This window comes from Microtus oregoni, unplaced genomic scaffold (assembly GCF_018167655.1).
Source record: "Microtus oregoni isolate MIOR12 unplaced genomic scaffold, Mior012 000043F_ref0000047, whole genome shotgun sequence".
NCBI classification, from domain to species: Eukaryota; Metazoa; Chordata; class Mammalia; order Rodentia; family Cricetidae; genus Microtus; species Microtus oregoni.
Genome location: NW_024543210.1, coordinates 21,592,501 through 22,015,000, shown reverse-complemented (window position 1 = coordinate 22,015,000; position 422,500 = coordinate 21,592,501). Strand labels below are relative to the sequence as shown.

General features: G+C 38.6%; 1 protein-coding gene and 1 pseudogene across 1 annotated transcript; one reads left to right on the top strand and one right to left on the bottom strand.

The window, feature by feature from the left end:
• Nucleotides 1-61,709: 61,709 nt before the first annotated feature.
• LOC121434301 (neurexin-3-beta-like) lies at nucleotides 61,710-353,296 on the top strand. Its single transcript, XM_041633108.1, has 7 exons — nucleotides 61,710-61,772; nucleotides 63,538-63,627; nucleotides 170,399-170,570; nucleotides 203,545-203,634; nucleotides 209,006-209,313; nucleotides 296,441-296,519; nucleotides 349,917-353,296. The coding sequence occupies exons 1-7, from the start codon at nucleotides 61,710-61,712 to the stop codon at nucleotides 350,840-350,842; spliced, it is 1,728 nt and encodes a 575-aa protein (XP_041489042.1). The 3' UTR covers nucleotides 350,843-353,296.
• Nucleotides 140,541-141,127, bottom strand: LOC121434377 (annotated as a pseudogene).
• Nucleotides 353,297-422,500: the final 69,204 nt, after the last annotated feature.

The window sequence follows — 422,500 nt, the reverse complement described above, 5'->3', positions numbered from 1 at the left end:
GTGGTGCTTGTTATAAAGCTGCTTGCAGGCATGGAGAGCTGTAGGAACGTATGTGTGAATGCTTAGCAAGGACCGGGTCCGCAGTACATAATGGAAGGCATGTTTTTGTGTTTATTTTTGTTTTCTTTCCAGATATTTTATAGACCTAGCTTGAAGGATTTCAATGCAGTACTGATGGTATGTTGCTTCTAATAAGGGGAGATAACTGAAAGCCTGTGGGGTAGAAGAGGATATACCCAGTTTGTATTTTAATTAAAGTTATAATTTCCAAGTAATTGATTTCATTATGACACACACATACATATACACACATATATATTTTATATTTATGCCTCTAATACATTTGTCCACCCCCTTCTCCCCTCACTGACCTTATCCTACCCCTAACTGGTCTCGCTTTTGACTTTCTTTAGTGTAATATGTATAGATAGTTGAATCTAGAATTTGCACCTTTCAGTTTTTGAGAAAATTGCTTTGACTTGCTGAAGGGAAATAGTGTTTCAGTGGGCTCAAAGTGAACAAACTGCTTTGCTTAGAAGGTCCAAGAAAAGTATTTTTAAGTCTTACTAGATGGTCATGGGTCATAGGAAGGTAACAAGAATGGGAACAAAGGACATTTCAGAGAGGAAAAGCAGGTGTTGCCAGCTGTTGCACAGAAAGGGAGAGGGATGAGGAATATATAGTGAGGAAAATTGTGATGTCACCAACAAACATCCAAACACAACATACATAAAACAGTTTATGTCAAAATAAACAAGTGCTTAATTCTGGTGATAGAAAATATCAAAAAGTTAATCGCTAGAAATATCCAACTAAAAATCGGTGATGGCCCCAGATAAATTATCAGCTTGATGTTAGAAAGTGGAATAGCCTCCAATAACAGCAGAGGCTTTGAGGGTTGCTAAGATATCCAGAGAAGGATCTGAGTGCAGACCTGGGAAATACATAAGTAAATTTTTAAGATGAAGGAAGAAAAGAAAGGGGAGGTAAAGCAGAAAATGCTAGAAGGCATAGGATCACCCAGATAGTAAGGTATTACAGAAATCAAAGGAATTGGGAGAGGATTTCAAATCTAAGTAGAGGCTGAGCTGTTTTTCAGGACCCTTTAGTCATGTCCCCTTAATAAGACATATTTGTGTCATGATTAATAGTTATATACATATAACTGTCTTATACAAACATGTAAATTTGGTCATTCTTGTCCTATTATCAGCATTTTTATTTCTTCCTTTGCTTTTTCTCATGGATGTTACCAAACGAAAACCCAAAAAAATAGCATTCATTTCTATTATCACCATTATTTAGCAACTGCCCTGCATAAATGATGAGAATATGGATATTATCCTGACAACCTCATAGAATTGTGAAAATGACAAATGAGAGAATGCACCTGTGTCCCTATTTCTGAAATAATCATAATTGCTTTTTTTTTAAAAAAAAAAACATATTTTTTAAACTTTCATTCGGGTAGGGATTGGTCCATGCTAGACTCAGATCCTTAGACTTGGCGGTGAGCATGTTGACACCTTGAGCCATCTTATTGAACAATGTAATTGTTTTCCATGATGCTACTGGCATGACCACCTGCTTAAAAAGGGGAGGAATTGAGAGGTCAATGAGAGGTCAGAGCCAAAGTGGCTGTGATTAGGGACCCAGAAAGAGTAACAAAGACATGTCGATGTGATTGAACTGTTTTTTATTTTTTTTGTTTTTGTTTTTGTTTTTGTTTTTGTTTTTTTTTTGAGACAGGGTTTCTCTGTGGTTTTGGAGCCTGTCCTGGAACTAGCTCTTGTAGACCAGGCTGGTCTCGAGCTCACAGAGATCCGCCTGCCTCTGCCTCCCAAGTGCTGGGATTAAAGGCGTGCGCCACCACCGCCCGGCTGAACTGTTTTTTAAATTAGTGTATACTTGTTGTACAAAGGGATAGGTTTCTCCCACTATAGCCCTCTACCAACTTCAAACAATCTTTTTACTTTTCTAATGAGATCAATGTCTCAGTTACACACTCAGTGCTGTGATAAAGCACCGCGACAGAAACAACTCAAGAGCCAAAGGGTTTGATTTGTCTTACAGTTTCAGGGATACATTCATACATCAAGGCCAGGAAGCCATAGCAGCAGGCAGGGAATGCCACAGTGGGCAGGAAGAGGAGGCTAGGGGATCACATTGCATTTGCACTCAGAAAGGAAAGAGAACATAGGAAGTCGGGTCAGTCAATAAAGACACAAAGCCTGCTCCAGGTGACTAATTTCAACGGTAAGACTCCATCTCCCCAAAATTCCACTACTTTCACACATGGCACCACTAGCGGGGGAGAAACTGCGCAAATGTGTGAACCGAGGAAGGATATTTCACTTTCAGATTGGCAACCGGATAACTGGTAGGTCAGAAGCAAGCAAACCATCCGCTGACCCTGTGAATGCCTGTGACCCTCAGATGAAAGCCTTGCGAGTAGTTCTCTCAGGCCCTGCACCTCATCTTTTGGAGCTTCCTTTTGGGGGAGGACAGCTTGAATTTATTGTTATCCCCTAAGGAAAAGAAATCCCCTAATGCCTCCAAATGATGTGTAATGGGGCAGAGAATTTAATTACCCCTGTCATTATCTTAGCTTGGATAGCTACAAATTCCCCTAATGCTCATAAAATTATCCCATTCTTTATTAAATGTGAACTACTATACATAGGTGAGTAAACTCCTTTGAAAATGGCTCTGACTGTTTGGGGCCAAGACTGCCTCTCTGATGGCCTGCAGTGTTTTGTAATCACTTCTGCATTTGGTGTTTTATTTATTGTCTAGGAAATGTGCTGGCCATTTCACCTGTATCAGCTCATTTACTCTCCACAGTGCAATTAAACCGGCAGCTCTAGCTCCATTTTCTCCATGAATACATTAGGGTTCTGAAGATTAGGTCACTACCTGTGGAAGATGCTAAAAGAAGAAAAGAAGATGAAAAGATTGTTAGTTTTTACTATAATGATCTATCTATCTATATATCCATATATAGGATAATTAACTTTGCAATTTAATAGAACTTATGAGTAATGTAGGTGAGATATAGTAAATTTAGCAGGACCTATGAAGCTTATTTAAATACTCTCTAACAAAAATATTGAACATGGACATTAGGGCACAGCTCAGAAGTAAAGCACTTGCATATTTTGCAATGGATTTGAGTCTCAGAATCATAGAAAACTAAGGAAATGTAATATTTTGACGAATGCAGAATATGTAGCTCAACTAAGTCATTTAATTTTTTATTAAGTTTTTTCTGAAGTTTTTATTGATTTTTATTGAGCTCTACATTTTTTCTGCTCCCCTCCCTGCCTCTCCTTTCCCCTTCAACCCTCCCACATGCTTCCGATTTACTCAGGAGATCTTGTATTAAAATTATTAAAAGTGTATTGTGCGTGCGTGTGTGCATGCCTGTGTGTGTGTGTGTGTGTGTGTGTGTATGCTGTGGGGTGGGCATGTACTGAAAACTCAAAGGGCAAGCCTGTAGAGTTAATTCTCTGCTTCCACCTCTAAATAGGTTCTGGGAAACAAACTCGGGTCTCCAGGTTTTATTGCACGTGTCTTAACCAGCTGCTCCATCTCACCAGCCTTGATAGAGCCTTTAAATTCAGAAAAGACAGCTTTCGTTTTATCTGACTCTTGTTTACTTCCCATCATTCCTTTTCCTTCCTAATGATATTAGTCCACCCAGCTTAGGCCTCAGATGGCTTTACTACCCCTAGGTAGCATAGGGAACACACTATGAGGTTTTAAATACAATATGGCAGATGACGAGCTTTAGAAGTGACTTCAGTCTTCGAATTTAAAAATGAATCTTTTCAAACTTAGTACGTCGGCACAGAAATTGTTCTCCTGCTACAATTTCATATTCTGGTGGATGATAAAAGCCATAATTGAAGTCTTCAGATACACTTGCTTAAAGACCCGAGATGATCTCAAATAATGCAGAAAGACATTTAGTCTCTCTGTTGTCAGTATTTTATTTCCTCTGTGGCCATATTTAAGCCAGATATTGGTATCTTCATAGCAGGCCTGGCCTGATGCTCCCTGCTCTGTTAACTTCTAATGTCTACTGGCAGGCGGTAGTCAAAGTTTGAAAGGTGAACCTTTGTAGGGCAAATCTCATTTATTGAAGTGGGAGCAAATCCTGTTTAATTTGCTCCTGACTCGATGCCTAATTCCTAAGGTTAACAGGCTTTCTTGTTTGCTTCTTAGATCAGTAGAGTTGGTTGCTGAGCTACACATCAAAGTTCAAATTTAATACCGAACTGCAAAAAATGAAAATGAATTTTGGTGTGACGTGTAAGTGACGTACTTTCCCAAAACCCCATGAATACTTGGCGAATGATCCACAGAGCAAATGCTTCCTTTGAAAGCAATTTCAAAGTCCCCCAAAATTTGAGTTGAGAACAAATGGAGGAGCATATATCAAGGAAATAACAGGACAAATTTAGGTTAGGTCAGAGGCAAGTTGGAGGAATAGAAATGACAGATGAAAATAAGTCAGAGCAGCAGAGAACAGTAGCTTATTTCACTGAAACCAATGATGGGATGTTTCTTCAGTGCGCTCTTGCTATGCCAGGTATTGTCCGAGGTGCTTAGGATCTGGAAATGAACAGGATAGATAAACTGAACTCCCCATTCTTAAGGAGTTTAGGTTCTAGTAGGGGAGTCCGAAGGATGTGACGAGGACCTGGGTTTGTAGTATGTTGTGACAATGTAATATTGCATGTGCTTCTTTAGTTAACCAGTTAAGGGCTTAGGAGCCTGGCCGTTAAATTTTTCAATTCAACCTTCATATTTTCTAATTCTCAAATTGCCAGCTAATCATTTCCTGGCCTCATAGTGTAAACAAAGAAGCAAAAGTCTCCTGTCTACACTGACTGACTGGCTACATTCCTCCCTCCTAAGAGCAACAGCAGTTTGGTTCCGTTGCCAAAGTAAAAATGAAGGAAGGATGTGTGCCTTTCAATCCAGCTCCTCTTTTTTTTTTTCTTCTGGAAAACCACATGACCATCCCTATGATTCTCGCTTGTAGCTAGCACAGGCTTCCTTCTGAATATTCATCTGTATTTCACAGACAGAAAACTGCCAGAAGGGGCTGGGAATACAGCTCAACTGTGGAGCGCTTGCCTAGCATGTGAAGTTCAACTCCAAACAAAACAAACAACCTGCTGGAGGCATGCAAGCAACACTGACAGAAGAAGCAAAGACAAATTCTCGAATCAATCAAATGAAACCCCAGCCCTTCTAGGCATAGGCAGCCTCTTTTCCTGCTGGTTATCTTGGCCACGCTAAAAGGATATAACTCTACTGGCCTAGTGACTGTCCTCCAACCCTTGCCTGTGTTCACATTAGCAGTATTAGGAGGTGCGAACTGAGTTCCTTTCCCCCTCCTTGACTGAGCTACAAGAAACAGAATGGAAACACATGTTTCCTTTTGACTCACACCCAAACATTGCAAAACAAAAAGTATGAGCTTTCTCCATCAAGCTGTGTGTGTGCATTAAACATGTGCAAACATTGGACAGAATGCAGATACAGTTAGGCGGTTCTGGAGAAAGCGTCTTCTTTCCCTTCTCTGCAGCCCTTCTTTTATTTAGCTCTGTGAGATTTTAAAGAAGAGTGTCTCCCAGGGACGCTCAAGGTGCCTGCCTCCTCTAAGTTTGGATATTTACCCTCTCCCAAGAGCTGCTTTCTGTAACTGGAAAGTTAATTAACTCTCTCCTTAGACACGATTATCTACTTTTGATAATAAAAACAATAGAATAATGGATGATAGAGGTCCTAGAAGGTATGATAGTAAAGTTTTCAGGGTTTCTACAAATGCTTCTTCTTCAAATGTTTTGGTATAATGAATATATTAATGAAGATTGCTTCCATGGCATTAATCAACCCTACCTTAGGAAGACTTCACTTCTTAAATATGCAACTGAGTTCTGGTTTTTCCCTTGCAAGAAAACAATTGATCTTGCTGAATAATAAATGGTCACTCTGAAGGCTCTGCATGTGGTTATGTGTGATGGAAGTTGATCTAAAGATACTATGGACAGTCACATCTATATAGTGTGGAAGTCAAAACCACAGGGATAAAAGTTCATTCCATATAATATGGTGTGTTATGTTTCTGTGTGTTTCAAATCTACACAGAACAACACTGGTCTATGAACCCAAACCTTGCTATCTGCCAAGAGTCATTCTTACAGATTTGAATGTAGAATTTAAACATCTTGGGCTGAAGAGATGGCTCTGTAATTAAGAATATTTACAGCCTCCTATATACTCTAGTTCCAAAGGGATCTTACCACTCTGATCTGACCATTATGGTACCTGTACACATGTACATATACCTCCTGCAATACATACACACAATGTGTATATTTAATTACATATACATATAACAAAAACAGTCATTGGCTTTCACATACCATACCTTAAATCCCTCAAGGGGTGGAGGACTTCCTGCTGTTCCTGAAGAGGCAATTGTGCTGCCCATCATGGGACCTCGTTTCAGCAGCACAAAAAAAAAAAATAGAGTAATATGAGATAACAAAATAAAGCAAGACCATTCCAATCATTCCTATTAGAACCTATAGGTAAAAGGGCAGGAGGGAAGGCTTCTTCCTTTCTCTCTCCCAAGTGCCAGGTGATAATGTATATAAGAGTTTGTTTCTTCTACTTAATGTTACAACAAACCTCATTTCTCACCTTAAAGCATAAAGGATCTCTTTTCTTCCATCTGTCAATGCAGAAGTTTTAGGGAGAGTGTCTATCAGGTGATTCTTAGGCCTCAAAGAACACACTCATTTATTTTTAAGTATAGGTATAAACATACATTGATATTTCCACCTTCCTTAATGATGTAGACTATTTGTCTGTGCCTGGCCATTGCTTTTCTAAGCAGCTTAAGTCAACTGGAGATGAGGACCCACTGATATTTCAAGAGGAAAGACACTCTCCAGTCATCCTAATCTACAGCCAGTTTTTTCTAAGCAATAGTCACATCTGACTCCTTGCTTGGGACAACCTGTCAACACCTGATTCTAGGATACTTTTCATGCAAATTTTTTGCTATGAGTTTTCAGACCTATATTCATGCATTATATATTGATAGTGCTCTAAAACACTTTTAATATCATAAATATTAAAAAAAACTATTCATGTGTTATACTGGTGCCTGTTTGCCTGTTTGTATACCACATGTAGGCAGGTGCCCATCTCTAGAGGCCTGCAACCCTTAGTTTTGAAGATCTTAGATGTTGACTTTTACATTATTGTCCTCTAGGTATGCACATTTTTCTTCAGAACCATGTCGGCCTTGCACATTCAAATGTCTTATGCACAGACAAGGAAGCATATTTAGTGGCATGGGGCATTAAATAATTATGGTTGAGTCATCCAAAACTTTGTAATCATGTGCGTGTGCGTGTGTGTGTGTGTGTGTGTGTGTGTGTGTGTGTGTGTGTGTGTAAGGGAAGTACACACACCCATGCATGTACAGAGGCTAAAGATAGATGATGGTTATCTTCCTCATTTGCTCTCCTTCTCATTGTTTGATACAAGCACTCTCAATGAACCTGGAGCTTACTGATTGAACATGGTTGGCTGGTTAGTAAGTCCCCTGTTTCCTTCAGACCACCCTCCTCTCAGCACTGGAACCAGAGATTTCTGCTGCCACACCTGACCCTTACATGCGTGTTAAGGATGTGAACTCTGGTCTTCATGCTTATACACCAAGTACTTTACCCACTGAGCCATCTTTTCAAGGCCTGGTACTCTTTAAAGGACCAATAGTTAGAACTTGAAATGTCATTTATGGATACACTTTTTATTTTCTGGAGGAAAGTTGGGTATCTTTTCTAAAATATGATACTGAATACAGAATGCAGGAAAGAACACCTCTTCTAAATTTTAATTCATAGATTTTTGGTAATGAACTGTCATCCTGGTGATACTCTATTGAGGAGTCTTCACACAAACCTCTCATGACATTGTGCATCTCTGAAGGGGGCCATCTTTCAGGTGTACCTTCGAGAGCTCTGAACTCTGAGGAGAGCAGAGAGAAGCACAGTTTTTAATCCCTGTTTCATACTCACGAGCTTTGCACTGTCTCAATTAAAATGCTTCCGATGTTTCCTCTGGGAATTGCTTTGCCTGCTTCATCCCTCAGATAGTAAAGAATTCCTTTTCCCCTCCTCCTGGCAATTTTACCTGAACAATCTTTATCATTGCTTCAGGCCACTGCTTCATGTCGTATCATCTTCTAAGACTCCAAATAATTCTTTCCCTTCAATTATATTTTTACCTTGAAGGTATTTATAGGCTGTGATCAAGTCCCCTGCAGTCTTTGCATCGCCACATTTTATAAATTTAGTTCTCACTGCCTTGCCTCCCATGTTTTATCTTTTTGCTTTTATAGGGCTCCTTTCTTGTGTGATTATCTTTGTAGCATCACTGATATTTCAATACCCTCCCTAAACTCAGCAGGTCAGGACAGCACATCATAACCCAGGTATTACTGTGGGTATCTGATTTTAGATGGAGGAATCAAGGGAGAGGATTACCTCAAATTTGACTTTAATCTGTTTGGGGTCTCGGAAAAAATGATAAAATGATAGGGAAAGCTAAAGGAGTACTGTTTATACATGTCCATATATTTTAGCATACTGATAAAATAATCCTGGAAGATTACAGTAGAAATTACCTTTCTGAACAGGAATTTTTCTTACCATTGTCTGTTCGAGTCTACCCTTTAGGGTAAGATTGTCTTTAAAGATCCAGACTTCAAATATAGTTATATAATAAAGTGTTCCACACAGTATGCAGTCCCTTAAAACTTCCAGTATTGTTATTCTGCTCTGTGTGACCTACCTGAACACTTGCTTTTAGGAAGATCACATCACACTACATTACACACCTCCTTGGTTCTAGGCATATGTTTCTGAGTCTTCTAATATTGCCACTATTTCGTCAATGAACACAGTGACTGTAGGTGGCAAGGCGCAACTTAACTCTCTAATATCTTTTTGACTCTAAAGCCTTTCTGACTATTCCAATATCCTAGAAAGAAATAAACACACATCATTTTAATACATGTTTATATTTATGCATTATATGCAGATTGTTTACATAAAAATTAAAGAAACACAATTTAAAAAAAACATATAAATTGTTAAACCAAAGGTTTCAATATTTTTTCCCAACCCTCCATGGATCTGGACACCCCTATTGTCGGAATGCTGACAATAAAGTATGGATTGTTGTTGTGGCAGGATCACCATGGTAACTATGGGATCCATTCTCAGTAGTTCCACGTATGAAGGCCAGCATCCGTTAAATACTGGAAAGAACCCAAAAAATGTACTTGGCTCTTGGAAGCGACTGGCCTTATGTGCATACCCAACTGACCATGAATAGAAATTTTTGGAAAAGAAAAATTGCATTTGTCAGATCTAGAGAGACGGTTCAGTGGGTAAAAGCCCTTGCTGAATGAGCATGAGGACCCGAGTTTGAATCCTCAGAGGCCATACAAAAAGGCCAGAAGTGTAGCTTGAGCAATGATATAATTTCTATGGAACTATGGGAAGTGGGAACAAAAGAATGTCCAGAATCCCACAAAGCAGCTAGCCTAAGTGCCATTGTATAAAAATGGGGAGAGAGAGAGAAAGATAGACGTGCAGAGGAGGGGGGAGATAGAGAGATAGGGATACCGTCTCAAACAAGATGGAAGGGGAGGATTGACATCTGAGGCTGTCCTTTGATGTCCACATACATACACACACACACCCCTGCATTCACTTAGGCATACTCCAAGTTATTTTTGTCTTAGACATGTATAGATTTTGTTTCTTGCCATTAATAGAGCATGGTAACTCTCTCAATTGCAGCTTTGGTGAATATGTGTATTCCAGTGATGATTCTAAAGACTTTGGAAGGATTGAGGATATAGCCTAGTGGTCGAGCACTTGACTCGCAAGCTGTGTGAGAGTTTGTGCTACAACCGCAGTCACTTCTGTGCCTCCCTAGCTTTTTCCGCCCTCTCCGCACGCTTCCATTTTCCCCTGCTTTCAGTATCAGGCAGTGTTATTAAATGATAAGGGCCGTGCTTGCGGGTAGTATATTGCAGGAGACGGAGAAACAATGAGCCTTCTGACACGTTAGAGGGCATGTTAGCCCTGATTAAGGGAGCTCCATATCGGGGAGCAGATCATGTGACAGGACTGCATCTGGGACACCGCCAGCCTTCCCTAGAGAGTTATTAATGGGCCTTCATACCTGGGAGGACAGATTACTATGTCTGGGCAATGTGATAATTAAAGATATGTCACTTATCATAAGCCAGGACCCAGCACCCAGGGTTGGCAGCTGTTTGGAGCATAAAATAAGCTCCAGGCTCTGAGACAAAAGCAATGTGGAATGTGTTGCAAGTGACCTTACTTTGAAGAAGTCATCTCAAACATTGTCACCCACAGTCTTTGATTGACAAGTAGGACTGACAAGAGGAGGAATGTTCTGGGCTAAGGAGTAAGAGAGTTGAGCTTTCATTCCTAGTTCTGACACTGTAGAGCTACATGGTATTGACTTAGGGTCACCCACATTGCAACCATTCATTTTGGGTATATTTAAAAAGGGGGGACTATATGTGCCTTACTTAGTTTGAGAGGTTCAAACTTAAATATCAGCTTTATGAAGGTTGTTGGGCAGAACAGAGGTATGCATGTGCTTTGAGGGTCAAGGAACCATATCTTAGGCAGAAGGAAAGGGGTGTGTGCCAAGGCAAGACTTGCTATGTATTGGAGGGGATTAGCACTAAATTTAACAAGCTGAGCTGAAGATGGCAGGAAATCAACAGCCCAGGGCATCAGCATGGTAGCAGGAGTGCATTTGCTTTCACTGGTTTGGTCATATCCACTGCCATATTGAATCAGAAGAGCTATTACCGTTCCATTAAGGAGACAATGGGGAGACTCCTGAGACTTGGGAGCTTTACTTGTTAAGGCCCCAATATCATAAGCCTTAAAGGATTGCTAGGAAGAGAACAATTTTCCAGAGTGAGTTGCGTATACTTCATCCATGGACTGTTTCATGCTATGGCTTTTTGTGAGCTCTAATCTTTAGGTATTGTGGTGGGGTTCGTTGATCTGCATTCTCATACTCCTGAAAGTGAGCTGCTATAAATAACCCCTCATTAGCATGGCTGTAAGAACTACCCACAGGTCAGTTGCTTCAATAATATGGATTTGAATGTGACTGGGGTTTTGGTCTGCTAGAGCTCTGCTTAGGTTGAATAGGTACTTCTGTTTATCTCCATGGCTGGAGCCTCCTTTTGTGTGGGGAAGAAGAAAGCAGGGAAGGGATAATTGCAAAAGAATTCTGAATGGAAAGACAAAGCAACCCCCATGCTTCAGTGTGAAACTTGGCAGTGAATAAACTTTCAAAGCCAACAACCACAAACGACAAGGACATGGGTAACTTTAGAGACTTGAACAGAGGACACATCCTTGGAAGGAAATACAAAGAAAATCCGAAGTTAAAAATTTAAAAATAATGTCTGGATCTCATAGTGATAACTTGGACTTGAACTTTGAAAGTTCAATTTGAAAGTGAGGCAGTCTGTTTTTTTTCTTCTTCTGAGGATGGCCTCAGGACAGCGCTTAGCACTTTCCACTATCTGATATTTAGGATGATACAAAATGCCCTTCTGTTACAAATATTCAAAGTGATTGTATTTCTAAGCTCCATGATATTATGCCTGTTACATGAGAACTTGCCACCATTTTAAGAAACTAGATCTGAAGAAAGATGATACAAACAACATCCAGGGTTCTTAAATGGGTACCCAGTGAACAAGTGGGAGGTTCACATCTTCATATGTACCTGAATTCAGCAATTGTCTGTAGAGGTGTCCACACACTTTGCCTTCAGAGGGTTGTCTTCAGCTCCAGTAATTTTCACAGCTCACGGTTCTCTTGTATTCCCACTACTACCTCATAGTTTAATAGAAACACCAAGTGTATGTCCTGATTATTGTGTAATGTGTCCCCGAGGATTTTGAGTTGGTGTCATTGCTGCTCATGAACCTCAAACAACAGCTTTTCCTCCCTAGCTGAGCAGTAAATAACATACTTATTTGTGGGGTTTGCACAGGTATATTGTAACATTTAGCTTCTGCATTGGAGATTGTACACAAACCATTGCTATCTGTTCATTTCATTCAAAGAACAGTCTAAGAATATATAAATTGGCCTTTTCAAAGTTCCATTTTTCTAAAGCTCTTTTGGGATCGTTCCTTCATTACATTTTACATGATTAGCAGACATGTTCCCAATTGTGAATATTTAAGGAAGTGGAAGTGGGTATCCTGGGAAGTTAACACCAATTAGACGTAACTTCAAATAGCTAGAAATTTCCCTTCCATGTACCTTTGAGATTTAAACCCAATTCACATATTTAACTATACAATGTCCTTTGAATTGAGGGCACTTACCTAATAAAAATGGCTATTATATGCAAAGCATCTTCAGGGAGTCAGGATGTACATGTACTTGACTATGTGTGTCTGCTTCTTGGCAGTTTGCAAATAGCTGAGAGTAGATTTAAAACCCAAGAGTGCGGAGAACCAAAGCCCATCCAGGTGAGTTCCCCTCCCTTTTCTAAATGTGCAGTCCTCTCCCTGGGTTGCCACAACCCTCCATTCAACAGCACACTGTCATCACACTGACCACTAGAGTGGAAGGCGATAAGATGAAACCAAGAGATTGTTTTATCAGCTGCTCCATTCACGTGCATGAATGCTTCCTATCTTTCTTAACCACAGAGGAAGCCTGGGAGCAGTCTTTGGGGAGAACACTAGTGCTTACCTTGTAAAATCCTACCAGCACAATCGTAACATGTTCCAGAGACCCATTAATATGCTCTGTAATGGTATATCTTTCCTCATGTTAAGGAAAGGAGGGTGCTGTGGGGATAACTCAATGTTAAAGACAAGCCTGCTGCTGAGTCTGAGGACCTTAGTTTAATCTTTGGCATCTACAAAATGGAAGGAAAATATTAACTGCTGCAGGCTGTCCTCTGACCTTCATAGTTATGCCCTAGCATGTATGTATGCCTTCAAATACGTACATACATACACACACACACACATGTATATATATATATATATGCTTACATACACAGTGGAGGAATGATAGGGGAAAGGAGGACGGGTGAGTCTATATTGCATGATAAATAGTAGGACAGAGAAGAGGCAATAGTTTCTGTAGAATATATGGTTTGGGTAAGATAATCTATTTTTGTCTTAGAAAAGTAGTAAGTTCAGTTAGAGAATATATTTAAACACTTAAGAAAATTGTATTCTGGTCAGATACTGCTTTCATGCAAATTTTGACAATTTTTGTTTCATTTAGGATTATTGATGTCTCTATTTTTGGAGACAATAGTTATCTGGTAGGCAAAACCCACTGTCAATTACAGATCATAATAACTGTGACCCAGACCGATAATAAACATCTTTCTCAGTCTAGTGGATGGCTTTCTATAACTTGTTAGTACATGTACTGAACAGCAGGGCCTGCATCAGGAAAAATATCACTTATTTTACTGTTGTTGACTTGGAAAACTCAGAATATGCTTTATCCTCAGGCCTTAAGCTATTTTTTTCTTTAATCTCTAATGGGTCAATTAAAATTACAGTCTTGATATCAAAATGAAAGAAATAGTTAATCAACTAGAAAATAATAATAAATAATTCTGTTCCTGACAATATAAAGGGAAAACTTGAATTTCTACTCGCAATGTTGGCCAATGCTATCTATTTTTTATAATAATTGTATAAGACATGCAATACTCGTGTATCATCCTCTATAATATATTTATCAAAGAATCTTGCAAAACATCTTATTAGTAAAGTGAATTATATAGTCTTGGATAATACCTGCTTATCTATGGCCAAATATTCCTATATCCCATTTATCAGTGAAACACTGGAGATGATGCCATGGCAGAGCTGATTCCACCACACACCACATCTTACACTCTTCCAATGCCCATGCTACTACTTTTGGAGTTTTGCTGTCTAGTAAATGCTTAGAATTTTAAATGGTGTTTAGTGAAGAGATACCAAAGAATGACCGAGGGTAAACTTCATGATGCCTTCCTTCATGGGTAAAAGGCGAGTGTGAAAAAGGTTAATGTCATAGCGAACTTGATCAAGGGCCACTACAAGATAATCAGAAATGGGGACATCACAGAGGTAGGGATGGTGACAGTTTTTAAATTCCAGGTCTACACAGTTGATCCACTGGGAGGAATGTTCAGACAGATCAATAGCGTAGAAAAAGATAATTGCTTTTCTTGGTGAATCTTAAGAAAGGGCTGGGGCTTTAGGGAAATTGAAAGAGATTTCTTTCTTTTTTTTATCTCTCTCCACAAAAAAAGGTAATTAATGAGCACAATGGACAATTCAAGGCAAGAAAATAGAATCTTAAAGCTATACATTCGGAATGGGTCTAGAGGTTTACAGAAGGGCGTTAGCCCCAAACTCTTCCTACCAAATTCGACAGGGCTACAGAGGTAACAAATTTCTTTGAGAGAATCTTGGAAATGTCTACAGCTGGGAAAGCATACAGACACAGTTGAGCAAATGGGACTGTATTCTCAAATAGCTTTATAGACATGAAAGAGTCTGGTATTTCAAAAAATCATGGTGGTTGAATTAGTCCTAAATTTAACTTACAAATGAAGCCTAATATGCTGGACCAAGAGTAAAATGCTTATAGATTATATATTTTATATAAATATTTTTATAAAATATTTTATAATTTATTTGTACATTTTATATATAAATTCTATATGTAAAATACAAAAATATTTATATAGTTATTCATATACTTTTTTCTCTGTGTGTATGAGGGCTATATGTGTGGATGTGTAGAGCAGAGACCATTGTCAAATGCCTTTATCTATCACTCCCCCTATTCTTTCAGACTCAACAAAGCTAGAACTCATTGATTTGACTCTGGGGATCTGCTTGTCTCTACCTCCTCAGAACTGGGGTTGGAAAAATGGACATTCATGTTTAGTTTTTCACGGGTACTAGGAATACAAATGTAGGTTCTTATGTGTATGCAACAAGTATCTGGAACCCATTCCACAACTGTAAAAAGTAGCCAGAGCTGGGAGTATATCTCTACTAGGGCCAGGAGAAAACACAGGCTTAGCAGGCAAAAAGCCTTGGGATAAAACAACATGACCACGCCTAAACCATATTTGAAAGAGACAACTCTATCTACTGATAATGTATTAGATGATACAGACTCGAATTCTCTTGCTTTCTTGAAATTTCTAATGGACTTGTATACATAGGATGTGCTTGTTTGAATGAGAAAGGTCCGCAAAGTTTGAGTGCTTGGTTTCCACTGGTGCAACTGGTTAAGAAAAATTAGAAGGTATGGCCCCTTTGGAAAAAGTGTATCACTTGGGAATGGAGGACTTTGAGGTTTTAAAAGTCCACACCATTCCCACTTAGCTCTCCCTGCCTCATGCTTGTGGATCAAGATGAAAGTGGTCATGTTCTGCTCCAGAACAGTGATTGTTCTCTAGTGTTGTCTGCCTGCCTGGTGTTGTGCACCCCAGCACGATAGTCATGGATTATAACCCTCTTTTGCTGTAAGCCTCTCTCAAACTAGTCTTTTCTGTATTTCCACAGTCCAGGTATCTTCTTACAGTGGTGGAAAAGTTAAGTACAGCTGAATGTATCATTACTAAGCTTGCATGTATAATGGTAGCAATGTCTATGAACAAATTTCTTCGAAAAGATTATGTGAATTTAAAAATAATTATGCCCTCTGAATGAGATAATCATATTAGATACAGTGTCTGTAGTGGTTAGTTTATTTATCTGATCTTTTACCAGACTACACACTCTGATAATACAAGCTCATTTTTCTGTCCATCTTTTATACATGCCTATGCATCCGTGCGTGCGTGCGTGGATGTGTGTGTGCATTGTCATTTGGGTATATATGGAGGCCAGAAATCTACATAAAGTATGTTCTGCTGTTTCTTCTCATTTTTTTTAATTGAGACAAGAACTCCCACTAAATCTGGAGCTCAGAAGCTCAATGGCTTGTCAAGAGTAGCTGGGCAACAAGCCCTAGGGATTCTCTTGTCTCTTAACTTTCTGGTACCAGAATGTTCAGTGTGAAATACTATCAGTGTCTTGTGTGGACACTGGAGATCCAAACTCACATCTTTTTATTTGTACAGCAAGCACTTTCCTGGTTGAGCCATCTCCCTAGTCTTTAATTAAGACATCTTTGAATGAGTGTGTAAACTTTATAGCTTAAAAAGTGTTTATTTAAATGCATTCTTGGTGCCTAGCACTTTTTTTCTATTTACTTTTGAGATTTGGTTATGTTTGAGACAGAAATGGCTTAACTACAAATTACAGTCTTTGCCACAAAACTCTTTTTCTTTTTCACATCAGATTTCTGTTATGACAGAAGGAATGAATAATGCCTCCTTTTCTTCTAATGGACTCTGCCATCTTCATTAACCTACTGTTTCATCTGAGAAATGGCTACATTGTGGGATCAGAAAGTCTATTTCTATAATGTCAAAATTTCAAATACTCTCCTCCTCCTCAGAACTTGATAGCCTGTCACAGAGAAAAGGGAAGACAAGTGAGCGGTAGGTTGCACTTCTGTTCGCTCAACATTTTGCAAGCCATCTTTCTCACAGGAAGCCTTTCTAGAATCCATTCTGGGTAGAAAGACAGAACAGAGTTACATCTGAAAAATCTCTAGTAAAGAGTCAACTGTTTAGCTGGGAAAACCGGAGATGAAAGTCATGCTTTCCCTGGTGGGACAGTTTACATATGTGCTCTGAAATAGGCTTCACTTGGAAATATTATTTTGATCTTTTATTTTGAAATAATTTTAGATTTACTGAAAAGCTTCAGACTTTATAGAGTTCCTTTATACTATTTATCCAGTTTCCTAATGTTAAAATATTACATATCCATAATACTTTTTTGAAATTTAAAAAATAGCATTTATACATGGCCTTTAGCTGTAAAGTTCATTCAGATTTTCTTAGTTTTGCCCACCAATGTTCCTTTTATTACAGACTTTGATCCATGTTAGTGCATTTTATATAAGACTTTTTCCCTTTAGTGTTTTGCAGTCTATGACTGTGGAGAATACACTGGGAAAGGCACATAAGATCTCTCTAAGTAACCATACTGAACTTGAGCTTGCAATCGTTGGCCTCAACCTATAATCCTGCTTCAGCTTCTAAATGCTGGGGTTGTAAGTGTATTTCACAAGGCCTGTACATACATTTTTTGTTAGTTGAGGGAACTATCTTGAGGCCTGAGGACCCAGTTCAGAAGTAAATCTTTCATACAGCGTCCTCGAAACACCGAGTTCCCTCCACAGCATAACCAGTGAATAAATGAAGTAAATTACATAAAGAATAAAAAGTGTAAAGATGCTTTTGTTAGTTTAATATCATCCTTCTTATGTACCCATCTCTATTGAACGTGGGCGTCCATCACTTCCTTGGCTGTTTACTCTAATTTATGCCTTGAACACATTGCTACTGTTAGTATATTACAGGTGACATTTGGGAGACATGTACCAGTACAGATCCACAGAGTATTTAAACATACTTTTCCAGTTTCATTGAAATATTCTCCAACTAATTAAAAAGAACCAGTGTTAGGCAGTGGTTGAGAATGACAACCCCAGAGTTTCATTGCCTGGGTTTGAATGCTTTCTCTAGTTGTATGACATGAAACAAGTCACTAATATCTTTGTAGTTCAGCTTCTAGATTTGGGAGTCATGGAAGCTTAAAAATTAATAAATCTATGAAATGCATTTGGAGCAAGCAGTATTTTGTCTATAATAAATATAATGCATACGTTTTTATTATGATTAATACTGATCATCAAACTTATGAATGAAGGAAATCAGCAAAATAGTGAAGAGTACTGAGTTCTACACCAACATACCAGTTTGCATACTGATCACATAGTTGCTTTACAGTAATTTGTAATGTAACATATGGCAACCTGCAGTATAGTAATAATACCTTAGGATGTCTGAAAGTGATGGGAAACAATTCAGTGAGTAGACCTCTTGATCCATAGTCATCAGGACCTGAGTCTGGACCCCTACCATCCATGTCAAAACTTCGGCACAGCAGCGTACAGTGTAATGCCAGCTCTGAGGAGGCAAAGAGAAGCAGATCCTTAGAGCTGGCTGGCCAGCCATTCTAGATAACCAGCAAACTGTAGGTTCAGTGATATATTCTTGTCTCAAAAATTAAGGCAGACTGATACAGAAAGATGCTCAACAAAAATATCTGGCCGACACATGCACATGGGTTTGTGCATGCATGCACACACACATACAAAGGCAATACAACAATGATACCTGTTTTACATGCTCTAATGTGTCACTTAAGGGATCACATGAGATATTCCCTGAGAAATGATTATAATGAACAATGGTGAGAGATGATGGTATTATGATAAGAGACAGAGCTAGATCAGGAATGTTTGGGCAGGGTGCATGACACTTTCCATCAGAAAGTCGTTTCTTCAGAGTGACAGAAAATGCATATAGACATATTTGTTTTTGGTAAATCAGCTAGTATGGGTCTGAGAGAGGAAACTATCTTTTGTGTATGTGTGTGTCTGTGTGTCTGTGTGTGTGTATAAAATAAAACTTGGCATCATGGTACATGCTTTTGATCCCAGCATTCAATAAGCAGAGGCAGGTGGATCTCTGTGACTTCAAATCCTTCTTGGTCTGCACAGTGAGTTCTAGAACAGCCAGAGCTACTTAGAGATATCCAGCATCAAAACCCCCCAAAAAACAGAATATGTTAAAAACAATGTGTTAAATTCACTGCAAGTGTTAGCATCCCACAAGCTTGATGGGAAAATATCTCCAGCACTTCAGTTGATATTGATGGACTGCGGGACATTGGTGAGGGCCAGATTGTGGACTTGCTGTCCTATAATCTCAACTTATTCCCAGTTTCAAGTTATTCATCTCAGTTAGTACACAGAGAACCTTTGAAAGAGCTCATGCTCTGTGGCCACTCCAGTGCCATTTTGCTGGTCTGACTTATGTTAAAAAGCTGCAAGCTGACATGGCAGCCCCAGAACATTCCCAAGGAGGGAAAGGCCTTAAAATTCTACTGGATTGTTCTCGCTAAAAGAAGAAGCAACAGTTCCATTCCAAAGACAAATGGGTTGAAAAAGAACAGAAAGGACACTTCATTTTATCCTTATATTAATGGGGATGGCATGTTGTGAAGGAATTCTACTTCACTTTCTCTGTGTAGAGGCCATCATTGGTCAACCACAGGTAGAGACGTCTCTCTTTAAAACTCCGTATCTATCAGCATCCAGAAGTCTAGTTACAAATGACTTAGGCTCTCTTAAAAAAAAAAAAAATCCCTGTTACAACGTATAAATTGAGAGGGAATTTGTGTGAATAATATATCATATTTATTGAGTGTCTATAGTATGCTAGTCCTAAGAAGTTTCCATGGAAGTTTTAAAATCCAATGAAATAAGATTTATTTTGCTTTTACCATCTTGCAAATGAAAAAGATTAAGAAAAAAGAAACCCTGAGCACAAAAGCAGATAAGAAAATTGGCCACAGTTGCGCAGCTAGTGATTCTAAATGTTCTTCGAAAAGCTTTTCGAGTCAGATAATAGTAGTTCTGATAATTGGGATAATTGATAAAGACCTTCACAATGACGATGTTATCACATCCGAGTTCTAGATTAAATTACTACATGAAAAAAAGTCATAAACACAGTAATCAGTGTTGATAGTACTTATTTTATCATTAAAGGTATCCTCTCCATCAATTATCAAGCACTTAAAGGAAAGAAGTGCAAAGTGGAGTCTAAATGCTTGAGGGAAAACACTGAACAATGTAGGACCAGGGAGCTGCTATTACTTTGTATTAATTTGGGGTTTAATAAGTGAACGAAATGGTATGTGTAATCAAGTCAGTCTAGGAGGAAGAACACATTTTCAGTGGGTCAGTCTGTACAGTTTTGTTAAACAGGGAGAAAAGGGGAAAGAGGAAAAATATTTGGAGAAGCAGTCTGCTTAAAGACCTAATTTGATCTCGTCAGGTATCACACACATGGAGGAGCTTGGTGAGCCATAGCATGTTGGTCTTCTAAGTACAGTGAATGAAGTTTTATGCTCTGATCAAAAGGCATTGTACTTGAAGTAGAACTGCAATGTCTGGTGAACAAAGACCCCCCATGGCTACCATGTAGAGAATTACATCTTTTCATAGACATGAATGTACCAAAATGCCCTCAGTGTACTGAACATGGTACAGTCATTCTTAGGGGTTCAGGAGGACTTTGCATAGCCTCAGGTCTGTCATTATGAATGTCTGCATCATTCTGAGAATGTGGGAAGTGCTTGTAAAATAAGGCCCAATTACAGAAAGCTGGATGAAACAGCCTTTGCTGTAATTATGGTGTGCTGAGATTGATGGCCTTAATGACTGGTGTTCCTTAATCTAAACGTTGATTTTGGAATGAGTTAAAATTAGGTGTAAACTGTGATAGTAAATTTGGATGCTGGATTGGCAGTGTGGTATGAAGTGGAATTCAGATTAGTTCAAACTAACCTCTCAGCATACAGGGGATGGAAGGAGAAGGATCATGAGTTCAAGGTCAGCCTGAACTACATAGGTAGATTAAGCAATATAATTAGACCCTGATCTCAATACACAAGATATAAGGATGTCACTTTGTGAGTGTGTGTGCGTGTGTGTGTGTGTGTGTGTGTGTGTGTGTGTGTGTGTGATTCATGCTCCTGGGTTCTATCTCAAACATTAAAAATCAACTCAATATTTTCTAGGCATGAACTAGATCCCAGAGACCCAATCCTGGGTGAAGCCCTTGAGAAGTTACTCGCTCAGGTCCCCTATCACAGAAGATGGGGAGGAAATATCCCTGGGAGACTTGCCCTTTTCTGAAGGGAAATGGAGGAGAAATGGTGCTGGGGAAAAGGAGTGGGGAAGGGAGCTGCTAGGAGTAGATTGAGGGGAACCACAATTGAATGTAATATATGAAAGAAGAATAAATAATATAAAATAAAAAGACGGACCCACAGAGATGAAAGCAGTAAGCATTGGGCATGCATGGGTCTGTAGCTCTGTAAATGTTATGGTTTTTGGATTGATGTCTTTGTGGAAAATACAGTGGAAGAGGGTGTGTCTCTGACTCTTTTGCCTGTTTTTAGGACTCTTCTTCTCCTATCGGGTTACCTTATCCAGCCTTGATGTGAGATCTTTTGCCTTATATTAATGTATCTTGTTTTGTTGTGTTGCACTGTCATATCTTGGGGCCTGATATATTCTGAAGAAGAAACAGAGGAAGGAATGGATCTTGGAGAGGATAAAAGTTGTTCAGGAAGAGTAGATGGAGGGAAACTGTGGTCTGGTCGTGATGTATTGTTTGAGAGAAGAATTTATTTTCAATAAAAAGAAAAATTGGTGTTAAATATGAGAGGAGCGTTACAAATAATAATATGGCAATAATTATAGCAACTGAAACCAACTCAGGCCCCTGCAGAGTACCAACGACTGTTCTAAACCCTCCATGTGATAACACATTCATCACCATAATGCCACAAAGGAAGGAATGAGAGGCAAATGAAGAAACAGGCCTGAAAAGGGTTAAATAATTTATCCTAGGGCATATACAATCTTAAGTAGCACTATCAAGCATAGGTAGTATGAGCACAGCTTCTGGGCTCTTAAACCTTATCTCAGTTTACCAGAGAATTTTTTATGAGAATATAATTCGTTAACCATGCTGTGTCTTGAGTCCAAGTAAAAGAAGAAGTGACCAAATCTGGCTCTTAGGCTGATGGTGTTAGAGATTGGAGTGGGAGTATAAGTATAAATATTCTAACTTCCCTACCCACTTTACTTCAGGCAGTCTGGTCTCTGGGTTATTTTCCAGCATGTTGATTTGGCACCTACCTCAAGGTCTTTGTGCTTGATTCATTAAAGAGGACATCCCCACCCACTCATATAAGTGGTCCTTTACCTTTTCTCACCAGATGTGTAACTACTGATAATGACTTCCCTACCCTATCCAATTTCCTGTCCTTCCCAACACTCTCTATTCCTTTATCCTGGGCTGATTCGCTCTACATATATCAACACCTTATGACAATGTCTCTACTTCAGTATGTATATATGGTCTACTTTCCCACACTGGAACATAGACTCAGGAGGCTGAAGACTGTCTTAATATTATACTGCATTTTCAATGTCTAGAATAATAATGTGCCTGTGTGCTACTAAGTTTAAGAGATAGACTATGTACCAATCTATAAATGTTTCTGAGTGTTATAATTATTATTTCTACAAAAGATATGTATTTACCAAGTTTCTGTTAAAGAATCAGTGCTATTTTCCATTAGACAAAGATTAACAATAGACTGAATTTAGGGGAATTTATTGATAAATTAGTTCAGAAATCTTCTTGTTCTGCGTAACTATTAACTTATTTATGTTTTTTTGTTTTCTGTTAGGTTTTTATAGATGTATGATGATAGTAAAGAATATTTATTATTTTTCAGTAAAATGCTTTTTTTCTTTCCTGTTTACTTGGGATTTAGAGAGTCAGCCTTGACCATTCAATTGAGTGAGACATTATTTTATGAGTGATCCATATGAACAGGTTACATGGATACTTAGGGATCTCAGAGGCATCAGGAATAACCTGGATGTCTTAACCCTATTGCCTTGCACAATGTTTTCCATGTCGACTAAACAACATCCATCCATCTATCTGTGCAAGCCAAGAATTTAGGGTTTGTGCTTCCCTTTCTATATTCTGTCTACTCCAAGTTTTATTGAACCTACTCTAAAGCATATACTGACCAGCCATCCACTCCAGAATTCCTGCAGACAATTACTAACTAGTATCTTTGTTTCTATTCATGACTAATAACTTTGTCTCCTACCAATCTTTTCTCAAAGTAGTCAGCATATGTTCATAAATACAGTCACCCAGTGTTCCAGCCTCACCTTGCCCTGTCTAAATACTTGCATAGCTCCTACTACAGTGCCAGCAAAATCTAAATAGATAACGATGGCCGTGAAGAGTCTGCATCTTCTGGCCTCTCCATCCCCTGGAACCCTTGCACTCTTGCATTCCATCCTCTTGAACTCTTGGCAACAACCACACTGTAGATCCTATGCTCCTTCCAGTTTTGGGCTTCCTCTAGGTCTCTGAGGTTTCTCGCCAGAGCATATTACTAAGTTTCTTGGTTTTGTACATGGTAAGGTGTTAAGCTCAGAGTTTACTTCATCAACCTCACTTTTCCCATTACCCTTACTTGAAAAGCTATCTCCTAGCTCCCAATCAGTTAATCTGTACCCACTCTTCCTTGTTCTATCATCTAAGAATTGCCAGCAACTACCTAGGTCACATGCTTATATATTATTATTTATCATTCTTCAATGAGGTCCCAGGGGGAAAGCAAATATGACTGTAAATCAATTTTAACTTCAATACATTGTGTAATTCTTGGCTCATAGCAAATGCTTCATAAATGGCCACGAAATGAAAGAATGAAAAACTGAATGAGTGAGGTTTGTGTGAGAACACGTATACAGAGACTAAAAGTGACAACCAGTGCCATTTTGATCATCTGTTGGTGCTGTCGTTAGTATGAATCTCCTTTACTGGGGCAGAAACACCCATAAGTAGCTACATTTGATAGTGAGCTATCTTTGTGGTCTCCTTTCTCTCTCCTCCTTTCCTTTCTTCAATATATTTCACATAGAAAAAACCATTAGAGACCCCTGTTTGGTCTTCCAGGAGCTATCAGGGGCTAAAGGTGCGTGCGTGTGTGTGTGTGTGTGTGTGTGTGTGTGTGTGTGTTGTTTATGTGCCAGATACACAAACTACTGCAGTGCAAAATTTTGTTCATTCTGTTTTAGTAGAACTTATGTATTTGATTTAATATGTTGAAAACACATAGGGACATACAGCTATTTTTGCTTATTGGAAAGTTAGTTTATGTATCTTTACCTTTTTAGTTTAGTTTTCTTTTCTTTCTTTCTTTCTTTCTTTCTTTTTTTTTTGAGACAGAGTTTTTCTGTAGCTTTGAAGCCTATCCTGGAATTAACTCTTGTAGACTAAGTTGGCCTTAGTCTACTCACAGAGATCTGCCTGCCTCTGCCTCCCGAGTGCTAGGATTAAAGGCTTGCACCACCACCACCACCTGGCTATGTTCCTTTATCTTTAATTCTTCTAAATAGATACCTCTTCAGTGTGCCCAAGACGGAGGTTTAATAAATGGCATATCTTGAGATGGAGGAGAAACTTCCCCTCATAGAAAACTATACAGAGGTTAATAATCACTCTCTCACCTAAACCAGTTGCTATCATAACTCAGACATAGGCCTCTGATGACCCAGGGTCCTCTCCTTCATCTTCACTAAGGCATTCTCATGTAGACTAGACTGGCTGCTCCTTAATGGGAGAGCGATTAATACTTTTCGCTAGCCCAAGGGATAAAAAGCAAAATTAGCTTCCATTCCCAAATAATTTTTTAAAGGCCAGTTAAAATTATTGACTCCATGCCTTGCACAGCAATTACATGAAGCATTACTGCACCCTCTCCACCAATGATTAGAATAATTACTGTCCTTTCATCTTCCCATCTCACAACACTCTCCCAGCGCCTCCCACTCCCCTTTGTGTCTGAGCACGCAGTATGTATCTGCTTCGCTAAGGGAACATCAAGGCGCTGCATAATTGGGCCATTTCCCTGTCATACTGGGTTGCTTCTAAATCTGCCTCTCTGTGGGTTGTGGCAAGGTCAATCAGATGCAGTCAAATGGCAGAGAAGATATTAAAAATACATATATCCTACAACTAAATATATACCATCTGTGAACCTCAGAGGAGGAAACTTAATAGAACCTTATAGACACTTATCGGCTGTTTTGCTGTGTCTGTTGGCAACTCTTCCAGCTTTGATTAACAGGAGAACTGAAGCATAAGGTACACCACTCCTTCTATTTTTAGCCTTTTACACACATGATAAAGAGATAGAATTTTTACTAACATGGTATTTCCCATACTTGCTGGATCATCAAACGGCTGTCTTTGATAAAGTATGTGCTGGGTATATTAGATCAAATGTCTCATCAGGCTTAGCGGTTCATACATTCACCAAACGCCCATCTGATAATCAAATCATCAGGCAAGGCAAACGTTGGAGAACATGGTACTAGTAACATGCAGTGAGTCGTTTATATGTCTGTATGGTGCTTTCTGGTCTGGGTAATACCACTGTCTTTTTCTTTGTTTAAGCTATAACTAAAATGCTCATAAAATTTTTAGTGAAGTTTTCTATTGCCAGCTTCTTGTACTCCAAGAGATGGAGACCCATGTGAAGTATTCCAAGAGGAAGTCACTTTTCTAAAATATTATAGGTAGGAAGGCCATTGGAAAGACATCCATTACAACCTGGTAGTTATAAAATGAAAAGGGCAGGGGCCTTGGAGGACTCGTCTAAGTCAATTAGAGAATTTCACTAAATCTCTTCATTTATTTACCTGGTATTCTTTCTATGATGTCTCCTTTTGTTTCCTGTTTGTTGATTTGGGTCTATTTCCTCCTGGGAGAAAATATACTAGAGTAGACCAATGACAAAAAGTGTTCACTGAGGCCAGGAGTTCAAATAAAAGTCACTATTTGAGATAGTGGTTGGTTAGGAAAGAAATGAAGAGTTAAGACTGCTGCTATTACTTTTATCTGATTAGTCTGCTGAGGTTTTGTTAAAAATATATTAGCAAGAAAATCCAATATGTTACTTAGAAGTCACAAAGCTACAGGACTAAACAGTAATTTATCGTAAAGCATAGGTTCTTCTACTAAGGACTATGAGCAAAGAGCCACAGGTCCTTCCTTCTTTCTCTGTCTTTCCTTGTAAGATATGAGTTCTGCATGTTCACTAAATGGTAATCATCTACCAACTCAAGGAGAATCTTGACAAACTCAGGGACTGTCAATTTATTTGATGCAGAGAGAACAATGAGCAGAGATGCTCTTGGGAAGGAGACTATTATCTCAAATGGTCTTACCAGAAAGATTCACTCTTTGTGCCTGATGTGGGTAGGTGGCATAGTTTCATAAGCAGTAAAATCATGCATGCTGTCTTCTCCTTTTCTGTCATGTTCAGGGATGGCAGACCTTCAGAGTAGGACATTTCTTCTTTGATATGATGTTTCTTTGACACTCCCCTATGAGAGTTCTGAAAATAGTTATAGCTCTAAGAGATCTTGGTCCTTTCAATAATCACAAGTGGAATCAATTGCAGTGTGCTCTCTCACTCCCTCTCTCTCATCCTTTCATCCCGAACCACAGTACTATCTGGCTTAGTCATCTCACATTTTCTGAGTAGTCGTCCCAAGTTCTTCTTTCCCCTCTTAAGTCTGAAGTGGAAGAGACCTAGTCTGTGATCTCTTCGTAATGGTTTCTACTGTTTTACCCTAGGAGACAAGTCTTTTGTTCCCCGCTTCATCAAGATTGCTATCCCAGTACTCAGCACGTTGCCACCGTCAACATCTCAGCTGAGGTCACTTGGATCCCTTCATAAGACATTCTTTCCTCATTTCCAGCTTTGTCTCCAAATTTTAGGCTGAGCAGGGGACCACCACCTCTTCCCTCCTCTTCCCCCATCAGGAGTGATAGAAAAGGCTTTCTGGCCAAATGTGCTGCATTTGAGGGTTGTATTGGTGCATAATTTGTTGAAGTTCCCTTATAAAGTGGCTTGGTTATCTAGTGGCAGTGCACAAATTTCTTCTGCAATGTTGTGGGTTACTTCTCTATCCCTGTTGCTTTTTTTCTCTCCGGGGTTCATTATATTTTTAGTTTGAATTTTGTCCTCTCTCAATTTCTGTGTCTCTAGATATCTATGGAAGAGAGATGAGTGTCAAAAAATGGAGTCTTCTTTGCCTAGACGGAAGTGTATAACACTATTTGGAAGCATAACTTATAACCACTTTGATGAAACACACACACTATTTGCAATACTTGCTGAAGAGTATTTTCAGAGCAATTTTCTCTCCCCTCACCTTAACTCTGTTTTTAATAATCTCTTTGTAATTAAACCACTTTTTCTCTCTCTCTCCGTGTCTCTCGTAAATGCTATTCATTGACCAGGAAGGCCCTTTCATTTTTGGTGCATCAAGAAATTTAAGACTATGTATTAAGATTCAATAGAAATCCCACATGATCTTATTTATGGACCTTTCTAGATGCTCAGTCACAAAGTCAAACTTTCTGCTTTTGTTCTTCCACAGCACTTCACTGATTTGCTTGCCACAGTTTCTCTCTCTCTACCTCACTTGGCTGGGAGCTCTTGTAGAGGAAGGAGTGATTTTTCATTGAATTCCCAGTACCTCACAGACTCCTCTGCTTATATAAATCAGTTAATACGACTGAATGGAGAGATGAATCATTCAATTGTCCTAGTCATCAGCACCTGCACTTATGCCTTCTATTAATACTGAATTATTAATCTATTACCAGGTGTCCAGCCAAATGCTTAAGGCCACATTCTTACTATCTTATCTCTCTTGGGGAGATGCTGAACAGGTTTCCTTAGCCAAAACTGAGCTACTATTCTAACCAACCACTTAAGACATATAGGATATGTCTTCTATATACTATGTATATCCTTAATACAAGCTGGACTGAACTTCTCTGAATGTCTACCTATAGCCCAATAGAGGTCACAGCTTGTATATATTGATCACATAGTACTATTCATTATTCTAAACCATGTTACAAACTTGTGTTTCTTAAGAAAAACTACAAAGCCAAACCTTACCGTCAACACTCTGAAATCATGATTTTGTTCTGCTATATCACTACAACCTAGTGGAAAAACATCATTTGTGTTTTAGTTTCAAATTCTCTTTTCAGCGTGTCCATAGACCATGTAATTGTCTTTGTGGCTATAATAAGGAGTTTTTTTTTTATAAAAAAAACATTGAATACTTAGCCCAGTTTCTGGTGACATGATAATTTTTCAAATAGAAAATTATCATTTGTTGGGTTTATGACAGGAATTATCAAAAAAGTAGAAAGATTATTTTTATTCCCATGCTCTATGTAGGATATAATTGTAATTGTTATCACTTACTTTGTTTGTAGTTTCCAAAGTTACTTATTTATTTTATTTTGTATGTGTGAGTGTTTTGTTTACATGTATGTGTGTATCATGTGTAGATTGTGCTATTTGTCATTTTATTGACATTTTGAAAAATCAAATGGCATTAAATTATTGTGCATTAAAGTAGAAAATAAAACAGATCCCAAAGTATTAGAGCTCAATCAAAAAGTTTATCATATTTATTTTATTATATATTCAGTGGGTTTCCACTTGCAGAATGTGAGTGAGAGACTAGTTCTATACATTACAAATGGGACTTGACCAATAGAGATGCTATCATCTTCAGAATGTCTTTCAAAATCTTTCTGGTACCAAATTTCAACTTCCAGGTGAGATATAACATTACTATATTCTTGTGGACAGTTTTCCGGGGCTAAGTTTGGACAAGGGCACACCTCTAGCTACATCGGACTCTAGAGTATCTAGACAATCCAGAGGAAAGAGCACTGCAGAATCAAAGGAAATGCTTTCAAAGATGAATGTGCCTTGTATGCCATCAGATTACACTTTTGAAGTCACTCCTGGGTGTTATTTTGTCTTTTCTAGTAGGTTATAAATATCTTCATGGCAGATATTCTCCATTACATCCTCATTTCCCATCATAGGTCAGAGAGATTTGGAACTTGGTGTGTGTATTTATTTTCTATTGTTATATAGCAAATGATCATACAAGTAGTGTCTGAAAGCAGTTTGTATTTATTTTCTCCTGGTGTCTGTGAGGTAGGAATATGGGCACTGCACTGAGTGGCTAGGTGCCATGAAGAATGGGAATCAAGATTTAAGGCACGGCTATCTTTTTATCCCGAGATTTGAATGAAGAGAGGTTTGCTTCTAGATTCACCCACCTTTCTGGCAGATTCAGGTTCCTTCTGATAGCTCTGTTCTGTGAAGAATTAAGAATTTAAGGCAGCTTGTGTTTACTTTCAAAACCAGCAATAGAAAATCTAAATCAAGATTCTTCACAAGACGGAGTGTTATATGATGTGAGATAATCACAGGTGTAACAACCCAACACCTTTGTCATATTGCTGATGAGCTAGTTACAGGTCTTTCTCACACACAAGGGAAAAGGATGATACTAGGAAGTAAACATCCACAAACTCGAGCCTGTTCAGCACGGTGAGTGGAAAAGTAGTTTTCTGGTGTAACTCGAGTTCCCCTCAATGCCCATCTTTTCCTAAAGATGAAGAGAGGGTTGGAGAGCTGGAAGAGGGTTCTTATTGACCAAGAGCTAATAATAAGGTGCTCACTTGTGAGCTGAGTGCTCAGAAACTGTGTTTTCTAAGGTTCACAAATTTTGAGCTTAAATCACACGATCATCTTCAGAGAAGAAGCCAGATAAAGATGAGACTCTCCTGGACCTGTCACAAACACACAGTCTCATTCCTGTTTGTCTTTCATTACATGGTGTATTTAAAACCATGATGTTTTTCTAAACTTGTTTTTTTCAGACTCTCTTTTTCTCTGTTCTTATATTTAATTAAGGTGAAACTAATTTTTTTTCCTCCTTTATTATCTTCTTATTTGACAGTTTTTCCTTTTTAGTTCCGATGGACTCTTTTATCTTTGGTGGGGGTGTGTGCATGTGTGTGTTTGTGCTTGTGCGTGCTTGTGTGTGCATGTGTGTGAACATTCATGCATTTGGAGGCCAGGAGGTTCTCCCTGCATGTTTTCCGCTGTGTCTCTTCATCTTATTTTTTTGAGGCAGGGTCTCTCACTAAATATAGAATTCACATATTTGGCAAGTATTGCTGCACAGGGAATTCCAGGTATCCTCCTGTCTCTGCTTCCCCTGTGACAGGATTTTAGGTGTCTGCCACAATAGCTGGCTTTTTATGTGGGTTCTGTGGACCTGAACTCAGGTCCTCATGTTCATTACAACAAGCACTTTTCTGACCAAGCTATCTCCACAGTCCCTCAGGTGGGCTTTTAAGACAAGCCCACAAAACCTGTTCCAGCAGAAAGTCGCAAGGCATACTCTAGATTGAAACTGTAGCCTACAGGGTTAATTTGCTTTGTGGATACTAAGCACTTCTCCACTTCCTAACTTTCTTTACCTGTGATATCTCTGGAAAAGTGAATGAAAGGCTGAAAATCTAGGCTGTTTATTTATATGCCAGCTCTGGTAAAGGCTTCCTTCCTGGCTGCCCTGACCTGTGTCTTTTAAGGACCAACTGTGAGCTTTCTGTGCTTAATTTTGTCAGGACATCTATGATACACTCCCACAGCATAAAGGCTCAGAGAATCAAACTGAAGGAAACAAGGGCTCTAAAAGAGAGAGTCATATTTCTAGAAGGGAAAAACGAAGACTGAAGATATTTTCTGCCTCTGTGGACATCTAAAAATACAAGGATACTCATTCCAGCTGGCTCAGTCTTGGAACAGTGAGGGCAGCATGGAAGAAAAATGCGTGGTGCTGAGCTGTAGCGATAGAAGGGCCAAGGGGTCATCCGTAGAATCAGTGAAGCTTTCCTAAAGCATTTCTTCCGTCATTAGCCCACCTATGTCTTCAAGGTTCATATCACTGTTACTATTTGGTAGGACTTTGTAATAATGGGTTGTTGAAAAGTAGAAGTAGGTCTCAGGGCTACTTTGCAACTTTTGGTTTTGTAAAATTATTTTTAATAAAAAGTAAAAAACATGGAGAAATAAAAAAAAATACTGAACTGAAAAGCAGTGCCTCTTTCAACAACCTTACAAGGGGTGGCGCGGGGCGGGGGGCGGTCCACCAATTTCTATAAAGAGACATGTCTATTCTTTCTTTAATAAAGTAAGTAAACACATGTGAATTGCCTACTGTTGTCTTAATTAGGCTGAACTTCTCCATTTGGTATCCAACTATACAGCTTCTGCTACTTCAATCACTTTAGCTGACCTTGATTCAGCCATAACTCCACACCATGCCCCAGGGGTGCTCTGTATCATTGAATTGGAAGATTAAGTCTTTGTTTGGTAGTAGAGAGCTACATGCATCCTGCTCCTGACATTCGGAGATTCATTCCAAAGAGGAGCAGGCTGGCAGGCCGAGAGTATTACAGAGTAATAACAAAGCGAGCCTGACCACTGGAATGGTCCTGCACCTCTTCCAGTAGCAGGGTAACTGGGCTCACACAGAATCACTTGTTTCTAGTTCTTAGCTCCTTTCCTGCAGCACTGAGGTGAGCAAATACGTTGTGGTCCTCCTGTTGAATTAAGAGCCCCGTATTTAAACTCAGCTCTGTTTGAGCTTGATTTTTGTCTGTGCCACTTTGGAACTCTATGACCTTGAGCAACGTGATGAGGCTCTGCGCAGTCCAGTTTCACACTCTGTTATATGGGATGGATCCTATTTAATTCATCTGGCTCCCAGCAGTTGTGAATGACTTCATGTATGTGAAGTATTCAATACTGGACTTGGTAGCTAGTGCTCCCTCCATAAATGTAAGCTATTATCATAGCCATAGTCGCTCTTGCACTTTGCAGCATCCCATGACTCCCTGACTTCAGCTTCATCATCATTGAGGGATATCTTAATAAGAAATGAATCCTATCTATTCTTTGTAAAACGATATCTCGCTTTCAGGAGACATACTCATCACCCTCTGCAATCCTACTCACAAGGGGAGAAAAAAAAAAAGAGTTCTGCTTTATCATCACCTCAATGTTCTGACCTTTGGGTCCACGGCTTACTTGATTTTCAGGTAATTGAATTACTTCCCTGGAGAAATAGTCCAAATTCAAGACCATAACCATGATTATAATAAATAACATGCCATTGTTCATTTCAAAATTAGTAAAAGAATAGCTTTTAAAATGTTTTTGCTTCAAAAACAAGCACAAATGGTTATGACCTTGTTAATTAGCTTTATTTCATTTCACCATGTAAATATTTACTAAAACATCATTCTTGAACAACCATAAATACATACAATTTTAATTGTTAATTAAAAATAAAATTAAAAATAATAGACTTCCTTGTTTCCAACCCTTTGAAAAATCATAATTCAAGCCAAATTTCTAATCTCTCTGTGAACTAAAGGTCTTGAAAAATGAAAGCGAGAAAGCAATAACCTCCAGAAAGACAAAGGAAAAGAAGGATGGGTCGGTTGGATGTATTCCTACTATGATGTCAGCTTAGGGTGCACAGCAGTATGTGTTGTTGAAGATGTAGTTCTCAGGCATGTGGGGTATTCTATTTAGCATAATTCTCACAGAACCATCAATCCAGTTGCATTGACTAAGACAAGCTTATCCCATAAATAGGAAAAAAAATCCTCCATATATCACTTTATGGCCTGAGAGAATTGAAGTGACAGTGGAATTATCCAAGTTTTCTTGTGGCAGGAGTGGATCTGGCTTGGGATACCTGGGGTAGGTTGATATTGAACAGTGCCTGAACAATCAATTGGAGATATACTATATAACATTAGAATTGGACTCTTGATGGGAAGTTGAGCAGACATGCATATATTTATTTGGGCAAAGACCTACCTCATCTGTGTTCCTTCTAGAGCCCCCCGGAAGTGCAGGATGCTAAACAAGATATGTTCAGTGTTCTGTCTTGAGTTAGTCAAAAAAAAAAAAAAAAAGAAGAAGAAGGTTGTCCAGCATGGAGTTTCATACTTGGGACTCTGACACTTAGGAGACAGAGGTTGGAGTATCATTGGATGTTTGGGGCTAACCTTAGCTACGGAGTTAGTTCTATGTCATCTTGAAGGCTGTTGGTTCTGGATTTAGAAAATTCTTAATAATTCATTTTCAAAGAAAAAAATGGACAAAGAACCAAAAGATAATCTTGAATTGGAAAAATATCCACCTGTATTGAAGAAAATTTTGTTTGAAAGTCAGATGAATTCTACTTCTATGGGGAAAAGACCACACGTTAGTGATGTGAAAGTTATATTAAAGATCTGAGTTCCCAGCATGCCTTTGTGGAAAACCCTGTGGGAACAGCTCCTGGAGATGGATAAAGAAGCTTAAGAATACCCCCATACCCTCCACTACTATCAGAAAAGCACTGAGCACAGGAAAATCAGATGGCCATTGAGTGGCATGACGGAGTCTGTCTGGTGGAAGCATTGGGTGGTAACTCTGTGTTCAGTTTTCAGGTCTTTGATGTGCGACATTTCATGAGGTTGTTAATTGAGGTTCTTCCCACTGGCCAGCTCCCACTGTTAGTGGCAGACTGCACCAGTTTGAAGCCGGTCAGTCTGGATGTCTTTTGATTTCAGGAACTTGAACTTGCTATAGGCAATTTTGTGTGCTTCACATTCATAAGGTCAACTAATCACAAATGGAAACATATTGGGGAGGTGGGGTTGTAGCTCAATGATATTCACTTAGTATGCAAAAGGGTTGAATTTTCAGCATCACAAAGAAAAGAAAATCAATATCATATAGTATATTTTAAATAATTATATTAAGTTAAACAATATTAAATGATCGTCTATAAAGGTTTAATTATATTAGACAAACATTAAATATAAAATATGTATACAGAGTACATTATTGTTATTCAAAAATTATAATGGCTTTGAACATGTTCAGACTTCTTTGTTACTGTTCCTTAAACAGTACCATGAAATGAATGTTTGCAAAATTATAGATTATATTAGGCATTGTAAAGAACCCAGAAACAATTGTGCATGGGTTATATTGCTGAATCTTATTTTATAGAAGGGATTTGAGCATCCATGGATTTTGGTATCTATGTGACTCCTGGAACCAACCTTTCACAGATATTCAAGGGTGACTGGGCTTCCAAAACTGCCCTATTCCTCTCTCCTACCAGAGTTTCCTCAGTAAAATATCATGAACTTGCCCTACCTACATTAAAGTTCCTCTGTCAAGTCAGTAGTGAACTCACTACAACTGTCCTGCAGTCCAAATCCCATTCTCCCTCTGATTTGGGGCCTGCATAAACTATTCCTCCAAAGACACTCTACCAATACTTTGCATTTATGGAAGTTTTTTTTTTAAAACACCCAAGAATAATCCTAATAACAGATAGCTTTTAAAATACCACTTCAGAATGAAAACCACCAGCGGGCAAGGATGTGAAGACTGCATGCAGAATGACTTCTTAGACAAATGTCACCATGCCACTTTGGGAGACTTTCCTTATATGTCAGTCACCTGGTTTGCATTAATTACATGGGGAAGATGAAGGAACTGCTTAGGATGTGACCATCGGGGACATAGTGCATCTTCTACTCCAGGACTGTGCCCAGCCCAGAACTAAGACTGTATAAAATGTTATCCATCATTCTGATGAAAGTGTGAAAATAGATGACTCTCCTTTAAGTGACAGATTAATGTTGAAGCCTCTGATCAAACGCTGCAATGAAACACCATTTTGTAACCATCCAGAGAACACTTATGCAAAATATAATGTTCATCACATAGAAATTTATTAATTTCAATATTAACAAATTGGTTTAAAAAGGCTAGTGGTATTGAAGCAAGGCCTATAAAATGTCCACCACACTGAGAGGTGTGCTAAATATGTCTCTATTCATCCGTTTGTGCTCGCCCACACGCCTTCATTTACCAACATAATCCCCCTTCCAACTTCTCTCCAGTGGAAGCCTCCACAGACAAGAGACCACATCTCTACAATCGTTCTTACGTGGCAGGACACATATTAAATTTTACAAAGAAGATAAGGGGAATGTTTATAGATTTATATGTCTGAAAATATAAATATCACAGAACATCTTAGCTTTCCCGAAAGGAAGAGCCATATTGAGAAGATATGAGTTTACAGGTAAGTTGCTAAAAGGAGATGAAGCTAGTATGACCCAGGAGGAAAGGTTAAATGCATTAGGTGGGTCTGGGTTTGCTGAGTACAATGAGAATGGTATGTGAAGAAAAAAAGGCAGCAATCCGTAAGGGATTTATGTACTATGTTTTCTGAGATGCTTAAAACATTGGAATATGATCTTTAGTAATCCGATATTTTCCACGGAAGATACTGTTTCTTATCTTCTAATGACCATTGATAAAATGGGCTTCAGACATGTGCTGCTTTCATGTCTCTAGGTGAGAGAAATGCTGTCCAATACTATCCCAAGAACCAATGGCACATTTAGGATGTGAATCCAGAATGTCTAACAGCATGGATATTTACCATTCACTAATCTACCCTTCACCACGAGTTCCCAGAGAGAGCAATTGTTCTCCCTGGTACAGCCAGGGAATAATCCGTCCTCGGCACTGGAGGCTGCACAGAGCGGCGAATAAAGGTGAATAAAAGACAAAACCAGTTCTACAATATTAATGACACATTCCATTAATCCAAGTGGCTCCAAACGAACCAATTCCATTCAAATAGCGTTTTTACATGCTGAAGCTCTATGGGCTGGGATACATCATGTACTGTCAGTTTGTCAGCAGAGTGGACTGCGGTGCGTAATTACGAGTTCTTGTTCAGCACTTCAGGAGCTAATCAGAGCAAGGGAGGGAATCTGTAATTTGCAAATGTGAAAAGACAGAGGTTATGTGGCACTAATGGCTCTTCTGATAACACTCTTGTCACCCCGTCATAGGAGGGTGGGGAAAAATGCCGCAGGATGATCGGACCTTCTGTTTAGCTACTGGATTGCAAGGAAGCTGCTCCACTGGCTGCACCTAGGGGATATTTCCATGGTCCGTGCTATTCAAAATGTAAAACATCATATGACAGTAAATTAATATAGACATTTTAAGGGACAATGCATAATCATGAAATAATGTACAGGACAAATTAGTGCAAGAAAATACAGGATAAAGACAGAAAATAAATATATCCTGATACAAATAAACATTTCTCTCATAGGAAAGACTAAATAAGGAAAGATAATTCATAGCACATAGATAGAAAGATGAATGATAGATAGATAGGTAGATACATACATACATACATACATACATACATGATAGGCAGATAGAGAGATGGTAGATGGATGATAGATAAATGGAATGTGTATCGGTGGTATATGCATGTATATGTATCTGTGTATATAACCATCTGGTAATCACGCAGACTGGTTGCAGAATCATCTGTAGATATGAAACTCTGAAAAGATGCCTTCTTCTACATCATTCTTTGTTGAGAGCAAAGTGCTGAAGCACACACACAAAAAGATGTCTTTTAACTCTATGTTTGCAGATGTAACTCTTAGTTCTATAGCTGACTCACTGTGAACTCTAAGCAGAGGTTAGCATCAGAGGTCTTTGCTTCTTTATTCATAATGAGAGTCTCTGAGTCTTGAGGAAGATGGCTCTGCAAAAAGGAATATATAATTGCCCCTATTTCTAAATGAGCTTCGTGAGAAGCAGACTTTTAGATAGAGTTTAGCATGCAGAATGCTTTTTAAGAAGTCACCCTGACATCCATACCTGTGAGAAGTAGAATGAAGTATAATGGGGTACAAGAAAAGAATTTGCTGTAGACCCAAGGAGAGCTCCAACTAACCTCACAAAAAGGTCTGAGGTGACTAGAGCCCTTCAGAATTGTCCCATGGGGGACTTAGAAGGACAGGCTTTTATGTTCCTACCATTATCAGTCAGAAGATATAAGCTGTTCCAGGAAATGGGTGTAGGGAGTGGCTATGGGTAAGAGCCAAGACAGGTATTCTAACACTGAAGACGTTAACAACTGAAGGCTGCTGACTTGTGGGAGGCAGAGTCCTCCAGAGCATCCCCAACAATAAGAACTAGTTTCTTAGATGGCCGTATTCTTTAACTCCTCTTCTTTCCCTCTTCTCACTCTTCTTGTCCTCTCTCCTCCTCTTTTATTTCAAGTTTGTTTTACTTTACAAAATTAAAGCTCTCTATGAAACAATCCAACTTCTACCCCTGTGATAAAGTACCTCGTGTGCTCCAAGTTTGAAAAAAAAACAAAAAAACAAAAACAAAAACAGCTCTTTTGCTGTTAATGGAGGATGACTCTTTGACAGATGAGCGAGCACTTCTGCACGGTCTTACTGGGGGAAATATGGATGGAAGCAGGTAGCTGTATTTATCCTGGCATTAAATGCATAAGCTATCCAAAGAGGCAGCCGCTTCCCTTCTGGGAATTTGTGTGCTTAAATCAAGGCTGACAAACTCAATACACACATTTGGGCAAAAGACAGCTTGGCTAAAAGTAAGAGAAAGACCAACAGGGAGAGCACAGTACCTTGTAGACTGTGACCTTTTCAGCTAAATTGCCCCGGGAGAAAGAGAGCCTTATTTTAATTTACAGACATCTCAAAACTCCAGTGAGCCAGGCTTCTCGTTCTTTTCCTCTGAGCTTGGGTCTTTGCAGATCAATTAAGTCATTAGCCGCCCATCTAGTGAAGGCTAGTCTCCAGGAGGTGACTGAGCCAGCTGACCTGCCCCAACAGTACAAAAGCCACAAGGCTACGAGAGTTTAGAACAAATGGCAATAAGCCACTCGGGTTAAAGGCCTCCAGTTAATGCTGCCTCTTTTCCAGCAGCTCAAATCACTATCCAGGTCTGAGGGAAAGCAGACACGGGAATCAATTGAGAAGTCTGTAGTCACAAGAAAGTGCTCAGATATTACTTAAAAGCCCAAATGTCACTGACCGCTCAAGTCAAGGGAGAGGTTAGTGAGCTACTGCGCAGGAAATTGATGTGCATCCACTTTGGGTAGCATGGTTGAATTATTACAATTATCTCTCCTAGGTAAACCAATGAGGGATTTCTAACATTCATACGCAATTTATTTCTTAAAAATTTGAAAGGTAATATAGACCCCAAGAGGAACAAAACAGCATTGAAGACTTCCTCCATTTCTGTTATTTATTTCACCAAGAAACCATCTAGTTAAATAGTTTTGTATTCTTTCGGCATCGCCTGATATGCTCACCAACAACCGCAACTGTGTCGGCTCCGATGCTGGTTCCACTGTGCTTCCTGCTTACTGAACATTCATTACAGCATCTGATTTTGGCCGTTAATATGTCCCAGAACACAGGCAGCTTCCGTACCCTTAGCATATTTAACCATTTCTCTGCCGTTGTGATACATCAGGTTAAACTTGCAGAAGCTTTAGTTTCCATATGCTTCTGAGAATGTGTGTGGGATACAGTCTCGTAAGTAACATCACTAGGTTAAGAGAGATTTGCCTTTGTAGTTTTAATAATGCCTAGACATGCTTAGTAAGTATTCAAATTCACAGACAAATTTAGTAAATGAAAGCCCCTCCCCACACCTCACCAACAGACCAGGCTGACAGTTGCTGGAAAATGTATCAATGAAATATATGAAAATGGAGGTTCAAATGAGTTTTACTTTTCTTGTTCCTATTATGAGCAAGGCTATATATCTTTTTATGTGCTCACAAGGCATCTCTGCAGATCTTTGAATTAAATGTTGTTATATTTTCCTGTTTTTTTCTTTTTGTTGTAAATTTGTTTCCCTTTATGGGCCTTTTATTTATCTATTATTTATTTAGTATATTTTTATTTTGGGGCTACTTAGGAAAATTAATTGACTCTATGTTGCAGATTGCAAATTCCTTCTTACTCTCCAAGTTTTATTTTTAAAGATGTTATTATTTTTGCTTGCTTTGTGATTTGCTAATAGCCTTTGTCTCTGACTTTGTAGTTTCACGAGGTTTAATTTATTGTGTTGGAATTTTGACATTGCGTTCAAAAGGAGACCTTTTATGTCCTACAACTTTAAACCAATCTTATATTTTCTTTTACACTATTTTGTTTTTAATTCCTTACACTTATTTTTGGAATTTAATCCCGGTAGAGAATGTGAGTCATCCAACTTTATTTCAAGATGCCACCTAGTTCCTCTAGAAGCAATCTTTATGTCACTGTTTCCTATTTATGCCTCATTTATGACATTTTAAGTTTCTGTTTTGGACTTTTATTTCATTCCATTCAATCAGTTTGACCATGTGTATTTTCCATTTTTTTAATCTGCTCAATAAGCTCAAACTCTAGCAGGCCAAATTCTCCCTTATCACTCATCTCTCAGATTTTCTTTCTTTCTTTCTTTCTTTTTCTTTCTTTTTTGTTTTTGTTTGTTTGTTTGTTTTTCGAGACAGGGTTTCTCTATGGAGCTTGTCCTGGACCTAGCTCTTGTAGACCAGGCTGGCCTTGAACTCACAGAGATCTGCCTGCCTCTGCCTCCCAAGTGCTGGGATTAAAGGCCTGTGTCACCACAGCCTGGCCTCTCAGATTTTCTGATATTTTTTAACCCTACATATAAATTTTAGAATCATTTTCTTTAGCTAAATAAATATATAAATTGATAGATGAAAGAAAATACTTAAAGGATAAGTGGAAAAGTGATAGCATTGAAATAATTTATTACTAAGGGAGATAAATAATTTAGGAGAATTATGAACTTTATGACATTAATTGACGTTTGTATCTAGGGATGCATTTTCCTTTATTTAATTTTTTTTTACATTATTTCCTTAGAGTTTCATATTTTGTTGTTAGGTATGTTCCTACAAGATTTTCCTTTCGTACCTCATTTTCAATGACTCCTCACCATCACCTTCTAGTGGAAGCCATGAATGAAGGCCCAGTTTCTGCACTCTGCCATCTTCCTGATTCTTCACTTCTTGTTTGTTTGTTTCTTCCGAGCACCCTGTGTGTGAAGTGGTATGATAAGCGAAGAATTTCTCACTCTCTTCTCAGCTTTTTAATTTTTCATTTCTCTTGTTTAATCTCACTGGCTGATAGCATAACACTGATATTGTATTGATATAGCCTAGCTTCTGTCCTTTGTAAGAGGAGTTCAGTGTTTCCACAACAATCATGAAGCTGGCTTTGGAAAGAGAGTCCAACGATCTGGTTCTTCAATAACCAAATAATTAGAAATGTTTTTATAATGTGGGACTGGGTTCATCTTGCAAATTTCATCTTTTTCTATGCTCTCAAGCATCATTGAATTAATGTAGCAATGGAATCTGCTCTCCAAAGGATTAGGATGATTTCCCTATGAAATTTTTGGATCCCCCTGTTGTCTTTTCTGAGAGAGGCTCAGGTGGTTGAAAATTCCTCAATTTCAATTATGGAAATGGATGTGTTTGATTTTGCATGTCCTTTAGAATTATCTTTATGCAATTGTGTTCTATGAGAATATTCTCCACTGTCCTGAAGAACTCTCATATATGTATATAGAATTAGCCAAAAGTATTTTCTTCACAATGTCTGTATTTCTTATCTACCATATTTTAGATTTTGCATATGTGTTGATATGTTCTCTTTTCAAATTATAAGTTTTAAATATATTGGTTTTACTATTATTTTCGAGTTTAAAACTTCATTTCCATTGCAAGATGGCTCTGTTTACTTCTCCTAAATGTATTTGCCTTTAAAAACTTGTGATGAGACTGGGATGATGGTTCTGCAACTAAAAGCACTTGAGGCTCCTTAGGTGAACTCAGGTTTCTTTCCCAGCACCCACAGGACTGCTCACAACTGACTGTTAACTCTAGTTCCAGGGGAGCCAATGCTAACTTCTGACCTCCATAGGCACTGGAGCATGGAGTACACATAGTTACATGCAGGCAAAGCATTCACACCCATGTCAAATATTGAATTGGTTTTGTTTCTTTTCTTTTACAACTACTCTAAGACTAGGGATTTTCCCAGTAGGCACTGTTTTTGCTGTTTTCCATATAACTTGCTATGCAGTGGTTTTGTTTGGTTGTCATTGTTGTTTGCTTTTAATGTAGTACTCTATTTCTTTATTTTTCTAGGCAAGTTTTAAAATTGGTTTTCCTCATTGGCAGGTGGTGTTGAATGCTTTAATCCCAGCACTAGGGAGACAGAGGAAGGTGGAACTCTGCGAGTTCGAGACCAACCTGGTCTACAGAGCAAGTTCTAGGACAGCCAAGGCTACACAGAGAAATCTTATCTCAAAAAGAACTAAAAAGATAAAAAAATAAATTTGTTTGCCTCTTACTTGACCCAAGAATTTATAAAGGTCATTTAAATTCTCATAATAAGTCGTTTCTCTGATTTTAGTTGTAATATCTGGTGTTACATGCTAATAAGAAAAAGTCCTATCATATTTCTTTCCTGGATAAGAGAACTTTTAGTTGTCTTTGTGACTGTATTTGATTGTTTGTGATCGTGACATGGATTGTTAAAAATCATAGTTTATTTTCAAAGCATAAAGCTGAGTTGCATTGCTTGATATATTGTAAGTTAATTTTTCTTAATTGATATTTGGGTCAATTATGTCTTTACTTTTTACTGCCTCATCTGCCATTAGAAATGCAAAGTGGGGTAGAAGGCATCACTCCGATGGGTGCTGCTTAGATCTTCAGCTGACTCTGGAAATTTTAATTTTCTGAATGTGATTGCTGTGTTCTCTGCTTCATAACTGGTGGTGATTCTGAACCCATCAAGTTTTGCCTTTTGTTATTTTGTCAGTATCTCCACAGCACTTGCTCTAACGTTGAAATTCTGTGCACAATACAAGCACAACCAAAAGGCTCCATTTTAACCCATGACTCCATTTCTAACTACTGTACTGGGTATCAGAAACAGCAATACTCAAGGGCACCTTAGCCATCATTTTGAAGAATAAAGAAGATGGTGGTTCTTTGTGAAATAAAGGAAACACAGAGCATTTCTTGGGCATGAGCTCTATACCCTTGTACCCTTCCTTTCTCCCAAGGGGCATGTGCTCTATATTCGTGTACTCTGTCTTTCTTCCAAGGGATCTGTGATAACCTCCATACATACAGAAATATTCACCATTCTTCTGAAAACATTTTCCTCCATAGGTGCTCCATGGGCTAGCTTTCATTGGAGAACTAACACACTTCACTCAGCCTAATACTACTTGGGTAATGTAGATTTAGCCAGATTTCAATTTTTTTATTAGCATCATAAAAACAAAACTACTGTGTCATAACCCACTTGTATTTCTACAATATCTATTCAGCTACAAAAATTATTTTTCTTATATGCAAATTTGCGTGACAAAAGAGAAATCATGTATAGATGGAGGTTTCTGTCCCACCCAGTCCCATATCCATTCAGTCCCAAATAAATACACAAGGGCTTATATTAATTATAAATTGTTTGCCCTATTAGCTCAGGCTTATTATTAACTAGCTCTTACAACTCAAATTAATATATTATTCTTGTCTATGTGGATTACTCGGTATTTTTTATCAGTGAGGCATTCTCATTTTGCTTCTTCTGCTTATGGTTGGTGACTGTGTCTCTGCCTTCTCTTTTTCCAGAATTCTCCTAGTTTGGTCATCCCAGCTATATTTTCTACCTAGATACTGGCCAATCAGCATTTTATTAAACTAATATGAGTGGCAAATCTTTAGAGTGTACAAGAACATTAATGCACAGCAATCATGATAGTTAGACAACAAACCAACTCACTTCTCCCTCTTTCTGGCTCATTTTTTTCTTACTTGTATGGCTACTTTCTCTCTCTCTCTCTTCCAGTTGAATAGTATAGAAACCATCTCTAAGATACTAGATTGTCAGATTTTCATTGGAGTTTGGGAACAGTATATATAAGATTAACTGTGTGAGAACTTGTTTGTACAACATTGGCTAAACTCTCCAAAATTAAGATTTTCTTTCTTTGATCTCTTGCCATCTCCTTAATAAAAATTTCAGGTAGCCACATGGTTCTCAATACTGTGGCGCAGCTATTTTCCAGTAAGTTCAAAATAAAAATATGTTACGGACTAATAGCCAAGACTTTTCCCATTCTCATGTTGAGAGTTAATATCTTAAGGAGCAAGGTTTTAATGGGGTCTCAGCTTGACTAGTACTATGTTTACATATAAAATAGATAAGCCCAACTTTGTTTGGGGAGATGCTAATTGATTCTGTCCACCATGCTGTCTAAAGAGCCAATTTTCTGAAAATGTAGGGATGGGAGAAAAGGAAAAAATCTGTTCCAATTTCCTTGTAAGTGAAATGCTCCCCTTGTACTTCTGTGAAAGGGTAAGAAATTCCTGCTCAGGATTTCTGAGATCAACAGCTGAAGGATGCTACACATGTCAGTCTGGATTTCGAGAACTGTTTTATTGTTGTCAAAATGGAAAGGGAGATGTTAGGAAAGGGGGGGGGTTATAGAATTGTAAGAAATCAAAGTTCTAGCATTCTACACTTTATTTTAACCTGATTTTGATAAATAAAGGCACAATCGAATTGTAAACTAAAGGCCAAACGGAGCAGGGCGGTAATGGAGCAGCCCTTTAATCCTAGCACTCAGGAGGCAGAGGCAGGTAGACCTCTGTGAACTTGAGTGAGTTCCAGTACAGGCTCCAAAAGCTACACCAGGAAACCCTGTTGTCTCAAAAACCGAAAGAAGGAAGGAAGGAAAAAAAGGAAAGAAGGAAGGCAGGCAGGAAGGAAAAAGTCATGTCATCCAAAACATTCTCACAAATCAACCAGTTCAGACTGAGGTATTCATTTTTCCTGTCAGTAAAGGGATCTTTCAGGCTGGTTTCAAATGTTCTGGTTTTAGTATGTGGTGCTTCTATACCTGTTAGCATCAAGCTTAATAGTAAAGTGAGGAGTAGTTCCTCCTATGTTCTCATCATTAACAAGTGTCACCTACACACATTGCACATGTATTAAGTCATTGAAATATTACAAACAGCACAAGTTTGGAAGACTAAACATGGCCAAAGATTCTCCTCTGGAGCAGGAAACACAGCAGAACTACTGGGTGCTTTCTACCTACCTTTCTAATTAAGTAAATCGCTCAGTACTATATAAAATTAGAAAAAAAAGTTAAACTATGTATATCATAACTGGGAAGAGAAGAAGAAGATGGGATGTGGGATGTGACAAAGAAAATAGTTTACAAATATACCTTTAAAGTATAAAGTTATTATTCATCCACAGAAAAATAAAAAAGTGCCTTTTTCAAGGACGATCATCAATTTTCTTTAGTAGTGCTGATAATCAAACCCAGGATGCTATCCAAATGGGACAAGGGCTCTCTGAATGGACCACACCCCACTTCCAGATAAAGAGTATTTACAAAGAGGACACAATGGATATCATGGTCCTTGGGGTCTCTTAACCTAGCTCATGACAGGGAAAAAAAGATTGAATTTGTCTAAGTGCACTTTTCATTCTATCAAATGGTCGTGTGCCTTAGCCTTGGAGTCTGTTCCTCTTCATGTAGTCATTAGAACTGCGGGTTGGGAGACATCTTTTCCATGCTAAATGTACATGTTCCTCCCATTTAGCCAGCATCAAATATTTATTAGGTGCCTGGCATTTGCTAGATACAAGACTAGGTACTTAATTTTGCCCATAGACCAGCTGTCCTCATTAGAATCTAATGAGGGAGATAGACAATAAACTGAGGAAGTAAACACATGTAATAATGTATAGCTGAGAATGCTGGAAAAGCAACAGACCTGTGAATACTCAGGGGTTTTAAATGCAAAACATTCTACAATATTGACACAGTGAAACCAAACGAAAACCGGAGAAGCCGGAAGGTGGTTGTGTTTGGACTGCTATAAGAAAATACCGTAGATTGGATCACTATAATGCACAAAAATTTATTGGTTTTGGCCTTTAAAGACTGGGACTGGGAATACCCGTAAAAAGGTGCTGGCATCTGATGAAGGCCTTTATGCTGCTTTAGAACACAGCGATAGTTGAGGCATGATGCAAGGGCAAAGACAAGAGAGCAAGAGGGGTGAGGCTCGCTTCCAGAACAGTTACTTCATTCCTGGATGACACGCAGCTTTCTTTCACTCCCAATGGCATAACCACCATGATCCAACCATGTCTTAAAAATCCCAATATTGTCACAACAGCAGCGGTGGTTTAAAATGATGGGGAACTTCACTCAAATCATAGCACAGAATCATCTAAGAGTAGTGATAACAATAGCTATGTCGGTGTTTAAGCTCAGGTAAGGGTGAGGAGTGAGTGGAAGGGCTACAAACTAGAATGGGGGCATGAGAGGCTCTCTACAAACCCTAAAAGATGAGGAGATTGCCGCTGAAAGTGGTCTTATAAGAAGAAAGAAGCATGGGCAAACACTCGACCCATGGAAATTCGCACATATTGAGCTGTTCTGAAATCTTGTAAAAGGGTAGCTGCTCATGACACCATTGTAGAGTCTGAAGGACACTAGAAAAAAAATAAACTGTGGTGGTGGTAGTCAAAAGTAGTGGTAAGAATAATAGTAGATTACAAACCCTTTGATTACTGGCAACTATCCAAGGAAACATTTATTTCCATGTTTTGCTAATGGGGTCAGGGGCTGCTCTTCTCTCCTGAACTGGAAATTTGGAAGGTCGTATTTAATTCTTTTAAGTTATCTGTGTATTTAACCAAACAATTCCATTTTGAAGTATTATTTTGTAGAAATGATTATGGAAGCAGAAAATGTTTTGTTACAGGGATTTCTATTCTGGTTTCTTATAAGCATCTTATCTGAAGAGAAGAAAAATGTCTAGTATAATCAGATTGGCTAAAATGCAGTCAGGTGACAGGCTGAGAGATCCATCATAGCTGTTGCTATTATCATATCTTCATGCAGAGGAAAAGAAAGGTAAGATTAAGTTTCCTGGCATTATAAATATATATTATGTGCAGTGAAATGATGCTTTAAAAGAATATTATTTAATATTTTAGGCTAATATTTAGTTACATTGACAGATGTTCATAAAATATGAGGGGAAAAGAAGAACAAGTTATTAAAAGCTCTTTTTTTAGTACCATGTCGGTGTGTGTATATTTGCATTGAATAAATCATGAAGGATTTGTATAGAACTGTATTTCTAGTGAGCATTAGAATTCTCATCTATTACTTTCATGGCATCTTCTATAATTTGTATGTTGAGAATGGAGTGCATAATATTTTTGTAAGATGAGAAAGTTATTTAGCAAACAAGTGGAGCAAAAGATTTAACAGGTCTGGTTCTCTAAATGTGTGTGTGTGTCCATGTGTGTTAGAAAGAAAGTAATCACTTTTTTTCCATCTTCACCCTAATATAATACAATGTGCTTTAATCAAAGAGTAAGGCACAACAATGTGTGGCCTGATGGTCTAGGAACTTCATTTCAATCCTCTCTTCACCTCTTCTTTGCTGTTACATCCTGAGCAAGCATTTTAATGTGTGTGAGACACAGTTCTCTTCTCAGGAAGGTGAGAATGGGAACTTGTGCTTTCTATGTTCAGACCAACTCTTTACACTGAAGGAACATCTTTTACATGCGTGAGAAAGTGCATCAGAAGTTGAGATTGCAACACATGCCCTGCCAGTAGTGACAATGTTCCAGCCTGGAAAATGTTATCAAAAGTACTATTCAAACTTCAAAACAACAAACACCCCAACAAAACAAAACAAGCATCATCATCATCATCTAATGATAAATAAAAAAAAAACAATTTGTCTAGTTTTTACTAGAGAAGCTTTTCAGTAAACTTTTGTCACTAATAACTATGGCATGGGCATGAGTGAAATGAGATATAGAGTCAAGAAAATTGTGTGTGTGTGTGTTCATGCACACTTGTGTGTGAAAAAGACAGGGAGAAGAGAGGTAGAGGAGAGTTGGTCTGCATCCCTCATGAATCTTTAGTCAGAGAAAATTAAAATAAAGTCAATTTGTCAGTTTATGGAGTCAAATCGGGCAAAGCTGAGAACTGCCAACTGACATTCACTGTCATTCCTTGGACAGACAGAACGCCAAGTAATTTTTTGTTTACTCTCCAGGTACTTTTCCTCACTGCATAAAGCCCATTCTGCTTTGAAGTTGGTTTTTATTTTTCCTTTAGGAATTCATAGTGGTAGTAGGAAGAGAGAATATCTTACTTAGCATGCCTTAAATATGCTTTTAAAAGGCACATATACAGAAGGTCCCTAGATTGGTTTTATGAATGCCTCCAAATGTAAATAACACCCAGAAGTCCCCAAATCTTTGTCCACAGCTGTGTGACTGATAGATCAAGCAAGGACATTCACATAGCGAAGTGTAACACTGACAGTTAAGATCAGCAACAGGAAAGAAAGTGTACAGAAAAGTATATGGAATCATATTATTCAGTGGCTACTGAAGAGATTGTATTATATGTCCTGGGTGTAGGGTGAGGACACAGAACATGGCTGAACATATATGGACACATAGAAAATGATGCCCCAAGAAGCTCCTGGGTAAATCCCAGAAACAAAATGTTCTATCTCTTATACAAGCAATATAGATTTCCTATTCTACTGTTTTTTTTTTTTTGTGTGGCTCTGCATATTTAGAACTAGAGAATGTTTGCTTTTTTATTTGTTTGTTTTTGGTTTGTTTCTTTTTAATGGAGTGTCAGTGTTTTAACAGTTTTCCAGCAGCAAACAAATGTGCTGGGATCTTTTTAAGAGGGGAACGGGGACTCAAAGGTGCAGAGCCATCAAACAAATCACTGTGCCCATACATTACTTGAACTGACAGAAAACAGAATAAGGAAGCCTGGCCTTCAAAAATAAGTTGCCCTTAGATTTAGTCTGTTTATCTCAGAACCATGAGACAGAATATCTCCATTAATGTCTTCTGCCTCTAGGGTCCATTGTCTCTTATCTTCCAGTAGAAATGCTGGCTTTCTAACATTTGCATTGAGAAAATAGATAAGAATTCAAGCCTCCAGTCTCATTTCAATACATGGCTTAATTAGCTGTGTTTACACTATTTCCCAATCCCCTTTGAAGTGGCAAAGCCCCACTGCAGTGGTTCAGCTAATTTCATGGTTGCATCCTGAGTTTTGAACTTTGCAAAAGCTAAGACTTATGTGCAAACAGTCCCATGTGATCTCTGAGTTTAGATCTTTGATTCACATGAGTATTGCCACCAATGGAAGACAAATTTTTATTGCCTTAGATTTGAGGTTTGGTTACAGCTTTCCATCATTTTTCACCATTTCACCTTGTATAAGTAAGACACTGATACAGCCCTGGCAAGAACTGAACAATATCCAGTGTCATAGTATTAGGATAAGAAGGGGAAGAATATCTGGGGTTAGAGTAATGATAGTTTCAAAGAATGCTGATTTTTTGAGCCATACTTATAGCAAAGGCAAATTACTCACGCAGTTTCACAGAAAACATTATACTGATGTTTGCAAACATGAATAAGGTGAGAGGGAAAGCAATAAGAATGCAGGATTAATAAATAAGATTGTATATGATCAGGGCATGATCTTCAATATAATCAATAAAATCACTCAGATGGCTCTCTAGAGAGCGGTAAACTCAGACCATGATATGTACTCTTGGCACTTTATTTATTTATTTATTTATTTTGAGCATTAGTTACTAGGACTATTCTGTTGTATTTTGCCATTAGTGCACCTGTTGAGCGTCTGCTGATTTGCATATACTTTGGTAAAAGAAAAGCAACAGAAATTTTGATGGAAATAAGCACAAATATGTTGAGAAACAGATTGAGTGAGACAAAAATTCTGCCCATCAGTTATCTATGGCCTGGTGTGCTTTATTATCTAGTTCTTTGTTAGGTGTGCATTGATTGTGTGTCATTTCTGGGCAAGGGTAGTTAAGTTAGAATTGCCCCGTATTCTGCCCACTCACGCTAACTTATGTTATCTCTTGTGATTTGGATGTCTTGCATTCCAGAAGATCTTGTATAAGATAGAGAGGTACCAAGTTTTCATGTTAGCAAATATGAACAAGAAACAAATATGTGTGGGTATGTATATATGATTTATAGGTATTACTCTGGCACAAAGTAACTAATCTTCCCTGGTTATTATAGCAAATTGAAAATCAGACTTGCTCACTAATGTTTATTTAAAGTTGGCCAGCAGTTCAAAAATATTTATATAGCGTATATTTGTGGTTTATGTTTAAATTATTTGGACTGTTTAAGGTTTAGAAATTTAGAAAAGTTGAGTTTCAGACCTTGACTTTTAAGGTTGAGATAAATGACCACTACTGAAGTTTTCCTCTTACTTTGGGCCCTATTCTACACATACTTTGAAATTTTATCGCATTGGTTTTTAAAGTCAGAGCTATCCAACCAAGACAAGTCAGCATGAGACCCTAGTGTTCCAGTCCTCTCAACAAGATTCTATACTGAGGTGCAAGGTCAGAACTTTGTAGACAGATCACTGCTATGGCAGCATTGGCAACTTGCCCTGAATGCATTTCAATATCATCCTTTTGTGTGTGTGAACTAATGGGAGCAGGGGAGGTACACAAGGCACCATAGCCCACCCACGTGAACACACACTTCTTCACCAACCCCCAAGTACTCTCCCTGTGGATAATTATGTTCTCATACAATTGAGAAGAAGTTACTGAAGTCACTGATACTTAGTAAATAAAATATTTGCCAATTTAATACACTCTACTCCTGCTTATCTCAATATGTCTTCTTTTGGGAGATAATATCGTTTACCAATATTGGAGGGTTTCTTAGCAACGTTCCAAACTCTCCCCAGTGAAGAACTTGGATTCTACTTTGTGGTGTGATAAAAAGAGAACACCTGAAGCTGAGCATGGGGTGTCTCAATGACATAAGCCTAATATTCATCAGTCTACCATAAGTAACTACATTATGAGTCTTTTTACTTATTCCAGCATTGATGTATTCATTCTTATTTCTCAAAAAATGCTTATGATGTGCATATTTTTGCTATCCTTACTGATGGAGAACACTGAATGGTGGATTGTTTAAGGAGCTTGCTCATGATTGCATAGCTAGTTAGTGGTAGAACTCAGATCAAAATATGGATTCTAACTCTGAGCTTTTAATAGGATTCTGTGCCACCTCCTTTTAATAGGGTTGTGATAATGTTTTTGCCTTATTCATTGTAGTATTATCTTCTACTTTAGACCCGAAACTTGCTCCAAAGAAAAGAGCTGATGCCACCAACTAATCAGAAGAATTGTAGTTTGGAGTTTGAGAAACGTATCTTAACTTAGGTCAGATCACCTGTTTGTTAGTCAAGGCCAGGTCATTACCACCTAATGTGCCTTGCCTACTGTGTCACCAGCTCCTTAATTTGACAGGTTATACACAGTCATCTAAAAATATGTAATGATCTGATAAGAAGCCCCCCCCCCCTTCTGGATGCAATACTCCCTCTAGGATTGTATCCAAAAGCCCTTTGACATTGACATTTATCTTGGCAAGGTTCAAAAATCACATAAGTATCCTCATTTCCCAATCTGTTTATTGCATGGCAATAATAACTACAATCGTTACTAACAAACTGAATTACCCATACGATGACAGCTAATGATTGAGCACACATGTTAAAAGAGGAAAAAGAGAGGATGGCAAAGTCCCATTTCATCAGTTATAGCTGGGCAAACTACTCCAGCAAAAATGTTCAGCTTACTTTGTGTTTCATCCAGAGTAACAAACTGTAGCAATTGAGATGTAAGGCATACGGTAAATTTTCAGATTTTCTCCCTACTTTGGGTGCACCCTAACCTGGAACAGGTCAGGCCCAGGACACCCCTGGTTCTTCTGTCTTTTCCTTCCCATCTACCACTGAGGAAAATATTAGAATATCAACTTTAGGGTGAGGTTGGAAAGAACCTTATAGGTTTTTATGGAATGGTTATATTTTATTGCAAATAAAACCTTGATAGTTAGAGAAGAACATCTGTTTGTGACAGTTACCTGACTGACCCCAGGAATGAATATCTGTTGATGTGCATAGGTCCACATTATAAACTGTGGCTGAGGTTGGGACCTGATATGGGACAAAAATTGAAGCTTCATTGTAAGGAGGATGTTGTTGGTCACAAACGTACTAGGATTGATAAGTATGTCAAACTCAAACATATTTTGCACTGAAAGTGACTAATAGATTGTGTGGCAGAAAGAAGGCACTGAAGTTGTAGGGGAAATAATAATAATAAAGGTGAATAGTCAAACCTGCCTTCCTTAAACTATGCTTGCCTTGTGTCACCAAGGCCAGTACTTTGCACGGCTCTTTGTGTTGGTTCTTTCAAATGTACCTCTCCAAGAGGAACACATGTGAAATCTTCTAGATGTTTAAAAGCAGTGACTAGTGGGAGAGCTATAAGTCAAACAAAAGCACAGCAATGTGTAAAAATCATAGATACAAAACTGAAGGAACCAAAGGGAAGAGAGAGCAGAAGCCTAGAAAACACTTGCCTGCCAACATCATGTCGTGTCAGCTGGTAAACATCCAGCAATAAGAAATTATAACAGAAACATGAATGTGATAATTTGGCTGAAACCACAATCTACATGAGAATGAATCAGGAAATGTCCCCAAACACCAGAAAGATGAAAACACAAGAATCTCATGAAGCAGGTTCAAGATGCTGAGAAGGCACCATACAGGGAATTAACCCTGTGACCCCTCCTGCCCTCTGACAAAAGCAGGTCCCTGCAAGACACATATGAGAGGTAGATCATGCCGGCAAGCTTCCCTTTAGAGGCAGAATATAGCACAGACCTCTGAAAAACTGCCCAAACTGTCTCCTGCTGCTACCTTCTATCTCCAGATCTGAAAGTCATTCAAGCTGACAGTGTCCCTTAAATGATGCTCTGCTGCACCCTGGAGGGACATCTGAAAGGGTTAAGAGAAAACCCTCGAATTAGCTGGGCAATTGGAGAGGAAAGAATTATGACATAAAACAAAGCGAAGCAATCGTGTAAACAAATTAATTAATTGTCTGGAAGTGAAAAGCACGTTTGTAATTTTGCCCTCGTGAAGGAGAACTGGAGTTCATTATGCTCACCAAGTGATTTAACAGCTCCTTCCTGCTTTGCATGACCGAGGAGAATGAGTGTGTTGTGGGTGCAAAGCATGGATCGGTGCAGCGTCAATTAAATAGAAATTCATTACTGAAATCTCCAGAGGAAACGCTTGTTTGGTGGTTACGCTCAAGAAGGAGAAGAAACTTTAGATTTCAATTTAGAATACTTTCCTTCTATTCTTCTACTTGGTCTTGAGAACGTTCTAGAGGCAATCATTTCAAACTTATAGGAATAGAGATTTTGTTATGCAGCATCCTTTCTTGTTACACACTAAGCATAATCTGTATGCCATGTACTCCATTTTCTTTATCATAGTTAATCTTCAAAGCAATTACACAATAAGATGTATTACAGAATTAACTTGAGAAAAGGAAAATTCACACAGGCAATACTGGGCAGCTACTAAGTGGGAGCACCAATGGTTTCAGACCAGGTGTGTCTGACACAGAAGCTTCTGCTGTCTCGAGGGTACCCAGAGACCTACTTCAGCTTATCTAGTGCCAGGCTCAGTTTGCTTTCTAACAAGGCTAGTAGACAAGATGGATGGTGTGCATCCAGAGTGGGCATTCCTTATCCATGTGTAAGTTAAAGGCCTTTGAGTGTCCCGGGGTTTTATAGGTGGGACACCTGGTGTCCGTGTGGTCCTTCTATTCCCTCATAGGGAAGGTTGACTTAAAGAGTTAAAATTTAGTGATCAGGGGTGAGCAAGATAGCTCAGCTCGTATGGGTGATTGATGTGTGGGTGGAGGCCTAGTGACCTGAGTTCAATCCTAAAACCCACATAAAGGTGGAAGGAGGGGACTGACTCTACAAAGTCATCCTCTGACTTCCACAAACACATTGTGGCATGCACACACCTACAATAATAATGAGCATAGAAATATTAAATAATATTAAGCATAATATAAGTTAATTTAGACAATAAAAAGAAGTATATAAGGCCTGCTTGTGATTTCATGTCATGTAGTAGACTCTATGTGAAGAAAGAAGAGGAAATAGAAAAGAAGAAGTAAAGAGAAGGTAAAAAATAATTTTAGTACGTAATTTTATGTATTAATATTATGTATGTATTAATGACAACATTATCACATCTAGAAAAATGGGTAATCTCAGCTGTAGGAGAAATGGGGTGAAAATGTTTGGTCAGGAATGGTGGCACAGTCCTTTAATTCCAGCACCTGGGAGGCAGAGGTCAGTGGATCCCTGTGTGTTCAAGTCCACTCTGGTCTATATAATAAGTTCTAGACAGTCAGGGATATATAGAAAGACACTTTCTCAAAGAGCTAAAAGAAAGGAAAAATCTTGGAGTGAGCCTCAGAGCAATGAGTGGAAAGAATTTGGGACCGATCCAAACAAGACTGAGCTTCACATCCTGTCCCTGAAAGAACTTCTTTTCTTGTTTGTTTTAGACATGGTCACACATTGCAGCCCACACAGGCTATCAGTTAATCCACAAGGCTGGCTTTAAACTCCTGATTCTCCTGCCTCCATGTCCCCAGTGCTGGGATTTCAGCTTTGTATCGCAACACCCAGTCCTTTTAACAACTTTGAAATCCCGAGTGAGTTGTTTGTCCTCTGAGTGTCAGTCTTTGACAATAAAACGTAGGAAATTACTGAGAGCTCCCATAGAGACAAAGCTATACTTCTCGGAGTGTCTGATACCTCTGAGTCAGTTCATCGGATCCCCATCAATGGGACGCATTTCCTAACAGTTAATAGATATCAACTTACTTTGTTCTAGAATGCCCACACGAATCCTATTTTACAGTTGATAACACTGGGACACTGAGAGATTTGACAGCATCCACACGATATTCACCTAGACAACAAGGAAGGAAGGCTTAGAAACAAATGCTCCAGTTTCATATGCTGCAAACATAATCAAACGCCTCCACTATTCCTCCATCTAGCACACCACTTAGGCAAATCAAGAGGTACTGAACTGAAATACTGAGTGTGTTTTATAAGGTATCCCCACACCAGTTAGGACACATACAGAGATCACATTAAAATCAGGATCCAGGCACTGTTGGTTTTTCTCTCTGATTCATACTGTTCTGCCCAAGTTAGCTTGCTTGCAGATAAGACTAGTCTGGGATTGCTCCTCTCTCCACTTTCTTTTATGTTGCTATCCAGAAAAATAAAAGAAAAGGATAGATGGGTAATGCTGAATTTATGAGATGCCTCAAATGTGCCATTATAATGCTCTGTCTCCTGAGGAAATAATAAAAATCATATTCAATGGAGGGGACAGGGGCTCTTGCTTGTTTTCTTCTGTAAGGTTGTATAGACACTTATTTCTAATGATCCCATACCCCTACTCCTGGGCCTTGTGTTCTGACATGATACAGTCCCAGGTCAACTATTTGCAACTATTGGACTCAACTCTCTGCAACTTCCAGCATCTTGCTGTTCTCTGGAACTCTACAATTTCTTCTATAAAATTTTACTGAAGTTAGCAAACTCCCCCAAAATAATGACTCATGAGGAGGAGAGAATAAGAAGGTCAGGGAAGAAGAAAATATTCAGAGCTCATATGAACCAGTTACTATTCCAACAACTACAATCATTCTTGCTAGGAATATTGTATGATTTACCTAGTACAGTTTAAAAGTTTATATACTCTGTTTTAAAGTGGGTGAGCGATTATTTAAAATATTACTTTGAAAGATGAAGAAATTTAAAATAGTCTCTCAACATGAAAATGCATTCATTCACTTTCAAATTCACTGCATATCTTTTTAATGTACTGAGTGAGATACGAATAAATTTTAAAGGGGTGAGTATCATGGAACTTGCCTTAAATGTAACACAGAGTATGAAGGTTGACAGAAAGTTCAGCCAGTCATGTATGACATAGTAGAAAAGCCTGGAAAAAAGAAATTGTAGGTCACAGAAACACATACATCAGATTCAGGATTTCCAGGATTGTGTATGAACTGAGCTATCCTTTAAAAGATTTATTTTATTTTTCATCATGTGTTTGCACACATTTGTATGTGTGTCCACATATTCTCACATAAGCATGTCACTGGAGGGCAGAAGAAGCCATCAGGTCCCCTGGAGTTACACTTAGTTGTAAGTCATCCAATTTGGCAACATGGGTGCAGAAACTTACCTAAATCTTCTGCAAGAGCAGTAAGCAATGTTATTGAGCTGAATTTTAAAGACAAGTAGGGGTTAGGAAAAGAATAAGAAAACATTTGCCTCAGTGGTTAGCAAGGGCAAGTGAAAGATCTGCCTGTCTAGAGAAAGGGTATTTTAAGTGTATTGCATACTTTCCTCATTGACATAACAAAATACCCAAGAAAGGCAACTTTAACAGGTATGTCTTTTCTTTGACTCACACTTTCATGGCAGAAATGTCTGGTGGGCAGGAATCACATTCTGTCTGTGAAAAAACGAACTGGTGCTCTGCTTTCTTCCTCCTGCTTTGTTTCTCATTTCATCTGGGCCCCCCGGCCAATTGGAGACAATTAGGCTTCTCAGCATTGGTCTTCTCTCTTCTGGGCAGTCTTACAGACATACCCAGAGGTGGGTCTCCTAGGCGATTCTAAATCCAATCAAGTTGGCAGTGGAGATCACCCACCACATTAAATTTCCAATACAGGATTTACCACAACTTGACAAGTTAGAGTAAAAATTAATTTATGTTTCTCACAGTTCTGGAGGTCACAATTTCAGAATCAAATCATCAGTACTGACTGATTTCTTGTTGTAAGCAGGAATTCCTTCCTTCCTTCTCTGACAGTGTCTGGTAGTGACCACACACAGGTCTCTTGAGTCACTCTTTGTCTCCCTATTGCTTCCCCCACCTGCCCGTGCTTCCTCTTTCTTCCTTTATCTTTTTACCTGTAAGATGACATGTGACAGAATTTGGGACTTTCTTTTGCAATACATTATTATATTGCAAAGAACTTTTACTGATAAAGGAGGCATAGACATGTTCTGGTCGCTGCACCCTCTCAGGAGCCCCACTCAGTCCACTTGGTTTATAGTAAACTAGCGAGTGAATCACTTGCCTGCTGAGGCAGCAAAGAAACAGTCAGATCCTCCAAACCTTCACGTTCAGGCCAAGGCCTGCATACTTGGTCCTGAAAGATTTGGGAGGCATGAAAAGTTTAATTGTGGCATTGGCCTCTCTCTGCAGAAAACACCTGATTACATTGTTAATTCCTTCAAAGGCCATCTTAACCCATGTCTTTGGCTACTGGAATTAGCCTTATGATCAGCTGTGGGGAAGGAGACTACAATGGGGAACTATGGTGTCTTTTATCAAGTTTTAGAAGAAAAAGAAATAACATGTCCTAGGATTTATAGTTTGGTCTGATTATTTAGTGGAATTATTCAAATAAATGTGGTTTACTCTAGACTGTGAGAAAGCAAGAACAACATGCAAGGTGTGCTTTTTATTAACTGTAGATCTGTGATGACAGAAGAGAATGGGGCTAAATTGGGAAGTGGTAAACAAGAGAGAGAATATTGATATTTGTCATGGTTTGAATGTAAAATGTTCACAGGTTCATGTGTTTGAACATGTGAGCCTTAGTTGGTAGAACATTTCCGTGGGGCTTCAGATCATTTATGAGGTGAAACTTTACTGAAGGAAGTAGGTCATTGAGGCAGGCTGGGGCTCTTACAACCCTGTCCTACTTACTGCTCATAGTTCAGTTTCCTAACTGTGGATGTGGTATGACGAGCAGCCCATTGCTCCTTCCACCATGGCTTCTATCTACTTTAATGGTGATTCCTAACAAACCCTTCCTCCCATGTTGCTTCTTATCAGGGAATTCATAATAGCAATGAGAAAAATAATCAATATAGTATGAAGGGACAAGGAATGGGTTTTATTATTGTTGCACTTAAATACATTTAAGAAACATTATTACTTTGTCTTACTTTGGTCTCTGGGTGACCTTGTCTGTACTTGGTATTCTATAGCATTTTATCTAAGAGGAGCATCCCACAGTCTAGCCATGAGGGCTAGGTCATTTTTTCATGCCAAGCACTGTAGTATATTAGTGTAACTTGTGTTACATTCATTTGTGCTGTGGAATATTCGTTTAATGATACAAAGATGAGTTGCATTCTTTTATGTTGTATTTGTTTAACTCTGTGAATCTGTGTTATTTTGCTTGTTTAAAACACCTGATTGGTCTACAAAAGAGCTGTTTGGCCAATAACAAAGAAGGGAACAGGGATAGGTGGGATTGACAGGCAAAGAGAAGAAGGGAGAGGAGTGAGAAAAGAAGAAGGAGAGAGGATACCAGGAGCCAGTCAGACATCCATGCAGCATACCTCTGAGCAAGACAGAAAGAAAAGAATAGAGAATAGAGAAAGGTAAAAGCTCAAAGGCAAAATGTAGTTAAAAGTATATGGGATAATTTAATTTAAGAAAAGCTGGCTAGAAATAAGTCAAAGTAAGACTTGGCTTTCATAAGTAAGAATAAATCTCTGTGTATTTATTTGGTAACAGAGTGGCAGGCCCTCAAAGAGTTAAAAAAAATCAACTACAGCCAAGAATTATGAATGCAATTGTCTTTTGCGATATCATACTATGAAAATGGCCATGCCTAAAACCCCAGGCATTATAATGAAGTATGTCAACCAAAGCTTCCAGGCTGTTCCATAATGTTTCTAATAAAAGACATAGAACTTTCTTTTACAAAACCTTGCTCTGCTTAAGGGACCTCTTTCTCAAGATTTGATATGTTTCTGATCATCCATTGGCCAATACTATTTGAATGACAGAAGAAGAAACTGCACAATTTTTTTTTTGGCCTGGTGTGCTGTTATATCTCACAGTTGCCTTCAGTCTCCCAACAAGCTTCCTTGTCAAGTAGACTATGCAGTTCCCTTTTCCAGACACCCTTATTTCTCAGTGGCATTGATCAAGTTAAATATGAAAGGTGAGCCAAAGGTAGTGCTCTGTAATGAGAATCAAACAGGTGAAAGAAGTCTCCACCCTTGTTTGACAAAGGACCTTTAGAACAGTCAACCTTGGAAGTTAGACAATTTTTTTTCACACTTTCTTGGACAGAGTGTGAAGACAGCTAGAACAACTATGCAGCAGGTTTCTCTGTGAGGGAAGATGACAAAAACAAAGGATTTTATTTTTTTTTAGTTCTGGGAGAAAGTAGCAAAACATGATATAGCTAGTGCTCCTGGGAATGGTAAAAGATAAGAGAAGCTTCCAGCCACACACACTCTAGACCCTCAAGGGGAAAGGGCTCTCTAAAAATAAAGACAGAAACATTCCAATGAAAGGAAATATTTTCCCCCAACTTAAAACTAGCCTGGAATACTGATTTCTATAAATTTCCATCAAAGCAGAATGCTGAGTTTGCTGACTTTGAAAAATATCAGCCATATCCTCAAACTGTACCTAGCTATCATAAACACAAGCAAGGTCTCATTGTGAGGTAAGCCAGACCCAAAAAGAGGAACATGGGATGTACTCACTCATATTTGGTTTCTAGCCATAAATAAAGGACATTGAGCTTATAATACATGTTCCTAGAGAAGCTAAATAAGAAGGTGAATCCAAAGATAAACACATAGGCATCCTCATGAATATTAACCTTCATCAGGCAATGAAAGGAGACAGAGACAGAGACTCACATGGGAGCACCGGACAGAAATCTCAATGTCCAAGGCTTAAATAAATGGCCATCACAGATCACAAGCCTTCATCTCCAATATTGCTTATCAGACAACAACATAGGGATTTGACACATCTAATGACATCATTTAGCATTGTGTTTATTAGGTTTGATGTGTAGTTGTGTGTGGGAAGGATCTTCCATGCTGATATCTGAGGTCTATGCTCAGACATTGTATTGGAGCAATCAAAGCTAAAAGTAGAGAGGCTTCCTAATATTCTCTAAGGCTCAGATCAGCTTGTTTGTTTCTGAGTCTCTTAGGTAGAAAGTTGGATGTGTTAACAGATACCTGGGCTTATAATTTACCTTGGTGTAATATCCCTGGGTTATATGTGCTCCTTGTGTATCAAGGTGAACGACAACTTTAGCTATGTTTGACATGGCACAATTTGCATAAACAAGCTTAAGCCTTGAAATGTTTAGAGAGACAGAGGAGAACAGAGAGATAATGTTTTTGAGTTAAGCAGGTCACATGTAAAATGGGAGATTACTCAACTAAGTAATGTAGTGAGAGCACCGAGTTCTTATTGGCTATGACCACACAGAAATATAGAACCAGAGCTTTACTGTATGAACAATTTTCTGAATCTTAAATATTGTCATTTGAATAAAGACTTGAACAGACCAAGCCAAGGGGCTTTTCAGGCTACAATTTTGTGACATTGTGTTTATATACTCATGTGTGGATTCTTTGCTTCCTAAAATCTGAAGCTTTATGGACTCGGGACTTTAGACATCATGCATTTCATTCCACGCATTGAAAGTAAATGAAAAAGATAGGTAAAGAAAATGAAAATACTTTCTAAAGGTCACAGTACCCCGCGAGGTTAGAAGTGATGAATTGAGGGATACGGCTGAGTTTTCTGTTCTGCTTTTATTACTATATAGTCATAGTGACCAGGTAGCAGTAGAAAAGGAGACAAAATGAGGTAACAACATTCACAGAGCACAAACTCCATGACTCTGAGAACTCTAGGCAGTTACTGAAATCGTTCTGCTCTTCTGCCCAGGAAAAATTGCCAAGATCACACACAAGTAATTGCAGGCGTGAACCTTAGACAAGTGATGCTGTGTCTTCCTTCTTTACAGTATTTCAGTATGGATGAAAGGGAGAGAACAGGGGAACATCGTGGCAATCACAAGACTTGGCAGAACAATGACATCTCTTCTCAACAAGGCCACATATGTGCATGCAAAACCTGTAACTGGTTCTGCCTTTTCCAGCCCTGGAATTGGGGAAAGTATGTCATTCTTTAGAATGATCAGTCAGTCAGTAAATTACAGACATTGAAGATCTGAGTTTAGCTCCTCAGCATCCACATTAAAAAGTCAGGCACGACAGTAAATACTAGAAAGCCTAACGCTGTGGAGGTAGAGGTAGGAAGATACTCAGATCTTATGGACCTCCAGGATAGCTAAATTGAGGAGCCTTTTAAATCAGTAAAATATCTTGTCTCAAAACAGGGGAAACATAGGTTGATCAAGACACCTAACATCATCTTTGCATGCACATGGACGAGCACCTGCATATATATGCATACACACACATGCAAAACCACCCTCACAAGTAGTTCTCCCAAGGTCCTGGTTATCTGGATAGGGGTATATTTTGATAGTTAAACCAACTGAAATTAATGTTTATAGCTAGCCCTTCTAAGAATCACTCCTCAAAACAGGTCTCCAAGTTTTTGTCCATCAGCCTCACACGGAAACTTGTAGCTAATACATGTTCTTGGTCCTCATCCTAGATTTATCTAATCAACAACTCTGGGGCTGAGCCGCAGAAGTCTATTTCCTTTTCAACCAACCCTTCAAAGTAACTTGATGTATGAGGAACTTTAAAAATATGTCTGCCTACTCCTTGTGATGGGGAAAGTTGAGGGTATAGAGAAAACCACACTATTCTTAGTCACAGAAGCCTCTTAGTGGACCACAGCTGAAAGCCCCCCAAGGTCACATCTTTGGGATTGTGTTCTCACTGTTTTCTATTTCATCTGCTCTCATTTTTTCCATCTCTGTTTTTATTTTCTTTCCCTTTATTTTATTATTATTTTGTGTGTTTGTAACTCCCTTTGATTCCTACATTGATCTCTTATTCTGATATAAGGAATTACCACTGATTTCAAGGATGAATATGGCGCCCATGTATTATCTTGTGGCTTTGTAGGCTAGAGATCCCATTGAGGTTTCTCTGAGTAGAATCAAGCCAACAGGATTCAAATACTGGTTGGAAATCTAGGGGCCAATCTCTTCCCTTTATCAGCTTCTGAAAGCTACGAGCTACCGTTGACTGGTGGGCCCCCTCCCTGTAAAGAAATGCTGCTTCTGAAACTCAGCAGCATCATGTTAGCCTTTGCTTGGTGCATCTTATGATGATACTGAGTCCACCTGGGTCATTTTGGCAGAATGTGCTTTCTATTTTAAGGTCAGTTGATTAGCAACTCTTATCTCAGCACCATGGACAGTAACACTCGCAGGCCTCAGGGATTCAAGAACAGGCATTTAATGAGATCAGGGATTTTTCCCCCCCTTTAACAAGAGATTGTTCAGAAAGAGATTTTTATTGCATCATTTTTATTATCATTGTGAGATCAGGAAATGAATTCTGGTGAATTATAAAATTACATTCAAATGCAATGTATGAGCACTTCATTCATTCTAATAAGCTTGAGAGGGCATATGATAGTCAGTAATCAAAACAGAAGCTTTGAGATCACATAAACCATAAAAGACCCTGCACTGGCACTCTCTGGCTCTGTAACTACTGGCACATTATGAGAATTTTTAAGGCATAGATTTCTTTGTCCCGATACACAGGGAGTACACCCTCCTAGCATCCTTGTCTATGAAGTAAAACAATGGTAAATAACATGTGCCATAAATAGTGGATTTTGAGTAAATTCCATTAATATTTCATTTATTTCCTCAAATTCTGGGTTCTCTTTCAGTACTTCTGAGTCTACCTGCTTAACCAAACCAACCCTGATTTGTTGATGATGCCATCAATGGCAAACACCTTCCATGGGGCATCAATTTTAAGCACATACAATGTGCTTAAGTTTCAAAAATACAATCATGAATTATAAGCACAAAGTGTCACTACTGTCCTCACTAAACAGCCAACAGTATGCTTTTGGGGTAATAGCAGAAAAACGAGATTGATGGAAAGAATGAAGACCCCAAGTTGCTCAGGATGAAGAAAATGAATCTTACTGTCCACTGTCGCCATCAGTCTCTCCAACACTAGTGTGCATGGTGCATAGATTTTCCCTCCTCCCAGATATACATTTTCTGATACACAAGATCATCATTCAAGGGAGAGCTCTTCTGTCAACTTTGTCCCATGGATAACCCCAGCTGACATACAGCATCCTGGGTGTTTATTTTCTGCTATGAAAGGACTGAGCCTCATTTGCTTCCACTACGAGGAGAAGCCCTGAGTCAGAGAGGAAAGCAAAGGCACTGTGTATGGAATAACAACTTGTTGTATTCAAGCCTGAATAATACATACATACAAATGTGTAAAACAGCCTGGGAAAGCTCCAGCCTCAGCTGGAAATCACATATTGATCAAGTAATCTCCTAATTTACCAGCTTCTCTCTTCATTCCACTTATTCTTTCAGCAAACATTAACTGAGCCTCTCTTGGGGACCAACTCCCATGTAAGGAAATACGAAGCATTGTGCAGGTTTCTTTCCCAATTACAGCATCTGCAGTCTGAAGCCATCAGAGAGTGTACAACCTTCTCTTTCTGAGTTGGGGCATTCTTGTAGAGCAACAGCACATATGCTTACATGCTGTAGCAGAGTCTTCCAGAGGATATCACTGGACAGTACTGGATTGTTTCACCTGTTTTCTATTAACACTTGTGTATGGCCTCCAGACTGACTTTCAAAATAGCTGCAATGCTGATGTTGCTACACATATTCGAGCTACTGCAAGAATACAGAAAAGTCTTTAAAGTGTCTTAGTTGCTTTTCTTGTTGATGCCCCCAAATGCCTGACAACAGTAACCTCAGGAAAGAAGGGCTTATTTTGACACAAGACTTTAGGGGATATAGTTCTTTATGGAAGAGAAGGCATAGGGGATTAGAAGAAAGATAGCTGGTAACAGTGCATCTAGATTCAGGAAGCAGAGGGGCATGAAAGCTGATGCTCAGCAAGACTCTTCCTTTGTCTCTTTTTTTCACTCTGGGTCCTGAACCCATGGGATGATTCTGCCACATGATAGATATATCTTTTCTCCTTGAGTGAACTTATATTGAGTACACTTGCAAACATTCCCAGAGGTGACTCTCCTAGGTGATTTCAAATCCAGACAGGTGACTATGAAGAGTAAGCATCACATCTCGTCCTCAGAATCTTGCTGGTATTAATATTGTATGCCCCTTTGCCTAAATGAGCCCTGTTTTCAGCTAGAAGAGAAAGTTTAAGATATTATGTATTCACCCAATGCCCATCTATAGTCAAAACTATGAGAACTACAGCACTGTGGTGTTCAGAAGTGAGAGAGTTAAACAAAATGAATGGCACTGAGGAGGGAGCCTGTCAAAAGAGGGAAGTCACTGGATGACATTTACAGCATAGGCTCATTGATTTATCGGAAGACTTATAAATTCCCTAAACGTACTAGCACCTGTTTTCAAATTGAGATATGGACTCAATACATGCCTTCCAGAGCTAATTGGAAAGTGTCTTCGGTGACCTATTACTTTGGATTTGCCTGACCAGGGAATCCTCTCTTCATGTGGACACAGTAGATTTGCAGCATACGACCTTTCGATGGATGCAACTTCAAGCATGTAAGGGAGGAGGGGTGAGCAGAAGCTGAGAGTGGAACTTGTGGGAAGAGAACACCGAAACCTAACTGAAAGAGTGTGACATATTCTAAATACCCTGCAGTGCACTGAGCTGATGCCTGAAGCCAGAGTGAATGGGGAGTCTAAATCTGATAATCCCTCAGTTTCTACATACCTGCAGGCCTTTCAAAATGTGAGCCTATCTCCTCCTTGAGTGGAGTGTCAATTTGGTACTTGACGAGATGTAGAACATATTTTTTTATGCGACAGGATCCCTAAAAAAATGAAGTAGCTTCATCTTATACCCAAGTAGAGATAAAAATGACTACTACATTGCATTTGATGGATAGATGGGAACTTTTCTTAAGAGCTTGTCTTTGGTCCATTTCTGTCATGCTTGACCTACCTAACCATGCCCTATACCTCAAGACTTCTCTGAATACCACAGAGAAGAATATGCATGTGTATAAGTGACATTTTGTCAGGGAGGGGTTGGGAATTCCCTCTGGACTTGATGATCTCCATCTTGAACTTGACCTGATCTACACTCTTCCCACTACCTTTGTTTAGCGAGCAGGGCATTCTAGAAACAAGATGTGGAAACTTTTTCTTTTGGTTCATCTATTCATTTTACATCCCAGTCACAGACTACACCATCCTCCCCTTCCAGCTCCTCTCCCACATTGCCTCCTTCCAACCACTAGTCCCCTACTTTTCTGTCTCAAGATGGAGAAACTCTTAACTCCAAACTGAGACATCCTTTCAGACATTTCAAAGACAGAAAGTTTTGATATAGTAGAAAGGGAGTGAATTGGAAATCTAATAAAATGACTATTACCAATCATGTGACCTTTGGCATTTTCTTATTTGCATTGCCATGAAAATGCAGGTAAGAGCACCACCCTCATAAAATGGATACAGACAGTGAGATAACATACCCAGAAGACTTTTCTCTAGAGCCTATATTTTCTTTTACAAAACACACACTACATCTTTCAATTCCTCTGCTTTACAAACCTGAGTTTAGGGCCAGAGGGAAGCAGGCTGTGTGTTTTAGGTGCACCCACTTCAGGGATTCAGGCAGGAGGCAGAATGCCTTGATACTATCATGACACCCATGAAAAACCACACTCACTGCTTGGTTAGGATTAATCACAAGGCTGACATTACTGGGGCCCTTTAAAGATGAGGAAATTTACTAACAGATACAAGGTAACACATCTCTTTCTGAAGTGGTCCATCAGGTTTCTGCTTCCCATCTGGCCCCACCTCTACTGAGGGGCTGTCATTTGCTCTTTGAGCCTGAGATACTTTCTGCAAAGCACAAACTGGCTAGCTGGGCTTGTGTAGTTCTGCAGTACCATTAGGTTTCTCAGCCGTACCCTGACATTTTCTAGTGGCATGTTTTACTCTTGTTCCTACAAATTACAGCCAAGATACCTTGTTCTTCTGGGAATTAGTTTGTCCTTCAGGAAAATTTGTCTTTCACTCAATTTGCTTTACTCCACTCTTTATGTGGTCCTCTGTTTCTGAGATCTTCTGGCTGCCTTGTGTGTGTGTGTGTGTGTGTGTGTGTGTGTGTGTGTGTGTGTACATATTTGTGTGTGCATGTGGAGACTGGAGGTCAATATCAGGTCTTTCTCTAAAGTGGTTGCCATCTTTCTTGAGATAAGACTTCTTGCTGGAACTTGGGCTCATCAACTATGTTTGGTTGTCTTACCACCAAGTTCCAGGAATCTGATCATCTCCGTTTCATCAGAGCTGGAATTTCAAATATGTACTACCATGCCAAGATTTTTGCCTGTGTTCTGAGATTGAACATAGGTTCTCATGCTCAGACAGCATGATTCCTCTCCCTAGGCCCATTGTTGCCTCTCTAACTAACTATATCAGATGCAAATGAGCATCTCTTGCAAAGACCACATTGGCATTTTCAGAAATACATTTTTTAACACTTATACTAAAGCAATGCTTGACAAGTATGTCTCAACCAAATTAAATGGGGTCAGAAAGCTACCTTCATGCTCAAAGTGGTTCAGAGAGGTGTTAGGTTGGAATGAAGCTGTATGTAGGTCAGTGAAGTCATCAGTTTCAGGAAGACCTGCCCAGAAAGACAGATGCTGTCAAGGCTCAGAGAGTGTGCAGCTATGTGGGAGTTAGCATCCTGGACAAGAGACCCAGAAGAAAGGCTTCTTGGGAAGGCTACTACTTCATATATTTGTTCCTAGACACCAAAATGAGGAATAATTTTCTATATCCCATTAAGAGCTCTTCCAAGTGTGCAACATTAATATTTTAAAGCACTTAAAACAGTACCTGTGATTAAGTGAGCACAGGCAGTGTCTGGATGTGGGTATGGAAGGCAATCCCCTGAGGTGAAATCAAGTCAGAGCCAAGGATATCCTGAAGGATTTATTTTGTTTTATTTTATTTTATTGACCTGGGCATTAAAATCTGTTAGCAATGGCCAGTCTTCTCTCTGGCATCTATGGTCTGGGTGACTTGGAAGCATTCTGAGTCTTACTTTACTCATCTACACACTGGGCTTAAACATTTCTACCCCCTGGAGGAAGAGGAGTTTCCCATAGGCTTTGAGAACAGTAGAGGTCAAGTCATAGGGGTTTGATAAATACACACCCTCTGGCTCTTAATTCTCTCAGCATCATAATTTTCTGAAAAAAAAAAGACAGGGGAGTAAGACCGGTGTTGACAACAGATTGTTTTTAATTTCTTCTTCTCTTCTCTACCTCCTCTCCCTTTATAAACTCTTCCTTCCATAACTAGGGTGAAAATCATTTAAATGGTCTGCTGTCAGATGACTTGGTCTCTCACTGGGACGAGGAAAACATTGGTACTTTGTGTTAGTGAAATTGCTGGGAAAAAATAAAAGTTTTATTGAGACACTGACTGTGATCTTCTATTTACATTTCTATGAATGCTTGCTTGTCTTTGTCTCTCTGGGGAAACAGAAGATGGATCATTACATCTTAGCACACCAGGGTTATATTTCCTCCCCTGTGAGTTCTCAAGGGTCCCATAGTACAATTTGAGTTTGTGGGCCTTCTGTCTTCCTTTTCACAAACAGACACAGAAACCCACAATTTTACTCAGGCTTAGGGACCAGTGTTTGAGCAGATGCTGTTCTCAGTGAAGCTGAAGCATCCAGTGGAGGGAGGGAACAACCATACCCTGGGTGATGCAGGAAGGAGCAGACTTATTATGCTAATATATCCCTGGGGGAAACTTCTAGTATTTCTGTTCATGGCTGAGTGTGCAGCTTATTTTTTTTTAAATGCATTGCATTCATAGGCACCGTATTTCAGAAACAGCTAAGTTCTAAGGACAAAAGACGATGTGTTTTCCCGTCACACTCAAGTAGCACTCCTGATTCTGGGTCATCTCCTACATCAGTCCACACGTGGTTCTCAGTGATCTCTGACATCAGTCTGGATGTCCTCACTTCCTGCACCAACAGAGCTTTGAACCCTTTATAAATGGAGTACTAAATATCTTCCTTACAGTAGAATATTTGAAATAACAGAAGCCTGGTAATGGTATTGTCTAGCTTTCTGATAATTATGAACCGAGGAGTTTTTATCAAAGCACAAGCTGCTGTTCTAAACTGAATCTCCCAGAGGAAAAAGCTACAGCTTTGTTAAAGATCCTGTGAGTCTGGTTGATTTGAAATTGGTGATTGTAGAGAGTTGGAATGTTGCAAAATGAGAGACAAAATTATCTTGGGCTCTCTTTAGCCCTGTTCATTGCCTTTGTGTCTAACTTGGCATTCTTTGAACTATAAAGAGAAGCCTTTAATGTGTTACCATAACAGACCACTAACTTACATCTACCCAAAAGTTACCAATGTCATCACATAGCCTCTGAGACCTATAACACAGGCTTTCCTGCTCTTCTATGTCAGGTCTATCTAATGTCCCGTCAATGTATTTGATGCTTTGATTCATTATCTTCTCTTATTCTAAGACTTTAAAAGTCCATGTAACTACTTCTGTATAGATTATATTATTGGAGGCAACATGTTTCTGGCCACTCACAGTTACCTCAGTATAAATTCCTCTCCCCTTTAAGGTGAGAACTATGTTTGTGTCAATACAGTTAGTGCTTTTTATCCTATCTCTGCAGTGGTTTTATAAAGCTAATTTCTTAAATGTAGGGCAGAGAGAAGGATAGATAGCAACTCACGTTTCTTGGGTGCCTGCTCTTTCCCGGCACTGATAGAGCTGCTTCATGGTAACATTGCATACTCAGCCTCACAGTGCTCTGCTGTGCCTATCCCGAGAATTAGCAGAGGCAACCTAACATTTTAGAAACAGCGCACACATCTGGGAAGCAGCTCTGTGTAATCCCTTAAGCCACTTGAGGTTCATTTTGGTCTGTGAAGTGATGTCAGCAGTAGCAGATAATACAGTTGGTATGAAGACTCAATTCTACTGTAATGCAACAGGCTAAAAACAAATTTGACCTCTATAAGCCAGTCAGAACAAGTACCCCTTCTATTAAATAAATATTAAGGATAGAGGGTGATTTGTTCAAAGGCACAGCAGGTCAGCAGCTCACCCAAAACTCTTACGCAGGTCTGTCTGGTATCAAAGTCTCTAAACTACTCAGGGAAACTAATTATTTAATGACCCAAACCTACATGCCCGGACATATTCTGTTCCCCCCTCTACCGTGCGACAACTGTGAGTATCTGCCCATACTGTTAACATGAGGCTAAAGACCCACTTCCCACCATGAATAGTGGAGAAAGACCTTATGGAAGTCTAGGTGCTATCTGTAGGGTCCCAGAGAATGATGCGGACTACTATGGGTCCTAGGGTGGAGTTAAGACTTAAGAGTACAGGCAAAGGCTGTGACAGACTATCTGGATATACTTTTAAAACATCATTTTCCTGTCCTTTCCCTGAAAACATTGGTTTACTGTTTGGAAAGAACTGTCAAAGATATACTAAAGTCTCCTTGGCGTCTATCCGTACTGTTTTACTAACATCTAGAACAAGCAATGGGAAGCCGCAAGTTATAGAATTGGGGTAGGGGGCTCTCCACTGAGATGTAAACGAATTATTTGGGGATTTAGGCAGACGGTTACTATGTTCTGGTGGAATTAGCTTCACTGAAACCACATATTTAAGGACATAAACCCAAGGAAATGTCAGTTTGGGTGCAAATTACATCGATTTGAAAGTAGATTTCTAGTTTGCTTGGGGTGGGAGAGGAGTAGTGAGAGAAGACGTTTGAGCTCCAAGACTGGAAATGGGAAAAGGACAGAATGCTTCAGGCAGACAGGAGGACAGTCAGTGAGCTGAGGATGCCTGAAGAGCACACACATGGGGAGAAATGATGGAAAACAGGATCTAAGAAGATGGGAAATTGATGTGATAGGTTCACAGAAGGCAAATATGGCCTATCTTGCCATTTTCCCCCAAATAATTCATGAGACTTTTAGCTTCTTAAACGTGACGTGATCCAAATACTCAGACCCTTTCGTTCTGTCTAGAATAGCTGCACGTTTCCTCCAGCACTTCTACGTGAAACCAAAGCTATGTGCAATTTCCACACTTACGTGTTAACTTCGGTCCTGACTGTAGCGACAGGTTAAAAGCCTTCTTTGAATTAGACAGCAATGGATGCTTATTAGGGTGTCACTGCACTAGAGAAGCGACGGGACCTGTCAATCTACAGCTGTCCTAATGAGAAGGTAGAAGAAGAGAGAAGCAAGCGTCTCCTTTGTGGAAGACACAAGGTCTTCCTGGCCATCCAGCCTCCGGCATTATATTACCTCCTTGGAGGATTCTAAGGCTTGGTTGGGCTTAAGAGACTGTAGAGAAAAAATCTGCAGGGTTCTTATTCAGAGTTCACAGGTAGCAGGAGGTAGAGTATCTGCCTACCCTCCCAGAAGTCTCCACAGACAGAGAAATGCTTTTCAATGGTTAACGCCATATGTATTGCAATGTCCCTGAATATGTTCTTCCACCAAAGAGTATGATTCATAAGACAGACTACCAAATTCAGTGTCAACTGTGCGTTGTCGTATATACTGGAAGTCTGGAAGTGAAAATTTCAGATTTTATTGGCAGGCGTGGTACATGAATCGCATCTCAGTGTTTATGAGGCCATTGGAGAAAACCTGCAGGAAGTTCAAGAGTAAGACCAGACAGAAGTCAAAGGGGAAGAAGTGGGGGGAAAAAGGAGGAAGTGAGGCATGAGTTGGTGCTGAGATATAAATGGGTGGGTCACATGGAAAGGACAGGCATTCCAGTCAAAAGTGAGATGGCTTTAAGAAACAAGATGATAACCCAAATGACCTGGAAGAGATGGCACTGGAAAGATGGTGACCTAGATGTGGTTGGTTTATTGCAAGGACACAGTATGGGAAACAGTATGTGAAAATCTGTTGGGTCCATTGGTCTCTCCGGGTATCACCATGCAGTGCACTAATGACAACATTTTCCCTTATCTGAACTCACAAAAGCATAGACAGTATGGTGATATAAGAGATGCTGGAGATTTAGAGAAAGATGAGCTCTGGAGTACATCTCTGGGATCCCAGACTGTGTGTTTACTCATAGATGCAAATCCCGCTCAGTATAACAAAGGAGTACAAATTGCATGAAAGAAATAGGAACAAAGTGGTTTAGTGGTTTTCTCTGTCCACGAGGGTAAAGAATAGCTTTACAGAGCTAGTAAAACCCAGGCTGGGTGGTGCAGTGCGTGTAGGAGTTTGTCAGACTGCGTGGAAGAAACACACCGAGAGGGAATAAAATGATCAATGATGCGGCTCGTCCTAAATTGTGTTTTCCCTTGTTGAGCTAGTGCTGTCCCACTGTTGCTGGAGATAATGCCTGTTTGGGCTCTAAGTTATGTATTTTCATTTTGCCAACTTGCTGTTTTTGCAGCCATAATTTCTCAGTTTATTTCTACAGTGATTTCCCAGCCAAATTACCCTACTAAAATAACTGAAGAAATGTATCCCCTCTGCGTTCTTTTGCTGTCAAGTGGCGGCTGGTGTCTTTACCTTCAGCCAGCCTCGGCGGAGACTGGAAGGGGTGATCCAAATGCTTCCGAAAGGGAATGTAGGCCACTCCACTCGGCGGCGGCAGGGAGTGGGCGGGGTGTGATCACAGTGTCTCCTGCAGCATTTGTTTTAATCCACAGAATCAAGTGGGAGGGGAAAAAACCGAGGCCTTTACAGAAAAAGAAATCACTAGGTGGGGTAGGGGACATTGTGCAGTTGTCTGTTGTTAAAGTGATTGACTACGAGCAGGGACAGGCTCTCCCATATCTAAAAGCACATTTGTTCTCAGGATTGTATGTGGCCAGCCATGACAGCAAGGAAGGGAATGACCCATGGTGGCTGAATTGTTCATTTAAACAAGACTAAGTAAAAGAGGGTTGACTAGCAAAGCAGCCCTGGTTGGTGGGATCTGATGCTTAGACAATCTACTGAGGTGCCTGTGTATGTGTGCAAACTCATTAGGAAAAATACATACTGAAGACAAAGTAACTATTAGGATGAAGACAGATGAGGGGCTAGAGAGATGGCTATGCTGGTTAAGAGTACATTTTGCTCTTATAAAGGACTTGAGTTTGGTTCCCGTCACCCAGGTCTGTTGGATGGCAATCTCTTGTAATTCTAACCCAAAACGGGTTCAACGCCTTCTTCTGGCCTCTGAAAATATGGTGGTTTGAAAAGGTATGGGCTCCATAGACTCCTGTGTTTGAATGCTTGGCCTATAGGGAGTGGCCCTATTAGGAGGTGTGGCCTTCTTGGAATAGGTGTGACCTTGTTGGAGGAAGTGTGTCAATGTGGGGGTGGGCTTTGAGTTTTCATAGTCTTAAGCTACTCCCAGTGTGGCTCAAAGTCTCCTCCTGCTTCCTGCCTATCAAGACATAGAACTCTCAGCTCTTTCTCCAGCACCATGCCTGCCCATATGCGTCTTGCCATGATGTTCATGGGCAAAATCTCTGAAACTGTAAGCCAGTCCCAACTAAATGTTTTCCTTTATAAGAGTTGCCAGGGTTATGGCATCTCTTCACAGCAATAAGAAGGCATTATACACTTACTCGCACAAACCTGTAACTCCTGCTCAGGGAGATCCAGTGCTTTTACCTGGCCTCTGAGGGTTTTATAATCACTTGCACAAACCTGCACACAGACGTACACATAACTAAAAATAAAATGTTTTTAAAATTAGAAAAAATGAAAATTGTAAATCGAAAAACTGACAGATGTAAAAAGAAATGCTTAAATGTCATCTTCAGTTTATTCCACATCACTCTGTCCCCTATTTCCCCAACAATATTCGTGTTGTCCTTGGATGTCTTTCTCTAGGACGGCCTTGTAATATGGTTTGTCACAGGAGGAATGGAAGGTAACTCAGCCTGTCCCCTAGAAGGACAAGATCATGAGCTGTTTGAGAGTGTCCCACTGAAGAACTAATGTACCCACACTCAGCTGTTTGGTAGATCCCACATACCTTCATCATCATCTGGCATGAAGGCCAGCATGATGCAGGCAGAGTTGTCAGAGAGTAAGGCCATTGGGGCTGTTAGCTACTGAACTTAAAATACTTTATGGGAAAGTGTGTGGTCTGTATTGTGTAGGGGTTTTAATGGACATGTTCATTATAGTTGGCCTGCTTTTACGGTGGTCGGGTGAGAGGCTTATTGCAGAAAGTAACCAGGAAAGTACAGTGGAGCAGGAAACATGCTCACGGAAGGTCACAGGTCCTCTACGCACTAAATGGGTGAGCTGCCACCTTGGAAATCCTTGCCTGCCTGCAGTCTGCTGAGTTCTCCGAGGTATCACCTCCTGTCTGGCTCCTGGCTACCCAGCTGTTCCCTTCCTCTGTCACGCGGGGCCCTGTGCGGTGTCTCTTTCTGAACCAGGCAGCTGCTTCTACAGCCGAAGCTGCTCCCGCTGCAGAGACTGTATTTATCTTCTCTTTATTTTACTGGAAGTCTTTGCCGCCATCCGGGCTGGTAATTGCACCACACCGTTTCAGAATCGATTGCTTTTTAGAGCTGTTGAGCTTTTATTACTGCTGCTCGTTGGGGAGAGAAGAGAGAAAGAGGAAGGCTGGCCCCGGCTCTGCAATAGATTAGTGTTGTCAAATTGTCTTTCCCCAGCTGTTGAATATAACTAGTAATGCTACTCTGTAAAAACCAAAAGAGAAAGGAACCAGGGAGGGAGGGAGGGAGGGAGGGAGGGAGGGAGGGAGGGAGGGAGGGGGAGGGTGGGAAAGAGAGGGAAGGAGAGAGAGACAGAGAGAGAACAGATGGGTCTGACTTTTCTTGGAATAGACACAAAGCCATATTGTGATGTTGGCTACTTGGAGCCAAAATGTTGTGGGGATTTAAGAAGAAGTAAAAGAAAAAGTATTTAAAAATAACTGCCAACAGTCATCCCAACCTGCTGCTTTTTGTGAGGATTCTACTGTTTCCCTGTTAGTGGCAGAGGACAAAGGTATAGGTTTTATTTTGTTCGGTTTCTATCTTCTTTCTCAAACATGGGACCAGTTCAAATGAGACTGCTCCTTACTACATCCATTTTCCTCAGTCACTCATTTTTGAGTAAATTTCCCTGCCCGTTAACTCTATTCCATGAAGCCATAAGGAAGAGCAACTGGATGAATCAATAATAGACGGCATCAGTTTCTAAAACTGGCCTGATCGTGGGGAAACACTGTTTCCCAGCAAAAATCATTGCAATCCCTGTAACTAAGCAGGAACTCTGTCACACTGCAGCTGAATTCCAAAAATGGTGAGATGGTTCAGAAGACAAGGGTGCTTGCTGCCAGACCTGATACACTGAGGTTGATGCTCAAGACCCACTTGATGGAAGGAGAGCATTGACACCCAAAAGTTGTCTGATTTTCACAAGAGTGCTGAGGCGTGAATGCCTACCATGTATATGCACACAAAATAAATAAAATGTAAAATATATAACATACAATTAATAAATACATATTAAATATACTTAAATATATAATGCAATAGTATATAATAATATAACTAATATAAACAAATATATAGTAAATATAATGTAATATATATATACAAATACATATATTTGCTTTTTGTTAAGAAGCACCAGAAGAAACAAATGACTTCTCTTTTAACTTTCTCATATTAATTGTCTAAAATTCAAGCAATGCCTCAGTTAAAGACTTCGACTAATACTAATATGCTGCTCAGTAGCATTCACCCGTGTGACTTGTTTTTCTTTGTCATCAACCTTGCACAAAGGGCATAGTGACAGTTCATTATGTTTCCCTATTGTCCCAAAATAGTCTAAGTCAGTCATCATGATTTGGACTTTCATGTTAAACTGGTTTGAAATATCTCTAAGTGTCATATAAATGTCAGGCCTTTCATAGGATTCTCATCTGCTAAGCAGGTGGCAATATACACATTTTGGAATGCCAGTTAAAATCACTTGCCTGGAATCATATACCGTACCAGAGTGGGACATAAAATCCAGGTGTGTGTCTTTCCTTTGTACTCTTCTAATATATAGATTCCAAGTAATAATACTGGAAAGGATGGTACCTACCCTCAGAGTGGGAGGAATGTCGTTTGTCACTTATAGGCATGAATCATGTCTTCCCTTGTGCTCACTCCACTGCTTCCAATCTGTCATGTCAAGCAGCATTGCTTTTATTATTGAAATGAAGAGGACCTGTGGACGATTGATCTCAATGCCAGTTGGCACCATAAGAGCTCCTGGTCTACTGTGTCATATAGAATGATACTACCTGCTGTATGGTCAGCAATGCATCAACAAAAGTGCCAGCATCTCTTTGTACTGCCAAATGACTGTCTCTGCTGGCTGTACACATATATCCCTATTTGTTCTTGCCCAGTAGCCAATGATAAAGATATTTTGAAATCCTATGAATTCCCATGTAAATTTAGCATAATTTTGGAGTTTTGTTTCTAGTCCCTCCAGCTTCGAAATCTCAGGTGGTTTACAATGGTTTTAGTCAATTGATTATTAACGACGCTTGGCCTTCATGCACTTCTAAGAATGTACAAATCTAAAAGGATGAGCTAAAACACATTTGCTAATGGGCTTAACTTTTTCATTTTAATAAAATTTAATTTCTCTCTCTCTCTCTCTCTCTCTCTGTGTGTGTGTGTGTGTGTGTGTGTGTGTGTGTAGTGTGGTGTGAGTGTTTTCTTTTAGGTACTTACATGTCTAGTCATGAGTGTGGAAATCAAAGGACAACTTCCAGGGTTCAGATCTCTTCTTCCACTGTGGGTCCTGGGAGTTGAATTTAGGTTTTCAGGCTTTTGTGGCAAGTGCTTTTTACCTGCCAATCTACATTCAGGTTTTTTTCTAATAATTGTTTTGACTGGCAGTCGGAATCTGTTTTCAGTTCACCCTATGTTCTTCTGTGGTAATTCTTCAATCAGAATGGAAACAACTATGAGGAGCAAATGATGCCCATCACAGCCCATGTAAGGCCTTAGACACAATATAAGGAAAGCATTGAGCCTGCTTTAATAAACGTTTTGCTGTAAATTTCTGGAGTGCCAAAGGACTTCAGCAGAGTGCCTAAGAATCCCACTGGAAAACTCTTCCATTTAAAAATTTTGTTTTATTTATTTCTGTGTGTAGCTGTGTGTGAATGTATTCATGCATGTGTGTGTGCATATGCATATGTGTGTGTGTGGCATGTGTGTATGAGTGTGTGTGTGTGTGTGTGTGTGTGTGTGTGTGTGGCTGGTGGTGCAGGCATACTTGTACTTGTGCATGCCAGAGATCACCTTCAGGCATTGATCCTCGGGTGTCGTTCCCTTTATCTTTAGAGACAGGGTCTCTCATTGGGAGTTGGGTTTCACCGATGAGACATGGCTGCCTGGATCACTCACCTCAGGTATTTTCTTATCTCAGATCCCTCAAATATTACAAGTCTTCTCAACTATGCTCAGTTTTTTACATGGGTGCTGGGTCTCAAACTCAGGTTCTCATGCATGTATAGCAAGCACTTTATGAAATAAGTTATGGCCCCTGTACCTTTTTTTCTTTCCTCCTTTTTTTTTTTTTTGTGTGTGAACAATTGTGTAAGTACTTTGCAAGCAGAAAATAGAGTACCTTCACTCTAAATTCTTACCAGGTCTTCATAAGAATTTATACTCATCGCTTTGTGAAGAGAACACAGAAACAAATGAAATTTAGTAAACGTGAAAATCGCTCAAGGGCCATGTAGCAAAACAAATATTTGAGTCATGCCCAATGTGGTAGCTTCTCACCTTGTACTTGCATTCTGATGCCCAACCAATCATTGCAATAAAATCACTCCTCTTTATTGGTACAGGAAGCAATATCTTTTGTGTCTGTGAGATATCAATATTCAAAACACTGTGTAAGTAATAAAAGCCTTTAAATTTCCAACAAAATCCCACTTTAAGGATGTGATCATAAAATTGACAGGGACTAACCTTAATATATGTCTGTTTAACCCTGGGAGTTTTCTTTCCCTGACCATGCATTTTGTCAAAACTCTGTCTCATTGAATAAATCCTCCTCCTATCAGAAAGGAGAGTCCCACAAGTGATATGAAAACGAACAAGCTCAATTAATGACACTTTTCTCTGCAGAAGGAGAGAAGGAAACAAGCTAACCCTTTTATCCTGCTTCACTTCTAACCACGGGGCACACTGGCCAGTTACAGGCCCGGGTAATTGAATTCAGTTCTACAAGCTGACGCATTTCTACTGTAAGTGGATCTTTCTCCTCTATCATGGAGAGAAAATGGCCTCAAATGATCTGGCTGAGACACAGCAGCCATCCCTCTCACAAATAACTGGGCCTTATTGACTTCTCAGGGTTGGGAGCCCAAATTGTTGCCCAGATAAGTCTACGAAACAGTCAAGGGACATTCAGTGGCATAGCAGGCCTCTATCCTCACGAAATAACGGATTGCCAGGTCCCATTTGAAAGGAAGGAAGAAAAGCATGGCCATGTGAGTGAGGCAGCCATGCTTGATGTAGGGATGCTGAGAGGTCAGAGTTTTCAACAGTCTGCAAAGCTATGTCTTCTTTTATTCACAATGTAACACTTGTCAAATTTTTTTGCCTAATTGTTTGCGGTGTGTCAACTTCGTGAGTACTGTGATGTCGCTGAACGTTAGTAAATGGAGGGCTTTGATGGAAGGACAAATTCCTTTGGTCTTAGATATCACCCATCAAGTCAGTAGTGGGAAAGGCTTGCCATGATGAGTGACATCATCTTGATTTTGACTTACTATATACTATTTATTATATATCCTTTCATCTAATTCCAAAGAAATACTTCTAAAAGAATTGAGAATCTACATATGCAAAGAACAAAGTAATAACGTGTTAATTATTAGAGTAATTGGGAACTTCATTCTAAACCAAGTTCATCTTCTGCCATGCTTTTTCTGGACTTGAGGCTGCTGAGTAGTTCATGTTATAGAATGCTTATTGCTCACAAAGAGAGATTGCAACTTAGAAAAGGTATTTCTGAAGTATTCTCAGAGGCCCAGAGGCCTCTGCAAATGGTGAATGTGCATATCTGTATTGCACATCAATGACAATTCAAAATTCAAAAACCTTATAATGTAAGTATATCTTGAAGATCACCTAGGCAGCAGCAAGTATTGGCACCAGGATGTTAACACCTATGTTCAATTGTTTTCATAACCATGGCAGGACCAAAGGGCTGCTCCTTTTGTTGTTAAGGGTAATGATAAAGTAACAAAAGGGGAATTCCATAAGAACTGCAGTAGTGACGAGCGAAGGTAGACATTTCAAATTATAGAGAAAATAGAAGATGAGTAGAAGAAAACAGAATCCTAGGAAACCTTCCTCAGTATAAGCATGACATGCTCCGTAGGTCTTAGGCCAGGGAGGTCATAAGTATTAACATTTGCTATGGGGCTGGTAATTTGATTTAAATTAAGCAGCATTGGCTGTCACGTTGAATTGATATTGCTAATTGAAATTTTATAGCTTCTAGATTTACTTGTATCTAATTTGTAAATCAGGGTTGGATGCATAAGGGCTTTAAGTCTGAATAAACTGCAGTTACTTTTGTGTTTGCATAGGCCACATCTATGTAAAGTGGGTATAAAAATAATTTCAATGGTTGTCAGGGTCCCTAAGGACAACCTGTTTTCTGTTTGCTTGTTTTGTTTGTTTGTTTTACAAAGGGTCCCATGCTTTACTGAAATCTGAGAAAGCCAGTCACTGGTAGAGAGTATTCTCAGTCCATTGTCTTGGAATTTGGTGTCAACAGAAGTGGAGAGTGTCCTGTTTCTGGGCTCAGTTCTTTCCAGATGCAGTCATTTGAAGATTTCAAGAGAATGAAGGGAATTGTCAACAACTAGAGAGAAATTGCTTTGTTATCGCCTGTCAGACTGACCCTTGCAGAACTGGAAGTTGAATCATCCCTCCAGGCACTGGGCAGACTTTTGAGGAGAAAGAGCTCTGCCTGTGTTCTGAGGATTATGCTGAACACCCAGACTGTACTTGGAGAAGTTCAGGGGAAGGAGAGGGAGGGTAAGCCAGCAATCACGCAGTGTGCTTCCTTCATGATTACCATCTTATGAAAATATCAGCATGCTTTATACATTAAACACAAATTGCAATCTTTAATCTTTTTTTTACAAAAAATAATTCAATTTAGAACAAGATTAAAAGAAATGCAGACATGAACGCCCATGCTCACAGTGTAATCATACCCTTCAAACCTGGCATGTATTTATTCCCCACCTTTCAACTGTTAGTTTGTTCTGAATATCTTAGGAGAGGTTCAGGGGAGAAAACTTTCTCTTCTAGTAGGCATCAGCTCATTAAAAAAAAAATCTTTAGCATACACTAGCACTTGTCTGAACAAATGTATTCATTTGCACCTGATTAGGTGCCCATGATCAGGTCTGTGAGAAACTTCACCTTTATTTCGTATGAGGATTGGGCAGAAACCTTTTGCTTACTGTGTTTCTCCCTTTTGGCTGAAGCATAATGGGAAAATTGGGGGATTATGGAAGCTTGGTTTCTTTTTATTTCCTTTGTGCAGCTTGCTTCCCCCTCTCGTCTTTTTCCCCCTCCCAACCCATTCCCACTTCTTAGCTAATACCCAATTCTCTTCCTTTTCAAACTATAGAGTTTCCTATAGAATTTCCACTGACATAAACTGTTAAAGCTAAATCTTGCTGTGAGGTTTTGCTCCCATGGAGGGCTGTACTACAGAAAACAACTAACCTTTCTTGTTTTAGGAGGTCCTGGGGCTTAATTGCATTACAGAGTCAGACAACCGTAAATACCCAACTATACATCAGCGGCATCAAATCATTTTCAGTAGGAAATAATGCCCCTTATGTGGTGAGTGTTCAGCAAACACTTGACATTTTAATTTAGCCATATTCCCTCTAATATAAAAGAGAAAAAGGGATGATGTAAAGACAGCCCTCTGTGCCCTGTATAAGTAACTTATCTAGAGCTATTTATGAATTCTCTAGCAATGCTCTATGTATTTGATGTCAGTACATTGCTACAGTATTCCTAATTGAAAATTGTACACAATAGTAAGGATCCAGTAACTTTGTGATGGGGTAATCCACATTAACATTAGTAATATTTTTGTATGCCTGTTAAAGAAATGAAGCATTGGAACTGGAGAGATGGCTCAGTGGGGAAATGAGTTTGCTGTTAAGACTTATGACCTGAGTTTTCTCCTGGAACCCACTTGCTAGAAGTTGAACACCAATTCAAGCAAGTTGTTCACTGGCCATTGCAAGCCCACCATGGCACACACGTTCACATATGAACATGCATATGCACACACATGCATGCACACACTCAATAAATAAATATAAGATAATTGAAAGTCAAAATTTATACAGCACTATTATTTCCAGACAATTCAATCCCATGACAGTCAAATGTTGCTTAGGTAGTTCTGATTTGGGGTGTCCAATGAACTGGGTACACTTTCCTCAGCACAATACTCCCCTGAGCCCAGCAGACTGATGTCCCTGTGTAGTTATACTTTGTAAGCCGCAAGCAAGTATTACAGTAAGTTGCTCTCTGCTGATTCTGTTGAATGTATTAATTTGACAGTGACTGTTTTGTTTTTTTTTTTTTTTTAGGTGAGGGCTCTGGTGTGATATAACTTTGTTAAAAAATAGTTCAGGATATCCTTGATTACATCAACAAGAATTTTCACATTAGCGATTTTGAAATCAACACATGACATAAATGAAAAGTAGCCTTTTGCTTTCATACAAAATCCTTCCCAGGCAGATCAGAACTGATCTCTTGGGCATAAGATAAGATTGGACTTCCATATGTTAATGGAAACAAAATGAGGAAGGGGCTCCTAATTACTTTAGTTTATTAGGAATCCCAGGATGCCATTTAGAGTGGCAGAGGTGATGTTAGCCCTTATGTCCTGGACATGATCCAATGTAGGTAATTGCTAATTACAATCTGTCTACCTGATTCCCTTGGCTCTTGCCTCAGAATGTTATTTTTTTTTCACTTAGGAATTTTTAACTATTTTTTAGTCATGTGTGGCTATTAGCACATCTGTTTTTTTTTTTTAATGCTTGACAGGTTTTGTTTCCCATTAAGCTTTCTTTTATGATAGTTATTACTATCCTGTGGGTATCATTCTAATTATTTCTATAGACAAACAACAAGACAAAACAAAAGAAAAAACACGCCTCACTTAAGTCCTGTAACTATCACTACTTTACTTACTTAGGCTAAAATAGGCTTTGTCAAGCTCATATAAAGGCTTTCTGGTTCTGTTTTTGCTAACTTACATACTATTGATTCATAGATTTCATAGTCTAAGTTTATGACAACTCCAAGATGAATCCCAGACAGAGGAAGATCTTCCCTTTCTTCAGATATAGGGGCAAAATCTAAGCATTTAGGACAGGGGTAAATGGACATTTGTGTACAATGAGACATATAGATGATGATGTACCCTGCTGCAGAATTCTCTCGGTATAAGAAGTGTTCTAGTTTAAAGGCTAGCCCACTCTTTCATTTGTTGTTGTTGTTAAATTATAATTGAGTATATCTGAAAAACCACAAAAATAAAATGATGTCTCAGAAGACCTCATGCAGCACAAATATAGGGCAAAATAATACCGTGGTATTGCAAACCCAAGAGAAAAATCAAAAATGTCATTAAATCTATTTACGTCTCAGCCATTGATTCAGGATGTGTTACTTTCAGTTTAGGTATATTTTACTTGTCATATAGCTTTGGTATTCCTAGAAATTCTTTAGTGAACTTCATTTGTTCCTTAGCAAGATCAGATGAATCAGAACATCTTTTTCACTAGCCAGAATGAACTAAGCCTTCTCAGTGAACTAAGTAGCTTAGGTCTTTTGAGAAATATGCTCATCTACAATGCTTAATTATATATTCTAAATATTCCATACACATAGATTTTGAAGCCAATTTTCCTATTCTCTAGATAATCATCAACTTCCTTGCTCAATCAACCCTTCAGGACAAACCAGTCTAAGAGACACAAATATCACTTTCTATTATTTTCTGGGGCATGGTATTTTACCCAGAACTGAAAGGCTCATCTTGTGGTTTTTATTAATGACCCACATATTGTTTCCTGTGAGGGAGGATGACAGAGGATGACTCAAATGCCCACTCAGTGACTCAGGCTGTGAGCAAAGTAACCCAGCTTAACAGTAGAGCTGTATGTAGTCTTCTGTTTTTCCTTATATTTCAGCCCATCAGAGAGAGAAATTGCTTTCATAGTGACTAGGAACATCATTTCTGCTTAAGGTGGAACTAAGAAGTCAAAGTAACAAAAGAACAATGACTAGTAATTGTTCCCATAGTGGCCATGTAGCCAGATGGGTGGAAGAAGGTGTTTTTGGAATATTGTGACCTTGAGATATGAGGCAAGATTTGTACATCAGAATGACAAGAAGGAAGGAAAGGAAGGAAGGAAGGAAGGAAGGAAGGAAGGAAGGAAGGAAGGGAAGGAAGGAAGGGAAGGAGGGAAAAGGCAGGAAGAAAGAAAGAAAGAAAGAAAGAAAGGAAGGAAGGAAGGAAAATAAAGTTTACAGAGATGACTCAGTCACCAAGAGCAGTTGCTACTCTTCTGTGGGCACTACACTCATAACTGAACATACACAGAGACACACACAATTGCAGATATGTAAATGTAAGACAAATATTTAAAAGAAAGATAAAACAACCCTAAGAAAAATAAATATTTTAAGGAACATCCCAGGATCTAAGTCTGATTACTCTGTGGCTATCTGATTGCTTTCTGTGACTTTTTGATTTGTGCAGACCATAGTCTCTCCTCTTTCCAAACTAGTGCCACCATGCTAGGGATACATTTGTGCCCTTCATAAGAATAAAGTGAAGTGACTTTTTAATATATGAGGAGAAAAATTAGACAGTTTATTTCTTGCCTTATTCACTTGAATGGCAGATGAAATTATTGGAGGAAGACTTTCCTTCATGTAAATAAAAGGACGATTAGGCTCTGTAGTGTCTGAGTTCCTATGTTCATTCTAAGCAGATGGATGACTCTGATTTTTACATTAAAACTTACTGCGCAAGTGAGTGGTTGTTGACGCAGAAACTAATAACTAGAAAAAGTACCAAGAAAGGGTGATGGTAGTGGGCTTGGTTTAAATGGGATGGATATCAGCATAACTCATTCCACATCCCAGGGAGCATCGTGGAAGGAAGGAGGCAAAAATGAATAACCCAAAGATGGGGAGATTGGATGCAAAATGTTGTCTTCTGGGCATGGCATGGCCTTACACTCATGAACTCAGTCTAGCTGTGGTTATCTTCACAAGATTTTCACAAAATTGGTCCTGTCAACATTTTATTATGAAAGAAGAAAGGAAGGACTAGCAAGACTCTACCCTTCTTTGAGAGCATCTGGTTGGGAAAGAGGGTGTCATTATTTTTTTTCCAGTGGTGTAGTCACTAATAAATTGATCTTCCTCCAGTAAATAACCACTACCATCCACTTGGACAATAAATAATAATTAAACTCACTGGGACACATGCCACAAGAAGACATGAAAAAAAGCTGGGAGCCTGTTGAGAAGAAGGATTTCTGTAGGAAAGGGAGGAGGGTGAGAGAAGGAGGAGGAGGAGAAAGGGAGGAGGATGGGAGAGGTAGGAGGATGAGAGATGGAGTAGGAGGTGAAAATGACTAAAATTCATTATATAGATGCAGAAACTGTCCCATAATAAAACATTAATATTATCACGATGTAAGTCTTTGTGAGAGAAGGAAACGATTCAAACTGAGGATTGCACAAATTCCCTCTCTCACTATACCTTCTGTTTCTAAACATAAGAGGATAAAGAAAGAAGAAATTGCCAGAGGCAATTCACTTAAATGAGGCACACACATGTTTTTTTTTTGTGTGTGTGTGTGTGTGTGTGTGTCTGTGTGTGTGTCACATACACACACTCACACATATGAAGATGGAGGAAGGAAGAAAACTGTGAGGACATATTTTAATGTGTAAAATCTCCCTTTTCTGAGTGTTACCAGATAACCACCTCCTTATTGCACCCACATTTGGCTGGCTTTTAGGTATCTAGCACTAATCTTTATTTGCTGACTTCAGAAATCTGCACCAAAGCTTTTTAAGTTCTTGACCCTTAATTAAAGCTTCTCTATACTTCATCTCCCTACTTCCTACACCTACCAAGTTGCTACTGAGAGGCCTCGGAGTTTTCCACCTGGGATCTTGATTGGTTTTCCGGTGTGCATTTGCTTCTAATATGTCTGCTGCCTGTCCATGCTTTGGGATGTGTAATTGTCACTTACGTGATTCCTGTTGTGATGCTGCTTTCCTCTGCCTCCCAAACTTAAATGACTTGCATGAACCAAATCAAACTGACATGCTCTGAACCAAGCACAGATCCTTCAGAGGTCTCGTTTTGTGCATAGTCCTAGCTGAGAAGAAAGCAGAACTTCTCATTCTGTTCCTTACTTCCATTCCCATATGACCGTTCCCATATGCCAACACTGTTCAATTCTCTTCAAGTCCTCTTTCTCTTCAGGCACTTTCCCTTCGTCACTTCTGTTTCTATATGCTAACACTGCTCAATTTCCCTCAAGCCCTCTTTTTTTTTTTCAGTCAGAATTTATCTATGAAGAGCACAACCGCAGCCCTAAGTAGGCCTTCAGTTCTTACATCAGTCCTCTTGAGTTGTTCTAACAATACACCATACCCTAGTACTTAAGCAACAGGAATGCCTTTACAGTTCTGAAGGCTGTAGATGTCTTGGTTTCTGGTAAGGGCTCCTGTCCGGCTTGAAGTCAGCTTGCTTTGTGATCCTATGGCTTTTCCTGTGTGCATTCAAGAGTATAGAAAGTAAGCAAGCTCTCTTTTCTCATAAAGAGACTGATTACACTGCAGAAGATCTCTGTTCCATGTCCTCATTTGACTGCCATTACATTCTTAAAGGTACCATCTTCCTATGCAACCACACAATTTGGGAGCCTTTGGGAGTACATGTCTTCAGCCATTGATAATCTTCATTTAAAATTGCCAGAAGTCATTGGTACCATTCTAATCTACCTTCTTCATGGAAGCATGGAAATTTGCCCTCCAACAAATGACTAGAATCTGTGTTAAAAGTTTTAGGCAAAGAGTAGCCTGACTTGACTGTGAGGAGGAATGGCACACTGGCTTAAGAAAGTCTTATACAGACTATATTTCACAACCTAAGTAAATGAATGGGGTCTTATTTCTACTTATTTTAACTTAAAAAATGTAATGATATTCCACATATCACCCTATTTGGGGATGGAGCCATTTAAAATATCTCTTTCAGGCTTAAAGGACAGGAGGAAAGAACAGTCCTGTAGGGTGAAGAACATGACCTAGTTGACCTAAAGCTATAATAGGAGATTGCATCTGCCTGATAACAAAAAGGAATGTGTTGTCTATGTACTGGCTGCCTGGGAGCCTCCTAATCCTTGGCTAGCTAACTTCTGCAAGGCTTGCCTGGGACTTTAACATTTTCCTAGCTTTTGATCTATCAGTCCATAGGATCATTCCCCTAGTGGGCCAAAGAAGTTGAAGAAGAAGTTGGTATTAGTCGTTGTTTTGTTAGTCCTGGATTTAATTTACTTTATGCATGTAAAGTATGCGGGTACCTGAATACTGTCAGAATGATATGAGCAAGCTGAAATTAAGAATTATTTTATTACTGTGTTCCTCTAACTTGATGCTTCTTCTCCCTAGTAAGGAAGTCACTCAGCTCTGATTGATCCCCTCAAGAGCTTTTGCTTTGCTTTGTTTTAATTCATTACTTTGACATTTTTATAATCCATGTGTTTTTAACTCAAAATCATAGGAACAGAAGATATAAAAAACACAAAAGAGATATATCCTGTCATTTAATGTTACTGGATACCTCTATTTGCTATCCCTGGTGCTAGAGAAGATACACTCTATACAGAAATACAGCACTATTTGGGAATCACAGAATCAAGTCCTTTCAGGGATACATGAAAGTCAGTTTTCCGCTACTGTAACAAAACGCCTGAGATGATCCACTTAAAGGAGGAAAGACTTAACTTGACTCCAGTCTAGAGGTTTCATTTTATTGTCAGTTGGTTCCTGGCCAAGGTCATAACCATGGAGGGATAGAGGTGGTAGAGGATGGTGCTTGCTTCACTATGGCTAGCAAGGACACAGAAATGTAAGGAGTGGCCAGGATCTCAATATTCCCTGCTGACTTAGCTTCCTTCTAGCAAGCCTCACCTCTAAGAGGATGCCTTACCTCCCATTCGTGTGACACGGTAACATGTTAAAAGGATCATGCTTTTAACACACAGGCCCTTTGAGGATATTCCAGATTCAAACTACAGTAGGCTGCAGTGGGTGATGTTTCAGCTTCAAAAACTGTTATCAGGCGAAAAGTTTTCGAAGCCAGCAATCACAGAGTTGTCTATAGAAATCTCAACTCTTAAGTTGAGAGTGTTAGAAATGAATTCAGTCTTTCAAGCACTGTTCACGGGACAGCATGGAGAAAGCCACATCTAGTTTTAGGTGTTTCCATTTTTACACTGTGAACCTTCATTACTTGCCTCAAGGGCTAGCAAAAGTATTGCCAACCACTCTGTGCATGTGCAAGTGTATATTTGTTTTATATGTGTTAAAGAACGCCCATGCTACTGCCGTCAGCCACCTCTGGGGTTGCCTGAACGTTCATAAGGCTTCGATGATAATGAAGTTTTCTTGAAAGACTTCCATATCTATGATGTAGTTGCTTATCCAATTTTGTAATCTTTTATCAATTCCCTCCATAGCTTGAAGGCCAGGCTTGCGAGGGTGATATAGAATATTAAGTGCTTTCAAAGCAAGTCCAATCTCTCCTAGACTCTTCAGTGATAACAAGATTTATTATTAATAACATCAGTAGACAACAATAATAATGTATCACAGTTGTGTAAGTTTACCCCGAAGGCTATTACCAACCCAGGAAGCTATTGAGCCATCATCTTACCCAAACTGTGGCATTTACTTGAAAAATTCCTTATAATTTCCATCCAAATTGGATTTTATCTTGGCTACCATTTTCTTAATCATGATAACTTGCATAAAGAACATAGATCTTGGCTTCATGCTTCTATTAACTAAAGAGCTTTTCAAAAATATTTAGTCTTTGAGAACTTCTGTTTTTCTCATTCATATTGCTAGCTCTATTTTCTAGTCATGGCTACTAGATTTTGTTATTTCTGTTTTCATTAATGGAGTATTGACTGTCGAGCTGTTGGACGGAGGTCTCAGTTCTTTTATCCATGGTCCTCATAGACTTTGAGATATCCTCAGACATGCTAGCTGACTTTTCCTAGGATAAGCGGATTAGACATGAAGGAGGGAGAAGGATGAAGAAGAGGAAGAGTCATCGCTCTTTGTGGCTCCCAGTAAATAGGAATGACGATGCATGCTAAAGAATCTGCTACCGTATTTTGAAACCCCCATGGTGTTGTCATCTTGATTTGCAGATGAGATTATCAAGACACAGAGTGTTAAGTGATAAGCCTCCAAAGCAGTTAATGAATTGCACAATTGATTCAATGGTTTTTCTCCCCAGTCCTACGGTCTATGTGCTATTGTTACCTGAAGATAATGGTGCTGCTGCTGAGTTCTGTTTATCATGCTGTGTGCAAAGGTGAATATCCGAACCTTACCCTTTTCTTGAATTATTGTGTGGAAGCAGTGTTTGCAGAGTCGTTGTATGCGGTCTATCTGGTAGGGGAGGTCAACCCCTCTCTGGAATTAGTAAAGGCAGAAAACATCATCAATCACAGTCATCACGAGCAATTAAGTACCTAATTGTGCTTGGCACTGAGTTTGCTATGGCAATGGCAGGCTTTGTAGGCCTGCTGCCTCCCCTCTTGGGGCTTGGAATCTAGGAATGCAGTAGAAGACTGGAGAATGGCAAAGAGCCTGAGCACGGGTGGCACTGGGGATTCTCCTGCCATGGGTCGCAGTGGAAGCAGAAGGGAGCAAAGTCAGTTGAAATGAAACAAGACGCTGAGACAGGATCAGGACAAAGGGAGGGGGTGGGTCACCCGAAGGATAAAAGGTGATGTTTCTAGATTTAAATGACCTGGATTTTGTTTGTAAAAAAGAAATCTAAAAATAGCTGAAGCAAGGCCCGATTTTATATATAACAAGGAAAGAAATGAAGCGCTTGCTTTATCTGGGTACCAATTTTGCTGAGTTCTGGCCTTCCCTTTTTCTGTCTATAGCAGAATGTCTCCTTGTGCTAGTCTCTCATTCCACGTCAAGAATGGCTTTCAATTCCCAATTTCCGTCTGTACGCTCCTCAGTGCAATGACTGCCTAAGTGTTTGCATGTTTATATCGAAGGCTTATATCTCTTATTTTCCTTCAGGAAGTGGGAAGCCTGTTCCCGCTTTTCATACTCATTTCTAAGTACTTTCAGTCAATCATGCATTTATAATCCAACTGGGACCATGCGATTCAGACAGGATAGTCCGTCTGCTGCAGGAGTCTGCTATAAAATTGATCCGTTGGCCATGTTATGTGATTTTTTTTTAAACTTCCTTGGCTTTCATTCTGGGAAGAAGAAAGACAGAAAAGACCAGAAACCAACAACATCAGGTGCTGCCAACATAGTATTCTTATCTGTCCTGATTTCAAGGGGAGAGCAAAAGAATATGTAATTGCTTCTCTGCAAGGCGATTGGGCTGTTTCCTGTCTCTCTGTCATTATCCACTTATTTGATCTAGGTAAGGAGAGAAGCAGAAATAAATTAAAAATGCATTTCCCCAAAGGCTCCAAGGACATTATTCACACAGGTTCTCTTCCACCAGTGTCTGCAAGTGGTGTCTAAATATATATTTAGGGGAAATGGGCTAAGGTCAAAAGCTCTCCTGGGTAGTCTTCCTTCCTTTATTTACTTTCTTATGTCCACATGGAAAGACAGCTATCAGAACAGTAGAGGAATCAACAGGCAGGATGCCATAGCCTCTCAATGTGACTGTTGGAGGAGGCTCATCTATTTAGGTCACACATGTCATAATACAGGTTTCTCTAAAAAAGGAAAATCTTGCGATTGAGGAGATGGCTCAGTGACTGTTTCAAATTCCTAGCAACGTTATAGATGCTGGGCATGGTTGATGATGCCCATAACTCCAGCTTTGGGAGACAGAGATGCAAAGATTCTGGGAGTACTAGCTTGCCATCTTAGCCAGAACAGCAAGCTTCTTGTTGAGTGAGAGACCTTTTCTCAAGGGGCAAGGTGAAGAGCCATAGGGAAAAATACCAGACGTCCTTCTTTCGTATAGGTACACTTACTGTCAAACTCATGTGAATGCAAACTCTCTCTCTCTCTCTCTCTCTCTCCCTCCCTCCCTTCCTCCCCTCTCTCTCCTTCTCTTTCCCCCCTCCCTCTCTGTCTCTCTGTCTCTCTCTCTCCTTCTCTCTCTCTCCCTCTCTGTCTCTCTTTTTCTCCTTCTCTCTTTCTCCCTCTCTCCCTCCCTCTCTGTCTCTGTCTCTGTCTCTGTCTCTGTCTCTCTCTCTCTCTCCCTCCCCCCCCTCTCTCTCACACACACACACTTTCGCCCCCAGGAGGTAATTACCTTGGGTAGATGGCAACCGTCTGGCCCACTGTGATGTCCTGTTCAGGCTTTGTTTTGCTGGCCTCTCTGGATCTGATTCTAACTCATCACAGATTTCTCCTGACCCCATGCTATAGCTTTTCTCTACTGTTTCCCCAGGCTCAAAGAATGCAGACAAAGTTCCACTGTGTCTCTTACATGATCATGAAGTTTTTTAGAAATATGATAGAATTTTGAAATGTTAAAAAAATCTTCAGTAGCACCAGACTTTCCTTCTATCTAACAGTATGGATGGTTCTCCCAAAGCTAACATCAGTTTACCCAGAACAAGAAAAGCCATTGGGTTTTGTTGTGCCCTCCATGGCACAACAAATAATCATATCTTGCTTACAGGCATCTATTGGTAGTCTCTAGTACAATTGGTAAAATATATTTAAATTTTTAATAAATTCACATATGTGGTATGTATGCTACCTGACTTTCAGTCCCTAATTCTCCATCTCAGTCTATCAGATGAACTGGTGTAATATCATAGTTTAAGCATTCAGCTCATATTTATTCAGTTATGGTCCTAAAGCCCAGGAGGAACAATGGTGTCAAGGAAGAACAGAAGTAAAACAAGGAAAGGAAGATGAACTCTAGTACTTTTCAGTAATGCTTTAGGAAATGTAGGAAGCAAAGATGTAGCATATGTCAGTTTTGCTAATATCTGAGGTTTCAGCTATACACTGGGGGTCCTGGAAAGTAGACCCATGGATAAAGGGGACTAGCATAATTTTATTTTGTATATTTGTGAATGTGTATATGCATTTTATTCTAATTCGTTAACTCATCTCTGTGAATGCAGAGATCCCATGTTATTTTTCTCTGTGTCTTCAGATGCAAAGTCAGGTACACAGTAATGTTTGTATATGCACACCATGACAGAGAGTAAGTGAATAGGAATGCTTTTGGTAGCAGATAATTCATGTTGCGTGTGTGCGTGTGTGTGTGTGTGTGTGTGTGTGTGTGTGTGTATGCGTGTGTACGACGTGCATTTACCTGGGTGTCGGTTTGCCATAAAATGTGTTTTATCTTTAGTTTTTTTCCCCAAATATCTTACCAAATGAGAGAAAGAGGAAATCTGTTTCCATCCCATTTTGAGGCAAGGAAGAATGACAGGTAGCTTGGGACAACCTAGTCATAATGAGTGTGTCTATGGGAAATAAGCCCACAAGTCAACTTAGGTCAATTGTCTGTGTGCAGTTGCACGCCTAGGGGATGTCACTTAGTTAGCCACTTAAGAATTTCTTCCTCCAATTCATTCCTTCCTAGGACAAAGTAACTTTCAGTAACCATCGTTTAATAATTCAGAAATTCACTATATTTCTATTTTTAACGAAGTTTTAGAAATTTCCAAAGTTGAATACATTTTAATTTTAATGTTCTCACCTTTGAGAGAAGCATATTTTAAATGACCTAAAATTTAAACTTACCAAATAAAAGCATTGTAAAATTCTTTTGCCCAGTTTCACTGAGTTAATAAAATAGAAAATGGTTGAGTATTCGCAGCAGCCTCAGAGACTGACCATGTGTTTTAGCATTCTGTCACTATAACAAACACCTGAAATCACCTAGAAAGAGAAATATTTGATTTGGCAATCACAGTTTTTGAAGTTGTAGCACATTGCCTGTCTTAGTTCCTGCTCTATGGCTGTGAAGCGGCACCATGTTCAATGCAGCTTATAGAATAAAGCATTTAATTGGGGTCTGGTTTACAGTTTCAGAGGGTTAGTTTATTATCATCACAGCAGGAAGCACAGTGACAGGCAGGCAGACTTTGCTGCCTCTGGAGCAATAGCTGAGAACTTACATCCTGATCTGCAGGTACAAAGCACAGGGAGAAAGATCTCTCATCAGGCATGGGCTTTTGAAACTCCACAGCCCAGTGACACACCTTCTCCAACAAAGGCACACCTCCTAACCCTTCCTAAAGAGTTCCAACTGAGGAACCAAGCCTTCAAATACATGAGCCTATGTGGGGGAGCATACTCATTCAAACCACCACTTGGTCCTTTGGTCACATTGTTTCTGTGCCTGTGACAAGACAGCACCTCATGTACTTTGTAGGGCAAAACTGAGTAGGAGAAAAAGGTCCTGGCTTCCTACTATGAGCTTTGAAGTTCATTCAAACTCCACTGTGGTTGAATCTAGAATATCCACAAGAGGCTCATGTTGAACACTTGCTCCTCAGCTAGTGCTGTGTCTCTGGGAGACTGTTGGCTCCTTTGGAGGTAGGGTTGGGCCGACAGAACTAGGTTATTCATGAAGTCAACCAGGAAAGGTTATCCCAGCCCCTCTTCCTGGTTTCTCTGCTTCTTAGTCTCATATGATACGAACAACATTTTCCACATAGTCTCACTGTTGTAAACTGGGCTGCTCTTTTTGCTTTCTCTGCCTGGATGGGCTGGAACTACTGGTCAATAAGCAAACAAATAAATCATACTCTCTTGTTTCTGTCTAGTAGTTTGGTCACAATAACACCCAATCGTCTTAAGACATCATAACAGATCGCTGTCCCTAAAGGTTCCACCCTCTAGTAAACAAACGTTTGTCACGTGAACCTTTTGGGGAAACTTAAGACCTAAGCTGCAGAATCTTGTTTTCTTTCTTAGTCTTTATTGTCACCAGTCTCACCCCATATTTCAAAGATATTGTTTGAATAAACAAATATATATATATATATATATTTTATTTTTCCATGGTGTTGGAAACAAGCATTCTGAATAGGAATCAAATGCTTATTAGTGTGAAACATTACATGCCTTTTCAAGGAAATACATAAAGCTAGCCTTGGATGTTGCAAAGTTAACGGAAGGCTAACCTGGGGCAGTGGATGACTAATACAAAGCTGGCTTTGGTTGTTAGGGGCTGATTATGTAGCTAGAATTTATTTGAATTCCATTCCATGTAAAATATAATGGTTGTTATATGATAAGTGATAAAATATGTCAATTTGCAACTTACTCTTAGAGTATAAAACTCAGTAATGATCGCTGTACATATTTAAAGCCTTGACCAATTAGAATGTGTGTGTGTGTGTGTGTGTGTGTGTGTGTGTGTATGTGTGCTTGTGTGTGTGAAAGAACAGAATTAAACTCTTTCACTTTAAACTCATTTATCTCTTCTCCATAGCACAAAAGATTGTGGCTTTCCCATAACTCAGTGATTTTTGTGAGCTATGGGATTTACCATGATATTCTTTCCTAGCCTTAGGTATGATATATTCTGAGAAGGAGCTGGAATTGCTCATGCAGTCCTACAGGATTCACTTGTACTATTTACAACCCTAATTAAATAGAGGATTATTAGAAATGGGCAGGCAGCTATAAATAGTGTGGTCCATTTTATCTGCCTTGGTTGTATGTAAGAACTTTCCTGAGTGTCTTTCCTTGAACTTCAGTTACTCAGGGTATGTTATGCTTTTGTTATCCTATTTTGGCTTTAAAAACAGTCTTCTGAAGCTGATCAAAGTGGAAACAAGACAAGAAATTGTTCTCAGCCATAGTAAGGATGAACATAAAGAAGCAGAGATGAAGTGGAAGTGGGGAGGGTTATGGGCAATGCAAGGACAATAGGCTTAATCCTTTCTGACAACTTTTTTTTTTTTTTTGGATAACAACACATAAATGAGCCTTATTTTCAAGTCTGCAAGAACTTGGTTCTTTTCATCCAGGTGTAATATGCTCTTTTCATCCTGCAGTAAGATAAGCAGGATGAATGGAGTATGGAGTCTTCTCTTCCTACCTTCATGTTAGGTAGGGCCTTTTAACAAGAGCCAAAGCATCCCTGTTGACTTCTTTTCTTTGTGGGACAAATACAGATCCAGCTCAACTCCAGGGCAAGGCTATTATCAGAAGCAAATTCCCCATCTTTAAGTGAAGAAAGACCCTTGTGCCTACTGCTCTAAATCTGGGTGGTTTCTCCATGGCTACCCCCCGTTGATGTTCTCACCACTCTCCTGCCTCCCTTGACCTGTAGTCTCTCCTCTGCCAGCCACTGAGTTCATTCACTGGTCTCCAGCTTTGATATTTCTTCAAAAAAAAGTAATTATTAACTTTTTAAAATTTCCTAAGTCATTAGTTTGTATTAGATCCAGAACTGTAAATTCTGACTTTTGTTTATGCTCATCTCTGTGTCTACTTGCACATCATCCTTCTTTCTCCCAGTTTTCTTAATTATATCCCCCCAAAGCACAATTTAATCGTATTTCCTCCAACTGCAAAATATTGCTTCTTTCATGATAAATTCCAAACCCTTTAAAGACTGACCTTCTCATCACATTAAGCAGCTGTTTGTTTAGCATTTTGTCACTAAAGAATTTTTCTCTCCTTTTAAATCACCATGCCACAGGTCTATATGTATGTATTTTGGAGCTTGTGTGTTTACTGCTATAGAATGTCTACTGTTTACTGCTATAGAGGCAGTGAGGCCTGGGAGAATGGAGTCCATAAATGAGGTAGACAAAAAGTCTCAGGCAATAGTCAACTTTATTTAGAGTGTCAGACAATTTTTATTCTGAAGGTTAAGAGGCCACACATGAGTAAAGTGTATACGTGTGCAAAAGCAAACCACATGTGGCAGACAAGCTGCAAGTGGCAAAACAATTTTCTGTAGAGGCTTGTAAACAAATAACGATAGCCAGTTGTCGTGAATAATCTGAAATAAATTTACTCCAATCTGCTACACCTGGGAGGGGCACTAAAGCATAATCCCAGAACAAGTTTATGTTTTTAAATAGATGGAGGTCACATGACTCTTATCTTAGTTTCTTGGACTCATCTCACTCAGAAATCTCCTCACATGACTCCATTTCTGGACCATAAATATTTTTTTCTCAGTCTAATAAATCCCTATGGTACTGTACAAAAGACATTATATTCCCATTTTAATGTGTAAAGTAATAGAAATTCAAGGAGCGTTAAGTAGGGTACATTGATAGTTATTAAATCCAGATTTGAAAAATGTTTGACCTCTGATGACAGCCTTAGTGCATAGTTCCTTTCCGAGTTTCTAGGTCTACAAATATGCTTGTTTTGATCTCTCTAAATTAATGGTAATAATAGTTACCGGAGGAATAAATAGAAATGAGTAGATGAGTAGGTGGATGGTAATAGGCCTATGTATACTGAGGAGCTTCAGAGTTCTCCAGAATTTCAGCACATTTTCTGGGTTCCTGCCTGCCAGGGATTTGGGAAGGGAAACCACCCTGTTAGTAGTCCTTGTTATCCTCAAAACTAGGAATAAAAAATCCAGATGAGTCTAAATAGTAAATACCACTGTAGAAGCAAGTGCTGCTTGAACGAAAGTATAGAACATTTATACTTTCTCTCCTCATCCCAATTCAAGATTCTACACAAAAATCAAGTCAACTTGGAAACCCATGTTGTATTCCACTAAGACATTGATCTCAATGCAGCATCCAGAAAGAGACTAATTCTTCTCTAAATTCCCAAGTGACTTCCAATGAAGACTAGAGAAATAAAGGAAAGGTTGTTGCCGGTGGTCTCTTGATTTCCTCAGCATGCAACAGTGAGAAGCCAGTGTACTCATTATAATTCCAGAACGCAAGAGGCTGAGACAGGAAGATTATTGCCAATTTCAAGCCAACCTGTGTTACACAGTGAGTTCTAGGTCAGTCTGAGTACAGCCCAAGATACTAACTCAGAAATAAAACAAAACACATGAAAAAAAGTAGTTAGTATCTGCCTCCCAAGATGTCTAGGGTAGACTAAAAGGATAGAAGTCAAGCCCTGAGTACAAAGTTTGGATATAGAAATGCTAAGGAGTTTGTAATGCCTTGAACTTGCTATTAGGAGGGTATGCTTTATTATTTTTTTCTTTTAAATTGAAGTAGGCTTTTTTTAGTAAATTTTATTTGACAGTTTTTTGCTGGTTTTTTTATTTCTGTTTAAGCACATACCTCCTTTTACTAAACTTACTTTCTAATATATTCTTATTGGCCCATATATGTATTATTAAATCAAGAAAGATATGCTTGACTGACAGAGAAAGAAGAGAGCATCTATGTGAACAACACAGTGTCTAGATTGAATGACTTTCTCTCTCTCTCTCTCTTTCTCTTTCTCTCTCTCTCTCTCTGTCTCTCTCCACTCTTCAATTTGTGGCTCACGGTGGACACTCTAGAAATGACTATACAGCTATTAAAGACAATTCTAAAATCACTGCAGTCTGCTGATATGCAGTAGGAGTGACATTTAGTTAAGAGGATTAATCTGATTGCATCTGTGGAGTTCTATATACCATGAGTTCTATATAGTACATGTTCCAACTTTAGAAACTCACCTAAGACTCTCAGTTGATAGCTTGGAAAACAGCCATAAATGAGTTTTGTTTTCCTGGACATTTTAATTATTAATTTACTCATGTATTGTTGTTTTGAGAAGGAGGCAATGCCACCTAGCCTTTTGAAAACTCTCTATGAGGCCAAGGATAGCCATAAACTCCTGGTCATCTGGCCTCAGCCTCAGAAGCCTGAGACTGCAGGTGTGTACCGCCATACTCACCTTAATTATTTATTATTGCCACCATTGCTACCATAATCTTCCTACTATTACTGCTACTACTCCTTCTAATGGCTGGGGTGACAAACAGCAGTGTGTGGAGAACTTAACTGAAGACAAACTTCCAGCTATAACTTTCTAATCATCCTTTAGGATTCTCAGCAAAAGTAGTGTGCGACAAATAAAACCATGATCTGAAGAAAAAGCACTCTATGGCAACTCAGTACTCAATGCACTCTTCTAAGACTTTTGAAGAAATTAAGTTTGTGAATCTAATGAAACAATGAACAGGGAGAGGCAGATGGCTCAGTGAGTAAAGGCAAGAGCTTTCCTTCAGCTTTATCTTACTTGACCTTATCCCTAATGACCTGGGTTCAATCACCAGGAACCATGTGGTGGAAGGAGAGAACTAACTCGCGAATTGTCTTTTGACTTCCCAATGAACACTATGCTATGTGCATGCATAGTCATGGAACACATACACAAGCCACTTTAGCATACAAATGAATAAAATACTATACGCACTGGGGTTTATTTGTGTGAAGCCATAGACATAGTTACTTTTATTTCTCATAGCTGAGGAGAATTTGGGGGATCTACATAGAGAAAAATGGAGAAGGAAACGAGACAGAAGAGAATCAGAACAGTAGTAGTACATGAGATAGAAAATTGCAAACCCAGACCGCCTAAGTATCAGTGTTTGGTGTAGATTGGGAAGAAAATGCCTTTTTACAACCTTACCATGCTACCCATAATTTCCAAGTCTACCTGCTCTACTCAGTATCTGAAGATGCCAGCTTGGCATGGAGTAATAGTGGAAGAGCCTATAACAGATGGAGAAACAGTCGCTTTTCTCATTGGGGTTGTGAGCAGCAGAGAGAGCAGTGAATTTCTCCTGTGAACAAAGGATTCAACAGAGGGGTGAGTGAACAGGAGCGAGGGAGAAGCAAAGTCCTCTGTGTAGTTGGTAAATGAATGAATGCATAACTCACTTTCCAAAGCTTGCTTGTTGATCTACACCTATAATCCTAGCACTGGGGAGACAGAATCAGGAGAATTGGCATAAGTTCAAGGCCAGTCTGATCTACATAGCTATTTCCAGGAGAGTCAGGACTAACAAGTGATACACTGTCTTTTTTTTTATTTTTATTTTTTAAATTTATTTATTTATTAAGGATTTCTGCCTAGTCCCCACAACCGCTTCCCATTTCCCTCCCCCTCCCCCGATCACGTCCCCCTCCCTCATCTGCTCGAAGAGCAATCAGGGTTCCCTGACCTGTGGGAAGCCCAAGGACTGCCCACCTCTATCCAGGTCTCATAAGGTGAGCATTCAAACTGCCTAGGCTCCCACAAAGCCAGTACGTGCAGTAGGATCAAAAACCCACTGCAATTGTTCTTGAATTCTCAGTATTCCCTTCAACGGAAGAATGGATGAAGAAAGTATGGAATATATACATATTAGAGTATTACTCAGCAGTAAAAAACAAGGACTTCTTGAATTTTGCATACAAATGGATGGAAATAGAAAACACTATCCTGAGTGAGGTAAGCCAGACCCCAAAAGAGGAACATGGGATGTACTCACTCATATTTGGTTTCTAGCCATAAATAAAGGACATTGAGCTTATAATTCATGTTCCTAGAGAAGCTAAATAAGAAGGTGATACACTGTCTTAAAAACTTAAATAACACTTGCTTTATCTTCTCAAAAGACTTTGAGCAATAGTGAAAGTCATGTGTTTGGGATAATTGGCTTATACTAGAGATTAAAATAAGTGAAGTAGTTTAGCCCTTTTGGCTTTAATGGGAGAGTTTCCTTCATGTCTAGCAGGCAGACCAAATCCTTTGAGAGACTAGAAGGTCTAAGTCTTAATGGATGCGTCTAGTTCATGTATCAGATTCACATGACAAATGACCTCTTTTATGTTAGCAACTGCCCAAGGATGTTAATTGTAGTAAAGTGATTTGTCCTTACAGCATTAGAATCTATTTAATTAAAGAGAAAGAACTGTAGAACAATCAAATCAGAACAAATCCCATTCTTACCTTGTCTGCCAGACCTCTGGGGAAGTCATATCCAAGGGTATGCTGTTCTTTTTTCAAAGACAGTAGCATAGCCTTCAAAAGTGAGAATGGTAAAAGGCTAACTCTAAATATGTAGAAAAGAATGGAACGTAATGTTCCTTTTCATCATATATAGTCATTTGTTATTAAAACCTAAACATGACCAAAACCGCGAGTTCCTTTTCAGTAGTCTATCATTAAAGACATGATGTTTGTAGATAGGAATCCATTACTGACTTCTTGATTAGCACGCACTCACTGCTGACTTCCCATTGACATAGCTTGGTATGCATTTTGGGTTTTCTAGCACATAGACCAAGATTCTCACTTAGTATGTGGAGCTTCTTCAAATATACACAGCCTGCCTGCCTCCCTGCTAATCAGATCATAGCAAGAGAGAGATTGACTTTTCCTTTCTCCTTTTCCCAGGCCTTCGGAGACATATGGGCTGAACTAGTGGCATTGTTAGTTATAGTCAATCATAATTAGGATTCTAAATCGATGTACAATGTGAGCTAGGGCATGGAATATTTTAAAGTATTTGTTTGAACAAATGTCACATAACTCGAAAGCAGCAAAACAATGTAAACAAAGAAAGATGAGATTTTTCATGTGTGATAATCTTGTGAAATTTAAATTTTGTGCATTGAATTGATTTAAAATTTATGGAATGTTTTAGTCTGGTGCACACATTCAATATGCAATAATAAAATCAGAGAAATTAGCATTTCTGTCTCTTAAAATATGCTCACTCCTATGTAGTTGGTCCCTGTAAACACCTTCTCCTCTAGGTATCTTGGAATGTTTATTGACTGTCGCTTCCCCGTTGTGCTAAGCAGGGTTAGTACTGTTTTCCCTATCTGTTTTCTGATTTTTATTGTCTGCCTTTTCATTGTAGTACTTCTCCAGCTCCTGTCTCCTCTAATGGCCTCTGTTCTACTTGCTGCTTCTGTGTGGTCTTGTTATTCACAGTGTTTGTGGGCATGGATGCAAGAAACCATTTTTCAGACAAAATGTTCATCAGTATGGATTTTTCTTTTCTAACAAATTTGTTCTAATTTTTTTTCCTACATGTCCTTCCTCATACCTTCCTTTACCCCTTCTTTTTAATTTACTTTGTATTTCTCAGTGCTTGGGCATGGTACAGAAGGCAAGTAGAACACATTATAGACTGAAATACAATGCCAAAAAATTCTACTTTACTAGTTCTTGAATCTCTGTGTACACTTGAGCCTAGGCCCTGGCACAACTGGTGTAGGTTCTTGAAGTTTCAATACTACTAAAATCATTTTCATTCTAGACTCTTGTGGTGAGTTTTGCGTTGTGACGTTTGTTAGCACCAGCACTAGCTCTTCACAAACATTCCTACAACTCTGCTGCTTCACTCCTCATTAATAAACATAAACTAGTCATCCAGTTGATTGGCCTAACAGTAGTAACTGTCAGCTCCAGTAGTCAGTGTGAGTACTGCATCAGGGCAAACCTGGTGGTACCGGGACACCAGCAAGTCCCAACCTTGTCAGCATCTGCAGTCATGTGGATCATAATTTCAGTACTGTTTTCTTTTCTCCGTGGTTGAGCTTTTCTATTTTTCCTCATGGAATAGTTGCACCAGACCTATCTCTCTCTCTCTCTCTCTCTCTCTCTCTCTCTCTCTCTCTTTCTCTCTCTCTCTCCCTCCATCTATCTATCTATCTATCTATCTATCTATCTATCTATCTATCATCTATCTATTTTAAAATTTACTTTGTGTTTTGAAGGGGCACCAGGTGCACACACGTGAAGGTCAGAGTCAATGAGATTAGGGATTGAACTCAGGTCCTGAGGCTTGGCAGCAAGTGCCTTGGCTGACTGAGCCATTTTGCTGGCTCTGGACCAAGGCTAAAGTTTCCCCTCCCTGTCTACAGAAACGAATGGCCCTTCATTGGCAGCAAAACTCACTAAGATTCATTCAGAATGTCTTTATTTCTTCTGCATGAAAGGTACTATGAAAATATAACTCATTGCTCTTTTTAAAACATTAAAATAGAGTGAATCATTCCATAAGATAATTTTACCAGTGTTAGTATCGTTCTTTTTGATTTCTCCTTGGAGAATGCTCATATTCATTTTTGCTACCAGATCTTTGTCATATTTGCCACACGCTTCTGTCTAGCAGGTCTTTGTAGCACTGCCATAATGCATCTTTGCTGGACAACTCCTTCAAATGCTGTCAACACCTATCCTCATCTGCATCATTTTAACACCAGGGTAGCAATGTGGCAAAGATAATGACAATTTCCCTTAATACACATTTTTCCTAGTATGAAATACACATTCAACCTTGAATGTATTTCCAGAAAAGTCAGAGAGCTAGAAGGAGGAAAAGATACTAGATCAGTGGTTCTCAATCTTCCAAATGCTGCAGCCCTTTAATACAGTTCCTCATGGTGTGATCACTCCAACTATAAAATTATTTTTATTGCTACTTTTTATTGTAATTTTGCTGCCGTTATGAATCGTAATGTAAATATCTGATGTTTGACCCCTTTGGACTCCCCAAAGGGCTCACATCCCACCGGTTGAGAACTGCTGTGCCAGAGAAGCTATCTTGTGTATAATACAACTAACTGTGAGACATCAGTTCTGAGAAATTTCCACACTTGGTTCTTTTCTTTTTTCTGTTTGTCTGGTTGGTTGGTTGGTTCCATTCTGGGACAGAAATGGCTTTCTTTAATAGTATCTTATGCATGAGTAGGGGTTTTACTCATTACCAACTTTATGGTACAGGCATGTAAATGTCTTATGGGAAATTTAGACTTGCTTGCTTGACACTGACTTGGGGAGTCTCACCTCAGCTTTGCTTCCCTTTTGGGTTGGAAGATAGTATTTCATGTCATTGTCACCTTAACCTCTGCTTGTGAATACAAAACACAGCAGGCCATATCCTGTAGGTTCCTTTTCAGCGATATTTGCTATTTGAATCCAATTGACAGTCTTCATTGACGGGTTATATGGTAGATTAAATTCTGGCTTGCCCTTCAATTGTTCCTGAGGCTCTGTGGGATTTAAAGTAATAGAACTTATTTATGTCACTAAAGTTGACAGCCTGATTCAGAAGAGCACAGAGAGATTAACTGTTGATTACGAAGCATCAAAATTGACCATAGTTTAAGAGGGCTAAGGAATGGATTCAAAGGAAGACTCTGGCCCTACACTGACAACTCATAAATTCGTTATGATCAAATATTGGTTTGGGTTTTAATTTCTTTACTTTCTCACTAGCCTTTCAAATTTGTATACGTACCTTTGTGAGGCTTTGTTTCTTTGTTTATATATATATAAATTCTTTTATATATAAAAAACCTTTCAATTCATTTCATTTATATAGGCCTTGAGACATTGTCTCCATTTTTTTTTTTGAGACTGACCTGGAGTTCATGACCCTTGCTCAACAAGATATTATTTCTTTTAGATATGTAACTGGAAATGTTCAGAATATCAAATATTTAAGAGATAATGGAGCACAGCATAGTTACAAAAAGGAGTCAAGTAGAGGAGATGGATAGCAAGTGAGAAGAGCGTACAGGCGATTTAGAATATATTTTATCAAAAATTGCTTTTTAAGTAGCACTTTCTCTTGCGACAGAAGACATTATTGAACAAAAATCAAGCCGAATACGATTCAATTTAAATTTATCACTCTATTATTTTAGTATATTTACTCATGGTTAACAAGTCATTAAGCACCAAATTGCTGACTCTTAATGAGTCTGATGCCAAAATTGAGCTGACTTAAACTGTACTGTAAAATAATAATAGCATTATTGCATAAGGATGTAATAAAAATTAAGCAAATGCTATTGCTTGGCTATGGAGTGGAAAACAGATTTGTGGCATGTAATGGAATATGGATCATAGACATGGGGCTTGCCCAAGCACAAGCAGCTGGTCATACTTTCCAAAATAAATGAAGCTTACTTTTTGTTCTGCCACAATGGAGTGTACAAAACACAATGTCACACAAATTCCATTTGTCCAGCTTTAACTGTATTTCTATAAGAACAGAGTGCAAGACATTTTGAATAAACTTCATCATGCAACCCAAATACCTTAGAGCCCTCCACTCTGTAGCTGTGCTCACGAGTTCAGAGGTAAAACTCAGGTGTCACACCTTAAGATGCTGTTCACTTTGTCTATTAAGACATTGTCTCCTACTGTCCTGGAATTGATCAAGTAGGCTAGAATGACTATTTGACCAGAAAGTCCCAGCAATCAACCTTTCTCTGTCTCTACCAATGACTACTTTTTTCTTAGATAACTTTGTTTTATGTGTGTTAATGTTTTATTTCCATGTATATATTTGAGTCATGTACATTCCTAGTGCCTGCAGAGCCCAGAAGAATGTGTCAGATCTCAGAATTAGAGTGGCTATAAGTTCTGAGGATTAGATTTGGGCCCATTAGCTTGGAAGAACAACACTTTACTGACTTAACTATCTCCATATCTCAGAAACGAGCACTCAGGAAGATTTAACCAGTCATTTCTGGGACAGTCTGAAAGTGTACATCACGCATATCTGCAAACCAGTCAATCATCTCAGGCATGCTATAGCATCCAATTAGTCATTTTCTCTTTCCCTACCATCTTGTGGTCATGAAGCATTGCCTTTACACCGTCTTGTCCTGGTCACCAAGACAGCCACCTGTCATGAGACTCACAGGAACTCATTCTCCCTAGTCCTGAGCTTTTCCTCTGTGTGTTAAGATGGCCCACAAGACTGGAGTGAGTGAACCTTCAACTCTGTGCTATAGAGTATCACCTGCTTTAAGAAAATTCTCTTACATTTTCAGTGTTATGACCAGATTTAGGGTACACTGTTTAATGAGCATTGGTAAGTGCATACAAATGTGAGCCTGTAGTAGGACAGATTTCACAATACCTTCCAGAAGTTTGATCTCCTTCACTGTTGGTCCTCTTCCCCAGCAACCACTGTTCTTAATTTCTAGCACTCTGCATTCCATTGGGAATGACAGAGAGTCTCTTCATATGGCTTCCATCACTCAGCATACTACTGTTTAGGTTCAGTGTACTGCTTTTCAATAACACACATACATTTAAGCCTTACTGATTTGAACAAGTAAAAATTTCTAATGAAATTAGACATTATGAATTGCTTTGTCTTACGTGATGAGTGCAAAATGTATTTCATTAACTGTGAGGCTTTGGGACAGTTTGGACTATTGAGATATAATAGATTTAATCTCCTCTGGTTGTACATTCCTTCATGTTTGCCTCAAATTTTCAATATTCTTTTATTAATTAGTGAACTTCTTTAACCTCACCATACCCTCAGAGCAAAAACTAAGTCCCTCTTTCAACCTCAAGACATTTTTCTTTTACTCAAATAGGCTAGCCAGCCTCCTGGGTCCTAATGAATATGATCAACATCCATTAATGATGAAGAACAACTAACAAATTAGTTGCTCATTTTCTCATTCTTTGCAACTAAGTTAATAAAATAGTGCTCCCAGATATTTAAGTTCTTTAAAAGGGAAACAAAAAGAAAACGAAAAAGAAAAAGAAAGCCAGTGTCACTGATAGTTGACCATTTACCTGAATCCTAAGTAGCTACTTAATTTCAAAGAAGTCGGGACCACGAGGGAGGCACCCACCCACTGAGACAGTGGAGCTGATCTATGGAGAGCTCACCAAGACCAGCTGGACTGTGACTGAAAAAGCATGGGATAAAACTGGACCCTCTGAACATGGCGAACAATGAGGGCTGATGAGACGCAAAGGACAATGGCACAGGGGTTTGATCCTATGTAATCTGATGGCTTTGTGGGAGCCTAGCCAGTTTGGATGTTCACCTTCCTGGATAAGGACGGAGGGGGGAGGTCCTAGGTCTTACCATAGGGCAGAAAACCCTGACTGCTCTTTGGACTGGAGAGGGAGGGGGAAAGGAGTGGGGGGAGGGGGAGAAGGGTGGGAGGAGGGGGAGGGAAATGGGAGGCTGGGAGGAGGTGGAAACTTGTTTTTTTTTTTTTTCTCCTTTTCTCAATAAAAAAAAAAAAAGAGAAAGATGCAGCTGTTCCCCGGTCAGCCAACAGTAACTGTGCTCCAAACTGGTGAGAGGAAGATGGGGCACTCCATTAAACAATGACAATAAAGGGATGAATTTTAGAAATCACCAACTGTGCGTTTGACCAACACACTGGCTATTGTTTAACAGTAAATAATCACACATGTTAATGTTCTGACTTTAAGATAAAAATATGTCCAAATGATTTGTTTATAGTTTGCTGATTTGGTATTATGCCTCTATCTTAGTGTTATCTCAAATAGGTTAATAAAATAAAATCTACTGTGCTAATGCCCAAGTATCTTTGCTGCTTTTCATATGAGATCACTAACATTTTTAATGACACATAATTTATGGTGCACGGTGGGACATTTTAGCACATGCATACAATGTATAATGTTCAGGTCAGGGTAGCTGACATAGGGTTATGGTGTATGGTGTGACATTTTAGCACATGTATACAATTTATAATGCTCAAGTCAGGGTAGCTGACATGGTTATCATTTTGCATATTTATTGTTCCTTTGTGTTAGAGCATTCAGAAACCTTCCTAGGAGCCATTTTGAAATATTTAATTGTATTTTTCAAATTACTACCATGATTAGAATATTAGAAGTTACTCATTTATTCATTTATGGTATTTGACAATTTCATGCAGATAGATTGATCAAAGGAATGAAAGTTGGTTGTTTTTTTCCCCTTGTATACTTCCTGCATAAGAATGGGCCTGTCAGTCTTATATTGTACAATTATTCCTGATCTCATTTTGACAGAACACCTTCCCCATAAGAGTATTGATTACTTTGAGTATCATCTTAATAAATAAGAAACTTCTATTGCAATTATTCACCTCTTAAGAAAAAAAATCTCTTCAATTTATAAAACAGGAAGATAAAGATGTTTCAGAGAGTATCTGTGTTTTATTAAATGACAGCATTGTTTAAATTAACTCTTAGAAAAACAAATAAGCAAATCTTAAAAGACAGTAGTGGATATATTAATTTTTGATTAATTCACTGCCATAGCAGAATGAAGCATGAATCTTCCTCTGGTAGGAGAGATAATAACTTTCAATTCAGTGGTTCCTTATTTAACAAAGGGTTATTACAGACTTTGAAAGTGAAATGTTCATATTCAATATGATAAGGCTACTTAGTGCTACTTGCCTGAATAATAAAATGGTAATAACCTCTATTAGAACAAATAATTACTTTACGGGTACAGACACACTTAGCTTTACAATAGAAACCCTTCTAAGATACCGTGTATAAATCATTTGGGGAAGTGTGAGCTGCCATCATTTAAATGTCTCAGGGCAACACACTGCCTAAAGAAACTCTTTGAAGTTTTCTTTTATAATGCAAAAATAATGATTTCGGTTTGCAAATTAGGGTGTTTTCATGCTAGTTTTGTTGAAAAGTGACATATTCTTCTAAGTGTAAAAGTTTTTAAACAGTCTTAGTGTGTTTAATGTGGCCTCATCAGACAAGACCACATGATTTCAGAGGTTCTTAGTCTGAAGGAGGGCTGCAGAGAATCATGAAAAGCCACAGAAAATCTTAACAGAGTTGACCTACCTTTCACCAGTTAGGAAATGGAATAAGAAAAATTGTTTTATTATTCTAGAGACACTACACTTATGCATATCCTTTTGTTTCTACATCTTTTGAAACACGGATGGTCTGTGGAGTAAGTTGTGGTCATAGTTGAAATGAGTCACTGAGTGTAGTGACATACACCTGTTTTCTTAGCATTGGGGAGGCAGAGGCAGAAATAGCATGATTTTGAAATAGAATTAGTTAGTAGTGAGCTCCAGGCAAATCTTGCTACATGATGCCCTTTTCAATAACAACCAAATAATTCCTAAATATTTCTACATCTCATCAACCTGTCATCTATCTATCTATCTATCTATCTATCTATCTATCTATCTGTCATCCATCTATCTACCTACCTATAATCTATGTATGTGTTATCTAGCTATCTATATTTATCATCCATGTATGTATTATCTATCTATATTCTATTTATTATCTATCTATCTATAAATGATATGTCTGTCTATCCATCTACCTACCATCATGTATGTATGTATTATCTATCTGTCTATGTTTGTATAATCTATCTATCTATCTATCTATCTATCTATCTATCTATCATCTATCTATCTATCTATCATCTATTTATCTATCTATCTATCATCTATCTATCATCTATCTATCATCTATCTATCTGTCTGTCTGTCTGTCTGTCTATCTATCCTAACTGAATTAACCACTGCCCACTACAAAAAGAAGCTTCTTTGAAGAAAGGTGAGAGTAGTACTAATGTATGCATAGAATAGATCTCAATATCAATATTTAGGAAGTTAACAGCAGCATGTCCATTTAGCAAAAGAGTTGTAGTTTCCTGTAAGCCCTATGATTTCCCCAGCTCTGTGATGTTTTGGTCAGGTTTACAGCAGGTCTGAAATACCTCTCAAATTCAAGAAGAAAGTGGTTGGTTACCTCCATAAAATTCATGACATTGTTGTACCAGTGGCGACATTTGCCTGACTGGTCAGGATTAAAATATACAGGGTCCACTACTAGATAAGACCATTGTTGAATTTTCCTTACAAAAGTCAACCTAGCATCTTCTGTCAACTATGAAAGATAACCAACAGGGAAGAAGTTTCCAGGTCACATCCAGCCTGACTTCTCTGTGTCCTATAAACAAAGTGTTTGGTGTCAGCCATTTCATTTTTTATATAATCTTTTGTATATTGTTACATATGGATCCTATCATATTTATATTTGCACCCATGGTTCACATATTTCTAGTGAACTTCTTATCTAGAATGTTATGAAACATACAACAATCACTGCCCTATGATATCATAATATATGGGACTGAAAATTAGTTTGTGGGAATCTGAGGAGAGTGTTTCTTCCTATGGTTGGTAGCATGAATGAAAGGGTTTTTTTCTTAGGATTTATGAGGCTTACTATAGATTCTGATCCATTGTGTCAGGCTTCCATGTTTACTCCTATGCTTGCTAATCTGTCATGTAAGTGATAAATCTTTTCTGACAATGAGTTCAATAATTTTTCCCCATCTGGGTGGTGGCGGCACATGCCTTTAATTCCAGCACTCAGGAGGCAGAGGCAGGCAGACTTCTGTGAGTTCAAGACCAACATGGTCTACAAGAGCTAGTTCCAGGACAGGATCCAAAACTACACAGAAACCCTGTATCAAAATATATATGTATAACAAAACAAAAAGCCAAAAATTTTTCCCAATCTTCTCTTCCATTCATGCACATAGCAGTATGAAAAGAGGTAAGATCTAGCTACAGAATGTGGTGTGGGATTCCCCTCTGTATGCTGTGAATATGTTTTATTACCATTGGTTTATAAAGAAAGCTGCTTTGGCCTATGGCATTGCATAATAAAGCCAGTTGGGAAATCCAAATATAAATATAGAGAGTGGGTAGGCAGAGTCAGGGAGACACCATGTAGCTTCCAAAGAAGAAAGATGCCCACAGGAACCTTACTGGTAGGCCACACCCTCATGGAGATACACAGATTAATAAAAATGGGTTAATTTAAGATATAAGAGCTAGCTAGGAATACACTAAAAGGTATTGTAATTAATATAGTTTCTGTGTGATTATTCAGGTCTGTGCAGCTGGGAAATGAACAAGTAGTCTCCTCTTACAAAATTTCACCCACCATCTGGGGTATGGATCTACATATGATGTAAAAAAAACACACACAAAAAAATAAGAGGGCATCTAGACCCTCAAATTGGGAGCCAGGTACAGCTTCTTGGTAGCCACAATTTCTTTTAGATAGGCTTTGTTTGCTGGTGGCAAGCAGAGGTGCAACTCTGCTAAGAGAAGGCTTCCTAACTCGGCATTAGCAGCAAAAACTGCATGGCTTCTTTTAGAGACATCTTTCCGGTTCCTGTTGGCAGCTTGAACTCTGGCTCATTGGTGAGGTCTTGCATTTAAATTGGTTTTGGGTGCAGAATGCTACTAGTTGTTTAATGGCAACATAGACCCTCTGTGTCCCTGGAGCTGGGGCGGTGAGCATGACTCACAGAGGCAGTGGACATACCTCCTCCATGCTAGATGGGGCAGAACCAACAGGCAGGGCCAAGGAGTTGTTCCTAGCCATGCCCACTTAGCATTTAGAATAAACAAAAAAAAACAGTGTTCTTGGTCAGAAAATAATTACAGATATGCAATAAAGACAGATTCTGATAAAAAACAAACCTCTAAATGAGTCACAGTGTGTTTTTAAAAAAAATGTACACAGACTTGGGAAAGAGAGAGGAAAAGGAATATAGATATGAGTATAGACAGAAATAGATTAAAGGAGTGAAGATAATAAAATAAATATTAAAAGGTAATAGAGTTTAAAAACCATATAAAGATGGACTATAAACAGAGGGTCTTGATTATGTATATTATTGTACTTTCTTTGAATATTTTGACTGTGAATGAACTAAGTACAGAGAGACATTTCATTGTACAGGCTGCCAAGCTAAACCAGCATAGATATTTTAAAGGTACCTTGACTTCAAAATTTGAGTCTAAGGATACGTTACTTTGGAAAAGAGACTCTGTTTTTGTTTCTATAGAAGATGAGAACCTGTGGTTCCTTCCAGGCTAATGTGGCTTGATAGAACAAGACCCACCCACCCCAGAAAAGTCTCTGTGAACCCTAAAAATACTTCACCCAATAAACAGCAGGAAGCAATTTGGAGACAACAATTTCAAATTCCCAAAATAATTGTTTTTATTTATTTTTTCATTTAAAGAGGATTGATTATAAGGGGTCAAATGGTCACAGTCAATCTCTTTCTTTAAAAAGGGTGGAGCTATGATATAGAGAGATGAATACTTTAAATCAGTATGAACTTTGGTCTATTGATAAAATTTAAGGTCAATTTGCTACAGTGTGTATATGTATTTCTGCTCTTATTTAAGGTATTGTGTTTGTGCAGCTCATTTTAAAGTATAATGTATACTTAAAATTATGTATAGATAATTATCTATAATAGTAAAATGTAGTCATGTTAGCTAGGTTTTCTAGATATATAGAGATATATTTCAGTTGGATAGATATTCTTCAAACCTGACTACCTTCGTCCTTCTTCTTACACCCAGGGCAACCTCTCACTTTTTCTCCTTTCCTTAAAATTAAATTACCACTTAGATTAGATTAAAAGATTGTCCCTGGTTGTGAAGAGGACAGTGTGCGAAACTACTGCTAATCCCTTAATGCATCGTGGTATTTGGGTACTTTTTTCCCCCAGCAGGGAAATTATTTTTCTGCCTTCTTTGAAGTACTAAAAGTCCTTTGCTAATATCAGCCCAGTGCAAGTTAACCTGTTCTGAGATTTGTTTTGTGCTTTGGAAATGCTTGTCAGACAAGCTTTCAACACAGAGATGTATGATTTACATTAGTTTGCATAAGAAAATGTCACTCCGGGGACAATTTTCTCTCTTTATTCTTTCTCACAATGTAGAATAGACAAAGAGGGACACCTGGTTCTTTTTTTTAGTGTGTGGGTAATCACTTAAAATTCACAGGATATCAAGTGCCATAGCATTAGCAGAAATTCAATCCCCTTCTTTAGTGGACATATATAACAATATTAATATTATTTCTGTTATCATTATTATCAAATATATACTTTAGTACTTGTTTAAATGTATTCACCACAATCAAACTTATTGCCTTTCTCTGTTTCCATCTGTTAATGTTTTTTTTTTAAAGATAACTTACTAAAAGCAGGCAGGCTGTTACTTCTTTAGATTGTACAGCTCTGCCTTAAAGAGAAATTATGGAATTGATTTATAACCCAAGTCAGTTTCTTATACATGTGTCAAAGAAATGTGAAGGTAGAATTTATTGTTAGTCTTTGAATAATAAAGTATAGGGTTGAAGAGTCCAGCTATGCTGAATAGCTTTGGAGTACAACAAACAATTCAAGAGCTAAGCATTCCTGGATGCCCACTGGAAAGTTCACTACCTGAAGCTTCTCCACCCACTCCAAAGTCCTTATAAAATTTGCATATTCAAAGAAGAAAATAAAGCAGAAGAAGAAGATAAATATCATTCAATATATCAGAAGGAAGGTGACGTGAAAGCAGAGACAGAGATTTTTGCAAGAACAGATAGACTTACTGTGCACTTTATAGTGCAGGGTCTATCATGGATATAGAGTATTTTGGGAAGAAATTCAGTGATTGGATAAGAAAGTTTGTGGGTACTGTCACCTTTCAAGAACCAGGTCATAGATAAAATATGGAAAAGAAGAGATGGACCAGGAATGGGAGGCTAATTCTCAGAATCATTGCTTTTAAAACTTCTGTTTAGTCAGTGAAGCCCCTTCTATATTTGGGCAGGTCCTATTCTGAAAAAAAAAAATTCCTTTTTTAAAATTAATAATTTTTGTCCTTGTGTATTTTATTCATGGAACCTTTCCGAGTTCTTGAGATGAGCATGTAAGTTCTGAATATCCTTATGTTAACTTTTCAATTATGTTAAGACAACTACTCACTATTGGGCTGACATTTGAGAAATAGTTCATCATTTTCCATCTGCTAGCTTCTGGTTTTATTGATTCAGAGGCCTTCCAAAACGATGGCACAGTGATGTCATCAAGTTACCTCCATGTTTCAGGATAATACCGAGTCAGGGCTAATCACTGAATTCCTTCAGAAGATCTAATTGATCTCCTAGTCTCTTCCTTGCAGAAGCTTATCCTTTATGGCTGTCAAATGCTGTGCTTTTTTTCAGGACAGTGTTCATCTCCTGCAGCGACCACACATGATGATTCTTTTACAATGGCTATCGTTTCTCTTGTGGAGAGAAATCAAAGGAACCTAGTTGCGCTTCCTCTTTATCATCATGTCTTCTGTTTTAGTAACAGTCTGTTCATGCTGCAGACAGCATACGTGCCAGACCACAAAGAAAAGCCAAAACTTACATTGTGAATCATTTGCTTTGTCTTTAACAGTTACTCAGTTACTCATTACTCAGTTATCCAGTATTTCACCTAAAAACAACCAATATTTACACAATATCTATTTTCTCCCAAGGACCCCATTGAACATGTAGCATCATCTGTTTATGTAGCTGACAATCATATTATTTTAAGTGGGTGTTACTAATGTCTTGATGATATTGATAGGAAATAAGGCACAGAAAAGTTGCTCACACTGAGGTCTGGAGTTTGAACTCAGGTAGTCTCGCTCTAGGGTTCGTGGCTTTTTCTGCTGTGACACCATGCTGTTATGTCTACTTATAGCATATGCTCCTTTTAGGCTTTCCTTTATTTTTTGTGATCCTTATTTATGTTTTATGTATTTGTAACATTAAAGATCCTTTGAGATTTCTCAGTATGCCCAGCCATATGTATTTAAGTCATCTCTGAATATGACAAAGAGAGCTTTCCATCACGAAAATCCACATGAGTATTTTTGATGTGGAAGTTTCAAGGTCACAGCCTAAGGGAGAACATATCCAATACCAGTAGTGATGTTAACATTTCATAGAAGATAAAATCCAAAATATTTGTTAAGTTTGGACACTCGAAGTTACAGAGACACCACCCTGGTTATGAAGCCAGAGGACAGAAACAACAGAAGGTCATTCAACAGGGGAGAAATGTGAGGCCCACAGGATTAAATCGGTCAATCTGGAAGTTGGACAGACAGATCTAATTGCAAAGGAGTAGAGAAGAGAAGACAAGCATTGGGGCAAGATAACATGCCTCTTGGCAACTTAAAATCATGGGCAAAAGGCTGTGGTTCTAATCCATGAAAGAAATGGTGGATTCTAATACAATGGAGGAAATAGGTAAGATGAGTCCAGGACTTCTGATGACACCATAGTGTAAAAAGAGCAGAAAGGAAGACCAAGGGAGGAAGGTTTAAAAAACAAAAAAGACAAGGAAAATTAGCATCTAATGAAAAGGATTAAGAACCTGCTCTCTCTCTCTCTCTCTCTCTCTCTCTCTCTCTCTCTCTCTCTAACAATCCTTTCTCATTTTACATACCAATCCCAGTTCTCTCTCCCCTTCTCCAGCTTCTCCTACCTTCCACAGCCTCATCTACACCTCAGAGAGGGTGGCCTCTATGGGGAGTCAACAAAGTCTGTCACATCACTTTGAGGCAGGAGCAAGGTCTTCCCCCTATACCTAGGCTGAGCAAGGTATTCCTCCAAAGAGAATCACCTCCAAAAATGCAATTCAAGCACTAGGTATAAATCCTGGTTCCATGGCCAGTGGTCCCATAGACTGCCACACCACTGTCACCCATTTTCAGAGGGCCTAGTTTGGGCCTATTCAGGTTCCCCACTGTCAGTCCCCCAGAATCCCTGAGCTCCCACTAGCTCAGAAGAACTTGTTCTTTTATATGAGAGATCAGAATCTGCTTCTGGCTTCTTGTTTTCTTTTATCATGCATTTTGTTTTGTTGTGAAACATTTTCCCATTAGATAGCCAGCACTGACTTGGAATGTGCTCTGTAGCCCTGACTAGCCTTGACTTCTTCATCCCCCTGCTTCTACCTCATAAGTGCTGGGATTACAGGTGTAGGCCATCAGGTGTATCGAATTTTGCTTCCGTTTCTAGTTGCTTTGATTCAGAGAGAAGTCTACAGATGGCTAAACTGTCCAGATGGTAAAAATGCACCTACACTGTACCTTGCATTCTGCTTCCTTCACAAATGTCTACATCAGTTTGGGCAAATAATCCAAGTTTATTATCCTATCATCCTACTTTTTCCTACTTTGCCTATCACACAAATTTAATTCAGAGGAAGTTTCCTAATAAAATGAAGTGAACTTAGCAATTCCACATATCTAACCAGCTAACTGTGACAAAAAGTTACCCTTACTTTGTGTCTCACTTTGAGAAATTACAAGAAGCTTTTACCGTTTCAAGCATACTGTGATTTGTAGGCAGTGGGAACTACACCATCCACTTTTTCTTGAGGTCATGGTAATCTACAGTTTCTTTGTAAATGCCATTGCTAAGTTATAGAACCAAACATGCCTGCACACATACATGTTGGGTAGATTTTAGGTCATTTCTCTTTGCACAGTCACCTTGATTCAAGCATTAATCATCATCTGAACACACAGCTTACAGGACAGCCTAGGCCTACAGATAGCCAGGAGGAACTAAGCCAATTGTATGTCACTGAATATTTTTCATCTGAAACCTTAGCCCCCTTCTCAGGTGGTGTCCCACACATTGCTAGACCAAACGAGCAGAGACAGGGTGTGTCACCATCTTGTCTTGAGTTTACTTGGCTCTCTTGGGGCCTGCAGTTCTTGCATATGCTCTCAAAATACCACATGGCATTGTTTAGCAGCATCACTGGCATCACACCCTGGAGTATCCAAGCTGTTGCCTCCAGTTGGCAGGTTGAAGGGGTAGGAAATAAATGGCCTTTTGTTACTCAGAGTGATGGACCGTAAGGAATCCAGAGGACACACACAGTCCAGTTAGTGCTGGTTGATCATGCAGGCAACAGAGGGCCTCCGTGATATCTCTAGTACAAAGGGCCTGAACTCAAGACTCAGGTATTGTAGCAGCTGTTGGCTTCAGAATAAGCTAATGAGCCTCTTTGTGTTTGAGCATTGGAAAATCTCCAAAACCCACTCAGGAGGGAAATTAACAAATGTCTTTTTTGTTACCTCTGGATAAATCTTCATGATGAAATATGTATCTGTTCCCCCTCTTCAGTCTCGTCCCTTTCCCCCAGTGGATGGACACTCAATTGCTATGAAGGCAAAAGTAAAACAATAACTAGATCCCCCTCTTTTTTTCTTCTTTACAAAGCAACAGAAGAACCTTTGAGAGCCAAGATAAATGCTGCTGGTTTGACGCCACTGTGAAATTCAGAGCTTTTGGATGATATTCTAAATATACTCTAGTTACACCTACATTTCTGGTTATGTGAGTACCAGCTCCTTAGGCATCATACAATAACTGGCAACACTGAGCAATGCTCACTTTTGAGAAAGTGGGTACAGAGGTATGATGTCAGTTATGATGAACCAGCTCACAGAAGCGCATTACACTTCTTACTAGTAAGGCTGCATGAATGAAATTTTACATAGTCGAGTAATTCTCATATGTTTTAACTTGTCATCAGCTTTATTGATTTTTTTTAATTCATGTTAGCACTTGCTATTCTGTATTATATTGTTCTGATTTGGAAGATACAAAGATGTGTAACCCAGTCTTAAGATTTTCAAGGTCTCTTTAGGGACACGAAATTACAAAAGAAACGATCAACTTGGACAGCCAATCATGGAATTTCACTAAAAGAAAACAGAAAGTAATGGAATGTTAGCAGAAGCTGTAGGTTAGAGGTATGTGTGATGCTTTCAGGTGTGAGAAATAATCTAGTTTGATGAATTTAACAAGGACTAAAATATTGGGCATGAAGCTTGTGCTTAAGTCATATGTGTATGTGCTTATTCCTCTGTTTGCATATATGATCACCTAAATTTTTATACCCTGATGGATGTCTGTGTTTGAGCCATGTCATAGTAAAATATTGTGATATTTGGACTTAGAAATAAAGATTATCTAAAATTTATCTATGCAATATATGGAAATACCAGGATCCTAAAAGCAATATATACATATATTACACATTAGTAATTTCATTGAAGCCATTGATATAAGAAATTGATTCATTACCAAATACCAGGTGGCCCTCTCTTTCAGCCCTTGCCATGTCTTTGTCTTCTTCAACTCTTTAGTAAGTAGATCACATCCTTGCAGGCTCTAATACCCTCACTAACTCACTACTGTAGATAAAAGAGGCCTAGAGCCCATATGCATAAGTAGAGACTGCCTAGGTCTTGGGCTTTGTGTGTCAGAGATAGCTCGTAGCAGAAAGAATAAGGCAGAACAGAGCATATGTGTGTTCTCCATATTTACACACACACACACACACACACACACACACACACACACACACCAGTCATGTTTGACTAAACACATTCTAGATAAACAGGTTGTGATTGTGACAAAGAGATACTTCTTTTCATCCTAAAAATTACTTATTTGCTACTCAGAAAACATTGAAGAACTTCATCATGTTGCCAGTTCAATAGAATGGATACACAGAGTCATTGTACAGATCTGGAGACGATAGTCTAGCTATTGTGGAAAATTATGACCAACTTGGCCAGCAATTCCCACAGGAGAAGGAGAGAAAGTGTAGACTTTTTTTAAAAAATGTGTGCATGTCTGTCTATTTATGTGATTGTTTGTCTGTGTGTCTGTTTGTGTCTGTATATGTCTGTATGTGTACTGAGTTTTCTTTCCTCTTCAATTCAGTGCCTGTATTTTGACTTTCACTACTACGTTACTACTACATGTAGTGAAGGATTATGAGAACAGTTTAGTTTCAGAATTTATTTATATTTTCTTTTATTGAAAATAGATTCTTACTGTGTGCTGAGGGAGCTTTCTTTTAATCCCAGCTCACAGTAGACAGAAAGGAAAGGATTTATGAGTTCAAGGCCAGCCTTGACTACAGAGTGAGTTCCAGAACTACACAGAATTACACAGAGAAACCCTGTCATTGAAAAAAAAAAGAAAATAGATTCTTTTCTCATATAACATATGCTGATTAGAATTTCCTTCATTCAACTCCTTCAAGTTCTTCCCCACCTCCCCTCTGGATAAACTCCCTTTCTGTCTCTCATTAGAAAAGAATAGGTTCGAAGAGATTTAGATTTCGTTCTAAGCAACGAAACATGACAAAACAAAATATAAGATGAAGTAAAACTATCATATAGAACTAGGAAACAACAACCCAAAAAGAAAAAGAGAGTCCCGGGAACAGGCACCAGAGTCAGAGATCCGTTTGTTCTTATGTCAGGAGTCCCATAAAAATACTAAGCTAATAGTTATGACACCTGGTACAGACTATGTAGGCTCTTTGCTTGCTGCTTCGGTCTCTGTGAGCTCATATGCACCTTGCTGCCATAGTCCAGCTCCAGATGAGGGTCTGAAGCTAGATAGATGCAAGAGCAGCGATGGGAGGAATCAGACAAGGAGACTTCTTAGTTTCATTTTATGAAAGATGGGCAGAGAGGAAGCACATCCTCAGCAGTGATGCAAGGAAAGTAGGGAGTGGATGGGGGACAGAGTGATCCAGGCCATGATAGTTGAGAGAATCTTGCAGCATAACTGACCAGCAGCTAGACTGTTTCTTTATACAGAATTTAGGAAGTAGGGATATATTCATGTTGTTCCAAAACATAGGTCATATATATTTTTTCATTTTGGATATGTGTTTCACTTCCTTTTTCTCATTTTAGTCATCATTAATAAAATATGACAGACAGAGTTATCATTGCCAATCATTCCCCCTCAAAGCCACTGATAACAGAGTTATCTTTGTTACTCATTAACCCCATAATCCATTTTTTTAAGACTCTAGAGGTATATGACAGCCTTTTCTCAGGCTGGTAGCTTTGGTGGCTACAATGACATTAGACCAAAACAAAATCTTCAAGCCAGCTGCGTATAGTGCCATGTCCTAAGCAGTGTATTGTTAACTTTTAATGGTCAGAGTGCCCAAGAAAAATCTTCAGGGCAAAGCTGCTGTAGAAGCTTAGAAGCACACTCTTGGAAGATGACATAAACGATTGAAAGAAATTTTCCACCAACTCAATATCCCCAAATTGTACAAATATTAAAGTCTCCCAAATATTAAAAGTAGAAAACCAAAGGAGGTAGGGCAGCTATTAGGCAGCTCAGCTTTGCTGGATCTTGGTCAAACAGCTGTGCTAGCTGTATGACTTTTGCCATCCCCATTAGATATGCCTGTGCCACCTTGCTTAGTTGATTCAGAGAGCTGTGTTCTCCTGGTGTCCTCCATCCTCTTTGGCCCTTTAAATCTTTCTACCTCCTCTTCCACAGAATTCTCTGAGCTCTGAGAGCGGAATTTAATGGAGACCTCTATTTTAGCCTCTGTCTGTTTATTGTCTGACTGGGGGTCTCTGTGTCTGTTGCCATCTGCTGCAGAGAAAGCCTCTTTGCTCATCACTGGAAAAGGCACTGACCTATGAATATGACTATAGCAAGATGTCATTAGGAATTGCGTGTATGTGTGTGTGTGTGTGTGAGAGAGACAGAGACAGAGACAGAGACAGAGACAGAGACAGAGAGAAAGAATGTGTGTATGAAATCAGTAGTGTTTAGTTTTACCCTAGGGCTCTGGGTTATCTAGTATCTGGTTCTTGGTTACCCAAGCAGTGTTGGGTGTGGTTTCCTTCTCATGCGTATCCACGAGATTTAATTAGGTCAAATCAGAAATTGGTTGGCTACACCCACAAGTTCTGGGCCACCCTTGCTCTAGCATATTTTTCAGGCAGGACAGATTGTAGGTCAAAGATTTTTGTAGCTGGATTCATGTCTGTGTTTCTCTATCAGTAGCCTTCAGAATACCCCCTGCACTGAACAGACTAGAACACAGGGGTGAGGGCCCTATGTAGCAGCAGCTTGACTTCTCAATACTCAATGAGTTATGTGGGTTTTGTCCTCAGCAATAGGGGACAGTTGCTGTCAGTTTGCATAGAGAAATCTTTGTCTTAGCATCAGCCTCGGTTGTTTAGGGATTTCTTTTTTTTTTTCTTTTTCTGGTGGTGGTGGTGGGGTTTATTCAGCTCACACTTCCCCATTGCTGTTCATTACTAAAGAAAGCCAGGACAGAAACTCAAACAGGGTGGGGTCCTGGAGACAGGAATGATGCAGACGTCATAAAAGGGGACTACTTACTTAGCCAAAAACTAAATTGAATGCAACCACATCCCACCGCTGGAAGCCTCACCTAAGTACTAGAGATGGCCAGTTGAGACTCTGTTTTTATTTATCTAGTTTAATGATTCCAGTAGATATGAAATAACACTAAAAAAGGAATGTTCAGGAATGTATGACCTTAGGTACATTTATAACTGGTTTATCTTCCCATATATAAATACGTTTGCAATGCAGTGAAATTTCAGGAATAGATTTGGATTATCAATAATTACATGGTAAAAATGTTAGCAGTAGCAAAGGACTGGGGAAATTACAGTAGCCGTTGAGAGTTATAGGTGGTGATTGGACTTCTTTGACATTGGTAGACATTAGTTGCTGCCATCTTTACCTCCTTTTCTCAAATGGGCAGATAGAAAGCAGATAAACAGGCTGGCTTCTGATGTCTGTGGTTATGATGTATGCTAATTTGGGACTGTAAATAAGCTGGAGATTTCTGTACATAGGATTTAAAAGCCTGGGAGATTTTGCCTTCACTTACCCAGGTATACCCCTGACAACCTAGGGTTCCTGGTTTTCATGAGGCAGTCAGTGACTAAAAGTACCACATAGAAATGGCAAAAAATGCCCCCAATCATGTTAACTGAAAGACAAGTTTTTGTTGACTACTTTTCTTCTCATACAAAAAAAAAACCCACACCAAAACAACAAAAACCCCATCTTATATGAATATGTCAAGAATGTATTGATTAAAGTTGTTTATTGATCCAGTCATTTCCAATTTAAATCTCCCCTCTTAAGACCCAATTCTGTAGCCCATTTGCTTGAACACATTTCCCCATCACTGTCTGTGATGATCTGCCATCGAAAGAGTGGCTTGGCCACTGCCAATTTGGCACAGCCAGCACGTAGATTCTCTAAAGGAAGCAGAGGTGATGGCATGAAATCAGAGCCTTAGACTGGCAAATCATATTTTTTCAGATTAGTTCATGGAAGATTTGTGGAGGAAGGAATTGGTAAATCATTAGCATCTACTCAGACTCACCACTGTGTTCACAGAAAACACAAATATTTACCTCAAATTTTGAAGCAAGAAGATGAACTATATCATATACAACTATGAAACAAATCACCTCTAGTTACATTGGTCAGGGTTATCACTACACCATTAAGGAGGAAAAGATCAAGAATAATAATTTGTTATACATCCCTTTGAGATTCCTAAATATCACTGTGTAGAACAAATGATATGATTTGCTCTCTTCAGTGTAGATCCAGCTGATATTCACTAACACACATAGTATCGACTAATAGTTACTTTGACTGCTTTAGAAATAGCAAGCGAATAGACCAGGTGTAGTTTGTAACTTCATGCCTCTTCTTGTGTAGAAAGATTTAAACAAGTATTTTAGCAAACACAAATAGTATTATATATGGTAAATAGAATGATGTCATTGATATGTCCTAACTATTAGAGTCAAAATTATGACACCCAGAGGAAGGAAAAATTGGCATAAAATAGCACAGAACAAGCCATACGGCATTTTTACAACTTCTTAAAGAAATATACCACTATCTGAGTTCATTGTATGTTAGAAAATACTGGGCACACTTAGTAAACTTTAGGTGGTGAAATTAGTTAATTAGCATGTGAAATTGCTTATATAGATATTTATACAGCTATTTTTTGGCACTTAATCTGGATATTTATAACCTTTTCAGCAATTAAGTTATAAAATGTAAAGGATGAGAATATGTGGAGAAATATTAGCATTTATTGACTGTCTAATTACGTACAAATCACCCTACTGCTCAAGAAACTCATGCTATCTCAATTAAACATGATACTCTAAGTGTCCCTCACACTAACTAGTTTGAAAATTTTACATTTATATGTTTTATAACTATCCATTGATATACATAGATGCAATGAAGTGTGGTCATATCTACCCCAGATTTTCCCTCTAAGTCTGCCCAGATCATCTCCAATATTTTTCATCCCCAAATCCATATAATCTCATTATTATTATTTAATAGCCCATTATGTCCAGTTAATGCTTCTCGTATTCACATGTGATGGATCATCCACATGAGCATTAACAACCTTATAGTGACCACGCCCACAAAGAATAATGCCTATCCCTCCCCCAGCAGTTCTCAACTGTCCATATCTCCTCAGTTAGGAGTAAGGGCTCATAAGTTCCTCCCACATCCCTGTTAGAATTTTGTTATGCCCTACTTTTAATATGCAAGATAACCCCTGCTAGGATACAGTCCTGAGAAAATAAACAAAAGAATGTTTGTTTTTAAAACTAGCACCAATCATGTTCTTGAAGTCTCATTTAATAAAGCTTTTGTACAGTTAAAGACAAGTGCAGTGCCCATCTGCCCTTTATGCTACATGGTTTGGAATGAAAGCTTCCAACTGTGTAACTTCCTTGGTAAAGAGAAGAATGTGTGATCAGAATGTGATGTGAGTCCCTCTAAAGCAGTGGTTCTCAAGCTTACTAATGCCGCAACCCTTCGAGATAGTTCCTCATTTTGTGGTGACCTCTCACCACAAAGTTATTTTTGTTGTTGTCTCATACCTGTAATTTTGCTACTTCTATGAATTGTATTGTAAATAACTGATATGGAGGAGATCTGATAAGCAACTCCCAAAATGTTGTGACCCACAGGTTGAGAACCACTGATCTAGAGTATGCTGTCCTCTCCCAAGAGAACAGCCAGTGTTAGAAATGACCAGACACTACCTAAGAAAATGGCTCAATGATGAGGAAACAAAATTTAGGATGTATCTTTATGTAGTAGAACCAATGTGTATTTTCTTAAAGAGAAGCATGTGAAAATAGGAAATCAAAAGTAAAATGAAGAACATGGAAAATGTAATTAAAGAGCAACTCTTTTTTTTTTTTTTTTTTTTTTTTTTTTTTTGGTTTTTTCAAGACAGGGTTTCTCTGTGGTTTTGGAGCCTGTCCTGGAACTAGCTCTTGTAGACCTGGCTGATCTCGAACTCACAGAGATCCGCCTGCCTCTGCCTCCCGAGTGCTGGGATTAAAGGCGTGCTCCACCACCGCCCGGCAGAGCAACTCTTCATAATAGTAGCTAGACTTGAAATAATATATGGAGCTAAAGAGATGTCTCAGTGGGTAAAGGTGTCTGACACCAAGCCCGAGGATCTGAGATCAATCACTGTGACCCACGTAGTGAAAGAAAAGCACTTACTGTTGCAGGTTGTCTTCTCACCTCCACATGTATGTATGTGCACACATACAACCACAATAAAATTAAATCATAGCAAAGAGAAAATGCATATGATCCACGGAAGTGACAAAGGAAAGATAAAATTTGAATGTCTTCAAAAATAGTTATAATAGACCCCTGTGCTTTTACAATTATGCATGATACACAATAGTGTGAGAATATTGACATCACCAGTCCTTGCCTATCATTTCTTGCGAATCAGTAGTGATGTGTTCCCATTCAGGACTAGGGATGAGCTGGGCCTTTCTATTCATAGGATTTAGAACCGGATGCCCATGAGATTTTTGATGGCTTTTGTTCATCCAGTCTCATGCCCAACACTAGGTTCTGCCAGTGACCAGGGACCTCCATTGCCAGCTAGGATACCTAGGGTTTCCTGATCCATTCATTTAGTGAGTAAAAGTACAAGTCAACATTGATAAAAAATCCCCTCTTTACCAAGTGCTACTATTGCTCAGTGCTTTGGGTTTTGTTTGTACATGTGTTGAACCCTGCCTCCACAAAGGACTGCATAACACATGTTGCATTTATTTCATCTGTAAGATGATGACTAACCTGAGGATTGAATTTAAATATATGTGTATATCACATAGTAGAACACATGGAATAATGAAGATCATGAAAAGATAATACTACAATCATTTATTTGTCTCTAACTACCAGGAGATCAGGAGGGCTTTCAATCTTGTTTTTTTTTTTTTTTTTTTTTTTTTTTTTTTAAAGCAGATTGATTTAGGTTGAGAAATGTGTATGCTGTGTAATGAATGGGCAGGCAATGAACTCTGATACTATTATTTGGGACTGCATAAATCTATAGAATCATCTAGAAAATCACATTAATCAGTGCTAATGCCAAGGCCTTGTAAATCATGAGGCTTGAGGAACCTGAAGATGCTACATCATCAGTCTTCAGTGTTCCTTGGTGTTTTTCCTCTGTGATCCATCTATTGTCCATGTTCATGATGACTAGGATTCTGTGAGTGCTCCTGGGAATACAGTGGGACAGTAGTCAGAAATGCAGCATAGTGATTCTTGGACTCTGAAGGACAATGAACTGCTCCAGGCACAGCTCCTTCCTTATCTTTCTTGAGGCATAGAAATCAAGAGCAATGAAGACCCAACAAAAGTGTGTCTAAGAGACTGAGAGAGGCCAGGTGCTCTGTAATTATTTGAGTGACATTTCCCATTTCCAGTAAAATCTATTGTCTTTTATATGAAAAGATGCCCAGTTTTGTTTATAATGGTGATGCACCCAGCTTTTAAAAAGTAGGGCATTTCCCTCACTAACTAGCAGAGAGGTGGGTATGTAACTGAAGGTCTGACAAATGTCATGTATGGGCAAGTGTTGACTGGGAGGCCAAAAAGATAACTCAATGGATCTGACACAGATGCAAAGCACACCTCTCGTGATTCTGGTGACCTGGACTACTGAGAGGATGCCTGTAACAGCAGCAATCTTTATAAGGCAAGCTTCAAGATGAAAGTTATGACCAAGAACAAAGAAACACAAAGATAAAAGATTAAAAGGCTTAATTTTACATAACTATAGAAATTTCTATATCAAGCTTAAAGCATATATACTAGATTCTTTAATGTGAGAGGATATAATTGTATGGGTGCTTATGCTGATGTTTTTATATCACAGTCACAATGAGCATATATGTACGTGTATGATTTTCTCAGGCTTCAATGAACTGTTTTGCTTGTAAAACAGGAGAGCAAGTAAAGAGTCTGCATCTCTTGTCTGTTCCAAACAGCAGAAAGTACATTGCCAGCTGCTCAGAATGATCCATGTCAGTATCTTTTTTGCCAAGCCACATCACTCTAAGAACCAAAACAATAACTGACAAGAGCTTTGGCATTAGCTTGCTTTTTAAAATACTTGAGTTTTTTTGTTTGTTTGTTTGTTTTGTAGTGGTAGAAGTCAAACCCAGTGCCTCAGGAATGTTAGGAACGTACTCCCTGACAGAACTATACGCTAACTTGAAGAATGACAGTTTATAAGTAATTTCAAGAGTTACAGACACCCAACACTCATCAACCAGAGAGATTGTCATATATATATATATGTATATATATATATATATATACATACATATTTCCAAATTCATCAAATGCCTGAAAGAGTTAATCAACTGACTCACCGACTCAAATTCACATTTACTAGATTACTAGATGTAGGCCGGCTCAGAGACAGTAAAGAGGAACCCAAAAATCTTCTTTAATTCTACTCTAGTAGGAAATGCAGTAAGCCAGGCTGAAATATACTGGGTACTGTGCCTGTCCCACATAGTGTACCAATCATCAGTTTAGACTTGGTTGAAATTGTCTCAAAAACCCCAAATGCAGCCTTTTAAATTTTCATCTGTGTGTGTGTGTGTGTGTGTGTGTGTGTGTGTAGGGAGAGTGTGTGTGAGAGAGAAAGATGTGGGGTGGGAGATGTGTGTGTGTGTGTGTGTGTGTGTGTGTGTGTGTGTGTGTGTGTGTAAAATATTACCATTTACCTTACCACTGGCAAGGGTAAGTAGATGGAAAAATCAATGTCAAATTTAAGAACTAGTTGAGAGCAGAGTGAGCATACATGAGTTTCTTCATGGGAAATGCATGCATACAGTGCATGCACACAGTGTTTGAAATACAAATTTCCTTCAAGGAAAAAACACAAAGGGAAAACAGGTTCAAGGTTTGTTACTGGCCTTAGCATAAGCTCACTGTTCACTTATTTATAAATGTAAACAAATTCCAATTAATCTTCAGCTGAAGGAAAGCAGACACAAGAGAGGCACTGGTCATGGTGAGCCTCTATTTGAGGGTTTGTTTTGCTATTTTTCTGTGAAGCATGAAAGATCATTGTCAGTATTTCGTTCTGGCTGAGTTGTCTTTCTACCCAGAGGCTCTCTCTACTGAAGTTGTCAGTCCTTTGGATGTAACATCCTTGTCTAGATTTAGATCCTTCTCCTTCTCTTTGCCTTTCTCTCCTCACTTTTCCTCTCCTCTCTTACTTCTTCATGGACTGCACAAAAAATCAGTCCTGCCACATCTTACAGTGCTAATGGTGGTCACTATTGAATTGTGGAGAATGTGAGTGAAGTTTTCAACAGACCAATTGTTTCTCCAGAATCCAGTGAAACATTCTATTAAATACCCATGACTAGCAAGCAGTACTCTAGTTCCATAGCATACTGGAGGGATTTCATTTTCAGAGTCCTTAGAATCTAGTCACATGACTTTCTCCTAACTGTTCTGTTGAACTGAAGGAAGCAGAATCTTTGCTAAATCTGAAGCTGAAATAAGGTATACGCATGCAAGATTCTCCCGGGGATCAAAAAGAGAAGGAAAACGTGGTGCACGAGAGTGAACAGAATAGTTCCCTTTCTTTGAGATCTGGCTTACTGAAGCTCAGTGTCTCACTCCATCTTATGCAAAGAGGAATACTTTGAAAAATCACCAACACAGTATCATTCCTAAGGATTACAAGAAGCTGGCCCATAGTGACACATAATTAATGTATGTTATGGATTTTCGACTTGGATTTTTTTACATCCCAGTCTCAAAGATCTCAGAGACTATATAGAAGGGAAAATGAAGCATAAACAAAATAAACTTGATGGACCATTCAATGTACAAGAATGGATATATGCTTATGACCTACTAGGTCCCTGGGAAACCTAAGGATGCTACAATCACAGAAGAACAAGATAGACATTTTCAACAAACTCTTAAGTGAAGTCTTCATTGTGGATTATATTTGCATTTTATAAATGGCATTTACATTATTTAAATATATATTTATATGCCATATTATAATATATATGGAATTTAACTTTCATAGCAATCCTGTAAGTTATTATCTTTATCTTATTAATTTATTAATGAAACAGGTACTGAGAGGCTAAGCTGTGTTAGAACACAGTAAGAATCCGACTTGGGTAAAAAAGACCTAGACCATTAGTGATAATATTGGACATTTCATAGAGTTGTTGGTGGCCATATTGATCATTCCATAGAAGTTGTAATTAATCAGTTGGCAATGGGGCTGTTCATAGTAATAGAGAGAAGTGATCACAGATAAGTAATTCCACCATGGGGGCTACATAGAAATTACATAGGCCACATAGGAAAAGGGGGATAAGAATTACTGAAAAAATGTATGTGGTACCTTCCACATTTGAAAGATTAAAGAGTAGAGGGGAGCAAAATCATTGTATCAGCTCTTCTGACTGCCTTGTAACCCCCAGATTCTCTGAACATCTTGAATTAGGAAACAAAGGAAAATTACTGATGAAGAAAGTACGGGATCAAAGTTGACAGTGAGCAAGCTCAGAGAGGGAGAATTAGGCAACTAGGGATTTCTGAGGATCTTGGTAACTTTGAAGAATGTCTAGGAAACAAATTATATATTCCATAGATTCCACATAGGTCAGCCATTGAATTTACACATGCATGTATCAATTTATATGTCTATAGAATACATATACATATATATATAGATATAGACACTACAATTTATGTTTGTAATAGTACATATGCACCAGAGCCTAGTGAGAATTAATAGGATTTACTGTTGGGTTAGCCTATACCACCCCCTTTGTAACGATGGAATGAATGAGAGAGAGCTAGAGAGACAAAAGTGATGAGTTTCAGGTCATGTAGCTAGAGATGGTTCCCATATTTATTCACTTTCACCATACTCTTATTCATTGTCAAGTACCTCGTCCCTGGAAATAATCCTTAAGTACCAATCTCTGTCTTAATATGCCTGAAAGTCAGTCTTTGAATTTATCCCTTCCTGACCTCTGGCCCTAAAACCTCAGATTCATCCCTCTACTATAAAGAACACTGAAGAAGGATGCTAAAAAGAAATCCCACACTAGCTAAGAATTAAGTATAATAAAGGGTTATTTATATAGGGGTAGACTCACAGATCACAGTTTGCATGAACGGGAAAACAGGAACCGAATCCTTGAGCCGGAAGAGAGAGGGAGCACATGCTTTACATTAGCATTTATAGTATAAGAGGCCATGCCCACCTGGGCTGGTAACTTAAAGGCTACTGGCTGAAGGATTTCCTACAGCAACTGTTAGCTGGTTGTTTCCTAGGTTTTCATTCAGGAATCACTGTCTGTTAAAAAAAAATACAAAACGAAAGAAAACAATGTTGGTTTCTGAGGCACACTAAATTTAAAAGAAAAAAATCTTTATATGGAGGGTTTGTGCTATTATGAGTAGAAATATACTCATAGAATACATGTATACAGGTAGAATAATTGGTTTCTAGAATGACCTCTTGGTAAATACTTCCCTATTTCATCTAATACATCTAATTTCAACTGGATTTTCTCATAAATGCATAAGTATACACATGAAATTTTTCCAAAGAATTAATCTCATCACTTTTTCCACTATCTTATTTTTTTTGATGTGTGTGAAGGAGGGGAGGTATTTGTATGTTTGCTTGTTTGTATGTGCACATACCTTTTGGGAACAGAGGTAGATGTGAAGCATCCTTTTCTACTGCTCTCCACCTTATATTATTTGAGTAACAGTCTCTAATTGAACTTGAAGTTCATTGATTTGACAGGACCCATTAGCCAAGAAGCTCAATTGATCTTCTCTCTGCTTCTCTAGTGCTAAGATTGCATATGTGAACTAACATGCCCTAGTTTTTAATGTCTGTGCTAGGAATGTGAACTAAAGTCTTCATTCTTGTGTGGTAATCACTTTACCAACTGAGCAAACATCACCCAGTGCCCATAAACTTAGGTCAAGACTTAATAATGAAAACCAAACTCTGAAGTCTTTTGCATATACAGTTAACACTTTCTGCCTTCATGTTCAAAGCTTGGTTTTCTAGTGAATGTAATCATGATTAAAAACAAAGATTTTCTTTCTATGCACTGACTACTTTTCCTTGTTCAGGGAATCACTAGAATCCTGTGAATAAGAATTTTGTAGAGAAGAACTTATGGGATAAAGGAGGAAAATAAAATATAGAAAGTCCTAGACATTCGTCACAGTCTCAAGATTTTTTTCTGGAATATTAGGTTTGTTATACTGGAACCAGCAAGATTTTACTATTATTACTATTACCATATTTTTAAATTTAGAGGTAATGGTGCATAGTAGTAACAAAAGAGGCTAAGAGGAATTTCTTATTGATATCATCACACTGTCTTTACTTGGGAAGAAAAAGAAATCCTTATTGTTTCATATTACTGATCTCAGGTTTTACTTTATAGTGTTTACATGAGTTATTAATATTGAAGACTTTAGTGTGGTGTCTGATGAGTCCTAAAGATTACTTTTTCAAATAATAAAGTAATGCTCTTGTTTCCCTACAACATTTTTGATCAAGGATTCTCTATGATATTAAAACTCAAAATTACTCAAAGAGACATGCTAGCAATAATTGATTGTATCTCTGCGGTAATTCCTTTATATCAAGTCCATGATCTGGGGCTATATCATCATAAGAAAACAAAATGTATGTTTTTCATGCTAGCTTCTTAATATTATTATAATAAATATCATATCTAAAAAGGCAAAGTTACTCAACATGTATTACTTACTGTTCTTCTGTGTGTCAGACACTCTTGTTTTTGTCACATGTTTTCTTAATTTCCATCCTTAAAGATTTCCCAAATGACTATGGAAACTAAGTCCATATATATGAAAAGATAAATTTCTCTGTAAAATATTGCTTAACCTTAAGTACATATTTGCAGAATTTCTGATGCTTGAAAGCTACCTATAAAATTATGATCATTGGTTCCAACCTGGGGATGATTTTTTTTTTCACTAAGCTCTATAGTTGACTTGGAAATTTGGTACAAAAAAAGGAACTACTCCGAAATTCAGAGGATAAAAGCCTGTGTTCACCAGGAGTGGACATTGTATCTATTTTGCGGTTAATGTGGGGTGTAGTGGGCTTTGAAAAGTGGTAAGAATATGGATGAAGAGAAAATGGGGTCACTTACAAAGCAGAAGTGAGTATGTACCCCAAAAGAGGACATAAGTGACTGGGATAAAAGTGTAGAAATGTTGCACGATGGTAGGTAGTGACAAAGCCTTACTATAGCAAAAATCGACAATTTGATAAAAGGCTGAACTTTAAAAATTGAATGTTATAAGAGGATGTGAAAGGTTGAAGAATTTTGATGTCAATAAGTAGCTTTCTGTCGATGTAAAGCTACACACGCATTCAAAGCAAAGAAGTCTCTTTTTGGGGGGCTGGAGAGATGGCTCTGTGGTTAAGAGCATTGCCTGCTCTTCCAAAGGTCCTGAGTTCAATTCCCGGCAACCACATAGTGGCTCACAACCATCTGTAGTGATATCTGGTGCCCTCCTCTGGCGTGAGAGCATACATGCAGACAGATTTTTGTATACATAATAATAATAATAATAATAATAATAATAAAAACAGAATAAGACCATTGTATACTTTAGAAAAAAAGCAGTCTCTTTTTGAGAATATTTAAAAATATTTGAAAAGATGAGAATAGAGGGAGAATAGCCTGGAAATTTGTAAGGATATTGCCAATTTAGCATTAAAAAGACTTTTAATAAAATGATTATATTGGAATGTAAAGAGCAAACTACTTAAAGAAACAATCCACAATTGATAATAAGACGTTGTAAGAAAGAAAATTCATGCCTGAATGAACAGAAAACTTATATGTGATGTGTGTGTGTGTGTGTGTGTGTGTGTGTGTGTGTGTGTAATTTTGCTTAGTATGAAAAGAAAATAAAGTATTTCTGGTGCTCAGCATGATAAAGAAAAGGTTGACCAGAGATAGCTGGCAGAGATTTATGAGAAGTAGAATTAGCTGATAATTTCCTGCAAAGGAAACAGGTGTAATCTTCAGACTGAAAAAAAAAATAAAGGGATTATGTAAAGAAAAAAATCACAGGATGAAATCTGGAACATGTTTACATGTAGAAAGTAGGAGGAGAAGGTGAAAGCACAGTATTGAAGAAAGAGAAAGAACCAAAGCCCAGAAAATTGTGCCAACAGAGGAAAGAACATTCCACGATGTTGAAGGAGCTGCGGGGTTGCATTCCTGCCACCCTGCTCCCTGCCACCTGGCTAACTTATACCCTGAAATAACAGCACACAAACTGTATTCATTTAAACACTGCCTGGCCCATTTCTATTAATTTGTATAGCACCGAGGTGTGCTTACTGGGAAGATTCTAGCCTATGTCCATCCTGGGTCGGAGCTTCATCGTGTCTGCCTGGGAAAGGGGAACATGGCGTCTTGAGCTCACTTCCTCTTCCTCTCAGCATTCTGTTCTGTTTACTCCACCCACCTATGTTCTAACCTATCAGGGCCAAGCAGTTTCTTTATTAATTAACTAATGACCTTCCTCCATCACCACGAATCAAGAAATGATCAACAACCATAAGAAAGATCAGCAAAATAAGTACTGTCAGGATTATTGCCCCCTTGTGTAAAAGCACAGTTGTTATGAGATGATGAGATAGTTTTCTAGATTACATGGAATGATGGGCATTAAGCATGTAGTACAAAATTAGGCACGAGAAAATCATGTCTCAATGCATGGGCTCTTGTAAATATATTTAGTAGTCATTGTCGAACATTACCATGAACTGCTCTAGTTCTGTAACTGAATAAGATGCGATTCCCAGTTTCTATGAGATCAGTATTAAGAGAGAATTGGTGATATAAACAGACCTGAGCTGTTTTGTGGAGTTCTATATGGAAGAAGCACATACTCTGGGAAGAGGCAACAGGACAGAAGATTGAATAATCTATGAGTCCTTTGACACACAAGATAAGGTTATTGATACATACTACATTTTGTCCCTAGGCTTATAAATTTAGTAAGTCAGTTCACAACTACTGAATATGTGTAATAGACATGATCTTCCACCTAAACCTACAGGGACAGGCTTTGGAAACAGCCAGGGTCTGTGTCTTATATCTTTTCTCTGTGTTTAGATCTTTTACATTTTTGGCCACCAGGATAGAAATCCTGGTGGAAATCAGATGGCTTTGAACAATGAGTGGTTTGGATATTCTAAATGGTACTTGAACTCTAGAACTAATTTATATATTATGAAGACATAAATCATTTGTAACATGGCACAACCAGAATTGGAGCAAATCCAATCCAGTAATGTTTTTGTTTATTTGTTCATTTTGTTTTGTTTTGTTTTGCTGCTTGTCATTCAAGCAATGGGTTATTTCACAATTGGCTGAATCTAAGCTTTTTATTTGTTTATTAAATCTTGTTATTCAAAAACCCTATCCTCTAATCAGCAGCATGGGAATCACTTAACTCGTTTCTCAGATTTCTGTCTCCCATTTCAGACCTAATAATTCATAATGTTCATCAGGGGAAGAACTTTAGTGGAAGTGTGGGCATAAAGAGTGGTGTCAGGCTAGACTACTGATGAGAGCTCTAGCAAACAACCACATTACCATGCTGTTCCAGTGTGCTAATTGGTATTGTAAAGGCATCATGAAGAAGCCACGGGTTATAGTTTAGCTCACCATCCATTAGAACTAGAATAAGGAATCACTGCCTTTCCCATTTGAAATGTGTCATACGCATTTGCCCAAATAAATGCAAATTCTGATGCAGTAATATCAGAGGCAGGTGTGATTGCTTTACCACGGGAAATTGCTCAGAGACACAAAAGTGAGAAGCTTCTATAAAGTACTTCAGAAACACTTGCCTAACACATGATATATGGTTCGTGTGAAATTGGCTCTAACCTTCTAATTGCATGGCTTCGGGAATTTTCTGAAAATGTTTTTGTCTTGTCTGGTATAAGATATGCACTATTATTCTATAAGTATCACAGAATTGCTAGAGATTAATGAGCAAGGGCTTAGAAAATAGTTAACATGGTGTCTCCAGCCTAGCAATAGCTCAGTAAGTACAATTTTCCTGTTATTACTTAGTCTGTCATTTCATTGTCATTGAATACTTAATATATGATTGTTTGTACAAGAATAATGAAATAACAGGCTAAATAAATAGTTTGTGGAAAAAACTAATTATTTAAACCTAAATGGTGTTAACAAAATTCTATGATGTTAGGAATCCAGATAGTACCTACGGATCCACTTTTTTAGTCACCATTCTGCAACTAGTACAGCTACTTATTTCTTGTGCCCCTGCCTTTCCCAAGGAAATGCCATCAGCTCCCCATTCCCTTACTCTGCAAAAAGCCTTTAACAGCTGCGGATGCAGGAGTGAGCAGATGATCACTACAGCCTAGGAACACATGTTTACCCTCCACGGGAAGAACTTGTCTTGCTTTGTCTTTCTGAAGAACACGTTCCTTTCATTTCATTTCTATTTAATCAATTGTCTGGTTTACTTTCCGTTTTTACAATCTAATTAAACTCAGAGATTCAAGTCCGTTTAAGGCATAGCAGCTGTAGCTACTTACATTGTCTACAGTACTTTGAGAGAGAAAAGACAAGTTGGCACAGTATCTTCCATTTTGTGCCTACACATAATAGAATATAGGCATGGAATTGTATTCTGGCTCTCACTAAATTCTGCTACTAAACCTCCAGAATTGAACTAATACCTCACCATATCCTTATACATTTTCTTTTCCAAAGTAAAAGGCAAATGGCTGTATCTAAAAAGGAAAATCAACGACTTCTAGCATGCCATTAAGGAAATTTAATTCTAGTCTCTTTGACCACTGTGGCCAATTCGGAAATCTCTGTCAGAAGACATTATTCCTTACCTTTAAGGCTTTTTTTGGTTTTGGGTTTTTTTTGTTTGTTTGTTTTGTTTTGTTTTTGCCTATATCCCTAACCTCCCATCATGACCTATGGTCTTCTCATGTATTGCCATTTCTTAATCCCATGACATACAATCAAGGACCATACTTTACCTGAATATAAAGTAGGCAATATGAAAATTTGATACTCCTCCAAATGATTGATTGAATGTCTAGAAGGTTCTGGAAGGTCTCATTATAGCCCCTCTGAAGGAGCATTGGAAACATGTGGCCCAAATTGTTTCCTCTCCATCCAGTCTCTGTTCCATTTTCAAGGTACCAATGTGATATCTTTTTATAGGCATGTGAGGATATCAAGGAGAAGAAAAGGAAACTTTTTATTTATAGTTTTATTGCAAACTTACTGTAGGAACAGAGGAAGCCCTGCGTGAGTGAAGTCCTGGGTGACTGTGTGCTGTTGTTATGGATACAGCTATTGAGGACCCCAGCCTCAGACCTGTGGGAAATTGACTAAGTGCTCCCTGGACTAGGCTCAAGGATATGGTACAATACAGCTTGAGACTGTGGTGATCTAGTAGGATGCAGGAGGTTATTTCAGGTTTCTTGTATCTGTTGAGACTTGCCTTGGGACTGATTGTGTTGTCAACTTTCTAAAGCCTTCATCTGGTCTGACTGTTAACATTGGCAGGTATGTGCAGAAAATATCCACTATAGCTTTGCCTCCCTGTTCCTGCTCCAGATCTCTTTGACCTGAGGACTGCTCTCCTATAGAGACTGTTCTTACCAAAATTCAATAAACTTGTCTCCTTGATCTGACTGCATACAATAAACTGCATCTCCTTGTTTAGCTGTGTGCAGTGACCCCATTTCCCTAGTCACCTCTTACATGTTAATCACGCTGAGCTTTCTAGGTGCTACAGTTTCTCCGTTAGAAAGTCCAGCTCACCCAGTTCCAGCTTTTCTGTGTGTCCATGTGTCTCTGTGTGTTTGTTTTTCCTTCATTTGCTCACTAACCCAGGCAAGTCCATTGCTGGAAACATGCTGGATGTGAGAAGTTATAGTTTACACTAGGGTTTTAAGGTGAATATATCAATGGTATATAGAATGTTTGGATGGTCATATAGTAAAATGGTTGCTACAATTAAGAAAATTAAAAATTATATTTATCATGTGGCATAATTATTTTCTGTGTATGTGTGCCTGTGTGAACAGTAAAAGTACTTATAAACTTGTAGTATGCAAAATTATTATTAATTATAGTTTAAGTAATGTTCATCTAATCCCTGGACTTACTTCATCCCATGTAAAATAAGAACTTTGCTCATTTTTGCCTGCATTTCCCCATTTTCTTCTCTCCCATCAATGGAAACCATCTCTCTATTGACCTTTCTACTCTTTGTTTATATATATTCAATATGTTTTAAAGTTTTTCACACACTCATACAATCATGCAATGTTTTTCAAGTCAGCCTTATTTTGCCTAATATCGTGTCTTCCAGATTCATCCATGTCATGACGAAAGGCAAGGTATCTCTCTTAAAGGCAGGATATCATTCCATTATATACATCCCACAATTCCTTTGTTCGGTTCCTTACAGACACTTGGGCTCTTTCCATTTCTTGACTCTTCTTTACAATGCTGTGGTGAACATGGGCGTGCAAGGGTCTCTTTTAGGTGTGGCTATTGTTTTGATTACTTATGCAGAGGATAGTTTTGTGATTGGGATTCATGCATTTATTCCGTCTTAACTGTCACACTGGCTTTTACAACAGTTGTGCCAGTTTCAATTTTTACTTGAATCTCCTCCTATATTCTGTTTCCAAAATGTAGGACAGAAATACATGGGGATAAATTGCTGTTCGAGCCAGATTACTTTTCACAGCCTAAACATTTCTTCTCTAAATACTTCCCATTTCTTCTTTCCTCATTGGGTGGCTCATAACATGCTTCTTATTTGCAGCTGAACTGGGATTTACAGATACTGCTGTGCTGTTTCAGAATTCAGTGACTTAGAGCTCAGGATGTGCTCCTTCTCAGTGCTGCTGGCTTGGGCTGGTACCTGGGCTCTTTGACCCAAAGTGCCTTTTCTTTTTAATACCAATAAAAGTATTTTTGAGATTTGCTTATTTTATTTTATATGCATGAATGTTTTGTCTGCAAACATATATGTGTTATATATACATATAGTTGCTTTTCTTTTTAATAATAATAAAATCTTTTTAGATTTACTTACTTTATTTTATGTGCTTGAATTCTTTGGGGTGTGTGTGTGTGTGTGTGTGTGTGTGTGTGTGTGAACCACATGTGTGCCTGATATCTGCAGCAGGGTCATAAGAGGAGGGTTAAATCCCATGGAACTAGAGTCAATGCTCACCATGTTGACACTGGGAACCAATCTTAGGTCTTCTGCAAAAGCAGCAAGTGCTCTTAACCACTCAACCATTGCTCCAACCCCTGACCTATAGTTTCTTTATTGTGCATTTATTATAATATTGTATATCTCATAGGGGAAGTAAATGAATTACAATTTGTAAATGGTTGCTTAGTACAAACATAATTATTAGCCTGTATAGTTATAAAACAAATAGTTATTTTTATTACTCACTGGTTTACAGGCCTATATCAGTATACTTCAAGCTTTTTCAGGACAAACAATAGATTCTCCTTTCTTTCCGTGTCTCTATAACACAGTGCAGTTTAATTCACAGTTTAATAAATAGTGAGGGAAGAGAGTATACAAGGAAGCTAACAATTGTCTCAAATATAAAATTCATCAAAGGAAATTCCCCAGGAATATTTTTCCCTTTATGGAACATTCTTTAATATGGTCCTACTGCCAATATTTTAAGAGCTAGAGCTAACCGCCGGGGCAGCTCGGGGCCTAGATCCTCCTTCCCCAAAGCATGGCTTGTGGAACTGTGATAGTTCTTGGTCATAAACTTTTGTTCTTCAGCCAATGAATTAATAGTTGTTTTCCTATTCCTTATTCCTTTCTACAGTAAAATAGCCCACATACTTAATTTTCTAATGCTGCACAAAGATTCGAGTTTTCTCCGTGTTCCTGAAAAAGCTGCAGAAACATGCCAGACCTCTCCATGTATCCACAGTGTCTCATGGATTTAGCTGAGGAATGCTGAAATTTTTCAGATAAACAAATTGCAAGAGTTGCAATGTTTAAGAACTGAAGTTCAGGTGTTTGCTTTTGCTGCCCTGGCACTTATTTATAGCACATGCTATCTTTCATGGGTTTGTGTGTCTGTACCTTATTGTGTCTCTGTGAAGTATTCACTTTTCTTAAGAGTTTAAACCTTCAGGCTTTCTCAGCAACACAGCCCCGGTAAAAAGCTTTTCTTGTAAAATTTCTAGATAACGTACATAGAACAATACTTTTATACCTAGTATATTTGAAGATTTTTTTCTCTTTCCTTTAAATAAACAAGGAAGGGAAAAATGCAAAGCGCTAGACAGATAAGACTAATTATCTGGATCTGTCAATTATCAAATCATCTGTCCTTTATGGATGGCTTTCTGGTCAACCAGGGAGACATAGGAAGACTGCCAACCTTGGCTGAATCCTGATGATGATAAAATGATGAATGCAAGATCATTGTCCTCCTTTTCCCTCTGTCCCTCTGTCTTTCACGCCTACTTTGTGGGCCAGAGAGTCTTTTACTATTCAGTGTCTGAATGTGAGATTTTTGGAAACTATTAATACCCATATTGTTTTTCCCTCACATAGTTTCTGTGATATTTCAAAATTAAATTAAGTTTTCAAGTTTTATTTTTGTTTTAAGTTGTGTGTGTGGAGTGAATGAGGAATAGAGTTGTATGTGATGGTAAGCCACATGACATGGGTGCCAGAAATTTGAACTGGGGTTCTCTGTAAGAGTAGTGCATATTTTTAACTGTTGAACCATCTTTCCAATTTTATCTCTGATCATTTTTAAAGTATCTACTTTTTTTCTAGGATGCCAGTTCTGTTGGATTTTGAAGTAGCTATATCTTTAGGCAATGTTTCTTTGAAACCAGTCTGAAGAATCTTCCTGTGGTTTGTTGATGTATCATAGGTCCTTTATAGGGCAGGAATGAGTCATTGTATGAAGATAGATACTTGGTGTGGACCAAGGAAAGGTATGTTCTGCAAGCTTTCCAGATGTTTCCAGATACCTTGGCAGACAAAGCATGGCTACTATGATTATTACGCAGGCAAGAGTACAATCAACAGTTTGGAGTAGTAACTTGAACACAAAACACAAATTTGGCAGCACAAAACTTCTCTCAATCTCAGGTTAAAAAAAAGAAGTAGATATGTTCTGTGAGGCATCAAATACAAACAAACAAATGTACCAACAAATAGGTAAAAGCACATAGAAATAATGTTTCCAAGAAATGTTCAAGTAGTGTGTGATTCTTCATATAATAGAGTCCTCCACAGGACAGCATGTCCGCCATTACCAAAAGCAACTAAGGGAAAAAGAAGGCTGATTTCTTTCTAGAATTATTAAACGCATTCTTCCATCAGATCAATTTTTCAGCTTATTAACTGCTAAATTCTTCTTTGCCTCAATTAATAATTATTGACATCAGAACTACTTCTTGCCTTATTTAGGTTTCTTGTTATCAGATATACCCATTTAGTTCCTCTGTCTAAAATTTCCGAGATTTTTTGTAAATGAAGAATATTTAGAGGTGATGTCTAATTAGCATATTTCTCCGGGGAATATTCCAGATAACTCTTGAACAGGATCTAAGTTATTAGGGATGCTACTTAGACTGTGTCACTTTGATTTCTTCTACTTCACTGAAGAGAGGCAGAAGTAGGGGAGAAAGATGAAATTCCAAGATGAAAAAGGAGAGCACAATAAATTTGATTTTCCAAAATGAGCATAGCCCTGTTTTGGGTAGTTATAGTCTACCATAACCTCTATCCCTCCTTACACCCACCCCATTTGTACTGACTCCAATCATAGACCTGTTATAATTCCTCACATGCTCCAATCTTCCCAACTTCTAATATTCCATCTTAAACAGTCCTGGTTAATTAATGTTGAACATTTCAGACCATCTATGAATGAATCTTGGTGGCAGGGGTTGGGGACTAGAATTTAATTAAAGACAGGAGCTCCAAGAGGGATTTGAGACGTTTCTAATTCTCGGAAGGCAACGATCATTCAACGGAGGCTGCTGGTATGAAGCAAGCAGGCTGAGGAAGATGGTATCCAAAGGTCTGAACTGGATGGAAGGGAAACAAAGAGTTCTTCATAAGAGCCTGAGCGTTTTCCAGGGCCCAGTCCCAGAGAAAGTACCCGCTGCCTGCATGTGTGCACAGCCTGGCTTGAAGGGAGCAAGCCTTTCCCCTCCTAGAAATCAAATGATGGCAGCAACAGAACCTAAACAGAGCATAATTAAAGAGCATGGGGCTAGCTAATGAAATGAAAATAACTTTAAAAGGATGAAAGGAAATTGTTGTTAACACTCCATGTGGTTAACCTCTGAACCTCTCTGCTGTGGAGGCATAATAGACCAGAGTCAGCTCCTGGGATGGAAATGAGCTACATCCCTGGGTGGCAATGGAGCTCTTTGGAAAAAGGAGATTAACTTTTTCTAGCCATGGGAGCATTATTTAGCTCACTGGAACAGCAATTTGACAAACGGAGCCATTGTAGCTCAAGTGAATGCAGCAGGTTTCTGTGAGGCAGCCAGTTGCCGAAAAACCATAGAGAAAAACATTCTTGTGTTTTTTTTCCCCCCTTAAACATAAGAACAACTTTGGGCCTATTCATTCTGGAGAGTTCCCACAATGAAAAGAAAGAGCTAGGGTTTGGTAACATGCAACTCACACAGAGCAGAATCAGCCTGATTCAGACAACATTTCTCCAAAGGAATGCTGCTACCAAGCTCTGCGCATGTTAGATTTTGAATCATCTTATATTTTATTCCTGGCCCAAGAGAAAGATGAAAGGACGTCTTCTAGGGGGACCTGAATCAGCTGAGCTCTCATAAATGCATCCTATTCCTCCTTACCAGGGAACTGTAAGCATTTTAGTCAGACAAGTCAGGGAATTCTTACTGTTCTGGTTGTGTTGGGTTCCTGACTCCATCTCTCTTTCCTATTCACACCACCTATTAAGTATTTTCTTAGTTCCAGGTCATTTTATAGAAAAACAAATGTTTCCTCCATCAATTAGTCATTCAGACCTGAGACGAAAGGACATTTTTCTCAATATTTAAACCGTGTCTTCATTTATCAATACTAATCTCAAACTTAAAGGTTTAGGCCTAAGGAGGATTGAATTTATAGAGTCAGTCTTTGGCGTAGGTGCTCTCTGGTTTGTGTGCACACTCTAAGTAAGGGCAATGGTCAGAAAAGTTCTGCACATCACTCTGACTTTTGCTGAGTAGATTACTCACTCTTCTGTGTGGTTTGAATAAAATATCTGGGGAAAAGCCATTGTTAGAAAATCACAAAGGACGCCAGGCAATGGTGGCGCTCGCCTTTAATCCCAGCACTCAGGAGGCAGAGGCAGGCGGATCTCTGTGAGTTTGAGACCAGCCAGGTCTACAGTGCTAGTTCCAGGACAGGCTCCAAAGCCACAGAGAAACCCTGTCTCGAAAAACCAAAAAAAAAAAAAAAAGAGAGAGAGAGAATCACAAAGGAATGTTTTTATTGAGATATGTAATTAAATAGGAGAGAACAAGAACAGCAGAAGATAAGTAATGCCAAAACTGTATAGTTCTATGCCAGCTGATGATCCTCTTGTTGCCAGTGACACATGAAACTGAAAATCTTCTGTCAGTTCTTGAAATGAATCTAGTAGTCACTTACTTAACCTCTAATTAACTTTTGGCTTTCTTGTGCTTAGAAAGCCTACTTTGGTAAATTGGACCACACCCAGATGGACCTTGCTTCAAGAAATTCACATATCTGACCGTCTCAGAACCTTGTGCTGTGTTTTGCCTTATAACACTTCTAATATGCTAGCAAGTACACCTCATACACAAACCCATCAAGAAAAAGAATGGTTTGTGTTGTAGGCTCTTCTTCCTTCCTTGGCCATTCAATGGACCACAGCCCTTCACAGACAACAGCAAAGCTCTAATAAATACAATGAAAGGGGAGGGAAATTCAACGCAAAACACAGTCTTCTGCAACCAGGAGAATAAATGTGAAACAGATGGGATAGCCCTAGTATTTGTATTGGCAGAGTTAGGATTACAAATTTTACCAAATCATCTTCCTTTTATGGTCCATGACTTAATAGTCACAAGAAAGCAGTATATATTAGAAATATATATATATATTTCTAATATATATTATATATATATATAATCAGGTTTGAACTTAAACTCATGGAAAAATCTCATCAAACAAAGTTCATTGCATCTTTAATGAAGGCAGTAATTTAGTGGAGTTAGTATTTTGTTGTTTGAGAGGAAATTATGCTGAAAAGCAGATCAGTTTTTACAGAGTTAAAGGTTCAAAATGTCTATCAATTTAAAATTGATATTTGTGCTCATTGTATAAATAAGCGCTAGGCAGTTCAAGTGGCAAAGGAATATGTCCATGGTTATTCTTCCAATACACTGCATTGCCTCTGGGTCTCTCCTGATAGCTTTGACTTCAATAGCCCCATTCTTTCTCTTTCTTTTATTGTTTCTCCATATTTTAAAACCATATTCAAGAGTACTGCTTCCTTTAGACACAAAAAAGGAAACAATGAGCCAAGCAAGAAGACAAGCAAATAACCAGGCACATCAGAAGACTGCTCTGTGCTTCTCAATCAAGCATTGATGGTGGGGCTGTCAGAGTGCAATTCTTATTGATGTCACAGATATAGAAAGCAAGGGGTTTAAATACTTGTGAAGTCAAGAAATGGTGATGAAAATCCCAGTTTGGTGTCTTTGCCTTGCACTCTAATGCTTATTCTGTTATCAGCATGTTGCATTCTTCCACAATTTTTTTACATACAATGTTCTCCTTATAAGAACACTTATCATGTTATGGAAATATATATGCTAATAATCATATGTTCATTTAATTATGTTGTTAAGGACTCTATTTTCAAATAGGATCACATTTCAGAATCAGAGATTAGAGCTTCATTATATCATTCTGGGAGATAGTTTCGAGCTTCATCATATCTTTCTGGGGGATATAATTCTATCTGCATATCAACTTATAACTGTACCTCTTTAGAATGTCTCTGTGATGAGTATTCCAGGCACCAAAGACATTGTCACCAATATGCAGAACACCCAGGGAAAATGAGGGTATTTAATCCCTCTAACTCACAGGACTTAAGTTTTCTTCCTGTTACATTATATTCAAACTGTCATAGTCAGTTCCTCAAAACATTGACAGGCATGTGTGTATGTGTGTGTGTATGTGTGTGTGTGTGTGTGTGTGTATGATACAGAGTGTGTAGGCTTGCATCTTTTGAAATGAATCCAGAACCCCTAACCTAGAGCAAAATAGCAGAGAAGCAAATGCCTTCTCTACGATTGTGTTCCATTATATCTCCAGGGAGAAGTGTTATAGATGCTCCATTTGATCTGGAAATTAAAACATTTCCACAGAGAAACACTATCTCTGTTCAGGTATTTCTAAGTGGAAGATTCTAGGGATCACTGTTGCCTTACTGACCCTTGATTGTCACCATAGAGGGAGAAGAGGGTGTCACTCAACCAGTTGTAAAAATATCCTAGGGTTTTAGACTCTTGTGCCAAAGGGGGAATAAATAACCAAGGTGTAAATAAATTTTGAAGACATATTCTTTTCTTCATTTTGATTATGAGAAGAATAAAACTTATACATAATACATGATGGAGATGATTATTGGAAGTTGGAGGCCATGAATAAGTCTACTGGCTAACAATCTGTAGAACCACGGAAGAGTAGGTATAAAGTAAGGAAGTAGAGGGTATAGAGAGACCTCATTAGGAAAGAGAAATAAAATTGTTATGGATGAACAGGGAACGGTTGGAGCAGGATGCTTAAGTGGAAAGAGGGAGGGGAGAAGCAGATGAGGAAGAGGAATACAGAGAGCTAAAATTAAGAAACAATTGAATAGTCTTGAAACTTAATACAATAGAAGCTTCCTAAAATATTTACATATATGAAGAAGATTTAAATGAAATTATCAAATAGTGGTAGAGACAGTTCTTACCAGCCATCTCCTATCACCAAATGGATTTGGTTTCATCCAATAGAGTTGATGTGCAAAGAGTCCCAGAGAATCCCCAGTCTAACCAGATTGTTGCTTAGACAGTAGGTTGCTCTCCGCAAACTGACAGAAAGATCCTAGTGCTGAATACAATGCCCACGCAACTCACTGAATATAGAGAAGTCAAGATGTTATCTGCATAAAGTCTTTGCCTCTACTTTCTAGACTCTTTGGTACAGAAAAGTACTTTTTATTTTAAAAAAACCACAATAAAAGGTGTGTTTAATGAACTGAAAACAGAGAAAGCTAGTAAAGAAAAGCAGATCAATTTGGTCAAGTTAGAATTAGAACCGAGGAGCTCCATAAGCATCTGGCATCCGTTCAGTGTTGTATTTATGGTTAGAAATATACATGATAGGAACTCTAGGGATCTTCTGAATTCTTCGTTTGAGGTCCTGATAAACTGTAGCCACAATGTAACACTTGTGCTGAGTGACTCTTGTACCAAGCAGTCATTAGCAGAGGTTCATTTGTGTGTACATGGAAGTCAGTCAAATCGTGGATCCTTGGTGATTCTTAGTGCCACTCAATACTTCTGGCCCAATTTTTCAGTTTCAGCCATCACACAATCAGTTATACAAGGGATACACTTGGCGTTCAAACAGTCCATCATGGACTGCACTAAGTCTAGTTTGGCTTTAATGGAAAAGTTGATGAAGTTGGTGGCAACAAGGATATGGTACGGTGGACCCAGCTATGTATTGTACTAGAAGAATAAACAGGAAGGATGTTGGGGGACTTCTCTTTGCTTCAGAGCACTGGGATCTTTTCTTTCTTTCTTTTTAGGCTTTAATCTATCCTTTTCCTTAAGTCTCTCTTCTCTGAGACTAAGCATTCGCTTCATAGTTGCATATTTCCTTGTTTTCTCTACTTCCCCATGTTCAAGCCGTACTCCTGTTTCTTCAGAAAAATACTTTTAAGGCTACCAAAAGAGACACAAGCACCAAGCAAGCCCCAAACGCTCTGTTCTACAGTGGTATCCTACCTACAAGATGCGCTAGGGCAGTAGTGGCACAAAACTTGTGAAAGTAACCAACCAATACCTGACTTAAGGCCCACTCCATGGGGTTGAACCCATACCCAACACTGCTTGGACAACCAAGTGCCTGAGACTAGATAGCCCACCAATCTAGGGCAAAACCAGAAACTACTCATTTAAAGCAAAGTAGTGATAAAATGACTCCTAATTACTTTCTGCTCTACTCAGAGATTAGTGCCTTGTTTGGCCATCGTCAGAGAAACTTTCTTCTGTAGCAGATGGAAACAGATAGAGAGACTAACATCCAAGCATTACGCATAGTGTGCGAGATCTTCGAGCACTCATTCCTGAAAGGGATGTCTTCATTTGACTCCTCCCCCATGATGTCACAGGAAATCCTGTGGAAGAGGAAGTTGAAGGAGTGTGAGAATGAGAGGAGAGGGAGGAGACCAAGAGAACAAGTCTAAATCAATATGCTCACAAGTCATGTGAACTCACAGAGACTAAGGCAGGATGCACAGCACCTGCACGGGTCTGGTCCAGATCTTCTGTGTATACATTATGGTTTCCTATTTAGTGTTTTTTTTTTTTTTATGGGATTCCTGACTTCTTGAATGAGTTGGTCTCCAGTTGTTTCTATGACAACACAATGACAAATCAGGTAACATCTACTAACAGTAGCTTCTCTCTCAGAGTTTATAAGACGGTCAAATGGGTAATATTTGACAGCAGAACATTTTCTTACAGAGAACAAGGAAGGGTTTTATTTTTACTATTGTTACTCTTGACTCATATCCGTGTGTCTTGAACATACTATTCAATGATGGAAGGCACACTGAATTATAAAGACTCATTTTTTTCTCCTCGTGGTTTGTTTGTTTGGTTCCTGGAAGATGAGTTGGTTTTGACTCACAGTTTGAGAGGACAGTCCATCATGGTAGAGAAGTTGCGGCAGCAGGAAATTGAAGTGGCTGACCACATTGAATCCTCAGTTAGAAGGCAGAATGTGATAAGTGCTGTAATCTTAACTTTGTGACAGCATTGGTGGCAATTGAGGAGCACTGCAGCAGGGGAACCTTAGACAGGAATCCTGCAGTCACAGTGGAGGTTCTTAGGAAGTGCATGGCAAAGGAGCAACATCAAGGGCAGAAGAGAAAGATGAAGTAAGACCTACAAGTGCCAGGCATTCCTGGTCAGTTTGGACTTTCTGGCTTCAGAAACAAAATTTGGATTTTCTGTTGCTATGAAAAAAATCTGACCAGGTGCAGAAAATCAACTTCTTTTTCCTACAAACCTGTGCCTTTGTACTAGTTGTACAGTTTCTTCATTGTGTGTTTAGTGGAATCTCCTGCATTCAACATATTTGTGAGCCAGCACAGACAAGCCTCCCCTTCTCTGGTCAGATGCTTCTAATAATGTCTGGAGATCTGACAATCATGCTTACTGGCCTCTCTTGTAAAGTAAGCCTCACAGTTACCTTAATGAGACAGTCTTTAAGAGGAGTAAGAACTGAAATTCATAGACATCAGACTCAAGTTTAGGTTCTCTTCCTAGTCATTATGTGGTCTCGTCTTGGTTTATTGAATTTATTGGATAAAGACAAACAAAAAAAACCCACAACAAGCAAATTATACAAACCATAGTTATCAAATGGGAAAAATGACAGTGAAATAACAAACTAGAAAAATGGTAAGAAAAAAAAATCATCGAACTTAGTGTCTAAGTCCCAATAGTTGCTTTCTTCCTGCCTCATAGCAATTGTTTCAAGTGTCATAAAGTATTGGATGAAAATAAGGTATTGTAAATACATGGATACCTACATGCTTCTATCTGTGGTTGTTGGTACATATGTGTATCTGCATATCTACCTGTGTTTTTATGTAGACATTCCCACATACCATTTCCATCTAGGTTTCCCCCAGAGAGTACATATCAATGACTCTTAAATCCACTGCTCCGCAAGGTGAGTGGGAAGGCGACAAGATGGTAGAGTTTGGTTGGGAAACAGATTCTGAGCACAGAACAGCAGGTAGTAACGCTGTTGGCAGAGTAACAGAGAAGAAGCTGTGGCTTACCCATGGCATCATGGCAAAAAATAGCATGGAAACAGCTGGAGAGCTGTCAGAGTGATCTCAAGGAAGAGCTGTGAAATCTCTCTGCTTATGCATTAATCGAGAGTTGTGTAGCTAGAACTGCACTGCCAGGGGAAGAACAGGCAAGGTGGTAGCTCACCCTTTCATGGCCTTTCATCTTTCTACAATATGGTTCTATGTCACAGGGATCCTGCATATGTGACTGCCCCTATGTGAATGCTACCTCCTCCCCAACTACTTCACTGACACCCAGACTATGTAGACAACCCCAAAGAGACAACGATAGGCAGGCATTTGAATCATTTACATATCTTTTATAAACACAGATTTTAGCAAGATTGGCTGGAATAGAAACAGAAACAGTTGTTATTGTGATTAAATACTAACATGGCTTTGGTTTTTCTGACTTTTAAAAATATGAATAGCAACTAATTTTTTTAAAGACTATCCTTAAGACTGTCACAGCCAGTTCAGTGAAAGGAGGAAGATGAGATACAGAGACAAAAATCATAAGGGACGGAATGGTGTATAGACTGATTTCTGCTGCAGAAAACAAATGCAAGGCCACAATCACTTGCATCAGATTGAAAAGTGGCTCTCTGCCGAAGAGTTTGGATAACCTGAAGTAGCTGAGGTCATGAATATTTTTTACGGGTGGCTAAGGAAAGAACATTTGCAGATAGGGAATTGGATGTTGTTTCTTTTGGGTATGACCTTGAATCGAGGCTGTTAGCTTTTGGCTTTCATTTCAAATAATAAATCCTCTCCCAGGGAAAAGTGAATGAATGAGGTGCTTCCGAGACTTCCCTGGGAGCGGCTGCAATCTGCGCAGTAATCGGGCAGTCAGGGCAGCATAACTGTCATATAGGAATATGGTTGAGGTTTTGCGTCAGTAAATTGTTAGTGGTGTAGAAAGCACAAACAAGAAGAGAGCAAAGAACAATGGCTTATCCAATACAGGGAGAATTTACATAAGCCAGGAAGTCTAAAATAGTAGTATGAAGTAGCATATTGTGTTTTCTTTTTCTTTTGAAATGCATGGCAATATTTTCCCAAGAAGGGCAGGGAGATTTGCTTTTAATGATGTCAGAGGAACATTCTGTGAATTGTTATGGGCTCTACTCTCCATGGCATTAGGTGGGAAACGGTGTTTCTGTGTGATTATTTTCGGCAGTTTGATGATACCTAATTTTTTTTCTTCTTTCAGGTTCAAGCAAAGAGATACAGATGCATATTATGAGTGAATGCTTTTCCACAATAGAAGCATGCACTCTTCCCATTCTCAATGACCGTATTAATTTCCCCACTGTCTAGCGATGCTTCTTGAGCTGCCAAGGCATGAGCCACATGTTACTTATCACCTTTTCTACTGCTCCTTTTACACAGGTCTTAAAATTTTGACTTTCCTTGCCTATATTGACTGTCACTGGAGTCTTTTTGTAAAGTCTTGAATGTAGTACCCATGGTACTTAGATATTTTTATTATTGTGTATTCAAAACGAAGTAGTCTTCTGCCTTATTGGGAAATAAAATATACATATACATACTTATATTTTGAAATATATATATACATACGTATTAAATCTGCATCTAGGTTCATTTCAAACACAAGGAAGCTTTTCAAAGGTTTGACTCTACTTTTTCATTCTTGAATAGGCTGAGCACAGCTACATTATCTTGATACAGAGAAAGCAAGCATAATTCTAGCCATTAATTTATTAAAAGTAAAGATACAAACAACCTCAAGCAAAAAGAATGCTACCAGAGTCGGGCTGTTTCCAGAAGACATTGTTGACTTTCAAATAAGGAAAGTGTCTTAATGGTGGCTAATGGAAACTGAAAAATCAGAAAAGATTCCTTCTATGTCTTCAGTAGCTCTTCAGAAGACACTGTAGTACCTGAATTTACAATTTCAAATGCTTAAATTAGAAAACAAAGAAGGGAAGTAACTTGTTGGTTTCTTCTTTACCATACATGGAGACAAAGGTATGGGTCCAATTCCTTGCATTCAGGTCACAGCTTCCAAATCTGACCGTCTAACAGAATGTATTTTAGAGATGTATTTACTGAAACCAAGCATACTAGTCAATCACAGTCTGATAAAGCTAGATAATAAACTAGCCTGAATCAAGGGACTTGCCACAGAAAATCCTTATCCTCAGTTAGAAGGCTGTAGGCTGACTGAAGTTTGGCTTATCTCCCTTGGGTTCCAAATGGTGGTTTTGCGTTGGGCTACAAGGCACTGGGATTGTCTCCAGGCTAGGATTAGGTTCAGATATTCTGTATGCATGTTTATTCTCAGGTTCAAACTGAAAACTCTGTGATTATCTAGAGCTTATTCTCTCCATGGTGTGTCTCTATATTTCCCCAAACACTACAAACAGAGGAAACTCTTTGGAAGTTTTGTTTATTTCACATCTGCTACCATCCCATGAGCTAAAGAGGTACTGTTATGGTTTAGCATAACATAGAAAAAATGCTGAAAGCCTACTGATGACATTGTTCATCCATTGATTCCTTCTGTCATTCATTCATTCATTCATTCATTTATTCATGCTTTTGAAACTGAGTCTAGTATGTAGCTGATGCTAGCCTCAGACTCATAGAGATTTTTTTGACACAGTCTTACAAATGTTGGGATTACAGTCACTCACCACATCCAGTTTATTGGTGACTTCATTAAACCATGGTACTTGTTCAAGAGCCAGATGCTCCATACTTTGCTTAATCTCTGCAGAGTACCAAGAAGTCATTCCTTACTCTAATAGCAATATACTTGTATTGATCCATCAAGAGTTCACCTACATTTCCCAATTGTAGAACCCATTGAGTTACGGGTCATTTATCACCTCCACTTGCTTTCCCCTTTTCCTTTGGCTCAGTCATCTTAACTATTCATTAATGCAATCCTTTCTTTAATTTTGGTTAATCTATATGCATCTCATCTTAGTTTCTCTGGATTTTATTTTTTGTCTCCCAATCTCACCATGGCATTTATACTCCATGGTTTCCCCTCTCATACATTAGCCACAATGTTTCTCTGCAACCAAGACACTGACACAACATTGCTTGGAAACTGTTAAGGACATAGTCCTGTGGCCATCCAAGCAAGAGCTACCCATCTGCTGGGTAACCATCTGTGATTCATCCTTCTTTGTAAACATTCCCTTTTCTTTCCATTGTGGCCTCAAAGAGATCACACAAACCTGCCTGCTACTGACACTTACTGGTAACTTTTGTATTTTCTCTGCACCAGACCCTTATCCTTCCTGTGTGGCAAACGTATTCTCAAAGAGATAAGGTTAGTTCAATGTGACCATTTTTCATACTGTTGTGCCAACTTCTTGCCAAAGATCACAACGACAACTGTTCATAAAGTCCAGGCAATTAAGTAAGCATTTGTATAAACTGTTAGATGTAAGTCATTTTGTTATCAGAGATAGGTGTTCTTTGAGAGAGACTATGGCAACAAAAAGAATCCCTGTGAGTTAACATGGCACGCCATGTTGTGATCCAGCTTCTGAGCTCTTTTGCCTGCCTACCACGCATGTGAATGCTTATTTTTCTTCATTTTCACTAAAAGACATGGTATATTCCCTGACGCAGATTTGGAAGGGACTTTGAAAGCCCTGGTAAGTTTCAGTTCAGCTTACAAATGTCTCCTACAAAGTTTCTGATAAATCTTCTTTGCATCCATTGATGTACGGTACCTACTTCACATCCCTGAAAAACTGCAGAAATCACTCTTTTCTGTTCTAGCTGAGGAAAAATGGGATTGTGTTTTCCTGAGTTGAGTCTACCTGGACCCTTGACCACCTCTGTCTTTCTATCTCTTTTGTAATTGTCGTCCTCAGGTCCTTCATCTCTCGTTTATCTGTCTTATTTCTCCTTTCCTGTCTTGCCCCCATCTGCTCAAAGATAACTAAATTTGTTTGTGTTTTTCGTCATTTCACTCAGGTTTTCCAGTGCTAAGCGAAGAGAGTTTATGCTCCTTCATGTGGCACTCAAAATGTAACATCACTTGGCTTTAATTTACTATTTAATTTCTCTCCAGGGTATTCATTTTTGTCTAAACCAACTGTCCACTGGCCAGTCAGGTTTTTTTTTTGTTTATTCATTTGTTTGTTTAAAATTGCATTTCAGAAACTAGGATACTTTTTAGAATGCTATTTTTTTTTCTCTTTCATTTTGATTCAGTTCCTTTGTTGAAGTCTGAGATGTTCTTTGCAAGCCAGCCCATGTCAATTGTTTTACATGAAGTCTTCTGTACCTTCCCCAACAGAATAACCATTTCCACTTATGTTCTATGAAATGGTATTCATCTCTAGATAGCTTTTACGGTTCTAATGATTATTTTGTTCTCATCTTATTTCATCTGCCCAGTTTCAAATCCACTGAGGACCTATGCCACATCCCATTTTTACATCTTTGACTCTCACATAATTCTTTATAACTAGTGTGTCCAACTGATGCTCATTAATTTATGTAAAAATAGATTCATAATATATAATTCTACTTCATAAAGACTAGACTAAGTATTTTCAAAATAATTCCAGTCTCTGTATATTTGAGAGACAATCATCTTTGAGATTGACATAAACCAAATTATCACCATGTACATCATAAGAAAATAGACCTTACTTTTACCTAACATGTTAACAATAGTTGGATTGGAAAAAAGTGTTTAACTGGATTGGTTATATATCATAAATATTATATATGACTTTTTAAAATTACCTACAGAGATCTGATTGGGGAAGCATGTCTATTTATTTTTAAAAAGTATGAGTCTTAAGGCTATAAACAATTGTACATTCAGGAACTGGAAAACTCAGCACTGGCTTGAAATTCTAGAAGAGATTTTTGGATGCATATGGCAGGAATTAAGTAATTAGATTGGTGTTTTTTGTTTTTGTACTGTCTTTGATTCACTAGGTGACTTGGGGAAGTACATCACAGTTTTAGCTATTTGTCAAACCAAGATTCATATGTAGTTGTGCAAAATATGTGTCCCCTTAGTTGCTTCCCTCTAAGAGATTAATGAGATAATTTCCAAAGAGTACTTTGATTTTTTTTCTGATAAAAGAAACAGACAAGTATGACATGAAGCATTTTCTGCTTCTTCTGAAGGTTTGAAAGAGAGTTAAAAACAGCCTTTTAAAAAATATCAGAGTGAGAGTGGAGAGGCATGCTTGCTTAAAATCAAGTCCACAATTCTTGAAGGGCACTTAATAATTTTCCCCTCTGTGCATTGGGCATTGCAATTTACCTTCACTTCTCCACGTATTATCTCATTGCTCTTTAAAATTACTCTATGAAGTCCATTATCAAAGTTGATAGGACCATTACCATATTTCCAATGAAGAAAGTAATACTCAGAGAGGTCACATGACTTGTCCAGCGCTACTTGACTCATATATGAAAGAGTAGAGGGTTACAGTTGCTTTTATGGGTTCAAGTTCACCTCTACACATCTCCATTTCTCCAGTTTTATCGATATTGTGGCAGACAAATCGGAACATTACTTTATATTCCTATTCTGTCCCTGTTCAGGAGTGATTTTAAATCCCATTTCCATTACAAACACTTCCATGTTACTATGACTTAAGGCTAGTTCTTATATGACAATTCTTGGGGACCATAAATATATATTGTTCCTGAGGCATTTTATAGAAAGGGAAGTTTCTTGCCTTTTCTTAAATAGGCCCTCAGAATTTAGCCCAATTTTCACTTTTGCTTTGCGTTCTTTTTGTTATGATTGTGGTGACTTGTTCTGTGAATTTTTGTTCTTGTTTTAGTCACATCTCACTTTGGAGCCCTGGCTGGCCTGAAAACTCCCCATGTAGAACAAACTGGCCTTGAATATGCAGTGTAGACACAGGCTGCTTGTTCATTTCCTGGCCATCCTGACCCTAATAATCATACAGAAACTATATTGATTACAACACTGTTTGGTCAATGACTCTAGTGTATTCCTAGCTAGCTCTTATATCTTAAATTAGCCAATTTCTATAAATCTGTGTATTACCATGAGACTATGGCCTACTGGTAATATTCTGGCAACCATATCCTTCAATAGCTACATAGCATTTTCTTGACTCTTCCTGCTCTATGTATATATCTCTGTTCAGATTTTTCAACTGGCTTTACTCTGCTAAGCCATTGGCCAAAACAGCTTCTTTATTAACCAATGGTAATAAGACATAGTCACAGGATACAGAGAGATAGCCTACATTATCTCCTCTTTTCTGTCTAAATAAAAAGGAAGGTTTTAACTTTAACAAGGTAAAATTGCATACAACAAAAACAGTTATTAAATAAGAATTATAGTCACAATATTTAGTCCGTTACATTTGGAATATTAAGGAAATACTCTATCATCTATCCTATTTTTGTGAGTCAAAAGTTTTATTTCTAATTTATCTTTCATCACAAATAAGGAAAACTATAACTATCTGTCTTCAACTCTTCAAAGACCCCAGAAGGTTATAATATTACCTAAGTAAAGAGTACATTGTAAGAAGCTTCCAAAACTTTAGAATTGACAGAGACAGCTTACTGCCTGGACAGTCACCCAAAGTTCTTCTGTAATGTTGTTGCATTCATATACACTTTACAGGCCCATAGTATTTGGCAGACTTTACCATGAAGCAGGAAATTTGAAAAATTGTCTCATCTATATAGGCCATTTGTCAGCTACTTTCCTTTGTGTTCTGCAGAATGTCTGGCAGTTTCTTCTGTGAAGAGAAACTGTGAAGAATCATCCCCACTTTTTCAGTCTGGCAACGTTTTCTGGTCCCTTTCCCGTGGGTCCTGCATGTTCAGTTTATACAGCATATCATCAAAGCAGTCCAGGAAAGAACAGTTTCTTGTCCAAATGGCTAGCCTTGTTGCATTGAAGGGAAATTCCATAACAAGTTTCTTCAATGCCCATCAACCTCTCTGAAGTAATTATCTCATTGTAATGAAAAGTTCTAAGTTCTTAAAACATTTTAAATGCCATATTTTGTTAGTCTTTGAAAGGTTTGAAGGATACCTATCCCTCTGAAATATATCTCTGTATATCTAGAAAACCTAACTAACATGACTACAAGTTTGACTATTATATATGACTATCTATCAATCTGTATTTCTTAATTATACAGTGCATTTTAAACAAAATACCTTAAACAAGAGCAGAAATATATATACACAATGTAACAAAATCAACCCTAAATTTTTATCAATAGACCAGATCACATACCAATGCAAAATATTCATCTTTATATCATATCCCCCTTATTTTTTTAGAAATTGACTCTGAACATTAATCACGTATAATCAACTCCCTTTAAATGAAAATACACATTTATAAACAGTCATTTTGGGAATTTGGTTATTGTTCTTTCCAAACTGCTTCCTGGTTTTTTTGTTGGTCAAAGTATTTTTAGGCTTCAAAGAAACCTTTCGGGAGGGAGCTTTTTCCATCAAACCACATTAGCCTGAAAGAAATCCACAGGTTCTAATCCTCTGTATAAACAAAAACAGAACCACTTTTTCAAAGTATCATGTCCTTAGACTCAAATTTTTAAGTAAAGATACCATTAAAATATCTATGTTGGTTTAGCACAGCAGCCCATACAATGAAATGTCTCTCTGTCATTAGCTGTTCACAGTCAAAAAAATTTCAAAGAAAGCACAATAATATACACAATCTAGACTCTCTGTGTATATTACACCTTTATATGGCTTATTTTTTTTTTACTCCTTTAATCTATGACTCTCTAATCTCTTTTATTACCTTTATTGTTGTAATAGGAGCGGTGGGGCTGCATCCCCAGCACCCCGGCCACCTGGCTAGCTTATGCCCCGAAATAACAACACATAAATTGTATTCTTTTAGACACTGCTTGGCCCATTATATCTATCCTCTTCTCAGCTAACTCTTGCACCTGGACTAGCCCATTTCTAATAAGGTGTGTAACATCAGTCTTACCGGGAAAGATTCTAGCCTACGTCCATCCTTGGTTGCAGCTTCATCGCATGTGCCTCAAAGAGCAGAGCTATCACGTCTACCCAGGAGAGGGGAGTATGGTGTCTCTGAGCTCACTTCCTCTTCCTCCCAGCATTCTGTTCTGTTTATTCCTCCCACCTATGTTTTAACCTATCAGGGCCAAGCAGTTTCTTTATTGCTTAACCAATGAAATCAACAGATTGATATATGACACTCCCACATCACTTTATTGTCTCTTTAAATACTTTACTTCATTTTATAACTGTCTTTATGTTTTTCCCACTCTCTCCCAAGCCTATGTACATTTTTTAACACACTAGGACCTGTTCAGAGGTTTATTTCAGTCTGAATCTGTCTTTATTGCATATCTGTAATCATTTCTTGACCAGGGTTTCTCCTAAAAATGCTAAGCGGTGAGGTTAGTATGAATTGGCTCCACCTCATCCAACATGGCAGAGGTTTGTTCACTGTTCTCTCTGCAAGCCATGCTCACCACTCCAGGTCCCAGGACACAGTGAGTCCATGTTGCCATTAAGCAATTAGTAGCATGCTTCTCACAAACACCATTTAAGTACAGGACCTCCAGAAAAAGCCACGCTGTTAAAACAACTATCACAAATCAGGAATACTTCTTTTAAAGGAGCCATGCCTCTGATCACCGCTAGCAAACAGAGCCCACCTGAGAAAATGCTACTACTAAGAAGCCATGCCTAAATCTGTTCTTCTGTGTCTAGAATTCCTTCCCAAGTTCTCTCAGGTTTTATGTGTATATAGTTGCCTCATGCTGGCACCAATTGTAGACAGAGGGTGCTTGTTTGTCTTCCAGCCATCCTGACCCTAATAATCATACAGAAACTATATCAATTTTAATACTATTTGGCCAATGACTCTAGTGTATTTCTAGATAGCACTTACCTCTTAAATTAACCCGTTTCTATCAATCTGTACATTTCCTTGAGACTGTGACCTACTGGCAAGGTTCTTGCAACCATCTCCTTTGGTAGCAGCATGGTGTCTCCCTGGCTCTGCCTACTGTATCTGTTCAGATTTCCCACCTGACTTTACTCTCCTAAGTCATGGGCTGAAGCAGCTTCTTTACTAACCAATGGTAATAAAACAAAGTCACAGCATAAAGAAGAGAATCCCACATCAATGCAGTGATCCTCCCATTTGATTCCTAAGTACAGGGATTGCAGACATGTGCCACAATAGTCAATTGTGTTTTTCTCTTAAAATATATTCTCTCTGTATGCCTCTCCATTTCTCTCTCTCTCTCTCTCTCTCTCTCTCTCTCTCTCTCTCTGTGTGTGTGTGTGTGTGTGTGTTGTGTGTGTATGTGTGTCTGTCTTTCTGTCCTTTCTGTCTATCTCTCATCTCTGTATGCACACATGGATGTGGGTACCTGAAAGATGTCAGTAGAAGAAATTGGATCCCTTGAGACTGGAGTTACAGGTGGTTCTGAGTCACTGTGTGTAGGTATGAGAACAAAATCTGGTCTTCTGCAAGAACAGCAAGTGTTTTTAACCGCTGAACTACCTCTCCACCTGCAATGCACTTTTTTGATAGCCATTATCAGCACAATTTATGTGAATGCTGAAAATGACTCTGTTCCCTAGATATTAATGTTTAGCATCATACATACAAATGGGTGCTAAATTTATACTCTCTGAGAAAATTGCTAGATTAATCACTGATTCTGCATGGAGCAGAAGGTTCAGAGAGTTCACAGGGATAGGAGGGACTATAGATTAGTGTGGGGATGTAGGGCTCTAGGGTGAAGAATAAAATCTGCCCTCTTGACAATAATAGAATTATTGGTTTCAGGGAACTATGTTGGCAGAATTTGTACATGTAGTTCTGACAATACATTACAACTTTACAAACTTTTCCTTTTTTCTTTTCCTGTCTATTCAATTCTGCCTATTCAACTACTAATGACACTTAGCTAGGGATTCAAGATGTATGTAAGACAGGTAGTACATCCAAGTGAATCAAAGAAGCCAGATAAGAGCGCTGTTTCTGTGATGTCTCAGTTTGTTAACTAAATTGCAGGTTGTACCGTTTGGCCAGAGACAGCTGACAGGCTACTCTGCCCAAACAAATCACATCTACAAAATGATACGTGCACTTTAGTTTCATTAGAGGCAGGGGTATGATTATGGACTGAGCCATCACAGTAAATATGGTGATTATATGCATCCCTCAGGACTTGCACTTGGAGTTGACAGCATAGTTGGACAGCACAAGGGAGTTTTGGGGCTTGTTCACACACATAAGTGTCACCAGAGAAGACTTCCAGGTCTCTAAGGATGGCGACAGAAATCTGCAATATGAACTTCTACTGCTATGCAGAATTTTTGCAATTGAAATTGTTGTTTGCTCATAAGTCTTACTCAACATTCCCCTTCTCTAGCAACTGTTTCTGCATTCCAATGTCAGACAGGTAAGATATCAACTGCATGATGCTAAACCTTTTGCAGCAGTAAAGAATAGTAGCCATCTACAATTTACCGAGAGCCGAAATGACCAGAGTGAGCACTCCCAGGTTGTTAGACATACACCCAGCTTCAAGCAACATATCCTTTTAGCTGCCTGACATTTGACACTTCATGTCCTTCTTAGAGTCAGTCTGTGCTAGGATTTCCTATAGAGGATTTATTAATGTTTCTGATGTATTAATAAAGGCATGATCTCCTTACTATGAGATAGCCTCCATTCCCTTGAATGAAATGATCAGGGCAACACATGTACCTTTCTGCCATCTTTATCTGTTTGAAGAAACTGGACTGGATGAAGTTGATGTGCATTTGATGAGAATTCTCTCTTCCTTTTTTCCTGTTCCCAGGTTTTTTTTTTAATCCCCTGAGCTTAGGTACCCATGCCTGCTTCATCTTTGCAAAGGCAGTGAGAAATGGGAGAGAGACTGATTTGTGGCCAGGTCTAGGTCTCACCCCAGAACCATTCTCTGTCAGACTCCATAAGCAATAAAGTTTTCTGGCCCTTAGCTTGTGTCCATCTCTTAGCAGTCTGGAAATTCACAGAGAAGAGGACTATCTAAGATTTATTGGCCCACTTAAACCTCTGTGTGGCAAAGTAGCAATTTTGTTTTTCAGGCTCTTATATTGCAATGAGCATTTTTTATTTATTTGACAGTCTGTTATATAACTAAAATATTTTTTTCAATATCATTTCTACTCAGTATTAAATGGTAGTGCTAGAGCAATGACCTGCATTAAATTTTTCTTGATGGTTATAGCCATCCAGATATATGAACACAGAGAACTAAAAGTGTGTTTGCATAGAATTTATAAGAACTTTTCTGCACCAAATGGTTGGCTGTCAGGCAACTTTCAATTAATAGGTTTTATTATCATTATCTTCACTGGTATTTATTATTCTTATTGTTCTTGGCTGAGAGTACATTTTCTGTTGCTGCATCTCTGAGTTCAGATGAAGGCTGCTACCACCCATCAGATTGTAGAAAGAAATGTATTTAAAAGTAATCCTTCCTATGAGGCTGCCTAAAGAACGGACTTTGCTGTGGCACTTCAGTCCTTGAAAGATACTCTGCAATTTTGGATCAAGTCACCTCTCAGAAGCAGCATTTGGGTCATTTCTTGGGGGCATTCTCATTAGATACAAGTTTGATCTTCGTTATCCAGGGTGCTTAATCCATCAAAGGGAAAAGTGTGAGCTCATCGAACATGTGCTAGGTGCCTGCATGTACTTGTTCTATCATTGTAACAGCTTTTTCTGGTAGATAATATTTACCCAACATTGGAGATGAAAATGTTGATTCCTAGAGATTCTATATAAAATATGGTCAAGAACACAGGACAGGAAAGTTTCAAGGTCAGATCAACCTTATTCAAAAGCTTTAGATTGCTGTAGTTCATTAAGTGGCAAATAAACTCAAAAGACCCTATGGGGAAATCAGGAAATATAAAATAACATAGAACATTAAAAATGTGCTTTTCTTTGTATTTTTTTGAGTCCTGTGACATTCTTTGTTTTTATAGTTATTGTAATTTAGAAGGACTGTTCACCATTCTATATCAAAAAGGAGTTGAACAAATTTGATGATAGGGAAACACAATTCACCCTTTGACTCTACTAAACAGTAGGATATGATGAGGGCTGTGCCCATGAGAACTTATCCCTTTGACTCCTTGTGAGCCAGCCTCATTAAACTAAAAAATGATTAGCCAGGTATTTGAAATTTTACATTTTTTAACAAAAAAATCCTCAGCGTATATGGCTGTACAGCCAACAACTAAGGAAGTGTAAGCAGGTAAATCACAAACTCTAGGCCAGTCTGGGATACATAAATGATCCTTTCCACAAACACACATACACCTACACTCATGCAGCCCTAAGACATCAGCACCTCAAGAGAGAGACCCTTTGATTTGTATTTTAGATAATGAAAAAAATCACATGAAAATTATGTACTATCTCTTTAAAATATAGTTTGTGAAGGCCTTGTGAACCTATGGGCTCTGCAATTTGTAAGTTATTATGTTATAAAGAAGCAACTAAAAAATATCCAGTGGGGAAAAATGACTAATATCCAGTAGTCTTGGAATAATTCTTCCTTCTGGATTCAGAGCCATTGTGCATTGTTCCTGTTAGTGACAGACATAGTCTTCTATCTTTCATAGTGTAGGTACACCTGTATTCAACTCTAGATGCCTTGGGTTAGGGTTAGGCTTAGGGTTCATTTGTTCTGTAGTATGATACACAGAGATGGCATGGCCATCTGAAGTTTGTCTATTGTCTACTAAGGAATATGTCTGTTCTATGGCTAATGTTCTATGGCTAATATTTGTGTCCAGTTATGTGTCTGATGAAACATCCTTAAAGTTAACAAACATCAAAGTGCTGAGGAAAAAGTCTACCATCTTTGAGCATTTGGGAATGATGCCTCTGCCATTTTTGCAGGAAACATTTCCTGAGGGCTTCAGGGAAAGCCAATGGGAAGGAGAAAAAAATCTTTGAGATTTAGTCAGCTAATGAAACTTAAAAACCTTTTGTCTGGGTTTGGCTACACTGAGTCCAAGACTGTGTCTACCTTAGCATCTGTTTTGACAATTTAAGTGAGTGTCTGGAATGCAGACTACCTGTCTAAGTTTTAAGAATCTTTTAGGCCAGATATCTTTATTTAAAACTGCTATGGAAACTCAGTCCAGTGCTCCAGTGTGGGTCTCTGTCTCTATCTCCATCCATCACCAGATGAAGGTTCTATGATGATATGCATGATATTCGTCATTATTGCTCTAGGATAGGGTCATTTCAGGTTCCCTATCCTCAGCTGTCCCAGGAACTAACTGGGGACCTCGGCTTGGGCACCTGGGTGCCCCTCTAGGGTCAGGTCTCTTACCAACCCTAAAGTGGCTCCCTTAACTAAGAATTGTGGTTCCGTGCTCCCCTGTCCAACCTTCCTTTATCCCAATCCTCCTGTTTCCCCAAGGTCCCCCCTCCTTCCCTTCTAACTTTTCTCTCCCCATCTCCCCTTACCCACATCCCACCCAACCCCCAAGATCCCAATTTTCTCCCCGGCAATTTTGTCTACTTCCCTTAGCCAAGAGGATAACTATATGTTTTTCCTTGGGTCCCAATGAGGAGCAGAAGGAGGGAGAACATGAGCAAAGAAGTCGGGACCACGAGGGGTGCACCCACCCACTGAGACAGTGGAGCTGATCTATTGGGAGCTCACCAAGGCCAGCTGGACTGTGACTGAAAAAGCATGGGATAAAACTGGTCTCTCTGAACATGGTGAACAATGAGGGCTGATGAGACGCAAATGACAATGGCACGGGGTTTTGATCCTGCTTAATGTGCTGGCTTGGTGGGAGCCTAGCCAGTTTGGATATTCACCCTCCTAGATATGGACGGAGCGGGGAGGACCTAGGACTTTCCACAGGGCAGAAAACCCTGACTGCTCTTTGGACTGGAGAGGGAGGGGGAAAGGAGTGGTGGGAGGGGGAAAGGAGTGGTGGGAGGGGGAGAAGGGTGGGAGGAGGGGGAAGGAAATGGGAGGCTGGGAGGAGGTGGAAACTTGTCTTTTTTTATTTCTCCTTTTCTCAATAAAAAAAAATGAAAAAAAATAAAAAAAAAAGAAATACATATGGAAAAAAAATTAAAACTGCTATTTATTCTTGAGAAGTTAGTACACATAAACAAAGAAGTACAGTAACCTTTCCTATTTCTTTTGTCCTGTTTTCTCTGCTAGTCAACAAATTTCATTTCCAAACTAAGAGCTTTAATATTCTTGCCTTCTCCTATTTACCTTTATCTCTTCAGCTACATCTGTCTAAATACACGGCTAATGTTGGTCGGCTTGGACTGCTATGACTTAGTACCATAAACCGCATGATTGGAACAACGAATGTTTATTTCTCACAGTTCTGGGTGCTAAATCAATTTCAATTTCTGTAAGAGGCCTATTTCCTGATTAGCAGATGTTTGCCTCCTTGCCATGTCTTTACTGCATACTGGAAAGAAGATCACCTCTCCAGTATTTCTTGTCCAAGTTACCACTCATGTTACCTACTTACTTGTTAACACTCCCTACTCTAAGTTCCACCATAGGGTTTTGGGATTTAACATATAACTTGAAGAGGAAAACATAAGTATATAGTTTTTTTTTTTAAAAATAAAACATTTTCTCTCTTTTCTATCTTTGGTCAAGCTCCTGAAAATAGGAGAGAATTTTCAGTCCTAAAGGGGAAATAATAAATATTTACCTTCTGTAATAATGATAAATATTTATTACCAATGGATTTAATGCATACACACACACCTACATTCACACCAATTGTTTGTTTTCTGCTCATCTTTTTGTGATGATTTATTTTGCTTAATAAAAGTTTATATTCAAACAGTTTTTTTTTCATTTTTCATCTTTCTCACCTTTCAATTTGCCCAAGGATGTATAGTTAGTGAGCAATTGCAATTTATCAAAGTCATCTTACTCCAAATCTTTGCCACTGAGTCAACCCCTAGTTTACATCCTGGAAGGATGACTAATTCATGCATCTAGTGTCTGTCAAGGAGTCCCAGGCAGTGTTTTGTCACTACACACTTGGTAGCAATTTTTTTATGACCCTAGTTGGAATCTAGTGCAAATGAAGAATCAGAGTCATGTAAAGGTCTTGATAATGGGTTTTAATTCCCTCATTTCTAAGTCCATGGAGCAAGTCTTTAATAAGCCTACTGGTGATGAAGACTTCTCAGCAGGCGATGAGAAATAACTTAGCACCCATAGTCCCCTGAGAGGCACAGTGCACATCTCATATTCAAAGGTTCTCTCCCAACACAGACCTGGTTGGAGATCGTCATCCTGAGGAGCTTCTCCACTAAACTATTGCTGTAGGTGAAGGCAAAGGAACCTTCACCACTCCAGCACTTTCAGATGAATATTTACTGAGCATTGTATGGCTATATACAGGAGGAGACCTAGAAAATAAATTTCATAAATTTCATATTCTTCACTTACAATTCCCATAATAAGACTAGAGCAAAAACAGTTCCATTACAAAGCATCATTAAGGGGAAAGAGAGAGGTCTGGATGATGAGAAGCACTCACTGTTCAAATACAAGGACAAGGATTAGCATCCCAGCACATTAAAGTGAGGTACAGTCCAACCTATGCCCCCCAAATAATAGCTTAGATTTAATATGAGATGCCACATCACAAGAAGGCAAAGAGTGATAGAGGAGGATACTGAATGTCCTTATTTTAGCTTCTATGCATGTATGTCTCTACCCCTTCCCTCAACATACCCATGCTGTGCGTTTCACATGTACATATTTACAGTGCTTAAATCAACCTATACAAATATATAATTTCACTGTTCATTGAATAGATAAACCTGGGTAATCAAAGATGTCTCTGTGAGGGCATCCCTGTGGAGCTGCTTTCATCTCTATCTGGGCTGAGAGAAATTAATTCTCTGCAAAGAAATATCTCTTTTACTGTTGCAAGAGGGGATGACATTCAGCTTTGAGTTAGGTAATGCTAAGAAAATCCATGCTTTCTGAAGGATGTTTATATATTCCCTAAACACCAACTACCTTCAGCAGAGCTTACATTGACTCTAGATCACTCCTCACCATTTTGGGTTACCCTAAAGTCTAATAATTTGTTCTGAGTTCAGGACTATGATGCATTCACATTTCAGAAAGGACTTACATAGCCATGAAAGCTCAGGATTCTACTATTTTGGAACTGTTCAAGGGCTCAATTATTACTGCTCTGTCCTCTGACAGATGATGAACCTATATTCTCTTAAGTCACCAGGTGTTTACTTAAAAGAGGTTAGAGAAAGCAACATTTGGATGTATGAGGTCTTCCTCAAATGCACGCGCGCGCGCACACACACACACACACACACACACACACACACACACACACACACATCGGCACCCACAAATACACATGCAACAGGCACAAGCAGGTGTTTAATTCCTCTGGCAATGTTTCTTGACTTTTTGGATGAAATTTTTCACATCTTCATATTAATGAATAAAATTGTAAGGCACTCATAAAGAAGAGGAAGAAGAAAGACTATGCTGTTTAATTGCCATTGCAGAATGCTTGCTATATTGTGCTCCTTGGATAAGAGTGTATCTGATGCTGGGGTTTGCTCTCTGGGGACTCATGGCACATACGATGTCATGGGAAGGAAGGGCGGTGTTCTGCTCTACCAGGGACATATCTCCATTTGAAGGAAATTGAAAATAGGAAGCTAAGTTCGTAATTTGAAATGAGAAGCCTTGATCCTTGATGTTTTTTGTTTTTTGTTTTTTTTTTTGTTTTTTTGTTTTTTTTTTCAAATCCACATAGCATGCAGGGTGGTGAAATAGTTCTCAGTTAAGAGCATTTATTCTCGCAAAGGACCCAGGTTCATTTCCAAGTACCACGATGGCAGCTGCAGTTCCAGGGACTCTGGCACCATCTTCTGCACCAGGCAGGCACATAGTACACAGACATGCATACAGACAAAACTCTCATACGCATAAAATTATTAAAATTGCTTAAAGAAAGAACACATAGCTGTGAAGTGGTTTCTAATGATGTCATAATAGACTCCTCAACACACACAAGTTGGCTCACAAGATATGCTTTTAAATCCTGGATGTGGGTCACCTTCACTCCTTCCACCCTGGCAGAGGGGAAGCGCCTTCCCTTTAATGCTTGTGTCTGGGGTTCACAGCACTCTCACGTGCAGAGTCTTTGATGCTGTCTCAGAGGTCAGTTGTTCTGTCTCCCCCTGATGTTCTTCAGATGTTTAAATTTCATCCTTTTCTTTTCTCTCTCTCTCTGTCTTTTTAAAGGGTGATTGGGAGTAATTCATAATCAACCTTTTGAATTAGAAATGCTCATCTAGCCCAAGAGGGAATAGTATAGTCATGATGTTTGACAAATGGGATGACCATAAAATATCACCTGGATGAAATACTCAGTTGTAACACTATCTGCAGGATGCATACCCCACAGTCTCTGTGTGCAGACAAGCAGTACTGATATATGAGTGTCTCCTGGCCATTTTGTTTACAATAACAAGGAAAGGAAAAATGAGCCCTTATTTTACTGTGTTCATTCCAAGATGATGGCACAGCAGATTCCCCTTGCAGGTAGACTGAACGTGCTCCATTATTCACCATTTGTCACGTGTCCTGCAGATGCACTGGGGGCCCCGAGGCTGAGATATTCATTGTGCCACAATGCTCTTCTCCTCTCTCGTTTTATCTAATACAATGAAGTGAAATTCCAACATCTGACTGATGCGTGCTGTCTTCTACAGTCTCAGGCCTTGAACACATACACGAGTCACTCTTGTAGAACTAGATATAGTTTCTGGAAGTAATGTCATATCATTGCAATTTTAATAACTTACAACTTTGCCTTATCTCTTCCATTACCAGGTTATTGCCAGCTACTCTCATCTTTCGCCAGAAACCTCTGATTTATTTCTCTGCATCCACAGCTGACCGCCTTCAGTGTTAAGTTGAATTGCTTTCAGTGTCTAGACCACCCTCAGTGGGATCCGAGACAGATTAGTTTCATGCTTAATTGCTGGATTCTTTAGATATCTTGTCTCCCCTTATTAGAATTGTACTCTATCTGCCAGATAATAGTTATGAAGGGGATTTGTAATGCACCGATTATCAACATGCTTGATCACAGTGAGACAGAAATTCCCCCAACACATGCCAAGTTCCACGAAGGGGGTTTATGCCTTATGATAGGCATCAGTTGATAAGGAAAGCCTACGATTCATTGGGAACCTGTCCCTTAAGGCCCAGGTTAAGCTGCCTGTGTTGGATGGATTCCCATCTCTGTACGCTGCAAGCACCTGGGTTTATTTTCCAGGGGAAATGGAAGAGGCCGGAAATGTGGAAGGTCTGTAACAGAGCCTTTGTTGCTCTAGCCAGTAGCTTCTTACTTCTGGGTGTCACATTCCCAGCATGTTCTACAGTTGTCTCAATGTAAAGTAAATAAGGAAAAGGAATGAAGTGGGTCAGTCCAGAACGATGGGCAGTCTGGAGTATCTGCAATATATAAATGAGTGGGTAGGGTACATCTTCCCCATTTGACCTTCCACGCTTGTTTGAGTTCATTGGATACTTAAGCATAAGCTACTGGCCAAAGTAAGAATAAAGGTCAGGAAGCTATCTCTGTAGAGGATTGGAGAGTGAATTAAAAAAAAAAAAAACCTGTCAGTTCTACTGGTACAAAGGCATCCAGGAACAATACAGCAAAAAGGGGACGTTGATGAGTATAGCCACATCCCAACAGAACTTTATTAATGAAACAACAAAAAAATAAAAGCAATTAGATTCACAGCTGAGCCTGTTGATCCTTGGTCCAGGTTTATGTGTTTCCTCTAAATTTGTATATTTTGCCCTCAAACAAATCATTTAAAAATTGCTACAACCTACACTTTATATCCTTTGGCTTATCGTACTGAATCTCTATTTTGAATGTATCTACCAGGATTTTTATTTCCTCGGCCAGAAAGTTCTCTAGAGTATTTAGTGCGGATTTCTCTGTGGGAGTGGCTGAGAGTGTCTTACCTACTAGAGAAAGTATGCTTGGATTGTGTTTATATTCATTAAGGTCCGTTCACCCTGAGGCCATAACAACTATCACTTCTAAGTGATATAATAAATATATAAGACATAAATAGTAAAGCCCTTTGGAGAGTCACTAAAGGTTTCTCTACTGCCACAGAGCAAGGCTCAAGGGTTACTGTTTGCTGAGTTTCTTATATAAGAAACCTTATATTCATCCTCACTTGGCCCAGAATACCTACTTCCAAGGAAGATGCATGCATCTTTGTAGAAAATGACTGAAAGTACCCACTTAGAAGTAAAAAGTCATGAGTTGGCAGGACTTGGGAGACAGCTGATATTATTATGCCAGTCGAAAAGTACTGAGAAATTTTTCTAGGTGGTCACAGCAGTGAGTTAGTGGGTAAGAGGGTTAGAGAGATCAGGGAGAAGAATCAGCACAAATCCCATAGAGCCCGCGCAGAATTGAGACACAAACATAAGGAAGCAGTTTCCAAACTTAAACAAACATCTATATTGCTGCATTAGCTTTCTCAGACATCACCAAGTCCCAGTCCAAAGTTTCTGCTTCAGAAGGTCTTCATTAGGCCCATTACTTAAAATTCTAATGTTTCCATAGGTGGTGCTGATTTTTGGTTCTGAGACTGTCCTATGTTGACATGTAGATATTACACAAGGTACTCTAGGAGAATTCTAGATGATTTGAAATGTGCATTTTAATTTTGATACTTGTAATTCTGTTACTATGAGAACAGAGTTTGAGGTTTCTACTGAAGTCATTGGTGGTCCTTGATAATCTATCAGAGATTTAGGGCAGAGGTGCCATAAAGCATTTTTAGGAGATGTTATTCTTTGTTGGGTTTCTTGGAGCACTGTCTTTTCACCTGTCACCTGCTTAGTGCCAGGAGATTGCCACAGATCTTGGCAAAACACAGGTTCTCCTCCAGAAATGAACATCTTATTTTAGCTTATATTTAAACTTCACCGAATGAGCCAGTGACTGAGACGCAGACATTCAGGGTGATTTGAAGGACCCAGTGACTCAGGGTGCCATTTGTTACTGGTGACGAGCAAAGCTGTGGTTGTGGTTTGCATTTTTTTTTAATTTGGACTGGTTGCTGTGTCCTTTCTTGATTCTTTTCTCTTCAGGTCAGAGTTCCTTCTGTCCTAAACTGTCATCCTCTTTAAAATTTGCTTAATGTTGGAGATGGAGCTGTCTTGAGCTATTTATCAGTCTTATCTCCCTTGGCCCTCTGTTAGCGTTTCAGATTGTACACCTAATCCGCTTTAATTGATTGACCTCCTGTAAGCAGACATCAGCGGAACACTAGGGAAAGTACCTCTCTAGTCGGGAGGAGAGGTCATTGTAACTTTGTGGGATGGGTGTAGAGGTCATTGCAACTTGCACAGATCTAGAAAAACAGAATTAGTTTCTCTACCATTTAGCATGAATTTTCTCAGGACAGCTGGTAAAGATTCTGGGGTTAATTTCCAATGAGATATAGTCTTTCCACGTAGAGCAGTATCCACAGTGAATGGCTCGTGCATGCCTCCAGTTCACGTGTTACTGCTAAGACTGGTTTTCACCCAGTTATCCTCAAAGACACCGTTATTCGTTACCCCCTATTCCCCACCGTTAACATCATCATTCTGTCATTCTTTGTAGATCCTGTTTTAGATTTCCCATGTTTTTGTTCATCTCAGTCAGACTGCATCTGATGTTACAGTGTTTATGTAATACACTTCTCACTTTTATAAAGGTAGCTTGAAAATCAGAGAGTTGAGAGATTTGCTCAACAGTACATGGTTGAAATAAGGTGGAGTTTCAATGGTCTCTTTTTTTAAAAAAAATTAATTCACAACTTGTTTTAGAATCCAGAATACATATTTTCTTCTTCCCTGACCTTCTGTTATGGCCGAATTCCAGCTTCTCAGGTGAATGGGTAGAGGGCATTGTCAGCAGATGGCAATGGAAGTCCACATTATCATGGCTGGAATCTTGTGAGTTGAATGGCTCCGGGCTGCTCCTCTCAGTGAGATTTCTTGAAGATGTCCTGTTTCTTCCATTCTGCCAATTGTTTAATAGTGTGTAGCTCCACACAGAGAAAATACATCTTTAGTCCTTATCAACTGTTAATTGTCTTATGCCTTGGAAAAAGGTGGTCATCTCATTTAAAAATCAAGGTAATGATCTTCCTAGAAAGACTAATGACAGGCCCCCAAATGTTCAAACTGTGTTCTACTGACTGCAGAATATTTTATTTCTAAGAAAGTTAAGAAATGCTCCCTCAACTGAAATTATCTATGAACAAGATAAGTTCATAAATATAATCTTATGTGTTTGCACATTGCATTTAGAAAGCAAAATGAAAATATAGGTTTTGCTTTTATTTTATGAAATCAGAGCATATTTATAATGATCTATTTTTGCTAATACTATAAAAATTCTGTTTAGACTCCAGTGGCAAAGATGCTCTTTTTTAAAATTCACAAGCACACAGTTCAATTCATCTCTCATCTAATAATCATGTACTGAGCTCTGCTAAAAATTTTATATTCAAAGAACCTTAAATACTAAGTTCCTTGAATACCAAAGTTAGATGACATGGCTGGGACTGAAGTGGACATGAAGTGTATGCTTACACAGAGAGAATAACTTTTGATATAAATATGGTCACACATTATAGAGTGGCATTTTAGTCAACAGAGATAATGTGTAGAAATGTGGTTCTGTGACATGTGTCACTTAGTGAACATCAATCCTGTATTAGACAGTGTAAGCCCACCGTGTGATGCTTGTGCATTGACTATATCACCCAGATTCATCCCCCTCAGAGCACTGTGCTGTCATGAAGAGGCATGGCTAACACTGGACTGTAACATGTAATACATGGGATAGGAATGTGCCTCAGTGGAGAACCCCTAAGTTCAAGTCAGACCTACTTAGAGTTTGGCCTTAAACACTCTTCTTGTCACATATATTCAATAATAGGTAATTATGAGAAATTATGAGACAATCCTATTTAAATATATATACCAAGTATGCAGGATGTGACTGTCATGCAGCAGTGGTGTATTAGAACACTCTATACTCAAAGCACACAAGCAATGTTCCTCAGCTGTGTCCACTGTAAGTTAATTTGCTACCACCCTCACTCAGCGACCCAAAATGACAACGCAACCACTACTAAGAATTTTCTGGGGGAAGTGATTCACAGCACTGGGAGGGCACTGGCAAGTCTCATACCAGAAATTATATATGTGACTGAACAATGACAATTATTGACCCTGGACTCCTGGGCCTGTCCATCACAAAGGAATGCAAAAGGTTGCTCTTACTATGAGCCTCTAATTAGGAGAACTAGAAGAATGGAGTGAATAGTACCATTAACTATTTTTTTTAGTAGAAAGTGGACTGGAATATTGCCAGGTCTTGTTGTGCATAGGCACGGAAGCATCATTTACACGTGGCTTTATCGTGTTATTGTTTATTACTGAACAGACAATTTTGTGAGAAGTCGAACTGTGGCACCATGGAGAGCTGTTTCCAGTGAACATCTCCTGGGCATATGTTTGGGAAGCGCTGTTTTGTTTCTGTCAGCTGCAATGTTCTGAAATAGGGGATGGTTCATGTTGCCTTCCCCAGAGGCATTGAGGAAGAAATGAAGAGATGGCCATCGGGGAGCTCCTCCTTCATTCCTGAAAATTGTCTTTTGTCCCTGTATATTTCTGCTCCTAAGTCCTCACCCTAGAGCTTATAGCATCCCTGGGGTTATGTAGGCCATATTAATCATAATGTGGCTGATTGAGGAGGATCAGGTAGCTGAATCTAGGCTCCTTTGAAGGACCAGGTGGGCTCATAAATAGTCATTATTGATAAGTAATGACTTACTCACTGTGGAAAGCAGATGTTTCTGTACCATTCAGGTTTCCTCTTGAATGCACTTGAAAATGATTGGTAATGTCTTCTGATTTGCCACTTGTCTTTGTTTTTAATATCAAGAAAGAACATAGATTGAGGCGATTGCCTTGGTACCAGCTTGGTGGTAAAGGGTATGAAGTTATTAAAACTTAGAGCCACGTTGCTTCTGCAACTACATTTTCTTGTGTTCAAAAGGCTTATAAAAGGTGCCAAAAATGTGGCAAGAAAGCAACTCCAAAACTGTGACAGGAAATCAACCCTGAAAAAAAGTTCCGTTTGCAAAAATTTGTATTTATTTTCACAATAGATCTTGATGGCAATGCCTGCCAAACCAAGCAGGCCTTAGCGCACACTACTACTTCCAATTACACTAATGAGAAGAGAAAGGAGTGACATATTGCAACCTGGAAGTATGCATAGCCGTGTGGCAGATGCTTCACACGTAATCCACATAACAGGCTTCGGGGACAGCCATTTGCCCCTCCCTCTCATCACATGCCCTTTTATAAGTAAACTGCAAAGGTCATGCAGTTTTATTATTTTTAATAAATTAGAGGTGGTATTTTATTGTACTGTGCTAAAAACCCATGCATGATCATCCTACTGAACTAATTAAATTCACTAATAATGACAGGTCATTTTTTATGGGAAAATGTCCACACAGTCTCCCCATTTTCATCTATCTCATATATATATATATATATATATATATATATATGTGTGTGTGTGTGTGTGTGTATGTATATATATATATGTATGTATGTATGTATATATATATATTTAACTTAGAAAATACAATTATGTAGGAATGATAGAATGGCTCAGTTTGTAGAGCATTTGCCTTAATCACTAGCACCCACATTTAAAAAAGTAACAACAGGCATAATGGTATGTATCTGTACCACAGTGTGTGGGAGTAAGATCTCTGAAGGACACTGTCTAGCCAGTCTAGCCCAATGGGTAAGCTTCAAGCCACTGAGAGGCTCTGTGTCAGAGAGAATAGCTGAGGCTGTCTTCCAGCTTCTACACTGTGTATACAAACCTGCAAACACACATATGCACACACACACATATTAGTAAAAGAGAAAGCCAACTACTGCAGTGTTCATCACATGAACCATATTATTTCATTATAATAGTCCTTTGAAGAATGGGAAAGTGGTAAAATAATGGCTTCAGAATAGTTAAGTAAGTTGCCACAAGCTCTTGGTGTGGGGATAGGGGAGATGACGTGAAGCTAATGTGTTTTTCCTTCACGTCTTTCCTCCTGTAGACACGTGAACCACAGGAGTTTATTTTCATGGCATCTGCTATGATCGATTCAAGCCTGGGCAACTATATGGGTATTTGCCACAAGGCTTCCGTGACTTCTAATGAACTGCAACGAAGCAGTTAGCCATGGATTATAATGCCACTGTGGTCCCATGACAAATGACAAGGAAATGATGATAATGAAGTTTTATTACTGCGAATAAAGCGACTGCATCTGAGGTCTAGCACAGTCACATTTACCACTGTGAGAAGCAAAGAGAAACAGTCTGCGGATAGGGTCTACACTGCATTTGACAATGTGCTGACAGGACTAGGATCCTTTGAATGTCCCGACTCTAATGGCAAATGTGTGGCACCTAAGATAAGGACCAAATATTTATTCTGGCAGAGATCAAATCTTTTCTTGTCCTGAATCTATTATAGATCTTGCAGAAAATCTGCCCAAGAATATATCTTGCCCATCAACGAACTCCATGAGCCAGAACTGCCCTTTGCCCCCACTGTCATTGAAAGCTGCCGAGCGCTGAGGTCTCCATTCCCTTTAGAACGCTAACACTGTTCTCAAGCCATGATTAATTAGTGACTCACAGCTGAGCTGAATCACTAGCAGGCTTTTCCATGCATACGGGATTGATGTAGTAGTTTCTCAAAGGAAGATCCGCAACTCAATAAACAGCCCACGCATGGAGGGTGGGCAGAGGAGCAATGGCTTCTGAAGTTATGGCTTTTTAACTCCTCCAGTTCTGCCATCCTGTAAATATGTGCTGATTCAGGCTTTTATACCCTTGCTTGTTTCCCTATGAGGGCATGAACACCCACCTACCCGTTCTTTCCCACATCATTAAAGAAATGAATAATGAACGCCACCTCTCCAAGACAGAACAAATGCGTTATTTTCTTGCCAGATTCCCTGAGGATCAGAGAAAAAAAGTTGAATTCTAACATAATATGATTCATTATGACCATGAACACTGTAAGAAAGACACTATCATAGTGACCATTACATCAATAATTCCCAGGGCTAGGTACGTTCTTTAAATAGAGAGATGAAACAAATCAAAGCAAATCCCAGATCACACTGATACCAATCAACAGAAATGAGTCTGTTTAGTCGCCATGTGGGAAGGCACTGGAACACTTTTCTCAAGGTTTACAGACTTAGAAATGCAGGAAATTGTTTTCGTCGTGCAACAAACTCTGTGGGCACAAAAGAAGCAATAATGTCTACCCCAGGTCTGCTCTTCTGAGTCCTGACAACATATTCATCAGTCCATCTATATTACCCCCTTCTAAAACCAAGACCCTTGGGTGCTGGTCATTTACTTAATCAGGTGTGAGATGTATCTTCATAGGAAGGGACAAAAAAATAAATAAATGGTAAGTTGAAGAAAGCATGCCTCATTGGAAACTACATTAATTGCACCAAAATATATGGAAACCAGTATCCATTCTGCAAGAAATCTTAATGTATAGGTATACTAAGTGCTTAAGAATACATTTATGTATTGAGTGAATGAATTAAAGAGTGAATGAAGGAATATTAAATCTGAGCATCTATAAAAATTTCCTAGAACTTAAGTAGTGTGAATTCTGTTCTTTAACTATACTATTTTTCATTTCTCCCCCCTTCCACTCCTCGAACAAAAGAATAGTGAATAAAAAAAGCTGATGAAGAAATCCTGTGACTCAGATTTGTAAATATCAGAATGACAACTAAATTTTATTACTACCAAGCGCCCAGCCTAGTTCCAATAAGCCAGACAACTAGAAAGACGGAGAAAAAATATTCACCCTTCTCTTTTACTTTGTCCATGCTGATACTCTCCCGAGCAGACTTGTTCTTCCAGGAGGTTGAAAGAAGTTGATTGTATCTGACCAGGAAGGCCACTTTCATTTTGTTTCATTGTGAATACCAATTCCAACTCTTAGTCATAACCAATTATTAGGCTGTAAGAAAAAGAGTTATAATAGCATTGTGACGTATAGTTCAGCATTTCCGGGCATTTTTTCTGGAGGTGGATGATCTCATCTCCATCCCCATCATCTCCATCATCTTTCTATTCATTGCCACAATGTCTGTCTTCTAGAATCCATTGCAATTTCTCTGCCTCCAAAGTCAGTTTGAACTACCAATGGTACCTTCTGCTGTGTAGCGAAAGCTCCAGAATATATTTTATCTCTAGATTAACTGAACAATAGGGCTAGAAATCTGGGAAGATTGATAGTCACCAGTTCTGAAAACTCCTGCACAATTTCATTGCCCATTGTGAAAAATACCTTTTGAGTGTGAGTTGGAGCCCCAAAAAGCATCAAGGACCTGGTCTATGATATCAATTTCTCAGACATTGGATTCTAAGATTTTGGTACCCCTCCCCTTTACCTTGAATATTCCAAAATGGGAAGGCAGGCTCATAGTTTCTCTTTAATCCTGAATCTTAATTGTGAAATAATTCTACTAACTTCTTTTAAAAGACAGACCCAATCCCTCTCTCAGAAATGATGTTCACCGTAGAGGGCTTCACTCTCGAGATTTCTGTCACACTAACATCAGTATTCACCGACGGTCATTGAATGCTGTAACTTGTACTGCTCAGGCAGTGAGAACAATTTGGGTGGCTTTATACTATTTTTTTTTTATGTTCAGGATGAAAGCCCATGGAGAAATATAGGATACTATTATTAGCTTCATACTGACAGCTCCCTCCGGCAACCTACAAGTTTATTGCTATTTGGAGGATCAACTTTAAAGGGAGTAAACCCTGCAGTCAGTGACAATCATGCCCTTTGTATTTCTTTATTACAGGAACAAGGGAAAATTGGAGTTGTCTTCAATATCGGCACCGTGGACATCTCCATCAAAGAAGAGAGGACCCCTGTCAATGACGGCAAATACCACGTGGTGCGCTTTACCAGAAATGGCGGCAATGCCACACTTCAGGTGGACAACTGGCCAGTGAATGAACATTATCCTACAGGTAACATCTTCTCGTTTGGCCTCCCCAAATCACCTCTGATACTATGACAGCCATGACATCTTTTCTCATGACTGATGCCAGTTTATAGGCAAAGAATATGTCAATGCCTTTTGTCTGAGAAAGAAAGTTTGTTTGTTTTTTTTTAAGATTAGAACAGTGTAAGTGGCTTCTGGAGACTTACTGACTATGCACTGAACATTTTGATTTGCAAATGATTTGATAAAGCAATGCTGCCTGACTGGTTCATATTGAAGGTAAATATTATAAGGTTTCTAGTGGAAGAAAGGGACATCACCCTTGTTTTGGGGGATTGTTGATAATCATAAGATAATGGATGAGATATCCGGTCTATGTGGTGCTATATTGTTAGGTGTGATTGCAGGGACAGATGGCAAGAGGTGGCAGAGAGAATAGAGCAGCAAGTTTATTAAACTTGAATTCATGAGCATTAACTCAGGGGAGCAATGAGAAGAATCAAGAGTAGAGATTTTTATTTATTTGAATTTGCCAAGTGATTTTCTCTTGCTCACACTAAGCCTGTGTTGCTCTTTAGAGTCTGGTCCTAGCAGTGATTTTCCTAGGAAGCACGCTGGCATGGGAGACAGAGGGGCTAATCATGCATTTGAATTTCACAGCCCTGGTGTGTGCAGCAGCAAAATCCCAGAACCAGATGGCAAACCAAGGGCAGGGAGAGAGAAGGTTGCTTCTTTAGAGAAACTCATTCAAATAGTCCCTTAGCTTCCTCTCTCATCGTTCCAGTCTCCTACCAAGAGTCCTGAGCCCTGGCCATGAAAATCCTAAAAAGAGAAGGGAGAATACCCAGTGAGAAGCTTTCCCTCCATAATTGTGTTGCAACCTAATGGACAGATGACAGAAAATAGCTTAGGAGATGGCCCTTTTCACTAATGTGAACAAGATGCATGTCTAACTCACTGTATGATGCTCTGACTTCCCCCATTTTTGTCTGTTTTCTCTTGCTTCTTCAACACCAAGATGAGCACACTGATAATGAAGCTTAAATTACATTTTCAGGACTCTGGGCATTTTAGTTAAAAATTATCAGGCCTGAAAGAAATATTCACCATAAACTTGTATACTTTCGGCCCAAGATAGTTTTCTCAGTAGCTTAAAGGCAACGATTGAGGTTTCATGCTTTAAATCAGTGTTACATTTTAAAAGCCGATCAATAGTGTGTGCTGCTTGGATCTTCTTTAATATTCAGATTCTCCTCATTCCTGGTTTAAGAGTTATGGAAGCAATTGTCCCAAGGCACCGAAGCAATAAACACACTAATTAATCAATTACCCTATCTACTCCTATATCTGTCATCCTGGATTTTCCCCAACAGCCAGCTCAGCCAGTGATGGAGTTCTGGTAGGATTTTTTTAGATTGTCACAAAAATTAACCACTGGGAAGTTATCTTTGATCATCTGAAAGAGCCAGAGGTGCTAGGAGTTGCTGCAACTTTTTGTCAACACCCACATTCCCTGGACACGAATAGACTTTATTTTCAAATGTTTCTTGCTTAAACCCTGGGGTATGTGATAGTCAAAAGAGGAGGGAAGAGGAAGTGAAATACCAGAGACCTTAAAAGCTGTTCATTTATTTGCTCATAGAAAAAAGAAAATCCATCTTCCTTTCTCTATGCATATTACCATTGACACTAAAATTGCTGCTGTGAGGTTCGTTGTGTCTCTGGGAAGAACTTCAAAGATTCCTCAGTTGATGTTAACTCCTTGCTCAGAGTCAATGGAGACTCCTCACATGTGTGGCCAGCAATGAGAAAGCACTGGGGTGGTCATTTTAAAGTCACAGATACCTAAGAACACCGGTGACCCTTGGTGCACACCTCTCCCTTTGTGTCGTTAGTTCTAAATTATGGGTTGCCTCCCACAGGCTTTCAGAGCAGGATAAACCTGTCTTTAATGGCAGAACTTGCCCTGACGACTGTTAGCATCACTGGTAACTCTCATGCAGCTGTAATAAATGCTATTATTGTTGTCAGGGTATAGCCTTGCAGTTAGCAGTATGTGCCTTAGAGACACCTGATGAGTTGAGAACTTTTTCTTTTTTATCAGTTGTATGTCTCAGGCAACTGGATTAAGACCTTGAAATGCCCTAAGTATTAAAATATTTGGTGCCTTTCCCCACATATAATTCAAGATAAAAATAACAGTGAACCATGAAATAAGGGTAAGAATTTCTAACAGTTCTGATTTTTCTCCTCTGATGATTACTTTAGTGTTGGGAATGCATCAGATTCCTTCTTCAGAACTGCTCATTTATTTCCCCTTGTATTTATTTTGCTGGTTATCTAGTTCCAGACTTTCCATGAGGCACTGAGACTCACCACCCATCTGGTTTGCAATCCTGATGTATAGATGTAACGATACTTTCAGAGTCATTGGCAGGTTCAGTTAGAAGAACACATGTGAAATCTCAACGAAAGCTAGATGATAATGTAAGCAGATAATAAATGATAGCTACATTACTAGACATGCACACTTTACACATGATTCATTTTGACTATTTGCTAGCCTATGAGTTGGGGAAACTAGATATTTCTATTCTCCAGTTCAAATCAAAATAATACACTCTGGCAGGTTCTGTTGCCAGCCTATGATTACATAGTAACTGAAGAACAAAATGAAGACAAGGTTACCCTCTTCCCAATTAGATCCTGTATTTTTTTTAATCTTGACCCCAAAGTGATGATGAGATGATTTTAACAGTGCATAACCATAAATGTGAATTGCCCTAGATCAATTTATTTCTTTACAGCCATATTATATTTCAAAAGTCTTATAAGACTTCCTAACAGTCTCATGGACCTTGATTATCTTAATTTCCGTCTTATGAGATTGAAAGAATGCATTTAACTAAACGTAAGGAATCATTACCACAATATTAAAAAGTTTAGTTTATTTTGAACTTGGAACCACAATGGTCTCTGTTTCCAAGAAAGGAGCACAGCACCAATCTATCTAATCTTGACATAATTTCTCCAAAAAAAAATAATAAATTGACATGTCCTCCTTTTCCCCAAATCATTATGTTATATTGACAATAGCAAATGACTAGCAACTATCAAGAAAGTTCAGGAGCATCTCACCATAAAGATCAGTTTTAGTAGCCACACAAAGGTAGTTGTCAAGAAAAGTGGGGGAGAACATTTACATTTAAGGAAGAAAACAAGTATTAACACAGTGAGCCCAAGTTGTCCTCCCCATGACAGCAGAGTGCTCTCATGGGCCATTGAGAGTAATGTGTACTTTAAGGGGGCAGTTCTTTCATATAGAGTAGCTCCTCCCAATTAGTCACTGCAGTTGCTTCATTCCAAGGGCACACTCTCGTGAGTCACTCTTGCTCAGCACATCCAAAGGGACCAACTGAAAATCAGGATGAATGGGTCATCTCCTGAATCTTTCCACAGCCATTTATAGGCGTTTGCTTGGCCTTGCGGAAACATCCTACTGTGAAATATTGAGAGCCCAGTTGGGGCCAGAACATGCAGCCTTGGTTCTTTGTGAATCAGTGAGTAGCCAAGATGGAAATAGTTCTATAGCAATTGGGATCTTCTATCACTTGATTCTGGGGGATTGAACTCAAAAATGACTTCTTCCTTTGAACCTGAAAAGAGAAAGGCTAAGGAAGAGGAGAGGGAAATAAAAAGAGAATCAGCTCGGAGCTATCATCCAGGCACTGACAAATACGCCATATAAAGCCTCTGATTGCTCTCTCTACACAATGCCTTGGTAAGGACAAGGGAGGGGAGGTGAAAGGTGAGTAGAATGTGGGGAATTAATTTTAACCCTGGCTCTGGGCCCCCTGTGAGGCTCAGCTGAATAGGATTGTTCACGATTCACTCGTCACTGCGAGTGGGTGGCCATTGTACCACCAGGACTTTCAGGGTCCTGGTCATGGTACCCTACGAACTTGTCAGGTGAAAGCCAGCCCTTTGAGAAAGGAAGAATGATAAGGAGTTCCAAATGCATAGGACCCCTATTTTCCCACCCAAGAGCTTGTTAAGAAGAACTAGACCTCATAGATTTTTCCCTTTGATATTGTATATCAAGTCAATTGAGGTACTCTTGACTGAAATTCTTATCATCGTTTTCCTAGTCAGTTTTCTTTGAATTTCCTGAAATACCTGAGACAATTAACTAACACAGAGAAAAACAGTGAACTAACACAAAGAAAAAAAGCGTGCTTAAGCTTATGCATCAGGAGGTTGGTATTCAACATCTGAAGCAGTTAACTTTACCAACTTGTAAGAGAGGAAAATTTGCTTTGGTTCACAATTCTGGGATTTTCAGTCCAAGATTGAGCAGACTCATTTGTTTCTGAGTCTCTGGTGAACGTACACATAGTGGAAGAAATTTCACCTCATTTTTCCGAAAACAGAGAAGATACACATTGGTCTAAGACCCTCCCAAAAAGACACACTGATGATAAATAAGTATACAGCTGCTTCTAATGATGCCATCCAGGAAACCAAGTCTTTAGCATGTAGACCTTTGGAAAGGCATTCATCTAAAGCATGGAAAATTCTGAGAGGCTAAACAACTTGCCCAGTGTCTCAATAGCACGAGGACAGACTCAAGATTCCTACCTGATCCTCATACAGCACCACCTCAAACATCCTGTCCATTGTGCTATTTCTGAGTTCTTATTTTATTGATAACTTCACTGTCTTGGTGATGAATAAATAAAACATTCCCTGAAACAGAAATCCATGCCTGGAGCAGGTTCAGTAGTAATGTTTCTGAACCTTGGTACTATTCACATTCTGGGCTAAGTGATTCTGCCATGCATTATAGCTGGTGCAGTGGTATGCTCTCGGGAGCATCGTAAGATATTGAATAGCATCTGTGATTTCTGCCCGCTGTGAGCAAGTAGCAGGTTTCCACCATGTCTTCACTTCAGAGTAAAACCATCAATGACAAAAAAATCATTAAATTAATAATAGTGCCTTAAAATTTATTTCCATTACTTGCCATTCTGTTGTAGTTTAGAGGACATGATGTGAGACGAGAGATTTTGCACATATATACCTCATGCCAAGACATGGAAGAGTTAAAAACGAAGACTATAAATAAACCGTCGATAAGATACCGAAATTTCCTAGGCCTTAGGTTTTCATTAATTCCTAGCCAGGGGGTTTTCTTTCCTTGGCTTTTCTTGCAAACATGCCGGGCCTTGCGAGATTGGAAGCCTGCACTACTACAAGCCTCATCTCACTGCTCACTCATCCGTTCAGCGTTTGTGTTCCTTTCAGTTCAACAGGAGGCAAGCAGAGATAGGAAAGTCCTACAAAAGGAATCAAAAAGTACAAACACAATCAAGAGGGAAAGCTGTGTTTGAACTTGGATTCAAGACTGCGGAGATAAAAGGCAGCTAGAGGAAAGCTCATTTAATTAATGTGTTTGAACATTCTTTGCTACGTTTAAAAAAATGCTCTCATAAGTAAATTCCTCAAACAGGCAGGAAACATATCAATAAATCAATCAGACCAATCCTTTCTAAATATTTGCACTGCAGAATATTCTCAAGTTTGTAAGTCCGAATTAAGATTCACAAGATTTGAGTTTCTTTTGTCAAATAACTTTAACATCCTTTACTTAGTCTTGGGTGGCAACTGGATCACACAACCTATGTGTACATTTAAATGGTAAACTACTGTCTACTTAGTTTCACGTTAAAATCCCATGGAAATGACAGTGAAATGCCAGTACTCAGACACCAGTCTCATGTGTAAATGTGGTAGCTGATGATGATCATGATCTTTGTATCCACTAAAATGCCAACTTTTAGGGTCTATACCTAGATAGTTGAAATTTACATTGTAACAAGATTCACATTAAAAAATTGTGACACACTGGGCTAGGCATTGAGAATTATCGATGCAGATATGTTTAATAATCACTGATATTAGGAACCTCAAACCATTGTTTTCATCTTGCAGACTTAACAATCCTATTAGTATTGTCTGATATGACAGCCGTATAGCACATGTAACCACGCAGTAAATGTGATGGAGCTGGTATTAGTGAGGTTCTGAGGTTTTAATTTTGTTGTAAATTATGCCTTGGCACTAAATACTTCGAATACATGTTTTTCATTTAATTTTTATAGTTCATTAGCTCTCATCAAACAATATAGGACACAATACATTATGTATTATTTCCTTTTGCCTATTTTCTACTGTCAATGTCTCCATTATGTCATCAATAGGATATTAGCCATCTACCTCCGTGTACCTTCTGACACTACCTAATATGATGCAGCCACAGGGACAATAGCTCAATGTGACTCAGAGAGTTGTGGAAAGGCAAGAAAGGATGGTGACTGAACGTAGACTTCCGGAATCTTTCTATGTGCTTTGACAAAGACCCACTTCCTCTTCACTCACCTCTTACCACCTTGAGTAAGTTTCCATCGTTGAGATGTTTCTTTGTGCCCCAGGTCCAGGGTTGTTCATTTTCTCCCATTAAAAATAATTGATGGCTCAGACTGACATTCAATTTGGGAAATTTCTAAAGGAGTGCTGCCAGAGATGTGTTTCTTAAGCAGAAGTGACAGTATACCCTTTATTAAGCTATATTTGTATTCTCTGACAACATGATTATGGAGCAAATCCATCAGCAACCCTGACCATAAAAACAAAAACAAAACTAAACCATTTTATTTTATCTGTAAACTCAAGATTGTGGACTGAGATTGCTGGTCTACCCCCAGTGTTCTTTAGCCCCAGTTAAACACCCAAGGAAGATAACTGTACTTGCAGCCGTCACCTCAGTATTGTTTCTCCCTTGTTGGACACAGCTGAGTATAATGTCTTTAATATTTATTTTCATCCCTACTGCAGTTTCCCCTCTCTCCACTCCTCCCAGCTCCTCACCCTACACCTCACCTCTGCCCCTATACCAATCCACTCCTCCTCCATTTCTCTTCAGAATATGGCTGGCTTCCCATGTATAAAACAAAACATGGCATAGCAAGTCACAGTAAGATTTAGCATCTCCCCTCCCCCCTTGTATTAAGGCTGGGCAAGGCAACCCAGTATGAGGAATAGGGTCCCCAAAACCAGCCAAAGAATCAAAGACAGCTGCTGCTCCCACTGTTAGGAGTCCCACAAGAAGACCAGGCTCCATAACTGTGACTTACATGCAGAGGTCCTACATCAGTCCCATGCAGGCTTCCTTGTTGTCAGTTCATTCTCCTAGTGTCCCTATGACCCCAGCTTAGTTGATTCACTCCCACAATTTCTGTGCTACACTCACTCCAGCATATCTCAAGGGCAGGACCGACAGTCTGTAGGTCTAAGGTTACGTGGCTGCTTTGGTCTCCCAATCCCTACGCTGATGTTCTTGATAATTTTGTTTGTTTGTTTGAGAAAATCTTATGCATTGAAGTTTACTCAGAAAGATAGAGAATTGACAAAGAAGCAAGTTTCCATCTTGCTTGTTCTCCCTTTCTTCAGAAACCTAGAGTTGTAAAAAGAGTCCCACAGTGAAGGGTTTGCATCAAAGAAGCAAAATGGAGTAGGAGATGCCCACACCAAATTGTAGACAAGATCATTCTCGCCATTAATTCCACATTCACAGACAAGACAAACTGCTTGACTTTGAAATACCCTGAAAGTTGAATGTGGGGTTTATTTTTGCTTTATGGATTAGGAAACACACTAGAGAGTTTAAGTTTGATTTGCCCTTGGAGATGCTTGTATACAACCTGGGCCTTTGAGGTTGTAATACACTCAATTTTGTGGCTTATTTAGAAATTCTGACCTTAACTCAAATCTTCAAATTATAATTTTTTTCTGTAAAGGTAATCCCTGGAATTATTTTTGTGAAGCTAAATCTCCAATTGGTGCCTAGTCTAGAAATAGCACTTCTCTGGATCCATGGATGTTTACCTTTATCCATATCTTAAGTGGCATTTGTTGGGCTTTGGAAACCTCTTTTTTTTTAGGATCCCATTAAACCTCCTAGTGCCATATCTAAGCAGGCAAAAGGAGCTTTATTACATGGAAGTCTTTTTTACTGCTTGATGGTCTTGCTTGAGGGATGGGAAGTGGAGAAAGAATGCTTCATATATTTTTCTTTATGTTTTGTCTTATCAGACAACCCTTTCTCCTTAGTGAATTCCCAGTCACAAGATAAATAGCCATGCATCTTGCAAGTTAAATGCAATTATTTCTATCATGCCTAGAGCCTTTTTCCTCCCTGTAAATGTCCCTTAGTAGATGATAAGCATTTCAGTGGAAACTGCAGATGTCTGCTAATGCTAAAATTAAGTGTAATCACACACAAGACCAAAGCTACAAAGAAACCCTGTCTTGAAAAACAAAACAAAAAAGACAAAAAGAATATATATATATGCATATATAAAATTTAGATATAAAGAAGGACATAATATGGATGCTAAAATATTTTAGATCAAGGGAGGAGGAATACATGAATATTTGGTACATAGGAATTTGCCCCAAGGCATTAAGCTAGTATATAACTCAAGGTTATTTATACAGGAGTTAAATAACACACACAACAGAGCTGGTTATAATAATGAAGATATATATCAGATAATATGGTAGCAATTACAGTAACTATAGACATTATTTATACCCAATTCATTTGTGAACAGGGTGTGCTTTTTAGTATTGGCTGTTCAGAACAAGAGTAATTTTGCTACATACTCCTATTGAACTTCATAGTATAAACAGCTCAGTCTGGGTTCTGGCTTATGTTAGCCCTCATTCTTAGTAAGCTACAATGGGATTTAGAGAAAGTAGAATTTTGTAAATTAAAAAGCTTATGTTGACAGAGGTTTCTCTCCTGCCCAGTCCTGCAGCCATTCAGGCCCAAAGAAGCTCACAGAGGTCTACATTAATTATAAAACTGGTTGGCTTACTAGCTCAGGCTTCTTATAACTCTTATAACTTATAATAGTGCATAATTCTTGTCTGTGTTAGCCATGTGGCTTGGTACCTTTCATCAGCGAGGGATTCTCATCTTGCTTCTTCTGTGTCTGGGTGATGGCTGCTGTCTGTATCTTTCCTCTTCCCAGAATTCTTCTGTTCTCATCGCCCTGCCTATACTTCCTGCCTGGTCACCCTGCCTCTACTTCTTGCCTGGCTACTGACCAATAAGCATTTTATTAAACAAGTACAAGAAACAAATATTTACAGGGTAAAACCATTGTCCCACAGCAAGCATATTATATTTTTAGTTCTAAATTAAATTCTCTAGTCAATTAGCTTGATAGTACAAATAATACAAATTTGAGGATTACTTCTGGATATTTTTAATTAGAAATATAAGGGAAATTATTTCTTTTTTCAAAATAATTTTGTGTTTATATGTGTATAAACATATAACTTACAATTGTTGGTTTTCCCTTTCTATTGTGTGGGATCCCAAATTTTAACTAAAGTTGTTGAGTTTGGCAACAAATCCATTTGCTCCGTGAACCAACTGAGCCATCTTGGTAGCACCAAGATTTCTTCATTTCCACCTATTATGCTTATACTTAGTAAGTCACATCCTAGAAATAGTGCTTTAAAGATTGGAGATGTGGGAGGATCACATTTTATGGGACTTTACAATTTTATATATCACATGACATAAAAATGTTAATAGCAGCTTGCTCCTATTATAATGCCAACATTATAATTCACACGATGCTCTTCTCAATTAGAGAAATCATCAAATACTATGTAGCTCTAAATCTAAGTTAGTGTGTGGTGTAGGTTGGAGAGCCTATTATCTCAGAAGTTATAGTTCAATTATAAATAAAAGTTCTGGGATCTATGATTATCTAGGACTACTAACCCAACTATCTCATATGACTTCTTTGTCATTGTTTGTTGGCTACCTTAGAGTTGGCTGAATTCCATGTTTAAATTTTGTATAAGATTTAAGGGTCTCTCTAGTTATTTAAAGTCTAAAAAGAATATTGAATTCTTCTATAAAGAACAATATTCTTTTTAGACTTTAAATAACTAGAGAGACCCTTAAATTTACATACTCATGTGTGTATAATTGTGTATGTGTGTATTATATCCTTTATAATTTTATAAAGTAGAGAGATTAATTAATAGTGGTATATGCTATCAATTATAATCATATTGCAGCTCATCACAAAGAGATAAAGACTTTCCAATATTCTAAAATGCCTGTCAATACCACAGCAGGCTAACAAGAGTAGAGAGGAGGTCAGAAGGGAAGAAAGTAGTAAGGCAAGGACAAAGAAATATTCATAATCTTCAAATTATAGATTTAATTTAGATTTCATTGAATTACTAGTAATGTTTACAATCTGCTGTGTGAGATGCATTTCTTTCTTACACAGCCTTCCATAAATCCTTAATATCAGCCTAGATAATGGGGTTTGTCAAATTCCAATGCTGCCTAAGAAGACTTTGGGATTAGATACACAAGAAGACAATGGCAATTACACAGGAATCAAGCACTAAAAACTATATCAAATCCTATAAATGAGTTAAAAATATGAATCACTGTTTTAAATATCAGAAATATACAAGCCTGTTTATCTGGATGTTGGTATTCCTCCACCATCATCAGTAGAATGGATTTGTATAGAGGCAACCCTTTAGTTCAAATTTACTCACTATCTAACAAATATTTATTCTACATATTACACGTGACCTGTTGTAGGCAATGGGTATACCATGAAAACTGAAACTCAGCTTTCTATTTTTTAGATAATTCAAGAAGGACACATGAACACATGAGCACATGAACAGATAGTCATAGTATTTCTACTGAGCAGTAAAATGCACTTATATTTAACTGAGTTTTTGAATCAAGCTATACTCTAAACCCAAGAGGTAGGTACTGCAATCATGCATAAGACAAAAAAGGATATGTATATATATACATATATATAATTTAGATATAAAGAAGGGCATGATATCGATGCTAAAACACTTGAGATCAAGGGAGAATATTTGATATATGGGAATTTGTCCCAAGATATTAAACTAGTATATAAATCAAGGTTATTTATACAGGCGTTAAATGACAACATTTTACAAATAGACACATAGGTTCCTTTTAAGATCAGCTAACTCTTCCACGTCATAAACTAATATGTGGAGAACCAAAGCTCAAGATCATGTGTCTTAAAAGAAACCTGCCACCTTATCCTGTACCCAGAATTGCACATAGTGAAACAATTATTATTTAAGAGAATTATAGTCAATGAAAGAAGTCAATAATAAGTCAATGAAGTTACCTTCATGTGCCTAAATGATACCTGATTACCAGACAGAGATGAGTGTGTGGAGTTTAAGCTGTTTTAGCGTCCCTAGAATCATGTCAACACACTTTGGCTACCCTTCCTAGACACACACAGTGTAAACTGTGGCATGAAAATTCCATATTTTTCATACTGGAAGAACTAAAAAGATATTATTACAGCTTTATTGATATAGAATTAAACTCCCTGTACATATGAAATCTGTATAATCTGATGAGTTTGGGCTTCTGATTTCATAACCGTATTTTATAAACAAATATAACCACCGTGAAACTTGATGGAGCTTTTCCACTCTCCAGCAGAGAAGTATTAATCTCACTCTTTTTTTTACTGAGAACTCAGGGAAGCCCTGTACATTTGCTATAGATGCTTTTCCCAAAGTGCCAATTTGGTGATTCTACAAACTTCTTTTCCCCACAACTCTTTTTCTTGCTCCACCTTTCAGTGGGAAGCAATTAGGATAGAACTGTTATGCCCCCGTCACATAGAAGCACCGAAGAGGTCAGACTCAGGGTCAGTGGGAGAGTCAAATGTGTTTACTCATTGTTAAAAGCAGCAAACTGAATAAAACCCAAATGTGACCACTGAAGCACTCCAGCTGGAACTGTACAAAGAGCTCAGACTTCTGCTTGAGAAATATAAATTCACATGCAAATTTACGAGGGTGTCTGACGTGGCAGCGTAGGCAGAATACTGACTGTTCCCATTATTAGAGATTTGCGAGATGAGTACTTCTGCCCATTGTGCGACTACCACCCTCCATTTCTAAATGAGATAAATTTGTTTTCATTTTAATCACAGTGTGGCAATGTGGTTTTCTTAGATATCAGTGGCAAGATCTTCATTGCAAATCTCTCTAAATGTCTGAAAACAGAATATTCTGGGGAGAGAAAAGGGTTTATTAGAAGCTATCCTTCAGTAAAGGACTTCAGTGAAATAATACTGACAGAAGGCAACATTCACCCAGTATTAACCCTGAAAATAATCCTTATAACATCTAGAAAGAGATTTGATTCCTGGCATTTTAGAGATAAAGAAAGCCAGCCTGGGAGCTATTGAATAGCATATACCAGGGTCCCACAGCTGGTTGATGATGGGAGCAACCTTGATTTGAATATATCCAGGGGTACCTGGATAGTTTTATTTAGATCAATGATTTGAAAACTTTTTCTCTAAATGGCCACATAGTAATTTTGTAGGCTTTGAAACCCTACATTTAACTGTAAATATTTTATTTATGCATCACATTTATAAATACTGTATATGTGCAGCTACAAAATAGATATCGCAGGGAAGGTCTTTCCGGTCATCATCCAACCCTGTACTTGTATTGCAAAAACAACCACAGATAATCTATTTAGGAATGTGCACAACAGTCTTTTAATAAAATGCAACATGATTTTACATGAACAAGCTGTTAATGGGCCATGTTGAGTTGAGGGACCTCTAAAGAGATAATTTTTATTTTGAAGGTTACATTTATGCTTTTATTGACTCACCAGTCTAATTTTGGATTTTGTTTATTTACTTAAAATTGGGGGACCAAGATAATCTTCAGTGGATGAATTAAATCTCCAGACACAATATTCTATACATAGTTCAGTAGTGTAACTACACAGAGAAACAGAAATGCTAGTGGGGTTAATTTGGGATCAATAACTGGAGAGACACAAAATTGGAAAGGGAATTTAGTTACATGTATTTGAAGATATCAGATACAATAAATAGGAAAAACACACACACCACCACCAGTAACAAAAAAAAAGAAAACACACATATGCAACAATAACAACAAATACTCTTTCCCATCCTTAACATCAAAGGACAGATTGAATCCTGTGTTCATGTATGTTATACCATACCTTGCTTAGAGCAAGAGCTGATGATAACCATGGGAAGCATTGTTTCTCAAGTTCTATTACTGCCCCTGTGTAACTGCAAGCTGAAGCGATCCCAATAGATTTTCCTCCCTCTCCCTTGAGAAGCTGCCAGCTCTTTTACTGAATTCGTAGACATTCAGCCAGTGACCTAGCCAGTTTTCTGAATCCCTCTCTCCAAAGGTGGCAGACACACCTAACATCTTTTCTGTGACCCATTCCTTCTCTGTGTGTTTGAGTTCTCAAAAATGGTGCCTTCATTTTCTTGACATCAGTTGTCTGTCCTGATGTCTTTTGTTGGAGTCGTGAGAACTGACTATCTTTACGTAAGGTTCAGCCTACCTCATGCCATGAAGATTCCGAGATTTTAGAATCTAGTTCACTATTATCAAAGGAACAATACAACAACAAACATGCTATGAATTTTGTTAAAGTGTTTAAAGTAAACTAAAAAAATCCAATTTTGATCTATAGCTTCCTGCTTCCCCTTGTCTCTCATCATTAGAATTATCACCCTACTCCTGGTTTCTGTGCATTGAATTTTCTTTTTGTAGACTCTGCATGTAAGTGAAATCAAGTACTGTTTCCCTTGCAAATCAGCAAAGTAGTTATAAAGGGTGAGTAAACCTAGAAGCCTAAGGTACAACACAAAGACCATCATTATAGCATCATTGTGTACATTCACAAGTGACCATAAACAGGAAGTGATCTTATAAAAAGAAAAAAAAATCATTGTATGAGACAGTGGCTGTGTCCCTTCACTGTATATTCGCCTCATTATTTACATCTTTATCAAGATATCAGGCCATGCTGGGCATCTTAAACAGATGCAATGATCGTTTTAACTCTAAAAATTCAAACCAAGACACACTCTGAATTTTATGTGCAAAATAGGACTCCTTTGCATCTCAGTGACCTTGAGGTTAACTTTAGTAAAGCCATCAATCAAAAATTAAAGTTTCAAATCCCCAAATAGAAAGCAGACCAACCGGGTTTGGGTTTGTTTCCTACAAATCAAATGACATAGAAATGGTTTCCTTTCAAGTCTGTTTTTTGTTAATCAAATGTAGGAAATGCCATGAAAAAATTACATCTGAACTCTCTGTCTCCCTATAAACTACAGTGTCACACATCCTAGTAAAGATTTCCTTTTGTAAGCCCCGGATAAGGGAATGTATTTTAATGTAATAGAAAAATAGCAAATATTTTGTTATCAACCAGTTAAAAATAATGGAAGGATTTTTTGTTAAAACAAAATTTATTTTATTAAAATAATTATTACCACCATTAGGTGGTTTTCTTTTCCCCAAAAGCATGTATTTCCCCAGCTCATCCAGACACAGTGAGAAAATGGAGGGAAAAGGCAGATCATGTGTCTTGGAGACTTAGAAACCATATGTACATCTAACATAAATAGAAATGTGAAATAAGCACATCTATAAACCTTAAGACAGCCAAAGTTTAAAAGTATCTGTTTAATTTTTCTTTATTTGTACAAAACTGCTGGCAATTTATATAAGTGAAAGTCAAACTGAGATGGAAATGCAATGCCTTTGGATGTTTAAAATGAAGGGCTGACTTTGACTCCGAATTTTCTGGGTGGTTATGGTGGATAACACGGGGCTGCTGGTATAGATGAGTATAAAGGCACTCACAGGATGGAATATATGGTTCTCAGGGAGCCATGAGCTTCCCTGGGGGAGGCAGAACAAAGGAATCCAACAGATTTGCTTCATTTTGTGACTTTTCCTCTCTCTGACCTCTGAGAATTTTGAGCTCCGGTAAGTCCATAAAGGGAATTTGGAAATACACTTAATAGACTTCTTCTTGAAATAAGTCAACTGAGCCGAGCAAACTGCTTTGGCAACACATTTACCATGAATCCTAGCCAACCCTGAACCCAAACCCTCCATGGAAACTCTAGTCTCACTTCCGTCCTCAGCAGCTGAATTCAAGCTACTCTAAGCATTTGTTCCAAGCACACCTTCCTCCCTAATCTTTCTGGAGTGAGAGAATTGGACTTCAGCAGTTTCTGATCAGCACAGGAGCAAAAATATAGACACGGTTATCTTTCTTCATTATTTACTGACTGGTTTTCCATTCTGAGCCTCATAGAGTAGTCTTTACACAGCATCCTTGGGTAGATGGGATATTCCCAGCCTCATTCAAAACTCCAAACTCTTGTGAGGACTCTAGTAGAATTGAAACAAGCTACCAGTCCGCCTTCACCAAAAATAAGAAACCAAATCCTGAAACCACGACAAAAGCATGCTCTTCCTTCGCCTGCCAGATCCTCCCCTAATCACACCCTAAACTCACTAATGTTTTAAGTGCTCTCTGACAAGACAGCAGGGAACATCAACAGATACCACATGAACCCGAGAAGGCGGATGGAGTCACTCAAGAAGCCTGATTTTGATGTGTCGGATCATTACTGCAAAGATAAAAGCAGGTTTCTGAAAGAGTGAAATTCAAAGGAACCTAGTAATTAGGGTGGTAAAAATACTAGGTCACCTGGTACATTTCCCTGGTTGGTTCAGAAATTTCTGTACAGTATAGACTAGTATTATTAGTCTAATGTGAAATGTTTGAGATGGCATAATTTGTCTCTTTTCCCACCAGGAAAATAGATCTGTCTGATTTTTTAGCCTTGAATTTTTTTCAAAGGCTGTTTGATTAGGCATGTCAGTTGAAATTATTCTAAATTATTTCTTAAAACCCTGACTATTTATTGCTTACAACTACTTAGCAAGTACAAAGCTCCTAGAGAGAGCTTTGGTTTGAAATAATTTTCGATATGTTTCTTAGATCGCTAAGACTTAATACTGTATATTTAATAGTAAAATGACTGAGAGGGCAGGACATTATTGATATTTTACTGATATGTCTAAAATTCATAGGTTTCAAATAGTATAAGAAACTTAGTGATCACCGAACCTTTAAAGTTAAATATTTTAGTGGTTTGTTGGATTCCAGACACCTATCTCCTGAGGAGTCAGTGGTTGTCAATGCCATGCATATTCGTTAGTACTTAAGATCTATCAGTAATTAGCATCATGGGTGTTGCAGATTATGAAAGTAGACTGATAAAAATATATTGCAACACCTGCTTTTAATATATCTACATGTTTATAAGAAAACCTGAGGACAGGAGAGATGAGTCAATGGCTAACAGCATATATTGATCTTGCAAAAGACCTGAGTTTACAACTGTCTGTAAGTCCAACTCCAGAGGCTCTGGCACCATCGTCTGGCCTCTGCAGACCCCTCTACTCATGTGCACATACCCCCCCCCCAATATACATACAAATATACATACAAATATGATTAAAGATATATTTTTTTTTACTTTTATTGATTCTTTGCGCATCTTCACGTCATGCATTCTGTTTCCACTTATCTCCCTATCCCCTTGCATTGGCCTTCTTCCTTTGCAATTACCCCTCCTCCCAGTAAAAACCAAATTTAAAAGAAAGACCAAAAACCAAACAAAACAAAGAAACAAAACAAAAATAAGAACAAACTGACAAACAACAACAAAGAATCTTGTTGTGGAAATCGTAGTGTGGTCCTTAGAGACACACAGTTTTCCCGTTATTCTGTTCATTTTCACCTGCAAGTGTCGTTGCCAGGAGTCACTGGAGTCACTGGTCTGGCTCAAGACCTCTGGTTTCTGCTACACCACTGATAATGGGCTTTCCCTGGGGCTCTTCTTTGATATCCTGTTATTGTCCTGTGTCACAGAGATCCTGCTCTTTTGGATCTGTAGGTTTAATCCCCTTCACCTGCTCCAACAGTTCACAGATTTGGTGGATATCGGGGTGGGCCAACTCATAGCCCTGGTTCTGGGCTGCTGCCTGCCGGGGCCATGCTGACATGAGGGCTCCATGCTGCCACTTGGGTTATGATGGTGGCTAAACCCCAGCTGTTGCCAAGGGCCATGTCTGGGGGCTTGGTCTTGCTGCAGTTGGGGACTGTAATGATACCCACAGCCTGGTTAGCACAGGGATCAATTGAACCCTGCTGGCTGAAGCAGCCCCACCCTTCACAGACCCTGGAGTAGGACCGCTGGCTCTATACCTCAGGAGAGCTCCCCACCCCCACCCCACAATTGAGAAACAGGACGCCACCCCTCACCATAGGTATGCATGCACCTCACCTGGGAAGCACACTAGAGCTGACCCTGTGGTCTGTGCTTGGAGAAACAGGTGAGCAGACCCTGAGGGCATGAGAGAAGGGAAGCTGATTCTGCCCCTTCCTTGTCAGCCCTCTACAGCAGTTGGGAGAGAGGGCCCTGCACCTTGCCCAGGCAAAACAGAAAGCAATATGAGTGAGGGACCCGAATCTGGAGGTCCTAGAGCAGGAAAACTGGCTCTGTTTCTTGCTGCATTGGGTGAGCTAGCTGAGGCAGGGCTGGAGAGCTCATCCCAGGAGTGATGATGAGAGCAAACTAAGGAGCTGACGAATCCAGTTACCAAGATAAAATATAGTTGGAAAGAAAAAGAAAAATGAACACCTACAACAGCTAATATAGCTAATATAGTGGACATTATGACTCAAATAAACAATTTTAATGTGTATATGATTTCTAATTTATCACCAGCAACTTTCCAAAAAATTGTTTACAGAAATGTCAAAGTGTTTAATGCTATTCTAAGCCTCCTAAGTACAACAGGAACTGAAACTTAAGTCATGACATTAATCACGATGCATTTCGAATGACCGACAAGTATGTGTCCCTTGAGGTGTCATACAAAATATTCAGCAACGTTAGTTGTTCTTACTCTTTCTCTAGCCCTTCAGTCTTCTGATCTTGATCAGTGTGATGCTTTTCCCTGGAGCCTACCTGTCATTCATGTGCTAAAGTAATGACGTTCTAATACTAACTCTTAATTCCTAGGGACACACACTTGTAAGGGCTGCTTTACACTCACCTATACATTTTAAAACACTAATATTTAAAGCTTCTTTTTAAGAGCCTCGGTTGAAAGATGGAACTATTTGTTTTGTTTTGTTTTTCTAGCTTGGGTTTCAAAGGTTTTGTCTTTAGTGTTGTGTTGATAGAGAAGGTTGAAGTGAATATTTTGCTATTCTAAGTAGAGACAAACAATTCCAGACCAGGGACTGTTCATATCCTACTGTGACATAAGTTCTTTGGTTAAGATTGGTTTGGGAAGGTTAGGCTTAAGGATGGGAGTAAAAGCCATGTTTGTTAAGACAAAGAGTATGTGAATTTTTAATAAGCCCCATGGAATCATTGATGGTGATTCACGCCATTGGTGAGGACCACTGTGCCAGGAACTCAGAATTCATCTCATTCTTTTTACTAAAGGTTTCACTCTTCATTCAAACACAGATAGGAAGAGGTTAAATAAACTGTGTCCTCTTCTTCTTAGAAAACTGGAGAAATATCAAGCCTTCCTGATTTTTCTGCCATTTTTCCACTACTGCCTCACATTTTTCTTCTTCCTTCGGAGGCTGCATTATTGTGTTTTGTGGATTCGGTTTTTCTTTCCTTGAAAAGAGGTACGTTGCTAACGTTGTATAGCAAGGACCCAGGTCTGTGCTTCCATCTCAAGTCTTCATCCATGACTTTGGATTCCAGACTTCTTTAAACTCCAGAGACAGAAAGCAGCTAAGCTGTTTAGTTCTTCTTGTAGGACCGTAATGACAACTCTTATAGCAGAGAGTTCAGTGTTTCCCATATCAAGTAAACCATCCTTTACAGATTGCCTGACTTCTAGACTATTATTTTGGTATTTTGTCTGTTATTTGTTGTGTCAAATTTCTGTGGCTCATAGAGTTTTTTTCTTTTCTTCCCCTCTCTCCCTTCCTTCATTCTTTCTTCCGTTTCTTTCCTCCTCCCTCCCCTCCTTCCTTCCACCTTACTGTTCGAGTTGTCTTAGATGAAGCAGACACATAAGACTCAAACCCACTGCCACAGTTTACCTCTACTCCAAAAAAATTAGGAAACGAATTGGTTTTTCTTAAAGTGTATTTATTTACAGTTTGGCTGAATGCAGGAAATGTGAAATGTTTTCCCAGCATGCCTGTGGCCATATTACAAGTTATTGAAAACTATGAGACAAATGTTCCAACACATGCTTGAGAATTACACCCGGTGGGAAAGACATTTTGGCCAAGGCAGCTACTATTCTATGCACATGATCTTTTGTTCCACTATTTTTGAAACAGAACCTTGGGTTTTGTGGCATGTAAGGTGCCTATCCATTTCTATCTCAGTAGAAGGGTCCATACTCTGATAGTGTGAGGCATATTATATTATTTATTTGGAGGTCAGTTTGAAGCACCCACTTCCACGTGTCTGATAAACATTCCAGTTTTTTGAGTGAAAGAATGGCATAGCCAGAATTGTTGGAGAGAAGCCCAGCTGACTCTCTTTGGATTCTTTTCTCCCACGAGGGCTTCAGGACAGGATCAAGTTCTCAGTGCTTCACAATTTTATCATTCACTACTGGGGACTCAGATGACACTATTGAGTTGCATGGGGATTCTTGGGTAGCTGGCTCTCTCTTCTGGTGGAGGAAGAACCTATCCCAACCCTCTTCATTTTGCCATCATAGGTTATTGCAGGAAGAGGGGGCAAGCAGACATCATCAGCACTGTTCGGTTTTCACCTCTCCTCACCTTGGCTAATGGGCCAGTGGCAGAGGCTCTCCAACAGTCAGACCAGGACCCAAAGCAGAAAGACAGACTCACTGCTAGTGGGGGGAATGACAGAGTCCCATTGTAAAAGTTCCAATGTACGGATATTGAAATGAGCAGTTAGCTGCCCTTCAGTTGGACACATTGAAAGAGAAGAAAGGCCCTGGTGGTAGCACGGGAGTAAACAGATTTTCCACCAGATATGTTTCCTTTCAATCTTACATTCTGGTCTCTAAATAAACTTGGAAATTAGCAACTTTTGCACTCCCCCCCCCCCACTCTGTGTGTGTGTGTCTTTCTGTCTGTCTGTCTGTGTATCTCTGTCTCTTCCCTTCCTTCCTCATTCCCTCATCACGGATGACAGGGATTTGATTTGAGTTTTCAGGCTAGCAGAAGCACTTTATTATCAGAGCCTTCTCCCCAGATCTATCTGTTCTCTATCTTTGCTTATTTTCTTACTATATCATGAATCTATATTTTTTGCTTTCCTTTCTTCACTACAAATACACTTAGTGTATTTGATCGTTTTGCCTTAAGTTGAATTAAGATGTTTTAAATTAAATAGCCATTTTGGAGTACTTATAGTAAGTCAGTATCATTTGGAAAACTTGATGTTATTATTATATAGGGTATAGTCTCTCTTGCTCTCTTCCCTTTCATCTTCCTTTCTTTTCTATTTAAACAGACAGCTATATATTAAAAACAGTCTTCACACTAATCCAAATTTTCTCTACAAGTTTCTCTGAGTTTAAACATTGTTGTTTATAATTTTTCTTTGTTTACAACCATATGTGAGACCAAACTGCAATCTCACAAACAAATCAATATGAATTAATTTGCCAAGTAGAGTTAATGAGGCACTATGTGAATTCAAGGTGCACCAAGTTACTGCATTCCCTGAAGTGACTTCTTCGCTGGGATTTTTTGAACATTGGTCCGCATTACAGTGCTGTATACATCTGAACTTTGAATCTTACAAGTGATGCACAGCTGTGAATGGTCACATTCTTTAAAGTCTTGGGACTGCCATGATGTTAAACAAATAGGTGTGGACACAGTTCTTACTCAAGGTCTCCATAGGGAGAGGTTTTACTCAACGATATACTCTGATGTTTTCCCAGGCTAGTCTGGCCTCCAAATTCCAAAGACACAGAGCTGTGAAGAAGAACAAATTAGGGAAATTCTATTTCACAAATATCCTTTGAAGACTATCCAACCTTACAAATGTCTTCTCTCAAAGAATAAGCAATCCATTTTTGTAAACTTTCTTGTCAGAATCTACATCGTGATTATGTACAAGGTTTGGCAGACCTCTCAAAAGATGTGCCTCAATGGTAATATAGACACTACACATACACAATATTTGTGTCGTTGGTAGATTCCCTCAGACTGTAGTGAGAAAATGTCAAAGTAGGTTTTTCAAAGAGATCAAATTTCTGGGTTCCAGGTAAGCTCCCAAGGGAAATAAGGAACCTGTACTCTATGCCCTGATTATGTTCACTTAAAAATACCGAGGCAGAGGCAGGCGGATCTCTGTGAGTTCGAGACCAGCCTGGTATACAAGAGCTAGTGCCAGGACAGGCTCCAAAACCACAGAGAAACCCTGTCTCGAAAAACCAAAAAAAAAAAAAAAAAAATACCGAATAGGAGAAAATTAGAATAGAAAATAGAACTAGAAAAATGCCCTGAATCTTATTTTGTACATAAAAAAAAAACGGTGTCTCTTAAACTTGGGGTTTATATCTACAATTTGTCATGCTTCATTTGACAAAAATTGAGAATATTTAATCATATTAAATAAAGAACCAAATGTTGTCTGAGGATTAACCCAGGTTCATTTAAACATATCTTAACAAACTAATATAATTTCCCTCTGACTGATTATAACAAATGGATAGACAACGAGATTGTTATAAACTTCTAGGCATATTGATGGATTTTCTTCCTGAACTGTACAACATAAGGAAAGCTATAAGGCAATGTCATTAAGGTTGATCAGTTCTATAGTGAGTTTCAGAGTGTTGCTATGTAGAAAGCACTCCAGTTTTTGTGGGAGACAGCACAAATAATAAAAGTAGCATTTATTACCTCATGCTTTCTATAGGTCATACTTTGGTAACAGCTTAAACAGGTGGTTCTCACTCAAGCATCTGATCAATTGTAGCTGGACTTTCTACTGGGACTCTAGTCCTCTGGAGACTTGCTCATGCATAGGAGATTGATTATCCCTCAAAAGGATAGGGGGCTCGTTGACTTTATCTCCTATCTATTTCTTCCTCACTACCTTAATTCCTTACCTTGTCCACCTCTTTATAAACCTTCTTATAAAACACACTTCTTTTTTTTATTTGTTTTTTTCCTGTTTATTTATTTATTAAAGATTTCTGTCTCTTCCCCGCCACCGCCTCCCATTTTCCTCCCCCTCCCCCAATCAAGTCCCCCTCCCTCATCAGCCCAAACAGCAATCAGGGTTCCCTGACCTGTGGGAAGTCCAAGGACCACTCACCTCCATCCAGGTCTAGTAAGGTGAGCATCCAAACTGCCTAGGCTCCCACAAAGCCAGTCCGTGCAGTAGGATCAAAAACCCATTGCCATTGTTCTTGAGTTCTCAGTAGTCCTCATTGTCTGCTATGTTCAGCGAGTCCGGTTTTATCCTAGGCTTTTTCAGACCCAGGCCAGCTGGCCTTGGTGAGTTCCCGATAGAACATCCCCATTGTCTCAGTGGGTGGGTGCACGCCTCGCGGTCCTGAGTTCTTAAGTGTCTTTGTGACTACAACCTCATTGTAGGAGCAATCCCCGGAAGGAAGGGAGAATCTCAGAGCTCTTTAACAACTTAAGTTCTAAGATCAACACAGTTGCTTCCACCAAGCCCCACTCTTTAGTCTGCATGCATAGAATTTGGCCATCTCATTTCATTTTCACTGACAATGAACATTATCATTTTAATATCAGAATTACTTTTTAATAGCATAATTCTTTATTGATTCTTTAGGAATTTCACATCATGCACCCCAATCCTGCTCACCTCCCAGTTCCTCCATATTCACCCTTCACCCTACAGAATTCCCAAAGCTACCCCACCCAATTAATTAAAAATGAAAAAAGCAAAAAACCCACCTCACTCCTCTATCTTTTCTGCCTCTTCAGCACCTCTGTGCTCATCCTAGTGGCACTGGTAGATGTGGTGTGCCGTACACTATGTCCTTTTGTCCAGTCAGCCCTACTTGCAAATGTTCATTGCAATGACTCATTGATATGGTTCAAGGCTCCTGGCACAACATCGTCACTGGACCCTCACTGAAGCTCCTGATATCCTGCTGTTGTCTCAAGTCATGGAGATCCTGTGGCTGTCATTCTGCAGGACCACTCTCTTCACATGCTCCATCAGGTCACAGATGGATGTCCTACTCCTTAGAATCATGTCTTTGGGACCAGGGAGATGATGGCTCAGTGATTAAGAACACTATCTGCTCTCCAAGAGGACTCAGATTCAACTTCCAGCCCCCACCTGGCAGCTGACAACTGTCTGTCACTTCAGCTCCAAGGGATTCGATACCCTCTCACAGTACACATGCAGTGTAACACCAATGACCACGAAAAAGTCCTTAAAAATAAAGATCATGTCTTTAATCCAGCCTACTTTTACGTTTTGAAAATCGAGCTCTGCCTCTTGGAGAAACAAATTACAATGAATTTGAACACATGATAAAGCCACACCGCAATCTTCCCTCTTTGAAAAAAACAACTCAGTGACTAAAATAAGTGTACAAAAGATAGACTTATTACATCTTCCTGTTGACACAAAGCTAAGAGAGATACGTCCTACAAAACCCAAAAGAAATCCAGAGGGAAACATTTTCTTATCATGTTTGAAAGCTGTTAGGAAACAAAAAGAGAATAAATTTACTGGGATGTAATTAAAGTCCTGCTTTGAAGTTCAAAACTTGCATTGCATGAATGCAAAATTGACTAATATTTATGGGAGACAATTCAGCTGGGAACCATCTTCAATTTCAGTTGGTAATAAAGCAAATGGTAAATAGTGGTTGCTTAGACAAACTATGCACACCTGACCCTAACCAGAATGTATGCGGGCAACACATAGAGCGGGAACAGTGACATTTAGATCATGGAAGGGTCATGCAGCTGGTCCTAGACTTACAATAGTTCAACTTGCAGTTTTTGCTTAATTTTATAATGACGTGAAAGCAATACACATTCAAAAGCAAACATGCTTTGAATTTTGACCTTTTTGTAAACTAGAAATGTGTGGTAATATACTCTATTTTGGTATGAAAGACATCAAGTGGTAGTTCCGAGTTAGATAAGTAATAATGTAGAAGAAATAATACATGCTCTAGAGTAGATAGCTTAGCTACATCAAGTGTATTTTAAGATTTCAATTATTTTTTTACTTATAATGTGTTTATCATAATACAATGCTATCATAAATAGAGCACTATCTGTATTCACTTTTAGGCATGAGCTTCAAGGCTGTTCTCTGCTATATTTTGAATCTTGAATGTCCCCAATGTCTTTATATTAAGTGTTTGGTCATCAGGATGTCTCCATTAGAGGCAGGGAAACCATTAAGAGGTTTTAGAGTTAGAGCAATCCTGAGGAAAAAGGGTAATGCTGGAGAGATGAGCATGTTTGATCTGAAATTATACTACAGAATCATAGTATATAAGAAAAAAAAGTACTGTCACAAAAACAAACATGAACATCAATAGGATACAATACAAGCTGCATACAAAAGCCCATGCAATTCTAGGCATTTGAATTTTTAACTTTTTAAAATTGATTTTATTGAGCTATACATTTTTCTTTGCTCCCTTCCTTTCCTCTTCTCTCCCCTTTAACCCTCTCACCATTTCAAGCCTATCCCATGGTCCCTATGACCCGAGTTTACTCAGGAGATCTTGTCTTTTTCTATTTTCAATGTAGATTAGATCCATATATGTCTCTCTTAGGGTCCTCATTGCTGTCTTGGTTCTCTGGGATTGTGATTTGTAGGCTGGTTTTCTTTTCTTTGTGTATAAAAGCCACTATGAGTGATAACATATGATATTTGTCTTTCTGGGTCTAGGTTACCTCACTCAATATGATGTTTTCTAGATTCATCCATCTGCCTGCAAATTTCAAGATGTCATCATTTTTTTCTGCTGTGTAGTACTCCATTGTGTAAATGCACCACCTTTTCTTTATCCATTCTTCGGTAGAGGGGCATTTAGGTTGTTTCAGGTTCTGGGTATGAAAACAATGCTTCTATGAACATAGTTGAGCACATGTCTTTGTGGTATGATTGATCATTTTGAGAAAAAATCCCAAAAGTATACACTAAAAAATTAAAAATCAACATCAAAAATGTGTTTGGAAAATTATATATCCACATATGAAGAAATGAAATTCAACCCTCTTCTCTCACCATGCACTAAAATTAACTCCATATGAATCAAAGACCCCTCCATACAAGGTAAGGAATCGTGAAAGGTCTAGAAGAAAAAGTAGTAAACACACTAAAACATGAAAACACAAATACAGGCTCTGTGACTAGGACTCTGTGCACTCAGGAAATAGCACCAACAATTGACAAATGGGACTTGGAGACTCTTATGAACGATTCTTAGATCACTGAAAGCACAGCTTGAAGTGGGCTATGACTGGCATCTCTAGATTCCCTCTTTTGGTTTCCTGGCTAGTAAAGGTGCAATTTTGCTCCACCTCATATTCTTTTTTTTTTTTTTTTTTTTTTTTTTTGCTTTTTCGAGACAGGGTTTCTCTGTGGCTTTGGAGCCTGTCCTGGAACTAGCTCTGTAGACCAGGCTGGTCTCGAGCTCACAGAGATCCGCCTGCCTCTGCCTCCCGAGTGCTGGGATTAAAGGCGTGCGCCACCATCGCCCGGCTCCACCACATATTCTTGATGTCTCTCCCGAACTTGAAAAGCAAATATTATCATCTCACCTTGCCTGTATCTTCTAAAATGGCAAGCCAAAATATGCCTTCTCCACTTCTGAATTAATCATTTCCAGTATTTTATTATAATCACAGCAACCTGAGAAATATCATCTAAAAGCTTATAATCTCTCCTTATAAGCGCTATTGATTCCATTCTATCTAAACAGATGCATATGACACAAATTTTTATAATATTACAGATATAGACATTTGCATAACATTATTTTATTATTTTATTTTTAATTGAGTGTATATGTGTGTGTATCCATGAACATGAGTACAAGTGCTGATGGAGATCAGAAGAGGGTATCAAATTCTCAGAGCTTGAGTTAAACACCATTCATTATAAGCAGTCTGATATATGTGCTGGGTACCATACTCAGGTCTTTTACAGGAGCAAAAGATTTACTTAACGCCATCTCTCCAGCCCCATTCTTTTCTTGAGGATGAAAACTTGACTATGTGATACCAAGTAAAATTGTTCTCCCATTACTTCTGCCACTCCTCTGAGTGATACAGGAACAACACACAAGCATGTTTCTGTGAACAGAATTTGTAAATCTGATATTCTAGCATTCTGACTTCAAAAGCATTGATTGTCATACCCTTGGCACAGCAATGGCAAAAGGAGGGTAAATAGGAACAACAGAAACCAACAAGCCAAAAGAGTGGCAGGATGCTCATGCAGAAGGCAGACACACATGAGTGCATAGATCATGGGGATAGATAAGGCTGAAGATAGTACTGTGGCTTTTGTCACAAGGAGGGCATGCATGGTAAGAGGGAAAAAGGAGCTGAGGTTGGAATCTTGAATGGTCATATGCCAAATGGCTGAAGGGCACATGATAAAGCTTATTTTGATAAGGACATATAGAAATGTTCTGCATTAAGATCTTTGCAGGGAAGTAATTTTCATTAAATTCATCTCTTTTCAGTTTAACACTTCAGAATCTGGTACTTGTTTGAAACAACAAAAATGAAGTTCTGTATCTAGGATTTGTATGGTGCACACCTTGATAATTGCTCCCCATAACATCCCTCAGTTAATTCTCAAAACAATTCTACATTATAGATATTACAACAATAACATTTTACATGTAAAGAAACTGGAATTTAAAGATGTGGTAATACACAAGCTTTCTATAAAGGAAAAATAAAAATCCAGACAACATACTAGTATATCCTCAGTGTGCATTTAAGAATAATCACAGGAGTGAAGAGTGAGGAAAGTAAATATTACATCCAGGTTATGTTTCATTCATTTGTAGTATTTCAGTTTTGTGATTGGCTCTTAAATGAGAAGTTAATACTCTGAAACCCAGCAATACTGAAAACGTTCTATTCAAATTCCTTCAGAACACTGTATTTGACTTTGGGAGGGAATGAAGATGTTGCAGTCATCCGGACCTCATTTTATTAATCCAACATTGATTCAAAACACTCTTGATACATTCATAAAGTAGGAAAGAAATTTAGAAGAAAGAAGCTTCTGGCTGACAGTTGAGGACGGAGAAAATACGGAAAGTGATAATATATGTCTTAATTATTGCATCAGATTTCTTCAGCATCATAATATTCCAATAAAAATAGCCCCTTGATTTATTTTTAGCATATGAAAGAACCATTCAGAGTTAACATATGTGCATGAAAAACGTGTTTTCAGACCGCAGCAGATGGCAAGGAATAAGGACTGGGCCACTTGGAGAGCTAGATATAGAATTGCACCTTTGCCCGAATATCTCAACTTCTTTTGTAAAGGGAGAAAGAAACATGCCATGGTCAGAGGAAGTGAGCTCTGTCACTCATGCCAGGGTCTACCTAGGAATTCCACATGACTATTTATCTTGTTCTTCAGGAAAGGTAGTTCTCCCCAGCTGAAGGAGCAAGTAGAGTGTTTGTATAAAAAAATTGCCTTAGTTAATAATGCCCATGTGTTCTGGGTCTTTAAATCTCACTTCCTCTATCCGATAAGTTTTCTGTTTTAAGATATTAATTTCTTTGTCTTGACACACTAAAGGATCAAGGCTCACAGCATACAAATAGGTTCTTTTCTGCAGCCTAAAGGTGTGTCGTGAGGATTAATGAGATGGTGTTTATAATTGCATTCTGAGTTCTTTGGTTGAAAGGCACTTTATAAACATAAGATATTAGCTCTTTGTTGAAGTCCATCCATCCCTTACAAGTGATTGAACATTTTAGAAGCCCTTTGGGCAGTACACTTACCCATTTGACTCTTAAGAGAGCTGTTTAGGGAAAGCTCCAGGAATGTGGCCAGAGCCACACTCAGAGAGTTCCCTGGTGCTTTTTCTTCAGTGTTCTATATTTTCTTTGAAACTCACAAAGTGTTCCTTGGGGGACACGGGCATGGCTAGAAACTGTGAACTGCCCTACAACGGAAGCTACCAGCATCGATTTTCTTTTGCCACCAGCTGTAGTCCACATCCTCAGTCCCCAACTATTCATTAGGCTCGTGCTCCCGTTTCTTTAGTGTTGACAGAGCAATAAAGAAAACTTTCCTTTCCTTATTCCAGAGCTCAAAACAAAATGCCAAAATACCTCTGGCATTAATTTTATGCAGGTGAATGTTGTTACAGTTATTCCTATCAGTATGGCTACATGCTTGACAACGCTTCAGATGGTATTAATGGTCTACTTGCAGAAAAGCACTTTATGCCAGTCTGGTGCAAATTGCCAGAACCTTTAAGATACTCCACCTCAACTCAGTGGCATTATATCATCATTACCTGTGGCTGGGCCAAGAAATCCCAATTGTCAGTGCCTGAATTGCTCTTTTACTTTCAGTGGTTTTAGAAACCCACTTTGCTTTGGAAATGGAGTTAGCTGAATATATTTTAGAAATATAAACATCAAGAGCTGGAGATTCAGAGGGACATTTGCAATGTTTTTACTTGTTTTATAATCAGTTGTTCTTTGTGAGTCCCAATTGGATATAGTCATCTTTTGAATGACAACTGATAAAGTTTGAACAACATGGGCACAAATCCTAGAACTAGTGTACTTTCTTTGGATCACAGGAGAAATAAGTTTTATTAATATTATCCTCACAAAGAAATTAGTGTTTTCTATATATCAGTGATTATGTATATTTTACCCCCTGTAAGTCAGCGTTACATCCTATGGTGAACTGACACAAGAAGAATCTAATGATAAGTGACTTCCCCAAAGACATAGAGCTAATAAATGGTAAATATACAACTCTAAAACAGATATATCAAATTCCATAGCTTAAACTTTGACACTGTATTGATTAGAGCTTTTTAAAAAATTTACATGACTCCTAACAAAGTAGCCCATGTTTGGGCCAAAGTGCTAGACATACTACTTTCTGTTCTATGTAAGAATTTCCTTCTTGTATTCATTCAATTATCCAGTTGAAGGATACTTTTATCTTTATTTTTATTTTATCTTACGTTTGTTTATTGGGTTGATTAGCAAATTTCAAGTCCTCATCTTAAAGGGTTACTGATACAAGCTGGGGACCAAATGGAAAGCCAACATGTTTCCCTCACTTTACCTTACTCTGATTCCTTTCACCCTCAGAGGGTTAATCCCAAAGTGGGAACTGTGAGGTAGTTCTAGCTGATGCTCAGGGCTATGTATATGAACCAGTTGGGCTTTAGTGATTTGACTCAGAGCCTTCGGCTCTCCACAATGTTATAATTTCACAGTGCATTTTGGACATGTCTCCAGAAGTAGAACTACTTGATATTAGTGTTAGTGACTGTCAGAAACCCATTGTATAAAAATCTCAATATCATGTCAAGAGTGACAAAGAATAAACGTGTGCAAATTCTATTTCAGGTAGGCTAAAACATGACTATTTGTTTTCCTGAAATTCCATTCTATGTAGATGTCAGATTCATATAATTAGCTTAAGTATTTATTTTAAGACCCCTTTATATAATTAATGGGTTTCTCCATGTGGTAAATAACTGATGTTTCTGTCAAACTGGTAATGTATATGTTTTATTTGAAGGACATTACTGTTCATAAGGCCATTCTATCCTGAGTATAACATAATTTTTGTTAAATAATCAATTCGTCTCTTTAAGTGTCTATACTAGTTGTTATATGACATGTACAATTTAGTATCGTTGTGTACTTAATAACAATGTATATGAATTTAAAGAGGTTTGTGCAGCTATCAGAATAGTCCTCTGTATGGCTTCTTATATAAAGATCTGCCCTCCCATCAATCTATGGAATTGGGGTTTAGGGCATATGATCTCATTCACTTGCATGTGTTTCTTAAACAGATTTTACTAGTGTTTTAGATAAATTAAAATAAAAGCCAACAAGAACATGAAAAAAGACTAAGAACTGTGTTAATGTGGTGACTTAAATCGATGTGCTTTTCCAAATGGCCTTCCATCTCTCACAGCTTTTAACAGTGTGCTAGATCACTGTCCTAGGGGCCAGATGGTATCAGTCTGGCACGCAAGACCTAAAACATGCTTCTAAATGTCTTTAAAGCTGAGGTGGAGAAGAACGGACTCTCGCTTTATACTTTCAGAGAGGTCCTAGGTTGATTCCAGCTGTGCTTTTCTCCATTGGGTACCCCAGAGCTTCCTCTCTTTCCAGCCTTTACTGTGTCCCTACCTGATTTTCTACCTTGCTTTATGGTTAAAGGGGGATGAATCATGGATGCTGAGCTCTTTGGGAGAGCTAAGAACCCTATTTAGAGAAAGTAAATCAATATAGCCTGTCAATTAATTAACTTAGTATCTAGACACGATTGACAATTTGGAACTTTTAGTTGTTATTTCTGCAGTTGCCCTTCAGGTTAGTAAGATTTATCATTTTATATTTCTTTTTGACTTTACTATTTCATTCCAGGGAGGAGAGTGAAAATCAGCACTGTGTTTAGTCACAGAATCCACACTGGTGATAAATGCAGAAATCTCAAAGCAGCAAAATTTATCAAAGGTGAACCCAGCACAATTGATGGTCATTCCTCACTGTGGCGTTTCATTGTGCTGTGGTACCTTACAGTGTACACCTTAGCTGTTACCTGCTGGGTAACATGTGTGGGTTCTTTTCAGAAAAGTACCCCTTTTCTATGAAAACACTGGAGAAGCTACTAAATGTATTTTGGACTAATAGAATACAAAATAACATTTGTCCTCCAAGGACAACAATCATCACAATCAATAATTGGAGTTATATGGTACAGTTAAGCCAGTGTCCTTCACGATGGCCGTACTGGGACAGCTGCTGCACTTAGAGAAAAGCTTTAAATTATCCATGAAAATCCAAAACTGCTGATTATTCAACTCCCTTTACCTACATTATCCCCCAATAACTTTTTGTTTGTTTGGTAGTCCCAAGCAACAACTTTAGGTCTTGAGTGGCTGAACAAGAAAGCCTCCAATGAACTACAACTGCCCTTTGATATGTTGGTATGTTATAATTTATGTAGGCAGATAGAAATCTACATTGTGGGCTAGAAGCACACCTATAGTTGCTTCTCATGAGCCATGTTTGTTTGTTTAAATTCCAGAACAGGAAAGAAGATTCAAATGTTTAGAATAATGTCTTCATTAGAGAAGACTAGGGGGAACTACCAGCCTCTGATAGTACTACCCAGTTTCTATTGGATTCTCTTATCTTCCCCCTCCAAGCCCAGCAAGCAGGTCCTAATTGTCACATGAGACATCTTCTCCGCCAGTGATAACTGCTCCATTGCAATGGCTCTGTGATTGAAGTGCCATGGCTCACTTCTATTTACTTGGCCTGATACGATGCTACAGGCTCATATTCGCTCTGGCTTCCAGGCTTCTCTGTACTTTCCTCCCAAGCCCCCTGTTTCAAAATTTTTATTTCCCTTTTAAAATATTAGTAAGTTGGAATGGAGTTCCCTAAATTTTAATACGGAGCTCTGAACCAAACATGATGAATTACAGTGTGCTGTTTTTTACTAAATCAATGTGAGGTTGGCTGATGAGCTAAAACAGTTCCCCAAACATGCCTTCATTATTTTGTTATCGGAAGCATATTCATTAGGGGTGTAAATCCACACCACCACTTTCCAAGTATCGCCTAATTAGAAGAACCGCCCAGGAGTGGTAATAGCAGTTTCAAAAGGAAGAGGGGCCACACCATCAGTTAAACACAATGTTTGAGCCTGAAACTAATTTGATATTTCATGCTTGGTAGAAATATTCCTAACAGGCTTTTTGAATAGATTCATGTTCAAGACGACCCTTTCACAGAATAGAAAGAGGGGGGAAGGCAGAAAAAGAGAGAAAGAGAATGAACAGCTGCGCCAACATGGTCTAGCACTAATAAAATGTAAGTGCCTAAAACCCTGTAAATGCTATATAGCAGTATAACTTCCTTTGCCTGAAGTTATGTTCTCTGTGGATTCCATCTGCTTAAAATGCGCAACAGAAAAGATGAAGGTCTACTGTGCCACCTGTATGGCTCCGCCAGTTTCACCTAAGTACAGTAATATCAGAGTTTTCTTTTGGAGTAAGAAATCTCCCTTTAATCCAAGCTCTAGGGGGTGAAACAGGGGAGCTACCGTAAGTCAGCGCTAATCAGAAATACAGAGCCTTATCTCAGAAAACCAAACCAACCAGACAAACAAAAGAATGTACAAAACCCTGAAAATGTTTTTTGGCCAGTCTCCCATGGCTAGCAGGGATTCAGTCGTTATCTCGGTGCCTTTTTCTAGAATCCAGAGCTTGCAAGTACAGATGCTTGAGAGGAGCAGAAGGGCACTTTGCTCCTAAATGGATCCCATTGGGAAAACAGTGACCGAGGAGCTGGATGCTACCTTTTCATTGTGCAATTGACATGGCAGTGGTAGTAGAATTATTCAACTCAATGAGATCATTGAATTTCACTGGGACCAAGTCAGTGGTAGATAGAAGAAGGAGAGAGGGTGGAACTGTAATGAGATTTCCGTAAATAGCCCAACCGCTTACAGAGCTCTATCCCAAATCACGTGACCACAACATGATGGAGCACTGCACAGCTGAGATCAATCTGACCTCAGGCCCATCCTCCGAGGGCAGAGCGGCTTCAACTCCACCTCTACTAAAGATAAATTGATATCTATCTCTAAAAACCTTCATAAAACAAACTGAACACCTAGGATGTGTTTTTTTTTAATGACCTATTGACTTTTCAGATTGTTCTTTAAGCTGTTTTTTAAACTTTAAAGGCAACACTGATAATGAACGCCTCCAAATGGTAAAACAGAAAATCCCCTTCAAATATAACCGGCCCGTAGAGGAGTGGCTGCAGGAAAAAGGTAACGGTCGTTAAAACTTTCATTCTAAAATCATTTGATTCTAAACCCTCGTTTTTAAAGCCTGCAGAATAAATGTTCCTTAAATGATAATCGCCTGCTGCATAAATGACTGTTTTAATTTTCATTATAATTTGTGTCAGCTTCCACCTGCCATATGTTGATAAATCATGCAATAATACATCGCCATTAAAACACAGTTAAAGGGACTAACATCTAGCCTGCTGCCCGCATGACAGCCACAGACAACAAATTCCAGAAAGCTCTTGAAAGAAAGGGAGAGAGAGAGAGAGAGAGAGAGAACTGGATTATGGCAATTTAACCACTGCATGACATTATTTGTTAATTTGTTTTAAATTACCTCTCACCAAAGCTTTCTAAAGAATTTTCAAAAGAACCTATTAAACTTACATCTTGAGGCTGTTTTGGCTTTACTGTCTATAGCGTGGTTAACCAAAAAAAAAAAAAAAAAAAAAAAAAAAAAAAAAAAAAACCAAACAAACAAACCAAACCAAAAAATCTTCAATCAAGTCTTGTAACTTAAACTGCTTAAAACAGATGTGATACAGGAAGCAGTATGTGTTAACATTTGTTTTTAAACAAAGAAAAGGCTGAGAAAGAACAGATTTTGCCTCTAAACTCAAACCATCAGAGGCGAAAGTTTCTAGGAGAGCTTAATTCCATTCCAGTTGCTGCAGGAGACTAAAACGAAACAAACTTGTTTTCCACTTTGGTGGTGTGATACCCTCGTGCATTCCTACGATGTTTTATGCAACCAAGTGTAAGTTGTTAAGGCAATGAGTTGGTAAGGGAAAAGTCTCGTGAAAAGCAATGCAGCAAGCTCTGATTTGCTGACAGAAACAACCACTCCATGAACAAACAAGGGCAGCAGTTAGGAATCCTGGGAGAATTTTCTATGAGGTTTCTTTTGTTTACGAGATACCCAGTTATCTTTCGATGAAGCCAATTTTCTTATCTCCAAGAAAGTTAGAAGTTCTGATCTTTCTTGAGACAGCATAAGCTAGCTCTTGCCTCGAGATCTAAAAGAGCACCTTACATTTTGCAGAGATTTGACTGAGTTATATACGAGGAGGAATTGGGGCTATTCCGTAATATACAAACACCAAGACAAAAGACACTTGTGTGTGATTTTTTAGCCGGGTGAAAACATTCAGACATAGAAAATCCTTACCAAATTCTAACTGCACGCCCTGTTTTCAACATATGTGGTCTAATTAAAAATAAATTAAGAATAACTCTAAAAAGCAAATAATTTTGATTGTAATCAACAGCTCATAAAGTCCCTTTAACATTAAAGACAACAACTGCCTCACTTTTAAGACAGAGAATTAGATGCATGTCGGAGTCTCATGTGCCTGAGAGAACTTTTTGTGTTTCTTTCAATTTTATGTTAATAGTATTTTATTTTATACCATTGCCTTTTGAAGTCTAAGTTTAATAGCATGCCAGGCATTTTCATTTGTACAACCCATTATAAAGCAGTTAGTAGGCTTTTAGTTTTCCTTCTGCTAGCTTCATTAGCAGCTGGCTTCCGTGTAAATAGAAGATCTTGTACACATATTGAATGCTGGGATGGGAAAGGGTGGTCAGGGTGGGGGTGTCTTGGCTTCTTTATTCAATATATATATAAGTATAGTACGATCATGTTATTGGACAACTTATTGCAAACTGCAAGATTATCTTTTCCTATTGTTTTCCCTGAAATTGCTCTTTATGTAATCTGAGTGAGTAGCATCTATTCTCTTTACCTCTTCCTCTGTCTAGCTAACTTCACTTTCAAATGGAATGAAAAATTTGCACTGAACTACCTTGTTTGTGAAGATGAGTATAGATAAAGGGCAAATAGATAAATAGGATGATTAGACAGGTGCATTTAGAAGTACATGGAGCATTTCTTTGGAGTTACTTCTGTCATTGGGGAGGAGAGCTGGGTCACAGCATTCCCAAGTCTGTTTGCTGGCTGGCTGCTATTGACTGACTTTCTGACCTTAAACAATCCACTTAACCTCATTGTGTCTCAGATTTCCCATATGAGGAGAGGAGAAATAATACTGCCTATTCCCCCAGGGTATTCTGAGATTTAATTAATTAGTCTTTGTGCAACACTGACTAGAGACGTGCAGAGATTTAATCTAAGCCTATGTGAACTTGGTGTTAAAATGAAACAACAAATATTGGCTTCCAAAAGGTTGTGCATCTAAAATGAAATAAACAGTTACAGGCTAGGAATACTGCACTGGTGTTATTATCAAATTTCATGTTATTGCTGGTAGAACAACTCTCAGATTCCAAAAATATATGCGTATATATTTATAACACACATTTATTCAAATGCATATGTATCATGATATTTTTATTCTAAAAATTACACATTATCAATAACAACAATGAGAATGATTTCAGGCATAGATTTTGAAGCCCCTTGGGCAAATGAAAAAGAAAAAAACCACAGAAACTTCTCCTGTCAGTTCTGTATATCTTCCATAAGGAGAAGGTACTGAAACTGTTTCCCCCTTATTCATGATCTCCTGTGCAGCTAAAGAGAGATGAGGTAGTAGCAGAAAGACATGGCAGGAGACAGAGTGCTCTCTTCCTACAGTGATTTCTAGTTTTGTCCTTAACTACCTAGGAAAAGTGCAAAGGGCTAGGAGAAGGTTGTGAAACAAAAGAAAAAAGATCTAGCCTATCAAGCAAATAAGCTAACAGAAACCCAAACGCACTTCCTATGGCATGAAGAGAAATTGAAACTTGAATAGCCCCCTTCTCTGTCTCACCCACCAGTGAAGTGAGTGACCGGGTCTCTATAGTAAAGCAATGATAACCAAGAATAAAGCAACTCCTCAGTCTAATGGCCTCAAACATGCCCTGCCTTTACTCATTCTCCGGTCATTCCTGAATAAGCAATGACCACTTTATGGAGTGAACTATAGAAAACAGAATGAAGGCAATCCATCATTGCAGTTTGAATTTCAATTTTCTCTGACTGTCTTTTTATTTTTAAGTGCTGGCAAAATGAATCTTCCCAAGAAAGTAAGATGAGGACCATTATAAGAGGTTATTGTTATAAAGCATTGCAAGGATATTAGAATAAAATCTTCTATATATAATCAATGTTATTCAGCCATTAACTAATCATCAATGCTGGGCTACATAAGAAAGAGAAAGGGAGGAAGATGGGGAGAAAGTAAAACAGAAAGAGAGAGATAATGTCATAAATGGGAAGCAGTTGTTCATATATAAAAGATACCTTGCATGGAGGCTATCTAGTTTAAGATATTAAAGTTATATCCTGGAAATCTCCCACTATACACTTTCTTCTAAATCAGTATGGTAAGATGCTTCACATGCTGATATGAAGTTAAGTAAAAATTATTCTCTGCCTTTATTATCCCATTTGTATTATAGTAAGTGTATGGCTCGCAAAGAAAGAAGTGTGAACTCCAGCCCATTATCTTGCACCATTGTGCACTGAACATGTTACACCTCATGTGAAGGGAACAGAGACAAAAATTATACAACTGTCAAATGGCACCAACTCATGGAAGGGATTTTTGGGAAAGTATGGAATGAACTGATTACATCCCTGGGACCTAGGGAATTTTGTTATCATTAAAGTATGAGATTCTTTTGAATGGTTCCAAGATTCTTATGAAGTGTATATTATTTCTACCCTACTAAAGTTCCCCAGTCTAAAAGCAGAGTAGTATTATTTATAAATCGTTCAATTAATAACCCGTAAGTATTGACCAGATAGTAAAGCTGACACTTGTCTGAAGAGTCTGCTCTGGAAATAGCAGTTTCCTTTTCTCTTATTTCCAGACCTTCCAGTAGTATACATCAAGAAGGTATACCCACCTTCTGTTCCAGAAATTCAGGCTAGTTGTGCATTGTGCAAACCTGAGCTTAATATCTTAGTGATAAATGCTGAGAACCCAAACCCTGCAACATACCTCTATTTAGAGTTTGAAGGTGGAGAGCATACGGATTTTACCAAGCAGGCATAAGTAGCAGACAATTGTTTTCAGTTATTTACAGATAAAATAATCTAGGTGATAAGATGAAGAATTACTAGATTTGTAGATCGCTGACTAAAGAAAACTCCAGAATGGATGTATCTAACTTTACGGTTTTCCCATCTCTACTCCATGTGGGTAAGCAAATGGAATTAATCTAAAGAGATAACATGAAGGAATAACAAGCCTTAGCATGTTGCTGTCATGATAAATTACAATGAGGCTTGAAAAGCTGTTTGTTTCCATGAAAAAGACCCAGTTTGACTTAGAAAATAAGTAGAAATCTTTGAAAATAAGCCTAGCTTGTTGAATGCTCCATTCTAAACTGCTCTGCCATGAATTTTTTTTTTGAGTTTTTTTTATTTTGCCACAGAAGTAAAACTGGTACCCACAGAAAACCTGAAATAAGATTAACTATTGCTATTTTGCAATCCATTGCCATGTCTCTAAATCATTCAAGGAAGTTTATAAGTTATCTTCTTTGTACCCATCTTTCTTTGATAATTCATTTTTATTGATTAATTTTATTTTTTGATAATTTTATGCATGTACATAATATATTTTTATTACCCTCACCATATCTTCTTAAAACTATTTTAGAATCACCTCATCCCCACCTCCATTTCTATTCTAGAAGCTTTTTCAATGCCTAATTACTCTCCCATCTTAGAGAATGATCTATTGACTGATCAAACCTCCCTCCAAATTATACATCTATCATGATGTTGTTAAAATAACAAATGCTGATACAATTTTACTCAAGGTGAAGATTTATGGAAAACTCTGTTCCTGGTGACTAGAGTGTCCATTTTTATAAGCATGCAATGAATCCGATCCTCTTAATTGCAGTTTAATTCCAGTAAATTTCATTTAATTACTGAACCTAATTTTTAAACTCAGTGCTCTAAATCACCTCTTTGAGGTTTTGTTTGCTGCATATCATTCTTTTCTGTTGTCATTATGTTACCCTGTAGCTTAAAATCAGAGCACTAGGCATCTGTGATTCATTCTGGTCATGATCTGAGCTGGATGTTTCTGCCATCCTAGATTATATGTCTCAGGAGACTGTAACACTGCTCATGTTTTAACCAAGAGGTCTTCCTCCTTGTAATGGGGCAAATCCTCAGTTATTCTGGTAACTTAGGATGTTTATCTAGACAGTGGAAGAGATAATCATCGTGAAATGTTACTCACCGATCTCAGTAATGAATTTTTCCTGTAAATTTTATCTACTTCAGTTGTTCAAGGAAGCCTATTAGATGCCTGCTCCATACAGACTAGGTAAGACAAGGAGCAGAAATGTATGGGAATAATAGTATTTCCTCCACCTAATTCACTAGGCCGGCAGTTAACCATCTTCAACACCCAGGCTCAAATAGCCATTGGAGGGAAGGACAAAGGACGCCTCTTCCAAGGCCAACTCTCTGGGCTCTATTATGATGGTTTGAAAGTACTGAACATGGCCGCTGAGAACAACCCTAATATTAGAATCAATGGAAGTGTTCGGCTAGTGGGAGAAGTCCCATCAGTCTCGGGAACAACACAGACGACCTCCATGCCCCCGGAAATGTCTACCACTGTCATGGAAACCACCACCACTATGGCTACAACCACCACCCGCAAGAATCGCTCTACAGCCAGCATTCAGGTAAGCCTTTCTTTTGTTATGATATTGTTCTTCGTTCTTGACTTTGCAGCAGTATTGCTGTGGTCCATACTCTTGGTAGTTAAGGACTTTGTATTACTGTGTGTGAAGGAAGGATGAAGATATTCATGGTAATGAGACCTAAGACTGGAGAAGAGTAAGCAATGATTGAGAGAATTAGAGAAGTTCTGTGGCATTCATGAGATAATGTGTATTATCCCTTTCATTTGTCACTGAAATGGAAAAGCTATTATTCAAAATGAACAGATTACACTTGTGTTACAAAACATTCTTCTCCTCTCATTGTATTAGATTTTCTTTTCAAATAGCAGAAAGTGGGAAGGGATGAAGAAAGGTGTGTTACCATAAGCAAGTCTGTACCCTGGTTGAATTCTATTTATATCCTCCTGGTATATTTGGTAGAATTCAAAGTGCTTATTATTAAGGTCAATGGCTATCATTAAATCAAGGACAATTAAAACAAGAAGCTCAACCACTTCTTGTGAATAATAGTCTTTGTGTTTGACATTAAGTCCTAATTAATGGCTTGATATTTTGGGTCAATTTTGTTTACTTTATTTGACTAATATACTGATTATATTACAAAGTGAAAAGGATTGATTTCAGCTAGGCAGAAAGTTCTTAATTTTGTGCTAAGGTTTTTTTTTGTTTACTTGAAAGAAATTATATACAAGCTAAAGCTTAATACTTAGCTAACTCCCTTGGCAGTTCATAAATCTAGTTAGTAGGTGGGTAGGAGGTTAATTGAGTTATTAACCTTAAATGCTTTGGCATCAAAGAAAGCAACCCAATGTTTGTGGAAATCACATTACCCTGGTCGGTTATTTGTAAAATCAGTAGATGCATACTTCTCTCTTTTGCTTCTCAGTTTTCACACACGATTCAGGAGCACAGTAGTCTCCAAAATCACTTTTCTATCCATTCCAGTGGGCACTGTAAACATATAGTGAATCATGAATTAAAACTCATTTATGTGTTTTTTGTATCTTTCAAATTATGCTATGTGACTTAGCTGTGTGGAGGCATGTTGGCTTTCTTTATTCTTTCTCTTCACACTTGAACGAAAACCACAGACAGCTTCTTTCGTGGCCCCTAAGAACAATTTGAAGCCGTGTGTTCTGGTGATTCTCTCAGCCCATTTTATGTGTTTTCCAAAGGCTGCTGAGAACCTGGCTGGCAGAGCAGTCCTATAATCATGGGTGCTATTCCATGCATACCTACGCACATACCCGAAAGAGAAAAATAGTACTTCTTCACTGATATTGCAGCAATAGCTCCTGACACCTCAATCCAATCACTGGGAAGAAGATAAAAGGCAATATATATTTCTATTATGACTCTCTATAGTTCAAACACGGATCTCTTTACTGTTGGTAAAAGGATAGTTCTGTTTGCACAGGTCTTGGCAGATCTGGTGTGTTTCTGTCAGAGTATATTCTCCTAGCTCTGTGGGAAGCCGAAGAGCAAATGGCTTTTTCTCTATAGGAAAGGTTGATTCTGCAGTCCGTTTTAGGGCCAGATTTCTACTGACCACAAGTGGATTTAAGGCTACACAGGGATTCTGTGAATTGCCTCAATATGTGGTAATCTTCAGCCATTGGTTTTTTCCCTTCTCACAGTAAATACACAAATTGGGCAGATTGTTTGAGTTTCTAGACTCTTTCTACAACCTAAGAGAATCAGGGCTTCTGGACGGGAGTGGATTTTAAGGTGCGTAAGGCACGCTAGTGATTTACCTTTAAGACTGGGATGTCTTTCGGAGGAAGTAAGCTCTGGAGAGTGCCCTTTCCAATAGCTTTCCTCTGGTGAGCTGCTCTTCTTTCAGAGACTGGCGAAAATTGGATTACATCTTTACATGCTTTTCCTCTCTCCCTCCACTAAGGCTATAAAGATGGGTTATAAATCTGTTGACACTCTTTGTTTTTACGAGTTTGTAAATATGTACTCCTGGAGGAAAGGCAGCAGCTTTGCCAAATTGATTAGACTTAGGCCAAAGGATCCAGAAGCCCCAGGATTTTGTAAAGAGGAACTTAAAAAGATGTGGAATGGAAAATTTTAGATGCCTTTGTTCTCACCAGCTAGCACAAGAGTCTTGCCTCATACTTTATGAAAGCTCACAAACTTCATAGCTAAACTTAGTTTAGCCTAAGTATAGTCTACAGAGTGCATCAAATCTACTCAAAGATTTAGGACAAGTCTTAGATGCCCGACATAGTGAAGACCATCAGACCCAGCAGCTTCAAATGCATCCAGTGTAAGACCCCTCCAATTTCCTTAGATAAAGAGGACCCATGAAGCTTTGATCTCTGAGAGGTACTTCAAAGAAGAAAATAGGAAAGATTAAGTTTCACATCCACCAGTCCATCATTCAGTTTTCGTCTTGGAATAAAAAAAAAAAAAAAAAAAAACCACATGCAGACCATTTTACAAGCGCTGTTCCGTTCTTTGCTTTTCACTTTGATATCATCATTAAAGCATCTTGTCCTAAAATGAGACTCTTCTAGGAGAAAAAACAATTAAGCATGTGTGACTACAAGCCTAAAAATGTCACTATTCAAAAAAAAAAATTCCCTGATTCCTTTCTAAAGCATAAGCCGAGAAAAACTCATTTGACGAGTTCATCTCTGATGGACCTTGGCTAGTGTTCACAGCAGATCAAAGGGAAACTGGAAAGTGCTTTTACTGCCCCTCTTAGCGGTGGATGAATGTGAACAAATCGTCTTTGAGTTGATACAGCTCTCCAATGCTCCAGTCTTTTGGAAGTAATTGGTGCTTTGATCTCTGCGATAGATCAGTCTGTTACGGATAGGGGTAGAGACCTGCCTGTGAATGGCATGGGCTGTGTGAAATTACTCACAGCTATTGTGCCCAAGCAGGGGATCTTGCCCTGATATTAAAATAGAATACTTCAAGATGCTCCCCTCAACTTAGAGGGGGAAAAAGTCAGCTAAAGTGCACATTAAGAAGCCAGGTGGGCAGATAATAATCTTCAATAAAAGTCTTGTATTTACTAAATATGCAGCAGGCACTGAGTAAGTCTTACAAGATAGCAAATAAAGCCTGTCTTGTAACCACATAGTATGCAGAAGTACGATGCCGCAAATATGCTCTACTTCTACAATACTCAGGGTGTGTAGACATTCTTCCACTGGCACAACCATAATGTAGTGATAGCCTGGACTTAATGTCCAGTCCATTCGCACACTACCTAAGGGATCCTGGGTAGATCACAGGACATTTAAATTATTATTGCTGAAAGCAAAATCTTTCCCCTAACTCGACAACTAAAAAACAACTTTGTCATTAGAAATCATAATTTACAAAGTCAGATAGTCATGTAGATGTGTCTCTCCATGGGGTACCAAGAATTTCCCTTGTTGGTTTCTTTAGCAGAGTGGCAACTCTCCGGGATCTCAGACAATTTTTTTAATGGAAATAAAGCAGAAGCCATCAGTTCCTCATAGTGTGGGCCTGAACCGGGCTTGTGTTATCTACACCATCACCCATTGCTTCAAGTTTCCAGGCCTTTTCCAATATCAGGAAAGACTTGAAGACATTTATGAAAATAGTCTTCAGTCATGTCCATCGGGGAGTTTTCTAGATTAACTGGTTTAGAAGGACACATCCTAGGTGTGTGCTGGATCTTTCCATCAGCTGGAGTTCTGGGATGAATAAAAAGGTGAACACAAGCAGTCATTTTCCCCCACTTTCCGAATGTGGATGCACTGTGACCAGCTGCCTCATTCTCTCGCTGACATTCCTTCCCCCACCATGATGTACACTGGAGCTCTGAGCTGCTCACCCTCTCTATATTACTTTGTCAGATATTTCTGTCATGTCAACCAGAAAACTACTACACAAAGTATATCATGCAGAGTCGGACTGTTGGTGTTTTATCAATCCTTATGATTGTTGTTATTTTCACTTGACACGTATGTTAAGCAATAAGCTACTGAACAAACAGGATGCTTCTATTGATAATAGTAGCTATATTTCAGAACAGAGGTTAGAATTTTTAGGGTGGGACAGTGAGATATTCAGAATAATCTGAGTAGAATTTCGAGGCTAAAATTAATCCTGGAAAATCAAATAAGTTGATGACATCAGGAATAGACTCCGCTGCCATCTCATTACATACCTTGGACTTTTACTTCATTTTTAAATGCAACTTTAGAGTCCAGTGGGCTTTAAAAAGTATGCAGTGTCCAGAAATCAACCTAATTCCACATGTTTTAGGAGGTCACAAAAAATAAGAATCTAGATTACTTGTATCATGGAGCTAATAACCTAAAGCAGACAAGAGTTCTCAGTGTCACTTCTGAACCATGGTGTGTATTGGGAGGCTGGTGTATGGAATGGCTTGGAGCACCATCGTAGATAAGATAGTCACAATACTAGGCCTTAGAGAGTGAGTACACTTGGAGAGGAGGAAAGTCCAGGTCTTGTGAGCTATGGTGTAAGTCAGAGATGTGACACACAAAAATTCTAGGATTTGAGGATCTTAGCTTAGTGCTCACCACCTTTATCTGGGGAAGGAATCAGAGGAGTGAACTGAACTGAATTCCCTGTGGCTATAGTCTGGGAATATCCTGAGTATTTCTGTGGAAACATTTATTTGGGGGGGGGGGTGCTACAGATCAAACCCAGAGCTTTGCTTATTGTAGACAAGAAAAACTCCACATTAAACTATATCCCCCAGGACCATATGGGACCTTTACCTATACAGGTGGGCAACTACAGTAACACTGATTCTAAATAAAATGTAAAGACTGCACTCAAGTTTCTTTGCCTCATTCAGGACTGAAGGAAAAAATGAGTGGCACGTGTCATTCGCCACTACTGTTACTTTTAGTCTCTCCAGCCTGAATAGTCCCAGAAGAGACGAGCAGGTCAAAAGGAAAATAGTTGCAAAAAGAAAAAAGTAAATGTGTATCCTCTTATTTTTGGCCTCCAGTTTGAGCAGTTTTCAACAAAGAAGAAGCTTGGTGTGTTCTGTGAAAATCGCCATTTGGAATTGTTTATAGCTATTAGCAAGAACTGGATCACAACCTACTTTTTGTATCCTAGGCATAGGCAAAGTCACCTTGACATTGGGGAGACTGTGTGCCACCAGATAATTGGCAGAAAATTATGATGCTTAGCCTGCATTGAAAGTATCTAATAAAGAGTGGACTGAAGGACTATGAGATTTCATTGTTATCTCAGGTGTCGTCATGGTGATGATTGAATGGGAAACGCCTCTGAAAGTTCCAGGAAGGAGCTAACTTCTCAGACTTTGCAACAGCACGCACATGGCAGTTTCTCCCTTTTGCTCCTCAGTTTTAGGCTTTGGATGATTGATTAGGAACACACTTCAGACTGGATACTGATAACGACAGTTTGAAACTCAGCAAGTTGCCCCTAAACATCATCTCTTCTGAGTGGGATTTTAGTATACTCAAATAAGACTGTGGGATTTGTCATCAGAACTTCTGAGTGGGAGCTTGTTACTCAGCCATATGTCTAAGGGTCATCCCTCTCTCAGCAGGTTTCATTATCTGCCTAAGAGACATAATCATAACTCTTCTTATGAGCAATAAATCTGATTGTGGAAAGCTATTCATCCATGTTCATTGAAGAATTTTACACTAGGCTCCCATCTGCACCTAAGACACTCCACCAGACCCATATACCCTCATGGAGCCTGGCCCCCCTGAAGGTTCCATATGAGCACTGTTTACTCTATATCCACATAAGCCAATATGCCTAGGACCTTTTCTGACTTCATCTACGAAAATAGAGGTCTATAGGAAATGTCCATAGGTTTGAGTAGAAGTCAGCTTAGCTGAGCAGTTTGTACACAGGCAGGAGCTATTATGTTAAAGTATATGAAATTGACATTTCTGGAGGTCAAAACGGTGAAAGGTTAGGAATTCTATGCTGTTCAGTAAAACACAAAGCATTCAGGTGCACAGTACACATCATCAGTGGGAATTTTGAGGACCAATATAGGCCACCAGGTATTTTCTACATACTTTGAATAATCCATTGGTCTCAGCCTGAAATGCAAATCAGATCTACCAGTCCTGGAATGCCTTGTGATCATAGTATGTATCAAGAATAGTTATGCTTGCCCAAAGAGCTATCCTGTCTGGTTTCCTCTCCCCTTTCCCTGATGCAGTGAGCTTGAAGGAAATGCAAAAAGGAATCCAGTCTCTACTCCCTTCCTTTTACAGTAGACAACAAAACCTCCCGGGAAAGTTTATTTTTAGGATCGGGGCTCAGCTAATATTGATTAACAGCCTTACATAATGTGTGGCTCCAGGCTCCTTTCTTTCCTGCCAAGCCTCATAACTGGGGAAGGCGCTGAAGATTTGTCAGTCTAATTAGACTTTAGCTGCCAGCCAGGAAATATCTCCTGTGTTCTGTTTGCCCTCGCATAGATAACGTTCCTTCCCCTTTCTGAGAATAATTTAGAGGGAAGGAAACTTGACTCCAATGTACTTGTTTCCCAGTAAGATTCTCCAGTGACAGCTTCTCTCTGGAATTGCATACTTCTGATGAGAGAGAGAGAGAGAGAGAGAGAGAGAGAGAGAGAGAGAGAGAGAGAAGAAGAAGAAGAAGAAGAAGAAGAAGAAGAAGAAGAAGAAGAAGGAAGAGGAGGAGGAGGAGGAGGAGGAGGAGGAGGAGGAGGAGGAAGGAAGGAAGGAAGGAAGGAAGGAAGGAAGGAAGGAAAAAAATTACTGTTGGTTCACTTGCCTCTTAAAGACATGTACATTGCCAATACATATGACCCAGGGAAGATAATGGAACATGGTTTCTTTTCATCCCTTCTTCAGTACTTTACTTTGAGGGTCTGGGACAGGCACTTCCCAGAGGGATGACTAGTCTCTTCAAAGGTCTTCTGAGGAGGTTCTGACAGCAGATAGCCTGGAAGCTTAAAGAGGTAGAAATGCCCATCTAATTGGACTGCAGTATTGATAAAATAGATTTTCCACCCAAACTACTGATAAAGCGTTAGATCTTATGGCAAAGCATCTGAACAGCTAGAAGAGGGTTTGATTCAGCTCTTGATTGGCCACATGTGGCCATCCACAAGTGTTTTAAGCATCATGGTGTTTTTTGCAATCACCTAACTGGTTATTCAGTTGAGACAAAAGCGAGAGTCCTTACTCTGTGGCCTATGATTGATGACTTTGCTGTCACTCAGGTTGATCTCATACCATAGGATTCTAGGTATAGAGTCTCTTATGCTTCTGCAAATGTAGATCTAAAGTAAGGGTAATCAAACAAGGTCATTACTGGTTCATATGCTGTCCTAATTTTAAACATTGTTTTAATGGGTAGTCACTCTCCCCATTAATTTTGATTTTAAAGTTTTACAGTTAAAAATCATTAAGTTAAAATCTGAGTTTTGAGGGTACTACCTTAAATTGTGCACCTTTATTGAGTACCACATCCAGTAGTCCCAAGCACGTTTAAACATCCCCTTCATGCTGGCGTCTTTGCCTTGCTCCTTTCATCTGCTGGAATTAGCTCTTCCCACCTCTTCAGCTCGCTCACCTTCTCATTTCATCCAGTTTTCTATTATACATACACACACATACACATATACACATGTATATGTTTATATACCTGTGAGATACACACACACACAAACAATTGTTTTGTGCCAGGACTAGTATTCAGCATATCCTAATAATCAGGCAACACACTACAGACCACCCTCTAAAGAAAGCATATATGTCTCTTAATAATTAAAACTTAGGATGTCAAGCTTCCCGATTGCTGCTTCTCAGAATCCTATTGCCTGTTGAAGCTCTTGGTTGTTTTCCGTGACTTCTTGCCTTGAGAATAAGGAGCCCTGGGAGAGGGATATACTGCAACTGATAGAGCGCTTGCTTATCGTGCACTCTAGCTAACAAGGCCTTGGTGACTTCCAGCTATAATCCCAGCATGCGGGAAACAGAAGCAGGAAAATCAGAAGTTGTAGGCCATACATGCCTGGATAGTGAGTGTGAGGCTAGCCTGGGCTATATGCCACTCTGTCTCAAAGCAGGAGGTGGTAGAGAAAATAGAGAATCCAAATTAGGCTTGGTGGTGTACACTTGTATCCCTAGCACTCAAGAGGCAGTCATGAGAGGATGTTAGGAAACGTGAAGCCAACAGAGTCCACATTGCAAGTTTCAGGGAAATCAGGGCTTTAGAGTAAGACTTGTCCTCAAAATGAACAATCAAAAAATAAAATAATAATAATACTAAACCCCACAAAACTCAGGAATCCCAGAGATATCAACTCTCTCTAGTTGGCAAGAATGTTCCTGTTGGCTTATCTGTCCAGTCCTACTTAAAGCAAGCCCCAGCAAGAGCTAGTTTTAACCTGCTGAGTCTTCACGACCCTTGTATGAAACATCACCCACTGGAATCATTCCAGAGAATTATACATCCATTTCACAAATTGGATGGCTTCAGTTGAGAAAGACAAATGGGATGGATTTGATTTAATTCACATAATAATACAGCATTTTTTTTTTACCTCGTTGCTTAAAGCTTGTCTGAAAACATCCAGCAATGAGCACTTCTATGTAAAAGACACATTACCTAATAAGTATTTCTTTGGTCATCAGAAAGAATCATTAATTCTAATTTAAATCAAGGTCCAGGAATTAGTTTTTGTCCTTTGTCTCTGAAAATACACCCCTTTCTTCCTGCTTCTATACCACGAGGAAAAATCTTCAAGCAGCTGTTAGGAGTAGCCAGGCTTCAACACAGGCAGTTCCATTCTGTCTGTGACAGACAGACAGGACAGTGGGAGGGTGGGATGTTCTCTTCTTGGTTCCTATTTGAATGACTGCAGAAATTAGAAACACATGGATGTTGTTATGACAAGTCTTGCCTTTTGAAACCTTCTAATTAAAGTCTTCATGTCTAGAGAGCTGCTACTGTTAGCTAAATGGAGAAGTAAGTGTCTCTTTGATTTTCTCATCATCATCCTGGGATGAAAAGGTTGGAGAATTACATACACCCTGTTTCCAGAGGCTAGCAGTGACAGCAAACAGAGAGAATTGCTTGATGGGAATTTGATTGACTTATATACATAGTGCAATCTCTTTTTTTTCTCTCTCTCCCCCCGCTCTCTCTCTTTATCTATCTGTATCTATATATGTATGTATATATACATATATGTGTGTGTGTGTATATAAGAGATAGAAAAACAGAGACACAGAGGACAAATAAGACAGAGAATAAGATAAAAAGAAAGGAGATAGGATACTTGTGTGCGTTTGTATATATTATGGAAAATGATACTTGTTGAGTGTAACACTCATATAACATACTTAGTGGTCTTTCTGAAGCATAGACTCTCATTTGGGATGGAGTCTCACCAGAGATTGTGCACAAGCTCCCGGAGGACTTATATCATGCTGCTCAGTTTATGGGGCAAGAGTTTAAAGATATTCCCAGCTCCTTTGTGAGTAGCACAGCATGTGTATTCCCATCCTATTAAAATCCTCTCCCCAAACGTAGTTCAGAATTCTTCAAGGCAGAAAGTCTCATTCATTCAATGTATTAGGTAAGTGAAGGAATAGATTGTTGCTTTTGTATAAGTTGTTTTATTTATCAATAAAGACACAGGAGTCCGATATTGGGGTGAAAATCCACTGGATCAGAGAAACCAAAATGCAATCAGTTGTCCTTCCTTTTTGGCTGGAGACCCAGCAAGAGAGTATCTTTCCAGAAGCCTACAGATCTCTAATTCCCTTCCTACTCCTTCCTGTGTCTCTCTATCCTTCTATCCGGATCTTCTGAGGTCTCTATGGTTAATTCTTATCAAGTGGTCATGGGCTTCACTTCCTGATTCAAGGTTAATTTTATTAACACAGCCTCAGTGTTTCACATTGCAATCATATATCCCACAACAATAGATAGACAAAGAAGGATTAGCAACGAGTATTTCCCATCAGACATTGCTTTCCCCAGTTCTTGATGCCCCTCTTCCCATCCCTCACTCTGCAGCATATCCCCAAGACAGATGGGGAAAAATGAAGAAAGAATTTAACTTGTCAGAATATTTATCCCCTTTTCTGAGAGTTGACCTCAAATGAAAGCAAAAGGACATGAATGATTTTAATCCACTGTAACAATGGGGAACCAGTCCTGACGGTCTTGAACAGTATAAATATATGAAATGACAGATTTTTCTGCTCTGCCTTTCCATATCCTCCTCCAAGATACTGAGAGAGACACATAGTCATGCACCCACAACTCATTCTAAGATGTACAATGAAATTTCATCCAGCCTTTATCTTGGAACTGCTGTTCCAATGATTAATGTCCCACTGCCTGGGAAACTGTGCTGCTGAAGAAAGACAAGGAGAGAGCAAGACACATGAAATATATCTCTGGGGCCATTTCTCATTATTATTATTATCATTATTAGTACCCTACTACCCTATCTGTCCTGTTAGGGAATGTGTGATCTATTAGCAAGGGGAAGGGTTGGCATTGGAAAGGAAAGTGGCTTACATGAAGGAGAAACAAGGACAAAGAGAATAGATATAGTTTTTATTAAACAGAACTGACCTCCAAAGGGTTTTCATTGTTGTTCTCCTTTATTTGAGGGTTTGTTGTTCCCTTATTATTGCTATTCTCGTTTTCAGGTCTGAAATTAAAGATACCATGATCTGTGCTCATGCTCTTTTGTTTTTGTTCAAACTCTGTCTGCAAGAACTAATAAGATGTAACCTAGACATTTGTTTTACAAGACTACTTATGCAAAGACAGGATAAAATAAGTTCATTGCCTTGAACCTCCATATATATATATATATATATATATATATATATATATGGAGTATATAAGGCAGTATATGATTCTTGTTGCTTATTCCAACAAAAGATGATGGGTAAATTATTGCTAGCTTTAGTATTGAAGATGTCTGCATGGTGGGGCCTGGTTGAGAAGAGTGTCCATAATAGGAACACTGTCACAGCTTGGGTGTCTACTGATAAATGGCAAATTCATTAGGCTAGGCAGAGAGTGCCGCAATCTGATTTAGAAAATGCTGCACTTCCGAAGTTGGGTTTAGGAGGTCATGGAATTTCTGGCTGAGGCACCACATGTAGCTTCAATTTTAACAGAATTTGAATTCAACCAGTGAAATGGCATCATTAATTGAAGGCCTAGCTGGTTAAGGTACTGGGTGAAATAAATAAAGAAAAAAAAAGACAAAATAATTAGCTCCACAAATGCGGAGTACCTCATAAAGTGTCTGACACTGGGAAACAACAAACGGAATCGAAACTTTTTCTACAGAGGATTACTAAACCAGCCAGTATTCTTGAAGTATTCTGAACAGCTGACTCTTTAATGGTTTGCCCCTGAAAACACCGTGTTGTATATGATTGACCCCCATAGAAACAGTAAGAAGTAATTTTTATATTTTAATTTTATTTTTCTCAAAACAATGCATTCACACAGTAAATAGCTCCCACATAGTCCCTGAAACAAAACGAAAATCTGTCCTGTTCCTCGGTAACTCAGAGTGTTGGCTGCTAGGTCTGGTCTGAGTCCATCACCAAGGACGGCCCTAACTAAGAAATTCATTTGCCCAAGTTTGAGCCCCTTCCTGAGGGTGATGCCTATTCAAAGTGATGGTAAAACAGGAGCAATATAAAGCCTCTACCACGTGTCTCATCTCTGGACCACAAAGTCTCTGTCATCATCAGGGTCTCTCGGCATCTTTGCTGCAGCACAGTGAACTGCTGCTGTCTTCTGCCCCAGTGCTAATGGTTCTGACTCTAAATCTTCTCATACAGAATATGTTGTACTTAGTGCCTCTTCTCTGAAAACCCCACTTAATGACGCCTTACACCTCAAAACACCAACCTGCAGGCCAGGGCAGAGCAGCACGCTCCTCGCCATGCCCTGCAGCCTTGCTCTGCTCCTGTAGGTTCCTGTAAGTTTGCAGATTTTTCTGCTTCATATGCACCATGCTTCTCACTCATAATTTTCTCACCATATTAACTGCAGGAGAATGCCTGAGATTTGTCTCTTTCTCCCACCCAAGCACACATACTTCCTCCATCTTCAATTGCCCAGTAAACCTTTTCTATCACGTTATTTGGTTAAGTCGGTATTCAACGTTTACATTATTATGGCATTGTAATGTCACTTACTGAGAACAATGTAAGATCACATATGAGCTGATTCATTTTAGAAATATGTACACAGTCTATAGAAGGCATCGGTTACTCTTCTAGGTGCCGAGGTAGCTGCTGTGAAGAAAATGGAATAAAGGCTTGTCCTTGGCTAACATTCTAATGTTATGATCATCATTCCTTTCTTCTGAAGCTCTTTGTTAACGAGGACCTCTATTTTCTCATTAGCCTCTCTCTCTCTCCACCTCTCAATGTCATAGCTAACACACACATAAGTCCTCTCACAGAGAATACACAGGAAGCCTGTCGTTTCTGCTGCTTTCTGGCTGGTGTCTTCTTGGTTTCCTTTCTGCTCCGCTCTGGTCCCCTCTGCCTCCCAGCTGCTGTCCTGTTCTGCCTTAATCTACAAGTGTGTACATTCCCAGAGCTGTCTTTTTGTGTGCTGTTTCTTGAACATTCCCCCTGCTTAGTTATTCTCCCTTTTGAAGATGGGTACCATCCTCTGAATACCTGAGAAAGAGGAAGGGAAGCTGGAAAGACATTCCTATCTGGAGTGGGTTATAGTCCATCCTCCTCATTTGTTGATCATTTTCTTAGCAGAGACATATGGCAGAAGTAATCAACTTGAAAGCACTTGTCCAGTTTCTTTAAATATTTCATGATGTAATTGTTGACAGTAGCTTGGTGTCCGATTCCTAAAATGCATTTTACTTTTCTTTCTCTCTGAAATCTCAGCACCTCGCCAGTGAACTTCAAGTTCATATCTGCAATCCATATATTGAGGACTACATGCTATCGCCCTTTAAACACAATGCTCATCTGTAGATCTAGGGTTTTGCATTTGAACGGGACTGTGCTGACATCCTGAGTCTTGTTCAGCTGAGCTATTACTAAATACACAACATACACATGAGCATGAGTATGAAATATGTCTATAGAAAAACATAAAATTTTGAGCTTACCAGTGAGATGCAATAAAGCTCTAAGCCACATGTACATATGTCTGTATTACTCATAAAGATTTATCATCAATGTACAACTCCAGTAAGAACTATTAGTGTCTTCAACTCCATTTATTCACTGAAGCAAAATCTTCTTCTTCCTCCTCCCCCACCTCCTTCTCCATCTCGTCTTTTTCCTTCTCTTCTTCCTCCTCTTCTTCTTAATTGTCCCCCTTCTCTTCTCTCTGACTTTGTGCATATGCTCATATGCACAAATGTGTGCATGTATATTCTAGGGCATTTATGTGGAGGTCAGAGGACAACTTCAGTTGCCAGTCATTCTACCTTTCCTACTACCTTGATGGTGATAAGGTCTCTCTTGTTCACCTCTGCATATACCAAGTAAGTTTATTCTTGAATTTATGACAGTACTCCCATTTCCATCTCTCATCTTCAAGTAGGGGTGCACTGTGATTATAGACATGTACACTACTGTGTCTGGATTTTATGTGAATTCTGAGGATCCAAAGTCAAGTCATCTGACCTGTGTAGCGTCCCTCCAGACTCTCAGTTCTTTTGCTATTCCATTAATATACTTATTTTGTTTTGTTCTTAGGATAATATTTATTCCTTAACTACTTCAGAGAGGACATGAGTTGAATAAGTACTTTAACCTTTTTGCATCAAGAAATGAGTATGTGCTGACCCTTCTACCTCTCAGCAGATGCTTGTATTTTCTAGAATGCCAGGGACTAGATTTGCGGCTTTGGAGTTTTATGCAACCAGTGTGTTTGTGTGTCTCTGGGCTCCCTCATAAATTGTTTGGTGACAGTCTGTTCCTCTGGTTCTTAGCTCCCTTACTGCAATGTTTTTGAATTTGCTATTCTTTAGATACATGATAGGTACTGGAGAAAAACAATTGCCTCTACATTCTCCCCTAAAAAGGAATAACATATTCTAAGAAACAAAATTGATTTCTAAAACCCCTCCCCAAATTCATGCTAATGTTTATGGATTTGGGATGGTGGAAAGAGGGTGTGTTCAAGTAATTACACTAGGAATGAGCTGAAGGTTATAGCCATCAAAACAGAGATGAGTGGACACTAATGTAAAAATAAATATCAATGGAAAGGTTCAGAGAAACCCGAGGAGAGGTGATGAGGAAGTTTCTAAGCCTATTTCTATTGGGAATCTTTTCTATCAAACATTTCTAACCAGAAAACAAAGATTGCTGGAGGCTCTGCAGTAAACCAAAATATTTGAAGAAACAAGTGAGTAAATAGCAAAATTCACTTCCAAAGCCACACTGAAAACACCATATCGCTGTACAGAAAACACCTATAAAATGTTCTTTTTGACTCCAGTAGCCAGGGGAAATTCATATTTTTTTACTTTGAGGGATGCAGGGTGAATATCTAGACCAGTGGTTTTGTTATGTGATATTCAGCTAGATGTATGATAATAACTATGGAGAAATAGAAGGCAATGAAACAGAACCTGTCATGATATTGGTTTTGAAAACAGGAAATTAAAGTTTATCTATCTATCCATCTATCTATCTATCTATCTATCTATCTATCTATCTATATGTCATCTATCTATATTTCTATCTTCTATCTATAATCTGTCTATCCCTATTTCTCTGTTTCTTAAGAGCTATATTTCTTTGTTTAGCTGTTCTCCTGAGTAGGCTACACCTGGGTGGTGTAACAGAGTTTTCTCTTTCTGATGGAGGAAGGTCATTGGTTAAATAAAAAGAAACTGTTGGCCCTCATTGGTTGGAAGCTTGGTGGGTGGAGTAAACAGAACAGAATGCTGGGAGGAAGAGGAAGTGAGCTCAGACTTGACAGCTCTACTTTCTGGAGCAGAGGCGCCATGCTCCACTCTCCCGGGCAGACACACACAATGAAGCAAGCCGCCAGGTCAGACATGTTGAATCTTTCCTGGTAAGACCGGAGCTACACATTTTATTAGAGATGTGTTGATCGGGATATCAGAATTAGCCAGTGAGGGCTAGAGCTAATGGGCCAAGCAGTGTTTAAATGAATACAGTTTGTGTGTTGTTATTTCGGGCATAAGCTAGCAGGCGGACGGGGTGCTAGGGACGCAGCCCCACCGCTCCTATTACTACAACATCTTTCTTTTTCTTTCTTTCTTTCTTTTTTTTTGACTGTTGTAAATATCTTCCCCATCTCGGCAGCATTCTTTTAAAATTCAAGATACATTTTCTTTTGCACTATACAATGAAAGGAGATTGTGTTGAACAATATCAGAGATGGTTTTGTTGTGTTTGGCACTGTAAAATCTTGTCATATCCTTAAAAGCTGAAGGCAAGGGGATGACTTCAGCCTTTCTTCAGCTCCCTGAAGACAGAGAGACCCAGGTAGTGGCTGTGAGAATTTTTCTTACAGGGACTTTTAATGGTCAGGTAAACTTAAATTTTGGATGGTGCCCATAAGATGGGGAGGTACATGAACAATTGATCTTTGCAGTAATTTTAATACAGTGTCTAATATTAGATCAAGAGGGTGTTAGGTTATTGAACTGTGAAGAATTTGACTTTTCACTGAGTTTACAATGCCTAGTACCTGCTGAGTATAAGGATTTAGAAGCAACTGATAGGGTAAATCAGTCAGGCATATGCTGGATGTCTTCATGGGACTTCTTATAATGTGAGAAAATGCATGAATAAGATAATTTTTTAATTTCTTAATCACAATATTGACAACGTCAACAAAGAGAGACAGCTAGAAAAAGAGAAAGGGTCTTTAGTTAGTTTCTTGATCTGGAAAGACTTTTCCTAGGAAAGCAGTGTAGGAACTAGTCCATTCAAATTGAATCAGCATAAGGAAGTGTTCCTCCAAAGACGATAGCTTATGCCAAGGATAGAGCTCTTCTGTGTTCAGTACATACACAGTGGCTGTGATGTCTGGAAATATAGCAGACAGACAAAGATAAGTCTATGCTTGAAGGGTGTGGTGGTTTGAATAAGAATGGCCCTCATAGACTCATTTTTGGATGCTGGATCATCAGAGAATGGCTCTAATGGAAAGAGATTTAGAGGTGTGGCCTTGTTGGAGTAAATATGGCCTTGCTGGAGGAAGTGTATCACTGCAGGGTGGGCTTTGGGATTTCAATTGCTCAAGTCAGGCCCAGCTATCTCTTTTTCTGCTGTCTGCAAACTTGGATGTAGAACTCTAAGCAGCTTCTTCAGCACCATGTGTGCCTGCACACAGTCATATTTCCAAGCATGCTGGTAAGGAACCAAACATCAGAACCTATAAAGCAGCCCCAAATGAATGCTTTCCTTTATAAGAGTTGCCATGGTCATGGTGTCTCTTCAGAACAATAGGAAAACACAAAGACAAAGGGTTAGGTAAAGGCAATTAGAATGGCAAGTTCTTTGCTGTGTCAAAGGTCTGCAGGACTGGTTTGTTGAATGTTTCCATAGCTAGATTAGAGGGTAGGGACTATATGCTCACCTGAGTACAGCCTTTCAATCACTGCCTTCATGATATGCCAAAGATGCAGGTTTCCTCTGTGAAAATCAGAGACACAAATCTGAGGCAATTCCACACATGTGCAAGGATGCAAATATCTTCATAGGGCACACTCATTGTCATTTTGCATAACACTTTCAACTGTTTTATATAAAGATGGATAACACATAAGGAACAGTTATATAATCGTCATGAGTGTTTTGTTAGTATGTTTGATACCTGTCATGTATGAAATATGAAGAAACAGTTTAGTGTAGAGTTTGGCTTTTATCCGTGTGCTTTTCAGTAGAACTCTAGTAGCTGGAAATCTGTCCTTTGAAGACTTCCTGTTCTCTCTGTTTTCTCATGCATAGCTTTGGTCTTTCTTCCCTCCTGGTAGTGACTGTAAAGTTCATTGGAAATTTTCTTGCAGTCTAATTAGCCTTTCTATTTAATTTTATAATAAGAACTCTGAACCAGAAGCTGGAGATAATGTACCCAATTCAATTCATAGATGTCAATTTCTTTTTAATTGTAATTCTTTTCTCTGGTTCTTCCCACTCTTGCTGCCCGAGCACAGCTGAAGCTTGGGTGATTATGAGATTTTCATGCCTACGCTGCTAATTATGCCTCCTGCTTTAGGGTTAAATTCATTTCTTATCATGGTTGTTATTATTAGTATTAATAATAGGTCTCTCCATCCAAGCTTGGTTGAGTAGCAGTTTTCATAGTTACTGCCTCCAGATTTAGCTTCTTTCAATTCTTTGCCCAGATGGTTTCTTCCTTCATTAATGACAGGGAGTCTCTGTTTCCCTATTGTATTTAAGTGTTACATTTGGATCATTTTGATGCAAAGCAGATTTAGCAGATTCTTCTTGGTCTTGGAGATGGATTATACCTCGGTGTACGGCTCATGATGCTATAGATATCAATAAAGTCTCCTCTTGATCATGGTATTATTGCTTTGAAAAGTATTTGAGGTAATGAAAAGCCTCTAATAGCTCGTATCACTTCCTTAAGAAGGTTCCAGGTCCTAAAAAGAACACAAGGCTTTGACCTCCAACTTAACTACAAAAACAGAAAACAAAACCCTTATGCTGAATCCCACCTGCAACCATCATTTACAAAACAGCACAGTGATCCAGCTTAAACTTGGAATTGGCTCCTGGGCAACATGTTAATTCCTTCAAACTTCCCTCTTAAATTCAAATCTCATTATGTCTTCTTTGCTTAAAATTCCACCTCTAACAAGATAATCCAGATAGTTTCAGAAAAAAAAGGAAAAGGGGGGTCTCTGAGTAGAAAGCCAAAGCTTTTGATTCTGTCCCTTGACTAAGACAATTTTGGCTTTCACCCGGTCTCAAGAACTCTTCTTGTCCTTTATCAGTCCCTTACTTCATTCCACATCTTTGTCAACATCTTCTTTAACCATCCAGCTCAGTTCCTCTCCATTTCTTCACCACTAAGTTTTACATGTTCCTTGTTCATTAGAAATTCTTCTTTTCATTTGTTTCTTCAAGTTCTTTTACCGCTGTGCTTGCCCACATCAGCTCTCACTGGAAGAAATTTTCTTGAAATGTTTTCTTACTATCTTTCCCGCTTTTATTTCCCCAAATTTTTGGTATCATATAATACCCTAATTCATAATTCATTACAGGTGCCTCCAATACCATCCTTTATTCTATAAATATAGCAGGAGCATTCCTGTCCTAGAAGCCAAATTCAATCAAAGAACCTGGTTTCATTCCCTTTCATCATACACCTAAGTCTCCACCCAAGGACAGCTCCACGTCCAAATTCTCTGAATTGTATACTCCTATGATTATAGTTCCTAAACAATTTGTACATGTTTATTTTAGAGAAACTCATAGCAATGTAATCCTACGCATAATGGCAACCTGCAGGAGAATCACATGTATAAGGCCATACATTTTCCATTCCTTCTGCTTTTATCCTTGTCTACAGTATTTCTTACAAGTTCCCATCATTCTTGATCGACTGGGCCATAATTTTGAATATGTTGTTTTATACTTGGGCATATTCAGCATTCATAACAGCTTGCACTTTCATGCATTCAATGAGAAAAGTAGACCACTGTTTCCACTGTGTTTCTGAGAAGAAAATGAGGGAGGGCTAATGTTTCAAAAACCTAGAATACTTCCTCAAATATAGTAAGCACTCACTAAAGGATAGCTATTAGCTATTGTTTTTGTCATGACTTTATCCACCCTGTCTGCCTGGAAAATTCTCCACTAGACTCATTTGTGATACAATCTCTTTGGTGAGTTGCCCATGCTTTCTATTGCTTTATCTTACTCTGCCAGGCTCAATTCTGCTAATGCCCTTGTCATTGTACATCTGCAAGGGTTTGTTGTTACAATTACCAGGGCAAACTGCATGTCTGCATAGATACGTATTTTTCAGACAAGGTACACTTCAGCAGGGAATTTAAGGACCTTATCCTCATTTTAAACCTGTAAGTGACCTGGCTTAGAATCCATCAGCAGAACCTCTGGAGAACCCATTTATGCTGCTAGGCAGATCCAACTTCACATAGCTTCCTGGTCCATGTCTACATTTTTCTTACCATTGACATATTTCAAGCAGTTGTGAATGTTTCATAAATGAGTCATGTAAAGTAATGAAGGTTAAGTTGTTCAATAAAATCAGTATTTCAATAAACATACTAAAAAAGGCCAGCTTGGTGGTGTACTTGAAAGCAAAACCAGATGCATCTCTGTGCGTTCCAGGCAGACTAGCCTGGTTTAAATAAAATGCTCCAAGACAGCTAGGGTTACATAGTGAGACCCTGTCTGAAAGAAAGAAAGAAAGAAAGAAAGAAAGAAAGAAAGAAAGAGTGAGAGAGAGAGGGAGAGAGAGGAAGGAAGGAAGGAAGGAAGGAAGGAAGGAAGGAAGGAAGGAAGGGGAAGGGAGGTAGGGAGGGAGGAAGGGAGGAAGAAGGAAAAGAAAACAAATACCAGAAAATTGGTGTTTGTGCTGCCCCCTCCCGCCATGCGTGTGATAGGAAATTACTGCTTTTTATAGACTCAGAGTATAATACTAATATAAATAAATGGTGAAAGTAGGAAGGTTTGCATAATAGTAAAGTAAATAACAATAAATAGTAAAGTCTGGAGTGTGTTTGAGGTCTCATTTGAAAAACTGCGTAAAGTGAGAAACTAAGAGTTAAAATACTCAGTGAGTTTTGTTCTGTGCATTTCCACAACCTATGCTAGTGGCAGTTATAAAAAGCAGCATTTATCTCTATATGTATTCTATACCAATATGATCTATCTCTCTAATTACATAGTCAATTATTTTTAAAGAGCTGCAAATAAGCTCTATAAGAATGTCATAAATGCATTCCCTTTAAAAGCATCTTGCAGATAAATTTTATTTTTAGCCTTCTTATATCTTCCTGCAGTCTTAAAAGCATAGTATAGTAACAAAAAATGTACTACCCAGCTAATTTGAGAACCATATTGTAGCAGGCTTTCTTTTGAGCCACCAACCAGCTCCCAAATAATGACTTGGAGATTTATTATTAGTTATGATGCTCAGCCTTACCTTATGCTTGTCCCATTAGCTCTTTTAAATTAGCCTGTTTCTCTTCGTCTACATTTTGACTCAGGAATTTTTACCTTTCTTTCATTCTGTATGTCCTATTCAATGTCTGACTGGCTGGCAGCTGCCTGGCAGGCTGGCCTCAGGCATCTCCCTCTCTTTTTTCCTCGTTTTCTCCTCTTTTAAGCTTAGATTCTGCCTCTTATATATTCTCTTTGCCCGCCAGCCCTGCCTATCCCTCTCCTGCCTAGCTATTAACCATTCAGCTTTCTTTTTCCTTTTTTTTTTCAAGACAGGGTTTCTCTGTTGTTTTGGAGCCTGTCCTGGAACTAACTCTTATAGACCAGGCTGGCCTCACAGTCACAGAGATCCACCCGCCTCTGCCTCCTGAGTCTTGGGATTAAAGGTGTGCACCACCACTGCCTGGCCAGCCATTCAGCTTTTTATTAGACCAATCAGGTGCCTTAGGCAGGCAAAGTGAAACAGCGACACACCTTTACATAGATAAATGAATGCAGCATAAACAAATGGAACACAGCTTTGGCTGGTTATACAAATATTCCACAACACCAGATCATAAGTGTCTTGAAGTGTGTCGATCATGCTTACTGTTCCTTCTCTGCCCGCATTATGTACTGGGATAGAAAAAGGTGAGTGGTGTCAGAGCCTCTTTGAAAGGAGGAAACAGTGGAATCAGGCAGGATTCTCAAGAGATGTTCATTTCATGCAGAAGAAAACTGTCCCAAGTAATAAAAAGGACTTTAAAATGGTGATGGTACATGATGAATAAGTAGAATTATTAATAAGTACATGGTATCTTCTGCTTCCATGGGCTCTTTCAAAATGCAGACAGTTTGGAGGCAGGCCATTAAAAAAAGCTACAGGAATGATTAAGGAAGGAATGGCTTAGGAAGAAAGATTAAAGTACTTAAAAGTGTATATAGCTTGGCCGAATGACAAGTCAAGGGAAATGATATTACAGGCTACAGAACTTACTTGAAAGTGACCGACCACAAACAAAGTAAGGGATTACTTGGGCAATGGGATGAAATAAAGGGAAGAAAAACTGAAAATTTAGTGTTTGGATTTCTTGACTGTGAGAAGGAAGAGACCAGAAGAGAGCTGTTCCTGAACACACTGCTTGGATGAAAGCCATCCGCCCTGTGCTAATACACAGTCTCTGCCAGTGGCTGAGATTTTCCCTGCTCTGCTCAGTCTGACCTGGAGTCCTGCTGTCCTTCCCAAGCTGTGCTTGAGAAAGGGAGCTTACCGTTCTCTAGCTCTAAGCAACTTGTTTCCAGGAAGCAGCTTTAACCACTCATACTACTGAAGAGTTAACACATTAAACAGGCCCCTTAGAGGGAGCAGCGTGTTCCCTTCAGTGAGAAGCAAAGGGTTTTGGAGTCAGACACCACAGGTTTTATGCTCTCCCCACTGCTTTGTTGTTGTTAGTTGCTAAGCCTGTTCTGTAATGTGGCTATGTTACTCATTCTTTCTTTCAGTCTCTTATCAGTTCATTCATTTGTTCACTCACTCATTCATTCACTCATTCATGCACTCATTCATTCATGACCAGTTCTTAGACTCTAGCCCTGTATCTAGTCCCTATTACCTACTGGTTTCCAACTTGGAATTCTCTGGTCTCTGACTCAATAGTGTTGGGATTACGGGTGAGTCTTTATATATGCCATACAGGACTGAAGTTCACCTGAGCTGTCTTAACACCTACTGTAACTGTTTAGTTGCTACTAAGTCATCCCTTCTCCTTACAGATGTTCTCCTTAGAGTCACTGACATCATCATGTTAACTTTAAAATTTCCATGTCATTTCTCAGAGTTGAGTTTGGCCTATTCTCAATGGCCGTAAGGTGTAGTAATATGGGGCGGCAGGGCTGTGTCCCCCACACCCGGCCGCCCACAATGGCTAGCTTATGCCCCAAAATAATTACACAGACACTGTATTCTTTTAAGCACTGCTTGGCCCATTCTCTTCTAGACTAATTCTCACATATTAATTTAGCCCATTTCTAATCATCTTTGTATGGCACCCCAAGGTGCGCTTACCAGGAAGATTCTAACCTATGTCCATCCTGGGTCGGAGCTTCATCCCGGGAGCGGGGCATGGCATCTCTCTCAGGCGTCTCCTCCCGAGCGGAGAGCTGTCGAGTCTCTGAGCTCACTTCCTCTTCCTCCCAGTATCCTGTTCTGTTTACTCCTCCCACCTATCCTCTAACCAATAAAATGGGCCAGGGCAGTGCCTTTATTAGCCAATGACCTTCCTCCATCATTTCTCCTTTTTCGGTTTAAACAAAAAAAAAGGCTTTAACTTTAACATAGCAAAATTACATATAACAAAACAGTTATCAAGTAAAAGTTACAATAATCTTTATCATAACTAAGGAAAACTATAACTATAAGTAACTATTCTTAACTCCATCAAAGACTCCAGAAAGATATAATATTACCTAAGTAAACACGAACTAAGAAACTTCAAACTCTAGAAATGACAAAGACATCTCGCTGCCTGGACAGTCACCCAAAGTTCTTTTGTACCATTGGGGCATCCATCTTCAGCCTTCAGGCCCATGGTATCCAGCAGACATTTCCATAAAGCAGGAAAATTCAAAGTCAGTTCAGTCACTATCTGTTGTGTCCTGCAGAATGTCTTGCAGACTCTTTCATGAATCAGGAACCCCGAAAGATCATCTCACCTTAGGCAAGTTCAGTAGTCCCCTCTCTGCGGGTTCTCTGTGTCCAGTTTATGCAATAGTCCAGGCAAGAGCAGTTTCTTGCCCAAATGGCTATCAAACTCCATAAGGTGCCTCTTCGATGCCCATCTTACTCTTGAAGTACATTGGTGCTGCCAGGAGCAGAGTGTCTTATTGTCATGAAAAGTCCTCAGTTATTAAAACATTAAATGTCCTATTCTGTAATCTTTGAAAGACACGAAGAATGTCTATCTAAAATATATCTCTATATATCTAGAAAATCTAACATGACTACAAGCTTTACTATTATTGATGATTATCCATTAACAACCTATATTTCTTAATTATACAGTACATATTTAAATGAACTACACAATCACAATACCTTAATCAAAATCAGAAACACTTATACATATAACAAAATTGACCTTAAATCTTTATCAATAAAGCGAAATCTATACTAATGCAAATTATTCATATCTATATCATATCCCCCTTTAAATGTAAAAGAACGTTTATAAACCATATTTGGGAACATGGGCGCAGTTTTTTCTCTCCAAACTGCTTCCTGCTGAATGGGGGCATCGTTAATTAGGTCTTTCACGGTATAACCTGTGTGCTAGTTTCATCTCAGTTGGCAGTTGAGCGAAGCAATTTTCTGAAGATGTTCACTGCAACCCTTCAGGAGGACGTGGTCCATCATACCAAATTGGAATAGAAGAAATGAACAGCGTCTCATCCTCTGTGAAAACAAAATAAGAAACTCCTTTCCAAAGTATCATATCCTTAGATCCAAATTCAAAATATCTATGTTGGTTTAGTTCAGCAGCATTTATAAATAAATATCTTTTAGCAGCTGTTGCTCCTTCCTCAGCATTCAAACAATTCAAAGAGAGCATAATAGCATACAGTATCAAGATTCTCTGTGTATTTTCCATCTTTGTTCGTTTTATTTTAACCTCTATTTTGTTTATTTTTACTTTTAACTTTTTGCTTTTTGAGATAGGTTCTCTGTATCTTTGACCTGAAGTAACTCTGTAGACCAGGCTGTCTTTGAAATCTCAGAGATCCGCCTGTCTCTGCCTCCCAGGCATTCAGGATTAAAGGTGTACACTACTACACCTTGAACTCACAGAGATCTGTTTGTCTCTGCCTTCTAGGCATTGGGATTAAAGGTGTCTTCCTTTTTTTTTTGTTTTTTACTTTAAGAACTTCAACTTTTAGTCTGCATATATTTTTAACACACTTTAAACCTTTTAGAAATTTTCTTTGTCTTTGAATCTCTCTTTACTGTATATCTCTCTTTTTCTGACCACACGAGTCTTTAATTTACCAAACAATATCAGTAGGACTAAAGGCGTGGCTTTGCCAGCTAGATACAGTCCATTCCTTAGCTTTCCAGCCTCATGGCGGAGGTACTGGCTGTAGCCAGCAAGTGAGCTTCAGCAGCCTGTGCTTGCAAACCGCACAAACCGCCTGCGTAAAAGAGTCAGAGTTTGTCCTGGCAGGACAGCCCAGAAAGCCGGCATTTTTAAACGGCACAGCTTTTTTCCTGCTATGGCTGAAAACCGAAAAGCCTGCGTTCAGCTTTAACCGTTTAAGTGTTTCGTGGCAGGACCTCTTAATGAGCTGCAGGCTTTTGCAGCTAAAGCTGAGTCAGGAAGCTTCTCTTAGAAGAAAGCGCATGCTTGCCTCTAACAAGCAGAGCAGACCCAAGAACACAGCGAGTCTAGTTGCCATCAAATAAATCGTAGCACTTTACTCCAAATGCTCTATTCAAAAGCTCTGTCTCCCGCAGGAGACAGACAGAGATTACAATGGCGGCACAGCCCCAGGAAGTGGCACTTTAAAATGACACAGCGTTTTTTCTGCTACTGTTGCCGAATCAGGAAATCTCTCTACAGCATGTCACCAACAAACAGCAAAAATCTGTGTTAAACTCTCTCTCCCTTATTTTTTATTTTCTTTTTTTTTTTTGTTTTTCGAGACAGGGTTTCTCTGTAGCTTTGGAGCCTATCCTGGAACTCCCTTGGTAGACCAGGCTGGCCTTGAACTCACAGAGATCCACCTGTCTCTGCCTCCCAAGTGCTGGGATTACAGGCGTGCGCCACCACCGCCCGGCTCTCTCCCTTATTTTTAAGCCTTCTCAGGTTTTTTAAGTGGGTTTAGGCTGTCCACACGTCTGGGCGCCAACTGTAGTAATATGGGGCGGCAGGGCTGCGTCCCCCACACCCGGCCGCCCACATGGCTAGCTTATGCCCCAAAATATTTACACAGACACTGTATTCTTTTAAGCATTGCTTGGCCCATTCTCTTCTAGGCTAATTCTCACATATTAATTTACTGTTTACTCCTCCCACCTATCCTCTAACCAATAAAATGGGCCAGGGCAGTGCCTTTATTAGCCAATGACCTTCCTCCATCAGTAAGGCAGAATAACTTTTTGTCAGCCCTATCTGAGCAAGCCATCTCTGACTTAAAAAAACTCCAAGGATTGATGTCCCTGGGTTGCCAAGGGGACAGATTCTCATCTCCTTAAATGGCATGACTTTTGCCACCATGCTTAGCTTTTTAGTTGTGTCTCATACCACCCACGCCACTGCTTAGCACCATGGCTATGCTGATCTGCTTCTGTCTTGCAAAGTGAACTTTCTTCCTTTACTCCTTGCACAGGTGCGCGTGTGCCAGGTGCTTCTGCAGTGAACCACTCTCCACTCCTGCCTCCCACTGTTTGTCTTCTGCTCAGAGCCGGCTGATCTTAGCTGGAGTTCCCTTGCCCCTCCCCCACGTGTTCCCGTACTCAATGAAGCTTATCATTATCTCACTATCAATTTTACTATGCTGTAATTGTCTTCCTACATCTGCCTCTTCTAATTGACTCTAGGCTTTATTTGAGCAGACACTTAGATTAGCCTTGCCACTCTGTGGGCCTTCAGTAGGTTTTGCTTATGTTTCTTAGTAGGAGATCATCGACTAGATGATGGCTGGAATGTAACAAGATGTGTGAGCTATAAAATCAACTAATGTCAGCTTTCATCCTTTGGAACTTTGGGCTCCGCTCAGAGAGATTTGTTTATGTTTATGCTTAAACAGGTTGTATCACATGCAGGTTGAACATGTTAGAAAGATCCTGCAATGTAAGAGAGGTAGGAATGTGGGAAGACCGAGATATATATGAGCACCCACCATTGAGAAATATGAAGTACATAGGAGCCTCGAAGTAGTATTTGAAAGTCTCCTGACATAGGTGGGCATAGATTTTCATTTTCAGAGCTGGAAGTGCTGTGATTTCTGAGCCCTTGACTAAAGAAAGAGAATGGGGATAAAGCAGTGAAGAGGGGGTGGAGATATCGTAGACAGGAAATAAATTCTCTATGTTCTGTTCCCTTTTGGGGGGAACTGCCTGTGGTCCAGATACCTGACCTTGGAACACATGCCCTGCCCGACTTGTATAAAGTGTGTCCTAATTGCTGGTTGCCTGGGTGACATTGTAAATGATCAATTGTTGGCATCACAGGCAGAGTAAGATCCTTGAAATCCAAGCCCACTCCATTAATAACCTGAGCAGGGATTCCGTTGCTCCTTCCTCCTTCCTTTTCTCTTTTTGCCAGGTCTCCATTTCTACTCCTCTGCGTACGTTTGTGTAAAGGAAACAAATGGAACCTCAGAGCTAGCAATGAATTGCCACCCAAAAGTGCACCCCGGGGTCTTCTTGCGCTTTCTCAGCGCTCTGATCCATTACCATCTTGAGAGTTGTTACCTTTCTAGAAAGTTCTTGTTCATTTTCATCTCCTCCCTGGTATCTGAGGACCGCCCAGGCAGAGAGCCAAGTTCCCTTCCCCGCTTAAAAACTTGCTGTAAGCAAAGAAGGTGGCAGATGAGAGAGTTGCCTCTGCTTTGGGCTCTAACCTTTTGGAATTATGAACTCCCAGGTCATGCTTTCTGAAACTGATCGCTAATAGACTAACTCATTGCTCTTTCCTTTTGACTCCACACTAAAATTGCTCTGGAGTTTATTCCAAACTAGGTCTCCCCTGGCTGACAAAAAGTAAAATATACTTTCAGCAAAGCAGTTTTATTTGCTAAGTTGTTTCTGTACGGACGAGCTGAAAGGTAGTGAGATATTTCTCATGCACCCTTTTACAAAGGCTACTATACCATCTTAGGTTTACACAGACTCTGCTGAAATACCTGTATCCTGACCACAGCCTCAGAGACAATAAACCGAAAGAGTCTGGAAAAAGCATGACTCTGGTAGGCTCATAGGTGAAAATGAACCTGAGTCTTCTGCCCATGGCACTTTTGGTGTTATCTGGTATCTCTAAGCCAAAGAGACCATCAAACATCACAAATCACTGTCTATTAGTGCTTCTGTTGTGGCTGTTAGTGTAATATACATGCATATGCATGTATGTATATAATACATATATTTGGTATATTATATACATATTATATATATATACATATATACATATATCAGTGAGGGTGATTTCCAGGGCATCCTCCAAGGAGACGTTTTCTGATAGTCAAATGCTTGGTGCCACAGCAGAGGGAGGAAGAGTGATAGAAGAGTTACTGATGTGAAGTGAGCAGGGGTCCCAGATGCCGCTGTTTCCATGATGCATCCAATGCTGAACTCTGTAGATCACAGAATACTTAATGTACTGCAGAGAGACAGAAAAAGTGAAAGTTGTGAGTTCTGTTCTCTGAACACTGCAAGAGAGAAGCCCCAACTTTTATTTTTTTATGATCTAACTGTAGGATCAAGGTCAATATAGGCGATGGAATAATTAAGACTGCGGGGTTGCAAAGCAGTGGTATGGGTATGTCCTTGAGGCTTAGACTGGAGACACTTAGAAGCTATTAATATTACTAGAGCAACACTCACATGTAAGCACTGAGTGACATCAAACCTGATGAAATTCTGCCCTGAGTTTGATGATACAGTAGACTGGAAAACTATGGAAATTCCAGAAAGAAGGAGGAATTTTACCTCTTGTCTTCTTGTGGGTGACCAAATACGGAAGACAAGAGGTGAGGCAGAATGGATCACTATTGCATGAGGAGCTGAGTGAAGATGGTGGGCTTCTTATCTGAGAAGTAAGATCCTCTAACTTATACATATGGCCACATACAGTGACTTCTAGAGTCACCGACAACAAGCGCCAGGTCTAAAAACTACAGAACTGCTTGGAAGATCAAAGAAGAAACATCAGCCCACCTTTAACGTGGTACAAGACTGTTTCTTAGGAAAAAGATAAAGTTCTTAAGGCTCTTGAAAACTGGGCAAGCATCGTATGCGAACCAGAAAGTCTAGACTCTTGAGCGAACATTAGAAGACACATGTGAGGGTTCCCATTTGCATCATGACCTAAATCAAAACTGACAAGGCAGCTTGGAAGCTCCCAACTCTGGTGCTTCGTTTGTGTCAAATTAGGGAGATCTTAGACAACCTGAGCCAGGAGTTCCTTAGGAAAGCATATGACAGTGTTCCTACTCTCTTCCTCAGTCAAGGGCTTTCCTGTGTCTTTTATCGTCTTAGATCCATCTTCAATCAGGTATTAGATAGAGCATACTGTTACAAAACAGTTGTAGGATTGGACCTCAGAACTAGAAGCCTGGACCCTCACTCCCTTGTGCAGTTACACTGGGAAAAAAATTTCCCACTTCTAGGTTGGGCTGAGCTAGGTCATGTTTAGCTCAGATGACATCCACTGACTTCTCTATTGACTTCTGGTCAAAGAGCTTCGGGACCCAGTGGCATATACTAGGCATGTTTTGTGAGTCCAGGGCACTGAATAAACAGGCCATGTCAGCAGCCTTGTGTTCTCACTAAAGATCTGGTGAACCTTATGAGTGAACAGCTCCAGCTTTTGTGACTGCCTCTCATTCACAACATATTTATAAAGCCATTAACTCCGCAGTAGTTTTTGACAGAGATTCTGCAAGGGGGAAATAATGGAGTTGTTTGCTAACATCTGGGTGCACATTTCACACATGGTGTGTACAGCCTGGGAGGAGAATTGTTCCAAGGGAAAAAGTTAACCTGATCCATATCTCTACCCTTAGGTGCATAGAGAAACTGTCAAGACAATTCCTGCACTGACAAATTTGAGTCCTAGGGAACTTGAGGATATGGAGTGTGTACATATTTTGTAAGAAATTCCTACTATCTTTACAAGGGAAGGACTCCTGATATATTTATATTTTCTCTCTGTGTCTCTCTCTGTCTCTCTCTGTCCCTCTCTGTTTCTCTGTCTCTGTCTCTCTTCCTCCCTTCCTCCCTTTTGCATTTGTAGTACAAAAAAACAGTCTTAGGATAATTTTTTCATGTTCTTTCTTATTATTTCATTGTTCAAAGAAGTGAATTTTATGAACACTTAGTTATATGATGTAGAGACGTAGACATTTGGTTCTTGCAAGGATTGGCTTTAAAATAATTTTCCTTGACTCTGTTCCTGGGTGCGGACTCCCTCAAATACTAGTGGAGTGACTTCATCATGTAATTGGCATGTTCTGCCCAGATAGAGATACTTATCTGCCAAGATGCTTCCGCATGATTTTAGTCCCTTACCATAATGATTTAATAAGTAGAGAAATAATTTAAATACTCAACATACAACTCTTTGTGTATCTTAACATATAAGTCCATCAAAAGGCCAGTGTGCTTGGCTAAGGAAATATCTCATTGAGTAAACTGTTTGCTATGCAAACATGAGAACCCAGATTCAATTCACCATGATCCACATAAAAAATAAAGGTGGGCATGATGGTGAACATCTATAAATATGTAATTCTAATGCTTTGGAGGAACATATAGGCAAACCTCTGGAGTTCATTAGCCAGTCTGTCTACCCTATTTGGCTAGTTTCAAGCCAAGCAGAGTTCTGCTCCAAGAAAAAAAAAAGAAAAGAAGGAAGGAAGAGAGAGAAAGAAAGGACAGGAGAAAGATATTCATCCTCTGAGGCATGTTGTCCTTCATTCCCCCATACATACACCACCATCATACTAGTATGAATATAAACACACACACACTCACACACACACACACACACACACTCACACACACACACATATTTTGAATTTGAAGCACACAAAGATGCTGCCTTCATTGACTTGTAGAAGGCCATTGCTGTCCTATCAGGCGTTCAACAACTCCTTGGTCTGCATTATCCACTGCATATGACTACGTCTTCTCTAGTGGGGCACTCACAGAGAAGCAAACACAAACCCAGAGCTGTCTAGCAATAGTGCTATTATTTCTACAGTTTGCATGCAAAAAAGTAAGATTATGTTATAAAATCTGTTACCAGTCCAGGGAAACGTTCCCTTTAAAAATCTCTTTAATTTCTTGTTAGAAAAATACCCTGGGCTTTTAGCAAATAATAAAAAGATTGCTGTGTGGACTCGTATGTATAGGGTACAGTAGTCTTGTGTACATGACTGTATATGACTCTCAGTCATTCAGGGTATCCATGACAATGGGAAGGAAGTTGCCAACCAGTGTCCACATCTACCATCAAGCAGAAGCCATGTGGCTTTTGGTAAAGTTCCTTCTTTTTTAATGGGAATGTTAAAGAGAGTTTGTATTGAATGATTAACATAGTTTCTGGTAAAATGTCTGTATTCAATTGAATACAGTGAAAATTAAGCGTGATCTACATTGCTCTTACAGCATTCCTAGGTAGTCATTGCCTAAAATACATTTCACATCAATTCTCAGCACTCAGTTCTTCTGAAAAGCTGACTGGATGCACAATGACAATATCTAGTTATTTAACCCATCATTAGGGTAACGTCTGACAAGTCGTAGTTTGACTAGACTAGCTGCATATGCGTGGCTAATTTTAGAGGAAATACGAGCATTTGATAGTAGAAAACTTTGTTAGTAAGACCAAGAGAATGGGTAAGGTCAAAGGAAACCAGTATTTCAAGACCTCTGCAGCTGTGTGTAGCATCCTGGACTGACTCTGACGTACCCCAGAATGAGGGACAATGTCTACCATCACAGGGGAACAGGAGGACTTGTGTGTCAGGCTGGGAAGAATGTGACTGTGGAGGAGCACAGTGCAGATGCCTTGTTTGTTTGAGGTGGTAACCCCGTGTATACTGGGAGGAGATTAGATAGCAGAGAAACCCGGGAGGCCTAACCTTGGAAGCTAAGGAATTGCACTGTTCAATGCTTCAGTTCTGTTTCCTCCCGACACCTCTCTTCTGGGGCGAATAACTCCTATTTCCCTGCTGCTGGTTTGTGCCAATGAAAAGAAAAAAAGAATCCCTATTGTACAAACATTGTGTTTTTACGTTGGCTCTAAAAGAATGTGTTAAAAGATAAATGTTCCTTTCTCTCCCTCCCCCACTACCCCCCCCGACTCCTTCTAGAACTTAAGGAAATGCCAAGGTATAAACAACCGTGATCAGTCTTTAATCCAAGACTAGAATCCTCTGTGCCCCCCCCCCCAGAGTCGTAGATGTAGGAAGAATTCATTGTATGCCCACAAATCACAGAGATTGTGTGGGACTCCCTGTTTGCAGCAAGAGTGGGCTTTTACCTCTCCAACTGCTGGCCTTGTCTGAAAGGGACCGTCTCCCTGAAGGTACGTGGGAAGGTCCCTTTGAAGCTTTGAACAACTCAATCTCACATTGGGGCAAACTTCTTTCCAGGTAGAACAATCCTGCAGTGTGTGAACCACGTAGGTGTTTCCCAGCGAAATGAAAAGCAAAAAAAAAAAAAATAAAAAAAAAATGACTGCATGGAATAGCCTGGCTTTAAAAGCGAAGTGGAGCCATTGCGTGTTTGAAATTGAACCCAGCCTGTGCTTAGCCTACAGAGCTCTTGAGTTGTCCTTCTAACCTGGGGACAGCCTGCAGTGAGCAATGAAGTAGGTAGCTCCAACATGTTCAGCATGGGTTCAGGCTGTAAGTTCTGATGGACAAGGCGAAATCTCTCTCCTGCCAGGACCCAGCTCGTTTTCCTCCCCAGTTGCTTTCTTTCACAAGGAGAGGGTCACTGGCAACCACTGTTTCCAGGGCAGCCTATCCAGGAGCCGTGGGTGCCTTTGAGAGGCACACTAGGGCAGAAAGGCTTTGAAGGCAAGAGGAGACTTTCATCTTTCCAGGCCCCAGCTGGAACACGGGTTCTCAGCACGGTGCAAGCAGTTTCAAAGTTAGCTCCCATCCTCGTATGAATGTGATACCATGGAGCAGGATGTACCGTAATGATTTCCTTTCAAATGGCTGCTTTCCCGTCTGTCTTTCCCCACTGTCAGTGAGTGATATGGTCGGGAGTCAGTGGTGGCACGCAAGGATCAATCTTGCACTGTGTAAGTACCATTCTCTTTCAACGCCTGGCTGAGGAATTAGCACTGCGTTGACAGGGAAGAGTAGATGATAAAAGGGGAAGAAGAAGGGGGTGTGGCACTTGTAACTCTGGAGACAACCTGCAGCATCAATTTGGTTGTTACAAACTTTTGATTACGCAGCTAGTGTGAGCTGAGTGCTGGGAGGAGGATGCTAATTGTAGGTCAGTGTCCCTTGAGGTTCCCACCTTATTTCTATATGTTTGCTACCTTGACACTACAGTGAGACTTGTACGTTATCTAAGGAAAATATTAATTGCACCAAGAACCCTTCTTTCGTCATGTTGGTAATACTTATATTGTAAGGTCACATTTGTCTCCCAAACAAGATGTAAGAACATAGTCACTGACTGGGTGGCCATAGACTATTGTTTAAAACCAACCACAAGGTTTTACTTCTAAAAGGAAGTGGCTATGTGGGGACTATAGCAATTTTGGAGATACTTGGTGAACTTCCTTCGTCTTGTCACAATGTCCAGAAATTCACTTTAAGTGGAATAATCAAAGGGGGTATATTTATGCTCTTTTCAGTTTCGAAGTGAAAATAAGAATGACTAAGAGTGTCTCCTTCCTCTACAGCTTCTGCCAGAAAAAGGCCTGGTGATGGCCTCCATTGTGGGACTATTGCTTTAATCTGTTTATTTCACTTGGACATTAGGGCCCGAGCACCGAAGGCATTTCAAATGGGACCAGGCACGAATCTAAGGAGCGGTTTACTTCAATGCACCCATCTTAACTATTAATGAATGATTGGCAAGACCAAGCAAAACCATAGCACAATCATGGGAACCAGAAGCAAGTTCTGAGGTTTGGGCAGGGGTAGGTAGAGGAGCAGCAGCCTTGTGCTGCCGCAGAAGGGGCTCCACAAAGGGGAGCTTCTGCATGGTTTTGATGGAACAAGGCAAGAATCCCAGTTCAACACCATGGAGTATGCTAATGAATAGCACCTTCTATTCTTCCTCCTAAAGGCATAGGATTTGTGATAAGACGCAGGAATATGGGCCACTGCTTTCCAGTTTGAGCCTCTGGTATGTTGATGCGACGCATTTGGTTACAAAAAAATTAATCTCGTTCAAACCTATGCTGGCTAGTGGGGCCTGAGTTCCTTCACTATTGTCTCTGGACAACTGCCCTCCTACAAGGGAGGTCTTCTCAATCACTTTCATTTCTATTACACCACAATTTAGAAAAAAAATTGAAAGCACTTCATAGACGCTACCAATAAGAAGCTATTCTCGCCATAGACATTTGAGAATTAACTTAGATGGTCACTCTGGTGATTTAAATAAATTGTCTTATCTCAATAAACTGGCAAATCAGGTCTGGCGTTTTGCTTTTCTCTATAAGGTGAATTATAGAAAGACATTCATTATAATAATTAAGGAAGATTTATGCAGTGAGTTCTTTTCTTCTTCTGTGTCTTATTACACTGCCGGTCTTTTTATGAACAGAGAATGAATTGTGGATATTAACCATTCAATCCCTCAAAAAAGTGTCCCTAGATGTCCCTAGATCATAAGTATGATTTTAATAAATGGGAAAATTTTAGTGTTCCATATTAGGAAAACATTTAAATATAAGTCAATGTACTATAGAGTCTTTAGAAAATGAGCAACCATTCCCCCAAACCAAACTATTACCTACTCCTTGATCTCATAGGAAAGGTAGCTATTTGACCCGAGGCAGACGTCTCACCTCTCCTGACAGGCAAGTCTGTTCCCTCGACCATGACCTGCACCTTGGAGTGGGTCTTGCTTTAGAAGGAGGGGCAGCGAAGTCACCCTGGAGCATGTCCTCTCCGTCCAATGTGCTGTGCCCTTTGAACCAGTCCACAGTTCAGAAATGGAGGCACTAGAGGTAACCTTGGGACTAGCAGACCGTAGGCTGTTTAGCAGTATGGTTTCTGTGCTTGGTTTCACACTGAAGAGAGGAATGTTTGGGGTCCTCCACCCGACAGCACAGAGTAGATCAAGTAAGCCAAACAAGCCCCAGACACTCTGCTGCTGCCTGGTATACTGCCCCCGAAATTTCCCAACTTGCAGCAGCAACCTGCTAATGTCTATTAGCTCTGACTGTGCTGCCTTATAAACCCTTAAACAGACAGGGCTCAAGTTTAAGGAATGCCCTTGATTCTGGGCCGTCGTTCCATGAATGTTCCAGTCATTCTCTTAGATTTTTTTATTTAACAGGTTTTACAGGTGCAACATGCAAAGCGGAAAATAATGAACCATTCTTTAAACCACACACCCCATTGGGAACTGATCATCATAGTTTTCAGTTTAACAGTCATTCCTTTCAGATGATATGAAATTACCAAGAACTGCAACTCTTGACTAAAAAACCAGTCTGAGTGCTTTAAATATTCCCACTCTGTGAGCTTTGTGGCTTTCCAAATAGAGTTGTTCTTCTTTTATCTATAATTCTCCTTTTTTTTTTAAAGAAAAAAAATTGTTTCCACCTCAATTAATTGCCTGGATTATCCTATTCTTTTGTTCACTGCAACCATTTTTCTAAATTGGTTTTGTGGATCTTACAGTGTTATTGATTGGCATTAGTTGAATATTATTCCGCTGTCTCTCTTTCCCTCACACCCATATCTGCTCCACTTGTCTAAGGAGAGAACTGAGTATGGGAATATATTGTTTGCTGACTTTCACCTGCAAGGTCTTCATATAGGTCTCTACTTCTGCCCTTTGTACACTGCTTCTTCCTAAGCTGGAGATGTATATTCCATCCACATTTATGTATGTATGTTAATAAAGCCATGAAGACTCTTTGAGATCTTCTGCCTCAACCTCTCAGTTTTTACCATAACACATCTAAGGCTTGTGCCTACCATATTTTGTGAATTGACTTAACTGAGGTCATTGTAACAATGAGCTCTTCACCTTTATCTTACATTTGGTCTCATAAGAGAAATACTTTTAGGAAAAGAAATCGATTAAGGGAGAGGGAAGTAATGCAAGACTAAATGTGAGGACATGAAGGTGAAAAGGGACATTTCCTGGAATCAGTTCCATCATGGTAGCTTGGCCTACTTCATGCTATTCAGGTCTATAGCTCATCTGCTTAGATAGAAAAGCTAGTCTTTTCTGTTAATCAAGAGAAAATGGAGTCTGAAAACTATTTTATTAAAGAATACATTGAGGGACTGTGTGGGAATTTGATTCATTATGTTAGAAGAACTCAAGGCTTGCCAAGATTTAAAACTGGGTGTTTTGTAGTTTTTCTTTAATAACGACATCATAATATTACCAAATATGTTAAACTCATATGCGGTAGGCACTCTTCAGTATACTTCTATGATTACTGGTTCATTTATCTCTCACAACAAACCTCAGAATAAGTTTCCCTGTCTTCATCTAATAGCTAAAAAAATGTGAAATCAAAAGTTCCAGAAGCTTCTCTCAATTCATATAGCTGTCGATCTCAGGGAGTGGTATTTGAACCTATTGTGTCTTTAGTCATTGTTTTAATGTGGTTTGACAAAGAATGAAAAAGAGAGAGAAAAATAGCTCTTCACAGCTCAAAAGAAAGTGTTCAAATTCATATTTGATGATATTTTCATAATCAGCAGGATATGCTTTTAAATAAATGTTACATTTAAGGGTCCTGACCTAAGATAAATTGAAGTCTTTTTTCATGAACCTAACTACTGCGGCCAACTACAAAATACACGGTGGATGAATAATTAAATCCAGATGTCTCTTCCAAAAACTGTAGCAGAAAAGCTGGACATCAGGGGCTTTGTATTTACCAAGCCATGGTAATACATTGGAAAAGGAAAAAACAAAACAAAACAAAACAAAACACAACTGTCTTAAATACCGGCCTTCCACCAATCCTAAGAACTGTTCAAAAAAAAAAAAAATAGCCCCTCAGTTAACAAGAGCCAGCAATACACAGTCCTCCCTATGTCAGGCACATTTTGCTTAACTATATGCCAACTTTGGCTTTTCGTATGGAGAAAGAATTTAGTTATCGTTAGCCTCTCTGTGAAACGAGTTTTTAATTATGCCCTTTGGTTATCGGGGATATCACTTTTCCTTCAGGCAAAGAAGAGAAAATGTGCAACTTAAACCTTTACTGTGTGTGATAATGAAGTTGAGCCATTTCCGGGCAGAATGGTAACAATGCTTTATCATGCCACAGGAGTGGAGGTGCGAAGCAGGCAGTTGCTCAACCCCTAGGAAATTGCTGAATTCACAAATTTCCTTCTTGTCACAATGAACTGGCCATATATTACATGAAGACCAAATTTGGCTTGTTGACTTGCTTTTCTTTTATATAACTGTGATTTTTTTTTAATAGAATAAGAGTCAGAAGGAAGAAAAAACAAAATGTAAAAGAACTATGCTTGCAGTTTGGATAATTTCTTTATTGGAATATATAAGAAGGCTTAAAAAATGAATGTCTACATGTGGGGTTTTTTTTTTAGTTTTTTTGTTTATTGTTTTATTACTTGTGTCCTTATTTCCACCATGTGATTCAGTACAGATACTCCTGACCCTATAGGAACCAAGGACATTCCTTTGTTTGCTTTGATAATTTGTCAGTGGCTGGTCCCAATGCTGCTTCAGCTAATTAAAACTGTATACACGCTCTGGCTAGCTTCAACGTGGCCTTGCTATGACAACATTTTCTACATCATTTATTTAATCTTCATTGACTGACAGTATGAAATCTTCTCTCAGATCTCTTCCAAGCATTGTTTTGCCCAGTTCAGGTCTGCACCTTCCCTGACTTAGTGTGTTTTGGGGGCAGGCTTACTTCTCCTGGTAAACACATACAAACAAAGCACCCAAAAGCTAGCATTCGTTTCTAAATAACTCTTGTGTGCCGTTAGTGAAAGAGTACCCAGTTCTGTGTGTGCCTGGGGATTCTGGTTGACAATCGGAGAATTTTAATTTAGCAGCTAGGCATGATATTGGGTGTGTCAAATGTGGGCATCGTGAATGACTGAAATGTCACGACATTTACAATCCAGATGTCATGGCAACCTGAGAGTCAAGGCAGCTGGGTTGATAATTAGATGGCAGATGTCCAACAGGCCTCACGTGATACGTAATTTTTTTCAATATTTGAGATAGATAACTGAGAAATCATCATTCGCATTAAATAAAAAAATCTTATAACAGCTCTTATATTTATTTCATATTCTGCTTTTTCCTCATTTATTTCTTAAGCACAGCAACCTATAAAAATAAGTCAATCATGCAGTTGATTATGCTATATTTCTTCACAGATATCCAAAATTAATTTTATTAGGATGATAATTGGCTATTTCAATTTTCACCTTTTTTTTCTTTTTTTTCAATTCGTTAAGACCTCCTCTGTCTATAAGGGAGGAGTCCAGGAGTCAGGAGAGTTGAATTTCGAAGATCACCTGGAAAGGAGGCTAGAGCCCACAAACCCTTGAGATTCAAGCTAGACTTCTTCCAAGATTACCTTATTCTTCCTTATTCTTCCATTCACTTATAATGAAGTCATGCTTTGATCCCCTTGGACCATAGCACCAGAGTCTTCTTGAGAAAAATAGATACCCAGTCTTATCCTGTTCCTAAAAGAGTGTCTTTTGATTACAGAGTATTAAGCCTTATTGGTTCTCTTCCTTTCTGCTACACATGCACCATTTTCCATTTTATTAAGCCTAATACTTAAGGGTGAAATCTGTTACCACCGTTTAGTTTTATGACTAATTTAGAAAAGAACTACATCTGGCCACTATGCACATTATCTTAAGATGCAATATGTCACCCACCAATTATAAATGACTTTTTATTTAGAAAAAATATGAAAAACTATTTAAAAAGCACATTGAAAGGAAATAGAAAGAGAAACATTCCTTGAATCATTAAACCTCAAAGACTCAAATTTTTCTGAGCCCAACCTTGGCTTCAATTGATTGCAGGAGAGAAGATTTTAGGTGAATCTGTTGAGCTATCTTGTAAGTTAAGGACCTGGGGGTAAATGGGTTTTCCATGTTGCCCAGGGTATTTTATGTGCACATAACTCAAAAACAGCCATAACTTAAAGCCTCATACTTCATACATGGCTATTGTCCTCTGAAGTACGGCAGAGTGTAAGTCAGAAGGAAAATCGCTGGGATGGAATGAGGTTATAAAGTGTTCAGCTATTTCTGGTAAAGGGACCTGAAGAATGTCTGCCCAGCTATGGCTGCATTCCTCTCCCCTGTGTAATAGAGACATTGACAGGAAGTCTTCCTACCTACTGCTCCCAGTTTGTTCATCTCTTCCTGTTGAAGGCCCCACTATGGTCCCTGCCCCAGGTTGAACTGGGACTTCTTTCACAAATGTTTACAAAAATTTGCTCTTCCTGTTGTTACAGCGAAAGTTCTTTGCTCTATCAAGCAATGTAGTTAACAACAGTAGAATAATGAAGAAAATGACCAGCTTACTCTATGCTGTTCTGACTGAACTCACTAATGGTTCCAGGGCAAGCTGGAAGCTTGACTGTCTTGCTGATTGCCCTTGGACCTTGAGAGGCTAACACTTCAATATTTACCTCCCCTATCAATACTTCTGTTTTTCTAGTCTTACTAGTGTCTCAGTTATTACCATCTAGTGCATTTTATTGATATGATCCTTTCTTCCACTCTCCCAGCATCTAGTTCAGCCCTTGTATTTCCTAGCAGACCCATTTACAACTTAAAATGAAATGTCTGAAATTAATTTGAGAAACACAATAAAGTACATTTCATCATGTCTTATTAACAAAGATACCATCCATATGGTTTCCATGAATGCCTCTTGGGAACATGGCCAAGCTCAGTCTAAGTGACTTATAGCATTACAGTTTGAAATGTTAGCTAAAAATATTTTCCTAGGCTTCTGTAGTGGCTCAGCAAGGAAAAGCACTTGCTGTTTCCCATAATAATGTAGATTTAATCCTTGGGACCTGCATGATGGAAAGAGAGGACTCTCACAAATTGTCCTCTGATTTCCATGTGTACATTTGGCATACATATGTGCATGAGCACACACACACACACAGAGGCTAAATAAATATAACTAAAAGTCAAAAGCCTTTTCTTCATTTCTAAGACACTCTATTAGATCTGTAGACTTCTACACAGAGCATTTCAAAACCTCAGCAGCAATTTAAAACTTCCGGAGATACATGGGCTCTTTCTCTGATGAATACATAGGTCTATCTGTTGTGTGTATAGGGATGTCCATGTTAATGTTTTTGAGTAGCGCTGATAGATAATGTGGCTGGATGCCATATGTGAGGGTTAAATCTGGCTTTTAAAATAAGATTTGAGTAGACCATGCAGTCTCTGTGGAGATGGTTACTTGAACTCAAACATGCTCAGACTAAAAAATCACAAAATGTCAGCTAATCCTCTTAGCTAACCAAGCTTCCAGATGTTCAGAACACCCAACTATCATGTTCTGAGTGAGAGATTTTATACTTGAATACATTATTACTTTTGCTCTATTTTTCTTCCACCCTCCTTCTTAAAAGCACTGCTGTTGCTTGTCATTCCAGACTTCAAAGGGCCATGTGTTGGCCAATGGGCTACTACTTTACTCTTTGGGTTTTAGGAAATGTTGGCCTTACTAATGGTCTTTTTATCCACTCAGCAGTTAGCCCGTGGAACTTAGAATTTGCATTATAAGTACAACCAAATCCTTGTATTATTTCATGTTGCATCATCTAAGTAATAGAAATGCTAGCATACTTAATATAATGAAGTGTTCAATTATCCACTGTTAGATATATGCCAGGACTTTCCTGATAGTGATCAGAAACATTAACTTTGGTGACCTTTTATTACCATCAGCAACTACTATGCCAATATATATTTATTTCCGTCATATCTATAATGTCCCAGCATGGAGTTTTTATTATGTATTTCATTTTAACAGTTTTCTAACTGCTGTCTCTTTTTGTCAGACTGAACATTTTTTTGGCCTACCATATTGATTTCATCTTAATGTCACCAGTGAGAATTGATGATCCTTGGCCTAGCATAATATTAATTAAATCCATATGTCACATCATTGTGCAGCATTCTTCCAAAAGTGTTTTAATACTTCATCTGAAATTGAGGTTGGTTTCGAAACTAGCAAACTTCATATGGAATCCATCACGTATTAATAGAGTGTTTAAAGCATTGAAATGAATGGCTTAGATCAGACTCTAGTCCCACTGTCCATCAAAATCCACAAGAGTCCTGACATTAAGGAACCCAGAGAGAGGAACTAGCTGTAGTTACAGTACATGGCTTGATAAAGTTCATCAGCTCACCTTTAGGATGTTGGAAAATATTACCCAAACATACCCCATAAGATATACAGACATTGATATATTGGGAGAAAGAATCTTGACAAGTGTGATTTAGTTAGGATCTTGAAATAAGAAGAGCCTGGAAGTACCATCTTCTGAGGATGAAACAGAAGCCTCTTCCCTGCTCCTGTCAAACACAGATGATGCTAATGGGAAGACAAATATGCAAGATACTAAAATGAAAACACAACAAAACAAAGAAAAATGACAGTCATCAAAACTTATGTACAATTTGTATATATGTGAATGTGCATATTCACATGCATTTTTATAAAAGAGATTATTTCTAGCCATGAGAAGACTATTGTGCTATTATTTGTATAAAATATCAGTGTACAAGTTTAGCTCCATTGTCATAGGCTATCATTTAACTAACATTTTTTGTTGTTGTTATTTTTTTGCAATTGTGAGGCCAGAGGATGACATTCAATACTTCCCTTTAAGGACTGAACATTTCAACTGTAGGAAGCCAGAGCAGACTGCATTCAGCCTTCTGGAGTTCTATAAAGCATTGTTCCTCTCCTTAATTAAATTGAGAGATGATTACCCCATGATTATCTGGATTCATAAGCTGCATATCTTGCCATATTAATAATTAAGTCCTTGTACTGAAAGATGTTCCTGAGTTTCTGTCTCCTTATCCTTCCCTCCCTCTCATTTACGTACATTACAATAAAGAAGCCCTTAATCATTTTACATACAGTGTGGCAAGACAATGAAAGGATGAAGTGAGCGATGAAAGGGTGATGGCAGTCACAAAAACCTATGTATAATTTGTGCATAGATGACTGTGCGTATTTCCCAATTTTGTTATGTCAACCCAAGTGCCTATAAATAAAAACAACAACAACAAAAACAAGTCATGTTTTTCAAAATGTTAAGAGATTACCTGCTGTCTTAGTTTGGGTTTTTATTGCTGTGACGAGACACCATAACCATGACAACTCTCATAAAGAAAACATTTAATTGGAGTAACTGGTTTACAGTTTCAAAGGGTCATTCCATTATCGTCATGATGGGGAACATGGTAAAAAATATGCTGGCAGACATGGTGCTGGAGAAGCTGAAAGTCCTCCGTCTTGCTGGCAACAGGAAGTCAACTGACAGCCACACTGAGGGAAGCCTGAGCAAAGGAGGCTTCAAAGCCTGAACCCAAAGTGACACACTTCCTCCAACAAGGTCATGTCTCCTAATAGTGCCACTCCCTTTGGGAGCCATTTTTTTTTTCAAACGACCACATTCTACTCTCTGGTCCCCAAAAGCTTATAGCCATATCATAATGCAAAACGTACATTCAATCCAACTTCAAAATTCCCCATAGTTTATAACAGTCTTAAATTTCTTTCAAAGTCAAAAGTCTCTTCTGAGACACATGGGAATCTCTTAACTGTAATTCCCCTATAAAAATCAAAATCAAAAAGTGGGTCACATGCTTCAAATATGTAATGCCATAATTATTATTCCAAAATACTGGGAAGGAGCATAATGATGAAATACTGGACCAAAGGAAGACCAAAAACCAGCTGGACAAACTCCAAACTCTGAATTTCCAAATCTAATGTCAAAAATGCTCTTCAAACCTCAAACTCCATATGACTATGACATACTTCTTTCTCTTTGGATGATTTCCACTCCCTGTTAGCAGCTCGCATTGGGCAGGTATCCCATAACCTGGTATCTCTAACATCTTGGGTTTGCCAAGGCAATTTAGGTTTCAACTTCACAGTTTCATGTACTGGTCTCTCTACTAGATTCATTCAGGACCCTGTCACTTACCTGGCCTCAGAAGTTTTATTTGATAACTCCTTTTTTTTCTCTCCTTAACTCTACACCCAGAGACACATGACTGAAAACTGCCAAGTTCTGCTGCTTGTTGGGGCTGGAACATGACCCACATGTTCAGTTACATCTTTACTAGTTTTCTGTCTTCCACTGCTTAACCTTGGTTGTCTGGAAATTTGCTTTGTATACTTTTCTGGCCTCAAACTCAGAGATTGCCAGTCTCTGCCTTCCCAGTGCTGGAATTAAAGGTGTGCCCCACAACACCCGCTCTAAGCTTTGTTAAGTTCCTTTTCACAAGTTAGAATCTTACTTGGTGGGACCTTGTCCCAAGGTCACTTCTCCCTTAATTTTATTTCTTAATCTGCTTATCTCCTTGAACAGAGGATTTTTCTCCAGTCCACCTTCTGCTGCCACGTTTCTCCTCAAATAGTTTTCCTTGCTCAGCTTGCTCCTCTTCATTATAAAACTTCATTAGATTTACCACTAATATCCAAACAACAGAGTCTATATCAGGATGTTTTGAGATTTCTTCTGCCAAGGGAATTAATCTAAAACTCCTCACTTTAGCCTCAGGCAGGATATTCAGGCAAGGACAAAAGGCAACCACTTACTTCACCAAAATATCACATGATTTCTGGGAAACAAACAAACAAAAAAATTCCTCTCCTCTGAAACTTCTTGAGCCAGATCCCAACATTTCAAATCTTACCAGCACCATTGTCTAACACGTTTCTACTAGTATGTTCCATTAAGCAGTGCTTAAAGCATTCCACTGCTTTCCTAACCCAAAGTACCAAAGTCCTTATTACTCCAAACAAAAGCGTGGGCAGGCCTATCATAGCAATGACCCAGTCCCTGGTACCAACTTCTGTCATAGTTTGGGTTTTGATTGCTCTGAAGAGACAACATGACCAAAGCAACTCTTACAAAGAAAATACTTGTGATGACCTGGTTGCAGTTTCAGAGGTTCACTCTATTATCATTGCAATGGGGATCATGTCAACACACAGACAGATGTGGATTTGCTGAGAATCCCACATCTCGCAGGCAAAAGAAAATCAACTGACAGTCACACGGGAGGAAGATGAGCAAAAGGGACTCCAAAGACCACCCCTCACAGTGACACACTTCCTCCAACAAGGCCACAACTCCTAATAGTGCCACTTCTTTAATGGGGACATTTTTTCAAACCACCTCACCGCCATTAGGCTCATAATTTTTATCTAATTATGTTTTGGTTTGTGCAAAAAGGGTTATAACCCAGACCATTTTGTGATAGTTTTATTTCTCTGTTTGGTTGTTCTGAAATTGCCTAGAGTCTCTCAGTGTAACAGAGCCTATATTGGAAACTGTTAGTATTTTTTTCTAATTAAACAATTTTTAAATTAGTAGATTCAGAAATTAATGTATCCTTTGTAAATACTTCTTAATTATAGATTAAAGAAACTTAGCAAAAATTAAAAATTTAGAAGTATTTCAGCAAATCAATATTTGCTGAAACTTTTTTAGAAGAGAAAACTATACATAAAGAAACTGTGTAATAGTTTTTTTTCTTTTTTATACAAATTTTATAGGTTAAATTACATGATTCTGTAATTGACTCAAAATTACCAGGAACCAAGATGGAGAGAAACATAGGATAGGAAAGGACGATTCATGAATTACATATGTAAAACCTAGATGCCAAAGAAATGGAAATTCTTCACGTGTCTTTATTATTGTATGTGTTATATCCATGGGGACGATAATGTAGTTACATCTCACAGGCCAATATTAGTACCCTGGCTGAATCAGTACTAGATTGCATGATTTTAAATAAGATTTCAGATATGTCAGATTCCTAGAATCTATCTGTCTATCAATCTATCGTCTATCTATCTATCTATCTATCTATCTATCTATCTATCTATCATCTATGTATTTTTCTTCTTTCTTTTTCTTTTGGCAGGGTTTCCTATAGCTTAGTTTTATCTCAACTTAATTCTGTAGCCAAGGAGGACTATGACTCTCAGAACACTCTGTCTCTAACTGAGAAGTACTCGAATTATAGGGTTGTACCACTGTGTTAGATTTTATGCGATTCTGGGCATTGACCCCATAGTTTCATGCTTGCCAGCAAACAGTATACCAGCAAAATTATATTCCAGCCCTAGCCTTCATATTTCTGTCATTTAAGTGAAAACAAGAAATCAGTGGTTTTCAAGAATGATACTCCTCGAAAAATTGATTTTACCAGCAATCTGTATATCAAAACAATATCTCATCTGTGACCACCGTTCCTTAAACACACATATTTTAAAGAAAAATTATAGTGACTTGTCTTTAGTTGATAACACTTTAATAGAATGAGAATTTTATATATATATATATATATATATATATATATATATATATATATCTCAGGGGATTCTGTTAGGGGGTTCATAAGCTATACTTTGACAGTTTACCTTTTCCAACTCTTACACTCCACTGTGTTGTCAGACCATGATCCTTTTGTCTGCTCTCTTGGATTTACTATCCTGTAGGTAAATGGTCCTCTTTGACTGCAAAGCTCTACCAATCAAGATACTGAGTGTCTTACATTAATTCATATAGCAGTAAACTATCAGAGCCTAGTTTAATGGTCTCTAGGGAGAGAAATTTTCCAAATTAAATTTGGGATGTCATTTTATCATGAATAAAATGAATAAATCATCCCTAGCTTTGCTTCCTAATGTTTATATTGCAGGTAGTTTGTTTAAATGCTAGTCTTCATGGATAGATTGCTAAGTCACAATAGATTCTTCCTTTTGTACCATATTTTTTATTCCAGTCTATTACATGCTACATAAGGAGGGGATGAGATGACACTGTCTCCTGGTAACCAAGCTTCATTGCATAGTAAACAGAAATTAGATGTGAGTGATGAAAATGATTATTATCATGAATTTATGTCTCCAATGAAACACAATAAATATAGGTTATGCAGATTCACAAGCTCATCCAAACTAGTTTTGGGAAAAGGATAATAGAAGTAAAACTGAGATTAAATCAGAGCCTCATGTATGTACTCTACTTTCTCTCCATTCAGGTAGAAGTTTCCTAATGGATTTAGCTCATATCATCATTGTAACAAAATACCTACCAGAAACAACCTACAAGAACAAAGATTTATTAGAGTTCATGGCTTTCGGAAGTTTTAGTGCATGATGACAGGCAGAGCATACAAATAACTCATTGGTGGTAGCCAGGAAACAGAGAGAGAATACCTGTGCTAGCAGGCACTTACCTTCTTTATATTTATATAATATAAATAATATATATTTGTATATTTATAAATTATATATATATATAAATTTATATATATATTGTATTTATATAGTATACATAATATAAATATATGCTTATATTTATATTCCACAGACCCTCGTCTGTGGAGTGTTATTACCCACATGTAGGGAAATTTTTTTCTAACTCATTGTCAAATAATTTTGAGATGTAGAAATTGCTCTATCATTCTGTATGTGAGTTTACTGTTTTATTTATTCATTTAAAATTTTTAATACTTAGTAAAAGATTAGTGTTAAGTTATAACTGACTCATTCAAACAGATGTGGTGTGTGTTGGAGGGTGTGGGCTTGTACACATGCACACATGTTAAGCCAGCTCTGCATTTGTGATCACTGTGGTATAATCTTTAAAGAATTTTTATATTCCATTTTTGACAATGTTTTAAGCTCAAGAATAACAGGTCTAACAATAAAAATCACATGCAAAAGCAGACATAAGTAGTACATGCTTAAAACCTATTCCTTTAGACTGTCAATTCTGTATGTGAAGGAGCTGCAGAAGCTTCAGATAGCAAATCCTTTAAGTACAACCAGGACCTCTCCCTTCCTTCTGTGTTCTCTTTTCCAGATACAAAACACCATTCCCAGCATCCTACATTCTACTTCTCTCATCTGTCATTTGTCAGTATGAAGTGATAACATATCCCTTTTCTAATCCCCCCCCCAAAAAAAATACAAGGCTAAGAAAGAAATTGTCTGCATAGAATATCATTTTACCATCACACCTACAAAGCTGTTCTAGACAACTCTGTCTACCTGGAGAACCAAGTTAAGTGAGAATACAGCTAGGATTTCAGCTAGGTCTCATCTCAAAGTTTAAACTTTTCATCATGCTAATGAACCATGTCAGCAGTAATTGAAGAATCTTGAACCTTTCAGTCATCTCTCAATCTTATGTCCAAGGCTAAACCAGTTTCCCACAAAGAACAAAGAATAAATACATTTCCTTTGCATGTATTTAAAATACACTCTATTCCTTTGATAGGTTCTTTGTGGTCAACTGTTTTGTAGCTATTTAGGTGTCTTAATGAATTGTTCAAAAACCTTTTAATTTTGTGAAACAGTGGATTAAATGTTACAAGGGGTAACCAACTTCTTCTTGATTGGATTTAAGGCCAAATACAGAGGATTAACTCATTTCCTGTACTATAGATGTGTGTAAGAACTCATAACTAGAAAGACCTTAGACACCCAGGGAAAACCTACTACTTTTATTTTCTGACAAATGGACATTGTGTCAAATTGCCTTCTAAGGCTTAATCTATATGCCTATAGATTAGTGACCTCTCAGTTTATATTAAAGAAGTTTTTTTTTTGTGCAGTGGATGGGAATTAATAAAGAGACTGAGAGCTGGGGAGAGAGAAGAGAATTAATAGCTATAGCAAATTCAGTCCTAAGTGGGACACCTACATCACATCTCCTCCTCCCATATGGCTCAAGGAATATTCTGATTAAGTGATAGAAAGATTGCAAGAACCAAGGATTGTATGGATCTTGTATGAAACAGAATCTTCTAGACACAACAGGCTTGTTGTATTCATGAATACATAGAAGCTGTGGTTGTCTACAGAAGACCAAGCCAGTTGCTACTTCAGCATGGATAGCAGAGGACCTCATGAAAACCCTACTGCAAGCTGAGAAATGGGCATCTGTGGGATGGGGAGAGTCAGTTTTCTATAGGAAGGTAGCCTCTGGTAGCTTGCTCATTCCCAGAACTCTTTCAGCTGTACTCAAATGAAGAGCACAGTTTGGTTTTACACTCTCCCTACTTCCCTACCTACAACAGGTATGAAAGGAAAGAAACCAGCCTTTTGCCTCTCATTTCTCAGGCACAAAATAGGTCATTTGGTTTTTAGCAGCTGCTGCTGAGTTCTGCTAGGAAAGAGTGGAGACTCCAACATTCTCTATGATTTGAACTTGAGTCAGAGAAGCTGTATATATAGTTGCCCAAAGGGCAGAAAATTTGTAGTGTCCTGTGGAGGAGATGGAACACCGTTTCCCCGAGAACTTTGCCACTAGGATTTTATTTTTCCTACAACTAGGGTCCATTGAAAGCTTTTAAAATGGACAGTTACATGATAAAATTTCATTTCTAAAAATTATGAGAGCTGTTTGGAGGAAATGGATTGAAGGTGGCAAGGAAACACTAAAAGATATTTCGCAACTTCTCTGGAAACACGGCGTGGTAAAAGGATCACTGACTCAGAAAATGAGGCTCTCTCCTGCAGTGTATTTCTGAATCCATTTTGTTGCCTTCAGAAATGATACTGATCAAGCCAAGGGCCCCCTCTCTCGAAGCCAATTCTAGAGAAGTTATGCTGCAAGTTAGAACATGTACAAATCAACTAATAGACATGTCAAAATTCAGCAGACAAATCTAATGATCTATGATATATTATCAGTGATCTCAGGTGTAAGCAATTATGTTTAATCTTTTATGTCACCAAAGCACAGACTTGGTATTGCACAATACGTCTGAACATGGACTCTTGACTTAACATTAGGTGGACTATCGCGCCTCTGTCTTTTGTGTTTTTGCAATTTGGGAAAAAAAAATCTCTTTACTTTTCTGAACAATCTCCATGAGATCATCTATCTCCTAGGACTGTTGTAAACTCTGAATGAAAGAAAATGAATGGGTCTTTGCAAAGTCATACGGTTCAGCATTTAGCAAATGAATGTTGTGATTGCCATTTTTAATTAATAAACCTAGTCAATTTTATTAGCATCATTAAGCCCAAATTCATGGCTCTGGAAGAACCATGAATGTGGATTTTTAAAGGCTGAAATGGAAAGAATTAGTGACAGACTATTCAGGTCTTCACACTATCCATTTTCCTCCAATCAGCACTGTAGTTTCTACTGTTTTCCTATAACCATTGGAAGAGTTGCTTTCCTCCTTCACAGTGCTGAATTATGGATGGTGAATGAGGGTCCTTTGTGTTAGAATGCTATCATCCTCATGCATGTCTAATACCCAGGCAAGAGCTTAAGAAAAAGAGGCCTAATTCAGGTTCATTCCACTTTGTATCTGACTCTGCCTGCATTATTACAGAAACACCTAGGATGCATATACTTCTCTTTCTTGCTTTTGTTCCAAGCTGTTGTCACATGGGTTGCCAAAGAAAGAATGGACTGGTTTTCCCCACAAACATTCTGCAGGCTGAAGTTTACACATAGAGCAGTTAAGACAGAGCACAGAGCAAAGCAACTGAATGCAAAATAAGTCTCTGCTAGATGGTCAAGTGACCTTTCCCCTCCAGATTGGAAAGAAGCTGTGGCAATTTATTTCAGAAATATTTATTAAGAAAGGAATTGTTGTACTGTGACCTGTGATGTTACTTCATGAAGCTTTTCTTTTGATCTAACTGAATATCTGAAGTGTTCTTGAAAATTCTTAACCAACCCATAGCAACACCCTGCATCCTCCAACCCCTGAGAAATTTATCATCCTATAACATGAGGTGGAATCGATGAGGGTCTGGTTGTTAACTGCCCATTCTGAGCTCAGTGGAGTTGTTGGGAAAAGATGTGTCCACATATTTGTCTATGGGGCTTTTGGGTTGCATATACCCAGCTAGACGGTGCTTGCTCACATGACCATGATGGTATGACTCATATACATAGTAAATGAACAGATCACCTAATAAAACAATAATGTGTGGTTATCAATCTTATGAACCCCTGTTTTTAAATTACCTAACTTGAAACAATCTTACAGTCCTATCTGTCTGTGTCCTCAGGTTAGATGTCACCATTTTGGAATATCCTGTTTGCACCTCACTATGTTTTTGAGGTGAGAAGTGCCTCCTATGCCCTACTTGTCCCTTCATTTTCCACTAAAAGTATTTAATGAACCAAACTGATTTCCTGATAGTAATATATTTTATGAGACCACTCAATATTTATTCTATAATGAACAGAAACTTGTGTAACTAGTTGGCAAGTCATTTATATAAACAACTGAATACCTATGACGTAGAGAGGCAGCTGTAATCCGATTTCAGAGTGCTAGAACTCCCCACTGTTGGTTGTCAAGAATCATGCACAATCCCTCAGATTGCATGATTTTCCATCTGCAGAGTTCCACATGGTTATTATTTGGCTTTTGAAGCTCCAATCCTTGTAATTGGCCAGAGCCCCCCCCTCCCCCCCCAAAAAAAAGAAATGGCTGCTGAGGACAGTCAGGTTAGCACAAACTCAAACCACTGCTTTCTGCCTACTATTTAGGGCAGGCTCGGGAGTAGAAGTAGGGACTCCTCCCATGTAGGGCGAAGGAGAACTTGGGCAGCTTCAGGATGACAAACATAAGGTTATAGGAAAGATCAATCATTTCTATTCCTTTAGCTTACACTTGAAATGTAAATGAGGATTCATTAATCCCTTTGTGTTTAGCTAGAGAGTAACAGGTAAACTCAACCATGGCCACATTTTTCCATGCTCACCAGTAAACTCTGCTGTAGAGCTGGCCCTGATCTTTGCTGCCATTGGGGTGAATCTCTTTTGCCCTTGTTCTATTTGGAATTGCTTCATCTCTCTATTGTATACCTTACCTTTCAGGTCTATCCGCAACCAGACCTGCTCAATGAAGGTCATAATAGCTAAGTCAACACAAGTATAACACAGTATAAAGTGGAACCCAATGGTCCTGAGGAGCAAACCTACTTCCCTCCTCCTGTGGGGACAGGTTATAGTGTTTCAGGCCACTTTGTCTTATCGATTGTATCACACATCTCTCATTCTGCAAAGTCAGAGTCCTTAAATACTTCTGTGGTGCCAAAAGGTCTCTTCTTTGTTAGCAGTCTTTGGCTTTTTCATTGATATTATTTGAGACTTGTGGTGTATTATATATAATATTATGCATAAATATATTAGAAATACTACATACATGCATACATACATGAAGTAAAATGCTGAAATAACCAGGAAGGACCTTTATAGGACATCAAATTTCTCTGCTCTGGAGAAAAGCATGAGAATAAATCTTCTGTCCTTTGTGTGGGTCTGATAAATTTCTTCTGATAGAACTTTGGATCTATCACTTAGAAATCTGTATTCACTTGTCTAAGCCTGCTATTCTTATATGCCTAATGACAATATGGGCGAGAGAGGGAGAGAGGGAGGGAGGGAGGGAGAGAGAGAGAGAGAGAGAGAGAGAGAGAGAGAATTCTTTCCTTAGAACATAACCTAGATATTTTTTCCACATAGTGCAAGCTCCTTGCTTTGTTTGGTTTTTAGTGACAGATGAAAAGCTTATTTTTTTCTTTGTCTAGAAATACCTTCCTAGCATTTATAAGAGGGAAAAAATAGTGAACATATTTCTTCTTTTTTTGCCAGAAATTATTCCCTATTCCTTTCTACTATTTATCCTCAATTCTATTTTTAAACACTGCTACCATGCTTACTGTTTTCTAACAATTTACATGTGATCTTGGATGGAAAAATCTTAACTCTGCTTAGCGAGGCTTTCTCACCTTTGCATGCATAGTTCACTCTCAAATCTAGAGGCTATAAAGAAGATAGGAATGGAATTTTTGGAAATCAAGTCTTCACCTTAAGGATAGGTAGAAACTTACTATTTACAATTAAAAGCAAATAATTATTCCTTACTTCTTCTTGTCTCCACTGTGAATTTTGACTTCCATGGTTAAGCCTTAGTTTAGAACAATAAAAACATGCATGTTTATCTTTATAAAATGGCCATTCTCAAATCCTACAATTGAAAATTAGGTCATTTTCATTTATTTAATCTCTTCCAACCACTCCAAATCTCTTGTTTCTTTCTGTCTTCATTTGGTAATTTTGTGTAAAATGAAATAACAACAGCCCCCTCTCAATACTATCTCTGTTCCAAATACTATCTCTGTTCCACTGTGAAAAGGAAATAGGCAGATATGGGAGTTATTCTAGAGCACAGACTGTGTGAAAAAGTGACACAGTCAAGTTCAGTGAGCTGTGGAAGGCACTGAAAACCCCTTGATTTGGTCATTTATGAAGTCTTCCATGGGAACTCAGCTCTACCTACACCCAAGATCAAGGTACTCTGACAACCGCCTGTTCTATCTTGGTGAATCTGGGCTGGACATTCATATTTCTGGTTTAGTCTCCAAGTTTGCTCATTCAGGCATTCTGAAAACGGAAACTTTGTGGCTAAGACCTTGAAAGTGCAGCAAGTGAAAGACCAACGAATAGAACCTTCCCGGGATCCTTCTGTTGTGAGTAGTCAACATGTGTCTCGTGCCTCTGGTACAGCCCTTGTTCACAGGGTCACATAAAATTCATCCTCCAGAAGTAGTGGTTTTGGGATGCTGAACTAATAACGAGACCCAGCATGTCAATGTGCAGCTTCACCTTCAAAACTTGGAGCGTTTGGCGGCTATTAAACTACTAGCAGTCAAGCCTTCCATTCCAGGAGGGTGTTTGGGCTGGTATACCTCTCTAAGCAGGATTGTTCACTGCAGCTATATGTAAATTAATATTTTTAGGAGCTATTTATTTTCCAATTAGCATCATTTTCAAATGGTAGGCAAGCAGGCAAGTAACAAACAAGGACACAAAAAGATTCAACAAACAAGGACACAAAAAGATTCAATGAGTCTGTCTTGTTAGTGCATTGATGTCTGACCACGTTAACATTTTCATCCGTGTCTTAACATTTCTGTTGCTGCAATGCAACACACAAATTGGGGAGGAAAGGGTTCTTTTGGTTTACACTTCCATGTTGTAGTCCACCAGTGATGGAAGCTAGTGCAGCGACCTGGAGGCAGGAGCTGATGCAGAGACAATGAAACTGTGCGGGTTACTAGCTTCCTCCTCATGGGTGGCTTGGCCAGCTTTATTATAGAAATCAGAACCACCTGCCCAAGGGTGGCCCAATCCAGAGTGGACTGGGCCCTCCCACATCAACCACTAATTAAGAAGATTCCCTAAAGGCCTCCTTGTAACCCAATCTCTATTGAGGCATTTTCTCAATTGAGGCTTCCTCCTTCCTCTTCCGTGACTCTGGCTTGTATCAGCATGACATAAAACTAGCCAGCACAATCATCATTCTGATGAGGTAAAAATCCAATTGGGACAGATGTACTATCTTGTAACTGATGTCTTTCCTGAAATTATTGAGATGGAGAAGCCAAAGTCATAGGAATGTTGCCTGGCTGAATTGGCAAAAACTCTCCCCACAATTTTAATTAACTCTGCTTCTTTTTTCTCACCTCTTATTTTAATCTCAAACATATATGTATATTTGTATCACTGATTTAAAAATTCTTCAAAGCGTTTGGTTTCATCCATCTAGTTTCAAGGAGGCACAGTATGATGTAATGGGAAGATTGCTGATCTGAAAGGCAATACTCCTGAGTCTTTATGCAGCCCCGCTTTAACCTGTGATATGATATTGGGTGTAACTTTTCAAATTTCTGGTGTGTTTATATATGTGCTGAAGGATTGAATAGACTGAATGATTTCTGAAGTCACGTTCAACCTTTTAGAGTCTAACATGCTTAGGCTCCTGTGAAAGACAATCCCATCATGAGAAATTAATTAGGAATTAAAAGTTAAGAAAGCCATGTTAATTTTTGATGTTGCCAGAATACAGTGATACTTCAAGTGTTTAAGCAGCAAGCAACAGACTTTCTCTCCTTCAAATACATATTCTCCATTAAAATAGAATATGATAATACCTAACATTGAGGGAGTTTGTTATATATTTTTACTCCAGGAAGGCAAGTAGTTTAGTAGTAGTTTTGTAAAGTTCCTTGATTTGTAGGCATTAGGTTGACTCCTACGTATTGCCTGCTTTTATCCTTCATTTCCTAAGGAATGGAAAAGATTGAGCATATGAACATGAAGTATCTTCAAGTAAAAGAGTTTGTCTCAGGAATGGCCAAATGTCATGTGAAAAATCCAGAGAAGTGGGGTGAATTACAAAAGAACCTTGTATTATCCCCAGGGATACTGGAAGAAACATTAAGTCAACTCTCTCTCTCTCTCTCTCTCTCTCTCTCTCTCTCTCTCTCACACACACACACACACACACACACACACACACACACACACACCAAATATTTTGCACCTTTCAAGAGTTTACTACATACTTTTCAAATTATTGTTGCCCAGAAAAAAAAACACTTGAAATTCTAAAAAGTCAGCTTCCTCATCTATGGAGAGAGAGATTGCATCCACCTGTCTTAAAACCTGTCTTAAAGTCCCAAGGTCTCTTGCTATATCCAATGCTTTTTAGGTGCAGAAGTCTGCTCGTGGAGAAGCAGCCATTTCAAGGGAAGGAAAACAAGAAGTGGGAATGAAACTTCTCAAAATAACAGTAAAATTAAATCCACTGAAGTATGGCCTAAATCAGCTAGAGTTTAGGTTTTCCTTGGGACCAAGAAGTTAAGGAGGGCGATTTAGTCTACCAGTTTAGAACTTCTGCTGGTAGCCAGGTAATAAGACTATGAAGAAATATTATTTCAAAATGCCATTAATAAAAGGCACTGGGCTTACCTGCTGGAGTTCAGTTGAAGAGAGGGAGAGGGATCATATGAACAAGGGAGGTCAAGAGCATGATGGGGAAAACCACAGAGACAGCTGACCTGAGCTAGTGGGAGTTCATGGACTACTGACTGACAGTTTGGGAACCTGCATGGGGCCATACTAGACACTCTGAATGTAGGCGAGAGTTACATGGCTTGATCTGTTGGTGGGGAGCTAGGGATGGGGGTTCCTGGCAGTGGCACCAGGACCTCTCTCAGGTTCTCAGGTGCATGAACGGATACTTTGGAAACCATTCCCTATGGTGGGATATCTTGCTCAGCCTTGATGGGGATGTGCTTGGTCCTGCCACAAGTTGGTATCCCAGACCTTGTTGACTCCCCAGGGAAAATCTTACGCCCTCTGAAAAGTGTAAGAAGAATGGGAAGGGGAGGACATGGGAGGTGGGAGAAGAGGAGATATGGGGAACTGGGGTTGGTATGTAAAATGAAAAATAAATTTTAAAAAAGAGTATGTAGACTAAAAATCGCTAAGGCCTAAAGAGCTGATGTCTTGAAGTAGGTTCTGACTCCTCTTCATGATTGACATTGCACACTTTCATAATCCCTCCTGTTTATTACTATTGGTGTTGTTTCTCTGCTATTCTTATCACCAGGCTTAGGGAAATAGCACAATGTGTAAATAGTTGCAGTGCAAACATGAAGACCTAAGTTTGGATCCTCGACACATGTATCCAAAACTTAGGCATGGTAGCTCAACCCTATAAAGCCAGTTCTGCTAGATAATGACAGGACTTACTGTGAAGAACTGGATCTCCCAGTTCAGTGAGGGACCAGTCCCTAAAGCTAAAGTGGCAAGTGGTAGAGGAAGATAATTTAAGTTGACCTTCACAGGCTCACCCAAGGACCAAGGACATGTACAGCCTCCTCCACTTGCACACACACACACACACACACACACACACACACACACACACACCTATATAGAAACTACAAATATAAACACACACTAAATAAATTACAAAATAGAAAAATTTCAAGTGTCAATGAGCACACAAAGCTTGATTTTTCTAGATCACTGGTTCTAGAGATATTCAGATTAAATAGATAACACTCAGCATATCTCCATGATCTCTTATTCAAAGCAATTAAATACTATCATCTTTCAGAGTGTTGTAAAGAAAAAAATTCCTCCTGGAAGTCTTATTTTTACTTGTAATGACACAATTGCTTTTTCACATGGCATTCAAAATAAAGATTTAAAGTTATGTTTTCATTGTGATATTTAATTTGTCAAACAGTTTAGACTATAAATTCAAAGTGAAATGGATATTCTTGAAATAAATTTTTGGTTCAATATTAATAAGAATCATTTCCCGATTGGGATGGAGCATTTTATTTTAACATGATTTGAAGAGTTAGATACTAGGATCAACTGAAGCTCTGTTGTTGTGATTGGATGAGACTTAGGTATTTGTTAGACGAGTAAACTAAACTGGCTTATTTAAAAATAATAAATAGGTGTTGCAGTTAGTATGACTTTACTGTTCACTACAAACTTGCATTAATTTGATATGCAAGAGAGAGAGTAAGCACACTCATAATTTTAAGAGAATTGTGGTACAGAATTTCATTCAAATAAGCATTTAATATAATTGTAAATATTTGATACATTTGTCTTGTAGACTCTACCATTTGATGGACAGTAGAAATAGATTTCTCCAGCCATTTCCTCATTGTTTTCCATATTACATGTAGATGTTTCCTTGATGTATGAAAGGTGTAAGTTCTGCCGGGCGGTGGTGGCGCACGCCTTTAATCCCAGCACTCGGGAGGCAGAGGCAGGCTGATCTCTGTGAGTTCGAGACCAGCCTGGTCTAGAAGAGCTAGTTCCAGGACAGGCTCCAAAGCCACAGAGAAACCCTCTCTCAAAAAAGAAACAAACAAACAAACAAAAAAGAAAGGTGTAAGTTCCAAACCAATTTAAAACATGTAGGAGAACACCCAATCTACTGAATACCACACTCAGCAGCAGTCCATACTGTGAAGACTCTTCTCCCTCTTGTTGGTATGGCAGACTGTGGGCTGTGTCTCATTTCAACTGCCCAGCACTAAAGGTGTGCTTTGTTCCCTATGTTGCTAGGTAGGGGAAGACATCAAACTTCAAACTTTGAAGAATGGTTTCTGCTGGGTGTGTTTTACTTTCACACCCATAAATTGGAAACCTCTCCAGTCAAGCCATTCTGTACCACAGATGGTCTGTGTCTGATGAAGAGGTGGTGAACTTTGTGGGTCTGTTTAACATAATTATCCTTCCCCTGTCTGGCTAAGAAGTGCACTCTTCCTTCACATATGGGATGTGTTCAATAGGGAAAAGAACTTTGTTCTATTACCGTTCAAATATCTATTACATTCTGAGTTCCAGTTCTTAACTTGAGGGTCACAAACCCTTTGACAAACATTTAACTCTCAAAAATTTATGTTATGGTTTATAACAGTAACAAAATTACAGTTATGAAGACACAATGAAAATAATTTTGTGGTTGGGGGAGACCACAACATGAAGAACTGTATTAAAGGGTCACATTAGGAATGTTGACAAGCATTGTGTTAGAACATGGAAGTTTGAACAAGATTACTGTCTATAGAGATATATCACACCAGAGTTCTTCACAATTAAGGTATAATGTCCAGCACTGAATCAAATAATTTATACCTTTACTAAGTTATCAATGTCTGTGCTGAGAATAGAACCAAGGGACTGTATATTCTGACAAAGTACTCTGATATGAGCTATAGTCCAGGTTCTATGTATATGATTAAATTAGCTAAATCAAATGAATATTTGTCAGCTCTTTATGTGGGCTAAAAGTCTAAATGTAAAAGAAGGTAATACTTCATATGGAATTTTTTGCACTTTTAGAGAAGTTGTGATTCTATTAACTTGAAAGAAACTTCAGCTGATTGTTGACCTTGCCCCTGGTTTTGATATCAGCTATATTTAGAGCAGGCATTCTCATGTGTCTGCATAAACCTATTATATCAATAGTTCACATCCTAAATTAGTTTGTGTAAGGTGTCCAGGGGAACGTTGATTTCATATTGGCAACAAGGTTAGGTAGAGGCCTTCACAGAGTTCTGTAAACTCAGTACATTATAATTCTGACTTCTACCATACTCCAGAGAAATTAGTCTGCGTGACTTCATAAAACTGAACATTGGAAAAATTGCTAACACTACTAAATCAACCAAGTTCTGGCATGTCACTCCTTGCAAGCAGATTAATATATTCACTCTTTCTGATCACTGATTGAATTGGAGCCCCAATAATCTGATTACAGGGTGTTATTTTTGTATTTTCAAGTAGCTACAGAAAGAAAGAATGTTAGTGCAGATGTTGATCTGAGTAAAGATTTTGTGAAATGTTAAAGATGTTATAAAGTAGTTTTTCCATGGCTATGACTCAATTGCAATAATTTTCTAGCATCGTCTTTTTGCGGTCTTTTTTTTGGTGTCTCTTTGCGGTCTCTTTTATGAGTGTCCATTCATGAAGACTCCATCTTCACAACCTAGTCACCTTTAAAAAGGCTTGTAATGTCATTCTGTTGATAATTAGCCATCAATATATAATTTGGGAGCAGGTTATTCGTACTGATATTCATACTGTAGTTGTGGCAGTCGGGAAAAAGGAGGTGTGAGTCTTCATTTCTGCATAAATCCTCCTCCACTTTTCTTAGGTGACTTAATATTAACAGTCTTGTAAATATGTTGTTGATTAATGGTTTACCTAATTGAATAGTACTTAAAGATTTCTTTACTTAAACAAAGAAATTTCAAAAGTCAAGATATTCTTATGGTACTTGTAAGGATGGAATTTGGGGATATGCTCTATTCTTAGTTCTCAAAACACTTAAACATGGAAAATCCACCTTAACATTCAACCTTGTCCCTTCAGTAGAAACTGTAGCCATATTTATAATTTTCTAGGTTTCTTTTCAAGTGAAATTGGGAGAAGGGAAGTGGAGTCCACTGAGAAAATTGTTTTCCCTGGAGGGTAGCTCAGCCTTCAAAAAGAAAATCAACTCTATGGGAAGGGAAAATATTTAATCATAGAGAGAAATAATTACATTCTAAACATTAGCTTAGACGTTAAGGCATGGAGAACCAAAGAGAATGGAGGGGCTGTTCCATTGCTTGATTTTGCTAAATGCCTTTCTGCCAAATTGGAGCAAGAAGGCATTATCAGGGGCAGGAATCCAATGAAGCTACACTTAAATACTTCTGTCTTGTTTTTCTTTTAATGCTCCATTTCTTCATTTCTCTCTGAGTTTTAAGAATCAGTTATAGACCCTTTCTTTATATACTTTTTTGGTTCCTTTTGGCAAATCTCAGTGCCATGATGATGACTACTGCACTTTGTAGAATAGTAAATAGACGTGTGTTTTTTATTCTCTGCTCTACATTGATAAAAGCATGTAAAAGCACACCTATAGACCAGTTACCTAGCAATGTCCATCCTATTTTCTCTATAAACTCCTTCCCAATCTAGAATTCTAAAATGTTTTCCTTCTCATTTTTTACTAGAATGATCTAAAACCTGTCTCTTTTTTTTTCCTATGATGGTGCTAAAACTCTGATTTTTAAGTTTAATGAGTCATAACTTGGTTTTATCCTCTGATCATTTTGCAATTTCATGTTCTTTTCACACACACAAATACAACTTTATATTAAACATCAAATCATATAAAATAAGTGATGTCCTTTAATTCTTCTTAGTGTTCTTATCTTAGTAGTTGACAAGTGAAAAAAAAACAGCCCATATGCTCTTTATTGACCTTTGGGCAAACTTATACAAAATATCAGGTTATTTGTAGCTGGATTAGAAACTCAACTTCCACGTGCCAGAGACTTTTGTAGAAGTTAGGAGGTAGAGATAAGTACTATGTTTTGAGAATTTGGTCCAATAAGCCAATGGTATTGGCTTGACTAATCTTTATGGGCGTGGTCTTCTTTGGACATGTGACAAGATAAGAACAAGGAGGAGAGTCTCCAGCTCTCTCTGGGACAGTGAAGGAGCTAGCAGAGTTGAGGCTTAGCATTCCCCTTGGTCCTTGAGGAATGAGGCAGAGAGCTGGTTCCCCAGTGGGACAGGTGGAACATTTGGCCACAGACTGGACACCTCCTTCTGCGTTTTAATTATTGTGCACAGGTTTGGTTAATAAAAGATTAAACAGTCTTAAGGATTCCTGCATTAGTCCTTGAGTGAGCAAATGGGTAGCAAAGAAATGTTCCCCAAACATTCCTCTGGCAGCCCCATCAAAATCTGGCCAATGCTGCCCTTGTACCAAGATTTGATTGAAAATATCCTCAAAATTATCCCAAACTTTCTTTTAATAGAATACATTTTCCCTAGTTTTTCCTACTTCTGATTGATAATTTTCTATATTCCACCTTTTATCGTACGTGTCTAGCCTTCATTTGATTCATTTGTTCTCTCAAGAACTCTGCTTGATTCTTGATTTAGTGATGATTACTTTGGAAGTGTCCAAACTCTTGATACTACAGTATGATGTTTTCATCTATAAATATGTTAGATCACATTCATAGCTATCTTAAATCACATACAGCCTACAGCAAGAGGTTAAGCATCCTGGGTGGAAGCTTCTGTGAAAAGGCCAATAAAATGGATGAATACTTACTAACTCTCCATATTATTCATAAATATCATGGTGTCAGGGTGAGTGAACCATGTTTGTAACCTGGGAGATCAAAGCAAGGTCCTTCTGGGCAGCAACTCATCCTCCTGTGGCACAAGACCGTGTAATTTGCATGACCAAGAAGGGAGACCAAGGAAAGCTTCTATTATATAGTTGTCCATTTGCTTTCAAACACTCTGCAAACTTTAACTATTAAAGAACTCACTTTTCTCTTTTAGCTGTGTTTCAATAATAGCTGCAAACATGAACTTTGGTGTGTCAAGATGCTTCCATTTAGTGTTATGTATAAATACTGCTTTCAGAAAAGTGAAGAATTGGTCAATTACTGAATATATAGATTTATGTTTCTATGCATCTATCTGGTTGCAAGTTTGCCCTTTATTCATTCTTACCGAATAAATCTTTTGACTTTGAACATTTGTCCCATATTTAATGTTTCATGTGTAATTTTAAAGCTTGCATAAAATATTTTAGAGCAAACTCTCTGTTTCCCATGTTACTAATATGTTCAGCTAATAATCTATATGCCTTGAGGTTTTGTATTGCGGTTTCCTTCTCTGCTTCTGGGAATATGGCTTCCTCTGAAGGTTTTGACTGCCACTTTGTCCAGCAAGTGGAAGAGTAACATAACTCCATGTGATGTGACTAATGAATCATGCCAATGGCAGTCTGCATCCTGTGTATCAGTGAGTGATCTGACACTCCTCAGAGATGCTCGTTTTTCAATAATCCTCTTCCTGAGTAGAATTACTTTGATCAGTTGGCAGCAAATACCAAGTCTTCTCATATAGAAAATAATCACATTTCATCTATTGCTTATGACACCCTGGGCCAGGGGCCTTGTCAAAACTAATTTCTGTGGGTTTGGGCGCAATTAAAAATGTAGAAGCTGCTTGCTGTCTTCTTACTGGTATTATCAAAGGGGTCACAAGATTTTAACACTGGCCAAGCATATCCTATCCGAGACCCTCAAATCAGGATAAATGTGCTCACCTGTACATTTTCTGAGTGTCTCCTATGCTCAAGCATGCTATTTGTTGGTGGCAAATTTTGTTATCCTGGAGGAGGTGCTAGGCAGACAGGAGGAAGAAGGGCTTTGCAGGCAGATGTCACAACATGCAAGGCATGCATGACTCTCCATTGTACATGTGGACTCCCACCACACTCTCAGCACCAATTTTTTGTATTGGTTGTTGTTTTACATCTCTGTGGCAAAATATCCAACACAAGCAACTTAAGGGAGGGAGGACATTTCAACTCATGGTTTCAGAGGATCCAGTTTATCGGCAGCTGGCTTCATGTTTCTGCCTCACGTGTGGAGGAACCTTGTGGAGATGAGAGAGTATGGAGGAAAGGTTTTTCTATGCACTTGTCTTTACACACCTTTTGTTTCAGTTTTATCTTTGATTTCAGCAATTTTTTTAATAAATCATATGTTGAACTGGCTTAAAAGCTACACACACACACACACACACACACACACACACACACACATTACTATATTTTTACTTCAGTGATATCAGTGTACCCTACACAACCTTCACAACCACACCAAACCCACTGTTGTTAGTTCTCTGAAGTTATCCAAATTTAATTTGGATTACAAGCATATAAATTTAGGGGGGATTCTTAGCAATAGATCAACATCTGTGATGGCATTTTGTTGAAAATGGATAAAACTGGAACCAAGGAGTTTGACTAAAGCAATTTGTCTCATTTATTTCTAAATAAAATAAACTAGCCACAGAATCCTACAAAATTTGATTGATTAGGCCAACTTTATACTTCAGCTGGAAGTTAGAGAAAGAGTTCCAAGTACCAGCTCTACTGTCCTAGGGAGCAGCTGAGTGAAGTGGCTGAGAAGGCATGAGCAAAGGTGCGGTTGGACACTAGCATGCCAAACACATTCTTCCTAATTTAGTGGTGTGTTCTCATGTTAAGATTCCCAGTGATGCAGCAGAACAGATTCTCCATATGGAACTGTAGAGTGTTAGGAACCCTCTGCATTGACAGAGTTGCTAGTATCACATTGTTAAATAACTGAGAAAACATGTGGCAAAGATTGTATTTGGAGGCTAATGCAGACATAGCCAGAAAGCCATGAAGGACGTGAAGAAGGAAGCTGGGTGTTTTTCAGTACAGTGTACTTGGGAGCTCAGAAATGGCATACCTTTGTGCTCCTGCAGTGACATTTTAATTTATAAGCCAAGATTGCACTTATTGTCAACTGAAAAAAATTGATTTGTTTGTTCATCTGAGTCAACCCATGTCAGAGTTTGAAAGTAATTATGATAGTGGAACTGATAGGTAGGCAATTACATTTTTATTCTCTGGTTTTGGACTCCCTCTTCCTCTTCTACCTCCCAACCCTAAACCCTTGAGGTTGTTCTTGTCATAAAGGCAGTGAAGACAGAGACGAAGAGAACAATCTTTGGAAGTGGTATAAGGACTCCCTCAACATTTACCACAGCAGCACACTAGTAAGACTGGTACTTTGCCCTAATCACTTTTTTTTTTGTCTCCTATAACATTGAACCAGATAAAAGATGCAGACCTGTAGTTGGAATTTTCTTTGGTCCACCAACCAGCTCCCAAATAATGACATGGAGACTCATTATTTATGAATGCTTGGCCTTAGTGTAGGCTTGTTCCATCAGCACTTTCAACTTCATTTTAACCTATTTTATTCATCTACATTTTCCCTCAGAGCTTTTTACCTTTCTTTCAGTTTGTATGTCCTGCTTTCCTGCTTCCTCTATGTAGCCCCTTGCATCTCCCTGGCATTTCTTTCCCTTTCTTCTTTCTGAGAATGAATTCCTCCTTCTACTTACTCTCCCTGCCCTACCTACATCTCCTCCCTCTGTGTTAAACATTCTGTTTCTTATTAGATCAATCAGGTGACTTAGGCAAGCAAGGAAAAACAGCAACACATCTTTACATAATTAAACAAATGCAGTGCATCTTTACATAGTTAAACAAATATTTTGAAACATAAAAAAATTCAACACATCTTTGCATAATTAAATAGTCCACAGCACAGAAATTTTTGTCTCTTTCTTGAAGCACAAAATAGAAAGAAGACATGTGCTTAAAGGCACTGCAACCAACTTGTATCTAAAGCATCTCTATGATGTCTCCAGATAACAGGGTGCTATCAAATCATATCACAACAGTAGCCCAAGGGATAGAAAGATTTGTGAAAGATTGAAGTCTATGTCTATGTTTGGGAGGTTTCACTAGAAATTGACATTGCCCTTAAATAATATTAAAAGATGGAATTAAAGAATACATCATAAGTAATAAATGTTATTTTATATTAATGAAAAGATAAATATATAGAAATTAATTTTTGATATGAAGCATATTCATTTTTATAAAGTCTATATAATTTAGTAATTCTGACCCAAAAGAATTACATTGCCATTCATAATACCATGTAATCAGGATTTGGGGTGAAATGAGGACCTCAGTTCATGGAAGAAATGATGAAACACTGAAAAGATCTGAATTATTTTCTTGACAGATTTGAGCATAACATTGATGTTGATCATATTCAAAATTTTCTCTCAAGAAATTCATTTCATTGATTCTTTGTCTTGTTTATTTTTTTTCATTTCTATGTCATTAATTTCTACCCTTGTGTGCACTACCTCTCTCAATCTATATTCTTGAATATTGATTGTTCTTTTTCCAAGGTCTTTGTATGTACCAGTAAGTTAATTGGAGACTCTCAAGTTTTGAATGTAGGCATACCTCTTTTTGCAGCTGCTTTAGGTATTATGCTCATTTGATGTGGGTATGTTGTGTTTTCATTTTAGTTAAATTATAGAAATTGAAAAAAGAAGTGGGAGGCTCGACAATTGGTAATGATGACAACTGATGACGAAAGCATCTGATATTTTTCCCTACAGTGTGAAAGACTCTTTCAATAATGACCTGACCCGAGAACCAGGATTTCTATAGTAACCCTCCTAACCCTCCTCTCCACTGACTGATCCACTGCAATCTGCCGTACACACTTTTTAAATAAGCGAATACACTCCACATGATTAATGCTCCAAATCAGGTCAAATTGATGATGTAGGACAAGACGTATGGCAAGATCTGAGTTTGAAGCTCTACCCCTACATGGTAGGAATTAGGAAATAAACCAGATTCCACTAAGTATATAAAAAGATGAATAAAATGTTCTTGTTTAGTTCATGTTACCCACATTACAAACGGGATTAAAATTTTGCTGATACCGTAACCTTCCTTGAAATGCTAACTTCTCCTCAAAAAGAACAGGGAGAGACATTAGATTCATGTTTATAGACAGCCAGCTCTATACAGGTTTCTAGTTGTCTAGATGCAAAACAAATTCAATTGGTCCCATGCTTTTATCGATGCATTTCATAAATGTGCCTTAAAAATCCATTTGACTTTTGAGAATTTCTCTGCTTAAAGCCTGTATGGATATTTTGTGATCTTGTTCTGTCTCTTGTGGTTAAAAGAGGGACCTTAGCTCCTTCAGACAGCTCCATGTCAGAGCTGTGGCTCTGCTGTAGCTTTGCTCTCTGGGCCTTAGTTTTATCCTCTACAAAACAGGAGTTTTGACACTGTCTTCATTTTCTATGTTGGGAGAATTCAATAGAATGATATGGGTCAATGACTCAACACAGTGCTCTGCACACAGTACGGACTAATCTCTGTCAGCTGTTTGTAATTGACTTGTCACTGTGGTAGCGTTAACTGTTTACCATTCTACCTTCTGTTTGTGGAAAGATTTTAGCTTATTTCTGGGCTTTGAGATTTGTTGAGGTCTGTTATCGTTGGACTTTGGAGCTCTTGTTTAAAGCAATGTAAGCTCCACTATCATATCCCCCACCACGGGAGGAAGTAACTAGTCAATAATTCCCCTCTGAATGCAGATCTCGCTGCTTCATCCAGAGCTGTTAACTCCGAGTATCTACTTCTCAAGTCACTTCAGAAGACAGCAACCCCATGTGCAGTATGCATTAGTTAGACCAATGGAGACGCTTTGGAATATTAAATTTCTATCTCTTTATTGTGTTTTCATTTTGAAAAAAGAGTCCAAGAATCTATTCTCTTACTCATTTCCCTAAACCAAAAATACATACTTAATGTTCCATAGATGCTTCTGGCCATTGAGGAAAATGACAACTCTTATCATTTCTAAGATGATAAATCTGTTTACTGTCACACTTTACTATATACTTTGAGATAACAACTCAAGATTTTTGTCACTTGATTTGTATTCCAGCTTCAGTTCCATATGCATTTATTATTGAGAAGTGATAAGATTTTAACTCTATAATGGAGCTGGCTCCAATGCAATCTTAATTTGGAATATTTGAAAAATAGAAAAAAATAGAAATCAAATCAGTTTCCTAATCAGAAAAACTGTTTTTATTACAAAATACTTTTGTTAAAATGTTGCTTACTTAAATAACCTCTGAGTGTGTTTTTATCTTCTTTCTCCAGAAAACCATAAATCAAGTATCCTTGCAGTCACTGGATATTAATTTGAGATCATGCATGCCTACAGATCATTTTAGCCTCCAAGTAATGCAGAAAATGTTTGAGACTAAACTGTGTTTATATCACGTGCCATTTCAAATAGAACCATGAGGAGGATATTGATTTTAGAAACTCTCTGTAATTGCTTAGGTTAGTTAGAAGTAAGCTTCTCTTTAAATCCAAGCATGTTGAAAGTTCCGGTTCTGAAGCATAAGTGTATAATGTAGTATGTATATTTGTAGTGGTAAAGTTCTTATTTCATGTAGATACTTCATACAACTTAAGTCTAGAGACAGGCCTGGTTTGTTTTATAATTCAACTTAATTATTTCAAGGATTGATATAGCCTTATCTTGTTAAAAGCTGAAGAGTTACTTGTGGAAAGAAAGCTCAGCAGTTAAGAGCATGTCCTGCCCTTGCAAAGGACCATTCCCATCACTGACAACTGTCTGTAACTCCTGCTCTAGGGAAATCCAATATGTATGACCTCTATGGAAACCTGCAATTAAATGTACATGTTCACACAAAGATAAGCATGTCCACTTAGTTAAAAATAAAATAAAACGATAAAGAAGTTATTTATAAGAGGCTTATAATCAGTTGGACAGTTCATTAATTATTTAAATCTTAATCACTAGGCAAATTTTGTATGGTAGTTTGTTTAGTCCAGTTCAAATAGATGGGTTACAACTACAAGAGAAAAATCTCTTGGGAAGAATGTAAAGATTTAAAAGTCTGTGATGATATGACATAGGGGGCAGAGTAGAAGTCAGATGCCTGGGACTTTGTACAAGATGTAAAGAATCAAGACCAGTATATAATATAGTGAACTTGTTTCTGTCACCAACCAATAGCATCCAATTTTGGCATTCACAATCATTGCTCATGCTCCATAGAAGTTTAGAGACAAGAGGAATTCCTTTCAAGTTCTTGGGTCTTCCATGGGCTTGAGGTCTCCAGCCCATAGCTCTCCCAGCCTAACACACTGAGCACGTGAGACAAACCACATTTTACTTGACACTATTTGCATCTTTAGTTTTGAGGAGCAGTAGAGAGGAGTTCAGTAAGGACTGATATTTATAGGTATTTGTTGTGACTCAGGATACAAATTGATCCCACGGCTGTGGAAGCAACTCTCCACACACATCAGATTTCCCAACCTCCTGCGGGCACTACAGCTGAAACCCAAGAGCTTTTATTGCTATAGCAAAAGCCACAGATCATGCTTCTTGTTTTACTAGAAATACTTTTCAAAAACTGTTTACGCGTCTATTCAGTGGAGTAGGACCAGAGGGAGAAAAGGCTTCTTACATGTTCTGTAGAGAGCCACCCTGAGTAGTCTCAAATGTTATGAAGTAGAATAATTTATCTTTGAACTGCCTTGTTACAGGTGAAGAGTCTTCGTTGACCAAGAGTTGGCCTGTTTCATTCATAAATACTAGTAGCTGGAAAGCAATAGACTCCTCCCATGGCTCAAAAACTTGCTTGTTTCTTCAAAGCATTGCATACTATGCTATAAATATCATGTTTTTGTTTTCTGTGAGGGTGGCTTTTATCTTAGTCACATAGTAAGAAAGCTTCCAGAACCTTTCAGAGAGGATATTTAAAATAGATAAAATGTCCTCCTATCTTCTCTCTGATATTAGTATTTTACTTAGGGTCATGAGGCCAAATGGGTAGATCAAGGTCAAGAAACTGGGTGTCTGGTGCCTTCTGATACTTACTAAGGTATGGCCTTTGATTACTGTCATGCTAGGGCTGTGTGTCACATGACCAGTATTTGGAGCATGAAATAACTATGCAAATGAAAGATGAGACTAGCATTATCCCTTGAAAACTCTGAGAACACTTGTACCCATTAGATAGTGCTGGTGTGTGGTTTATAACTGACATTTATTTTTACTGATTTTTTATGTAATGAAATCTTTCACGATATTAAAAATGAATGACACAGATTTTGCAGACATGATGATGATCTTCACTTTATCATATCTTGTATTATAGTTCTAATTTTTTTAATGATCTGTGATTGTCTTGGCTTTTACACAGTACCCTAGTCTCCAAAATATTGCTAATAAATTTTGAAGAACTGATTGTGGATGTAAATTATAAGTGATTATTATATATAATGAAAAAAGGAAATGAGTCTAGTTAAAGATTTAGGGTGTCAACAATGGAATTTAACATTTTCTGACATTTGTAGGAGGTCTGTGCTGACCTAAAGAAATAAAGACTCAGTTCTAGATCTAGAACAGCACTTAATTCAATAGCTCTCCCTTAAAGGGCCTCCTTAAATCTCTTTGTGGGATTAATTTTTGATCATCCCAGCCAAGGAGTGGCTGTGCCTTATGTCTTTCTAGTGAGCACCAGAACAAAGAGGGTGCTATGGTATTTTTCCTGTCTTCTAAAAAAGCAAATGCTCCAATAACACAGACAACCCCAAGAGCTTTGCCTTCCCAGAAGTGTGCTTTTAATCATATGACTTTGGGATGAAGGCCTCCATGGATATCTTGGCATATGTCTTGAGCTATTTAAACAGTGCTGGCTGATAAAGTAGACATTAATTGGCAGTTAGTGATTACTCTATAGGTCTTTGGTCTTTGTCACCCAGCCTTTCAACTAACCGATCATTAACTAGAAGAACATGCTTGACCCAGAAAGCCATTTATTATTGAGTAGGAAAAGAAATTAAAATGTTCCAAATTGCTTTTTTTATTAATTTGATGAAGGCTTTCTTTTAAAAGAAAGGAGAGAGAGAGAGAGAGAGAGAGAGAGAGAGAGAGAGAGAGAGCAGGCTTGCTTAACAGTGGAGTCATAATGTGTTTGCAATCCTGTTCTTCAGTTTATACTTGAGATCACATGGTGATGGTTTTGGGTGGAAGCAGTGTATTTCAAACAACTTATGCTTTGTTGTCCAAATTGACACCATTTTGATATTGTCTAAAATCAAAGATATTCAAAACATTTTTCCCATCCCATTGAGAGAACATAATTCTTAAAACTTTCAAAAGAAAATGATTGTGTATTCATCTGTCTGTGTGTATATGCATGTGCCATTCCATTTAATAGCGTTTGAACAACTATAAAAACAAAAATGTGACTGAAAATAACAGAATTGCCTATCCCTTTTGAAGGAGTGAACTATGCAGCTTAAGAGCGGTAGTTCACAGCAATTAGAGTATTCTGTGTCCTGTATGTCTCTAGAATTTCATTGATCACAGCTGCTTAAGTCGTGATGGATACTGAGGAGTAGACTTTGGCATTCAGTTGGTGAGGCAAGTCTGCATTCTAGCTCCTATTCTTTTATTCTATGACTTGATACAGAGCACATCAAATGGTGGGAAAGTGAGTCAAATAATCCCAAGCTAACTCCACATAGGGTATTTTAAGGCTTTTCTTTATTAAAAGGGAAAACTCATGGAGCAGAAACAGGGGTCCAACATCAAGGTGTGGAACACGGGAAGAGATGGGCAAGGGAGTGGGACTGCAGCCTTTTGGTACCCTAAAGCCATGCCTCAACTGCTCATAGGCCATGACCTTATGGTGATGCACAGATTAATGAAGATGGGTTAGTTTAGGATATAAGAGCTAGTTAGAAATATACTTAAGCTATTATTGGCCCAACAGCATTGCGAATAATAGAGTTTCTGTGTGCTTATTTCTGGGCTGAGTGGCAGGGAGCAAATGAGCGACCTGCACCAACAATGACCATTTTGATTTTGTTTTCTCTGCAGTCTCTCCACTGCCCTATAGTATGGAGGTAAAAAATGTCCTGAGGACATATGCTCTGAGTCTTGGCAATTAAAATATCATATGAAAATTATTTGTAGATAGAAAATCCTATTTCCTTTTATTTATTTGTTTGTTTGTTCATTTATAAATTTCCATTCTTCTCTCATACATATCCTGACCACCATTTCCCCTCCCTCCCAGCCCCAGTCTCTTCTCCTCTCTTTCCCTCAGATCTACCCCCACCTTCATTTACCATAACAAAAGACCAGGCCTCCCCCAGGGATATAAGCCAAACAAGGTTTAACATGCCATAATAAGACCAGGCATATACCATCATATTAAGGTTGGACAAAGCAACCCAGAATCAAGAAAAATGGTTCCACAAGAAGGCAAAAGAGTCAGAGACAAATTTTTCTCCCATTATTAGAAGTCCCCCAACAGCATCAAGTTACTCAGCCATAACACATACGCAGAGGACCTAGGTCAAACTCCTCCAGGCTCCCTGATCTTAGCCAACCCCCAAGAGTCCTGGTCAGTTGATTCTATGGTCTAATCTCTCTTGTTCCCCTAATCATCCCCCTCCACAAGCTCCACCTAAAGTTTTACTGTGATTACTTTGTATCTGCTCCCATGAGTTGCTGGATGAAGTTTCTCTGGTCTCTTTAATGACTATTCTGCTAGGCTCCAGTCCCCAGAACACTGCCATCAGGACAGACTGTAGCTCAAATGATGTAGGTCTGGGTTCTATTCCGTTTTAGTAAAAGAATACAATTACAATTTTCCTTAAACTTTCTCTTTCAACTATGATGTTTTATGCAGATGATAGAAATAGATCCTTGTGCATCCAAGAAGTTGAAGCAAAAGTAAAAAAAATCATTTATAAACATAACATTAATGGATATTAGACACCTGGACTTTTGACCTTGGCTTTGGCTGACTAATAAAAAGAAAGCAGAATCCACTGGCATTCAGCTTGATGCTCCTGACTCAGAGTATTACTTGCATTCTTTCCCTTTCCCCCTCTCCCCACCCCCTCCTCTCTCCATTCCCTTTCATCTCCCTCTTGCTCTCCCCCTCCTTCCTTCTCTTCCTCTATGGAGGCAGGGTTTCATGTTCCCAGGCTGTGTATCTGGGAATACACTTGAACTTCTGACTTTCCTCCCTGTAGCTCTTGAGTCAACTGCTATGATTACTAGCATAAACCACCATCTCAAACTCAGTTTTATGTGGTGCAGCTAGCTAACTTGGCTACATCTACCAACTTGGTTATATCTCTGGCAGCTTGTTTCTCTCTTGGTTAGTTGGATGAAATGCTTTTCCCACAAGGTTTGAGATTAATTTTTATTTTTTCCCTCCTCCTTTCCCCAAAGATTAAGACTGGATTTTAGAAGGCTCTTTTGGCTTGTATATCAAATAGGACTAAAGAAGAAGGCAAGAGCATATCTTCTCCAAGTTATGAACAGCTTCTTCTTTGGTTGTATTTGTCGGTACTTTTTGTTGTCCTGCTTTTTTTAAAAAGCAGGTAAAGCTCAAATGAGCACAGCATGGTCCAGATGGCACTTAAAGCTGCCTGAGTTTCTTTTATGTAACTTTCTTTCTGATGAATGTGTTCCAGCTGGGAATCTATTGGGCCTTGAAAGATTACTTCATCCCTTTTATGTTTTTGTTATTCTCAGGTTATTACACACACACACACACACACGTGCACACACATGCACACACACACATACACTCACACATACTCATGCACAAGACTGATTGTGATTGTGACCATGCCAAGTGTCTGGCACTGAATACCAGTAGGGCCGGACAGGGGCTTTATTAACTGTCTCTTAGGCTCAACAGTTTATTCCACTGGAAGACAGAAAATCTCCACAGGGTGAATTTTAGAACAGAAGATAGAATTCCTACCCATGAAGATGAATTATTTGGAAAGCTTTCTCCTTCTCATTGGTGTTTTATTTAAGAGGCGGTAGAAGTGGGCGTTCCATTCATCTCTGAAGTGCACACACTAAAGTCCTCATTCAACTGAGCATTCCCAGAAGGGAAATTTTATGTGGGAGGTTTTTGGAACATGCATTTCTCCAAAGCTTCAACAAATAAGTGTTGGCCTTTGCATAGCAGCAGCACCTTGCTGACATGCAATTAATGAGTGTGGAATTAAGATTGTCTTTTTCTCCTTTCCCTTCTCTTCTGCCCCCTACATAGACAGGTGAGGGATGGAGGATGGAGAAGTAGGTCAAAAGGTGTTTAGAGAACTGATGAATTGATTGTTGGTTGTTGATTGATGATAGATAGGAAGCTAGACAGGGTAGGTAATATTCTTCATCCCACAATCCAACTTCTTCATTTGTACCCTGTATTGCAGTCAGACTAAATTACTCTCCTTGTCCAATTCCTTAATTTTAACTTTTTTCTCTCTATGCATTTTCCTGACTATTGTTCCTAACCCTGTCTGCTAAGATTCTATAGACCCACCAAAGCTGTAAGCCCCAGGCAACCATCTCCATGATTTTTATTGATCATTCCAGAGAATGGAATGAAGTACATTTGACACCACCCAGTTTCCCTTCATTTTTATTATGAGATGTTTGTTTCATATGCTTATCCATTTAAATAGAGGTATCCATTGAAAAGAGGCATGCCTTTTGATTTGGTCTAATTGATACATTAGCTCAGAAGAGAATTGCTGAATGTGTTATTGCATCATTGGTATAGTGGGGATGCCCTTTGCAAGCACTAAGCAGATTTGTTTCAGTAGAGAGAAATTTGTTTACAGAAATATTAAATATGTCATCATGGACTTCATATACTACTGCCTTTTTTCAAATTTTATTTTATTTTATTTTGAGACAGGGTCTCATGTCCCTCTGTTCAAATCCATCAAGTAATTAAAGCATATTGATATTGGTTGGTGAGTCAGTCCTTCATAGACCTCAACCCCATTTCCAGGCATCTACTTCCTCCCCACTCAACTCTCTTCTATCCCTACTGTAGGCATATGGAGGCCTGAAGTTCCTGAAGCATCACAATCCAGCGCCAGCCCTGCAGTGACCATCTGTTTTGATTGGTCACTTCTCCTACTACACTGGTTATTAAATATTTTATATTAGCTCTGGTGCTGTCATTGTTATAACACTCCAAGAAGACAGTTAATTATGTGAACCTTTTCATAGACAATGTGTGCCCTTCACAACAGAAGAGAGAAGAAATTTGCACTGTAAATAAGGCCTGGAGCTCATTAAGCACTTTTTCAATTTAGCTGCAAAAGTTAATGAAGTTGAGCCCACACTTAACATAAAAATATAGCTATATATATTCTATGATGTAAATAGATATACTTTTTCTCATAAAGGGGTGATTAGGGAATTAGATTTCATTTGGACCTATGTATGCTAAACAATTGGAGGCATATTAAAATTCTTGTATGTATCAGCATTTATTGCCTTTGCTTATACGATATTGCTTATGTGAGAAATTAAGAGTCCAATACAATGTGTTCTGGGTATTCAAACTACAAAGGTATTTAAGATCTAATGTATAGTTATTCTTCATTTAAAGGTGTAGTGAAACTGCGTTGTGTGGTAATGTGTACCCAGCAACTAACACTGTTTCAGTACTACCCTTCTGTTTGCATGAATGTGTTCACTGAAGAGGAATAAGGCATGATAAACTATACAAAGTGCACAACCTTCAAGTAAGATTTATCTACAAAAGAACAGTGTAGTGCATTAATGTGAATATTCAAAGATAGATGTTTATCTTAATGGACTCCGAGGTACTTATAAACAGTGTAATTGCTGGAGTCATTTTACAGGGCGTTAATCCAGACTGATTACACTTTCTCTTACTTTCCTTTATATAAAGAATTCTGCCTATTGGTTTAAGTGAGGCAGGGCAAGTATAGCCAAAGAATCAATGGACCCTGAGCTCTGTATAGCCTGGGCTGTAGAGCTAAAGAAAGTAGCTTCCTTTTCTCCACCACCCTAACTTTCTATGGCACTCATTGAACTTCTCACACAAAAATGTGGAGACAGATTCCTGATTGAACCCTGAGTTACTTTAGCCTTATCCCATTAAATAAGGATTTGATCTCCTGATACATGGTTATAGGACTTCATCAAAAGTTACTTGTAAGATTTTTTTTTTAGACTAATGAGACCTTTTCTACCTTAAAAGCAAACACTGAGTTGGTATGCTAAGGAGAATATTGTGTTTGAGGAGAAAATGCTATATGAAAAATATGGACCGTTAAATGGAGATGTATGGAATTTCAGTAGGTACAGCGGAATGAAAACAGACCTGGATGAGTAATGTAGCTGCCAAAACATGAAGTCAAGAGTACAATTCAGTTGTTCAGGAAAAGCAAACATTTATCAAATAGTATGTAAAAGTTAGAGCCATTTACAAACATCAGTGGAAAATATGGTGGAAGATGATGCGCTGACTATACTGGAGCCCAGAGCTAGAGGATCCTGAGTTTTAAATTTTTGTTGTTGTTTTGCTTTGTTGTTTGTTTTATGTTTGGTCTTGATTTTAAGTTTGGATTTTATTTGATGATCAATGAAGACAGTGGAGAGGGTAGAGGACAGAGCTCTGCGTAAAGAGTCTTGGTGCTCATCCAGGGAAGCAACCAGGGCAGGAGAGAGAGAGAGAGACAGAGACAGAGATAAAGACAAAGAGAAACAGAGAGATAGACAGAAAGATAAACAGACACACAGAGACAGACACTCAGAGAGACATTGTAGAGATTGGTTTTGCAGGACTTGGAACCGGGAGGTCCGGGGTGAGCAAGAGGACTCAAAGATGACCTTAATACTTGAGCATTCCATGAGAATATAGAGAGCACAGACAGCAGCAAAGAAGCAAGGGGGAGAGCAGTTCAGCCTGGGATACTGACTAAAGCAGCTTAAAAGATATTTTATCAAACTACTTTGCCTTACTCAGTCACAAATGTTTTCCTCTGCTTGCGCAGTTCCAAAGGGCCTTTCCAAGCTCCCTTTGGATGAGAGTTGGCACATTGGTGATAACTGTAATCACGGTGGCACTTTCTTCATCAGGCTTTCATCCAAGTCCCAATCCTGGGAATTATTAAAACGTCTCCTGGTGACTGATGAGCACCAAAGGCAGAGCCCAGCCATGCAGGGCTTGGCATTCTCTCTGCTTCCCAGTGTTCTCTCTGTTGCTCTATAGGACTGACTTCAACTTACAGTCACAGAAAACATGATCTGAGATGCCTGCCAAAAGTATACCCTTTCTTCTTTAGCAAGACCTTGGAGTCTCCAGACCGGAAATTAGTTGATTAATTTCAACTTGCATTATCATGACTAATACCAAAAGCAGCTTCACAGTTCTTGTATTGTCTTTTCTCACATAGTTTCCACACCCTGTGGCTGTTGTTGCTCCAGAACGCCAAACTCAATGCAAGGTAAAAAGGAAAGCAGCTGGACTAGCTAATCCCCTCCCTTATTTATTTATTGTAAGGAGGGCATACACATGTTGTCCCTGTAAGCAAAGGTCAGAGAACATTGTTTAAAGTTAGTTCTCCTCCACACACCTAAGGATCCTAGAGATCAAACCCAAGTCATCAGATTTAGTGGCAAATGTCTACCCGCTGCACCTACCCCTGGTGAGACACCAAACCCTAAAGCCTTTCCCCAAATAAGGAATAGAATATACATTTACATAGCTAGAAGATTGTCTTATTCATCTCTTTCCCCAGATCTATGTCACATGGCCATTTCTAGTTACTAAGCAACGTTGCTTAAGTTGCTCACATGACCATTGTTGGAAGGAGGACAAGAAGAATGGACACTGACAATGTCAATGATGCTTACCTTCTCACATCAGACCCAAACTTGTTCTCTTTTGTTCAGTGCCCTTCATCTTCCCTGGTATTTTGTTGAATGTGTAACTGTCTGGCTTAAGGGGGAGGATCTAAGGATCTCTGTTTGGTCTCTTAAGATAAACAATTTCCTTTGCATCTTAGCTCCTGTGAGCAACTTTTGGAACATAAGAAGCCTTTGGCATATGTCAGAGAGTCTGTGGTTAGAGTCTCAAAAATATTTTAAGAAAGAAAGAAAAAGATTACATTCTGGGAGAAAACCTAACCACTGCAAAAATCAATGAGGACTAGGGCGAATTCTTCAGGAATGACTGCATGGGAAAATGCTTCTTAAATTATGAATGTGAGTGGTTGCATTTATTGTCCAGTAATCCTGTTTTATTGATTTCTGTTTACTTCCAATCACCTAGAATGATACTAGGGTGCTTAGAAATCTTTATCCCTGAAAGGCAGTCATTAAAGCTCCTGCACTGCATCCAATTGTTTACTTTTCCTCAATGTGATCGAATCAATACATATACAAATGGAACACATTTTCCTCCTCTGTCTACAAGACAAGGGAAAAACAGAGAAAAGCTAAATAGAGCTGCTCATATTTAAAAGAGGGCAGCAGAAGACACATTGATTTCTTTTGAAGAGGCAGAATATAAATCAAAATATTTTTAGATACAATTTTTGATAAAAACAATGACTCTACAGAGTTGATTTTCACTTCCCAAGAGGATGTTCTCGAAAGGCAAACCACCTGCCGTTGCCGGCTCAAACCAGTTCTCTGACAGATGTTTGTCTCAGTACCTACACAAGCAAAGTCCCTTGTTTTGTTTGAAATGGGTGTCCATTCCTGCTTGGACACCCAACTATGAATGAAGGCATTTTTCAGAAAATAGTCTGATCATCATTTGATATAAAGTGGTTGTTTAGAATGGAGTTTCTCAGAAGTGGGAAGGAGTAGGAGTCCATGAGTCTTGGCCTAATAGGACCGTCTCTGAAACACTGTTACTGAAGAAGGGAATGAGAGGGGCTGAGGTGGAGGCAGAAAGATTAGAAGAGACACAGCAGTGAAGATGTCGTATTTCTCCCAGAGTAATACAGAGAATTAAGCTAGTGAAGGATTGAAGCCCAAGGGACCAAGCTTCAGAAGCATGGGCTATTTGTCATAATTTGAGAATCTGAAAACCATGCCGCATTATTTGGGCCTGTTCAAAAACCATTTTGCTGAACTGTTCTCAGGGCTATATCCAGGCTTTGTGGAAACCATCACAAAAGGAAAGCAAGGATCTCCTTGTTCCAAGAGTGGAAGGAACTGTGTTGTTCAATCATGGAATGCAGAGTTTGTTTGCAGCCATCCTCCCATTGTCTCCTGATCTTTCTACTTGCTATTTAGTCACATTCAGGGTAAGAGGGAATGCTAGGGGCAAACAGGATGCTTGCACATGATAGGAAAATACTACATCACCCAGCTACTCCCCACCCCCTTCCACCAGATCTGCTCAGTGAGAACTTAAGGAAACAAAAATGAAAAATAAAGTCATCAACACAGGTTAACATTTTATATGGTGCAATATGAGTTTTAAAAGCCATTTTAAGAGCATTAATCTCAAATGAAGAAATCACAGAAGGAACCTAGTATTCTTATTGCATAGCTTACAGATACATATTATTCACTTACCAACCAGAAAGGTAGAGTTTCTGTTCCAAACTAGCTTCTCAGTTTGCATTCCACCTTTTGATCAAAGACATTCTAGAAACAGTCTCATTTCAACTTACTGGAAAGTAAAGATCAAAAAGGAAAAAGTATTTGGGAAGCCCTCACTTTCCCTTTTTCTTCTTAGCCATTAGTTTCCATGTGTTCATGAGTGAATAGGTGAAAAGAGGGAATTGCTAAGGTTGCTTGGAAGAGCACATGTGTTCTATGTCACGGGATTCCCAGTGAGGGATATTCAAAGGTCCAAAGGGATGAAAATAAGAACTTACCCCCCAGTCAATCTTGTCTAGAAGACAGTACCAACTTCCCAAGGAGAGATACAGGGGCGGGGGTCGTCATATTGTTGCCCTGGTGTTTTGAATGATAATGGCTTTCATTGGTTTATATATTTGAATGCTCGGTCCCCAGTTGATAGAACTATTTGAAAAGAATTAGGAGATGAGGCCTTGGGCAGAAGAGGTATGTCACTGGGGGGTGGGTTTGGGCTTTCAAAAGCCCACGTCATTTCCAGTTAGCACTCCTGCCTCTCTGCCTCATGACTGTTATCTCAATATGTAGGCTCTCAGCTACTGCTTCAGCAACATGTCTGCCTGCCTGCTGCCATGTTCCCTTCCACAATGGTCATGAACTCTATTACCCTCTGGAACTGTGACTGCTTCCTCCCAATTAAATGCTTTCTTTGATAAGTTGCCTTGGTCATGGTGCCTCTCCTCACAGCATAGAAAAATAACCAAGAGAGTTGTCATGCTTGTCATGTCCACAGAATTCTATGCTCATGAAATGTTTGGAAGATTGCATGTAGAGGGGATGGCAAGGTACACAGATTGGGATACATGTTGCATGCGTTTCCTTTGCCCACTTATGTGTTCCACTGTCCATTGAATTCTAATTACAAACTTAAATGGTTAAGTATGTCAAGTCAGGAAGAATAGCAAAGTGCAATATGGGCACTTTCTGTCACTACAACTACTGTATTCCCAACACCTACTTTGACAAGATGAACCTTGTTTATAAGCTATTATGGGGAGGGGACAAGTGTTAGTCTCGCTTTCTATTAGAAAAGAGAAATAAACAGTTCACCAGTTTTCATGGAAATTAAGCTCTATTTACTTGGTATGTGGTATGGCTATATGTGCACTTGTATACAAGCCCATGCATGCATGCTTGTGTATGCATATATGTACACAAGTGTACAACATGCATTCAGAAATGTGAAAGTCGGAGGTCAGTATCGTTTATCTTTCTCAATTGCTTTCTCCCTTATCTTTCTGAGACATGAGTTTTCATAAAATCTAGAGCTTGTTTGGCTAGACTGGGTTCTCTATAAGCCTCAGACACCCTTCACTGAGACCCCACTACTAGGGTTTTAGGTGGTCCCCACTATACCTGGCTTTTTATATGGGTGTTGGGGAACAAACCCAGGTAATCATACTTACATAGCAACCACTTCACTATTGGAGTCATCTCCCCAGTCTGGTTGTCTTGGTCTTGTGAATTGTTTTGAATTAGTGTCTATGAAGAGCTTGTCAGTTTTATACTGTAGACTGGGAATGAGGCAGTGACACCTAGGAAGTAAGTGAGACTCTCTGGATTCAGGAATTTCTTACTTAACAGTACTTAAAGATTTTCCCTAACTTGAGTTTCACTGAGTGAATAGCATTAACAGGCATGGCTCTCTTTGTGGGAGCTTTGTACTCTCTTGTGGACTAAGTAGGTCTATAGTAACTCTAGGCACTCATTCTCAGGGTGAAGATGACCACCTTAGCAGTTCTTGTCTCTCCAGCTTCATGCCATATGTTTCAGTTGACCCTCATATTCCCCGCACGGTTCTGGCTCAGAGTCACTGGCTACAGAACCTGTTACTTTCTCAGTAGCTTACCAAGTTCAACTTCAAGTGTACAAACCTTATTTTAACTACTGATAATGCCCCTCATCTTCTCTTGGCTTTCATTTAGCTTGATTGTTTAATTATGGTATCTATTTTGTTTTTTTATTTTCCATAACCTGACCTAGTAGAGACATTTTTTTCCTATGATAAAGAAAGGTTCATCTTACATTTTTCCCTTTGCATTACAATACAGTTATTCAATTCACTGCACTTTCTTGTTACAAATAATATTCACACATTAATTTCTAAGCTGAGTTAGAAATTGTGCATTTGTGTAAAATGTTCTTGAGCCCGCAGTTCTTTTAGTTTTCTTTTTGTTGGGCCTGAACCGCAGCCATGCCCATTTTTCTAAGATGGCTGGTCCCTTTTCTTTTCTGAATAATCTGATCTGCTGGATGTTAACAAACCTGGCAAGGTCCTTCTAACAACAATGGTCTGAAATGCATAAGTAAAAACAAAAATGACTATTTTTAATTCCTAATGATTTTACTGTTTCTCTACCCTATTTTCTCCTGTTCATTTCACATATCTAAGTTCATCTTGAGACCAAAGTCTAAGGTCATCACTACATACTATGGTCCCTTCAGACCCCTTACAGGTGTATAATTATTGAAGAGGATTCATTCTGTCGATTCAGCCAGGACTAACCTTTTCCTACTCATCACACTGTGTATCACACTATGTTTGTCTTATGAAGACCTCTAGCTATGCTTTCTCTATGTAAGGAAAAATAAAGCCGTTCTTTTTGAATTGTAATAGACTCCATGACAAAGGGCCAAGATAAAGAACAGCCTGCAGGAAACGATAATTCTGTATTCCTTATATTTTCATATATCCCTTCTTCTCTGATGACCGTGGAGTCAGAACTTTATACTATTAACATTTTTGTTCAAAAGCATTACGGATATCCTTGATGAGAACATATATACTTGACTTTAAAACACTCACTAGCTGGTACCTACATCTTTACTTTTGGTCACAATAATATCTGTCCTTGGCAATTCTCCACCACAAACAGAGCCTGGATTTTAGGAATATTGGCATAAAGCCCACCTGAATGAAAATTCTATCTATAAGGAAAAAGAAGATAAAAACAGAAATAAAAACACATCAGGTATTTCGAGAATCAACTAAATTTTGACATCTCATATAATGGTTAAACCCTAAATATTCAAAAATTGTGAAGAAAACAGAAAGTTTGCAATGGACATATGGCCACCTTTTTCTGAATAGCAGTAGTTAAGGGTGGGGTAAAATATCCATCAAAGATCAAACTTTCTATATGCATAATCATTAGGAACACATGTAGATTCTTAGTGTTTGTGTAGAATGGGTGGGCAATGTATTTTATTATATTGTTATTTTTTCTGTCTCCTAAATAATACGTAATTTCTCCAGGCCAAGAAATAAATTGAAAGGATTTAGAGGGATTTGCTTATCAGTGCAACACCACGTAGCATAAGCATTCCTCCTGCTTTTGGGAGGGTACATTGAAGCTTGGTTAATCTTCTGTGGTTCAATACTCTTCCCTCTGTCAGGCTGCCTCAGACAACAGATAGATTAATGTCCACCCACTCTCTTCTTCTTCCCTTCCCCCTCTCTTGATCTACCCTTCCTCTTTGAACAGATGGAAGAGAAATCTTGAAAGTGGAGAGACAAAGAAAACAAAACAGCAAGCCATGCTTACTCATACCATCTCCTAAAACCTTGATCACAGCACAAAAAAAAAAAAACCCAAATCTTTAGCACAATATATAGCTCAGCTCTGCTTGGTGTGTCTGCCATTAATTAAATCTGCAATCTGCAAAGGGATTTTCTCAAAGGCTAATTCGTTAGCAAAAGTTATTACAAGTCGTGCCATTCTTTATCCCAGTCCAGTGTATGCATTATAGAAAAGAAGAAAAATGAAGGTGGGAACAATTTTTAGGGAAGCAGAATTTTCTTGAATTCCTGTATAGTCTGCTTGTTTTTAAAGAAATCTTATTTACAGGTAGTCTTCTATATTAATTGTAAAGTTTTAACATCACTCTCATAGGGCTGCAACCCATCGGTGGAGTTTATTTTTTCTAGCTTAAGTTCAACAGTTTGTAAAGCCCATGAGGACTAAGACCGAGCCTGGGCAATGCCCAGCACAGTAATTGCCATATCATATCATAAACAATTAATAAATATTTGTGGAAGAAATGAATGATAAAGTACGGAAATGCAAACATATATAAAATCACCTATCCAGACCACATTGAGTTTTTTTTAATTTATTTATTTATTAAAGATTTCTGTCTCTTCCCCGCCACTGCCTCCCATTTCCCTCCCCCTCCCCCAATCATGTCCCCCTCCCTCGTCAGCCCAAACAGCAATCAGGGTTCCCTGCCCTGTGGGAAGTCCAAGGACCACCCACCTCCATCCAGGTCTAGTAAGGTGAGCATCCAAACTGTCTAGGCTCCCCCAAAGCCAGTACGTGCAGTAGGATCAGAAACCCAGTGCCATTGTTCTTGAGTTCTCAGTAGTCCTCATTGTCCGATATGTTCAGCGAGTCCGGTTTTATCAACCTAACCCTGGACCCAGCAATACCACATTGAGCTTTTAACCCAGCTCTCTGAGTGAGGAGAATAATTTAGATTGAATGTAGTGATTTAAGCCAGGAAGAGTCTCCTTAAAGTTTTTTCCTGTTGCACATGTACATAAACCAAGATGTGCGTCTGGTCATATCTTACTTGGCAATTTATTAGCTTGGGTGGGCAGAAAGAATAAAGGATGTGATGTATTGAAAATCCCAAGAGCATGGCAAAGAGAGTGAAAATTCACAGTACATTGTTGCAGTTCAGAAACTTAGGTAGACAGAGGGAAAAAACATGAGGGTCACCTGAGGTAGCCTCTTCACCAGACTGCAACATTATCACTTGAGTGCCATTATTTATGCCTGCCCCATGCTATGCTCCCACGCTCCCTTTCCGAGTATGGCAAGCTAAAATTATTTATGTTTCATTTTGCCATAAAAATGTCAGCCCTTTCTATTGAGGATGACTGCACAGAGCATGCTCGATCAGAATACAGTGAGAGGGTAGGTACTGCATTCATCCATCTTGCTGCCCGTTCTATTGAGGATGATGGCACAGAGCAAGCGTGTGCTCCATCAGAATATAATGAGAGGATAGGTAGTGCATTCATCCATCTTTCTGTGCTCTGACCTTGTTTCTTTAGTAGGCTTGAGTTTGCTGGAATGATGAAAGTAAATGAGAAGAGGTAATAAAAGTAATAACTTGTAGCTTCCCAAGTTCTGTGATTTTTTTTAAAAAATCTATGATTTAACATAAAAATTCGTTTAGGGATGTGTGTATGTGTGTGTGTGTGTGTATAGGGGAAGTCCAACCCAATGGGGGGCGTGTTCGCCTCAGGCTAATGTTTACGTATAAATCTGGCAGGTGTGAGCATGGGCCCTTTTGTATTTCCTGCCCATTGCTCAATCCCTGGTGTTGTAAGCTGTCCCTTCATTAAATTTTGCTGTTTCATATTCAGCTAGCCTGGTTATTATACCACATCAACTTGATGGAGGTGGGTCTTGAATTTATCGTGTGTGTGTGTGTGTGTGTGTGTGTGTGTGTGTGTGTTGACATTGATCAAAGACAAGGTACATAATGGCAAAAATTTATTGAATACAATGTTTCCCTCAAAACACAAAGTGTTCAAACTTATAATCTCACTTGAGGTCATTGTTTGCCTAGACTCACTAGGCTGTTGGTAACTGAAGATTCACTCCAGTGTCCTTTACTTAAATACACAATGTACATTCTTAACGGAGGTATATAGACCCTCCCCTTCCAGCCATGAGAAACTTCAAACTCCAATTCTTACTCTTGTAATAGAAGGATGGAGGGGAAAATGCCCAAGCCACGGGCATTTGAAAGAATTAAATTCTGTTTAGCATGGAGCAGCTGCTAAGATATATGGCTGTTTTCTGTGGAACTTTGGGATATTTATGGACCTTTCTCTTTTCCTTTTTCACTGGAAGAATGGCGATATCATTCTTGAGTGAGTTATTTATAATTTCATAAAGCTGTTCTGTGGTAGGACTTATTTTATACTACTCTTAATCTCAGTCAGATAATCATGCTTCCAAGGAGTTGGGAGGAGAAAATTGGCTTTCCCCTAAACGATTAGCCTAGTGCTGGTGTAAGATGAAGAGCTAAAGGTTAGAATTTCGAGTCAAAAGGGACAGCTGGTCAGGAGAGGGGACATGGTGACACTGACATGAATCATTGTGATTATAATATTAGACACGTCTCCATCTCACAAACAGTGGATGATAAGAGTGAATGGTGTAAATATGTCCTGATGCTGAGATAGAGTAGAGCCTTGAAGAATAAATAATTAGGCAGGGGTGATTATAGAAACAATAACTCACGGAAGTAAAATGAAAAGTCAGGTTTGTGAAACTGAGGGAATTGGAAGGTAAACACATCTATAAATTTACCTGGCAAGAGTTTTGAGCTTTCTTCAATCCCAATTTTATTCTAGGGTAACTTTAATAATCATTGGATATATATATATATATATATATATATATATATGTGTGTGTGTGTGTGTGTGTGTGTGTGTGTGTGTGTGTGTGTATTCAGGAAAGGAATAAAGATGTACTTGCCACAGATATATTTTATTGAAAGTTATTAACAATACATATCTTTAGTTTTATGAAACTTAGTACAGAAGTGAATACCTCCAACAGGTGGATTAAACATATGAAATATATATTTTAAAATAGAATAATAGGAATTGCTATTTTTGATATAGAACATGGTGAATATATAAAAGCAAAGGAACAGTTTACTCCTTTAGAGAAAGGGAAATAGGTAATCTACACCAGCAGAGCTGTGGCTGTCATTTTCCGGGACCACATTGCAAAATCATGTCAGTCAACTCCCAAAAGGATGTCATGAGGGATACTGATGAGGTGTAGGGAGGAGAAAGAAGGAATCTGATGAGGCAGGGTATTAAATCCATGCTTGTTAGATGAGGTTCCCGTGCAAAGATGATCGTTCAAGTTGCTATTATCTTTTCTTCCCCTACTACCGGTAGATGTGGAAATAAATGCAGGTATTTCATACTAGTGACCCTTAGCAAATACTATTTATTTTACATGAAATGCTATTCTCTTTCTCCAGCCTCCAATCCTGGATTTGTACTGCTCCTTTCCTATCTGTCCCTGAGGGCTTGTTTCTCCTTCCTTTCTGTCTGAAAGACACATCTAGTCTCCTGCCACTTGCTCCCTCGCTGACTCCTGCTAACTCTTGTCACAACATTCCATTTACCCTGTTGAGTCTGCCTGTGTACTTGACTGTCCCATCAGAGACTGACTTCCCAGAGCGGAAGAGCCACTTTATCCCTCACTTATTCCTTCGTCACTGTCACTGTGCCTCCTTCATACATCTGTGACAATACCGAAAGTAACAAATGAACTCATCAATGAGTGATGAATGAGTAAAGAAATCATCTTACATAATCATATATAAGGGATACAGAAATGAGTAGCCTGCTACTATCAAAACTACTTACGTTGTGGAGTTATAACTATTTCATTTTTCTTGGAATATCATAAACAATGGTAGAATTAGCATATACAGGCAGGTTATGAGTACCTCATGCTTAGCCCTTGGAAAGTACGGTTAAGAGTCATTGTATTAGTTATTTTTCAGTTACTCTGATGAAATACCACAACCTAATGAATTTAAAGAACAGAGAGGTTCATTTTGGCTTACAGTTACAGAGGACAAGAGTGCAGAAAAGGCATGGTAGCCATAGCAGGAAGCTGGGTGACCACATTTTATCTGCGCTCAGGAAGCAGGGAGAAAGCAGGAAGTGAGAAGGGGCAGGTTATAAAACCTCAAAGCCTGCTGCAGCTGCTTTTTCACTAATAAGGTTCCGCCTCTTAAAAGTTCAATACACTTCCCCAAACAGTGTCAGCAGCGGAGGCCAAAACATCAAATATGTGAACCTATAGGGGAACATTTGTCTTTCAAACAACAAGAGTCTCTGTGAAAGTCACATTAAAAAAAAAAAAAGAAAAAAAAAACTGAGCAACATGGAAGGAACCTTGGTGAATATTCCCAGATAAGTGTGCAAGTAGAAACATCTCCTACCGTAGCATTATTGTCTGAGGGATGTGGACGGTGGGTGGAAACAACAGATGTCACCACAAATGTCAGTTCCCTTGATTCCTGTGAGTCCTAAAAGAGTTTTGCATGTTAACCACTTAATATGAAGCCTGACTAGAACTGACAGTAAATGCTTAACAGCCAGGCGTCTTGATAGTCCAGGTATCTATTTCTTCATGTGAGTTTTGAGTGTCCTCAGTGTCATAAGGAAGATATTTGTGGAAGATAATTGTAGTTATGAAAACATGCACCACACACAGCATGTACTCGAAGGGAGGGCACTGAATTGTTGAGACAGAAGCCCATAGTTTTCCTCTCCGCATATCAGTCCTGAGTCTCTATCCAGCTGTATTAGTGAAGCATACCACCCTGGCTTCAGCTAATTGCTTTGTCTGTTTACACATAACCCCTCAGCAACCCCCTTCCCTACGTTGTGGGAAGTAGAATTACATTAGCACTTTGAGGAACATGTATTAAGGGAGTATAATTTTTCTGGCACAAGGAATAGTTCACCTGGATACAGCTGCGGGCACAGGCTAGTTTAGTAGCACAGACTTACGGAGGGGCTCTTCTCAGATTGCTCATCTTCTAACTTTCAGACGGAGCACGGACAGAGTCTGCTCCTCTCAGCGCTAGAAGAGGGATCTGTAGTGTTGGAAAGTGAGCTGAATTACCCGACGTGTTCTTTCCACTGCTGTTCTTTTGTTCTATTTCTGGTCATTCTTCATTTGATGGGAGTACTTAAAAAGAGGGTACACTTTGGAAATCTGAATTGTCATGTGAGCATGTCTGCTATGGTAACAAAGTACCATAGACTGGGGGGGGGGGCTCACACCATAGAAACATATTCCCGCAGAATTCTGAAGGCTGGCAGTCTGAAGCCACAGTGTCAGCAAAGTTGCTCCCCTGTGAACTCTCTCCCTGACATGTAGATGCTCACCTCTGTTCTGAATTTCTACGTAGACTCCTCCCTTTCTTTATCTGTGCCACAATTTCTTCTTTTCAGAGAGACACTGATCCAACTGTATTGAGGGCCATCCTAATGATTTCATTAAGGCTTAATATTCAAATGAAGTCCTTTCCTAAAGTATGAGGGGATCACAGCTCAACCTATCTTCTCTAGAAGACAGGGCATAGAAAGGCTGTGATATATAGCCACAAATATAGTGGTAATGAATCTTAGAAATCATCACTTTGTTTCTGACAAGATGTGTGTCTCTCAGCAAATCAGCTGAGAAATTACATCTCTTGTATGTCTCAGTGGAAGGGTAGGGCAGTTGTGTCTAGCTAGGAGTGGATGGTGCACGCCTTTAATCCCAGTGCTCCGGAAGCAGGGGCAGGTGGATCTCTATGTGTTCAAGGCCAGCCTGGTCTGTAGAGTACTTTCCAGAATAGACTCCAAAGCTACACAGAGAAACCCTGTCTCCAAGGAAAAATAAAAGAATGCCTACACATCAGTCATAGCAACTAGCAACTGGCTTATAATACTTGTTCAAAAGGCAAAGAAAACATTTCTTTATGACCTTTTCTTCTTGAATATGGATCCAGACTTCAGTGGGTTGGGAATAATAAAATCAGCAACTCAGTTAATGTTACTGACATTAAGAAAAGAAATGGGCATTTATTAAAAACCTACAATCCACCGGGTATTTCTATATATAATAACCAAAATCTGTTTGGGGTTTACTGTATAAGTCATTTAATCCTTCATTAGTCTTTCACTAGTATTTGTAACACTTATAATTTGTGTTATAAAAATTACTTATTCTCACCTACTGTGTGCCAAGGGTCCACTTTACTGCCAATGTTCACAGTCCTGTGGTTTTCTTCTAACAATTTCCATAGCACTGGGAAGTTTTTGCATGGTTAAAAAAATAAATGGATTTATGTTGAACTAGTGTTATGGTGGGAATTTGTTCTGCTCTCTTCAGCAAGAGCCTTACCCATGTCCAGGAGCTTGTGCAGTATCACTCCGCTGATCCACGTTACTAATTCAGCTAATTGCAGCAATTATGAGGAGGAACTGCTGCAAGCCAGAGAAGCTATTATGCTGTACTGAATGAAAAGCATCCCATAGTGTTCATTAATAATACTGCCTATAGTTCCGCAGCCCCCCAACAGCGCACATGAAACCATGTGCCATATGAACTTAATCTCTCTCAAAGCACGGAGAGTGTACTGTTGGCTGGGCCCTTCCAATGCCATTCTACGCAATTCCTTTCCTTCTTCCTCCTCGTCCAGAAATCAAAGTGGACAGCCTTGAATCTCTGCAGCCTCAAAGTAGCTGCACCTTTGTAGGAGACCCATACAGACAATTCTCACCAGAGAAAAACCTGTAGCGATGGGGGGGGGGAGCAATAGAAAAGATGTAATGTACTTACCTACCAGTTTCCTTACCTCCCTCTGTTTTCTCTCTTCCCTCCGTCCCTCCCTGCTCTGTTAACATCAATAGCCAACATCAGATGACCTTGTTTCATCTGCTGAATGTTCAAGTGATGACGAAGACTTTGTCGAGTGTGAACCAAGTACAGGTAGGTCAGGTCAGTCTTGTTATGCTTGCTTCTTTTTTCATTTGCAAAAACCCGATACATACATATATGTGATTATACATGTGCTTTATCTATAGTACTGTGTGTTAATGTATATGTATTTCCTATATCTATATATGTATATGCATACATATATAAATATTAATTTACCAGCAAAAGCATCAAATCCCATGGAAAGAGCAATTAAGCTTAGGTAAATTTAAGTCTCTGATACTTAGAAAAATATACAATATGTATCCTAACTTTGCACAGCTGCCTGCTCAGGTTATGCACTGGAATCACTACTACAAATATTCAGTTGTCAATGGCAACTATGAGATTGACAGGGGCAAAGAGCATCTAAAGCTTACATTTGAATGATCATTTTTGGTTTTAAACCATAAACCTAGCATGGAGGCCAAAAGATTGGTGGGTATCATATGAGTCACAAGACTTGTTTTGATTATGAGTGGCATAAATAAATAAGTAACCCAAATTATTTTCCATGAGATTTTAACAGCAGTTAACATGGTATTAATTTATACTAATTTTGTTCATTAAATGTCTAGAGAACTCGTGAAGTGATAGAGTATAAGAAACACAAAATTAGTACCAAACTATGCCATGTCAACATCTGGGATGCTTCAAAATGTATCGACTGCTGAAGTTAATCTGACTTTGGCATGGGAGTCTCAGTGTGTTCCCCATTTGGACGCAGATACATTTTGCTATTTTCTGGTATTCCTGTATAGTGAACTATATATGATAGAGTGTCCAACAGGTAACTGACATCCCCGATTCTCTCCTCTCAACTTTCCCAAGTTATCTGTTTTTAGATCTACTGTAAGTTAAACATTTATGTGTATATAATAGAGAACAGATATCATCGAATTTCTGTGTATGTTTAATAAAAGGAAAAGCCTCATCTTATTTCTACAGAGGCTAAAAGAAATAGATAAAATTTCCATTTGATCCTTGGGTTGCCTTATTTTTTTTTGACTTTTCTTTTAAAAAAAAAACAAGCCATTATATCTTTTCTCTTTTCAATTGTAGAGAAATTTATAATTACCGAGAAAAGTAATATATCAAAAGATTTAAAACGTCAATTTCTTACCCCAAAATAATTAAGAACAGTTCTGATTTTGGTAAATGCTGACTGCTTGGTTTCTTGCAAGTGGCTCTGGATTCAGGAAGTTCTGTGGCATTCTGCCCTTAGTATCTTAAAGCTATACAGCCATAATTTGACCTTACCATTCTATAATATGATCTGTTCTTTAGGGACTTTAGCTGTATGGAAGGAACGTTAATGTGACCTTGTTCATCAGATTTTCTTCAAGTGATTTGGAAATAAATTTGGGCACCAAGGTTTTACTTAAAAATGAATCTATTTATTTAATTTACTCACTCAATAATCCTGACCACTTAGGCACAACATGATGCATCACTATCCTCCAGTCCTTTCTGATCTAGTTCTGTTCCAAGGTGAGCTGTTTTAAATAGAGCAATAAGCCTTGCTACATACACCAGTTCTCCAGTCTAACGTAGTACCACACGTTTGTTCGAGGGCACCTGTATATTTTGGTGTTTGTTAGGTGCTAAGAACTTAATATATGTACAGTATATACCCAATTAGAATGTTTTCTGATGATTAGTTTAAGATATCTAGACTTTAATTAGGATCATCTGATTATTCTCTCTCTACTCTTCTCTATTTCTAAGTAGTGATAACTGCATCCAGTTCAATATTTATCAAATCTCTTCATTTTAACTCATTAAATATAAAAGCATGGCCATTTTGAATTATTTTTCAGTTTCCCCCCACCAATTATGCCCTCTCAAAAATCATCTCCATAGCTCCCTTGATCTCCATAGCTCCAAGGTAAAGGACTTTTCCTGTCTCAAAACTATGAGGCCCATAGATCGTCAGGCTGATAATAGTTACTGGCTTTTGATGTTGAATTTTAACAGCCCAACTTGAATGTCCCCAAACTGAGTTTGCTTGCTTTTTCGTGATCACCTATATGTTTTCTTTGATTTCAATGCAGAGGAAGGAAATTCATTGACAACATATTTTGAATAATATGGATACAAGAGGTTATATAAGATTTTTAAAGTATTGTAATCTTCAAGAGAATATGGCAAAGATACACTAATAAAGTAGAGGACAGAGTTCTGCCTCTGTAAGAGCTAAGTGAGCTGCTTAGTAGAAGCTATTACTGAGCCTGAATAATAATGTGGCTCACCATGTTTGAAGGATAAACATTTCTTCCTTCTAATTTTATTTCTAATTGCTGGTGAGTGACGTGGGTATGCAAAGGAATATGTCAGAGGCATATTTTGTATACAATAAAAATAGTTGTTTCTAGTGACCCAGGGACAGAAGAGGTAATTGAGCTGATGGAGCTACATGCTTTGAGGTCTCAGTCCTTCTTGTGTACTGCCTTAGAATGAGATCCAGAGATTTCTCACTTTCAAAGACAATGGAAATTAAAATCATAAGTACTATCAGTTTCTAGGGCTGGATTTGAAATTCAAAGGGAGAAATCATCCACTACTTGTGCAACAGTTCGTAACGGTGACATTAACATCACATCACCTGCAATTCTACGTGGACATTGAAATAAAAACTCTGAGTTTAGACACACCAGTTTACCACCTCAGTTTCTAAAACTTTTCCTTTTCTCAGGCCCAAAACTTGATAGAAGTACACTGCCCAGTCCTTGCTCTCTCATCCTTAACAAGCCCTTTTCTTCTCATCCTTTATAACAGGGTTATTATTTTCTACCTCCTTTATTTCAAAGATTTGTAAAGATCATTCTCTGGTTTCTTTAGATCCATTCGAGACTCTCACATTTCAAACATTTGTGCAGTTTAAAACATAATTTACCAACTGAATTTCATGACGGCTTTAAGTTTCAAATACAGGGATTCTTCTAATTTGAAAGGGATTTTTATGCTTGCAGTTTGAAGTGAGATTTACACAATTCTTTTCATACTCTGAACCCACCTTGGCATTTGGCCACTGTAGCTTGGTATAATTTAGTCATAAAATGTTTAAATACAACTTATAAGGTTTTGGAACTAGATTGACAATATTTTAAAATTGCAAATTCAATGGAAATGATTTTTTTTTAAAAAAAAAGTACAATATATCCTATGCCACGAGAAAAAATAATATAAATTGAAAAGCCCCATTAAAGTTTTTGAATGAATTAGGTTTACTTTCAATATATGTAATACTCTTAAATTAAAGCTGAAGAATTCTTTCACTAGTTCTAAAACTTTACCCCCACTTAAGTAGTTAAAAAAAACTGTGTTGATTTTGTTTTTATTTCATGACTTTGAAAAAAAATAATAACAGCATAACAAGTTCTACATTTCAAAAGATTTATTTCTATTTTCCCTGACAGTCTCATCCCTGAACTCCCTGCCTTGAGAATTAAGTCCTTTCTTGAGCCATGTTATGATTGCAATTTTCAGAATTTCAAATACTCAAAACTGAGCATTTGAAAACTAAAATATTAGAGTGAGGTAAATTCCTTTCATCCCAGCATGCAAGGCAGAGGAAGGCAGATCTCTTTGAATTCAAGGCCAGCCTTGTCTACACAGAAAGTTCCAGGACAGCTAGAGCTACACAAAGAAACCCAAAAAATTGCAGAAAAAAAATTAATAATTGTCATCTGCCTAAATGTGAGAATCAGGATTTTAAACCCTAAGGTGTAAATGCTGATATATTGTCTGCAAAGGTCAGTATTTATTTTTTTGCTGTTTCTGACTTTGCCCACAAACCCCATTCTCCAGGACTACAGTTGTGTTGAGGCAAGGAGCGCAGGATTCAAATCATTACAAGGAGATGAGAGCCTTCATGGATCATGGGAGTCAAAAAGCAATTAAGACCTTTAATGAATATTCATTTGTAATAAAAATCTGAGCGTGGGTTCTGACACTCAGAATTTCATGGAAATGGCTTTCCAACTCTTCCTTTTCTTTCTTCACTGTTGCTCCTCAAAATAACAGACACAACATCAGACGAGAGATCTCCTTGGCTTGATCCCTCTGCCGTTATCAAGACATTTGTTTCTCTCATTATCAATTAACTGATTTCTTCACCTTTGCTTTTGTTAAATGTCACCTGATCAACCCCCATTTGACACTTCCACCAGAGGCCAGGAGGCTGAGAGGAAACATCCAACCATGCATCCATCCATCAGTCTCTCAAAAACTGCTTTCCCAGAGTTTAGACTGAGGAGAATATTGAAATGGATGATGGTGCAAGGTGACAGACTTCTGTTCCCAAACTGAATCTCAACTCTGTATCTTTTGCTCCTCCAATCTAACATCTCTGGGTTTGTAGTTCATGGCCTAATTTCCTCAACTCTCTTTTTCAGCCCATGTCAAACTCAAACCAGATTAAATAAAGATGAAGCTTAGCATAACACCAATAGCCTACTATAGTTACCCTTTCTGACTGACTTAAGTTTAAGGGTCTTCATCTTATATGGTTTGAAATACCTCTGTGAAGTATTTATAATTAGAAAGCCTGATACTCAGTTGTTCCAAACTCTACACATCATTAGAGGTTTTATTTCCTGGAACATAAGAGAAAATATAGCTGAAAGGTTAAGACCATTCCTAACAAAATGTGAAGAACAATAGCATCCAGTCCCAATGGAGGATAAAAGCATAAATATGTTGGTCATTGAGCTTTAAATGTAATAGCTATGATCTTTTTAATAAAAATTAATTTTATAATTTTTGCAAGTTTGAAGAATACAAATTTTAAAAAATAAAGAGATAGAAATGATTACTGAATGATAAGTAAGCAATAGCTCTTAGATAAAACACATAAATATCATCTATGCATTGATTTCTATTAAGGATTCCATCCCATAAATATATCTTATAACAACTGCAAATTAAAAATGCATGTGAATTTAACTCCATTACTTAAGAGTTTAGGGAGTGTTGAAGATGTCAATATAAACATAAGATCAGTGAGTGTAATTCTATTTAAAGGTTGACAAATCATTTATATATGTAACATTTTCATGATCCTTTCTGTGTAGACACCAGAAAAGGTGCTGAGAAAACAAGGCTGACACCAGATACCACCCAGGAGTTCACAGTTTATTAGTGAAGACAAACATGGTAACAAGGAGACTAATAGAAAAAAAAGAAGGAAGCCAAGAAACCATGTGGGCAATGAGCAGAAATGATGAGGATATTATCCACATTTGGGGGCGAGTTCTCTGACACTATGAATTGTGTACACCCCTCCAGCTCTCACTGAATTCACTCCCAGGAGCACCCACTCATAGCTTAGCTTGGAGACATAGAACTTAACATTAATCATCACTGTGCTACTCAATGCTAAACTTTAATTTGAGGTATATTTCTGCAAGATGATCAAGAACCGGGGCATATCTGAAAGTCAGAATATAGGTGCCCATGATAAAGAGAGAATTCCGTGCCCAAATCAAGAACTTCCTGATTTCAAATGCCACCATGCAAGTGGAAGCTAAGGAAAGAGCTTGCTGGAATCATTAAGCAAATCCTCTTTCAGATGTATAATTTACAAAATGAAGGGTTTGGTTCTAAAGGAAAAGTTTCGTGGGTTTCCTTTCATTCGGTTTATGTTCTATATTATTTTTCTCCCATAAAAAATAAGTACATGCACACAGTGCATGTATATTTATAAATGCCGTGCGTTTATACCAAAGTGCTTGTTATTCCATGTATATGTAATCATAGTCTAAATGATGTCAGGCTAATGTAAATGGAGATTAACTGACCCTGCCATCAGTCGTGTGGTTACACAGAAATTCACGCCATCACTTTTAACCTGCATCAGCCAACATAGACATGCATGATACGGTTTTAACTTGATAAACCAAGCATGCAAATTTTTATTTAGCTTTGGTTTTCTTCATCCTAATTATAATGGTAATTTCATTATTCAGTTATCCTTGGGAAGGGTGGAAAGAAAAATATTATACAGATGTATCTATCCATATATGCACATCCCCGTGTATACATATAGATAGATACGTATCTTGTATATTTCAAAAAACATTTTCTGTCGTTTCACCTCATCTTGTGCCGCATGAATTTTTGGTGGTTCAATTTATTTTGTTTTAATTCATATTTAGCATTTTGACCATTATGGCTATTTTTAACTCATTGCTATACTTTTATGAGTAATTATAAGCATTGCAATCATTATTTGTAAATACTGAGAAATATTTAGATATCAAGACCAAAAAGGCAACAAAATCTTTTCTTGCCATCCCTGGGTTGACTCCCCCTTCAGTACATCCCTCCAGTATTTTTCTAAAAGCAAAGCAACTCTCAACAAAATCCAAGAAAGTTGTGTACCAAAGAATGAAATATTATATTTCCTTTCCCTCCTTCTATCCATAGTTCCCTTTTGATTTCCTTCGTTCCCCGTTTTAATTTGTCCCTGTATCTGCACAGACCACCTGCCTTCACTATTCCCATTATTGAAGCTTTGATTAAAAAGACACACAAGGAGCCAGGGATGACAACTAAAAAGAAACCCATGCAGAAATTATAAACAAAAACATTTCCTTTCCCACAAATTTCAGATGGCATAAAAAGAATTTTATTGCAGACGCAGGATATGTGTTTTATCTTTTATTTCTGGGCAAGCCAGCGATCATCGTGTGGCATGCTGTGGCAGTTCTGTAGTACTCAACTAACTGTGGCCTCCATCACCAGTGCATGAGCTGTTATGATACCATCTTGTGTTTCATCCAAGTATCACATCCCAGCTAACCCAGCGAGTTCCATGTCTGAGTTGGGATAACTTTCCTTTGCAGTTGCAACGTCATGGGTTCTCATTTTTGTGTTTATTTCTATGGGGCCCCTGCAGCCTTAAGAGCTGCTCTGCCAGCATCTCTGTATGGTTTTGTTTCTGGTATCTTCTTTCCTTGGCATAGCAGTCAAGCATGTGTCTTTTGTCTGGCCATCTTGTCTACAAGTCTACTGTCAAGGTGTCGTTCTGTGATTCTGTTCTCTGTTTGTAATATGTGATTTGAAGTCCTCTACCTTTAGTTCTCACTCCTCTGTTGTCTCTGCTGCTAACCTCACCCCTAAAGAACTTCACAAAGAAGCAAAACCAAGTTTCATTTGAATTGGATGGTTTGGTTTGCACCTCAAAGACATAAGTTGCATTTTTCTTGACTAAAAGCAGAAAACGGAAACTTACAGTGGGAAACCACTATAAATGTTCAAACAACAATAAGAAACCCTTGTTGCTTTCTTTGACATGATTAAATTGGCTTATTGCTTAAGGATCTTGAAGGAAGTGCTAATTTCCCAAGAGGTTTTTCCATAGGTCATCCACCTTCTAATTAGAACCTTTTCTTCAGAGGCAGACAAAAGAGAAGATTGTTTTGGGGAATGCTAAGAAAGAGCATCCTCATTTCTGTTGCACAGAGCAGAGCCTGCCCCTAACTTGGTGAGGCATTTGTGGAAATCTACATGTATTCTATCCTAAAACATGTTTTGCTTATATACTTTATCATAAATTAAAAATATGTTCAACAAGAGGTCTACGGATGAGGGAAGCCAAGCTTTTTCAGCTTACTGGTTCTCCCATGTATATTATGAGGTAAGATTATCTTTTGAACTTTCTAAATCAAATGATTATTTTTATCTTATTTTTTTAATTCACGGAAGCATTAAAGAGCCAACATCTTGACGTGGCCCCAAATCCTTTATTTTACCATTTTAAACAATATGACAGGTACAATAGCTCCATTTCTGAGGACAGTCTATATTCCTTGAGACAGATGTAGTAGAAAGTGCCCTGTTCACTGTGCAGTGGCTGAACAATGCTCTATGTCTTTCCAGGCAACTTGAAGCATTACTTCAAAAGATTTAAGCTTTGATGTGGGAAGTATGAAATTGCTTTATGTGAAAAACACCTTTTCTTTTCTCTTAATGATTGAATGAAGGAATGTTATATCCGTATAAAATGGGTAGTAGCTATTGGTTTCGATAAAACATTGTCATACAATGAAAAGACTGGTTTGGGTCTGAAGAAGAAAAAAATAAATGAAGCCATGTGGTTTATGATGAGATGATACTGACAGATTAAAAAAAAACTAATTATTTTATCTAAGTTTAATAGAACAGAAAACAATTTGAATAGCCTCTGAGAAGCTAAACAGAAATCGCAGATGAAAGATGGGAGGGAGACAGAGAATGTAGAAGATAGAGGGAGGGAAAGATAAAAGTAGAAAGGAAGAAAACAAGGGGGGATGGAGGGAGAGGAGGGAACATAATTGATTATATGCCAAGTACAACTGTTTGCTGCCAGTGTTTTAAAACTGGGGTGGCAAAATGACTCAGTAGTCTCTCTATCAAGACTGTCTACCTGAACTCAGTCCCTGGGATCCACATAGTAGAAGGAGAGAACCAAGTCCTCTGACATCATTCTTATACACCACAGCATTTGCACAGCCACAGAGCCACACACAATAAATTATCAGTGCACATGCACATACACTCCCACAGAGCCCAATATAGTGTTTCTAGGTTTTAACTTTTTATTGTCTTTAATGGCATATTTAAATCTCTTAAATTTAAATGTGTCTATTGTAACTTTGAGGATTGGCTATAACTTAATGACAATCTTTCAAGGTCTTTTAAAAATGGAGCAGTCAGCTCTCATAAGCTGGCTTTAGAATAACACCGGCCCACTGTCTGAATGTATGGCTGAGTATTCTACTTAAACCTCATTTTAAGTTATTATGATAATAGGAATCATTGTGGTCACATTATTCTTGAGAAAGTCAGAACTGATGTTTTCCTTTGCCAAGGTCACATACCTGCTCTTAAGTGTCAGGGCTAAGAGTCTAATTTGAATTTGTGAAGAATTTTTGTGTGATGATTTGTATAGCTTAGTGTGAGTACCGCTTCCCTGTTGCCTCAAGAAAGTCCTTACCTTAGTTGTATACATACAAAATAAATAAATAAATAAAGGTAGGTACACTGTGATGGTAATGATAGCAAAATAAAGGTAGTAAAACAAAACAGCTTCTTGTATCTTGAAGAGAAGCACCTCAAAAATTATGCCCATGTCTTCATGAGGATGTTTGTTTTGACTGATTTCGAATCTTCAAAAGTTAGTTATGAGGACTGGGGAGACAATAAAATGCCTGTCTTGAAAGCACAAGAATATGAGTTTAGTCTCTAGGTATATATCATATAGCATATTTCAAAAATGGCTGAATTTAAGAAACCAGCATTAAACTCAGAATTGGGCAATGGTGCTCGTAATACTGTCATTACATAGATCTAATGTACATTGGAAGTAGAAAAAGACAAGATCTCCTAAGTAAACTGGGAGCATGGGGACCTTGGGAGAGGTCATTAAAAAAAAAAGTCTGGCTAGGGTGATGATGCTGGGGAGGGAGAGACAGGCTGATCCCATTAAATTACTGGCTAGCTAGGCTAGATTAATCAGCAAACCCTAAACCTATCAGAGACCCTGCATCAAAACATTCGAAAACGCCTACTGTAGGTAGAATGACAACAAAAGTTGTTCTCTGGCCTCCATGTGTGCATACATCTGCACATGTATGTTGACATTTGAGACTGTACACACAACACAATCAAAAGTGGACTGCCCAATAGTCCCCTTGTGCTGACTACAGACAGAATATTTCTTAGGCTTCCACATTTTATTTCTCCAGCTTCAAAAGTCTGTAGGAGATAGTCTTCTTAGCATGTGATCATAATCCACAATACAATTCCATCACCCAATTGAGATTTTGTAACTTTTAAAGTATAATGAATTTTCTTTAGTTGCAGCTGTCAGTGCAGGTTAATTAATCATCCGAGCCATGAAATATGCCAATGCCCTTTGCTTCCACATCTTCTCATAGAGTAAACTAGCTTATTAACACTCAAAGCCGTATCAAGATCATTGGATTGCAGAAAAGGTCTGCAGCTTGTAGAAAGAGCATTTATGGTTAGATAGTTAGGCATTGCTTTGCAAACGAGTGTGAGAGACCTGGGAATTAAAAACAGAAAGAACTGGGCCTTATTAGTTCTTCTAATTTGACAAGACAGATTCTCTGATTGGGTTTCTGAGAGTACAAAATGTTGCCTTAATTTCATATGAGATTCAGTGGGCCTGTGGTCAACTTTCAGTGACAGCCAAGAAACGTCCCTTGAAGGGATGTCAAGGCTCTCTGCTACAGTTGAGCCACTCCTACAGTTTTGATCTTTTACTCACTGAGTTATTTGTTTAGTACTTACTGTTGCCGTGATGCTTTAGTGCAGTCTTAGGTGACTTATATTTTAAATTCTCAGTCCTCACAGCAATTTCAGAAAGATACATGATTATTACCATCTCCAGGTGGACAAAGTTAAGGCTAAACAAAATGAACAAATGGCCAAGGTTACACAGTAAGTAGAAAAAGTAGAAATCAAACCCATAGCAACTATCTCTAGAGCCTACACACTGGGCACTGGGCTGTGCTGTCTCATGCACATTAACCACTACCTGCGAAGTAGTTGCCTTCCAGAGAACACTGAAAGTGGGTAATAAGTATATTACATGATCAGGAAATAAGGACCAATGGGTTAGTTATGATGTATCCTAGGGCATCATAGGTTATGCCGTTGTTCAATTATGTTTTGTTTTCCAAATAACAATAGATAAAGTAAGCCGCCCTGCAGTATAGAGATGGCTCAATAAGTAAAGTACCTGTGTGAAAGCATGAGGACCTAAGTTCAAATCCCTTCTATGTACATAAGATACTGGGAGCAGCAGCATCCTCCTGTAATTTCAGTGCAGTGGAGGCAGAAACAAATGAAATCTAGGGCTTCCTGCCCATCCCGTTGAGCCAAATAAGTGAGCTCCAGGTGTAGTAAGAAACTCAAAAACTAATATAGTAAGTGTTCAGTGAAGACACCAGAAATTGACTTCTGGCCTCCACATGTATATACACACACACACATACAAACACGTGTGTGCATGCATGCACATGCCCATACATAAATCCCCTGGTGTATATGTGGCAAAATTATTCAAGTATCGGGATTAATAAGAGAATTATGTGAAGATCCTTCCTCTGATGTCTTCTACGTGATAACCTGTGCCCTGGAGTTTTTTTAGCTTATCGCCCATTTTTTGGTCTTGTTGAAAACTGAGATGATAGATACCAGTTCTGACTGATGTGAGGAGTCTATGAAGGGTAGTTCTTAGCACAAGGTTTAGTAAACATAAGTATAAATATATAAAGTATATATTCTTAATTGCACAAATGTTTATGCCCCTTAAAACATCGTTTTAGATGATAGAACTCAGAAAGGAAATACTAAGCATGGTATCTGAGAGGTTGTAGTCTTTACCTTAGAATCTTTCTGATTCCTAAGCACTCTTGACAGCTCTAAAATCAGGCAGTTCATCTTCCTTCCTACTTTACCAAAATATAATGAGAAATGTTGTGCTATTTTCTCAAATGTTCAGATTTATTAGATCAGTCACCCTGAGCAGATGGCCACCAAGTTTTACCTGGAAAGAGTCAGAGAGTGGATATTCCAGTTTTTGTGGGGAGGGGGTGGCTCACATGACCTCTAAAAACTAATAGGCTCAATCGCTTTAACAATTTAAAACCAGCCACAGACAGTACACAGGAGGCTATGTCTCATGTAGCCGTCTTTGTACTAATGACCACATTGCTGCATCCAGAAAAATGTGATGGGTTAAGAGAACTTGTAGGGTTTGTTTTCATCATAAAGATCTCTTTTCAGGGAGAAAAAACTCAGTGTACAAGAACTGAAGTGTGGGACACTTAGGAAGAAAAAATTTTCTTGGCCTATGCCTTGATTCTTGATATATTTAAATTATTCTGCTTCTTGTTGAATTAGTTTAATAACGTGTAACTTCCCATAAACTATCCAAATCGATAACATGTTCAAACATTAATAGTTTTAATACATTTTTGAAACTATGTAAGACATTGTGCCCTTTCTATTGAATTCATAAAGACATGTGTTAAGTTTTCCACTGCATGCATGAGAATTCACAAGATAATCTTAGACATTAGAAGGTCATGTTTAAGGCAGTTGCTGTCATTGTTTTGTACATGCAATCATCTCAGGTCTACAACATGGTTCCTGGATTATTCCATTATTCGTAAGGTCGTCAAACGTTACTCTTCCTTTTGTAGAGCCATGATTCGAATCTCCTGCTTCTGCAGGGATACCAGCCACACTCTTCCCTTGCTTTCTGACTTCTGCAGGAGCTTCCTGAACTTAGCCCCCATTCTGTGTCACCTTCTGGTAATTCTTCCTTGGGCTTTGATCATGGCTATTGAGCTGAAAATGTCTACATGACTGAGATGCAATATTTGCAAGGTTCTGAGAACTTTTCCTGCCTGCTTTGATTTGTATCTTTGTATGTTTTATGGAAACAGTGAGAAAGAGAAAAAAAACAGTCTCAGTAACACAGACAGTGATGAGTAGGAGGGCACATAGACAGGAGTTCTTGCTGCCTTGCCATCAAAAACATTTATTTATATCGTAGCCTTCTTGATGTCCAAGGTTAGGTATTATACAGTGTGGGACTGAAAGTGGAACCCTGTGTCAAGGGGAATAATGCCTTCTACCACCTGACAGCGGATTAGTCAAGAGCAGATTAGAAAAATACCAGGCTCAAAACCATCCTTTTATAAAATAATGCCCAGTGTCTTTAGCATCCTTAAAATTAGAGATCAGTGGCAGTGGGAAGGAAATATGAAAAACCCATATGTGAAAATTTTCAACCGCACCACCTGTTTCTAACACATCTGAGCCCCTAGAGAGTTTGTGAGATTGACGTTGGAAGTGAGTAAACTCAGAGATGACATTAGGAACCTTATCCATTAACACCACCTTTCCTTTGGTTTTGTGTCTAAAGTTATAAGGTTCCAAAGGAAAAAGAGGGAGAGGGAAAAGAAGAGGAAGAGAGAGATAAAGGTATGGAAGTTGGTTTTTGAAATCAACTAATTTGGAATTCATGTTTTAATAAGTCTCTGACATTGAGGAGATTAAAAGAAGTCAGCACCCTGTCAGGGTAGGGTGGTTTTCATTCGTGGCTTGAGAGTGATGACCAAAATAAGTCATTTGTCTCCCATTATACTTTGTAATAATCTTGCATTTTACCAAGTGATTGATTTGATTTGTGTTTCCTGATAGCTTTTCCTGCAAGGCAAGGAGGTAAACTCCATCGTCAGGACTAATTGATGAAGCAGACCAACATTGTGGTTTAAATATGAAATACCCCTTGAATGCTCATATGTTGTGGCTTAGTCCCCTATGACCTGTACTACTGTGAGGTAATTGGTTATAAGGTGTACTAACTTCACCAAAAAATGAGTCTATTAATGTATATCTAGGTGAATGGCATATTAGAATATAGGGCTCAGTGGGCGGAAGAATTTTATTGGAGGTACACCTTCGGAGGGTGGGTTTGTTTGAGTCCTTTGTAATCACTCTGTGCACCCAGGCCGCCGAGACGTGAGCAGCTTTGCCCATCATCAAGTTCTGCTCTGCTGGCTAAAAGCAAAAGATCGAGCCAAGCATGGAGTGAAACACCCGAAATCAGCTGTTCTCAATATGGTGGCTGCGACTCCATTGGGGGTCTGATGACCTTTCATAGATTTCACATTTCAGATAGCCTCAGTTTTCACAGCAATAACAAAAGTGCAGCTATGAAGTAGCAAGAAAGCAATATTATTGTTGGGGGTCACCACAACATGAGGAACAGTATTAAAGGGCCACAGCATTAAGACAATTGAGAATCACTGCCCTAAACCATTAGCCAAAATAAGTCATTCCTCCTTTAAATAGTTTCTATAATAATATTTTATCTAAGTGTTGAAGAATTGGCTAAAACAACCAAATCATGTAATGTACAGAACTGTAAACTCTAATAAAGAAATTGTGCCTTCAAGTAATAGCATATAAATTAAACATGTAAAACTATTACTCTTCTTTTAAAACGCTACCTTACTTTGAAGATCAAAAACTAACAAGGAAGAAAAGGTCAAGTAATGGTTCCAAAACTACTATTTCTTTCTCTCTTTCTTTTAACCCTTCATAAATTTGGATTTACTCTTTGTAATATTTCCTGATAAGGCATCAATTAGCAGTAGTGAGCATCAAGTTAAGCCCACCAATAACTTAAAAATTTTTAACTTGATAATTTTGGGTTTATTGCAATGATTTTTGTATAAGTAACAACCTTGAGCTATACAAACATAAATTGATTTGCTCACGGTCATTGAACTAGTTTGTAATGTTGTAAATTCATAATCCAAGTAATTTTCCTGATAAACAAACAAGCAATGACAAGGAAACCCTGCCAAGTAGCTTTACTCTAAACTGAGATGGAATCAGATAGATAACATAGAGGATATGGGACAATTCCTTCTTTCTGCCATCATTGGTACCCAAGAAAAGATGCAGTTGACCCACTCAAAGATCACATCCTCATCTCCAATGGTCACGAAAGAAACTCAGAAGTTACAGGTGACTGTTGAGGCAATTGGTGGAGCCAGGAATCACTTGTGGAATAGACTGGATAACGGTTTTCCAGTCACACTTCCTCAGGATCGGAATCTTTCCATCCTACACAGAGCACAGATGGTTAGTTAAACAGGGTCAGTATGCCTAAGCTCAAATACAAACAAGAACCAGGCTGTGCCAAAGCTTCCACCAGCACATTTTGAGAGACAACCCATAAAACCAAACTTAGAGACAAGTCCAATTTTTGTCATTTACCCTGTAAATTTGATGGCCATATCAGCGTCTTTCAGCCTGATAATGTGGTGTGTGCCTATATTTTTTAGCTATCAGAGAGGGAGGCAGGAGAATCTATGAAATTCTAAGCTAACCTAGGGAACGTAGCATAATCTTGTCTCAAAAAAATCTATTGATTTTCACAACAGCAGTATTTTGTTATTATTTATAGCACATTCTTAACCAGAAAAATAAACATTGGTGACTCTGTTAGCCTCACAGATTATTTTTCTGTGAAGTTAGACTGCAAACAGGTAAATAAGCATCCAAAAAATGAGAAAACAAGTGGATTTTAATGTTCTCTATGTTGCCACACTAGACTTAATAGATTTTGAAGACTGAAGACCTACATAAAAGCTCTATTATGAGCTGTTTAAGAAAATACTATTTATTTGCCTGATGTCCTAGTAATCAACTATCCTAAATGGTGGTACATTTGCATTATTTATTTATTTAGGTTTCTTTGAGACAAGGTTTCTCTGTAGCTTTGGAGTCTGTCCTGGTACTCACTTTGTAGACCAGGCTGACCTTGAACTCTCAGAGATCCATTTCTCGCAGCCTCCCAATTTATTTGGATTAAAGGTGTGCAGCAACACCGCCCAGCAGTACTTTGTATTTTAACTTAAGAAGACTTTATAAGTTAAGGAAAAAAAAATCAATGGTCATGAAATAGAATGGGAAGCTTCAAAAGCTTCTAGTATAAATGTTATGAGAAGGCCAAGATGGATGTAGAAATAAAAGTATAATCAAAAAGTAGAAACTCCTAAGACCACATGGAGAGATAATTCACGCCTATAAAAATCAGTCTGTATGCTAAATCTCAAGTTTTGTTTACAGGGTATGAAAAGCTTCTTTAGAGAGCTAAATTAGCCTGTATTTGAACTAACATCCATATTAGTTCATGACAAGGTCAAATAGTGTGGTCTCCACATCTAGTAAGAAGGGAGAACTATACCAAAAACAACTGCTCGGTCTGTACAGACATTATCCAATCTTTATCCCTTTCTGTCACTTGGATTATCTATACAATAATCTTTGGCTTCATGAAAGTTATTAAATATTGAAAATATGGCATTTTATTTAGCCTCATAACAAACCATATAAAGTTTCCAGTGTATTTGTTTCAAATCCTGAATTGGGTATGGGATATATATATATATCACCAGTAACCTAACAATGTTCATCTCTATATGATGGCCATTGGGTAATTTTATTTCATTACTGATCCCCCAGAATGCATATATGTAGAATATTGTTATATATGTAATTGGAAATAAAAGAAATGTATTATTCTTAATATAAGCTCTATTTGGAATGTAAGAAGGAAAATCTTATAAATACTTATGCACAGAAGCTCTGCCAGATCAGAAACATAAATAAAATAAGTCCTTCATTTCCTTAAGTTAGATTCTGATGTAATGTCTTACGAGCGAAGCTTACATAAGAACCCAAAGGTAATAATGCTGATGCTATGTAGAGATGTATTGTAGCTGGGAGTGCCTAAGTTCCCTATGGTTGATCTTGTTCATCAAGTAAAAAATGGTCCATGAATACTCCAGGTGGTCACCTCACAGCAGTGGGCACAAGGTATTCTGTAAAGAACCCACTACAAGAAAGATTAAAAGTATGTGCTTGGAAAACAGGAAAACACAGGTGGGGTATGAGTGGACTTCAATAGACACTTAAGAATATGACTTTGGCCCATTCTCTGGGTGTTCTCTATATTCTCAATGCCAGCCCACACCCCGTCTGTGCACCTACTTGTTAAACATAATATATGTATAAAAGAAGGCAGCTAAAAATACGTAATTAAAATCTATATACTCTCAACAATATGGAGATATCTTATTCCCTACAGATCATATGAAGACACCAGTCCTGGTGGTATATCATTATAATCCCAGCCTTTGGAGGCAAGATAAGTATATCTCTGAGGCCCACTACTCAGCCAGACTAATCAATAAACTCCAGAGCAATGAAAAATATTCTTAAAAGAAAGATGAGTAACTACTGAGGAATGGAACTTAAGGTTCCATATATGGACTGCACACACAGACACATGTGCATACACAGTTCACACATACACACATTCAACACATTCAAGTTTTCATTGCACTCCCCTCTGGTTCTTTCTCCTTCTCCTCTCTCTCCCTTGAGAGGATGCCCGGGAAATGTCATGGAGGGATCATCTCTGTTCCACAGAGCACAAAGATCCATAATAAGGCAACAGTCTCTTCAACCCTTTAGGAGATGGTGAGTTCCCTCCTTCCAGCCTGAAGCATGACTGCTTTCCATCCCTAGGCTGGAAGATCTCCCAGCAGATGTTGTTTTTACATCTTTACCCCTTAGCTGGTGGAAATAGGGAAAAGGCCCTCGGCAAAAGCAATTTTGCAGGACACCAAAAGGGTGTCAACTGTGAACATAGTTTTAGAAACAGCTGGTGAGACAAATGGGCCGAGTGTAATGCCTCGAGCAGATATTCTCAAACAATGGGCTGTTTAAAAGAGAAAAGGAGATCCTTCTACACATCAGGACCACTTCTGACTTCTACACTTAAGCTGAAAAGATGGGAGAGCTGCTAGGACTCGGGTTTCTGTTTTCTTCTAGGATAGCTTCTATGGGTTTTGTTACAGTGTCAACTTACTCGAAGCTATTCATCAAATTGTGGGAGTACCTTCATATATAAAATTATTTTTAAAATTTACATATAATCGGTTTTTAAAACCATGATTTCTACATATAAAAAATCTTGTTTGATAACATATATGCACACACACATTATATATACTTACACACACTATTACACACACAGATGCACACACACATATATATTTATATATTCCCAAACTTTAAAATGATACATTGGCAATGCACCTGAATTACTAGTACTACTATCACCTATGTCTTGCAAAGACAAGGAGGTACAAATGAAGGACAAATATTTGTATATGTGGTCAGTTTTTTAAAAAATTCCAATTCCACTTTTCATTTGCATGCAGTCTCCTTAATGGCCTTCTCTTGTCTTGATTTCATTTGTTTACTTAGAGATTTGTCCTAGGTCCACTGCCAAATGCCATTACATAGCTTCCTTTATCACACGGATTGTTGAAGTAATCCTTTAGTGTATTTTTACTGCAGTACCAATTTTCAAATTGCCTCCCATTCACCCTAGGTCGGGCCCTGAAAAAAGGCTGGTTTGTAGCTATTGAACTTGATAAAAGGGTTCACCCTACTGGCACCTTTTATATCAATTCTTTCCACTTCTGTTTGCACTGTTTTCACTTACTGAAGCTTTAGAGATGCATTAAGGAGGGTTTGTTGCCTTATTGGACCTAGTAAGAGCATACACTTTGAAGGAAGTCTCCATTCAAAACTGACACAAAAAGAACCATCTCCGGCATGTTTCTGTCCTTCTCAGCCTCCAGACACCGAACACCTACTTGATAGATGGAACTAAGAAACCTTAACATTGGTTAGCTTTCATTATTTCATTAAACATTTCAAATTGCCCTTTCACGCTCCCAACATATGACTGTCTTGGATATTTTGCCCCAAACTGGCATAGTTGATAAATAACTTTTTATGTTATACAAATAACCTGGGTCTGATTTTTTTTCTGTCATGCTGACCTTGGAAAACTTAGTAATAACAACAACTAAGAATTTTAAAGAGATGGCTCAATGTGCACATCTTTCTTCAGTCATAAACCAATTCCATATATTATTCCTTTGATGTAAAAATAACTCCATGTTATTGTTATGTATATTCCAACTGGAAAACTGAACATGAAGCCTGTTTCTGTAGAGAAATATAGTGTGACTAGACATCATCTGTGCTCAGAACTAAGGCATCATATACTTCCCTTGCTTGAGGATGTTTCTAATCTTTACAAATAGCTTCAAGGTTAGGAAAAAGTACATCTAGAACTTACGGTTTTTGATTCATCACTTTCTACATTTGCTTTGTTGACCTGTTCTATGTACAAACTATCCTCAACTTACAACAAACAAGCCTTGGTTAGGTAAAAACGTTGTCTTTTGAGAATGTGTTTAACACAGCTCACCTGCAAACATGATGAGAAACCAGGTCATTGTACAGTGGCAAGTGTGTTTCACTGCTGCCATACAATATGGCTAGAGCATACTGTACCGCATGTTGCTACTAGTCAAAATTGAGATCATCTGTGTATGTGTTCACGTAGGTGAGTACATATGGAGGACAGAGGGTGGCAGAGGATGTCTTCTTCAGTCACATTCCCCTGAGCCTAGAGCTCCATGAGTTGACTAGATTTGCTAGTCAGTAAACCCAACAGATCTTCCTTTTCCTGCCTCACTGTGCTAGAATTACAGACATGTACTGTAGAGCGAGCTGTGGGCTGCATTCCTCCCGCCTGACTCCCAGCTGCCTGGCTAGCTTATGTCCCCAAATAACAACACACAAACTGTATTCATTTAAAAACTGCCTGGCCCATTTCTATTAATGTATGTAGCACCGAGGTGCGCTTACCGGGAAGATTCTAGCCTATGTCCATCCTGGTCAGATCTTCATTGTGTCTGCCCCAGAGAGGAGAGCTATCGAGTCTGAGCTCACTTCCTTTTCCTCCCAGCATTCTGTTCTGTTTACTCTACCCACCTAAAGGCTGGCCTATCAAATGGGCCAAGGCAGTTTCTTTATTAGCCAATGACCTTCCTCCATCAATGTACTTTGGCAGTCAGCTTTTTATATGAGCTCTGTGGATCTGAACCCAGATCATATGCTTGTATAACAAGATTTTTCCCAACTGAGCTGTCTCCAAATCCCCCAAATTCAAATTTTCAAGTACAGTTTCTACTTAATGAATATAGCTCTACATTTAATTGTCCAGTTCAATGATTTATTTTGCTTTTCTTCCCACTTAAAATGGTCACAGATTAAAGTGTGGATTGATATGATAACCCCTGAAGCACAGAGTGGAAGCTTTTTCTTTGTAGGGTTGTCTACAACCGTGACAAGACAGAGTTCTGATGACAGGAGATATTCTGTCTAATTTAATATTTCCCACGAACATCTTCATTTAAAAAGTGCTTACTAAAATACTTATGGTGGGATAAGCAGAGAGAGACAGTGGGAATGCCAGGATAAATAGAAGTGGGGATGATCCTGGTAGGAGTGAAAACTGTCATTTAATTCATCAAGTGATTGTCACATAAATGTGTATGATGAACTTTGATGGATGCAGTGAAGCATAAGCAGTTGGCTCCGTGAAGCATATCATGGTGGGACAAGTGACAGAGGCAGGGGCTGAGGGTGGAAGTGGGGAAAGCTCTGAGTAAATTATATTTGAGGTGAATAATCTGAGATCAGTGGGAATTAACTAAGCAAAGAGAAAAACGAAAGTAGCTGATTGTGCTAGAAATTTTGAAACATCAGGAAAAAAATTCAATCAACTTGGAAAAGGAGTCTGCAAAAATCTCATAGGTTTTGTCCTAGGAATGAAAAAAAAAACCTCTAAATGTCTTTTATGTCTGTTTGCATATTTGAATACACATAAATGAGAATGATTCTTCTGATACACCATTATCCCTAAGAGGGAAAGGAATGGGCTTGGGGAAGGATGGGAGATGTATACCAATTCTTGTAGTAAGGGCAGCGGGGCTGCGTCCCCAGCACCCCGGCTGCCTGCTCAGCGGCTAGCTTATGCCCCGAAATAACAACACACAAACTATATTCATTTAAACACTGCTTGGCCCATTCTCTTCTAGGCTAATTCTCACATATTAATTTAGCCCATTTCTAATCATCTGTGTGTAGCACCCCAAGGTGCACTTGCCGGGGAGATTCTAGCCTAGTCCATCCTGGGTCGGAGCTTCATCCCGGGAGCGGGGCATGGCGTCTCTCTCTGAGGCGTCTGCTCCCGAGAGAGCTGTGGAGTCTCTGAGCTCACTTCCTCTTCCTCCCAGCGTTCTGTTCTGTTTACTCCTCCCACCTATCCTCTAACCAATAAAATGGGCCAGGGCAGTGCCTTTATTAGCCAATGACCTTCCTCCATCATTTCCCCTTTTTCGGTTTAAACAAAAAAAAAAGGCTTTAACATAGCAAAATTACATATAACAAAACAGTTATCAAGTAAAAGTTACAATAATCTTTATCATAACTAAGGAAAACTATAACTAACTATTCTTAACTCCATCAAAGACTCCAGAAAGATATAATATTACCTAAGTAAACAAGAACTAAGAAACTTCAAACTCTAGAAATGACAAAGACTTCTCGCTGCCTGGACAGTCACCCAAAGTTCTTTTGTACCGTTGGGGCATCCATCTTCAGCCTTCAGGCCCATGGTATCCAGCAGACATTTTCATCAAGCAGGAAATTCCAAAGGCAGTCACTATCTTCTTGTCCTGAAGAATGTCTCGCAGACTCTCTCATGAATCAGGAACCCCAAAAGATAATCTCACCTTAGGCAAGTTCAGTAGTCCTCTCTCTGTGGGTTCTCTGTGTCCAGTTTATGCAATAGTCCAGGCAAGAGCAGTTTCTTGCCCAAATGGCTACCAAACTCGATAACGAGCCTCTTTGATGCCCATCTTCCTCTTGAAGTAGATTGGTGCTGCCAGGAGCAGAGTGTCTCATTGTCATGAAAAGTCCTCCGTTATTAAAACATTTAAAATGTCCCATTCTGTAATCTTTGAAAGACATGAAGAATGTCTATCTAAAATATATCTCTATATATCTAGAAAATCTAACTAACATGACTACAAACTTTACTATTATCGATGATTATCCATTAACAACCTATATTTCTTAATTATACAGTACATATTTAAATGAACAACACAATCACAATACCTTAATCAAAATCAGAAACACTTATACATATAACAAAATTGACCTTAAATCTCTATCAATAAAGCAAAATCTATACTAATGTAAATTATTCACATCTATATCATATCCCCCTTTAAATGTAAAACAACATTTATAAACCATATTTGGGAACATGGGCGCAGTTTTTTCTCTCCAAACTGCTTCCTGCTGAATGGGGGCGTCGTTAATTAGGTCTTTCATGGTATAACCTGTGTGCTAGTTTCTTCTCAGTTGGCAGTTGAGCGAAGCAATTTTTTGAAGGCGTGCACAGGAACCATTCAGGAGGACGTGGTCCATCATACCATATCGGGATAAATGCAATCCACAAGGTCTGATCCTCTGTGAAAACAAAAGAAGAATCTCTTTTCCAAAGTATCATATCCTTAGATCCAAATTCAAAATATCTATGTCGGATTAGTTCAGCAGCATTTATAAACAAATATCTTTTAGCAGCTGTTGCTCCTTCCTCAGCATTCAAATAATTCAAAGAGAGCATAATACCATACAGTATCAAAATTCGCTGTGTATTTTCCATCTTTGTACAGCTTTGTTTTAACCTCTATTTTGTTTATTTTTACTTTTAACTTTTTGCTTTTTGAGACAGGTACTCTGTATCTTTGACCTGAAGTAACTCTATAGACCAGGCTGTCTTTGAACTCTCAGAGATCCGCCTGTCTCTGCCTCCCAGGCATTCGGGATTAAAGGTGTATACTACTACACCTTGAACTCACAGAGATTTGTTTGTCTCTGCCTTCTAGGCACTGGGATTAAAGGCGTGTGCTACCACACACAACTCTCTTCCTTTTTTTGTTTTTTACTTTAAGAACTTCAACTTTTAGTCTGCATATATTTTTAACACACTGTAAATCATTTAGAAATTTTCTCTGTCTTTGAATCTATCTTTACTGTATATCTCTCTTTTTCTGACCACACGAGTCTTTAATTTACCAAGCAATGTCAGTAGGATTAAAGGCGTGGCTTTGCCAGCTAGATCCAGTCCATTTCTTAGCTTTTCAGCCTCATGGCTGAGGTACTGGCTGTAGCCAGCAAGCGAGCTTCAGCAGCCTGTGCTAGCAAACCGCACAAGCTGCCTGCGTAAAAGAGTCAGAGTTTGCCCTGGCAGGACAGCCCAGAAAGCCGGCATTTTTAAAAGGCGTAGCTTTTTTCCTGTTATGGCTGAAAACCGAAAAGTATGTGTTCAGCTTTTCGTCAACACCATTTAAGTGTTTCGCAGCAGGACCTCTTAATGAGCTGCAGGCTTTGCAGCTAAAGCTGAGTCAGGAAGCCTCTCTTAGATGAGGCGCTTGCTTGCCTCTAGCAAGCAGAGTAGACCCGAGAACACAGCGAGTCTAGTTGCCATCAAACAAATCGTAGCACTTTACTCCAAATGCTCTAGTCAAAAGCTCTGTCTCCCGCAGGAGCCCTACAGAGATCTCAATGGCGACACAGCCCCAGGAAGTTGCGCTTTAAAATGACACAGCATTTTTTCTGCTACTGTTGCCGAATCAGGAAATCTCTCTACAGCACGCCACCAACAAACAGCAAAAATCTGTGTTAAACTCTCTCTCCCTTATTTTTAAGCCTTCTTGGGTTTTTTAAGTGGGTTTAGGCTGTCCACACGTCTGGGCGCCAAATGTAGTAAGGGCAGCGGGGCTGCGTCCCCAGCACCCCGGCTGCCTGCTCAGCGGCTAGCTTATGCCCCGAAATAACAACACACAAACTATATTCATTTAAACACTGCTTGGCCCATTCTCTTCTAGGCTAATTCTCACATATTAATTTAGCCCATTTCTAATCATCTGTGTGTAGCACCCCAAGGTGCGCTTACCGGGGAGATTCTAGCCTAGTCCATCCTGGGTCGGAGCTTCATCCCGGGAGCGGGGCATGGCGTCTCTCTCTGAGGCGTCTGCTCCCGAGAGAGCTGTGGAGTCTCTGAGCTCACTTCCACTTCCTCCCAGCGTTCTGTTCTGTTTACTCCTCCCACCTATCCTCTAACCAATAAAATGGGCCAGGGCAGTGCCTTTATTAGCCAATGACCTTCCTCCATCAAATTCTTACCCTAGCATGGGAGATGATAGGATTTTTTGTCTTAGACTGGAAGAATCACCAAAGCTATTTCCAGATCCTCAAATATTAGATCATACTTTTCAGTTTGGCATATGATTATACATTATTTCTCTGGGAAGATTTTTCATCTGAATATAGGAGACATCACTTAGAAGAACATGAAAGTTCCAAGCATTTTTACATGTTGTTCAACCTATTGGTGAATTGTTTGTATATTTTATAAAGAAGTAGAAATCCTCTTCATAGTGTGCTGAGAACTGAAATAGACAAAGGAATAGAGATCCAATATTGATCTACGTATTATCTATGCAATTCCATATACCAGGGAAAACACAGTACTCCCTCCCCATCACATCCCAACCACAAAGTCATTATCAGTTATGGTATCAACTATGTAATTTTCAAGTACTTGAATTTCCCAGTGTGACTAAGGATCTCAAAGAAATTAATTTTTATATATTCTGATTTACTAACATCCTACAACATAAATTGGTACTTATACTTGCTTCTATATCGATTCTAAAAAATATGCTCTCTATCAAGTCAATGTATGATAATTATATTGATAAAGAAATAATGCTTTTTATCCACAGAGAAAATAATGAGGGATTTATTCTAGAAAGCCTGTTCCTTTGCTGAAGTTTTCCGCATCGTGTTTTTAGCATTCCAACAGCATCCCAGTACTGAATTGGTATTTATAAAATCTCTGTCAGCTGGGGAAACAACAGGGCTTCTCTTTGCCACTGCTAAGGCATAATCACTTCCTGATCATTAATATATATCTATAAGTGTATATATCACCTTTGATTCTGCCTACATTTTGTAAGACCACTACTGATTGCCATTAGATTTGTTAAGTGGCATAGCATCTTTTAGGTAGTGAAGAACCAGTAGCTGTCAAGGTCAAGTTAGAAATGAATTCTTATATTGTTCACACAACAATCAATATATGTGCTGTCACAAAAGCTTAGTTCTGGGCCTTATTTTTTCACTTCTAAAAGATAGAGACTTCCCTAAAATTTTCCTCAATTGCTAGTGAATGTGTTTCCAGTAGAATAGAACTGAGTAATGGCAGCAACACCATCTACATACATAGCCTTCCACAGAATCCAATGACATTTTTTTTTCATTAAGATGAGGCTCCAGCATAGCCACAGCACTGCTGACTGTACTTCATCTCAATGCACTGCTTCATTCAGCAAGTTCTGAATGAAGCAGACATGCTGTGTGGCACTTCCTCCAAGCAGGGCTTGTTTATCTGTCTGCAGCACACTTAGTGGATTTGAAAGCCTAGTGATAAAGTTCATTCAATGTTATAAAAAAAAAAATATGAGTGTCATGGCTGCATCCTTCACAATGGTCTGGCATGGAAGGATGAAGAAGGCCATTGTATATACACCAATCTGCCTGTACTACGGCTTGTCCAGAGAAGTTGAATCATTTTAGGATGGAGTTCTAATGATGCTCTAATTGTGATTCTATCTTAATTGCACAGTTGTTACTTTATGAGACTCTTTCAGATGTGTGCAAAGAATAAGTCTGGAATTTCCAATGACTCATTTTATTCCTAGAAAGAACACAGAAAGATGTCTTCTGTTTTATCCAAGATGTTTTTCCTCTGGCCATAGAATTTCACTACAGAGTCAAGAAACAAACTTGAGTGGGTGTGGGAGTCACGTCTCTTATTTCTAAATAATGACAATAATACCTTTTATTTTCAGTTTTAGAATGGTAGTGAGTTTCTTTCTGAAAGCCAACATGTCCTGAATCATGTAACTTGTGTAGTGAGAAACTAAGTAAGAAAGAGTGGAAGAGTGGCTTGAAATGGTTTTTAGCCAGCTTTTCGTTGTCATGACGATAACTGAGAGCATCAGCCTCAAAGTGGACAGGATTATTTTGCATATGTCTCCAGATTCCATAATCAGTGGTCAATTGCCTGTGATTGCAGGCCAGTAGGGAGACTAAGGTTATATATATATATATATATATATATATATATATATATATATATATATATAATGGTAGGGAGCATGTAGTACACTAAAATTATTCACCTGTGTGATCTAGGCATGGGTAGAGATGAGAGTCTCTGGGTCCCCTTCATAAAGGTGTTCGCAATCATCCAAGCCTCCTTCTACTGGGTTCCACCTCCTGATAGTTCTAGCAGTAACACTACAGACCAGCAAGCAAGCCTGTGGCCTTTGGCCTTAGGGCAGCTGAAGAGCCATACCACGAAAATACCATGCCTTTTTGTTTTCTACAATTATTTAACTAGAAAGGGGGTGGGGTGCTCACTAAGAACTTCTTGTTTTTCACTGAGTCTCAAAGTTAGGGAGATCTTGAAAGCAAGCAGACCTCCCAGAGGCCTGTCTTAAGCCACTATTCTAAAACAGATAAGGCACTTTCTGCTACTATTCAGTGACACAAACGCGCCCATTTCACAGTGAAGGGAAACCTGTCTACTTCTTAAGCAGAATTTGAGTCAACACAGCCAGAAGCAACATAATTTCTCTTTGGTCTATAGGTCTAAGATAACCCTGTTTCAATGACCATCCTCTAATCATTTACTCTATGAAGAGACATGCTCAGTACCCAAGCCAGGAAATCTGTGTGTTTCCTGAATTAATTAGTGAAAAGCGTTGTCAAGAGCTCCAAGCCTTCTCTGATCAGTCCATTTCATCATTTTCTTCATACTGATTGATAAAATCGTGTGGAGGTTGAATAAACTCACTGGGTTTTTTTTTTCTTGTTCTTGTTGTTGCTGCTTTGTTTTTGTTTGTTTGTTTCCTTGGTTGGTGTTTTTTCTGATGACACAAGTGTAAAATAAACAGATAAGCTACAAGGAAGTTTCCATCCAACTTGGGAAAGTGTTGATATGAGCTGTTTAAGGGTGGGCATTCCTGGTAGAGAGAGACCACCAGGGAATTACGAGGAAAAGAAAAATGAAGGGAATGTCTAGATTTAATTGGAAATGGAGGATGTTCTGGACATTTTTTAAGAAAAATGCTTGCTTTCTTACAACAGGAGCCATTTTGTTAAAAGAGACTGAACACATTTTTTTCCCTACAGCTTCCCACATAGATCTGAGCACCTATTCCCACTTTTGTGCACACTCTCATCAGAAGCTAGTGAATCAGTGTTTCCCCATGAGAACTGGTCAAGTACAAGAATGTTAATACAGACTATCAGCGTGGGGGAGTTCCGGTGCACAAGGTGACAAAATGCTGAAACGAAGCTCCACGAACTGTCTTGGGTACTCACTGGTGCTTTTAGGCAAGAGTGGGTACTCACGAGAGCTTAGAGCACACCCCTAGACTTTTCCCAGCCCTTGTTTCCCTGGGCCACAGCACTGTGCAATATTTCATCCTCATCTTCAGCATGGGGGCTTCTAGCATCCTTTTATATGTCTGGGGGATGGATCCATTTTGGTCCTGCACAACTCCTGTACTCTTAGAGATAGGGAAGATGAGATCTGTTTGTACCTAGTCCTCACCAGAGACTAAGAACTGATAATTTGGATGCTGGCTGCATTCCATGGCCACGGCTAATAGAACATTTGGGCAGGATGCCAACGGTAGCCAGATTGTATTAAGCACTTAAAATACTGTTTAAGAACACTGCTGCAGTTTTGCAGACTTAAAGTCAGAAGCAGACCCACCGTCGAATTTGTAGGTCATTCTGTTCTTAGTTGTTTATGTCCTATTATTTCTTCCAGATATTTATTTCAGGAATGTAGTCTCTCTCTCTCTTTCTTTCTCTCTCTCTCTCTCTCTCTCTCTCTCTCTCTCTCTCTCATATGTATATACACATATATACATATGTATGAGACTATATGTGTGTGTGTTTATATAACACTTTGTACTACTGTAGAATTTGATACATATCTTCATGTTATTTCTTGACTTCTATTTCATGACTTATTTTCATGACATTCTAGTGTTATCTTTGTCAGTGACTTCTACTTCAACAGAAACACTGAGAGAATCATGGTATGGAATGTCTCTTAAATTGCATTTGGGGCCACGGCAAACGGGACTAGAACTTTATACAGGCTGTGACCCTTGTCTTGATCTATCTTGTTGACCTTGACCAATACCCTAAATCCTCCGAAATGTAACTTTGTTATCTTTAAATCAGTTGCTCTAAACTGAGAATGATTCCACCTTCAAGGGACACATGGAAGTATGTGCAGATATTTTGACTTTCACAAGAGGAGAGAAGCTAACAGTGCCCAGTAGAGAGGCCAGGGACAGAGCTACATGTCCCATTACTCAAAGGGCAGCTATGGTGACAGAATCATCTGACACAAAACATCAATATTATTGATGTCTAGAAACTGCACTTTAAAAATCTCACTTTAAAAATATAATGATTCGTACGCAATTAACCAAAGATTATAGTAGGACTCTAACATATAGGAAGTGTTCCACCAACGTCTAGAATTATACACAGGGACACCAGTTTTGATTCTTGAAAGAAAAAGGAATGTTTTTACTCAGATTATATATTACATATAAGCATTATCAGATTAAGAGATATTAAATTCATCCACTCAATCTTGATTTCTATTTTATGGTTCAAAGCCATTTCTTTAAGCATATAAAAACCAAAATATTAAGCAGTGTTAGAAGAAACTTACTGTTCAGTGACTAATACAGATAAGGGAAATTGGAATCCATGCAGCTAATAGGCTTCTCTATTAGTGTACAGCCACGACACAGCCTCTCTAATGGAAGCCCGCCTAAAATGTTTGGATCTCGTTAATTAACATCCAGCTCCATTTGATTTGTACCCAGAGTAGGATTCATTTTATTGGTACTGATGAATATCAAACTTAACAACATTTAGTCACATTTTATTAGAAGAAAATATGTTTTACATCGGAGGCAACTTTTAATAATGGCCTTTTATATTAACTCGGATAACTAGAGACAGTAAAAGAAGGAAGTAAACTCCAGCAGGCCAAACCACAACACTGGTAATAGGAGTACTGAAGTCCGTTCTTTTGGGGATGCTGGCACTGTGTGGTTACTGCATCATACACCTCTCATTTGCAAGGCGCTTCAATGGACATTAGCAACTTCGCTCATTTCCATAATGTTGCCTTCAAAATTCTTTGACTTGAGTTTGTGAACAAACTTCTCCAATTTTCTCTGAAAATTTGATTTACATGATCATTTTCTTTGGGAACAACTATGTAGTCTTCATCAATTATTGGTAGGGCTCAGGGTTTTAAATAAAAGTTGAAAAAATCATCTTTAAAATCAAAGCAGCTCTCAAAGTGTTTGTCTCCATCTAAGTCCTTTTTAAACAGGACTCTGCTCTTCCACTCTATTCGGTGACCACCTGTTGAGATAGCAACTGATTAAAATGTTGACATCATCTATTAACATACATGCTTTTGTTTTTTAAAAAAAGATTTAGATTGGTAGCTCAGCCATATAGCTAAATAGAATAATTATACAAATACAGCAAAATATTACTTAATGGGCCCTTTGTAATGAATAGTGACCCAGGTGGGCAAAACACTTTGCAATCTGGAGAAAGCATCTTCAAATATATATTTGCCAAATAATGACATCTTGTAAGGAATAGAGGATGACAGCTCGGGCTGCCCTCCCAAGAAAATAAAAACAAACACAAAATTATATACATACATACACACACACACACACACACACACACACACACATATTATACTAACACTCATAGTGTTTTGTTTTATATATCTTGATTGTGATATAGAAAAAAAAATCACTGTGTAAGAGCAATTTTCCAAGCAAAACTGTTCAAGCCTATCAGCTGTTTAGACACATTATATTATATATACTACATATATTACATATATCAATTATATATTATATAACATATTATATTAATTATATTTATTATAATAATAAATAACCAATATGATTATTTTATCCATTTAAAATGTGTAACTGTGAAAATATACTAATCTGATGAAATTTAATGTAACACTGTAAGAAGCAAACTATTTAGCTTACTAAAGCTGACATTTCATCCAAACTCATTCTCCAATATATTTTCATATCTATTGAGACCCTCTCCTCAGACACAGGATTCCTAATTATGTCCTTCTTCCTACAAAATGTGCATGATATATGTGATAAGACATCATGTTTGATTCTTTTAGAGGTCGAATCACTTCTTTGAGCCCTTCTATTTTTGAACCAGATGTTTTCACTATAAATTATTATTTGCTCCTAGACTTCTCCCATCAGTATGATGCAGAAGGGGCTGCTGAAGTGTTTCCGAAGTATGATGGTTTGAGTTTCTAGTAAATGGATTAAAATGGTAAAGTCAAAATTAGGAAAGTTTGCATCTAATCTCCAGTTATCATTTACCAGAGCTTGCAGCAACCATATTCTCATATCCTTTGTCTCCCTCTGACTCACGGAGTGCCATCCCTATTCCCCAGAGGACACAGAATAGAAATAGCTTTCTCACATCACAGAGACCTTGCAGGGTTCTCTTCAATAACAAAAATTGAGCCATTTCACAGTTTTTAGCTATTTCAACACATATTGTATATAATTACATACAATTTTTATGTACTGATTTAAAACCAAATTTTGAAAGCACAGGGAATCAAGTGCTCTGACACTGCCCATATGTAGTCCTCATCCCTGATAATTGTAAGGATGCAGAATGACATTTTCAAGCATTTCACTTTATACCATAACATGTTTCGTTTTAATGTGCTATAAAAAATGCGTATCTAGTTTTACTCCCTGGAGAGTTATTTTAACTTGGAAAAAAATTAGATTTCAACGATTTTGATTTTGCCTCCTTATTTTTTAGGGCTTTGTTCTGGGATTTCATTCTTGTGGGACTCATAGGAGGTCTTCTCCTAAGGGAATGGAAGTTTGATATAGAGGAATAACTATCTAATCATGTACCTTGTGGCTCAGCGGGGAGATTTAAACAAAAGAAACTGGTGGTAGCCAATAGTTATTCAAATTGGAATGTGACTGTTGCCTTGGAGTTTATATTCTTGTGTGTGGAGGTGTGCATACTTATTAGGGTAGGTACGTGCACACACGTGTGTGTACAAGTGCATGTGTGTGTACTGGTGTGAGCAGGTTTATGCCTACGGAGGCCAGAAGTTGATATAAGATGCCCTTCCTCATTGTTCTCTACCTGTGGTTTCTGTTTTACCTATTTTTTTTTTTTTTGAGACAGAATCTTACAGCGAACTTGAAGTTCATCTTATCAATTTAGGTGGACTTTTTGGCAGTGAGTCTAAGGCAGTGAGATCCACCTGCCTGTGTACCCCCTCAGTGCTGGGATTACAGGATATACTCTTGAACCCATCCTTTTATGTGAATGCTGGAAACCTGACCTAGGTTCTCATGCTTGCATAGCGGGTAATGTAGTGACTGAGCCATCCTTCCAGCCCCATATTTTTCTTCATAAGCAAAATGGTTAAGGACATTTCCCAAGCGTGGTTAGTTATAATTTTAACAATGTCCCATATGCCTATACATAGCAGTTGGTCTTTATGATCGATTACCATGACATTCACGTAGAAATGGCAATCACAGCAGAGAAACATTACAGGATTAGTCTTGGCCACTTATTGATCAGATACAATTAAGTCCTGGCCTGCATCGAGTAGCTGAGTGGTACCTTAGCTGTGGGTGACTGTTGTCAACGGTATCCATGCACTAAGTTGCAGTCAGTTGTTTCCAAGTTCCCACAGCTCAGATCATCAGGGCAGAATGCTTACCAGCACTGTCTCTTTCTTATATTGTACGGAGAAATGTAGACAAGTGCAATTTTGATCAGCAATATTCAGCTGAATGTAATTAACAGGTCAGAGAATACGGCTGAAACGGCTGTGGGTACCATAGGAATCTACTGGCAGATGACAAAGAAGACGCCAAAAAAAAAAAAAAAAATGCCAAATGTGATCTACAGTTCTTGTTCTCGTAGCCCATTCCGCTTTCATGGTTGGCTTTCTTTCAATCATCAGTTCCATGTGTAACACCAGTGGGCCAGCCTGGATGGTCCTCACTGCAGTGCTTGTCAACTGACATTTCAACTGACACCTTGACATTGTTAAAAGCCAAGAGCCCTTCTTCAGCGGGTAAACAATATGCTTTCAGTTTCTGGCTCATGGGAAAGTTGCCTCCACTTCCCTGGATAAGACAAGCATACGTGACACAGAGCGATCGGCAGCCCTTCAAGGGACACTTTTCAAAATCTACGTGGGTTTCTTTTGTTTGGCCGCCATTGTAATAGGAGTTCTCCAACAGAGAAGGAGTTGCTTGCAGCTTCAGACTACCGATGGATAATTGTTGCCATGCTGTCTCTGATTACCTTAGATTGAAGATTCTAAAACACCTCAAGTGTCTGAACAGCAGCGCAGAACAAAAGACAGCAGGGCAGAGTGTCCCAGAGCAATAAAAATTAGTCACAATCAATACTTTCTTCTAAAAGCAGAAGCTGTTAGATGGAAAATTTGCCATTATTTACATAACATATGTAGAACATACAATAAATTTATGACCGACTATTCCCTATGCCTTTCTCTTTGGGTCCATTGTTCCAAATGAGTCCTCACAGTGGCTAATTTGCACAGTGGAGAATCAACTTGCAAACCCCCCCTTACTAAGAGAAGTCATCTACCACCCGCTCTGTTCTACTTCCTATGCATCTGAGGTAATAATATTAACTTCATACATAATTCCAGAATTTTCTCGCCACACTTAAAAAGATGGAATTAGCAAAAAATGTTCTAAGTTACAACAAGACAGAAATGCTGTGGCGTGCTTGTTAATAGTAAGGAGACCAGTAATGCTAATTTATTTGAAATATTCTGCAATTGATAGTGCTAATTTTGGAGAGTAATTGAGCTTATTAGCAATGACACTTATTTTCTTTAAGGCATTTTGTTTAAATATTATGGAACTTTGGTTTTACAGTCCGAAAAAAATGGGCAAAAAAAGCAATTTAAGCCGTTTACTTGAAGCCCTATAGCAATCAGACTGCCTTCAAGTTTGGCTTCTTAATGTTGTATCTTCTCCAGTGAGGTCACGAGAGCTTGTTTTCTGGAAGCTTTGCTTGTTAGTGGGATGTATAACCCGTGGGGAAGGACCCAGCAGCATCCAATTCTACTTATCTGCCCGGCTTCTCTGAAAATATATTGAACAGCTATTTCCATCTCCTCCTTGTCTATGAGTTTTTCCTCTGGGCCACAAATCATGATGGGCACTGCTTAACACAGTCATTGTTTTCACCACTCCCAGCCCTCGGATGTCATTTTCTTTAAAAGCACCAGGGCGAGTGTTTCTCTGGAGACTTCCACCTTCGTAACTTTTTCCTTAAGATTTTCTCCCCTTCTGAACCAGTCTCCGAGACTGTGGGATAATCAAATCTCTAAAATGTAGGCATTTCGTAACAGTTAAATTCCACATGCTTCTCTTTGCCTCACTTTGTACCCATCTGCCAATTTCACAGCACATTGTAAGCTGCCTTTGTTTAGTTGCTTGTTTCCCGATATACAAGCTCAATAGTCAGAGTTGTAATAATTGCTCATTGATGAATTTCACCATGTTATTCAAGACAGTAAGGGCATTCCTAGTCACATATGTACTATATATGCTTTATACAGTTTCTCGTTTATTAAAAGAGTAACACAAATGTCCTAAGCATGCCCAGTACTAGATCCTACGATTTTATTAAAACAGTGCTTTACCCTTTTAAATTTTAAGTTAAAATTAAGTACAATCCACATGTTTGGAATGAAGTTAAAAGTATAGACTGTGGTGTGTTGGTGTGTGTGAGGTAATACTGGGAGAAACAGTGCTACCTATAATTACCATGAAACAGGAATGAAGCTAGTGAGCAGGCATCTCATGAGAAAAGAATATGTGCGAATACACACACACACAAATATATATATATATATATATATATATATATATATATATATATATAGAGAGAGAGAGAGAGAGAGAGATTCTAATTGGGTTTCAGTATTGGCCATGCTGACTTTATTAATTAACTGTGCCACAGTGACTAAGCAGGAAATCTTGAATGTTTCTCCAACTTTCTTTCCCTGTACTACCTTACATGGTCATCATCTGTGGCATTAAACTAAAAATCACATCACATTTTAAGAAAATATGCACAAACTCCATGAGTTTGTGCTTACCTGGGAGAAATGTCCTTGGAGACTCACGGAGAAAAAATGATTGTTGTTTGAATGAAGAGACATTTAAAGTGACAGATGGCCCGGGGTCTTGTGTCTCCGGGAATACGCATATTAGGCTAGGGAGATGATGGTTCAGCAGATAGAGTGCTTGCCATACCCTTATGCAGGTCTGAGTGTGATGCTGAAAATCTATATATAACTTCTTGGCACTGTGGTACATGCTTCAATATCAACACTGGACAGGCACAAACATGAATCCCTGGTGCTCTTTGGCCAGCCAGCCTAGCTGAATCAGCGAGCTTGGGGTTACTAAGAGATCCCTGTTTCAGAAAACCAGTGTGGATAGCACCTGGGAAAAACTGCCCAAGGTTGACTTCTAGCCTCCACAAGCATATGAACACATACATGCATATACACTGAAGAAAAGATTCCTGAGTCTAGTATAAACCTATAGCTGTGGTACCTGCTGGTAGCATTTCCCTATGCTAACTCCATACCTTTCCAGGAGAAACAAAGGTATGAAGGTGGCACAGTTGGAGCCATTTCCTATGCCTTCTGGACCTCTTGATGGTGTTGTAGCAATTATACATATTTGACGTGTTCCAAAGACAATTTCTGTAATGTCCTACAATAATTAGTGGAACCTGTACACTTGAGCTTGTTAAGAGACAAAATTGCAACGTATTTCAGCGCAAGATTTATTGGCCATGTCCTTAATTCTAACATCAAGAACATCTCATTGTGTGAAAGGTGATGCATGTTACCATGGGATGAGAGGAGCTGCTTTGGAGGGAAAGGAGATGAAGAGAACAGAAAGAGGGAGCAGACAGCTAAGCTGCCATTTGAAAGTTGTGTCTCTTATAGGGTTGAGAAGGAAGGAGTTTCTTTACCATGCTGGTTCAAGAAAATTGGGCCTGTTATATGTAGAGTTACGGTTTTCCTTCATTTGTTTTAAACGAAAGTAGTGTGTATCTGAGTTCAGTGTGATTACATAGCTCTTAGCACAAGTGACTCCCTTGTGGTTTATTTTTTTCTCCTAGAATCTAACTCAGGACCACTCCAAAACAATGCCACTCCATAACCTTGTGTAATAGAGTTAACATGCACAATAAAATACTAGAAAAGAAACAGAAGTGATGCTTTCTTCCAACAGTTAGTTTATGGTGCTTTTAAGAACTTTTCATATAGGCATTGATGGATTAGCATGTAGGGTAAAATATAATCAGATAGGACAGAGACATCCAGAGAGCACTCTTGATTTCATCCCAGAAGAAACCAAGCAACCCAAACTCACATCATCTCATTGCTACTTATTTGACAACCAAAGCCTTTACCCCAATAATCCCAGATAAACAGAATATCAAAAGAATACTTACTGTTTGGTTCTAAATTCTATGTACTAAATGCTATTAGATGACTTTTGTTTTGGTGGTATGATAAGATAATTATTACCCTTGCCATATTTTTAGAATTATGTTAAATATCTCATATCCCATTAGCATCAATTGCCAGTGAAACTTACATCCACTTTACAAACAAAAATGTTTATGATTTCTGCAAGGCTTCTAAAGTCAATCACAGCCAATATTAGTATAAGTAGAGCTCAAAGTTGATGTTTTCACCACATCAACTGAGGTTATGATGCATCCTTTCCAGACAGAGAGCAAACAAAATCAGGGATTTCGAACACTGTACCTCAACTGGATTTTGCAGGAAAACCTCATAGGAGAAGGTTTTAAAATTGCAGCTTCTAGGCTTCCCCTGCCATCCTGTCCTCACTGCCTTTAGTAGAAAGATTGACACAGCACGGACCAGGTGACAGTCAGAGGATGGAAGGAAGTCCACCTCCATATCCCCTGTAGGTAGCAATTCTCATTATGCACTTGTGGCTCCTAACATGTAAAGGTGTGAAATAAACTTGTAATGAACCAAAGACCCTCCTGCCCCACCTCACCTTGTGGATTTTTTTATATCTAAGACTACTTTATTTATACTTACCAATCCTCACACAGAATAGATCATAAGACAAAAAAAAAATCAGCATTTGTTTGAAAGTGGTGGTGTAGTTTCTTTGAAAGCTTACAGGGCAACGTTAAGTTATGGCTACCCAGCTCCTTAATTGTTTGATTCTGAGCAAATAATTTAGCTTTTTGAAGCCCGGATTTACTGATATCGAAGATATAATTTTAATGTTTAAATAAATCATTTATACTTATTCTTCCAATATCTGACAGAGTCAGTGGTCAATATTCTTAAGAACACTTTTGTCTGAAAGTCTTACTGTTGACTAATGTTTTAACTAAATGATTACAATTTACAATTTTTCTCTATGTTAAAGGAAATCACTATGGCAACCATTTTCTTGTTCATATGTATTTTCCCCTAAACACCTCTTCTAACTAATCTGAGACCTATGTTTTTTTTTATCTTTTTGAATAACTAAGAACTTTCTCATAAATTCCTTCCTGATTTGCAGTATCTTAGATAAAAAAAATAATGTATGTGTCTTGTCCTTGTGAGCTTCTTTGCCATCTCCTCTCATAGGACAACTACTTGAAGCTTTAGCTGGATGCAGTTGAACCCATAAGGTCATAGTTCAACTTTTCATGTCAAATGCATGGGTCTTGGGCAAGCTTTCCATTTTGTTTACGTCGTGCTAATTTCCACTCACAAAGAAAACACAGTGGTCCAATTGATTTTATGATCACTGCATTCCTTGCAATGAGATAGATTTCAGGGTAAATGAGAAGAGAAATTTTATTGTACTATGTTGTCAAGTTCAATTACTGCCCAGTGATGACTTCAAAAATTCAGGACCCTAGCCAGATTCAAGACTCATGCCTCCAGCACTCCAGCACTCAGGGAGCAGATATAGGCAGATCTCTGAGTTCAAGGCCAGCGTGGTCTGCAAAACAAGTTTTGGGATATCCAGGGCTATCCAGAGAAGCCCTGTCTCAATAAATAAATAAACAAGAAGGAAAAATTAAAAATTGAAGATCCTACAAAGGAAAGGCAACACACTCGCAGTATCTAACTACTATCACGCAGAAAAGTATCCATGAAAACATGCCCAAATTCTGGTCAAAACAGGTAAATAGAAAAGCCAAAACTAAGTAAGCTTTTTTGAATAATTCATTACTATCTAAGCATAACCCTGAAGGATCATGGTAGCAGTAAATGTCCCACTGCTGCCTGGTTCTTCTTTCAGGAGCTGCAAGAATTCAACAAGCAAGGATAACAAAGCCTGTTTCCACCACCCTGGTTACCATTACTCCAGTAAGAAGTTGCTTGGCCCATTATTTCCATTGCCTGAAGACAATCATCAATGTTAGACAGTTATATCTACATACTATGTTGTTATATCTTTATAATACAAATTACACTAAGGGAAAAAAAGAGCAAAACATGGCAGATCTTTCTGTAAGGGGAACCCCGAGCTTTTATTACCTGTATCGTATATTTCAAAAAGATTTATAAGCTACCTGCAGGTGGAAAGGTCCAGTTAGCAGAACTCAAGGAAGTTCCTTCCGGCTTAAAAAAAGAGAAAAAGAAACAATACACAGACAGCAATGCCTCAATCATCTGTTTATAAAACATCATCTCTCTGCCTTGGGTGGGCAATGCAATGTGCTAGAAGTTATGCAAGACTATGCAATTAAAGCGAAATGATCTCCCTAGGAACGGGATTTTAAGGCTGCTGGGAGCATCATTCCCTGTCTCGGCATGATTTTCTGAGTTATATTATGTTTCTGTGACTGAACTAGGGAGACTTTGTCTCATAAGAATACAAAGTCTCTGCTCTCCCTGAATGTGTGTTCCCAAAGGAAAGTAATGAACAAAGATAAATAGGCCAGCGTTAGCTTGTAATCTCTGTACAGAAGGATGAGCATATGAGGTGCTGGTGTTAAAAGTGAGCTACTATTTTACTAGCAAGGTCCCCAAAGGATTGGAGGGGGAAACTAAGTGCAGGAGAGACCTCAGTCACTGAAAGGGTCAGCCAGGGAAGGATCAAAGACATGCCTTTTCCTGAGAGGGAAGCAAAAAGTATGTCCAGTGCCTAAGACATCTGGGTAAGAAGAAGCGTTAGAATATAAGGCTGAAGGCAGCTATCAGCATTTACAGAACTTACACAGTGGATAAAGGGACTCAGCTTTCATTTGGAGAAGTTTGAGATACTCTTAGAGAGGAAAGTGACCTAATCCAATGCATAATCTATATTTACAAACTACATTATAATATACTTAATGTATACAACAAGTTTTCATGAGTTGTGCCGAAAAAAATATATAATTCACCTTTACAACACACACATTTATATATATATATATATTTGTATATACATATACTAAATAGTTACTCAAAACAATACATCTATTATTGCATAGTAATCTACCTTCCCCATGTGACAAGGGAACTTATGTGATCATTTATCAAAGGTTCAGAGTATAATACAATATCATTTACTATTATGCTCCTGTTGAACTGAGACTTCTAGATTTGTTTATTCTGCTACTTTATGCTTTGATCCATGTTGTCTCATATCCTTTCCTATCTCCTCTCCCTTATTAGCCACTGCTGCACTTCTATCTTGTATATTGGGTTTGTTTTCTTTTTCAAGAAAGTACTTTACATACAAGTGAGGTCAGATAATATTTTGCTCTTTCTGTGTTTCTGTCCCTCTCCCTATGTATCTTTTTCTGTGTGTCTCTCTCCCTAGCATATTAACTCCTTAGAAATATGGTTTTTCTATGATGTATGAAGGTAAGAGGCAGGACTGGATCACTAAGAAAACTAAGAAACCCTAAATATGTTAGTCTTTTGCTCACCTCTGTGACTAAATCCTTTAGAAAATCTGCCAAAGGGGAAGTGGATTTGTCTGGGCTGATAATTTTAGAGCTCTTAGTTTATAGTTCTCTGGGCCTGTCATGAGGCAGACATCTGGATACAGGGGCTCATCACAGAAAACACTGTTAGCTCATTGGGAACAGACATTAGGTCTAAGTCTACGACCAGCTGAGAGTTGGTCAGATGAGCAAGATGAGGGCAGGCTTTCAGGTAGAAGGGCATTCCTTGTAAACAGCCCGTGCTTTCCTTACCTGGCCACCTAGACCCAAACAATAACACAAAATCTATATTAATTACAACATTGTTTGGACCATGGTGCAGGCATATTTCTAGGTAGTTCTTACATCTTAAATTAACTCATTTCTATTAATCTGTGTATCATCACAGGACTGTGGCTTACTGGTAAGGTTCTGGCATCCTTTTCCTTTGGCAGCTTTATGGCATCTGCCTGACTCTGCTTTCTTCCTCCCTGCATTCACTTTATTTTTCCTGCCTAGTTATATGCTACCCTGCCATAAGGCAAAGCAGCTTCTTCATTAACCAATGTTAATAATCATACTCACAGAATAAAGAGAGGAACCCAACATCAATTCCATTTTGACTAGCACAAGGTGAATTTTTAAGGTATTGACAGAATGGATATTTTAATCTCACCTACAATGATATTAGAAGGAACTGATAAGTCATATATATCCATAAACCTTAAAATCTACACAAAAGCCAGACCAGGAAGAAGGGAAAGGTGGTCAAGTTCACAGTTTAGAGTCACTTTTCACTTGATTTTTCTTCTTTTTCACTTCATGAAGATCTTCCTTCCTGATTGAAGAAACTAGTGTTAGAGAAATGGAGTTTTCAATCGTTACCGACCCTCCCGACTCCCCCAAACCAAGCTCTAAATTTTACCAAGCCATTCTACGTTTGTATTTTAGTTCAGCAAAATACATATTAATTGTGTCTATATCAAACAGATTAAAAATGGAACAGAAGCATAAAACATCAACCTGTGCATCAAGGAGCTTATACTTACTCTGAGTGAAGAAAAGCTCCTATAGACTAAAAACCAATTAGCACTAAGACAAAACAACAATAGCAAAAAAATAAAATGAATACTTGGCCATTTTTAAATGAGTTTTAAACACTTTTGGAAGAAAAAAGAAGACTAAACTACTGCCTTAGCCTTCATTCCCTTATGTTCTCATTTGATCTCACTGTTTTAGTGTTGGTCAGGTGATTCTTCAAAGGTTATGGTGAATTTTCCCTCTTTGATTTCATCTTTTTGTCTTTAATAAATCTAAGTCTCAGTTTACAAAGATTTCTAGACAGAGGACCTGAAAACTGTCCTCCTGGTCTTTTCTCTTACTACATAATATGTTCTGATGGAAATACATTGGAATATGACCTCTCCAAAGTTTGTTTCTAATCTACAAGAGTGCAGAGAAGTAACTATATTATTACAAGTGTCAATAACAACATACACTCACCATTTAGAGATAAATGAATTCAGCATTAAGAAGGCAATGCTGTTAGGAGTGATGATGCACACCTTTAATCCCAGCACTCACGGGACAGAGGCAGGCAGATCTCTGTTAGTTCAAGAGCAGTCTGGTCTACAGAGAAAGTTCCAGGACAGCCAGGTCTGTTATACAGAGAAGACCTGTCTCAGAAAACAAAACCACCACCACCACAACAAAAAGAAGGTGGTAGAGGTAGAAACAGAGTTGGAAGAAAGTCATCATGTCTGTTTTAGTCAGGGGTAGAAATTGGGATTCTGCTTGTTTATATTTGAAGTATACATGCCAAGGATGACATTTGAAATACATCGTTCTTGATTGCCTGGGACTCGGCTTCCTCTGCTTTATATGCTGCTGCTGGCAGTCTTGGAAGATAGCAGTAGCAAACATGTGCAAAGCCCTTTAGATTTATAAGCACTTTCACGTTGAAAATCTCATTAGTTGTACACATCTACCCTGTGAAGTAGGTTAGCTGAGCAGACATCATCATCTTTGCATCATACATAAGGAAATGGACTCAACAGCATGAAAGAATTTGTTGAATATTTGGTAACATATTCTGCAGTACAACTAAGGCTAAGATTTAAGGTATCCTGACTCAGTCTCTATGTTTTAAGGACAATCTAAGCATAAATTGAGGCATGTCATAGATACAAACATCAGTGCCGTCATGGTATCTAGAGCTTAGGGTGATGGCAAGGGGGTAAGCAATTCAAGTTATCCAAGTGAGAATTTGAATAATTATTGTTTTATTGGGAGTTAAAATAAATGGACATTGTTCAGGCTCTAGCTGAGATAAATAAGAAAACAAATTCAGTACTTGCAGTATAGACAAATCCCAGTGCCATTATATGGGATTTGTCTCTACTGCATGTACTGGCTTTTTGGGATCCTATTCTATTTGGATGCATACCTTCCTAAGCCTGGATGTAGGGCAGAGGGCCTTGGACTTCCCACAAGGCAGGGTACCTTGCCCTCTCTCAGGACTGGAGGGGGAGGGGAGGGTTGTGGGAGAGCAAGAGAGAAGTGGGAGGAGGGGAGGAAGTGGAAATTTTGATTGGTATTGTTTATAAAGTAATAAAACAATAAAAAAAGAAACAAATCAGTTTACTGTAACACTGGGTTAATAGAAATCTATTCAGGCTACATTATGGTCACAAGAAGGATAGAGACTGTGGGATAGACCTAATGACAAATGCTAAGACAGATAAATTTAGTTCTTACTTTAAGGTCCTTCCCATGCTCTATCTAAATATTTGCTGCTATCTTACTGAGTTTTTAAACCTAATAATGCATTCTATGATATCTTATCCATTCCTATCTACTCTCTTAATTTGGAAAATGAATGAGTAGTGAACATGAGATCATTAGCCAAAACTCCAGTTCTAAGTATTGGATTTGATGGCGTTTGCACTCGCTCTTCTATCTCAAATATATAGTCTTTCCCTATTCCTACCTGCTATAATTAAGTGTGGAAACTGAGTCTAGAACCAAATAATGCATGAACTTATGTCAGCATTGGAAACAAAGCAGTAAGTATTTTTATTTAGAAACAAGTGCCACATGTACAAGTTTTGTCACGGTGATCCTGGGGAAGAAGTTATGATGTGTCAAGGTATAGGGAGGGCCCTTGCTGTTCAAAGATGAAGCAATCTTCACATTCTTTGGATTCCACATCCGTGTCGTGCCAACATTTAAGCAAAAGTATGATTTGGAATTGAGTCATTGGTTCACACACAAGAATCCTCTCCTTTTTGAAGATACACAAAATCAGTCATTCAACGATGTATTTGTATATTAGTAGGAGGGACCGGCATAAAGGCTTTCTTTATAAATCTGCTAAAACTGTCTTGAAAATCTTCTCTATGTGTGTGACCTCATAAGTTTGCAAGCTTACAGTGAAACTCGTGGGACACCCCTTCTTCCAGTCTCTACAATATTATAAGTGGCAAAGTTAAGTACTTACTAAGCTGCAATGTCATTCATTTCAGCTTTATCACTGGCTCTTTATCTTCTCATGTGGAAGAAGACTTGACTTCTAGAAGGAGGACCTCCTCCTAAAGCAGGCGGGCTTGCTTTTAAGTTACCTGAGAATATCCTTCAGTTTCTCCAACTCCACTTCAGTCTAATAGTTTAGAAAAAGATGCTTTCAGTTCATGAGAGCTTTCTACAATGAATTCTGACCTGTGGAATTCCACCATATAGGACTTTTTGTAAGGATTACATTTTACATTTAGATGAGGCTACTTGGACATGCTGAGATAAAAATGGTTGCCTAGGAATAAGCTAGTTTAAATCAAATTACTGTATTATTTGTTCTCAAAGGCAAATATAACTGGAACACATTATTAGCATTTAGTAGGACCTTAAATGCATAATATGTACTTGTTGGAAGCATAAAGCTAGTGTAGATAGATAATGAGCAATAATAATGAAACAATAACATGACTATGAACAATTTATTTTGTATATTGTACTATAGATCAAAGCAGTTTCACATATATAAATATATATATATATACTAATGACTAACTTATATTGTAAATATTGGTGTGCTCTTTATATCCAAGGTATGTTGGCTTCATTTCAAACTATAGCTTCCGTGAATTTAAAAAATACATGCATATATATACATATATATGTATGCGCATATATATATATATATATATATATATATATATATATATAATTTTGTAAAGTAACAACCTGAAATTTTAGCGTGTTGAATTGTCCAAACCAGTGATTTCTGGAAACTAAGTGGTGCCTTACTTCTAATAGTTTTGAAACGGGCAATTTTGAAATAGGTAAATTACTCTACAGTAACCTTAAGGAACTCAAATTTTTCATCTGTTCCTGAAAGTGCCACCCATTATCCTGAAATCTGAGCCTTCAGACTTGATCTTATCCTTGAGCCTTTTCACTTACACAAGCTTCGTTTCCTGCTTTCAGTAGTTACATGTAAAACCCAAAGTAGTCTCTGTGAATCTTACCGAGGAAATTTTTTTTTTTTTTTTGGTTTTTCGACACAGGGTTTCTCTGTGGCTTTGGAGCCTGTCCTGGAACTAGCTCTGTAGACCAGGCTGGTCTCGAACTCACAGAGATCCGCCTGCCTCTGCCTCCCGAGTGCTGGGATCAAAGGCGTGCGCCACCATCGCCCACCCTTTTATGAAAGTCATTCGATGTCCTTATAACCAGTCACCTTAGCACTTCCAAAATCTTCTCATCAAGGAAAATTCACTGTTAAAACTTTTGTAATAAAAGCTCAGCCAAACAACAACAAGGGTTTTTCTTTTATTGTAATATTGGAATTGTCTTCCTTCCACATTAAAACATTCCAGCTGCCCTTTGTGAAGTTCTGAAAACAGTGATTGACATTATTAAACCAGAGACTAAAACTCTTGGTACGGACTGACCCATGGGGACACATTACTACAATTCTGTTTAAAATAAAATAATAAAAGGGGCGTCTCCTAGGGGGCAGAAGTTGGCCTCATTTTCAAAATTCATTTGATTTGTCAAAGTCACCCAGAGGGGTTCTTTGAAGTGGTTGGAATTGGCTATCAGAACCAAGCTCTCTCAAGTGTCTTGCCTTTGGGGTTTGTCTACCCGGGTTTCCCAGTCCTTGGTTGAACATTAAAGTTTTCACAGGGCTATAATGATGATTATAACTTTAGTAATCTGTTCCAGTAGGGGATGAAGCCATTTCTAAAAGTCTCTTCACGTCCTTTATGTAGTTTCTTTCTCTCAATGTTTCTACACACACCACACAAATACACATGCACACACATATAAGACATTCACGTGCTCTTGTCTACTTTTCTTAATGTAGATCTCTTGAGTTAGTCTCTGTAAGACTGACACCATCTCCCTCATGCACAATGCATCCTGATCATCACTCTATCTTTTTCACTCTGAAAAGTTTACTTCATTCCAGAGATGCAGAAATGATTTGTCATATGTAAATAAATAAACATAGTCCAGGCCATGAGTGTCCTAAAGGACAGAAACCAGATGATCATATCATAAAAGGTAGAAAAAATTTTGACAAAACACAGGTCACTTCTTTATTATTATTATTATTATTAAAAAAATTTCCACTTCCTCCCAGCCTCCCATTTCCCTCCCCCTCCTCCCACTCTTTATAGACACTGGTGCTGATGATGCAGAATCTTTGATATTATCACTAAAAGTAACATCAGTTATTCTTGCACTCACTAGGGTTATTTTAACATCCTATTGTAAACCATGCACTCTGTCAGTTTAAAAAGAAAAGAAAATAAGCAAGAACACAGAAGACTAATGAAACAATGTTGTCTTCTGTCACTCTGGTATACCTTATCAAGCATACCTTCTCAGGCAAGTCCCCAGAAGCACAGTTTGGGAACTGCTATACCTTATTGCAATTCCTGTCACTACAGGCTTCACCACACACACACACACACACACACACACACACACACACACACACTACACTTGACATTAGGAAGTCCTGTGATGTGTTTCACCCCTACTGGAAAAGCATGAAATGAAACTCAGTTCCTTTATCCCACCCCTAATTGGTTTTGTCTTGCTGATCTCTCTACCTAACCCAGCTCTTTGTTCTGTTTTTCTATTTTCCCCTAAATGCAACTTACTTTAAGCATGTTAACTTGATTTGCATCCCGACCATTCAGGGGTGATAGACAATATCCACCTTCTCTTTTAAATGTCTGCTTAGGATGTACATCCAGACTGCACGCCCTTTTTATTTTATTTTTTAGAGAAACAAAACCAAAATGCAACTTTCAAAAATAATTTGAACTTGTTTTCAATTTTGGCTGTCACAAAAAGGGGAATCAATTATCCAAATCTAAAACAAGCAAATAAAAACCAGCAAAAAACACCATGAGTACGATGCTGTGTCCCCTGACTGCTCTGTCTGTACCTTCTCAATGTGTGCATCTGGTTGTTCATTTCTTTAAAAAAAAAAAAAGTCTTTTTTTGTTATTTTCCCCCTTCTTGTTTGAAAATTAAATGTTTTGTATTATATCTCTATATATATCAATGTATTTCTTTTTAATTGCTAGATCTTATCTTTAGACTTGATTTTATCTAAAATAATGAGAAAAAGTTGTAAATTGTTTTCTGCAGTTTTTTTCGCCCACCCTTTCTTTAACTTGGAACAACTTCAGCCGCAGAACCCACATCCACATCTCTCAGATAAGCCAGTCTCATGGGCAGTAGTACAGATTATGGGTGGCTTGTGGAAAATGGATGATGTCATTTGGAACACGCCATCTCTGTGTAGAGGAGTTGTTAGCAGCCCAGGACATTACCTCTCACCGTCTCGGTGTGTCTCTCAATGCCCTGCTATAGATGGGGCTGTGTGGCTGCCGGTGAAGTTGTTCAACTGGAATGCATAACTCAAGTCTCCTTAATTTTGCTTTTAATCTTTTGATCTTATTAGTAATATTACTTCATGTACTTTGTCTATTTTGAGTAGGAGCGAAAAAAAGTTTAAGTGTTTTTATGATTTGAAAAAAATCTTACGATGAAACTGTAATGATCTTGGAGTAATTGCATGTTGAAGAAGTTGCAGCTTAGGGTGTGTGAGATTGTCAGTGTTAGAGTTCTGTTCTTGATTTCCATAGATGGGCATGTGTAGGCTCATTTGTTTTTGTATATTGCCCATCCCTTCCTTACAGCCAGAAGCTCTAATGCAGCTAGATCACTCCGTGCCGCCCTTACATGGACATGGCGACTCACTTACACATTTACTCCTATCATCGTCATCTCCTGTGTAGTACACTCGTAGATGCGACCCTCCCCCTTTCCGCATCCTCCCTTCCCATGCCCCCCCTTTCTTTAGCATTGTTACAATTTATGTGATGTCATCCATTCCCCCAAATTAAGGAAAAATCTAAAATTTGTCAAAAAGACAATAAGAAGCTAAATATATATTCGAAAACTTACAACGAAGAAATTCATTCAAAACCCTATAGATGCATAGATTTTTTTTTAAGAGGCAAATTATAAAAACAGTTTTTTTCACTTTCAATCATAGCGATCAGAGTTATTTTAAATTTAACATTGATGCCCTCCTAAATCCCCAACGTAAAAATTTTTGAAGTGCAGATTTTTTTTTCTTTTCATGTTCTGTGGTGTGAATGTATGTGTTGTTGCCTCCCTGTATCACTCTCTGTTGTAAATTATTATATTTGAAAAATTAGACATTTTGCTCAAAAGTTTTTAAGGAATGACAACAACAACAACAAAAAAGCAAGTCACAAGAATGTGGCAATTCTGTTTGTCCAAGAGCATTCTTACACAACTTTCTTTTGTAAATTTTTCTTTCATGCCAAAAAACATGCGGGCAATTTGTTGATGTAAGTTGACTATAAATTAATACGGTATGCTTTTCTGTTGTAATTTCAATTATTTTGCTTATGTTGAAATATTCTCTCCCTCTTTCCCTCTTTCTCCTTTTCTCTTTCTCTCTTAGCCGAAACAGCTTCTATTGTTTTATTTTCCTTTGCTTTGTGTTCTTTTATTGAATGCTTTGGTATTATTTGCTATCCTTCTGCTTGACTTGTTTTGGCTTGATTTTATTTTGTACTATATTATTTTGAGAATGATATCAAGTATTTTATTTTACTTGTGCTTTTTTTGCTTAATTTTCACTGTTCTGATTTGTGCTGAATTGCATTCAATAATCAATAGGAATTCTACTTTCAGTTAAGAAGATAGATGCCTAGTCATTATCAAACTCAAGAAACCTCGTCTTTGCTTGAACTTAGTTTTAACTGCTAACTTTAAAGTCTTTACAGGACTGGTTATTCTAAAGTGGGGTATTAAAATTGGCTACAGCACATGGGAGGTCTGTACATCAGATCAAAAAAAATTAATTTGAGTTAGTCCCAAATATTACTAGTGGTAATTTTATCCTAAATTTAATTCCTTAGACAATATTCAGGGAAATCAGCCCTTTATCTAATTTTCTTTCAGCGAAGGGGAAATAAGGTACTCTCAAGTGACTATGGTAGAGTGATTCTCCAGGATTACGCTATCATCTTCACCACAGGCTACAAAATCAATTTTACTCAGAATAAAGACATCAAGAATCCCAGGTGTTTACAGTGTTGCGCTATGATATTGATGCCTTCTAAAGTATACAACAAACTTCTGGCAAAAGCACACTACATCACGTATACACAGAGAAAAGGCACAAGCATTCCCCTTCCTTTCTTCCCTTCCCTCCTCCCCTCTCTTTTCCTGTCCTCTCCTTTGTCTCCTTTCTTCCCCTCCTCCCCATCCTGAAGGATTTAAACAGGTAAGCTTCCTAGGGAGCTTATGATTGTTTCAAGAACACTCAGGATGGTTTTCATATTTCAGCTTTTATTTAGAAAGGATCTGGGTAAGTACCACCATTGTGTAACTATGGATTGAGAAAATGCCTCAACCTTGAGGTTGTTGGACTCGGTGCAACAACTGCACGCCAGAAGCACAGGGCTTGAGAGAAGCACCATGAAACCTCTGTAATGAACAAGTGATTTGTTTTAACTTTAGTTCCAGGTATCAATGTTATCTGAAATTATTATAAGAAATATCAAACCGGGTGGAGAATAAGACATGTTTTTAGCCTGGCAACTTTTGTGAATGGGCTCAGGCTCCCTTCACCTCTGTTCAAATGATTTTGTACTGGTTTATAAACCAGATTCCCAAAGGGGTGTTAATATACCTAATTGTATTAAAAAGCTCTTATGTTTTCTGAAGAAGCCATCCATTTTATTAGAGGCTAATCATTTATTTTCAAATACGAGATCTTTGAACTTGTATTTGAATGATGAATCTTTCCACAATTTCTACATTTATCTCTAGAGCCCTGTGTAGTTATGTCTCTGAATATGAAGCCACTGCACTAAAACTGACAGATAAGCTCATCAATGATTGGAATATTAATAAAACTAGTAAAAAGCCATTCTGAGTAGCAGAAGTCACTATAGTAAATATTCAATGTGTGGTGGCTTGTAATAGGCTCTGATATTATTTCCATTTTCCTTGGAGTGGAAAAAAAAACTTACTCAAGTCATGTGGCTTATAAGTGTAATTCCAGTATTAGAAAGAGTCTAGGCAGACTGACTTCAAAACAAAAGCTCTTAAGTAATAAGCAAATGAAAACTTCATCTTGCATTCTCTAGTTTACTACACATAATTATATCAAGCAGCTGTACATATGTAAAAGTAACAAAGAAGAAGAAAGATTTGGTAACCTTTCAGAATTAAAATATTTCCAGATGAACCATTTGCGATGTTTTTAGGGGCTAGTTTACTTAAAGAATTACATCATGTTAGATATAAAGTTAGATATAAATTATCTCCAGTGAGACATTTGCATTTTATTATTTTTTTCCCACCAATTACTGGCTATGTTTTGCCAGGTACTTTTTTTTTTTCTGTAGGTCATCAATATAGAGCCATTTAATGGTTAAAAGCTTCAGCATCTCTGCGTGTGGAAGGACTCACTCCTATGACTCCAGATATGTAAACGAGTGTCTTTATGGAGCCGGTGAACTAGAATAATGCAAATCAGAGATAAAGAAAAGAATCCAAATGGACATAACAGAACTCCCTTAATTGGAGCACAGAGTCCTCTCTAGGGTTCCCTGCTTAGAATCATTGTTTTTGTATTTCTCTGACCTCTCAGAGACAGCTGTCTCCAGAGAGGCAAAGGCTGAAGCCATGTTGAAACTTGATGCTGTTATTTTATTTTTATTATTTTTTGGTGACCCACTACATGCACCATCACCGACAACATCCTCACAGTTCAGAAGAGCTCTACTGAATTTTTAATACACTGTCTTTTGCAATGGCAGACAGACCCTTTGCTAGATATCAGCCCTAGAGGCATGAATTATATATCTATAAATACACTCATAGAGCAAAAAAACAGGGCAGCCTTCAGGGCTAAAATAGGCCTTTTATATCCCTAGTGAGCTCTCTAGTTTAAGGAAAAGCACAGCCTTGTCAAAAAAAAAAAAGTGTATGTTCCTGATTTTAAGATGCTAACATTGAAGAAAACAGATAGTTCTTATTCTCAACCAAAGGAAACTTCCAGAGACAGCAGAGAAAATTACGATTTTAATATATTCCAGGTTTCATGTCCCTCCGTCTGTTAGTTTTAGACTCCTTGATTGTGTGAACACTTTCCTAAGCTTAGACACCGGTTTATAATTATAGAGTCTTTGTGACAGAATGGCTTGTTGTTAGCTATTGCGTCCCTCCTAACCCTATCACCTTGGATCAGTTGACATGGAGGTTTGGTTCCAATCACCTCTCTGACACCAACATCTGTGTGTGTTAATGTCCCTGGGAGACAGGCTTCTGCGCATACTTGTAAGCAATTATTTTGATTGGGTTAGTTGAGATAGAAAGACTTGTCTCCAGTGGGTATCATCATTCCCTGGGGCAGGAGCGTGGACTGTGTAAAAAGAAGAAAGTAAACTGAACACGGGCATCCATTTTTACTGATTACGGATGCAATGTGACCAGTGCCCTGAAGCTCCTACCTGTTGTGGGGTCAGCCTTGTGAACCAGATGCTTTTTGCCTGCTGCCTGCATCCATGGAGCACGTGCCTCCATGGATGATGGGCTGCAACCTTGAACTCTGAGCTGAAACAAATCTCTCCTCTAAACTGCTCCTGTGGGAGTATTTTATCACAGCAACAGGGAAGGAAACAAAAACAGCCCCTAACACAAAACAGCACGGTCAGTCAGGTCTGTTAGTTTGTGGTTAATTTTCTGGCTGCTTGGAAGGCAGAGGCTCTTTTGCTTGAGCCCAGAAGTTTGAGAGCAGCTTAGGAAACATATGTAGACCCTATCTTCAAAACAAAACAAGAGGCATAATTTGCAACAAATCTGTATATCACTTTCTTGTTCTTTAAATCTTATCTGGATTAGTCCTAATAGCAAATACAATGTATATTCTGTAGAAATGATTGTGATACTATTTATTCTGTCCATGTTCAGTGCAGACAGTTTTGGGGAAAGGGTGCATTTCCTATCTGCAGTCATTCGAATCCTTGACTGGGGAGTTCATAAATACAGAGAGCTAACTATATACTGTATTTACTTTAATTCCTAAAGACAACATTTCATATAAAAATTGATTGCAGAGCTAGGGAGTTGGGCCAGGGCTCACAGTTTTTGCGGAGCCAACTTCAGATACCAACAAGCTGGAAAAGGTCCTGTGTGTGCCTCTAACCTCAGCACTGTGGGGAGCTGAGACAGGATGGTCCCTGGGGCTTGCTGGTTGCCATCCTAGTAGGGGACCAATGAGCTCCAGTTTCAGGAATAGGATCTACCTCAGAGAAATCAGGCAGACAGTTGTAGAAGACATTGTACATACACTTCCATATACATGAATATGCTATACATATAATCACACATGCATACTCACATACAATAGATAAAAAGGGTAATTAAGTAAGTAATGGAATATTTAAACTCAATTATATACCCAACTTGTGTATACTCCAGGTAGTTCTCATGTCCACAGTTACCTGAAAGTTTTTTTTTTTCCTGTTCTAATTCCCACTTGTAATAATGGGCCTCCCATGCAAGCAGCTTGATTTCAAACTCCAGGCAGTCTTCCAATTCCTGGCAAGGCCAAGTGAGAAGATTGAAAAAGCTTCTATGATTTGAAGCGAGTAGAAATCAGAATAGTTTGGCTTCAGATTTTCCTGGCAGAGGGCATCCTTTCTAATGTCTTATCACCTCAATCAGGGTTAGTAACACAAGCATTGCAAAAAAGGAAATTTGGGTAATTTTGAAAGATTTTCGCATTTTACTTGGGATACAATACCCATCATTTTGTTGTAAAAACTAATCGCTCTCACTTCACTTTGGAACTCAGCAGCCTATTAGAGACGCTCCATTAGCAAGCCATAGATCCCTCTGTCCGTACCATTGGGAAAAGGTGAATTTTGACTTTGTTTTGAAATCAGCAGTGCTTGCTGGGCTGTTGGATGAGAAGAGAATAGCAAAAGAGAATAGATTGATTCAACTGGAAGGTGAACGGGTTTTGTAAATTTTAAACAACACCGTGAAGCTTTAGCAAGGGTTGAAGAGAAAACAAACAAGTCAAATTTAAGTCATCAGGTCGGTACTACAGGTGGTTCTGTCAATGGACAAATGAATGCCCTCTGGGAAGGATGAAGATGGAGACCTTGATTCCCAGAAGGGCAGGCGTTTGCATTTATGATTTAAGTGAATTACTTCCCAACAAGTCAGATGTTCTTCATCCTCAATCCAATTTCCTTCCTTGCTTAAGAGGTATATTTTTGATGTAACCTCAAGGAACAAACAACTCTGATTTTATGTTGGTAACGAAGCTACGCATTGAACCTTTGTTCTGGTTAACCCAGATTACACGGAACCGAAGTCTAGCCATAGGGCAGCAGGTAGGAGCACTTGGTTCACAAGTCTGACTCCAGAACCCACAGAGCTGGTGTCTTACATTGTCATCTGTGCACTGCTACAAGTGGAGATTGGACAGGGGAGTCACCTGGAAGCTTGAGGACCTGCTAGCATAGAGTACACACAGCAGCCAACAACAACAAACAAAACAAAACAAAAACAAATTCTGCCTCAAAAATGCAGAAATCCACAACCGTTTCTAAAACACACAGGCTTTGGCATATTTGTGCCCACATTCACACACACACATACACACACACACACACATGCACGCAGGTGCGCGCGTGCACGCAGACACACACACACACACACAGGAAGAGAGGAAAAAAACATCTGGAAAGTAAAGTTGCCCTTCTTTCCTTCGGCTGTGAGCCTCCATTTAAACACTGCCCCCTTCCCAGAGATCACCTTGAATGTAGCACACATTCCCCTCTCCCCACCACTAGGAATATAAGAAAAATAGTTTGTGCAGGATTAGATTTTAGGGCTATCTTTCCTTTAGGGAATTGTGTTCCAAATCCCATTTATAAAAACTAGCAAAAGTGTGTAAATTATGTATTAACTAAGTCACAAGGTATATGAATTATATATGTTCACAATGTTAAAAAGAAAAAAAAAATAGGCATACTGGTCTAGCAAAGGAAACCTGGGGCTCTGAAAACCCCGCAAAGATCATTTTGCTCCATCAGTTCAAACTCTGCGCGTTAGAATAGAAACTCGAGTTGAGACCCCAGACCGCAGACATCTTGAAGCTCTTGGGAAGATGCTTGTTTTACTTCTTTCCCTTGAAAAAATAACACTATCTGTTTAGGTGAGAAATAGTCATGCCACTTTCTGTTGTCCTTCCCCTTCTGTATGATTCTCAGAACTCACACGACCATCTCCCTGACCTGTCTCTTTCTGGGTAACACAATTATTGGCTAGGGAGGAAGGCAGTCAAAGGTTTTTACTGTGTTTGCTGCCAGGCCTTCTTTTTAACATACCTGGGTGGCACAGATATAATGTTTCTGAAACCTGGCTGGTGTTTAAAGATTCGTGGTGAGGGATGCTGAGTGGAAGAGTTCTAGGAATGGATCTTGGTAAACTGTCAACTTGAAGGTTTGACTCTCTGAAACGTCCCTGGACTGTGCAGTATTAAACCTGCTGCAAATCCCAGGCTGGCTTTGTCACTGATGGAGGAGGGTACTTCAACAAAGGACATGTTTGTTAGCAGCTGCTCAAACACTAGCCATCCTCTCTCAGGAAAGTAACTACGATGCAGTAGAGAAATGGTACATGCGTGTTGGTTGTTACATCCATAAATAAAGCTCACTGTGTATGTATATACAACCATACATGAAGTCTTGGTAGTAGGTCTAAGAACGTGATTAACTAAGAGTCATCTTACCAGCAGATTCTGGAACCAGCCTGTTTGAATTTTGTCACTATAAATCACTTGAGAGTATCTTTAAAAATCTAAGACACTTATTTCCACGGTTCCAAATTTTGGGTGTGCAGAGGCGTATAATCGGTTCTGTGTCAGCCTGGAAGAACAAGGCGATAGTCAGGAGTACCAGTTATGGAGAGTCAGGTCACCTCATAGCCATTTCAGAGGCATGGGCTCTGCCCTGCCCTCATTAGAGTGACGATGAACTGTGTTTATCCTGTACTAATTATGTCTTTTTTTCTTTTTAATCCCAGGAGGTGAATTAGTTATTCCTCTTCTTGTAGAAGACCCTTTAGCTACCCCTCCTATTGCTACACGTGTACCCTCCATTACACTCCCCCCTACCTTCCGCCCCCTCCTCACCATTATTGAGACCACCAAAGATTCCCTGTCCATGACCTCTGAGGCGGGGTTACCTTGCTTGTCGGACCAAGGCAGCGATGGTTGTGATGATGATGGCTTGGTGATATCTGGGTATGGCTCAGGGGAAACCTTTGACTCTAACCTGCCCCCTACTGATGATGAAGATTTTTACACCACCTTCTCCTTGGTAACAGATAAGAGTCTTTCCACTTCAATCTTCGAAGGTGGCTACAAAGCACATGCGCCCAAGTGGGAATCCAAGGACTTTAGACCTAACAAAGTCTCGGAAACTAGTAGAACTACAACCACATCTTTGTCCCCTGAGCTGATCCGCTTCACAGCGTCCTCCTCGTCTGGGATGGTGCCCAAATTGCCAGCTGGCAAAATGAATAACCGTGATCTCAAACCCCAGCCTGATATAGTCTTGCTTCCGTTGCCCACTGCCTATGAGCTAGACAGCACCAAACTGAAGAACCCACTAATCACTTCCCCCATGTTCCGTAATGTGCCCACAGCAAACCCCACGGAGCCAGGAATCAGACGGGTTCCGGGGGCCTCAGAGGTGATCCGGGAGTCCAGCAGTACAACAGGGATGGTCGTCGGCATTGTGGCTGCTGCCGCCCTCTGCATCTTGATCCTCCTGTACGCCATGTACAAGTACAGGAACAGGGACGAGGGGTCCTATCAAGTGGACGAGACGAGGAACTACATCAGCAACTCGGCCCAGAGCAACGGCACGCTCATGAAGGAGAAGCAAGCCAGCTCCAAGAGCGGCCATAAGAAACAGAAAAACAAAGACAAGGAGTATTATGTGTAAACATAACGCCTATTCGTATGTGAATTTAAAACAGATTCATATACACACACCTGAGTACTTTGACAATGAGACTTAACTTGTCGGATGTGTTCTGTGAGACGGGGTACACCACGACTATGGTGGGGAAAACCATTTTTAAAAGGACACATACGATGGTGTATCTCTCTGTAAAGTTCAGCCATGCTGCGAGATTGCAGCCATGGCGCTCGGAGACAGAAAGTTCTCTCTGCCCTGCTGTATCATAAAGCACATGCTTAGCGCCCTGGAGCAAGCCCATGACTCCATGCGACTTTGGATGCTTCCTTCTCTCCAGGACCTTTTGACAGGGGTAGAAGACAATATGACTTACTTGTTTCATAACTGCAAGTGAGTCTGTGATGATGTTTGTGAATCTTGACTGTAACAATGTTGGGTTATTTTTTGTTTGTTTGTTTAATTATGTAAAAAAAATAAGAAAAAAATGAGAAAAGAAAAATGCTTTAAAAAAATCAAAAAGAAAATAATACAAAAAACCCAGAAATAACCTTTATCAGATTCTGGCCAATGTGAGTGTAACTTTTCAAGATCTGAGGGGAAAATGGCCTTTGGGTTTTCACTTATTTTTTTGACAATGACTGCACATATGAAGAGAAAAAAATACTCAGAAAACAAAATGTATGAGACTCTTGCCATATGAACTCAAAAGGTACCATGGCATTCACTCCACGTAGCAGGTTGTAGTATCTCTAGAATCTGTTGTTTGTTTCCTAATGCTTTGATGAACCTATGGGGTGGATGATGATCTATTTGAAAAGTGGGTCCCCAAGATCTAATTTCAATGTTTGCCACTCAAACCTCGAACAGACGGGTTTGGGGCCGGTTTTATCAGAGCTATTGGTTTCACTTAACAATACTGTCCCTGTCCATCGACCCAAATTGTGTGAAAGGGGAGAGAGAAGCCCCACAAATGGAAGCAGAGCCTTTCCAAGGGAAGGGCAGGGGGTGGACTGGATCCGTGAGTGGTCAAAATGCATGCAGATAAAGAAAAGACAATACTAAGGTCTGTTTCAACAGACTGCAGGGGAGTTCCCAACTTGTAACACAACCACAAATGCTCACAAGGAGCCATGTCATGGCCAAGTGTGAAAGTCAGTCTTTCCCCACCCCCAATGTGATAATGTTTTCCATAGCGGTTTGATTTTGTAGCCTGATGTGAATAAATCTCTTTCCATCTCCTTCATGTCGCCCTTCACCCATCTTTTCTAAAAACAGATAAATAAATGAATAAAGCTGCTGTGACACACAAAAGGAATTTAATAGTATAATATATATAAATAAATATATATACAGATATATTTATCATGGTATGTTTGATGGGATGACTGACACAGAAATCTGTTCAAGTCTTGAAGTGGAATGAGAATGTTATTTTAAAAGAAAAAAATAACAAAACAACAAAAAAGCGAACCTTAAAATGTGAAGAAAGTGTGAGTTTTCGTTTTGTCACAGTTAACTGTGTCAAAGAGAATTTAAACAACAACAACAAAAACTTCTCAGATTTTGTTTACATATTTTACTACATTTTTGCTGGTATAATTCCTTAGTCACGTATGTACATACCGCTTTAAGAACTGTTATTTCCTTTCTCTCTGTTTGTTTGTTTTGTATCCCATTCTGTCTCCTTTTTATAAAGAGGAAACAATGTACAGCGTAACAATAAACTGGTTTTGTGGCCATAGCCATTCAAACAGCAAGAAGATAAAACAAGACACATATTCGCATAAAGGTGAAGTGTGTCCTCTGGAGGGGCAGACATAAATATGATTTCTTTTGTACAGATGAAAACCAATCAGCCGTCTAGATTTAGAAATCTACTCTTGCTGGTCTTTGTAAGTTGCATGAATATTTGACTTTGAAAAAAAAAATCTTAAAGACATGGGGCAGAAGGCACAGTCTAAAACAATGGTAGCCTTTACTGATGTGTATGGAAAGAGATGTTCCTCCTTATCTGAGATTTCAATGTGTTAAGAGTTCTCATTTTTGTTGTAATTAAAAAGACAGAATTATAAAAGGGTGTCAAAGCACGATTATAGATCAATGGCCCAGCCTATATGAAGTTGATTATAGATCAATGGCCCAGCCTATATGAAGTTGATTATATCTCGGTGTTTGTGATGGATTGCTGTTCTTGGAGTCTTGAGGTCTTGTGAACTGATCTCCTGCTTTCTTTCTTTACATTTTTTTAAAAGTCTGAGTAAAAACTCATCTGTTTATTCCTTTTCGTGTAAGTTTCTATTTGGACAATTTTACGGGAACTTGTGCATTCTGTATGTGAGCTTTCATTGTTTTCCTCGCAGACCCTCAAGGAATTTCTTTCATGATGTTGTGATGTTCCTGCTTTTTCTTTTTCCTTTTCACGTTTATTTCCCATTTGCTTTTTCGTTCAAGGATATGCTTAGCAATAAAATGTTCTTCCCAAAACCCCTGTGTTATGATGCAATTTTATTTTCTTAAACTTGGTAAAAGATCTTGCACACAGCTAAATAAGCCTTCTTTTATTAAGAATCAAGGAAGCTAGAACCACATACATGTTCTAGAGACTGTTCTGACACTTACTAATTACGGAATGAGCCAAGAGGCATATTTATGAGATGGATTATCTTCACTCTACCTGAAGACTTTGTGTTTAGATTGCTATAATGGAAAAGAAGGTGGAAAAGTCATGTTCCAGAAGGTAAGATGTCAGAAGCACTGTTTTCTGAAAAAAGATTCCTGGATGCTATATTTTCAAAAATGTTTGCTATCTTTAAGTGTTTTCCATAAGTCACGAAACTTTGGAGGTTGTTCAGGAATTGTATTCAGACATAACCTTGTAAAGAAAGCTTTAAATATCTTTCTTCCTACGCTGCCCACCATAGTGAAAAACAACTAAACAAAACAAACAAACAAAAAAACAAAACAAAAGCAAAAAGCTCACCAAATTCTATAGTGAAAGTTGAATGATTTTTTTAATTTTTAGAGTTTCATCCTACAGTTTCCCTCTATCAGGTCTTCATTTACTCAATATGGTTGTACTTTTCTCACATCTCTGGAACTCTAGACACACACTTTACTTTGACAACTGGGTAGTCAATGCTGTACCCTGTTTTTCACCATGACCCCCCCCCATTTTTTATTTAGCTAAATCACTAACCTCAATGAAGTTTTAAAATGATGGTATCATTATGAGCTTTCAGCTTTCATTAGTAGGATAGTTATACTGTTGACTATCTTGAGGATGGAATGAAAACAGGCTTGGCAGTACTAAATTATATGAAGTTCTTTTTTATATAGTTATTATCTCAGATAATTGACTTCATAAAGAAATGACTCATCAGTGTCCATGATGTGCCAGGTGCTCTGCTGCTTTCATCTATGTGTTCTTAATCGACTTTAAAGATGAAGGAACAAAACCACAAATAGCTTAAGAAAAACTTGGCTGATACCTTTCCAGCCATGTTGATAGTCACATTGCAGTAGCCTGGAAGCCCATGACCAACACATGGGATTTAAGTTTAAGTGGAGTTGGTTGGTGTCCTAGATGGATTACTGCATACACGTGAATGAAATTCACAGATGTGCTGAGATTTCTCATCTGTAAAAATAAATAAATAAAAGCATTAAAACTCAATGACTTAATTATGCAATGTACAATTTTTAGGTTTTTAAAACATCCACCTAAACTAACAAAGATCTTTACCTTTGTTTTATATAGAGAGGACTCTTCATATTAGCCTCTTCCATGTTAATATTTGATTATTAATTTATTCTCTGTGTGATAATTTTCTTCTCTCCTTGGGTATTCTATACCACAACTGATACACAATAAAACAATTAATTTAGTAATTATTAAATGGTACAGCTAAGTCAGTTCAAGGTACTAGGTATAATCGAGAAGTGTATTCCCAACTAACAAACATATCACTGACATTTAGTAACATAAGACTGTCTGCCACATTTTAAACAAATGTCTAGAAGTCTGGTTTAATAAAGTCAGTATATTTTGAGGAAGATGTTGTTAGAGTTAACAATTTTATGGATAAATATTGCAGTGAAGTTTTCAGACAGTAGGTTTCCCACATAGAGACAATAAAGACTGAAATGCTGCTTGTTTGCAAACCACTGGTCAAAGCACATTCAGAGAAACCATTTCTTAATTTCTTTTAATGATGAAGTCGACATGGCACTGTCCTTTTTACTGAATTGAAATTTTGACACTATGTTTGGCAATAGCAAGGCTTAGTTCCAATTCTGGCCCTCAATACAGGGCCTACTCTCTGTCAACTGTGGCACCTTGAGTATTCTTGGAAACTACAAATGTACCACATACCCCTTAGCTCTGTTGTAGAACTAAATGACCTAATATGGATATGAGCCCTCAGTACAATTCCTAGTCCATAGCCCTGAAATCATATCTACTTATAAAAAACAATCATTTATTATCACAGAAAAAAAAAAGATTCCAAAATTTCTTCTGAGAGTCTAGGAAAGAAGCTTATTGGAGGTTGGCAGAGCAATCATTTTATTCCATCATATAAACTCACTCACTGCCCTCTTATTTCACTACAATTGATATATATATATATATATATATATATATGTGTGTGTGTGTGTGTGTGTTTGTGTGTGTGTGTATACATACATATACATATACAATATACTGACTCTTTGATCCCTTTTTGAGTCTTTCATCAAGTCTGTAATAGTTCTCTGAACCCCACTTTATCCAGCTTTTTAGGTGCACATTCTTAGCACAGCATACATGGTAATGCATTCTCTGATGCAAAGGGCCTTCTATTCCTCAAAATTTATAATTTAACCATTGCTTTAAATCAGTGGTTTTCAACCTTACTAATGCTGTGACCACTTAATACAACTCTTCATATTGTGATGAATTCCAACCAAAAGGTTATTTTCATTGCTACTTCATAACTGTAATTTTGCTGCTGTTATGAATCAGAATGTAATGTCCTGTGAACTCTCTAAACCTTACTACACACTATACATCATAGACCATTTTTGACATTCATTCTTTTGATAATTCAGTATTTTTCAACATGATGAACAATGAATCCATTATGGCCTGTTATTACTTTGCTTCAATGAAGAAAGAAAATATAAATAGAACTTTAACTCCTTTGTTTCTCATATAGACTTACATTTTTACCCAGAGTTTGAACTTTCTCCAAAAATATCCAAAATCTGTAATTTATCCAGCAAAACCAAACGATTTCACTGAGATTGGGTTGATAAGTCATTTATTTATTCATTTTTTTCCTAAATAATTAGTGCAACTGAAATAAGGGATGCTAAAGAGATTAATAGTAATAATGTTCAAAAAGCACAAACGAAGTCCTTTGTGTGTTCAGAAGACTTTACCTACAGGAATGGTGAACTAGAAAGACTTGGAACAATTAAAAAGGGCTATAGGATTTTAGTCAAAACTAAAACACTAATGAAAGCTTAAATTTATAATTTCAATGGCATTAGGACTATAAAAAGCACATCAGCAAAACATATGACTAATAAGAATTTAGAATCTTGTCAATGGAAGAGAAAAGAGGAATGGCAGACTGCCATGGGAAGTTCTGGTCAAGGGCCAGTATGTCCCTGAGTATAGAGGACATAATCATGTTTGAACAAGGGCCTAATAGATCTGTCCTCAGGAAGCCTGCAGGGTGAGTGGAGGAGCCAGCAATCCAGATCAGGGGCTATTTTGAAGAAAAGAGGCAAGAAGAGGACTTCTGTCACAGACATAAAAAAGACAGCAAGCAGAAGCTGCCTTATTTTTGAGATAACAGTGGTGAGGAAGATGTCAGAAGTAAGTATCAATGTTTTAAAAAAAGGAGGTGGAAAGCCACCTAGAAGCACGATGAGGGGTCTGTTGACGGTCCTGAGAAGAGAGTTTATGAAACTACTTTTGTTTCTTTTCTTTATACACATATATAATTCCTATATATACATATATGATATACATATATTATTCATAATATGAGTAATGAAACTACGTATGTATAAATATTTAGATAGGGTTTTTTTTTTCACACTATATAGCCCTGGCTAGACGGAAACTGATAATGTAGACAAACCTAGCCTCAATTGCACAGAAACCTGCCTGCCTTTGCTTCCCATGTTCTAGGGTGGAAGGCATATGCCATGATATCTAGCCTGGAGTAACTTTTAAGCATCACTAATGTGTCAGCTGGTATCAACCAACGGGAATACCGAATCTTTGTATCTTAGCTACGTTTTCCTTTCCTTTAGAAAAATTGATGACACTTTCATGATTTTATATACAAATTAAAAAAAAGGATGAGAGAGGTTTCTCAGTGGCTGAGAGCTTGCACTCCTCTTGCAGAATACCCAGATTCAATTCCCAGAACTCATGGCAAGTGTCTCACAACCCCCTGTTACTCCAGCTCAGGGATCTGATGCTTCTGGCTTATGCAGGTACATGTGTACACACACACACACACACACACACACACACACACACACACTTGAAAATTTAAATATAAAAATAATAAATAAGTGAACATAAAAGAAAATAAGCACAAGGAACTTAAACAACTTCTCTGAGCTCACATAGTCAAATGCAAGGTAGTAATAAGAAGTCCAATCTTGTAGTTCTTAATTTAGAAACTCTCCAATTACATACTGCTTTCTCTAGAGTATCCATTTCCTATTTTAAGAGGAATATTTGAAAGGAAACATCAGGGATAGGATGCTGTATTTGTTCATCCATTTGCTCAAACTCTTATGACAAAATAACGTACTCTGGGTGGCTTAAACAACAGAAATTTCTCATAGCCTTAAAGATGGAAATCTCACCTAAAGGCCTAAAAGATTCAGTTTTCTTATTTGTAGATAGCCATCCCTTTAATGTGTGTACCCATGGCCTTTGTTGTCCCCATGAGCAATGAGAAAGACAGAGAGGCAGAGACAGACAGACATCTTCCTCTCCTTACAAAGCCATTAATATTATTGGATAGTTTTTATGGGAGGTTCTATGTCAATATAGACATTTCTGGAGTTAGGATTTGAGTATATGATCTCATCACGGAACATTGTTCAGTATGTAGAAGATACATTTCAAAGGATCAAGAGAGTGGCATATAGAAGCAACTCTAAAGTTAAAGCAATAGCATGGGCTAGACGAAAGAGCAAGTAAAACAAGAGGCTGGACCACAGAGTAGGGTAAATCATATGAGTAGGAGCCAGGGCAACAGAACAATATTGGGGAATGTGTAAGAGTCAGAGCATACAAGAGACAAAGCTGTCAAAGGAAGTCAAAGTCAGGTCTTGGAGGGGTATAACATGAACAATGTGAGGCTCAAGAAGTCCTGAAATGTTCTTAGTGCTTAGGCAAGTGAGTTCTAGAATCAGTATGCCATGGCTTGCATTATGATGCTACACCTCTAGAAAATGAGCTCACTAAGGGCTAAAAGTTTCAAGCCTGTAATTACATTATGCCTATCTTGTAGGTGTATTTGGAAAGACTGAATTAAATAATCCATGTAAATGCTTAGCATATGCCTGGTACATAATAAATCTTAATAAATATTGAATATTACCACACTATGCTATTGTTACTGACTCATGAAGAACCAAAAACAATGGATACAGCCATGTCAACCAGCACCAAAGACTTCAAAAAAAAAAAAAAAACACATTGAAGTAGGGCTGGAGAGATGGCACAGAATTTAAGAGCACTAGATATCTTTCCAGAGGACCTGTGTTTGATTCCCAGTACCTACTACTTGACAGCTCACTACTATCTGTGACTCCAGTTCCCAGGGATCTGATGCATTCTTCTAGCCTCCATGGGCACTGCACACATGATTCACAAGAGACATATTGAGACAAAACACTCATCCATACTCAATAAAAATAAAGGAAAAAAGCCTAAATACAGTAGATATGCAATCATTTTGAATACTTCTTTGAATCCTCCATTTGTCAAGAAAACATGCCTTTCAATCATGTCTCACTAGCCAAATTTTCAGTGTTACTAATAATCTGTTTCTAGGTTCTCTCCTGGCTAAGCCCAAGAATGCTACCTATCCTAATCTTCAACCCTTCGGATGGGGTCCCAGTTCTGGGCTCTCAGTTTTCCTAGGGCAACAGGTCAGCTAAAAACAGAAAAAGCAAGATGCCTTCAGGCAACTCTGTCCCTAAGGTATTATTTTTTACTTTGCATTTAATTTAATATACAGTTGTGGCCATTTTCAGATGTGCTCCAAATGAAGGGAAGAGTACAAGGCCCTCTTTACCCACCATTTATTTTTAAGATTTGTTTCTATTTTAATAATCTCATTTTCTCTGAAGTTTACCTTCCCATGGAAAACTATCATTCAATACTGCTTATTTAAAAAAGAAAGAAGAAAGAAAGAAAGAAAGAAAGAAAGAAAGAAAAGTAACAACACAAGGGAGCATGTGCAGAATAGTTATCCCTGGGTCTCTGAACCTTAGCCTTCTTCACTGTGCTTCCAACTTTATAAACTTTCATTATTTCTAATGGACAGTTACAAACATGATTCTATTTCTTTATCCAATGACAACATAAAAGAGCAGATTAACTGAAAACTGAACTCTTGGTCATTTAATGAGATTGCCTGGAAACTGAAAGGGCTACTTGGCTGGTTGGTATTTCAATTTAAGTGCGTTCAATCACCTTTTGAAATGAATAAAACATCCATTAAGATTATAGATAGCTGCTCTGCCTTTTGTAAGTTGTGAACTTGTGTGTTAGAATCTTCTTCAAGGAAATTGGTAAGGAGGAATAATACTAATGCACACATATATAAATAAACAAGGATTTATTTTAACCATAGAAATATGAGCACCAATCTACTCCAATTTTACTGCAGGTAAATCTAATGTATTTGTATTAAATATTACTAATCTGACTTTACATCAATTTAACTGGAGAAAGAGCCATTAAGAACATGTTTATAGTTTGTTTGTTTGTTTATGTTCTACTCTCCATTGACAATGGTCATTTTCTTTTCTTGAATCTCATTCCCCTCCTATTTTTGAGCTATAATTTTCCTGAGTGTTATGAGAAAGAATCGAAGACAGAAAAGATTTTATGTTGACTCTTTGATAGCATGTTCCTCTTTATCACAGAAAAGGTACGTAGTAAGAAAAGGCACAGGTTAAGTCATCAGCAAATATTTGTTACTTGGTTTCATGGAACAGAATAAAATGGAAAATAGTTGGTTTCCTTTTCATTTCCTACTCTGTTTCTAGATCTTTGGTTCACCTTTTATCTCAATTTGAATTTTTGGAGACCCAGCAAAGCACATCCAAACACTCTTTTTTTTTCCCCCTGTAGCTTTGGAGCTTCTCCTGGAACTAGCTTTTGTAGACCAGGCTAGCCCCGAACTCACAGAGACCCACCGACCTCTGCCTCCCGAGTGCAGGGACTAAAGGCGTGCGCCACCATCCAAGCACTCTTACAGAAGGTTGCTTGGGTTTTCAAGAAAACACAATAACAGGCAGGCGGTAGGATGAAACATGAAGTCACTAAAACTGGAAAACTGAATGTCCCTGGCATCCTAATGTAGTTTGGGGGGAATGTGCCTTTATGTGTTCTGTGGGGATGAGCACTGATTTCACACTTGAAAAACAGAAAACAAGAATGACTCATTCTCAGTACCAGACAACAGGAGACAATAAGAAAGGACAGAAGAGACACAGCCCAATAAGTGCCCATATTGGTTGTGCTTGCTCAGAAGGCAGGGCCAAATGAATGGCATAACAATGATATCCCTTTTTTCTTCCTTGCTGTCTCTTCCCCCTTCCTATTTTATCTCTTTCACTCTTCCTTTTCAGAAGTAATAAACTCTGAATTATATACTCACATACAGTTCCTTTCTCATAAGGGAAATAAACTAATATCTTGATACTTATAACACAATAAATATTTTAAAAAATATCTTTAGTCATTGTATTGGTCTTTTGTGCTAGAGTTTCCTTGACTGCTTTTCTTAATCCTTAACTTTTAAACTTGTTTAAGCACAAATATAAAGACCACATTTCTAAAATATACCTGGATAATCTAAGCCATTTGTCTAATTAGATGGAAAGACTTCCTCATTTGACAGGTGACCTTTATTGCAATACGATGATCCAGATGTAACGTGAGTGTTTCTTTTAAACAGGTTGACAGATATTTGACAGAAACAACATTTGCAAGTATGTAATGTTGATAACATCAGATATACATAAATCAATGACCTTTGAACAAAAAAATCCAAGAAGAAAAAGAAATTTGACTGTGGTTTGATCAAAGATAATGTAATTTTTTTAAAATGTCAAGTGTTGTATAGATTGACCTCAAGTTGACTGTTATCTTTTTTTTTTTCACTCATATTCACACCAGAAAGCCATCTGTGTGTTCTCAGACTAGGAAAAGTTGTCAACACTAGAACCTCTTCAAGGTGCTCAGATGAAATGATGAATCTCAAAGGCCTCTATTAAGAAAACCCACTGTCCTCTGGCCAGTGATATGCCAGCACTATGGACTTTTGCAGGCGGGATCTAGACAGCACAGAAGGGGCTGTTTCCCTTCATGTCTTCTCAAAGAAGTTTGAAATTTTTTTTTTTTGGTTTAACTTTTTAAAAGCAGATGGAAAATAAACAACAGAGTATGAGGTTTATGCTAAATACATTTGGTTGGAGAGCAGTTATCGCATGCTGCCAGAAGAGCCCTAAGGATTAAGATAGTTTATTGGGATCAAACGCCTGGGAGATTTGATACAGCATAGGCAGTTTATTCCTGCCTGTTAAAATGCCGACTTGCTTATTTCTTTGCCACTCTTTCCCATCTTCTCTCTTCTTTCTTCCATAGCCCATTTATGATTATGTTATTTTCTTGTTCTCAGAGGGATCTACTTAGGTTTTTAAGCCTTATCAAAATTGAGACCTTGGAAGCCCTTCTGACCTTACGTGTACAGGGGAACAGTGATGCCGTATGTATCTCTCATCCACATTTTAGGACTATTCGGTCCCTGATTAACAGCTAAGATCTTTAGAAATAAAATCATTTTAGGAACTGTCTCAAGACTAGAGGAACAGATACAGACTTCAAATAACTAAACTTGAATGAACACAAACACGCTGGCAATCACAATGTATAGAGTAGAGCCAGGTAAAAAAGCAAAGCTAATTTTTTTTTTTGCCAGGCATATCCATTACTTGGATAAAAGGGTAAGCTGTATTCTTTGTAGGCAAATGCTATGTAAAATGTTCAACAAGGCAGACAAGTTTGTACACAACACATGAGCTTTCAGGAAAATAGGCATGAGACAGAAAATATAATCACATAAGCAGGAAAGCCCAGGGTATGATGTTGGGGTTTTGAGACTGCACCACATTTATAAGGGGGCCAGGCATGGAGTCCATTGACCTGGGTGGCATGATTTTAAGAAAATTGTGGTAGGAAAAGCTAAATGTTGATTGTGCCATGATAAAGTCATCCTGAAACTTTAATGGCGATTATACAGCACGGCACTAGAAGAGGTTCCATGTGAACACATGTCTACCACCCCCTTTGAAGTACTACTTTTGAGAAGTCTGGCTCAGTCATTATCAAATTGTGCTTCCATCAACCTGAACAGTGTGTCAAAACAAAGGAGCCATCCAACTTTCATTTTCCTTTCTTTCTTCTTTCAAGATAGTGCTTCCCACCATCCGCAAACACACACATGAAAGCATAGTTAAAAACCTAACTGTAAGGTCTGTATTTGTCTAGAGTATGAAAACTGAGAGTTCCTGGTGGATTACCTGGATACTATGGATAGGGTACAAAAGGGAGCGGGCTTACTAGGGGCAAGTGACGAAACAGGGTGGAGAGCACAGTGGATTAAATGTTAGTGTTTACCAGACTCTTTGCCTTAAAGGCCTCTCTTTCACTCCCCGTAAATATCCTCTGAGCTCAGCACTTTCTCCAGTCTTGTTACAGCTGAGGGAACTCAGTCTAGGGTTACATTTCCAGTAAGTTTTAGGCTTAGAATTGGATCCTTTTTTTTTTTTTTAACACAACAGGACTTAAAAACCTGGTAAATTCAGGGTCACTCTCCATAACAGTATTAACAGTGCCAAGAGTCTTTTTAAAACTTATTTTTTATGTCTCTATGAATGAATTTGCTTGTGCACCACATTTTTTTTGTCTATGCACCACATTTTTTTTCAGTGCCCATGAAAGTCAGAAGAGGGGTTCGTATCCCTTACTGAAGGTAGAGACAGTGTGACTGGGACTTGAACCTAGGTCCTCTGGAAGAGCAAGCAGCCAATGCTCTTAAATACTAAGTCACCTCTCCAGGCCTAACAACTCCAATTTCATAACAGTGGTTAGAATATTAATCCTAAAAAGGCTTGTGATATAGGCCTCACTATTTTTGTTTTGTACCTGAGAAAACTCAGAGGTAGGTGATGAATCTGACCTTGCGTAGCGGCCAGCTAGACAAAATTTTGGTTGTGGATTCTAAAGGCTACATTATTTATGCCAGACCCAAGGTCAGGCCATTCTTTTCTTCAAACTTTTTTTTTGAGGTGGGGGCATGTTTAAGAAAACCCTCAAACTACTGGTTCTGTCAGTTTACACAGGGAATTTTTTCCTTCTTACTTTCCCACCAAGGAGAGAAGAATGTCGTGATGATCTGTCCCTGGCCTTTTAAGTCCATCAGCAATATGTTGGTTGAGCCCAAGAATATGTTTACTTTTCTCATGTGTTTCAATATTTATCAAACCAATACATACACATAGATTAGGACAAATCAAACTTACTATCAAGTGTAAACTACTCCCCCACACACGGCACTTTCCTCAGCTCTACCGTCATCCTTCTTGCCAGAGGCCACCACATTCTGTCTGAGCTGTTTCTTCTGCATGTCTGCTCTCCTTTTCTAGGGGAGCATGCACCTGCCCATCCTCAGAATTACTGATTTCAAGTATTATTCACCGATTTCATAATACGGAGCATGATTTTTGTCTCTTACTCTGCCCCTTTCCTTCTATTTCTTCATTATAGTTTTTTTTAACATAGTATGATCAAATACATATTTTTTGGTACTTTTCTGATTGCTGTAATGCAAATATCAACCTTTGGTAGAAAAAGCAGTGTGTGATATTCATTGTTTCATTTGTACTAACATTTTGGTGAATGCTTATCGGTTCCTGGAATGAATAATAGCCTTTTCTTCCATTTTCTTGAATTTATTTGAACTCTCATTAATTAATTGAAAGATACTGTCAAGATAGGATTTTACCTTGCTAAATATGCCTAATGATCTAATTTGATTAATCCTTAAAGATGTCTCTGGTAGAGTTCTCTATTTCTTCCAACATGTATCCATTACTCTTTTCTCCAGCTTCTCATCTAACATCATCTGTTTGCTCATCTTCTTCTGTGATACATTTCTTGTTTCCTAGGGTTAATGGGTTTCTCTTTCTTATTTTATCCCTTTGTTACCAAAAGTGTTCTCTCAAATATAGGTTGATAGAATGTATTTTTCTTCTTGAATGTATTTTCTAGATTTTTATACATCTCTAAAAACATGACTGGCAGCTTTGTTCAAGTACAGAATTCTAGTTTTAAAAAAAATCATTTTCTCTGTTAATAATAGTTTTTTTTTAGTTCTTCTGGCTTTTAATGTTGCCATTGAGAGAATATATGCCATATTGGCCTTCTCTTTTCTGTGTATGCCTTGGTTTTAGCAGAATATTCCCTCTCCTGGGGTTTGAAATGCAGTGATGATATCCTTTGGAAGCCAGAGCTGGGTCAGCAACTCTGTGGCCCTTATAGTCTTGTCGGAGAGAATAAAAGATACTGTATTCTCCGGGCTTTATCAAATATTTTCTTTTCTTTTTGTATTCTGTTTGAGAGAGAGGGAGGTGGTGATGGAGGAAGGTCATTGGTTAAATAAAAAGAAACTGCTTGGCCCTCATTGGTTAGAAGATAGGTGAGAGGAGTAAACAGAACAGAACGCTGGGAGGAAGAGGAAGTGAGCTCAGACTCGACAGCTCTCTTCTCTGGAGCAGACGCCTCAGACAGAGACGCCATGCTCCCAGCTCCTGGGCAGACACGAGATGAAGCTCCGACCCAGGATGGATGTAGGCTAGAATCTTCCCGGTAAGCACACCTAGCTGTGCTACATAGAATATTAGACATGGGCTAGTCCAGGTGTGAGAGTTAGCCTAGAAGAGGCTAGATAGAAACGGGCCAAGCAGTGATTAAAAGAATACAGTGTCTGTGTAATTATTTCGGGGCATAAGCTAGCCAAGCAGGTGGCTGGGGTGCTAGGAACGCAGCCCTGCTGCTCCTAATTACTACAAGGTGGGATCTTGTCTGAAGAGTGTGTCTAGATTTATCTAGACATCAATGCCCAAAGTCTTCATGAATAAGTACCTGCTACATGTTTGGCCTTGAGAAGACTCTGGAGACCACAGTTCCTCTTTCAAGGGTACTTGGAATTTAGTGGTAGAGATACGATTTAAAAAAAAAAACTTTAAGAAAGTTGAACCACAATAGAAAGAATTCATAATGATGCATAGAAACTGTATAACAATGCTTCAAGGTAATATGAATGAATTACAGATAGAGAGATGGGAAAAAATGCCCAAAGGAATGTGTGACTAATGAATCAGAATGTCTGAAGAGCAATAAAACCAGGAAATGACATTACCACAAGGATCTCTGAAACCAGAGTTATTAGTGCCAGAAAAAGAGATATCAAGTCACAGGCAACAGCGTGTGAAAGGCACAATGGTGTGATAGGGAAATCAGACCCTTATTTCTGACCAAAAATTTGATTAGATAAGATAAAATTTGGGACCAAATCATGGCCAGTTTTAGCTGAAGGCAGTTCTTGAGGGCAATGGCTTTCACTCAAGACTCTTCATTGCTAATCTGCCACCTCTTCTGTATTAAAAGGTGAACAACTTAGTGGTCACTGGTGTGCTTGATTAGTGAATGTGTGTTTATGAGCACGTGATCTCCAACAGTTTGTAGAGTTTCACGCTGTGAATTTTACAGAACTGACTCCAAATCATCGTAAAAAGAGAAAATGCATAAATATGTGCAGGAAAAGAAAGCTGGGTACTTGGTTTTATGCCCCATATTCCAAAGGGGATGGATCCCCCCACCCACTGTCTCCTTTGCAATTGTTATTGTTGATGGTTACTTCTTAGAAAGAAAGCTAGAGCAAGATGTTGTCATCTGTGTCGCCAGGCTAGCGACAGGAATCAATAGCTGTGTTACTTGCTGTGTGAGAGCAACAACAGACAGTTCAGACCTTTTTCATAGGTAGAAAACAGGGTGTGTCACCCCAATAATATTTTTGATGGGCACTGTGGGTTTCTCTGTTTTTGATGTGTAAGCGTGAATGATTCCAGGCATGTGTTTGCCCTTTGACAGCATGGGGTGTTGTACCATGTCTAGAGTTCTCCTTTATAACCTCCCCATGGTCACCTTATAATTTGCTTCTTCATGGGGAAGAAAATACACTGAAATAAGTTCCACACAATAGCGATCCTACCTTTAAAAACAATAAAAAGGCACAACCTATAATGGTTTTTCAAATGTATTTTAATAAATAAAGACTGCCTGAAAATCTGAGAGTAAAAGAGTCCCACTGGTCACCCTTACAGACCAGATTATAGTAACACACACCTTTAATCCCAGTAGCCTCCCTAGTTGCCATAGAAATCGGGTGGGGCATGCCTTTAATCCCAGTGGTGCATGCCTTTGATTCCTGCCCTAGAGAGGAATATAAAATGGGGCAAGACAGCTCTCAGATGCAATCTCATTCTAAGATTCCGGAAGACAGGATCGCCATTTCAGACTGAGGTCTAGGTAAGAGCCAGTGGTTGGCTGTTTTGCTTTTCAGATCTTCAGGTTGAACCCCAATTTTTGACCCCGAGTTTTCATTAATCGTGTTTCAGCCACACAGATGTGTAGATTGCATCCCAGAGGTAGCAACTGTAACACTATTGTTCATTCTTTATATCATGTAAAAATCAACACTTTAGTTTGGGACAAGGACTCAGTAGGAGCTAGACCTGTAAATGACCTACCTTCTTTGAAGTGAAGAAGGGTGTATTAATTCTCCATAAAATACTTTGATATACCCATGCTTGGCTTTCCCTCCAAAATATCTTCAAGGCTTTAATTAATGTATTCACAAGGCCGAGAAATATGTTCTCAATTGAATTTAATTAGTAACTGTAAGTGGTCCAGTTTTGCTTGATCTACACTTGATGGCAGTGTGTATCAAAACCCATGGGATGTCTCATCCCCACCACTCTGTGCCAACTCAGGGGAAAAGGCATGAAAAGAGGTCTGAGCCAACTCACTTAAGTATGCAGTGGGCTGCATGAGCAGAAAGGTAAGACTGCTACCATTATTGGCTTAATTGTTTTCTTGCCTCTTTAAAATAGTGTGATGATACCAAAAGAGAGAGAAATAACTATTTTAAGAACATCATTAGTCACTCCCTCTTTGACACGGACACAATGACTAATTATGCACTGAGTGTTTTCCAGATAAATGGCTAAAGAATTGCGGGTTATGACATTGAATTACTTCCTTCATTTTAGAGAACACAGGGAATGGAAAGCCAGAATAGCAATGAATAGACAGAAGGATACTTTCAAAGTACATGGAAAACAGAAAAGTTAGCTGCCTACATACAAAGTTAAACCAATTCCACTTAACTGAGTCACTTCCAGGAATTGAGATTTGGACTTGAAGTCCTACCAAGAGATACTTGACCATCCATGCTTACTTCAGCGTTATCCACAGCAGCTAAGAAATGTAACAAGACTCGCTATCCATTTACAGAAAAATGGATTTAAAAACTGTGGAACTGCTACATATGGAATTTTATTCAGCTATCATGGAAAAAGGAATTGTGGCAATTGCCAGAAAATATAAGTCATGAAACTAGAAAGGGGACCATGAACAGGGAAAAAGGACTGGAGAGTGTGGAGGACAGAGGGAAAAAGTAACTGAATATATGTAATATGAAAAAGGTGACTATTTCGAGGGAAAGGAGAGGAGAAGAGCAGGGTAGGAGAGCTGGTGAGAACAATTGTGAAGAGAACTGCATAAACAAAGTGTGTATGAAATGCCAAAATGGAGACTTTCTTTGAATGGTACTTTAAAAAAATATAAAAATTTATAATCTCAAAAGTAAAAAGAAAAGACGTAATCAATAAAAATAGAAAAAACAAAAATAAAGTCTAAATTAAAAAATCATATGACAGATTCATACTGTCTTTAATTCCATGAAAAACTGTCTATTTATGTTTTATTCATTAGTCAGAATGTAAAATGGGATATAATTTTTACACTTTTTTTAAACTTTACCTCAGTCTTTCAGTAACTTCAGATTTGCTCTCCCACATGGTCATGTGGCTATCTCTGGTAACTGTGCAGAACCTATTGAAGAAGAGAAATAAATAAAATAAAATAAAATAGCAGAGGTTTTTACAGGGAGCTTCAGTTTTCTACCAGAAGAGAATCATGGGAGCTATCTGTGTTTCATGGTAGGTTTTGCTACTGCACTGTACTTGTGTTGAGATAGTATGCCAAACACAGGACCACATCCATTATCCTGAATTTAGTTCCCAAACCCATTCTAATACTGGGATTACAAGTACATATTACTGGGCAATGCTTTTTCTGTGGAATCTGTGGGTCAAATTCAGATCTTTGTGCTTCTAAGGCAAACACTTAACCTATTGAAATATCCCCCTAGCCCAACATTCCTTAATTTTAATGTAGCCCTTGTAGAATGCCCCATGGAGGAATTCTAGCATGGTTCATTATTGTTGTTCAGCGTAGCTTAGTTTTGGGAGAGAGGGTTTCATTCCTCTATAATTTGCTGAGAGCTAAGAGCCCCTTGGTGACATTCTATGTTCTATCTTGATGCTTTCAGGCTTAGTCCTTTGAATCACTCTAATAAAGTTCTTGTTTTGCTTTGATGAACTTTTCCTTCTCTTTCCCATCTGTCTTCTTTAATCAGTTTCCTTAAGAAAGAACTGTGGGGTTGGGCACTAAAACTTGGCATACTAAGGGATCACTGCCTTGGAGGGGTAATTGCTGATTCTGTCAGTCTGTCACTTGCTCACTCTACTGTCATCATAATTTAGGGGCATTTATTCTGCATTTTTATGACTGGGTGATAGTATTTCATAAATAATAATGAAAGGAAGAGTGAAAAAAAAACAGCCTATTGCGGCATACCCTCTTACAAAGTAGTGACATCCTAATGCAGATTATTGGCATTTTAAAACAAATGTTCTTAACTTTTTATTTAACTCACATTCTATTGAAAGCAACAAGTTAAACATACATTTTACTTTCTGATCTTTTAAAGGGTTAGCTTTAGGTTAGTTAATGTACATAGTCTTTGACCCATGGAACTCTCACTTAAAGAATGCCACTAGTGTTTAGAGCAAAGTAAAGTAATACGATTTTGACTGAAGAATTGGCACTCTGTGTTAGATGCAAGTAGATGTCTAATAAAAGGAGATCAGTGCATATAAAGTTAGAGACTCAACCATCAATTGTGCCTTTAATTACTCAGTGCATCAAGAGCCTATCCAAACCACATAGGCAAGTCTTGAGTCTAGGGCAGAAACAATCTTGATAGTAGGAATAATTAAAAACTGCAGATAATCCCAAACTCTTATGGAAACAATTCATTAAACTCTCCTCCCTTGGAGAAATGGTTTTATAAGAGCTACAAATTGCTATAAAACTGCCAGGTTTGTGCTGCTTGCCTTTGATTGCCCTGCTGCAGTCTCTAGGGAAGGCCATGCAAAGTAGTGAAACAGCTAAGTCAGGAGGGAAGAGGGACAGAGAGAGTCTCAAGGAGAAGATCAGAAACTCACAACAGACCTCAGTGCCATGCACGGTGCTTGCTGCTGGTGGTAAGAGTTGTGGCTTCAGATGGCAGACATCAACAAAGCCACGAGAAAAGAGGTGTGCTGCTCAAGTTCTACTACCAGACAAGAAAGAAATGGTTTCCAGTGGGATTAGCAGGCTTTGTTTTAACATAATTTTTCTTTGTTTGCTTCAATACAACAGTATGTTTTCTATTCCACTTTGATTGGCCTTATTCATTCAGCATACCATGGTAGACTCTTGGGGCTGAGGCTGTAAATCAGTGGCAGAGGGCTTGCCTTGAATTTGATCACTAGCATACAATAATAATGGGTTAAATAAGTATATATCACTGTGTCTTATTGAAGTTTGAAGATATTGTAGTACTCTAGTCTTCGGGATATTTTTAACTGGTTTATATTGTCAGTCAGTGTTCTAGAGGAATAGAACTGAGAGAATGAATCTAAATATATATATGTGTGTATATAAATATAAATATATATATGAAGATTTATTAGAATGGCTTACAGGCTGGGATTCAACTAGTCCAACAATGACTATCTATCAATAGAGCATACAAGAATCCAGTCACTATTGAGTTCACATTGCTGAATGTCTTAGCTGGTCTTGAGTATATGCCAGAATCCTGAAGAAGCAGACTCTAAGGCAAGAGAAGAAATAGACTTGTCAGCAAAAGTGACAGCAAGCAGGCAAAGAAAGAGCAAGCTTCCTTCTTCTATGTCCTTTATACAGGCTGACACCAGAAGGTATAGCTCAGATTAAAGGCGATTCTTCCCACCTCAAAAATATCTGGAAGAAAGGTACATCACCCCACATCAAAAATCTGGATAATAAGTGGATCTTTCTACTTTAAATGGTTTAATTAAGGAAAAATCTATCACACATATGCCCAGCCATTTGGGTTAATTCCAGATGTAGCCAAGTTGACAACAATGCTGTAGGAAATTCTACAGCTGGTAGCCTTTAAGTTACCAATTCACAGCCTCTCCAGGAAAGGCTATCATTGGTGTTTTTGATTTTAGCCATTCTGACAGGTATAAGATGATATCTCAAAGTTGTTTTGATTTGCATTTCCCTGATAGCTAAGGAGGTTGAGCATGACCTTAAATGTCTTTTGGCCATTTGAACTTCTTCTATTGAGAATTCTCTGTTCAGTTCAGTGCCCCATTTTTTTTTCCTTTATTATGATTTATATTTTTTATTAAGAAAAGAAGAAAAAAAAACATAAACAAAAAACAAGTTTCCACCTCCTCCCAGCCTCCCATTTCCCTTCCCCTCCTCCCACCCTTCTCCCCCTCCTCCCACCCTTCTCCACCACCTCCCACCCTTCTCTCCCTCCCCCCACTCCTCTCCCCCTCCCTCTCCAGTCCACAGAGCAGTCCAGGTTCCCTGCCCTGTGGTAAGTCCTAGGTCCTCCCCCCTCCGTCCATATCTAGAAAGGTGAACATCCAAACTGGCTAGGCTTCCACAAAGCCAGCACATTAAGTAGGATCAAAACCCCGTGCCATTGTCCTTGGCGTCTCATCAGCCCTCATTGTTCGCCTTGTTCAGAGAGTCCGGTTTTATCCCATGCTTTTTCGGTCACAGTCCAGCTGGCCTTGGTGAGCTCCCAGTAGATCAGCTCCACTGTCTCAGTGGGTGGGTGCACGCCTCGTGGTCCCGACTTCTTTGCTCATGTTCTCCCTCCTTCTGCTTCTCATTGGGACCTTGGGAGTTCAGTCCAGTGCTCATGTGTGGGTCTCTGTCTCTATCTCTATCCATCACCAGATGAAGGTTCTATGATGATATGCAAGATATTCGTCAGTATTGCTCTAGGATAGGGTCATTTCAGGTTACCAATCCTCAGCTGCACAAGGAACTAACTGGGAACCTCATCTTGGGCACTTGGGAGCCCCTCTAGGGTCAAATCTCTTGCCCACCCTAAAGTGGCTCCCTTAACTAAGAATTGTGGTTCCGTGTTCCCCTATCCACCTTTCCTTTATCCCAATTCTCCTGATTCCCCAAGTCCCCCCTCCTTCCCTTCTACCTTTTCTCTCCCCATCTCCCCTTACCCCCATCCCACCCCACCCCCAAGATCCTAATTTTCTCCCCGGCAATTTGGTCTACTTCCCTTAGCCAAGAGGATAACTATATGTATATCCTTGGGTTCACCTTCTTACTTAGCTTCTTTAGGTTCACCTATTGTAGACTCGTGGCCCTTATTTATGCCCCATTTTTTAATTGGGTTAATTAGCATTTTAAAGTCTAGTTTCTTGAGTTCTCTATATATTTTGGAGATCGGACCTTTGTCTTTTGCGGGGTTGGTGAAGATCTTCTCCGAGTCAGTAGGTTGCCTTTTTGTCTTAGTGACAGTGTCCTTTGCTTTACAGAAGCTTCTCAGTTTCAGGAGGTCCCATTTATTCAATGTTGCCCTTAATGTCTGTGCTGCTGGGGTTATACATAGGAAGCGATCTCCTGTGCCCATCTGTTGTAGGGTACTTCCCACTTTCTCTTCTATCAGGTTCAATGTGTTCTGACTGATAGTGAGGTCTTTAATCCATTTGGACTTGTGTTTTGTGCATGGTGATAGATATGGGTGTATTTTCATTCTTCTACAGGTTGGCATCCTGTTGTGCCAGCACCATTTGTTGAAGATGCTTTCTTTCTTCCATTGTATACTTTTAGCTCCTTTATCGAAAATGAGGTGTTCATAGGTTTGTGGGTTAAAATCTGGGTCTTCTATACGATTCCATTGATCGACTTCTCTGTTTTTATGCCAGTACCACACTGTTTTCATTACTGGAAGGGGTACCCTCATCCATTGCTGGTGGGAATGCAATCTTGTGCAACCACTTTGGAAATCAGTGTTTCGGTTTCTCAGGAAATTCGGGATCAACCTACCCCTGGACCCAGCAATACCACTCTTGGGAATATACCCAAAAGATGCCCTATCATATGACAAGAGCATTTGTTCAACTATGTTCATAGCAGTATTATTTGTAATAGCCAGAACCTGGAAACAACCTAGATGCCCTTCAATGGAAGAATGGATGAAGAAAGTGTGGAATATATACACATTAGAGTACTACGCTGCGGTAAAAAACAATGACTTCTTGAATTTTGCATGCAAATGGATGGAAATAGAAAACACTATACTGAGTGAGGTAACCCAGACCCAAAAAGATGAACATGGGATGTACTCACTCATAATTGGTTTCTAGCCATAAATAAGGGTCATGGAGTCTACAATTGCTGAACCTAAAGAAGCTAAATAAGAAAGTGAACCCAAGGAAAAACATATAGTTATCCTCTTGGCTATGGGAAGTAGACAAAATTGCAGGGGAGAAAATTGGGATCTTGGGGATGGGGTGGGATGGGGGTTAGGTTAAATGGGGAGAGAAAAGTGAGAAGGGGAGGATGGGGGGAACTTAGAGAAAAAGTATGATTGGGATAAAGGAAGGTTGGATAGGAGAGCAGGGAAGCACAATTCTTAGTTAAGGGAGCCACCGTAGGGTTGGCAAGAGACTTGAACCTAGAGTGGCTCCCAGGAGCCCAAGGCGATGTCCCCAGTTAGTTCCTTGGACAGCTGAGGATAGGGAACCAGAAATGACCCTATCCTATAGCAATACTGACGAATATCTTGCATATCACCATAGAACCTTCATCTGGTGATGGATGGAGATAGAGACTGAGACTCACACTGGAGCACTTGACTGAGCTCCCAAGGTCCCAATGAGGAGTGGAAGGAGGGAGAAGATGAGCAAGGAAGTCAAGACAACGAGGGGTGCACCCACCCACTGAGACAGTGGGGCTGATCTATTGGGAGCTCACCAAGGCCAGCAGGACTGTGACTGAAAAAGCATGGGATAAAACTGGACTCTCTGAGCATGGCAAACAATGAGGGCTGATGAGAAGCCAAGGACAATGGCTCGGGGTTTTGATTCTACTACATGTTCTGGCTTTGTGGGAGCCTAGCCAGTTTGGATGTTCACCTTCCTAGACATGGACGGAGGGGGGAGGACCCTGGACTTTCCACTGGGCAAGGAGCCCTGACTTCTCTTTGGACTGGAGAGGGAAGGGGAGAGGAGTAGGGGGAGGGAGAGAAGGGTGGGAGGAGGGGGAGGGAAATGGGAGGCTGGGTGGAGGCGGAAACTTTTTTTCTTTTTTTTCCTTTTCTCAATAAAAATAAAAGTTACCAATTCACTTGGGTGTGGCCTCTTACACTATAAATGCCGTTGTAAAGCACCCGTTTTCTCTCTCTCTCTCCTGACTGTTGAATTTGGTTGCTGTTTTTCATTCAAGCAGAGGACTGTGATCTGTGTGTCTACCACTAAATAAATAACCCTTTATCATACTCAATTCTGAGCTAGTGTGGGATTTCTTTTTCAAGCCCATCTTCATCTGGTGCCCACGTGGATTCGAACTCCACACCTACCAGGTGGACTGGCCTAAAAGGTACAAACGGTGCAGAGCCCAGAAAGTCTCCCATCCCTGACAACTTGGCTCACTTTCACCTACTAAGTGTTTATTTGTAAAACCCCCACCACAGTGGAGCTAAGTGCACGCCGTGACTTGGAAATTTCCCAAGCTTGCTTACATGCTCCCCACACACACATTGCCGCACTCCCTGCCACGTGGTGACTTGCACAGATTCCGGTTTGTGACCCCCGCTCCTTAATTCTAGGCTCCTTTCTTTGTGTACAGAATTGATTTAATTGCTGTTGATCTGTCAAGCAAAGCATATTTGTCATTATTTAACCAGCACCAAGGCAAAAAACCAAAGTGGCTCAGGACTGTTCATGGCACCACCGGTTTTGCTGCCACTTGTGGCAACTCTGCAACCATGATTCCTTCTGGACAATAAAAATTACTACACATAAAACAATTTACTGGACCTTATAACACAGGTAAATAGTTTTTAATTAATAAATCAATAAACTTGAAAGTTATATAATGGCAGACAATATTACCATAGAGAATTTTAATAACCTTTTTGCTAATACTATGGATTGTATTCTACAAGGCTTATATGGTTACTGTGATACATTCATTTATTGGATATTGGGACTCAGGTTTTTTTCTTCATAGTATATCGTTAAGAATATGGTTTGATAACAGCCAAGAATGAGGCACTTTTAGAAATGATACAGTCTTTGCAGACTAATAACGAACAGCAAGGTGACAGAATTAATATCATCGAAAAACAAAAGTTACCTGAAAAATTAATACTATTGAAAAGGATAACATTAATTTGAAAGACAATATTGAATCCATGTCTAAGAGTACTGAGAAATTTGAAAGAATTTATACTATTGAATTTGACAATCAAAATTTGTTAAAAAGTTATGATAGGTTGGCAGATAGAGTATCTCTCCAGGAAGGGAATCTGCATGTTATCCAAATAATGTACAAGGATGAGATGTTATCTTTAAAGGAAAAACTTCAGACCTTGAAATCACATGTGCAGAATGAGAACCAGAGGCTAGGTGCCTCAATGAAATCACTAGAAATATATACAGGCCAGGAGATTTAGGCTTTAAAAAAGACAGTAGTAAAAAGATTTGAAATGGTTGAGGAATGTATTGGACCTGATGAACTGTGAAAGAAGGTACAAGGACAAGATTTAACATTGCCAATACCTGTCAGAAATGAATTACCCAGGGTTTTGGCTTCTTACCCTGTAATCTACTCTGACAAAATATCAAGTTCTAAAGGCCCAAAAGGATCTAAAGAAGGTAGATGAATACCTATATTAATGAATGATCTAAAAGAAATTTAGCAAGCAGTAGTAACTTAAGGCTTGCATTCCCCATTTGTTAGGGAGATGGTAAAAACATGGGCTTCTAGCATTAAGGCCATGCCACACAACTGGCTTCAGTTAGTTTCAGAAGTCCTGGATGATGGGCCTCAATTGATATGGAAATGTTATTCAGACAAGAGGCAAAAATTTTAGAGCAACAAGAAAAAGCAAAAGGACTTGAGATTTCCCAAGATCAAATTCTTGGTGAGGGCACTTATGGTGACCCACACGCTCAAGCTCTTTACAATGAACAAATCTTTTCCTTATGCCACAAAGCAGCCTTAAATGCTTGGGACAGGATTCAAGAAATAGGAAAATGAATTGAAACATATACCAGGGTTAAATAGGGCCACAAAGATCCCTTTAGTGACTTTTTACAAAGATTAACGAACGCTGTACAAATAGGAGTAAGAGACCCTGATGGTAGATGAGTACTGAATCTCTGGCTTTTGAAAATGCCAACTTAGAATGCAAAAAGATACCTGAGGCTTTAAAGATTAGATCAGCACCAATGGATGAATAGATCATGTATACAATGAACATTGAGACATTTGACTATCATACTGAATCTTAGGTAGGAGAAGCAATTTCCAAAGGTATGAGGAGACATCAAAATGCCAAATGTTTCAATTGTGGTACAATAGAACATCTGAGAAAAAAAATTGTAGACAAGGAATACCTAGGAATAATATTTCCTCTAAGAATAGCAAAAATAAAAGGTATCAAATTTCTGAATTATGTAGAAGGTATGTCAAAGGCTGACACTGGACCAATAAAGACAGACAAGGCACCCTGATAGCATCAGAAAACTCTTTGGGGGGTTTCTTGCAGGCCCCCAAGTCAAAAGTGGTCCAGTCATTTCCAGTCACTGTGGAGGACAAGTCTCACGAGGAAAATTAAAAAATCCAGAGACATCTGTAAAAACCATACTTTTCTGGATGGTGGAATAAACATGAAGGATGAACCGAAAATTCCAATAGGAAATAATATAAAGGTAAAAGTGCATAAAAATGGCATTGTAATTGTGGGTTTGATAGACACAGGTGCAGATGTGAGTATCATTACTCCAGAATCTTGACATCCAAATTAGCCTCTTTAAGAGGCAGATGTTCAATACCTAGGAATTGGTACCCTATCTCAAGTGAAACAAAGCACGAGATGTGTTGAATGCATAGGACTAGAAGGACAGAGAAGAAGGCTGGGACTGTATGTGTAATACTGCAGTGAATTTAGAGGGTCATGACCTGTTGCAGCAATGGAATACCCAGATTAACCATTTTGTAATCCCAGAAACTCATAATTCTGGGAAAGATATTATAGGGTACTATACCCAAAGGTCACCAGCCATTCAGGCTGTACAGGAACCCAAAGCAACTAGCAAACCTTTAGAGGTACCAATGGCCCTATCTTTAAAATGGTTAACTGAGAAACCAATATGGATTAAACAGTGGCCATTAACAGAAGACAAACTGTAGGCTTTAGAACAGCTGGTACAGGAGAAACTAGATGCTCAGCACATTGAAGAATCAACCAGCCCTCAGAATTCTCTTGTATTTGTTGTTAGAAAGAAATCTGGTAAATGGAGAATGGTGCCATATCTAAGAGCTGTCAACAAGGTAATTCAACCAATGGGCCCTCTACAATCTGGAATTCCTCTGCCTTCTCTATTACCAAAAGGATGGCCTCTTATAGTTATTGATTTAAGTAGGTTCTAACGCCAATGAAGGAATGGACTTGCTAGTGAGAGCAAGAGCAATCAGGCAAAAAGAGAGCAAGATTCCTTCTTTATGTCCCTTTTTATAGGCTGCAAAGGATTATGATAATATATATGTAAATGTGTACATACAAGTATTTATATACCAGTGTAATTGTATAAAACAGTGCTAATTCATAGAAAAGACTAGTGTGGCAATGAAAAACTGGGAGAAAACATATGGAGGTAGACATATTTAGCTAATAAATGTGCTTAGCCTCGTTAGGTTATGCCTACAAATATTCTCTATTCTGCTGTTCCCTTGGACCGGTTGCTCTCCATCCACCTGGTCTTGCTCACTAGCTCCTTCAGTTGCTTATGAAATAACCACTCTGAGGCTTAATATTAATACCTATTCTTTGGCCTATTTGCTCAGGCTTCTTATTAACTAACTCTTACATCTTAAATGACCACTACATGGTATTTGCCTGATACTTCCTTCTTTCTCTATACATTCAGTTTATTTTTCCTGACTAGCTCTAGTCTTCCCTGCCATAGACCAAAGCAGCTTCTTTATTATCCAATGGTAATAAAACGTATTCACAGCATACAGAGGGAAACCCACATCATTAGGTACTTTGGAAAAGCAATTCAAGACCACATGGGGGCATAGCTAATTCCAGTTCATTGATAAAAAGAAAAGGGAAAGTGTTCAGTAATACCAGAGCAGAATTGTAGGACCGCCTACTCAGTACTCATTCATACAAAGGGTTTTGCATTACCTCATGTGGTTGAATACCTAATAGTATCTCTATGACATAGAGATCTTTATTCTATACAAGGAGCAAGTCTTCTTATGTGTCAAAGTGCCAAATTATAACCATAAACAAAATTTGGGAAAAAGATAGTTACCTCTAGAAAACAAATAGAAAGCCTAAATAAGGAATAATATAAATAGAATTAAGGCACAGGTAGAGATATTGAATTAAAACTAATTCCTAAATGGAAAACAAATAAATGAGTGCTCTGCATGAAAAAATGGCTGTATCTTGTGAACAAACTTATGGCTAATTCAGTTATCAACATATAAAGATGATGAGAAAAAAATGGAAATTATTGTTTAATTTTTGTAAAATCCTATGTTTTTTAAACATGACATTTATTCTGAAATTATATTTGTTATCATTAGTGAGGACGTTTCTATTGGCTTCTCTTTGACAACTTTACTCCCCTGAGGCATTGGACAGATTCCATGCAATGAATAAAAAAATCATTAGTGAGAGCAAACCAAGCATTTGGCTGGCACATGAAGATATTTTCTTATGATTAACGATAAGATATTTAGATTTATACTCTCAAGGGCCTTTCATTTAAGGAGTATTGCAGGATTTTCATGAGTTATACCGGCTATTAATAAATTAATACAGCTCATGTTTTCTAGCTAGGCCAATTCACATGATTAGCTAGCTACTTTACACACATTTATCTTGTTATGAAACAATTGTTCCCATTTATTATTCAGAAATCATGGATTAAGTACAATCTGGAAAACTTCCTAATGGTCATACAAGAAGAAGGGACTTATCATTTCTACAAAAAATCTGATGCATAGTGAAAAACAACAATAAAGGAAATATGCTGCATAAGCAATTTATCCAAGAATGGTATTCTTAATTAAATAATCTGTGGATTGGTTTTACTCCAGTGAGCCTCTTCACTGGTCTTGGCCAACAAGATGATAACACATTCGTCAATCATAAATTAGTGCCTCTTAATAAAGAACATTTTAGTGGTTTTGAAGCATGAAAGTAACTTAATAGTCTTTAAAAACAGCACAAGTAATATACAGATAGAAATATGGATAAAAAATGAACATACTATAAGCCCATGCTAACCATTATATGATGAACTTTGTTTTGAGGTTATAAAATTAAAAAATCACCTTTTTGATAAAGGCCTGTCTTATTAATTCAGATAATTCAGTCTGAGCTTGAGCAAGCAATCTTTAAGCAAACTTGCAGACAAAAGAAACAATATGAAGTCCCTAAATAGATTTTGTATGAAAGTGAATGTTTATTTACATAAATAAAGTTGCTGTGCTTTAATGTAAAGTCCTTGCTTTGCACTTTATGAAATTTTATTTTAAAATATGTATATTTACAGTTTTAGAAATCAGTTCTTCATGTGAATACAAACTACAAATAGTTATAAATAGAAATAAAAAGTATGTTTAAATAAATATCCACTTGCTTGTATGATTATATTAACCAAAATAAAATATATATTGATGAAAGAATCATTTGGTTTATGGTACATACATCATTTTAAATGCAACTAAAATAACTATTAGTCTTTGTTGCATTTATTTAAATTACTTTACAGCTACTTAACATTGATGTATCAATTAAATAATTAAAATTGCTTTAATTTTAACTATTTGGGCAACAGATTATAACATGATATTAAGTTTTAAAAGACACAAACAACTGATGAAAATTAGGTACATACAAACTAATCTTACAATATAAAATATTAAACATATGTATAGTGGGTTTTTGTTGCTATTTCTTCATTTTGAGTCAGTAAGAAATATAGTTAGGTTCTGTAAAATTTTTATTTTATATAAATTTGAGATACTATGATGTTGTGGTTTGAGTGTGGAGGTAAAGTCTTACTGGAGGAATCGACTCACTGGGGGTGGGCTTTAAGATTTGACAGTCAGGTTCCACTTCCTGTTCATTCTCCACTTTCTAATTGTACAAGCAATTTTACCACCTCCTGCCACCATGACTTTCCAGCCATGCTGAACTGTAACCTCTGTACCCAAAGGTCCAAATAACAATCCCTCAACATACATGCACATGGACTCTCCCTCTCTCTCTCTCTCTCTCTTTCTCTCTCTCTCTCTCCCTCCCTCCCTCCCTCTCTCCCACCCTCCCTCCTTCTCTCCCTCCCTCTCCCTTACTCTCCCACCCCTTAAACTGCATCTTGACAGGTATTTGAGCACATCAATAAAAAGGTAACTGATACGCATAATAAGTATCCTTTGGGGAAAATGTCACTCAAATTATACATCATTGCCTTAAATTAATTCCTATAAGCAAATTTGTTGACTCAAACAATATTTTCAAAACTTTTATTTATGTCAGTTGTCATGCAGAGGGTTTGTTTCAAGGAATCATTCAAGATATAAGGATGTGAGGGCAAATGAAGGAAGAAACCATCCATGTTGGAGTTTCATCTCCCCTAATGTGATTCTAAAGGGCCACTGTGTTTGATGACCAAAGTAGAAAATACATGAAGGAGTTGAGAGGAAAGCATCAGGCCACTGCTGTTTCTAAGCATGGCAATAAACGCATGTGGTAATTTCCAGAAGTTTTCACTGATTAGGACGCTTTTGTAGAGGTTCCCCAGGAAATATAATCCCACTACTTTAAATTGCCAAAAGAATTCATAGCTGCCCTGACAGAGGCCGCTGTGCAATCACCACTGCTTTTAGAATCTGTGTTAGGGAACGTGATTATGTGCAGATTTCTCTCTTTCAAGAAGTAGTTTTTATTTTGCCCAATTTTTATTCATTTTGCCCTTCAATGCAAGTCTCCCCACCCCTGTCTGAGTGCAACACTCAGAAGAAAACTTGTGGGAACCAGTTCTCTCTTTCTATTACAGACTTCCCAGACATTGGAACTCAGGTTATCAGGCTTGGTGAGAAGTGCATTAACTGCTGAACCAGTTCTCTCTTTCTATTACAGACTTCCCAGACATTGGAACTCAGGTTATCAGGCTTGGTGAGAAGTGCATTAACTGCTGAGCCTTCCCATGAGCTCATGCAAATGTTTAAGTGCGATAAAATGCTAGTCAGGTGCTTATGTAAATGTTTTAATAAACTATGGAAAATTTAAAATTTAATAACGATAAAATTACTTTTAATCTAGTCATTTGGTAAATTCTAAGAGAAGAACATGTTCTTATTCAAATATGTTTCATTTTATTTCATGTTGAATTATAATTGCAACACTGACCTTTGTCTTGGGTATACTTGGCGAAAATTTTCTATAATTAAAACATAGTCATATAATGTGAGGCTAATAGTTATTATGAGTTCTAGAGTGAGCATAACTCCTTTTGACCCTTTTTCTTTCTGAGACTGTGCTTTCTTTTTAAATGTGATGATAATTACAGAAACAACTTCATGGGCATATTAATGAGCTTAATCAAAATATTATGATCAGACACTTAACAAGGGTGCCTCCTTCACTGTGAGACATACCCTGCTTTACTTATTATTTCATCATCATCATCATCATCCTCACCATCCAAACAATGGTGAGAAACTTCCTCAGTGGGTAGCTCTCAAACACAGCTGACTGATTGTATATGAAGAATCTTGAAGCCCACTCTCAAACATTGTGCTGATGCTGCCCAGACGTGGTATCCAGTTTTGATTAGTGCCCTAACCCTTTCAGGCTTCACCTCTCACCTGAAGGAGTTAAGAGTATCTAATAGCATTGTGAAAACTGATGAAGAATGAACTAATAGTATGACAAGCAAAATATTTTTTCATTAGTTAGATGTGTCCAATTCTCTCCCTCAAAATGAGCTGTTAGTCTTTTTTTTCCTCCATTATTTTTTAAATTTATTTATTTATTAAGGATTTCTGCCTCCTCCCCGCAACCGCTTCCCATTTCCCTCCCCCTCCCCCGATCAAGCCCCCCTCCCTCATCTGCTCGAAGAGCAGTCAGGGTTGCTGTTAGTCATTGATCAGACATGACCTATACTACCATCCCTCCAGCCAAAGAGAGTGAAGAATTAAAATGGAAGAGGAAATACGGGTTACTGGCCCAGCAAAATGTATTATGTTAGCTGCAATTTCCCCTTCTCTGCTTCAGAGATTAAAAACTAATTCTTTCCGTCATTCATGGCTGGCAGAGATGATTACTTTAATCTTCATAGATAAAGTAAAATGTTTGGACAGAAGAAGCAACTACTCTGCTGAAGCTAATTGTAAGATATATTTGGTGAATAATTCATTGTATGCGGTATAATGATATCATAGACGGTTAGGCTAGAACAAATATCAATTCTAGAAAAAGAATTAGAATGAAGTCAACCCTGCTGTGAAAAATGGTTGAAGCACTTTCTGTTAAAGTGGATCTCACTTTGTTGAATCTTGTTTTGGCCTAGAGTCCCTTTGACCAATTTCTGATATTCTGTCATCTCTCTGGTCTGCTATACCTTATGAGGCACAGATTCTACAGGATTGGAAAATCATTTAGGGTACCTGTGATGGATAACCTCAGTTGTCAGCTGAATAAGAACTAGAACTCCGCGGGAGACAGACCTTTGGTTATGCCTTTGTTAGGGTAAACGAGCAGGAAAAATCTGGTCAGGTCTCATTATGGGTGGCATCACTCCCTGGGCTTGGATCCTGGACTGAGCTCAAACAGACACCTCTCCTTCTTGACATTCAATGCAATGTGACCAGCTGCCTCAAGTTCCTGCTGCTCTGCTTCACCCTGATTGACTGTAGCTCAAACTGTGAAAGGAAACAGACTCTTCCTAAGTTGCTTTTGTTGGCTTTATCGCAGCAGTTGGCATGTAACAAAGACAGAAACCTAACCTGGGTTAAAGTCATAGAGAAACATTGATAAATACCACAGACGATGATTGCTACTGTGCTTGGTGGCACTGAGTCACTTGACCTTTGTGTGTGTGTGTGTGTGTGTGTGTGTGTGTGTGTGTATGTGTGGTGTGTGTGTGTGCTTGAAGGCTAGAGAATAACATAAGTTTCTTTTCCAATTGGTCTTTATCCAAGTTTTGAGACAGACACACTCACTAACTCTCGAACTCACCGTTCGAGCTACGTTAATTAGCCAACAAACCCCAGGGATCCTCCTGTCTTTTCCTGCAAGCTATGGGATTGAAAGCATGTGCCACAATGCCCAGCTTTTTTTATGTGGATGCTGGGGCTCACGTTCACTAAGTTGTCTTCCACTAACTCTTTCTTTCACCCCCTTGAACTTCCTACTTATCACCAGAAAAACAAATCATCAAACTGTTATCAGGGTTACACAGATTTATTCAAACAACATTTAATATTGTGCTAAGTGTAAATAAGGGAGAATAAATACATCTGTGTATATCACATCTCTCTATATATACATAAATATGTACAAATATTCTAAACAACTTTTCGCTTCCTTTATCATCTACTTAACTTGATTTTTTACTTTTTTAATGAGGTATTTTCAGAGGGAAGAGCCTCTGATCACTGTATAATCTTCAATAAATACAAAGGGAAAACAGATGGGAAGTTTCTGGTTTTTTTTTTATTTCTAGCTAAAATTGCAAATCAAATCACACCACGATTTTTCCTTTAAAAGATAAAAAAAGGTGACATGACTCAGATAAACTAGTTCCTGGATAGCAGTAATGCTGCCACACCTGTATAGACTTCCTGTAAAATAATTGCTAATTTTTCCTTGCACCTTTTGGTGAGTCCCAGGGGTCAAACTTGGACTTTAAGGCTTGTACAAGTGCAATTCCCTGTAAACAGAGACTGCTCATTTGTTTCCTCACTGCCCAGACTTGAATAATCACACAGAAACTATAGTAATTACAACTCTGTTTGGCCTATTAGCTCAGACTTCTTATTAACTAACTCTCAAATTAACTCATTTCTATTAATCTATGTATTGTTACAAGGCTGTGACTTTCTGGGCAAGGTTTTGTTCTGGCTTCTTTGTCCTTCAGCAGCTCCATGGTATCTGACTCCACTTACTCTCTCTTTCTCTGTTCTGATTTCCCACCTGGCTTTACTCTGCTAAGCCATTGGCCCAAACAGCTTTATCATAAAGCAACACATATACGAAAGGATACCCCATATTGTTTCCCCTTTTATGTATAATTAAAAAGGAAGTTTTAACTTTAACAGAGTAAAACTATATCTACAAAAACAAAACATTTATCAAGCAAGAATTATACTTGCAATATTTAATCCATTTACATTTGGCAAATTAAGGAAAACACTCTATGATCTATCCTATCCTTTTGAGTCTAAAGTTTTATATCTAATTTATCTTTTAACATAACTAAGGAAAACTATAACTATCTGTCTTCAACTCTTCAAAGACTCCAGAAGGATATATTACCTAAGTAAACAAGAAGTAGTTTGGAAGTAAGCAACTTCCAAAACTCAAGAATTGACAGAGACATCTCACTCCTGCACAGTCACCCAAAGTTCTTCTATAACACTGGGCCATCCATCTTCAGCCTATAGGCCCATAGTATCCAGCAACTTTTCCATGAAGCAGAAAATTTGAAGATCTGTTCTGCCTTGTTGGCAAAGTCAGTTTGCTTTCTTCTGTGAACTGCAGAATGTCTGGCCGTTTCCTCTGTGAAGCAGAAATCCTGAAGAACCATCCCATCTTTTGGAAAGTTTAGCAGTAAGTTTTCTGTGGGTCCTTCATGTCCAGTTCATACAGCATACTACTAAGCAGTCCAGGCAAGAGCAGTTTCTTGTCCAACTGGCTAGCTTGTATTGAAGGCAAATTACATAGCAAGTTTCTTCAATGACCATCAACCTCTCTGAAGTTTTTGGTGCTGCCAGAAGCAGACATGTCTCACTGTCAAGAAAAATCTAAGTTCTTAAAACATTCTAAATACCATATCTATCAATCTGAAATATATCTCTGTACATCAAGAAAACCTAACTATCATTACAAAAAGTTTGACTATTATAAATGACTATCTGTTAATCTGTATTTCTTAATTATCCATTACATTTTTAAATGAGCTGCACAAATACAATACCTTAAACAAAAGCAGAAATACATATACACAGTGTATCAATAGACCAAGATCCATATCAATGCAAAGTAACCATTTCTGCGTCTTATTTCTCTTTAAATGAAAACAAACATTTATATTTGAGAATTTGGGCATAGTTTTCTCCAAACTGCTCCCTGCTGTTTTTTGGGCAAAGTACTTTTAGCATTCATAGAGATCTTTCTGGTGGGGGGTGGGCAGATCTAATTCAATCAAACAACATTAGCCTGGAAGGAATCCACAGGTTCTCATCTTCTGTGGAAACAAAAGCAGAATCTCTTTTCCAAAGTAACATATCCTTAGCCCTCAAAGTTTGAAGTCAAGATAACTTTAAAATATATATGTTGGTTTAGCTTAGCAACCCCCAGATTCAGATGTCTCTATGTAGTTAACTCATTAACAGTCAAAAATTCAAAGAAAACACAATAAAATACATAATCCAGATTCTTTGTATATTTTCCATCTTTTCATGGCTTATTTTTTTATCCCTTTAATCTATGACTGTCAGTACTCTTTTGTATTGCTTATACCCTCTTTAAAGACTTTTATTTTTAAAAAACTGTTTTTTTTTGTAACTGTCTAAATTCTTTATCTTCTCTCTCCCAAAACTACATACAATTTTTGAAAAACACACTGTGTCTTGTTTAGAGGTCTTTTATGTCTGAATCTATCCTATGGTGTATCTGAAGTACACATAGAACATTTTAAAATGGTAAGAAGTGTAGTTGCAACAGCTCTGGATGCTGACTCCACATCTCTTGGCCTTTGAAAATGGCAGAGGTGCTTTTACTGCCAGTTCTGGGACAGTTGGGTGGGAGCTGTGCTCACCACCTCAACTCTGGGAAGCACTGAGCAGCACAAAAACCCTTTTTGTCTGAGTAAAAGCTAAATCTGCCATGCAGCATGCTATGTGGCCTAGAAATGTTTCTGTGTATGCCTGTAGGAATCCACCATGCTTTTCTACCTATGCATGTCTAACAGACTTGATCCAGCTGCTTGCCCAGGCAGGAATGCTGAGGGGCAGGATGCTCTCAGCTGCATTCCTCCTAACCCTGAGTGGGCATGCAAGTACCTGGACCCGAAGTATGTGGCTGACTATGCAGGTTAGCCCCAAACATATGGTCACCATTTGTAGAAGATTGCTCATTTGTTTCCCAGATGCCCAGACCTGAATAAGCACACAGAAAATATAGTAATTACAACATTGCTTGACTTTTTAGCTCAGGCTTCTTATTAACTAACTCTTGCATCTTAAATTAACTCATTTCTATTAATATATGTCTTTCCACGAGGCTGTTGTTTACTGTGTAAGGTTCTGTTCTGGCGTCTTTCTCCTTCCATATTATCATGTCTATTGCTATTATTACTCTTCAGGTCTTCTTTATACAGCTGTTTCCCGAGCAGGTAATCTCACAGCAGGTTTCCTCGTGTTCTGACTCATAATCTTTCTGCTACCTCTCCTGCAAATGTTTTTGAGCCACAGAGGTAGATGTTATGCTATACATGTATCTCATTAGGGCCTGGCTTCCTACAGTCCATTAATCTTTATATTGTACCAAATAACTCTGTAATGGTCTCCTCTTGCTGCAGTCAGGAACTTTTTTGATAAAGGATGATGGATATTTAAATAAGTATATACTTAGCTAACATATGAGGATAAGATTTAAAAATGTAGGAATTTATGTGATTTAGAATTATGAATACATAATATTTAAAATAAGGAATTATGCTGGGCTACCGAAGTGGTAGTAATAGATTCTCTTCTAATATCCATAACCTCACTAGCTGTGGGTAGTTTTAGGTTTCTAGAACCAGGCATGATTTTCATCCTGGTAAGTAAATCTTAAGTCTACTTAGGCAGGTGTTGGTACTATCAACATGTGAGTGTCGCTATTGCACCATTACAGATACCATGCATGTTACAACTGATAGGATTATAATTGCTTCCCTTCCTTAGCAGCTTATATAGAACTTTCTAGATGAAGGTAAGCCACAACAAACTTAGAAAACAGCCCTTAGATTATTTGAGCTGACGTTAACCTCTTTCTATGATCTAGCTTCTGTAGCCTCTTCTTTCGTTGTATTTCAGCATGGTGGTGTATATGGTAGAGTTTTGCCTTCACATGAATATTTTCTTGCCTTCTTTAAACATTAGCCCCTTATATTTCCTTTCTTTAGTGTTCTTAGGGTATTTCAAATTACATATCACATGGAATTTGATTCAATTTATTCATTTTAAGGTATGGTGGTAGCCACAGAGCTACCAGGCATAGTCTTTATGGTCCACAGAAGCTCTGAATTTTTAACTCTTTGAGTTTTGTGAGCTGAAGTTAAAAAGAAAGAAGGAATTTTATGAATCATAAATGGAAACATATACAGCATACAGTATAACCGAACAATGCAATGCAACACAATCATTAAAAACAACACTTATTTTTAAATCATGAAAGTACTTCCTTGCATTTATAAAATCATGAAAGTACTTCCTTGCATTTCTGACAATATAAGCCAAACCCAGTATATATTGTGACTGTGACTGCATAAGCTATGCATGTATAAAAAGTGAGAAGAAATGGTGCTTGGAGCCAGAGAACAGTCAGCAATTTTTGCAATCATATTTTTTGCCAATACTTTTAGGTTGGATTTTTCATTAACTGGAAATGAAGGCTAAAGTCTGATCCACTCCGCAAAGACATCCAATATGCCCAAATTGTAGATATTTTCTTACCTTTGTAAAAAAAAATACTACAATGTTATTAGTTTTAGTGCCCATTCTGAACCTTGCATTGTATTGCTGTCACCACCTCTTCTTCCTTCTCCCATGTTTATTTTTCTTCCCAGAACGATTTGAGTTCTTGAGAACACAAATGTTTAAAATATATAACAATACCTAGTCCAGAACCAGAAGCTTTCTCATCTAAAGTCTCCCATTAGAATACATAAAGCCTGATAGGGCTGCATGTACTTTTATTCCCATCTGAAATTTTAGGATTAAGAGTAGATACAGCTATCTGCCATGAAACTGTATCATTTGAAAAGGAATGGACAGAGGCTGAAGTGTTCATCCAGTGCTGCTGAGCATAAAGAAATAAATGATTTGGCTTTGTAGTAAGGGACATACAATATTTTTTTCAACAGAACCTAGAAAAAATATCAGAGCAAGATATGACAATGTCTCTTAGCTCAGCTGTCTTTGATGTCTTAAGGGCTAACGTAACGAGTTTGCTGAGACTATGCCTGTTTTTGTTTTATTTTTTAATTTATTTTTTTTTGTTGAAAAAATTTCTGCCTCTTCCCCGCCTCCCATTTCCCTCCCCCTCCTCGTGTTTTTGTCACCTCACAAGATGGAAGAAAGAATGTGAAACTCAATTGCCTCCTCCTTGGGGGCCACGTCTGTAAAATAAGATGGTAGACTGGACACTTAGTTAAATGAGATTCTAACCATATTCTGTATTTATTTAAAGCTGAATGTCTTTTTCATTCAAGGTTTCTGTGTTTCATGACCAAAGGTGTGTGGATGGTGCCCCTCAAATGCTGGCAGATCTGACCAGATACAGAGACTTGTTCTAAATATGCTAAAAGATAGAAACTAAAGGCATGAATATCAAATAGGCTCCAATGAGAACAGCAGAGAGAAGAAGCATCCTGCTAAAACTTGGGCTGATGACAACGGGAAAAGCATTTTTGTAGTATCCTAGGGTCTCCGCAGCAAAGCAGAGTATTTCCAAACAGCACAGCAGAAAGACAATAGCTTGATAAGTCGCACACTTCCATCCTTCGTAGAAATTTAGCCTCTCACAATCATTATTTCCCATTTTATTTCCTTCCTTTCATATCCATTTTTAGATCTTCTTCCTTTTATCTTATTTTACTGAAGAATCCCCACTATCTCTTTTTTTATACTGTCCCCAACTAAACTAGAGCAATAGAAGCTCAATTTTTATACCTTTAACCCATTAAACAAGCTTCTAAAGTGAAATAATGCCCCCTCTTTGTGGGACAGCGGCAGCTACAGCCTGCTGAGATTTCTAACTGGCTTTTCGTCCTTGTTTGCTTTGCTATGCGTGCGTTGATGGTATCTGTGCATACGCACTGGCAGATGCCAGGGTGACTACAAAGGTGAGGCTTCTGGGAGGAGGTGGGCATTTTACAGTCTCACTGTGGGAAAGTATGTGTTTAATAAGGGCAAGGGCATGACGACTCAATGGCTGGGAAATATGCAAATGTGGAAAATGGAGTCAAGGTTCATAACTGCAAAAGTGTATTTTCTTCCTACTTTTAAAAGCAATATAATTTGCAAAAGCAATACATATTCATTGCTTTAAAAACATCTCCTAGTATGAAATATATAAAAAGAAACCCTGGTCTGCTCCCACTTATTTCCATTGTGTGAATCCAGCTATTCTTCATGTTAGATGGGTTTTCTTGGGTTGGCTCCATCCACATACACTTTAGGATTGGCTTGTTTAATGAATGGGATTATAGAAAATCTGATGTAGGTAGTAGCCTAAAAGCCAATGTGGTTTTCCATCTCTGGTTGCTGGGAATCTTCCTATCACCATAAACACTTCTTAGCTCTTCTCCTGGAAGATAAAACCTCACATGGAGAAGGCTCCTGTTCCATCCAATCGTTCCATTTGCATCCTAGACATATGACTGGATGTAAATGGCATCATTCTAAAACATCCATCCCCCAGCTGAATCTGGGCAATTTCCATATGAAAATAACCAATCATGAGATCTAATAAAAGGTTTTCTAAGCAGCTTAGTATTATAGTGCTTTGTTGCATGATGCAAGTTGATGAAGAGCTAGTTAAATTGAGATGAAAGGGACAAATCTCTCAGCATTAATGAAGCTGTACAAATATTTAGATACATCACCTAAAAATAATCAGTAAATACATATAATTATATTACTGAAATTTTCTATGAGCACACATTAGGAGAGAGTACTTAGCCAGAAGCCCACAACCAAAGTAAAAAAATCATTTTTTTAAATTCTAGAGACAAATAATAGTGGTCATGGAAGAGAAGCATAGATTTAAGGTACTACAAATTCCTTGTACCAAAGAATTAAAAGTTTGATGAAGTTTTTTTTTTTTTATAAAATCAAGAGAAACTCATAAACCAAGGCACTTAAAAAAAAAACATTGACAAAAATATTAGGCAAGTGGGTCAAGGTAAAGTAGGAAAAACTGGGGTATCAACTTCAGACAATAACTATGGCCTTGCAACACTCCTAGCTTTCCAGACCATTAAATTTCTAGTCAGTTCATTAGCCTCGTATGAAACTTAGGGGGAAGGTGCAGTTCTTTTCAGAAACTTTCTTCATGCCACCACCCTGTCCTTAAAGATGCTGTGTCATCAAACGATGAGCATCCTTACTACCTGCGTTGTGAATGAAGCAGTGAAAGTTTGATCTGCTTTCATTATTCTATCTGCCTGCTGTTCTCACTTGGGAATACCTCAGTGCTCGCAAACATAAATTCATTTCCGTATACACAGACACCAAGCATGCTACAGCATTTTCCAAAACTTTATGATTTGAAGACTGTTATACCAAGTTACTCACAATTTATTCTTTTTCAGATCTGCCACATATATATACATATGCATATGTATGTAGTGTGTGTGTGTGTGTTGTATGTGTGTGTACACTTTCACTTGGCTTCAGGCTTAGCAGATCGAGATGACTTTAAAAACAAAGAGTAGTGGTAAATTTGTAGGATTCACTTGAGTATATAACATATGAAATAAGTGGTGACTATTGTATCACAGCTACCCACTCATGAGCAAGTCCCTTTTCTCTTTTACTTGCCTTTCATTACCAGCAGTGTTTGTTTTGTAATTTTCTCCATATTATTGTGATTTATTTCTTGATTTCTTGTTTTTGACTTTGTATTTTTGCCATCAAAAAGAATATTAAAATTTATCAGAGTTTTCAGATGTACAGGATAGCTTTAGTTGCGTTTTAAAATCATGCATCTTTCAGGGCCTATGCTGCACTCATAGATTTCAAAAGAAATCAAACATGCTATAAGGATAACTGTATCAGATGTAAATAATAACAATTTTGTCTCTCCACTTCTGTAACATGTTTCTCTAAAGGAACAGAATTATAGAATTGATAAAATGATATGTGCGGATGCTATCTACATATAAATTATATAGGAGTATAAATTATTTATGTGTGTATATAAATAATGTATACTTACACATTATTTATATGTGGTATATTATATATTCTTTATATATGGTATATCTATATGTATGTATGTGTATATATATGGCTTCTTAAAGTGGCTTACAGTTTGTGGTCTACATAGTCCAAGAATGACTATCACCAATGAAAGGGATAAGAACTCCAAAGATCTTTAGTCCATGAGGCTGTAGATTTCAACTGATTATCGGTATATGTTGAAGTCCCAAAGAAGCACTTTCTAAAACCAGCAAAGAAATCTCTCAGTTGCTGGATGAATGAACTTTCCAAAGAGAGTGAGACAAGCAGAGATAAAGCCAAAGCTTCCTTCCCCCATGTTCGCTTTTGTGGGCTGATACCAGAATGTGAGGTCCAAACTTAGGTTGAGTCTTCTGACCTCAAATGATCCAATCAAAAATAATTCACAGAAATGTTCTGTGGTCCAGCTATTTAGGTTTTAGTTGATTCTAGATGTGGTCAAGTTGACAACTAAGGTTAGTTATCACACCCATACCTCTGTTTCTCTCTCAAATACATTTATGTGTATATGTACGTATGTGTGTATATATATATATATATATATATATATATATATATGTTCATTATCGTCAAAGGGTGTTTCATGTGCCTGTTAAGGTGATCTTATACTTCCCCTCCTTACCCATCTACTGAATTATGTTAAAGCATACCAATATTAAACTAGTATTGCACTTATGAACTAAATCTTTCTTAGGCATAACCTATTGTGTTAGCATGCATTGTCAACCTCTGTCGGCAATGCTTTATTTAAGGTATTATGTCTCTGTTCACAAATGGAATTGTTATTTTTTTCTTTGAATCCTTCCTTGTTTATTAAAAATTTTATTTTTTAATTATGTGAATTTGTGTGTGTGTGCGTGTGTGTCAGTTTGTGCATGTGAGTGTCTGTGCAGTGTCTTTGGAGGAGAGGGTTGGTTGGCTCACTTGCAGCTGGAATTACATGCTCTTAAGCATGTAAAGTTCTATCGTGCTTTAGAATTATTTATTGTTATTGTTATTGTTGTTGACTTTCCAGGGATTGAATTCACGTGACGAGCTTTGCTACTTTTCCCTGCTGAGTCATCTCACTGGTTCCTGTATCCACTTTTGGTAACAGATTAATACAGGCTTTTCCTGCAATTTCAACTCATGATAGACTTAGCTATAGCACAGCCTTTTTAGAAACTGTTTGGCAAATTTTGAATTTTGATATTTTCCAAGTCTGGCTGTAATGACCTGCCATCATGGTTGGTAGTGGCATTAACCTACATCTCTGTCAACAGTAAAACCACAGGTGTAAACCTCTGCAGCCATGTGATACAGTGCACTTCTAAACTGATACTCCGGAGATTGCATGCGTTACCTGCATAAGACACTTTCAATTTACAAGGGTTTATCAGGCTACAACTGCACCACAATTTACAGAGCGTCTGTGCTTACTCTTTCATCTTTCATGATTTGACATTTGTGAGCATCATCTTGAGATTCAAGGTGGCGTGTGTGTGTGTGTGTGTGTGTGTGTGTGTGTGTGTGTATTATTCTGCTAATGGTTTATATTTAGCTCAAATCCAGGAACTTTTTCTCCTTTTATCTCTTCACCATATTGTTTTCTATCTCTCTACTATCAACACCCTTAAGGAATTTCTATTCTGACCTTCTGAAATAGCTCCTGAAATTCCTAGTTCTCTTTGGTGTCTCTCATTTGTCTGATAATTTTTGGTGTGTTGCTTATATTGATTAATGAATAAAGAAACTGCCTTGGCCAGCTGGACTATGACTGAAAAAGCATGGGATAAAACCGGACTCTATCAACATGGTGAACAATGAGGGCTGATGAGAAGCCAAGGACAATGGCTCGGGGTTTTGATCCTACTTCATGTTCTGGCTTTGTAGGAGCCTAGCCAGTTTGGATGTTCACCTTCCTAGACATGGACAGAGGGGGGAGGACCTTGGACTTACCACAGGGCAGGGAACCCTGTCTGCTCTTTGGACTGGAGAGGGAGGGGGAGAGGAGTGAGGGGAGGGGGAGAAGGGTGGGAGGAGGGGGAGGGAAATGGGAGGCTGGGAGGAGGGGGAAACTTTTTTTTCCTTTTCTAAATAAAAAAAAAAAAAGAAAAAAAGAAAAAAAAAAGAAACTGCCTTGGCCTGATAGGGCAGAACTTAGGTAGGTGGGGAAGATGAAACTAAATTCTGGGAGGAAGAAAGCAAAGCAAAGAGACACCATGAACTTGCTGCCAGAGATAGACGTGCTGGAACTTGGCTTGTAGGCCATGACCTCGTGGTGATACACAGCTTAATGAAGATGGCTTAAATTAATATGTAAAAATTAGTGAATAAGAAGTTAGAACTAATGGGTCAAGCAGTGATTTAACTAATGCATTTCTGTGTTGTTATTTCGGAGCTAAGCTAGCTGGGCGGCCGGTACAAACAAGCAGGCCCTCCTCTCTCCTCCTACAAATTTTCTCAGCTTTTTTTTTGAGAAAGTAAGTAATAATAAGAGCTAATACATACAGAACTCTATGTACAAGCATGATGCTGAGTGTTCTATGAACTCATTTTGGTATTTGTAATCACCCTCTTCTCTTTGAATGTGATAGCGTTGGTTCAATAAAACAAAACCTCGCTAGACATTTCAACAGAAAATACTACCGTGGGAATTCTCAATGCAGGTTTGGGAACACTGAAGAAACAAAATGAATACCAGGAGTAAATATCAAGTTACTTAGAAGTAACAGTGGCTGGTCATAGCTGTACCCGTAGGTCTGGTAGGGGTACACAGCTGTGAGTGAAGGGTGTCACTCTGAGCAGAAAAAGGAAAAGAGGATTAGTCACAGGAAAGGAGGCAGCACCATATAGACTGATGATAGAGAAATAGGAAGAAGCTTTGCTGGTATGGAGACTAGAGTCAGAAAGAGCAGTTGCTTCCATGGTCGCTTCCTGCCACTGGGAACAGTTCCAACAGCAACAAGCGAGCAGACGCTCCTCCCACTGCCTCCGGCCCCTTGGTTGTGCTTCTAAGGCCTCTATTAATACAACTCTACAGGAAGCCAATTGAAAAAGGAAAAATAACACCATGTGGAGGCTCCAGTTCCACAGAGTATATTAGGAGGTATATTTGGAGCTTGGTGGAAACACCTTAATAAGGAACATAGAAATGTACATAACTATTTTTCGTGTCACACAGGTAGTCACAGGTACCTTACAGTCAAACCCAGAGCTTGTTTGTAGTCTGTGCTCAGCACTAACACTGCCTCTGTGAGTATTTGAAGTTGCAAGTTTTGAATTTCTTGGCCCGCTAGCCCAGCTCACTAGCTTTTCCTGAACTTTGGCTTTCCTTCTATTGAGCGGAACTGCTGACCTGATTTCAATGGTGACAGTCTTCATTTCTACTCTGTATATGACTGACGTTGTTGTGGGTGAAACATCTTTTTACATTAATTGCCTTTACTGATGCTGCACTGTATTGCTTGCTCTGCTCAGCCTCTGTCTGCAAGATGCAACTTTTTTTTAAATCAGGAAGTGGGGATAGCGATGAGATTTGCAAAACAATGGTCTTTTCTCACTCTGCTGTGGACCCGTGTACTTCCATCTGTGTAGCTGAAGCCTTTTCCTCAGACATTCCAGTTTTTCTGTGATCAGAAAGGCTGAAATGAGCAACTGTGCCTTTCTCTGTGAGTAGCTTTCTGTCATTTTGGAAGCTCCAGTGAGAAGCTCACAGGTGCGCAGGATAGTTGGCATAGTCAGCATCTGACTTCAGTGCCCGCGTTCTTACTACACTGCAACCATATAGGTGTCCAATATTCCTTCAACTTCTTTACAAGAAGGTGCCTATAAGAGGACAAAAGCTGAAATAGGGTGATGGCTCAGTGGGTGAAGTACCTGCTGCAGAACATGAAGGCCTCCATTCAGATTCCTCAAACTCATGCAAAAGCCAAGTGTGCTGGCATAGACCTATAATACTAATGTTCTGTGTGTGTGTGTGTGTTTGTATGCATGCGTATGTGCATGCAAAAATGCACCTTGGGGACTTACTGGATGGGATGGACAGTCTAGTCAAAACAAAAACAAAAAACAAACAAACAAACAAACAAAAAAACAAGCTCCTGGTTCAATGAGACACTCTGCCTCAAAGTCTATGGTGGAGCATGATGAAAGAGGATACCAATGACTGCCCCCACACACACAACTAATAAAAGAAGCTGATTTTGATTCCTTGTCATGAGCAAGAAGGTAGATATGCGCTTAGTTACTATAACAGAAGTTATATTTTATTTTGCTGATGGTCATCACCTAAGGTTCATATACTTTGAGTCCCTAACTACAGCCGTAAGCCTATTTCCCCAAGGATGCTCACCTGTGTGACACGTCTTAGCTGAAGGTCAGGTTCCATCTCTAAGAGAAGTCTCCCATCTGAGAGTCAGGATCCTGGGGAAGAATTTCCAGCTCAGGGCAGATCAAGGTGGCATCTCTCCTGATGTGCAGAGCAGAGCATTGCACTTGTCTCTGTTTCTAGACTGCTTATTAGGCATCATGGGGTTGTAGGACTCTGTTTATCTTGAGTGAGTGATGTCACTGATTTCTGGTTTTCAGATGCAGCCTTTGCTGTAGTGGGATCCTAAGATGTGTTTATATGTCTAAGAGGCATTTTTTTTTTACCAAATTAATTGCACTCCTGCATGGCTCACTCAGTGACACGGAACTCATCTATGCTCCTCCCCTACTTTCAAATAAAAGAATGTGTTTCTTATTAGGAGAAATTGTTTTTCTCTGCTTGCGTTCTTTTCACTTTGCATTGTATGAGAATGTTATGGGCTTGGGAGGCATCCCAGTCCACAAAGCGCTTTCTGTGAAAGCATGTTGACCTGAACTTTGTAACCAGCACCCATGTGAAAAGCTGGGCACAGTGGTGTGCCTGTAATGTGGGGAGATAGGAATAGGAGGATTCTTGGAGTTTGCTGTCCAACAAGTCCAGCCCAATCAGCAAGTCCCAGGCCAGGGAAAGATCCTGTCTCAAAAAGGTATATTTGGGAATATGTACATATATACATATACATATATACAGATGTACATATATGCATGCAAGGATGATTAGTGCACAGAGAGGCCATGAGCTTGAAGATGAGCGGAGAGGGTTGTGTGGAATGATTTGGAGGAAGAAAAATAAAGGGAAGAATGTAATTAAATTATATTTTCAAAGATAAAATAAAATTAAATAAGGTGAGTGCTCTTCTGGTAGATTACATTTTCTACAAAATCAAACAAACAAACAATTTATCCCCCAAAGAACTGCCACAACCTTTATAGCTTTGGGGTCCTGGGAGTCTCTCATTCCTCTCATCAGAATGTGAACTTTAATCTCTACCCCTTGAATACAGGCTACTGTGACTGCAGAATGCACTAGAGCAGAGACATATGTGGCTTTTAAGGCTAGGACATGAGAGGTGACAGTTTCCATCTGGCTCTTTCCTCTAGGGACTTGAGTGTCTGAATAGCCCACCATATTTTGAAGAACTGCAGCTGTCCTGGCAGAAATTCAAATACTCTAAAACTCTTTTGCCCTTCTTTTATCTGTCAGGGTAGTGAAATTAGAAGTCTCCCTCTGCCCCTCAAAACATTGGCATTTCCAGGTGCTAAAGTGTCTCAGTGGGTAAAGATGCTTGTCACATGGCCTGGTGGTCTGAGTCCCATCCTTGAGACCCAGACACAGATGGATAGAGAAAACAAATTTCACAAAAATTGGCCTCTGACCTCCACATACACCATGGTATATATATGTTTTCCCAACAAATACACAATAGCATATTTAAAAAATGAGGAATTTTCCCAGTTTCATCCAAGGCAAAGGAAAAGACTGGGGCCCCAGGGCCAGTCACATGAGGGAGAGGGGCTTGTTTCTCCTAAAAGATGTTTGTGTCACTTGTCACATCTCCTTGCTGGAGAGACTGGAGTACAAATAATGGTGACGGGTGCCATGGATCACAGCTTGCTGAAGGACTGGAAAACTGCCCTCTATTTCAAACTAAAGCTCTTACCAAATCCTAAATATTGGATTTGGTTGCCTGCTGGGTCTCTTTCTTCCTCTTTCCCAGTGTGGTAACACTGAATATATTTCTTTCTCCTTTTGGCAATTGTGTCTTCCTTTACTTGGTCTGTTGAGGGTGGATGATCAAGCAGAGTATATTGAGGCCACCAGGGCCAAGGCTTTGACTGAAACAACTCCAGTAAAAGAATCCCCACCCATACAAAGAGGCCATCTTGGTGAGGTGGCTAACAGTACATGCTGAATTCCAGAATGCTGCCATTGTCAGCTGGAATTTAACAGCCAGGCCTTAGGTGAAAATCCTTTAGATCATTTTTCAGGCCCCCTATTTTGGTATCTTTCAGTCCTCAGAAAAGGAGGAGTTGTCTGAGGTACCTCTCTTGCACCCTTGTGGCAAATCCTAGTAATCTTTTGTTGCTTCAGAGTTCATTTCAAACACATGTTTAGCTTAGAATCAACATTCGGTTCATTTGAGGAGTCTCCATTTCTCTACCTGCTGCTAGCTCCTCAGTGTGTCCTATCTTGTATCCGTGTAGCTCTCTGGGATGACTGGATGCAACTCGCCCTGCCGTGCCTGTGGCCCATGTACTTCCATGAATAGCAGATAGCACAGGGGTCAGCTCTCAGTCACAAGGTGACCTCTCAAGGTTTGTGTCTCTTTACTGCAAACCCACCAAGACAAACTCCTCTCATGAAACCTTTTAGAAAACCCTGGAAACAAGTGAGGGCTTGGACTCCCAAGTCCTATGCTCATACTCACACTCTCCACACCCTGAGCACACATGTCCCAAATCAAATCTTGTTGCTCTCTCTTCCCTCTGAGAGCTGTAGCTGTGTGTGTTGTTATTATGCCTTTGTTGAAGTTTCTCTTCAGTGTTTCATGTTCTGGGCATACCTTACCTAATTCCTTTCTGGGCTACAGAACTACTTCAGAGCCAAAAGCAATGGTAAGTTTAAACTGGACTCAGAGCTGGTAAAGGCAATACAAATTTTCTGTAAGAGTGACATTGTGGTTTAAATGAGAATGTCCCCTATGGACTCTTCTACTTGAATGCTTTGTCCCCAGTTGGTGGTGCTGTTTGGGGACATTTAGGAGGTGTGGACTTGTTGGAAGAAATCCATCACTGGGAGGTGGGCATTGCGGTTTCCAAGTCTAATCCATCCCAGTCCATGTTCCCTCCCTCACTTTCATTCTGCCTCTCTGTTTCCTCTCTCTCCACCACTCCTGCTTCCTTTGTATGCTTCATGCTTGGGGTTCAAGACCTGAGCTCTCAGCTTTCTTCTCCAGCAGTCTTAGCTGCCACCTGCTGCCATGCTGCCGTGCCCTCATGGGCTCCAATGTTCTAGAATCATCAGTCCATATAGACTCTTTCTTCTCTGAGTTTCCTTGGTCATGGCATTCTACCACAGGAGCAGAAGACTAATTCATCATGCATAAAACATCCTTTGTAAGAAACAAAGCAAAGCAGCCATGACTAAATACCCAGGAGCCCTATAAAGGCAGACTGAAATTATAGGTACCCGCATAAGAGGTCAAGACCAAATTAGAGTAAAACACAACAGCTCTGCTCATTCCTGACCCACAGACACTGTAATAAATGCATGTTTGTGCCACTAATTTTCCCTTCTTTAAAAAACAGTAGTGAAATATACATGGCATAAAATGTTGATCATAACAACTTCTAAATCTACAGTGCAGTGATATTAAACACATCCATAAGGTTGTACAACTGTCCTCAGTACACATCTGTATTCATTCTTTTCACCTTTATTCTAGTTTGCTTCTACGTTGCCGTGATCATAGTCCATCACCGAGGGAAGTCAGGGCAGGAAGAGGTTCAGCAACCAGAGAGAGAAGCTGCTCACTGGCTTGCTCCCCATGGCTTACTCAGCCTGCTTTCTTGTAGAACCCAGGAGCACCTGCACAGGGGTGGCACCATTCACAGATGCCTGGGCCCTCCCCCATCAATCACTGCTCAAGAAAATGACCCACAGACATGGCCACAGGCAAATCTGGTGGAAAAAAAAATTCCCCAACTGAGATTCCTTTCCTTTAGTGGGTTGTTTTAAACTAAATCTCAGTGTTACAATTTTACCAATAAAGACTCAGAAGTCAGATGTGGAAGTGAAAACCTGCTAGCTTAGAGACTGAGGAGCAACCTGCTAACCTTCCTCCTCAGCTCACGACTCAGGAAAAAAAAAATCCTTCTTCAGCTGCTCTGAGCCTTCAAAAAGCTGCCAAACTCAAAGTTCCTCCACACCACTTCCTGTGTGTTTCTCTATCCCTTTTTTGGACTCCCTCTTAACTCAGTATGGCTACTTCCTAACAACGAGTTGCTGCCTCCACCATTTGAGCCACACTTGATTTTATTTCATTAATACAATCTTAGGGTTCACGGTGTGATCAACTATCCTGCTTCACCAGTTCGTGTCAAGTTAACAAAAACTAAGAAGCACAACTTTGTACAAATAAAATTCTGTACCCAATAAACAGTAAATCTCCATTCCTCTCACCCTGTTCTACTTTTAGTCCCTGTCATTTTACTAAATACCTCAGATAAAGACGGTCATACTTATTCATACTATTAGCATATTGTAATACTATCAGAATAGCATTTTTGTTTTTTTTAATTTTACTTCCATGCATGTATGTGAGTCTATGGGGGGGGGTAGAAGTTTAGAGGTTTTGTTATATACTAATTAATACCATAATGCTTTGATTAATGTAAGTTGCTTTTGAAAGAAGGAACTATGAGTCCTCCTGTTAGGCCGCTCATTTTCAGGACTTGATAACCCAAGAGCCTTTACAACTCCATATGACTTTTAGGATAGTTTTTTGCTTGTTTGTTTGTTTGTTTGTTTATACGACTACTTTTGTACACCGACAGAAAAACTAATTGAAATTTTGTGGGGGGTTGCTGTGAATTTGTATATCACATTGAGTAAGTAGTGCCTGCAATTTAACAAGGCTAAGTCTTCCAATCCATAAATATGGAATGGGTTTCTACTTGTTTACTCTGTTTTATACATCAGGGTTTTATAGTTCTCATTATACTTTTATTTCACAGCTTGGGTTCAGTCCAGTCTCGAGGATTCAGTCTTGTCAATTTGATTGTAAATAGAACTTATTTTGTGATTTCCTTTCAAGATTATTCATTCATAGTGCATAGAAATGCAACTGAATTTGCATGTTGACTTTTTATATCCTTTTACTTCACAGATATGATTTAATAATTCTAAGAGAACTTTTATTGTATATGAAACATTTCATGTATTCAATACATGAGCCTGGTTCAACTCTAAACCATTTAGTAACAGCGAGAATGACCGAGTCCTGTTTATTTTCTAATTGTTCCAGCTAACACCTTCAGTACTATGCTAGAGAGAAGTGAACAAAGCAAACATTCTTGCCGTGCTCCTCATCTCTGTGTATAATTTAGTCTCTCAGCATTGACTATGATATTTACAGTAGGTTCATAATATGTAACTTCTCCTATGAAGGGATAGCTTCCTCCAAACATCAACTTCTTGGGTATTGTTTAAATCAATGGGTCTTGTATTTTTGCCAAATGCTTCTTTTGCATTATATGTTTATATACATTAAATCATGACTTTGTTAATGCAAATTCTTTGCTTTATTATATTGATTAATCTGTATATACTTGCATTCCATCAATTGGTTTCATTTCAATTTAATATATAATGCATGTAATTTGCTGCAGAATTTTATTTTATTATATTTTTTGAGAATTTTGGTATTTAAATTCAAAAGAGATTCCCGCACACAGTCTTCCTTTTTTGCAGTTTCTTCCCCTTTGATATCAGGCTAATGCGTACCTCACAGAATGAGTTCAGAAGTGTTTCTTTTTATAAGAGTCAGGGAAGAAACTTTGATGAAACATATGGTTTTTGTAAATATATGGTAGGCTGGGTGGTGGTGGCACACACCTTTATTCCTAGCACTTGGAAGGCAGAGGGAGGCGGATCACTGTGAGGTTGAGGCCTGCCTGATCTATAGAGCGATGGCCAGGACAGGTTCCAAAGATACAAAGAGAAACACTGTCTTTAAAAAACCAAAATAAATAAATAAGTAAATAAATATTTGGTGAAATGTATTAATGAAACCACCATAGCTAGAGCTTTCTCTTCATTTGAAAACTTCTATTTAAATCAAGCCTTTTTGCCATTTACAGATCTGCTCAGACTTGCTATTTCTTGATGATTTGCTACTATAGGCTTTTTCTTTTAAGAATTTGTTCGTTTCATCGAGGTTATTCAACTTGATGGCATATCATTTTTTAAATGCACTCTTATAAGCACTGGATTTTGGTAGAGTCATGAGTAATGCCACTTTTGTTTTTTATTTCTGACTTTAGTCACTCAAACCTTTTCTCTGTTTTGATTGTTCCCCGTGATTCCCTTTATTGATTTGGATGGTCTATATGAGAATCCTTTTATTGATTTGGATGGTCTATATGAGAATCGGCATTTGTTTTGATTGCTCCACATGATTCCCTTTATTGATTTGGATGGTCTATATGAGAATCGGCATTTGTTGCATTTCTTTTCTCTAGGTATTTTTCCCCTACCTCATTCATCCCTTCTTTAATCATTATTTCTCAGTTTGCTAGCTTTGGGTTTAGTTTACTTTCGATGCTACAATTGTTCTGCTAACTTGTTGGCTTGCTTGCTCATTCTTCATTGTTGCTATAAGCACTTGCAGATTATACCACAGTACTACTATCTTCATATCCTGTAAGTTTTGAAGTGTGTTTTCACTTTTAGTCATCTCTACATGTTTTTTAGTTTATCTTGTGAGTTCTTCTTGGATAGATTAAGCCTGTGTTGCTTAAATCCTATAGCTTAGTGGGAGAGTTCTATGCTTTCACAAGGCCCTACATTCTATTCCATAGAAAATAGAACATTCGGAGTAATGTCTAAATGTGCTAGAACTGTTCATTCTTACTTCAGACTTTAATTGTTTTGTCTATTTTGATGGCATGTGATAAAAGATATAAGTATTGATAATTGCAAATATAAATATATTAATCATTTGAGAATTTATAGAATGTATTTCAGTCATATTTACCTCCACTTCTCCCTGTAACTCTTTCCAGATGCACCCATCTCCTTACCCTCCAACTTCATGTCCTCTTTTATTTTTTCTTTTTCTAATAACCCATTGAGTTAGTTCAATTTGTGCTTCCCGTATACTCCTGAGTGTGGGGCCATCACTGAACTTTATAGTCACACATATGGCCCTTATTTGTCTCTAGTAATATTTTTACCTTGTATCTACTTTGTAAATTAATAGAACCACTGCTTGCTTTCAGTTCCTTACTAGAATGAATTATTTTATCTGTCCTTTCACTTTCAACCTCTTTGTATCTTTGAATCTAAACCAATTCACTAGTAGATGACACATAGTTGTATTTTAACCCTTCCTTCTACTCTTGTCTTTTGATTAAATGATTTAATGCATTTCCTTTTGTGAATATTCTATATTCCTTTTTATATATACTATTTTCTTTTGGGTGATAGAATACTATCAGGAGCAGAAGGAGAGAGAGCACGAGCAAGGAACTCAGAACCGCGAGGGGTGCACCCACACACTGAGACAATGGGGATGTTCTATCGGGAACTCCCCAAGACCAGCTGGCCTGGGTCTGAAAAAGCCTGGGATAAAACCGGACTCTCTGAACATAGCGGACAATGAGGACTACTGAGAACTCAAGAACAATGGCAATGGGTTTCTGATCCTACTGCACGCACTGGCTTTGTGGGAGCCTAGGCAGTTTGGATGGAGGTGGGGGTTCCTTGGACTTCCCACAGGACAGGGAACCCTGATTGCTTTTCGGGCTGGGGGGGGGGGACTTTATTGGGGAAGGGGGAGGGAAATGGGAGGCGGTGGCGGGGAAGAGACAGAAATCTTTAATAAATAAATAAATAAATAAAAGATTCTTAAGTTAAAATTCTATAATTTGAAACTTCTGAGGCTAATTAACAGTTGGTTAATTTTCATTTTTTGTTCCTCCTTTCAGAACCTTGAAGATATCAACTCATTGCCTTCTAGTGTCCCAGGTTTCTCAGGAGAAGAATCTAAAGGTCTCAGAGACCCTGTTGCATATTACTCCTCTCTGTATAATTTCATTTCTTTTTAGCTAATTTTAAGATCGTCTCTTTACCTTTTCCAAGTTGATCAAAAGGTACCTTCGCCTGAGTCTATTAGGAGGTGCTATAGATGTTAACAATCTTTTAAGCTATAGCCTTTCTGTCACTGAAGGAATACCCTCAAAGGGGACTATAGTCTCTAGTTACTTCCTTGTTTCATGGCTTCTGATGTGTACTGCTGGCTTTTGACAACTTGATACAAGCTAGAGTCAACAGAGAGGAAGGCGTCTCAATTGAGGAAACATCTCCATCCAATCCAGCTGTAAGGCATTTCTTACTTAGTAATCAAGGCTAAGGGTCGACTCCATTGTGGTTGGGTCATCGCTGGGCTGGTGATACTGGGTTCTGTAAGAAAGCAGGCTAACAATGTCATGTAAAACAACCAAGTTAGTAACACCCCTCCATGGACTCTGCATCAGCTCCTGCCTCCACATTCCTGCCCTGTTTGAGTTTCTGCCCTGACTTTCTTTGGTGTTGAACAGCAATATGGAAGTGTAAACCAAATAAGTTTTCCTTCATAACTTACATTTTGGTCATGGTGTTTTGTGACAACCATAAGAAATGCGAAGACATGATGTAAGTGCTTCTCTGGCTATGACCTCTGAAGCTCAAAGCAGTTGTCACACCAATTTGAACTAGGGCTTCTTTGAACTGTGTGCCAAAACTGAACCTTCTCCCTTAAATGCATCCATTGTTTTCAGCATTTTTCTTATAGAGATGCGGAGCAGAATAATATAAGTTTCATGAAATGCCGTGGTTTTTCATCTGGGAGGATTTTAGAAATTATTTCTGAAAACACTTTCTCTGCTTCTTTCCCATCCCTTCTATGGTTCCTAAGATGTTGCATGTTGGTTCTCTTGATGTTTTCCCACAGATCACTTATAATCTGTCCATTTTTCAGTTATGTTTATGTTCTTCATACTCATTACTCTTCATTGACCTGTCTCCATAGTTACTGAATCTTCCTTCAGTCTGCTAACATCTGCTGATAAATACTGAATCTTTTCATGAAACTTAGTGTATGACTTCAAGTACAGATTTTATTTTTGCTCTTTAAAAATCATTACTACTTCACTAATATAGCCTAAATGTTCATGTTTCATTTAAAACTTTTTCCTCCATATCTTTATTTTAATTCTTTATAACATCAAAGGTATTTCTTCACAGTCCTTGCCTAGTATAGGTACTAGCAGACATTTTAGAGAAAAAGCTCATTTTTCCCTTTTAAACCTTTCACACTGCCTCTTTCTTTTTATGCTTTGTTTCTCTTATTGTATAAAACTGGAAATTTTAAACAAACATTGCATCAATGCTACAAATCATATTCTTTCCCTTCTATGGACATTCTGAGAAATTATTGCTTCTCTTAGAGACTGTGTCAATCATCAGCCTGAGGAGTAAACGTAGTTCTCGCTGACATTTTCTGTCTGCACTTTACCTAGGCAAACACAATTACTTCTTATTTCCCCCACATGTCAATAGCTCTTTAATATCTTGGGAGGAAAGGACATCGGCCTTTAAAATTCACTAGAAAGCACTTTTAGTCAGTGGAGAGATGGCAATGAGAAGAAATGCAAGAAGAATAGCCACCCCATCTGAAATCTCTGTCCAGAAGCAGTAACCAACAACCACAGCATGGATCATTCATAGTTAAAAGGACTTTCTGTTCATCTTGGCTCCAAGAAACTGTTCATCAGTTGTTTCAACAAAACTGTTGGACGAGGTTGAGGGATGGGAGATGGGTCATCAACTATAGTGCCAAGCACAGAAATGGAATGAGGTCAAATCTTTCCCTATAAATTATCCAACTTCAATAGACGTTAGAAAGTCTAAATAATCTAGACAGAGTCTATCAATACAGTTGTAGTCTAGCTGGCTGTATTAGCTGTCCTGTTGCTGTGGTAAAATATCCTGCCAGAAACAACTAAAGGGAAGAATCACTTATGCTTAGCACACCTCAAGGAAGGTATACTGGCAAGAGCTTGAAGAAGCTGACTGCATTGCAATTGGAGTCAGGAAGAGGAGAGCAGTAGGTTTCTGTGCTCAGCTCTGTCTCCTTATTTAGCTATGGATACAATCCCATGGAATGCCATCACTCTCATTTAGAGTGAATCCCTTTACTTTGGTCAACCTAATTTAGATTATCCCTCACAATCAAGTCCATGGATTTGTTTCCATGGTAATCCTATGTCTCATCCAGTTGACAAACAAAATTAATTATCTCATTGGTAAACTGACTCATGGCACAGCCTTCTCTTCCGTTTTTGCAGAATTCACATTTTATGCTACTAAACTATAGCAAAGATTTTTCTTACTACAGTAGTAAAAATGCTCAGCCTAGCATTACTCTGAACAAAATGGAAAGCTTACCTTGTGTTATTGAAATACCTAAATGTTGGAGGTTATGTTGTTAAAACACTCTATATAAAAAGAGTTAGACACACATACTTTGGATTAGAGTTTTCGAATGTATTTCCTCACTAGACAAGAAACCCAATATCAGCACAAGCTCCATGACCCTGGTGGGGACCTTTCTCTATTCTCTGGCATTTTGTCTGGTTTATAGCTGGAATGGTTTAAAAATGCAATAGATCTTCCCCATGTTTAATTGAACACTTTTTCCTCTGTTTGAAGGCATTTCTTCTCTAAGCAGCCTGTATAATGACTTGTCAACCTTGACCTTACTACCACATACTAAACATTTTTGCTGAGAGTCATTTTTCCCCTTAGCACCTGCATTCCTTTGCTTTTCAATTTGGGAGATTTGATGAGAATTAATAATTTATTCATTTGGAAGAAATTGATAAGTTTATTATTTAGCAAGTGTATTTGAGAATGCCTGAGGCTCATCTATCAACGCTCTCCTTTCCTTTGGCTCATGAATAAAAATATAGTCAGGGTCTTCCCCAAGTAACTGCCTTGGCCAACCTTTTGAAGATAAATTCAACTGGTGAAGGCCTGGCTTGGCTATAGAATTTTACTGAGTAAGACTCTTTTTACACGGAAAGCTCGATACAGGAGCCACTGGAAAATTTTCTCTCTGTGTGTCTGTGTGCAAAACAGTCATGGAGTCGTGTGTAAAGCTTCCACTCAGCAAAGATCATCCTGCATTACCTAGCTGCCTCCAAGGAGCTCCTGGGAAGAGATTTAGTAGACTAAAAGGTTTACACGGCAGCTAACTCTCATACAATTGCTATCTCCCTGCATTTATAACCCTGCCATGCCATTCATGGATAAAATAATGAAGTTTTATAGAGGATTAATTTAAAGTTCTTGAAGAACTTTCTGTATCTGTTCCTCTGTCAATATGTGAAGAAGAGGTGAAAAGGCCCTGGAGAGTTTGGAACTATTTCCCTACTTGGGTCAGATCCAAGGCAGCAGAAAGTGATTTCTGTCCCAGGTTTCTCTGTTGAAAAACTTTGACTTGGTTTTCTTTTTTCTTTGTTCACTTGAAGCAGGACATCACTCTGTAGCCCCAGCTGGCCTAGATCTCACAGCAACCCCGTTGCTTCAGTAGCTTGAGTGGAAAACTTTCTACTTATCAACAGTTCTTGATTTTCCTGGGTGAGACATAAGTAATGAGCCAGGGTTTCTCATTTGGAAGTTGAATGTGCTAGAAGGCAGACAGGGTCAAGTGACTCTTTGTTGGATAAAGTAGTCCCAGGGCCTCTTTAAAGCCACTACCACATAACTAATTGCCTGAAATGATTGCATCAATGATTTCTTTAGGTCTTTTTGTGTGTATGCACATGCATATATGTTGTGTATGCATATCTGTGTATGTTTTGTGTGGAGGTGCACACAGGCACATATGTGAGAAGGACAGAACTTAACTTCAGGTTTCTTGGGATACTATCTACCTTGACTTTGAGACAGGGTCTCTGACTGAGCCCAAACTTAGTGATTTAAGTAGGCCAGCTGGCCAACAAGCTGCAGGAATCTATCCATTGCTTCCTCCCACGTTCAAGGATCACAAGCAAGTGCCACCATACCTTGCTTTTCACCTGAATTTGGCGGAGCAAACTTGAGTCCTCATGCTTGTATGACAAGCCCTTTATTGACTGAGCAATTCCCCCCAGTTCTTCCTTAAGTCGTGAAAAGGCTGCTTTGCCTATAGTTAGTATATGTGAGCATGTTTATAAAAGGAAACACATATCACAGAAGTTTATTTGGAGGGAAATTACATGAGCACTGAAAAAGCAGAGGACTTGAGAGTTATCAAGAACCTGCTGTCTCGTTTTCCCCGGGCACATTTCTTTCTGACAGTTGTGGAGCTAAAGCTGAGAAGTGAGCCAGCCTGCTAGAGGACACTATCTCTTCAGCTCTCTTAAAGGAGGCCATTCCTGGGTTCTCATCTCAACCCATCCTCCTTATGGACAGTCACCAGTCTTCCTCCTCAGTGTATGTAAGAAACCTTAGAAGAGAGGGGACATTGGTATAATACTTTTATTAAATTATAAGGGGGTAAGGAACAAGCACGTACTCTGTTTTGGTTCAGCTCAGTTTTTCTTTTTGTAGGAATTAATTAGGTTTTCCTGATTTGGGGTTATGTGTCATTTCCTAGCAGAAAAAGACAAAAATGCCAAGGTGTGTTTATTAGGCAACTAATCTCATGCTATCTCATCATTGCTATAGTATTTTTTTGAGGGAAGTGATTCTAATTTTCTTTCTCTTCATACACAGCTGCAGAATATTACCCATCCAATCAATGCTTAACTCTGATCCGTGATGTGTGACCCACTCTGTTGGTGAGGTTATCTGCTCTTGCAAGAAATAAGTATGTACAGGTTCAAAAGGCAATTTGTACTCAACAGCCACAGCGAGTTTTCCTTTAAGCACTCAGACTATCATTCTCTTCTGGAACCCTCTCTCTTAATAGCAACAAAGACTACATTATTATTGTTGTTGTTATTGTTATTATTAATTTTGGTTAGTGCCTGCCAAATGTCATATTTTGCTTGATGCCAATCCTTGTGAAGAAAATACTGGCCATTTTATATAGTTACTATCAAAATGGAAACAGCAAATGTATTAGTACCAGAGACACTGAATGCACCCGGTATCATTGGAAGGCGGAACTGTGTTTCTGCAAGCCAGTTTCCCTCTTTGAATATCATGCAATGATTGATCAGCAAATTTGATTTAGGGAGATTTTGGGAGAGAGGGCAAAATGTAAGTCAAAACAAAATGTAAGCAATAAAATAAAACAAACAAAACAAATAAAGTTTAAATATTTTTTTTTATCTTTGGGCATCTTCGTTAGTAAAATAAACATTAAAAACTTCTGGTTTTTTCCCCCTTGAATTTTAATAAAATAGTCCTTCTGAATGGTATGTTGAGGGCTTAAAACACTAACCTTGGAATGAATTTTATTTGTATGTTTTATATATGTACTCAATCTTATGCTACTCAAAATATTATTATTCCTCATTTAAAAGTCTTCCTAAAATTATGATTGAATTGATAAATTAATGAAGAGTTTTATTTGGCCAGGTGTGGTGGCAAGTACTTGCAAATACTTGGGAGTCTGAGGCAAAAGTATGTTAAGTTAAGGCTAGCCTGAGATATATAATAAAACCCTTGACTTCAAAAAATAATGATCCTATAATATAATTAATATTGATTATTATACTAGCACATATTAAAATTATATGTAATTATCATTATTGGTATGACTTTCACATTTCATTTTAAACCATTGTCTTATTAAAGAAAACCTAAGCAGTAACTGAATCTTGGCTAGTTTAAGGTCATAATGTCTCTTGACATTCTTCCTTTCCAAATAAAGTTTCATTAGTTCTTATTCACTAGCACCTTCCATGTCTAGTTTAAGGTCATTGTGTCTCTTGACATCTTTCCTTTCCAAATAAAGTTTCATTAGTTCTTATCACTAGCACCTTCCATGTCATAGTATTTCACTGATACAAGTCAGAAAAGGATGCTATGAGTATACAAGGGAATTTTAAATTATCACTTAGGAAAAAGCAATGTACATTCTTAGTCTTCAAGGATTTGGGGAAAATACCAGTGGGGATATGAAGTGTTTCCTCCAGGGATGTTAAAATTCCTTGCACTTCACTAAAAGGAATTTTTTTTATCCTTTTGAGCAGAAGTACATGTAATGTGACCTATTTGGATGGGGTGGGGTGCTATCATTTTGTGCTTAGGACTGCCAAATTTAACCAATTCTTGGAGCTACCCAGTGTTTAGAACAGAAGAGCAATGTATCTACATGAAATAAATAGCTCACTCATATGATCAAAGCACCTCTCCCTCCATCTTCAACCCTCACAGGGAGATCATTATTTTGGGATTAGGGTATCTTTTTTTGTTTCTCTTTTTCTTTTGACCACTTCGAAGTGATCATTAAATCTAAGTGCTGGTCATTATTTGCCCCAAACTGGAGTGAGAATATGACTTGTTCCTTTCTAAATGGCAAAGGGTGTGGCCACCTGTAGAATTCAAAACCTGGGTTCTGGACTGAAGCAGTCCTTCGGCTGTGGGGACTGGTTTTACACTCAGGATAGTTTCTTTAAGAAACAATCTCTAACACTTATAGCCAGTATGTTCAAACATACTCAACATACATTAGCTGAGTCCTATCCCGTGAAATGCAGAGTCTGAGCCCAGGCACTCTCTAGGAACTGTTCTGGAAGAGAAAATATTTTCACAGGAAGTAATGATAAACCCACAGTGATTAGCATGTTCTTAACAGCTAAGACTCTGAAGAAATGTGGTTTCCTACTAAAGTTTTCCATCTGGAAATAAAAGGCCAGGAAATCCCGTGGAGTGAAGGACACAGCAAACTCCATACCATACAGTCAGGTCCAAAAAACCTTGGAATTTGCTGGCAACATGAGCCACCCCATTCTGAAGTACTTCAAAGGGTCACAGTTTCCAACGGTGGCCCCAAACATACAGTTGTATAGAAGTTTCCACCCTGCCTTTTCTTGAATTTTAATGAGAATGCCTCCCTTTCTCTTTCTGAACCTTTTTTCCCCAGTTACATGGGCCTTACGCAGCTCAATCACTCTCAGGTACCTGTGGTGGGAAAGTTGATGACGTTAAACTTAATAGAATATCTGCAATTAAATTAGATATGAAACAAGAATAAGTGCATTTTAAAAGTAAACTATAAAGCTGAGAAGGATGGATTTCAGTGAGCTTGGATAAGTTGTTTTATTATTTTTTTCTGTTTTTTTTTGAGGGGAGTTGGTTTGGTTGGGTTTGGGTTTTTGTTAAAAATTATTTAAATAGTTTCCTTATGAAAATCTGACACCAAGTGTGATGGTTACTCTTGGTGGTAAACTTGACTATATCTGGAATTACTTAAAATCTAACAAATAAAGGGCACAAATATGAGAAATTTTTGATTAATTTGAATTGAGAAGACCCACTTCTAATCAGGATCTTTGGGGCAGGGGGAGGAAGACACACTTTTAACCTAGATCTTTTGAATTGGAAAAAGACACCCCTTACATCCAAATCATTTGAGCTGGGAAACCCCACCTCTAATGTGGGCTCTGCCTTCTGCTGGGAATATATATAAGGCCATGGAAGAAAGAAAGTTTGGTGCTTGCCTGCTAACTGCTGTCTCACTAGCAAGACTGTTCCTTCACTGACATTACAGCCTACTTCTTCAGGATCCTAGCGTACACTGAAGACCAGCTGAGACATCTATCCTTGCGGACTGAGCAATTACTGGATTCTTGAATCTTCCATTCATAGCTGGACCACAGCCTGTAAGTCATTCTGATAAATGTCCTTACTATATTTGGAGAGACATTCATTCTTTAAGTTCTGTTTCTCTAGAGAACACTGACTATACCCCAAGGTTCTGTGTCAGTTTCATCATGAGCTGCTTCTCTCTCACATAATAAAAGATAGTGCTTTGCTTGGTTTATTTTTGCTTCTATACTAAAGCATCTTTGCCTGACTAAACTTGATACATTCCCTTCTTCTTTATATCCCTTCTTGTTTATAAGAACTGAAATTTTTTCTCCTTAGAATGCCTACTTACAAATTGTACGAAATAATCAGCAACAATGGCCTTGAGAAAGGGGCATGTTCTCTGCTGTTTATGTATGTCCTTCAGCTCAGGGAAGATTAAATTTTAATTTTAATCCATTAATTAATTAAATCATTAGCTTCTTAAGGGCATGAAATACATCTGTGTTCTCTCTATGTTCTCTCTCTCTCTCTTTCTCTCTCTCTCCCTCCCTACTATTTTTTTTTCTATTGCACTTTGCAGATACTTGGTAGATTGTATTGTGGAAAAGAGGTTGGCATCCTTTGGAGAAATAGTAATATAATAAAAATAAAACCCTTCATTCTCTTTTCAAGTTTTCTAATCCAAACTCTGTATCTTTCTATCAATCATTCTTATGGTTCCTCTCAGATCCCTTCATTTCAATTGTATTCGTCCCCTAAAAGAAAAAAAAATGAACAAACCAATGTCAATTTTCAGGGGGCAATCTCATGCCTTCCCTGGCTTTATTTACTATGTATGCAGGTGACAGCTAGCTCATTCCATCAATCACAGGGGTAAATTCCCATGAGTTCTCCAGATGCCTTGATCTATTATTCCCCGACCGTTCCATCTGAGAGATTTATCAATGAAAGGTGTTTCAGAGAAACCTAACAATCCTTGCATGGAGGGTCACTCAATCATTCAGACAGTCTAAAGCATCACATTAGTGAAGTTCTTCGATGCATGGAATAATGCAAAGAGACTAATAATAAAATTCACACTGAGCTTGCAATAGTGGGAAACCCATGAACTGTAGAAGGTAAAAACATGGGCTTTGAATCAGCTTATCTAGGTTCAAATTGTAACCCACTGATTGCTGGCTGTGTGCTAGCAGACAGTTTTTAAATCTACTCCATTCTATTAAAAAAAAGAAGCAAGAATAATTACACGACTCCTGATAAAAATCACACAAGATAATAAATCCATCATTGCAAAATCTAGTGTTGGGCTAGGGACATAGTTCAGTTGGTTGAGTACCTGGGTTCAAGCCCCAGCACTTCATTAAAAAAATACATAAATAAAAGATAAAAACAAAAGAACTGGGTTTGTGGAGCATGTTCCTAGAATTGCAGCATTCTGTATGTAGAAATGTGGGTAGGGTCAGAAGATGGAGGTCATTCTGAACTGCATAGTGAGCTGTAGGCCACTGGGCATTCTGGGCAACTTGAGACCTTGTTGCAAAATAAACAAATAAAAAGCCAAGCAAAGAAATCAGCCTTCCAGGACAACAATTATTTATTCACACACACACACACACACACACACACACACACACACACACACACACACACTATCCTGGAACTAGCTCTTATAGACCAGGCTGGCCTCAGACTCACAAAGATTCACCTGTCTCTGCCTTCCAAGTTCTGGAATTAAAGGCATGTCCCACCACTGCCCAACTACATTTACTCTTGAAGCCTGGAAAACAGTCAGTCTCACTATGAAAAAATCTAGAATTACAAATCCAGAGCTATTTTTAGTCAGATCACAGGTTCAAAAGCATCTCCTCTGTCCAGACCCTAGCACTCCTATGCCACCTATGCAATTTTGTCATCGCACTTTGAAAAAAAAAAAAAATGTTTGGTCTGAATCATTTGTTATATGTCACCCAGACCTTAAGCCAAAAAAGTATTTGATTTTAAATCTGATGTGAGACTCCCCTCTGTATGCTATGAATATGCTTTATTATCACTGGCTAACGAATAAAGCTGTTTTAGCCAATGGCTTAGCAGAGCAAAGTCAGGCGAGAAATCCAGAGATAGAAAGAGAGTAGGTGGAGTCATGAAGATGCCATGTAGCTGCTGAAGGAAAAGCATGCTGCTGAAATCTTTCCGTTAAGGCACAGCCTTGTGGTGATGCACAGATTGCTAGAAATGGGTTAATTTAAGATATAAGAGATAGGTAGAAATGCACCTATGTTATTGGTCAAACAGCGTTGTAATTAATACAGTTTCTGTGTGATTATTTGAATCTGAGCAGTTGGGAAATGAGCAGACAGGTTCTGTTTACATAAATCCAACTTGATTATCCCAAATTATTTCTTAGTTCAATGCTCAAGTAATATTAATAATTGATTTAGCGTAGTTTCTCTGACCGAACGACTACAGTCCCTGGCACAAATATTCGTTCATCAGAGGAGTGTGTTTGGTAGGGTCCTTGGGAGAGACTCCAAGGCTAGGCCATGATTATTGTGCTTCCTCTTCAAATGAGCCAGAATTCAAATATAGTTCTCCTTTAATTTTGAAAACTTGAACATCTGGCAGCTGTTTTGACATCTCTGTCTCACAGGCCATTGAGAACTCTCTGTTCTGCTCTTTGCTCTGAAGGCTGCATTTGGAGCAGCTGTCCTTGGCACCTGGCTAGGACATTCCTCTTAGCCCATTATATCTATGTGATAGCAAAGCAAAGGAAATACTGAACAGTTCAAACTATTAACACTGAGTGATATAGCCTAAAAGATTATAAGTACAGTATCTCACAGGGCCGCATGAGGGTAAAAGCAGCTTTTCCATCATGAGATAATCCCTAAAGATCTTAGTCAAACCCTCATGATATGATTAATCTAGATACCAGCATTTGAGAGGAATGCCCAAGCTGTCAAATATTAACTAGAAATCATTGTCCATGATTGAAGTGGTCCTATATCATGGTAATGCCACTACCAGGTAGACCTTAAAAGACAAAAATTAAAGACAGACAGGACACCAAATCCTTAAGTTGGACTTTACTCTCCATGAATTACAGTTCACATGATAATTAATTGGGTGACTTATATTTGTCCCAAGTCCACAAATCTCAAAATCCCTGAGGGATGCTTTACCACTCTGCATGATTACCCAGCAACTCCCTTTCAATGGAGGCAATCTGCATGATTAAAAGGTGTCGAAGATATAAATGAAGGCCCATGTGACTCAAGATATATTCAAATTGGAAATACTTTTCAATGTTGAACCCATGATGGAATGACCCTACTTTGGAATCAGTGTTAACAAAAATTAACATTCATTTACTGTTTTCCAAGTAATAATCTTTCAAATTAAAACTAATCAAAAATCAAAAGCTAAATATATCTTTATAATAGATATATTTAACCTAATAAATAAATCCATATTTAAAATTCTATTCTCTTTATCGGTCCTTATTTCTACCAGTGAAATGATATAAATACCTCATTAATAACTTCAACGTAAAACTTAAACATAATATTCAGCTGATTAAGGCAAGCCTTCTATTACTCTTGTCCTAGAAGAAAAGCCTAAAATCTCCAACCAAATATTAAGTATTTCTAAATTACCCTGACTTAACTTTACAAACTTCTCTTTTTATCTAACTTCCAAAATTTGTACATAAACCACAGCCACATAATTTGTTGACATTTCTCTAATTGGTCATTGTTTCTTTTAGATGTGTTTCTCCTGATTGCATAACTCATACTCTTTTGACAAGGAAAGTTCCAAGGTATCTTGCCAATGCCAATCTGTCTACAGCTGACAAAGGTTCTTGCTTCTCCTGTTTGTGCAGTGCCTGAATCAAAGCAACCATCTCCATGAGCTGGTCTTGGCCCATATTGCAGTGAGCAGTCAACATGGGTTTTGCATTTGCATTACTCTCTTATGGGAGTCAATGAATAGCAATAATACACGTTTTCAATTAAACATCTCCAGGACTTCTGTATATAGCTCTAAGTGCACAGTTCAGACACAATGAGGTATCAGTAGAGACATTAGAGCTGTGAAGTGCACAGCTCAGGCTGCTGGTTATAGTGGTGTGTATATCACACTAGCAAGCATTTTCACACTCTCTTTCTTAAGTTCGAACTTTTTTCAGCTACTCACTCCCTTCTCCATCAGTTGTAGATGTCTGCAAGTCAGATTAGAGAATATATTTTTGCACCAAATAAAATCATACCTCTAATGAGATAAAGCACTTCAGTCACTATAGAATTGCCCTGCAGATCTGTCAACTTTGCCCACCCTTCTGAATCCAGAAGGATACAGAACATCATAACTTACCCTTTTTCTTCTACTTATTTCTTTCTTTCTTTGCCCAGTAGAGACTAAGTATGTTTTCTCAGATACTTGAGTTGTTTCAGCTTCTCTGTAGCCACCTCCTTTTGTCCTTTGGTTACTTGTGGAACCTCCATGCAGAACTAAATAAGACATAGCTATCTTTCTCCTATCCATTTTCCTCTTCTAGGCAACACCTGGGATTTACAGCTTGCCTGCTCTGTCGTTCTTCCTTCAGATTCTAATAAAATCATACTCAAGTTTCCTTCTGAGCCTCTTTTGTTGAGGAGAGTAGGAGCAGAAAGAGAAAACTCCAATTTCTTCAGTAATATCTGGCACCCCAAAACAGGGCACCACAGAAGACCAATCCCGAAAGTTCAGAAGTCTGACACACAGATAATAATTCTCCATGCTACCTGTTGGATGCAACACCATCCATCAGGGAACAAGACTCAGAGCTTCCATCTTGATTCATCAGTCAATTGCCATTGAAGAATTCAGATCAGGATGTTGCAGATATACACCATCTTTCAGAGCTTTGGCTTAAGCTTTAAAAATTCTAGCTCTCTAATCCAAGAAAGATATGTGGTCATACCTAATCTCAAAAGGCAAAAAAAAAAATTACAGCTGTCTCTATTGACAGGCATGGGTGGTTCCTTATTACCATATTTCCTAACATTTAACTACTTCAGTTCCTCCTCCTTGGACACTGCAATCCTCCAGGCAGCCTCCCTGACTGCACTTTACTATCCTTTTGCCCTCAAAAATTTTCCCCATCACTGAAGAATAGTCACTCTAAAGTGCACCTGTTGCCATTCCTCACAAGAATATTTAATGTAAAATGTAGTGATCCCATACTTGACAACCAAATTAGGTCCCATTTAATCCTTCATTAACCCTTCACGTTTCATTCACTTCATCTGTTTTTGAGTTTTTAACAAGGGACAGACTGCTGATTCCAGGATTTTACAGAACTTACCAGTCACAGAGAGAAGGCGATGACAGTCGTGACATTAGTGCTATACAGGTGTAGTCCCATGATGACGTGAAGAAGGAAATAACTTTTATGGAAGGTCAGTGAAAGCTTATCTGAGCAAGAAACACTTAAAGATGGTTTTAGGATTTTTTAAAGCACATGTTCCAGGCAAATATAGTGAGGAATAGGGGAACGGGAGATGGACGAAAGTTCATCTTTACTGAGGAAATAGCATGAATAAAAATTGCACCATGATAATTTGTGTTACAAAGATTTCAATTGGTGCTGAAAGCTGGGTTAAATGAAGGGAAAAAAGAGGATTGGAATAATTTGATCATGTAAGAAATGCATCTGTGAACAGAGATTGAGACCAAGTGAGACATGAAAAAAAATTAACTATTACAGAATATGGTTCTTGATTCTTTGGAATATTGGTGTAGAAGGTTCTCCTGTTCATGTCTTGCTTTCAATGGTTAATGAATAAAGAAACTGCTTTGGGCCTGATAGGGCAGAACTTAGGTAGGTGGAGAAGACAGAACTGAATGCCAGGAAGACAGGCAGAGTGAGAGATGCCATGGATCTTCTCCCTGAGATGGATGCTGGTTAGAATCTTGCCAGTAAGCCACAGTTATGTGGCAATACACAGATTAATGGAAATGGGTTAAACTAATAAGTAAGAGTTAGCTAATAAAAAGTTAGAGCTAATGGCCAAACAGTGTTTTCATCAATACAGTTTCTGTGTGTTTATTTCAGGTATAAGCTATCTGGGCAGCCAAGACAAACAAAGGGACCCTCTCCTTGTAACAGAATATTGTTTAGTATTGCATGGTTTTAAGCAGCAAATAGGCATCAGGAAAGGCTATTCTACTATTAACGTTGGAACAGAATTTGAAGGTCAGGGAAATCAGATTATCACTGTGTGTGATGTTTAATTTTGCATAACAAGATTGGCTGAACTATAGGGTTCTCAATATTATTATTATGTTGGCAAATATCATTTATGGTTCTTATGTAAAAATATTTTATAAGAAAGTACATTTAAAATGTGGGCTTTGAATATTTTGAGTGAAACATATTGTTTTTTTCTAATATGAGTGAAGTTTATCCTATTAGATGGAGATCTGATGCACACAATTTATTTGTCTTACTTGAAAAAAGAAAATTTCAGTATAGTGGTTACCTGTGAGTATTCACACTCAACCTGTCATATCACAATCTCTTGTGTCACTGACTGATGTGGGAGTGTCATATATCAATCTGTTGATTTCATTGGTTAAGTAATAAACAAACTGCTTGGGCTCATAGCTTAGAACATAGGTGGGTGGAGTAAACAGAACAGAATGCTGGGAGGAATAAGAAGTGAGGTAAGATGCCTCAGACAGAGACACCATGCTCCCATCTCCAGGGCGGACGCGAGAGCTCTGGTCTCTGAGGCACACGATGAAGCTCCGACCCATGATGGACGTAGGCTAAAATCTTCCTGGTAAGCACACCATGGGATGCTACAAACATTATTAGAAATGGGCTAGTCCAGGTGTGAGAGTTAGCCTAGAAGAGGCTAGATAGAAATGGGCCAAGCAGTGTTTAAATGAATACAGTTCGTGTGTTGTTATTTCGGGGCATAAGATAGCCAGGCGGCTGGGGTGCTGGGGACGCAGCCCTGCCGCTCCTAATACAACAGAATGGCACCCAATGCTCATATCACTACAACTGACTTACCAATCCACTGAAAATCTTGGCTCACAAACTTCCATAACTACCCCGTAACAACTCTGTGTGTATGTGCATGTGTCTACCTCCTAACAACTCTGTGTGTATGTGTGTGTGTTTCTATCTGTCTGTCTGATAGAGAGAGAGAGAAGCTTTAGTTTAGACTTTGACACTAAGAGTTTTCTAGATGAACAGTCTTCTTTTGGCTGAATTTTCTGAATTGGTTATGGAGTTTTTAAAATTGACTTCTTCCTGATTTGTTTATAGTCAAAGACATTAATGACTCTTATTCTCACCATGAAAAAAAAAGCACTGATCATATACCTATCAAAAGAGGCCCCTAGCATAACTACTATAAATCCTATAAATCAAACATCTACAAGCATGAATAATCTGAAAGACTATGTACAGGATACCTTTGGACATTTTTTATTACCAGAATATTGACTATGGTGGTATTTGGTGGCTAGACAATCCTTAGTGGGCTTAGAGGGCAATGATGTTGAACCCCTCTTACACTCCCTACCTTTGGTACCATTTTCTGTTTCCCTAATAGCATTAGAAAGGGAAATATTACAACTTCCCTCTTTAGGATTTAAAACAGTCTAAGAAAAGGTGAATGTTTCAGGGCTGTTCTAAATCTTCTTAAGGAATGATTTCCTCATCGTAATCCAAAAATGTCATCTGCTTTCTCCGCTGGTTTTGGGTGGAGACACACTCTGAAATATCTATCTGCCCCAAAGATTAGAACCTTACGTGCTTCCATCTCCCCAATTAAGAGTCAGTCCAGGTGGGCCTTACTTGGAACTGAGACCACCCTTTAAGATGGGTGGTGAGGAGATGGGAGGAATAATGATTCTCTCAATAGAACAATGCATTTATAATTCTTAGACATCTCTTATCTGATAAGGTTGTTTGCTGATCTTGACTAATAACCCCACCCACCTGATTTTGAGCTCCAATTCAAACAGCATAACTTTTCCATTTTGCTCTTTCTTTTTTTATTTTTATTTTTTTGATCTGACCTTCATGCCTACCTTAAAAGACATGACTCTCCTTTTCTCCATTCCCCTCCTCTCCACAGTTCTTGGGATTTTGGATTTAGTCACTTTCCATGCTGAATCCTTTTCCTCTTTTCCACCCCTCCCCCCTTTTCCAACAGCTGTCAGGAGCTGTAGGTTGCAGGTTCTGTTGTTTTTCTTTTAAACTTTAAAATAATAACTCAATTGTTTTAAGTTATTTTATTCAGGTAGCTCGGAAACTATAGAAGGGAACACTGACTTTCCCCAGTAACACCTTTCCCACACTAATGCCATTGGGCAAAATAGAGAAAGGAAAGGGGGGATTTGAATGTCTGGTTAAACACCGCCTGTCTGGCCTGAAAGTTGCTGTACCTGCCTAGAATGAGAGATCCTTATCTCTCTCCCACAGCTGCATGACTGGGATTGCTAAAAACTAAATTCCAAATCTCATCCTACAAATTGCTGAATTACAAAGTTAATTGAATTTCGAGCCTTTTCCTAACATCCCCAGAGTTCTGTAAAGACTATTTTCTACAGATCATGACTTATAATGGAGACTTATACTTTCGAGTTGAAAACTTAAGTGCAGTGGAAGTCACTGGACCTTGAAGTAGCAGGGTCAAGTGTCACCATTGCATGCCAAAGGAAAGGTAGGCACAGCTACCATAATGGATAGAAGAGTCAAAAGAGCAACCAGAAGAGTGTGACTTGCATAGAATTTAAGCACTGGATGGTTGATCATGCTGTTCCAAGACGCGAAATAGGAAACCTACTAAATTGTTATTTGGTCTGTATAAGCAGAAAAGTGGTTGGTGAAGTGAAACAGTCTAATGTGAATTATACAAAGAGTCAGGACCCCTCCATCCATTCTCAGACTTGAGCAAGTTTACAGAACCCAGATCTCATCACAAGAAGGAGGCTGAGTCTCCTTGAGGAAGGACTCTGATGTACTGCCAAAAAATTTTCTACTATTAATCTGTCTCCCAGCCTTCTCCAATGTGACTTATAGTCTTTTCCTAGGGCAACTGTGCATTAAGAGAGTGGAAAGTAACTCTCCGAGATGACTGGATACCAGCTGTAGCCCAGTTTGTTTCACAATGAGCTGGAGAAAGAGAATGGAGTAGAAAAGATAGCCACAGCCAGGCTGTGAAGTGCTGACACTCTGGAAAACAGACATGGATTCTGGTAGCCTCCAACTCCAACTCTGAGAATTAGCACTGGAGAAATGATGACTTGAGTCACATTCCATTTTGGCGTTCCCTGATATTGCTAGTAAAGTGCCAGACACTGCATTTCTTCCATGTTCACGGAACAGAAAAATAATAATAAAATGAAAAAAATTGGATGAAATAAGTAAATGAACCAAAGGAACTGTGTACATCAGATGCAAAAAGGCTGAAGGTAGGATGAAACTGTAGTAACCAATTTTTGATGTTTGGTATTAATAGGTCATCTCATAGAAAAGAAGGATGCAGTATTATGCCTTGCCATTATTCATTGATAAGTATCTACAAATCACATTAGGGTTAAACAGCCAAGATTGAATACATTAATAGCACCCTTTAAGCAGCTGCCTCGAATTGCTACTTCTAGCAATTTTACACGTGTAGACTGATTGAAAGTTTAGATCTCACTTACACACATTGTCTCCCTCAATCCTAAGGATCTTAAAGGCTTAGGATTTGACAAGTCAGGAAAGAGCCCAAGAAACAGTAATTGACTTGCCAAAGTCAGTACACCCTGAAGGAGAAGCGGGCGGGTCTGTGCTCACCTTGCCTGGAATCATTGTGATGTTTTCACTAAAGCTCAAGGGAAACTTTGGTTTCTGTCCCTGGGACTTAAAGCTGAGTCAAAACCAGCAGCTCCCTGGGGGAAGCACAGCTCTCTTCTGCGGGATCAGAAGGCAGATGCCAACAATGACTTTCTAATGATGAAAATGTTTGCGATCTGATAACACTGAGGAAAAAACAGGTCAGGCTGCCCTCAGCTGTCTTGTCACATACACAGGGACAAGGCCCTTCCAGGTAATTACATCCTACACATAGGGAGGGCTGGCAAGAATACACCCAACTCCCACGCCATCCCAGGGGATCAGATACTTCTTCAGTCTCGTAGGTCCACACATCCAATATGTCCTATTATCTACACTCATCACTCTGCAAAAACCTCCTTCCAACTGGATACCTCAAAATGTACTCTGGACTTCCAGGCATCTGCCCTCCCAGCCTACAGCACATTGAGACTTCCAACCAAATTTGGTTAAGTGACCATTACCTATTTCTTTGTGGTGCTTCAGATCCCTGCCTTGCTGTTGGTGGTAATAAAACTCTTGCCTAATGGACAGTTGGACTCAATATGCCCATTGCCTCTCTCTCCTCCCTCTTCCACTTCTCCTCTCCTCTGCTTTTCTTCTCCCTCCTATTCTTCTCATCTCCTTCCTTAAAACCTAACATTAGTTATATAAACTACTGGGTATATCCTTAGCTAGTCTTCTTGATTAAAGCTACCACAAACAGTGAATAGAAAATGAAAATGTTAACAAAACCCCTGCAGTCTGGCTCATCAGGTGAACCCAGAGTTGAGTACAATAATTCTGAATTTAGGTAATACAGTCAATGGTCAGGGCTGTAGCACGATGTTGCTTCACGTTTCTGAAAAGGGCTGATGTATAGATTTACTAATGATAAGGGGAAAAGTGGGTCCTTGACTCAATAGCCCCTAAGCCCATTAATCCTTACAACACTAAGAAGGAAGCTAAAGAAAACAGAACTGTTACCTTATGATTTGGCTGTATATTTATTAAACAGAAAAATTTTCATAAAGTCTTAGAGGCATTCTGTATTTCCCAATCAAGGATGCTTAAAGGCTGTGAAACTACAGCTGATGCAAAATTGTGTAATTGCGGTAAATATTTGTCCTCTCTGTTTTCATGAGCAACTCAAAAATCCTAGAGCCTGTGTTTGGCTCATTTAGGAGATTACAGCCATCTGCTGGGAGACAACATTGTCAATTATAAGGTAATCTGGCTTTGCATTCTATTCCATTTCCAGGTTCAATGTGGCTCAAGAGAGCTGGCATCTTTTCATTATTATATTTAAATCAGGAAGTTCTTGTTACAATCTGCTTGGTGACCTGATTCTCAGGATTCTGAGACTCACTAAGGTTGCAAAACCGCAGGTACTTGAACTTCTGCTAATTCAGGCAGTGGGGTTCTGCTGCAAACTTAGCCAAGGCAGGCAGAATTGGCCTGTGT

Coding starts and splice junctions, on each gene's coding strand:
- LOC121434301 (XM_041633108.1), top strand. CDS start 61,710: ATGAATTATAAGCACAAAGTGTCACTACTGTCCTCACTAAACAGCCAA. Junction 61,773..63,537: donor GCCAACAGTATGCTTTTGGG/GTAATAGCAGAA, acceptor AATACCCTGCAG/TGCACTGAGCTGATGCCTGA. Junction 170,571..203,544: donor GAATGAACATTATCCTACAG/GTAACATCTTCT, acceptor TAAACTTTAAAG/GCAACACTGATAATGAACGC.